The 576716-nt window shown below is 39.5% G+C and overlaps 1 protein-coding gene across 1 annotated transcript; it reads left to right on the plus strand.

Moving 5' to 3' along the window:
* The first annotated feature begins 162797 nt into the window (after positions 1-162797).
* CNTNAP5 (contactin associated protein family member 5) lies at positions 162798-389917 on the plus strand. Its single transcript, XM_075710407.1, has 24 exons — positions 162798-162930; positions 172376-172486; positions 181434-181627; positions 230619-230766; positions 240276-240479; positions 242259-242443; positions 245768-245911; positions 257746-258010; positions 260649-260798; positions 261915-262086; positions 279189-279295; positions 293841-293960; positions 308032-308232; positions 333517-333673; positions 343664-343791; positions 343961-344131; positions 346314-346532; positions 356251-356490; positions 358030-358254; positions 372409-372539; positions 373874-373958; positions 383594-383812; positions 388873-388944; positions 389721-389917. Exons 1-24 carry the CDS (start codon positions 162798-162800, stop codon positions 389915-389917), a joined length of 3978 nt encoding a protein of 1325 aa, XP_075566522.1.
* The last annotated feature ends 186799 nt before the right edge of the window (positions 389918-576716 follow it).

Genomic DNA, 576716 nt, shown 5'->3' on the forward strand with positions numbered 1-576716 from the left:
CAAGAAAACCTGACATCAAAAGGAAAAAAAATGGCTTTCCTGACCAAGGTCAAAGTGGAACATGATTTAGAGAGACTTAGTGTAGCAGAACATCTAAGTCAGTTCATATGAAATTACTTGTTTGAATCTAAACCCAGCATACTAGTGCAGTGCTGCATCAGACCTAATTAGCCCTGAGTGATATAGTTGTTCTGTAAGTGTATTTGAATGGACTCTTCTTACACTTTTAGTCCCAGCATTACAAAAGTAGAGCTTGCTTTTTACCTATTGCCATTTATCAGCACAGTTCTACCAATAGTGCCCTTATGGAGGGCTGAATAGGGTAAAGTAGCCTTCATACTGGGATCTAGAAAAATCTGCCTAGGAAGAAGGTATGATTTGCTGTGGCTATCAGAGTTGTGGGAATACCTCACTCCTTGGAAAATGTAAACTGCAGGTCACTGTTAGGGCCAAGAGGTATCTCTGCTCTAGTTTTCAAGAGTACAGCCAGGCACAGCAAGAGTACAGTTGTGACTATCACCATTGATGCCTGCACAGATTTGTTTGTCTTGACTTTTTGATATTCTGGGATTATTTGTACATTTAATTAGAAGTGCAGGTCTGTACTCAGACAATGGCAAGGGTTGCTTTGAAACTATCAAGTTTTTCCTCCACAGCTTTGCAACATCCCAGTAATACTGGGGGTGGGTTTCTTTTTTGCTTTTTTTCTGGTAATGTAGGATGAAAAACGATGAGGTAATTTTCCAGCCTTTATGCAACTGGCAGATGGGTTATATTAATATCATAAGAACATATTGTTCCCAATGCCTGCTTAAAAAGAGAAATGCTATATCAGGCCTGGATTCAGCAAAGTGCGGAGACACGTGCCTGTATTTATTCCTCTTTAGCAAAGTAGTTATATACATACCTGATTTAATTGAAATGGACATTTTAACTGGTTTTCCTCTGAGCTGAGGCATTAGCAGCACCTGAGAAAGTTGATTTTCTTTTCCCAGTGTTTTGCTTCTAATTGTTTAATAACATTGTCTGACCCAGCATGACCAAGTGCTATCCCCAGCTTTCCTGGAGTAACTAAAACAACGTGTTGATATTTGGGTACATGAAAGATTACAAATAAGAGCCAGGACTTGTCAGGATGTGGAAGACGATTTTGGTTGCTGAACTGTGATCTAAAGTATGTGTAAGACATCCAATAAAGTTGAGTATCTCATATATCAAGATCCCAACTCACTGTGAACATCATGTCAATTCTGTTGATTATACATAGTCACTGTACAGATGCCATTTATGCATATTATCCCTCCACACTTCACATTAAGGAGAGGATTGTAAGTAGTTTGCAAAATCTTAAATTCAGAATAGACCTTTTATTACACAGTTAATGAACGTTCTGACACATCAGTAGCTTTCTCATAACTACTATCCTATATAGGCACGTCTGGTATTTTCTACAGGTATTGTTACATTCATCTACATGTGCTAATAGCTCTAAGATACCTATAACACACCTTGATAGTATATTGCTACTGCAAACCCTCACCTCTATTGTTTAAGAGGGACTCAGAAGTCTGCAGATGATGAAACTCTTTCTTTTTCTCTTGACAGGGATCTGCAGAACATTTCTCCTTCTCTTCAATGGCCTTGCTCCAAACAGAGCAAGCAAGATTTCTTCTTTTATCTAAAAATCACACTGACAACAGGGAAAATACGAAAGGGAATATTTCTGACTAGATTGTATCTTCCTTAGCTCTCCTTCCACCTGTGCAGCAGCAAGAGCATTTCTAAGCTTTGAAAAAGCTACATTAAAATTAAAACTGATTTATTTAAAAACCTGTTACATTTCAGCAGCTCTGGTCAGGACACAGAGAGATCATAAGGGACCAGGGGGAGGTGAAGAGCCTTTTTTTATTTCCTGCTAATGTCCTGGGTAGAAACCATTACTGGTATTGCAAGATGACAATTAAACCACAATAAATTAACACAAACATAAGCACAGGAGTTGCTCTCTCATTCTCTTTCTCTTCTTTTCTGAAGAGAGGGATTTAACTGTGATAACAGGCCATTTCTAGGGGATTAACAACCTGTACCTTTACCCAGTCTGTCTGTTCACAGGCTTGCTCTGCATTCTGTTCAGCTATGTATTGTAATCCTGGCTTGCAAATGGACTGAAACAAGGAAAAAAGAAAACAACTATTGCTCTGATTCCTTGAATTGTTCTGCCTGGAACATATTATTAATATCATTTATTTATTTATTTGTTTATGCACAATGTTAGAGCATGGAAAGCTTTTGGCTTCATTATGTCAGGCACTGTATTGACATATAATGAAAAGGACAGTGCTGGAAAACTTTAGGGTCTAATCAAAGACCTGTTGTGGTTACCTTATAACTGTGGGGCTCAAGTACACAACTAAGTGCTGATTTTAGGAAATGTAGGATCCTTTTCCTCCAAATAAAACAGTTTTAGGTGAAACAGAAAGGCAGGAAGCTGAATGCTGTGATTTCATTGCTCCTGCCTTTAGGAGACAGCTAACCTTTCAGAGGCAGGGACTGCGGAGAATACATTTATCAGGGAGGGGAAAAACACTGATGGATTTACTAGTATCTTCTTTTTATTTTATTACCAAAACAAACAACTGTCTTTTTGATATACAATTCCATAGGTTGGCTTGTAGAACATGTAAGGTGAAACACTGTCAGGACTGAAATATTATCACCTTTGACTTCAGCAAGGCCAAAATTTCAATCCAGCATGGGTTTCAGTCAGTGTTTTAGCTTAGATATTCAAAGGCTGTGTTCTCTATTCATATGTTTTTGTTGTGGGATTTTTTTTTTTTTTTAATGAATCATAACCCCCAATACCTTTTGAACTTATTGATGAATTTCAACCAAAAATGTCAGGCAGGCAGTTCTCTCTCCTCCAACTTCACAGATGTTGTCACCTGGCTAAACGACAAATATTTAAGTACTGCTTCTAGTTACAGAAAACCAGTTCAGTCCCTAATCCATTTCAAGAGGAAGAAGCTAGTAAGCAAGTATGTACTGGACACTCTGTACAACTATATACAGGGAGCACTTGAATGTATATGATCTCGGATCAAATGCAGATCAGATCAGACACAGAACCCCTGCCATTTGTTTAGTGAAATATTTGAAGGATGTTGGGGGACCTTAAAGGAGATTAAGGGGTACTACAAGTACCGAAGGTGCAGATTCAGTTCCAGTTCTCACCGACCTTGTGGTTATAAAAGAATATTAATTCCCTATAGCATCTAATCTCTTTCCACTCATTTCATTCTACTGGACCTTCATTTGGAAGAACTTAAGCCAAAACTTTTACTTCAAATTAAGAGACATTTGAGGAAAGCTACATATTTGTCATATCTGAAAGACAGATGGTCCCTTTTGTATTTCACACTAAAAAATTGGTAACAGGATCTTTACTGAAGAGCTGACCTTGGATCTTACCTGTCTGTTGCTCCTGTCCCTCTGCTGATACACGTAACACTTGTAAAAAAATACAGGTAAATCACAACTGATGAGGGGCCGTGCCCTTAGAGGCTTGGTTGCTTGATAGAATACAGTGCCCTAATCAATGTCATCTATAAATCTGTGGGAGCAGTCTCTCCTAAGGGACATTTCTGTCAGTGCCAGCACAGGGAGTGGGGAGGCACCAAAAGTAGCCAAGGGAAGACACTGAGGAAGGAATGTCCTGAGACATGACTCACGCCTTATTCTGACCTGTGGGGAGACAGCAACATTCACAAAGGAACAAGGTCTGTGGTCCATTTCTTGTACTGACACGCTTGCACCCACTCTGGCTTATAAAATGCGGCTAGAGAGCGCTGCAGTGACTGACATTGGAAGGTTGGGTAGTACAGCTACCCAGAGTGTATTGATGCAAGCTGAAATCCTTTTTCTACTGGAGGAAATGTTAGTTCATATGGTTTTTTTTTTTTCCCAGATTAACTCTTAGAACAACTTGTGAGGTACAGGTTATGGCAGCTGCCTTGGCAGTAGCTGATGATGCAGTTCATGTCCTTTCAGAGAGGGAACTGGAATGTCCACAGATCTCTATCACATCTGGGTGACCCTTTAACTACATAACTGCATAACAAAAGGGAACATTGACATGTCCTTCTGAAATACCGTGTGCAGCGGTGTCCAAACTACTAAATAAGTGTGGAAAACGTGTGCTGCTGAAAGGAGTCCCTCACACTGAAAAATGCTTAGGGCTCCAGTACTGCCAAGTTTTACACAGTTTGGCCTTGGCAACTTTACTAATAGTTATTACTCCAAAGATTTGGGATCTGTGGATGCTATGTATGTTATAGGGCTTGAGGGCTATGACAGTGAGATTTAGGCATGCACTTTCTCTGGTAAATCTAATCTATGGCCTTCCTTTGAGACGGCACATTGCTGGAGTGGAGCAAATCCTTGTACAGCTTAAATCATTATTCACTTCCTTGGCTCTGGTAGGATGCTAAATACTCACATATACTGTGAAAAGATTAACACTTGCTCAGACATAAGGTAGCAAAAGAGCTGTTAGTCCTTAAAGATTCTGTAGCAGCTGCCATGAATCTGGAAAAGTTCCTCCAGGTAAAAGCACAACCCAATCTATTGCCTTATTTCTGGGCTTCCTCAGTCAGCTGGGACTAATTAAGATAATCGGGTTATAAAATGGCAGCAGAAAGCATTTCCTGGCTCTTCTGGGTAGCTGGTTTGCTAGGGTGGGGTTTGATGCATTGTGAGTGGGGAGAGAAATGGAGCATGTTAATGCTACTGGCCAGGGAGAAGGGGAAGTTGTGGAATTCAGTGCTCTGCTAGAAACTTGCCCTCTTAATGAGGTGATCATAAAATGCCAATTCCCCAAAGCTAGCACGTATTTTTGTATAGTGTCTTTATTTTTATATGAGCTAGGGATAGTTATTTTTCCACTTTCTCTGACAGCAGGCTGACCAAATACTACTCAAAGGAGTATTGTGGCTGCTCTATGCTTTCCTCTTTCCTTTGGCTGTACAGTTCTCAATTAGCTTTTAAGTTGCATTATAGATCTGCTAACAGTTGTGCAGTTAAATCATTAATTACCTTCTCAGTCAGTTGGGAACTCAATTTCACTTTGGTTTGCAGTTTGTGCTCCACAGTAGATTACTTAGCTAATCCATAAACATCTTCAGACAGTATAATTTAAAGAAGTTAATGATGAGGAAGTTTAGACAATTTTATCACAAAATAATTCTTAGTTAGGCATGTGAAATAAAAAGTGTTTATGAGGGAGAAGTTTTTAGCTATGCAAATATCAGGTCAGTCATGTAAGCAAATGGAATGAAAAATTTTGTGAGGCTATGGGGTTTTTTTTCCCCAATGAGTAAGAAAACTATTATTATTATGATGTGTCTAAAAGATTAAAGGAGAAATAAGGATTCAGCAGAATAACTGGACTGGGAGCCAAAACATCTGAAGTTGTTTCTAGCTCTGTTCCTGACCTGTGTTCTAAGTCAGTCTCTGTGCTTCTGAGTTCTGGTTTATTTTTCACCCTTTATCTTGTCTATTTAAATTAGAAAATCTTCAGCACAATCTGTTTCTGTTGCATATATATTTACACCTAGCACAGTACAGTCCTAATTTCAATTTGCATGCTAAAGAAATATTCTGTTGCTACTAATAATTATACATTCAAATGCAGCAAAGTTTCTAGGTGTATTGTGGGTTTTGTCTTGTGATGGGGGTAGAGGCAAAGGTTTCTACTACAAGCTTTTCAAAGGCTGTTGATTTTCTAATTAACGTAATTCCTCTAGTGTGTTTCAACGCTGCCTCAGTCCAAACATTATTTGTTTCAGAGTATGGAGGCCTGGCCTTGTTTTTCCAGACAGGAGAGCAAGGCTATCTAGAGAGACTGTTATCACCCTGTCAAAATACAAAGAATAACAGCAGAGAGAGGCAGAGATTTTTAATAGTGCCTGATAGTCATTTAGCAGGGAGCAGGAATTCCAAGAGGAAAATTTGGAGGCTGGTATTAAAGGATTTTTTCTAACATAAATGTTAAAAAGAAACATCCACTGGATAATTATTTTCTGAGAACTGCTAAGGTACTGCTGCTAGAGGTGTAAAGCATTTAAAATTAAAGCTGTCACCTTGCCACATGTTCTGAGGTAGGGGCAGTCCTAACTTTGCCTCCCAAACAGACTGAAAAACAAATTGTGAATAGGCCTCCAACCCATTTTGCAGTGCTAGTTACAGAAATGTTGTCATGGAGCAATTATTTTTCTCATGAGTTATGAAATTGGAGAGGAGATAGGAGTTGAGAAACTGGTGTGTGAAAATGGGAGCTGAATTTCAGTGAATGGAAATGTTCTCCCTCATCCAGGAGAAGATGGGTGAGACTTACAGACTCATCCCCTCTAATCCAAAAGGGAAATGGAAGGAGATTTTACACCTGGGATGAAAACAATGGGAAGAGAAACAGAAGGGTGGGTTGAGCCACGCAGAATTGCTGTAAACAAGTTGACAGCATTTCTGACCATCTCCTTTATGGATCTGAGATTTATTCAGCTCAAGCTTGAACAGTTAACACAACATGTCAAAGAAAATGGTATGGTATATAAAATTGAATGAAAACACAGAAGCTAAACAGAGGACTTTTGCTCCTCTGATGCAATGCTACTTGGTGTTGTGTTTGACTCCCCACTGTTCACTTGGACAGGCCAGCATGCAGAAAGGTCTTTCTATTTCATCATTAATAATTTGCCTCCATTATGCCAAGCTGTCTTGTTCCTCTTGTGCTGTAACAGGGTGAAAGAGCACTATTTGGTAATTATAATCATTTTACTATTATGCTAAAAAGGAAATGTTTTGTTCGAAATACAGAATTTTCTTGGTCTTCTATAGTCCAATTTTAGCCGTGACTCTAGACAGTTGACTGATTTATTAACAATGAACTATTAGATATGATTGAAGAGAGCAGCAATACATTTTACAGCAACAGTAGGAAAATGCACGTTATTTCACACAAAATTTTCAATTTTTGATTATGTTTCAAAAGCTGACATTTTAGTACAGGATAGTGTTGAAAAACAAAAAGGAAAAACCTGAAATGTTTTATTAATATTTTGAGGTTTAATCTTTTTTCCTCTGAAAATGGAACTTGACAAAAAATGTGTCAATCTCAGTATTTTGATGATGTCAACCAGCTCAGCAGTGTATAGGATAGTATCTGATTTTTTTTTTTTTTCATCGTATTTACAGAAACATTTTTCATTTGTCCTGCTTTTAGGAAAGGATTTGTGATCTTTAAATATTTACAAAATTAATTCCATTCTGTCTGGCCAAGCAACTACAGGAGCATTGTCACCTCTTTTCCTAAATGCTGAAGGGAGTTGATGCACACTGAATTAATTGTCCAAATAAGATGTTTATCCCTCAGCCAAAATGCAGGCATGTGATAGGTATCCCTCTGAGTACACTAATGGTTACGCTTCTTGTGCACTCCTGAGGATCTGTTCTGAATCCTTTCATCTGACTAAAAGTCATGTCGGGGGACCATCTGTATATTCGGTCACCTTTTTTACCATACTTTTTGGCATTTAAGTGTCTTATAATAAGCCCTGTGACCTACCCCAGAGTGTGTTATGCTAACAGAACTGGCCTGTGTGGTGTTTGTGAACTGTTGGGGTCCTTGATGTATGAGGAAGGACTCACCTGGGCATGTTTTCCCCTGTTTCTACTTCCTCAGCAAAGAGAGGGAAACACACACTTTGCATAAAGAGTTTGTATTTTTCTCAGAAACTTCCAAGGAAAGGGAATCGTACACAGCTTCCCAAAGTGTTTATTAAAGGGTTGGCTTAGCACAATAGACCTAGTACAAAGGCAGCTTTATGTTCCACATGGCAAAGATATTAAAGCTACTGGCTTTGCTTCCTTTTTTTTTTTTTTTTTTGTTGGAGGTAGGTTACAGAAATTTAGCTTTAAAAGAAAAACTCAAGCAGGCAAATTCACTCTGTATTGGATCTCCTAAATAAACAAGCCATCCTTTCCAAAGGAGGATTTTCTGTCTGAATTGTTCCCTCTTGTTGATGAAGAGTATCTGTAGAATTTGGCTCTCCTGCAAACACAACCATGAATAATGCATGGTGACTAGAAAAGAACGGACAGCAAATAACAACAGGAAACAAATACCACACTTTACAGGACAAATTTCCAGGTGCACAATAATTCCTTCTAAAATCTGTGAACCTCATGGGATTCTCATATATTTTCATGAACACCTGCAAGCAATAAATATCCTGGTGCTGCATATTGCAGCTGAATTTGCTGCCTTCATTTGTGTGTGGGGGAGAAATCATATTCATATAACTCATCTATCTCCTGTGTCAAGCTCCTCTGCTCTGCTTCGCGGTTCTGCAATTCAATGTAAATAGTGGGATAGTTTGCAGCTACCACACACACTGAATAGCCTCTTGTGGGGATCATGTTTGCAGGTAGGTAAAGTATTGCCACAGGACCTGATTAAGTTTGTAGGCAGTAATGGACATGCTGTTGATAGGGGTCTGCTAAGGGACTGATCCTTTCTTCTGTCTCCCATTCAGGTATCCCACATACAACTGGGGTAAGAAAGGGTGATATTAGAGGGACTTTTTTGTGTTTATCCTGCAGTGAGGATTTATTCCACCAGCTACTGTAATTTCTCACTCTCTGCCAATACCACAAAGTCTTATATTGAGGTAACATTGATAAGGCCATGACAGCAGTGGCTCTAGGAGTTAAGATAAAAGAGGACAAAGGAGGATACTTGCGCATTTGTGGACGGAACCCCAACATTCACAAAATGTGTTTGGGAATACAACACAGGCCTTCCCTATGACAAACTAAAGTAATTTGTGGTATATGATTTTAGTTAATGCATTTGCAACAAATGCTGTGAAATTTTTTAGTTGAAAACAGCCTTGAACTAAAAAAAAAAAAAATAGAAATTACCAAAAACTTATGACTTGCAGAGATATGCTGTGTTAACAGTGGAATCTGCTGGGAAAGTCAGAGAAACACCTTACAGGATGGCTGAAGTTGGCAATTGAGGGAAGAGAGCCAGGGTCATCAGATCAGCAGGTTGTAATCCAACTCAAGCAATGTCATTTGACTGATATGAAATTGAATCTGTTAGTGTTTTCTTATTTTGCACTTCTGTGATTGTGTATTCAGTTTAGTCAATGAGAATACAACCCTTTACTCAGCTCAGATGCAGCAATAGAAGCAAAATAAGAGAAAGGCCCATTGCTTTTACTTTAAGCATGTTGAAATAGACTCAAGAGAGCCTCAAAGTCATGAGTAATGTTGTGGACCTGAAAACAATGGATCCAAGAAAATGTCCCAAGGACAGGAAAAACATGTAAATCGCGGGAGATTTCCATCTTTCTGAGGGCTAGTCCATGTCTATGTATCCCCAAGCACCAGAAAAAAAAGAGAAAAAAAGACCTTTCTGGTTTGTACTTTTCAGTGACCATGTGTTACAACAGAAGAAAACTTACATTTGGACACAGCTTCAGTGTTTCAAAGTCTTGAGGAACAGGACAATACACATTTATAAATCCTTCTCTATTCATCTTCTTCTGCCCAGTCCTTCCAGGTGTCGTGGTTTAGCCTCAGCCAGCAACTAAGCACCACGCAGCCGCTCGCTCACTCCCCCTACCCCGATGGGATGGGGGAGAGAATTGGAGGAGTAAGAGTGAGAAACACTCCTGGGTTGAGATAAGAACAGTTTAATAATTGAAATAAAGTAAAATAGTAATGATAATAACAACAATATAATAATGATAATAATAATAACAATATACAAAGCAAGTGATGCACAATGCAATTGCTCACCACCCGCCAACCGATACCCAGCCAGCTCCCGAGCAGCGATCGCTGCTCCCTGGCCAACTCCCCCCAGTTTCTATACTGAGCATGACATCATATGGTATGGAATAGCCCTTTGGTCAGTTTGGATCAACTCTTCTGGCTGTGCCCCCTCCCAGTTTCTTGTGTACCTGGCAGAGCATGGGAAGCTGAAAAGTCCTTGACTAGTGTAAGCAGTTCTTAGCAACAATGAAAACATTGGTGTGTTATCAACAGTATTCTTATACTAAATCCAAACCACAGCACTATGCCTGCTACTAGGAAGAAAACTAACTCTATCCCAGGAAAAAAAAAAAAAGCAAGCTTCACTTAATCCTGATGGAATTCCCATTCCCCTCACCCCAAGGCAGATCAGTGCCCCAACCAATCAGTCTAAGAAACATTTCCCACAAGAATTTCTGGGCTTGTTAATTTACCTTTGTGCCAAGGGGTATTTTCATGAGAAAGTGACTGGGTCAAAGTGGCCTTTGTGATAGATCCAAATATATAATGTTGGGTTTTATTCCATTAAATGCTTCAATAAAGAATGCACAAACTTGGACAGTGCAGTGGCTTTATAATCTATAAATGGAAAACCTGGAGTTCATTAATCAGGCTGCAAACAACTTGAAGGTGAGACTCAGCCTATGGCTGTACGTTTTAGAACTAAAGCTTGTTGTTAAAATAAGTGGTATATTTTGCGTATTTTACTAGCTAAGAAAACACTATGTAAATGGTATCAAACTAAGGAATAGTACACAACTTTTCCTTATTTTACAATACTATTCCTTAGTCTGATTTCCCAGACTGAGATAGAAGTTATGTATTATTGCAAGAAAGGCAAAAATACCCAAATGTGAGACAAGAAATTACTTAAAAGCAAATGAGCTGTTATTCCATGATAGTGCCTAGATTTCCACCTATCCACCTTTTTCAGGCCTACTCCTGTTGTTTCATGTGAAAACGCTTACCTGTACAGACTGATCTCAAATCTCAGCCTTGGGGGATGAGAGGAGAGGATTATATCTTCTTGCTGTCTATTTACTCTGTGGCCATCAGCTGCAGACAGATTGGCCGTGAGGACCTCCTACTCCTTGCAGACCTTATTGCAGCCTTTCAGTGTATAAAGGGGGATTGTAAGAAAGATGGAGAAAGACTTTTTACCAGGGACTGCAGACAGGACACGGGGAAACAGTTTTAAACTGAAAGAGGGTAGATTTAGATTGGTTATAAGGAAGAAATTTTTTATGGTGAGGGCGGTGAGACACTGGAACAGGTTGCCCCGGGAAGCTGCGGATGCCCCAACATTGGAATTGTTCAAAATCCGGTTGGATGGGGCTTTGAGCAACCTGATCTAGTGAAAGATGTCCCTGCCCATTTCAGAGGGGTTGGACTAGCTGATCTTTAAAGGTCCCTTCCAATTCAGATCATTCTATGATTCTACAATTCACCTGCTGTGTAGAACATCTGGCTGCTGTATTGAGGGAAAATAACCTTCTCCACAAAGAAGCAACATCCTGCTGGGGGGACCTGAGAAGGAAAGGTGGCAACTTGTTCTTCTACCTTTGAAGGTATTCAGTGACATACTGTCCCTTAGTATTGAAGGATGCTAGCTATTCTGTAGTTGGTGACTGCTTCTGTCTTAGAGGGTTTGTAGTTAAAAGGCAGGGAATAGTATCTGGAATAAACAAAGTAGAGGTGGAGAAGGGAAGACACTTGACAAAGAAGACAGATTAATTCTGACTAGCTGCAAGCATATTTTGTAGCAGAGCAGTGACTGTGATCCCAAAGATTTTAAAACATTATTTTCCTTTCTGGTTTGGACAGATAAGATAGTAGTTGAACAGGGTGAGATGGATATTCCACAAGGGAGAGAAGCGAGTCATCACTGACAGAGCGGGCAGCAGGGTGAGAGGACGTAAGGATGAGAAGTTATTGTCACAGAGAAGATAACCAGAGTTCAGGGATGTCCTTCTGTCTCTAGACTTCTGATTAGATTAGGTTGCAGTGAGCCTAGGGGCAGCTGTAATACACATGGGACCAGTTTAAAATTTGTTCCTGGGAAGGATGGAGTACCCTGCCTACCTCACAGATGGGTGCCTGCTTCACTGCCACAATGCTGAAGTGGCAACAAAAACTGGAAGAAGGAAGGCAGGTGCATAGTGAGCAAGGCCAGGAAAGGCTGGATCTTTCCTTATGAGTGAAACAGGGTGAGAAAGCAATAGTGATCTACAGTTGCAGCCCTGGGACCTAAGCTAGGCTGGCCGATGCTCAGGGCAAGAGGTTTCTGATTCATTAGGAGTCATATTAAGCTCCTAAGAAAGGTGGTGCTGCATGCATGAGACACAAAAGAAAGCTAAGGCCAACGAGAATGCCGTGGCATGGAGAAGGGAGGAAGGCTGAGGGAGGGTTGGCACAGAGAAGGAACAAATCTGGTTTTTATGCAGAAAATATTAACACATCAGGCTTCTAAAAGAATATATTTAATTTCTCCAACTTGGTTTTATTTTGGTCAACAGCAAGGGTCACAACAGCATTAGCGCTACACTGTGTACCAGTGTTTGCTGACTGCTGCACTGGAAATGCACTGAGCTGTTTGAAGGCTAGTGAAACAAATAAATAAATAAAAAAAAGATTAAGGTTTTGTAAACATGACTGCCCCATAATTCATGGATGATTTCCCTCAAAGTATATATTCTTCTAATGAGCCTCCTTTAAATGCAGTGATTGTAAATTTTGGTAAGCATTTTCCTTTCAAGAAAGCAATAAAATGTAAGTGATAACATCCAAAAAATCCTTATTTCAGTTGCAGTGCACAGTGTTTCTGCCTATAAGTTAATGGTTTACATATTAATTTTCTCATCTCTCTGATGGGCAGAAAATTGCTTTAATATAAATGCAGTTAAATTTGTCATTTTATATCTACACAGCTTAGGTTTAGAAATTTATTACAAGCAGTATCAAATTGTTTCGTATCAATTTAGCAGCTTTTGTGGAAGAAAAATATGTCAGGTTGGAGGTTGAGGTAAAATTTTTCTCACATTATAATTAATGTAGTTTTTATGTTTATTGTCTAATCAATTATTTTAAAGGAGATTTGAGGAACGTAATAAAAGTGTCTGACTTGGAAATGTGTCTGATTCTTGGAAAAGTTAGGCTGGGTTTCTGAGTGCACAGAGGGATTTTTTTTTTTTTTTATCACCCAAATAAAAAGATTTGAAATTCACTTTTTACAAGTAAAAGCAAAAATGACAACAATTTTGGTTCAAAAATTCTCCCACTGTTCCAGCAGGTGAGAGAATAAGAAGGAAAATAATTTACCTATTTTATCAACTCAGCTTTCCTTTTGAAAACCATACTTCTGTTCCACTAATACTGTCAGCAACTCACTCAGCAAAGTAATAAAACATGGTCTTATGCTGAAGGATTATATTACCAACTTCACGGAGGCTGTTCAGAACCATTCCAGTGAAGGGACAAAGTCCGATCTTAATGTTAAGTAGCTCTTTGAGTTCATTTCTCATCCAGTAGTAATTGATCCTGAAATGCTTTTGTAACTTAAATCATCTTTGTAGCACCAATGCTATCCAAAGGGCCTATAGGTGTACTTACTCTTCAGCAGCACTTCAAGGACATTTTTGATTTGGGACTTGAATTCTCCTATCTCATCTGGAATTAATCCCATCCAATAACTAATTAAGTGTTGTTGTTGTTGTTATTATTATTATTATTATTAACTATTTTGCATCAAAAGCCATCCCTAGGCAATGACTGTAAAGGACTATAGTTTAATCTCAAGCCTGAGAAAAGGTTATTACACCAATTTCCCATGCTGGGAAAGGGGTCTCTGGAAGGAAAATGTGACTCTCTCTCTTCTCCCCACCCCCTTTTTGGAAATTGTTCATGGATTTTCACTAGCTCTATTCTCTGTAACATCCACTATACCTAAGTGTACCAGTTACATTGATTTGTGTTCTGCCTGCATGATTCATGGCATGCCAATGTGGTCATTATAATTGAGTTCCAGAATGAAGATAAGCAAGAAAAAGATAAAGCGATAACCTCCAAAAAGCTAGAGATTAATGAGGAGCACTTTAGTCCTGAAGAACGCAGTGAATGCATGTGTTTGGGAAAGTTAGGTCTGTGTAAGAAAGGGGAGAAGGTAAATGGCTTTTACGATGTACACGTCGGGGGGGGGGGGGGAGGGAAGGTGTACAATTATACAGTTTAGGTAAGATTTGGGGGTAAAAAAGTTAAATTTCTTCCCTTTCTGTTCCCTTCTGGACCACTTCCCATCTTACAATATCACCTCCATTACTTTTCTTTTTCATTCCTTTCCTTTCTGCTGCAGGGTATCAGCTAATTATCAGAACAGAGTGAAGAAATGTAACATAATTTAAAAAGTGTAGACTTGGTTTCTAAATGCCTATATCCATTTCACAAAATGTACTCATTGACGTACTGAGTTTATTTTGCCTTAGCATTGACGAGGCACCCAGATATAACTCCTATCTGTAGGAGAATATAACTTTCAGGGGAAAAAAAATCCAATCTGGACTTTAGAATTACCAGTGATGGTGAATCCATTACAAATTCCCTCAATCTGCTCTTAAATATACTACTGAATTCTTTGTATCTTTCACCGTAAGGTTCATCTTCCAGTGAACTCATTCTTCAATTTTTCAATATCCTCCTTGAATTTCAACTCCAAATTTGTCATAGGATTCCAGTTAAAGCATAGTATGGATATCCTACTGTTTCTCAACTCATGTTTTGTCTTTAGCTTCAGATCTTGCTATACCTTTTGGCCATGGCATTTCATTGATACCTCATGTTTGTTTCATTGCCACAAAAAACTCAAACCCTGTCCCAGAAACTAAACTAAATCTTTTGTTATTTTGCACCATTGAAAGATGAATGCTTATAATCATTCAGAAATATAAATTAGCGCATTGTATATCCACTGAACATATACTGTGTTGATTGTACATTGTTCTTAACTAAGTGGTTGCATGGTACCAAGTGAAATGCCTTGCCCAAATCTGGTACGTTTATTAATAGAAAGTATAATGTCATAGAAGGATATCACATCTATTTTTCATAAAACTGTTCATTGGCATTAATTATTTCAACTTTTGTTAATTCTTTATTGAGTCTTATACCACTGTTCTGGTATTTTGCCCAGCATCAATATGAACCTGACAGACCTGTAATTATGCAAGTAATCCCATTTACATTTTTAAATAATGGCATCCTACCAGCTTTTTCTAAGTTCCTGGAGCTTTCTGGGAAAAAAATATGTTATAAAAATATCAATGTTTAACACATTCTCAGTTTTTTCTGCAACTTTTTAAAAAGAAATGTTAGTATTTTTGTATATCAAATATACAGGATATTTCCAGTTTTCCAATTTTTCCCTTTTTGGCTTTCAGTTCTCCTCACCCCTTTCTTGCTTTTTTTCTTCCTCTTTTACTGAAATGTTTCCCAATTTACTGTAGAGAATGGGTGGGGAAGACAATAAGCAGGAAATAGCAAAACCTATAATATGTATATTAAAAAAAATCTGATATATATTTATTTTTCATTATAAAGATCTTGAAAGTTCCGCTTTTAACTTCCATTAATTGAAAGCTGGAAAGTTAAAATATTAAACATTCACGATGTGAATATAATGTTTTTAATTTAAAAATTGGCATTAAACTGTCAAGATTTTTCTTTAATGTACTTAGAAAACTAGACCTTTCTCTGAACATCATTTTTGTCTGCCTTACACAAAGAAAAGCGTAGCTAGTTTATTTGGTGAATAGGAGAATTTAGCTCAGCAGTTCTGGAAAGCCTAGAAGGAATGCTCTCTCCCTCATCTAATCCCAAATGTACTCTGGATAACAATATTTGCCTGGCAGAAGAGAGTCAGAGTGGAAAACATCTGCTGCCTCAGCAGCCCTAGTCCCCGCATTCTCAGGTCTAATAAGTGTGCATACTGGATGCATGCATGCGTCAGGAAGCTGAGGCATCCAACGAAATATTTTGAAAGCAGGAAACCACTTGCCCATAAAATAAAATGTAAATATTTTAGGACAAAAAACCCACTCAGATTTCATAGAAGAGTCACAGACACCTATTTGTAATATTTATTCACTAATAAAGTGAGACAATTTACAAGGTTGAGTGAGATTTTAACTGTTGTGGAAATATATTAACTGGCAACAAGCTATAATACAAAGTATATATGGGTACAGCCTCTCAGAGCTTGCTAAATGCTTTGTTTTTTACACCATCTGTGTGCTGTTATCTTTATCTAGCTGAGGATTTTGTTTATACAACTATATTTAGTATATTGAAAAGAAGAAAAAAAAGATAATGATTTTGTTTTGTTTTTCAAATGAACCTAGGACAAGATCCAGAGCCTACCAGAGTGGAAAACTTGGGCTGGGACAGACCTCAGGGTGAGATTTGCAATGATTTTTATGTAAGCACCTGATATTCCTCAAAAGATAATATGGATGAAACAATCCCAAGTTCCTTTAAGAATTTCTTTCATAGGATGGATTCAGGTTCCTAAACATATGTGCCTAGGTGACCTAAGCATCTGCTGAAGATTGGCAGGTACGACAAAAGACATGTGGGAACTGTGCCCAGGAGTAGTGAGGGCTGGAGTCAAGGAATAGGTGTATTAGGTTGTGTGGAACAGCACTGAATTCAGACAGTATGCAGGTGACGTGCGAGAAATGTGCATAGATGGAGGCTGGAAGACTATAGGGTTGAAAAATCCTCAGGTTGGGATGGCCATGGAGCTTGTATCTTGAAAGAGTTGGGTACAGAAGGTTGGAAGGGTAAGGAAGCATGCACCCTGGTCACCAAAATATCTCTTTGTAGCTTAGTTATGAATGTGTCTTGACTAAGATTAAGGCTACTATTATCTCATCATATAAATGAGAAAGCAGTGACACCTGTCATTTCCTTTCCATGGGAAAGGACCTAGCACTCATTTTCAATTAACCATTTTGTAGAAAATGAAAACCAAAATACTCAGCTGCTTTTCTGACCCAGACATAATACTGTGAGCTATTTTCTGGATAGGCAAAGCCTTTATGTAACTAGGTGATTGACTGTAGGGGTGGGAAGATTTGAGCTCCAAGTTCCTCTGCAAACTTTCTGTTGACATTGGATAAATAATTTCACTTCTCTATGCCTAGTTTGTCAGGTGGCATTTGGTAGAGGGAGGAGAAAGGCCCAAAAAGGCTTTTAAAAGATGCATAAATTGAACCAACATCATTCTTGCATATGCCCCTGTAATTCTAGTGAAGTCAATATGCCAATTTATATCTACCAAGTGAACAACCCAACATTCTTGTCTGTTTGGACTTTTAGATTTCCTTTTTCTTCCTTTATGTCCCTTAAATCTACTTTTTGGTCATAGAGTTTGACAGGATGTGCATGCATTTCTTCTGCTAATGAATGAAAACAAAGACAATTTTGACTTAAACTGGCCAGGAATAACATTAAATGGAAATAAGGAAAAGGGTTGAAGAGGCAAGATTTGTACTGTAAGCCACAGTCACTTGATCAGTGGTAAGCATTTGTTTCCATTGTGTGGGCAACTTGAATGCTTGACAGCACATCTGATCAGTTGAGTTAGTTTAGCCTTGAGTTAACTGAAGTCTGGCCTGTGCTGGGATTTTCTGGGGATTTCATTAGCACATCTTTCTTTCAGTCCATGGTTTTCACTGGTTTTCCACTCTTACATTTATACCTGGGGGAATATCTCCCAGAAGACCTGGTTTCTTTCTCCTAAAGTATTATGTGACTTTTTTCTGGCAGCAGTATAAACTAAAAAGTTCATTTGTCTGTCCTCAATAGAAAGGTAACACAGAATGCTAAATGAATGGTTTTTTAACTCTTTATGCTCTTGACTCCTTGGAAGTTTCTCTAGGAGTCTGCTGGTATGATAAGAGCCTGGACTACCTGTGTTGCGAGGACATATCCCATTGGAGATATTGGAGTGCTCAGTTTTAACTTTGCTGATCTTACTGCCTGATACTGGATCTTAAAAGACCCTGGAGTCGTGATGACAGTTGGGATAAGAATAAAGAATGTGACCATATGGTGCTTTTCTATGTTATAGGATGCAATTGTGAAACTTGGCATGGCTCACTTTGTGAACCAAGAATGCCAGAGACAGATATATCATTGGGAGATAAGAAGTCTTGCATATCCAACACAAGACTGAAGCTCACATCTCTGCTAGAACTGTTTTGATCTTATCTACAAACTTATCCCTATGCTATGCTACAGAGCTGTCAGTTATCAGTGGCATATCTGCAGAAAAGCTGAAGTTTTGGATTTTAGGCCATCACGAAGTAGAATTTTGCCACTGCTGAGCTGAGTGACAGGTGACTTATTTGGTTCTTCTTACACAGCTTGTGCTTGTGACCTCCTGTAGCATGGACAGCTGCCTATCTTTTAAAATTACCAGCCTCTCCAATCTATTTTGTGTGCTTCTGTGTAAAATGGGATTAGATGAGTGGGAAATGCAATGTATTATTTTGGAGAGATCATTTTCAGCATTTAGCTTGTAAGCAGAGCCAGTCATATTTCTTGCTTAACAAATCATTCAGACTGATGGAGGTGAACCAACCTCTGTGGGCTAAAAAAAAAAAAGAAAAGTACTTAAAATTCAGGCTTTTGAAACAGCCCCTTCATAATGACAGACGAACCAGGATGCTGAACTGGAATCAATGAACTGACTTGTTCACCATATTAGCCACATGCAACAGAAAGGCATCTTCCTGATAAATCATTCATACCTTATAAATGCATTTTCATTGCTTTATGCTGATACATAAATGCATGAGCACTTAATTTAGTCTGATGTCACTCTCCATCTCCCATGCTCCTACAGCTACTGTGAGACAGGGCAAATGCCATTGACCAGGGAAGAATGAGTGGCACAGCGTATTTCTAGAGGAGGTATAATTACCATTTTGTGTGCCAATTAATATTAGATTAAAAAAAAAAAAGACATCCTCCAAAGGAACCTATTTATTATTTAAAAGCCCCCCAGGGTATCTTCTGACATGGATTGGTGCTATAGCAAAGCAGAGGCATGAAAGCAGCTGAAAGCAGACAAACTGTTAAGCAGCATTTAATCCTTTATGCATGTTTTATACATAAACAAATTGGAATGTGTAGATCAATGTCCTCCAGCTGTTTTTCAAACCCCATTCTGCCTTCATTAAAGATTTAGGGAGGAAGTTTCCAAACATAGATATGATATCAGAAAAAAAAGGATAGGATTTTTTTTTTCTTTTTTTCCCCGAGAGGTTTTCTTAAAACCACCACTGCCTCTCACTCGAGTAGCAGTACATTGTAAAGGGTTCCTTTGCCACTGCAGCCTGCACATTAAATCCTTTACACAGTCATGTCTTTTAGTTCCGAGTCCCGCTAATTAGAGAAAAGATATAACTCCCTGATAAAGGGTCCTAAGAGAGAGCCAATTTGGCCACATCAGGTTCACACGGGAGTCATAAAATAGCAGGCTCAAATCAATTCCATGTAAACTCAGCCTATTTTCAATGACGTAGTGCTCTATGGCTCCTTGAACATTTATTCTAACAGCCACAGTGAGAATTCATTGATTTAATCAGGAGGAAGGGCTTTCAATTTACTCCTCCTTGTCATTAGAGGTCTTCACTAAAAGGGAAAAATTTGGTCTCAAGACTGAGGGGGAGCAGAGTGGGATGAAATGAGGATGTTGGTGGCCTGCTCAGCATTTCAGAGATTGGTTTTGCAGGGATACTGCCTTTGCAGTTAACATCTCTGTTCTTTCCCATAGGTCTTTCCTCTGCTGCGGGCTGCGCTCCTCTCCCAGCCTGATGGTATGTTTGGGTTTCAGAGCAGGAGCTGTCATAGCCAGGTCTCTATTACAGCTATCAGAAGGTTTTTAGGAATAAATAGCTCTTCTGTATCTTTGACTGTACTGCTGTTGGCTTTACTAGCCACACGCTGCTTGTAAGTCCCCAAAGGTGAATCCTCTCCCATCTAATTGCACAAACATAAAAGGACAAACACGGTGACTTGCTGAGACCTCCTGGCAGGGCATATAGTCTTGTTTCCTGACTCCTTTGTCCATTAACACATACCTCTGCCTTCACCACATCCCATTAACAGCAACTTGAGTTTTCTGGTTTTACTTCCTAGATTTGTGCATGCTGAAGCACTAAGCACTATCCTGAAACCACTGTTAGGAAATACAGGGATTTGAGCTCTGTGCAATGTCATCCCTTCCTTCTGTCATAGAGAGCAGCATCCCTGCCACACGTCAAACCTGGCATGAATTTCAGAGTCAGATCCTTTACCTGGTTACTGCCTGCAGTGAGTTAAATGGGCTGCCACAATGCCAGATGGGTTTGTTTCTTGCTTTGGTATTACTTGGCACCCTCAAACACACAGAACAGAAAAATACCACTTTCACAGCAAAAGATGAGCTGGGATTTCCACTCTGTGTGCCTTGAATTTAGAATCCTGGGACCTGATTATTTAGAGGTGTTTGCAGCAGCACTATAAAATCAGCGAATCTTGCAGATGTTCAAAAGCTGTAAAAATCACACACACACACAAGCACCTAGAGACCTGCCAACTTAAAGCCCTCTCAGCAGCTGCTGTTAGATGCAGCTCTCATTTACCCTTTACTCCTACACTAAGGTTATTACTATTTAGAATTAATACACAGCTGCTGTATCACAGACCTGTGGGGGGGACAGTTTTGGAGTGGGTGGGTCCTCTACACAGAAGGCTTGCAGAGCACTGTGAGGTGAATGGCACCATATAATGTAATAGATTATTAGAGCATGCAGCCTGTATTTTGTGTTCCCAGTGCATAAGCACCCCAGCCTTCCTAGCTGGAGAAATTAAAATGTAAACACAAGATGCTGCTTTGCTACATTCACATCTGGTGTTGTGGCTGGTGTTTTCCTGTGAATATTTTCAAAACAGCCAGATTGTTCAGAACAAAATTGCAAATACCACATCTGCTCCCTGAGGCCTCTGAGAGTCTTGTACCCGGATGAAGGCAAATAAAAGGAAACTTGGCAGCACTTGATGACATATCAAGGAATCCAGTAAAATATAGTCATAAGCACGTTGGCTGATTTTACATTAGGAAGACAGTTGCTTTCTGACAACACAGGTTGCATACCTGAAATCTCCAAAGTATGAGATTTCATGACCTTTATTGTATTCCACCTATGTTTGAATAATATCATTTGCATCTCAATTATCTAACTCCATTTGAGGTGTAGAAGTGAGGAAAAATATTACTTGGAAATTCTGGGCACATTGGCTTCTACTACAAGTTGCTTCAGAACATCTGTATGGAGCAAAGGAAAGGTACATTTCTCTGTGTGTCTATATATATATACACACACACACACATACGCACACAAGTAATCATCACTGAAATGCTTTCCAAGTCAGAGGTTTCCACTGGCTAAGACAGTGATAATAAAAGATGAATTTACCAGTGAAGAAGAGATTTGTCATTTGTCTTGCATCATTTTCTGCTGACATGAAGTCAGCAAGTTGATCTGTCTTCCAAATCAAGGTTGGAATTCCTTCTTTCCTTGTCTTCATCTTGCTTCCAGGCTATAAGGACTCTGCCCTAAAACCAGGTAATTTATAGATGCCTCTTTCCACTCTTTTCTCAGGTCTCTTTGCAATAACCTAAAGATCCAAGAATGAAAATGTAATTTCTCACAGATCTCCTAGCAGGATTTTAAAAAAAAAAAAAACAACCTGCCTGTAATTTACCTCCCCACTGTGTGAAATCTTCGCCCATATTTGCCAGTGATATATCTGGATAGTGCTGCTTGCTTGCAGGGCTATTAATAGAAGCTGGCTTTAGTTGAACCTTAGTGAGAAAAGTGATAATAGAAAAAACTTGATGTCTACACAGTACAGTCTGTGACTGCAAAGATAGTTATAAACCTGTGTGCGTGGGCTTGAATTCTCAACATCCTCTCAGCGCCAGCTAGTGTTAAAGTGGTCGACATCATACCAGCTGCAATTGAACCCAACAGACCAATGTAGAAATCAGAACGAGCAAGCTAACGAGGAGTCCTAAATACAAGCTGTACAGTGCAGCCAGCACTGTGCTTCGTATTGATTTAGTGTCACTAGAGGACCTCATCCACCAAAGTGACCTTAGAGTACGATGAATTTAGGGACTCTGCTCATGGCTATGGGCATTTGTGAATTTGGGCCTGGATGTCAATTCAAGACCACTTTGGATACAGCGGACTAATTTTAGTACAAAGACTCAGGATTTCAGCCCATAACAGGTCCTTTCTCCAACTGCAATGGCTGCAAACCTTCCCCTTGTGGTGTCTTCTTGACTTGGTTTTTAATAGAACCTACCTTCTGGAACCAAAATACACTTGAACAAAAAGATAAAGCAAGAGGAGCCAGGACTGAGATGCTCCATTCTTAGTAACTAGCTAACTTCCTTCTCTTAAACCAAACTCTTGTTTCCAGCTGTGGGTTTGAAGCTTTCTGTTACTGATAACTTCTGTTATTACATTAATTCCCAGTGCATGGTAAATATTTTGACAAAAATGTCTTTGATTCTTTGTGGGTTTGAATGCATTTTGTTGCATGCCAGAGGTAGCGTATAAATAGTGCAGTTCCCTTTTTAACAGGCACTGGTTTGATTGCATGGGCTGTAAGCTGTCAGTTTGGCTTTCCACAGAAACAGAAAAAGCAGAAAATGAGTACATGCTCTCAGGTGTTTGTTACCTAAGGTAAATAAATGCAAACGGCCACTAAATATATATATATATATATATGAAAATTCACCCAACTTTAAAGCCTATCAATAATAAATTCCTAAAAATGCTCCCCCATGTTTACACAAAATCAAATAAGCAAGCAAAGAAAAACTTTCTGTACTACTGCTGCAGTACTCTACTTTTCTCTTGCTGGGTAAGATGATAATTTTTCTAGTGGTATTAGAGTGTCTCTTGTGGCAATTTCAGGTAATTATGATTTAGTATGAACAAACCTGGAACATGCATGGAGAAATGACCACAAAGTTTAAAAATCATTGTGGAGAGCAAATGTTATAGGAAGGTGGACAGGCATATTGTCTCTATTCCTTTGTCTCGCCTTCTATCTTATTCAGACAAAAAAAATATAATTGTGAGGAGTTTTTTCAGATAATTGACAGGCCTTTTCCTTGGGCATCATCTGAGAGGGCAGTCTGGATGAATCTAGGAGTGGATGGATAGCTTTGCATTTCAGCCACCATATCCTTACAGGGGCTCTTTGGAGGGGAACAGAAACCAAATGTGTTGGAAGGTGGCAGCATGAGATATGCAGAAGTATATGCAGATGCAGCCATCCACAAAATAAACCTTTCCTGATTAATGATGGCTCTGCAGGCTTAGGAGTTTTCCTCTGAAGTGATCTACTGAAGCAATAGTGACACAAAACCAAAGGGGCAAAACAAAAAGCAAGACAACTCTGGCAGACTTATGACAAGAAATCAGTCTACCTCTCTGTGAGTGTCCCTATCTAGCCTAGCCATACAACTGTTCCTTCTGTAAAGAACATCTTCTGAAATTTCATAAGGTAAACTTCAAACTTAATAACTTCAGTTATTAAACCAAAGTTGATTCTTAACTATAGACATAAAAAAGGCTGTTTGCAAGCCTGGGGACTGAAAGGAGTGTAAGCCATCATCTGAACTTCCTTCATATTGCAATTGGTCACAGACATCCAACCTCCTTTGGCCACAAGAAGCATATTGATATCTCCGATGTGTGTTTTGATTCTACAGTTTCTTTCTCCTTTGTCCTCTGCTAATTCTAGTCTTTACTATGAAGGTCATTGTTGCTGCACTCTGCTAGGTGACAGCCAAGAATGAAATGAAAATAAAAGTTATATAAACTTTACAAAAGTGAGAAAACATCTGGTATTATCACATCCTGCTTGAGCTCTACATTCTCTGTCAACAATCCATTAAGTTGCTCATAGTCTGAATAGCAGATTTAAGTATAACCCCCTTTTAAAGTACATTGTCTGGCAAAACAAACCAGAAATCTGTATTTGCTGGATTGTTGCAAGGACTACAATTCTGCAGTAAGATGTAAAACTTAAAAAACAGAATTTAAGAGTCAAGTCTTGTCAGCAATATATAAGCATATTTATTCAGTAAACTCAAAGATAATCTACCTTTTGAATAACTGCTTTCAGACACAAATGAAGTAATTTAAACGTAACTGAATGAACCTCAGGTGTTGAAAGAGAATACACAAAAGCAAAAAGCAGAGAGATAAGGTCAGCTAATAAAACTAACTTTTATAACAGCTGTAAAGTAACCATTTCAGTGAATCAATATTAAGAACTGGTATTTATGACAAGATAATAGTTAATATTTTAAGTTCAATGCACTGTACGGTCAGTAACTGGTATTTGAAATAAGAAAAGCTGGAAAACACTTATTTTTGTGAGTTTTAGGGTTTATAAGTAGGGATACTAAGAGATGCAACTGAAGCAATTTGCCCAAAACCAAAAGGAAAAAAAAAAGTCAGTGGAAGAATGAGGTCTAAAAACCAGGACTGCATGATTTCTACTTTTGTATTCTTTCTCACAGACCTCTCTACTTATCTTTTAATAGAAAAGCTATTATAAAATATTGAAGTAGATAGTCGCTCTAGCTATCCTTTCAAATGATTCAGCTCTACGTATTCTGTGGAGTGCAAATAGTTTAATTTAGAACACTGGCCTCAAGGAGTACCCAGAAAAGATTAGAAAAAATCTGCCCCCATATTATCTGTATTGGTGCTTAATAGTTAAGGATTGGTCTCACAACTTTTCTTAGCTGCAGTTTTTCTTACTCAGGATGAGTGTCTCTAATGATAACCAGCAAGTTATTTTGTTTACCTCCAGTATCAGCTTGTTTCACCTGGAAGTCACCTGCTGCTAGACACAAGAAAGTCTAGACAGGTTTTGTGATTCTACCTCAGCATGACAGACTTATAAAGTACCCTATACCCATGCCCCTGGGACTTCTCTGAGACAACAGCAATAGCATTCTCTCTTCTGCATCCATCGTTGGAACCATTGACCAAGTCCAAGAGTGTATGAATTTCCTTCCTGAAAAATCACCGTGAAGCTGCTGAAGGTTAGGAGGGATGCAAGTAGCACAGGAAAGCTTTCACTTACACATCCAGTGCATGAACACCAAAACACTGCAATGTTATAAAACCTGGACTCATCCTTCCCTCAGCTCTCTTCATCTGGGCTTCTTCATCTTCTCCCAGCAAGCTTTCCCTAGCAGGTGCAAGTCTTAGCCAGGCACAAGTAAAGGGGAAGTAAAGTGAGGTCTGGCTACAGCTGGACATCATGAATTACATCCAGCCTGAGCCAAAGAGTGGGGGGATTCATCTTGTCTGCCTAAAAGATGTCCAGTCCGAGCCTGTCAAACAGGCTCTTGTTGTAGTCAGTGGAAAGCAAAAGGCATTACAGAAAATGAACTGTCACATCTTAAACTAGGTGTCTCTCATCAGTGAAAAGACTCTTCCACCATGTCTCAGCTCACTCTAATCAATCAGCAGAAAGTGGCTGCCTATTAAGCAATTGCATGTAGGTGGAGTGAATTCCTACTGAAACTTTTGCCATACTGCAAAAGACTTCAGAATTTGCTAAAAAAAAAAAAACCAACAAGAAGTGCTTAAACTGACTCTCTCTACCCTTTGGAGATGTCTATATCATAAAGTAGATCCACCCCATTCAACAGCCAAAAGAAAGGTTTGACTCTTGACTTTCTCTGTAGCCTTGAAGAAGTACAATTTGGATCTAATTTTGTTATTTCAATACATACTTAAAGATTATATTCACTTTCTCACCTTCTGCCTAGTATCTCATGCAGTGGCCAAGACGCCTTCATAGCTCCCAGGTGCAAAGCAGTCTGTAGCCTGGTTCACCCCTTCCTTTTGAAAACACCTCCGAAATTTTTTCCTCCAACTTCAATAATGATTGAGCACCCACTGGAAGAGGATGTAAGTGGTCTATGTTTCTTAGACTAAAACTCTGGACTGTCCAGCTTCATTCAATCCACCTAATTTCTGGAGGAAGTCTGGCACCAGCAAAAAAGCATTAAAAATATAAATAAATAAATAAGCCTTGACTTGGCTTGAATTGCTGAATGATTGTTCTTTTTTTTTCATTCTACATCTTTAGTGTCATTACCAAACAGGCACAAATTGTATTATGAAATCATCTTGTTCACTCAATAGTCTCATCAGCTTAAGCATTTTCCATAAGCAATTTCTTCAAGCTAGAGATTACACTTTTTTTTTCCTTTCTCTCTCCTGTTTCTTCAGTTGGTCTGAAGGATAAACAGGTTTTAAAATTGAATATATTTTGAAAGCAGAGTTAGGAATTTGCATGTTTATTGGTTTTGTTGTTGTTTGTTCCTGTGGTTGTTTCCTCTTCTTCATTATAAATGAATAAGTTGCTTTTATGGAGCAAACATGATTTTTTTTTTTGCCTGGCTAGCCTGGCTTTTGCCATCATAGAAGATGAATTTGCAACGTCAGGATTCTTTTCTGCTTGCTTTGGTCTTTGGTCTTCTAACCTGTTGCATGTGAACATTTTAGAAGTGTTGCTCAACATGGGTAAGAGATTTTTCATTCACTAAACTACTGAGACTGAGTTAATATACTTCCCCTTTTTAACTAGCATTCATTTATATTTGATGGAAAAAGGTGGGAAGGAGAGTACTTCATGTTTCACATAGAAATGCTGGCAATGAATTAAAAAAAAAAAAAACAAAAAACCCACAACAGAAAGAACAGGGGAAAAGAACATTATATAGTTCTGTTTCTACTTGTTTCCAGATTTACTTATTTCTTATTAAGGGGAGAACAGAAAGTGTCCATGGTAACAATGCTAACTCTATTTATGAGAAGTTACAGAGAGCACTTGGCCCTGAAGGATATGAATACTTGGGGAATTAGGTTTTCTTTCTGTTATAGATTCATAATATTTCCAATGCCTTATGACTCTGATCATCGTTGTTGACCCAGCACTTGAGAAACATCAGTATAGTTAGCTCAGGGATTATTCCTTAAAACACCACTGTAAGGAAATGTAGGAGCTCAAACTCTTTACCTTCTGATCAATGCAAACTTGATAAGTGGAATAAATAACTGGCCTCAGTCTCATTATTTATGGTCAGTATCCTCAGGACTGATATCACCTGAGTCCAGTGCTCAGCTACATTTGAGATCGAGGGTCTTTACTCGTCACTGCAAGCAACACAGTGGTGCAAGTTATTTCCACAGGCTACTGGCTTTTGTCTTAATGTGCAACTGGTGTCATCTGAAGGCACTATCTCAGAAGGCACACACAGGGCCACATGCCTTAGTCTCTGTGACAAGTAACACGGCAAAGAAGCAATAAAAGAAGCAGCATGTTGAAATGAGCAAACACTAAACTCTCTGGCATAGCATCAGCTTGAAGACTGAGTGTCACAATTTCTTTTCTTTGCACTACTGTCAAATAGGTCACATGGGAAGCTGCACTGTCCAATGGTTATAAACTGGTTTGGACTCAAACTGACTCTTATTTCCAGCTTTTACTCTGATTTTCTATATAAACTCAGACAAGTGACCCAAATCCTTCTGTCATTATCTTATTTGGGCTGCAGGTTAATCAAATCTGGGAATGTCTCTCTTGATCGTATTCTCAGCTGAGATCTCACCTGAAGCGTCTGATTCCAACATGCTGGATAAAGTAGGGAGGTGAAAGGCATGAGAGTGTTAGAGCCCTGAATTGTCTTTAGATTTGTTCTTGTACCTTTGTCCACAAAATGGCTACAATGAATCTCTGAGGTTAGGACCCACACTTGAGTATTCTGGAAAGTGCTTAGGTGGTCTTTCTCAGCTCACACTGCATTGTGGGGTTTTTGAATGGCTTTTTCTCCATTTTGGAGACTTTCTTTTCAATTGTCAAATAAGACTTTTATCTTAAAACTTCCTTACCACCACTGAGCTGAAAGGAAATTTTTGTCCTAGGAAATGCAAAAGTGTTTGCAGACCTGAGAGTTAAATCGCACCAGTCTCATGAATGATGGTGGAAGGGAAATCAAGGTTTTACTGCTTGATTATCTACACAAAAATTTTCTGAAAATAAATATCCATGACCTTTTAACTTCATCTGACATACCACCCATTTAAAAGAACACATCCACATTACGTGATTGTGTATGGACAGTAAGTGGAGAATAGCATTTCAAATTAAAAATGCAGGGGAAATCAGGTAGGCAGAACATTACTATCTGGATTAGAATTTGGTTCTGTTATCAGTTATTAACTTCTAATACTACAAGTTTTATATGCTCACACAAACACATATACACATACAGAAATATATGTGCTGCATTATGAGCCATTTCCTTCATTATTCAGTAACAAAATAACACATTTATTCCAAATTATGACTGTCTGCAGAAACAGCCACAAGGCTTTATTAATACTCCCATTCCCACCCAGAAAGTTTGACTAATTCTACAAGTAAACTATACATTGTGAAAGTATTGGAAGTTTGCTCATAGCTGCTGAGAAATTAATAGAAGGGAAGGTAGGAGATTTTCTTTTTAACAGAGCCAAGACTGAAAAAAGACAATAAGCACAGTTGCTGTTGTTTGCAGGCTCTCTTAAAATGCAACAAATTCAGCCCTGACAAATGTGCAAAAACCTGAAAGAAATAATGTTAAAAAAGACATTAGAGTAAAATATTTAACAGATCATTTCAGTGTCACTGTAGGAAATCTTTATATGCACCTCTTCTCTCATGTTGCTAGCAATATTATGGCTTGCTTTGTGTATAAAGTATTTTTTAGGATTTTGGGGTAATTTTTTTTTATTCCTGTTTGGGAATTTATGATATATGGGTTAGAGTAGTGTCATTCTGAGTTCTTTTACTCATTACTGTTGTTGTGGTTTAACCCCCTAGCAGGCAACTGAGCCCCACACAGCCACTTGCTCACTCCCCCCTCAGTGGGATGGGGGAGAGAATCAGAAGGGTAAAAGTGAGAAAACTCATGGGTTGAGATAAAGACAATTTAATAAGTAAAGCAAAAGCTGCATGCACAAGCAAAGCAAAGCAAAACAAAGAATTCATTCACTACTTCCCATCGGCATGCAGGTGTTCAGCCATCTCCAGGAAAGCAGTGCTCCATCACCTGTAACAGTTACTTGGGAAGACAAACACCATCACTCCAAACATCTGCTCTTTTTTTCTTCTTCCCCCAGCTTTATATGCTGAGCATGATGTCATATGGCATGGAATATCCCTTTGGTCAGCTGGGATCAGCTGTCCCAGGTGTGTCCCATCCCAGTTTCTTGTGCACCCCCAGCCTACTTGCTGGTGGGGTGGTGTGAGGAGCAGAAAAGGGCTTGACTTTGTGTAGGCAGTGCTCAGCAATAAGGAAAACACCCCTGTGTTATCAACATTGTTTCCAGCACAAATCCACAACATAGCCCCATGCTAGCTACTGTGAAGAAAATTAACTCTATCCCAGCCGAAACCAACACAATTGTATAAAAGAGTCCTGGAAGAGCAGTATATCTCTTGCTTAGTTTGTTATGCTTAAAAAAAAAAGAAAACTATTACGCTTATTGAACTATTAAAATACTGACATTTTAAGAAACTGGATCTGATTTTCTCCAACATTAGGAAACTTTGCCCAGGACTCTCAAAGGAATTTGGGCTTCTAACTTCCAATTTCACTGGCAGAGCTGGCTAGAGGGGTTTATCCACCCCAGTTTAAATGAGTAATATGTTCACAGTCTCTTTAGAATATCTAAAAAATTCATCAGAATTATTTAGTGGATATGGTTTTAGTGTTTTAAATTCCTCTCAATAGAGACAGTTTCAGCTACAGTATCATTATGGATTATATGCGTGAATTCCTGAATGTAAATGTTGCTAACCTTGAGGCATTGGATTAACATTTTTGCCCATGAAAAAAAAAAAAAAAAGGAAAAAGTTGGAAAAGGTCAAATGTTTCTCTTTATAATTTTTAAAAATTTGTAGTTTTTTTCAAATTTCTGTAAAGTTTTCCAAGTAATTTTTTTTTTTCCCTCTGAAATGACATCAGATTTAGAAATTCCTGCAACTGCAGTTTTTAAATAAATGGATCTTTGGAATAAGAAAGTTTTCCTTCAGATCATGCAAAGCACTTCAGTCTACCCAAAATGTGTATGTGGGAGGAAGAACTGGCTGGCTGGCTGTATTAATCAGATTTCAGAACTATTTCTGAAAAGAAAACCATCACAAATCGCTGTTCACTAATGTTGCTTCTGAGGAATGTAGGACTGCTTTTTAAGTTGTATTTGAGATAGTTTTCCACATGTTAGCACAATATTAGTAATAGCATAACTGAAAGAGTGTGGCATTCAGCCTGGGCTGTAAAAAGTACCCAGGAACCTGGGTAAATATTTAGACTTCTAGACAATGCTGATTTCCATGGGCTGTATTTATTTCTTCTGTTTTTAAGTCCAATTTGTCCAAGACTAATATGTCTTACAAGCTTCTCTCCGGTCTTTACGTTATAAACTTGATTTATGTGGGTAGAAAAAATGGACTTGCAGACCTGAGTTTTATATCTCATTGCATGTAATCTTTAATGTCTCATTCCAGCTCTTGTTTTGAAGAAATGTAGTGGTTTAAAATAATAAACTGATTCCTGCAACAGTTGAAAAATTTGGTATGTTTGCATTAGGGTCAAGCAGCACAACCCTGTAGCTGACAAAATCAGCGTAGATCAGTTGTCTTCAACGGACTGTTGTTTAGGTGATATCTGCTTTAGTGTTCCCCAGTATACCTCACATGCTTGCTAATTTATAACTATTTTTTCTGTCTTAACTTTTTCTTCCTCTGTCTGTCATTGATGTTAAAGAATTAGCTGCTTACCCAGGATGGCTTCACAAGTTTGGTAAAGGTTAGTCAATCCATGAAAGAAACAATAGCAATATGACTTGGCTGTACCAATATAAAGTAACGCAGATTGATTGCATTGCACGTAATAATGACTGCAGCTGAATACCTACTGGTAGCTAACTGACCAGTGCTCACTAATATAATTGCTCTTCCAGTGTGTGCAAATTATTAGTGAGCATACATGTGTTTCTAATTATGTTATCCACAAAGAAAGGGTGAGAAATGAATCTTTGCAGTAAAAAATAAATCCCAATCTTTTTGTGAAGACCAAGAGCGGTTTTCCTTCTTAGTTGAGACTAGGGCCCAGTATGTTAAGCACTGCAGTATGTTAAGTAAGGAAAGGACTTTTCCTTCCAGTTGCCAAAAGATTTTTTCTCACCATACAAATTTTTCATGCAACTAAGGTCTTCCTTTTCCACAAGTTTAGCATCACAAAATAGGCTACTGTTGATTTGCTAACATATCAGAACAAATAATTTGAAACATAAATGAAGCAGGCAATAATAAAAATTAAATATCTCTTCCCTATAAGAAAAGGGAACATGTCAAAATAATTTTCCCAGAGTTAAAATACAGATAGAACCTACAGCATCTCCTGCTTTATGCTATGTAGTTAGAAAACAGAAAAAATCACGGGATTGATTCCATAAAGTAGAGGCTTTCTGAATGTTATAAACAAATACCATGATTCCTTACTTTTCCTTGCTCCTATACTTCAAATATATTAATGAATTTACTGCTTTTCCACTCCTTGTATGGACAGCAAAAGCTGAAGATTTGATTGTACCAATAAAAGCAAAAACATATTAATATTTGCAAACTAAAGGATTCATGTCCCTTACATAGCCCTTGCACTGCACCTTCACCTAGAAAGGTAAATTTAGAGGCAGTATAGCTCACTCTCAACAGTCACTCAGTGGCTTAGTCTTCGTCTGAGTCTTAAAGTATGACTTTCATGAGAGTAACACTCCTAACCCCCTCTTAATGATGAAGAAACACATACAAACTAGTAAGCAAAGAGAATAAAATTCTCTTCATTTCTTATAAGACGCCAGAAAGAATTACCAGAAAAGATGGACAGACTATTATACTGAATAGACATGGTTGCATAAGTGCAAGGTAAAAAGGCTTGGAATATTGCGCTGTTTATCCTGACAACAATGTGTATTTCTCCACTTTACATTGTGTCAATAAAGCATAACTTTGCTCTGGAATTTCATGGTGAATCCTGCTTTTCAGAATTTGTGAATGTTTATCATTTCAATCATTTAGAATCTGCAACAATGGCAGGGATTACCTTGAAGGGAAGGAATGCCACAGAGATGTTCCTTGTTACAGCTTGTCCTGGTTTCAGCTGGGATAGAGTTAGTTTTCTTCCTAGTAGCTGGTATAGTGCTGTGTTTTGGATTCAGGATGAGAATAATGTTGATAACACTTGGATGTTTTAGTTGTTGCTGAACAGTGCTTACACTAAGTCAAGGACTTTTCAGCTTCTCATACTGCCCTGCCAGCGTGGAGGCTGGAGGTGCACAAAAAAACTGGGAGGGGGCACAGGCAGGACAGCTGACCCAAGCTGGCCAAAGGGCTATTCCATACCATATGATGTCATGCTGAACAAAAAACTGGGGAGGTTGGCTGGGGGGGTGCAGCTGCTGCTCAGGAACTGGCTGGACATTGGTCAGTGGGTGGTGAGCAATTGCATTGTGCACCACTTGTTTTTTGCATTCTTTTATAATAATTATTATTTTCCCTTCCTTTTCTGTCCTATAAAATTGTCTTTATCTCAACTCATTAGTTTTACCTTTTTTCCGATTCTCTCCCATGTCCCACTGGGGGTGGGGGGGAGTGAGCAAACAGCTGTGTGGTGTTTAGCTGCCTGCTGGGTTAAACCATGACACAGCTTACTAGTTTCACAGGTAAATGCTAAATTTGCTAAGATGAACTGTGAATTTTTTATGGTGTTTCTAAAAAGTCACTTGCCAGAAGCATTGCCCTCGGAAACTCCCTTTATTTATTTTCCATGATATTGCACTATTTGCACTCCACACTTGGCTTTTACAAGGTAACCTGGAACAAGCAGGCACTGAAGCACTCTGAAGGTCTAAGAAATGTTAAGTGTAAGTAAAAGAGCTTGTGATCTGGTGAAAGTGGAAGCAGAGTAAACAGAGAGATCGTACGGAAGCAGCACTTGTCATCCATATTCCAGAGCACAAAATGTTCTACTCTCAGAGGAGGAAAGCCAGTGAACAATGATTATAAATTAATTAATGTTTCATGGACTCCTAATTTTATATCTTTTGCATTAAGTAGTCATGGAATGAAATGCATAAACAGTACTTTTAGGGAAGAGAGAGACCCAATTTTCTCACTCAGGTGAGTGCCTATCACAAGAACATGGAGTCAGGCCCCGCTGCACTCTCTCCCATTCCCTCCAGTCTTTTGGGCAATGTGGAATAAGTCTTTATAGGAGAAATTGAAAATGCCAGCTCACATTAGCCAGTTGATTAGTAGTTATTGCACTCTCAATAAGAGTGGATTTGCATCTCAAAAAGAAGAGTTAAATTCAGGTCCCCTCCTTTTCAGCTGTAACTGGAGAATACTTTAGATGGGTGCATATTGTGTATACTGCTGTGTGGTAGATGTACCCCAACAACATTTACTGAGTTGTGTGTCTCTATGTGATACTTGGAGAAATGCCTACTGTGTGGACCACAAAGGGCTGAGGAACTAGATACTCCCTGTGTGAGTCAGACAGAAGCATTTTTTAACTTAGCATATGGAGAAACAGAACTTGAGGCAACCAAAACACTTCACCTCCAAATTTTGGTGCCAGCTAAATGGAAGTTTTTAAGATTGTGCAGCCAGGTACTTTAAATACTGCAGAAGTCTCACTTCAGTTTCTAAAATTCCATTGTGTTCAGAGGAATGACTTTCCAGAACTGTCCATAGTAGTATCATAGTTATGGTCTAGGAGAATGGTAGGCTGGATATAGAAAGGCTTTATGCTGACTGTCAGAGCTGGAGTTTATTGAACTACTTTCCATAGTTTTATAAACTGCCTGCAATATACCTGAGTAACATACAAAAAACCAAAACAAAACAACAAAAACATGGAAAAAACCCCATAATGCCCAGCAGTACAAATATTGTTAACGGCATCTCTTATAGTAACTGTGTAGTGGTCCTGATTAATTGGTCCCATCATGCCAGACAGTATACAGAGGGGACAGTAGGGGTAGTTCCTGCTTAGTAAAGCAGTAATAAACTTGATAGACCAAGAGGAAAACATCTTAGTACAGGTCCCAAAGGCTACAGGACAAGAAGAAGCAATGAACTGAGGTCTCCTGAATCCCAGAGTAGGACACAGGACTTCATTTATATGTAGAAATACATGTTGCAGGTTGGGACATCAAGATATCAAATCACTATTAGCTTTTCAGAAATAACTGTCAGGAAAGCAGCTTCAATAATGTTGACTTTCCACAACCTCCACTGTTGCCAGCTGTAGCCCTTGATGGTAGGTTTATCATTGCTTTGAGAGAAGTAACCTGATCTCTCTCAGGCAGCTGTTGTTTTTTACCCAAAGAAAGGGCCATTTTTGTAGCGTAACACATAATTTATTTAGCATTACCCATAACATTTTATGATTGCTTTCATAAAACTCCCACTTTTTGGCAGCCTTTCTTACCCAATAAAGTGTGTGAAGGAAGGAAATAGAGCTGAGAATAGTTGTACTGGCCATCACCAGAGCACTTGGGATGGAGGAAAGTCTTTAAATATAGGGGACCAACTCAGAAGTGGGCGGAAGATAATTTGTGTGAATTTGCCTTTAACAATTTTATTTACCCCATCTTATTTAAATCTATTTTTATTTCTCTATCTCCGGAGACATGTGTGTCAGCCTATTTTTTTCCTCGCTATTCTTTTGGTAGTTTTGAGCTATTGTGGGAGTCAAAATGGAAGAAAAAGATGAAAACTGTCAGGGCTCTGACAGGTGTCCTCTGACAAATCTTTCCGGGGAGGTTTAAAATGTTATTTTTCCTAAGCTTGCCCCTGTCTCTCCTCCCCCACACTATGTAGAATGCTTGACATAATCCAGAAGGAGCCTACATGTCACATTCACTGACTGACAGCCTGGCCCATGAGCTTAACCCCATTTTATCAGCTGTTCAACCTACGAAGTAAGGCTGAGTACTGAAGTTGATAAACCTCCCATTTGCCTTCTGCTTCCGCTCTGGAGGTGATCCTATCTGGCAGGAGAGCAAGTGCAATAACGTGTTAAATCACTCCAGGAGTCAGACAGAGGGTGCCTGTCTGAGATCTCAGATCTGTCTATGTAGCTCCCTGCCTCACAGCAACTTTCTGGTATTTTAGAATTTTCTTGTTTCTTCCACATCCCTCGGGGAGGCTAATTTCATGGCTCAGTGCATCTCCACTGTCCAGATTATTGTTCTTCCCTTCTGGATACTCAGCCTGAATTTTCCTCTTACACTAACCCCATTAGTTACTTGCATGATTAAACTAAGTGGGTGAGCCTGACAGAATGTGAGGTCCTTGAAAACCCTCCAGTTTTGGAGAGTGTGGGTTTACAATCTGCATTTGACTTGGGAATATTCTTCTGATTAAATGCTCTCCCATTCTGGTAATGAATTGTTAAAGTTAAAAATAATTGAAATCTATATATAAAAGCAACTACTAAGGTAAAGAGAAATCATGTACAGCTAATTGTGGAAGTGATCTGGCTATGATTTGGGGATCCCTTGAATAAATGTCTTCACATTCGTATTATAGGCCATCTTCTGGCATTTCAATGATAGTCCAAAGGTTTTGAAACACTTTTAGTTTATGTTCTTAAACAGAAACTGTAGTCCCTACTTAAACTGCCATGGCAAGAATTATTTAAGGACAGAAAAATCTGCTATTTTCTGTACTCCACTGTTGGAAGTGCCCAACACTTTTTCATCTTAATGCTTCTCTCTTCCTCAATTATTCAGCGTCCTATCATCTACTCTTTAATTGGATGCAGAGAAAAACAAAGAAACCTAAAACCCTCCACTAAACCCTGCAAAATAAGATTAAATTCTCCTATATCTATCATTAAGTGCTTCATGAGAAAAAGAATAAAAACAAATAAATCATTCATGCAGTTATGTCCATGTTTCTGAAATTAAAAATAAATAGTCCTGGAATAAGGGGCTAATAAGAGAGCATTCCTACTGACGTCTGTCAAGAGGATGGTCCTTTGTAAATGGGGGCTCCTTGGGGTCCAATGTGGTTTAGACTCACAGATTGGCATCTTTCTCACAGGAGCTATTCATAAGTTCTCCCCTGCATACTCACTCTTTCTTACAAATCTTGTAAGAACTCAGTAAGAGACAATGGACATACCATGTAAGCAATGGTTCTAATCAAAGTTAATAAGCTCAGTTTTATAAATGAGCACATTTTTCAGGGCATCTATAATTTTTTCTGCATTTAGCCATCTCATTTAAAAAAATGCCAGCACAATGGTTTTAAATATTACAAATTAAACTTACTACCTAAATGAAGATCATTGATATCACGGACAAGCAGGAATAATTTAGACGTTAATTGGACCTCTGAAGGAAATTAATTTTCCAGTGATGTTTCGTATAAATATTCTCTCTCCTTAATTTATTGAAGTAGAAATCTGAGATGTTCGTGCATCCAAGTATACTCCAGTTATAAATAGAAGAGTTAGGAATGCCCAATACCATTTTTGTTCTTTTTTCTGTTGTGTCAGCAGACTGTGGTATGAAAGTGCTACAAATACAGCAGTTATGCCTTAAAGGATTTAATAGTTGAGGCCCTAATCCATAACCACATATCAGTATGTGCTTACATTTAACATAGGGAGTAATATTTGAGGCCAAAGTCATTGCGTATGTTTATTTAATGGGACATAGCATATGTATTCCGTGGGACATAAGCTGTTTACTGAACTAAAGCCTAAATGAGTTGGAATCAAGGACATGAGGGAAGTGGGTCAGTGTTTTTTCCATGTAATATTTCCAAGTGGTGTGTAGCTAGGAAAGGCCAGACTATGGCCCGTAGGCTTGCATTTGTTGTACAGGAGCGTGCACTTCCACTGGAAAATACTTAGAAATCTGCAAATGAAAAAGGCTTAACACTGTGAGCTATTAATTATGAAGTTTCCATAGAAACTTCATGATTCCCTCTTCTTGAGAAATGAGCTAACTTCATGTATTGTGAACGGGAGGATGTAGTTACTGAGAATTAGCTGTAACTTTCTTGTGTATCTTTATATAAAATGAAGTAATGAAAGAAGTGCAAAGCAACGGTGCATATATCTTTCCTTTTTTCCAGTTGTTGCATGGGATTCTTGTTCTTTTAAATACTTCTGTTAAAGTGGGGGCCCACTGGCCTCTTTAAAGAGGTGTGGCTTTCAGAAGACTGAGAGATAGCAAGGTGGGAAAAACTTCCAACCAGTTCAGGTGTAGGATTTAAAGCTTAGGAAAAAAGAATAAAGACATTTATAGTCTGTGGTGGAATCTAAGGCTCTGTGATGGATCCAAGGCTTGCAGCAGTCAGGGCATACTTCCACTGGTTGTGGTCACTGTTTGGGTAGGGCCCCAATTTCAGCATTGCTCCTTCCTTTGGTATTTTAAATCTCTTCTCCAAAATGGAAACATCATATACTACAGTCTGTAAAACGATATATTTTTTCCATTTTTGGCTCTTCTATTACACTGTGCCAGTCTGTTCCCCTTCCCTGTCTTTATAGTAATAGTGGACTGACTTCCCTGTGTAAACAACACATTTACCCAGAAGTACTTCTGACTGTCGGTGTCTTGAATTTTATGAACAGTTGTAAAAATTAAAGTGTTTTTTGATAATTAGTCAAAACAGATCATCATTTTTCCCCAAAATTGACATGCTCACAAATGTTATATGAAAATATGCTAGTTCTAATTTCATTTAAATTTCCTCTGAGAAAAGGATGAAAGCAGTATTCCCCAAAAGCTCTTGTGTAGCTTTTTTTTTTTTTCCATTCTGTATTCCTTCAGGTTTCCACTAAGTGAATTATAAATGTGTTTTCCTCAGAAATTACATGCCTACAAGTGAACTTCTTTCCTTATAAGGTATGTAAGAAACCATTTCTCCTATTGTACCTGCATGAGTAATATCTTACATTATACAAAATCTCATTATTTTTTTTTTTCCAAGACAAAACCTAAGCTGTAGAATGTAATATAAGGATTTGACTTAATGGGACACTATGCACTTCCTTTAGGCCTCATTTTTACATGCTTAAAAAATAATAAAATGAGGTATAAAAAGTAAAAATGTTTAAGAATAATAAAATGGATACTGAGATGACAAGGTCTGATTCTTCAAAGGCCTGAAACAGGAATATTTTTCTCCTTATATTAGTATTTCATGTTGGCACTACTTTAAATCCTTATTTTTTTAATAATACATAGCAATTTGGAGTTATTTGTCAAGCATTACATTATCAGCCACACATCTATTAGAAATTAAATTAAATCAAACTATAAAATGTACTAAACATCAGTCAAAAGTAAAAAAACAAACCAAACCAAAACCCAAACCCCAAAAGGGAAATCTAGGTAAAGAATGGAGAAGATAAAAATATCATGTCATTTACATTTAAATAAGCCAAAGAACACTGCATTCTGATCGGGTAAATGCTGTTAATTGGATGAATTTTGGCTACTTTAGGAAAAATAGCATAAACACTCAGATACCAGTGACCTTCTGCACCATCTGAGACTCGTCATTCTAGGTCACTGAGTCTGTGACAGCAAACGTATCAACGACACAGGCCATCAGGAATACAGAAATCATTTACTGATTTTGGGTATAACTTTGCATAGCATCTGTAGAGGTGCAGAGCAGACCTGGAGGAGGGAGAGGGAAGGCTGGGCGGTAGCCTGGGCTCTCTGGGTGGGAGAGCCTTTGCATACAGCTCAGACAGTCCTGAGGGTCTGTGTAAGTCGCAAACAGTCGCAAAAACAGTTCCTTGCCATGACTTCCAAATTTTCTCCTGCATGTATATGAGCATCTCTGAAGCCACCTCGTGCCATGCAGGGCCATAGCAGGGTTACAGCGCGAGGCAGGCTCACATTCCCTCCGCCTCATTTTCACAGAGAGCCAAAGTGATACCTCCTTTCCTCACCATCTGACAGCTTCATTTAAAATCTTGGCTTCATTGAAAGTCCATGGCAAGATTCCCGCTGGATACTGAGAGAATACGTTGTCACTAGTGACTGAAAAATCATCAGATAGTGGAGAAAGAGAGCTGACCTCAGCCTAACAATGCAACAACGTGGGTAATGGTCACTGGGATTGTGAACAGCTGGGGACCATTTTCTCTTTCTGGGAATAATGACCACATGTGAACCTTTGCAGTGGAGCCTGTCACATGTCAGGGGAAGCTCCAGTCCTTCATAACTCTTGTGGTGAAAACCAAGCAATCTAGAACCCTTGACCGAGGTGGAGAATCACTAGATAACCTTAGTCTTAAACAACTTGTTGCCCACTTTGTACAGCAAGTTTGCTGGCTTCAGGCAGAACATATATGAGGCTTTTTGCTCTTGATTTGCAACACAGCAAATTTGCTAATTCACTGATGCCTGAGGAATAGAAAACAGAATTCAGATGTCTTTTAAATAAATGTGAATGTCAATTGTCAATAGCCCATCACTCTGAAGAGGGGACAGGCTACATAAGCTGCTCAACCTGTTCATGTGGCTGCAAAGTTTGTCTCACTGACAATGACAGAATTGGCACAGTTGCTCAGTTTTTTCCTATATTAAAAAAAAAAATAAAAAAGCAAACATAAATATTAAAAATAAAGTACAAACTTTTCTCAGCACTCATCCCACTGTAATCCAAGGAGGTAATCCTCTTAGGATCAGCATATGAGTTTCTTTTTATTTCTCTCGTGAACTTGTAGCTATCCTTACTTGTCAGCATAGCTGGGCAGTTCCTTTTGTTAATCCGGTCTAATGATCAGAAGGCTCAGGGAAAAAAAAAAGTACCAAGGCAACTTCAGCACTGGCACAAGCACAGCCAAGTACATTTGATTTCAAGTATCATCACAAGGACACTTTCAGGCTGGCAACTGCCCATTTAAATTTTTCTGTTTTTTCAGGGAAAGAACAGATTCTTAATTCAGCAGTGCTTTCTGTGGATTTGGAAACTCAAATTACTCAAACTCAAACTACTCAAATTTTCAAATTACTTCAGTAGGGAGCAAGGACCATAGCTACTCCTATCTGGTTTGTGCTGCAAAACTAGTCTTTAGATATCCTTAAAAACAAAAAAAAATGAAATAACCCTTACTGAAGCAGAAAAATCAAATCTCAACTTACCTCTCTGGTACAATCTAATTGTCTCTTGAGACTTTTTAATTTAATTCAGCAAATCCAGACACAATGATAGCAATGACAATGAAAACTGCAGCTCGGTAAATCAATATAAATTACTGCAGCAACCAAAGCTGTTGCAGTTTTGACTTTTGGGATGCCAGAAAGCCAAAGAGAAAAAATACAATGGATGGTAGATCTTATTTTGTGGATTGCATCTTTCCTATAAGGCAATTCTCTTTCCTTCCTGTCTTCTTTCACAAGGGATTTTGATTTACAACAGTTCAGGACAGAAGAAGATATGAAGATGCAGTTATCAGTGTCTGTTTTAACAGCCTCGTCCAGGTTTCATGCAGCAGACCATGCCTAACCTCTGGGCTGATGCTTTCAAAACCATGGGGTATGTGAGTCTTTTGACATAGAACTGCAGTCTAGAATATGTTAATGGCATTTGGCTTGGAGTATTTGATTTAGAATTTAATATGCATCACTAAATACAGAACAGTAAACACAAGGAATGCACCATATCCACATGAAATGTGGTAGCATTCTGAGAAGAGAGAGTAGTCTTTATTAGGAAATTAAGTTAGTGTAAAGAATAAAAAGGGCTGTAAAAATGTATTTACAAGTTGGAAGTTTTGGAAACCCAGGATACAACAAAATGAGAAGAGAGATGGATTTAATAAGTGTAAAGAAAAAGAAAATACAATCAACAGAATTATTAATAGATACATATTATTTGAAATTTAAATAAATTTTAATTTATTAAGTGTCGAATATGCAGAGAAATGGCATTTATAACTCTCTGTGGAGGCTGATGGTCTGCTGATAATGCTACTTGCTCTGTATTATCAAAATGAGTTAATTAAGAATTACAAGTCTAGTGTTCAGCATGACCTATGGATCAACTATATATTTAGCCTTAGGGCTCAGACACTTGGGTCTAGAAGTGCTCACAAAGTGAAACTTACTGAGCTCAAGACAGTTTCAGCTGGGAATTCTATTAACATGAACATCATTCAGACATTCAACTGCTCTTTTAACTGGAAAACCATTAGTTCACCTTCTTTCAAACCTAACAGAGACTTCTATTTGATTTTCCCCTGGCATTTACTAGGGCTTTGAAATTAGTATGTTAATGTACAGTCAATTATAGCTTCTGTTAATCATAACTACAATGTTCAAAAAATTTCCTACCAAATTGATGTGGATTAAGTTTCGTTTGACTTCAGACAAAATTCTGCTTAAGCACTGAGATAATTTCCGCCTTTACTCAGTACTTATAAAAATGTGGGTGGAAATCAACAGTGCAGAACCTCAGCTGACACAGCCTGACACCAGTTCTTGGGTTTCCCACAGCTGGAGACAGGACCCTCCTTTTCTCATGGAACTACCAAGAACTGGGTTATCCACCCACAAAATGGGAAAAGATTTCCTGCTCAACTCAGTTTTGTTTCAAAGACACGTGGAGGATTACATTTGATTCCTGGTGATCTGCAGTCAAACAGCAGTGTCATCCCCATAACAGCAATGAGGAGAGAACTTATTGGTTGCTTCACTTGGGACTCTGTATCTGATCTAAAGAAAATGCCAAGATGCTCAAAAGTACGGAGCATTTATCCCACCCCACTGTTTCAGGATGATTCGTTTGTTGCTAGTCCAGTTGAAAAGCAGGCCCTAACTAAGGAGGTTCAGTTGTGAAAATAATGATCTTTGAAATTAAACCTTTGATGCCTCATTTTATTTCTGCAACGGAACTCTGAGATTACGTAAAGTGTCTTCCTTTCAATTTTGTACAGAATAGCTCAAAAATTATGGTGATAGAGGAAGTCTTATATTACATTGGACCACTTCCAATATTAATTATTTAACTTTGAGTATGCAGAAGGTGTAAATGGATGCATTTCATGATGGTAGTTTGGTTTTGATGTGAATCAAGAAGACATCATTTAAACTGGGAAAATGGTTGTGAATTGAAATTGCCGGTATTCAGGTAGCTGTGGGTTTGAAACACAGGCAGATGCTCCTTCAAATCTGTGGATTTAGCTAGAGAATAGGTCTCAGTGAACAGCTTCTCTTCACACAAAGATTGCATGGCGAGGTCTGAATGCCACTGGTTTTGGGAATCCTAGGACCTACATGCCATGCTAGACAAATTCAATTCAGCAATGTATGATATTCACATCCTCCAGCCTTAGGCATCTAAATTAAGGGTTTCAATTAGGATTGAGCTAATTTATACCAGAAATAGAGAAAAACCCTGGGTTTAGTGAACTGAAAACTCTGTTGTTCAGGTAGGAAGCACAAACATCTAATCTAGGTATCAAAACCACATATAAGTTTATAGATCTGCCTGTATAAAAACACTCTGCTTTACGAGAAGCAGTCATAGGTTTCAGTTTGAACTGTTTCGATCCAATTTTCTTTTTTACTCATGAGCTAGAAAATGTCCATAACCTTCCAAAGAGCTTTGCATTTCCATTTGTTTACTGAAGAAAGAGCTAGGATCTTTGAAAAGCACATTTGAATATTTGTTTATACAAAAGTTGCTGTAAAGTGCTAGTTATTAAATGCTTGCTGGGCTTAGTAAAACACAGATCTCTCAGAATTAAGTAGATATGCCACTAGCAAAAAGACATATTGAATAATAAAATGCTCAGTATGCCTAGCATTGTTTTGTGTAACTCTAAATTTATTTATAGATTTTGACTTTATAATAGGCTTCAGTGTATCTCTACTTTATGGTTTGCCAATGCACCCAGAGGGAAGGTTCATTCTAATCAAATTTAGTATCACAAAAATAAGCACAGGAACAAATCAACAAACCCCTGGCATTGTAAACATTGTAAAAAGACAGATGATTATGTTACTAAGTTTCTCCTACCTTGAAACTAATTCTCCATGGTTCAGCTGTTGCTTCCCTAACCATGTAGTGCTTCTGTCTCTTGCTGCAGTGCTATCCTTCAAGGCAGGTAGATACTGTGTGTGGGTAGGAAATACTGCCAGCTGAGGCAGCCCTGTGCTATGTTTGTGTCTGGAGTCACTCATTAGGAGACAGGCCAGTGAAACGTCTCATGTTATTGAGAAATGGCTGAGAGAAACTAGACTACTCCTTCATTTTTGCTCATCAAAACCTGTTGAGAGGAATCCTTTTATAGATAAAGATGAGGACATGGCATTCGTGACTGCCTTTAATGGTATGTTTGAACTGACTACCTCTGTTTCCTGTGGGAAAGACCAGTTAACCCTCTTCAGGCTTTCCTAAGCTAAGACAGCATTATAAATTGTTATTTTCAGGAGTTTCTGTTTTCTCATATTTAGCAATATTGCTAAGTGATTGGGATGTGTGATTTGGCTGCCTTTGCCCTTGCCATATGTCCTCGCTATGGGAAGCTGTGCTGCTGACACAGTGCCCCAAAAAAGGGAATCGTTGTGCTGCTGGGTTACACACACCCTGGTGTTTTGCTGAAACTCCTGTGTTGACTGAGGACTTTTGTATTTCCAGATGGTGAGTGTATTTGGGACACATGAGCAACAGGAATCTGTGTGAAGGAAATTGTAAGCAGATCTAGGTCAATCCTTGATTACAGAGTTACTTGGAAATTATTTTCTGTTTTTAATATATATTAATATTTATATAAAATAGATGTATAAATATATATGTATATTTTTTTAAAAAATTATATATATTTATTTTAGAAATATAATTCCTCAGAGTAAAAGGAAAGCCTTTCAGAGTGGTAGGCTTTCTTAAAAAAGCTAAGAAATGCAGAAAGCAAATAGTACCTGCAAAAATATTAGTTTTAATCAAAACCCATTATCCATCAAAAATTTTCAACTGAAGACGTTTACCAGGAATCATAATTAGTTTTCAGTGTTTTCTCATCTACCCTAAGCTGTTTGTTTTGTGCTCTCTGTACCATATTCTCTTATTTGAGTGACAGACTTTATTAAATACTGTGGGAGTGTGACTAGTCCCTGTCTAACCAGCCAAGACAATCAAACCTGAGGATTGTCGAGAGGTCTTTTCCAACCTAAATGATTCTGTGCTTTTGCCACCTTTTCTGAGAGGAAAGCCTCAGTCTGTTCTGACAATTTCCCCAACTATTCTGTGTAAATGGGTTTTCAGTAACAGGATGACAAATGAGCAGCACTTGGCAGATGAGCAGTGCTTGATCCAGGCAAATTTGCAAACTCTTTTTCTTTTATTCACCACTCTTAGGTCTCTTTTTTCTGGGTTCTCAGCTGATCTGACACAGCTATACCCCAAAAGCTGCCAGGTAGCTCATTCATTTAAAGCAGGTTAGGCCGTGATTTGTACCAGAGAATTTTGCTGTACTTGATCTTTGGCTTCATGCATTATCATGGAATGATGATCTCTTATGCTCTCATTAATTAATATCTCATTTAAGCAACACAGAGGACATAAGCACACAAACAGGTTTTAGTTACCTACAACCTCAGATAGTCCTAAAGTTATTCTTCAGAGTTTTTTGTTTGGATTTTTTTTTTTTTAAAGATGGTGACTAAATCTGCAGATAAGGAAACACATGCACAGTTACTGACACTGGACCAAATTGCTTTCCTTGTAACATTTCAACATCTCATTTACTTGGGGCTGAAAATTTCCCAGCTGAGAATCTGGCCAAAAATATTGTAAAATTTGGTATACAAAGAAGAGAGTTAATCTGCTAAGAAAAATTAAACTGAATGTGTTGCTGGAAAGGCTTAAATTTTTTTTCCTTCAAAAAATAGAAAATCTGCACATCTAATTTCATCATGTTGTAACTCCTTTGAGGCCACTTGCTGTTTAGTCATCAGGAGGACTTGCAGCATCTCTCCTTAGGTGCATTTAGTGAATTTAATATTTCACTTTTGTGGCCAGAAAAACGTCACTGGTGTGAGGAATAGCACAAAACCCACAAACTATAGACAGGGTGAATTTGATTCTGTCATCTTCATGACCATGATCTCTAAGCCTTAAAAAGTTGCAGCTGGCTCTATTTCACCCTGTGATCAGTATTGATGAAGCAATAAAAGGTGGGTATTAACATCAAAGAACCAATATTCGAATAATTGTTTAGCTGTGTGGGAGTCAGCTAGGCTGCAGTCAGAAGTACGTAAATTTGAAAAAAGCATGCAAGCCCATGCCTGGAATCTATGGAGAGCTGTCAGAAAGGGCAGGTTAGAAAAAAATCATATAGTGTAAACGATCAGAAACTATTATTCTTTCCCATGATTTATCTAGTGTTAAAATTGTGTTCAGTGCTTTACAGACAGGTCTGAAGACACAATAAGAAATCAAAGAGTGAAGAGACTTACGCGGTGCTTAATAATGCAGACATCACCGTCTAAGCAAGATCAGTGGGAACATATTTTGCTCATCCTTTGCTTTTCAGTTTAGGTCGTGACACTCACAAGCCTCTGAAGGGGCACCTAACTTTGCAAGCCAGGCTATAAGTAATAGTGTGGTAACTGATCCATGTTAAACCTAACCACTTTTGTCTGCTGGGCTAAGCAAGGAAGGTGCCTTTGTGCTCATATGTGGCTGTGAACTAGAGCAGATGAAATGTGGACACATATTATTCCTTTCTGCTGCCTTTGCAGTGAACCAGGGAGCTGAACCTGAATCTTCCACAGCCCAAGTCATCACCCTGCCTCCAGGGAATACTTCACTGAATGCTGTTGCATAACGGATAGAAAAGCAAGTGTTTCCTCACTCCTGCTTTGTAGGCTTGTCTAAAGCAAGCAAGGACTGTGCCTTACACTGTTTCTACAGAAATGTCATTTCCCTGCATATGTGTTTCTGTGCCAGAATTACAAGCATGACTCTAGCAGACGTAGCCTGGGATTATAAAAAAAAGCTTCTTGGAGGCAGTCATCGTATTAATTTCCCTGATTTCCTAACAACCCAAACTTCCTAGAGGAAATCTGGGAACAATGATTATTCCATCATTAAAAGTCAAAGCAAAGAAGAAAACATCCCACCATGAAAGGGAGATAGTCTGAATGTGGCAGTGGGGCTTCCTCTCTGATTCCCTAAGATCAATGAAAATGTAGATTCAGAGTCCTGGGATTTCAAAATTATTCCCTTGGGGCTACTGTTTGTCAGCGACTTTTCAGCTACTTATAAGAGCACTGTTCATTTCACAATCTAGATTACGTATGCGGCAAGGTCCACATCACAGCACATCATTTCTCTAGCTAGTATGAAGCATTGCAGGCTGTAGATAGATGTTAACTTGTAGGGGTCTCCCATAATTCCCAGAAAGATTCAGCTGTTCTGTCTAAAAGGGTCAATTCCTCAGTCTACAGCCTCATTTACAATAGCAATTCTAGCCTTAATATGGGTGCTTAATCTTTTTTTCATTATTATTATTCTTTCTGAACAATAGTAATTTCTAGGTTGAGGATACACCATGCTAATCCCTTCTTTTCTCAAAGGCTGCATAAATTATTAAGGTTGTACCTTGTTTTGTAGGAGCCACTATAGCTGATATTTGACTGTTTAAAAAAAAAACCCAAAACCACAAACCTTTTCTAGCTGAGCTTTAGCCCTCTATTAAATGGCATCAGGAGAAAAAAGATGATATATAAATCATTTCCTGTTACATATTCAGCTGCTGGAGAATGACAAAAAGAAAAAAAATGCCTACTGTGACAAAATCTGACCACAAATATGTACATTCGTAGCTTATTTTGGTCTTTATAGAGAATGTGATTTGTGGGTTTGATATCTAAGACCATGGGCAGCTGAATAGGATAGCCAGGACAAGTCAAGCTATTCCACTTTGAAAGACCTGCAGACGTGTTTTGAAATCCCTGAATAATGAGGTAATCTTACCACAAGAGTAGAAAATTTACATTAAGATTATTTGAGATTGACTGTGACTCTCTTTGGATTCAAAATCTTCCAATCACTCAGTCCTCTTATCAGTAGAAGTGAATTTAACCACTCCAAAACAGGAGGTGGGATGACCTTCCTGTCACGGGAGGGGGAAAGTAGGGGAGAAGAGTCTTATAGGGCTAAGCTTGCTGTTGAGATTGTCTCTATTTCTCCACTTCCATCTCTTTTTATATGTGTGTCTCATCCTCATCCCTAGTTCAATGACTGCAATTTTGTAGAAATATTTTACCACTAAGTGCAATGTGCACAGCCTCCCCCATACCTGGCCTGACGGACCTACAGTGAACATCAGTGGACCTACAGTGCCATGGGTATAATAAATATGCTGACAATTTTCTCTTTTTTGCCATCTCTTTGCTGAATACTTCTGAAGGTGACAGCAACTTACTCGGAGTCAGACTAAGTCTGATACTTGTGTGTACATCAAGCTGATTGCAGCTTGGTATTCCTGTTCTGACTTTTTCTGGGGCAAAGTTATGTACAAATGAATGCATTAAAGATCTGCTTGAAATGCAACAGTCTCTGCAGATTGGGTAGAAGCAATAGGGCTTTAAAGAAGAGAAATGGATCTGGAAATGCCAAGGTTCAACGTGTGCAACTGTTCCAGCATGAGCACGAGAGGACTTCTTAATTAAAGGTGGCGGGGGGGGTGGGGAGGAGGCACAGGGAGGAGCAGGCAGCTTGCGGTCACAGTGTGGGGTCTGGAAGTACTCTGAAGATGGCACTTTATGATCATGAAATGTGCTCATTTGACAAAGATGCCTGCCTGCCTGCCTGCCTGGTTTTAAGAGGTGATTATCTAGCTGGCAAAGGATCACATCAGCAAAACTCCTGAATGCGACTCTCAGCTGAAGCCTGCCCTGTTCCCAGAGGGAGTGCGTAAGGGTAACGTGTATTAAAATGAGGTTGCTCTTGTAGTTTTGGTGGAATAGCTCCCTGACATTGCATTTTGGATCACAGCTTACCCAGTGCAGTTAACATCTCCTAAAACTGCCAATATGAGAAAGGAACTTAAAGAGGGTACAACTTAGGGTATAAATAAGATCCATCGTGCCATAATTGGCAAGCAGCAACAGCGAAGAGGCCAGGCTGCCTTTTGAGCCTCGCACGGCTGCTCTGTATACAGGTAACAGTGTGGGACTTGGCATTTTAAACACTTGTGAAGGTTTTCAACTACTGGGAGAGCAAAAGAGTTAGAGGGACACTGGGACGGTAACAATGAAACAAGAGCCCTGTGTTGGACAAGCGGTTGTCCCAGTCCCTCTGGAAAGCTTTTCTTGGTTAACTCCATTTCTGAAGAGATGCCTTTTTTTTGTAGTTTTTGTCTTTTTTGGTTCCCTCCCCACACCTTGGAAGTTGTGATGATAAAGACTTTGAAAAGTCAGGTCATGGGCAACTCATTTGTTGCTACTAAGGAACACCTTTGCAGGGTATATTAAGCAACTTCTCTCCTAAGGACTGCTGTTATTCCCACTCCGTGGTCTCCCTTCGCAACACACAGACTTCCCATCTGGGAAACTGTCTTTGCACATCTGGGAAAACTGTCCTCAGTGATCAGTTTGGTAGAAATACCAGGAGACAGACAGACAGACAGAAGTGTTGCTGGGCCCACTTTCAAGAGTGAGGCTGAAAGACAAATTTCAATGTGTGTTACAATCTGTAGAGCAGTCCTGATGTGATTGGTTATTATGCAAATCAGGTGCAAGACAACTGTTTCCACCTCTGTAGGACTCACTACAGAAAAGAAATGAGAGGCATAGGTGTATGGAGGGGAGTGTATTTGTGTGAGTATCTGTGTGTTTACACAGGGGACTAGTTGAATCCCAAAGCTTTGGATTAGCAGGAGAGTGGTATATTTTTTTTTGAGCAATACTTTCTATTCCATATTTTTGTGTGATTTTTAGGTTATTCCAGTATGAAGCTGTTGCTGTAGCCCAGGTTTGGGCTCCTCCCTGAAATGTTCAAGGCCTGAAACCTCTTTAGAGATGAAAGATACTGCTATTCTCTTCTCTGATACCCACGTATCTGTAGCTCAGAGATGCTATGTCTATAATTTTTCTTCTCTGCGAAAAGACAGTGATTCCTTATTAGAAATATCCTGAAATCAGTACCATGACTCAAACAGTAATTTAAATAGGAAATTAGGAAGCTTGTACTAAAGACCATAATGTAAAAAATGTTTCAAAGGAGGGCATTACACTGTAAAAGAAGGTAATGCACAAATATACAGAGATGTGGACATAGAGAAAATATTTTATGCAACTCTTTAGACACATCAAGGTATGGACACATTGTGTTCAATCTGTTAAAACATATTTTAGCTTTGGTTTTAAAAGAAGTTTTTGATGAAAAATGGAATCATTGCAAGGTCTGTGTGTAAATAAAACACTAAACCAGCTGTTTAAACTATAAGAAATTGGGATCAGTAGGACAAATCACCTGTTTAATGCTCAGTACTTAAATGGATTGATGGAGTGGGGTACCTTGTTCTCCAAAGAACAGAACTCTTTATTTCTTTGTGAATCAGTGTTATCACATTCATTACAGTTATAATGAGTATTCACAACCAGCAAATCCTCTCTTTCTTATCTCTGTCAAAGCATATGGTCCTAGAAAAGGAACCAAGATAACAGTAGCAGAATGCAGATGTCCTCTGAATTCAGGATGCTGAGTGGTTATGTCCACAAGAGCTGAAGGGAGCCTCAACAAAGCTTAACTTCTTATGTACCTTGATATTGTCAAGAGGAACTAACTTTAAAGCACATCTATGCATCCATCCTTAGGTAACCTATGGGTAAGTGGACTATTCTTTTAAAGCAAGTGACTCTTGGTCCTGAATAACACATTTATTCCAAAAGCCACAGCCTATAACACGAGATAGAACTTGTCAGGAATCTTCCAATAAAATGTTTTTCATTGGAAAATGCCAGTTAGTAGGAAGCAGTACTTTTCATGAGTTTCTGCTTCAGTGGAACTCTTGGTGAAATTTGTTTTAAAAGAAAAAAATCAAGATTTTCAAACTAAAGCATTTCATTATGAAACCATTTCCAGATGAAGCAACTTATTGTTTTAAAATATCAGCTAAAATGCAGCTCAGAAAGATAAAAATAAAAAACATTGCAAAATCATATAACAGTAATATTTCATTTTTCCCAGCTATAATTATTATTGATTTCCTTTTTTTTTTTTTCTTTTTTTTACATGTTGAATGCTGGGCCTGAATATGAGATAGAAAAATGTTTAAGATTCTCAAAAATTTTAGATGGGTAGAAAATATTATTCTTTTAGGATAAAAACTCACACTTTTTATCAGTGACAACCTGGTATACAGACAGGTCAAAACTTGGATCCCAAAAGATCGGTAGATATGTTTCTCTTGTTGATTTCATTGACACATTAAATGTTTGTCTTTTGCTTGGTCATAGCGTCTTCCTCCGTAATAGTTTTATGTGGACCTGAGAGTCTAAATTCCTAATTTAAAGTTCCCTTGATCCTTGCACTTTGAACATTGTTAGTTGTGGTGCTATTTATCAAACATACAATTTTTGAAGTTCCTGCTGAAATGGCTTCCCAAGAGAAGTCTTTTCTTCTTCAGGCCTGACAGTACCATAAATTATTTTAAGATGTTATAACCCTCTATATTTGCTAGTGAGTTATACTGCTAGTTAAAAAAGGCTCTGTGTTTCTGAAGAGTCTCCTATCTGATTGTTTGCTGGGAGCAACATTGTGGAGAGGAAACCCAGCCATTGGTCTTGAGCTCTGATATCATCTCATAACAAATGGTCTCAATTAAAGGCAATTCAGTGAAGTCTATGGAAATATAGTCATTTATCAAAACCTGAGAAAGAAATGCTTTGAGAACACAATTTTACTTCATTTCACAAGGTATCAAAAACCATGCAATACAAATACAACAGAAAAATAAAGTCACACCAGGCAGAAAACTAACAGTATACAATATATAGAAGACATATTTTTCCTGCACTTGAAATTTCTTTCCCAACCTCATTAACAACTTTCAAACTCCTTACTTATACTAAGTACCTGAATGAATGTTCATTTAGGTCTATCTAGTTTGTTTTGTTTCTCTAAAATCTATACTTAATGCCACCTAAGTAAGAAGTTACAGGCAAGGTGAAGAACCTGAAAAATTAAACCATTTTATATCATGAAGGGAAACATTCCTCCTGTCAAAACTCAGCTGTTTTTTGAGGCATGGAAATTGAACATCACTGCAATTATTATCATAGCTTCATTCAGCTCCTGAGGAATCATAAGAAAAGGAAGATGATGATATGATAAGAAGCAATATTTGCTATAGTTGTACTCATCCACAATTTAATAGCAGTTTCATAAAAGCTACCTCAAAATCAATGTATATATTTTGGACAGAAGTTAATGTGTTACATCAAAAGCATTCTTACAAGTTACTATTACTATAAGTTGTTTTGCTGCTTTCTTCTTAACTAAACACTAAATTTCTGCTGTCAGGATCGTAGGTCCAAAGAGAAACAAGGGCTGTGAAGTCTTAAAAATGCATTAATGGATTGGTGGGGTCTTCTATAAATGGATTGCAGATCATTGGTGTTGCTCAGACAGAGGAATTTTGTATCAGGCGTTTCTAACTGCTCAGGCTGAGAATAGAAGTAAATATGTGTAAACACAGTATCAAGATCCATCTGCTGGAATTGTCCTCAGAGGAAAACAATCTGTGAATCTCCATCAAATTTTGCTCCTGTTTTCAGTGCTACCTAAGGGAAAAGGCCATTGTTCAGCGAAAGGCAGGAGGATGCTTCTAGCCATGGGCCACAGCCCTGGTCCAGCAAAACTCCTCTTTATTCCTTCCCTCCCCAGCAAATAACTGCAGCATGTGCTTAACATCCACCCTGTAGGATTTGGACATACGGTGAGAAGGACTTCTGTGAATCAAGGCCAAAATATCTAATGCTGTATTTAAGTGTCTCACTTTAAGGCAGCCTGGTTTCAAAATGTTTTTCTACTTCCTCACCAGGCTGCCTGGCATGTTTTTGGTTGCTGCAAGCCAATAAATAACAAGAGTAACGATCATAATAAATAGTAAATATTTAATGTTATAAGAACAACATTGCTGAGTACGCAGCATTTTGAGTGACGTGTACTTGTTAGTGATATTCACTAAATGGAGAGTGCCTTGCAGTTTCTTTAATAGTCACAGAATTAATTGCACAGATTAATAATGCTGCCACTCACAGAGGGAAAATTGTTTCTCCTCAGCACTGCCTTTCTTCTTGCTAAGAATGTTTTCAGCCAAAATATGTGAACAAGTACCCGGCTTCTTAAAAGAGATTTTTTAAGTTTTTACACATTTTCTTCAGAGACTCAGTTTTCCCATTCAAATAGGATGTGGTCCTTATGCTGGGAAGCCAAAACCTTTTACTCAGCCCCCTGCCTGATGCAGTGGGGATTGCTCCTCTGATGCTGTACAATGGGAGTGGGAGTTTCTCCACCAAAACACGTCCTGGAGAATGTGTAAAACAGCAGTATGTTAAAAAAGGATTAAATATTTTTCTCTTGCTCAAGAGAAACGCCTCTTGAACGTGAAGGTGGTTGAGACTTAGGAAGCACATCATAGAAATGCCTTAGCTAATTCTTGATGTGGTAGACAGAAAGAAGATTAGCACAGCAGTTTGCCAAGGCTAATATAACCTGTCCTTGGGAAGGAGCACTGCACACTGTCCTTTTCCCTGGCCTGACTATAAAGGAGACAAACTGACCTATACTGAGCCAAAGTCAAGGGCAGTATTTTGTTGAATAAGCTTTTACAGTTTCTGTTCTATCCCTGAAATTGCAGCTGGTTTCTACACGAAGCTGATGCACATTGAACGGATGACTTGGTATCCAGTCAGATTCTGAGCAGTAGTGGGTTTAGCATGAAAACAGTAGTTTGAAAAGTCAGGTTATCTGTTCAAACATCTGTATTTGATGCAGCATTTTCTGGGCCATATAAAGGCCAGTTGAAACTGTATCCAGTAACAACATTGTCTCCTACAGGATCAAAGGACCATGTAACACCAAGTACTAAATAAATTATGGTTAGACTGCTGAGAGAGAAAGCAAGGTCACTAGCTTTCTATGAGAAAGCTTTACTTTGGAGTTAATAGTCTCCAGTAACTTGAAATGAGGGATGCAACAAGCTAAATTGAAGCTAGTCTTTTTATGCATACATTAGGTGCCAGGAGAGTTTTACATACACTCAGAGAACCTTGCATTGCCTTTTGAAATGAGGAAAACAAAGTAGATTTCCTTTGAAAACTGAAAGTTTAAAAAAAATACCCTCTTGTGCTACAGGTATGATATGAAGCAATTGCTTTGCAGATAAGTCCTTCTAACAACCATATTGAATAGCAAGTCACACATCATGCAGCATTACATCAAAGTAAAACTCCCAAATTCAGTATAATTCAGCCAGCAAGGACTGACACATTTTGAGATGGGATTTGATCATTGATGAAAGACTGCATTATTCCTTTCAGGGAGTCCTATAATAAACCTTGTTGGGGGGGGGGGGGGGGGGGGGGACACCAAACACCCAGAACCCAAAAAAAGAATGAGAGAATTAATGGTAGCATTTTTTTATATTATTCTAACTGGAAAATGATTTTCACTTAAAAGCTGCTTTTTATGAAGTATTTTCAACCATAATAAAATTGGATTTTCCCCATGTGCAAAAATGGCTTTTTACTGACTTTCTTTTCCTTCACCAACACCTGCATACAAAATCTTACCAAAATCTGGATGCTTCCTAACAGAATTTGAGGATCTGAGGAGGGAAAGTAAATTGACAATACTTTTATTAAAATGAAAAGAAAGCATTTCAATGGATTCAGTATCATTCACTTCTCAGACAAACAGGAAATAGCCCATCTTTCAGTTTTAAATGAAGGTTATTTACCTGAATGTTTGACCAGCAGGGAGAGAGGAACCTTATGTTGCTTCCAGGGGTCCAGAGCATCTCTTAAACTGGAGGAAGTTCTAAAATACCCCTTGATTATCTTCATAGACTTCTACAAACAACTCCATTGATGTTTTCTCCATTCTGGTGTCAGTGGGCAAAAATCCAGTGATTCATTGACAGTATAGGCCCTAAAATCCCTTCAGTCTTCCTCAGCATTAATTTTCCAGTATCTGTTATTCTCTAAGCTCAATTAAAGGCAGCACTGAGCCCCATTAAGTAATGATGCTCTGCGGTGAACAGGCAGTAGAAAAGTAGATAAACTAAGAGCCTGATCAAATCTCATTGTGGTAAATCATATTTCTTTTATACCAAAGACTGGCTGAAGCATCTCTGTTGCCCCCTACATTCCCTAATCCCTGATATACATCGGCTGTCACCACAGTACATCAGTGCTGTCTGTTGAAGGTGTGAACCTGCCTTTGAATCAACAAGCTTTGGAAACAGCTGCAACACTAGGTTGTCTGATGCCTTTTAAAAAGCAGGGGAAAAAACAGTTGAGCAGTTGATTACTACAGCTCTACGAAAGTGTTTCATTCTTTTATGTAATTGTGGAAAAGCCTAGCAGAATAAATCAAAATATTGTTATTGTGCTGAAGAAATCAGGTGAGTTTGCCTCTATTCACAGGAAGAATGAATCTTAGGTTGCACCGGTCAGACACTTAGCTTGTCCATATGTAACAGCTTCTTTTTTATTATTATTTTGAGGAAGGAAACCTTGGTTTATCCCATTCAAAATCGAAAAGTTGTAACAAGAACTTTGAATTTAGATCCATATAATTAGTCTTTCATATTCCTGAAGAAAAAAGGGCGGAGTGAACAAAGAAGTAGGATAGAAGAGCTGGCTTTGTTCCTGTTCCTGACAGACCTTCAGAGGTGATTTTGAATGATGCAATACTCATGGGATAGAAGATGTATCCTAACTTCAGCCCTGTAATACTTCAGCATCATGTCTCAGCGCCCTCTGTAGCCAATGAAGAGCACAGACTAATCACTCGGTGATTGTTCCTATCCCGACACTGGTGCATATGTTGATTTGAAGTAGGCACAGCAAAACCTTCTGAATTGCTCCTTCTTCTCTCCATTCAATATAGGGGAAGACTAGAAAGCTAGATTGGCCTGAACACCTCTTTTTTCAATGGCAATTTTAAGTGAGATGAATACAGCTCTTGCGATACTAAGTTTTTCTTTGGTAAAATGATCCCTGTCACAAAGAGTGAATGGCTAGCCACCAGATTTCAGACGCTCATAACTGAGGTGAGAGACCGGATGAGAGGCTGGCAGTGTCTTTGCAAAATTGTCAGTGGGGAGGGGGTATTCTAAGAAGATCTAGCTAATGCACCAAATCAGCAAACTTCACCAGATTTCCTCTAAGAGTGTACCTAGCCAGGAAAACTCCTAGTCATTCACTGCTGTGGAAGGGAGGATTTCTTTGAGCAATAGGTATTGGGGGCAGAAAAAATATTTGGGACATTGCCCACAGCATACATGGGAAGACAGAAAAGCTCATCAGGGTCTCACACGCTAACTGGAATAAGAAACGAAAAGTCACAGAACAAACAATGAAGTTCAGGGAACTTGCTCAATGTCATATTCTGGAGTCAGCAGCAGCTGGAGTTACAAATAGGACTCCAGCTCTGCTTTTCTCCTTGCTCAGACTCCTTTAATTGTTCATTTTTAAACAGGCAGTGCATCCTGTTGTCCTTATATAAATACATCCCTGGTCCTATTCCCTGAACAGAAGATGCAAATGAAAAATTACCTGCTTGACACCCTTCCACTAATGGACAACGTTGATCTACTGTGGTGACAAAGCCAGAACAGCAACCTGAGGAGAAGACAACAGAATCAGAACTTGACCAGATCCAAAGACCTAGGCATTCCCCTCCATCATCAAATGCCCTGTTAGCAAAACATTAGCAAAACTCTGTGGTGCAGTGTGAATCTACCACCAGGTCTTCTTTTGTCAGTTCATTATGATGTTCTTCCTTGCCTTAGCCTGTCTGCTCTTAAGAAAGTTATTAAAACTATTGCCATCAGTAGAGTTCTGCGTGGATTCATGACCTCTCCCACAAGTCCCTAAACAAACAGATTAAGCTGCTGCAGAATTTCCCTAGGCATGTGAAGAGGAAAATGACACAGACCTTTTCTGTTTGCTTGAGAACAGCCACACAGCGTTTGGTTGACACTTGTTCTCTCTGCTTGCTTGCAAAAATAATGAACCCTTTCCATGTAATGTATTTTCCCAGATTATGCAGAAGTAGTAGGTTCCAAGTCCTAGTCCACATATGTCCACTGAAGCTAATGGATGTGTGAAAGTTTATGTGAAGAGAGCTTCTTAGTCCATGGAGATTTGTCCTCCCCACACTGCCTTATCTCAGTGGAGTTAACCGTGTCTTCTTTTACACAAACTTCATGCTGAGGCAACTCAATGTTAAAGTTAAAATGCAAGATGACTCAGGACGATCACCTTCCAAGGAGACTTTTCTGGCTCACATAAATTAAAGGAATAACAGATTCATATGAAAAAGGGCTGTGGTGTTTAACCCTGGCTGGATGTTAAGTGCCCACCAAAGCTGCTCTGTCTCTCCCCTTCTCAACTGGACAGGAGAGAAAAAATAATGACAAAGCTCGTGGGTCGAGGTAAGGACTGGGAGATCACTCAGCAATTACCGTCATGGACAAAACAGACTCAACTTGGGGAAAATCAATTTAATTTATTGCCAATCAAAACTGAGTAGGGGAATAAGAAATAAAACCAAATCTTAAAAGACCTTCCCCCCACCCCTCCTTTCTTCCCGGGCTCAACTTCCCTCCCAATTTTCTCAATCTCCTCCCCCCAAGCAGCTCAGGGGAACAGGGAATGGGGGCTGTGGTCAATTCATCATATGTCATCTCTGCTGCTCCTTCCTCCTCAGGGGAGGAGTCCTCACACTCTTCCCCTGCTCCAGCGTGGGGTCCCACCCATGGGAGACAGTCCTCTATGAACTTCTCCAATGTGGGTCCTTCCCATGGGCTGCAGTTCTTCATGAGCTGCTCCAGTGTGTGTCCTTTCCACTGGATGCAGTCCTTCAGGAGCAGACTGCTCCAGCGTGGGTCCCCTGCAGGGTCACAAGTCCTGCCAGCAAATCTGCTCCAATGTGGGCTCCTCTCTCTCCACGGCTCCATGGGCCCTGCCAGGAGCCTGCTCCAGTGAGGGCTTCCCACAGGGTCACAGCCTCCTTCAGGCACATCCCCCTGCTCTGGCGTGGGGTCCTCCCTGGGCTGCAGGTGGATATCTGCTCCACTGTGGACCTCCACGGGCTTGCAGGGGCACAGCCTGCCTCACCATGGTCTTCACCATGGGCTGCAGGGGAATCTCTGCTCCGGTGCCTGGAGCACCTCCGCCCCCTCCTTCTTCACTGACCTTGGTGTCTGCAGAGTTGTTCCTCTCATATTCTCACTCCTCACTCTAGATGCAGTTTGTGTCCTGTTGGTTTTTTTTTTCTGGTTTCCCCTTCTTAAATACGCTATCAGAGAGGCACTACCACTGTTGCTGATTGGCTTGGCCTTGGCCAGCAGCGGGTCCATCTTGGGGCCGGCTGGCATTGGCTCTATTGGACATAGAGGAAGCTTCTAGCAGCTTCTTACAGAAGCCATCCTTGCAGCCCCTCTGCTACCAAAACCTTGCCACGCAAACCCAATACATTCCGCCCCTCACCTCTGTGAATGACATATTTAAGTATTATCATTAAAGTCCACATACATCACACAATCTACCCCTCGTCCTTTCACCACAATTATAACAACCGAAATTCCCCATCATTATTCCATTCTCTAATATTGTTCAATCCATGTTTTGCCCGTTACCTCTCCCAGTTACTATTGTTATCTCAAATTGCTCATGCCCCACGTTGGGCACCAAAAAGGACTGTCATGGTTTAACCCCAGTTGGCAACTAAGTACCACATAGCCGCCAGCCGCTTGCTCATCTTCCCCCACCCCTCCGCCCCCAGTGGAATAAAGGAAAGGATCGGGGAAAAAAAAAGTAAAACACGTGGGTTGAGATAAAGGCAGTTTAATAGAACAGCAGAGGAAGAGGAAATAATAATAACAACAATAAAGGAATATACAAAGCAACTGATGCACAATGCAATTGCTCACCACCCACTGACCGATGCCCAGCCAGTCCCTGAGCAGCGATCACTGCCCCCCAGCGCACTCCCCCCAGTTTATACACTGAGCATGACACCATATGGTATGGAATAGCCCTTTGGCCAGTTTGGGTCAGCTGTCCTGGCTGTGCCCCCTCCCAGTTTCTTTGTGCACCTGGCAGAGCATGGGAAGCTGAAAAAGTCCTTGACTAGTGTAAGCAGTACCTAGCAACAGCTAAACCATCAATATGTTATCAACATTATTCTCACACTAAATCCAAACCGCAGCACTATAGCAGCTACTAGGAAGAAAATTAACTCTATCCCAGCCAAAACCAGGGTAGGCCTGTTGTACAAATGTTTGTTTAAGCTAAGTAGTGTGGTAGCTCAGTATCCTGTTTCTGTCTCCACATGTGAATACTTGACAAAAAGTAAAAGAAACAGAAAATTTGAAGTTATCTTCCCTTATCACTGTCCTTCCAACCTTAAATCAACACTTCAAAGATGTTTTAGCAACAGGTTCCATTCAGACCATTGTGTTTAATAGCAGCTGATGAGTTCAGTGTTCATGCTTCTGTTTAATCTCTGGTTTTAACTTAAGCTTTGACCCAAAACAGCAAGATGAGCACAAGAAAATCAAACATCCAGCCTCGTCCCTAGTATATCATCACGCAGGCTATCACATGTGATCTGCTTTGCTATGTGGCAGCTTCTTTCAGAGGCTCCTCTGTCTTTAATTAAGCAATGGCATCAGCAGAGATTTTTTGGAAGCAGGATCAATTGCTCTCCATCTTCAGAGCACAAAGGTGCTTTGATGGGGCTGACGATAGTTTGTGTGTTCACCACCTAAGAAACTGAAGTGAGAGTGAGTAGTTTCCAGATCAGGGCATACAGATTGCACAAAGCCCCCTGCCAGAGTGGGTTCAGAATATGCTGGTTGCAATCCTAACATCTTACACTGACCCGTTTTTTTTGTTTATTCTTATACCTGAGACATTGTTTTGACTGGGATGGATATAGAGACTGGAACTCATGGTATCCACTCCCTCTCCAGCTCCTCAAAGTGTTATGACAGGCTCCATGGAAACAAACAAATATCAGTGATGTTATCCAGGACTTGAACTACAAGTTTCTTTAGATCCTTCTCATTGGTTTTTTTATATATTTTGAGGTTTTGCTACTCATCTTGGCTTATATGAATGGGGGACTGCACTGTCCTTCATACAGATGCAGACTTGGAGAAGCTGTAACATTTTAAGTGGCATTACTCCACTCTTACATTTAGGAAAATGGTCTGACATGTTTTCTAAAAAAAAAAAAAATACCTGAAACTCTGTCCTAGATATTTAACTTTTTAATTTATGGCAACATATCCAGTTTATGCTCCAGTTTCTCCTACCATTATAGTGAGGAAGGAGGGGACATATGAAAACATTTCTGTTGATTTTTTTTTCTAAGGGTTATGAGACAATTGCATCACAAAATGTCACTGCATCTTCATAAACACTGTTGTTAAAAAATAATATAGCAGCAACAGTTACTGCAATCAGGCTCCATATGCTCAACACTGTGCAAATAAATCCCTTCAGAAATAACTTAGCTGCACAGATAGGTGACAGGAGAAGAAAACACAGAGAGATAAAGTCACTGAGTGTGTATAGTAGTGGAATAAGAGAACCAGGTATCAGGTACAGAAATCCTGTTTCATAGTCTGCCTCAGATGATACTGTAATTTCTCCTAAAATACTCATTTAAGCCTTGACAAAAAGGTCTGATTTTTGAGAGAAGTCTCCTCCCAGAGTTTTAAACCATCCTTCAAATCCATGAAATTATCTCCAATTTTACTTTGAACGTGACTGAGACTTGCTTTGCTGTATGTTACTTCCAGCTCTGTTTCTTATGATTATGTAACATATGTAAAAATTGAAAATATACAGTTAAATGCCTGAATGTTCCCTTGATTTTAATAGGGTCTAGATTAAATGACAGTAATAAGCAGCCCTTTGTGCACAATTCTTCCAGAAGAGTTGCAAAAGTGATACTAAAAAGCCCTCTCTCAAAACCCATAACTTCAAAGTAAAGCAGGAGGCTCACTGTGGTTTCATCTTCTTCCAAGTGCCCTATTAACTCCATTAAGCTTGAAACCCCAAATCATTCACTGCTTCTGTGATCTGACCAGCCAAAATGTTACTTGTTCTGCTGGCTGGCAGGGAGCTGGCAACAGCTTTTTGCCTTTTGCTACAGTTTTTATTGCCATTTAACCAACACTGTTCAGCATAAAGGAGCAGAAACTGAGTCTTGATCTGCTTTGCTCATCCTCAGCAAAATATTCAGCCAGTTCCCAAAGCCCTTCTGTTTAAACTAGTTCATTAAAACAAAGAACTGTGTAGGATATTTTCTATGTTCATATTTGTTGTGGAATTGCTGCAGGGGGTCCCATGGGGAAATTGTCCTGACAGCTTTGATGCAGAAATACTGCAATATAGAGATTATAAAGTTGATATTACAGAACATCAGCTTCTTCTCTAGTGATTATAAAATATACAGTTTACCAAAGCAGAGGGAACTCTGGAATTCTGCAGCACTCTTCATGATAGAGTGTAAAAATAAATAATCCAGACTGACACAAAAAATAAAAAAGTAAAACTCTAACAGATTTAATAAAGAAGTGATAAGTCATTGGAGGAAAACATAGGGAATCTGCATGTTTAGGTTTCACTTCCTTCTGCACCTCTTTGTGCGTCATATTCATGTCTGACTATTTGTGTCTCCACTGTTTTAATAGATCATTGCAGTTATTAAAAACATATGGTGTAGTTGGTTCATAATTATTTTTAAAAATTCTTGTGTTTTGATTTTTCAGTGGACAAAATAACTTTTTTGAAGTGAAATAATATATATATTCTGATGGAAAAATATTTAAGCATTTTTAATATTAATAATTAATAGGATTTGGTATATGTTCTTGACATGGTTTATATTTTCCTTTTACCTTTGGATCACAAGAAGCAAAACATTCTCCGGCAGTATGTCAATTAAATATTTCAGCTAGTGTTACCACCTGTAGGTGGTTGAGTTCAGCCCACTATACCCTTCCTTTACCTTTGTCATGCTTTTTTCCCCATGCTAATCCGGCTCTGCAGTCCTCCTTGTGCTGTTTGCTCAGTGATTTCACTTCTTCCTTTCCAGTCTCTTCTGCAAACTCATTTAGCTACGTTACCCTCTCACTATAGCTGTCTTGATCAGCACTGTCTGCTCCTACTCCTCTGCTAAATTGGTATATAAGTAAACAGTTGAGAGCTCTGTAAAACAAAAGTTATGTGATCAGCTTTATGTGAAAAAACAATGATCTCTTCTCATATTTATTCTCACCTCTTTTAGCTCTGAAAGTCCATTATGGATAATGATAGAAGAAATTGAAATAGCTTAATATTGTTTAGTTTAGAGAGGAGCAGAGTTAGAAAAATCACAATATAGAGAGACATGACCTGAGGAAGGTAAATCTGACATTCTTATTTACTCTCCCAGAACAAAGAAATTGTTCTGTCCAGATGTAAAATGCAGAGGATGAATTACTGCTCCACAGAGCACGCTCTGGGGCTCACTGCCACGAGATATTGAGGGCAAGATAAAAATGCTGCTTACAGAATTAGCCAGTATAAACATAATGCCATGAAGAAGGAGAAATATGGTGGTGAGCAGAACAGCCAGTGAATGCAGGGGATCTCCCTTTATTTATAACAAACCCCTCCGGCCCTGGCAGTTCTACTTATCCACCCCATGCTGGACTCTGGAACTATGACCAGACAATATTACCCTTAGGTAGCTCAAATTGCCTAAACCAAGGTGAAATTAAACTGCAGTTTATTGTCCTTGGGATCATTAATTTCCCAAAGCGGTGCAGACAAATACTTGAGGGATCGGTCCCAAGAAGCAGACCCATCTCTTATTTTTCTAAGTCTCTGACTATGTTTCAAGAAATGGGGACATAAGGAGTTGGAAAGACTGAGATGTCTGTATCCATATCACTGAAACCACCATCAAGTTCAACATGCACAGGTGCCCCATTGGTCAAGAAGCCGAAGAGGACACATAGACCATCTCATGTATTTGCATCCTGAAGGCGCTTCACCATTTAAGAGGCAGCAGGCAGTGACAAAGCACAGAAGCCTTTATATGTCTTCCTAAAAAATACAGGACACCTCTCCGAAAACTGTTCAGTCCAGAGTGTCTCATGACCATTAAAACAATCACAGAAGAAAAAGACTTTGAGAAGGAAAACCATAATTTGTGTGCCTCTTCTTAAGATCTGATTTAAAGGAACTGAAACATGACATTGTTAGTATTTAAGATAAGATTTGAAAATGAAAGGAACAGGTGTCTGAGATAGATAGCCTTGGATTCCTTCACAGGCTTCACTCAGCAGAGAGATGTATGACTTCACCTTTACTGCAGCAGGTCAGCTTATAAATGGCTGCAACCAGGTGAAGTGTTACCTTTGATTTTGCATTCTTCCATAAACTACTTGTAAAACATCTGTGAAATTGCTACCCTTGGTCTGCCTTTTCAGTATAACAATCCTATTTCATAGAAGAAAAATAAGTACCTCTGAGTTTCAGAGAAGAAAAAAAAATCAGGTAGTCTATGAAGAAATGAGAGCACAATTTAATATGAACTGATTGCACAGGTAACATAAATTTACATTAGAACCTAATGACGTTTGTCATTTGCAAGGTTATTACAAATCTCATAGTTTGTAGACTATTTCTTAAAGTTTCAGCTTTTCATTTTTTTCAGAATGAAGAAACCACAATGTTTTACAAGTTTTGATAACAAAGGAGTAAGAGCCAGCACCAGTAATGTACGTTGGTGAAGGTTAAGATATCCAGCTAAGAACTAGGCACTGAAATCTCATTCAGTCATTTTCTTGATTTTCTTGAAGATGTAGGTGGGGTATCATCTCAGCGTTCAAAATGAAAAAAGAACAAAAATACATAACCTTTTTCTCTGTTAATCTTATGTTTTTTAAATTGTTTTCCAAAGAAAAGGAGGGCAGCAAGAGGTAACTTCATTTTACTGTGCTCCAAAGATCCCCAGAACAGATGTCAGTGGTGTGTGTCCAGCCTGAGCTCTTCCAGCTTCTATCTAAACCCCCAGGTATTGTGGGCAAGCTTAAGATCTGCATCCTTTCCCATTAAAGCCATAGTCAGGTTCTTTGATTTCAAAAACCATAAGTCACAGTTATTACAGAGTGCTTTTACTGCAAACCTTTGCTTTCCAGCTATATACATTTGCACTGAGACTCAGGCTTACCATTTTTCATCTGCCACTTCCTAATGTACCAGATGACTGCTCCAGTACCTAAAATATGAAGTCTCTACAGAGTTCCATATTAAATGTAAGGGACACTGAAAAAGAGAAAAAGTGTGCTCACCTGCAGCTATGCAAATGAAAAAGGCAATGTATCCCTTAATAACTTAAGTTTGGACAGTCTGGAGAGTTTGGACAAAAGTTTGCTCATTTCCCTCCTATTGCCTCTTCCATCTTTTGTCCTATTGACATTAACTGGTTTAATTCAGTCAGTATCCATTAGCACAGTAATTATCTGAAAGTTTAGAGCTCATATTAGCAAACAGCAATTACTTTTTAACAGCCTTCACCAGATACTTAGAAATGACTAATGTCCACAAGTTTTCTACATGCCTGCAGTTTCTCCCAAGGCAGACACTTCAAGCTTCAGTTTCAAGTCTGACTACAAAATGCCTATCACCTAACTCTAGGTTGTATCTCAGAGCAGAATGAACACAGAGCCTCAAAAGCCTTGTACTTCAATGTTTTTTTTATTTTTTTATTTTCATCTTTTCTTACGTAGGCCATATCCCTGTATTAGTTACACTTTATTAAAGTCTAGAGCACTACTATGTAGTCAGTGGAATAATCAAAGATCAGTATCACCGTGACCAAGAGCACAATATAATTTGTTATTTTCTATTGACATGAGAAGCGCCATGAATATTTACAGCAGTGAATAAATACATTGCACTTAGATAGTGCTACCTTGTATTTCTAAAGTGCACTACACATATATAAATGTGCTCAGCATAACAGTTACAAAGAACAGTATTCAATTCTAATGCAGAACATCTCAATATATCAAAGTTTGGAAAACTGCATGAAAAAATGGAAAGATTGTTGGAGAATTCTGGTTTATTAACTGATTTGCTGGACTTGTATAAGCAAATGCATGTAGCCAGGAAGTTTCAAAGATTAAACGTCTCATGACTATGGAAAGATTATGGAGCGGTTCATACTGAGTGAACTCAACAGGCATGTACAGGTCAACCGGGGGATCGGGCCCAGCCAGCATGGGTTCATGAAAGGCAGGTCCTGCTTGACCAACCTGATCTCCTTCTATGACCTGGTGACCCGCCTGGTGGATGAAGGAAAGGCTGTGGACATCATCTACATGGACTTCAGCAAAGCCTTTGACACAGTCTCCCATAGCATTCTCCTTAGGAAGCTGGCAGCTCATGGCTTGGATGGGCGTAGTCTTCGCTGGGTAAAAAACTGGCTGGGTAGCCGAACCCAGAGAGTAGTGGTGAATGAAGTCCAGTTGGTGGCCGGTCACGAGTGGTGTTCCCCAGGGCTCTGTTTTGGGGCCAACCTTGCATAATATCTTTATCAATGATCTGGATGAAGGGATTGAGTGCACCCTCAGTAAGTTTGCAGATGACACCAAGTTGGATGGGAGTGTTGATCTGCTGGAGGGTAGGATGGCCCTGCAGAGGGACCTGGACAGGCTGGATCAATGGGCCGAGGCCAACTGTATGAGGTTTAACAAGGCCAAGTGCCGGGTCCTGCACTTGGGTCACAACAACCCCATGCAACGCTACAGGCTTGGGGAAGAGTGGCTGGAAAGCTGCCCGGTGGAAAAGGACCTGGGGGTGTTGGTCGACAGCCGGCTGAACATGATCCAGCAGTGTGCCCAGGTGGCCAAGAAGGCCAACAGCATCCTGGCCTGTATCAGGAATAGTGTGGCCAGCAGGAGCAGGGAGGTGATTGTCCCCCTGTACTTGGCACTGGTGAGGCTACACCTGGAACACTGTGTCCAGTTTTGGGCCCCTCAGTACAAGAAAGACATTGAGGTGCTGGAGTGTGTCCAGAGAAGGGCAACAAAGCTGGTGAAGGGTCTAGAGCACAGGCCTTATGAGGAGCGGCTGAGGGAACTGGGGTTGTTCAGTCTGGAGAAGAGGAGGCTGAGGGGAGACCTTATCACTCTACAACTACCTGAAAGGAGGTTGTAGTGAGGTGGGTGTTGGTCTCTTCTCCCAAGTAACTAGCGATAGGACGAGAGAAAATGGGCTCAAGCTGCACCAGGGGAGGTTTAGATTGGCTATTAGGAAAAATTTCTTCACAGAAGGGGTACTGAAGAGTTGGAACAGTCTGCCCAGAGAGGTGGTGGAGTCACCATCCCTGGAAGTGTTCAAAAAACGGGTAGACGTGGCACTTTGTGACATGGTTTAGTGGGCATGGTGGTGTTGGGTTGATGGTTGGACTGATGATCTTAGAGGTCCTTTCCAATCTTAATGATTCCTAGTTTTTACTTTCATTATAAATAATCCAGCCACCAATCCAGGAAACATGAAATTGCTACTCTACCTTTAACTGGTTTAGTGGTGGACTTGGTAATGTTAGGTTAATGGTTGGGCTTGATAGTCTGAAAGGTCTTTTCCAACCTAAACAATTCTATGATTCTATTCTATGATTCTATGAATTAGTCCAAATTCTTTAATGAACTTAACAATTTCATAGCTGAATTCTCAGACTGCTAAGGTTCACATTCTTTTTTGTTTTTATTCTGGGTACTGGCCTCTTCCATTTTATGCAAATATAGATGATTATAAATACAGACACATACACTTGCGCAAAGATTCTTAATAAAAGATGGTGAATAAAAGCTTTTGTGAAGGTCTGTGTGTACAATTTATAGCAATATGGCAAATGAGAAACAAAAAGGCTGGCAGGAGTTTCTTCCTTCATCTGTTTGACAGGAACAAAGGAGATAGCAGAAGATTATACACAAAGGAGATTTTAAATGCAGAGTACAATCTCTAAAACAAATCTTAAAATAACACCTCACTTGTACAAAGGAGACAATTCAAACCCGACTTGAATAATCAGATGCTCATTTTAAAGAGGGAGATGGTTATCTAATGATCTTTCTCCTCCTAAGTAGATTATCTGACCTCTGTGAAGGATGATCCCTGGGTTTCTCTACCAAGCTCAACAAGTCATTTACTAATTTTGGTTCTGCATCAAGCGCTGTTAAACAGTTTGGCACCTGTGAGATTAAATGTAGGTCTGACAATACCAACCATATTACAGCTGAAGTCAGGTATTTTTTTCATGCAAAGCAGCTTTTTCACAAATTCCCAAGTGAAACTTCTTAGATAATGTGCAAAATAGTCCATTGAATTTTCTCTTGTTCTCTGCAATGGAAACCGAAGTAAAGCTCAGTATCTGGTGGCCCCAAACCAGCCAAAACACATCCAGCTCATCACCCTTGTTGACACAAGGACAGAACCACTATGTGACAATGCCAAAAAATATAAGCAACTCCTTTTCTGCCCACAATGAGGAAAAAAAAAAAAAAAAAAAAGAAATAAACACTGCTAAGATAGAGAGGGATGTCTGTAAGGCACAAGGACAGGACTAGCAGGAGGGCCAGCCAGAGGGGAGGGACTTCTCCTTAGCCATCCACTTCACCTCAGCTCTGCTCTATTGCAGTCCCACTGTTGCAGCCGGGAGGGGTGGGCTCTTTCAACCCACTGAAACTTCCAAGAGGATTGAATCCTGGAACGATGCAAAGACAGCCCAAGCTTGGCTTTTGATAAAAGCATAAAATGTTTCTAGATGCCAGAGCTGACAGCTGACAGAGTTGGTAGGTGTCAAAGGCCATTCTTCATTCCCCCTCATCCTCCCAGCTCTGCTCTGCCCAGCCCCAGAGGACAGGTCCTTCCTAGGGCCTTTTTTCTCTTGAGCAGCGAGGTGGTGCAGAGCTCTCATTTCCCTCAGCTTGGGAATAGAGCTTCATTTTCAAGTTTCTAAAGCTGGCAAAAAATGGGCCACAGGCTTGAAGGATGAACTTTAGTTTGTCCCAAGACACATGTGAGCATTAGGACATACTGTTTACTGACATGCTGAGATTGTTTAGGGAGGGGAAAGATGCTGCAGCTTGTTGGTTGCTTTGCTTTACTGAGTGGGAAAAGGTTTGGGGGTTGGACTAAAGGATTTTTAAAGATCCTTTCCAACCCAAATCATTCTACGATTCTAAAAAGGTTCTTTGTGTGACTGTATTAAGAAGTTTCTAAAGGTAATGATAATGATGGAGATTCTTATGGGGAAGCTTGAAAACATGTCTGAGTTTAACTGATATCTTTGCAGAAGCTAGTGAGAGCCTGAAACAGCAACTCAGAGTGGGGGGAACTGGTCTTACTGTAAAACTGTTCTGGACTAAGGGGTTTGCTCAATGCTTAGTGACATCCTGCCTATTGCAGGACTTGCTGCCCATATTGCTCCTGGCACTGGTTCAAGGACCCCCAGGATCTGAAGTCCAAGTAGTCAGGGTTGAGCTTTCTGTCCTCTTGTGCAGTCCTCTCCCTCCTTACGGAAAGGGTTGAAGGCCCCAGGGACTGTTAGAAACATGCCTGTATGGAGCATGTGCCGTACAGGCTATGCCAGGTACTCCAGTGCCTTAATATGTCCTGTTGTAAGACATGTCACAAGCTATAGGGCTGGGTAAAAGCCTAAATCACTTGTTTCATCAAAGGATATGTCAGGTCCAAGGGGTTTTTTTTATTTTAATGTGGTCATAAATAAACATGATCTTCCAGATTTTACAGTGACATTGGAAGGCTTAGTAACCCCATATCTGTAGGGAATGGATTTGCATTCCCTAATCCGCTTCAGATGAAATGAGTGGGGTAAACTCAATCCACTTTCCTTAATGGTTTAATGAGTCTGTTTGAAGCAGATTAAGGGGAGGTCATGCAACCTCAGTGTCTAGCAGAAGGACAGTAAGAAACATTTAATAGTAATTTGCAGAATGAGCATCTATTCAACTGCTGTGCTGATTGGTGACTTCTTTCAGTGAAGAGGATTCAGGATTGCAGTAATTTTCATATTAACAGTTTTAAGTGTGAGATAGTTGTCCCTCTTGTAAAGGTCTTTCCAGTCTGCCCTCCATATTGTATCTTTTACCAACTGAGGAGAGGCTGACTCATTTTTCCCACTCTGTCCTTGTGTTCATTTTACTCACTTGGTAAATTTTCAAGGAAGCACTTATAGTTTTCCTGCCATTCTGTCCTGCTGTCTAGGAGAAGTTTCCCAAGGAACCCACAAAGCTACTTCATTGTCCTCTGTCAGTTCCTCTGTTAAAATGTTTTTCAGATACCCACAAAAAATATTGACAACAGGTAAATTGTGAGACCATGACTTATTCTACTGTCACATATTCTGTTCAGTCCTGTTTTGCCATTCACCTGTTTTCTCTTATTTTATTTTTTCATGGAATCAGAATGAGTGTCTGCTTTTGGTTCCATATTTTTATGTGTTCACAAAGTCCTGCCTCAAGTCTAAAATTTATGAAGACTGTGATAATACTACATAATGATCAGGAGCGCATGAAATACTCCATACCATTTATTCTCCATGTATCTGGGATCTTGCCATGGGGATCTCAGAAGAACAGTGCATGTATTTCACACACTGTTTCTATTTGATGTTCCAGCAGTTTTTTTGTGAGAGCTGGACTGTTCAGAAAGCATGCCTGGCAGACACTGTTAAAATATTCACCAGTCTCTTGATCTAATTCAAACTCATATTTGCAAATTGCTTTCTTCCTTCCTAATTCTAAATGTCAGACAGAAAATAACAGGTGTATGCCACCTTAATATTTGCTGTGTTACTTCTCTTAAAATACTGGAATTGCAATGTGTGTGCATTTTTAAGTGTACTCCAATTATCTACAGTTAAACAAGGAATCTCTATAGTGTTAAAATACCAGCCTGCTGACATACAAAAACTACTTCCTGCAAACATTTTAGTTGCAGAGCTGTTTGATACAATTGAAGATTTTCCTGAAACATAAGAAATTGGGATTTTCCTGGTCTTGGGCTTATATTACACAGTATAGCTCTGTGAAAAGGATGTAAGTTAGACTACTGGACAGGGACTGCTGAAGATGAGGCTTTGTAGCAGACTAGGAGCATGTTCTTGCTACGTGATTTCTTGTTCAATGCTTGTCTGGGATCTCTGTAAGTCTCTCATGTAGTTTGGTATCATTGTTTTTCAATCAATAAAACCATTTATATCAAAGAATCTCTCCAAAAGTAGACTTTACGATCTTACAGAGACTGGCGTGAGCAATAAAGACAACCTATTTTATTGATAGTCTCTTGATCTCTGTCATAATTACAAAAGAATAGTAACGAACCAGGAAGCTGCTTTGCAAGTCAACATCAGCTTCTGTTGCTTGGATTCCTGTTTTGTTTTGTTTCTTATCTTTTCAGTATACTTTGAGAAATAAAAGGAAAATATGATATCTGAAAGGTCTATTCAAAGAGTGAATGAAGTTTTAACAGAATACCTGAGAACACACATAAATATAAGCTCATAAGTAGTCCTGTTGAGTCGTATTCCTGAAGTTATCATGTGGTTAAGTATACTCTTAAACTTGGGGTCAAAGAGAAGTTTGTAAGGCAACCAAGCAGCTGAGGATTAGGAGTCAGAAGTTCATCATCAAATTTCTCCCATGAACAGAGGCTGTTACTGCAACCCTGTTCTTACTTATTCCATCCTGATCTTATTCCTACTGAAGTCAAAGTGGGATTTCTTTAGATGAATCCATTGTGAGCTGAAGCAGGCACATTCTATCCATATGCTTCAGTGCCCTGCAGGTAAAAACAGAGATAGTAATGTCCTCTGTTTAGCTGTGAAGGATGAGTGCAGGAGCTGACAAAGACACATTCAGTTAAAGCTTTTTTAGGAGACTTGTGACCCCTTAAGTTTCCAAATTCTTGTTACTGCCTCTATTCCTCTGTTGCATGAGTCAGTGGGCATGTAAATAAATAAATGGATACATAAACCTCTGAAGTTCTTAATAAAATGCAAATTGATAAAATAGATTAAGTAAAGAACAAACTTTGGACATTAATCACTGAGAGATTAGTGAGCTATTTGCAGTTTCTAATTATAAAATGGAGGAATTATTTTACTAAAAAAATCCCTAAAGACTAAAGAGTTATTGGCATTCCTCCACTGTAATGCTGAACCTTAGCTGTGTGGTACATATCAGAAAGCTATGCTTTATCAATCATGACACACTCTGATTTCCCAATGAACAGCTTACCACATTGGTTAATTGATTTGCTGATCCAATAACCTGGGGCAGATCAGCACTGTCTTGGCCACACCATGCTTTCAAACTCGAGACCAAACTGCATATGGGTTATGTCTTGACTCCATCCTTTTTGACAGCCAGTGACATACCGTGTATGTTCCTCCAACATCCTGTTGTTGGTGCCACAAATTGTATGGGGCTGTTTTGCTATGCCTGACAGGCAGAGATTTGATGGTGGGTGTCTTTAGACCAAGGAATAATCTGGCACAGCCAAATTCAGAGGTGGTCTGTCATCTGTGGGGGATCAGGAATCACATCCAGTTCACACACTTCTTGCAACCTCCAGGCTGCTTTCCTCTATTAAAGCATATCAGCATCTGCTGATTCCTACAGGTTCTTGTATTCAGCAGTATTGGACAGGCAGATGAAACAAAGCAAGTGTCTTAAGCACAATGACACTGTTGCCGGTGACTGCCTTCTCGATCTGAAAGGAATAAATTCACTTCCTGTGCTGTAACACTCCTGACAAACTGTATTCAGAAATATGGCCATCTTGTGGCCATAACAGAGATATGCTGCTATTATCACAGATGTTGCCTTCCTAAGGCCAGTAGCCTTTAAAAATTTCTCATTAGGAGTATGTACCTGGCACAAGGATGTGGTTCAACAGAATTACTTGCCCTGACTCGTTTTAAAACAAGGTTTATCACTGGGTTCTGCTGGGACATAGAGGCCCAGATCCTTGCTTGATATAAATCCATGTAGCACTTTTTAAATCAATAGAGCTACATCAATATACACCAGCTGTGGGAGCCATTAGACTTACACCAGGACAAGATCTGCTCTGAACTGCTGCATTTCTTCTGTACATAAGCCAGATAAAACTTAAGGGATATCACAGAAGTTTTTCAAGACTTTCAAAATCCAAATTCCTTTACTGATGATTAGTTATTCTAAAGTTATTTTAAAGTGAAATTTCCCCATAGACTTTTAGGTAGAGGAGTATTAACAGAACTGATAGAGAAAAGGGGAAGAAATGTGCAAAAATCATAGCCAGTATTCCCTGCTCTGCTGCTTTTCTCCTTTTCCAGGAAAATCTGAAATGCCCAAAGTGCTCTAAAGATGATCAAATGTAGGGAATGGTTTACTTCTGATGAGTGACAAAAATGACTAGGACTCAGGCCTCAGAAAGAGGTACTGGATGGAAAATCACAAGTAGATCAGGGAAGGTCAGTGAGGAATGATTGTTCACTGCTTTTCAAAACACAAAACTTGGAGAAACCCAATTAAATTTTCAAGTGATGGGTTCCAGACAAAGAAGAGGACATAGTATTTTGCAGGATGTGTTTACATAGCTTATGCTGCAGAAGGCTGTGCATCCCACAAACTTATTTTGACAAATACATAAGTAAAAAACTACACAGAGGCTGTCAAACACCAAGACATTATCTCTGACTCAGAAAGTTTCTAAGCTACAGATTAGGTGAAATCTGGGAAGATACAGTGAGAAAGCATTATTCTTTTCTTGATTATACCCTTTGTCCTTTGTTACACTCTTTCTCAAGTATCTGTTACTAGCCCTGCTTGGACACTGGATGCTGAGCTAAATGGACTGACTGGCTGTGACTGTCCTGATGTTCATGGTGTTTATGATCTCATGTAGCTTATATCACATACATTTGAGATTGCATTGATTCAGTACTTCACATATTTCAAGGCTTACAGGATTTACCTCTCTGACAGGGGCATAACACCTAGAGCAATGTGTTTGGAGGATATTCTGCAGCCTGTGAACATGGACAGACTCAAATTTCTCACAACGGCTATTCTGTAGAGGGTAACAAAGACTCTCCCTCCTTCTAAAAATAGTTTAAGAAAAATTTGCTACACTTGAGGTGACAATAATGGTGTAGCTCAATAGGCAGAAAGAATCTGAATCCTCAGCACCATAAAAAGAAGTCATTTCATAAAATAACTCTGTTAAGAACAGAAGTGAGCTATAAAAAGAGCATTAATGTTTCATGAGTGAGGGACACTGCTAACAAGTACTAAATGTAGAAAAGCCAGGAAACATAAATAATAATTCCTCCATCAATATTTAATCATAGAATTTATCTTTAGTTGTTGTTTCTTACCATTATTTTTATTATTTGGGCTCAGTTCTCTTGATGGAATATCTATCTAATCAAACATTGCTGTGGTAGTATGGTACTGATAGGTAATCTCATAATGAACAGTGGCTTGAAGGGCAAATGGGGTTAATTTTCACTTAGTAGAATGCTTTTTAAGGTAAAAGGAAGAAGGCAGGCAGTATTTGCAGTACTGACAGTTGTTCAAGGGCCACATATTTCATAGACTCTTATAGTGACTCATTTTATTTAGGAACCCAGTAGCAACCATAAAATAGTTGTGGGTTATTTTGTTTGGGGGTGGGGTTTTTTTGTCTTTTGCTACTGTTGATACCACACATATTTGCATTCTTAGTTGTGAGCAACACAGTTTTTAATGGTTTTGTGTTGGTGACATTATCAGGAAGAACTTTGAAGCATGTTTTGAAAATAGAGAAGGTCAAAGAGTAAACATTTCCAAATGTATTGCAGTAATTAGGAGACCTAGCTTCCTTCAGCCTTTAATTAAGAGCCTTAATCTTATCCTCAGAGTTTTGCCAAGATTAAATAAGAATTTATGGTAGAGCGGAAACTTAAACCAGATCATCTGAACTCATCTATGTCTCACAGGACTCGTGCTAAGTCTTTGGGCCCTCTAAAGAATTAAGATTTCCATTACTGGAAACATATCAAGTGTCCATTCCTGGGTAAAAACTCTTTTAAGTTAGACTGTGTTTTGAACCAAACTTTTTAGCAGTTTCTGTTCTATCAGGGGCATCTTTCATTCCCTCCACTTACCCCTTCTGCTCCAGATCTATAAGCAAACATGACTATGTTCAGTTGTGCATACTTTGCACTCACGATGTGAGTACAAACACATCACTGGCTTTTCAGCTTTACAATATCACAGCTGACCTGTGATTTTAAAGGTCTAATTACCCTACCCTCGTGACAGTTTGTGGGATTCCCAGAGACCCTCAAATGGAGGGGCAGGCCTGGACACAAGGGATGCCATTGGGGAATGGAGGAATGCACAGATTCACTTTTGGGTGCACTTTGATGAAGCAACAGGCTAAGAAACCCCTGAGGTATATTACTTTTTGTTAGCTGGTGGATTTGAATTGAACTGAAGGAATCGGCTCATTTGCCTCTGAATTTCCAAGCATTTGAAAAATGATTCTTCTTTCCTCGTAATAAGCAGAGGAGCAGACAGCCCTTGGAGTGGGACCCCACAAGTGAGGTTTTTCTCAACAAGATCTTTTAATGTTACATAGACACATTGCTGGAAGGGAAGTGACATGTAGTCAAGCCAAGCCACTGTAGTTTTTCACCTAATTCATAAACCTTCCACATCCACAATCATTCCTTATCCCAAACTCAGGCTTCCATAAGGCTATGCAGTTGGTAAGTAGACTGACTGCTGATATTCACAGAATGATAATGGTGATCATAAAAGAAATTACACATTTTTTGAAGAATGGGAATTTATAAGAGAATAAGTGTGCTAGAATAAAAATCACACAAAAAAACCTCTTTCTTTGCCTTCGTGATATCTTTGTTATATGCTAGTTTCAAAAGCGGTGAGTTGCCTGAAATGCAGACCCAAGCAAACACTAATTTTGCTGACTACAGACATGTGTATTCTAGTAAATTATGGCCTGTGCAACTAACAGCTGCTTCTACAGTTCCCAAATTGTGTTTATTTTTTAAACTTTAAAGCCCCTAGCTTTTTTTTCCCCAATTTTCTTTTCTTCTGTTCTTGCAGAATAGCACAGAGAGAAAAAAATGTTCCAGAGAAATTTGACAAGAGCTAACAAAAGGGAAAGGCAGAAAAATAAATAAATAGAGGCAGAAAGATAGCTGACAGCTCACTGCTCCTGTAGGGAAACTTCACTTTTTATTAGGAAATGCGTTCATGTACTTTATGGTGACTCGAGCCGAGTGCTGAATTAGTATCTGGTCAGGAAAAAAAAAAGGTATGCATTACAAGATATTCTGTTATTTTGTTATGAATGATCCTGAAAGATTCTCAAGCATTTTTCATGAGTATTTCACAGGGAGAGAAGGAACAGTTAACCCAAGAGTCTTGGATATTTCTAGTTGGGAATATTAACACTGCTATAGTGAGGAGTGCTAATGATGCATTTAAGAGTTCCAACTTTTGGTCAGTTGGTGAGAAAGTATTATAAAATCACTGCTTAGTCAGCTTTGCCACTTGATTAGAAAGTAAGTTCCTAGGTAAAGCAAGTCTAGAAAAATTAAAGGTGTTTTTTTACCAACAGGTGCATATTCGGATATTATAACTGACACAATATGCACTGTAATGTACTGACAAACCTGTAGTACTGATGTATCAGAGATCCAGAGTGCTTAGAAGTCAGAATGGAAAGGGAACAATAAGAAATAAGAACTTTGCACTATAATTCTCAGGACCCTGATCAACTCTCTGAAAGCTGCCTGCATTGACTGCACTGCGTTGACCAGAGACTGCACAGGCACAAAACTTCTTTCCTAACAGTGAGAGAGAACTCACAGTCTGGGTTTTTTGACCAGAATTGTTCTACCTGATGACCTGAATCCTCATGAAAAATGCTGCAAGAATGCACAAAACCATCTGGAGACTGGCCAATGATCATGGAGCCTGTGGCTCCTGCCTCTTCCCACTGCCCTTCCCCATGTGTGGCTGATTGGCTTCTCCAAGCAAATATGGGAGATGAGTGCTCCATGAAGGGTGCTCAGGAAGGCAGAGGAGCAGAAGCTGCTCATGGTGGAGACCAAGCATTCAGGCTGCCTGGCCTCGGAGGTGAAGCAGATGATCTCACCATTCCCTAGCACTCCTACCCCTTTGGGCTAGCAGGTGTCCCAGGGAGCAGGAGTAGAGTGGTCCTAGCATTTGACAAGTCAAATAGCTGTGATTGTTGCTAGTGAAAAGGGAGTAGAATGGGAGTGGGAAATGAGTCCTCAAAACTGGTGCTCGCTCACATCTATGTAGCATTAGTTAGCAACAGACACTAAAGACAGCCACAGCCAGCTGCCTAAATAATAGGATGGTAGGAGTGTCAAAGACAATTACAATGTCCGCTGCAGGCAGGCAGTGCTAATGCAGGAGCGTTAGTGCTCTTAGCCATCCTGAGTAAATCTGCATCTGCATTAGAAAACGTACAGATCACCAGCAACAATTGCAAACATAATAGCAGCCCCATCAAGCCAGAACAAAGTCTGTCTAGCCCAATGTAATGTCTACAGCAGTGGCCAATGTGAAGGGTGTAAGGGAAGAGCAAGCACGAAGAAGCAGTATAATCTATATAGTGCTACCTGCAGGTGATAACACAAATCAAACAAGAACAGGAACAGGAGACAAGTCCTAAATATGAGAGGAAAAAGGGCCGCATAACAACGTAGGAAGATTATTACCACGCTGCAAATATCAGAAACTATTCACATCAAATTATGGGGGATGGCAAAGAAGATAATAGCAGTTAACTCAACAACTATCTGATAAGTGATCCGTAATAGGATGTTATTAGATGTCCCTGACACACTGTGAATTATACACTGATAAAGGAGGCTGTTCCAAATGTTTAATTGTGCAATTTACATTTTGTTTTTACAATAGCTATGAACAAAAAATGTAACCAAAACTCAAATAATCAGCATAAAAAGGAGAGGATAACTTCTTTTTCCACTGGCTTTGTAGTATTAAACCAGTCTCCTGACTTTTAAACCAGTATTTCCATCTACTTAAAATAACCTTTGAAAAATCTGTTTAAAAAATGGTAGTAGAACAGTAACAGTATTTTCCCACTTCTAGAACAACTTTCTGCAAAGGAGCACAAAATCCTTTAAAATTATTTGCATCTCCTGCCTATTAACTGTCTCTGGGCAGCAGGCAAGTAATCATTAGTTCTACTGTACAAATGGTTAAACTTCTAATGAGAAAAGCTTTAAGACAGGCCCCAAACAAGACAGAGCTATTTCTTCAGTTGCTGAGTATCTGCAATTATATCAACTGGAAGTGACATGAGAAGTGCTCAGGTTTTTTGAAAATTGTGCCTGTCAGGTGTTAAGGGCAAAAGCTACAGTGTGCTGCTCTAACCTTTGGGTTTTCCTGTGCTGCTGACTCCTCCCTTGGACAAAAGCACTATAGGGCCCATGACCCTAAAGGATTAGCTTGTGCCATTCTCTCTTTTCCGGATGCTGGCCGCACTCATGCTACCTCTTCAGTATCTACGGTAGTTTTTATTGACTTGTCAGAGCATTTCCTATCAAAAAATGCTGTCTTGCTTCCTTCATGCTTACTTGAAAATAGCATTCTAAAATTTCATAAAATTAGTTCGAGGGGAAGGAAATTGTTTTGAAATAGCAAACTTTTCTGTGTGAAAAAATCCTCAAAAGAGTCCATATTAACATCATCAATTTAAAACTTTCCAAACTCTGTGTGTTGGTATAAAAAAACAGCATTTTTTATTTTTCTTTTTCTTGCGAATGGAAAGCAATAAAAATCCTGATATTTTCTGCAGGAGGAACATTCTGGTTTGATTATTTTTTAGAACAACTCCTATGTGCAGTTTAAACAGAAATCTAGAACAGCAAAGGCTGTTTTGAATCTTAATCACAAAAGGGATATACCTAACATTAAAGCTTATTTAGCAACCCCAAGACAACTCTGTGTTCACAGTAAAGGTGGGCTTGTGTCTTGCTCTCTCAGACTCGTGCCTTCTGTGCAATTACTCACAGAACTGTTTTGTTTCTTTGCTTGCCTTTCTTAAATTTTTTTTTTTTTTTTAGTATTTTATGAAGGATTTCTTTGAGAATAAAGCCTCTTAACTTTCTGGGAAGAAGCAGCTTCTCTAGAGGTGTTTAGGTTTTAAATAAGAGGAAACAGGAGGGTGGTCTGAAGAAAGGAGTCTAGGTAAGACCTGGTGCAAGCAGGGCTGCATCAGCTCTTGCCATCCTCCCTGATGCGAAAGCTTGCGCCTATGTATATACATACACACAAGCACACACACAGAGGTATTATTCAGGCTAGCAAGAACTGTGATTCTTAATGGAAGTCAATGGAGGACAAGAAGTGCTTGTGAAGCAGCTCTTCACTTTTTTATGCTTGGTCAAAATCAGAGCATCAAAAGCACTCACACATACTGTTTTGAGGGCTTGGTTTCCACTCCTCTTCTCCTAGTATCTTTTCTGCTTCTGGAAGAAATATCACAGCTCGCTGCCCTGACTGCTATCACTTTTGTGTACTGAATCCCATCATTTGATGGTGAGTGAACTGTTTCTTCATTGCCTACTCCACCAAAATAACAACACAGGCTTTCAGAGGGCCAAAAGACATCAAGATATCTGTTTCCAGCTCTGCCCCACAAATAGGTGAACACTGGTGATGAGCTGTGATTTACTGTAAAGAAATTGATGGGTATATACATTTAAGCCAGAAAATATAGTCTTCTAAGACTCTTTGCATGATACAAGCCATAGATTTTTGTGAAGTGACTCTTATGCCAAACTAATAACGTCTGGTGGCATTGAACACCTTCTGTTAGAAAGGCCCCAAATACAATCAGAAGACCCCAAGTACAGTTCTTAGGTAGGTTGTTCCAGTGACTTATTCTAAAGTAGATTGAAATCTTCTCTCTTCTGTTTCTGAGAAATGCTTTTGTTTTACAGTTAAAAAAGAACTCTCAGGAAGACATGAATTGCCCTTGCTTTATGGCTCTGTGCAAGTCTTGAAATATGTCCATCTAGACCCATTAAAAAGCTTAAATGGACAGAAATGAATATGAGTTGTTTAGTTCTGTTGCGTTTCAAAAAAATAAAAGCAAGCTTTCCTCAGCTTTTTTCCTTGATAAGGCACATTATTAAAAAGGCTATCTTCTTCCCCATTAAACATCTATTCTTTCGGTCAGACTTTGCTTTGTGTGTTTGTTTTCATTTTCATTCACACTTATTTTCAACAGTGTGACAAATGGCAGCATGACATGGAGACAGAGATTTGAAATAATTAAAGCTCCATACACGAAAGGCTTGAGCAAGATGAGCTTTGGTACATAAAATGCTAACTCCTTTCCTCCAGCCTTCTCCATCCTAACTGAAACCCGTTCCAGGCCCATCAGTTTTGAGTGGCGTAGGTGTAACTCATGGATGCATGCTGAATCTGGAGTTAATTTTCTGGGAATGAAATATAGTTTATATATACCCAGGACATGGAGTCTGAAACTCTTTAGTTAGATCTTGTGTCAAAAATTATGAGAGAGAAAATAATGTGGGGGAAGAGGGATGACAACATGGACTCGGTTGCCCTGGCTTTTGGACCACTGACGTCTACACTAGCTTCTGGGCCACTGAAGTTATGCCTACAGTGAAAGAGTGAGGAAAGCTCAAGACATGTTTAGCTCTGGGATTCTGTATCTTCAATGCAGACTGACAGCTGCAGCCCTGCTGTAAAGTGCACTGCCCAATGCTGTGCTAATGCAGAGCTGGGTTATGCTGCTGGACTGAGTTTTGTGCTTTGCTCTAATGTCCTGCTCTATCCAGATCACATGAAGAAGACCCTTCAGAGGCACTGGTTATCCTCAGGCTCCTCTCTGCCAAGAACTTAGCTTGAGTCCATCCCTGAGGAGTGGTGAGTCTGGGAACAGGCAGGAGACTTCTCACCCTAACAGCCAGGCTAGAAGAGAACATAAAATAAACTTCACAGCTGCTCTCCACTAGCTGAGAAATCCTGTAGATGATTTTTTGCTTTGGTTGTGTTAGGCTACCTTGTGCTATCTAAACTCTAACACAGACGGGGATTTGCCTTTGCATCTTCAAAACACTGTGCAAGCATTATATAATTAATTGTCACAAAACTCTTATGAGGGTGATGGATTGTATATGAATCGTTCCCTACTGATCATAAAAGAGAGGAGGCTTTAAAAAACTAATGTCTTGTACACATTGATCTTTCTGTGTGAAACCTTTATTATCGTTGTAGTATCTGTATCACTGCATTGCCAAAAAGCTCCAGCCAAGATCAGTGTCCTGTTGTGCTAAGCACAGCCTTGTGTAGTAGATTGTCAGCTTCTCCCAAAAGAGCTTTTAGCTTACAAAGAAAGGAGAGGTGGGGAGACAATCAGAGGCAGAAAGCAAAGAAGTTGATATGCCCTAAATAACATAGCTGACTACCAGGAGGGCCATGGGCTACCACAGGAACTGCTTTATAGCAGACCATGAGCCTCTTCCAGGCATGGTTACTGTCTAACTTATCGTTGCTGATAACATATAACAAGGACATCAACAGTAACCCCAGCTTGCACCCTGAAAAATTAGACTTTTCTTCCAATATTAACATGATACTCTGAGATACATCCTGCAGTCTTCAAACACTAGTAGAATTAAGTTATGTATCATCCTTGAAAACAGGAAAAAACAATAAAGTGTGAAAATGCATTTTAAATATTAAAAAGCAAAATATTTTTAAAAGACAGAAAAAGAGGAGGGAAAAAAGGCTTTTGGGTGGGGTTTTTTTCCAGATTGCAAATAATTGTTTTATGCAAAGTCATATAAATCTAATTTCAATGGATAACAGACTATTGTTATAATCTTTAATAATCCCTCAGAGGATCCCTGCTCAAGCTCCATTTAGTGGTTTTGGTTTTGCATTACTGGTTCATCCTACGTACTATCAGAGCACATATCATGCCTGCAATTTCAAGCCTTATTAAAATAATCATTTTTATCCAGAACGGAGAGCTGTTACTTACTACTGGAAATATATTATTAGCTCATCCTAACTAAATCGCTCATTCCTCCCCAGTAGAAGTTAGATGCCTGTCAACATTTCAATATTACCTCTAACATTTTGAGACTCTCTGTAATTATGGAGAATTTTGTTGGTGGTTTGTTTTTAAGAAATAATAGGTGGAAAATTCTGTCTTGTCTTTTCTATGTGGGATATGAAATCCATAAAGCAAGGGGAAAATATATGCTAGGAAAAGGAGTTATATTTCACATTCTAATTTATCCAGCACAAATATCTTTTTTTTGGGAGACAGAAATATGGGCAAGGTCCTCATATTAATCAGCTTAATTCAGTGGAATTACAATGGGTCTCAGATCTTTGAAAGAGGCACTGTGAAAATCCTTTTGCCCCTGTAGTAATAAACAAATGTAAGTCAGTCTCAATTGAATGCACACAGAGATGTTACTCCAAAATGGACTCTAACCTGATTCAGGAAAAACATTCAAGAAAAAGGAAAAAAAAAAAAAAAAAAGAAAAGGGTTTCCAGTGGAAGATTATGTGGAAGAACCACAGTGGTGAGCAGGTATTTCTCAAGATGAGGGTTAAGTTAACAAAAATCGTAGAGAAGGATGTGGCAGTCCAGTCTGACCTCTACAATGGCTGAATTTAACAGGGCTTTCTGATAAGGCTACTCTTAATGGTTTATTTTGTTTTATTTTTATTTTACTTTTTTCTATTTTTCTTTTTTATTATTACGCCTGACTACATATTCACTCAGTGGTATTTGCGTTAGGAAAGTATTGCTCTGTGGTATGGGTTTGTTTCTCATTTGCTATAATTTGTGCCTCTGTTTGGTTTCTGCACAAGTGTGACTCCTATGACTTCCTGAAAAGCTGTCAGAGGAAGCTTAAGATGGCAAGATAATAAGAGAGATGCTGTGTTGTTTAGTCACAGCCATTTAATACACAGATGCAGTAGGGTATGTGCACCAGGGTAATGCATACCGCAGCAGTATGAGACATCTGCATAGAGCACATGACCTGTGCAAGCCTCATACCCTTCTGGAGAGGTAGTAACTGGCCAAACAGGAAACCCTACAATGTTTAAAATAACACTATATGGCCATACTTAGGTAGCTGAGTCCCACCCAAAGAGCCTTTATGAGATGGAAAAAAACACTTCATCAAATACAAAAGAGCAATAGCAAATACATACAGCAAATAGCAAGTACATTTCAACATATATACAGATGAAATATGAAAGCACTAGGCCAGATGAATCTAATCTGTGGTTGCTTCACTGTCATAAAATAGCTATAGATCAAGAAGACGAGGTTGTAGGGAAATCTTGCATAGAAAAGTTTGAGCATTTTGGCCATTGGCTTTAGCCCTGCAGTTTTCTGTCAGCAATATTTCCTCCATGCAGCAAGATACATAGCCTGCCCTCCATTTTTTAAATCAAGGGCAGACAGTGACAGGTGAAGATAGGTTTGTAAAGGTACTAATAACAAAACAACATGTAAAACAATGAAAAAGAGTGAGTAGGAAAATTACCTATAGTGGGATAGAAGTGTTTCCCGCAAACAGGAAGCAAAACTAAAGATAGCACAGCTCTCGCTGGAGCTCTCTAAACCTGGAGGAGCGCTAATGGAAGAGTCAGAAAGCCAAGATCGAAACAATGCAGCATGTACAATAGACTTTCAGGGAAGAAAGAAGCAGTTAAAGGGAACATCAGTTTCAATCAGGAAAAAGAAAAAACCGCACACAACAACAACAACAAAGGACACCCCCCCCCCCCAACCACACACAAAACCAAGCCACATCATTGATTGTTTTAGGAACTGTATGAAAGCCAAAGAGATCATGAGGAAGGGCATAATTTGATGGCACATGACCTGACTGGTCCATGAACTACTTGAGAAGAAAAAGGGTATTGACAGAGTGGTGAGAAGAAAGTGAATGAGACAGAAAGCAGTGAAAAGGATTCACTCAGGAAAGAACAGGAAGAAATGCTGTAATGCAAAAGAGAAGTTCAGCCATTTTCTGTCTAGACAAAGGGACAGCAATAACTTGCAGCAAGACACAACACCTCCCTGGAACGCAATTTCTGTGGCTGCATAACTTCACAATTACAGTCTCAGTCATGATTTCTTTACAAGTGGGAAAACAGCATGGAAGGGAGGCTCTTTACTGCTCCGTGCTTCCTGTGCACCTTGGAAAAAAGCACCATACTGACATCAGCAAAGTAACATTCAAAGTGTATAATAAACATGACTTATAACCTACCACTGAGATGCCTGCCTACCTCACCACCCACACGAAGAACGTACATGCCATTTGAAATGAAATTCCCCTGATAATTGCAGCTTCTCTTCCAACAGACAAAGAATATATGTGTTTGCTGATTAAAAGAGTTTTAAAAAATCTCAACAAAGACTTTGTTTGTTTAAAATATTTGCACAATGGAGTCTCTAAGGACCAAAAATACTCCCTCCCCCCTGAAGAAAGAACTAGCCCAGCATGGCATGGTGGCAGAAATGACAGAACAGCAAAGCGTCGTGTCAGGGAGATGGAAGGTTTCAAAAGGAAAAAACATAAAGGTGCCTCCAGGTTTATCGAAGTCTATTTTTCCTTTGAGAATTGTAATTACTCAACAGTACAAGATTTCTTCTTGAATGTCTGCAGGGGTTTTTGAGGAGGTTTTTTTCCTTCCCCTTCTTGACAGCACCTCCCGCTGACATCAGACCAACAGTCATTACACCTTCCTAGTAATGTCAATGAAAAACTTACCAGATATATTTTCGCATTGTGTAGCTCATCTGGACTCGAACAGAGAAATCCGCAGCCAGCAGAAAGCTCAAGGACTTCACAATGATTATGCAATCTCCTGTTCCATTAAAATAACTGTTTATCTTCAGAAAAGTATATAATAGAGAAGGAAAGCATATAATTTAGTCATTCAGCAGACAAAAAGTCAAATAGTAGAGAGCTTGTGGCCAGATGCTGATCTTTCTTGCATTTAGGGTATTCTGGAATTGGAGGATGTTTGTTGCCTGTCATACTGGTGTGAGAAAATTGGGCCCCATACATGGGTGAGAAAAAAGCTCACTAAAAAAGCCATCAAAAAACCCATTAAAATCAAAGCAATGGTTTTTAATGTCTTTGGTGGGGTTAGTTCAGGCTCTTTCATACCCCTTTGACATGCAGGGGATCCCTTGTTCAACACTTACTGAGGACGTTACATGATGCCCTCTCACACTAACTCTCTTGATATCAAAAAGGAAAATCTTTTCATTTTTGAGTGTCTTTCTCACCTCTGCCTTATGGTTTATGCTTTATGATTTGACATCACAGATACAGATTATGGAGTGTGATAAAGGTATGGTCTTTAAGAAAAATAGGGCTAGGAATCACTTTTTGCTTTCAAATGTTGATGTCCCTATAGAATGAGATATATATGGAGATGTGTGTATACAGCACTATCTGCCTAACAGAATTATTCCTAGTAAATAGCCTATCATCTACACTTTAAAAAGAGCTTATGAAAGAAAGAAAAAAAAAAGGAAAAACAACTGTGAAGATTAGCACAGAATTTTAAAAATCCATTTTCTCCATGTCCTCTTCATTTCATGTTATCTTCTTTTGTATCAGTGTGAGACAACCTAGCACAAGATCCCCAGAGCTAAACATTCCTGATTTCTCTGGGTAGCTTAAAATTATATAAACCTGTTAGAATTTGGCTTCTGCATTTTATTTTAGCACCATATGACATCCAGCTGATGTAAGTCAGCATTAAAATTAGGTGGAGCTACGTACAGTTCCATTGGGGGATGCTCTAACCCAGAAAGTTTAAGAAGTAGTTTTCAAAATAGCAGTTCCCAAGGGCAACATGGTATATTCAGCACGTTTGAGAACTGAATAATTCTCAGAGAGGAGCTCTGCTGGAAATCTTAGGTACCAGAAGCATAAACTAGAGTCATGGCATATCATCTAACAAGCACAACATCACAGATTTCATCTTGACCTTTCATTTCTATCACTGCTGAGGTGATAGAAAAGAGAAGGGATTCACCTAGATATAGCCAGGTATCTGATCTTCTGTTAAGCACCCCTTTTTCTCCTGACACTGACCAACAATTTAATTCTTAAGAAACACATTTTCTAATTCAGGACCAAAATGATTGTTAAATGGTCCATTCTTTAATTTGAAAAGATTCAAAATCTTCAAAGCTGAAACCAGTAGGTTGTAGCTTTGCTAAAATCACTGACATGAATTAGTATCAGTTTTTGCGAGATACCTCAATAATGCAATCATCTCAAGTGAATATGCGTCAGCAGACAACTGTATACATTTAACAAAATGGATGTACCAGTAATGTTAATCCACAGAATGCAGCTCCAGTAACGTGTTTTAGTAATAAAGGAATTAACCCTCCATCCTCCTAAGCTCTTTGTGACTCTTATTTCCTTTTCTTATTGTGACTTTTACACACTGATGTGCTTGCAGACTGCTATAATTGTCTCTGTATTGGTTGACCTATGGTAATATTGTGCAAACTTCTACAACCTTCATAGTGGGATCAGGACTACAGCACATATACATACAGACAGGGAAGAAGGTAGCTGTTTCTCAAAGGCTTATGGTCTAAATGGACACAAAAGTAGATAAAAAAGAAGGAAAGTGGAGGATAATGATTATAGCTGGTTGTAGTCATGGCTCAGTCTTTGACAAGGAGAACGTGATGGACAGAATAGATCATTTTCATCCCTGATACAGCTTCACTAGTTTTGCAATGTTAGGGATATTTTTACTGGGGAATAATTTCACTTGTATCACTTACACATTTATATATCCTTATATGACAACCTTTCAAAGCTTTATTAGTCAGTGTTTCATGCAAACAGTTAAAAGCAGTGAAGCTGGAATTATGTAATCATTGTCATAAAGTGAACAGTATATTGCAACTTGTTTATCCATCTGCTATAATTGCACTATGGGAATTGAGTTGCTTATAATAAATGCAATGACATAAGTGGTACTAACACATGTAGAGGGTACGTGTCAATACATACTGCTAATTTCCGCATTTGCTTCTTCATATTAGACAATGCTAGAGGTTTCTACGCGGCACATGTGAGTGCCTGTGACCTTCCTATCACTGCAGAGATTCTCTGCTGCCTTGATCTGCCTGCAATGAGCATCTTAACCCCAAAGATAGAGAAACAAAGTCAAGTAAGGTGTTCATGCCTTACTATGCTGCCTATTTGGATAAGATCTGAGTCGTATGCTGTTGTCCCAGATGACTATCATCGTCTTGAGTTGTTACGTTTGTGAAATTGATTTACATACTGAAGGAGAGGTAATAGAGGACATAGATTCCAATTAAGAAAGCAAAGACAACTTGGGCTAACTTCCTGGCTCTGCCACACTCTTCCTCTGTGGCTTAATCCTGCCTTTTAACCCTGGATAAATCTCTATGACCTTTGAATCCAGTCTCAAGCTTAAACTCACTTCATATTCAAACTGTGTGGATGACAGGTTAAAGTCTGGGGTTTTGGTGAGCTTCAGGCCATGGCTTGCTGCACTTCACCCCTCTGCCTTCAGCTCTGCACACAGCCAACAAGGCCTCTCTTCATGTGAGCTCAATGAAATCTCTGTGGCACTGTTTCACACTTTCTACCTGAACCTCAACTGATTCAACATACATCTTAGAAGTGAACAGAAAGTTGGACTCATTGAGATTTTTCCCGCTCCATGGGAACCTAGAGGGACTTGTTTGCTCTAGTTTAAATCCTGGGCACAAAAACTCTCAGCAGCGAGTTTGATTTTTTTCTTTACCTTGGAATTCACAACATCATCCAAGTATAGAAAATTATCCTTAGAACTAGCAAAAAAACAGCCCCTGAGAGTCAGAAAAAAAGTGCATCGAGTAGGATTTTTTTATTTTGGCTTAGTTTTGATAGTAGTTGCTCAAAATCACTAATGATTTTTTTAACTAATGCAAAATACATTGATTGCAAAAGAACCTCTGAATATCCACCCTTCTACATAGCTACATTATGTTAATATTCTCATGTTGTCAGCAGATCTTTACTGAGTAGGAGGGATTCATTAACTCCAGTGTAATCTGCAATCCAGACTGGCAGAAAGCAGAGGCTTCCTATACCTCAAGCTGGCTCAAGTCAGAAGTAAGATGAGTTTGTCTGACTCAGGCCTACACATTACAATATAATCAGCTATCCCTCATGGAGTTAAAATCACTTTGCTTTGAAAAGACAGTGGTAGGTCTACATGGAATTGTTTCATTCTGATGCAAATGCATCCACTTCCTAGAGGAAATAAACAGTTTTAGGCAGTAAGTATGAAATAAATGGGTCTCCTAGTGAGGGGTGAGTTTACCTTGTTTGATTTCCTGTTTTACACATATTTTGGTGTGTGTCTATCTGCCTGCATATACATATGTACATATATATGTGTATATATATATACATGTAGATATATATATATCTATGCATACAACATAACACATATATGGGGATTTTCGTAGTTTAGTCCAGACTAACTTCCAGCCCAGCCTTCAGCAAGGACTTTGTCCAGAAGCAGCTCAGTGATACTGTGATTAAGGAACCACTATTAATCCCATTTTCTGTTCCATGTCCTTCAATGTCTGCATCAAAAAATATGACAGCAGCAGCCTTAAAAAAGCAGGCTGTTCTAAAAACATGGGCCCAAGACTCTGAATCTCCTGTGCTTACCCTGAGAGGTAAGCACGACAGGAGTGCTCAGGAGCTGCTCATTCCTGCAGGATTAAACCTAGAAATCCTGATGGCTTGTGAGAGAAGGTACATTAATTTCTTCCTCTTTTTCAGGCAAGTCTAAATTACAGTCTCGCCTTCCATTATTCTCAGTTGGCTCCTTCTGTATGATAATTGCAGCAAAGTTAAAAATGACCTAATGATTGCATTAGTTTCCACACAACTTCCCTCTTTTCACTCCTCTCCGACCTCTATCCGTAACAGAGATTAGTGAAGGACAGGCAGAAAAGTAAAAAGAATGCCTGAATATAGGTTGTCATACCCAGCCCAGCTGTTGCTAATAATAATTTTCTGAGTGCTAGCACTGGATGAGCCATTTGTCACGAATGATTTATTTGGTGAAATTAGCTCGCTTTTTCACTCCTTGCAAACTTTCTCTGCAAAATGATGGAGACATTCAAAGTTGTTCGTTATGTATATAGGTCCAGCTGATTGTTTCTCTCCTCAACTGTGAGGCTATGGTACACTGAGGTGCAAGCACTCAATAGAGACTAATGATTTTGGATACCTCTCCCGCCTCCAAACATGCCTGTTTGGACAGACAGGTATGGCACTGATATTCAGCAGGTGAATGCCCAAATCATACTGAAAAATTGCCCCTTAAGGAATACCTTGGTTGTCCATGAAAAATCACTAATTGCTTCTGAAAATTTATCCCAGTGTCTATTCATTATATGTCATTACTCACATCAGTGACATGGCAGATATTATAATTCCATGACTGAATGACTGAATTTCTGCAAAATGGAGACTTGATACCCACTAATGAGTGACAAATAAAACTGCCTCCTTTATGTATGGAAATAGACGTTCATACAGATAACACTGTCTTCCTTCCGACTTTGTGGTCTGAACTGGAATGTCTATAGAATAGAGATTTTTGCTAAAATGCCTCCCCACTGTCTGTCATTCTTTTTTCTCTAGTTTGCCTTGAAGTTTCTAAGTACTGTAAGGCAGACTCTGGGCTTTGACTGCAGCTGGACACATAGTTCTTACTATGGTATGTTCCCATTAGTTAGCCAGCTGTTATCCAAGGATTACATCCATTCCATGACATCTAACTGGCCAGGGACCTTTTAAGGGTTTTTTCATTCTAATTTGTGTGGCTTCAAAACAGGGGAAAAAAGGCATTAGTTTGTGTATGAGTTCTCTCTTTAGGGCTCATTGTGGTTGATTAGATCACAGGAATGGGTTTTATATTTATGCCAGCATGTCATGAAGTCCATCCTTCCGTTAGACAGTGGTGGACAGCTGGTTCTGGGACAATAAATGTGCCAGGATGACACTGCATTTTAGTAAAAATACAGTAATCACTCAGGGAGAACTGTGACTGGCCCAGCTGGAGCTGACCGCTGTGTTTGGTGGGGAACCAGCACAGAGAGCAGCCCATGGATGGTGTTGTCTGTGACCTCTGTGACTCTGTCCTGAACCACAACATACAATGTCACTGGAATTACACCAGGAAGGAGTGTGTCCCATATAAGGCCTGTTGAAGTCCCTAGGTAATTCGTAGCCATAGCCATTTGTACCTTTATTTAGTCAGGTTATTGATCTTTTAAGTCCTGTAGCTGTATCTGGCTGTGATTGACACAAGCATCTTCATAGGCAGAGAAGACAATGTAATGAGAACCATAATACCAGCAGACAGTGGTAAAATAACGTAGGGAAAGGCGAGGGGGAGAAAGAGGTGATTTTGTTCTTTGTCTTCCAACAATCACTGCACAGCTTGACATCTGATTTCTTTTACCCTAATCTCAGCATGTATCTCAAAAATGCTACTGGCCATCAGATTATCCCAGCAGATCATTAAATTTTCTTATCCTCTGGACTTATGTATGCTGTGGAACTATCCAAGGATAATGAGCAGCCTGCTGTTGCACTCACCTGGTTGGGGTCGATGTGTTTTGTGAAAGCTCCCCACATATTCTCTCTAATGAATGAGTCCTTTCTTTTTACAGGGGAGAACTCTAAGGGAAAAAGAAAAAAATTACCTTTAGGGTTTTTTGACATGACCTTTAGGGTTTTTGATCAGAAACATGATATTCTTCAGGCAAATTCCTAGTTATCAACAGGAAACAGCAATATGTGATCCGAAAGTCACGTACAATAAAGTTTGTGGTACTATGTGCTCTTCAAAATTCATATACATAATGCTGTTTTCCTTCCCTGGGTGTTATATGGTTGGGGTCAGACATAAAGCTTCCAGCTGCAATTACCCAAACAGCTGGATTGACTGAATTTATGGGCTAAAATGTTATTGCTTCCAGTGGCAAACTCAACATAGGTTATAGCAATACTAATGCTGTTTACTGTGTCTAGGAAAGAAAACAAGTGTATCTGATCACAGATAAACTTGTGTCCTCAGATAAGCATTTAAATAAAAAAGCTTTCTCTTTCAAAAATGCATACCCTTATTTCCCTTGTGGCAACCAGCTTTTTCTGCTCTTCCTTATGTTTTCATGTCCTTCTGTTGCTCTCCTATTCATATTGTCTCATCTAATTCCCACAATGGTTTCTTCTGCTCAAATAACAAGGTTTCAGACTGGCAGAACAAACTTGGTTAGGACACCAGGGCTGAAAACTTAAATGCTGAATTTCAGCGATTTGTTGCTTGCACTGTAAAGCCAGTAAGATAGGAATGACTACTGGTCTAATGCTGCTTGTGTTCCTCTCCCCATCATGCAGGTCATACACTGCTTGTGTCCTGAGCAGCATTAATATGGGCACTCAGCTGCCATTGGGGAGGAGGATAATTGGATGCCCGTGTTAGGCTTTCTCACCCAGAACTAATGTAGCCCTTTCTATACTGTCCCAGATGACCTAATCATGATCTACGTTGCCTCTGAATTTATAAAGGTGCTCACATGATCACCATGACTGCAGACTCTGAACATGTGCCAGACATGAGAATATTTCTCCTCCTGCCATCTGTATGAAATGAGGTAGTGTGTGTTCCCTGCATTTACCAAACAGGGAGTGAACATCCAGTGACTGGCAAAAGGCTATAAATGCAATGTGTCAAAGAAGAGGCAGGAATCGAAAGCAAAGATCCCAGGGTCTTCACTGTTAAGGTCAGCTTTGCTTTCATTGAGGAGGAGAAAACATGTGCCACAGTGAAAGAGAGAGTTAGAAAGGAGTTATCACTGAGTTAGAAAGGAGTAATCACTATATGGGTAACAAAGCCTCCACTCGTTGCCAAGGCTTGCAATGCTTTCAGTGGCAACCATCACAGTCATTTTGAACAAAGTCGAGATACACTAAAACTAAATCAACAGCTGAGTTTTCCCAAAACCCAGGGTACCCAGATCTGCGGCTGAGGATGAGCCACACTTTTTGTCTGAACAGCTTTAATAGTGATTAATAAATTTACTCTAATAAAAATCTTGCTGGCAAAAAGCCCTTAAACATGACATTATTTACATAATTTCCTTCAAAGAACAGCTGCATAGCCCTCCACTCCGGTCATAACTTCTCAGTTGTAGTGCTCCTACACCCAAACATTCACAAATCTTAAGGCACCTGCCTGGCACTTATGATACAAAGGAGCTTATAGAAGAGGTGTGCCTTCAGGAAACCAGCACCTCACAGGTGTGACTTGAAAATCAATGGTGTAACTGGGGTCGACATCCTGCAGTCAGATCCATACTGGTGACCACTGGGATTGCAGGATTGGGCTCATATTTATTGATAGCTTTTAATTAGTCTACATAGCTCATTTCCGCATCTGCTTTCCTATAAACAAGCCACTAATTAGCTCGGTGAGTCAGTTAAAAAGTGTACCATTGTGCCAGATAGTTTAAAGAGACACTGAAAATATTTGAAACACAGTCCATTTAATTTTAATTATTTTTTAAAAGGAAAGCATAAAAAACACCCCCCATATTTAATCTCCTTCTGAATTCCTCTGCTAATTTCAGAATACATAGATGCAAAGTTGTGACTGTGTCAAAGACTCATGGGATTTAAGCTTTCTGATACATTCTCCTGCCTAGCTTTACTCAAGTGATAGCGCTGGAAACACTGCTAGCACTTCTAAAGCTTGATTACTCACCTGAAAAAGTCAAGTTAATAACATAATTTCTTAATACTCCAGCCTCCTGGCCTAATGTAGCAAAGCAATATGGTTCTTAGTTTCTGAGCTGGAGTCTTGTATATGATCTGTACAACTTATGAGAAGATGGGATGTTTCTGACTGGGATCAGAAAACATGAAGGTGAGATCCTCTCTCTCCCCATCCACCGAGGGAAATGAGCAGAGCTCACTTCCTTGCAAAATGGACCTGCTCAGAGAAGATGATGTCTGTGCCCTTACACAAACACCTCTTGGGTGGTTAGTGGAACGCCTCCTTTGGGACCTTTGGAAGAGACAGCAGGCACCTCATGTAGGTGCTTTAGCCCACCCCTAATTTCCAAAATCTCACTGGGCTCAAACATAAGTGAAGCACAGAGCAACTGGGTCAAGTCTTTGCATGAGTAAAGATGAAACCTTCGTGTGTGCAGATGTATTTAAAGCCAAAAATAAGACTTGGAGAGCTCATTAGGCTTTTAAGTTCCTCCTAAGTATTGGTTTTGTCTGACTAAATCCTTTATTGACGCTGACTGAAAGACTCAGCGCTAGGCAGCTATCCTTCCTGTTTAACCTCGTGTCACTTATGTCGCTTGTAACAACAGAAGGTGAAATAATTAGGTCATTTTTTAAACGTGGACTTTTGCTTTCCGAGCTGACTGCTCCTTTAAAGCTAAGATGTCCCCCTGACACCTCTTTGATATAGCACCTAACAGCTAAGCACTACGTCTTCCCTCCACCTTCCTTACTTTTTAACATGAGGCTTACAGCATGCCAGCAATTTAAACCTCCGCTCTCCATTGGCAAGTCAGGATGGCTTTGGTGAACAGTCTATTTCTTCTGATTATTCCTCACCATTGTGAGGGATTATGGCTGAGGACCGGCGACTTTCCTCCCCCCGAAGACTTCAATGGTCCAAACACACTCTCCTTGCAGATTACAGTGGAATCACTAATGCAATTTTGACCTGACTTTGATGCAGCACTCCGCTGATGTGGGGTGACACGGCAGCAAAGCAACAAGGTTAGATCTCAGCAGTGATTAAGCTGGAGTTCCTGGAAGGACGCTTACCGCCCGTGTGTGCAGGCGGGCAGCGAGGTGCTGGGCACTGCGCAAGGTGCCAGCTCCGATCCCGCTCCAGCTGCCTGCGCACAGCGCGCCAGGGGAAGGCGAGATGCTTTTTAACCCTGCTTTCCTGTACCCTCCTGTACCCTCCTCTCTGGAAGAGAATCCCGGCCTGTTCAACTGCTGAGCAGTCGGGTAATCAATCAATCAATCAATCAGTCAGTCATGAAATCCGGTTTTGTCAAGCATCTTCCAACCTAAAGCGTTCTATGATTCTATGATCACCCTCGCCAGCCGGGGTGTGGGGGGTGTTGTAGAGCTTGGGTCCGGTCTGGTTCGGAACCCCGGGGGTCGCCTTCCTCTTCGGGCGGGGGGGGGGGGGGCGGGGGGGGAGAGCATTAACGGGAGCTCCCCGCGGCTCTGCTGGGACCCCCGGGCCACCTCCGCTCGCTTTTCAGGAGGTCTAGGCAGGGAGGCTCTGGACCAGCCGCGACAGGAGAGCGGATCAGCCCCGTCCGAGGCTCCATGCCCGCTTCCTGGGGGTGAGGCTGAGCCCCGGGAGCGGGGCTGGGGCTCGTCGGGCTGTGCCGGCCCTGTATATGCTGGGAAAGGCATGTATATTTTATGCGTGTGTATATAACATGTACCTTTATAAGCAAACAAACAGCGGAGCTGCGGGCTCTTTAAAATGTTCCAGCCACAGCGGTACCCAAAGGAGGAGGAAAGGAAAAAAAGAAAAAAAAAAAAAAGGAAGCTTTTTATTTTTTTTTTTTTTCTTCCCTCCAAGCATCTGATTTACTCCGTGCCTCTGATGCTTATCAACAACGCGTGAAGATTGCAATAAGGATCCTCCCTGGAAGGCGAGGAGGAGTGACTTCCAGGGGGCTGGGAGGAGGTGGAGTGCAGCGCGGCTCTCGCCTATAAGGAGGTGCCCAGCGCCCGGCTGCTGCTTCCCAGCCGCAGCTCGCAAGGTGAAATTCCGCGGCGGCAGCCGGGGGAGCGGGCTGGGCTCGGGCGCTGCCGCCGGCGTTGGGAGCGGCTCCTCCGAGGGCCGCGGAGGAGGCTCCCTCGGCCGCCCCCGGCTCCGGCTCCCCCTTCGCCCGGAGCGCCTGGATGCTGGATGGAGTAAATGAGCGGAGGAAGGGGGAGCACACAGAGGCTGAGAGGCGCTCGGAGACCGGGACCGGCGGAGACAGGCGGGCGGCTGGCTTCGCCCTCCGGGGCTGAACATGGATTCCCGAGCCCTCGAGGGCTTCGCTCTGCTGCTCTTCAGCTTGTGGCACCTGGGATTAACCGCAACAAATTGTGAGTAGCGGGACCTGGAGGAGTTGCCTGGGGTTGGGGCGGGGGCGGAGGAGGGGAGGAAGAGACGGGAAGAAACTCCCTGCAAAGGGGGTTATTGCAACATGACCTCTAAGAAAGTTAGCCCGGTTCCGGTGTGCTGATGGAGCTTAGAAACGCAAAGTTGCGGCCAGATGGAGGGACCGCTCGCCACCGTCCTGCCGGTGTGGACGTGAACGGGAGCCGCTAGAGCCCGCAACGTGCCGCTCGCCGGTTTTCCCTCCCGGTTTTCCGTCCTTCTGCTGGCCGCGGTTTTTTGCGGCCTGTGCCGGTGCTGCTCGCCCCGCCTCGGCTGCCCGCCGCCGGCTGGGACGGGGCCGCAGCCGTGCGCCTCTGCCTGCCGGGCGGGAGGGCGTCGGTCCTTCCCGGACCAGTCGGGGGTGCCGGGATTTTGCGGGCGCAGCCTGGCTCCAGCCTGGCGGAGCGGTGCTGGTGGCACCGGGGGGCTTCCCCCGGCCCGGCGGCTGCCGTCGGTTCCCACGGGCGCGGCTGGCTCCCGCGGCGTGCCCGCCGGCCCCGCTCGCCCTGCAGCATCCCGGGTGGGAAACCGCTGTTCGCTCCCTCGCCCTCGGGAGATTCCCCTGGCAAGTTTCGCGCGTACTGCTGCTGGCCCTCAGGGCGGTGCCAGCGGGGTCCGTCCCCGCAGGCAGCAGCCTCCCTCGCCGCTGGCCTTTGCCGTGCCGCGGCGGGCGGCCACCGGCGGCCGCTCTACGGGCGCTTCGGCCAGCGCGGTGCAGCCGGGGGGGATGCTCCGTGACCCGCCCCGCTGCGAAAGGGAGGGGAGGGGGCGGCCGATACGGCATGGAGGGGAGCGGGGCTCCGCGGTGCGCGGCCTCCCCCGCGGTCGCGGCCCGTCGGGCGGAGCTGGGCGGGCGGGGGCCCCGCCGCGGCGCGGCGGACACCAGGGGGCGCTGTTGCCCCGCCGGCGGCGCGGGGCGGCGGCCCCGTCCCGGCCCCGTCCCGGCCCCGTCCCTGCCTCCCCCGCCTTCCCGCTTGCTAATTGCTGCCAAACGAGCTACCGTGCTGAAGGCGGTGAACTTTTTTCTTTTTTTTTTTTTTCTTTTTTAATTTTCAGTCAATTAAATTACGGTTAATATGTTTTAATAATGTTCACGAATACTAAACGGCAGGCGATTTAAGGCTGAGGCTTGCCATTACTGATGCAGTCATAAAGTTAATTCCTAACACTTAAAAAGAAACTCTGCATTAATGAGTTTTACTATTTCACGGGTGACAGTTTAATTTCCCAGTGCCAATAAACATTTCCGTTGAATACACACTGCTTCCTAAATATTTAGGAGTCAATCTTTTTAAAGCATAATGATCAATGGCTTTATTATACTGTACAGATTTTACTTATTCATTGAGCAATGAATTAGCATGGAATCAGCTGTAAGTGCTTTCCCAGGAGCTGAGTGAAGGAGCCTGTGAATCTGTAATAGCTACAAGTTCCCTAGAAACCTCGTTAGATTCGCATGTGAAGATATCTGAGTGCGTGCACAGACCTCAATAATTGCATCCAGTATGAAAATTCATCACCCTCTTAAATAAATCATCTGTATGTTGGAGCTTAGGGAAGCTGTGGTCTCTTCAGCAGTTTTGGGCTAAGAAAGCTTATATGTGAGCAAAAATACTGAATGTTACGTGCCTATAAGTAGTATATATATATACACTTACATAAATATAAGAAGTATATTTAAATAGCTACATAAAAGTGCCATTGCTTTTAAGGATTACTGAGCTCCCAGGTACCCAGTAAACTTTCAAAACGGAGAAGTTACCAAATTCCGCAAATCAGAAGGACCTCAGCTCCTGACAGTGGCCTGTGCTGAAGGTTCTATTTGCAAGCCAAAGTGCGAATAGAAAAGCATTTTTTCTGGGCCTTCCTCAGTTTGAACAGTTTGGCCAAAGGAATTGCATTCAGATGCCTTTACTGGTATATTTACAATGGCTTCAGCAGGCTTGTTTCTGACAGGTTTTGCAAACAAGAACAGAACTGGGGACAGTATTTACAGTGGAAAAGCAGTATACTTCTGGGAAGAAGAATGCAACTTATTTAGTTTTCTTCCTAATATCTGACATGGCACTAATCTAAACTGGGTTTTTTCCCTGCTTTTGAATTAGGAAACTCTTAAAAATGATTGTCCTCTCATTTATTTAGTTTCTGTAAAGTAAAAATCCTGAGTAAGTCAAAATCTTCCCTACCACTGAGATATTTGATTCCAATTTCCTCTTTGGTAATAGTTTTTAATTAAACAATGAATTGCTAAAGAAACTGCTTTGAAACACAGCTACAGGCTAGGGGTCAGTAGACATCATTAGAAAGATCAAAATTACCAAATGCTAATAAAACATAAGAAATTCCTCCCAATTTGCTTTTTGCAATAATTTTTTACATTAGGTAACTAGAGTGGCAACAGGATTTCTCCCCAGGATACTAATTACTAGAAAATTAATAAATAGCCGTGTATGTAACATTGGAAATGGGTTGCATATGCTGTCTTGGGGAACTGTAACTTCTGCATTTATCAGGTAGATGAGGAGACACAAAGCCTTGCCTATGTAACAGATCAGTTGCCTTTTAGCAGCATATTCTGTGATCTGTAAACACCAGTAGCTTTTTTAGGTCTAGATTTCCAGTTGTTGAATGCAATTTTTTTCTTCTTTTTCCTTTTTAAAATTGGAGGGAGGGGGAAATAGTGAAAATACAAAAAGAGAAATGAACTTATGTTTTCCCCGACCACTCTGATGTAGCAGTTCAGGGCTAGTCTGCAACTGCAGAAAAGAATCAAAGAATTTCAGGAATGTTCCTGGCTAGTGGTCCTCCACCTAGTTTGGTGGTGTGTATCTCAGAAAATTTTCCTATTGTTATTTTACACATTATGCCCCCTCTCTCCCCTTATCTGTATCTTTCTTGACTGACTTTTATGACAGGGCCAGAAAGATAAAACAGATTAAAACACCTCCTGGAGCAGCGGCACCTTCTAACTCCTGTTGCAAAAGCTCTTCTCAGAAATGATTACATGTTTCCATTTCTGAACACAGCCTCCTCTTCCTCCCACAGAATCACTAGCATTTATTATCCCAGTTCACTAGCACTTGTTACCTGATCATGAGACTTTCAAACCTTTCACTTAAACCTGGTCATGACTGTCAGTCGAAGCTGCAGTAATTAAATGTGTGGTAGAGTCAGATCTCCTATCGAACTTCTTATTGAAACATATGGTCAATGTATGGTCCTCTACTCTGCAGTAGATTTAGATAGGGCCTTACAATAGACTGTCTTTAATAACTATATTCAGTTAAAAGGTAGGTAGTGTGTATCTGTATTTCTATTTATTTTGAAATAGAAAAAAATGGTCTCTTTGGATTTGAAGAAAACATCCATTTTCTTGGACAAGGAGACTTTTTTTTTTAGGCAACAAAAGTGTTGACTGGGATTTTAGTCTTCCTTTACAGTGATCTAAATTGATGTTTATTGTGCAGGAGTCAAACAAGTGTAAGTGAAAACTTACAGGAGAAAATTTGACTCTGCATACTTGAGGCCATCAGGATGAGTAGGTGTATTTGGGACTTGTAACAGCACAAATGAGACCTGTCGGGTCAACGGTGGTAAAAGCAAGAGGTCTGTTAAACAGTGACCTTTCTACCCATGTGGTCAGAAATGCTAAGTTTTGAAGAGATCTGTTGAAATAGGTAGAATATTGATCATCTGATCTCAGTCTGTGGCTCATTTGCTTGCAGGCTGAGTAAAGTGGATCAGACACACATCTCTGGCTCTGGTACTTAAATGCTCTTTACAAGAGACTAGTATTCAGGCATGCTTTCCTCCTTTTAGTTCCATACAGGGTGAAAAAGGTATACAAATGTCTTCATGCCTTCAGATGCAACAATGAAGAAATGGTACAGAATAATGAAATTTCCTGAGAGAAAGGTTGTGAATGAGATTCCTGCCATGGCAAAGCCCAAGGGACCCACTGCTGATCAGTTCTTCTCTTGAATTTCTGTCATTATCTAGCATTCAATCGGTTTGACTCCACTAGCACTCCTTGGCTTTGAATCAGTTTTAAAGACAGTCTTTCCATGGTCTATAATGGTCTTTGGATTCTGCATCCATTAGGCAGATGGCATTGCCAGCCACAGGAATCTATGCAGGGTTATTATCATCACAGTATCAAATATATTGTCTGCTTGGAGAATTTTTTTTTTCTCTTAATATCATGCAAATGCAGCAGGATTTTTTTTCACATAAATTAACAGCAAGAACAAATTTCTTTCAAATGTGTATGGTACATTTGTACAAAGTATAGACTTCAAGTGGAAAATATGGTGATTCTGGGTAGAACAACACACTTGTGATGCTCTCCCAGCACATGGCAAGTGCAGGCTTCTGCCAGCATCCCAGTGAATGTAGGACTGGTGAATGTTTTTTAATCACTATAATCACTCTTTTACCAATGGGAAACTGAGGCAGCATATCAGAAGCAAGCCTGGGGATAGATACTTAAATATATAATCAATGTGAGAATCTAAAATAACTCCTTTGGGGTCAATTGAGTTGATCCCATATGGTGCAATCATGTCCTGTGCTCTGTTGTTAGATCATATTATATATAGCAGGGCAAATATGAATCATTCTTAAATCCATGGATTACTCCCCACTTCCTGTTCCTCTCCCTCCCCTTTCTCTGCTGCTATTTGAAGCAAGTGGAATTTGGATAGCTGAATACTGAAATAAATAAGAATACGAAGGCAGTGGGAGTGTGGGATGGCATTTATTTTTAGCCCCCAAAATGCTTTTTATATAGATGTGACAGGTTTCAGCTCACTTGACAAACTTGAATTACTGTCTTACCCCCCCTCCCCTTGTTCTGGGGAGATGAGAATGGGAGAGACAGAGAACTGCAGGTATATCTACCAGCATCACACATGACAGAGGCTGTCTGTATGCATCTGCTTTCCCTTAGCCTACCAGCCTCTGGAGTCCTACTAAGTGTTCAAGGGAGTGAGCTGTTCATACAGGGCACCAGGTAACCTGCTGCGCCTTTTGTTTCTTCTTTTTTTTTAAAAATAAAGGACTCTACTGGGTTTTGCCACCCCCAGAATTGGGGAAAGTTGTTCTGGTCCTGTAGCATTCACTTTTTCAGAATGCTGCTGCCTTACTGATGCAAGGGCCACATTTGCATCATGTCTGTAGGATGAGGTTCTTGCTGGACACATCTCTTCTGGGCCTACTCAGAAAGGAAGAGTACAAAAGAGAAAAGAACAGGTCGATCTGCATGAATGTTTTCTTTCTGCTGTCAGTAAAGTGTCTTTAAGAGACATGGATTGGGTTTTTTTTCAGTCTTAACTAAATTCCCTCTACTCAACCCAAGAAAGAGAGGAAGAGAATAGTGTAATCCTGATGTAATAAAGGTTTAACATTACAGGCAATTCTTGGAGGCTTTGAACGCATCACTTGATAAAGTGGGAAGCATCAGTAGACCTATTAGCATGTCTCTGAAGAGTCAGAGGAAAACAAGAAATTTTTTATACACAGTGCTGGACTGATATAAGTGATAATTAATTTCCTTGTATTAATCTTGTCTCTGAATTTTCTAATTGCCTTGTGCAGATTCTTGTAGGCTGATAATGCCATCTGTTCACTGTATCAGTGCAACTGATGATGTTTTAAAAGATGAAAACAATGCAATATAGAATCTAGAGGAAAAAAGAGATGCCAAAACATTGATTTATTTATTTAGTTATCTGCTCTGTTAAGCAGTTAAAAAAAAAAAAATTGGTAGTTCATAGTGTGATGATCTAACTGCCATTCTAAATAGATATGCAGAAAATATTTCATATTTTAGCTCGTATTTGCTCCAAAAATAGAGGAAAGTAACTTAGTAAAAGAGAGAGTATGAAGCCATTTGTAAATGTCATGAAGGATCTTGCCTGATCTGTATTCCAGGAGAGGAAAACCCATTTTTCTGGCTGTGTTTTGCCCCTGCATGTTACTAGCTCTTTCTCTACATTCCTACAAATATATGCTGGAACTCAGATAACTTGGTCAATTTCCTACAGAAGTTTGCGCTCAGATATTATCAACACAGGTTCTGAATAAAGCAGTGGAAGTCTGTATGAACCTACCTATTTACAATACTAAATGGCTATTAGAGTACTGGTTGGTTCAATTATTATTGTATTTTGTAACCTGTGAATTAAAAGCCTGCACAGCTGATTTTTTTGAATGCACAATTGTAGTACTTCAACTGAAAATAAGATAGAAAGCTCAGAGAGACAAAGTAGTCTTCTAGGTAATGGTAGCTTTTATTTTATCCAGTGTTTCTCTACCATAATAAAGACCTCACCAGTGCTCAACCTCTCAGTCTCTAGTGCAATGACAGAAGTCCCAACATGCATAGGCATTGAATAACCCCAAATACCAGAAGTGTGCTACAGACAGGGCAACAGGTTGTGATGAGTTCATGGACATCTGTGGTAAAAAGGTTTCTTTCTTCCATGATAGAAGTTGTCTGTGGAAATAATTTTGGAAGAGAGACACTTGTTCTACTCTTTTTTTCAGACACTGTATATGTATTTGGAGACTGTTTCCTGATTGAGAAGAAGGCTTTAGCATTAGAAAGAAATGTGAAGAAATTATTCACGTGGCAAAAGTGGCACTAGTGCCTTAGTCTCCTTCTGTATCAGTGGCAGCATATCAGTGTAACTTTTGTCCTCATCCTAAGCATATGCCAAATCAGAGAGAGAAGTCAGCCTTGGAATCAGACCCCTATGTGGCCGTGTGTTACAGATGGGAGGAAGTTTTTAGTGAACCAGGGTGCAAATGCGTTTTTAAGCAAACTAGTAGATTTTTTTTTCCCGTCAGTTTGAGTCTAATGGAAACTGGCTTTGTATAACAGCAGCTAAATGATTTCTGTTTTGTCATGAAAGGTGATTGCTTAAGTAACTGAATTTAAAGTAACATTCATCAGTATCACTGTGATTCAAGGTCTGGAGGTTGTTTCAGCTCCAGGATTGTGTTGGTGTGCTTGTATTGGTCCAGAGAAGTCCAGATTCCTAACCACAGAGGCTGGCTTTTCGATGGGTTGGATGTAGGTGCTGGAGGTTTGCTGGGAAGAGTCTCTGTGACTCCCTCCTGTCATAGTCAACATCAGATACATTTTAGCTTATAACATGCCAACACTGTTTCCATGCTGGACAACACAACTCCAAATTTGAGGTTAAGGTGTATTCTTAAAGAGCTTCACTGTTAGATGGAGTCATAAGAGCAATAACAAGGAAAAGCTAACTTTGTATTGCTCATTCTAGACTATAAAAGGTTTTTCATGGCTGTTGTTAATGCACTCTTTTCCAAACTGTTAATTGCCTGGAATCTGTGTGATCTTTTTGGGGTAAAAGAGCATAGAGTTGCAGTGGAACACACTGCACTCCTTTCACTCAGAAGATATTCAGCAATACCCACAGCAGTGGAAACTGCAAAGGATAACTATGGTATCCTTCTGGGGAACACTTCCCTTTTGACACTGGCAATTAAAGTTTAGCATAGAGCTCCAACACAAGAAACAGAATGGTGTTCATTACTAACCATTGTGCCACAGTAGGAATTGGACTGGAAAGGAAATAAAGGCATTGTCATTCTCTGTTTCATTGTATGTATTGAGAAGGATTGAGTGTTGGCCCTTAGGAATTCTGGAGCATAAATTTTTCTTCTAAAACTATTCAGTGCACTGTGTTGCCAATATAGTAGTAAATAATAATAATTTTCAAATGGGTAGAATCCTCTCTTTGTTCCCAGCTGGGCAATAAGGAGTTGATAAATGCTGTACTATCTGGATAAGAATTGGCAAGTTCCATTTACTTCTGCTCTAAATGCTGAGGCATTGTTCCTCGATGACAATGGTTCTTCACTGATGACAGCTCATCAGCAGTCCAGGAACAGAGACAAATACCTTGTGATCTATGTCACCAGTGACATAGCTGTAGTCATTCCCGTATTAGTTCAGTGATATGTTTGGACCTAGATTGCTCGCACTTCTGATACAGATGCTATGAGCCATTGCTCTCTGTCCTCCTTCTAGGTCATAAAAACAACATACTGAGCATTAATAAGGCCTTTTTCTTCCTTCCCTCCATGCAAATTTATCACTGGAGCAGGAGAGGAAATGGCGGGTTTTTTTACTGGAGAATATCTGGTGTGTCTATAGAATTATGCATAAGGAAAGGAGAAGGCATGGAGTCTGTTCTTTGTAGGGAAAGAGGGGAGGTCACAAAGGATCTTTTCCCAGTTTCCCATTACTAGTGGCAGCTTCCTAATGCACTCAATGAGGAGGTCTGAATTAATGGTCCAAGTGAGTCATCAGCGAAGCGTTAGGAGTAACACATTCATTTGTAGTAATCAGGATTGATTTATGAATAGGACAAAAGGGACTAAATATGCTATGAAAATGCATGTTGTAGATTTTTTTTTTCCCCCTGATGAATAATTCATTCTCTTCTAGTATCCATGAAAACAAAAACACTGTGCACATAAGAACCCATTAAAAAAGTTAATCCCACAAATGGCTGAACGCGGAGAAAATCAGCTTTTGTTTTAAAAGGTAGATTTACTCAAATCTTCTCTAATTTGATTTGCCAGTGGGGTATAATTTAAGTCAAACAAGTTAGCAGCATTACTTTCTATATGAAGGTCTAAATATTTAATAGATTATGAGAAATGCCTGCCCCACAGGATAATGAGCTAAGGAGCACTCATTCTCCACAGTGCAGAGGGTAAGTTAAACCTAACAGAAATAGCAAGCAAAATGGAGAGGGAGCTTCTGTTCACAGGATATGGTCTTCTAAAGCTGGCCTTGGGAGCGCTTGTAGTGCACCTGCTATACTAAATAATCCTGGGGGAACTACCTCTATGAGTAACGTTAGTGGCTTTTTAGTAGCTGTAAGGGTTCATGGTCTTCCCATGGTCTCTACGTGTCTGTGAAGATGCCCACAGCAAACCTTTCCTAGCCAGAGCACATGCTCGGGAACACGCAGGGTGCTGCATACTCAGATAATCCCACTGGGCATCCGCCCATCCGCTCCTGGACAGTCATTTCAGCAGGAGCGGGAGTGGCAGTGCCTCTACAGAGACTGGTGCTTCAGAGGAGCTAAAGTTTTTTGTCTAAAACTACCTATTAAGTCTCTGAAAAAATAGAACATGAACTTGGATATATAGGATTCTAGGTGGGCACTTTACCTGTAGGCTGCCCTACCCTTGGTGCAACTGCTTATGTGGACACTAAACAGAGCAGCAGAGAGAAGGGAGAAGAGAAAACAAAGCCAGTGAATTTCTTCCTACCTGCCCCCAAAAATTCAGAGGGGTTGGTTTGTGTTGTTTTTACCATTTTTTAATTTTGTATCAAAATAGTTTGCATTTTAATTTTAGAGCAAGGACCTCCTTCAGCAACCCCTAGCAAGATTAAACAGCTAGGGCATTTTTCAGAGACTGTTTGTTTGGAAAAGAAAATGAAAATTTGATTAATTTCAATCACATGTAGCTTGCAGCATTCAAATATTTATAAATTATCAAATTCCCTTTTCCCTGCTTCTTAAGTGCAGATCTCAACTTGTATGTAGTATTAATTCTTATTATTCTTTGACAGTTATTCACCGAATTCTTGTGCAGACTCGGTTCATCTAGGACCTGGTCTAAAATTCCTGAAAATGAAGGAAGTGACTTCTACTTGAATTTCAGACCATCTTTTTCTCAGAAGTCAATTCATCCAGTGTGTAAATCCTTGTTATTGTTCTCCTGTGAAGTTTATTTTCCTTAAAACCTGTCTGGCAATGTATGCATGCAAGATATGTTTGTACCTGTCAGTATGAAGAAGTATTCATTTTCTTGATGGTTGCTGCTCCTTTTGAGTACATCATATGAGAGTGCATGGGCCTGCTCTTTTGTCGTATTCGATGCCAATCTTGTATCCCACTCTTTGACAATATAATAAGTTAAAGTTGGACACCCTTTTGCCGCCTTCTTTGCGCTTTTTACCAACGGTTTTTCTGTTTCCTGGGTCCTCCTGTTCTGTTGAGTTGAGGTGAATACTAGCCACTATAACACATAGGATTACATTGTGATACTAATTTTTTACAGGCATTACAGAAAACATTTTAAGTGCCCTGAAAAGCTAATAGTCCAAGGGTATTCCTGGTTGTCTTTCTTCCAGGCAGGTATGAGCTCACATTGCTGGTGCTCCTGGGTGGACAGATGAAAGCTTGTTCCAGCCTGGAATATATATAGCTAGCTTTTTGTTAATAGCATTAGGTACATGACGTTGCTCATGACAGTGTACAAAAGTCCACATAGATACATTTAAAAAAATTAAATCCCACACTTTTTCCCATCCCTATCTCCCTGCTCTGAAGAAATGCATTGAGTCATTTCCTTTGTCTTCTGGCCCAGTTTCCTGGTGGAGAGCTACTGTATGATTTCTATCCTCTAGGAAACCCACCAAAGAATTTAATAGTTTGGCTCTGCCATTCATGTGAAGCACATAGACTGGAATCGGGTATTATGGGGAGGAAAGGATGAACTGAATCAGGCTGAAAACTAGTATTGTCAGTCATTCCTGAGTTCCAAATTTCCCTAAAATTACTATCATTAGACATTTTAACTATAAGATGAGATTTGTTTGCAAATTATAAACTCTTCTCTCTTTGCAATCTGCATCTGGTAGCTAGTACTGTTCCCTAGGGCCTCCTCCAGAGAGGCTGCGCATGAGTCAAAATAATTTACTACATCATTATGAGTTTGGATTACAAACTCCTTTACACACCCACATTCATCAGTGAGTGTTTGCAAAAGCCCAAACTGTTTTTCAGACAAGCAATGGAGATGTGATTTTCACCTGTACTTTTGCTGAGGAGCTGTGGTTGGCTTTGATGGGCAAGGTCAACCAATATGAAAGAAGTGGCCTACTTTCTTGAGACCTCAGCAGAATAGATAGAAAAAAGATCTGCTCACTAAGTCAGAAGTCATTTTCCACTGTAGCTTATGGAAGGAGGTATGAACTGCCATGACTCATCCTATTTCACAGCAAATACATGTTATTTCACTTGCTCTGACAGGCTTAATCCAAAGCCCGCTAATTCTGTCACTGGGTCCGGACACCAGTGACTTGTATGAATTAAATAAGGAAGTCCTGATTTGACAGCCTTTCTCTGATTACAAGCAGACAGTGAGTCAGAGCTATAATAGAACAGATTTTCTTCCTACCCTCTCCAACCTCCCCCCCCCCCCCCCACCTTAGTAGCATGTGATCTATAGTGCCTGTTTTTTTGCAACTTCATCTAATTAGCACAGGCACTGGGGTCAGTATTCTAATACCTGACAGGCTTTACAAGGGAACAGCACAATTACAAGTGCAATTATCTGTTTTTCTGCTGCACTGAAAAATGTGGCATATGAAAATTAACATAAAAACCCTAAGTGTTAGGATGAAAGGGTGGGTGTTAGGGAGAGGCACCATCTTCAAATTTGAAAGGTCTGGGTTTGATGCTTGACTTTTTGAAAGTTTTCCTGGGCATCATTAGGTGATGTGTTTAATTGCTTTGAGCTTGAGTTTACCTGGTTTTTCTCATTAGGGCTAAATGTTCATCTCTTCTAGCATATACAGATTTACACCTAACAACAGGGGTTAGAGAAAGGCCCTTATACTAGACAGTAACTTAATATAAGCAATAATACTATTAGCACACTTCTCTTTAAAAGTACTGACTGCATCAATGAATAATGGAGTCTCTATACCATTGTGATTGTGCTGGCTCTCCCTGGTGACTTCCATAGGGGTCTGTATGCAGCAACTTTTAGGATCTTTGTGTAAATCTACAATTATGCAGTCTTCAATGTGAAAGCTATGGGTTGGTTGGCTGTGAGCCAGGAAAACAAAACTTTTTTGTTTGAGCGTTATGCCCTTCCAGTCATTTCTATATGATGTGTGGGTAGAGCTAACTTGCATCTCTCTACAAGAGCATGTAAATTTGCACTGAGTTGCCTGTGCTGGTGCTAAACTAAAATTGTGTGATGGAAATGGTGCATTTGTGTTAAGTAATAATAACCAGTTAAATATGACTATAAAGTACCATCCTGAGATAGCCAAAAGAACTGCACAAAGAGAAGGGTTATTCCCTTTTATTTCTTACATTAAGGGAAACTATAATCTTAGCTTAAAGGAAATTTAGAGCAAATCTATAAAGTCATGTTCAAGCTAAGCTTTGTAAATTCCAAGACAGGCACTTAATTCAGTGTTCAGGCAGGGAGAAAAACAGTTCACAGCTGGAAATGCCTGTTCTTCTCTTCCACGGGATGCACAGAGAAGGGTAATTGATTTAGACTCCTTCAGGATAGGAATGGGTTTTCTGTGTTAGTAAGTGTGAAGCACAAGGTCTTCATCCTAGTGGGAGGATCTCTTCATGCCAGTGATGATAACAGCGAAGTCTCTGCTCTGAAGACTACATGCAAATGCAAACACATCTTCTGCTTCTTCAGCATATTTGCCAGTATGTCACTGACTGGTGGCAGTCTCTAATGTCTTTGAGGAAATAGCTAGTTTGATGAGAACAGCCAGACTGTTCTAGTCTGGGACTAGTAAACCAATCCTTCAGCCCTCAAGGAATGATAAGTTTTTTGGAATAGCCCTCAACTAAGAAATAGGAAACTCACTAAACTGATATTGAAGGTAGCAAAGTTTAGTTCTTCTTAGGTATCCACAGTCTATGTATACCTGTAGATTTTCTTCAACTAGGAAATAATGGTGATGGAAACCCCCTCCTCCTTCCCATGTCCATAACCTACTTTTGAGCATAAATATATGAAAGAAGATGGGAGTCATTCATGATACTCTGAAGAACTACATTAATCAATAAGTCTGTCTATTTCATTGAGGCTATTCTTGTAGGAAGCAGAGTACCAAAGAGAAAGTCTGAGGCTAGTACTAGTATGTTTAAAGCCAAATGCAACCATATGATTATCACACTGCATGATAGTTTTGTCAGAGTGATTAAAACATGCTTCCTCTAATATTCTTACATATACTAGCAGATAAATCATGCTCATACTTAGTGTAAGTATTATGAATAAACAGTATATAAGACATAGCCTCACTTCAATCACTGAAGTGACCAAGAAGATCAAAACAAAGTGAAACAGTCATCAGCTATGCAAATGAAAGAGGCTTAGAGCGAATCTGCCTATGTTAAGTCAGTAATTTGATGGGTCGTTTTTTTGATTAAGCTTCCCTGGGGGGAAGGAGAGGTTTAATTAAAAAGAGATTCAAGGGGAATTCAGAATAATAAGTCATGTCTATTTTATCCTGCCAGAGCCTTGGAAAATTGGTGGCTGCTGATGGAATAGTTTGAGGTGCAAACAGGAAAGAAATAGGACCATCTCCTTCATGAGTTTGGTCCTTCCCATCTGCACTAGCTACTGTTTGCAGTCTTTCCCCTCCTGATAGCAAGTCAGCAATGACTGCTCTTCCCTGCTGCTCTTTGCCAGCTTTATTCTTTATTTCTTTTTTCTGGGTAGACCAATTTCAATTACACCAACTTGACGAAGACCCAAGATCTGGCAGGCTGCAACATGAAAGGAGGTTGTAGTGAGGTGGGTGTTGGTCTCTTCTCCCATGTAGTTAGCGATAGGACGAGAGGAAATGGGCTCAAGCTGCACCAGGGGAGGTTTAGGTTGGATATTAGGAAAAATTTCTTTATGGAAAGGGTGGTCAAGAATTGGAACAGTCTGCCCAGAGAGGTGGTGGAGTCACCATCCCTGGAGGTGTTCAAAAAACGGGTAGATGTGGTACTTGGGGACATGGTTTAGTCTAGTCTCCCCTTGATTGGTTTAGTGTGGACTTGGTAGTGTAGGTTAATGGTTGGACTGGATGATCTTAAAGGTCTTTTCCAACCTAAACGATTCTATGATTCTATGAAGCTACTTGGGTGTTGTGGTATCATTTCATCATAAAAGCGGAGTCCCTCAAATATTGAAATGTTGGTAGAATCAAGTATCTCTCAAATAAGTAAGGTAATAGAAAAGACCTTTCTGAATACAGAAGATCACTGGTGTTTTACAGGATTTGTCTCAGATTGATGTCTTCTAGAAATGGCTGAATATTTTTCTAAGGTTGTCGGTCAGTTTTGATGAAAGAACAAGTGAGAAAGCACTTCTAGTGCTGTTTTTAAGAATCTTTGGGGAAATTACCTTCATTTTTCAGGTCACATTATGTTTCTGTGCCTGATGCTCTGTTTATTTAACATTTAAATACCTGCCTTTGTAGTTTGAAAAGCAAATGGCTACAGAATCTCATTAGCACTATTGAGGTTAGGTTTTACAGTATAAACATATTTCAGTTGATTCCAGAGGATTTAATTCTTAGCATATCATTTAGAAAAGCGATAGCTTTAGAAGAGTGATACCACTTAAGCAATGGTAAACTGAGTACTCTGTATGCTCACTGAAGTCAAATGTTCCAGTAAACAGTACCAGAAACCAGAATGGTTCAACTGGAAGAAAAGTATTCATACCTCCTAATAGACTCCACATATTGAAAAGTATGTAGAGCTGATGAAAATAAAGTCTCCCTTTTCCCCTTCTTTTAGGGGAATTTAACTACTTTTTTTATTCTATCATCTAAATGTTATTTCCTCCACCTTGAAATCAAATAAAGAATGCTTAGCCCTGACAATAAGACATCAAATCCTCAAAATATGCTGTTCCTGGATTCTGGTGACTATTCAGCTCACGATTTCCTATTGTAAATGGAACACTTGAAATTTGATCTTCAATGGATATGTCCAGACCTTTCTCCTGACTTCTGTGTGTGCATTTACCTATATATGACATTTAACAGAAAAGTTGTATGTGTGCATATCTTCAGTTCTTTGTACAGAGAAGGATAATATTTTAGATGTTGTTGCTTTTCTAGAAACCCATTTCCTTACAATTGCTAAAATAAGACAAAAAATGAGGTGGTGAAATCAAACAGTTCCCTGATGAAATCCGTTCATTTCCATTTTTTTTTATTATTGCCTTTGTTATACTCTTTTGGGGAGGGACTAATTTTCTAAGATTGAGTAGCTTCAATATTCTATTTAATCAGGCATTTATAATTTTTTTTTAAGATGAGTCATTAGGAATTTGACTCTTACATGCAATCGTTTCCAAGAATTTCTCTAATTTGTGACTTTCTGTCATTTTTCAGTTAATGATGGTTAGTGAGCCCCTGATGCTCTGCAATACCAAGAAAAAGACACTGTGATAAGCTAAAGGAATCTGCTGTGATTAAAGTCTCCCTGTTTCACTATACAATTCATGAATAGAAATTTTTCTGTGGTGTGAGGGGTTGATTCTTTGTACTGATTATGTCCCATTTTAAGAATAGCAAAGAAGTTGCCTAGAAAGGGACATCGTTAGTTACCCTTACACCTTCTGAGCCCTCTGCTTAAGAGCTTGCTGCTGTTTCTGGTAAGAAGAAAGTTTACGTCCAGAAGGACCTTCATGCAGACCATGTGCTCTGATTTCTGTCTCTGCCACTTAGTTGGTTCTCTCACTAGCTTTCAACTTGTCTTCAGTCACACTGCAAGTACTGACCTCCTTTCCCGCCCCCTCCCCCCCCCTTATTTTTTCTTTTTCTCTTTTCCTCTTGCTTATTCTGTTCAGTCCTCTGGTTCAATGACTAATCTGTGTCTCAAAGTCAAAGAAACCAAACAGTGAGCTGCTTTTCCTCCCACGATCTCTTTAATTCTCATCACTTTTAAGTGCAGTATCACTGTCCTCTGTGTCTTTCAGGCTTACCACTGTAGACTCACTTGGCTTTCTGCAGTCCAGCCTGTGTCCAAATCTTGTTACTTTTTCCTCAAGGTTAAATGCAGTTTTCAACCACTCCATGTCATGCTGCTAGATACAATCCTGCCTCTCTTTTATTAGAGGTGGTTGATAAGATGGGAAGAGTTGTTTTATGGTGAAAGTCTACCTAAAGCAGAAAGGGAAGGGAAACTGAGGGTCTTTTGATGTAATAGTAATGAAAAACACCAGTAATACTCCTGATTTCAGGAAAATCACCTTCCGAACAGAGAGACGCAGCCCCTGTTAGAATAAGGGAGATATATAATTTTATCTGAAACTGCAGATCAGTTTGCGGATGTTCAGGCTGAACGAGCAGCTCCGAGAGGCAGCGCTATGCTTTGTCTGCTTCAGTCTAGCACCTCTCCTCTATATCTATTGCTTCTTTGGCTCTGGAAAGTCCTTTTTTGCAAGCCATGAGGTCCAAAATCTTGTAGAACCTGGCATTCAAAGTTAATTCCCATTTCCTTTCAATGTTTTTATATTTGCATACAGGTATAAGTGTGTATATCTATATAAACATACACAGGTAATTATCTACGCTTTAGGTATATGTATGTATATATTTATATACGAATATATACCTACAAATAAATATAGTTATATATATAGGTTATGTGGCAGTTTTCAGATGTCCATGCTCAAAAGAATATTAGAAACCTGTATAGAGCTAAAAGAATATAATGTGCTTCTCTGGAGACTGGAGAGTTTCTTTACATCTCTTCTACTGCCTCTTTATGAAGTGGAGTCTGAGCCTTTCTGTGGGACTTGTTGCATTTAGCATCTCAAATGAAAAAAAAATCAGATACTAAATTTTGAATTCATGGGATTAGAATGTTTTAAAAGATTTTGCAGTTAAGTCTAAGGTATAAATATGCTGTCCACAGACTTGTCCTCTCTGTGAAAACTATGTGGTTGTCTTATGTGGTAATAAGGATTTCAAATTATTGCAGCTAGTAAGCCAGCTGGACAACGACATCATTAAAAAGAAAAGAGAGCTTTCTTGTGTGGGCTTGAACAAGTCACCAACTTGCTCTATGCCCCAGCTTCTGCTGGATCTTCTTGCATACTTTTCAGAGGTAGAGACAGTGGCTTGGTAGTGCTTTAATTACATTTTTTCCCCCCTCAAAAATGCTGACTCCATCAAGCCACAGAAGACTTGTCAAGGGATGATTTGACCTAACAGTAGAGACACTCAGTTTATTGAATTAGTATTTTTATTGTTCCTCTTATCTTCCAATGATCTGAATCAAAACCTGTCTTATTTTGTAAACTATTTTTATTGTTTCAATTTATGTTTTGTTTTAGAGTGGAGTGGGAGGAGAATGGAATGACAACAAACAAGCATTCAAGTTTATAATTTTCACAAGATAGGAGGACTTTTTTTGTTGTTTTCCTTAGATGTAACTAGCTTCTTTTATAAAATATGCTAGGGTTTTTGTTTTTAAGGAGGAATTGTAAGATAAAATATTTAGCATATTGTATCATATTTATAAAGATGAATATATAAATCAGGTTTCTGATAATGAAGCATGTTTACAAATATGCAGTTGCCTATAATACAATTAAGGTTAACCATTAAGCAAAATAAACAGATACAAATATTTGAACCACTGTGTTAAAAAATCCAAATAATTTTCCTCCTGCATGATGGGAATGTAGTTACTACAGGGGAGTAGTGAAAATACAATATGAAACAAACAGATTTGCATTACTATTCATAAGCACACATGTGCCTACACCAACACATTGACACAGTGTACATCAAAGAACAAGCAAAAGCCCCGAAACAGCACTTTGGAGGCACTGCGCCAGAGCCCTTCCATGTGCTATAGCCACATATATATTGGTTGTAAATATTCCATGGCTTGCTTTGCTTGTTCTTGTTGGCAAACACAGGGCTTAAGTGAAATGATCCGCAACTACCCTCAGGTGTCTCTCATGCTTGCTTTTCTGGGTTTATACAGTATCTTATTTTTCATCCCCGATCTCATAACCTGCATTCTCTACAAGGAGCTGCACAAGACTTCTGTCTGCCAATAAGACAAATCCATTTGTGTGGTTTTGATTGTAGCGTCTCCTCCAGTGGTTCATGTGCATATGTATCATCAAGAAAAATACTGGCACAGGATGAACTGGGAAATACTTCTCAATTGATATCTGAAGTTACTGCCAGAAATCTTTCCTATTACAGAGTCTTCTTTCAAACATGCCTTTTTGTAGCATTTCTAATATGATCTTGCCTCTTCTCATCTCCAGTCCCATATCATGTGTCTTGGCAGATTGACCATGCAAGGAGTGACACAGAAGTGTTATATTTGGTCAGTGATAGCTTCTTTTTTTTTTTTTTTTTCCATTTCTGGAAAGGAGAAAACAGCATGGTGGCAGGATTTCCAAAACTTTTTCTCTAGTAAGTCAGCTGGCCAAACAGGCATCACAGGGCAGCTCAGCTGTTTTCCATCTGAATTGTAGAAAGCAATCAACATGAAACCTGGAATATTTTTTTCCTTATATACTGTTTAACCTCTGTTTTCAGTATGACACTCAAACTAAGACTTTAGTATCTCTTGGAGACAGAGGGATGGAGGTTAACTAATGTTAGTATAAAGTATGTGGAGCTCTAGGTCTGGGAGATGTTACTCTAGACATGGGTCCTCTTTTCAGAGCCTGTGACTGGAGCTGAAGATACCCACAGCATGATGGGTCTCAGAGCAATAGTTATCCTGGTAGAAAACTGAGGAGAAGGATGAAGTTTACATGTGAATGTTAAATGTTGTTTGAAAACAAAACGTGGATTTGTGTGACTTCTTGCTGAGAACTATCTCAGTGGTAACTGGAGATATGAAGGAGGAGGAGACAGTTTTAAATCCCCTTTTACCCTTTCGTAGGGACATGGACTCCAAAAACCATTAAAAGAGGGAATCCATGCAGAGAAAAAGCTACGGAGAAATAGTTATTTCTGCAGTGCACAGAGTCCCACTGGAGAAACAGGCTAAGCATGTCTCGAAGTATTTTTATATGCAAAGGTTTGATAGTTCAAATGAAAAGTTTTGTTACTGAGAAATTAGTTTGATTTGTTAATAAAAAGGAGGCTTCTCATTTAGTTTTATTATTAGTTAAAAGGGCCAAACAGTTAGGCTTCCTCTTCTACCCCCTTTCTTTCCTTGCTTTCCCTCCCTTGCCTTTTTAATTTCTTATCTTTGTAATTTTCTCAGAGCTAGAGTAGTTTAAAAAGAAAATTAGTCTCTCCAGTTGGAGGGAGAGAAATAGAGAAGCAGGAAGGAAAGACTTGGTCATTGTTTTTCACTTTAAAAACTGTTTCCATTTTTTAACATAAAAATGATAATTTCAATTCAAATGGAAATGTACCATTCAAAAACTTGGAAATAAGGCAGATTTTTTTTTTTTCCTCCTCCCTTCTTTAACATTTATTTTACTGTCTCTGTAATGCACATCATCATGCTAGAAGTTTCTGCCATTTAGCCTGCTAATAGCAGTGGACTCAAACCCCTTTTTATCAGATAGTGGATTCAGCCTTGTATCACCAAAGTGACTGGAGATTTGTCAGCATCATTTTAGCATGCTGGCTTGATCAGGTGATGCTATAGAGATTCATATTGCTGCTCTACATTATCTTTCATGTCTTGCAATTTGTGCTATTCATACAAATTGCTCCCAATGATGGTATTCAAAGCCAAATTTAAACATACTACTAAACCATGGGAACATAGCACATAACAAGCTACAATGAAATCCAAGAAGTATTGGATCATATGGCCACCTCTGGCTCAGAAATACCCAAAGAATGGTAAATGTAGTTCAGTTCAGCTAAATGTTGAATAATGATCTCAGAAACAATGATGAAAGAAAGCTGATCTGATGAAAGGGTGGCAGCACAGTAAGTGAGGAATAAATGTGGGAGTTATTAAAGGCATGTCTCCTAAAACTTTGGAGCAACAATTTAAGATTGCTGCAAAGGAACAGCTTAGGCAACAGAAATATTCAGCCAGAGGAAAGCAAGCCACAGGATGGAAGATGTGTTTACTTGGACGTTCTTGCAATGGTGAACTGAGACAATTTCCTTTCACAGATTGGAAAAATTACTAAAATATGAGGCATAGGTTAATCCTTGCAAATTTTAGCTAAATCAATAGGGAGAAGGGGAGCTGTCAGTCAGATTAATGAAGAGTTATAACACCTTCCTTAGGAGGGAGAATAGAATCATCATTAATTGTGGGCTAAGTGGGTCTCAAGGTAGTTCATAACCCTCCAATTAGTATGACCTACATGCATTGTTTGGCATGGAAAAGAGCTGGTCACTGCTCAGTCCTTCCACCCTTGTTCCCAACCCAATTTAGGTATCTTCAGTTATGCCCTTTTTCCAGCTAAGCCGTGTGAGCAGTATGCGCGTGTTTCCCATCTTTTATGCCTGGCCTTCTCCCACTGGGGAGCTTCCTTTTCTGCCATCCAGAGTCTTTCAGTCTCCTCCCGACACCAAGAAACAGAGGCTTGCATCCAGGTGAGGAAATGCTTCTGGATCCGAAAGCTGAAGCACAGCTCTCCCCGCCAGCATGCATGAAACCTCCCACAGGGCAGGGATTGGTCTCTTACTGGTCTAACAGCAGGCTAGAAAAGCTGGGGGAAAAGGGTAATGAGCTTCCCCACCTGATGACAAGGAAAAAATATATTTTGGGCAGATATTCACATTGAGATGGCTTAATTTATGCATCTGGTTCAGCCTCATCCAAATGATCTGGACCCAATATACCCCATGATACTTTGTTCTCTGAATATAGGTTATATAGGTTTAGAATATGGGTTACAGTTCTCTCCCCGTTTCTTATTTCCTCCTTTCTCTTCCTTTATCCCCATAAGGGGGGAAAGAAAGGAAGCTTTTGAATCAGTGGGAAGTCTTGATATTTCCATTTGGGATGAGATGTAGCACTCAATTTTTAAAAATACTTCATTGTTCAAATAGGAGACTTTTTTTCCTTAGAAACTTTCTAAACAATATTTGGTCAAAATTAATACTTCTGTGAAAGGATTTTGACCAGTTTTAGACACTTTCATTACAGCTTTCTTCAGTGAAGCATTTTCTGTTAGAGAAAGTCTTTTTAATTGTGGTGAAAGTCAGACATGCAAATACAACCAAATGCGCTCTGCTCTGCTGAATGCTGGATAGGCAAGATCAACTCAGTGGATGCAAAACACTAATACACCAACATTTGACATTAATTTATTTTCTGGTGCCTGCACAGAGGACCTCCTTGCAGAATTGTACTGAGTGTGCTGATTCTCAGTTTCTTATTCGATCTCAAGAATATAGCAGTGGAGAAGGAGAATGAAGGTTGGAAATCATAGGCGCTGGGAGTTGATGAGGCAGTCTAAATTATATTGGAAATGGTAGTAGGGAGGGCAGAAGCAAAGAATGGAGCATAGCTGGGGGAAAAAAAGGCAATGTAAGAACCTGTTATGTTTCTCTCTTTCCTTATACTCCAATCCTGTGATATGTCTCTATGAGAGAATTCTTTATGTAAAACCATATTTATGATATGGTCTGATTAATGCTATTTCAACACTTGCTTTCTCTGAGAAACATGTGCATCTCCAGTCTGTTAGAGGCTTCAACGTATCTTAAATAGAAGTAACATGTTCTTGGCAAGGGTTAAACAGAAACCAGCAGAGTAGCACTCAGTTTGTCAGCCTAAATGTGCTCTGTAATCAATTTCTTTAGAAGCTTTAAATTGAGAAAAACACAGCTCTATATTACTGATCCTTTCCTTCCCTTTCTTTCACCGCAGTCTCTCGCTTGTCTTGTAAGTAAATGAACTGCGAGCAAAAACGCTGTCCACCTAAAATATAATTTGCTCTGCATGGTGCTGAATGAATAATTTATTGAGCTAACTGTTTGAGTACAGCATGTCTAAGCACTCCATCAGATATCCTTGACTGCTTGGATGGGTGACAGGGAAAGCTGAATGAACTTTTTTCCATCAGCTTTTGTGGTGGTATAAACCTAAAAGTAGTGAAACTATTAGACCTCCTAGTTCCATGTAGTCTCTCATGTGAGCCAGAACGCAGAGAAAAGGACAGTGTTTGGCAAATAATTTATTCGATCAATCTTTCAATAACTCTATTTTAAGCAGTTTTTTTTCCTCTGATATACTTAACACTGCTCTCTGCATGTGGGATTGCAGGTAGCTGTTGAATTTTTTTTTTAAATGTTGCGTGGAAACTTCTGACATTATTTGATGTGTTATATTTATCAGTGCAGGTACAGCGTTTGTGTCAGTGATGCTGTGTATTCGAAAATGCACAGCACACAAAAATTATTGATCCTTTCAAGAAGCCCAAATGATTTTTAGCTTCGCCTCAGGCTCTATTAGCAATGTGGAAAATTGAAAAGGGCTCTCAAGAAAAAACTACTGTAAGATTGAAACTGCAACCGAGAGCTGTCAAGTGGAGAAGTACTTATGAATTATAATGAGAATGATCTAAAGATGACATTATCCTTTAGGAGTTTGGTTAAATTTTCCCTTCTATCATATGACTCATGAAGGTCCCTTAGAACAAACAAAACCAAAATGAGAGAAGTTTTAGGAAATGTATTTAGAGGCAGCACACATTAAATACAGAAGAGATCACAGTATGATGTGCAGCAGGGACAGGGTTGAAAGAGTACTAAAGAAAAGCTCCAAATTATGAGGCTGGCACAGGGGCCCAAGGTACGTTCAGCAGAAATTCTCTTATTTGGTTGCAAAAAGGTTGGGGTTTGTTTTTTTTTTTTTGGCTCACGCTTGGTTTTTATATACGTTGGACGTTGCCTCCAAAACATCACAAGACTTTTCACATTACGCTTCTCCATATATTTATATCCATGTAGACATTTAACTCTGATTCGTATTTTTGATGGAAGGAGAGACCATTTCTTATACTGTCTGGCTTTGGCTGTGTATTGAGTTCTGTGTTGCATGCCACCTGGGGTGAAAGGAAATGTGTTCCTTTCTGAAGGTTTCTTAAATACCTTTCACAGGGCAGAATATTGAGAGAGATGTTAGCATTCACTGGTAGTAATATGAAGGAAAATACTATTACTGTATGACTGGAGTAGAGGGCCACAGTTAGTCCACAGACAGGTCACTGCTTCCAGGAACTGGCCATAAATACCACTCAGCAGTATTTCAGGTGGAGGGAATTATTTTTTCCTTCAGGCTGCAGATATTTTTTTCTATGTTTTCAACTCTCTTTCATATAACTTTCAAAAAAAACCCAAACAAACAAACCAACCCAAAACCAACTCTAAAACCTGGCAGAAGATTTAGAAAGCAGATTTTCCTTTTCCTTGATACCTAGAAGGAATGCACTCACCTTTGACAAAACAACTAGATTTTTTTTTTATTTGCTCCCATGTTGACAGAGTGGATGAGAAATGCAATGAACAGCAGGTTCAAAATAATTTCTAGGATCAGAAGAATGATTCCATCAGAGCTGTACTTTGGTGCTACTAATATCACTTTCCTGGATATCTTCCAGGTTATATCTGTTTAGGTTTGCTGCCAAAGGAAACTATTTGGTTTTACTGTTGTCAGCACTGTGGAGACTGTGTGGATGCAGAAAGGCACACTATTTTTCTCAGCTTCTATGCATTTCAGAATATGTATGCACAAGAAAATTGCTGGCAATGAGCTATATGAAGTAAGAGAGGTTTAGCCCTCTCCAGATTCAAAATCAGTATATGAGCAGCCAGTCAGAAAAATCTTAACGTTCAAGTTATGCAATCCGCTGAGGAAAAGTAAATGCAGAAAAAGGAGCAGCCTTTACAACCACCTCTCTGAATACATCTCAAATACTGATCCAGCCTTCAACACAGTTTAGTATTTCCTGGTAATGTTTCCTCCCCCCATACAAATGTACACTTCATTCATGACTAATACATGAACTCATGAAGCACACATATTTAGACGGCTATAAACTGAATTAATTGAAACGTGATTGATAAAGGCTTGCCCAGAGAGATGGTATTACTAATTAAACTGTGATGTATTAGAAATACTGCAAACCAGTTCATCTTGCATCATTAAGTATCCCAGTCAAAATGTCCAGTAGTGACTGATTAGAGTTGAGATTCCTATATGATCTCCATTGCCTTTGCTTTTACGTGGAATAGGGGTGGGGTCTGGCCATGGGTGTTTGCCTGGAAGGGAGACTTCGGAGGGATTTGGGGTTTGTTTTTTTTCCTGTGCCGTGTTGAGTTATTTGGTACCTGTTTGCCACATGGGGAGCAGCAGCTATACTAGGAGGGGTCTAGCAGTGTGGTGCGCCTGTTGTCAGGCACCCTGCCCTGCCTTGCCCTTCTCTCGAGGGGGACCGAACCTCATGTCTCTCTCTGCACATATGAACAGAGTAGCCTCACGGTGCTCTCTGTGTGCACACACAAATACATGTTATTGTGAAAATAAATATTTGGGTCTGAATTTTAGAATCAATGTCACAGTAGATGTGAGAAATAAAATTGCTTCCTTTTCTGCTTTGTCTGAAGAGGGTTTTCAAAAAAAGACCTTGTGTTTGCGTCTGTCTTGTTAGATGGCTGGCTAGCAGTATTTGCTCTGACAAGTTATAATACTGAAGAAATGTGGTTGAGAACTGGTGTTTATCTAATTACCAAAACTGAGACTGATGCCTTGTTTAAGGAACCTTTTTAGATGGCTGAGATGATATGAATGCAACTTTTTTTTAAATTGCTTTTAATTATTGTAACTATTTTTAAATTAAAGGCAAGGTTCATGCAGACGATTACCATGTATGTGAGATAAAACCTTTCATTTTGTTGTGATAAGAAGCGCTTTTTAAATACTGCCTGCCTTCAGCACAGTGTTTTCCCCCTCACATTACTCTTCATCCCCTGATATGAAGTAAGTGCCATTGTTCTAAAATACATGGTCTCCTTTTCAGAGGGCAACAGGACACCAATCTCCTATTCAGAAATCTCAATAAAGCACCTTCTTTAGACATTAAATTCCACATTAGGGCATAATCTCAAGCTCAGGGAAAAATGAGGTCTTCTTGCCAGGTTGTATCTTATCACTTGGGAAGCCTTTATCAGGGTAAATGGATAGTGTGGTAATTACATTTCTGAAACCTTTCCCCAATAGAAAATTATTTTTCCCTGATTAAAACCTCGTTCTTCTGATACAGGCTTGCCGTTTGGAAATAATTTTGAAACAGCTGCCAGCAGTTGTATCATTTCATCTTTCATTTTTGAGGGCACTTTAAATCATGTTCATTGTTAGGACTTTTTCAAATCCTACTGTGTTGCCTAAAAACAATGAACTTCTAAATCTTGAAGGAGCAGCATGGAAGATTTTCTCGTGATCTGTAAAGTGTGGCTTGACAGCGGTGTTGAAGGTTACTTGTTGTCCTGACTCTCCACTTTGGAGGAGGAAAGAGAGGGCATGGGTCTTCCCTGCAGCACAGCTGAGCTGGCTGGAGCAAAGGGAAGGAAAGGGACAAGCAGGTGGAGAACGTGCTGTGGAACCACAATCGTATATCTGCAGATATCACAGGCCACTAGAAGAACAGTTATCAGACACACAGCCATGTCCTAATAGGAATACAGGTTTTTTTTCTAGGGACCTGGAGAAGACAGCGAAAAAATGTTTGTAACACACATGTTGCTAAAGTTTTAGTTATGTGCTGGACTGACAACAGGCCTAAGGAAATAACCTGTCCATTTAGGACATTGTGGAAACATGGGAAGATTTGCTAGCCACTATCTCTAAGTTTTCTTTACTTAAATTAGAACAAAAAGTTTTTAATCTGCAAACAAAAAGTTTTTCAGGTTGGAAGCCCATTTAGGATTGTGGAAGTACTTCAGGGAGAAGAGGCAGGCACGCCGCCAGGTCCACCTCTGGTCTCACCATGGTGGGATCCTGTTGGAGTATCTTTACCAAGGCTGTGCATGGAGACTTTGACCTTGTGTGGATTTGAAAGCCTCATGGGCCTAAACCTTTGCATGTGTTTGTCATAATCCTTCTTTGAATTCCTGCATTTTTCATCCTGCTGCTACATGTTTTCAGTAGTCAGGATTGAACCTTTGAAGATGGTCCCTGCCCTTGTCTGTAGAGACCAGTGCAGGGGGGATAGAAATGCAAATGAAAGGCTAGGGGCAAGGGGGTCTGGTCCAGCTGGCAGCTGTCACATTACTTCCTGGTAATTTCCTTGTGGAAAATTTCATGCATCACAAAAATCAGCATCAGGCATGCCCCAGGGAAACCCTTGTCAGCTTGTCTTCTCTGCCAGGATGAAGCTTGTTCTTTCTAGCTGCAGAAATAATTTCAAGATAAAAACTTTCTTTTAAGCTGCTTTGCCGCTAATGGGTGTTGAACACATATACACCGAGGAATGATCGGAGACATACAAAGGGGTTTCTCCTGTTGAATATATATGCTGGCTTTTATTTTCAGTACATTCCCTGTGTCTTTACCACTGTTCATACCTATTTTTCATTCACATATCTCCTTTAGTATGAATGTAAACAGTACATTGCGAACAGTCATAGTAATATGAACAGGTGCAGTCAGAGCTATTGTGCATAGTTTTCCTCAGTATTAGAGAAAAGTTGAAGCACTGTTAGAATTTAAAAGAAGTTTTAGGTCAGAATTTGGGCTTTAGGTAGGAGACAGAGGCATTGCATGTGTTATAATTTAGTGAAATTCACCCAACAAAGTGTATGGGGGAAAACACTGGGTGGTTAATATTTCACAGGTCATGCCGTAAGACACACTCTTACGTCAAGGTCACTTCAATGGCTGATCTTTCTAGTGGCTTGCTTTTAAGGTCAAGAAAGCAGAATTTCTTCATTCTACACTTGATGTCCCCTGTCGCATTGTAGTTAGTTTGACAGACATTAAATCACACAAATGAAATTCTGCAGATTTCTAATGCAAAATAAAGGTTCTGCCCCAATGTGAACTACTATCATGGGTGAAAGTTCTCATTAATATAAAACCCAGCATGTTCCTAACCCTGCTCTTAGCCTTTGCTTTTGCAGCTATATGAGTGTGGTGGGTCAACCCTGGCTGGATGCCAGGTGTCCACCAAAGCTGCTCTATCATTCCCCTTCTCAGCTGGACAGGGGAGAGAAAATATAATGAAAAACTCATGGGTTGAGATAAGGACAGGGAGAGATCACGCAGCAATTGCTGTCATGGGCAAAACAAACTCAACTTGGGGAAGACCAGTTTAATTTATTACCAATCAAAACTGAGTAGGGTAATGAGAAATAAAAACTAAATCTTAAAACACCTTCCCCCTACTCCTCCCTTCTTCCCAGGCTCAACTTCACTCCCAATTTTCTGTCTCCTCCCCCTGAGCAGCACAGGGGGACAGGGAATGGGGGCTGCAGTCAGTTCATCATATGTTGTCTCTGCCGTTCCTTCCTCCTCAGGGGAGGTCTCCTCACACTCTTCCCCTGCTCCAGTGTGGGGTCCCACCCAGGGGAGACAGTCTTCCATGAACTTCTCCAACATGAGTCCTTCCCATGGGTTACGGTTCTTCACGAACTTCTCCAGCGTGGGTCCCTTCCACGGGATGCAGTCCTTCAGGAGCAGACTGGGGTCCTCCATGGCTGCAGGCGGATATCTGGACCTCCATGGTCTTGCAGGGACACAGCCTGCCTCACCATGGTCTTCACCATGGGCTGCAGGGGAATCTCTGCTCTGGTGCCTGGAGCACATCCTGCCCCTCCTTCTTCACTGATGTAGGTGTCTGCAGAGTCGTTCCTCTCGCATATTCTCACTCACCTCTCTGGCTGCAGTTGTGCAGGTTCCACCCCCCCACCCCCCCCACCCCCCCTTTTAAATATGTCATCACAGATGCACTAAAACTGTCACTGACTGGCTCGGCCTTGTCCAGCGGCAGATCGGTCTTGGAGCCAGATGGCGTTGGCTCTATCGGACACAGGGGAAGCTTCTAGCAACTTCTCACAGAAGTCACCTCTCTAGCCCCCTAGCTCCCAAAACCTTGCCACAGAAACCCAATACAATGAGGAAATTTATCTTTAAGAATAAATAAATAAATAAAATGCAATGGCAAGATACTTAATGCATAGTTTGAGCTTAATGAGATTTAAAATCTCTGATCCAGTAGTCTTAAAACATGAAGGGAAAAAAGGACACTAGAGGACACTGATAATAACGGATGCCATGCTTTGATGCAGTTGCTTTTGGGACTGTTTTACCTCACTTTCTTGACATCCTGCATTTCAAAACATAATGGGTAAACAAAGGGGGAATAATGTTCATGTTGAATTTTTGCTAATTTGTAAAGGCCAAAGCCTAACTAATGTACATTTCTCACTACAATGCCTCAGCAAGTTCACGGGGCTGTTCATTCGAAAGGCTCATTAGGGACCTAATCCATCTCTCATGCTGCTGTTGTAATGAAAGTAAGAATTACAAGGACAATGAGATTTTCTTCATTTAGGGGAAAGAGGTGCAGAGCTATTAAAACTCTCACCATCCTAATTAAGTTGTGGAAAAAATATGAGTAGAATCTTCATGGCATTTACATTAATTGCATTTAGGCTGTGGCTAGTAATAATGGTTTCATTAATGCAAAAGTAGTTTTGGAATGCTGTATAGGAAGCTTCCATTAGATGGAAGGCTACTGCATTATATTTATTAATTTATTAGCTGGTTAGCCATAAAATGAATCCTATAATGATGGCACATAGACAAAAGTTGACTTTAGGCAAGTTCACCAATATGTTACACAATACAGAATTTGAGTTTAATTTCTCCCTCTTTTTTTGTGTGTGAGGGGAAAAAAAAATTCCCAAGTGAAATAATGAGACATACAGGAGGAAAAAACTTCTTCAGTATGATGAAGTTTGTTGTTATAGTCCCCAAAAATTATAGGTTATTTTTTTCCTTCCTCTCAAACTGTATTATGACAGCAGTGAATTTCATGAAAATCTAAAATTCCTGCATGAATGTATCAAGTTTAGCTTCAGTGCCTGTATCTGGGGGCTTTGTATGTCTGCCAGTAAGGGCTTTTCAAGAATCCATCTGGGTTCCTCTGGACAAATGGGAGTGATTTATGAAGGAAGCTTTAAAATGTTAAATACATATTTCATACATTACAAGTGGGTGTGAGCTGCCTCTTGATGGAGGTGGGAAGCATACTTAGTCTTTATTGCCCATTTGACATATTCACATTACTATACAGATATTAACTAATCATTTCCGTAACTCTAACGTAAATTAATAAATGTTGTAAATCCCATTTTTATACAGGAGGAAATGGATGAATTGCCTTGACCCTTGTGAAAAAGAAGGGGCAGAGCCAGGAACAGAATCTCAGTTATTACTCACACACAACCTCCTATCAGTTTTTTCAGTTCATCATTACCATCTAATGCACTGAACAGACATTCATAAGGTAAACATCTGTGCCAGCTGGAGACATCGGCACCTTTTTTTTTTTTTTTTTTTATGAGCCTCTGTGCTGGATGCTGCCTTTCTCACAGTTGTGCTGCTAGAGAGATTTGTGAGAGCTTTTCCTTCACCACACTGGGACAACCTGTCCAGGGTCACTGAGCTGCTCAGAGCAGAATCAGTTGACTTGGTCCGGAGCAGACAACAGGGGAGATGCAAAACCCTTTTTGCCCAGTATGGGAGAGGTTAACATCCAGATGGCAAGTGGTGACAGGTTGTGGGGATGAACAACATCTTCAGCCATGAGGCTTAGAGAAGGCTATTTGTCTACCATAAGAAATGAACCCTCTAAGTAAAATGCAAAATTCTGGAGAACTTGTTTTTTTCAATTAAACTAGTAGAGGTTTTTGATATATGAATGATTGTCTCCCAGTTATATGTGTTAAAAATACATAAAGATTATATAAAAGAAAAATAAATGACCATAATTATCACACTGGCCAATTATCATAGGATTCTTTATCTGGGAAGTAATGGGTGTCCTCAGATTATCCTGAAGGACCTGCTCGGAACAGGCACAAGGGATTCCCATCCAATTAATAGGTCCTTTATATGTGTTTTGCTGTAGTCAAGCAATAAATACGACCCTGCTTTGGTCAATGTTTGACTTCAGCTTATTTTTGAGGAACCTGCACATTCAAATTGTTGGCTGGTAAGTGTAATCCTTTTCTAATGAGTTCTTAAAAACTTCACATCACCTGTAATTAACAAACCTATTAACAGATACTGTTGTTCCAACACTCAGTCTGTTTAGTGTGGAAAAGTAGCAATGAACTGAGCATCTGTTTTAATTTCTCTTCCTGGGTTTGTAGTGACACAGCCTCCCCCATTTGCTTCAGTAGGTGCTTGTTTGGTTTTAACTGTGCTAATGTGAGTTACTGTTCCTAGGAAGAACAGATGGTATATTTTTAAGACAGACTCATGACAGTTCAGTAGAGGTGAGTTTTGGGAAGATATAGAGGTTAACTTCTGTTCCAGTTATGTCTATCTTTAGGTTCAGAGCAAGCTCACTTAGTTAGAAGGTCATGATATTTAGTAAGTTTAGTTTGTAAATTTTGCAAATGAGACATTCAGTATGAAGACAGTAAAAGGTAGCCACACCTGACACCATTAGACTTCTGAGTGGCTTTCAGGATAGACTGTGTATGTAGCAATTTGATTGAGAAAACCACTGTGTAAATACACAGTAAATTAACTACATGCCCAGACAACAGTGGAATAGGATCTATTCTGCTAGTGTCTAGAGTAGTCCCTCCTTAGATTGGTTATATATTTACTGATGTGGAGGGCCTTTGAGGGGTCTTGCCACCTGTTATTAATAATCTCATGGGGTTTGCTTTTGTAGTAACATCAAAGGCAAGGAGAGAGATCAAACAATGCCAAACACCTCTTCTCTGTTATTCAGGTCATTTATAATAATTACCTCTCTTCAGTCATTTTTATGTTATGGAGTAGGTGTCTGAAGAAGCTACAGTTATGTCTGGAATTGACAACAAATTGTTCATTGAAGAACATCCATGCAAGATGTCCCAAATCCCTTCTCTCATACTGCTCTAACTGTAAACAGACAAGTGCATTCTAGGGCTTCTGTATTTGCTTTTGGATTTCAACTGTAGACGTGGAGAGCACAGAGCTATTTGCTTTCTGTTGCCTTTTTTTTCCCTTTTTATTTTCTTAGCTGCCTCTTGGTGCTCCTCTGCAGCTCATACAATTTTCTGACTTAAATATAGCAAAAGGCAACAAGTTGATCCTACCAATACTATCAATAAGGAAATAAAACAGCGAGGAAATGGGAAGAAGTATCTTGCATCTTGTAAATGCATATGGCCTCTTCACTTGGATAATTATCTATTAAATATTTGTGGTTTTAAGACCCCAAAACTCCTGCTTCCTGCTGCTTAGTTTAGGGCTGGCTCAGATCATGAGAGAGGCTGTGCTGTTGGGATGTCCAAAGATGCTGATGGCTTGAGCAATCCAGGGCAGATTCTCTTTCAGAGTCATTCTCAGTTTTAACCTGTGTTTCCTCCCATACTGGAATCTCATAATTAATACATCCTATGCATCATTTCAGGTTTTTTGGGGTCACGCACCTTTCAGGCAATTATATGTGTAACTTTGAGATAGACAAAGGATTGGCAACAAATGCCTCTAGTGTGGGAGTTTCCTTTCTTCCCTAATCTCATTTCCTCTTTCCTGAATGCAGTTATTCAAGCTGCCTGGTAAGGATTAAATTTATCCTTTTGATATTTTCATGTCCTACAGCAACATAATTAAGATGGTATTGCTGTATTCATGGTTTGTTCAGTGAAAAATCCACCATGATCTTGAACAGTATGTTATGTGTGGGTTGATTTCATTCAGGGAATTGAAATTGGATCCATTTCACATAACTGCATATGGAAAATAATTCCTTGTAAAAATAAACATCTTGTCCATGTAAATACCACTCATTTCAACTGACTCTTAATTTCATGTTTCTTTAGAGCAAGTACTGTCTGTCAAGTTGTTGTATACATATTTCCTGCTGTCTTGGAAAAAAACCCAGTGTATTTCTTAGCTTTAATTTCCATTGCACTTTTAGCAGGGAAGAGTCTCTCTATGTTACAGTTATAGATGAGGACTAGCAATCAAATGAAAATACATTTTGTAATTCAGATTTATTAATAAAGTCAGATTAATTAGCAACATGCAGAGATTATGTGAAAATCTAGAAAGTTTTGAAGTTTAATAGGGAGTTATTAACCAGGATTGTTCCTTCTTTAAAACATCAGAGGAAGGAAACGTACAAAATGCACACCGGGAAAATAATTGCACAGAGTTCATGTGAATGACTGTACACTATGAAAATTATTAGTGTGAAACAGTCATTGGGAGTTTATCAGTAACACAGCACAACCATCTGAAATTGCCACATCTTCTCACAGAAGTTTTGCCACTGCCTAACTACTAGTGAAGTTCCTGGGTCGTAAATACAGGAATTTCCTTTTGAAGTTGCAACCATCCTGATCCATGAAACAAACAGAACCACAGATGATCCAACAGAGCCACATTTGTGCTTTCAGCTGTGCTCTTGCAATGTGTCAATAGGGTATTCACCTTTTCCCCCCAAAAAAAAAGACACAACTCTGTAGCTGTTAAAACTCATGGACAAATCTATCAGTAGAGCTATCTTTTACTTACCTAGGTATCATACATAAAATCAGTTTGAGACACTGTAATAAGTATAGAGGAAAGGAAACAGGTCTGGAATAAGAAGCTCCACAAAATTCAAAATTACATAGTGAGGGAGAAATGACCAGGAAGATTATTTTCTATGCTATCAAGAAAGTAATTTACAAGAGTTAAAGGCCATATGGTAATTTCCATTATCCCTAGATGATTAGGCACACATTCTAACATACTATGAAAGCATCTATCAGTGTCACAAAGAACATCACATATTCTTACAGTGAAATATATAGCTAGTCATGCACCGACTTCAGTGGAGCTGAAGGAACAAACTCATCTTTGGAATATGATCATTTTGCTCTATAAATAATCAAATACCATATTTCACAGCCAAAATGGATCACTGAAGGAGTGTGAAAATTTCTTCCCCCCATATATATTAATGCGCGTGTGTTTCAGGAGCATTACTCAGATAGTTAGGACAGGTTATGGAACTACAAGAATCAGTAGCTCAACCTAACAAAGCACATCTGAGCAATATATTTCTACAGAAGTATCTGCTAACTGAGAATGACAATTCACATGCAGACCTCAAACTACATGGTTGCTTGTATTAGGAAAGGAATGCAATGAAAGTAAGAGGGAAAGGATGGAAAATCCTGAACTTTATCAGGAATAACTGCAAGTAAAAGAAGAAGAAAGTTCTAATCTTTAAAAAATTCTGAACATGTCCAGACAACAGCAGTCTCCTCAACAAGCTCTCAGTTGTAGGGAAGAGAGCAAGTATTCAGTGCCTTAGAAAGTAGGGGGGATAGGAACCTACAGAATGATAAGACATGGAGTAAATAATTACAGTTGGAAATTTTCCTTCTGAAAAATGATGGTTTTGGCCATCTGAAGCTGCAAATGTCTTTTCCATTCTGTCTATCTCATAAAGATCAGATATAATATTTGGGAGCCAAGCAAGCTGTAGTACATGTATGAGCATGTACACATGTACATGGGGTTAATTACCATAATTTCTATATAAATTAGGTAAAAATAACCTGGAAAAAATTCTTACTGCGCATATATAAGACAAGCTGGGAACAACCAAACATACTGCAAATGAAATGCATTCAAGATATACTTGCTGTAGCCTGTTGACGATATCACTTAACATCTCAGCCTTTGTGATTCTTTTAAGTGGATTTTTTTTTTTCACACCTCATTCTCATTATTTTAATATTGACTGAATGGACTTTTTTATATTCTGTGCTTTTTTTTTATATTCTGTACATTCAAACTATTTTCAGACTGAAATATCCTTGTCCGAGAGTTTTTTTCCATGGAAAGTAAAGTTTCCCAGAAGCGCTCTCTTTCTGCAGGAACACTAAGTGAAATATTTTGTTTAAAATGCTTTACATATATTAAATACTCAGATAGGACATGCTTTGGGGCATCACAAAATGGGATTTTTCAGGTTCTTAGTGTGCTTATTCTCTTACTTGGATCAGGGTTTCTGGCTCAGTTATGTACTTCAAGATGTACTACTGTATCCTTTCTATCCTATCCTATCCTTTCTGATCCCACCACAGAGCATCATGAAAAGTGAACTTTGAACAGGGACTTTGGCTCTGAGAAGAACAGGGGCAAAGAAAGAATCTCACAACAACTCAGAGTGGTATAGTTTGATGTAAAGGAGAGAAAATAAGCCTGCATTTCTCCAAGTCTGATGTTTTCTGTTCTGTCAAAAAGCTTCGTCTTCTCATGTCATATTTATGGAATTGCATAACAAAATTTTAGAATTTCAAGAAAGAATGAAGTTTTCATTTTGCTTTAAAATTTCATAAAATAAGTAGGAAAAAGACAGGACTCTGCTGGACAGCTGGCATTCTGAAAAATTAAATGTATGCTCCATTTCACTGACTACAGTTGGACCACTTGTGTCCTTTATGTTTCAAGTATGCTTAAGTGTGTTTTTGGATTGAATTCAGGGGTAAATGTCCTTTCTCAAATCTTATAAGAAGTAATGCAGAAATAAGGAAAGTCTAGGAAAATGGATTATGGTTGGATGGGGAAGAACGAAGGCAAGACAACTGTTGTAAAATCTCACTGAGTATGCAGAGACACTGAGACCAAGGACAAACGTTCACCTGGAAGGTTTCATGTTATTGCATGACCCAAATTTCTATGTTCTCTTCCTGTGGCACAGTAGCTTCTTGAGGTGTTTGGTATACTGTGTTCAAGGTTTAAGTTTGCTGTTGAGATGTTGGCTTGCAGATAGGACATTGCAAAGTAGATACAGACTGCTGCTCTTTAGTGCTGCATTGCAGTCCAAAACACAGGAGTTTATTTTCAGAAAATGCATGCTGGAATCGTATGGGACATAAGAGAAACGAGCCTTGTTAATATTGTCATTGCCCAATGCTTTAGGAAGATATACTGCTAACAAGTTTTCTTCACAGTCCCATACTGCTTCACTCAATTCCTCAGGTGTCAAACTTTCAAGGACTCCCCAGACTGTGGCCAAGAGCTCATATTTCCATTCTGCTCGTTCCTGTGATAGTGGTGTAGTTTGTAAGGTAATGCTTGGCTCACAACTTGAAGGCTAGGTAAAACTTTGCATGAGAAAATGCATCCAAGTACCCCCCAAACAATAAATTGGAGTGGACTTAAATTATTTGTTGCTGCCCCATACTGCACAGAAAGCCTGTAGCAGTTTTTTGAAGGAACAGACAAATGGAAGTGCTTGCAAAACACCAGAGCAAAACTTAGAAATCTTGCTTTATAACAGTGGAAATGCTCTAGGCCTTTGTGGTCTGGCCCATATTGACAGGATTGCAAGAGTGACCCTCTTACACCTGCTCACCAGTGACCAGGTGGCCATTTATAGAATAATAGAATCATTTAGGTTGGAAAAGATCTTTAAGATCATCCAGTCCAACCATTAACCTAACATTACTAAGCCTACCACTAAACCAATTAAGGGCAGAGTAACAACCCCACACCTCCTGGCTTGGTGGCTGGATCATTTGTAATGAAGGTAAAAACTAGGTATCATTAAGATTGGAAAGGACCTCTAAGATCATCATTCCAATCATCAACCCAACACCACCATGCCGACAAAATCATGTTCCAAAGTGCCATGTCTACCCTTTTTTTGAACACTTCCAGGGATGGTGAGACTCCACCACCTCTCTGGACAGCCTGTTCCAATGCTAGAAATTACACCTGGGCATGGCCAGCAGAGACCAAGGGTTTCAGCTGCTGGGGTGGGATACATTTCAGGGGGAGTTTTGGAGAGAGCAGGTTTGGAGAGGAAGCTGTTGAGATGCAGCAGTGAGCCATAGACTGAGAAACCAGTGAGAAAGTGGAATAATCTGCCAATGTAGAGTTTCAGGAGGAGGCTTGAAACTGTATCAAAGTTAGTCTTGTGCTTCTTTCCTTCTGAGTGGTGCTACTTGATGGGAAAGGTGGTGGTTTTCAGAAGTAAAAAGCCCCAGGTGACAGAAACTGCTGGCTGGGAAGTGCTTTATGTCTCTTAGTGCAGTCCTGTGATACCCTGTGGCATCTTGGAAATGCCCAGTTATCATGGGATAATTTAGACCTGAAGTCTGATAGCTCTAAGATGATACAAATGGCAGACATTTTGGTCAAAAAATGCTATGGGGTGATGTTTGGGGTGTCCTTCAATAGCTGGTTATTTAGTCAAAGTCTCTGATGTTCCTGGAAAATTAGCTCTGAAGTGCTTAAATCCGACTTGAGTGTGGAGGTATGTTATTAAGTGCGTGGAGCTTGTGCAGCTGCTGCGAAGTGTTGGTCTCTGAGTAATAACATACAGTAACAGTATGGGTCTGGAAGTGATCTGTCAGGCAAATAAAGCTCATCTAACTATGGGTATTTTATTAAGTGTGTCCTGCATGAATGCTTAGTACTGTAACTTTTAATGGGATCTGTGTGAAAACCGATCAAGATAGGTATATAATAGCTAGAGATAAAGACATTCTGGTGCTCAGAAAGCAATGGGGAAAGCTGTTAACTTCTATGTTCTTGTCTTCAACCTCAAATATGTTACCAGTCTTAATTTGTAAAAGAATAAAAGTTCGAAAGAACTCTAGAGTTTTAAAAGGAGGAAAGGAAAGCTGACACTTCTTCTATGGGGTGTAAGGGAAAGTATATTTGAAATTAAGTAATATGGAAACTGTGGCCCTTATTAGACAATAGGAAAGGTATGAGACTGAGCTGAATCTGTGAAGAGACCTGCTAACAGAGACAGTTCCACTTAGGTGTGGGAAGCCAAAGCAGGGCTAAAGTCAGACTGACCAAAGTGGGCTCTGCAAGCATGGCTGACAGCTGTAGGTGGGAGCCTGAACACAGTGCAGGGGGGAGCTGAGAAAACCAAAATGTGTTAGTGTTCTGTGTTTTCTCTTTTTTCATTGTAAATGTAAGTCAAAGCATGAGTGAATCATCTTTACCTCTGCCTGCATTTTGCCCTTGCTGTTCTGAATAAAGCAGTGGCATTCTGAGAACAGTGCCACCTTACCAGCTCTCAAGGAGCAAGGCACAACCTCAGTAATGTACGTGTTTCAAGACACAAATGAATCTGTCCTGGTGCTGTAGCTTTGTCCACTCACTAAAAGATGATTTTCTTTAATCTTAAATTGGCAGTTGGAGTTTGTGTGCGAATGAATCTCTGTGGGAAGCAGGGAGTCTAGATGCTTATCTGGGTCTGTCCTGCCCTCCGTTTTTTCTTCTCATCTCTTATCTTAAACAAAAAAAAAAACAAAAAAACCCAGACCAAACCAAACTCCCTGCCTTTCCTCCAGAGCTACTACATTAGTAACATGGTCACTCAAGGCTATACATACTAATGCTTAGCTGAGGATGTTGAAGTGGGGAGGAGGCATTTGCATATTTTGTATAATAATGCAAAATTACTAGCTGATCTCTGGGTGTGAACTGAATGGTACCTTTGTAGGCACTGGCAGTGAATTTGTGATAGCTACAAAGCAGAGAGTTCACAAACTGTGACAAAAGCTTTGTTCCAGAGCCCTGTGCTTAAGGTGAACATGAGGCAATTTCCTAGTGCTGCAGGGTTTGTAAATTTATACTGTACCAAGTACAGGAAAATCCTATCTCTTTTTGACAGCATGCTACACACTTGGCATTCTGACTGTACCTCAGTTTTGTCTGCTGCAAAGATTCTGTGTTCCTCTTATGAAATATTTAAATAATAAAATGCATTTTTAATATTTAAATTGTTCAAGCTGTCTTCCTTAATTACTTGGGGGCTAGGGGCTTTTTGAATGTTTGCAACAAGTTGGACAAACAGCAGGTATTTCTTTGCCCACGTGTCTATTTTTTTTTTTTTTATGAATATTTTGGAGCTTGCAGTGCAAGTACCACAGCCCAAAGAGGCTTCAAATGTATAGTGCTGCAAACAAGAACAGCAGGAGCACAGACTTGCAGTATTTATGCCACTGAATAAGATGGGTGTCAAAAATAATGAGGCAAACTAAGACGACATTCTGTTTTCTGCCCCAAGAAAAAGTGGAAATTATGCCTATTATTTGCAAAAGGAACTGGGAGTGGAAATGAAGTGAATTATGGAAGCCTCAGCCATAATAAAAGTTAGTAAGGCAATAAGTGATCTGCATCAGTCGAGAGAGAAGTAGCACACAATTTTTGCAGTATTTATTAGTAAAAAGGAAGTCACAAAGATTAAAAGATAAATGACTAGTTTGGGGAGGAAGGAGTATCTGAATTTGTTTGTTGCAGTAGAAACTCATTGAACAATGAAAAAAAAAAAAGAAGTCATGTCCATGAAATAAGTTGTTTGCGTGTTTGTTTTTTTCTTTTTTCTTTTTCCTCTTATTCTTTCAGCTGAAATGTCACAGTGTAATTAGGTTAGGTTTTTTTCTGAGAAGTCAGGGTAATGACTGATTTATGTAGTTGCTGCTGCACTTGGAACCTAAACTGAGTGCTTGTTAGAATGATCCTTGCTAGCTAATTTGCCAGTTGAAGATAGTCACGTTGTGGTGGAAATGTAGAAAAATACCTCTCTGGCTTCTAAAGCTGTTTAATTAGTTAAATGGAAAATCAGGTAGCTACTAATAAGCCTTCCCTCCCTTTAGTTTTCACCTAAATAATTTAATGTAACTCCTTTAGCTTCAGTAGGATTGCTCATTGCTTAGTGTTTTTTATTGGTGCCCCAAGGTAAGATGTTTCTGAAGGACCATGTGTGCTGTTTGGAGGAGGAGGTATGTGTAGAGCTTCCAGTAATACAGATCTATACTGCGTCACAGATTCACCATCACCAGATCTCGTAGTGTTTTATGCATGTCTTTGACCTCTTGCAGCTGCAGTTTGGTCCCAAATGCAGCAAAGTTAATTGATGGGAAGTTGTATGTGATGGCATTGAACCATGGTTTATTAAAGCAGTTGGGTGAAAGGAATCCAGAGTATAAAGTCAGAACAAGAACTTCCACCTTTAGTGGGGAAGTTCAAATAACTCATTTCATGACTCTGTAGCAGGTGGGCAGGGAAATATCAGGAAATGTTTTGAAAGGGATAAATCTGTGCTGTTTCCTGTGTCCAACACAATGGCTCACTTAAGTGTTTATTGCTTCTTGAACCTTTTGCTTTAAACAATTTGCAGCCCGGTTAATGCTTGCTTGTCAAGAGAGACCACTGGTTATTGTGTTTATCTGTTGTTCCTTGATAAAGCAGAGTGCTTGTTCTAGTCAAAAAGTCTGTTTCTTCACCCAAATTAATCCAGGCTACATGGGGCAAGAAAATCACCAGCTGATCTTCTGAAGTAAAAAATATCTAGCATGTGGGGCAGCACCTTCTTCATGCCACAGTGGAGGGTGTGCTTTTTTTTTTTCTTTAGATCTGGTCATAGTATAACTTGAATTTATTACTTCCAGACTGGGTTATTAAAGCAAGCCAGGTCCTTAGCACAGTGAATTGTTGAGCATATCCTATTGGTGTTTCACATATTTAAGTTCCTTCAATCTCAAAGCCTGTTGATGGGACAAGATGTACTAGAGTAAAGCCTTGCTCCATTTGTGACTTGCTGAGAATATCCTATTCCAAGAAAGTTTAAGGATGATCATCAAAAGATCTACAGAGAATATAATCAGGCACTTCTTTGTCTGAGAAAGGGTAAGATGGGATCAAAACCCGTCTCGCTGATATGGAATTATCAACTTGCAAAACGAAAGGAGATGCAAAGAGGAAAATCACTTGTGAAATCCTCAAAGCACAATACTCTATAATTCTAAACTGTTGTAGTTAGTGTCTTGATGCTTTAGTGTAAGACACTCTGGAAATAATGAGGGTGCAACAGAGGACTTGCAAAAAATATTAAGTGAATTTTATTGTTGTTCATTTTTAAGCATTTTAAATCATAGTAGCTGACTCAATAGGTTTTTATGTTCCTTAAATTATACTTAGTGGGTCTTTATTCTGAAGCATTTGAACATGTGTCACTTTTGCAGTGCTTCTCTTCCTTGATGAAGCATGGTTATGTTATCACTGTACCTTTGTATTATGCTGTTGTCTTTTAGCAGGACAATGCCTCAAGAGCAAATCCAAATTTTAATATACTTAAAAAATAGCTACTATCTCCCTCTCCTATGGAGGAGAAATCATTCCTTTTTAGTGTGTTGAACTATCTCTGGGCTGTCTCAGAAGCTGTTACGAGCATTATCTTATTGTGTATGCTTTAAACTTCTTATTTGTAGTGTTTTTTAAACCAGTTTGAATTTTTGGCCAAATTGGTGACAGTCTCCATAGTTAGGAGTTAAGGTTTTGGTCTGTGGTTTGTTTGTTTGGGTTTTATTTCCCCCAAAAATCTAGAGAAAGGAGAGGTTCTTCTTCTGTTTATTTTCATAAATGAACTGCATTATAAATATTAGGGAATTGTTGGGGGGGTGGAGGAGGGACACTTTAGTTTCCTAACAAGTCAATAACTTCTGCCAGTGTTACACAAGTGGGTTGCATATCTTACAAAATGAAATGAAATGAAACCTTTTTGAAAATACTTCTTTCTTGGTCATATAGCAGCACTAAGAAAACAACATCTGCCAAACTTAAAAGATTCCAGTATCCTGTTTGTGATTAAATCTTTTATGTTGTTGTGCACACACTTCAACTGGAATTAAGCTTCTCTTAGAAAAGGCATTTTACTAGGGAACTGCCTGTGCATCTTCTCCATCATCCAGTCCTGGATGATGTCTCTTTGCAGTTTCTTTCCCAAAGGCTGGGTGCTTGCCAAGAGGGTTCAGTCTGGACCTTTAGGGCTGGAAGGATAAAGCCAAGTTGGTTCCTATTTTACTTGCTCCTTATTGCCCTGTCCTTGTCAAAGGAGGTTCAGGTGCTCCAGAAGCTGGAAGTCAAGTGGTGAAGGAAAGCTTATACTACTAATGTTGCCAATTACTTGTGGTAGAGTTCAGTGCATGCAAGTATCAAGGGCAAAAAGTGTGTTTGAGGGGAAACCACAAGGATTGGTTCCCTTGAATTCTATTTTCTGTTCATGTATTTTTAACAGAAAACACATGCTCTCTGAATTATGCAGTAGAAAATCTGCTGTGTTGGACACTCATGTTCGTACTGCCATTGTCTGTATCAGCAGTGATTGCGCTTCTGTAATACAGTTGCAAAATATTTGCACAGGAAGTCAAGCATGTTTCCAAGGAGCTTAGCTTTTCCCTTCTACAGCAACTGGCTGCTGATGCAAATAATAAACATTTATGCAGCCTCCCTTTTTAATTCTTGAGAGCTGTAGGCACCCACATTCTGCATTGTTCATTCCTGGCTTGTTTAACTATGTTGTGACCTGTTCATTTAACCCTAAACCATTCAAAACAGCTAGTAAGTTCATTCAGAGTTGTGCTTGAGTACAATACAGTGTGCCTGGGGAAACTGTGGAGGGTCTACAGGATCAGTCAACTCAGGAATGTCTTTCCTGATGTCTCTGAACACCAGGAATAACCTTGAGTGGAAGTAGGACTCTGTAAATGGAAGAAAGACATCTTGCACCATGTCCACCATCCACAACCAAGACACGTGGGGAGTTTTTAGGAGTTTTTGGTGGGAGGCTGCCTAGCTGGGTTGAGGCTAGTAGCTCAGCAGCTTTGTGACTCTAAGGTGGGTAAGCTGGTGGCTTGCTATCTCCAGTGCAGTTGCCTGTCGAAACCTCTCTTCAGTCTGGCTCATTGTTTTCAGCCTGCAGTGTGAGAGAAAAAAGGGATAAGAAGTGCACATCCCATGTCAATTTATGACCTCTTAGAATAACAGAGAAGGGAATCAGTTTTGGGGAGGGAGGTGAAAGAAGGAGAGTAGGTAGCATTTGTTTTACTGATAAGAGTTTGGAAGCTGCTGCTTAGATATGGATATTATCAGTTAACATTTTTTTTCTCTGAGTCAGAGCTTTCAATAGAAAACTTTTTTTAATCAAAACAAAATGAAACACCAAAACCTGTTACTCCAAAATCATGTCTTTGAAACATAATGGCACTTTTTTTCACCACACTCATTATTGCTTTTTCAAAATTGCTCATGCAAGTGTATTTCTCATTTTAAATTCTCTTTCTCTGGCAAATTAAACTTTCTTTGCCTGAAACTTTAAGCTGAAGAAAAGTCCTCTACAGCTTCAGATTTCCTTTTCAAACAAAAACCTTTAGACTGGCATGGGAAAAAATTGTAATGAACCTACTGGGTTTGTGTGGCATATCTGTGGATACCACCTTGGAAAGCTTTATATTCCTGGGGAAGGAAGGGGAGAACCATTGAAAAACCTCTCTTGAATACCACTCATGTTGGACTGTGAGGAATTGTTTTTCCTCTTACTACTTATAGTTCTATATATGTTAGAACTCTAGAATTAAAAGGATATAAGGAAGCATTGATCCATGTAAAAATGTTTAATCTTTTTTTAAAAATATTTTAATCTTTTTAAAAAAAAAAAAACAACTTTAAAAGTTCCATATTTCATAGAATCATAGAATCATTTAGGTTGGAAAAGACCTTTAAGATCATCCAGTCCAACCATTAACCTACACTACCAAGTCCACTCTAAACCAATCAAGGGGAGACTAGACTAAACCATGTCTCAAAGTGCCACGTCTACCCGTTTTTTGAACACTTCCAGGGATGGGGACTCCACCACCTCTCTGGGCAGACTGTTCCAATTCTTGACCACCCTTTCAGTAAAGAAACTTTTCCTAGTACCCAATCTAAACCTCCCCTGGTGCAGCTTGAGCCCATTTCCTCTTGTCCTATCGCTAACTACATGGGAGAAGGGACCAACACCCACCTCACTACAACCTCCTTTCACGTAGTTGTAGAGAGCGATAAGGTCTCCCCTCAGCCTCCTCTTCTCTAAGCTAAAGAACCCCAGTTCCCTCAGCTGCTCCTCATAAGGCCTGTGCTCCAAACCCTTCACCAGCTTCGTTGCCCTTCTCTGGACACGCTCCAGCACCTCAATGTCTTTCTTGTACTGAGGGGCCCAAAACTGGACACAATATTCCAGGTGCGGCCTCAACAGTGCTGAGTACAGGGGCACAATCACCTCCCTGCTCCTCCTGGCCTCACTATTCCTGATACAAGCCAGGATGCTGTTGGCCTTCTTGGCCACCTGGGCACACTGCTCGCTCATGTTCAGCCGACTGTCTACCAACACCCCCAGGTCCTTTTTGGCCAGGCAGTTTTCCAGCCACTCCTCCCCAAGCCTGTAGCGTTGCATGGGGTTGTTGTGACCCAAGTGCAGGACCCAACACTTGGCCTTGTGTAACCTCACACAGTTGGCCTCGGCCCATTGGTCCAGCCTGTCCAGGTCCCTCTGCAGGGCCATCCTACCCTCCAGCAGATCGACACTCCCACCCAGTTTGGTGTCATCTGTAAACTTACTGAGGGCACACTCAATCCCCTCACCCAGATCATTGATAAAGATATTAAACAAGACTGGCCCCAAAACAGAGCCCTGGGGAACACCACTCGTGACCGGCTGCCAGCTGGACTTAACTCCATTCACCACTGCTCTCTGGGCTTGGCTACCCAACCATTTTTTTACCCAGTGAAGAGTACACCTGCCTAAGCCATGAGCCACCAGCTTTCCTAGGAGAATGCTGTGGGAGATGGTGTCAAAGGCTTTGCTAAAGTCCGGGTAGATGATATCCCCAGCCTTTCCCTCATCCACTAGGTGGGTCACCAGGTGATAGAAGGAGATCAGGTTGGTCAAGCAGGACCTGCCTTTCATGAACCCATGCTGGCTGGGCCTGATCCCCTGGTTGACCTGCACATGCCTGTGGAGCATATTCAAAATGAACCACTCCATAATCTTTCCCGGCATTGAGGTCAGGCTAACAGGCCTGTAGTTTCCCGGATCCTCCTTCCGGCCCTTCTTGTAGATGGGCGTCACATTGGCAAGCCTCCAGTCATCAGGGACCTGCCCTGTTAACCAGGACTGCTGATAGATGATGGAGAGTGGCTTGGCAAGCTTCTCTGCCAGCTCCCTCAGTACTCTCGGGTGGATCCCCTCCAGCCCCATAGACTTGTGAGCATCCAGGTGGCGTAGCAGGTCGTTAACTGCTTCCTCCTGGACTATGAGGGCTCCATTCTGGTCCCCATCCCTATCCTCTAGCTCAGGGGCCTGAGTACCCTGGGGATGACCGGTCTGGCTGTTAAACACAGAGGTAAAGAAGGCGTTAAGTACCTCAGCCTTTTCCTTGTCCTCGGTGACAATGTTCCCCTCCACATCCAGCAAAGGATGGAGATCCTCCTTGGCTCTCCTTTTATTGCTAATGTACTTGTAAAAGCATTTTTTGTTACCTTTTACGGCATTGGCCAGACTGAGTTCTAGCTGGGCTTTTGCCTTTCTAATTTCCTCCCTGCAGGACCTAACAAGATCCCTGTACTCCTCCTGAGTTGTCCGCCCCTTCTTCCAAAGGTGGTAGACTCTCCTTTTTCCCCTGAGTCCCCGCAAAAGCTCCCTATTCAGTCAGGTCAGTCGTTTTCCCCACCGGCTGGTCTTACGGCACATGGGGACAGCCCGCTCCTGCGCCCTTAAGACTTCCTTCTTGAAGAAGGCCCAGCCTTCCTGGACCCCTTTGCCTTTCAGGACTGCCTCCCAAGGGACTTTCCCAACCAGGGTCCTGAAGAGGCCAAAGTCTGCCCTCCGGAAGTCCATTGTAACAGTTTTGCTGCCCCTCTGCTTGGCATCACCCAGAATAGAGAACTTTATCATATCATGGTCGCTAAGCCCGAGACGGCCTCCGACCTTGACATTTCCCACAAGCCCTTCTCTATTAGTAAACAGCAGGTCAAGCGAGGCACCTCCCCTGGTAGGCTCGCTTACCAGCTGCGTCAGAAAGTTATCCCCCACATGCGGAAATGTCAGTCATTCCTCCTATGTATTTGTAGGAGTAGGCATCTTTTTTTGTCCTTCTTAATGATATTTTTGTTTTTTTCAGATGAAACAGGATATGTCATAAGCCCTACTAAAATAAGCTCCTAGCATGAAAAGAGGTTTTGTTTTTCATTAGCCTGCTGCTTGTCATGTAATCATCTCAAAATGCAGAAGGGAGGGAAGGATTTTGAGGACTAGGCTACTTAGCCTTCCTGTGATGGATCAGACAATTTACTTCTAAATGCCAGTAAAGGGTGTGTGGCTTTTTTAAATACAATAATATACCCTGTTGATGCCATTTTCAAGTGAGGGGCTTGCTGGACGGGACACCAGGTTCAAGCTTGAACATATGGGTTATGGAGAAGGGAAACATCAACACTGTCAAGGTTTGCAGCCCTGTTTGTCTTTTAACAATGGCCAGGGCCTTGCAGAGCAAGGTTTAGCTCTAGCTGAAGCCACTTTGGCATGACCCTGCTGTGAGGGAAGGACTGTTCTGCATGGCTCTTCTGGGAGCTCTTGGCAAGTTATAGGGTTTTGGTTTTTTTTTTTTGTCTGTTTTGGTTTTAGTTTTTTTTCCTGAAGCCAAAGGTCATTTTTTAATACAGCTCCTACTTTATCAGCACCTCCAGCATCCAGGTTTTTTACAGAAAGCATGGCAGCTTTGGCCTGCACCTCAGGAGAGCCTGTTTCGGTTTTCACTCATTTGAAGTCCCCTGAATCTATAGGAATCACTGATTGTGCCAGCTTGGTCTCTTCAGTGATACCTTGTTTTAGTGAGAACAATACCTTCAACAGCCACTCCGTTAGTAGCAGCATTTTATTGTGTTTCATGCTTACACTTTACACTGTAGAGCTCTGTACTTTGTGGGAACTGCTTGCTAGGGGATGATATTAGCAGTGGGAACTAAAACTGTTCCTGGGCCAGGTGAAATGATTGCCTTTCTTTATCATTTTGAACCATCACCTATTAAATGACTGTGAGGAACTGGTTTCAGACTTTTGCAGAAGTGTAGAAGAATAACAACTTTCCATTGACTTTATATGTAGGATTAAAAGTAAACCTTTATTTAGAAATAGCTGAAGCTCTTCATAAAGACCAGTCAATATAGTCCATATTGGGCGGTTGATTTATGTGCTCCTAAATTAAAATAGAGGCAGAAAAGAACATTAGGACTGTGAATGTTGTCCTCATTGTAGGAGCACAAGAGATCAAGAAAGGAATTGAATGGGGCCCTCATGACTTCATTTCAGTGTTCAAAAAAGTAGTTGACACCATAAATAGGTGTACCAAGCTGCTCTGTAATTCACTCATTACTTATCTGTTGGGGCACAAGTATGAACTAGTCCAACACCTTAGCAGCTGTTGAACTGTACACAGGGCATGGATTACATTACACGGCCTATTGTTCAGTTTAAAATTAACATGCCATAATCCTCATTAAAACATCATATGTGATATTTCATTGTGGCTATTATACAGTTCTCACTAAGGCAAATTGTATTTACTGAGTTACATTTAATAATGCAGTGCTCTGTAACAGTTGTGTATATTTCAATTAGAAATAAGATTATGCCTGTAGGACAACTTAGCATTTTGTTTCAGTCTCTAAGAAGTTAAAGTAAAATTTCACAAGGCTTGTGTGGCTTTTTTGTTTGTTTCTTTTTAATAGTTGTGGATTAGCTGAGGTTTTTATGGTTTTTATTCTTTTTCACACATCTCTGCCACCTCATTCATAGTCTTTCAGCTTTAAGGCTGAAAGTCTGGGTGAAGGTGGAAATAATTTCAGCATGGCAAGCTCTGGGAGGGGAAAATTAGTCCTGCTCTGACTACCTTTTATCTCTTTCTCTAAGCATACAGAGAAATTAATTTTCACTGCAGCCAATCTCTCTTCTTCTACCAGCTTTAAATTTACCATAGCTCTAGAAATTTAAATTTAGTGGGTCATATTCTCATCTTAGTTAGAGGAAACTTGGGCTTATTTTTGCTGAGGAAATCATGACAGAAAATTTCCAGACAGCTCTAGAAATGTAGAAAGGTGATCTTAACTTCCATTTACTAGTATTATACTTTAAGGAAATTAGACACAAAGAATAAAAAATTAAATAACTTTGGTATTGTCAACTTGAAGTGTTGTGCTGAATTTAATGATGTGTTTGCAGTATCCTCTACTACCTCATTCATAGTTCAGGACTTGCCCTTGTTTGCTTGCTGAGCATTATATAAAAATAAATCCTTCCTAAATATGTCATGTCAGTCTTTTGGCTGAAGTAATTGGCATGAGGATGGAAATATGTCAAGCTGGGATCCCAGCAACACAGCTTGTCTTTGAAGGAGATGAGGAAATATATTGATACTTTGTATGTGATCCACACTGTTATTAGGAACAGCAGCATCATTATTTAAAAGCAAGACATATTCAGAAGAAATAACTATACACTTTACTGTATACTCTTGCTCATTTCTAGCTTCATCCAGCTTGGATGATTCAAAGTCCTGGTTGAAATGGGAAATACAATACAACAGGATGACAGGATGCTTTTTTTCTGTAATGTGAGCTGAGGCCAGAAGCTGCAGACATTTAATTTGTTTACCTCTGCATAATTTATTGTTTAACAGAAGAAATTAAAAGCCTCAAGTCATATTTCTACTGCAGAAGTGAATTGCAATCGGGAAGAAAGTGCAACCATGTTTCTGATGATGAATGCCATAAATATTTATTAGTCCTCACTTAAAAGATTACTTTAAATCAGTATCAGGCTTGTAAAGTTAGCACAGAAATTTAGTAATATGAGAATATAAAAATCAGTTGACTTTCAGGTGTGCTTGTGCTTATAATACTTGCATAAATGATTAAAAGAGTTTTGAAACAACACTTTCTGCAGACCTCGGGAGTAAGTGACAATAAAAGTTATGTTACCTTTTTGAATCTGATAATCTAAGACCAACTAAGCAGAGGAGAAGATTTTCTGTCCTAATTTGTCTGAAGGCAGGAGTGCTCCAATTTCCTTTCACTAACCCCCTCCTAAAACCTTCATGGCTTTTGGAGGATTAACAGAATTTTAGTGCATCTTTGATAAATTTGATTTTTAGGTCTCAGCAGCTGGTACTTTACCTCAGACTGACTGTGCTCATCTTTCCATCCCAGAGACAAGCATATTATAGAATATTCATTTTAAGTTTTTCATCCAGGTCAGGTAGATTTTAGCAGAGAAATGAAAATGTAATCTTTTTTGTTGTTGTTTTTCCTACTGTGATTTTTAGACAACACATGCTTTGAGCTGTTTTGATGAATAAGGTTCCTGTAGCAATTAAGTTGGAAAGGAAGGTGATGTAAAAAAAAAAAAAAAAAAATTCTTGTATCCAAAGCTATCTTTAAAACTACAGCAATCAATAACAGTAATTAATGATATCCTTATTCTTTCTCTCATCCAATCTATGCCTTTAAACCAATTAATAACTTAAGGCCTTGTACACAGGAGACTGAAAAGAGAGATAAATCAAGCTGACACTGGTCTGTATCCCACCTTCACCCTGGGAAGTCCTTAAGCAGTTAATTAAGCCATCTCTGTGGTTACCTTGCCCAACAGCTGGATGAGAAGAGCTGCAGGATGTTGAAGACAGTTTAAAGTGTTTTTAGGACTGAGCCCTTAAAGCCTGGATCTTGCTGTAACTAGCAAAGTGAGGGCTGAAACTGCCTTTCTCTTCTATTTTCTGTTGTACCCACTACATATTTGTCAACATGAGCAAAGATGAGTAGTCTTGTAGAAAACTCCTGAGGATGATGACTTTTTGTATCATTCACCCTACAGACTTTATTACACAGGCTTTGATTTTTGTCTTGTGTGCTGAGTGACCTAGGAGTCCCACTGTAGCCAGCAATCCTAGGGCTGTGTCATGAAAGACTTCAGGTTCAAGAGGGTCCAACCAGCATTTCACAAACATCATTCATTCTGACACTGCTGGGAATTTGGGACCTTTTTTTTTATTTAAAAAAGATGCACTAACTGTTGATTATAGCACCCTTAAACAGCTCTAAATGTGTTCCCAAATTTACTTACTTCTCTATAGCAATGAATTGCTTGAAAGTGCTCTCCAGTGAAATAGCTCACTGCTTGTAGTCCATGTGTGCTTTGATTGCTATCATTATCTGTGTGAAGCTCCGCTTTGCCACTCAGTGTTCACTATGGAAATATTCACTGCTGTGTTGACAGTGATTAAGTACATTTAAGTCCAGCTCGGACCTAGGAAGGTTTTTGTTTTGTGCAATGAAACTCTCTTTAAAAGATATGAAATAAGGTAACTACCCCCGTGTGCAAATCTAAATCAACTGCTGTGTTGCTTCATTCTTTTTTTTTTTTTTTTCCCCTCCTTAGCTCTTTGTTTAGGTTTGTCTTAAGCTAAAATAAGCTTTAAAATAGTTGAGATCCCTGTTACTTTTTAGCAGAAATATCTGTGGTGGCAAGTACATTTTAAGCTAGCTGGAGTTACAGAGAGGACACAATTTCCTGCATGCGTGATAACTTTCAGTACTACCAAGAGACATTTTCTTTTTTTTTTATAGGTATAAGTAATATCTGGTGGGCAGAGGTAAATCAGCAGTTGAAGGCAGCCTTCATTATGACAAGCTGATTGCCAAGGTATGCAGGCAAATTTGATGAAGATGAAGGGTTCTCTCTGTTACTTCATGGTGAATAAGTTGCTTCCAGTGAGGAAATTGGTTTTCGGTTCTCCTACTTAATACCTGAATAAATTAAAGCAGTGCACAAACAAAAGCTACACGAGTTTGCCCCAGAGATATATTAGGACCAATAGGTCTTACTCTTTACTGAAAGAAGAGATATTCCAAAAAAAGACATTGTGCATAGCCCTGTAGAAGAATTTTGTGACATAAATGTAGTCTTTTCAATATATGACCACAGTAAAAGTGCTTCTTCTGCTGAGGTTATCACCCAGTCATGTGATTTGAGGAATAAAGACTTTCAGAAAAATCTTAACCAGGGTAACTGCCTTTTGAAATATCTCTGTTTCTAAAAGTGGGTAAAAAATAGTAATGGAAGGAAGTAGCAAAGCTGAAGAAAAACATTGTATCCAATACTTAAAGGGAGCCTACAGGAAAGATGGGGAGAATCTTTTTAATAAGGCCTGTTGTGACAGGACAAGGAATAATGGATTTAAACTAAAGAAGAATAGATTTAGACTAGACATTAGAAAGAAGTTTTTTACAATGAGGGTGGTGAAGCACTGGCACAGGTTGCCCAGAGAGGTGGTAGAGGCCCCATCCCTGGCAACATTCAAGGTCAGGTTGGATGTGGCTCTGAGCAACCTGACCTGGTTAAAGCTGTCCCTGCTCCCTGCAGGGGGGTTGGCCTAGATGACCTCTAAAGGTCCCTTCCAACCCAAAGCATTCTATGATTCTATGATGATCATATGCTCTTAGGAGGGTGGTTTTCCTCTTCTCCCACCCCCTCACATTTTGGGCTGGACTGGAATTTTTTGCATCACATTTCAGCTTAAAATTAAACATTCCCAAGGCAATAAGCTGACCTTCTAATGCAAGAAAACTTAGTAAAGATGTAGATTTTAATTGGCTTAGTTGAGGGCAATGAAGGGCAAATGCCCGCTTTCTGAGGCCTGTTATGAGAGCGTCAGAAAGGTATCCCAGGGTATATGAATCTGATTATAACCAGTAAACCTTGTAGTCAGCTCACCTTGTCATGGTGAACTCAATAGTAAGACTGAAGATAATAAGACATGTTTTGCTGAGTAACCAAGTATGTTAACATATGCTAATTACTAATGCATGGCTTTTCCTTAGAACTTTTGTCTAGTGAGCTTGTCCTTGCACATGAATCGCATCCTTCACCAAGACATGCTCACTCAGCCTCAAGGAACTGAAAGCTGGAATGGTGGACACTGAATGGTGGAAAAAAAGAGGTATATTTTTCTCTCAAGAGCTGTATTCATTGGGACTTCAACAACTTCACGGTTTCCTAATAGTAGCAGCTGTATAGTTTCTATTTCTAGCATTGCTTGAAACACTCTTGGGATGAACCTGAATGATCTGCATTTTGTTCACATTCCCTGAGGCATCACTTTCCCTGAGCCTACACAAATGTAAATATCAATAACACTGGGCCTGACATCTTCCCTGCAATTATTACCAATTTTTTCCATTGTATTCTGTGCTGTGTTTTACTATGTGCTATGCATCATCCCTGCATGAATTGATAATCACAATGGAGTAGCAATTAGGGGTGCCTGGTTTTGAGCCACTACCACAAAGCACATGAAAATGGGTCTTACTTGCTTCCAGCTGGGGCTTATTTTAGGAACAGAACTGATTTCTGCATGGGGAAACCTCTTCTTTACTCAATGGGTATCTGTTCTTAATGTACAAGTTAACCATATGCCTGTGCTCCAGGAAGATACAGGACCTTGAGATTCTACTGCCTCTTCTCCTAAGAGCTAATTGCTCTCCCTAGCACTTAGAGGGTTTCCAATAGGTCTTCTTCAGCCCTAAACATGTAGGGAAAGTGATGTAATAAAAATTGAAGTGAGATCTTATGAAAGGGGAAGGTGATATTTACAAAGTGTTTAAGCAAGTTGATTTTAAGTGTTCATACTCTGCACTCATAGGTTTCATTCTGTCACATCTGTGTACTTGCAAGTGCCAAGATGAGCACAACCAAATGGACTGGTTGCAGAGAATAAGGGGCACCAGCTGATGACAATTCATCATGTCTGAGAGGTATCTCGTGATAATTGTGACAAACTAGTTTCTGGAGAGGTCCTTTATAGTATTGCAGAGTCATTAGCTCTTGCAGGGTGCTCCTTTGCCTCAGGACCATGCTGACTACAGCTTCCGTAAATCTTCATCTGGGTTGCTGCCTATTGTCTGGGTTTTTTTGCTCATTTTGAATATGGAGGAGGTCTGGCCTTCTTTTGGTTGGCAAGAAAAGGATGGGTATGCATGATATGCTGCAACCTTCTTGCCATCCTCCTGGTGGGAGGATACAAGGTCTTCTACTGATGAGCCATCATGCTATGGTCTCATCAGAGTGCAGACTTTGCTTATGGCACAACCACAAGATGTTCCTCTGTGTTCCTGCTAGAACCAGTGTCCTGGGAATGGGGTCCTTCCCTATCAATGTTTTTTCTTTCCCTTTGTGCTGCTTTCTGATGCTTCACACACATTTCCATTCAAACTTCTTTCACACCAATCTCTAGGTAATATTTCTGTTACAAAACTATATGTTCATTGGGTAAAACACTTGGTACAGGTGTACCCTTTGATTAAGTTCTATATAGGTAACCTCCTACTACAAACTACCTTTTAAAAAGAATGTTATTTTCTTTTCCCTCAAGCACCCAGAATGCTTATTAATATCTGAAAACTTAGAAGAAATCCAAACAAACAAAAATAAACCCATAAGCACTTTGGCCGAGCATGCAGTAAGTTATTGATTCTGAAAATTCTTTTTGGATTGTTATAGCTTCCTATTGGTAGCATAAAAATCCTTAAATTCAATGTGCAACATTAAAATATAAACTGATAAAGCAAAACCAGTTACTTCTTCCCTGTGCTCAGCTATGTTAAACTATGTTGGTTGAAAGGGAAGACATTGCTATAAAATTACCCTTGAGGGTTTATTGCTAGTAGTACAGTAATGTATAGAATTGTGGCTGTAGCTGTAAAAGCAGGAGTCTTCTAGGACAGGGGCATATCTTCTATCTTAATTTACCCCACATACGATCTTGACCACTATATTGGTTTTTCTTTGTTTGTTTTCTCCAGGAACAATTTTTACAATATTTCTTGTTTAAGCCTCTGTATAGCACTTGTTTTTAAGACCCAACAGCTGAAATAGCAGAGCAATTAAAAATAACAGAAGGATTCCTGGCAAGGAAGGGTGGGGGTGGAAATAGGTGCTGTGATGTAGTTAAGCCTCTTTAAACTGTTTTCATTTAAAATCTGAGGTAGAAACTTGTGTGGCTTCTATAGTCAGTTTTACAGGGCTTGCATAACACTTGGGGCTATGTGCAATTTGCTGGGAGTGATGGATGATTGATTTTGTGCTAAGAGAAAGTGGATGGTTGCATTTGTATGTGAGTTAAAAAATCCAGAAGTTAAGTACATGGAAAGAAAACATGAAGAGTTGCATTTTGGAGAATACAAAATAAAGTGGAAGATGTGTCTAATTAGTAATTAGTTCCTAGGCTGTAGGGTTGTTTTGTTGTGGTTTTTTTTTTTTTTAAGTAATTTCAGTTCTCTGTGAAAGGTACTAAAATTAAAAATTTGCTACCTTCTCCTATGTCTTGCTATTTCAGTGTGAAGAAGCATAGCATCTCTGTTTTAAATAGTCAAGAAGAAAGAAACAGAAAAGATTAATGACCTAGAGAATTTGTTGTTTATTGTCCTGGTTTTGGCTGGGATAGAGTTAATTTTCTTCCTAGTAGCTGGTGTAGTGCTGTGTTTTGGATTTAATTTGAGAATAACTCTGAGAATAATGCTCTACCAATGGAACACTAGCATTGGCACTTCTGTGGGGGTGGAGTGGCCACAGTGCCTGTCACAGGGGTTGGAGTGGCCGAAGTTCCCGTCGCGGGGATTGATCTCTGGATGATATTCTTAAATAGTTGTTTAACCCTAAACAAGACCTGAACCACATTCAGGAGACATAGCAGTAGGGGGATGCTAGTTTGAATATCCCAAGGATATTCAAAATTCTCACAAGCTGTGGTAACTAGCCTGAAGGAGAAAGGGATGGTGAAGGAGTCGGAGAAAGTGTCCCTCTCTGTCTCCCCAGTAGATTGGTTCTCCAAGGAGAAGAGGTAAAAAGTGTAATTATTAATAGTTTCCAAGAAATGGCTCCCAAAGCTCCCAAAGTACGGGAGTGACAGCAGTGCTAAGTACAATCTCATGACTGATAATTTTATCATACCATAAACCAGCGTTACACAGTACAGCAAAGCGATAACTTTAATCCAGCTCCCAGAGGTGATAAACAGCACCACAGGGAATGCATATGGCAAGTAAGGTGTTACATAGCACAACTCTGAGAACAAGCCCAACAACTCTGAGAGCAAATGAATCAATATTGAGACCAGTGACTATTAAACTAATATAATGAATGCTTATCACAAATTTGTTTTAACACACTCCGGTCAGATCTGTCATTATCTCACACCCTTCTTGCCCCACGTTGGGTGCCAGAAAGGTCTGTTGTGGTTTAACCCAGCAGGCAGCTAAACACCACATAGCCATTTGCTCACTCTCCCCCTCCCCAGTGGGATGGGGGAGAGAATTGGAAAAAAAGTAAAACTTGTGGGTTGAGATAAAGACAGTTTAATAGGACAACAGGGGAAGAGAAAGCAGTAATAACAATAATAACAACAATAATAATAATAATATACAAAACAAGTGCTGCACAGTGCAATTGCTCACCACCTGCTGACCAATGCCCAACCAGTCCCTGAGCACCAACTGCAGCCTCCTGGCCAGCTCCCCCCAGTTTATATACTGAGCATGACATCATGTGGTATGGAATAGCCCTTTGGTCAGTTTGGATCAACTATCTTGGCTGTGCCCTCTCCCAGTTGCTTGTGTACCTGGCAGAGCATGGGAAGCTGAAAAGTCCTTGACTAGCATAAGCACTACTTAGCAACAATGAAAGCATCAATGTGTTATCAACATTATTTTCATACTAAATCCAAAACACAGCACTATGCCAGCTACTAGGAAGAAAATTAATGCTATCCTGACTGAAACCAGGACAGTTATGTTTGTAGTCTCTGGTTTTGTCACATGAATAGGTGTTTGCAACTTGGTGACATTGAATCAAAGGGCAAACCAGACTTTTCACTTGTTTGAAATATTCTAAAATGTGGGTTTCTTTCTTTTTTCTGTGTCAATTGTTTTTAATTGCTTAAAATCTTTAGTTCTTAAAAGAGTCAGGTTTTAGTCTTTTCCTAATTTGCTTTCTTAATTTCCTTTCTCAGTCTTATTCCTCACAGAAAAGTGAGGTGAGGAGTTGGAGGAAAAAAATTCTAGTCAAGAAAAGCAGATGATCTATGCACTTCACACTGGGAGAGAATGTTGGTGGGTTGTTTTGTTGGTTTTTTTTTTTTTTTAAGTGAAAGTTGTTGGGTTTTTCCTTTTTGGTTTTTTTACACCTTTTTTTGGAAGTGGGAAAATAATCTAGATGTTGTTGCACTTCTAGTGCAGTTATCTGACCATTTTGTTGGCCATAAAATTCTTCATATTGCAGTCCTATCCATGGAGTGCTGAGAGACCATTGCTTAACCTTCCCCTCGTCATTGGACCCCACATCTGCAGTTCTCTGATCTGTTGTATGGCTGGTGGAAGAGTTTCTGAAGGAAGCAGGCTTCTTTGTAGACAGCTGTTCCTCTATCTGACTAATTCTTTACTGCTTGTTCTCTGGTCTGTGAGACTTGGAGAGAACCAATGCTCTGTGGGTTAATAATGTGATAATACTCTGAAAAAGTACCATCCTGGTGTGTTGCCATCAGAGTAGAGTCTCAGGTCTCAAGTCAGGTCATTCATCTTTTCAAACAAACCAGCCTTCAACTGGAGCCCATTTATTGTTGTGTTTCCCTCTTTACTTGTCTTTCTATTGATGCTGGCAGATAGCACCCCTCTCCTCATTTTGTTATAGACCTCCTTCATCCAGAGTTGCATGATATTCAGGAACAAATCTTGTTGGCTTTTGTAGGGGAGAACTGATGCAGCTTACTGATGGTTTCAGCTTTGGGTGGCATCAGAACCAAGGTTTTTTGTTTGTTTTTGTTTTTTCCCCTCCTTAGAATTGTAACCAAATATAATGTCAGCTTAGTTTTTATATTAATAACCTTTGACTTAATCCATCTCTTCATGTCCCTTTTCCTGTTTATCAGCAGTAGTCCAGAGTCCATAATGTGACACTGAAGTGTCAGTGTTTGGAGATCTTGACCAATATGGATTGTATCAGAGGTGTAATGAGGTTCATTGGGATGTGCATTTGCTATTCCCATGAAAAATGTAAAGGGCTGAATCATGCACAGGAGCCTGTATTGGGCTTTTTTTTTTTTTTTTTTTTTTTTTTTTTACTTGTCATCTTATCAGCACAGCTTTACTTTTGCTCATTTACATAGCAATGCCATTCAGCGGCTTGGAGGGATCTTTAAATAACACCTTTGTTAAGGTTCTTGTGCAGGAAAAGTGCAGGAAGGAACATTTTCAGAATTGCCTTTGGGGAGCTGGATATAGTCAGTGCTGACCCTGCAAAAGTTCAGAGATGAAAATAATGGTTGGATTACAGTAATTCACAGTGCAGGAAGGAAGCACAAAATTGCACATAAAAAACGTTCCTCATGCATTTAAAAAAATACTATAAGTTCTTTCCTGTATCTTTTTTGTAATTTGCTCTTCTCTTTAAAAAAGCACCTGGAAGAAGGGGCAGACAACTCAAGAAGAGTACAGGGATCTTGTTAGGTCATGCAGAGAGAGAATTAGAAAGCAAAAGCCCAACTAGAACTCAGTCTGGCCACTGTTGTGAGATAATAAAAAATGTTTCTACAAATACATTAATGACAAAAAAGGAGCCAAGGAGAATATCCATCCTTTATTGGATGCGGAGGGGGGGAACATTGACACCAAGGATGAGGAAAACCTGAGGTACTTAATGCCTTCTTTGACTCTGTGTTTAACAGCCAGACCGGTCATCTCCAGACCCCTGAGCTGGAAGACAGAGACAGGGAGCAGAATGAATCCCCCATAATCCAGGAGGAAGCAGTTAACGACCTGCTACGCCACCTGAACACTCACAAGTCTATGGGGCCGGATGGGATCCACCCGAGAGTACTGAGGGAGCTGGCAGAGAAGCTTGCCAAGCCACTCTCCATCATCTATCAGCAGTCCTGGTTAACAGGGCAGGTCCCTGATGACTGGAGGCTTGCCAATGTGACGCCCATCTACAAGAAGGGCCGGAAGGAGGATCCGGGAAACTACAGGCCTGTTAGCCTGACCTCAATGCCGGGAAAGATTATGGAGTGGTTCATTTTGAATATGCTCCACAGGCATGTGCAGGTCAACCAGGGGATCAGGCCCAGCCAGCATGGGTTCATGAAAGGCAGGTCCTGCTTGACCAACCTGATCTCCTTCTATCACCTGGTGACCCACCTAGTGGATGAGGGAAAGGCTGGGGATATCATCTACCCGGACTTTAGCAAAGCCTTTGACACCATCTCCCACAGCATTCTCCTAGGAAAGCTGGTGGCTCATGGCTTAGGCAGGTGTACTCTTCACTGGGTAAAAAAATGGTTGGGTAGCCAAGCCCAGAGAGCAGTGGTGAATGGAGTTAAGTCCAGCTGGCAGCCGGTCACGAGTGGTGTTCCCCAGGGCTCTGTTTTGGGGCCAGTCTTGTTTAATATCTTTATCAATGATCTGGGTGAGGGGATTGAGTGTGCCCTCAGTAAGTTTACAGATGACACCAAACTGGGTGGGAGTGTCGATCTGCTGGAGGGTAGGATGGCCCTGCAGAGGGACCTGGACAGGCTGGACCGATGGGCCGAGGCCAACTGTGTGAGGTTACACAAGGCCAAGTGTTGGGTCCTGCACTTGGGTCACAACAACCCCATGCAACGCTACAGGCTTGGGGAGGAGTGGCTGGAAAACTGCCTGGCCAAAAAGGACCTGGGGGTGTTGGTAGACAGTCGGCTGAACATGAGCTTCCAGAGAAGGACAACGAAGCTGGTGAAGGGTTTGGAGCACAGGCCTTATGAGGAGCAGCTGAGGGAACTGGGGTTCTTTAGCTTAGAGAAGAGGAGGCTGAGGGGAGACCTTATCGCTCTCTACAACTACGTGAAAGGAGGTTGTAGTGAGGTGGGTGTTGGTCTCTTCTCCCATGTAGTTAGCGATAGGACAAGAGGAAATGGGCTCAAATTGTGTCAGGGGAGGTTTAGATTGGGTACTAGGAAAAGTTTCTTTACTGAAAGGGTGGTCAAGAATTGGAACAGTCTGCCCAGAGAGGTGGTGGAGTCCCCATCCCTGGAAGTGTTAAAAAAATGTGTAGACATGGCACTTCGGGACCAGGTTTAGTGGTCATGGTGGTGTTGGGTTGATGATTGGACTGGTGATCTTAGACATCCTTTCCAACCTTAATGATTGCTAGTTTTACTTTCATTAAAAATAATCCAGCCATCAAGCCAGGAAACATGAAATTAATTATTGCTCTACCCTTAACTGGTTTAGTGGTGGTCTTGGTAGTGTTAGGTTAATGGTTGGACTGGATGATCTTAAAGGTCTTTTTGAACCTAAATGATTCTATGATTCTATACTAATTTAAAAATAAAACAAAACAACCTCCCCTCCCCCCCCCTAAAAAAAAAAACCCAACCAACAAAAAAAAACCCCAAACGTCAAATAAGTTTTCCAGCACTTTATCTGACAACAGTCTATTGTGTTTGGTGTAAGAATGGCTATGTAGACTTGTAGAGCCTGAGTTATGCTGGAGGTTAAACAAGGTAATGTAACAGTTCCTTCAAGCCTCAGAAATGTATAGATGTAGATACAGAGCGAGACTCTGAGATGCATTACTAGGAGTTTCTTTCCATACCTCCCACAACTAATAGCCTGCTGGGACTAATACCATGTATAAATGAATCCTCTGGGATTTGTATTCATGTCTTTTGAATTGGTAATGAAATGAAGTGAAATGCCTTGGTGGAAATGAAGTGAAATGCCTCGATGGAAAAAGTCAGTGACAGCATTTGGTGCATCTAGTTCAGCAAATCAGAGACCTGTGAATTTCTTCCCTTGCATGTTGATGAAATAATCTGCAAAATCATGAATAAGTAGCCTAAAGGCAAATTACTTGGGGTGTTATGTGATGGTCCGTTTTCTAGCAAGTCTAGCAAAAATCAGGGAGTGAAACAGTAGAGGACTAGAAGACAAAGCAAATAATGAGCAATGGCTTGGAGCATGTTGTCATGTAGAGAGAGGTTTCTCACTGCACTGCAATGTCACATTGTAAAGGCACATCTAGAAGTCCCAAAAGTGGTTATGTCATGGGCTTCTCCATCACTGATGGCTGATTCCCAGTGGCAGCAAAAGTGGGCAGCAAAGATACCTTGCTGTACAGCACCACACAACACTCTTCCACTGCCATTTTCCAAAAGGGTGGAAGGGATGATCCAGAAGCAGTAGTGGCAGACATTTCTTCAGGCTTGGGTAGGTTTTGGTTTGTCTGAGAAGCTTTTGCTGTGAAGCCAGATGTTCCCTGATCCTTTGGGAAGAAGGGCAGAAGGACTTCTTTGGTTGGACTTGATCTGCAGGCTGTCATCTCTCACCAGAGAGCATGCTGAGGTATGGCTAGACTATAAAGAGCTTCAGGACAACATGATGTAAATGATCTTTGGGTCCCAGAGGTTGGTGGTAGCTGTGGTTTAATGCAAAAAAGGGATGAAAGCTGTTGGCTATGAATGTTAATATCCATCAAGAACAGAAACAAGCATCTTCAAGCATAAAAGATAAGAAGTAATAAGAAATTAGTCAGAGTTAAATGTGACCCTGTCCTGGAGAACTTGTAAGAACAATGCAAATAATATTGCTTGGTAAGTTTCACAAAAAGGAAAACATGTCATGTTTAAAAATCAGACTTTGTTTTGTGGAGTGCCAGCTTGTTCCAGGTCTGAGCTAAAAATAGGTTCCAGTCCATAGTTTGCTCGATGAATGAGAAATGTAGCCTTTACTTACATCAAACATGTAAATGGCAGGTCCATTACAGAGCTGCGTGAAAATAATTCAGATGTCCAGTATAAGTTCTTAAAATGAGAAATTAAAAAAAAAACCAACATTTTTGATGGAAGTCTTTGTTTAAAATACATTCCTCAAATAGATATCCCTTCTAGAATATCCATGGGATTTAAATACACACATATTCAAGTCTCTTCCCCCGGGAAGGGAATGCAGATAGATATATAGAACAAGTGTTGGATACTAATAGTTTACTGTAATACTTTTCCATCTTAGCTGTTGATCGGAGTTTTCTCAACACCCAGTCTGTTGAATTATAGAGAGATAAGTACAAGTTATTTCACATGCCAAGTTGATAGGAAAGTGTAACTTTTGAGGTTTTTTAAACTAAATGTTACTGAGATTGCATGTAAAAAAAATATGGAATGTATTGGGAAAGAATGACAGATTTGCAAGACTCGAAATTAACTAGTTTTCAAAATAAAACCAGTTCAAAATATAAAACTTCTCCTCTTGTCCAAATTACCTATATTTTTATGGAGTCTTGGTTGAGGTATGGAATGCTACTTAGTTAAAGGAAGAAGTTAAAATCAAAACTGCTTACTAGTGGTTAAAAAAAAATATAAAATATCAAAGCAGGACTTGGAGACCTAGTCCCTGCGTGTGTCATCAAAAGCCACTTTTCATTACTGAGGTCTCTGCTATTAAGAGAAGTGTTATGATAGTAAACGTTGCCAGAAATCCGTTTGGACTATGTAAGGTGTGAAAAGCTTAATTATGAATGAGTAAGCACACTCTGGTTGGTGTGGAAATACAGAAGGTAATTTTGCACCTGTCATTTTCATGCTGCAGTTGCTTGGCTTATTAGCTATTACTTTTCCACTAGCTCCAAAATCCAACCTCATCCCTCTGTGCTTCCAAAAATAATAAAGTTCTGCTTTCAGTAGGGGACACTGCAGAAAGCTTCTGTGTGGGAAGTGGGGTTGCGTGCAAGACCTTGTGCCTTGTTTCTGAAAAACGGACCTTGTTTGAACACAGGTAACTGACCTTTTGACTTCTATCCTCAGCCCATTGAAACTAAAGGTTTCCAGATGACATAATTTAGAGGGCTGGAAAATAAACAGACCTCCTGAAGTACTCTAGATTGTTTTTGTATACCAAGTTTTCTGAAGTGCTGTGTCTCCTGCAACTCAGGCTCAGCCTGTGTGATTTTTACGGAGAAACTATTTTTGAGAGCAGACTTCAGTTGTGCTGATCTGGATGGTCCTGTACAGAACCAGTGGCTTGGACATATGGAGTACAGAGTGGAATCTGAGTCGTAAATAAATCTGGCCATAGACTCTAGCTATACATCTCCATTGGGTCCGTAAGGCAGAGTTGGGTACAAGCTTGCACAGGGAAAGACCTGATGCCTCTTCCAATTGGAAAAAGTAAAATATTTTGGCTTTTTAATGTACCAAGAGAGGTAATTTCTCCTTTGAAAGAAATGTAAGTAGTGGGACATGAACTCTCAAGCAGATAGGCATTCTTGAGACATATCTGACCACCTGTAGTTTTGACAGGTGGAACTAATTCAATTGATGTCTGAGATGTTGTTAAGGCTTACAAAAGATTTTATTTTCAGGGCATAATTACATGTCTGCCTTGTTTTACTACATTAACAGTATGAGTCAAGTTTCTAAAGGTTGCCAGTGACATGAATTACTATAAAGCTGAAACAGAGTGTGTGCACTGACAATGTGTATTAAAAAAAATGCAGTTTCCAAGAAATGAAAGCAAAGCACCTTTGACTCATATGGAAATGTCACGAATTTATGGATATCTTGAAACAAGGAAACTTAATGAGTGGCGTTGGTTTTTAAATAGTAAAAATTACGCAAAGTATGGAAGTTGTCCCATATTGTACATCTATTGTGTAGTGATGAAACTTTCCAGATGAAGTGTTATTCAGCTTGAAATTTTTAAACCACCAATGTGAGCATGCTTTCCTCTAATATTTATTGAATTTGATATTTGGGGAGGGGGCAGCGAGCTGGCAGATTGGGCCAGCAGTAGGCCATTTGACATCAAATAATAAGATTCTGTTGAATAACTTGCATATGGCTTAGCATATCTCCACAAAGTCTTATTCAAGTCAGTAAAGCTATATGATAGCACAAGTTGGGCATCATGATTAATCTTACAGGATTAATGCCTGAATTCAAAGTACTTTGCAGCTACCCATATGTGCCTTGTATGTAATGGCTGGTAGGCAGGTCTAGTGATGGGGAAAGGCAGTGCTATTTAATACTTTTTTCCCCTGTGAATTTTCTTGATTCTACAATCTGTTAATAAAATTAAAAAGAGTATTTTCAACTAATTGTCATTAAATCTTTCAGATTTCAGAGAGGAGGCTCTGAGTCTTCAGCAGATGGTTAGAAATGAAATGCACATTGGGGGGAACAGAGGCTCTGCCAAATCTGGACCTTGAACAGAACTAGTCAAATAAACAGAAGTGAGACACAGCAGGGATGGTTTGGAATAGGCTTTATTATGGCCAGAAAGCTTCAGGCTGTGAATGACCTAATCAACCTAAGCTCCAGATATGCACCTAAATTAGCTTCTACTTTACCATCCTCATAGCACTCCATTTTGCTTCATTCAAATACTATACTAACAGATCTGTGCTCTTTTAAAAGTGGGAGGTTATAACTGTTCTGGCTTGTCCCCTTCTCATTGTATTTGTCCTATTCAACTCTCCTAATGCCTGTATTCTTAATTTTTCCCTTTAGTTTCCCTGTCCTTTTCCCAGACCCAATTCTAGCACTTTTCATGCATTTGATGAGTTTCAAATGACTTGTTCTTGTGGTTCTATGAGAACAAAAAGAAAGAGTAATGAAGCAGAGCTGGTCAGTGTTGCGGGGCTCCAGAAGGCAGTTCAGTTCCCACTTATCCCAAAGGATTTCTGTGTGACCTTGTCTCCTGCCTCATTTCCATGTTTGTAATGTGGACATAAAGTAACATGCCCTGCCAGAGAAAGGGAAGGAATGCTTTATGTTATATAAAGCACCACTCCAAAGTGGTTTCTTGCTGTATGCATTTGCTACCCTGCATGGTCCCTACTTCAGTTAGGACTGCTGTACGTTGCTTGAATAACAAACAAGCTTGGACTTGCTTCAGTTCGTTTAACTAAGTTTGGCATGATTTCATATGTCCTGCCCACAGACATTACTGAGTGTAGTCCTGCTAGGACAACTGTCTGCAGAGAGTATCTGTGAATGTCACAGGGGTGAGGACTTGTTCTGAAAACACTTGTGCAGACAAGAAACAAAAATGAAATAACGTGACTCTGACCATATTTAAGCACTAGCCAGGGCAATGACAAAATGCTATGGGCATCCTCCAGTTAATAACTAAATAACTGTTAAGTAGCATCATGTTGGTGACCAACATTTAAAGAATGGTTCAATGTGAAATTCCATACGGCCACAGCTTGTCTGTCACTGTGCTGTGAATTTGGTTAGCAAACTGGCCTAACTTTATTTAAAAAATAGGATTATATATGGCCATATAAACCTTTGTCACTTGATACTTTTTATTCATAAAAGATATAGTCTCATGGCCTTTGAATCAGACTCTGCTTTATACCAATGGACATGAAATTTCAAAATCTTTTTGTGATAAGTAGATTGCCTTTGAGAGTGAGAGAGGCTGTTTAGGGGGGTTGATGTGACTACATAAAAAGTCACTTGGATTTATGAGGAATTTATGCTCTGGAATTCAAGGGGACAGGAATTAATCTGGTGTACTAGGTGCTGGTTTGCATTACCTGAGGTGGTATTCCTAAGTTCTGGAACAACATTATCACAGTTTTGGCATGAATTCAGTGGTTCACACAGTGATATGCAAGGGATCATGTAATTTCCCTTCGTCATTCTGGTTTCAAGTGTCCATAGTCGGAATGATTTACTGGGTTTCTAATTCCCTTTACAATTAGTAGGCACGCTTGAGCCCACCGGGTTTTATTCAGAGCCCATTGAAGCTAATGGAGAGGAGAAAAAAATCCCTTTGACCTAATTTGGCATTGTCTCAAGCTCTTTGTGGCTGAAGCTGATGGCTTCATCAAAATCCACTTAACCTTCCAGGGATGAGTGTGTGACAGGGACTGCTCAGGTCATTCTGGAGCTTCATGCGTTTCCTGGGAGGGGTTTGACCACTTTCCCTTGTTTTTGTCTTTATTACCAATCTAGGTGGAAGGAGCAATTTGAAAAGCAGCAAAAGTCAGTGTGATATTTTGTATGGTCTCTAATGTGGTCTAACCTCAGCATCTTTTGGGTAGCACAGGATTCATACATTAAAAATGAGCGTAACAGAGAAATATGCCTTAGAATTAACTTTCTGATGTGTTTCTTTTCTTTTTTTCACAAATTTGAAAACCCCTGATGTTAAAAAACAAACAACACCTGCACCTACTGTTATTCAGGCATATTCCTGAATATTTCCATATTTTAGATGTATCTCTGATGAACAAACCTACCCAAATAAATGCCTAAATACAAGCAATTAGATATCATGCTGATTTGGAACTGATTTTTTTTTTTTCAAGAAAATACAAAAACAAATAGGAAGAATACAGAAGAAGAGAAGAAAATGATCTGCCCCTTTAGCCCTTCCCCAAAGGCACGTGACAAATTCCCTGTCATCATCTCGTTATTTAGTCTGATGCTCTGCATTATGGTATAAACAAAAATTTTGACATGTTATTATCATATTAAATTTTTTCTGTACTAGAGAATTAATTTATCTGAAGCTCTCCTACTTCCGTTCAGCTTAGTAGGACACAGAAGGTGGCTTTTCATAGAATTTCTTCAGGCCATCAGGACACTGGAAGAGCTCCTTTAGTCCTGAATGCCATGTTCTATTGTAAGGTAGGATAGAATTAATGAACCTACAAAGTGGACCTTGTTTCTCTGCCCCTAAGGGTTAGGGGAAATCCTTACCAGCGCCAGCATGAGTCTGGACATGGTCCTGGGCAATCTGCTGTAGGGGATACTGCTTGAGCAGGGGGACTGGACAAGACAACCTCTGGGGGCTCCCTCCCAACCTCAACCATTCTGCGATTCTGAGTTTCATGAGTAATCCTCTTCAATGACAAGAAAAGGAGTAAGAGATGGTTGTTGACTCCTCCAGGGCAAAATTGAAGGGAACGGATCTCTCATGCCTTTTCATTGGGCTGAGGTACTGAGTTAGGATACTGCAAAAAAACACTTGTGAGGCAACTGGTCTATGCGTTTCTTGGGGTGGAGGCCTTGGCCATGCATCTTCTGAAGATATATTTCTGGCCCCATTGATTAGTGCTAGTAGCGAGGAAAGCTATGTTACTATTGAGGGGTAAGTTTTCAAAGCAATGTGCAGGGTTTTGGTGCATGAAACCATTAAATGTTAACGTGCATTTTCAAACAAGAAGCCCTAAGGCTAGAGGTAACTCTTTGATCTTTAAAAAGCTTGCCACATAGGGGGAGTGATTTTGAATGTATACTTACGTTTGTGAACACTTGCAGGTAATTTGATTTTAGTTTCAGGGCTGCAGGACTTTGCAGAAATGATTCAGATTTCAAAAGACTCAAAGTAAACATCAATTCCTGTTTATCTCAAGGGATTTAGAAGGGCATCAAATAAACCTTTAATGGCTTGAGCTAAACTTTATTAATTGCTTTGCTGAGGAGATAAAACCTGTGGGAGTTTGTGTATTAAAATGGGATGTGAACCAGCAGAAATCTAAACAGGATCTGAATTTGGTTTAAAGAGTAAGAAAATACACAGCTGAGCTTTCTTCTGCCTTTAAAAGATTATTACCCTAATACACACAGTTTCTTTGTTTCTAAGGAAGCATGCCTGGATTGAGCCATAATTATATATGAAAGCATTTGAGCTAGTCATTCAGTATTGAAGGAGTGGGATCTGTCTAAACAAAGTGACAAGCAATTAGGGAGCCTGAGGGAGTTGTCTGTTTGTCATATCTGAAAATAAAGTTATCAAATTATTACCCAAATTGTTCCACATCTGACAGTTGTATGTGCAAAGGCTCCTTACAGTAACTTTGCAAAGTTGGCTCTGTTTTGTACACTGTTTTTGACAGAGGGCAGTGGAACATAGGTTTTTTTGTGGGTTTTTTTTTTTTAATTGAGACTTTTTTATTTTCCATATACAAAGTTCATCACAAGGAGGACTACTGATAGAAGGCGAACCTTTTTCCTTGTTGGGTGAAAAATGGCCTCTTTAGGCAAAATAAAAGGTAGCTGACTGCTAGAGTTCTGCTGGCTTTTAAACTGATACATTAATCAATACTTTAAATTGAAAATGCCATCTTGTTGAATTTCTCCTTTTTTTGTTTTTTTAGTTGCTTGTATTTTCACTGGTTTTTTTTTTTTTTAATGAAGAATGTCTGGTTTTATTTAATCCCATGTGAAAGAAATACTGCACTGCAATCCCTAGTGTATTTTACCTCTTAATTCTGTTATTAATATTTGTGAGCTTGTTGCAGAACAAATTTTGCAAAACCCTGGTGTGAATAGTCCTGCTCTGTTCTGGTTATGTCCTTTTCCCTTATTTTTCTATTATACTGTACTTGCGTAGGTTATGAGAGTTTTCTCCCCTACCCTCCAGTCCTCCTATATTCTGAGTTAAATCCAGGAGAGCTACTGGTGATCTGCCTCTGAAAATCTTTGACGCAGGAAAGACTAGATGGGTTCAAATTATCATGATAATTAGGAGAGATGTTTGTATCAAGTCTGTATCTTTGCATGTAAAACTTCTAGTTGATTTTGAACAGGACCGGGAAGTGAGCTGCTAACCGGGTGTGACAAGTGTGGCCTTGACACCACCACTCTAGTTGGCTTCAAAGAATTCCACTAAGGGAAACAAAGCCTCATTCTTTGGGATTGTCAAAGACATTCCTGGGTTCATACAGACTTTTCTGGATACTGAGTTAAACAACAACATTGATGTGGATGAAGGGAACATGTATGCTGAATCCATTATTAATAGATAATATAAATAATATCCATTTTTAATGGATCTTTTTGGACATATCTGTTCTCTAAAACATCTTCAGTATTGACTGAAAAGGATACTGTTTGTGCATGCAAATAAATCTCAGTTTTTGGTAGTTCCTATGGGTCCTGAGTAGTTCTGAGTTTTTACCCATAGTCCACAGCTTGTCCTCTGTACCCTTGAGCAGCCACACGACTCCCACCCTTGCTTTCTACTTGAGTGAGAAACATCTCTTCCTCAAACTGTTGCTGTTCTAACAAATGAGGGCAGAAAATAATGAATTTGAAAAGCTGAGCTCAGCAAGGCTCAAATCCTGAATGGGTCTGTGACTGAACTTGTCATTGAAAATATCTTTACCAGTTCAGTATCTGGACCACAAGCTCATCCTTCCTAACAGCTCTAGGATTGTATTTGAGGGTGATGGATAGGTCATCCTATCCACTGGGAAACTGGGAAAGATGATGCTGCCATCACCCTCATGGTGTGCCACAGTCTTCTGACTGCTTGCTGGGGAGTCCTCTGTCCTCATATTTGCTAACATCTTCTAGTATACTTGCTTAATGTCAGTGGGTGGTGAAAGTGTCTCAGAGGGTCAGGAAATACCTTCCACTTACAAGAAAATTCAATGACAGGGATGCTGAAATGAGTCTGAAGTCATGGGCCAGAACTGCAGTGATGTGAATGCTGAGGACTGTGATCATTTAGTGCCACGGATCTTGTTCAGAGCAGGGGATTGGAGCCTAACACAGCATAAGATTGTAGCAAAAACTATAGCATGAGGGTCACAATACTGATTCCCAAAATAATCATGGTCAGTTAAAGAGAAAAATCAAAATTTGTGTATAAACCCTCTTGCTTATTTGGCATGTTCGATCTAACAGATCTATAGGTTTCTTTTCTCCTGTGGTACTAAAAATGCCACCGTAACTGATGAAGAGACAACACACTGCCCTAAGAAATGCCTGGAAGAAATTTTCATCTTTAAACTGACATCAAAGCTGCATTCACCTTGCTTAAGAATGGGAATTTTAAACTTTTTCCAGTCCAGTCCCTTATCTAAACCATTAACTTGCATAGAAGAGTGTTAAAAAATGTGTTTTGGGGCTAAATAAGGCATTTTTGTTGGAGGTTACTGAGACACGAAATGATTACTTATCATCCCTTGAAATGACATTACATTTAAATGCAGTGGTACATGGGCACTTATTGCTACCTTCATCTCCGTTAATCCTTGCTCACAGCCTGAAAATTGAACATTCTCTCAGCCTTATGGGATGCACTGAAATTCTCAGAGTTATAATTGCTTTTCAGTATGCTATTTCAGCTGCATGTTACATGATTTGAAGAGGTTCTCTTCCAAACAGAAAATATTTAGTGAACACGATGCTGTGTATTTTTTCCTTTTAATCAGTTTTATCCATGAGTTCACCAAAGATTCAAAGGAAAAATAAAAATTGAATTCACTTGACCATGATTGATTGGAAAATTCAGGGGACAACCTCTTTGTTATTGATGGCTTTTAAATTGCTGTGCATCGTTACCTGGGTATGCATGTGAAATTCATCAGCATTCCAAACCTTTCTAGCTGCTTCTGTTGTTTGCTTAGAGATAGCAGCTGTAAATTTAGACGTGCACAAAATAACCTTACCAGACAAAGATATGGTGTTGTCTGAAAGTCTTTGCAATGAATGCCTGTATAAATGAACCCTTTTCCATAGAGGTCAATAGGAAAGCCAGAGCAGAAAAAGTTTGTTTGAGAATGAGAAAGCTGAGGCCTGATCAAGTTTCTCACATGATGGAAGTTCCTCAACTTCATCGTCCTTCTGAAGTGCTGGTTGTGTTAAAGAGAGAAGTAATGGGAATAGGGCATCACACTGATGCAGATTGTCATGGGTCTTGCTCCAAGGTGGGGGGAAACTGTAGCACTGCACAGAAACTGACAGTATGTGAACCATAGTACCATGCTGGGCAAGAAGAAGGAGACAAGAATTCATAAAGGGCTAATTCTCCCTTAACTTCCCTTTTTACATTCATTCCTGAACTCATGGAAATCAGGGTCAAATGTGAATCCTCAAAAGAAAACCCACCGTGGGAATAGGATTCTTGGTTTTGTTCTCTAAGGTACCCCTACTAACACACTGCACCTCCACAAAGGCGGAATGTGCTAATAGGAGTCCTTGCTTAAGTGTCTGAGCTTATGTGTCTGTGGTCACAGATGTGATGGTGATAAGCAGTTGGTGTCGAGATGCTCCACTAAAATTTGCAGCAGTGCTGCTGCAGGCATGCTAAATTTGAAGGTCACTAAAGGTGTGGGGAATAACATAGATGTCAATCTGTATGAAAGACTCGTCCAGTTTGGAGAAGTAGTTGGAACTATATTTCTGTCTCATTGGGATGAATATCAGGTGGTAGAAGGTAGCACAGCTCTTAGATTGCCGAAGCTACTCTATTTCCAAATTGGACTAGAAAACTGATTTCTTTTTTCCCCAGTGGTGTTAATTACCTGAGATGGTCAACTCCCCTCACCCCTGCAAATAAAGCACTTATGTTTCCCAAATTGGTCTTCATGTCCTAGTCAGCACGCTAACCTATTTGCTGTTGTTGTTTTGCAGAAAGCTTTTCTTTATTTCTCTTCTGGGTTTTTTGGGGCATTTTTGGGGGTTTGGTTGTGTCCGTTCCCCCCCTCAATAAACCTTATTCTCATTGAAACAGGTATTTGCATTCCCATTTAAAAAATTGTGTATAGACAACTTGGAAAAACCGCTTCACCAATGAATTCCTGAACAATCTTAACACTGAGTTACATCAGCAGAAAATCTGCCTTACCCCCTCTGCATTATAATTTTATGTTGGTGAATGCATATACTGAACTCACTCCAGCTGTCTCTAATCATTCTTATGTTTTTCTTCTAATAATGAGCCTGGAAGCCTTCCTAATGAGTGCATATACATTAACATATTTTTCTGCAAATTCTGTATTATTTTGATTGTACGTATTAAGATATTTTAAGGCAAATGCTGTTCTGCTTTTTGGAATCCATGGTTTAATTGATGGAGTCCTGAACTCCTCCTTCAGTGATGACCTCTGGTAAACAGGGCATGATTGTAGCAAAGTCTGATGCTTTTGAAGGACATCAAGTTTATGTTTTTGTGAGTGCTGCTGAAACTTCTGAAACTTTGAAAGATAGTCCTGATGTTTGGAATATATCAACTACTTTGTTTGAAATGCACAAGTAACAAGACTTATGTATGCCAGGATAAAAAGGATGCTTGTGATGCTGTGTGGCCATAGTGAAGGGCCTCTATGTTCTTGGCTTGTATTTTTCATAACGTAGCAAAAACTTCCCTGTGCTGACAAAATCACTAACCTGTGTTTTCCTGTACAGAAATGCAATATATAGATATATTGCCCTGCCATGGATTGAAGAGATTTATACTGTCTGTCCACTAAAATGTGTTAAATGTCAAAAGGGCAAGCTTCAGATATAAAACCTGTTCTACCCGCCAGGTCAGCTTTGTAGCTTTTTGATCTCAGGTCAAAGCTCAGAGCACTCTTTAAATTATCAGGATCTCACAGATGTGGGAGGAAAAGGCAAATAAGCACAAGAAGCATTATATTTTGAGTAGAAAGTAGTGAGAACCCCTAACAACTGCTGTTACACCTGCTGAGAATAAATCATAGGTTTGGACAATGATATGCTTTTGCAGGTTTGTTCATTGGAATATAAATGTTGACAAGCTTTGTCACCACATCCCTTTGATGGGGTCTTTTTTTTCTTTTCCATGTAGAAATAACAATGATTTCAGTAATTGTTGAGATCTTGGACTATCCTCTTATTCAGAGGATTTCTGAGATGGATTTGTCATTCATTGGCAAGATCTCATTCCTGTCCTTAAAAAAAAAAAAAAAAAAAAAAAAAAAAAAGCCTGTGATCTAATGAAAAGTGTATAGCATAAGATAAAGTGAAGAGTACCTTCATTTTGTAGAGGCAGATATTATGACTCATCTAAACGGCAAGGACTATGACAGCCGGAATCTGAGAACAATTATTCCTTAAATATAAGGCCATTTTTCTTTGATTTTTGTTGGCAATGGGCTTTTCAGATGTTCTTTGACCCTCTTGAAACAAGTATTTCTGCTGTATATTAGTTTACTGGAGCTACATTGATGGTTGTTTGAAATTCACATTTTGGCTTTATAAGCCCAAGCGTAATGTGATTGCTCTGTTCCTCAAATTGACTCCTACTTCGTTATTGTGAGTACGAGTTACACAGCAGACATGCTTGTTTCAGTAAAAAAAATAAGACCCACGATTGTATCGGAGTTTTTTGAGAGCCCCTTACATCATTCAAAGCTAGACTTGACCACTTTTTGCGAGATAAGGTTACATGTCAGTCTCACCTCTGTGCCCGGCAAGATCATGGAGCAGATCCTCCTGGAAACCATGCTAAAGCACGTGGAAAATAAGGAGGTGATTGGTGACAGCCAATATGGCTTCACTCAGGGCAAATCATGCCTGACAAATTTAGTGACCTTCTATGATGGGGCTACAGTATTGGTGGATAAGGGAAGAGCAACTGATGTCATCTACCTGGACTTGTGCAAAGCATTTGACACTAACCTGGATGACATCCTTGTCTCTAAATTGCAGAGACATGGATGTGATGGATGGACCACTCGGTGGATAAGGGATTGGCTGGACTCAAAGAGTTGTGGTCAATAGCTTGATGTCCAGGTGGAGACCAGTGATGAAAGTGGCATTCTGTAGGCGTTGGTATTGGGACTGGCACTGTTTAACATCTTTGCCAGCGACACGGACAGTGGGATAGAGTGCACCCTCAGCAAGTCTGCTGATGACACCAAGCTGTGTGGTGCAGTTGACTTGCTGGAGGGAAGGGATGCCATCCAGAGGGACCTTGACAGGCTTGAGAGGTGCGCCTGTGTGGACTTTATGAAATTCAACAAGGCCAAGTTCAAGGTCCTGTACGTGGGTTGGGGCAATCCCAAGCACAAATACAGGCTGGGTGGAGGATGGATTGAGAGCAGCCCTGAGGAGAAGGACTTGGAGGTACTTGTGGATGAAAAGCTGGACATGAGCCAACAACATGCACTTGCAGCCCAGAAAGCCAACTGTATGCTGGGCCGCATCAAAAGAAGCGTGGCCAGCACGTTGAGGGAGGTGATTCTCTCCTTTTGCTCTGCTCTGGTGAGACCCCACCTGCAGCACTGCATTAAGCTCCGGGGCCCCCAACATAAGAAGGACATGGACCTGTTGGAGCGAGTCTAGAAAAGGGCCATGAAGATGATCCAAGGGCTGGAGCACCTCTCCTGTGAAGACAGGTTGAAAGAGTTGGGATTATTTAGCGTGGAGAAGAGAAGGCCCTGAGGGGACCTTATAGCAGCCTTCCAGTACCTGAAGGGGGTCTACAAGAAAGCTGGAGAGGGACTTTTTACAAGGGCATGTAGTGATAGGACAAGGGGTAAGGGCTTTAAACTGAAAAAAGTTAGATTGAGATTACATACAAGGAAGAAATTTTTCATTATGAGGGTGGTGAGGCACTGGAACAGGTTGCCCAGAGAAGTTGTGGATGCCTCATCCCTGGAAGTGTTCAAGGCCAGGCTGGATGGGGTTTTGAGGAACCTGTTCTTAGTGGAAGGTGTCTCTGCCCATGGCAGGGGGGTTGGAACCAGATGATCTTTAAAGTCCCTTCCAACCCAAACCATCCTATGATTCTGTGTGCAGACTGGATCATAAAAGGGTGGTCTATAAATGTACTGATTGAGTAATACTTTTATGTCAAGGTTTACAGGCATACGAAAGAACACTTACGTAATTTACAGTTGTTTAGGAAGACTTCATGATTAGCTGAACTATTGATGTTTACTTGCAGTACAGCGAGGAAAGAAAAAGGAATGTTGTTGTGTTGTTAAGTACTTTCTCTAGTGTCTTATATGTCGAAAAATGTGCTGTGTCTTTCAGCTAACAGATGGAGTTCACAGCTGTGCATGCAAGTATAGCCAGTCTCTAGGAAAAAAAAAAAAGAAAAAGGGAAAAAAAAAGGAATTTCTCTTTACAGAAAAACGGTTCTTTTTTTCTCTTAATCTTTCCAAGAATCACTTACTAAGATATTCGTAGTAGTAGAACCTAGTAGTATGTGGTAGTTCTGGTGAGATGCTTTGTGTAGGGACTCTTGATATGGAAATAATTTTTCAATCTTTTCCAAATATGTCTCCATACTCTGTGTTATTGCATTTCCTGTTTCTTTTGTGTGTATTTTTTTTTCACCCCTCACAGAAGCTCCTCCTTCTCCCATACACATATACCGCATTGGACTGTAAATGTGGAAGGTTAATTTCCCTAGTAAATCCAAGTATTTATTTCTCATCTTTCCAAAGGAGAATTGTAGCTACAGAAGGCAGGAGAAAAACAGAGGAAGTGGAAGGCATCAGTTGTCACTCCTGAGCACTGTTAGAGGCACGGTACAAAATGCATGGTTTACATCTTTAAAACAAAGTGTGCTATTAAGTGGGTAATGCTAAGAGGAATTTTTTCTAGACTATAAATACCACTGAATCTCTTCAACTTCAAATCCCAGTACGGAGACAATTTACAGTTGCAATCAAAATGATGCACACAATTTAACTTCAGCACCATCTGTAACTCTGCTGGTATTTTAATAATGAATAAAATTATATCTTGGCAACAAAAGTCCCACTTAAATAAAATACCTTTAAGTTCCAAGCGAGGCCTCCAAGAGGAAGCTACAAAGCCTCTGATTTACCCTGAAATATCCTTCATGTTTGCTATAAAATAGATATATCTACATTTAAATAGCAAGCTGTGGACAAAAGGTCTGTGGGACTATGTGAAACCCTTGTTAACCTACCCCTGAAGCTCAGGGATTGTGGTTTGGGCAAGGGTTTACACAGCTAATCACAAGCACTCCTGCCCTCATTGCACAACTTGTATCTGGTTCAGCAGAGGTGTATGAGGGAGGTCTAATCTGGGACATATTTGCTGATGCACCAGGCCCTGTGTACTTGAAAAAAAAACACCTACAGGAGGCAGTTATCGTCCCTTAAAAAGCCTTTGATTACCGTGGGATGATGCAGGAGGTGTGTCACTTCCTCTTCTGAATTCCTCTTTTGGACTCCATTGTAAGGCCTACCCACACCAGTTTCTGGGTTATAATTTTCTCTTCTTTTCCATCTTCTCCAATTTGTATATTTTGCAGAGAGTAGGCAGTTTTTCTCTGTTAATAGTTTGCACACTGGGTCCTGTTCCCTATCCTTCTTTCAGTTACATTGTTGAGCAATATTAGCCTCATGTTCCTACTCTGGGTACTGCTGTCTTGTGGCATTTATGACTATTTCATGATGCTTATGGTCACTAATAGAGCAGCTGCAGCATAGACCACAGTCTTACTGTGGCTTGTCAAATACTTTCTATTTACGGTGATATGAGATTGTTGGTGTAAGTATGGTACTACTTATCATACCAATAAGAGATCCTGACTAACAATATACTACCAGGTAGAAGTAATGTGAGCTTCACAGTCAAAGATTTTCTGCACATTTGTCTCAGTGAGGGTACAGCGCTACTAAAAGCAGTTCAAAACTGGTGTATGGGAAATCCATGGAGCCCAGGGATTGCTGATCTTTCACTGATCGTGTTCTCTTCGTCAAATCTTTCATTAAGGAAATGTGAGTGATCTTTCTGGATGGCCTTCACAAGTGGAAATCTTTGTCCCACTGAGTCTTCAAGTGGACAAGGGAAATAGCAGCAGAACAGGTTTGTTAACACATCTCAGTTATGGCTAGTAATGACCTTGCCTGCGTTCCAGGGATTGATCCTCTTCAAAGGACAGGGTGAAAGAAACATTAGTGTGATTACAACAGGTTTTTGGGGTTTATGGCTTTCTAAATATCTTTGGTGTCCGCTAATCAGAAATCTTCTAAATTCATATTGGTTGCTGCCACTGATATTATCTCAAGCTTGAAGAAAGTTATAAACTGGACCATGCCATGCCTACCAACACTGATGTAAAACATGTACTAGAAGAATTAGTAAAGTTGGGCTGAATTGCTGATTTCTATGCAAAATCAATTTTGGTAATATATTAGCTGTGTTTCAGAAGCCTGCTGTGCTTCAGAAGCATTTGAAATCCTGTTTCTCTAGGACTTGGATACATTTTTCTCAGTTATTTTTTCATACTTGTCACAGGTGTGGAAGGCCTTCACAAAATATAGAGCTTAATTAGATACCTGGGCAAAAGGCCTTTTCTGAAGTTCACTACTTTATGGACTATTAGCTAAAGCTTGTATTATCTGGCATGTTTCAAAGGAGCCCAAGAGTTTTAGTGTCTAAATCTCACTTGGATGCTTTTGAACTGATAACATTTATATTTGTGTTTTAAAAGAAATGGTTTTGGACAAAATTAAAATACATTGGGGAAAAGGGAGAGAAGATTTACTTGTTTTTACTTAGAGGGCAAGTAAAGCTACAAGAAAGGAATCAAAAGCAATAAACCAAACAACTTCATAATAGGTTGGTGAGTTTTTCATTTGTTTTTTGCTAATTTATCATTATTTTCTAAAAATCGAAAGTGAATAAAAATCAGAAAAATTGCATTGATACAGGTAAATATTTTTCTTCATTTCAGAGGCAAGATTGCTGATGACAGTTCTAATAATACACGACACTGTAAATGCTATCCATAATTGTGTGTTTCTCAGAACTCAGCACAGTCAAGGTCAGCACCCATTTCTCAAATGCAAGTCTGTATTATGTGATTTGCATGAAGATGGCTTACAGGTACAATTAAACACTTTTTTTTTTTTTTACTAATTATCTGCTTGGCAAGGAAACATAGAAGAAAACAACTGGCTAGTAAATGCTTTTCTTTGTGAGTGTCCAGTTGTTTTAAATGGTTCTGTAGTGTTGAATTTTCTCTGTTAAAAACAATGTTTTTAATAGATATATAATGCAGTTGACTAAGAAGCAAAGTTCTTGTTCTGACAGGCAAACTGCCAAGGTGAAAAGATTAGGGTTAGAAACTAGAAACATGGGAGCAGCTGGAATAAAGTTCTGTTTCTGTCACACCGAACGAGGGAGATGGTCTCTTGAAGTGTGTGTGCTGGGACTGTATGTTGGGAATCAGGATATATTGGCTTTGCTTTTGATTTTTACCATGGGTTTTCTCTGACCTTGCATAAGCACAAAAATTTCTTGTCTGCACCCATCAAAAAAGGAAATATGATAATAACATCTGTTCTTAGAGAATTTTGTAACCTTGAGAGAGATGTGTGTTTTTCCCGCCCCCCCCCCCCCCCCCAATTCTGCCTCCTCATGGAAGCAGGGCTTATGGGATGATCCTTACTCTATGTGCGCATACTAACTTTTTGAACACCATGGTCAATTTCCGCTAAGTTTTACAAAGATATGTCAATCTCATATCTGAACAGTTCATATGTGTAGTGTCTCTGACAAGGGATGCATCAGAGCTACTCTGCATGTGATCTGGATTGTTCTGCATGTACAAGTTGACTAATGAATCCTAAGCATCTTACTGTACTGTACTTTGAAATTTCATTTAGTATGTGAAAGCTGTGCCATGTCCTGTATTGTCGTTCTGTGCATGTAGAGCTGTCAGGTGCAACCTCCAAAGTTGCAAGGTGAATTTTGACTGAAGGAAAGGCAGAAGAGTGACCTTACATCTCATCAGAGTATCCATTCAAGTATCAACTTCACTTGGAGGAAATTCCTTCTTGCACTCTTCAGTCAATCAATCGTTACTCTCTTATCTATCAGACATTGGTCTGTATTGATTCTGGTGCGCTCAGAACTATCTCCAAATTGTTAATGCTGTCCTAAATCCCAAAGCCTTAAAATGACTTGGTTTTATTTTTAGATATGAATTCAGGGAAGGATCCCTGGAAGTAGTGTGGTTTTTGGTTTGGTTTTTTTTTTGAGGAAAACCAAATAAGGAACCCAGAATTTGGTGTGAAAATGCTGATGTAATGCTGTAGTAGCAGAGATCCAGGTGAGTGTGTCTAGGGAAGGAAGCAAAGGATGTGGAAATGTAGACAAAGTATCTGGTAGTTAGAAGAACTAATTGTCGCTTCCTAGACTGGAGCCTCCAGATATCCCAGGGAAAACCTTAAATTCATTGCTCTGAAATGGTTTACACTTGCTGCTGTACTGAGACACTTGGTGTCCCATAGGTATCCAATCATACCATCAGGGAACAGTGACAATCCAGAGATTGTCACCGTGACTCTTGTCATGGCCAACTTGTGGATCACAGGCTGACGTGCTGAGTTCTTTCCTGGTCCAGGGGCTACTGCAGGGAACTGAAGAGACCTAGCAGACTAGACACTATTTAAATTGAAATCTCTGCATTCAATTATTTTCTACTTAAGGTTTTAAGTGATGCTGAATGTCATGTAGATCTGTTGCTAAGGCCTTGAACCTCCTTTTGAGAGGTTCCCAACCTCTCCCCTGGATTTTATAGAAAGCAAAAGTTTGGGTGAGTTTGGTGCCCCAATGTACTTAGCATTTGAGATCTTTGTTTAAATCTCTGTTCAGGTCACAAGTGACAGTGAATTTAAGAGACTCATTTTAATTTACATTTTTTTTTTAAGTCCAGACAGAACAATTATGGCCTGATCTCATGCATATCAGGGAGCACAGAACTCAACAGACATTTCTGCATTGCAGTCATAAGTTCTCTTTGAGACTCAAAGGCTGTAAGTGACAGATCCTTGTGGTCAAAACATCAGTGGCATACTTGTCCTCAATTTGTCTAACTCACAGGTCTTGCTAAGACATTCTTTCTGATGGTAACCCAAGACACAGACAAGATTTTGTACTTAAGTTTTCTTTTTGAGGTATGTCAGTCAATGCACTGATATGAATTACATTGATTACACTGACTTTTCATATAGAGATGGATTTTGATTAGAACAGCCCAGATACTTTTGTAGAGAGCCATTGCAGAAAGAGAGAAGAAATATTTTAATGTAATCTGGCTCGTTATAGGAAAGTTATCACCCAGTTTTAGATCAGTCTAAATTTGCTTTCATAACTATAGTTTTTATAGTAATTTTTGCTTTTATTCCTTGCCTTTTGTAGCCCTGAAATGTCATTAATGCATTATTCCCTGCCCACCTTTCCCCCCTACATCCTTGCAAATTATGTATTTACTCTGTGAGTGTGAGAATGCTGTGGTGCCTGAGATCCTGCTAACCTGCAGGACTTTTCCAGTAATTAGATCCATGTTGGCTCCATGGGAGATTCAATTAAAAATGAGAGGGTTTTATTATTATTATTATTCCCTACTGAAACCCTGCACTATGTTCTTGAGTGTGTATGTGACAGCATTGTAATGAGCAAACTTATTTCACATAATTCCACCCTTATTCAAATGTTATGGACTCAAAAATTCAACTTGAGTGTTAGCCTAGCCCATCTGTCCTCAGATGAGTATGTGGAAGTAAGAGGGGAAAGACATAGTAGACTACTCATTTGAGCTTACAAAATTAATCTGTATATGTGTATGAGAAGAAGTGAAGAAAGGAGGGTAGATCATCAAATTGCATTCTCTGAAAGGAAAACATTTTCAAGCTTTTCAAGTATTCAATGTCTCAACGACAGCTGCCATCACTTGCCATCCTACCAGGCTGTCATTCTAGGGGGTAAATTTCAGTCTCGCACGTGAATTCAAGTACAAATATGCTCTTTCTCCAGTCTCTGTCTACTAAGTAGAAACAAAAACCACCTCGAGATAGCACAAGTTGGTATATTTGTTGCTCATGTGATGACCTCTGTATGTTTTGTTTTTTGCTTTTTTTTTTTAGATAATTGTGATGATGCATTGGTATCTCCCTTACCTTCAACAGCCCTTACCAGTTCCTCTGAACTCTTCAGCACTCACAGTCCCAGCTTTGCAAAGCTCAACAGGCGAGATGGTAAGGTTGCAGTATGAAATGCCTAAACTATTCTTTTTAATCACATTTACAAAAAATAACTTTTTATGTTGTTTGTATGCAGTGCATTCAGAGCCAAGTCAAATAGAGCCCTTAGTTTATGCTTCTGTGAGAGCTCTATTTAGAAACAATGCCTTCCTTTATTATAGAAAACTTCTACTGAATGTGAAGCTCTGCTCTTGTAGAAACATCCTGAAGAAGTTCATATAGACTTTTTGCTTTTGAAGAGACTTCCCGTAATCTTTAGAGCTTGAAGGTCATTAGGCTTGAAGAACCCTATTCTGAAATGTAGGTGTTTGTTAAAGTTAGTAGCAACTAGATATTCAAGTTCCAGTGGAATTCAATGATTACACAACTCTGCAGAAATAGTGAAAATGAATTAAAAACTTTGCAGTTGTTTGCAATGAAGAACGTTTGAGGCCCAGATAATGGGTTCACACACAAGGTGAAACTATTAGGATCAAACCTGGTATCAGAAAAGAGAAGTTGGAAGTATCTAGGATGTCATTTGAGACTGCGTTGCAAATTTGGGGTATTGGCTCCCATCTTATTCCCAAGTTACAGCCTCAAAAAGAGGAAAGCCCTGTATTATCACATTACATAAGATTTTCATTGTCAGAAACACTAGAAAGTATATTACTAGAAAATAAAATAAAGAAAACAAATTTTCTACTTAAACATAATGTCTGAAATGTCTGGTTTAATCAAACACTCTTTGGATAAATCTACAGAAAGATAGTAAATGGCTCTTACTTAGATGCTTGGCACTAATGATAAGGAGTTGCTAGGTCATTAGAGAAGTGTTAGATGGGAGCTACTGTATCATATTTAAACTCCTGAACTGGAGTGCCTCAGCAAGTAAAAGGTGATATGGTAGTTGCTCAGCATACAGAAAGTTGTAAACATTGAGCATGATATTTGAGTTTGCCCTGCCTTTGTCCCCAGCTCCTAGCTAGGACAGTGAATAGACGTGCTTATGTGATTTTGCAAATGGCTTTAATGACTAATTTTATCTGCAGAAAAGAGGAAGAGATTCAAAGTCAATACTATTACAAGTTGAGCTCTGACTGTACTATATTTTAAAGTGATATTAATACCTAAAATAAATTGAAGATGACTGCAATTTAAAGGCAGAAAATGCCATGTAGTGCGGTGTAAGGTTTTTGGTTTTTTAGACATACAGTATCGTATCAATAAGGTCCACACCATCTTTTGGCACAAATCATGGAAACAGGAAGACAGAGTATTGAAACTGAGCCCTAAGCAAAGAATTTATTTCAGCAACTTTTATTTCATGTTTTGAAGGCTTACATGATAACGGATGAGCTAAGCCCAACACAGGAACCTAGAAACTAAATTCTACCTTGCTTAATTCTTTTGTTACACAGACTTTTGTTGAAATGCACAGGTGTAGTACCAGCAGAATTCATATGGGTACTTCCTCTTGGGTTTGAGAAGTAAGTAGCGGTAGATGGTGGCTGAAGGAACTTTCTTTGGCTGGCACCTGAATGCAAACAGTAGATATCTCTACAAGAAATAATATTCACTAACAAGTACTGTGCCATGGCTTTCTGATAATGTTGGAGTGTTTTGATGAGTTGGCTTAGCTTTGTTTGTAATTGATAAGACAGTGCTGCAAGTAACAGTGCCTCAAGGCAGAAAGCCAGATAAATATATTTGTTAATGTAAATATGAATGCAGCTGGTGAAGATGAATTTATAAAACACAGTCCAGACCTACGTCAATAGAAAGTTCTAATTCATCAAGTTGATTCAGTAATAGATAACAATAACTAAAAGGCTGTTGCTTAAAAAAGGCCTGCAGCACGGAAATGTGCCATTAAAAAAACAAAAAAAAAACCCCACACAAACTACCCATGAGTAAAGCTTTGTATGAACTGCTGAAAGTGTTCAATTAAAATGCTGATAAATCTCTAATGGTAATAGTAAAGCAGTTAGTACAATTCTGATAAATATGCTTCTGAGGTATGAAATATACTACTTACCGGTGAGAGGGATTAATCAGCTTTTTTGTTTACAGTAAATAAATAATGAAAAAGAATAAGAAAATTGCTACAATATGACTGTATCAACTGAGCTTTTCCAGTTCTCTATTAGCTCTCAGCCCGAGTAGTCAGTATAGGCAATTATGTATGAGAATATAAAACATATATAATGTCAAAAGGAATGTGTTTTATGGCCAGGAAGTGTTTGATCTGGGCATTAAAGTAAAATTCTGCAGTAGGGAAGCACTTAGTGGCAGCAGGAAGTCCAAGAGTTTGTAGCACAATATAAAGCCAGTTGAGCTGTTTTTAAGGCACTGTAGGGTGGAAACAAGCATTCCCTTTGCTTCATATTAATAAACTATAAATAAGTATGGGCATCCTGAGCAGCCCTGTGGAACATCAAGGAACATTGACTGCATAACACTGGGCTTGAGTGCAATTTTTTGAATAATTGTAGCAAAATGTACAAATGGTCTGAAAAAGAAAAAAAGTATTTGATCATATTTCTTGGAGTCATATGGGTCTCCAGCTGAGAAACCATTTGATCTTTGTTCTCCTCATATTTCTAGCATTATGATTTGTTGCCATAGAGAATACGAGCAATGTAACCGATTCCTGTGGTACTGTTTCTCTGCTGGGACATTTTCTCCATAACATGTTGAATGTATCCCCTGAAATGATTCACAGAAAATGTGGAATGTGTCAACTGTGAGGAAAGATGGCGTAGCCTTTTCATAATGTGCAGAATCCTATCAACGCCAATGGGAACCTGGTAGGCAGAATGGGGAAATTACAACATCCTGTCTAAGGGGCGTACAAAGTGCCAAGCATGTGTTGACTTTGAGCATCCTCTCTCTCTTGTTTTCTTGTGAGAGAGGCAATGTGGCATCTTCATACATTAGTACTTTCCAGATTACCTAAAACCAGATGTACAGATCTGGTGAGTGTAATCAGAGCCACATTTTGCCTGTTTTATGTTTATGCCATACTATTAATAAAAGATTTACAGTCCTCTTCAATTTCCTTGTGCCTAACTTCAGGAAAATGTTGTCAGGGTTATTCTTGTATCTGTTCAAAGGAGTTTATATCCTATAAATATTGTGTCTTCAGTAGTCCTTGCTGTTGCCTCCTAGAGACTTTGCATCCTATGTTCTTATCTTTTGTCGTGGGCCTGCCCTGACAAATGTTCCCCGGGGTGAACACCACTGGTGGGTAGAGGAACAAATGGCTATAGAACAGTTGCTATACTTTGGATGTACTTTGTTTCTACTTACTAAAAAAACTATAGGGTGGGGTGTGACACATTCTAAGGAATCATGTGCATAAAAGAAATGTGCAGACACAGATTGTGCTGGAAAAAGATGCCAGTATTCCTTAAGCCACCTGCTCTGCATAACAGAACAAATATGGAGGAAAAAGAACATTTATTGATTTTTGGCACTGACAGCAGTATTTGGTGAGGGTTTGGGATACCCACAAAAGTAAGCAGAATGTGTGCATTTGCTTAATCCTTTACTTGCAGAAGTGAGAGAGGCCCAACGGGAAAAGCTTTTGTTCTGCCCTCAGTCATGCAGCCAGTGTTACAGGGATTTTAACTGCCATTCTTACAAGTCGGTAGAATTACTGTCCATCTGTGGAAATGGTAATGGTGGAAGGTTTGGGAGCAGGAAATACAGTGGGTTTTTTCCCATGGGAAGGTGTATGAAGCAGCTGCTGTTCTGTAAAGACATGGTCTATAACCGATAACAGCTCTCTTGCAAGACCAGCTTCTGGAGAGGTGATGCTATGAGCAGGTGTCACTGCATGTCGTGCAGTGCTTACATCTAGACTGACATTCCCGACAGACAAATGTGCTCGTGTGAAGAGATATGCAGTTCAGAGATGCCGTGTAATCTGTGATTTGAGAGCTCAAGCTCACCACAGATCCCCCAAACTTCCATTCAGTGTGTATCATTTGACTTCAAAAATATAAACCTCTTGTGCCATGCTCAAACTGGAAAATAGCAGTGCATAGTAAAGCAAAATATTTTTGTGGAAAGAGTATCACCTTTCTGTTGCTTCTAGGAGCAGAAGTGAGAGAGCACAAACTACATAGAGTAAATGCTAGTTATGATGTTTAACAAACTACTGGAAAGTACCTGTGGTAATAAGCTTGGCTTAAGATCTTTTACATAAACTAGAACAGAGAAAGCAAAGCTTTTTTTTTTTTCTTTAAAAAAAAAATGGGAAACTCATCAAACAAATTACTTATTATAAGTGATTTTCCTCCATCTAGTTGTTGCTGTTTATGTTGTAGAAAGACAGATTGAAGAGACAATGAAGAAAAGATGAAAGTGCCTACCTTTCTGTTACTATTTAGTGAACATTTCTAGAATAAGCTCTTTGGAGTGCTGAAGGGAACAACTTTGTGACACAGACCTGCCGGAACTTCTGAACTGAATTTCTGTGTCCTGCCAGTTCCTGGAATAAAACTGTAAACAAAGCAGCAACTACAATGTTTCAGAGTCTATTTCAGATATTGGATATTACAATCCAAAGGAAGGTTTCCTTTGGCTCCTGTGTACATTAGTCACAATTCTGTGTGGGAGAAATATGCAGCTTGTTGTCTTGGAACACAGTTATATAGTTTGTATCATAAAAGCCAGACAGAAATATTCTTTATATGGCATTTAAAATAAAATTTTAAAAAAAAGGTGTGTTAGGGGAAGAAATGTGAGGATTTTTAGTAGGAAGTACTGTAGTCTTATCTAAGCTATATATCTGTATGGCATTAAAAGAGAGATATGAAGAAATCAGAGAATAATCGAGTGATGAAATTGCTAATATTATCATAGAATCATAGCATGCTTTGGGTTGGGAGGACCTTTAGAGGTCATCTAGCCCAACCCCCCAGCAGGGAGCAGGTTGCTCAGAGCCACATCCAACCTGACCTTAGAATAGAATCATAGATTCATTTAGGTTGGAAAAGACCTTTAAGATCATCCAGTCCAACAATTAACCTAATATTACCAAGTCCACACTAAACCAATTAATAACCTTGAATGTTTCTAGCGATGGGGCCTCCACTACCTCTCTGGGCAACCTGTGCCAGTGCTTCACCACCATCACTGTAAAAAATTTCTTCATTATATCCACTCTTAATCTACCCTCCTTTAGTGTAAAACCATTACTCCTTGTCTTGTCACAACAGGCCTTGCTAAAAAGATTCTCCCCACCCTTCCTGTAGGCTCCCTTTAAGTACTGAAAGGCTGCAATAAGGTCTCCCCACAGCCTCCTCTTCTCCAGGCTGAACAACCCCAACTCCCTCAGCCTGGCCTCCTAGGAGAGGTGCTCCAGCCCTCGGATCATTTTTGTGGCCCTCCTCTGGACTCACTCCAACAGGTCCATGTCCTTCTTGTGCTGAGGGCTCCAGAGCTGGACGCAGCACTCCAGGTGAGGTCTCACCAGAGCACAGTAGAGGGGCAGAATCCCCTCCCTCGACCTGCTGGCCACGCTTCTTTTGATGCAGCCCAGGATATGGTTGGCTTTCTGGGCTGCAAGACCACATTGCTGGCTCATGTCCAGCTTTTCATCCCCTAGTACCCCTAAGTCCTTCTCCGCAGGGCTGCTCCCAATCCCTTCACCCCCAGCCTGTACTGATATTGGGGGTTGCCCTGTCCCAGGTGCAGGACCTTGCACTTGACCTTGGTTGAACCTCATGAGGTTCACACAGGCCCACCTCTCCAGCTTGTTCAGGTCCCTCTGGATGACATCTTGTCCTCCTGGTGTGTCAACCGCACCACTCAGCTTGGTGTCATCTGCAAACTTGCTGAGGGTGCACTTGATCTCACTATGTCATTGATGAAGATATTAAACAGCACTGGTCCCAGTATGGACCCCTGAGGGACTCCACTTGTCACTGGTCTCCATGTGGACATTGAGCCATTGACCACTACCCTCTGGATGTGACCATCCAGCCAATTCCTTATCCACTGAACAGTCCACCCATCAAATCCATATGTCCCCAATTTAGAGAGAAGGATGTTGTGGGGGACTGTGTCGAAGGCTTTACAGAAGCCCAAATAGATGGCATCTGTTGCTTTTCCCTTGTCCACTGACACAGTTACTCCTTCATAGAAAGCCACTAGGTTGGTCAGGCAGGACTTGCCCTTGGTGAAGCCATGCTGGCTGTCTTGAATCACCTCCCTGTCTTCCATGTGCTTGAGCATAGCTTCTAGGAGGATCTGTTCCATGGTCTTCCCAGGCACAGAGGTGAGGCTGACAGGTCGGTAGTTCCCAGGGTCCTCCTTTCTTCCCTTTTTAAAAATAGGCATAACATTCCCCTTCCTCCAGTCACCAGGGACTTCACCTGACTGCAATGACTTTTCAAATATCATGGAGAGTGGCTTGGCAATGACATCAGCCAATTCCTTCAGGACTCTGGGATGCATCTCATCGGGTCCCATAGACTTGTGTACATTGAGGTTCTTCAGGTGGTCTCAAACCTGATCTTCCCTTACAGTGGGAGGGGCTTTACCCCCTTGGTCCCCATCTTGCGGTCCATATTCTTGTTAGGTCTTTCAAAAATGTAAAAATAAAGCATGGCAGTAGCAAGCAGTATGCATTAGTTTGGTTACAAACTATTTTCCCTGGAGAGTTCCGGTAGAGATGTAAAGACTGAGTCATCCAGGGGAGCAGGGATGATACTCAATTCTAGCTATGGAATAAACATGCTTCTGTTTCAGGAATTGGGAGTAAATCCTAGTTTAATGAACTGTAAATAACAAAAATTGTAACACCTATTCTTAGACAAAGGAATTTCAAATATGAGTTGACAAATCCAATGTGGTCCAGGAAAATAAAAAATTTTTTTAAAGGGCAAAGTTATTGAAATTGACTTCTTTGATATAAGCCACATCTATTGATCTTTCAACTCAATTCACTTCAATAAACTGTTCATGGACCAGCTTTGAGACAGATCAGTTAATAAAAATAGAATATTAAGGTAAACCCAGCTACTTATAACCAAAGTTATTTCAAAGCTTTTTCTTTGGAAATGCATATTTGACATCATTCTTGTAGTTTACGTGAAGAATTAATGCTTTACGCTCAGCTCTGTTTCCAGAGTTTTCCACCTTTTCTTCCCAATGTGATTGTGTTCACTGTAATCACACAGAAGTGCTTTTATAAACTTCACTAATAATGGCAAAACAAACAAGATGATGGGTTGCAGAAGAAGTGACAGCCTGAAAATTTTCTGCTTTGGATACTTTGTTAATGGCTTCTGCTTTCTTCATAGCTGCATTGTTCGCTTATTTGTAAGGCTGAAGTGAACACTGGGTGTATACAGAGAATAAATATGTGCAAGTGGAAACAAATTAAAAGAAAATAAATATAGCCTATAATTTAAGGGTGTAAAAAAAAAAAAGCAAGGAAACATAAAATAATATATTCCACTCTGGAAGGATTTGCCTTTTTAACCATAAGGTCATATTTATTGTAATGAGTAGAGTAGTGAGATTCAAGCAGTCATTGCAGTTCTGTGTTTCATTGGCTTGGCATTACCATGAGCCTGTTTAACTTCTAAAAGAATTCAGGGGATACTACATCTCTTTACTTTTAAAGGACAAACATGAGCTACAAGCTATCAGCTTCCTTGTCGTTGTGACTTCTGAAGGCTCCGTTCTTGAATGGAAAAGTGGATCATGGAAGCTGGTAATTTACAACTTGTGTTTGTCCTTATGAAGATCTTGTTTGCCCTTCTGTTTAAATAAAATTCTTGTGGTTTAACCCGGCAGGCAGCTAAACTCCACAGAGCCGTTCGCTCACTCTCCCCCTCCCCAGTGAGATGGGGGAGAGAATCAGATAAAAAAAAGGAAAATTTGTGGGCTGAGACAGTTAAATAGGACAGAAAAGGAAGGCAAAATAATAATAACAATAATAATAATAATAATTATAATATACAAAATAAGTGCTGCACAATGCAATTGCTCACCACCTGCTGACTGATACCCAGCCAGTTCCTGAGTGGTGATTGCAGCCCCCCAACCAACCCCCCCCAGTTTACATACTGAGCATGATGCCATGTGGTATGGAATAGCCCTTTGGTCAGTTTGGATCAACTATCTTGGTTGTGCCCTCTCCCAGTTGCTTGTGTACCTGGCAGAGCACGGGAAGCTGAAAAAGTCCTTGACTAGAGTAAGCACTACTTGGCAACAACTAAAACATCAGTGTGTTATCAATGTTATTCTCAGACGAAATCCAAAACACAGCACTATGCCAGCTACTAGGAAGAAAATGAACTCTATCCCAGCCGAAACCAGGACAAAAATACATGTTCACTTAACAAGCATCTTATGTAAGGAAGAGGCTACTTTCCAGTGTGAAGGTGGTCCTTTTAGTTGTTCAATCAAATGGTCTCTAGCTTTACAACATATTATCTGAATTGCATTTACAATCTGTAATTAAACCGTTCTTTCAAATACTTAATAGGCCGCAAATCAAGATAACTAGCATTTTTGCATGTCTTTCAAAACACAACAAACAAGAAAATGTCAAAGCAAATTAGAAGTTAGAGATCAGCATTCCCAGATTTACATAAGCATGCAAGGAGGGAATAGATATGATTTTTTTTTTTTTTTGACTGAGGATACACCAACCTCACTGACATTTGTCCTGCTGAAAAGGAATAGATTTCCTTAAAATTTCTTAGAAATTCAAAAATCCTTTCTAACTTTTGGTTAATTAAGAAAATTAAATTAAGAAAACCTTAAGGAAGCACACCCCATGTATCATATTCCCTAATACAAAAATATGAACAAACAACTGTATGTTTAGGACGTAGAACGCTCTGTGATGACCTGAAATAATAATGTGGTTCTTTCTCAAGTATAATTTCTTGTGCTGTCATTGTCATCTAAATTATCTTTATCCAATCTCTTTCAGGAGCTGGTGGCTGGTCCCCGCTGGACTCAAACGAGCAGCAGTGGCTCCAGGTTGATCTGGGAGACAGAGTGGAGATTGCCGCGGTCGCCACCCAGGGCAGGTACGGGAGCTCAGACTGGGTAACCAGCTATACGTTGATGTTCAGCGACACCGGCCGCAACTGGAAACAGTACCGACAAGATGACACCATCTGGGTAGGTCTGAACTGCAGATGCCTTTGGCCCTAGATCTTTCTGGTTCAGGCTCATTTTGGCATTTGGAGAAACAACTTCCGTTTCACAATCAGAGGAGTGCTGTAGTGGTGAGGGAGCAGAACCGAGTGAGTCTACAGGGTATTTTGATCTAAATGGGTTATGCCACCGACTGTCTGTGTAATACAAGTTTAGGCCCTCAGGACTACATTGTTTTTCAGACTATGAGGATGCTCAGGGCACTCAAAATGACCTGCACGCTTCTGCGTCTTGTTGGCTTTGATTCAGGCACACCAGGGTAAATGGGGCTAATCACCTACATAATTTCTCTAGGAAATACAGACATTAACTCTGTGTCTTATGCACATTTGCTGGCCAGAACAACAGAGCTCATGCTGGGGGAGGTCGGTGGTAAATTGATCCTGAGCTGGAGAAGGCTGGAGCTGCAGTGTGAGTTGTGGGATGATTTTGCAGATACACTGAAAATGCTTAAGTCTTTTCCTAAAATTTTAATGCAGACTTGACACTTGTTGTGTCACAAGTTCAATGTGTGGCCATGCCAGGTGCTGTTGGTAGGACTGCAATGCTACCTCAGGTGTGGATGGAGAAGTTTAAAAGTCTTCTTTCATATGGAAAATGTGAATTGTTAGTGTATTGTTAATGAATGGTAGCATCCTCTCTGCTTCTGAGGACTGATAGCCTTGGTAGCATGGTAGTATGTAGTGGTAAATGAAACATATTCATCATGAAAATAAAAGGGAAGGTTTTAAGTGTGATCAAGTAGACTTCTGGTTTTGTCTTAATTTTTTCTTTGGTTAACATCTCTGTTAAATGCTGTGTCTCAAAAGCAGATTTTGCTTCTGGAACATAATGACTGTGAATGAGGAGGGTTGTGGTGCAGTAGGAAGAGGGGAGAAGGGTTGCTTAATTTTTTCCTGATCATGTTGCAGGCAGTAGAGATGCATGTACAAGGTGGTTAACTTCTGTAGTTTTAAAATCCATTGCATTGCCACTGTCTTTGTTTTATCATAGTTTGATTTAGGGAAAGCTAATGAAATCCTTCTTCCTTTAGAAAGGCAACTTTGGCCCAAAGATGGTCATAAAGTTGTCAAATGTGGCTCTGCATCACCTGTCACTTATAAAGTTATATTAGGCTGGCTTTGCTGCACATACTTGTTTTATTTGGTTGGTTGGTTGGCTGGGTTTTTTTGTAGTTTAAAACCAGTGGAATTTCATTCTGGAATGAATATAGTGATCGTTTAATCTGGCTCTTGACTTCCACCCTTGGAATTTAGAAATTCAGAACTGAGATTACAGACTTGGTGTCATTAAGTGCTTCTTCCCCGAAAATATTATGTGCCTTGTTAAAATTTTATATAAAGACAAATTAGGTTTTTATTACATGTCTAACTTTTCAGTCCTTTCCTTTTTGGAAACCCTTGACCTTTTATTTTCTTTTGTAAAGTTTTCTTCTTAAAGGGAAACTTAAAAAGACAACAGGTAGAATTTACCATGGCAAATCTTCATGCCCTAAGGATCCAGTTTTGTGAGTTTCTGATCTGGCACCTAATATCACACACAAGTATAAGAAGCAGCCTAGGAGGCATTTGACAGTGAATTAGGATTTATGAAGAACCTGAACTCTCTTGTTTTGCTAAGTGATCAGCCATGAAGGTGATTCAGAGCAGGCCCTGACACAAGTGCTAAAGCTTTGGTAGATCTGGAAGTGTGCTTTCTGGAGGGTTAGTTTTTATATGCTTTTAAATGGAAACCATAATAGGCTACAGAGGATAGTTTTGTATATAACTGAGGAAAAATGAAATAGAGTTTGGATGTGGAAAAGATAACTCTGGGTGAAGGATTTGCATATTCTTCCCCTCACACTAGTTTCTACAAGTCACATTGACCATGTGAGCCAGTAACGTAATTTTAATCCAGAAGAATGATTTGCTCCATGTCCCCAGGCAGAGGGTTTGAAGGGATTGTTAGGATGCATCGCCAAACTTTGCTGTTGGAAGAATCTGATAGTGAAAATCTGAAGTGGGCTCATTTGACGTTTCATTAGAGTCTACAGTCCACCTAAACTGGTAAGTCTCATTAATACCTAGGAGCTTGTATGCCTACCCATGGAATTAATGAAGATCAAGAATTACTTCTGTACAATTTTTATTCTAACTAAAGAGAAAGTCGATTCTTTTTTCCTGGCACTTTTGGATTTGTTTCACTGAATTAAATTAGATCTTGAGAGCCATTCAGAGCACAAAGAGGAAAACCAAAGAGGCTTTCAGAATTGTGTATAGAATTATAATTTCAAATTTTGCAGTGTTTCTGTTTTATTGGCAGTAATCCTTTCCTTAGGCTTTTTTCTAACTAAAAAGAAAAACAGAAGTGTGCTGTCCAGCCATGTGTTGAAGGTTTTTCTATAAAAGGCAGACCTTTGGATGAAATGAGGACAAGCACACCATGGTGCTTGTTCTAAACATCTGATTGTTAAATAGCTGTAAGGGAAGTTCTGCATTGCACACCTCTAGGAAAGAACCATTGCTCTCGACTTAGGGGCAGGAAGTGGAGTGCACCGTTTCACAGGGATAGGAAAGCAGCACCCCAGGGTAGCCTCCACTGTCACAATCTGTGACAGTGTACACTGTACCAATCTGTCACAAGATTGGTAGTTTCAACCTTAGGAATCTGTATCCCATTCTTTTTTTGGGGTGGGCAGGGTGGTCTGTCAAAGCAGGATTCAAGGTAGGAGTCTTCTACGTTCAGGGCAAGGTGGCAAGTTACCAGATTACATCTCAACCACAGGGAGTGCAGTGGTTAAAATCTAGGCTATTGAGGAAAATGCACCACTTAGAAATCTCAGATGGTCAGGTGGGAAACACATGCCTCCTGCAGGCTTTAACTTTGAAGCTTTTTTTCCTCTGTCCTTAGGACAGGATTTTAGTACTCTCTATGTCCCTCAGGACTTTGAGCTTTTTAAGATTTCCTTTTTGAATTTTTGTGTATAGCTGGAAGGGCTAGAAGTTTACCTACTTTATTGCTTTTTGTTTCAGAAAGCTGTGCTGTTCCTAACTTAAGAGGCGGTCAACACTGACTTATAACTCAGATGGGGCTGTCAAATCTAAATCTTTATTGCCTGGAGATCATTAGATGACACCTGCTGTATCAATATAAAATATTGGTATGCACTGCATCTGTCAGGTTTGCCGATACATATTCTACTTTAGTAAAACTAGCTGGAAGTTTGTGCTTTGCTGTATGGATATTACTGAATGTCTCACACCAGTTGCTCATTGGTGACAATTTATCATTCATTTGCAGCTGTTGAAAGGGGAGATTATGTATCAGTATAAGGGCTGTAGATAGTCTGGTGAATTTGTTTGTTTTCTGAACGCCATAAAACTATGTGGAGAACCATTTGACAGAATAATGATATACAGAATTGCTGAAGAGTGTAAGAAGTACCTGGGTTTCAAGGCAAGCATTTGATTTCAAGTAGAAATTTGAGGTTTCACTTTGTTTTAATTTGTTTGCATTCCAGCAAAGGAAAACAGGGTCTTGAAATTTCTTCTCCACTATGTCTGTTAAACTAAAACTGGCAGAAATCCTTAATCTCTACTCAGCCCAAGTCAGATTTGAACTGCAGTTGCTCTGAGCCCATCTGCATGACCCAGAGACAAAGTTATGGAGTATACCCATCTGGCTGTACTGGAGGGCTCTCTTGGAGGAGGAGGTACTGGCACAGCCTTTCCCTGCTGCATGTCATGGGCCATCGGCCACATTTGGTGGAGACAGGAGGAAGGCAGCAGCTCCTTTCATAATCTCTAAGTAAGTCTGCCCAGATGAAACTTTTCCTAATCATGTCTTCACAAATATCTGTTGCTCCATATTGTAAGTGGTGCTCCTGAGGAGTTGTTTCCAGCCATCTGGGTACAGGTTTTGTCCACCCTTATGCCATATGTGTCCTTTAGTGCATCTGAGACCTGGGTACATAAATTCTTTATTGGGCTGCCAATAAGACAGATGTTTGCACACCAGCATATATGACATATCACTAGTAAAAATCTCTTTCTCTTTATAGAGATTACAAGGCTTATTATCCTCCTCTCACGGCATGCATACAGCTCCTATCAACTTCACCGTTAATGAGCGCTGCATAGACAGATCACGAGGAGAATCAGAAAACCTCTTACATTTTCACTCAGCCTCTGTTTATGATGTTAGTAAATTCTGCAGCTGGAGTTGAAGACAAGACAGATTAGCCATTTAAAACCAATTTTCCAACGCCATTTGTATTTAAATAATCTTGTTACAAAAGGACTCTGTGGTTCAGAGCAAACTAGACTTATAATTATATTTTCAATATGGATAAATCAGCTGTGTGTGGACACACTAGCTATTGACTGGGAGACATAAAACATAAATCTTATTGCTTGTAACAAGTAAATGATTTTTCAGTGTTTTTAAGTGCTGAATAATTCAGAGTTTACTTTACCTGCATATGCACCACAGCTCAAGTCAGTCCAAATTGTGTGTATATTGCTGGGACAAAAGTGTGGGTTGTGATACAAAGCTATTTCATTTTAGATAGCAATTTTAATGGTATCTATATTGAAAAATACTTCACAAAGCTGTGTCCTGGTTTCAGCTAGCATGGAGTTAATTTTCTTCCTAGTAGCTGGTGTAGTGCTGTGTTTTGGATTTAGTATGAGAATAATGCTGATAACACACTCATGTTTTAGTTGTTGCTAAGTAGTGTTTATACTAGTCAAGGACTTTTCAGCTTCCCATGCTCTACCAGGCGCACAAGAAGCTGGGAGGGAGCATAGCCAGGACAGCTGACAAAGGGCTATTCCATACCATATGATGTCGTACTCAGTATATAAACTGTGGGGAGTTGGCCGGGGGGCAGCAATCGCTGCTTGGGGACTGGCTGGGTGGTGAGCAATTGCATTGTGCATTGTGCTTCACTTGGTTTGTATACTTTATTATTATTATTATTGTTATTATTATTATTATTATTATTTCTTCCTCTGCTGTCCTATTAAACCGCCTTTATCTCAACCCACGGGTTTTACTTTTTTTTTTTTCCCGATTCTCCCCTCTATCCCAACGGGGTTGTGGCAGGGAGGGCGAACAAATGGCTGTGTGGTGCTTAGTTGCCAACTGGGGTTAAACCACAACAGCTGAAACACACAATTATGCAGGAAGACACAAAGGAAAGGGGGTGGAGCAAGTATAGCTGTATGCAGCAAAAGCAGAAAAGAGATGTTCTTTAGACAAAGTTTTGAAAGGAGAAGGAGAAGTTGTGGAAATGGAGATAAAGGGAGACTGCTCCGACAGTGGCAGAGAAGGCTCTTGTTTTAGAGCAATGAATCTGTGCAGGAAGGCAATGAAGGGGAAGAATGGCATAGATAGCAAGGAGATACTTCATACTCTCTGCAAACACATGCACATACTTGCACATATTAAGTAGAAGTTTGGAGTTGACTGTTAGTTGGTGAAACTTCTTACGCATCTACTGTCAACTGCACATGGAAGGGAGAAGATGGCTTTGGGTGGAAGGGGGACTGTAAGCCCTAACCCCAAAGCTAGATCACAAGATAGGAAGTGCATCTCTGGTGTTGGACCATGACACCTGGGTCATGCAAGGTACAGAGCCGACCTTCCCCCATGGAGAAGTGCCACAGTGTCAGTCCCACTTCCTGCAGGTGTGAGGGTGCTGTGCGAGGGCTGGACAGTTGACAGGAGGCTGAGGATGCATTAGGAATATGTAATTCTCAGGGGAACAGGAAAAGTGTTTAATAGAGGTGATAAAGATCCCTTGCATTCCCTTTCCTCAGGAAAACTCCTGCTCGCATGTGTGAGCTTTTGCTGAACCAGAGGCTTTCTAATGAAATCTAGAGGAGGGTCACTCTTAATTGGCTTATAAATCTACAGGAGTGCTGTAAACTTTCCCATTTCCACTCTAGCCGGGTAATGATTGTGGAACTGTTTTGGTGAGTTAATTATCATGAACATAGTTAGAATATTAATCTTCTTGTCAGATTTATAGTTGTGCTAATTTATTCTAAGGCATATTTTAGCTCCTAGTCTAAATGCCCTCCACGCAAGGCCAGAGCAAAATTCTACCTGTAACGATGAGAAGTCCTGTATTGTTTGCTTGGATTAGAGAATGAGTTTCTGCTTGTCTTGTTATAGTGCTTCATGCTGTACTAGCATTCAGTTATATTTAATCTCCTCTATGCACAGTAATTATTGCTAGGCAAATAGGTGTTAAACAGTAACTATCTATGGATTATTTTATTTTCCATCGCCTTCACTCTAAGAAGCAAAGAAGAAAAAAAATCCAATTGCTACTTTCAAGTAGGAATGAAGGAACCAATTCAGTCTTGCTGCAGGGAAGCGAGGGTTTTCAGAGATTTTCATCGCTTTTCCTATAATACCTATGTTATTACAGGTTTTGAAGAGGCAACCATTACCCATTTGTTGTATTTAGGACTGTTCTCATTTAAGACTGCCTGATTCTGAGATGCTGTTTGGATGTTACTAATTTGCTTCTAATTCTGGTTTAGCTTACTGAGCTGGCTGTAAACCTGGCCTCTTGAGCATATTCTCAGGAAATCTGTCTTTCTTGATATCGCCAGGGTAGTTCTCCCATTGGGAGGATAATTCAAAATGTCAGTATATCTGTTTTTGTTAAGTGCACTCTGTATGGATTTATGCCTGAATAGAATGGATATACTTAGATTGCAAATTACCCTTTAGTGTTGACTTCAGTTAGCCTTAAGCTAACTGAATTTTGTATGAATTCTGTGACCTTACAATGTGCTTTTATAGTTGGTTAACTGTAAAGTGATATTAAGGTGGAGTCTAGAGAATTTAATGCTGATATTAACATGATATCCATCAGTAATGTCTTCAGTAATTCTCTGTGCTTGGTGTTTGGCAGCAGTTCACCCTGACCCAGGAAACTGCAAGAAAAGTTGTTATTTGCAGTCTGTGCCATCAATACTGACCTCCCAGTCTTATTCCTTTGCAAGTTGCCTGAAATTTACCTGTTCTGTAACCATTTAGCATAGGAAGGCTGTGAAATGTTCCTTGGCTTCCCATTCCTACATCCCAGATCTTCTGTACAATCTTGTCTCTCCACTGCTTCATGCCACCTATAGGGATTATAGGGTATGACTCCGTAGTGTTGGCCCTAACAGATTGGAGTTGAAAGAGTGGTTGACACGGTTCTGGTTGGTGAAATCTGGCCCTAAAACATATGTGTCTTCCAACCATCTCTGACAGATTTGTCTGCCACAGCCAGAAAGCCATTGTTTTCCCTTGAGAGTAAATGTTAGTGGCAGCATGCTAAGATGACTAATATGGAAAATAGTGGACATTTCCTCTCAGATGGGGGATTTCAGCCAGCAATTCCTTTATATCAGTAGAACAAGTTTCATTATTCTTGTTTGCAAATCGTGTTCTATGGTATGTGAAGCTATAAATAGGTGCCTTTACAAATTATAAATAAATATGGAACAAATAGTGCTTTAATCCATTTGTAGTTTCACCTCTGGTGAGCAAATGACCATTTGCAAATGGACTAAAATGAGAAAGCAGCATAGAGCAAAGAACAAACGGTAAAGCTGTTTTGCTAAAGGAAAATGCATCATTAATTTGTTCGTAGCAAACAATTTACAAAGATTAGCCAAATAAAAACGTCCCAGGGATAAGCACTAAAGCTGATCCGCCCACAGCTGAAAACTATTCTGAAACAATAATAGTTGGATTGACTGCGGTGCTGCAGAGAGAAGTTGCCTGACTCCTCAAATTGCTTCCACAGCTATAGATACTCAACCCAGAAAGAGCCTTTACAGAATGCAATATGCAAATATTTTTCTTCTACAATTTCCCATCGAAGCCTATGCTAATTTCCATAGTCCTTCTGGGTCATATTAATCAGGATTGAGTGGCTTCTGGGGTTGGTAATGAGATCTGGAGTTTTTATCATCTTAAAAAGCCTGTTCAAATTGAATGATTCTAACGCAAACACCTCATTTGTATTGTGTGCTGCTGAGCATCCTGGTAGCAGGCAGATCAATGGCTAAATGCACAAGGAGAAACACTCGACATCCTTGGGAGTTGTTTATGCAGGGTCCTTACTGGGAAGGTGGTGGGAGCCTTTGGGCCATTTGCTCATGGAATACATGGAGAGAGGAAGACGGGGAAAAAAACCAAAACCCCACTGCTAGTCAGCACTGGATATGCTTCCAAAGCTCAGGTCTTAGTGAGTTTCTTTGCAGTTGTTTGGTACATTTTGGAACAACTGAGAATGCCTCTAGCTGTCTTAACATCCAATTCTTTTGGGGAACTGGCTAACAAGAGTACTCTTACTGTGCTATCAGGTACTATAAAATAGGACAGGTGGTTCTGCTGTTGAAAAGTATATCACTTCTACTAATTCACTCTTAGATTAGATTAATCCAAATAAATAACTAGGTTATCAGCTCTGCTGGTTTGACTTGGAGTGTTCAGGTCTTCAGTAACTTCTCTAAGATTGTATCTATTTTGGTCTGAGCCCTTTCTAAACTTTGGGTTATTCCTGTAGCGAGCAGCTCATTAACAGAGCAGAAACCTGTTGCTTGTGACTTCTGGAAATGGCACATAAGAAGAAGAGACAAGCTATAAAACACTGCAAACCACTCTAGGACTGGGATTTTATTAAGATATTAAACACTGATAGAGTATTGGCTTGGCTAAGCAAAGGAGTGTGATGTTATATAGACACCAGGTTTAGTGATGACATGCTAGTAACCTGGTGAATACCTTGGAAGTAGAAAAGGAGAAAGGAGAGAATTACTGTGATACTTGAAATGGACATGAGGATACAGAGGACAGAGAGACAGACAAGGAGGTAGAAAGCTACAGATAATGACCAGAGCTTCAATACTTAAGATGGAAATAAAGACCTTTTTCATTACATTATCAGTCAGCATCAGCAGAAACCAAGGATCTCTTATTTCTTCTTACCCTCTTGTCTCCTTGGTTAGTAGATTTGTATCACACTTTGAGTTAATATACTTGGTGTTTCCTAGCCCCAGGCACTCATCAGCTGCAAAAAGGCCCCTACAAACCACTTCAGAGATACTTTTTTGAAAAAAGGTTGTGTTCACAGAAATTTTTCTTCAACATTAAAATTAGATCTTTGCACAGTGGCAATGCAGGGGTGGGCAGATGGAAAATCAGGTATCGTGCAAGTGCCTGGATGATTTAGAAGGAGGACCCTGATGTATTAAACCCTAAATTTTCTTAGGTTATTTGTCAAAGTTCCCATGTTCTGTAAGTGTCTTCAGTTATGTGGGTATTCTGCCACATTTTTCCTTTATGGACTGATTGAGAACCTATTGCTGTAACTGGGGTTATTCATCTTCAGGGATCCTAGAACCATAAGGATAAAGAAATGTATTGGCTAAAAGTCTACCCCACAATTCTTCCTTGGATGAACACAGGAACCAATTGCTTTTTCACTTTTTCTACTGAACTGACATATAAAGTAGAAACTGATGTTTCTACTAAACTGAGGTGACCTCATTATAGATTAAAAAAGAAATTAAAATAATACAAACAGTAACCAAATTAGAATTGTCTGATACGTAATATTTTCTTGCCTTTGTGTTAACCCAGAAATTCTATAGTGACATCATCTTTACAGTGTTGGAAATATGCTCTTTGCAAGTTTCCCTCCTACCCAACCCCCCGGTAATTTCAGCATAATATGGATTTAATTTTCAGAGGCTGAAAAAAAAGGTTTTTTTTACTTTGTGGAAATAACTTGAAAATTATTTGTTTTCATTCTCATTAAGAAGTTTTATAAGATTATTTTTTTTTTTTTTAACTGCCAATGCCTATAATGGAATATTCCAAGTCTTGAAATAGTGTTTCTCTAATACCTCATATAGACAAAATATAAATATTTAACATATTTTATTAGATATGTTACCTAATTAAGACAGAAAGAATAATTAGTGAGATTATTGATATTTTAAAAAATGAATACAAGTATTATTCTTAGTATGGAGGACCTCTTTTAATACATTGCCTTTCCAAATGTGTGGTGTATATTTTATGTTCTTTCCAAGTTTTATTGCTTGAGAATTTTAAAGGCACTTATATAATAAGTAATATTGAAGATCATTATACCAATTGTACTTTTGATTCTCAAAGCTGTTTCTCAGGGGAATGGGGAAGGATAGAAATCCTTAGCAAATCCCTTGAGGTACAAAAAAAGTAAGAACAAAAATTGGTGTCTGCAGAATAAATAAGCCTGTCCATGTTCCTTTGAAATTTAACTCAACTGTGAAACTTTTTAATATGCATCTGACACTTTTGGGGAGCTGCATACACCTGTTCTGCAGGATTCAGCTTATGTTTGTGGAGTTAGTAATCAAAGATAAAATAAAGTGTGAGCAAACCAAGATAGAGAGTAAATCCTGAAGTAGTATTACTTGAAGAACTTTCATCCTTCAGGGAATAAGTATTCATGAGCTGCAGGTAGAAATGCAGTCCTGGAAACATGATAAAAGGTTCCATATACATACTTTTACAGCTTGGAGGAGAGATGAGATTCGGCTCAAATAAAAACTAGTCAAGCTGTTGTACTCAGAGAATACTTAATGTGAGTCACTTATTTTTATTTTAAATATGCAGACTCCCACATCAGTGATAAGAATTGACAAATCTTCTCTGGAGAACATTTTTGTTTTTCTGAGATGAGGTTTGGTAGACTTTGGAGAATATATGTGGAGTGACTGAGTGTTTTGGAGTATTTCATGTTTAGGTTCAGTTCTCAAAAGTAATGATTTCATTTACAATAGCTTCCATTTGGAAATTACACCTATCTGTTTAAAATACATGTCATGGTTGCCTCAGGAGGGTCTATGTCTTGATAGAATGTCAAGAAAGCATCCAAACTTGTGCCAGTTAATTTAAGATAGCTGATCCAAAAGAACTTTATACCTTCTGTTTGGGAACTGCTTTAAAGACTAAAGCAATTCTGGCGATGCCTAGCAATTCTATACAATCTCTATCAATAAATCCCCACAAAGCCAAGAGGTGCAGGTCCTTTCTGATGGCACTGGGACGATAGCTGATTTTTGCTGATGCCTTCAAATCTTTTCTTTGGCTGATACTGGGGGAGAATTGAGATTCTTGAGATTGTGGGGCGGGAGTTTTGTAGTAGTATAAAAAGAAAACTGCAGTCTGAGTTCTCGATCCAGATTTCTAATTCTATTTTACACTTTGTTGTCATTGGGAGACATTCTGAACATCTAAAGTGTGTCCTACATTGTCCGTGTGAGACCCAACCTCTGTTTTCCTGGTAGTCTCTGGGCACAGATTCTCACACTGCACTATAGAGCTGGTCCACAGTTACTCAGCTCTCCTTATCAACTCCGTCAGATGCAGAACATTTGTATGCCTGTCATAATATATGTGTGCCTGGTGAACAAAATCTTTCCACTAGCAGTATCCATTAATGGTAATACTTGCAAGCCGCATATGCTTGGCAGATGCTTCTTGGTTCTTTGTCGTTTGGACTTCAGTTAATAAACAGGAGAAGCAAAGAAAAAAATACTGAAAAAATACCTCCTGAAAAGCCTTCTGTAGTCTATTGCTCAATAAATAAATACGGATAGAATTTAATCAGGTGAGCAGATACCAAGATTCATCCTCTCTGAAGGATATCTTTCAGATACTGCTTTCTTGCATCAGCTGGTGCTTCAGGGAAAAGATTTGCTCTCCAAGGAAGAGAGCACACTTTAGTATTTTTCCCAAAAAGCAGTCTCTGGAAAAAAACTTATTCTTTAGAAATTTAGGAAAAAATTCCACCTCATGGCTTCTAAGTTGTTTTACAATGGAATCATTGTTCAAGCATCTGTCACAGTGTTCATTACATGTCTTTACAATAGGTAGTTTTCCTTGCTATTAATTTGTGTCCTGGATGCATATATTCAGGCTTTTATGTGCATCCAATATGTGGTCCTTCATAAGCACTCTTTAATCTCTTTAAACTTTGTAATTCCAGCTTGTTTCTTGTTATAAGATTACAAGCACAAATAAAAACATAAATTATTTATGCTGAAGAAGACTTGGAACTAGTATACTGGTTTTCGTAGCCCTTTCTTGGCTTTGTTTTCTCTGGAAGGAAAACCAAAACTCTCTTGCTTTCGGTGTTGAGAACAGTTCTGTAATGTCTGAGCAGAGTTAGATCCTTTCCCGAGTTTCTTAGTCCTTTACGTCAGTGCAGACAGCTGAAGTGTGCAGCTGACTTCTGTAGAGAGCACATTGTGTTAACAAATTACATCCAACAAACCACAACAAAGTTCAGTCAGCCAAAGCAAAAGCTATTCCTGTAGAATGATTTTGAAAATTTCAAGTAGTTGTGATTTGTATAGCAGTCACGTAGTTCATGATTGACACATTTACAGGTAGCAACTTCTTGTTGGCAGTAAACCTCAAGGTTAGGTACTATAGTAAGGAGAAAGCATTCAGATGTGCTCTCCCATCCTGCTATCTGCAGAACCTGTGGGACTCATAAATACGCACAAAGAAAGGGAAAGATAGTCACCCTCAGAGAAACTGATTCTTTGAAATCTGATGGCCATGCAGGTCATGTCTAGTAGCTTCTAGGTGTGCTGCTGAATTTCCTTGTAGAAGATGGGAATTATATCTCCTTTTTAGCAGGGCCACTTTCTGTTACCTCCACTTAATGCAAGTAGTAACTGACTTTGAACAATGTTTTCTAAAATCTGTGAGGTTGTTCAGGTATAAGCAACTACTCATCTGAAATGAGGATTTTAGCCCGTGATCTGGCAAACATATGGGCACTTAACTCATGCATTTACAGTTGCAGAATGAGCCATGAAGCATAACGGTTTAGAAATGAGGAAATCTGAAATGTTGATTCCAAATAACTCTATAATAAAATTTCCAGTGGTGCCAGGATTTCATCCCATACCTGTAATTAGGTACTGAACATTACATATTGTAGAGTAGAGGCTATACAATTATATACTTACCGAACTTAAAAGTTACTTACTTAGTTTTCTCATTTGCTGTAAAGTTTGTTTTCGTTTTTTTTCCCTGGAAGACTGTTTCTCTGCCTCTTTGTTCATCTTGAGGGGCTTTCCTCTCACTTACATTTTGTTGCTGGCCAGAGTCATTAGAAGAAAATGCGTATCTGCAGTCTGATTTTTAAAACAAGCTGCAACAGCACTTTGCCATGAAATAAGGCCTAGACTTCTCACTGTCTTTCACCTAACTTTGTTTCTTCTTTTCCCTCTACTAAGCTGGAAGTCAGCTTTTAGCGCTTAGCCTTAGTATTTGAAGGCTTATAATGGTACCTATGTTTATAATCCATGGACATTATTTGGTTATAGCCTTGTAAAATATGTGTGCTATTTCAGCCTGAGAAATATGTGCATGTGGTAATGCATACATCATTATAAAGGTTAACCGAGATGGTGATCTGCAAGGAATAATCTTATGAAATTACAGATTCACAGATATTTAAGGCAGGTTTGAAGAGTTATTGGCAAGCATGCAGAGCAGTTGTGTGCGTGTGTGTGTGTAAAAATAAATTAAATTCGTAGGACAGCGGAGAAGCAAATCTGTGACAGAGGGAAGGCAGAGTTTCAGGTGGCACTCATCCAGTCATATCTGCAAGAATGCAACGATGATGATTTATAATTACTGTGATGAAAATAATGATGATTCTGCTGCCACATTTTTGCCATAGCCTTGGGAGTATAAGTAATTATGCGATGATCAGTTGATTCTACATATTCACAAATTTAGCTATTTATCATAATTGGTTTAGTCCCTTGGACTTAGTCCAGACTCTTATTTCATACAGTTGGTTGTAAAAGGGAAGTGGAAGGAAGCAAATTTCCTCTAGCTGCATATACCAAATCAAAGTTGGTTCTACACTAACAGAATCCTTATTATCAATTACAATGGTTGTTTATTCTTCCAGATTTAAAAAAACAACAAACAAACAACAATAACAACAAAACAAACCCTCATACAGAAGACACATTTCCTCTTTGGAGGTGCTTCCTCCAGTGGGTATCTAAAAATAAGCCTATTCACACTTCAGAGTACCCCTTGCATAAAAGCTGGGTGTTCAGTAATCAAATTAGACTGAATTTGCGGGCTCCAGTTTTCATGTTTGGTTCCATGCCCATCAAAGCCTTTGCTTTTGGGTGGTCCCCATACCAATATTGTCATTCAAAGAAAACTCTTGTTGATTTCATGGCTTCCAAAGCCCTTGTTAATTATAAAGCAATTTTATCCTAGACAGTGGTTTTGATAGCTTTGTAGCTGCCAGAAAATAATTTGTCCCAACCCCTCCACCCTCCCAAAAAAGACCCTACCAAAAGTGAAAACACCATTGGCTTTGAGGTGTGAAAAGAAAGATGCATGCTAAAAGGTAACTGGTGGATGTCCAGGTATATAGCTAAATTCTTGAATGTTACCACACAATTGCACATTAAATCGTACACCGATTTTGCTACTGTTTTGTGTAACAGTAAAAAGTAGCTAGAACCCTCTTGCTGCCTTCTAGGGACCCTTGCGCATTCAGCCACAAAACTTAATGCAGCATGAAACAGTCCCAGAGGGTTTCTTTGTCTGGGCAGCAGCAGGCACAGTAGTAAACAAAGCATCGCAACACCACAGGTGAAGCAGCGGTGCAGTCAGTCCTATATGTCTAGCAGCCCTAGATTGTGAGCTGTGGCCTGTCTTTTATCAGTTTGTCTTAAACCCCTGATCAGACATGTTTCTTTATCATATGTTAATCACTGTCTTTCTGGCCCAATTACACCTGCTAGATTTGAAGCACATGGTTATATAAATGTATATATATAAATGTACTGTAATTCAGATTTGGCAAATAGGCTGAAGTTTTCCCACATTCTTTATAGCTGGCTAAAGGCTGAAATCCCAGCATTCATATTGCCAAAAATCACACAGATTTTTCATCTCTATGCAGCCATATACTTCCTGCTACCTTGGGCCATTCTTCTAGGTCTTGGTATACCTCCGACCTCCTTCAGGGGTGAAAGCACACCTGATCAACACAAAATGCCTCATGTCCTGAGGTTTTTCCCATGATAAGGTGAGTGGCTTTGGCCCCGAGCTGCATTCAGGTTCCTTGTTGTTTTCTGACCTTCTGGCCCAGTGAGCCAGAATGAAATGGCTCTTTTAGTAGTGGCAAACAACAGGAGAAATGATAGCCTCATAGTGAGGCTTCCTTTAGATGAGATGCAGAGCTAAACCCAGGTCCTTCATTTCCAAATGAGCACAGTTGTTTCATTCCCAAGGTACCTGTTTCTTGTTATGTCATGTTCTTTACTTCTGGCCACTTCCATTTTTGTAACTGACACCAAGGGCACTGCTAGCGTTGGAGAACACAGTGTTTAGTAGGTCCACCTTCAGTAGGTCCAATGTTAGGCAGCAGCAAAATATCTGACTGCATAGACTTGTAGGTCTGGGCATGCAGAGAAACAGAGCTGTAGAAAATTGGGGAGCCTTGATGTCAAATGGTCAAAGAGTTTAGGAATCTCCTGGGTCAATCAGCTGCTTTGCTGAGAGGTTTAGAATCACCATTTTGAACTTCAAATGCTTAAATCTGCTCAAGTCCTCTTGTGACTATTTAGATCAATCTAGTTTTATGGTTACATAAATTTTGGGACAGTGGTAGAAAGGACTCTGTTCTATTGCGAAAGAATTGTAATAAAATGGCAGTAGACTTAGGCAGATCAATATCACTCTTCTGTGCAATTTTTAAAAACCAAAGTTGCAGCAGAAAAGCCAGTTATTGCAGTGCTACTTAATTCATTTAGTAATAGAGTGCATTGATTGATATTGTCATAAATAACAAACCACTTCATCTGTGCCTCCTCACTGCCCTATCACATTATGCATACAGGCTAAGACTAAAAAAATAGCTACAGTACTTCTGAGCCTCAGGCTAACAAGCCTTATTGATCGCACTTGTCATGAGTAATGTAAAGCTAAAAGATAGCAACCCATAGGATTTGTATATAACCATCGTAGGCCAGGTTTGAACCCACCATATTTTCTATGTGGGTAATGCCTGTAGAAGCTATGCTGATGTCTAGGCAGCTGACATGTTTTACTGGAAACCAAGTGCAAACAGAAGACTCATGTTCTGAGCAGTGATTGGCAAAATCAATCTTAATTAGGCTGCAGATATTCAAGGCCACTTCTAAACCTGAGCCTTTTCTTGATCCCCTTTAATTATGTATTCAGATCAAAATGACATCCTGAGCTATTATCCTGCTTGTTAAACCCACTCAGTCACTTGTTGTCTGAGCAAATACATCTACATTTTACTAAGCAGCAGGAATGGTTTCCCCTGTCAGTCTCCTCACTGTGGGAGCTGCAGCTGTGTCCTTCAGTGTCTTGGTTTCCAGAGCTCGCTGCAAAACTTCAGAGTTACTTTGTGCAAGTTCTTTTTGCACTCAGATCATCCTGAACTGTCATTTGGCCTTCTCCTCTGCTGGGTTCCAGAGGCACCTCCTTTCTGGGTGGTAAATCAGAGCATTTTGAAAGTATGTATAAGAGAACAACAAAAAAAAAAGTTTCTTTTGTTTGTTTTTATCTCAAATATGAGCTGCCACTCATGTGACTACTCATTCCCTTGTACTTCCTGGGAAGAGGCAGAGAAGAGCGTGTTAGGGGTGGGAGCTTAGTTGCTTGAGTTTACTGATTAGCAGGGCTGACATTCAGGAGCAAGAGAGGAGCAAAGGGTGCTTAATCAGTGTGCATTTTGTGGCTAATTCAGTGTTGTACACATGATTTTTTCTTTAAAAATGTGCTGCAGACACTGATTTCTTGGGCCTCTGTGGCATGCTGAGGTGTGAGATGGTCAGTGACACTGAACAAAACACCTGAGCTGGCATAAAATCCCCTCAACTTGCATATGGGTGAGATAGCAGGTGGAACGGGAAGGTAACAAATCTGTTAAAACTGTATTTCTAATATATTGATTTTTTTTTTTTTTTTTTTTTAAGAAGGATGAGTAGAATATTGTGAGGCAAGGCACCATATTCCTGGGGCTCACTCAGTAAAAAGGTAAATGATATGTGAAAATGAGAGCTAGAAAAACATGCAAGTGTTAAAATAGGTGCCCAGTGGAGGTTATGCCAATTAAGGTGTTTGCTTCACAGGGAGATTAGCACATTTTAATGTTTATTTAGACCAATGAGTCATCTTCCCTGCTTACAGAGACTGTTTGGCAGAGCTCCTCCTGAGAACCCCTTCCTCTTTCTTCCTCCTTTCATTTCTAATTTTTTCTTTTTCTTCCCCCCCCCCCCCCCCCCCCCCCTTCAGTGTAGCTGTGCTGCTTCTTTATTTAGTCTTTCTTGCAAAGCTTTGCTGGATGTAATTTCCATACACACTATTTGTTGTTTTTATTAACTTTTATAGCACAGGTTTTGCTGCCACTTAGCTACTAAACATTAATTCAGTGTAGACAAAAAAATATACCTTGCTACTTAGTCTAATAAGTAGCAAAGAGAATACTTTGGTGCCAGTCCTGTAAGAAACAGCATGAACTCAAGTTTTCAGGAATAAAAACCAAGAAAAAAAAAATCGCAATTTCATCAAGCTTACTTCTCTGAAAGTCATCGTATCCTAGAGGACATAGTCATGTACCTAGAGAGGAGTTTTTTTCATTTTCCATTGACTTTAGGATACAACTGAAAAATCTAGTCCACTACTGCTCTCAAAAAGAAAGCTGGAAGTAAAGCTTTTATTTGTGTTTTTTATGCTGGACCTTGGGATTCATTCTGTGATCCCAAGGGTCGTTTCCAGGGTTCATTAGTCTTTGTGTGTTGCAATTTTCTACTAATGTTTAAAGCTCTTGTGGGCCTGCTACACAGTGAGAAAAACTTTAGAGAACACTTTGGAAGTACATACAGAATAATGCTATTCATATGCTAATATGCCATAGTTTAGTCTGAATTTGCTTTCTTCAAGCTTTGGTAGTAGCTTGGTTTTTGGTTGCTCCTGGTGACTTTGTCACTATTATGAACTAGTGCCAGAGTTGTCCAATTTTTAAGCCGCTCTCATCATCGAAAACATTTGTACAGGAGTGAGACATACCTGGAATTTCCTTCGGGAAGATCCCGACAAGTGTCCAGGCCACAGTGTCAAAAGCAGAGCCAAAGAGGTAGGACTTAGAGGAAGAAGGGAGCTGTACTCTGGACAATGCAGTGTTGGCTGATGAGAGTACAGGGCCCCAAAGGATTCTATTGTGTGCATGGATGCTTATAAGATCTTTAAAAGTCTATGGTATATTGGTATTAACTTTTCCTCTATTTCATCTTTTGATCAGAGAGAAAAGCTTTATTTAATTTTTTTTTAAAATAGATAATATGGTTGTTTAGTGAGGTTTATGTTTTTGGGCTGCAAACATTGCAGATGAGGTTTTTTTCTCTTTTTTTTTTTTTATTTAAAATTAAAGGGAGAAGAAAAAGCTTTGTTGAGGTGACAAAATGCTAGGGCTACCTAATTGGGAGGATTCTAAGTTACATGCTGCCTCTTAAATTCATTACTGTATTGATGAATATACCTTATCATCAATTTTCAACATGTAGCCCTGCAGCACTATTAGTAAATTATGAATCCAGAATTCCAAATAATTCCTTATTACTCACTTTAGAAAATAAACACTGCAAGCTTTACCTGTAGAACAAAAATTTCTCTGTCTTTTCTTATTTTTATTTATGATCCTTTATATTTTTTGTTTAAGTTTTGACATGTCCTGGAGTTTCCTAAAGAGAGAGAGGCACTTTTTTAAAAATTTTGGGTTTTTTTTTCTTTCTGGGAAGAATCATGACCTTCAACTTTCCTGCATCGCTGCTGGCTAAACACCAACTTTCGAATTCGTTTTCTTCTGTGTAAGTGATTACTGCAGCATGACTTCACAAAGTTTGCTTGAATTTTAGCCCAGATGCATGTAGGTCTGGATTTATAATGCATTCTTGCCAGGTGTCGAAGAGGGATGTTTCCTGTTCCTGAGGCTATCAGATACCCTCAGAAGTAACATGCACATTAGCTGTAATGTTTTTCTTAGTTTTCATGATCTGAGAGGCCTGGAAGTGTTAAGAAACATGTAATGATGCTCGGGATCAGGGCTGGATCTGACCTTTTAGTACCCATGACAAAACAGAGGGTAAACAAGTCCCTTCAGAAAGGAGTTAACATTAATTCTGCCCCACCTCCCCAAACATGCCAAAGGTTACTACTCATCTGGGCTATTAAAATGCTAGTGTTAGCAGACTCAGAGCAATTGGCAGAACAGCTCTTTCGCCCACCATTAGAAATTTGTTTCTAAGGTCTTTTCTACCCACTTTCTCCAGATTACATTCATGAAAGTCATGTTTTGCAATGATAACTTGGTGGGGCACCAAATCTTTATTTGAGATAATTAGCTACTCTATTTTTGATATGCACTTTATTTTCATTTTTTACAGTGCACCATTATCTTCTCCAGAATTATTGTGTTCTGTTTCCAGGCATACTGCCTTTCCATCTACATTATGAGCAATTGTTGGCAGTAACACAAATACTTTTGTTTTAAACAGATGTGTAAGAGTTGTTACTGTAAAGCTCAGTACTTTGCTACTGTTGCTACCCAGTAAAGGATAGGCAAAGAACCAAACTTGGAGAAATTGGAGCACAAACAGAAAAAAGACTTACCTGAACACTTACAGAAAGCTGAAAGTCAAATACAAGAACACAACTCAACATTTCTTAATGGAGTATCTTACTCATCAGGTACCATTCCATGTCTAATCACAGTTGAGCTGGATGGATGCATGAAGCGTAGTTCTCATTTCTCTTGGCTTTTTGTTCAGGAAGAGAAGGGAAATTCCCATCAGTGTTCTTAAAAATAGATTAGACCTTTATGATGAAAGAAACTGATATATTTGATTCTTTTTTGAGAGGGACATGGATTAAGAGATTTCCCAAGGTTCTCCAACCACCCTAAATGCAGGAATTTGGAGAAACCGTAAATCACATACAACTATGCACCCTGACCTTGTCTAGCCTGAATATCAGATTAAGCCCAGTCACCCTCCTCCCCACCATCTTTCCTGGCATGCTTATTGCCACTGGAAATCTGGGTGCATTGGCCTGGAGGGACATACAGTAATTTCTAAAAAGTCCCCCCAGTGGTTACAAACGGAGGGCCAGAGCAGCGGGGCTGCCTCTGAGGCTCACTTGTTCTGCAGTTCAGACAGAGCTTCTGTATTTCCATTTTCAGAATCCAGTAGGGATTTCTGTAAAAAGAGCCTATTAGCAGTCATGACTGGTAACTTCAAAAATGCCCTTTCCTTATTGTGCGCTGACATGTATGTAACAGCCTATAAAGTCATGCATAACATTTACAATGGTGAAGTACACCACTGACATACTACAAGATTTTGGTTTGCTCCAGGAACCAACTCTGTGACTCATCAGCATTTTATTTAAATAAGATGATTTGTTTTCTCCCACAGGCAGTAAAAGTAAGAATGTAGTTAATGTTCTTGATAAAATATATTAAAAAGAAATCCACAAATGTTTTTTTTTTATCCCTGAGGAGAGCAGTTAGAGATGACAGAACAAGAAGAACATGCAAGAAAATTGTCCCATGAATGCTGAGTTTTCTTCCTGCTGCTATCTTAAGTTAAGGCTACACAGGACAAACTGTAATGGTAATCTTGTATCCCTGAGACACATGTGTAATCCAAACACATAAAAGTGCTGAGCAATATCAGTGTGTTAGTGATGCATGTGGTATCAGAAGAAACGAAATATTACATCAGATGGTCTGCCTAAGCACAGCCTGGGTGTGCTTCTCTTTTATACTTTCTCATCTGGTAACTACTCCTGAGAAATGTGAAACTTCAGTGTTTTCTCTCTCCCACAAAACTCTCCACTCGGCAGATTTTTTTTCATTATGAAGCATTTGGAGGTTTGCATTGCCTGACATAAGGATAGAAATTTTATGTTCCTATTTAATCGACTTGAGGTATGTCCTTGCCCAAGACTGGGGCATCTTCTTCAGAGAAATTGTAGACTGGCATTTCCCCTATTGAAATGACAGTACGCAAGTCTCTGGAGTTGGCACCACACTGCATTAATAAGTTCTGCAGCTGGATTATTATAACGGACCTTCTCTGTTTTCAACTCCTGTTCTCCATATTTCAGTTTATCATGGCAATTCTGTTTCTTCACCCCATTCTCTACCATATTGCAGAGAGGTCTCAAATCCCTTTAAGAAAATCTCCTAAGAGTGTGAAAGTAGTTTGATATCTTTAAATCAGTGAAACAGAGTGTCTCATCCTGTATTACAGGTGTAAAAATCTCCCTATAGATTTCAGTGTTGTTTCTATTCAGACCCTATGTATAGTTCAGGACTGTACTGTTAATTTTGTTATTAATAAGTGATAAATTCACTCCCCACAATAGGGAACACTCAGCTGTGTATATCTCAAACTCACAATTCTATTAATAATTACATTCAGATACACAACTCTGTACAAATATAAATGGCAAGGCTACAAAGTCAAGCAGAAAGTTAAGAAATAGCAGAACTAGTTGCCTGGGCAATGTTAGTCTGGTTCCTTTAATTATATGGATTTTGATCTAGAACACAAGAGCCAGATTTTTTTTTTTTTTTCCCCTGTATGGGGGATGCCTAGAGGGGAAAAAAGTAGCTACAAGTTTATGAACTCTCATATGAAGTGTGGGATAACCATAATAAGGGGCTCTCACAGAACTCCTGTAATAACCATTATCTTTATTGCATAGATGGAAGGAAAGGTCAAGATCTGTTCAACAAGTATCTTTGTGTGACAGAGTTAGTGTTAGCTCCATGCTTTATATACATAACGTGTCCTCAGAGATTGCAAGGAAAGCAAACAGACCTCATCAATTTCTCTAATGATTCCTCTGAAAGATACTTTTTTTTTCTTGGTTTGTATTTTTAGCTCACTTTAACAACACCTCTATTACCAGGCTGTCAAAGACCTCATACAAAGAATTTATGTTGGCTTTCATAAAGAAAAATTAGATGCTATCTCAAGGACAGGCTCTACTTTTAATGTCATTAAAACTAAATGAGTTATTGTTGATATTCGCTGAGGAACAGCAAATAGAATTAGATGGAGAAAAATCTTAGTGATAAGCTGTGGTGGCTTAAACTATCCACTGCAGAGAACAGGTAATTTATAAGCATTGCTTTCTCTAATGTATACATAACCTGTACTTCATGCTGTGGGAGTTGGTTCTATTAATCCTAGGCCAGGGATAGAGGTTATGGAGAAGAGGTGCGGATTTTAGTTATAATACTCTGTATTTCTCCAGTAGCACTGAATGCACAGCTGGGCCGTTCGGCCCCGGGCATCCTCAGCACCTCTGAATGCAGCAGAGGATAAGGCAGGGTGTCGGGGCCCATTGGCTGCTGGTACCTGTCTCCTGACAGAGTGTCTGGAGGAAAGCAGAGCTCATGGAAAGAGGGAAGATTTTAAGTATGGTAGTGAAAGCTGGTGTTCTTCAGCACAAGACTAAGTGATACCTCCGTTTTGAGGTCTGTATCCTCATGTTTCTTAGGGTATAACAGGGTATGACTGAAAGCTTTTCAAGCTTTAGTAAGAAAAATTTCACTCTTTATTAGGATAAAGAAGCAGAGCTGGGGCAGGAGCATTTCACACACTACAGGATTCCCACATCTGCACACATTTAAATTTATGCTCTTTGCTTTAAACTGTCTGGTTTGGTAAAAGAGGGAGGAAAGAAGCAAAGAGGGGTTGAAGATTTCCCTGTTCTCACCCGGTTTGCCCAGGCTCACAGGAAGAACAGAGTGCTCTGCAGAGAAGAGAGGTTTTTTATAAAAGGCTGGGAAATGGCTGTTTTCTATGGTAATCCCACCTATCTGTAGATCTGTGGTACAAATGTCATCAGCTTTGTTTCTTGTGTAACTGAGAGCTCTTTGGCTGTTAACTCCAAAGCTGAAATGAAGCTGAACATGGAGATCCCAGAGCATATTCTAAGGGCTCAAAGTGTCTGGGGGAAAAAAATGAGGTATTGAATTTCCTGGTAAGCATGAAAGAGTTTCATTTTATATCTGTGGTATGAAGACTGAGAAAATCTTTTTAAAAAAAGATCAAAAGCAGATGCATTTATATATAACATCTTAATGTATAAATGTTTTGTTGAGGCATTGTAGAGGGCTATTACAAATGAAGAAGAAATGTTAAAAGAACATTATTAAGCTGTGAAGTTAGAAACTTGAAGGATAGAATATGTCATTGCAAACTTAATTAGACCCCCTAATGTGTATGCAGTAGGAAGGGCTTTAATTACCTGATCACAAACTATTTTTTGCACAGCATCCTCCACTCCTTTCAGTGTAGAAACCAGATAGTCTTCAATTAATGAGCAACTATTCAATATTTTGTTTTCTCCTCAATATCCACCCTTAAGTTTCATTCACTGTATACTCTTCAAACCTAGCTCCAAAACCATAATTATTCATTTCTTGATGGGAAACTCTGAAATATACTTCACAAGAAAATTAATTTCACAAATATTTGTTTATTTTCACACCATCAAAAAGGGATGATGGGTTATTATGATTTTTCAGACAGTGAATTCTGTCACAAAGAAAAAACATACATTCATTAGGAAGCTTGGTTGAAGGCAAATAAAACTGTCTTTCAGCATTGTATATGTATTTGAAAAAAAAATTCTGTTTACTCAGGTTGCATATACTAGCTCGTGAAGCAAATCAGATCACAGTATGTTAAATAGATTTTTATTTCCCCCCACCTAGCACAGGCTGAAAACAAGACTTCAACCTGTTTAAAGAAAACACAAGTGAGAACAAGAATGTGCCTTGTGCCAGAAAGAGATGTTGCCTTCCTAGCTGTGTCATTAAAGCACTAAACTGCTATCTTTGAGATGGTAGAGAGGCATATTTAAAATGGTTGCTGTGAATCAGAAAGACCAACCCTGGTGTCGTGGTTTAGCCCCAGCCAGCAACTAAGCACCACGCAGCCGCTCGCTCACTCCCCCTACCCCGATGGGATGGGGGAGAGAATCGGAGGAGTAAGAGTGAGAAACACTCCTGGGTTGAGATAAGAACAGTTTAATAATTGAAATAAAGTAAAATAGTAATGATAATAATAACAATGTAATAATGATAATAACAATAATAATATACAAAGCAATTGATGCACAATGCAATTGCTCACCACCCGCCGACTGATACCCAGACAGTTCCCGAGCAGCGATCGCTGCTCCCTGGCCAACCCCCCGCAGTTTCTATACTGAGCATGACGTCATATGGTATGGAATAGCCCTTTGGTCAGTTTGGATCAACTTTTCTGGCTGTGCCCCCTCCCAGTTTCTTGTGCACCTGGCAGAGCATGGGAAGCTGAAAAGTCCTTGACTAGTGTAAGCAGTACTCAGCAACAACTAAAACATCAGCATGTTATCAACATTCTTCTCCTACTAAATCCAAAACACAGCACTATGCCTGCTACTAGGGAGAAAATTAACTCTATCCCAGCCAAAACAAGGACAGGATTGAATAAACTATTTGAATAATCTGCTCTTTACCTATGGGCAAAGTCTAGGAGAACAGATCCAAAGGGGAATGTAATCCTTGGAGGTACTCTTGCTTATCCTCCCTAGGATGCCTCCTTACAAAAGTAAATTCTGTCCATTGGGGAAGAAAAGGATTAATCTGTGATGAAGAATTTAGCCTGCTAATGCTAGCAATTCTGCCTTCAATCTAAAGTGCCCAGAGCAGCTACAGGAAAGAATAATAATGGTTTCTGGATTACACTTAAGTCCACTGAAATGTGGCACTCCAACTTGTGTCAGTAATTTCTACTTCTAGCCAGGTAATCAGCAGATTTATCTTGCCCAAGAAATAAAAGTTATTCCAGATTTAAACAAGCATATGTAATTTGAACCAACATCACCTTGTAGGTGATATGCTGGAGTCTGGGCCTGTTAGTTTAGTTCTTCTAACTCTTTGTGTGACAGGAAATAACATATCACTGCAGTATCATGGGATCATCAATGCTGATTCACTTCATTTATAGGTGAGAGACTCCCCCTAAAATGTCCTCCATAAAAAGATTATGTAACATCCAAGCAGGCTCTAAAAGTAGAGATTTTTCTTTTTTGGGGAGTGGGGGGGAGGGAGGAGAGTGGGGACAAGTGGGTATCAAAAACTGTCCAGTCCATTAATTTCCTTTCACAAGCTGTTTATATTCTTAAAGCTTAGTGTTGTCACAACTTCTCTATCCATTATTTCCTCCACTGTTTTAGCCATTACAGTTTCTGTATACCTTGGAAACCATTTGTGCATTTAATTACGGAATATTTCTTCAATTTTTAGCACTTTTCAGTGATCTCAAGTTTCTTGACACCTACAATTAGTGGTAATTGCTTGGTGGACTGTGGATAATGGCTTTCTAGCAGGAGAGAGAGAAAGATAGTATGTTTTTACATTACTATTACTTTATAGCTTTTTTACAGAAGTCTATGAAGAGCTAAGATCAGAGCTGTGTGCTGCCATGCACCACAAACATCCATCAAGTGAGATGATTCCTGCTTAAGAGAAGCTGTAAGTAGGTGAAAAAGACTGACAAGGTATTATTAGACCTATTTGACAGATGCAGAGACAGGACCCGGGGAATGTCTGGATTAAGTGGCAAAAAAATAACATGTGGCTCTTTGGGTCCTGGTGTGCTACGTTGTTCAGTCCAGGGACCTGGATCTGTAGCATGCTAGAAATTTCTTATAGTTTATGCAGTCAAGTTTCTTTGTCATGGAAAGTGGAATGCAGAAGCAGGGGAAAGATGGGTAAGCAGTCAGTATAACATTTTGAGACAAGGCCAGGGTATTCACATAGACCAAGGAGCTTGGTAAGTACACCTCAGATGTCACCGAAAGAGACTGTGCCCAGTCCATGAGCAGCCCAGGTCTGTTAAAACACAGACTGGTGAACTTTCCTCCTAGCATTTAACCTGCTAAATACCTGTAATGGCTAGTTCTGAAATATTTCAGTCTGGTTGTATACTGCATCTTAACTGGCAAATACCAAAGTCAATCATATTATAGACATGTTTTTTCTCGCTGTCAATAGAAATCATGTATTTCTTAGATTTTAATTTTAGGGGGAAAAAAAAAGAGAAAACACAATGTTATTTGATAAGAATAACGATGCTTTTGGGAGACACACAGCCAAATTTCTTCAATTCAGTAAACACAGGAGGGTCATGTACTCTGTTCCTTATTTTGGTGGGATTGCAATGGTTTGAGCTTGGCTAGAGATGCAATAGCCAAACATGTCATTTTGTGGCATTCATTTGGAAGGACACTACACAGGAATGCTGAATTAGCCTTCCTCCTGTGTGACCCAAGATGAGCTAGAGTTGAGCGATTATAGTATCAGAATGAGTAGTTCAATGGATTATAATGGATGCAATTTCTGTGGGTACCTCAGGACTTGTACAGCACAGGCTGGGCTGTTAGTGGAGATCACTTGTGAGAGGAAATATGATTTCCCAACTATCTGTAATAACATTAAAACTACTTCATGTTTTTGTATTCATTGCTGAGCTATTACGCAGGCTTGGCAAGTCATTAAGGACAAAACAGAGTTACTTTAAGATACACTGAGCACTGAAACACAGGAATTGAGACTCCACATTTAAAAATGTAGGTACCAGGGTCACAAGCAAGCAAGCTGGTGGAATAGGTGAAATGAGCACACAGCTGTCTTGGAAATTTTGGTGCCAGGTTGTAACCTGAGAGAACGTTTCTACTTTACTTGCTGTTCAGTGTAAAGTGTCATATTACTGCAATAAATTAGATACATTTTCTTGTACACTATTTCAAGGGACAATGGAGGATAAAGCAATTGTGGAAAAACTCATATTAGCTGTCTGCACATTATGGAGTTTAAGTTGTCTTATTTTTTTAAAGTGTTTGCTGTCCACCTCCTCTGCCTACCTGAGTGCATTTTAATACACCTATTCACCACTAATGCCAATTTCAGCAGTATTACTGCTTTTCTAAAAATAGACATCTTTGTCTGCATCATGAATTGTTTTAATAAGAAGCTACTTTGCTACAGCACAGTTTCTTAAATTGCATGTTACTTTAACAACCACATCCACCCAAAACATAATGATTGTGACTGAAGAAACACAGTTCTGAATAGTGAAGTGGAATGCACAAGAGTTTAGGTGTGAGTGAAACCTGTTTTCATTTTGCATACATCCTCCCCCCCACCCCCATCGAGAATTGTGATCACTACGTGCAATGTCTTCTGTTTATACCAGTACCAAACCAAACTTCAAGTGTGAATTAAAATATATCCTGGTGAAATGGGCAGAATTCCAGTAATGAAACAATGTATTGTTGAGAATCATTTTAAAGGTATTCTTTAATCATGTTCTCGGAAGGTGATACCGTATACGTATTCGGCAGTTGTAGTGTGGCTCTGAGTGTTATCATCCAGAGTAGCACAAACCTTGAGAGGTGAGCTGGCTTTGTGCATTTGTAGCAGTATGTTAGCCACTGCTTCTTGCTGAATAGAGTCTCTTGCTCCTTCCCATCCCATCTTGCCTTGCAAATCCAAGTTGGTTGCAATAGCTTCGTGCAGTGAACAGGCTGAAGGCCAGGGACTGGCAGAGCTTTCATGAGGGGCTGGTGGGGAACACTGAGTCAGCATGGCTGAGACAAGTCAGTGGTATAGTAGATGCATAAACAGCTTTGCTAGTCGTTGTTGCAAGCATCCATGAAGTGGCTTTCATACTTTCAGCATCTGATAATGGTAGAGTTGGACATCAGTAGAGAGCCTGATTGGCAGAATTTTCAGTGACCTAAAATAACATTGCAGATAGTCAGTAGGGCAGATTTTACTCCTCAATACATGTTTTTGACTCCCCGGTATAGGTTAGTTATGTTTCTCACAGCTAGGAATTTTGGAGCTTTGATGCCAACTACAGTCCTCCCCGTCCACACACACCCCCCCCCCCCCCCCCCCAAAAAAAAAAAAAATGCTGAAGCTTTTGGAATTTCTTTGTACTCTTCTTCTGAGGATCGGTATCAGTTCTTTGATTAGTTTCGTCTGGGTCATGTTTCAGGCCCTGTTAGATCCATATCCCTCCAAGCAAGCATTCAGAAGGTTATTTATGAGACTGAGATCGGGGGCAAGCTGCACATCCTTTACAATATTATGCTGTCATTCCTATCGAGGAGAATACAGTGCAGTTTGTCATACAAGAAATGGCTGTCCCTCTAGGAGCTCTTGAAATAGATAAGAGACTCTTATTCTTCTTACTTATATAGGCAATGCGGCAAAGCATAGAAACGAATTAAAAGATAGTTACAATAGCCTAAAAAGGACAATAAGCTCATAGTTCCAACTGGATATAATTATGTTCTGATGAGTTCATAGTGGGGCAGTTACTGACATTAGCACATTTAAGAAACAAGCTATTGTCACTGTGATATTTTTAGCTGGAAGTAGTTATGATAGCCACTGACTGAGGCTTTGTATTAAGGTTCATGCAATGTATAGTTTCTTCTTAAAATCAAAGACTATCAATTTCAATTCCTGGTATTGTGCTACTTCAAATCCCAAGGTGTTGGTGAGACTCTAAGCTATACAGAGACAGACGATGTCTCTACCCTGTGTATACTAAGATGTATTTCAGTATTCACCTTCTGGTTTCAGTGGTGTTGAAAAACTCCTACAATTACTTGCAACTACCCTCATCAGAAATAGGTTGTGTACCACTGTTCTAGAAGCATTTGCTGCTAATGATGCACTAAGTGGTAGACAAGTGTAAATAACAAAAACAGGACTCGAGGGACAAGTGGAGACTAAAGAAGACTTTTTTTTCCTAAACTTTTCTCTTGCTGCAACCCTGTGTTTAAATTCTAAATGAATTAAAATTTGCTGGCATCCCCACTGGTATGCTGACATAAAGAGATGCTATCTGTTAGATTTCACTGGGGTCAGGATTTGAGGCAAACTGCAGGTCCTCACTCCACTATCCAGTCCTTCCTGCTTTTGGAGGTGAGGAACCTGATCAGAGATACTATCTAGACTTTCTCAGCTTCCAAAATGTTTAGTTTTGAATTTTGTTCCTCTCAGGGAGACCTTTAAAAATATGTTCTGGTTTTGATTTTTATTTAAGTAAGTAGGTTGTGATTTGAGATAAAGGATTGATTTTTACATCCTGCTACAGGCTCTTGTCCTCACCTTGGGCAGGTTTCTCTCTGGTTCAGTGACCCATTATAACAAAAGGGGTGAGAATTGTCTGCAGTCAAGCTTTTGTCTCATCGGTGTGGGCTGGGAGCATTTTGTGGGGAAGGATCATCTTTTGACATTCCTGGCAGAATGCAGTCTGAGTTCTGGTTTAAGGGTTTCTGTATTCTAGTGAAATACTTATCGGCGTGCTGTCATATCATCTAGGATAAATGGTTGAATAGCTAGAAACTTCGTATTCTTTCTCCAACATCAATGTTTCCTTATTTCATTTTTTTTCTTGTTTAATTTGTTTCCTTCATCCAATATTTAAAACCAACAAGCAAACACAGAAAAAACTTGAAAGGCTAAAAATCAAACAAATGAAAAACCCTTCCCATTTATATAATTCAATTAAACACACTCCTTCCCATGATGCATTGAGGAAATATATTATTACAGACACAAATCACTTTGTAGTGTTGTATTATTAACTGCTTCTGGGACCAGATGATTTTACTGCCAGATTAGAAGGAAGGAGCGATAGGATGTAATGTCAATTATCCTAATTGTTATGGGTCCTTCAGCACTAGGGCTTATGTGAGTTCCCAGAAAGGGGATGCAAAGATGTGCATATTTGCACGTACTGCTACAGGCCACATTCCTGGGTGGGGGTCTGCCCCAAACAGCCTGGAATTTGAGGACTGAAAATGTCAGATGGTTGTACCATGGAGACATGGGATGCCCGAGGAAGCAGAGGGGTGGTTCTGGTAGTGTCAAGTCCCAACAGTCACTCCTGTGAATGAGAGGTGCAAACATTCAAGCACTTTTCAGTAGCAAATAGGGATTTTACTAATATGACATTGCCAGGGCAGAGAAAACTCCGCAAGAATTATTTGAAAGTCGTTTTGCTTTGCTGATTCAAATATCTGTAGATTTCATTAAACTGCCTTGTAAAATCACCACAGTAGGAAAAAAAAATGGTGGGGAAAAAATTAGGTGATTCAAAGCAGTCTCAATCCATCAGGCCCAGGCAGGAGAAAGAGGCAGGGATCGCCAGCACTGCAACTGGCTGTTAGGAGTCTTTAGTGACATCTTGCTTGAGAATAGAAACAATATATCACACTTTAAGAAATTAGTGATAGAAGAAGCCATTTTTTTAGTGCATAACACTTTATTCTGAAGCCTTCTCTTCCCTGGTATTCTTTCCTAGAGATTCATGCCAATTGTTTAAAATGTTTTTAAACTTTAGGATTTCTAGATCTTTGGGGAGAGTTTAAAATGCCCTGGAGATCTCCCGGGTGATGGCTGTACATGTGTCCGCCCAAGTATTAAAAATAGACTATTTTTATTGAATTGGATGGTGGAAAGCTAGAGATTTCTCACATCATTCTGATGGCAGATTCAAGATTTTACGTATGTCAAAACAATGCCTTCTGGGTTTGTTTATATAGCTGTTAGCCTTTTGTAGTAGTCTGAGTGCCTATTTGAAAACCAGTATAGCATCAACCTAACAAATAAACAGTAAATCATGCTACAGCCCCTTCCAGTTTCTTGGGCCAATGTGGAGAACTGTTTGCTTACACAAGTGCTGTATGAATGTGTGTTAGTGAAACAAAGTTGTGGAAATGAAGACAATGTAAAAAAAACTAGGACAACATACGGAATCATATGAATTAAAAGAGTGAGTCTCAGTTTTAAACATTCTCATTGCCTTGCCTTTTTTCTTTGACTCTTTCACCTCTCAATCCCTTTGGATTGTATGGACATAAATTTTATTTTTGCATTTACAAATGCAAGGTTTATCTAATGGAAAACTGAGTATTTTAGGGTGTTTCACATAATTTAAACATTTTACTTCTGAGTTTTAAAAAAAAAAAAAAGGTTCCTGCTTGAAATAACAGAAATCTGGTTTAATTGATTGAAGGTAATTAAAAATATTGATTGCTCATCCCCCCTCTAATCTGTTTTAGAATTGTAGATTGTATGAGTGGTAAATTTAGATGGTTTGCAAAATTCCTGGTGGATCTTTGGTTTGAGATTAGGGTTTTGTAAAGAATTGAGAAATGGAGTGCTAAAACAAAGCTAACAGATGGTACTGTCCCTCCTTTAAAGAGACCTCCAACTCAGCTGGCAAAACACAGTTTTTCTACTTGTCTAGGAGGCCAGCAGTCTCTTATTTTTATGGTAGTTTGGGAGAGAAATGATTTAACAAAGCTCACAGAACTCATACAAGAGAAATTAATACATAATGAATAGGATCTCTAGGGCACAGATCAGGCTAGTGTCCAACAACCAAAGGAGTTAGTAACATTTCATAGGCAATGGGACCCAAAGTCCTTCAAGCTCAGTTTAATTTTCGTTTTGATATGGCAGAGCTCACAGCTAGGTCTCCCTGGCTCTGTGCTCTCATTTGCTTTGTCTAGATTGTGGCACGTATCAGCTCACGTATTGTCCGAAGCACCAGGCTTGGAACTTGTGCAACATCTGAAGATGCTTGAAGAAGTTTTTATTCAGCATGATCTTATTGTGCCTTGGGTAGTTATGGTAGGGAAGTGCATACTTTGCGATATTTGACCCAACTGCAGTGAAAACTAATGCCAAGGGCGACCTTAGAAATAAATTATGTCTTTTCTGAGTACATTTATGGTACAAAAAAATGAAAGAAGAGTTCATCTGTTTAAAATGTTCAGTTCTGTTTTTCTTTGGTAGATAAGGGTAGCTCTCATTAAGGTTAAGAGTGTATCCTGGCCCTCTTGATTTCTGCCAGCTTCTCTCCACAGGGTAAGGGAAAGCTGGTAGCTGTCAGGCCTGGAGACCTGGGTGTTCCCTACTGTGCCCCTCCCCATCTGTTCGGATTTGGAACTGGAAATACCATTTGGACTGCAAACCTTGGAGAAAGTCAGCACTGAACAGCAAATCCCCGAGAGCTGCCGAGCATGGTACTTTCTTGTAGCTGCAATAAAGCCCTTTGGTTTGGCAACAGAGGGAAAGATAAATAAGCGATCATCCTTGCTGGGGTGCAGCTGAGCTTGTTTTGCCCTGTCTAAGTCACGGCAGAACAATGACATAAATTAGATGTATTAAAGAAAGGGGCTGCTTTTGTAGCATCAATCCAGTCAAGGGCAAATGCAGACAAACAAGACTTACCCGCTTGTAAATTGGGCAATATATAGGGTGATGTGAGTGGTGCCCCCTCCTCCTCTCCCCCAGGTGTCATCTTGTTGGGCAGGTGGCCATGGGCCGGGGGCGGGCTGGTCATGTACCTGCTTCTGATTTAAAGGGGTCCCAGGCACCAGGGACAATCAGGACGGCTGACGCAGGATAAGAGCATGCGGTGTGCTGCCGATAAAAGCTCACAGCAGTGGGTGACGCAGGGGGTGTGGGCTGGAGCTGCGGTGCCCAGGAAGTGGGGGTGGAATATGCCAGGGGCTGGGGACACCTCCACCGCTGGCTGCTTCCTCCAGTGACCGAGTGAATTCTAGATGTGTACTGTGAGCTCAGGTTACGGGGATATACCCGGTCTGCAGAGGGTCTGGGTTAACGTGAAGTTGGGATTATAACAACAGCTGCACTGTGTTCTGGTTCTACCAAGGGTCCCCGAAGACCCTGCCTGTCCCCGTAGCAGTGGGCAGTGGCTGCCCACGGGCTCCTGCCTGGGAAGCCAACACGGGGAGATGGTTGGTCTTGTGCCTGCCATGTACTGCTCTTTGGGGGAGCATCCTAAAACCTTCAGAACTAGTGAAAACACAACATTTATTTGTAAGAGCCATGTGAAAATATTCAAGTAATATTTTTCTGGTCGGTTCTTGAATACTTAATTCTGAATGAATTTGAGGCAGAAATGCCCATTTGAAGTAATGAATATATTTAGCGAAATTAGGATGTCATTGAAATAGGCTCATTTTTTCAGTACTGTGGGTGCCTATATAGCTACTGATGCTTCACTAGTGTGATACAGATTGTAAGGATGGTCAGCTAGGAAGGAGTGGAAGGAAACCAATGGGCTTGTGGTGCAAATTCTGTACTTGATTTCCAGATAACTGTAAGAGTTACAATCCCAGGTTCTGATTAGTGAATTTACGGAGAAATTTTCCTTTTGAAAAGTGACCTATGTGAATACTACTTTTTTATTCAAAGGAAAGGAACATTTTAGGTGACATTTTTCAAAGTGAAACTTTGAAATAAAATTAAATTTTTGTTGTTTTTCAGGTTTCTTCTGTTCACTATAGTTGTTGGAAAATAAGCCAATGAATAAATAGTCCAGAAATAAAATTAGTTGTTTTGTTGTTTTTTTTTTTTTTTTTAATGCACAATTACCTATGAAATGTCACCAGCTCCAAATAAGACATTTTCTTAATATTTTTTACTGGGGGAAAAGGAGTAGAAGTATTTCAACCTTTTTGTCAGTAAATGCTCTGAGACACTAAATAATTATGAATCTCAATATACCCATCTTTATCTAAGAGATTATCTGTTTTATTAGTTTTGCAGTTTCTGTGGTCTTTTCTTTCTTTAGAGGGTTGGCGAAGAGATCAGCAAAATTTAGCAGTAGATTTGACATTTCATGTAGGCAGACCTAAAAATCTGACTAGAAAAGACAGGTCCAGGAATCCCGAGCAAAATGAAAGCTGCTGGGTACACAAATTGTCTGAAAATGCTGTTAGTTGTTTAGCTTTCATGTGCTAGTAAATATGAATAATACTTCCCCAATCTCCTGCTATGTCTGTCATTATTTTATAGCCATGTGATGTATTCCACTTCAGACATCTTTTCTTCAGGCTGAAAAATCATGGTCTGCTTAATCTTTTCAGATTCTAAAGATGTTTTATACCATTGGCCTACCTTCTTGCCATTTTCTATGTTTTTTTCCAATTCAGCTATATCTTTGTCAGATGAAGAGGCAAAAGCTTCACAGTTTTCAACTTACAGTCACATAGCTTTTATAATATAGAATGTCATATTGATGCTTTCTGGTTGGCTTGTTCTCTACTTTTTCTATTAATTCCAAATACCCTTTTTGGCTTTTTGGCCATGTTTGAGTCCAGAACTGATGCTTGCATCCAACAGTTTACAAGGCTTCAAGATTCCTGAATTATGGTAGCAGATTTATAACCTATTTTGGGGTGTGTGTTTGATGAAGATTGTTTTGTCTGTGTGCTGTGGTACTTCAGATGTGCTGGCACTAAAATGGAAAATGATCATTCAGTATCATCAGGTCCTTTTCACAGTCGGTCTTTATTTTTATAACTCACCAAATTTCATGTTACCATAAAGTTTTGTTGGTTTTCTATATTCTGTCTTTTCCTAGGTATGGCATTTATGAAGTCAATAAATAGCATAGATCAGACTAGATCCCCCTAGTGTCCACTGATAATTGCCTTTCCCAACCTATATTTCCTATTCTTTAATAAATTATTAACCCATAAAGGCACATTCCCTTTTTTCGCATATCAGCTTGGTTTGTTTGCTTTTTGTCTTTCAGTGATTTTCAGCAAAAACCTGGTGAAAGGGTAAGAGCATAGTGTCAATTACACCATCATAATCAATACATAAATTGATTCCTTTGAAGACTACTAATATATTTCTGAGGTTTACCTTCCCTCTGAAAAAACAAGACATCTTTTAGTCAGGATATAATGAACTGCTTGTTTGCTTATGCTGATTTTTAAAATAATTTCTACTGATTTATGGATTTATTTGTATGTGGGTACCCAGGCTTGTCTTAAAGCCCTTTAAAAAAAGTGGTACTTCATTTGCCACCTTCTGTTTCTCTGGTAATTAAGTCAATTTCCTTGATAGGATAGATAGACACCGGAGCTAATAGTTGAGCAATTTTATATTGAATTTCCTTGTGGAAGAATATTAACTGAGCTTAGTGGATTGCTCTGTTCATTTTATATGTTAATTCAGTACTTCAATTTAAAATAGTTTTTCTCACCCATTCCCCCAACAGAAAGAGCTTAGAGTTTGAAATACGCTAAGCTGTATCCTACTTGTCTCTGATACAAAGAATTCATTTAACATCTCAGCTATGGTCTTGTCTTCTTCAAGGCTGTCTTGAAGCCTTTTTCTCAGGTTTTCTTCCTATCACATGTTTAAAAAGGTATTTATTGCTAGTTTTTATACTTTATATCAAAAGACCTACTATTATTTAAGTTGTACATTATGCTGGTATTCTGTATTTACAGAGCTGATTCTGATTTCCATTTTCATCATTTAATTGTGACTCTTTCTTTAGAACAAAGTCTTCCTACTTCAGATAAGTTATTTTAGTCTCTCATTGTATGAGATTGTTTTTATTTCTTTCCTTTTAAAGAAATTTGTTTTCAGAATAAGTGGCATGTATTTGTTTTGAATCTCTAATATGATGACTTTAAAATATCTCTATGGTGCTTAAAATAATTTAACCTGTTTTTACTTTTCATTTCTATCTAGCAAGTCCTAATTTTTATGTATTTCCTCTTTTTGAAAAGAAGTTCTGCTTTAAAAGAATTTTTTTTTTTCTCTGTGTGTGTGCGTGCATAGCTCTGCACTGGAGTGTATTGAATTTCAGTGTCATGTGGCCAGCGTTGCAGAGTAGCTCCTCATTAGCAGTGTTTTCATCCTGAGTGCTGCTTAAGTCTAAAGCAAGCATTGTATCTGCATGTTAGGTACCTTGCCTACCAACTCCAGCAATTGTTCATTTCTGTTTTCTAAAATTTGGAGTTTAAATCACTATGATGGTTACCCTCTCTATTCAGAAGTGACAGAAGTGTCTCTGTTTTCCCTACTCATGGATCTTTTTTTACTGCCTTATCTACCCTTGTGTGAAACGATAACATCACCTGGTCATGTTCTTGATAACCCTGATCTAACATTCTAATGTGGAAGCTAATATGGAATTTCAATCCATATAGCTATTAGGATGATCGGTGGTAACTCATTGTCCCTATTGGGTTCTAACCTTTAAAATATAGCACTTTTCTATTACCAGTGCTTCCCATCCTTACATCATTTTTACCCTGCAACTGCACTGCCTCCTCCAAGTGTTTGCTTTCTACTAATATGTCTGCTAGGATGTACTGTCAAATACACAAAGCATTCACCCAGGTTAGTTAGACTTCCAGAATTAGCAAGTGTACATTTGACATAACCCTGTGGGCCTGTATTAAGGCCTCCATGAAGGCCCATTATTAAGGTCCCATTAAAGCAGGCCTGACATGCTCTGCTTAAATGGGACTTGACTTCCTGAGACCATGCTTTATTGCTTAAAATGTGTGCATTTTGTCTGTATCTGTCCTGTTTTGTAATCAAGAATAAGGTATTTGGCTCAATTGATTCCTCAATAAGTCATATGAACACCAACATAGAAGGAAATCAGACTCTTTGAGAACGTTAATCTGAAACTCTCCAAGGATATCATATAATAAAAGATCTGTGAGCCTGTAGAATTGCTACATATTCTTTTAGTCATAACATGTTGATTTAGTGGTGTTTTAAATAATTGTTGTCTTAACGCTGTGTTTTCTCAGCATGGGTACCAGTTCAGGTGTTCATTAATGCTATACTGAAGAAACCTGATGAGTTCAAATGTGCATAAGACTATAGTATTGATACAGATGCAGTTGAGGATATATCAGTGTCCTTCTTTATTAGAAGTTAAATTTGTATATTTGCACAGTCGTCTTCTGTTTGGCAGAAAATGAGTTCATCTTTGCTGAAGACTAAACAGTGAACATATGTCCCAGCACAGCTTATTATGCAGGCCTCACAGTATGCAGAAGTTTTGAAAGGAAATCCTGTAATAGGTTAATTTTCCTCTCTGTGGGTTGCATTGTCTAAAACACTTATTTCTTTCTTCCCTTCTTTGTTACTTTTCAAGGTGTAGCTACTCATACTGCTTTTTGGAAAAAAAAAAATCTTAAACACAATGTCTTCATCCTTCAAAAAATGTTAGGTGTTTCTATTTCTTGTTCTAAAAGCTCTTTCAAGGATCCAAGTCCTGGATCATTTCTTTCACCTACAATCAGGAGATTAAAAAGTATAAAAGAGCCCTGTGTGCTAGATTTCACACCTCAGGGGAAGGGCTTGTTAAGTAGCTATTGATTTTTTTTTTAAATTTTGTTATTGCCCCCCATCTTGTTTTCTATATTTAAATGGGATATATTGGTACCATTGGAGATACTCCTAAGATTTCTAGTTTTCAAATGTTTGCCTGGCTATGATTTAGGGAAAAACTGTTGTCCCAGTTTTGGAAATGAAAGGAGAAAGGGCAGCTTACAAGAAGTGTGGTAAAAGAACACTTTGGGAAAGCACACTACCCAATTAGTATTGAGGCATTACATTGAAATTATTGATGTGGTATTTTAAAATATAATTCTGCTTTTCCCTTCACTTAAACATTTTCCCTTCACTTAAGCCATATATCTGATTTGATTTCTTTAAAAGTATCCATTAAGGTAAATCTTGGGCTGCAGGTCCATACAGAAATAAACTAATTTTCTTAATATTCTTACATCCCTATAATGGTGTGTGAGGCTCCTGAACCTAGTGCCACAGAGTGCAAGGCTTAGGAATATTTCCACATCTCGTTCTTTGTTGTTCCTTTCTTAAATGAAGGTGTACAGCAGAGGATCATAACTAGTAGTCTTTGTTTGCCTTCCTATGGATAATCCATTACAACTGCTTAAAAACTGGTGAACTTTTTGTTTGAATCAGCATTCCATATCTTTATATGTTAGAGGATGTGAAGACATAGTGTCTCTAAGACGATCCTGCTTGGTGAAAAGACAAGAATGCAGCTCTTATCAAAGGTCCTAGGGACAGTCCAACATAATGCAACCCAGTTTACATATTTACAGATGTCTCTTGCATAGAAACTCCTCTTGTTACAAGAAACAATTTCCATGTTCCTTCCCTTATGTTCAACAACACAGTCATCATGCTCATTTTGAAATATGTTTTTCACAAGTCCTGAAATTTCCTACTCACTGAGCAGTTTCCATCCTCTTTCCATTTCCAAAATAAAAGTTATAAAAGTTATGGAGCACTTTTTTTTTCATTTATGGCCTACTGTGACCTTGGATGTGCCGAATGTATCATGACATCATTTAAAGTCCTGCCATAACAACAGTTACAGGCCTTTTGTGTGTGCAAGCAAAATTTACACTTCAGAATCAGAATGCCAGGCTACCTCCTCCTTGAATCACTAACAGAAAGTTACTTTTTTCGTGCTATAGTTTAGAGAACATGATGATTTTCAGAGCCTACTGCTGAGGATTTTTTGGTGTGGTTGGCGCAATAAAATGTGTGGTTGAAACTCATTGGGCAGACATGCATTTGGAAGACATTGCACATACGCCCGCAGAGATGTTGCAAAAGCTTACTCGTCTTACTCTATTTCAGGAGGAAGAGAAGTGGTTTCTTTATGTTGCTTTAGTGTCCTGGAGATTAATTTAATGTGGTCCAACAGCAGACCCCAATGTGAAAGTGGAATGACAAGACTCAAATGTAGGATGCTGCAAACATTACAGTAACGGTTTTGTAGGAGGAAGCTATGTCAATAAGATTTAACCCTCCTGTGGTAAGAGAGAAGTCTATGTAACTCACTAGGCCAAGACTATGACTGATGTACATGAGCATGATTTCACTGCTCTGAAGGGTGAGGTAATGATTTATACCAATACAAGGTGTAATTCATGGTGTATTGACACAGCAGAATTTGCACTTTAACAAGGTATGGTTGAAAAAGTCTAGAGAAATACATAGGCAAAAAGATGGGTTTTTTTTGGTGATTTGCATTTACATGGTGTTTTTGTAAGCAGAGCGTAACAAACCTTAGAAACAATCACTATTGTTAATATTATTTGTGACCTCATATTTGTGTACTTTACGATGATGGCATTCCTAAGAGAAGATCTTGAGTAAGGTAAACAGCACAGTGAGATCAGTCTACGGTGCCCTTTTTTGATGTTAGCTGTTGGTATCTTGGCTAGGTTGTGAACTTTCTCCTATTCAAAGGAGAAAAAAGAAATACAGAAGGCAACATATAGCAAAAAATATGTGTGTATGAATGTGCATTTCAGTGCATTATAAAACACTGGAGAAAATCAAGCCTACCTATTTATCTTCTTCCACAGGATATTACTTTACTGATCCAAATGAAAATGTCATCAAACTTCATAACAGGGAAATAATGTAAGATAATGAAGCACAATATTAATCTGAGGTCACTGTTGCATGGAATAACTAACACCTCTCTGGTGTCAACTTGCTGGATCCATCTGGCAAATTATAACCAGAAAGATACCAAGTGTACAGTGCTAGCTATTTAAATGCACTTTGATGAAGCTAAATACAGGGAAGGTTCCCAGAGTTCCCCAACATTGCCAGACATAAACACATTCACTGCATTGTTAATCCCACTAATTTAATATAAAGCATGAAGGTCTCCATGAGATTTATGCAGAAGAACAGCTGAAATCTATGATTAATGTTGGCAGTGGAAACAGCAGTTTCAGTCTGTTGGCTAAGGTTAATCTAGTCAAGGTACTGGGGAAATATTTATCCTTTGCTGTGATATAGCTTAAAATACTACCTATATGTAGGATTGCCTTTAAGATAAAGTGCAGGAGGCTGAGCAGAAACAGGAATTAGCTGCTGACTTTTAGCTTAGACTCGTAATTTACGGGTTTAATTTTGCTGCTGCTTGCTTCCATTATTATTAATTTATGTAGCAGTGATAACAGTAACGGCGATAACAGCTTCACTTCCAAGTGCTTCAAAGACAGAGCTGATTCTAAAAACTAAAGATGGGGATCAATTCTCCATCGCTGAAATGGAACTACATATGAGATGCAACATCACATTTGTATACAGAGTGTCTCAGTAGGGCAGGAAAATTGCATTTGTTCCATTGCTGGGAAGGAGGGCAGCCTGTCCAGCTACAGGTTGGATAAGACACTTGGGCTACATCTGTATGAGTAAAGAAAAGAGGACAGGGACCATTTTCTAGTCCTGAGGTCAGGTGATGTAGCTTATGTATTATCCATTTGGTAAATTTTCTTTTCTTCAAAAGAGATCACCGTACCCAAGCTGCCTCTTGGGAACGGTCTCTGGTGGATACGGTACTTTGCCAAGGTACAGTCTGGCAGACTCTGGAAACAGATTGACACTGACTAATTCAGACTGCTTGAAGATCAGACTGTCCATTCCAGTATAGAAATCCAGTATTATGACAGGTGTTGCTGGCCAAAACAAGAAAAAAATTAGAATTTGCTAAGGGTAAATCAGAACAGGAGAAAAAGAAAGAAAAAAAAAAACCACAAAGAATTCACAAGGTCTGCAATATTTTGTTTTGTTTTCTTTGGTCTAAATAGAAATGTTTCATTGTCCTGCAGGGACCCAAGAAGCTTCATGTTTTTTAAGTCACCATTATTAAACTGATGTTCTCTGGATTGATACAGACCTGTCTAAAACAAAATATTACATAGATTGTCTTAATGGATAGTCTTTAAAAAAAAATTAAAAACTTCTTCTCTTGCAAAATATTTCAATAGTGTAAAAATCTATGTTTTTTATCAGAAAAATCTGTGAATAGTTCTATTAACTGTTAGCACAAGGATAATAAACAACATTCTTAAAATAAATATGGTTTATGTTCATACGCCATCTATCTGAGGCTAATGATGTTGTTAACAGTATTTGTTCCTGTATTTGGAAAGTAACTAACCAGAGAGAAGGGTATGCATTCAGTGTAATGGGGTAGATCAGAGGCAAATAAGCTTCCCACTTGAGCAGATTATTCAAGGAAGTGATGAAGTAGCATGGACCCTGCCACATTATTGTATCTTCTCTCCCCTGGACTACTCTGCTATGTAGAGAAACTGCCAGTAGCTCAGAGGTGACTAACTAATGCTTAGGAACCGAGGTTGACATTGCATTGCTGAAGCACAGCAGTCAGCCCCTCAATGTAATGTAACAAATGTAATGCACATTTCCCAGTAGGACCCCTGCTTGATAACCCATACTGCAGCCATTTGTTTTAATTCTTACTGTATAACGAAGTTAAACTACCTCTTTGTAGACCAACTGGGTTTTTTTGGTTGGGTTGTTTTTTTTTTTTTCTTTTCCATTGGTGGTGGAGGAATGGGAGGGAAGCTGTCACTTCCCCAGATAATATGTTATGGGAGGATAATTTTGACAAGTGCCTCTTGTATTTTTTTTTCCCCCTGCTCCTCCCTAATAGCAGCTCTGACGCTGTGCCAGGGGATATTGTTTTTGCGGTTCTTGTCAAGGATGGGTGTTTCAAAGAGGAAAATGTAGCTGCTGTTAGGAAAGAAGAAAAGAAACAAGCAAAATGGAGGCTTCTCTTTCTGAAGGTATGATAGGCTTTAGACTAGCTAGAGCCATAGTGTTCAACCTGGAAGGGAAAACATGAGCCTGGAAACTCAGCTCAGCAGGTTGTTAACCAGAAATGACTGGTTACTTTTTGTCATGAAGGCCATGGTACTTTAACAGGAAAGGCAGACGTGAAGTAGGAGGAGGTGCTTGGAGGCAAGTGATGTGCTAAGAGGACCCATCCTGCCCTCTGGTCCCTGGACCAGGCTGGCAGCTGTTTCCTCTTGGGCTTAGACTGAAACCTGCTTAAATCAGTGGAAAAGGATCCCATTGACTCTCCAAAGCAGGCAAGTTTCTTGTACTTGAGGTAAAAACGTACTTCATTTTTAGAGATATGTTGAAAGAAAATTGAAAGAAAATTTAACTTGGCTCTTGAGAAAGTGAAGGGAGAAAACACAGTGCCTAGATCTGCCATCCATGTGCCAAATGTGGCTGCATGGTAGGTGAAAACAAAGATCTAAACTGCAGCTCCTTAAGGAGCTGAGCAGTCCTCCTTGTCATCCTTTCCTTCTCCCCATGGTCTGACCCCCTCTACGGCTGGGGTGAAGGGGGGAGTTTGTAGAATTGCCTGAACTGACAGCTGCTTTCATTTCACAGCAGAAACTAAATGGATTTTTTAATTTTCATTGTTATAAAAAGTCACCACAAACCTGTCTAGGCCCAAGGTGTTGCTAGCAGGCACTGATGCAGTATAATCGTTATGTGAAAAAAAAACGTGTAGCCTCCCATTAAAATCAGAAGCTGCTGAATTTCCATATGGTGCATTTGTGTGTGTATTGTGTCCTTGTCATGGTAGCATTCAGTCTCTTTCCACACATACAAGCAGAGACGAAGGACCCTTACTGTAACTTGGTTTCAGTCATAGTCCCACTGAGTTACATCCCAGATAATGCAAATTTGAGCAAAACTAAAATCCCATTGCCTCTGGAGAAGGTAAAAGCTATCCTTGAGTCAGAGTTTATTTCAACCTAGAAAATTTGAAAAGCTAGGCAATGCTTTCTCCTCCTTGCTTCAGATTTTCATGTTGTTTCTTAGTTGGAAATTCATGTTTCCTTTAAAGTGCATGTACACTCAAACATTTGAGGAGGTCCTGGGAGGCATACACCAGGAAGCATGTTCTGTATCACAGTGCTATCTCCTAGCTCCTGATATTTCTCATCCTAGTAAGGAAGTTTAAAAGGGAGAATGACATTGTTTTTCTCTAAGTATTGCAGTTTTGGGATTTATGACAGGCTTAGCTGCTTTTTATCTCACTTTGGTTCCTTCACTAAGCTGCTGGATAGCTTGAATTAAGTGCACTCCTGTCCTTATTTCTTTAGGCACTGGAGGCAGCATACTGTGATGTCATGGGTGAGATTTGAAGGTGGAGTGCTCTTTTCTGTGCTTGCATTTCTTTCACTGAAGGTTGAAATGTTATAAATTGCTAACATCTGTGTTATGTGCCCTCTGCACATTCATAATCTGATTTTTTTTTTTTTTTCCTCAGCTCAGTTCATCAGAGTGACTTTGACAGAAATGAGAGTATTCAATATGTCTTAAAATATCTCCCCTAGAAGGCAGTTAACCTTAGGTCTGCCTGCTCACCATTCAGGGCTGATTGTGCCTATGTTGCTGCTTGCATACTCATTTTGAACCCATCCCATCACCTGCCTAACAAAGTGGGAGAGCAAAACATATTAAGCAGTCATTATAGGAACCACATTCTGCAGCTTTGTAAATAAGTTGCCATTTGCTGTTCAGAGTGCGCATGCAGGGGAGACTGAGATAAAGTGTTGCGTCTGATGCTATCTTTTGAATTGATCAGACTTTCATGAGCAGACACTTTTCTTGCACCCAGTTTCCACTTGTCTGTCTAAAGGTGGAGACCAGTCTAAGAGTTGGCCAAAGGGCGATCTAAAGTTTAGCACACCAGATCTCAGTGGCATGGTCTGGCATAGATCTGAATTGATACACAAGGTAGAAACAAAAGTGTGTCTGCAGGGTTATTAAACAACTGTCATATTTCACCACAGTTGTGTGACATTTTCCTGAACTGCCCTTGAACAGCTTTTGGGATCCCTCTGAATGGGAGAGTTGTATAAACAGCCCATTCATTTGAATTGTTGTTTTTCCTGAGGGAGCCATACATCCAAATTGCAGGTAACAATGGTGGTTTTGAGATTTAAACTTCTTTTGAAAGTTTTCTTTTTCATCTAAAGTGTTTTGTTCCACTTCAGTATAACCCATGAACCAGGTGGGTTGAGCATTGGGAAAAGCATCGTATATGCTTGTCTCCTTACTCTTCTCTATGTGCCAACAGCTGCTACTGAAGAGGCAGCGCTGGGCTGGTTGGACCCTGCTCTGAACCACTGCAGCTGTTCTTACCTCACCTCCAGTGGGACCTGCCTTTGCTGGCTTATAAAAAAGGCCTCATAAAATATTACTGTGGTGCCATGGTCTCTGTCACAGCGGGGCACCACGCAGTGAGGCATCGTGAAACAAGCTTGGTCCAAGAGGCATCCCTGCCCGTGGCAAGCTGTTAACCTTACAGCCACTAATGCTAGGGAAAAGGTTTTGCCTTCAAGAAGCTGGTGGCAATATTTGGCACTAATGGAGCTTTTTGATTTATAAGCCCTGTAGAATGCCAGAAGCAGAATTTCCCAGGTAAATCATCAGTCTGTTGTGTTTACGCGTCCTGTAAGAAACCACAGATTTCAGCATTATGCTCCCTCCCAGAGCAACTGTGTTGCATGGGAAGTGGCATGCAGGCACTTTGTTTTCTTTGCTAGCTTGTCATTTTGTTCCTGTGAATTAATCCCTATCAACAACAAGTTGTAATAGAGGCCGTTTCTCAAAAGGAAGTATTTCTGCCATTCTCACTGATAAGTTTATTGTCAATCAATATTTGAACCTCCAGAGCTATCAAATCTGGTACTGCATCCTTGTTTCATCTTCTTTAATGGATGGATTATTTCTGTGTCATCTGTTGATCTAAGTTTTTAAGTGACCATCTGTGGCAATTGGTGTTATTCAATCAATGGTCTACAGCCCACAGGTGGTCCATAAACATCGGAAGGTGATCTGTATAACAGTGGGAGTTGAAAGAGAAAATCAAAGCAATCTTAAAGGCATACACAGTGATGCCCCACAGTTAGCAGCAAGCAGTGATGTGCTGGATGCATGCAAAACGATCTCGTAGGCGCAGATCAATGGGTAAAGCCTTGCCTGTGGATTTTTTTCCCCAAAAAGTTTCACTGGCTTTTTGGTTATTAGAGAAGCTTGAGAAACATTGCTGTAAGGGATGTATTGGACTTTTGAAGTGTTTATTTTTACCGACATGACTGTTTCAATGTGGGAAGGATGTTTTTATACAGTTGCACATCAGGTTTGGAGTCAACTGATTTGGAAGCTGGATGTGGATAATTCTGGCTCTTCCTTGAGGTGTTGTGAAGGAAACTATCTAGCACAGATGCCTGCGGGTGGGCACCTGGGTCTGCTTGTGGATGCTGGGGCACAGCTGTCTCTGTTTTACCTGGCAAAACCACAAAGCTCTTTTGACTGCACAGGCAGTCCCTGAAGTGTGCTGTACACACCATCTGCCTGGAGGCAGAGGACTGCCTCTGTGTATGCAAGCAGTGGTGACACTCCTGTGCATTGTGCTTGGGCATGCAGTTTGCACAAGCTTTGCAAAAAATGTCTTTACAGGTTTGCCCTGCAAGACAGGTGTCAAGACTGCCCTTACCAACAGTTACAGGTAGTTGTGAACCATCTCTACAGATGGCCCTGCAGAGGGACCTGGACAGGCTGGACCTATGGGCTGAGGCCAACTGTATGAGGTTTAACAAGGCCAAGTGTCGGGTCCTGCACTTTGGGCACAACAACCCCATGCAACGCTACAGGCTTGGGGAAGAGTGGCTGGAAAGCTGCCTGGCCAAAAAGGACCTGGGGGTGTTTGTCGACAGTCGGCTGAACATGAGACAGCAGTGTGCCCAGGTGGCCAAGGTGGCCAACAGCATCCTGGCTTGTATCAGGAATAGTGTGGCCAGCAGGAGCAGGGAGGTGATTGTGCCCCTGTACTCGGCACTGGTGAGGCTGCACCTGGAATACTGTGTCCAGTTTTGGGCCCCTCAATACAAGAAAGACATTGAGGTGCTGGAGCGTGTTCAGAAAAGGGCAACAAGGCTGGTGAAGGGTTTGGAGCACAGGCCTTATGAGGAGCGGCTGAGGGAACTGGGGTTGTTTAGCTTAGAGAAGAGGAGGCTGAGGGGAGACCTTATCGCTCTCTACAACTCCCTGAAAGGAGGTTGTAGTGAGGTGAGTGTTGGTCTCTTCTCCCATGTAGTTAGCGATAGGACGAGAGGAAACGGGCTTAAGCTGCACCAGGGGAGGTTTAGGCTGGAAATTAGGAAAAATTTCTTTACGGAAAAGGTGGTCAAGAATTGGAACAGTCTGCCCAGAGAGGTGGTGGAGTCCCCATCCCTGGAAGTGTTCAAAAAACAGGTAGATGTGGCACTTTGGGACATGGTTTAGTCTAGTCTACCCTTGATTGGCTTAGAGTAGACTTGGTCATGTAGGTTAATGGTTGGACTGGATGATCTTAAAGGTCTTTTCCAACCTAAACGATTCTATGATTCTATGATTCTACAGTTTTCCAGTGGCCATGAGGGCCCACTGATCACAGTGTGCTGGTGTGAACTGCGTTCCTACCTGCTTTCCAAGCAGGAATGTGTGGGCTGTTTAGCACACAGTCGTATTTGCAAATCATCTAGTTCCTATTACGTTGTAATTGCAAGGAGATATTTCTATAAGTGCTGTACTTTTCAACTTGGTCTTTCTCCTAGAATGTTTTCTTTTTTATATAAACAAAAAAATTATGACCTTGTGGGCCTGTGATGCAATGTGCGGTATTGACAGCCTTGTGTGTGAGAGGATTATGAGAAAAAACCAACACAGACCCTTGTTTCACAGTATTGCTATATTAAGGTGTACTTTTTCCTTTGTCTCTTAATTTTCACCTTTCGCTTGCATCCTAGTCACTGCATTTTAAGATTTTCTTCACAATTGGAAGGACTGGAAACTTTGCTTCCCCTCTGTTCTTTTTCTTCTTTCTTTTTTATCTTTTGAAAAGTGAGATTTTTACATAACCACAGGATTCCAAGAGGATGAGCTTTCTAATCAGACAAGCAAAAAAACCCCCAACACTCCCCTTTGTCCATCTTATATATCCACGAGTGTCTTAATAAAAATGTGAGCGTTGCTACAGCTCTGACTGTGAGACTTACTCTCTGCTGACAGTTTCACTACTGAGAAGAACAAGATTTTTCACTTGAAATATAAGGAAAAAAACCCTCTGAAATACTCTCTGTTGGAATTTGAATTTGGCTCTTATCTGAAAAACAATATGAGTAAGCCCAGGACTGCTTGAAGTGCTGCTGCACTGCTGTATGTGTTTAAATTTTGAATTAAGATCAACAAGAATCCCCATGAAAAAAAGCTAATTATATAATATAGCTGAATTTGTGAGAGGCTAGTTAACCATCACATAATACTTGTAGAAAACAAGATCTTGTGCATAAAAAGTTCAGAATAAGAGATGCAAGATAAGCAAAGCTTCGGGGACAGTTGGGATAGCCGAATTATATACCCTTTTCAGCCTGATGAGCTCCTAATAAAAATAATTTTACAGATCACATGTTTTGAAGGGTGTTTCTTCGCTTCACTGAGGCAACTGGGGTTGTGAGAGATCATTTCAGCAAAATTGTTCATCTTCAGAGGCAAGAAATACCAGCAATGAAATGCACTTGCAAAGAATGTTTTAGGAATTGAGATATATGATGTCTTTTGCATTCATGACTGGGTGGAAGATAAGGCTTATTGCATGTAAAAGAATTTTCCCAGGTTAGAGTTTTGAAGGTGAAATGAAAAAAAGCATGGTATGGTTTCAAGGTATTGTTTCTTAGAAATGTTCAAGGATTTTTTTCTATTGAATATAGTTCTAATAACACAATAGCACTGCATTTAGTAAAACAAGAACACACTGAGTTTGAGGTTTTACACCATTTTTAACAACATTTGGGAAAAAGATGGAATGCTTGCATTTGAATAAAAATTTAAACAGCTGCTAATTAGACCTTTTTTCAAAGTGGAGATGAAACTCCCAATCTCTGTGACTCATCCTTCAGCCATCAGGAATGAATTGTATGTCTACTTTACTGGGGTTCTTCCGATTTGTGCTTGCAGTTGTATTGCATAGATGAATGCTGCCAGCTTTTGAACTGCAGAAGTGTTTAGAACTGGCACAACTTTTTGTGATGAAATTTTATACTTACAAAGTGAAGGACCTCTCACAAATACAGCCTTCCTGTGAGATTACTTTTTGTGAGTTCTGTCTTTGGTTTTCATGTTTTACAAAATGGTTAGGTTCAAATTTGAATCCTAGCTGAGTTACTCAAATGTTCTGAAGATAGCAGGAAGTCTGTGATATTCCTGGCCCAATATTACAGAGTAAGAGTGTAAAGATGAATTGAAAAATCTTCAGGCAGGATCAGAGCTTGGATGTTTGTCCTAAGGTTCATCTTTGAAATCCTGCAGTTATTCTTCATCCATGATAGAATTTCCTCTTGTTGAGTGATAATTCTGAGTAGGGCCATTAATTTTGGCTTGCAGTTGCAGGCAATTAATCAAATAGGCAAGAAAAAAAGTTAAATTATTATTGTTTGCAAGCTTTAACTCTCTTGGGTGCAAAGACAGTTGAAATGCTGACTCTCCTGTGTACTGACTCAAGCTTTCATCTCTTCCTGTGTCTTGCTTGAGTTTTCCGTGGTGTATCTAGATGTACACTTTCCTGTTCATCTTCCCAGGCTCTGGCCAACCTCAGTGCCTTGTGACCATCTTTTTCGACTACCCTGAGTACATCAAAGACTAAACTTGGCCCCATCCTTCACTGCACTGAAGGGACTGTGGCTATGTTAGTAATAGCCACAATAGACTGTGGCTATGGAGAAATTATGCAACATCTTCTGTAACATCCCCATCTACAACCTGCTTTTGTAACTCCTGGATACATCCCCCCAGTCCACTGAGGTGCTCTGTGTGCTGCTGTCTCCCTCCTTTCCATCCATAAGAGACACAGAACTTAGAAGAAAACTTGACAATTAATTTAAATAATTTTGAGTAATTTATGAGACTGAGAACCAGAAAAAGGGGTGGCAGTTCACAGCCTTAATTCGGAGTGCTGCATTCATCTCTTGATGCTAAATTTCTCACCAAGGCTCTCTGTTCTTCCAGGTTTTCACAGGGAACAGCAATGCTGACAGTGTGGTTCACCACAAATTTCTGCACTCCATGAAAGCCCGCTTCTTGCGCTTCGTCCCTCTGAAGTGGAATGTTGGTGGGCACATAGGACTGAGAGTTGAGGTCTTCGGCTGCTCCTATAGTAAGTGACTACAACTTAACCTACATTTTCTCAAATACCTTTTTGTTGATGCTGTCAGTGCTGTGGGATGGGTCCAACATGAGTTTTATGAGTTAAAATGTAATGTGAAATACATAGCCATCATTGTTTTTTCAGTAGTTGTCCTTGTCTTTCCATCTGGGGATGTGCTGGCCCACCTAGCTCAGCTGGTGAAGCTTTCTCAGAGCTGAGTCCGCCACAGAGTGATCTGCTGGTTCTCATCAGTGCCAGGCCATGAGATGCTACAAAACCTCCTGCCCTGCTGGAGGGCATAGAGCTACTTGGGATCTTTTGTAGGGCTTTATTTAGGAACGGTACCACTTTTTTCTTAAATAGTTAATTTTTGTTACTTTTTCTTAAATAGTTAACTTTTGTTATTAAGGAAATTTAACTAGTTGTTGAGGAAAGTGCTGCGGATTGTTCAGCTAGTATTTCTATTTGAGGGTGATGGCTTTATAGCTCCAGAGAGCAGAGAACTCATCTGTTGCTTTAACTGTTTTTCCATGGGTGTTTTCTTTGCCACTCTTCTTCATAACACACAGTGATGATCCTCTAAGACATGGTCTGCAGGGCTTTGTCACATGGGCTTTGGAGCAGCCTATAAACATTTGTTGCCTTGGGGCATTTTGACCACATAATTATGTTGGTGTACTGCTGCAGATATATGACCTATCAGCCCAGAAGAGTGCGAAAGTAAAGAAAAAGGACCAGTGTTGCTCCCACGCACAAAATGAAAACAAGTCCACAAATGAGGAAACACAAGTCCAGTATTTGTTTCTCAGGTGGCTGTGAGTTTATTTCTGAAATGGTCAAGTGTAACTCGAGACACTGCTGGAGACAGGTGAGATTTTTCTGGGGACAGTTCAGGGGATTAACAGAATTTTACCAGTAAATTCAATGTGGTGTGGTACAAGTCACCATCATGTGACACTACTGTCCTTGTACATATCCCCATTTAGATTAGAGCCTAATCTGCTCCTGCTGGATGAAGAAAAGGGGTTGTAAGATAAAAAGTGGAAGCCCCCCTATTTGGAAAACTTCTTAAATTCATTTGAGCAGACTCAAAGAGCAAAGTGCGCTAAACCTTTTGATTCACATGATCCCATTGAACAGAGATATGGCTCCAGGACTCTCACATGATTTCACAGGAAGATCCTTGTTATGGACTATGTGTAGATCTATGTGTAGACCTAAAGGATCCATTCAGATTTTTTAAATGCTGCTTCTCCACCTATTTTGATGCTCAGACACTGTGGACTGTCATTCATTTAAGTACAGACCTGCAACAGCCTGGTCTAGGTGGATAGTCACTAGGGCAAGAGACCTTTTCCAGCCACTTCCCAGTGGACATAGAAACTGAAACCTATAAAACAAAACCAACTGCCCTTGATGACATCATTCCAAAGCAGCTATTTCATCTGTTTTCAAAGAGCTTCTTTCTGTTAGCAGTGACCAAACCTCTGCAGTGAAGAGTATAGTCCAAACAGACATGCAACAAATAGAACTCAAACTGAATGTTGAAACTTTTGTAGCTGAATGTGTTTTGGTGCTACTCCATGTGAAATACTACATGGGAACTACTTTCATGTCCCATTGTGGACTTCAGAGTCACTTGCAGGCTGAATTTCCTTGTGCTGATATCATCTAAGTCTTCATCTTTGTCCTATACCCTGCAGTTACAGGAAATAAAAATGGCTGTGCAGAATTAAGGTATGAGATTGAAGCAAGGCAGAAAAGAAATAAAGGGATTCATAAAAGTTTTACAGACTGTTGAAATATTCATTCTGTTTATATAAATGTGCCATTCAAATTTCTCTCTGGAAAATTGCATATGCCAAGCAATACCTGTCTACATATTTTGCTTATATAGTTTCACAGCTTTGGCTACTCCTAACCCAGGCACTCCAGCACTGTACAAAAGATGTTTGATCATTTATAAAATGTCATCTTTGCTGTTATACTGACAGAATATCTGTGGCAGATCCTGAGCTGGTGTACACCTACATAACTGCATTTTGTAATGTTTGACAACATACAGACTCATCCGCTATATTCAATACTGACACAAGAAATATATTAATAATTTGAAAAGAGTTTAAAAAAGTGACAAAAAAAAAAAATCACTAGAGACAGGCTGTTGGACAAGCCAGGAAGGAAACAGAGCTAGAAGAAGAACAAATGTCCCAAAAGACATGGTTTAGTCTAGTCTACCCCTAATTGGTTTAGTGTGGACTTGGTAATGTTAGGTTAATGGTTGGACTGGATGATCTTAAAGGTCTTTTCCAACCTAAACGATTCTATGATTCTATGATAAATGTGCACCATCTCTAAGAGATGACCCTTTGTGCAAGTGTCCGTGTATATACAAAAGAAGGGATGGGAAGCTGGGAGTAGGAACAGCATTATAGTCACCTACCTGTACCAAAGGCTTCAGCTGATATCAATTCACCTGTAAGAGCCTAATTCCCAGTTATTCCCGATCCTCTTTAAGCTGTTGGAATGACTTAAAGGCTTCTATAGGCAAACAAACCCAGAGTATTTGATCTTAAGTCCAGTGAATTTGAAGAAAGGATTTACACCAGCATTTTAACTTTGGATCCAGTCCTGAAGTATAAGATAAAAAGAGAACATGTGCATGGGGAAAACATATGAACCAAATCCTGCACAGATGTACATGTGTGACTGCAGGGTCATTTCTCCCTTTTAGCCTACTTGTAGAAGCAGGCTGAAATTCAGACCTTTCGGGCAAATGTTGCCCCAGAAGCACAGCACCTGATCTGAAAACGGAGTTGCTTTATATTGGTATCCAGTGCAGAAAACTGCAGAAGTGAAGTTTTCATTTACAGGCAAGCCGGAGATCATTTTTGTGTGAGTGGCAGCATTCATTGCTTGGCTGAAAACAAAAGTCTGGGGACACTGACAGCTTAGGCCATCTGAATTTCATGTGCTGTTGCACATCTGTTAAAATCCTGGGACTACTGCCAAACATGCAGCTGAGCACCTCGCTGTGATACACCAGGGCGTGCAAAATAGCCTGTGGTTCCTTGGATGGTCTCTGCTCACATCAGCTCCTTTTTAACCTTGCATATTTGAGCAGAAGATGACAGCTGTAGGAGAGGTTTGTGGCTTTGCTGCTGTTTAAGCGTTTTTGTGATGGCAAAGTTAGGTGAATGTGACACTCTTGTGCCAGAGTAAGGCTCTGATCTCTCATTTTTGGAGTATGACTGTCCTGTGCAGCATACTCTGCTGAAGAGGTCCCAGGAACACAACCTTGCACTAACTTTTGACAAATGCAGCTTTCAGTGATGACTGTTTAGTCGGGGGCGTGTGGAAGGCATCAGGTTTTGTAGGTCACCAAACACTCTTCCAGGACACAGTAACAAAAAATAGTGAAGAATCATATTAGAGATCAACTGCTATGTGCAGTGGATGTCAAAGTGGCTAATTTAACATGTGTTTGCACTGTGCTGCTGAATGGCACTTACTGTTGTAAATGACTTCTAGTGGGACCAATAAACAGCTATGAATTTATCCCCAAAACTTCTCTGTCAAACAAGAGAACTTTCTTCTTTCTTTTGTTTTTCTTTTTTTCTTCCCTTTTTCTTTTCACCCTCTAAATGACTGCCAGTTTACATTGTTTCCTTGGAACATAAAAACATGATTTTAACAGTAAAGCTGTTTCAGACATGTGAGCGTGCTTGACCCTATCCCATACAGATCGATGTTCTTGTGCAACAAAGCACTCAAAGGCCATCAAATCAGCTGGAATTCACAGATGAAACACGCTAATTGTTGTTTACTTTCTTGCACAGAAAGTATGTATTTAAATTAAAATTAATTACACTGCTTTGAAATTCCTGTAAGATTCCATCTCACATCCTCAAAATAGGTACTGAAATAGGAAAGATTATCTTGATCTGAAAACATACCTTGATGTTTCGTGTTCAGAAAAGGTTTTATGATGATTTAATGGAAATTTCCATGCAGAGGTATGTGTAAGCTCTCACTGTCTCTTTGCAGCAGTGGTTCCAGAAGCAGTGTGATTGTAACAGATAACCAGAGCCACAACAGAGGATGTGTTCAGAGAAATGGCAAACCAATTGCTTTTGATGCTGGGAGTGGTGAGGGGGGAATGGGCATATCTTTATACTTGGGAAAAGTCTTGTTAGCTTAGCGCAGGAAAAAAAAATCTGCTGACACAATTGCTTTTATAGGATAAGATTTATAGCTGCATTGAAGATGCTGGTCATATTCCATAACTGGTTAACAGCCCAAAATGCATCAGCAGAATCAGGTGTACGTGCAGTTAACAGATTGGGAAGCCACAGGAGAAACAATGATAGGGTGTGAGATGGTATCTTCTGCTTTTGAGAGCTGAGTTCTTCATTTGCAATTCAGGACTCTGATTTCTCATCTTTTGCTGTCATTGCTTCAGGGAATATGATCTGATATTGTACTTCTTGGTTCAATGATATTTTTACTGGATCTTTTTTTCTCTTTTTTTTTTTTTTTCCCTACCTTCCTCCATCGTCTCCTTTGTCTTCCAATGAGATAGAAAAGAAAGCATTCCAGAGAACCACTGAAGGTCTGATGGTCATTGACCAATAGGGCTTGTAACCAGCTGTGTAAGATAAATACCCAAATGATTGCTTACCAAGAGGCAGACATAGATTTGTGATAGGGATAAAGCTGCATAGCAGAACAGTCACCTCTGAAGTGCTCATTCACATTTATCCCTTGGATTGCATGTCTGAGAGGGGTATGGAGAGAGAAGTCAGATTGCTTTAGACTCACTCAAGCCAGTAAGGCATGACTGGCCAGGAGAGACATCTGTTCAGACCAGGAGCAGTCCTCCTCCCTCCTGCAGGGAGTTAAAGTTTCTGTTCATTGATGCAAGCGCACAACCAAAAGTTCCTGAATCAAATTGCAACTATTCCTAGTGGATATTTTTGTATTTTGGAATAACTTTGCCAAGTAAGTGTTTACTTTTTCCAAAATCACTAGGAGGACCCTCTTTGTAAGTATGAATGTGTATCTTCTCTGCTGCCAGAAGCAGATCACTGCACAAGTAAACTCCTTGCTCTCATGTTGCTTCGAGCCTGGCTGCTCTCAGCATAGCTGGTCCCATAGGTTGAGCCCTGTGGTCACATGCTCCCTTAAAAAAAACCAACCAAACAAACAAAAAAAACCCTGAATTAACCTGGTAATCCACCTTCAACTAACTGCCTGTGTTTCCACCCACCGCCAAGTGACTTTAATGTTTGGTTCTGTGTTGGGAAAGGAAATTCAAATGGAATGATGTAACCAGCACCCCTGGGGCCAGAACCTCTACTGAATTTTGGAAAAGCTTGATGAATTATTTCTATTTCATGGGAACTTCTTCACCTGTGAGCAGGAGTTTGTATGTACTCCTGTCCCCTGTACTTGGCACTGGTGAGGCCGCACCTCACAGTTTTGGATGTCTCACTGCAAGAAAGACATGGAGATGCTGGAGCGTGTGCAAAGAAGGGAAATGAAGCTGGTGAAGGGTCTAGAGCACAAGTCTTCTGAGGAGTGGCTGAGGGAACTGGGATTGTTTAGCCTGGAGAAAAGGAGGCTCAGGGGAGACCTTATGACTCTCTACAACTACCTGAAAGGATGTTGTAGTGAGGTGGGTGTCAGTCTCTTCTGCAAAGTAACAAGCGATAGGACAAGAGGAAATGGCCTCAAGTTGCACCAGGGGAGGTTTAGATTGGATATTGGGAAAAAATTCTTCACTAAAAGGGTTGTCAAGCGTTGGAACAGGCTGCCCAGGGAAGTGGCTGAGTCACCATCCCTGGAGGTATTTAAAAGACGTGTAGATGTGGCACTTAGGGACATGGTGTAGTGGTGGACTTGGGAGTGTTAGGTTTGTGGTTCAACTTGATGATCTTAAAGGTGTTTTCCAACCTAAATAATTCTGTGATTCTGTGATTCTGTATGTATTTACAGTAGAGACATCTGTTTGAATTGCTGGTCAGTGGAGAGCAACACGAAAGAAGCGTCTTTTGCCTGATGTCACTTTTCATGAGTGCCGCAATCCAAACTGGGCTGCTTAGGGAGGATTGTGGCAGTTCTGTTATTCCCTTGGGCTAAATTAAGGTGAAACAACACCAAATGATTGATTAAATACTTTACTGATAGTAAAAAACCACCAGAACTTGGAAAATGTAATGGTAGCAACCTGAACTAAGAAAGCGTAACAGGAGGCAGTGTGGGTTCTAATTGAAATACTTGTAAGAAAAAAAGGGGGGGGGTGGGGAGGAGAAGGGAGGGGGGGAGAGAGAGAGATCACCACCCTTGGATCCCACGATGTCGATGGCAAACCTCCCGTAGTGGGTGCGTGTGGCTTCTTGGAGTTGTGTCTTTTATAGCCTAGTCACTGCCTCTAGTCTCACCCCCTTGTGGACTTACATGGTTCTTGTTCCAGAATGTTCTTCAACTTCTGTGCAGGCGCCATTGTGAGGGGTCTTTCGGGTGGTCGTGAGCCCTTTCCTCAAAGGAACTCTGTATGACCTCTGGCCACATATGGTGAGCTGTAAGGTACATCAGAAGACAGAGCTGCGCATCCTCTGACACGCCTGCATGGCTCTGTGCCGATTCTATGAAGACCCTAATTTGTCACTATGGAGACCTTAACTTGTCTCCCACAATGTTTGAGATTCGACATATATTAACTCTTTCAGTCTCTCCCAATGAGTTTTGTAGCCTTGTTGACGAGGACAATGTAGAAAAGTACCCAGAATGAGTAAAGTCTGTCTTCAGGGAGCGTAAGTAAACCAGTAGGCAGTGCAGAATGAAACCATGTTTTGTTTTAGTTTGTTAGCCATACAGTTTTCTGAGACTTGTAACATTTCTGATCCTTATTCTCTTGCTGCAAGTGGATTATGGACATACATGGATGAAATAAACACTAAGCAAACAAGCAGGTTTTCTGGAGTGACTGTATTAGAATTGTGCTGTATCTTTCAACTTTTAACAGGAAGCCAACGATTTGTTGTCATGCATACTGCCACTAATGACTTTTGGCTGCCAGTGTTAGCATTTATTTGACATATTCCCATTTTGTTCAGCATTATTTATTGGCCAGTTTACTCACAACCGATAATTAGTGAAACAGAACTTTTCAGAAACAGGTTTTCCTTTGTGTTATACTCTGTAAATGCCAGTGGTAGAGCTCTTCAAGAAGTTGTGTGTTATGCTGTGGCTTAGTGGAGAGTTAAGAACAAGGACTGAAGTGTAAATTCAGACTGGTTGAAGGCTTGGATCTTAAGCAGAAGAAGAAAAAAGGCCTGCTATTATGGCAACATTCAATCAGTTCTGTCTTACAGTATCTTTGTTTTTGAGAGCTAAGAGGAAAGTCAACTTTAACTGCAAAACGCACTGGAAATCAAAGACTGTAACTTCTTTATAAGCTATTTCCTAATTCCTGCCTGTGTTAAAATGAAAACATTTTTATGATACACTTGCAATCTACTTTGAACAAATTGAAGTATTTAATGTAGCTAGGGGAAATTAATAAGAAATAAACTATGAATTTAATTCCCTTTATAGAAACTGGCAGTCAAGGTGTCAATAGAGAGAAATCGGTAATTCTGAAGGAGCTGTTTCTGAACACCTAATTCAGAAGTAAAAAACAGTAAAAGCAGATGGTGTGAATACTTTTGTATTCATGATACTCCCTAAACTAGCAGCTGTTTCATGTATGATGCTAACAGCATGTTATAATTCTGACATCACAGATAAGAAGTTGGTCTTAGTTTATTCTGGAGTGAGTATTTCCCAGGGTTTAATTTCTTTGTAGTTTTATTCTCATAAGAAAGAATCAGTTGCCTTCTGATTTGGAATAGAGTCAGTTTTGGAGTGACAGAATTTCACATCAAATTAAAATTTGAGCTCCCTGCAAGTTTGTAAGTGTGACATCAAACTTCTATACAAACTGTCATACTGACAGAAGCTATTGATGGTAGTTTCCAAGGTAACAAATCATTAACAGGTCTTTTATTTTCTGAGCTTATAATAGTTTTTAATTGCAAACTTCTTTAAGTCTTGGTCCAGTTTAAAAAAAAGAAAAAAAAAGGGGGGAAAAACCCAACCTCTATTATTTCTGTTTTTAAAGAGAGGCAAATGAAACTGCCATTAACACTCAAAAGGATAAAAGAACTCTCAAGGGAGCTTAGGTGACTTAAATCACCAACTTTAATCACAATGGAGTTGCTGACCTGGAAGTCTTGATTGTTTTTCATATGGATCTTTCAGTTATTTTTCAAAAGAAAATGGAAAGCTGATAGCTTTGGATTATCATTAAAACGTGGTTTGCAAACAGGGATAGTCTATGCCCTTCCTTCTTGGTTGCTATGAAGGTATTCTTTATCTTTATGCATGTATCCCAGTAGCTATGTAGCTTAGTAAACCCTTGTTCAGATTCTTCATTGTCTGGTGTTCTTAATTTTTAACATTTTTCTTAACAACAGGAAATACCAATTGACAGATTTATTATTCACAAATGATACTTTATCCATATTTTGTACCAAATTGCATTTGGATAGAAATTGGAATATGTCAGTCACATGTTTGGATACAATGTATTTAAAAGTTAAAAGCATTTAAACCTACCCAGAATGTTCTGGTTATGTGTGTATATATATATATTTTTAGAAAGGTTTATTAAAGATACATTTTGCTTAAAATACCACTTTATAAAGCAAAGAGAGTACTGCAGGCTGCTGCTTCCAAAGGAAATATTAATTGCAATTGAAGAATTGAAAGCTTGTTTCCCATCACAGTGATTGCATTTTAGAGGCTGGATGAAGGGGAAAATATATTTCTAATAGGATTTTCAAAGGTATATAATCTGTTTAGATGCCCAGTTCCCATGAAATCCCTTCAAAAGCTTTTTGAATTGATATTTCACTATTCCTGCCAGCCTAGTCAATTTGCATGCAGAAACATCGTTGATAAATGCCCATCACAAACAAGGAGCCAACCCTCAGAGGCTATGATGATGCTTATTTGGATGCAAAGGTGGATGCAAACATGTCCAACACACAGAAACAGCTCAACAGACACTTGTGGAGATACAGAAAGTAGAGTGAGAACTGAAGCATTCAAAGTAAACATCTTGTGTGTGTTTGAGACAAATAGCAAATGTGGCAAGGTATGTTCTGGACATCTGAATACAATGCAAGGCACCTGTTCTGTTCCAAAATGTTGAGTGGGAAAGCAGTCTTGCATGAGAGAGAGGAGGACAAGTGCAGAGGAGTTCTGGATTTGTCCTGGTGTTCCCTTTCCCCAGACAGAGGGAGAGGATTGGAAATAGGTGAAATGTGGTTGCCCAGATGCCATGTACATCCTGTGGATGTATGCTTCTGAGAATACCTGGCTCCAGGTGATATTTGAAAAGATTCTGAAAAAATATGGTCCCTTTCCTGATGCAGCCTCTTCTCTTCATTTTGCCATCTTCTTTCTCCCAGAGTCAGATATTGCAGACTTCGATGGCAGAAGTTCGCTCCTCTACAGGTTTAATCAGAAGCTAATGAGCACCTTCAAAGATGTGGTTTCCTTGAAGTTCAAGAGCATGCAGGGAGACGGAGTCTTATTCCATGGAGAAGGACAGCGTGGAGACTACATTACCTTGGAACTGCAGAAAGGGAAGCTCTCCTTGCACATCAACCTGGGTAAGGGTAATTAGGATTATTTTTTCACATATTACTGTAACAAAGATTGTGTTGGTTTGCTTTTATAAATCTATTATTTCTATTGGGCAGTATCTAGAAACTCCAGCTGAGATCAACAAAACATGCTGTGTGCCTCAGACAGCTCACAACTTAAATACTTGTCAGAGAAGGTGGGAGGGGAAACAAAAGAGAATAGACTTGACTGATGTCATGCAGGACATGATAGCTAAGCCAAGAAGAGACCTTGGCTCTTCTAACTAGTGCCAACCAAGGGTGAGCTACATAATGAAAAACTTTTGAAGTTTTGACCTTTGTTTGATAATACTTTCAAGCAGTGATTTAAAAAAAATGTTCTGTTTCTTCCCCTTCACCCTTTTTATTTTTATTGTTATTATTTTTAAGAATGACTTTCCCAGGAAGTTTTGTTTGGAGTGCAAAAGGTTTGTTTTAGGTTTTTGTCTTTTTTTATTCCTATTCTGTGATCAGAACTGAGCTAAGAATACAGAATTTAAATGAAAATATTCTGTTCAAAACATTGTGCATACTGGTATTGCTTTGCTTCTGGAGATGGTTTCAGTTGAAAACCGTGAATATGTGGAAGGCCATCACTGTGTGATCATGTTGGATCAGAGGGACAGATGAAAGGCTATCTTAATTTCTTTCTGTAGAAGGATGCTTGCTTTTTCCTGGTGAATACACTAAAACACTTTGATAATGGCAGGAGGTACTGTAGTAGGAGTGATCATACCCATGCCTCTTAATGTGTGTTTCTTTGACTCCATTGATTTGTCCTCCTCTTACAAATGTTTCATACTAGGATAAGAATATAGTATAGTTATATATATCATGTTACTTCTTCCAGAGGAGATGCTGTTGTGAATACATAGTCTGAGAGAAGAGGTGTTTTTTGGTTTGTTTTTTTTTTTTTTTTAAATTTCAGCAGTAGCCCCAAATGTACAGATTTTAGCTATTTCAAGTCCTCTGTGTGCATTCATGTGTCATGGGCAAGGATTTTGATGTCTGCTCTTGAATCTGCTTGCATCTTGCCTGGCAGTTTTGGAGCATGTGTTCTCTTCATTCTGCTGGAATATAAAAAGGACACATCCTCCTTTTCAGTGAGAGGCTCTGAAGTGTTTAGATGTGTAGCCAGCTGGAAAACAGAAGAGTGCTTGAAATCACCAGGGTTAGGGCCTAAATATTTTTATGACTCTAGATCAAAACTGTTGGAGATCTAGGCCGGGTTTAAGAATCTTTTTGAGTTGAACAAAACACTTGCGTTCATGTTGCTTCATTGTCTTGTGGCTTTTTTTCTCTGAAAACGGACAGGTGCAATTTTCTTGTTACAATACAAAAAGCACATAGTTGAAATTGAAGTGTCAGGAGTGGTCTGTTAATGTGAATAGACAGGAGATTTTGGTGCAACCTGAAGAGGGCTCTTAAAACACCAGGGCCTTGAATGCACAGCAGAACCAAGGGCACAGGCAGAGCAGTGATCCCCTGCGTGCTGCAATGTGTGGGTGCAGCATCGGGAAAACCTCCTGGTTTATCACTAGGATTTCAGGGGAAAAACGTGTCTGTAGGTATGCATGTGCATCTACACACATATATGAATAAGAGGCCCAAAGAATCTAAGGCAAGCTTTGACAAGGGTCTGTTTCTGATAGACAGAGCTCCAGTTTGCATCTAAGAGCACTGCTCTGTGCTCCCCTTGAGTCCTCATGCTTCACTTAAGGGTCTGGAGGTAACTCTGGTGTCTTCTGCCTGTCTCTGCCCCTCCAGGTGACTCCAACCTGCACTTCAGTAACAGCCACACGTCCGTCACCCTGGGTAGCCTCCTGGATGACCAGCACTGGCACTCGGTTCTCATAGAGCGCTTCAACAAGCAAGTGAACTTCACAGTGGACAAGCACACACAGCATTTCCGAACGAAGGGGGATTCAGATCACTTAGATATTGATTATGAGGTGTGTGAAGCCCTTTAGGTTATAACCTGGGAGATCAGTCTGAATCGGTAGAAAATGAATGTGATGGAAAACAGCCACCCTATGAGCTATTTCTTTCCAGCAAAGATCTTTTCTTTATTTAGTATTTCCTTTCCAGACAGCTTCTTTCATTATTAACAAACATAGACTATGTCAGTGCAATTCTATATACAACAGTGTCAGAAAATGGACAGTGTCTGGGCATATATGCATTGGATTATGCTTTCATTTCCAAGTATGGCAGACTTTGAGCTAAACTAAAAGGTGTAGCCTGGGTTCTATTCAAATCTTCAGGGAACAACCATGCTTAGCTGTGGGGAGAGGTGCTGTGTCATCATCTCCAACATGATTTTAATGGGAACATTTCACACCATCCCTGCATCTGATTGACATGACCATGGGGATACCAGCTCTGAGTTGTGCCTCTATCCAGCCACCACTTGCTCGGATTACAGCTCTCCACATAGAGATGAGCAGGTAAAGACCATTTCCTCCCCACTAGGAATCGAAGACCCTGACTGTCAAGACAACTAGCTCTGACCCAGGTCCCTTCACATCTGGGGTTGTGATGCAGAACATCCTGGTCTAGGGAGCTAGAGCAGCTCAGCCAAGGAAGGACTGAGCAGAGGAAACATCCTGCCTCTGCCCGTAAAACCCCAGGCTGGTGTGCTCCCCTGTGATCAGGCCAAGGTGTGGCAGAGTGCAGTTTATATTACTCTAGCAGTTCAGTGCTTATGGCTGATAGTAATAAATACCTTAAAAAACTTTTATATCATCATATCTATGTGCAAGGCAGTTCCTCAACTGCCCCCCCCCACCAGTGCACAGCTAGTGCAAATTACCCATGTTCATTTTTATCCCCATGTGCTTGTTTACTGAGTCTTGCTAGCCCACAAGGCACAGGGTTATGCTTGCACAGTCAGAGCCATCACCCTGTCTGGATGCATTGAGCTGGCATGGTTCATTGCTTAAGAGACTACAAGTTTCCCCTCTGCACTTCGGATTCATTTCTCTGGAAAGGATCAATTCCCAGCACACCCAAGGGACAAAAGCAGACGGTTCAGCAATGACAGGTGCCTGCTCTCTGCTCCTCTCATGTTCCAGCTGACACTCCCTTCTTTCCATTTCACAAAGCAGGATAGAGAGAGTGGTACCTGTCCCCTGGCACTGCTGTACCAAAGCACGAACACGTTTAGTAGGGACAGCACATTTGAGCAGTGAGATTCTGGAACAGCTTCAGACTGAACTAGCAATGGCCAAAGATGTAACTACTTTTAAGATGGAGTTGAGAAAAGCCAAATGATTGAGTCATCAGCTTTTCCTAATTTCAAAGTAATAAAATTCATTGCACAAGGTTCATGCCAATTAGGGAAAACTCAGGCTCCAATGTAGTTTGCAGAACTTTTTTCCAGATGTTCCAAAACAGGAAGCATGGTAGAGAAGATCTTCAGCTGGTGTAAATCGGCATCACCACTGACCTCTGTGACACTCAGTCCTGGCTTCTGGTGCTTAGTTTTTGACACAATGTGTTTTCTTTCCATTTGCACTGAGACAATCTTTCAGTTGAACACTACAACAATACAGTCTACTGAAGTTTATCTCAGCACGCTTTAGGGATTAAAGGCCTTACTGAGGGTAATAAACCCATTAGTTTGGTAATTAAAAATATTACCAATGTTAAAGGAAACTTTTTTCTTAATAATGCAGTGGTATAATTGATATTGATTTTTCTTCTGGTTTTGAAACCCAGTCCAGAGTTCCTAAGCAGGAGACTTAAAGAATAGAACATGAAAGAAGGAAAGTCTGGTGTTTTAAGGAAGAACTAATGATTCTCACTGGAAAAAAACATTGCTACCACATAAGCCCTCATGCCAATAACAAACCTGCAACTGATGTAAAGTAGCAGTCTGTTCACTCTTTATTTCTCTGAAGTGATCAATTAATACAACTGAGGTGCAAGTTCATTAAGGACTTGTTTTCAAAGAAGTGCTTTCAAGGTTATCCAGGGAGATTTCATTTGCTTAAGTATCCCAGCTTATTAGGTAGAGTGGGAGCAAAAATAACCCCCAAATTTCCCTTTATTTTTGTAATAATGAGCTGAGGTGAGCTGTTAGGAGTCATGACAGAGCAATAAGGCTGACCAGGTTCCAGCAGCCATCAGCGTGTAAGCAGTGCCGCACAGCAGTGCATGCCCTTGCTGCAGTGGATGCAGCAGTATTGCAGCACAGATCCTGATGTGCTGGAAGCACTGTGAAGAGTGGTGACTGCACGATCCCTACCTGCATTATATGACTCACGATGCTGCTGGCTGTGATGGGAAAAATTAATAAAAACCCAGTGGTACCAGCAGTAAGACTTTGCCAAAAAGGCCAGTGGAGCAAATTAGAAATGAGCTGTGTCATCTGGAAAATGAAAACAGGATTATCAGAAGTTTTTTGGGTTGTGGTGTTTGGTTTGCCCCCCCGCTCCCCCTTTCTTTCATTCTTGTCTTAGAAATCTAAAGTAATTATGCTCCAAGGATTTTGAAAGCTTTATTTTCTTAGGCTCTTTGTCCTCCAAGGGCTTTCAGCCCTCCAGTTAAGTGACAAGTTGTAATCTGCAAGATGCTAACATCTTCCAGTATTTAGACAACAGCACAGCAGAAGTTTTATTTAAATGTGTAACCTGCAGAACTTCTCCATTACACTGCTCAGTCCCAAACACCACGTGCGAGTACTGTAAAGACCAAACCACAGAGAAATTTAGGGGAAAAGATTGCAAGGTGCAAATGGGGTAGTTTGTGTGTGTGATACTACCCTCCACTGGCTGAAAGCAGAACTGTTCAGATACATGCTTGGTGGAAAGGGGTGACTCCAGCTCTCAGGCAAACCCAGCGCTCTGTGGGCAGGAAGGGTTTATTCTCCCATTGCTCAGCGGTTCCTGGACACCATGGTCTGCTGCTGGGTGGCAGCCCCCAGGCCAGTGGGGACTATGGGCTGGAGGCCATTTGAACATTACCTTGTGTGTTGGTTGTTCCTGGGGGGCGGGGGACTGGTGGTACTAGGTTGGTGAAGTAGTGTGTCAAGGCACTTAAAAGCTGTTTGCAAATTAGTGAGCTGTCTGCAGCAGCAACATTTCTCCAACAGCTGTACTGCTATGCAGCCTGTAATTCCCCTGTTGGGTAGCCAGGCCCTGCTTCGTGCTCTGAGATGATACTGTTAATGTGACTTGGTTCTTAGATAACATCCTGGCTGGCTGCATGGAGTGGGGCTCTGGTCTCTTGCTGTTGAGGTGATAACTAAATACTGTTCTTATTCTTTCCAAAAGCTCAGTTTTGGAGGGATTCCTGTCCCGGGGAAACCAGGAACCTTTCAGAGGAAAAATTTCCATGGATGCATTGAGAACCTTTATTACAATGGAGTCAATATAATTGACCTGGCAAAAAGGCGCAAACCTCAGATCTATACTGTGGTAAGAGACCATAATGCATGCTTTCCTTCTTTACTTCCATGCTGTTGGTGCTGCTGGCTGCAATGAATGAGTGGAGTTCAAATTTAGATAGCTGTGGGCATAATCAACTTGTTAAAATGATATTGCTGAGGCTAACACCAGCCAGTGCTGACTGCTGTGGTGAGAGTTCTTGAAAGACGCATGTGGAAATTAGTACATTTCTCTGACTTTCCAGGTGTATTAGAATTTATTTGGAAAAACTTGTCAATTCCTCTTCCAAGATTACAATGTGTCTTTTTGATGGCATGATAGAAGTCACAGAAACTATTTTTTTCTGGTTAACTCGGATAAAATCTTATTTTCTGAACCATTCTCCATCACTGTTGTTGACTACAGTAGTAGCAAAATTTTATTCTGCTATTTGAGTTGGTATTATAGAGAAGAATAAATGTTTCTTTTATTATTGGAAATATTTTCCTTTGTGCTGGCCCTTACATTCAGCATATTAGCGGTTCTGAGAACCATCGATCTGGTACTAGTGTCTCTAAATGTGGGACAGTAGAGGTAAAGTGAAAGGAACTACAGGCTTATCCAGCCTGCTAACATAAAACATAAATGTAACTTCACACCTAATAATGTCCAAAATTACAGATATATTTAAATGTGTCATGAATGAAATAAAGAGTATTTTATTTCATAAGAAGAAGGAACAGTACACTCCCATGCAGCCCTGATAAACTGTAACTAATTCAGTTCTTTATTTAGCTTGAGCCTCACTCCTGCACCATGCTTTGATAGATGCATTTTGGTTAATACTGTGTCTTTGGAGAACGTGGAGGTGAAACTGCTTCTGGCTGTCATGGCATGTTCTAGTTTGTAGTAATGTGTATAAACAGACTGAAGTTACAACAAAGCAAGCCAGAAGACCACAAGAAGTCCTTTCTTTCCTCTCTCTCCCTGCCTAAGGTGGGGCTGAATATACAGAGAAATGGAAAATGGAAAGGTGATGGGTGAGAAGTCCTGTATTGTGTTGCTCGCAGTCGAGACTGCCTCCAGGATGCTCCCCTAGACTGGGATTGAGAGACTTTGCTTTAATAACCTCAAGTTTGATTGTTCTGACTCAGGACTCTAAGGCCAAATCTTATGAACTGTGTTAAATTGCTCATCCCCTCAGCTTACTTTCCAAGGGCAGCAAAGAGCCCTGGTCTGCTTCTTAGGTCATTAAACAGCTGGTTCTTTTGCCAGCTGTGTAATGGGAAGGCCTTCCTAAAGGGGAAAAGAAAAACTTTGTAATGTGCTTTTTCTCTGAAGGGTATTGTCTGGATATAACGTGGCCCCAAGCAATGAAACTCTGTTATGACAATACTTGATTCAGCCAATGCTAGATCGAAGGTCTAGGAATCCTGCTCCTTTCATCAATTTAAGGTAGCAGAGATGTGCTCCCATCTGTCAATCTCCCTCACAGAAGTGATAATTTTAACACAATAGTTTTCAAAGGCTGGCTGCTGTACTGCATTTTGCAAGATTTATGAGCTGCTATGTGCTGTGTCTGTGACTCTTGTGTATGCAAAGTGCATAGAAACATTGCCACACTCACAGCGTCTCATAATCTTAGATGAACATCCTTCTATAGGAAACAGCACACGTAAATCTGTTGTTTTCCAACATCCTTTCTATCACAGGTATTTATCTCCTCTAGCAACTCCCAGGTACTTCCAGCTTTCACAGACTGATCTCCCTCTCCCATCTTCCTGCTCTTCTCCACTCCTTAACAATTTACTTCCTCAAATTAAAATAACTTGTTCTTGCTAAATGTAGTCTTTTGCCTGGCAGACTTCCTCTGCACTAAATGCTTTTACTCAAAGTTCATTGAGGTTTTCAAGCAACAATTCATATCCCCAGGGAGCTGCAAGCTTCTCTGCTTCGTGTCTTTGTAGTTGCTAAGGTTGTCTGGAGTGGAAATGCGATGAAAGAAACAGCACAGAAGAATAATTAAATATAGCAGGGACTTGGAATCACTTCATCCAACAATGTGCTGTGTACTTGTGTTCCCTCCCTACAAGCTGGAGATCACCAGAGATGGTTCTGCATTGTTAGTCCCCAAAATACTTCTGTCTCCTAACAAAAGATATTTGAGGACAAACTGTCCAGTTTGGGATTAGAAATACATTAATGCTCAGAGACACTAGTTTTTGCCTTCAAAAGGGAGGCAGACTTCAACACTCAGTCTCTGCTTCATTCTCTGTGACTGTGAATTTTGACACAGTCAGTGAGCCAAACTTGTGGGTTTTCATACACATCAACTTGGGTTTTTTTTACTGTTGACATCTTTTACACAAGCAGAATAATACATCAGCTTTGGAGGTATAGATTTTCTCTTATGAAGTAGTTCCTCATCCATATAAATAATGGTCCCAAATCAGCTGCATTTAAAGTCAGAGGAAGAAACTAGAGGTTGTCAATAACAGAGTACTGTACTATGTATTGTACTCTTGGGTGGTGGCTGTGATTATAATTCCACCTGTGCTTTTCTGTAACTCATTTGCAGTTGTCAGACTTGCAATAAATCCCCTTGAGAAGACATCTCAAGATAACAAGGCAGCCTGTCTCTTTGGACTGGAACTTGCCTTCAGAATTCCATTTTTATATTGCCTGATACTTAACCTCTTGTCATGGTTCAACCCCAGCTGGCAACTAAACACTACACAACCACTTGCTCACTCCCCCCTGGTGGGATGGGGGAAAGAATCGGAAGGGTAGAAGTAAGAAAACTCGTGGGTTGAGATAAAAACAGTTTAATAGATAAAGCAAAAGCCATGCATGCAAGCAAAGCAAAAAAAAGAATTCATTCCCTACTTCCTGTCAGCAGGCAGGTGTTCAGCCATCTCCAGGAAAGCAGGGATCCATCACACGTAACGGTTACTTGGGAAGATAAGTTCCATAATTCTGAACGTACCCCGCTTCCTTCCTTCATTCCTTCTTCCCCAGCTTTATATATGCTGAGCATGACATCGTATGGTATGAAATATCCCTTTGGTCAGTTGGGGTAGCTGTCCCAGCTGTGTCCACTCGCAACTTCTTGTGCATCCCCAGCCTACTCACTGGTGGGGTGGTGTGAGAAACAGAAAAGGCCTTGACTCTGTGTAAGCACTGCTCAACAATAATGAAAACACATCTATGTTGTCAACACTGTTTTCAGCACAAATCTGAAAGGTAGCCCCATACTAGCTACTGTGAAGAAAATTAGCTCTATCCTAGCCAAAACCAGCACACCCCTCTACGTGGTTGCCCTATCTGTTTGGACAGGCTACCTATCTTTTCTCTGGGGTTTCTTCTGTCCCTGATGGCATGTTGGGTGTTTTTTTTTTTTGTTGTGGTTCTTTTTTTCTCCCCTAGGTTGCTGAGTGTGGAGAAATGATAGGGAATCTTTTGTTTGCTCTCCGAAGCGATCACTTGTTTTAATTGGAAGAGGTTATGAGAAGTCAAATTTCTGTAATCACCACTGTTATGGTTATAGGGATGGACCCTTGGTAAACCTCAGAAAATGCTCTAAAATAATAATTTAAAGATCTGCCCTATTTACTAGCTGTCTTCTCAGCACAAAAGAAGTGCAGACTGCCCATTATGAGCAATTGTACAGCAGTTACTTGCACTTCTTGGGCAAGTAGTTAGGGGCAGGAAAATATGCTAGTAGGAGCCACATTTAGAAGGACCAGAAGGGGAGTTGTCCTTCGCAGAAGGATATTTGACCTGTTGATATCTGGGATGGTGAAGTCCTTGTTGAAGGTTTTTGTGATTGTTAAGAGTGTATGTAGATGTAGGAGGAGATGGGACAAGTTCTAGGAAGAGAAGTCCCTTGAGAATTCCTAAATACATCTGGCTGAGGGAGTAGTTAAGAGAAAAATAGCTACATCATCCTGAAAATAGCTATAGTATCCTGGCCACCAGTGGTTACCTACTGCTAGATTCAAATTGTACCTCTAGAGCCTGCTCTAATGTGACCTGCAGTCAGGGTCTTAACTCTTTGCGTGTGTCACTTATTTGTGATGTCAAAATAAGAAGCTGTCTAGCTGAAGAAAAGAAATTAAGAGGTCATAAAAAGATGCCATGTTTAATCTTCTCAATGCTCCACCCTACACTCACTGAAATAAAGGAAAACCCTGTCCCCCTTTCCCTTCCATTACCTTTGGCAAATATGATTTGGAGTTGTATTTTCATTTAGCAGAGGAAACCCTGCACCGACTTGAGAGGAGTGCAGGATATTTGTAAGGCAGAAGTTGTCAGCCCTCAGATATGCTTGAATTTCTACATCAGCCTGCCATGTTGAATCTGGGAGTGACAATTCAGCACAGCAAGAGATGCAGTGACATGTAAATGCATCACTGTAGTGCCCCAGGGAAATAACCAATTGCCAGCATCAAAGAGCAAGGAAAGATACCTAGTGACAGAAGAATGTAAACTAATAATTCATTCCCTTTATAGAGAATCCAAACATGCTATTTTATTAAGCTGATTTGAGATACCTTCATCTTGAGAAAAATTTACTTGTCTATGTGCATCTCATTCTACCAAATTGCTATTGCAAGTGTTGATATATCTTTGAATATCAGTCTGTGGTGATTTGTGAAGGACCCTACTAGTGTTTGGAGAATGAGGAGTTAGATATATCTTTTTTTTTTAATTTTATTTTTTATTTTTCATTAGTATTTGCATTGCAATCAGACTGTAGGAATCATAAATAAAAAATGTTGGAACTACTTAGTGACATTTTTCACAACTTCCTGTAGGACTAAGTTGAGTTTATTAAAAAAAAAAAAGTTTTATGTAATTATTTAAAGAAAGTTTGAGCCACACACACACATTAAAAAAAGAACTGAACTTGTTGTTCTTTAGATAAGGCAGGTGAACTCAGGTTTCAGAAACATTTGGTTCTTGTAAAAATAGCTTTTTATGGTTTCTTCTATCTTCCTGTCTGCTCTCTGGGTCTTCAGATGAGTCTCCTTCATATCTGAACTGCAGTGTGGAATAGTAAGAAAGTCTATATAAATAGCATTCATTTCAAGGTCCCATTTTATTGTTGCCAAATGGTATAAGAGGATGGTTTTGAAAGAAATTAAGTGTGTCACCTCAATCAAAGTCTTGAAATAAAGTCTATTTACATAACAGTTTTCTCATTGATTTCAGTTGGCTTTGTCTATGATTTTAAAGACTTTCAGACAGTAAATATTTAATCTGACATGTAGCTGCAATAATAAACTCTCCTTTTCTTGATATAAAAGTTTCTTTCTGTTAAGATTTTGATAGTTGTGATGACCACAAGTGAAGCAAATCTTTTGGGGAGACCATATTTTTTTATAAGACTGGTTGACATATGCAGAAAAAAATGACACATTCTTGAGCACAGAAGGCTTTTTTGAGAGTCATCAGCCTTCAGCAAATTACAGGTTAGAAACAGTTGTTCAGAGTTTAATTTATTACGTTATCTGGGTAGTCAAATTGAGTGAATAGGGCAGTTAGTACCTGCTGAGCAGAGGAGGATGTTTCAAGGCAGGAGGTGATAAGGCTGTTAGTCCCTGTAGGAGAGCAAGCAAGATGGTTAATTATTGTCATAGGAGTTAGTAGGGGTTAAAGAAAATGGGGGAGACTGTAATTTGCTGTAAAGCCAAGGCTTAAATGTCTTTTTTTTTTTAAGGTCTTATTCCAGTTGCTAGGGCCCTGGGAGCTGCTTGGTACTTGGCTGCCTGACATAACAGAAAGGTGCAAGATGACTCCGTCACAGTCAAGAGCCTGGAGCATGTGCAGTTCATACCAACCATTTAGGCTGGTGTTGTGCTATGATACACAGATGATTGGAACTGAAAAGAGGAAAATCTAATAAGAAAATTAATAAATAAAAAAAAAGCTGATAAGAATTGCTTTCTATGCACTTTTCTGTTTTAAGGTAGATGTGGCTCTGTTTTCATAATAATAATAATAATAATAATAATAATAATAATAATAAAACCTCCTTGCTGCTGTGTTTTGTTCCAGGTAATAAAACCTAATAAGCTGTAGATCAGTTTACCTTGAAGTGGAACAAAAATTGGGCTTGGATTGGTCTAATTTGCCAGTTTGATCTAAGACATCTATCATACTTCTGGCAAGGTGAATTTGAAAAGCTGGCTTCATTCCTGCTTGTTGTTCAAAGGAGGGAAAATATTAAATGGTCTGTATTTTTTTTGTGTTTCCTCCTGTGATCTTTTCTCCCCTTCCTGTCTCTCTGAGGTAAATGATATATGATTTTCCCAGATTAGCTCTATATTTGCTCCCATCTTTTGTCAGCAACTCTTAGCTATTGTACTATATAATGAAACAATAATGTACAGTTACTGTGCGCATAAAAATGGTAAAGTCCTTTGTTCCACTTCTGGCCAGTGACTTAGTCAGCTTAGGAGTCTGAGACAAAGAATATCCAGAAATGTCTATCCAAGCATCTCATCCCTGATTCTTTCACAGTCACAATATTTTCATTTTTTTCAAAGCTTGCTTTTTTGTTAAATGCTACTTTTTCCACATAGGAACACTATCTTAATGCAAACAACTTAAGTCAATGTGATAAACAATTAGCATTTTATCGACATACATGATACCTAGAGTGAGCGAAGATAGGGCAGTTCTCTATCACAGGGGTGACTATCACGAGGATATGTTAGTTTCAATGAAACTTAGATTAGGTAAGCTTTCAGATTTCCATAATGAAATTTTGCTCAGAGAAAGAGAAACCCACCTCAGTATAGGAGCTTCTCTTAAAGTATGAGCCCTTCTCTTGGGATGGACTAGTTGCTCACTCAGTGGACTAGTCCTAACTCAAGTAACACCATGTGTCTTGGTGCTCCCACATCCTGTTTGAAGACAGTTTGCACCAGTATGTCAGTAGGCTGGAGCTGGTATCTCACTTTGTTTTGGTTTTCATTCAGTGCTTAGCAATGTCTTGATTTGAGAATCACTTGAAATCTATGTGGGTGTCCTGACATCTGTTCTGCTTGAGACAGTCAATTTAAAAACAGGATTTGAAGGAACCTCCCCCATTCTTAAAATCCAGTTGCTCAGAGTTAAATGACAATCTTTCATCTTATCCTTTTAAAACTGCATAAGAGGTCACTTTTTTCCTCTGTTACTCTCTTTGCAAATTCGTCTGCAACCTCAGTCTCTTCACAGTCAGAAATAATTCTCCAATTTCCAAGCTGGAGATATTCTTGCCAGTTTACCCACGTTTGTATCTCATCCAGGCCTGGGATTTTAGTCCCCTTACCTGTCATATGAAATCTTCCTTTCTGATCCTCTGCAGAAAACAAGATATCCTTTTTATTGGATATTATCCATAGAGTGATTAATGAGGAAAGTAAGTGCCCATTTGATGCTCTAACCCACAGGTAGAATGAGAGCTCAGAAATACTCATTTATTGTTCTTCCTGCTCAAGCTGTGATCTTGGCCCGTATCCTTTGGTAGGCTAAATGTTGAGCATTTCAGTTCAGCTGTCAGTTTGAATAATTTCCCAAATATGTACTACTTTTGATTAGTATTCTGTGAGAGTGATGGGGATGTATAAGAAACTTGTCGCCAATTGCCCTGAGTGTGGTGTTGTAGCAGTCTTCCATCTTCATTCAACAGTACATAATACTACATGAAGAAAGGCCAGAAAAAACTGAAATGGTTCATTAAAGTTATACAGGTTTTAATGAAGCCCCACAGAAGTCACTGGACAGACTCCAGTCAGTTTTAGATGACGTTTATGGTTCAGAGGATCTTCTGTGTAATCCACTTCTATCCTCATCACTTAGCAACCGTGTTCTTCGGTTCTCTTTTTAATAGGAAAGACTCTGATTCTGCCTTAAAATGTTGTAATATCCTGTCACTTGTTCATTCAACATCTTGAATGAGAACACCTTTGCAACCGTACTCTTCCTGCAGAAATCTGTGTGCTCGCACTCTTGTCTTAAGACAAGTGTCATGGCAGCTGGTCAACAAATTGCAAATATCTCCATTGCATTTCTAGGTTCAGAAGGTTCTTCTTGTAAGAACAATAAGAATGCTTTTGGAAAGATTTCACTGCTTATTAGAGGAGTCATTAATCAGCCTGCAGATGATGGACTCGATGGAATTCTCAAATGCCACGTGATAACTGGAGTTTCCAGCAGCTGGGTAGAGCTGAGTGTCTCTATTTTCTCTAGGGATTAGACTCTTCTTATCCCATTTCCTAGCCAATGAGCTTTTACTTTTCAGTTAAACTGGGTTCAGTTATAAAATCAAGTGTCTGCCAGAAGTCTTGCATGTACCCTGGAGAGTTCCAGAACTGCTGCCAATTAAAGCAAAATGCTCCTGATCAGATGCAAGGGGGAGCTGTTTATTTTCTGACTTAGACCTGCTGGAATAATATGTTTAAGAATAACATTCAGGGCAAATTTAACAGTTTTTATAGTGGAAAACTATCCCACTTCAGTGGACAAACATTTTTCAAAATAACTGTTTTGTATTTTTTTTTCAAATTTTCATGCTATTGTCTCTAGGAAGGTAGGCAGCATTGGTCAGTGCAAGGATGTCAGCAGCTATTGTTTGTGTGTATTAACTACATCATCTGGTTTTGCTCTGGAATGCTGCTTTAAGGAGTTTTTTCCCTCCTAGATGAGTCAGTTGAACTGACTGATATTCCCATGGCATCAATTGGTTTATTTAACATTTTTTCCCAAATGTTCTGGCTAGTTTTTAGCTCTGACTAAAACTAGTTATTGCCCTTTATATCATGGAGATCTCAATTCTTGAATAAGAATAACAAAAAGTACCTTGTTAAAAGTCACACACACACCCCCACACACCCACACACCCTGCCCAAAAGGCAAACACGCCTCTCTTCTATCTCCCAAATGTACCTTTAGTCCAATATACACAGAATATCACAGCACTGCCTTTATGCATTCCCACCTGCTTGTTCTTATGTCAGGTGGGATCACATCTGCTCTGCTTCAGTGTAGTCAATGGAGAGGTTACAGAGCCTGAAGTCTCACCTGATTAAACATGGGAGGAGAAGCATAGGACCTGCCCATATGTCCCAGCATTGGCCATGGATTCAGTCAGCACTCTTTGCTGCTCCTGTCCTAGTACAAGACTTCCATGTGGATCCCAGATGGCATGAATTACTAGCTAGTCTGAATGACTAGAGAGTGTTGCTGAGTTTGTCAAGGGGTCACAGCAATCCATGAGTTTAGGACTTAGTTGCACATGCTGAGAACCTCATATCAAAAGTGGACAGAAATTTGACCTTATATTTAGGCCCATGCGTATGCATCAAGTATGCTTTGCTATGGTGCTGCAAACAGCTGAAAGCATATTGACTACACGAGGTCTTTACTGGCTTATTTTAAGGTTATCTGAAAGTTTGTTGTGCATTGCAAACATGTTTTTTCATCTTAACATTTTCCTTCTCCAGCACCATTAAGTCAGTTTAGGCATAGCTTGTTCTGCTGGTAGATAAAATCTGCAAAGAGCTTTGAGACAAAAATCCTATCCGAATGTTGCAAATCCTCCTCTACAGTCTTGAATTTTGTAACAGCCTCCCACTGCCAGTGAAGCAAATTAGATACTTGAGTGCAGACTCAGATAACTTTTGAACTTTTCTCCAAGCTCCAGTGTTACGTATGTATAAGATCTGTAAAATTCTTACTACTTTGTGGGGGGTTACTTGAATCACTCTAAATGTCTAAAATTTCAAAGAAAATTTGTCATTGGTATTTTAAATGTCCAAACCTTTAAAAAGCTCTAGAGAGAGTTAACCATATTTGTTTACATCAGTGCAGTTGGCTGTCTTTGTTTTGTGTAATTTGTCATGAATTTGATTGAAAATGGAGGTGGAAATATAACAGCAAAAAAAGCCTGTGGCTTATGCAGGCAAAGCCCAGCAAGTAGTAGAAAACATTAAAAGGTTGAAAGCAAATTCCTATTCTACTTCCCACCTGACTAATGTTCAAGTGAGTTTAGATAAGCTTTGGATTATATCTCAAAACGCATTCTAACATGATATACCAAGGATAACTTTTGCCATGGCTATATCTGGTATGTAGCATTCTGCACCTAACAGGGCAGGGAATACATAAATAGCTTGATATAGATATATATCTATCAAGGGTTGTTTCATCCAGTGATAACTTGGTCTCTTTCTGGCACTTTATTTCTGTTCAATTTTAAAATAAAGGCTAGAAAGGCATTTGAAAGTGAGAGGGAACAGTTCCATCAGCTGTCTGAGATTTCAGGGAGGAATTCCCCAAGCACTGTGCAACTTCCTACACATCCATCAAGTGCTGTTCATTATAATTATCCTGTTAGAGTGAGGTACCAGCTCTGATGAGAAGCAGTGCCATGGAGAAAGCCTTTTACTCGGATGTTTTTATCAGATTCCAGTTGGTATTTTACAAAGCAGTCTAGTTCAAAGCAAGCTGGCTGGAACAGTCTCCTGGTGTGGCTTTGAAAGACATGGCTCCTTAAATTTGTCCTGGCTTTATATATTGTTAAGGTTTTATTACATGGCTTGAATGACCTGGTTGGGTAATCTACAATGACTGAAAAAAACGGTGGAGTTGGTTCGTCTACAAACTACAGTGATACATGCTGGTGCAGATTCTGCTGACTGCTTTGAGTAAATGTGCTGCTCTTCTGGGCAAACAGCACCATTGATTTCAGGGCTGGATGACTGAGGTTATCAACTAAGTTTGGCCTTGAAATGGTGCTAGATTTCACCAGGCTTGCTGTGTATTTAACATTTTAATAATTCCTCAAAATGCCCTGTGGAAATCATGAGACCTAGAACTGGCCAGAAAATCTCACTATTGTTTCATCCCACTATAAATACTGTATTCAAGTGACTTTTTCTTTGAGTTTTCTTATGAATTTTGAAATAATTTCAGAAAAAGTATGTTTAATTATTTGTGTTATTATTATGAAGTGGACTTTTATTATTTGGAGTAGCACAGGGCTGTGTCACTCAGAGTAAAAGAAAACACAACCAGTAGTGCTACTGCAAGTTATATATTGAATATTTGAAATAAACCTAGGAAATTTGCCTCATCTTTCACCCCATGTAATAGATTCAAGTAGATGAGTAAGTTTTTACTTTTAATGTTATGTATGATTGGTGTAAATGAGCAAAAAATGCCATCATTAATGGCTGCATTTTGGCTTATATTTAGAATAAATCTAGTCTGTTTGGTTGGATCCTTGTGCACTGGAGGATGCTTTGTTTTTTCACTTGCAGCTTGCCTTGTTCACACCCCTGTAGTCCCATCAGTGCAGAGCCAACACAGGATATTTGTATCACATCCAGCAGCACATGAATGTTCAAGTGGACTTGCTAGTGCTTCAGTGTCAGTTCCTGAAGTCAACATAGATCCAAATGAGTTTGATTTTATTGACATAAAGCTAAATTTGAGCTTGAAATGGAAAGTGCTGGGAAAGACAGAGCAGATGTGGCTATGTGGAGATGGTCTGTCTGGGCTACCAAATGAGCCCTTCTGCACCCAGGCATGGTCTTGATTTGGGACATTTAGACATGTTTAGATCCTTCTCAGAATTGAGGGTTTGAGTTTTGGTTTCCCACCCACTCCCCTCCATTTGGAGTTAAAGTAAAATTTTGAAGTCAGATGTGTTTTTCCAGAATGGACAGATACATTTCTTAATGAGTTCCAAAGATTTGTGTCTGAATAACAATACCTATTTCAGCCCTGAGAGCCATTAGAAATCCAATGAGCCTATTTAACTATGGATGTTTTGGGAGGACTGGAAAAAAAAAATTGTCTTGTTGATTATGTTTGATTTTTATTATTTGCAGGGGAACGTGACCTTTTCCTGCTCAGAACCACAAATTGTTCCTATCACCTTTGTCAGTGCCAGTCGAAGCTACTTGCTACTACCCGGCACTCCTCAAATTGATGGTTTGTCAGTCAGCTTCCAGTTTCGAACATGGAATAAAGACGGCTTACTTCTGTTCACCGAATTGTCTGAAAATTCAGGACCTCTTTTGGTTTACCTTCATAGTGGGAGATTGACACTAATTATTCAGAAAGAGACGGAGAACCCAGTAGAAATCAGTGAAGGTACTTTAGTTTTGTTTGCTCTCATCTGTCCCCCTTTAAAAGATAAAGGTCTAACCCCACAGTATGAAAGGATGGTGAAATAAGGAAGCACTCAATCTTCTTTTCTCTTTTCAAATTTTCTCCTGCTTGCCAGTGGTAGAACCACTCTGTGCAGCTTGAGGTAGGTCTAAGCATGGAAAGTTGGCATCCTGAGATCTCCAGACTCAATGTACCTGACAGTTAGCTCAGCCTCTGTGTTCTTAAACAGTCACACTAAATTTTCTTCAGTCAGGTCACATGAAGACCTTCTTGTTTCCCATCCTCAGATTGTGCTGAAGTCAGCTGGGAGCTGCTGCACCATTCCCCAGCACAAGTTAAGGCAGCCTCAGATCTGATTTTCTTCTCTGACTGTAGCTTTACACTCTCCCTTTATGTTATGCTCAGAAGAGACTGACTGTGGGCTTCCTCTCCTCACACTCCCTCACTGGCCTCCTTAGCCAGTTTGCAGGTTGCTCTGTGCAGCTGGCAGGATGCAAGAGGGTGAAATGGTATTGCCTCTCTGACATAAAATTCCAGGGAAATTGCTTGTAAACACTTACCAGAACAGCTATGATTGGCTCCCAGAGACAACAGGGAAACAATTTCAGACTGTACAACAAGAGGCAGGACCAGAGTGGCCCAGCTGCTGTCCCAGTGTGACCTATATAAGCCATGCTGGCATCTCAAACGTTTCATGTTCTGTCCTTAGCCCAAGGCCTCTGCACATCCCTTGCTGCTATGCAGCCACGCTCATGGGAGATTGAGAAATTCATTTTCTGTGTAGGTTGAATACCCAGTTTCCAAAGGTCGATGAGTAATGCTGATGGAACTCAGATGGAACTAAATAATAATAATAATATTTTCTAAAAGAGCAGCTGTTTAAAAATATGTAATATTAAAATATTCCCAGTACAGACTAAAAGAGGGCAGATATGTCTATTAAAAGAAGCAGACATAAAATGACAGAGCTGTCAAAGCAGAGCTGTTCCATATATGTGTTTCATCCCCCTTTATGATAGAAAATGAGGCAGCCCTGCATCTAATCCTTATTCATGTAGATTGCTACAACCTTAGCTTGTTGTAACTGAATGCTGAAAACTGAGTTTCCAGCCTTTATTGCACTCCTAATTAAATTGTTGACAAAGCTGAGGCAATGTCAATATTTCGTTGGGTGTATTTGTTTTTATGTAGTTCTGAAATCATGAACCTGAGCCCAGCCTTTGGTGCTATCCAAAACGTTGCTAAACTGCCTACTTACACATGGAAAATATGCAGAAATTGCAAATGCCATGTTCTGCAGATGTCAGGTACTCACAATGAACTCATGCTTGCTCAAGAATGGACCTATTTTTGCCCTAAATGGGGCCTATTGTGTTTTGACATCTTTTCAAACTTCAGCAACATATTTCACTTCAAAATGGACTTGTTCTAGGTGAAAAATCATCCATTTTTTCTGGGAAGCCAGCCTCTTATTCTACGGAAATTGTGCATGTGTTAACAACCATTGCTGTGGAAATTGTCTCATTTTCAAATTCATGATGAAATGGCTTTTCATATGCATAACACCCACAATTTTTTTTCTTTTGTTTTGAACTGTTCTCACACCTCTTTGTATCACTAAGTGCTTGTTTGTTTCTTCTGAAAGCTACATTAACGAAAAATCTTCGATTAGGGAGGGGGGTAAATACTAGCTGTCTGCAGCTGGTCTTGGTGACTCCAGCCTGACGGTAGTGTGTTTTGAGCTGTAATTAGGTTACTTTTGATCTGCACCAGTGTGTGTGAGCTCAGAAGCTTGCCCACTGATTTTCATGGCTGTCAGAATAGAGGATGTGGAGTTTCTTTGTAGCTGTGTGGTGCTGTTTCGAGAGCCATGAGATGCAACACTGATTTTCAGAATAAGGAAACAGAGAGGTTATTTCCCACTTTGCACAAGTGTCTAGAAGAGAAAGAGGCTACTCAGTACCATAATCTCTTGTGTACCTTCATAAATTCCTGGTCAGAGTAGTAATCCCAGCTCTCACAAGATCCATGTCAAAATCCAATATACAAAGGCTTCAGTACGTCCATCAAAAAGACTGTGTGTTAACTTAGTGCTGAAGGGTTTTAAGGAACACAAATCCTACTGGTACCTGCTGGAGTTTGTCAGGTTTCATACTGGAGCCTGAGACAGGGTATGACCATCTCACTGAATCTAATCCTCTGCAATCTCAGGCATGCGTTTAGTACCAGAAGCTCAACAGAGATCTTCTCTGCACTCTCCTGTGAGCTATAATCATTTTCCAACAGACCAAAAATAAGACATAAACACCCACAAAATGGTAATAATGCCAGAAAGTCGAAGGGCCGGCCCTCCTAGCTTGCTGAGTTACTGCAGTACCAGAAACAGGTTAGATTAAAATGTGAGATGAGCTACTTAAATACTCTCAAAAGCTTTCTCTTTCCTGGGCCTTTCCTTCTATACCAGTTTGTTTCCAGAGGTAATGAGTTCTTTTCAGCTGCCAGTTCTCCCTGTTTTGGGCTCAGCTGCATATTTGTGGTCACAAGTTGGAAGCAAAAGGAGGTTTGAAGAAAGTTGTCTCCTTCACCTCTTTTTTCACTCTTCGTACTTGTTTTTTGCCAGGCACCAATCTCCACGATGGGCTTTGGCATTCTGTTAACATCAATGCCAGAAGACATCGCATTACCCTGACGCTGGATAACAATGCTGCCACTGCTAGCCATGCAACCACTGTCTCAAGGATCTACTCTGGCAACAGCTACTATTTTGGAGGTAGGTTCTTTCAGACAGATGCAGGACAGGTTTTTATGATGCATATCCTCAGGTGCTCACCATTGATGTCTCCCCAGGTGCACTCTGTTTGCGGCTAGGAACAAATGTTGTAATAACTGATTTTAGACCCTCTATTGAGTTGCAGCGCATACAGCACTGTTGGAAGATCAAAGCATCTTGGTCAACCCTGACAGAGAGAGAATGAACAGAAGTGCTAACACAGATATAAAAGTGGATTACTGGTAGTGGTAGCCAACAGGTATATACATCTAGCTGGCAAAACATGCAAAAGCTACATAGCTGTATCAGCCACAAGTGTTTTTTCTAGTTAAAGGGCCTGAGGACTATTAGTATTATTAACATTCCTGTACATATCACTGTCCTGGTCAGCCTCAGTGACTTTAGACTTCAGAGCTTAATTGACATATGGCTCAGATTTACAAAGGTACTGTGCTCTCATCGTAAGTTTAGCACAATTTTGAAAATGGAAAGAAGAGTCTTGAAAAATACTACCTTCTGCTTTTTGGAGTGGAAGCATTAATTTAGATAAAGGAACTGTCATCAACTGTCTTTTTATTTAATAAATTTCTGTGTAGTGTTTACTGCAGTAAGGCTCTGATCTTGATGAACCCTCTGGATACTAAGCACTAAGTGAGGATGCGCAGGAGGCTTTGGATCTCACAGCTGGCTAAATACTGAGAAAGCTCAGATACAAATGGTTTTCTTGCTTGCTGTTCACAGGATTTCATCCTTTTACTCTGTGGATTGCCTCAGCAGCAGAATTTAACCCAGAATGATTTTACAATTTGCACAGTTTTTTATGGAAGTCAGTTGCTATCAACTGTGGAGTTTAAAGAAGATGGAAAAAACCACATTTGATTTTGCTTAGCTCATGTGAAAACCACATACTCTGATGTTTCCAGTGACTGCTCTCTCTTTTTTTTCTCTTAAAAAAAAAAAAAAATCCTTACTGAAGGATTTATAACACAGAAAGTTGCATAGCACAAAGAATGAAAACGCCTGGAATAATGAGCCTCCAAGTTCTTGCATCAGGAAATCCCAGCAGAAATAGATGAACATTCCCACATTCTTCTCTGCCTCTTCTCTTTCCCACAGGGTGCCCTGACAATTTCACCGATTCCCAATGTTTAAATCCCATTACTGCTTTTCAAGGCTGTATGAGGCTCATCTTTATTGATAACCAGCCCAAGGACCTCATTTTAGTTCAGCAAGGCTCCCTGGGGAATTTTAGTGATTTACACATTGATCTGTGTGGCATCAAAGACAGGTAATTATTGTTTCCTTTTTCTTGTATTTGTTCTTTTTTCATCCTAGTGGTTTATAAATACAGCTTGCATTAAGTGAAAGTTCTAATCTGCCAACATTACGGATATTAGACATAATAGAGCTACTAATAGAAAATATTACAGCAAAGATAGGAGGACTGGAGGGGAGATGGTTTCAATTACATGAGGCTCTCTTCACATTGACTTGTAGGAAATAGAGTATGCAAATTCAATCAAACTACAGATTGGTGAAAGGATTAAATTTTATGCATAAACAACATTTGATTGCTTTGAAGTTCTAGAAGAGAATGAAAGAGAAGGAAAAATTATTTGATTCATCAGAACATGTCATCCCCTTAATATACTAGCTGGTTTTGCTTAAGTAGATCATTTACAATTTTTCTTGTTAGCCATTACAGCACAGTACGTTTATAATGAAGATATGGTACACCTCATGCGACATACTGCCCATTCAGTAGGACAATATAATGATGAAATGTTTGTGTCTACCAGAGACACATTCTAGTTTAAACACTGATCTGAATCCCTCCTAAGCTAGAACCTGACAGGAAACCCAGATTTTCTCATGAAGAGTAGAGAGAAAATAAGCAACTAATTTTTTTGAAGTATTTCATAATTTCTCCTTTACTTCCTATGGATTTTTAGTGTCTAAATATTTCTGAATTATTTCTGCAAATGTTACTTTGAAGTTAGTACATGGAATAATAGGCTCTGATTTTGGCTTTTTTTTAATCTAGCTGAGTTCTGAAGAATGGAAATGGAACTGCTGGAAATTTCATGTGCTTCAGACAGTTAAGGCAGCAGTAAAGATATTTTGGAAAAGTGTTTGGCGCTTAAGCATGTAATGTATTTTTTTCAGACATGTTGCTTAGAGAGGTGGAACTGAAGGCCGATCTCCATTATTTCTTACTGTAGCAGGGATCAGCCTGCTGGAGCTGCAATCTTTTCAAAAGTGGGCAAAACCTGTGTTATGTGAGACCTTTGTGCTCATCTTTGTATGTTTGTATTTGTTAACTTGCATGGAGAAAATACTGACTCTGCTGATAAAACCTGTTTCCATGTTTAACAATGACAGAATTCAGAGGGTTATGAATTTCACACTTGCTGTGCCTGAAATGGTAGATGGAATTGATAAGATGCGGCTGATTTAATGAAAGGAAGAAAAATGTAAACTTTCCTGAGAATTAAGAGAAATAAAGTATTTTGCTGTTTTCTTGGAAAACCAGATTCTTTAAGATTGAGTGGACCATTCAAAGGCAACTTTTATATTTGTATATTGAAACAGAAGAGAACTCTTTTGTTACGATGCAGAGGTGCTGTGAGAGGTCTCCAGTGCCTCCACTGTCACCAAGTCCAGGCTACAATGTAAATCTGTGATATTACTGCAAGTGTCTTCCTCATCTTCAGTATCCCAAGGATGACAAACATCAGTCTGTGATCATACCATAAAACTATTCAGGGCAATTATCCAAACATAATAAGAATGGTGGCGCTTTACATAATCATTGTCTTGAATATATCACACGTAAACAAAAGTTTTATATGTGATCTACCGAAGATTAAAGCACTCTCTTCCAATGCAGTTCTCTGGACAGCCTAAATTTATGTGTCTGTATTATCTGATCTAGGTAGATCTGCAGTAGACATGATCTATAGTAGTTATGATCACATAGTAGATGTGATCTACCTAGATCATATAGTAGATATGATCACAAAACCAAGGCAGATTTAAAAAAAGGAAAAAAAGGATTTGATTTACAATTGGCAAAAGTGGTGTATAGCTAGATTTGGTGTATCAGTGGAGGTGCCCTGAAGGGGAATAGAGAAGCTTGCAGTGTGGGAAAGTGTTGGGCTGAAGTTCAGAAATTCCCCTCGTCATGGAAGGGCGCGAGCCTCACTGGCACTGTGGAGATTGCAGCTTTCTCATTCAGTGAAACACCCAGCACACTTTTCCTGTCTGTTAATTCCAATAACTGAGCTGAATCTGTTTTACAGGGAAGAAGGAAGGATTTTTTTGGGTTTTGGGGGTTTTTTTTCGGTTTGGTTTTTTTGGGGGGGGTTTTTTGTCCAAATCATATTACACATTTTACACATCTGGGACACAATCTTGAAAGAGGTTAAATTTACAGAACTGATTTCAGGAAGTGACAACAGTTGTTCAAAAATTCACAGGATGAAGTACTGCTGGTGCACTACTGAAGTCAAGAGGGGTCATAGCAGCAAGGGACAGTTGGAAAGAGGGATGAAAGTCAAAGAAAGTAAATAAAAAAAATACAGACAAGACACTAAATCTTTTGTGTTATTTTGCCAACACAATGGATCCTAAGCCAGTGGATGATCTGGGGAAAGACTGAACAAGAAAGTATTTGTGGAATGTGTTCCTCCTAACCATTTTTGAAAATTTTAGGTTCTGCAAGCCTATATTATGGCATAATTGGTTACAACAAAATATAGACGGAAAGTTTGGGAGAACAGGAGATTTGAATTAAAATCTAAAGACTGTATTGCTATCTAGTCTGCACGGTGTACCCTTGAGTATGTTTTCAAATCTTGTTCAAATTGGTTCATTGCACAAAATGTCTGACACTTCCAGTTGCTGTAATTCAACTAGTCATTGTAGTTCAGCTAGTGTTCTGTATTGCAGCAGCTCTGGTCTATAGGAAAGTTGGGGTCTGGCTCCAGGCATGCAGTATCCAGCTGCTCATTCTCTCTATATAAGGAGTGTTAAAACTCTGTAAAAGCATCTCCTCCGAGAAATGCGATCTCCCCTTTCTTAATTATAAGATTTATTGCTGTGTGCACTGTAAAGCACGTGTTTTTGTAATTTTAAAGCATGTGGGAACAGTGTAGCTTAATTAACATGTAAATGGGACATTTGTCTTAGTTATCTAAGCAAAAAACCTCTTTTGAGGACTATGCCTCTATTTAGAAAGCAGTTTATTTGTTAAGAGGCTTGTAGGCCAAGCTCATTCAGACCTGGGCTCTGAAAGCAGTCGTTAGGCAGTTCACTGCAACTTGTACCTACTCTTAAAAAGAGAATTAATGACTTTGTTTTGAAAGATGATAAACTGGGACTACTATTGATGCCAGCAGTATGTTTTTGAGAGAGAAACTAGTTGTGTAAGCATATTATAAGCACCCCATCCCACACACACCCTCTGGGAGTCCCTGTATAAAGTGATGAGCCTCCATTAATTTAAATGGAGCCATGTGAGGGACTAAGCCTTAATAACATCTCTCATCTCTAGTATTTGAAGTATATGGGTGCTCGGGTGAACTTGGCCTGAACACTTTCTGCCTCCCTGTATTTGTTATTTCCATCCTTCAGTAACTGTTTCTCAGGAAATAAATGCCCTGTTACTAGCTGAGCTATAGATAGTACACACAAAAAATGGCAATGTCGTTAGAAATATACAGAGTTTTGCCTACTTTCCATTTGGTGGTTGGGGAGACAGTGCCAGGTGAAGATGCTTTTGGAGACACAAGTGAACTTGACCCTGTTGCAGACCCTGCTTTGAGCAGGGGGCTTTTGCTAGAGACCTCCAGAGACTCCTTGCAGCCTTAGTGATCCTGTGAATGAGGCCACCCAGTAGCTGTTCTGGTTCTGGCTGAGTGGACAGTTCAGGATGTATCTGTGAAAGCTGGGATTAGCAGATAACACAGAAAACTCATGTCTTCTGTGCTTTCAGTAGGACGTTAAAAGTCTGTACAGTCTGGAGTTGAACACAGCAATATGGACTGTCCTGGTGATAGAAGAAGGCTAGTTAGCACCATCTCCTGCTAAGAGACTGCTTGTTTCTAGCCCTCAGCTGCAGTGCCAGCATCACTAATGTTCCTACTTTTGCATTTCAAGTTGTCTCTGATTTGCCATCCCCTTGTGCGGTACCTACATGTTGTCCTTTGGTGACGCATCCTGTGCAAGGAGGGGCGTCCCCAATCTGTTCATATTAGAGCTGTGTCTACTCCACAAGCCCTGCAAAGTAGTGCCATATCCCCTCTTCACCTCCTTCAAGAAAAAGCTGTTCCTGCAAACTGTTCTCAATGCTTTGTGGAACAGGGAAATAGAATCTGTAGGAGGAAATAATTTTTCCTGTAACAATGCATTTGTAGGATTCTTGGCATTATCCCCACTGCCTGCCCACAGTTAATCCAGCTAACTATTTTTTTTCTTTTGTTCTTAGTATGTGTATTTGCTGTGGTTGTCCAAATACACAGATTGCTCAGTCTTTTCTGAGGACGTTGCAAAGTGTAGTGCTTACACTGCTCCTGTTATGAAGTGTTAGAGGTCATGGCTGCCTGCAATGCATTTATCCCTATTCCAATGAGAGGTAAAGAAAAAATGAGACAATATCCTACTAAGCCATAGAGGTCTCCTCCATATTTAATGGAATTGGATTTAATTTTATCTCTCTTTGTTGTTGCTTTTTCAGGATTTCTGCTTGGTTAGGAATGCAGGTACACATCAGGGGTTGTTTGCTTTACACTCAATTAGTAAGTCAGAAAATATAGTTTCCTACAGCATGCTGGCATTTTCCCTCTATGGCATGGTACAGAGCAGAAAGTAACAAGGCAGAGATGTCTGGAAGTGAAAGTGCCATGAAGTCTTTGAATTCAGAGACTTTAAGTGTATGGCCAGGCTCCCCATCCTTCACCTGCAGGTAGTGTTAAGGGCTTAACAGATACAAGCTGGAAAGACTTTCCTAAGTAGTTCTGGTTTAGAGAAAAAGAGGGGAAGGAGCAACACCTTCCACACATTTTTCACTTTCCTGATTTGCTTTTTGCTTCTAAAAATTCATTATTCATTTTTACAACTGCAGGATCAAGGTCTGTGACCGTAGGATTTATTGTCCTGTTTTTTTCTTGGGATTTCTTCTTTGCAGATTCCATGATGTCTAGAATGATGTTTCAGCTCAGGCTGTGGATTTTATTTTGATGAACAGTAACTTGATTCCCTTCTACTTATCTCTCTTTTTTCATGAGATCCTGTGACTTCTTGGATTTGAGGTGTCTGCCCCTCTTTCAGTGTGGTCAGAATGAGAGTGAGAAGTTTGTAAGCTGTTAGAAGGAGGTGGGGACTAAGGCTCTGGATAACTATGGGAACATCTTCCCCTTAGTAAATCAAACTAACAACTGTGTATTGATCCCTTTATAACCTCTATTTCAATTGCTAAAAGATGAAACACAAATCCAGTTAGATGTATTCACTGACCTCAGCCTTGGCCTGACCAGCCCTTTCCAAGAAGTACATCCTCTCTGGGCCACACAGAGGTGGTGCTGTGTGCAGCTCTGACTATCAGAGTCTGTCATTCAGACCTCACAGCTGCTTCTAAAACTGACACTCTGTTCTTTTGTGTGCCACAAATTGTTCTTTACAAGGGGAGATTAAATAAGCTAGGACTCTTCAGCCTGGAGAAGGGAGAGCTAGGCAGGGTTGCGTGATGAGGAGCAGCATGAAGGAAGTGAATAATAAAGAAGAATTTGCTGTTTCTCACCAATTCACAGCATCAAATTGGATGTTGTTAGATGCTGTAGAGGTCAAATATAAAGGAAAAAGCCAGTAAGGCGTACATGAATCCATAAGCCACAGATTGCTGGAAGCTGGCAAAGTGTTCAGTGGGATACTCTTAAACTTATTTCATCAGCATCTTTGCTGTGACACTGTCAGAGTAAGGAAATTGGAGGAGAGGCACTGTTTATCTGAAGTGAAGTCTGGAGGGAGGTGATAGTTTTAGGACTATGAATGCGAAGTTCCTTACTGTTTTAAAAACATCTTTTTCATTGCAGGCAGCACTTTGTGCCTCTCTTGTTCAAAACCAAAATATATTTTGTCATAGCTGTGCTAATCTCAAAATATGTTGGAATCTGACTGTGAATTTTGCTAAGTACTAATTCTTTCTGCGCTGTGTTTTCTCTTCCTACGTGGCAGTGGAATAGTGGGGGTGTGGGTCTGACTGTGTGTGGGCAAACAATGGAAGGCATAGCCTGGGGGAAATTCAGGCAGCCTCTCATTTAAAAATAAATGAAATGGGTAGGAAAACAAATATGCAGATGCTGAGAACTTGGCCACATTGTTGAGAATCTCTGGGATTTCCTGTTCAGCAATTGGCTGGAATGCCAGATTTTGGGACTAGAAATACTAGCTTCAGTCCTGAAGCTGAGTTGGTTGTTTGCTGTAGTTGGCATCCTGTTCAGAGAATAGATGCAGGAATGTGGGCTCAAGAGATACTGCAGCTCAAAAGTTGCCATGGATATTAGGAAAAAGTGCCAGAAAATCATTAAACGTCAGTCCAGAAACACTGTGGATTTCCAGCCCTTCATCATACGGCACAGATGCTCCCTTTGGGCTGAGCAAGGCTGTCTGCTCTTACAGCAGATGGACCCCTTGGAATACAGCAGCAAGGGCTGCGGTGTTGCCTGCAGTCTGAAGGCATGGATTGATTAATCTTATCTACTTCTTGCATGTAGTGGGACAAACTGCTTTGCACTGTTAGTCACAGAGAAGAAAATTCCATTTCCAGGAGTTATTGCACTCCGTGTGTGCACAAAAAGGTAAGATCTGGTGTGGTTTCCCCTATCAGCCCGTCCAAACTCTGTAAAGAGAAGTGCTTAGGAGGCATTGCAGTTGGGATAGCTTGGGCAAAACAACTGTCGTAAGGGGAAAACTGGCCTTGTTTTCTTCTGACTTGACACCTTTCATGGAAATAGTCTCCTTTGCCCCTCAAGATGATGCTAGACAAACGGTTGCTTCCACTAGGCTTTTGAGGCACGTTCTTAGATGTGTCACATCCTTAACAATGACATTGGTTACATTAATGCTCTTGAACTCCTCAACCCCCATCACAAAGCATGTGGTATTTAAGTTGGCCAGTGACAGAGAAAACTCTGTTAAGGAGCTTGAAATTTCATGTGAATCTGTTATTTCTGTGAGGGCTGAAATAGCTTGAAACCATTGTCTTTTTGGTAGCAAAGTTTACCTGGACAGAGGTAGGACTAAGACAGATGCAGAAGCACAGTGTACACCCGTTGTTATGTTGTCGTAAGTTTTATATGCTATTTGTGCTTGTGTATAAGAGACTAGGTAGTCTTGGGATTAAGAAGGCCATTTACACGTTCAACCTGTCGTTATCCATAAATGAACTATGAGGGTAGTCAGAGACTGCTTTCCTTTAGGCTCAGATTCGTATGAATGCATAGATAAATGCATGCATTGCTCTCCCTGTCTACAACTGCTAGGGTACTTTAATCTGATTGCTGCAGTTTGTGTTGATTTTGCGCTGATGAAGCTTTGACTGGGTTGTCCTATTTTTACTTGGCTGGCACCCTGCCCTCGCTATAGCAAATACTGACAGTACTTGTCAAGGACAACACTGGGAACTTCAGTTCCCTTAAGTGACCTGGGGGAGGGGGGAAGAAAAAAAAAAATATTAACGTTGAATCCACCTTGGCAGATGGATGGATCGTGCATCTGGAAGCACATCCTGGGAATTCCAGAGATCTGCAATGAGGAACGCAAACCTGACCTCAGATATTTTCTTATGAATCCTGGCAATGTTTCATCTCTATAGCATCAGCAGGCAGACACAAGTACACACTGATATTGCTGTCCTTATTAAACCAAGATTCATCTGCATATTCCAATTCTCCTAGCAAATACAAATGGAGAGAACAGCATGTGGTATACATAATAATCACTGTCATGGGATTGGCGTTAACAGCTTACCTCATCAGGGAGAAGCATACTGAGTTGATTCATGAGTTTGCTTCCCTGTACTACTTGAGTTACAGAGTACAAATAGCATCCTTAGTCTCTATCCTTTTATCCCTACCCATGTTTTATCTGTGAAAATTCTTCATAACATTTGCTAAATAAATTAGCTTAAAGTGTTCTTTTTGCTTGCTAGAGTTGACCTTTGAAATTCTGCTTTATACCTATTTCCTTTGTAGTTTCCATTAGATTTTACTATCAATTTTTACTTGTAAGAAATAATAATTTTTTACTTTTTCCTCCTTTTCTTTTAGTACTGAACTTAACATTGCTTCATGTGTTGTACTGTCAAAATGGGCCTTTGGGAAATTAATTACTATTGCAGGTGAAGGGTGTTAGGATAAATCCAATGAAAGCACAGTCTCTTTTTGCATTTCCCAAATCTCCTCTAAGACTTAATGTATGCCCTGCAGCAGAAGCCAAACTTTATATGATTTCCATCCCCCTTCCCCCCCGAAGTTGGACATGCAAATGAGAAAATATCCTGGCTAATTATGCCCAGTGAGTTTTAATTTTATTTATTACAGTCCCAGGCTGGGATTGAAAAAGCAAACACTTAATATTGCATTCACCCCCACATAAATACCTGCAGTGCATTGCAGAAGGAATTAAAAGAAAAAAAAACCAAAACAGACAATTTGGCATCCATTCTTTTCATTCTCTCTAGTATTGCTATTTTCAGTACATAATGTCTTTTCTGCAGAAATGACAAATATTTTATATTTGTTGTGGTTTAACCCCAGCTGGTGATGAGTCCCACACAGCCACTCGCTCACTCCCCCGCCTGGTGGGATGGGGGAGAGAATCGGAAGAGTAAAAGTGAGAAAACTCATGGGTTGAGATAATAGTTTTATAACTGAAATAAAATAAAATAAAATAAAAATGAAATAAAACAAAATAAAACAATAATAATAATAATAATAATAGAATATACAAAGCAAATGATGCATGGTGCAATTGCTCACCACCCACTGACTGATGCCCAGCCAGTCCCTGAGCAAGGGCCCCCCAGCCAGCTTTCCCCTAATTAATATACTGAGTGTTACATCATCATGTGGTATGGAATATCCTTTTGGCCAGTTTGGTCAGCTGTCCTGGCTGTGCCCCCTCCCAGCTTCTTGTGCATGTCCAGCCTTCTCAGACAGTAGAGCACAAGAAGCTGAAAAGTCCTTGATTTAGTGTAAGCACTACTTAGCAACAACTAAAACATCCATGTGTTATCAACATTATTCTAATACTAAATCCAAAACACAGCACTATACAGCTACTAGGAAGAAAATGAGCTCTATCCCAGCCAAACCAGGACAATATTCCAGGTTATTTTCTCTGTCCTCTTAAATTTTTCATTCTGGGGTTGATGTTTTGGGTTGGATGGGTTGGATGTTTTTAGACCACACTTTTTGAATTTGGATGGTGATCAAAACTGGGACCAGCTGAAGACATAAGATGGGATGTCATCTGTCCTCTTTTAAAACATATCTGGGTTTTGGGTAAATCCCAAAGTAGATTTGAATATTGCCTGCCTATATAGAATCATAGAATGCTTTGGGTTGGAAGGGACCTTTAGAGGTCATCTAGCCCAACCCCCCTGCAGTGAGCAGGGACAGCTTTAACCAGATCAGGGTGCTCAGAGCCACATCCAACCTGACCTTGAATGTTGCCAGGGATGGGGCCTCTACCACCTCTCTGGGCAACCTGTTCCAGTGCTTCACCACCATCATTGTAAAAAATTTCTTTCTTATGTCTAGTCTAAATCTATTCTTCTTGAATTTAAATCCATTACTCCTTGTCCTGTCACAACAGGCCTTGCTAAAAAGATTCTCCCCATCCTTCCTGTAGGCCCCCTTTAAGTACTGAAAGGCTGCAATAAGGTCTCCCCACAGCCTCCTCTTCTCCAGGCTGAACAACCCCAACTCTCTCAGCCTGCCCTCGTAGGAGAGGTGCTCCAGCCCTCGGATCATTTTTGTGGCCCTCCTCTGGACCCATTCCAACAGGTCCATGTCCTTCTTGTGCTGATGTCTGTCATCAGCCAAAAAAAAAAGCATTTAAACTGCACATCTTCAGATGCTAGAATTCTGGATCTTTTTCTAGAATTGTTCCATTAAATGCTACATACAGGAGGGGCTGTACTGGTTGGTTGTAAGGATCTGATTATCCAGGTTGTAGTTCCTCTGGTCTTTTGTGTCACCTTAAAAAGAGCACTTCAGTCTTGTGAGTGATTATTTCCCCCCTCACATTTTGTCTCTTTTGCCCATTTAAAATGTAGGCTCCAATGGATATATTTACAAATAGCACAGGGCACACTGAAGCTTCAGGTGTCCTTTCAGCTTCTATTTTAATGAAATAAATTGTGGACAGGTTTTCAAAAAGTTTCCCTTTCTTATGATTGTGTTGGTAGTTTGTAAAACATGGTCAATTTGCTTTGTGTTTATGCAGCAAAAATTACAATATTGTTAGACATGCCTCTTTTTCATCAAATTGTTCTTGAAGAATTTATCTTTTTCCTCTTTCTCTGTACTAAAACCAGAGAAAAACACTGGAAATAATGATGTGGAAATGGAAAGGGGAAAATATCCCAAATCCAAACTGTTACATGGCGAGGAAGGAAATGGTGAAAAAGGTATCTTAATGACTTAATCCATTGTAAAGATGAATATACAGTGGGAAAATAGTATTAGAAATAGAGGAATACATGATGTTCTGTGAGAGCGAAGAACCCCTTGGGTCCTTCCCAAAAGTATGCACCTGCATCACAAATTAGACATGCTAACTAATGTAATTAAACCACTGCAGGTAGCGAATTTTTGGAGTGTGGAAATCCCCTCAATGTCACCCAAGTTGGAAGGGCAGGATGCAGAAAAACTGAGCAAGATTTGAAAAATCCAAACCCACAAACACGCAAAACCTGGGTATTGGAATTAAAATCCCCACAGTTCTGAAGATCACCCCACATTTTCTCATCCCTATTCTAATGTTTAAACTTAGCCAGATAATACAGGTAATGACAGAACTTCTCTCCCTGACAGCTTAAGGGCTGACTGACAATGAAGTGTAATGAAACCATGTAGAAGAATTCCCTGCTCTTGGACTGGTATATGAGCTTTGCACTGTCAGATGAGCTCAGTCTGCAGTAGTTATAAAACAAAAATATGTTTGTACAAAGCAAAGTCTGTAAAAACAGGCAATCACACTGGAGGATGCTACCTCTGAAGAAGGGGGAGTTTTCTGTCCTTTGTCTCACTTTAATGTGAATGAAAGTGAGTGTTCAGATGATTTGGATAATGCCAGGAGTCAGTTTTGCCTGCCCTGCCTTAATTTTAAGGCTTTTTGTTTTCCCTGGCTTTGTTTCATACATGCAAGACCAGCTGCAGAAAACAATGATGCAGGGCCCATGAAGGGTGCACTAGTCTATAGAAATACCGTGTTTCAGAACAAAATAAAGACAGATTCTTCAGATTCATCTGATGCACTCACATCAGAACATCTGAGTTGGAGAAAGATCATGTTTTATTTTAGTCTTGTTCTTTTCCAGATAAGTTTGCTTATTTATTTATTTTCACGTGAAGCATGACAATGGTGCTGAATTCAAATCTCATTTACCTGATGTCACTGCAGGGTAATTAAGAGCCATACTGATCTGGTCCTTTAAAATGTGTTTAATAAATGCTGTAAAAGGTTAACTACAGAACTGGTTTGAGCAGGGTGATCTCCTTCCTAGAACTGTAATGACTTGGACATGTGGAAAGATGCTGGAGTTAGAGATAGTTAGCTTTTGTCTTTGATACAGAGTGGAGGGACTTCCCACTAGTGCTGGAGAGGGGGTTTGCCCTGAATGAGAACCCTGTGGAGAAAGAAGGCAGTCTGAAGCTTGGTAGGGGGCTACTTAAGTAGCTTTTGGAATCTGACTTCAGTGTGGAATCGAGTTTCTGGGGGTACCTGAGTAGAGTTCACCCCCATTGCTATCCCTTTAGAGTCAAAATTCATGGGATATGCAACGCCATGCTAAATTAAAGGCCAATTACAGGGATGCATGTAGGTTATAATATCCCGTCCTTGTTTGTTTGTTTGATTTTTGCAGATGGCTTTTCTGCTTTTGCTTTGTAAAATGATGAATTCTAAATGGAACAGCTGTCTGTACAGGATGGTTTATTTGTTTCCCTTTTTTCATTTTCAAATTTATTTATATTAAATCCTTTCTGCTGATGCCAAGCCAAACTGTCAGCACATTTACCTCTATTAAAAATGTAGGTGTTCTAACAACAAAGCAATCAAACCATAAAAAAAATGCCTTTTATCTAAGGCATAGATAACAGGCTCTTTTCCCTTCACTCACACAGATCCCAGCACAACTTCCTCCCACAGTTCTGTCCCAGCCACATCCTGAGGGCAGTTAGCATCAATGTTCAGATCTCCTAAATGTTCGTCTCAGAGTGGTATGCAAGTGCAGTGTCTGAGAACCAAGGTGGCCAACAATGGAAATATAATATATTTTAAAAGTTCAGTCATCAAGTTTTGCAAATCTCAGAAAGAAGAAAAACCTACCTTTGTGACAAATTATTAAAATGACAAAAAAAAAGCGCCTTTCTTTTTCTTTAGTTTTTTTTTTTTTTTTACTTCTATTCAGTGTGATAGAGTAAATGATTTCCAGCATGGAAAATAAATTGTCTTTGTTCACATTACTCTTGTTCTGTTTGTACTCCATGTCTTCTCATAACATAATAAACTTAGAGAAGAAAATGTAGATGGCTTAAAAAAGAAAAAACTAAAGTATGCCACAATACTTTTTAAAAAGTTGTTCAGTTTTCTAAAGTTGCGAGAGGAGAGAGACACTGGGAGGCGTGGTGATGAGGAGGGAATGTGTACTGAGGAAAACCAAAGATGTGGAGTGTGTTAAATCTTTTGCAGCCTGTCTTAATATTGTTTTTACTCACTCTTTCTCCCTTCTTCCCTCTAGTTCCGGTAGTTCTCTTTTCTCCCTTTAGTTAAGGGGACCTAGCCCGCTATTTTTCCACAGACAGACATCCAGGGGAAAATATGAGTGGGATGTGCTCCTATGGTATTTTCTTTTCTAATGCTCTCTTCATTTGTTTTCCCCTTGGTAAATCCCCGAAGTTGTTAAACGTTGTCTGTGTAGTAAGATTGGTGGATTTCTCTTTGAAACGCTTGTCTGGTCTCACCTTGAACCCATTTCTTGTATCCAAAATAACCTTTGGTAAGGAATTTCACAGATTTATGGCTCAGCAGAGCAGGGCAAAAATCCATGCTGTTGCAATTGGACTCAATCTATTAAGTTTAGTAGGAAGACATCATTTTACCAAAGCAAAGTATAGGCTGTTACAGTAACACCATGAGTTTCATCATACACATGTGCCTACTATATAAAGTCATCCCTGTTAATGTTATATTTTGTTATATTTTGTTAATTATACATGAAATAGCTGCAGCCCATAAATAGGAAATAAAATGAATTTGAGATAATATTTAGGTAAAAGCTTCCTTGATAGAAAAACTTCTAAATTTAATGTGTTTTCTTGTTATGGCATTATTGAGTTTTAGGGACATAGTGGTTGTCTCAAATTGACGCATATTGACAGTCTTAATATTGAGGGGGTGTCCTCCTTTTTCCTTCCTCTCTCTGATAGTTCTCTTTTTTTCTCTCTTTATTTAGGAAGAACAGAGTGGTGCAGGCAGGATGTGTTGTGCTGACTATAACAAAATCTGAGAGGTGCTTACTGAAAGTACCAGGTTTATTTCCAGTCAAGTGTAACATCAAATGTGTTGAACTCCTTCAGCCTTCCTACTCAAGTAATTTTGTCCTTGTTATTTCTTCATCATTCCTATCAAAGGGCCAAATTTTGCCCTCTAATATCTACGCAGTTTGTCCTTTGAATTCAAAGGAAACACACATAAAGTTTTGGAGGTGAATGTTTCATCTAAGGACAGTGAATGCTTTTGTGCAGGCTCTGCATGTTATTCACTTAGATGGCTAAAGTGTGTGTTTTCCAGCTTGGCTGAAGGAGGGAAAATTTTGTTTGCTTCATTTATTTTTTTATGAGATTCATTCACCATGATATATTCTATGAATTAATCTGGAATCTGGAAGATCAGAGTCCCTGGTCTGTCACAAACTGTCTTAGGCAAATCATTAAATTTCAAAGTGTCCCATTTATGATACTTGCAAAAATTGAGTTGATATGTTTGTTCGTTTCAATTGCAAATAGGTCAGGAGCTGCCTGCTGCAAGTTTTTGTCTACAAAACTTCTGTGATACCACTGCATTTTTTGCTAAAATTGCTTGATTCTACTAGAATGAAAATATTAATTTGTATTTTAAATTATATCTTTTTAAATCCTTTAGCATGAGGATCCAGGACAGTTAGCAAATGGAACAACTTGTGATTTATCTATCCCTTGATTAATCATAGCTATTTCTTAACTTTGAGTTCTCTGACACTTAGGATATATTTTGCTTCTAATGAAGACACAACTGCTCAGCTAGAATGGGATTATGGTAAATATTAGACTTGCGAAGAAATTTGTTTCATAAGCTCCTAAAAGGGTTAGTTATCTGACCAAAAGCAAGACCAATGTGGTTGGTGCTAATTAAAGCAAATAGACTAAGGAATGAAAAAGGTTTAATTCTGAGTTTATGAATATCATTAAAAGCTGACATGGCTAGTTGAACTTGCGTTTTGTGCATTGTTTTGGGAAGAAAAAGTGTTTGCATTTGTAAGACAAGTAGAAATGAGAAGTGACCTTCAGCTTTGTAAAGCCTTTAAAAGGCTGGTTTAGGTCAATAAATGTGGCTAAGCCTCTGATATGGGCCTTTGGCAAACCACAAAAGACTAGTAATTAGCTCTATGGCATCGGGTTAATTAATAAAAGGTAGCTTAAAATAGGCAGAAAGCATATTTGTCCATTACACTGATGATGTAAATTATGGTAATAACACAGTACTGTTCTTTTTACCTTTCCAAAGAGCTTTATTATCATCAGATGTTTCTTGTTGCCAGCACCCATGTGATGTAAATGTAACTACTGCTGTTATACAGGTGACATAAATGAATTTTTGTCACCAATAACAGATAGAAGTAAAGACAATATGCTGAGGGCAAGAGCAGGCACAACCAAAGCACAAATATGGGCAATCTGCTCTTACAGGCAAAATTTATATCACTATAGAGCTGTTGAACCACTGTGCTGCTTCTGCAGCCTCTGGGATGAAGCGGTTGGGGACTCGCTGGTTTGAGGGAGCTCACATGGTCCTGCAGAACATAGCTGGGTGCAGATCATGCACCAGTCAGTCCTTTTTGCGCCATCCTGTAGGCTGCGCTTGCTTTCTTCAGCATCAACCCCAAGCCTCTAAATGTCTCTTCACCATTGCCAAGAGTAAATGTAAAGGCAGAGGAGCTGACTGGGCTGTCACTGTACCAGCAGGATGTTAGGCTCTGTTAGGTGATTTCCCAGCATACCATTAAAAGCCAAAACCTCATCCCTTCTCAGACTTCCTGCTTTGTAAGGATGGGGCAAACCCAACAGTTTTGGCCATCCTCTTTGTTTCTTTCTTGTTTCAGAAAAGTGTTCTCTACAGCACTGAAAAAAGCTCCCTGGTGTGCTAGAAAACCAGACATGCATTTCCCATTCTCTTTCCTCATTTTTGCATTTGAGCCCAACGAATAACAGAAGCTATAACAATGATTTTTATAAGACCAATATATCTTATAATTGTTTTAAGAGATGTTACGGATAGCTATAAATAACATACTTTCTTCTTGAATTCCTTATGTCTCTAGTATTTGAATAACAAATAATTGCTATAATAATTGAGTAAGCATTAATAAAAATAAATTACTGTCATATGAATATTTTTGTATGATCTGTATAATTTTATGTATGATGGTATAAATAGTGATGAAGTAAACCTGAGCTCTAGAAGGCATCTCAGACTCGCACTTACACAGACGAGTATTATGTATGTATTCACATACTTGCATACAGCATATTAAGGATGAGAGGTTAGTCTGATAAGCCTCTGCACATAAACAGGTTTCTTTGGGTTGTCAATGCTTGGCAGCTCTAAACAGCCTCGGACTCAAGTAAGCTGATGAATGCTTGGCTGGTGGGACTCGGGAGGCTGGTGAGGATGATGGCCATTAGTGACATACAGGTTTTCTGTTTGCACACATGAAATGTGTTTTAATAGTAAGGATTCTAGAAGAAGCAGACTGAAAGCTGCAGTTAAAGGCAATATGCACACTTAAATGCAAAACCAATTCTTAAGGATGAGATGAACCACACTAAAATCACATCTTCAGCTAGTACAAATCTCGGTAGCATCAGTGACTTCACCACTAACACCACTGAAAGATCTGGGCCATAAAAAGGGTTTTGAAGCTCAATTTACAGCAAAGCAAACCCTAGTGGAGTGTTGGTGTGTAAGAGATAAATTGATTGCCTGTTTTCTGTCCACCCACCCATCACAATTGAATCAGTGGTATAATCAAGTTACTCATTTTTCAAAAGTCAAATATACAGTGTAAAAGAGATTATCTAATATACAGTAAGGGGAAAAAAAAGGAAAGAAAAGGCAAACAATAGAACAACCTCTGTTTCTCTTTAGGCTGGTGTAACCCCATTGCACTGCCTGTGTTTACAGCAGTGTAGCTCAGATCAGCATTCACTTCTTGTCCTGGAGATTGAATTTATCTCCCACAGCTTTTGTTTCTGTTCACTTCCCAAGCTGCATGCTGTTGTGCCTCTTTCTTCTTTTAATAATTTGCCTCACAATAATACTTTAGAGGCATACCAACTCAAATGAAAGAAAGAAGAGAGTAGAGAACTCATAATTGAAGCATATTTTCCCTCTCACTTTGAGATTTTCATGCTGTTTGTGTTACCACAAATGTAACTCAGCCTAATTTTGATAACAAAGATGCCTGTTTAATCAGAGAACAGGGGATTCGCCTTTGAAACAAGATTTCAATAGCATTTTCACCTGTTACTTGTCCTTCTTTGTGCTCAGAAAGTTTGTGACACTTTAATTGCTAACAAGTGGAGGACAAGTGGGATGTTTTTATTGAGAATGATCTTTATCTACTTGCTGGATACATTAAATATTGTTGTCTTCAGTGCTTGTATTTGAAATGAATCACAGATCAGAGGAATAAGTAATTATTTCAGGTATTATACAGTGATTCAGCCCTAGGAAACTCTTGCCTGAAAGAGACTTGAGACAGTTTTATAATTATTTTTTCCAGCACATTATTTTTACAGAAATGTTTGTAATTAATTGCATTTTTTTTAAACTGTCCTCAATTAGATGTTTACCCAACCACTGTGAACATGGAGGAAAATGCTCTCAGTCCTGGACCACCTTTTACTGCGATTGTAATGATACAGGCTACATGGGAGCTACCTGTCATAACTGTAAGTAAATCCACACGTACAGTGTTTTCTGCTACAGCTGGTATATCAAGGTGCACATAAACTAGAGAGAAGCTTTGTGAGAGGACATGTCATATTATAGGGTGTATCATGACCTGACATGGTTCAAACAGGTCAAGAATTGGGCTGGGAATGCACAGAAATCCGTTTGCAAATATGCATGTTTCTTGACAAATATTTTGGAGAAAACAAAACCAGATTATTTTAACTAATTTTCCACATTTTTTTCTTTCTCACATTAGACATTGATTTGGAGAATCTTAAATTCATTTATGTTACGTACACATTGTAGACACACTGGTCATTAGACATTAAGTTGAATTTAGCTGGGTTGAGCTGGTGACGTTAATCTGTGTTTGGGGCTGTACATCAATTTTGGCACCATGGGCTTCTTTGTTTTTATATTATCTGAAAGTACGTGTTGCAAGAACCTGGTTTGCAACAGTTTATAATTTTGGAATTTTGCTGAACTATTATTTGGACTGCTGCTATTAACAAGGATACAGTATCTGAAACAGTGGCAGTACATGAAGCATTCAGCTACTGAAATCCACAGCAAAGGAAATACTAAGGTGTTTTAAAGGTTTAAGAAAAAGTATCAAACAGTAGAGGCACAGAATGCTGGGAATTCTAATAAAAAATAGCGACAGAAAAGGGAAGCCAAAATAAAGCCTGTTCATACAGCTGACTAAAAGGGAAAACAGTTAGAAAATGAAGGTAAACTTCCTGTTCTATGACTGGAAATAAAGAGAAGAGATGACTGAGCAAGAATAACAATTCCAGGAATACAACTATAACCACTACAGGTGTTTGATGAGCACTCAGACCGCAGATAGGATAAGATTGGTGAGAGATGCATTTTTTTCCCTGTTAAGCTAAAAAGCAGAAGAGAAGAAAAGGTACTTAGTGGTTTGAAGCTGAGAATATTGGCAACCATACTGTAGTTCTGGAGACTTTAATGGTTTGCTAATTAATGGTGAAATCATTTGTGGTGTGGGGTCTGCAGCTGACGGGAGAGGCTGTTGAGAGGTCTCTTCAGAGATTCATCACCTGAACTCTACACTGTAAGCACAAAGGAAGCTAAGGGTTTTGTGGAGAAATCATGCCAAGCCAGATGAAGGATGGGAAGAAAACTGCTGAGTTTATGGTTTTGAAAAGACGGTTTACTTTTTGTCCAATGTTTTTGTCGTTCCAAAAGGCATCACCCCTCTTCAAAACCTCCAAACCCAACCCAGATTATATGCAGTGATTGAGGCCATAGCAGGGTATTTACCCCAGCTGATGGTTGATACAAAACTAGATGGCCCAATCGGTTGGTGAGAAGGGAGAGGCTCCCTGAGGAAGGAAGAGGCCTGTTGCTATTGACTGTCAAAGGCAATTAGGGACATTAACCTCTAGGCTACATCTGCGCTGTCATATTAGCTCAGGGCCTGAGGGTCTCTATGTCTGTGCCAGCTCAGTGTGGCTTGTGTCCAAAGAAGACCATCTTATTACCACAGAGGATGAGTTCATGACTAGTTTTCCCCACAGACATTTGGATGGAGCTAGTGAAGCCTCCTGCTTCCGTGAACTCATGTCTGTGCTCTCAAAGGCACACACATAGCTACAGTTATTTAAGGTTCGCTGATGTAAAAACTACTCTGAAAAGTTTCTGAGAAAGATCTTGTGTTAAGACTTTCCAGCAGATCAAGCTGCGCACACATGTGATGTAGCTATTCAGCTGCTCAGCTTATTTACAACCATATTATCAACAGCTAATTTCATTCCAGCTAGATTGTAGAGCCAGCTGCCCTGTAAGCCAAGCAATGCTGATAAACAGCAACATTAGTGTGGAGGAATGCATTCATGTGCTTGAAATGTGTGACGAAACCATTTCAAAGCCTGTGGGCAAATGCAGACTGTTGATAAGAAACCTGCAGAACAAGAGATGTTATCGCTTTCAGCTGATAGTGGTTGATGTACAGGAGTACCTTGTAGCAGGTGAATGAAAGCCATAGATCTGATCATAGCATAACTCCAGAATATCCTCAATGTACAGACAACTCTTCCAATCATGTAATTCAGTGTAGTTGTATCAAAGTAAAACATCTAATTTCTTAAGGTTTGAAACATTATCTCAACAGATTTTGATTTTTACTAGAACACTGAGGCTGACAGGCCTGAAATTGAACTTGTACCACTTTGGAGAGGCTATTTCTTTTCTTAAACTGCCCTTCAGATCCAGGTCCATGCAGCAACAGTGGAAAGATTTAACTGGCAATCTGATGCAAGTCAAACATAGTGTTAATAGTTTCATTGTCAGCTAGATTTCTTTTCTGTGTGAGTTGCATCAGTGTGGTTTTTGCCTCTTTTTGGTGTGGTGTTTGTAAAAAAAATGTAAAAAGACCTATTCTTTCCAATGCTTTCAGGAAGAACTGCATGACATGCATCTGCAAACCAGAATTCATTGATTTATGTTTTACTAGCCCAGACTGGGAGACCTTACCGTTTTAAGAACTGAGATCTGAAGATACATTGTCCCTAACTTACTGTCATCATCTGTAAAGTGTTGAAACACATTTGTGGTTGATGCATAAGCAATCTTACTGTTTTCTTCCAAATATTCATGGACCACACTGGATCCCATGATGAGGAACAGCTAACAATACAGACTATCCCTGCACCAAAGAGTTTGTGGTTAAGTTTCTGAGGGGAAAAAACATACTGGTACCAGGTGATGGAGTGCCAGAAAGTCTTCATCAACATCATAGGTGGCAGTTTCAGTCTACCAGGTACATAATTATTGCTAGGCTTTCTTGTAGGCAAAAAGTCATAACGTAGAGGTTAAAAAGAGGAAGAATTGAATGCTTGCGGGCATGAAGGAATGACATGGGAGAAAGCAATAACATGCTTGTTTGAAAAATATAAAGCTATGGCCAGAGGAGTTTGACATTTTTGACAGGGCAAATGCCAGAGTCATGACAGGTAGATAGGTTGAAAATATGCCATGAAAAGCAAAGATAAATAGTTTGCATTTGATGTAACAGAGGGGAAGTAGACAGTGGCAGGGCTGAACAGTAAGCTGATAGAAGACACAGCTTAGACAATGTTTGCATGACCACCTCAGATATGTGGGACAAGATTGTGTCTTTCATGACTGAAAATGGGTATAGTTGAAATTCAAGACGTGGATGAATCAAAAGTGCACATGTCAAGATACATATAAAGAATTAGCTGGGTCTAGCCATGGCCTTAATATAATCTTCCTAGAGGCAGTCAATGTTCTACAAACCTCTGGTATCCTCCTGCTCACTCAGAATCCATTGTGATCCCGAAAGTTCCTGAAGTCTCACAGGAGGTATGGCAATCTACCTGATCAGGATGAGTGTACACCACTGAAAGGGTGTAAGGTCATGTCCCATTAAATAGCTATTCTGTGGCAGACAAATTTCACCCTGAAGTCTCATCTGGTCCTGCTTCTGTTCTACTCCTCTTCTCTGAAGTTAGCTGGAAATACAAGCAAAATAGTGCTAAATCCATTGGTGTTTTCAGGGTTTCAGTAACATATGGGAAGAGTCTGAACATTTTGTAAACAGGTTGTTTCTTTCTTGCAAAGTTTATTGCCTGATCTATAAATCCACTTCTCCGTTTAGTAACGGTTAATCCTCCTTCACAAGCTGCCACATGTGGAATATTATCAATATTTTCCAAGTCTTTTTTTTTCTTTTTTTCTTTATTTCTTTTTTCTTTTTTTTTTTCCTTTTTTTTGCCTTTTGTTGTTGGTTTTTCTTTTTTCCCTCCACCCCCACCCCCCCCACCCCCTCCTTCCAATGGCGTAAGAGGATTTGGATTTAACTATCATCTTTCCAGGTTCCAGTGCAATTCACATCTTCTTGCTGGCTAGTCACAGCGCTGATTAACAATTGTGTTTTCATCTCTGTACTATCTGTAACTGTGAAACTCCAAAGCATGTGCTAGTACCTTGCTGTCACAAATACATGTGGACATGCAATTTGATAGGAAATGTAGAACTTGTGCTGACTGTCCCCGGGTACTCATTTCACTGCCTGCAGTTTGGGGAAACTAGGAGTCGTGGAATAACCCTGTAGGATATTAAGCCAATGGTAGGCGAACTACATTTGCTTGTGTATATTTTTTGTTGTGCCCTAGTTTCTCCACCTCTGTTGGAAATATGATCCAATTTGCAGGTATATTAGAGTGTGTGTGATCTATATCGTCTACTGAAATGTTATGGATTCTTTCCTTTGAAAGTAGTGTTTGCTTACTGCTACTTGAGCTGATCTGTAGCTAAGAGTGCTTTGAGGATACGATCTCATTTAAAGTCTGTAAAATGCATGGTTTTGCTTTTTGGTTTATTTTTTAAATGTGCTTCACATAGCTTGCATTTGAATAGGTTGGAAGATTAGCTCAGCTGAAGCCTTTTTAACAATAACTACTTTACCCATTTCTACAGTGTGGTGGGTAGCCTACTGATCCATCAGGTATTGGAGTAGTCTGATATAATCCAGATAGATAGGAGAGGATGGTTTATGTAGTCACATGTGAACCATAGCAAAATAGATAATAATGTAATATTTGTTTTCTGTTTTCCTCTTTTAGATAGGAACACTGATGTTAGTACGCAGCTTGGGAAAAAAACCTGGGTGGGATATATCAGCTCATCTATTTTTTTGCTGCCTGATGCTGTGACATTTAATCTAAAATAGTGGTCTGTTCTTTTTATACATTTAACAGAGTGTGAGCTATTTTCAGAATTTTACTAATCTGACTGTGAGATAGGGGGCTCATGGTAAGTTCATGGACCACCTCTGAAACATGCCAGTGTCTGTCATCTATAGAGGGAGGCTGTCTTAGCTTAGACATACAGTAGGCAACTGAAGTTAGATCAGAATTATAGGTGTATATACAAAGAGAGAGAAACAGAGGGGGAGGAATTACAGGTGTGTATATATATATACAAAATATTTTTAATTGAAAGGTCGCAGTTTAAAACCTGCATAGTCATCTCTCTCATACTATTAATTTTCCTTGTAATTATTGTGTGATAGTGAAAGCAGTAGACCAGTGTAGAATGGCCCTGAGATACAGAACATTATAACTTTATTGCAAGGTAATGATTACTAACCTCCTCTTTCTATGATTTATGTTAGTCCCTTAGAAAACCTCATCTTCGCCTTCTGTATTTCTATTATTTTTATGTATGATGGTTTTCAGGTGGCCTTTAGTCTTGGGTGTATTTTTTTATTCCAAAGAGTACTGAACATTGATATAAAAGATGATGAGAAATATAAAATAATGGTTTTATTCTTCATGTTCTGGGGATGTCAACATGTCCCGAAGCTTTGCAAGGTGATAATTAACAGAATGTAATTTAATTCTGGATATTTGCTTTGGTGTGTGATCTGTCTTGCTCATACAGGCATGTGTCTTATTGGCCTACGTAATTGCTGGAGGAAAGATCCATCCAATAATGGAAATGTCATATAGTCGTTGATATGACATAAACTTAACATAACTTCAGGCTTTGAAAAAGTGTATTTTAATATTAATATGCTTATCGCATATATCATTTTTGATCTGAAAAGCTTAATATAGCTTCAGCCAGATCATTAGCAGTACTGTAGCTGCATCTTAAAGCTTCAGCTGTGGATTTCATAGTTCTCCCGTGTTCTGAGGTTGGGAGATGTGTACACAGTTTGCTGGCTGGGCAAATGAGGTTCAGAGAGTTTCAGTCTGCCAGATGTCTAACAGTGAGTCTGGTCATGTAATTTGCATGTCCTGAGTAGCCAATTTTCTTGTTTGAGGTTCTTTGAATAGATTTTTTCCATAAGTACTTAAACACGTTGGTGTTCTTTGACTAAACAAAACACGTTTAATATTCATATCAAGCCTTCAGTACTGTACTTGGTGTTCTTGCATACTTTTGTTCACACCGTGCTTCTGGCATATGAATTTTCATTGTCTATTTTGCAATAAGTTACTGTCTTATTAATGCTTTCCTTTCAGTTCATGTATGTGTAAATTGTACATCTGCATTTCTCAGTGGTGTTAATTTAAAAAAAGTTTTTCCCTTTGCCTGGTATTTCCTTATAAACAATGCAGATAACATTCCACTTTGGGACTTTACTGAAGAACAGAGTACGTGGGGGACTAATTCAATCCTTTTTGAAGCCTGCCTGTGTCAGGTGTGCGCATCACCACAGGGACACCGGTGCTTTCAAGAGCAAGGCTGAAATACCATGCTTTGCACAGTGTCCTTCAAGTCTTTGATTTCTGCTTTGCCTCCAACACTGTTCTTAAAATGGTGTAGGTCTCTCTGACTGCTTTCTTGCAGCAGCAGGACTTGCAGGTCACCCTGCACCAGCACCAGGCAGGGCCCGCTGGGGTACGTGACTGACTCAGCCACCTTCAAACCTCAGCGGGTAAGCGACAGGGGAGGACGGGCTGACATGACCTTTCGTACCTCAGCCAGGGGGAGCCTTAGCTTGCATGGTAGGAAACTGTCTAATCCCCAAGTGTAATGGGAGGATCCCACCCAAACATCCATTTCAGTGACATTGTGGTAAAAGTAATTTTAAAGCTGTCTATGGAAATAATGCATTCTTTATCAGATGAGTAAGTACATATTTTAAAAAGGAAAAATAAGCCATCTGTCATCCAGGCACATCACAGCAGAGACTGCATTAGTCTGTCAACAGCAGAGCCTGTCAAAATCCAGTTTTCAAGAGTACAGATTTCATTTTCTGGCATTTAACAAGACAATTGTATTATAAGGGTGAGAATGACGATCACTCCCAGAATTCATTGCCTGTACTAATCCCTCTGCTGTTGGAATGAGAAGAGAAGAAGAAACCTCCCATTGCATAGGGCTTTATTTGTTATTTAGAAAAACCCTTGATTGAACACTCATTACTCCGAGTCTGTAAGAACAAATCTGTCAGGCCTGAAGTGCACAAGCAGAGGGTGAAACAGTCATCTCCAATCTACCTTCAGGAGCTCTGAGTGTTTTGGTGAGAATGCTTAATTCAGTCTGTGTCAGCATTTGTGTGTATCAACTTGTCCAAGGTCAGTCCAGGGCTAGTTGCAGATCCCAACAGAATCCTCAGCTCTTACTGGCCTTTCCAGTCTAACCAGTACATAAGTTTTCACCTCAGAATACAATAATAATTACTATTATAGGGGTTATTATTACTCTTTGTGTCTAAGGTGCAAAGAATTACAAAGCAATGAAATGAGTTCCAAATGATCTGGCAGTAAGTATTCTGCCTACAATTTTTCATGACTCTGCAATTGTTAGAGGTGGTACAAGCAACATGCATCTTGCTGCTATGTTTTAGCTGGGAGTGAACAGTGTTCAGCACCTCTCAATGAAATCAAGAATTAAAGTCCTTTAGGTCTCTTTAATGTGTTTTATTTATTATATCACCATAAAATGTTACCTCCCTCTGAGAAATTTAAAATTATCAGCTACTTTTATTAGATTATGAGAATCCTATCTAGAAACAACAATACTACAGGATTCATTTTGGTTATCATAACTAGTACAGCCAAAATTCTGAATCTCCAGCTCAGAGTATTTGCAATGAAATGTGTGCTGTCAGTTTTCAAAGTAATTGGAAGTACAGTAGGAAAGAAATAATGGGAATTTTAAGGTTTAGTTTAATTAATTTTATTTTTTGAGGAAAGTTATCTTGGTGTCTATTAAATTGGAAAAGGACAGAGTCCTCTGATAAAAAGTCCAACCAAACAAATTTATTTTGATTTGGAGTTTACGCTTGTGGTTATATCTATGCCAGTAATGTACTGCTGCGTGGAGGGGAGAGGGGCTTACCTTGCCTGGTCTCCCAGTAGTAAAACTGAAGTCTGAGTTTCACTGCAACCTTTGCATTGAGTCCAACAGCCAGCACTATTTTAAATATGGGTAAGGGGTACATCTTACTGTGTGAATAACAAGTTCATTCATCAATTGAAGAGAGGGGGCTTTAGATATTGCTTCCTGGGGTTTATTTGCAAAGTTCAAGTCTTTGTAGAGAGAACAGTCTTTTTTTTTTTTTTTTTTCAGCCAAAATAGAACTGGAGGTGAAAAATGAAATTAGTCTGAGAAAGAGGAGAGGTTTTTTTAAATTAGTAACATGGGGGCAAAGGAAACAGAGTTGTTAAGTACTCAGGAAAACTGAGGCCAACTAAAGGCTTATCTGCCAGGCTGCTCCACAATTAAAGAGTAAGTGTGTGCTTAGTGAAGGCTATCATGGAGACTGCAGGTGAACTGGCTAGGGCAAAAGTAAGATTGGAAGCCAAAAGTCAATATAGTAACAGGTAGTCAGTGAAAAACTAAATAAAAAGATGTTTTATTGGAAACAATGGAAGTTTGACCTTGCAAATGTTTGTGCTTAGCCATGTGCTGTTAAAGATATCACTTATGGGATACAATCTCTTCTGGTGTAAGGACCATAATTAAAACAGTTGGATTAACAGGTTCAAGATACTTCAGAGAGCTGAACAGTGATGAAATTCCTCATATTTAAAACTTGTCAGGCTCTCACAACATACTGAATCAAGGCTGAAGTTTCAATTACAGAGCCAAGCTAAGGGGGACCCCAGCCCTGTCAGACCTGACTGCAGAGTACATAGAGCTACTGCATGTGCTCTGGCTGACCAGCCATAAGAGTCTGGATGCAGGAATTAGCAAATGAAATTCTGTAGTTGATTTTACACAAAAAACCAAAATAGGTTATTATAATGACATTAAAATCTCTTAAATCCTTTCTGGCATTGAAGTCTGAATCACGGATCTGTAGCTCGAACCTTAATCAATCAAAGTGCGTATTTATATTTTTGCTAGGATGTTTCTGTAGGGACGTAGTGTGTGTGGCTTGAAAAAATATGTGTTTCAAATCCATAATTTTGATTTTTGAGCTTATGAATCTTTATATCCCAGGAGATATAAGAGAACTTGTAGAATTGGGTGATGTTGATCTGACTGGGGACTAAGTGTTTATTTTATAAATGCTGATCAAAGTTCAACAAAATATTTCTTAAGCACCTGGGAAGATGAGCAGTGAGAACTAAAGGGAAAGATGGCCATTATGATCAGTGAGTAAAGCAGTGTTCAAAATGAGTGCTCTGATAGAATGAGTTGTTGATCTGAAAAGCTAGTTTAATTTGAGATACTTAAAGCTGAAAGAGATACCTGAGGGAGAAATAGGGTATATGTGTTTCACAGAAGATTGTAAGAGGTTGGGAGATAGATATCTTGAACTCTGTCAGTATTGTGCATGCCTGAACACCATCAGCATGGCTCATCCTAGCAAGTAGGCAAGAGCACATATAGTACTTATGGAAGCAGCTCTTGATATGAAGAACGGGGGTCTCAGGCTGCATCAGTTTCAGTAGCTAGCTCTGGGAGGATTTTAAATTTCTTTGTGAAACACAGCAGTAGCCTTTAAACAAATTCCTTAAAGAGCACTGCAACAATGTCAGTGCAGGGTCCAATGTTATAGCTTGTAAGTGATTCTGGGGAAAAAAAAAAGAATTAAAAAGGCAATAAAAGACATCCATTCTCTTTGTGACCAAGTAAAACATATCTCTGATGTCCAGTTTCCCTTCATAAATCTGGAACCTTGGAGTCAAAGCTGTTTCTTGTTTTGTCTTCCTGCAATAGCCACTGTTACCAGCAATAGCCCATCAGCCAAAGTCCACACATGACACCTTTTACACCTTGTTTTTTGCCTTGTGCTGTAGTTTAGCCTAATGTTTTTACCTGCCATACCTGTCTGTGAGGTCCAAGCCATACTTGCAGGTGGGTAGCATGGGTTCATGTGCGCTGCTGACGTCTCTTTCCATCAAGCACTAGCGTAATGCAACTCTGTGAAGCAAACAGTTTTATCCTGACTGCCTGCAGGAACTCGGTGGCAAGAACTGCAGTGCTATTGCTGCATGGCAGTGCAGCTCGTTCCCAAAAGGGCCTGAGGAAATGCAGCAGGGGCTGAAAGTCATAAACTGTGATTTTCAGTGGTTCTGGCTCAGTGAAACAAGTGTTGCTGCTGGAAATTTTCTCTTCAATGGATGGTGTAAGTCAGAATTAGTCCAAAAAAAGTGTGGGAGAGTTACAGAAGGAAAACTGATCTTGCTTCTTTGAGACAAAAGAAAACTTAGAAGTTTCATTTTTGAAATTATGTTTTCAAAAAGTGCTTGATTGAGCATTTTAATGAGAAAGCGACTTTGCATGAGCAGCCTATAAAGGACATTATTTTTGTTATTTAGGTCCCATTTTGGTGAACATTTTAAAATTTGAAAACAAACTTGAAGGAGTGAAAGTATAAACACTATTAAAATGCTTCACAGAAAAGTATAACATCACAATTTTTTGTATGTGGGGTTTTTTTAAATTTAAAAATAATGCTTGAAAATTGTTGATGGTTTCTACTCTGAATAAACTGATTAATACCTCTCCTTCATTAAAAAGGTGTTATTACTGCAAATGTTGTTTGATATTAAAAAGTATGCATTTGTCAAGAGTTCCATAATTAAACCTGGCCCTTGCTTTTAAAAAGTTAGGCCCTATTACACACATAAATGGTTGGTGACTCTTTAATGACAACTACAATAATGGTTTCCTACTGTTCCCAAAACGATCACATCTCCATCTACATCAGAGAATTCTGGCACAAAATGGAACATAAATCTGAAGGCAGTTTTCAAAGTTAAGGCTCTGGGGTCTTAACAGTCACAGCTGACTGTTCATCTGGTCTTTACTTTTGTATGATATTTCTGATTGCATAAAGGAAAGAATGACTGCAAAGACATCTTGTCTTCCATTGAACCATAAAGACAGCTTCAAGTTGTTGTCACTGGAGTAATAGCACCTTTTTCAGCAAACAGAATTGCATAACTTTATTCCGAAACAAGTAATTGGTTCAGCTTGCAAAGACATTAGGCAGAGCTGGGAATGGATAGTGCACTTGAAATGTCTGTGGGGGCATCTGCCAGTGACTGGAAAACAAATATAATTTTCTCCTTGATGCATTATACAGCATAAAATAGCAAAAAAGAGAACTAAAATCAATGGCCTATCCAGTCTAGAAGTATGCAGTACCAAATGCTTAAGATACAGGTGTGTGAAACTTTAAATGTGCAGCTCCAAAATAAACTGTCCACCAAAACAGCTTTTCTCCAAGTCATGATAGTTTGAATATGTTTTATGTGCTAGTGCTTGAAGTTTATAGCCTTTTCCCACTTCTTCTGCCACTCCCTGGTATTTACTGCTGGAATTCTCTTATAACCAAAAGGAAAACATACCAGGATGGATTTTCTTCTGGCAGACATAACTGTAGTTTCACTGAAGCTTGTGTAACCTTTCAGATTTATACGAGCTGAGCACCCCTAGCCTGATTTCTAGCTCTATACAGCCTTTTTTTTTCCTAAGTTGCAGTGACTAAGAAGCCATCTAAATGTGAGTAGATCATCTCTGTTTGCATCTGCCCACATTATTAATGGCTGAATCTTCCCATCTTTCCTTATGAATTTGAAAAAAGCATATCTGGCCTCCAGCCAAAATGACAGTCAAGAAACAGCAAGACATTTAGGAAGAAAAAGTTTGTGATGAAGAACAATTTTCTAGCTGTGCCAGTTCACTGACAACATGCTAGTTGTATGTCTCTACCCCTTGCACCATCCTTTGTCTTCAAAAATACTCAGCAAACAATTCAGGGGAAGCAGTTGGCATGTTCCCTAATGAGACAAGATAAAGTGTCCTGTAATGATGATGACAGCAAATTCACTAAGTGAACTGCAGTTTGAGAACTTTGCAAATTGATCAAACCATGATTCCTTGATTGCTTACTTAATCGCCTGTTACAGTCTCTCTCCTGACCCTCCATATCCTAGTTGCTTTTGTCAGCACTTTGGCAAGTGAGGGACTCTCTGTTAGACCCTCAGGATGTGAATAGTGGATTTGGTTTGGGGATTTTATTTTATTTGCATTTAATATGTACTCTTGGCCAGCTATCAGAAGGGGAATTTGGAGAGCTTCTGGACTCCTTACAGTGCTTTCTACATCAGGCTGATGCCTGTAAGGAAGAAGCTTTCTTAATTCTGTTTATTATAGGATGGTTTCTAATTAAAGCACTGTCTCACCAGGTGCTGAGTACCTTAAGCAGCTTCTTAACTCCAGGAAGGGTAATGCTGTGTGTATTTAGCACTTAGTGATGTTCTGCCCGCTAAAGATGTCTGGTCAGGAGAGAAATGTACAAGGGAAAAGCATATTTCAGTGAGTGGTACAAGTGATTGACTGGTAAAACTCTTAATTCATAGCCAGTTTTGGATCAGAGCCCCTAGAACTGTGACTCTATTTTCTTGGCAGAAGAAATGTCCAAATTTCATTAAAATCTCCAGGAACACAAGGCTCCATCACTTGCAATGGTTACTTCGAAAGAAAAAGCACCCTCACTCCAAATGTCCCCCCCGTCTTTCTTCTTCCCCCGGCTTTCTATGCTGAGCATGACGTCATATGGCATGGAATATCCCTTTGGTCCATTGGGGTCAGCTGTCCCAGCTGTGTCCCTTCCCAAATTCTTGTGCACCCCCAGCCTACTCACTGGGTGGGGTGAGAAACAGAAAAGGCCTTGGCTCTAAGCACTGCTCAACAATAATGAAAACATCCCTGTATTATCAACACTGTTTCCAGCACAAATCCAAAATGTAGCTCCATACTAGCTACTATGAAGAAAACTAACTCTACCCCAGCTAAAACCAGCACAGTGATGAACTATCTTACAGCTTTCTTCAGAATAACAGTCAGACAAGGCTACTTCAGGCTGGCCATTTAAGCCTTTCTGAAATTTGTTTCATTACAGAAACCGCTTTTAGGGAATGAGGGGAAAGGAGGGATGTGAGTCCATGTGTGCACAGGAATGGGAACTATTGCTGCTGGTGCAGAGCAATTACTGCCTTCTGCAGGAGAGGCTGGGACTGCATTTCAGAAGTGGCAAGAAGTTCTCTCCCTGCACTTGGTCTGAAAACCTCTTTGAGTTCTTTCCAGATGAAAGGCACTGGGAACTTTGCAGTTGTATTTACAACCTTGACACAGCAGATATGCCATACTGAGTTCAACTGTACTGCTTTGCTGCCTGAAAAGCGAGGGGCTTGGAAAAAAATTTGCAGTGGCTAACAAATGGGTTATTCACAAATTCCCCTCAGTATCTTCCAATCTGTGTAAGTCCAGTGTTTGCTGTATAATGATGTACAGATATGCCAAGAGTAGCTAAATGTGCTCTTAAAATTAAGAGGTAAGAAAAAGATAGATTTGACATCACAGCAGCCAAAGGTCACGTCCAAATATATTTCTGTGTTTTCTACTACTGGTAGCACTCAAAACCTTACTTAAAGTTTAGGGGTAATTCTGTTTCCTTGCATTTCCTTTACTGTGTCTTCCAAATAACTCCATCTCACAGAAGAAAAGAAGAAATCTTGATCTACCTGTTAAATCAATCTGTGTTTTTTATTGTATTTACTGACAATTAGTTGAATAATCATAAACTGTTACAAAGAATAACCTTTTCAGTGTAATCAGGTAACTGTTTAAGTAGGTGGAAAAAAATTCAGTCCTCCTGCAATGCGATTTAAGGTTACTGTTGTTCAAGATCCAGGATCGTACATGTGACTTCTTGATACCTTGTAACTGCCTCTCTGGAGAGGTTTTGTCTTTGTCCCATATGAAGTTATGATATCTTGCCTGAAAACATGTGCCAAATACAAGGAATTGCACTGACCTGTGGGGAGTTTTTCCTCCTGTTCCTGCTCTTGGTGAGATGCTGTGCTTGTTTTATCAATCACTTGGCATTTTCATGGGCACTAATCCTCCAAAAGAAGAATATTGATAAGAAGAGGGGAAGAGTTGGTTGTATAAAAAAAGGTCTAAATTGTCACCCAGGATGAAGACCATATTTAGCCTTGAGCTTTTCTGTTAAGGAACAATGGCTTGTTTGTGCAGTAGACACTGGTAGGGGCTTTTGGTTACCTGTGAACAATATCCTTTAGGGAAGCTGAAGACTGGCAAAAATACCTGTCTTCTGTATTGACAAGGCTTGAGTACATACCTAGGTAGAGTAAATCGTGTACACGTGTGTGTATGTATGTCTTTGAAATATCATTACGTGACATGCAAATATGTATCACTCCATAACTAGATGGTGGCACGTTTGAAAGTTCATATCCATTTACTTAAGTACTTACATACTTTAATCCATGGTAAGGCCAATACCCATATCTTATATAGAAGTTGTATAGAAGTTATATATACTTACATACAAGTTATATATGGTATATATTGAGTTCAAGGAAGTAAATACATGCCTAATTTTGATCATGGACTCAGGTTCAAATGCAGTAAACTCTTTCACATGCTAATCAGCAGTGAACTAACAGTTCATGTCATGGCAATGATTAAAGCAGTCCTCATGTACAAAATGTGTCTGTCTGTCTGTTTCCTCCTTGTTTATGTGATACAATCTCTCTCTCTCTTTTTAAGCTATCTATGAACAATCTTGTGAGGCTTACCGACACCAAGGGAAGACATCAGGTTTCTTCTACATCGATTCTGATGGAAGTGGACCACTTGGACCGCTCCGTGTTTTTTGCAATATAACAGGTAATGATGTAACCTTGTCTTTAGTGCTTTATATTGCCTTTAACGTTATTGGCATGTCTTTCATTGCACTACTAAAGAGACCTCACAATCATGGGTGTCTCAGTAGACTGGAGAAAAGAAGAGAACTGGTAGTAAGTGAGGTAAAACTCTGAGGTGTTTCCTTAAATAGGATCCATGTAAAAATTATTTTTAAACATTCGGTTTGAAGGACTTACTTTGTACTGTTGCTAAGTGGTATTTACAATGGTATTTGCACCTTGTAAAGGGCACTGCTGATGTATTTTTTCATAATATCGTAACTCTTAATGAGTTGTTTGTATTTTTTACTAAACATGTAGAAACCTAGAATTCAAACTTTCTTTTGTAACGGTGAATGGTTTCTCTGCTTCATTAGAACACTAGATATAGGAATGATTGCTAAACTCCTTGCACTGAGCTAGCTGTAAACTCTTCCAGTCTGACTTGAGCAGGAATAATGCCCCTTATTCAAGTGTGCTCCTTTGATGCCCCAGAGAATAGAAACCCTGATCCTCCTGGGTATCTGTGTGGAGGAGAAGGCATGATGCTCTTAGGAGAAGTGACACCAAAGAGACAGGTAGCGGAGCAAGAGCCTGGCAAGGTGACCTGTTGGTTTAGTCTTCTCAACCTTACAGTTCTGTAGTTTTAAAATAAAAGGTGTTTCAAATGAATGTACCTGTCTGGCAAATTCTCCCCTTAATTGTGTCCTATTTTCTATATATGACTGTCATGCAAGGGTATGAGAAAAGCTTACATGGCACATATTGGGATTGGGGTAGATGGTACAGCGTCCTTTCTGCTTTTTCGTAGAATCATAGAATCGTTCAGGTTGGAAAAGACCTTTAAGATCATTCAGTCCAACCATTAACCTACACTACCAAGTCCACACTAAACCAATTAAGGGTAGACTAGACTAAACCATGTCTCAAAGTGCCACGTCTACACATTTTTTGAACAATTCCAGGGATGGTGACTCCACCACCTCTCTGGGCAGACTGTTCCAATGCTTGACTACCCTTTCCGTGAAGAAATTTTTCCTAATATCCAATCTAAACCTCCCCTGGCGCAGCTTGAGCCCATTTCCTCTTGTCCTATCACTAACTAGTTGGGAGAAGAGACCAACACCCACCTCACTACAACCTCCTTTCAGGTAGTTGTAGAGAGCGATAAGGTTTCCTCTCAACCTCCTTTTCTCCAGACTAAACAACCCCAGTTCCCTCAGCCACTCCTCATAAGGCCTGTGCTCCAGACCCTTCACCAGCTTCGTTGCCCTTCTCTGGACACACTCCAGCACCTCAATGTCTTTCTTGTAGTGAGGGGCCCAAAACTGGACACAGTATTCCATGTGCGGCCTCACCAGTGCTGAGTACAGGGGGACAATCACCTCCCTGCTCCTGCTGGCCACACTATTCCTGATACAAGCCAGGATGTTGTTGGCCTTCTTGGCCACCTGGGCACATTGCTGTTCACGTTCAGGGTGCACTCAATCCCCTCAGTAATTTTGCAGATGACACCAAGTTGGGTGGGAGTGTCGATCTGCTGGAGGGTAGGATGGCCCTGCAGAGGGACCTGGACAGGCTGGACCAATGGGCCGAGGCCAACTGTGTGAGGTTTAACAAGGCCAAGTGCTGGGTCCTGCACTTGAGTCGCAACAACCCCATGCAATGCTACAGGCTTGGGGAAGAGTGGCTGGAAAGCTGCCTGGCTGAAAAGGACCTGGGGGTGTTGGTTGACAGCCAGCTGAACATGAGCCAGCAGTGTGCCCAAATGGCAAAGAAGGCCAACAGCCTTCTATTTTTGAAATGGAGAAGAAATTTCCTAGACTGTCTCCTGTTTGGCTTTTTTTTGCTTCCTGTGGCCAGGTGTGGATGAAAGAATATTTTATTATCCCTTCTAAATTGCTAATTCTGGTTGAGCTACTTTGCCACATATCACCTCCATACTCAGTCCGGAAAAATAAAGACTCAGGATATTCATATTTTATCCTTAATCTCCTTGTACTTAAAGTGTCTCAAATTAAATTTTCATTTTGATTTAATTGGGCAATCATTATGTTAATTAAATGCATACCAGTTAATTATTAAGTATGTTTTTTATTCAAGTGTAAGAAATATTTAATAAGATGTGTCTCCTTCACTGCTGTTGAATCTTGTAAGAATTGAAACAGAGTTTCACCTTTCTGTCTGAATATCCTTCCTTGATCTCCAGTATAGGAAATGTGTTCATTTTTATTATTTATCATATAAATATGTGTGATGAAAACATTGTCAGTGCTTTTTATCTCTGCTGAAGAACTAAGATTTTTGACAAACTCCTTGCAGAAAACATCTGCTTTCCTCAAATAAATTTTATCTGGCAGAAATCCAGAAGGCATATACCTGATTTTCTCTCTATCTGTAATGAACTTGCTGACATTCTTATTTTATTTTGGTTACAAGAAAAGCGGAGGTGGGGAAAACTGACAGAACCTCCTAGCCTGGAAAACTTTTTCATAATTCTTCTTTTCCCCTAGTTGTCTCATTTGAGGTAAGGGAAGGTCATTTGTCACAGGCATCTCTAGTATTCTTATTGCATAAAAGAGGACTGAGGCACAGAAAGAAATTACTATTTTACAATTGTCCAGAGAATTTGAGGTACATTTGAGTTATGCTTCTGTATCATCTAAATATGGATTGGGTACCTTAATCACAAGAGCTTCTTTTCTCTCTGGTAACATACCTTATTGTTATGCTGATAAAAATTGTTTACAGTAATAGATTAAGTGATATGTATGGAAAAAAATGACTTATGTACACAGGGATGGATTCTGAATTTGTTACTCTTTTCAGGTAATGCTTCTGCATCATTTTCTGAAAGTATCAATATTCAGGGAAAGACACAAAATGAAATTCTGTGTTGTTATATTAGGAACATAAAAGGAACAGAGACAAAAAAAGTCAACATTATTGTTCAGTGACATAAATCCATACACACCTCCTGTGAATGGAAAGTGTAGATGGTCAAAAGTGTGGAAGGCTTCTATGTATGGGGAGACTAAACGAATTAAAAGAAGGTGGAGGGAACTGTCACAGGAAAGCATGGAGATCATATGTGGCATAGAGAAAGCAAAGAGGGATTAATTCTTTTTCATCATACAGCAGCTAAGGGTAGTACAATTATTAGATAGCAGGATTTGGGGTTTTGTTTGTTTGTTTGTTTTCTTTTTCCTGATGCAATGAATAATTCAACTTGAAACTTATTACCACGGGACATCAAGGAGGCCAATGTATCAACAGAGGGGAAAAAAACCAAGCTGGAAAAAGCCCTGATCTTGTCTGATAGATTCAGAAGATGCAATTAAATGTGGATGTTTAGTTGCAGCTTCCAGCTCAGGCAGCTGTGAGTCAAAGATCACTGGAAAATGGGAACGAGTTTCAGGAAAACCTTTTGCCTTCCCTTGCTTCCGTGGGCATCTGTTTGCCCCCAAATACAGAGGCGGGCTCCTGGGCTAAATGAAGCTTTGCTTTTACTCAGGCTGGCAGTTCCTCTTTTTGTACATAGTTCAAGAAGAGATAACTTTTTATGCCCAAAATGTGTTCAGGCTGAAGATTTTGGAGGTGGAATGGAAAATCCAGGGAAATTACTCATTTAGTGTTTTTAAAAGTAGAGGTGCAGTGAGCTAATGACTTATGGGAATTACAGTGCCTTGAATCTGTGAAGGATGAATTCAGCGAAGGAATCGGATCATCAGAATGAGCAGCATCACTGCATTTAGAGAACAGTGGTGTTCCTTAACGTTCACTTCCATTTGTTTAAAATTATCTCTAAGTTTTACTTGTTTAATTGAACATATAGGGATCTTGTTTGTAGCCAGTTATTAACTAGGGCAGATTAACAACTGCTTTCTCACATACTGGTGTCTGTTCATAGGCATGCAATATGTGATGTGGATATAGGAAGTATCAATATTACAAGTTAATTTATTGTGTTTATGGTCCGAGTGATTTCTCTACAGCCTGTCAACTTTAACAGCCCACTGCTGAATAAAAATTCTGAAGAAATCAGAAAATTGCAATGGTGTGTGTTGAGAGGGAATTGGACAATTATACAAAGACAAAGAGAGACAGACAAATAAGGGAAAGGAAATTTTGTCGGGAGAAAAAGAAGAGGAAGAAAGTATTAAAAAACATAAAGCAAATTTTCAGCATGGCAAGAAATTTAACAGTAGAATGTCACAGGATATCTGCTGGTACCACAGTGGATAAATGTATTTATTCATTGTCTGGAGAAGTGGTTGAAAAAGCAAGGTGACAAAAATTGTAGATGACATGTTATTATTTATGTTGGTCAAGAAGAGGGATGAGTATGTGAAGCACTTTAGAAGGATCTTATCTTGAAAGCTGTTTATTTCTAGTAAAAGTAAAATATGTTTTGAAATAAGAGGTTGTCAGGAACAGTAATGTACCTAATTAAAGGCATGGAAAGATGTCTGTACAAAGAGAGGTTAAAAGTAAATAATCCAGGGCTATTTAGACTGGGAGGACCCAAAGTGAATAGGCCTTATCGAGAGAAGGGATGTTCATTTGCATTTTCTTACAATAAGGATAAAGACAGTTCAATTACAGTGAAAGACAATAAACTCAAAACTAGATTAAAAAAAAAAAAGACAGCACCTTATTAACATAATGTTTTCCTCACCTTATACACCCGCTACACACACAAAGCAAAGTCACTTTACAGGAAAATTCATCAATTATAATAAACAGTGAGGAATCCACACCAAATATGTCTGTTGGAGGGAAGAGAATGACACATATGCACCCAAATCATCATCATATCTAGATGGATGCTATGAGAGGCACCATGTGGGTCTGTGCAGGGATTATTAATTTGGGATGATTGTGTTCAGCAGCATGGGAACATAGCTAGTCTGTTTCCAGGGCCATCTGCATGGGAATGTGAACTAGCTCTGCTTGCTTTACCTGGGTTCTCCCACCATCCATTGTGCTCTACACCCACAGTTTTTTGCATAAAGTACACAGAGGATATATCCTGTCATGCTTTGGGCTAACGAACAACCACCATGGCTGGGAAAGAAATTTTCCCTGTAGGCTGATTATTTGATAATTATCTCAGTTGAATTAATCTTCACTTTCCACTGAAGTGACTGATAACAATCAATACAGACAATGTCTAATGGATCCTCTGAACCTCTGGTCTGGCAGTCTTTCTATCATTGTGAGGCTTATTCTTTTTCTCTTGTTGCTTAAAAATCTATTGTTCTGTCTTGAGTACTACTTAAATGCTAATAATCATATTCTCCATTGCAAAGTTTATAGACATGCAATCTACATCCATGTACTTGCTTTGCTGCCCTGTATGGAAATGACCTTTCTTTGTCTCCTCCGGAGTAAATTTTTACCCTTGAAATCTGAAAGATTTTTTTATAATACACCTGAGTCATTCTGTCACCCTACTTCTTTACTGATGCTATTTTACTGTATTCAGACCCTGGGCTATCAAATCAATAATGCTTAGAAATTGCCATGACAAGATCAATGGTTAATTTTGTCTTGGCCAGATATTTGCCCAGTCCTCAATAACTTAGGTTTGTTTTTTTTTTTTTTCTTTTTACCTGCTCCAGGGGTACAGGCTGGGGAAAGATGAGTCCTTATCCCAGCTCTTGCTGCTAGTCCAAAGTCTGTTTTTGAAACTGCGATAATGAAAAAAATCATTAATGAAGAAAAATAAATCTCTCCTTGTTGTGTATCATCTCTGTTTTGCAGTCTCCTCTCAAAATGCAAATACTGCCTATTTTTTGGATGCAAGAAAAGTAAAGCTTTATTTTCTCTATCTTAGAAAACTGTATGGAAACTGTGTTTAAATCTCAGACAAAGTAAAGGATTCTAAAAAGATGTGAAGGAGATTGCCAAAGTTAAACTTGGCAATTTTTCATAAATTGCCTCTAACCTTCTTTTTTCACTCAGCTAACGATACAGATTTTATTCTTCCATATAGTACATGTTCCATAGCATGTAAGGAGGGTTGAATTCAGAAGGATACAAGTTGTGTTTATAGTTGACGTGTCTAAATACTTTAAGTGTCTGAATAGTCCCACTTACAGTATAATATTTGGTCAGCTATTTGAGGAAAATACTGTAGCAGTTCAGCTTTACTCACTTTGCTGTGAACAAGGAGCAGACTGGAGTAACAGAGACAGACTGCTACAGAACAGACCTGGCTAGACCTCAGTCCTTGAGGTAGGAAACCCCATTGATGTTCCCAACATAATTGTGGAACTGGTGGTATTACTGTCCACAGCATCCACCTTTCCCTTTGTTTCCACACAAGAATCTCAGTTCATCTGCTTATGTAATTTATTAATCCATTTTCCATAAGAAATTATCATTTTGTTTGTTTTTAATTTTTTATTGTTTGTACTTTGTATAGCAATTACACTGATACAGAAGTCACCATGTAATTCAACCCTTGTTACATTTCCTGTGAACTTTGCAGACTCTCACATGGAGAGGAGGGCTGCCACCAGTTAGGCTGAGGCAGTAACAGAGAGGAGGAGGAGGTCATGCCCTTAATTCTGGTTTTATTACCTGCAACTATATAATTGTGGGACAAGAATTTAAATGGTGAAACTCCCTGAGATTCTCAGAATGAGCTAGATAAGATTTTACAGCTTTGAACTTCTTAAGGAAGTTTTTGGAGTGCCTTTTTTGTTTGTTTGTTGTTTGTCTGTCTTTTTTTTTAAAAAAAAAAAAAGGGGGGGACCTTGCAGCTTACTGTCTGTAATTGTGATTGACTGTATCACCGGAGAAAACAACAAATGGGAATCCTTTACAAATTATTTACTACTGTTTAGATTAAAGACAGCCCTTAAAGATTTACAGTTTATCCCCTCAAACACTACAGGTCTTTTTGGCACACTGTAGTTCTGATAATTTATACATTTCTGGTTTGAATTTTCATTAAATACTCCAGAACTTTATAAAATGAAAACCCTTTAGTGCTTACATTATGTCAAAGGCATTGTTCTGTCAACAGCTTCCTTGAAGTTTTCAGGGAAATTATTGCATTTCTGATGAGCATCACAGCAGAAGTCCTGCAGGCCTTCTTCACTGTCACATTTGCAGAAGGCCCCCAAGGAAGTTTTAGTACAGAAGAATGTAACAGTAGATATTTTCCTCTAGCCTTTACCTTTTAACCAAGGGTTACTGCAACTTAATCACTCTCCTGCCACACTTGCAGTGCTCAGAAGTTAGAGGTAAGCTGTGGCTCTCTAAAAGTCACTCCAACTGTCTGTTACAAGGGGTGGATCCAAGAATTAGAACAGGCTGCCCAGAGAGGTGGTGGAGTCACCATGCCTGGAAGTGTTCAAAAAACGGGTAGATGTGGCACCTGGGGACATGGTTTAGTCTAGTCTACCCTTGATTGGCTTAGAGTAGACTTGGTAGTGTAGGTTAATGGTTGGACTGGATGATCTTAAAGGTCTTTTCCAACCTAAACAATTCTATGATTCTATGATTTGCCCCAAACATGGGTGTCTAGTGCCATGTTGGAAACCTGCAGACATCCTGCCCAGCCTCCTGGTGCTGCATCAGAAGAACGGCAGGTCTCCCATGGGCTCCACTTCTTGTCTGAAAGGCTCATGCAGGTGTCTGAGCCATCACAAGGCATATGAAACAGCAGAAAAGTGATTATGTTGAGTCTCTCAAAACTCACCTTAGATGTAGGAGGCTGAGTCAGAGAGGACTGCACTGTTGTCACAACTGCAGCAAGTATGAGCACAGTAGAGAAGTGTCCATTTTGCACTAAGTAGTTGTTCAGTGACTGCCTCTTCAATTTTTGGAGGGGAATATTTCTCTCTGCTTGTTGTAGATACCCTGTATTAGAGGAAATATGGAAATGGAGGATCATCAAGAAGTATGCTGGCAGGATAATGGTTTGCCACCTCTGGGCTTCAGCACAACACGGGGGATGAGGGTGCAAGGGGTCGCAGAACAGGGGTCTCATTCTCATCCATCAGAGCCACCTGGTATGGTCAGTCTGCTGACTGTGGGGTCAGAGTGGGCAAACTTCATGCCTGGGGTGTAAGAGATTTGGGAACCCAGTTTCTCCCACTCTGCCAGGGCTGGGGCAGCATGTCTGTGGAGCCGGGGGTGTGGTGCCTTCCTGGTGATGGCTACTGACTGCCAGGAAGGATTTACAGACTGGGAATGGTTCCAGACACCAGCATGCCTGAGGAATGTACATCGGCAGGTGCAGTCTGCCAGTACCATCTGAGAGTGGGATGCATGCAGAACTGGGGGGGGCGGGACACCCCCCCCCCCCCCCCCCAAATTGTTTCCATGGAAATGCATTGCAGTGCTTCTGCACTGGCTGGAAGTGGCTGAATGAGAAACTAGGAGGTGGCTGCTGAGCACAAAACAAGCTGCAAAAGCATATATTGCTGGGTCAGCCAGCAGAAAAGAAAAACAGTAGATCAAAAAAAAAAAAAGGTGGGTTTCATAGAAGACTCAGAAAACACCTCCTTGGAGCCAGTGAATTAAAGCTGCTTGCAATAAGAAATTGTCTTTTCATATTCTTTGAGGGGTGTATGTTAGAGCAGCTGGGTTAAACTGCCACTGCAGCTTAAAACAGTACAGTGTTCAAGGAGAAGAGTCTGTCTTTTGTGTGGTTACTCCTGTAGTTATAGGTACAGCTCTCAGGAGACTATTTGGCATTCAATGTAGAGCACTATGAAACAAATGCATCATATGAGCTCTCAGAGCAATTTTTCTCTCTCTCATGTAGCATTTACCGTATGTTTGGCTTGTTGGCAATTTAATCAGTCTGAATAATCTTGTTTTGTGACAAACCTCCTAAATCACAGAGGAGTGATGCAGTTTGTATGGGTGAAATGTGCTCCACAGAGATATTTCAAGTTGAAGAATAAAAATGAGAATTAGACAATACAGAACTCATTGAAAGCCAGTTTTCCAGCTGCTCTAATTTCCCGCAATTTAATTTGTGTGCCGTCAAAAGCAACTTGGAGGCTTCCAGCAAGATGATAGAACTATGGGCGAGGTTAAACAGAGGGTCTAAAATGTGCTGAATGCATTGCAGTCCCATGCTGTAAAAACATCTTCTAGGACCAAATACAGGCAGCATAATATCCTAGCAAATTGGACCATTAAATAAAACTGCGAAGTCATAAAGCTGTAGCATTACCCGAAATTAAAGCATTGTCACCTTTGAATTATGGAACAATTTAACAAGCATTTAGGAAACCTGCTTTTCAAGGCTGCATTTAACTATTCCAGGTTTTACAGTAGAAGACATGGCTGCACTCTCCTACTGGGTTTGAAATGACTTTCAGCTTATGTGTGGTTTGAAATTTTACCAAGCTGAGAAGTAATAAAATAATAAAGTGGAATATTAGAAAGTAAAAATAAACAGTGACCTTTGCCTGGAGAACAGCTTTTTTCATTCTCATTGCAAATTCACAAGTGCAGGGAGAGCTCATTAAATTGAGTAAACAGGAAAAAAACATATAGTATGGACAGATGTAACAAGATAATGATAACTTCTTGGTTGAAATAAAGGAAAAGAGAGCCTTATCTGCCTAGTTTAATAGTTTCCAGATATGGAAATGGCTAGAAGGAGCTAGTGGCACTCAACTTGGTTTGCACCTATGATTACAGTGTCACTGCCTAAAAGTATAATGAAAACAAAACAAAAAATAATAAAGATTTTTTTTAAAAAAAAAATCCTTATATTGTGAAATAGGAACAGTATTTGAAGCCCCATTTTCAAAAGTCATAGGCATAATCCGTGCAAAGGCATGCCTCTGCAAAGGCATATGCAATTCATGGAGCTAAGTTGCAGATAGCTGTTGCACTGCTTTCTAGCTTTAGTCATCTATGAGCATATTCAGATTGCAGCTATGTTTCTTGCATAGGTTCTGAAGCATGCCTGAAATGTAAGCTCACAGATTGTTGTCAGTAGGCTTCAGACTACACACTGATCAAGCTGTAAGGGTACAACTCCTTGACCTCATTCTGAGGCAGGCAGCTGTATTCTGGGAGCAGCCCTAGCTAAACCTGTGCGGGTGAATTTGAGAAAATAGTATGATATTTTTTCTAAATGCTGCCAGGTTTGAGGTGAAGAAAATGGTGCTTGAATGAAGTCCAAGAGTTGGCCTGAATGGTGAGGGTCTTCAGAAGAAAGGTTGGAATTATTTATGTGTGGTTTTCTGATCTATGGAAGCACATGCACATGGTCTTGCTATTGTCTTGGAATGGTTCAAGAATTTACTGCGCTCCAGCTCTTAGTTACTTCTCCATTAGTCAGCTGAGATGCAGGAGGGAGCAGTGTCAGCTCTCCCACTCTGTCCAAAGCAAACTAAAGTTAAAATAATTTTCAGGCTCATTTGCTGCATGTAAACCAAGGGGTGTCGTTTTAAAAGAAAGAACTTTCTCTGGTTTTTTTTTTTTTTTTGCTGTGATGTGAATGTAATCCCTTATTCTTCTAGCAGGTTGTGTGTGACTTTGTGCATGTTACCTAGCCCCTCTATGCCTCATGCCCCTCTTTCTAAAATGGAAGTATTTATTCTTTCCCTGGAAAGTGGGAAGAAACATGGCTGAGATGGTTGAATACATCTCTCTTCCTTTTCCTCCTCTACCATTGTTGTCACCAGCTCTTTTGTCTTGCATCTGTCGTGTGTTGGGCTGCCCTTCTAATCTGAAGACTTCCTTTCAGACTCCAAGTTTTCAAAGCTTCTTTTTTTTTTTTTTTTTTTTTTTTTGTTAAAAATAAAAGAGGTAGCAGACGATGTGTTTCTCTGTGCTCTTTCTACACCAGCTGTATGTAGGGAAAAGAAAAAACTTTTGAATGGTGGTAGCTTTTGCCAAACCAGAGGTATGCTTGCTCGTGGCTGTGACTTTCCTTTCACTAGATCAGTGAGCCAAATATATATATTTTTTTAGAAGCTGTACTGGTGGTTACCTTTACTTCAAAGATGGAGCATAGAGGGAATCTTTGAAGTGACCAGCAAAGCACAGATCTGATCTGTAAAAGTAATAAGTGTAACAGATCAGGTATGTGTAGATTAGTAAATGTCTGAAATGTAAATCCGGAATTCTTCCCCTTCTGCTATTACTTTTTTTAGCTCTCTGTTCTGATGTACTTGCTAAATCACAATTACTTTGAGCACAGAAGGAAACTTGATTTGTTTTTCCTTTCCCTTTGCAAACTAGAGAACAAAAAAATCTGCAGTTAGCTTCTCATTTCTGAAAGAACCTGTGGAGAAAAGCAGTTCTTGAATGTCAAAGTTCAGATCTCAGAGGGACAGCTGAGTGCAGCTGTAATGATAACAAGACCATTGAAAATTAATGAACAATCACAGAGGAAAATAGGAGAACGACCTGTTGCATTGTCTGTCTGACACACTTGTTAATGAGTGCTTGTCCCTAACAGTATGTTTACTGATGTCTTGTCCAGCCTCATTTCAAACATGTCAATTAATTACATTTCCAACACTTCTTGGAAAGACTGTTTTATGCTATGCTTCTTTTAGCATATTTTTCCTAGTAATCCTTCGTTGCTTCTAAATTACTAGATCTTGATGGTTTTGGCTTTTCAAGTACACACACAGCACCTTTCCTGGTGCACAAGTACACAGCCTGGAAAGCACAGTGGCATTAACCACTCTGAAAGTCTAGCATTAGGCTGTTGTACTTCCTGAGCAGCACTGTAACCATTGTAACTATTGTGAACATCAATTTTATTGCAATTTCTCCAAATTATGTTAATAACTCTCAGTGGGGAGAAGCTTATGACTGCCTATCTGGAATCTCAGCAACCAGTTCATTCCATCATCTCTTGGTTTTACATCTTGCTTACAGTATCAGAAACTTGAGGTTTGTCTTTTTAGCAGAATTTTCAGTGAAGGCAGGGGTTAAACCTACTAAATTCAGTGAGAGAAAAGTTAGTTCACCCTCAACTGCTTCTGAAAATTCCACTCTGTTCATGTCAATCCTTGAGAGAACAAAAGAAAAAACAGAGACTCTGGCTGATAAGAATCAGTACTTTCAGAGCTACAAGATGTGTGTTATGAAGTCATTGAATTATATTGTGTTGGAAGCAATATATTGTGCAGGACTGTGCAGGGTATTGTGTTACAGTGTTGACTGTGATTACAGCCACTGGGGCAGGTTTTACAAGCAATACATTTGTAATATTTCTTGTGATTTTAATCTAACTTTCATGTATCACACATGGCAGCAGTGTTTCATTGAGCTCCAACTCAACAAGCAGCATCCTGAACTCAACAAGAACCACAGAATTATAGATCTATAAGCAAACTCTTTCTGTCTACCATCACAGAAATTATGAGAGTGTTGTGAGTAAATGTATGGTTTGCTATGTGTAAACTGCCCTTACAATTAATGCCATATATTACTGGGAGAGTAATATGTGTGTAACCTGCAGCCATGTCTTAGAACAGAACTCTTTAAATCTCCAGATGGTGGTTGTTGCTTGCCTGTCATCTGAATGCCTCCATAATGACAATCCATTAAATCATCTGAGTGTCTTTGCACAGATAGTCCATTTAGGATTTTTTACACCTATTAGAGTTCTGTTGGAGTAATCTGTGGGATATTTGTACTTCAACGGCAATGCATTGAAGTGGCCGCAAAGCTACTGGGCTCATCATGCCCGTGTATCAGGGAGTAACTGGAAAGCTCATGCTCTGCAAGAGCTCAGACAAGGTAGCCTGGTAAAACCAACAGAATACTTAAATGCACAGGTTTTAAGATTGGTTTAGAAAAGAATCTGGTTCAGCATTATCCAGGTGTCCTGGTTTCGGACAACAAGTATGAATAACAAAATAGAAATCTCTTGTCTAAATCTTTCCTCTTCCACCGTAACTGTCCATAGGTTTCTGCAAGTGAGATTGAAATCTTCCTCTCATTGAATGATTAGAATTTACTTCCTTAAATTTTTGCCCTACCAGTATCTCATATCCTCTCTGGGAAAGCAGGGTCTTTGATAAAGAGGAAATTTACTGGATGTGACTCTTAATTACATCGTGGAACATGTGCAGGGCTCAGTCCTGTGAATCCTCATTAAAGAGTTTGCCTTTTACTCTGGGTCAGCTCAGCAGATTGGCTGTTCAGGCTGTCCTTGTTACCTTGCCCATTGCTATTGTACCAGAACCAGCCAGGAAACAGCCTCCCTGCTAAGCTAATTGCTTCTAATTGAGACGCTTTCCTTATCACACCAACCTCAGTGCTGGTCATGAGCTGGATTGTTATGGTGCAGGTTATGCATAAACCTAGATTCTGCTTCCTGTCACCTACGAAATCCCTTGCTCTGCCAGTAAATGCAACGAAGGAGATGAGAATGGGCTCCCCAGCATGGAAAAGCATCAACATTTACAGTTAACTACAGATGCCGAGTTATATATTGTTTTGTACATCCAAGCAAGGCATCACTCAGCTTATATGTAGAAAAATCTGAGAACTGAGTAAAATGAATTACCTGACTTCCAGCGGGGCAGTAAGAACATACTCTCAGTTTTAGTCTTCTGGCAAGAGTTTGTGGTTCCTATTTGTGGTGAGTTTGTGCAAGCTCATCAGTCGCAGTTCTCCACTACCATTTGTTGTAACAGCGTGGGCTGTGCTCTCAGGTAGAGATGTTTGCAAAAGATGAGCGTTACCACCCTGAGCTATATTATTATGTCTTTTCTCTCAGGGGCAAAGCCAGCTGAAAGGTGTCTAATTTTCTTCAGATGCCTGGCAATAGAAGATGCTGAACATCCCCTGTGGTTCTCAGGAAGCTTGTAGTTTCTTGTTCAGCAGGTTCTGTAGTGTTTGCTCAAGCTGGTGCAGGGAGAAACAACTGTGGGCTACACTGACCTGTAACAGATCTTCATCACAGAGTGACCATTTTGGAGACCAGGGTCCTGCTGATCCTCTCTCCAACACAGTAAAGCATTAGATTTCAACCGTGGTTTTGTTCCCTGCTTTTTGCAATTTTTTGCTGCTAACTTCCCATTCAATCCTTTTTCATTTAACAGAAGATAAGATCTGGACTGCAGTGCAGCACAACAACACGGGACTAACCAGAGTCCAAGGAGCTGATCCGGAGAAGCCATACACCATGTCCTTTAACTACAACAGCAGTGCAGAGCAGCTTGAAGCCATGATAAACAGTGCAGAGTACTGTGAACAGGAGGCAGCCTACCACTGCAAAAAGTCACGTCTCCTGAACACCCCGAGTAAGTGCTGTGATCCCAAATCTTTCCTTGTTAACTCTTATTGATTATCCAGCAGATACAGGCTGCACTGTGACTGAGGAGAAAAAAAAAACAGAATGAATAGTAGCAGTACAGAATAGAGTGAAAAGCCTTTTACCTTCTTGGATACTACTGTGCAGTGCCTGTCCTCTGATGCAAGAGGGTCAGAGCTCTGCAGGGGAGTTTCCACTGTGTAAGTTCATGCGTACAAAGGATCTGAAAGATTCTACAGTGGAAAGTACCACTTCGAAACCACAAAAGCTGTTTCTAGCTGATGGTAAAGGGATGTGTTTATTCATTTACAGTTTTTAACTGTATATTAATGATAATAGCATCCAGATTGCTCCAGACTCTTATGATATTTCTAGAGAGGAGGAGTGTACCCTCCTCTCAGTCCCACAGCCCTGAATATGATGTTTAAGGTGCTTGATAGCACAGCTTCTGGGGCAAAACTAATTTTCCCTTCCTGATATAGAAGGAAGAAGTTTTTTGCCCTCACTTAATGTAGCAGTAACAAGAAAGCAGTGAGTCTGATCAGTTTGTGTCTCTGCGGTAACAAATCTCCGGTGGCTACTCAGGATGGCTGCCTTCCACTTAACCCTCTCTTGGGGTCAGCTTTTAACATTTGCTTAGCCAGAGAGATGAATGCCAGTAAAGGCAGGCTTCTGAATGTCTTCAAAGTCTCATCTGGTCACTTGTAATGTCTGTATGGTCCTGGTGATTCTTTGATTATTAGCAACTCTTAAATTTGTTAATAGGTTAGAAGAAATCCCATGGAAAGCCTCAAGGGGAGCTTGCAATGGGAGTTCCTATTGTGTTAAAAATACATTGCCTAATGAGATGTATCAAAAACCGGCCTGGTTCCAGCAAAGTTACTATAACGCCGAATGTTTATAGATGCGGTAATCAGATGCCTTACAGCCAGTTTATTTTTAAAACCTGTAAATTATGTCTTTTGTTATCATTAGAATTTACTAGCCAAGAACTGCTTGTATTGCTAATAATTTTTTAAAGAATGAAATCTTAATATCAGCATCCAGGGTAGAGCACAAGGGGAAAACAAAATGCAGGTGTAACTACTCATAAAGAGGGGGAAGTAATGTCTTACAAATACTTTCAGTGTTGCTGGCTTCTGTATCACACAGCACACTTGACATGTTATAAAGAGGTTATCACAATTATTTCCAAAATCATTTTTTAAGGGTGAAGGCCACAATACTAGAGCAGGTCTGCATGTGTTTATTTTTACATATTTCTGTGAGGTGCTTGGTCATGTGCATGCAGAAAGGTACACTATGAGTGCATTTTGAGATATCTCTTGTATGTGGTGCCTCTATAAAGCTAGGGACACTTCTTAAGGGGTCAAACCCATTTGTCCTTTAAAAAAAAAAAAAAGGAAGTAGTGATAATTTTGTGTAAAATGACAGTATATAAACTATTCTGCTTCAGGGCTAAATCTATCTACCAACTGGCAGACCAGCTAAGATGATTCCTGACAGGCAGCTCCTTCCCCACTTGTCCAGGACCAAAGTTGTGACTGAGTCCTCAAGGGAGAGGATGTGAGGATGGTGCCCAGCAGCCTGGCTTGTGCTCTTGCAGATGCTGCAGAGCCACTGTGGTCCCGACAGCTGACCACACAAGAATTGTGTGACTCATAACTCTTTAGTACAGCTCCAGCTGATAAATTAGAAAAAATTACAATCCAGTGCTATGCATGTGGCAGACATCATAATTTTTTTCCTCTCTCTTTTTTCCTCCTTTTGTATGCTTTTTAATTACACTTTCAAATTTTCATCCTGAACTTTCTCAATAGCCTAAGGCTGTAAGTTTGGCGAGATGTGGAACATGCTCAGAAATAATCCTTTGAGTTCTTGAAATGACAAGATATGGGTAACAATTTGCTATCTGAGTATTAAGTGTTTTTAAATAGTAGAAAGACATTTTTTTCCTCCAAAGCCTTAAATAGCCCTATTATTTGATATTAATTTTGAGGTGAACTGCTGCTGTATTATAGAAGAGGCTAGAGACCTAGTGGTGCTGAACACTATAGTTGTCTTGAAGAGCCCTAAGATTTAAAGAATTTCTGTTCCTAAACTCGAAGATGAGCTACAGTGTGAATAACCCTAGGGTGTTTTGCTAAACTCACTGCAGAAGGTTCTCATCTGTGTTGTTCATGCCCAGAAGTAACTGGAGGGAGTTGATTTGGGGCCAGAGCAACAGAACAAAAATCAAAACTCTTGGGTTTTGTTTCTTGATTCGGCCTAGGCTTTTGGATGCCTGAAGGACTATGTTCTCTCTGTGTTGCAAGGGTATCATAATGTGTAATTATGTTTAATGAACCATACTTCAGATCTTCCTTAAGAAGTCAGTATACATCAGTATACAAATGCACATGTATTGATGACAATACTGCATTTGTAGGCCAGCAGGAAACATTACATGACCTAATCCAGCCTGCTGAATATCACTACTCATTAGTACCTCTGGAATGAGCCCAACAGTGAATGTTTGAAGGAAGGGCATCTCCCAGAGGTATATCTATCTTGACAGAGCTATAAAATTTCCCCTTCCTGCAAGGAATCAAATCCATTGTTGAGCTTCCTCTAGTTTTGGCGTTTGTTCTTTATTTTATTCTGAGAAGATGGAACGCATTATTAGGATATCTCACCTGGTAGCACCAAAATCCCAGATCCTTTTCTTCAGGATCTAAACACTATCATGCTTCACAGAGAAGCAATAAAAATGTTTCTTTTTCCTTTTGCATTTGTAGCATTACTCCCCAGCAAAGATAAATGTTGTTATACAGCAACTTTGGCTTTCACAGCTTTGACATGGGGAAAAAAGAGAAAAAAAATCATGTGCCCAGGCAAAGGGGAAAGCATGGCACTCTGGGCTGCCCCAGAGAGAAACCAAGGGAGGCTTCTGGCTTGCATAAAATTGTTCCAGTTTATATCAAGGAATTTGATTTTCTTCTGTTCCTACTACCTCTTGCCCTGAAGACATAGGCACATCCCCAGTGGGTGTAATTCAGCGTAGTCTCCCCATTGAGTTACTTGGATTTACATCTACAATGTGTCAGACATGCAATCTGGCAGTTGGCAAAGGAGTTTACTCATCTCCACCTCCTGCTGTCTGGAACAGCCTTATCAGTTCTCACTGTCATACTACGGCTTCGCTGCAAGCATGTCTTTGAAAACTAAAATTAAATTGCCCTGAACTGCATTTTTGTACATCTCTGCCATCAGATTTTTCAGGAGGTTTATGAACATCAGAATAGATGTCTGTTCTTCAGAAGAATAGCTAGCTTTCTTATGATGCTGGCAAATGAAACTTATAATTTATGACCAGTAATTGCAAGTCTCTTGTGACTTCTCCATGCCTGTTGGAGAGCCACCCACATAACCGGAGTGAATCTGACAGTTGGCATTAATTAAGAAAGTCATCCACACTCTTAGCAAAAGATTGCAGACTTTACCACTGCCTCATCCTTAGAAGCACAGACCGAGCCAAGCTAGCAGGAGAGGAGGGTGGTGGGCAGGAAGATTGGGCTACCTCTAAATGTGCTGTCTGTATTCTGGGAATCTGTAAAGAAATTTAAGCCCCTGGGGCTCTGATTTCCTTTCTTTGTGGGGCATCTCGGGTAATACCTAGGAGAAGGGTATGCATACAAGGATAGGTGTATGTGTGTGCACATGCACGTTTAATTAAAGTGTTAACATACGATGTGTTTGAAGGTATGAAAACACTTTATTAACTGAACAAACCCTCAGCTCTGACTGAATTAGCTCAGATTTCTAGAAGCAGTGGGTGTATTCAAAGGCTTAACATTTGGGAAGCTGCCTCACGTCCACCATATCAAGGACTTAACACAGTGATGGCTGTATCAGTGGCAGGATAGCTTGCTTTATAATACTTGGCTGACAGTCTGTCAAGTTCATAGCACATTTGTGTAGGCAGGACTGAGAAAAGATCAGTCCTAGAGCAAAATCAAAGAAATAGGAATGCCTTTAGGTGGTGTTTTCTTCCTGCCGCCTTCCTTATTTTTCTCTTTCCAGTAGAATTCCCACACCGTGTCACCTCAAGCTTTCCTTTCAAACATCCATCCTAAACTACACACCTCTTCCCTGAACATTCTGCCTGTCCCTCTTAAGATCTGTCAAGTCCCAGTATTATATGACTTGCACCCAGCTGTCCATCTCCTCTTCTCCCCTCTGTCTCCCAGCTAGACCTGTATCTTGGTGCTGAGCTGCAGGTCATGCAGACATGCCGTCTCCAGGTCTGCGATGCCTTATGCCAGACAGCTGTTTGCCCTCACCTGTGAACCACTGCATTTGCATTTTGTACCTCTATTATTGGGGGAAAAGACATAGTGCTACCTCACAGCAGGGAACATGTCTTAATTTCTGAGTTTAGACTTCAGTTTAGACTTAATTCTGCTGCTGATACAGTTCAGGTGGAGAGATGCAGCTTAGAGTGAGTACATAAGTCTGGATGTCTTCAGCACATCCCCCAATATGTTCTCATCACCCACAGTTGCTCTGTTAAAGGCATTAGACTTTATGCCATTGCCAGTCCCTTTTAGTATCCACTATGGATCTGGTGTTCATAAATTTGTCTAATCACCTTTTGAATTTTATTATATTGTCTGCCTCTGCAGCCTCCTAGGAAAGCAAGTTCCAGGAGTTCTCTACTTGCTGTGTACAGGACTACTTTTTTTAATGTGTTTTAAACTAATATTTTACTCAGCGCACTGAGTTCTGGTATTACAAGGTGTAGTGAATCACACCAAGTTCTGTACTCATCCAGTGCTTTTAGAGCCCTTTTAGTTACCTGCCCTTCTTAGACCTTCACTAGCTCTAGTATTTTTTTCACCAGAAGTGACCCACAGCATTTGAGGCGTGGTTTGTACCCAGGTTTCATATAATGGGGATGCCACTTTTTAGAGCTGTATAAAGCTTTATGGAGAAAGGAGTGTGAAACCTGTGTTCTGATAAAGTTTTTTATACAGATGTACCATAAGGTGATATAAAATGATCCATAACAAGCAGTCATTTGCCATTGGGGTTTTGCTCACTATGATTTTGTGCCTTTCAAATATAATTTCCATTTTATCATTCCAGATACTTTAAATTGTTATTGCATTACCAGGAGACTATTTGTCATTGCACAAAATAACATAGAACAGGACAGTCTGCCCTCAAAAAGTGGTTCATATTGAAGGGTGTGGTGGGTAAGTGACACACGTAGATTGTATGTTGTAATTATTCTTGGGTAATTAGGGTCCCCTTCTTGAGAATGATTGACTTGCCATCTGTGTTTCCACCACCATACCTTGTCTCTCCCCTCCAAATTGGCAGTGCTGACAGCTTCTCACAAGCACAATTTTAGATAACTTGTGCTATATTTAGAGACTTTTGAACAGAGTTCACCATAGTAATACAACAAGCCCCCCTTATTTGTTGGTGAGAGATTTAGAGGCCATTTTTGAAGATGCTGTATTGTTTGTAATATGCAGCTGATTAAAATGCAGGTGGTCTAAGCAAAATAAAAATACCTGCTGTGTGGGGGAGGTTAACTTGGCATCTAGCATGCATGCACCTGTGAGTAATGGAAATAGCATTATCCCAGTTTCTGACCCTTTACTTCCCTTGCCTTATATGATTCCTCCTGACTTACAGTGACATAAAGTGTGCTATAGCTACCAAGGAAGGAATAGCAGCTGCTTGCATTACTTCTCCTCTAGTGCCATGATGCTCCTCTGAGATCGCAATGCAGTGAAGAGGCCAAGTGATCAGAAAGACATGGGAAGAAATCCTTGCTCCGTCATACACTGTGTGGCTTCTAACCCAGTGGGAGGAAACCCACTGCAGGAGAGGACAGGCTTAATGCTGCCTGGCATAATTCTGAGTGACACCAGAAGGGCACGAGTCTCTTGGGACTACTCCAGTGAACACTGGAGAACCATTATCTGTGTTTGCTTAGACACAATATGTCAGGTGAATTTAAAAACACTTCTCAATGTGGGGTCTTGATAGAGTGGTGAGGAAGGAGCTTTTTGCTTCTGTGGAATATATCCTTCATACTTCTGCTATCACTGGATGTTTCTGTTGTTTTTTTTCTTGTGGTTTTCTTTTCCTCCCTTGAATGATTTTTTTTTTTTTTTTTTTTTTTTTTTTTAAGTCTAAGGAACAATTCTGGAATTACACTTCTGGGTTTTTGGGGGTTTTTTTTGAGAGACCTTTTACAGTTTACCTAGAAAACAAATTTGTCAGTCCAAAGTGAATAGATCTACTGTGTTTTACTGACATGGAAAGTATCTCTTCCAATATACAGCTCGTACCAGGCCTATTAATGAGGACACATAAAACAGATAAATCTGGAAGTCATTGTGTGAACTGTTATAGGTGGTGCTGTAAGAAAGTCAGTGCTGTGAACTGATGCTGTAAGAAGTTTGCTTAACCCCTATAATCCACTAGGTTGGGACTTTTGTTCCCAAAGAACCTCTGGTTTGGAGTGAAGTTGATGATAGTTGATGTTGCTCAACCTGTGAAACCTATGGGATGGTTTAAGTGCTTATAGCTCAGTAATGAAGAAACCTTGAGTTCAGGGAATTCTGCAGTCCAAATAAGGGTGTGGAAATGGCTAGTTTTGAGACATACATGTGCCAGAACCAAATATGTCCTAATAATACCTCTGACTTGAGAGACCCAGTCATATAAGCTATTCATATACACAATTCGAAGAAGGAAAGAATTACTCAGTTTTTTAGGCTATCCCAGCCAACATTCCCTTAATGATGAGCAGTGATGGTCTTTTTTTAATTTGCAGGACTCAGCATATTGTTAACAATAAATAAAGAATGGCAATTAGAAACAAGCAGCTAATCCTTGGCTTGTTGTATTAATGGGTCATTAGCTATGACAGCAACCTGTCCACCATTCAAGAAAGCAAGCAGTACTGCTGCCTGAGCAGAAAAGTGTGCCTTCTCCCTCATTAGAGCCACAGCAGGGAGTGTGTTCTCATCACAATTCCATTTGTCTGCTTCATTTGGCTGTCCTACTTTGAGCATCTTGGGCTCCATTAGACTCAAACTGTCTTACTGACATTAAACTAATTTCTCCATCAAATTTGGACCAGTGCAGAGAATGATGTTTTCTGACTCTGGAGAATAGAAGATGTAAATCGTAGCAGTGGAAGAGTTCTCAGCTGATCTTTTCTACCAAGTTGCCACATGAGTGAGGCAGTAGTAATTTACATTTCTATTCACATTATCCTTGAGGACAGCAAAGCATTTGGGGCTGTAATCTCTCAGTTTTCTGTGTTTTTTGGGTTTGACTCCTTTTTTAGACCTGGGGAAAAAAGGTATCTGCAAAGCAAGCTACTTGCTGAAAATCAGATAGGATAGAGCAAGTCAATGGGACAGAACCCATATGCTTTGATTTTGCTTTAATTGGCCTGACCTATCCAGGAAGACAGAGGTGTTAAGAGGCTAAACATGAAATGAAAAATGGCATAATTTAATTACCTAGTGTAAATAGGAGAAAATAAAATGTAAACCTATGGAAAAAAGAGTCAATTTTTTACTCTGTATAAATTGGGTTAGACTCAGATTCATTGCTTGAAAATCTTAAATTCAGGAATTTTACCCCCTCTACAGTGTGAAGATAGCCTATGGGAAATGTATTTTTTATTTTTGAAAGTGTGAAGGCAGAGGCAGGGGAAAAGAAACAATGAGGATGAGCTGAAGGCTGTATGTTCAGATTACTTTGTGCTTGCTGTTCAAACAGCAACAGAACAAGACCCTTCCCTAAGAGTATTTAGTTCAATGTTTTGCTTATGTGAACCACCTGATGTTAAGGGGAGAATAAAAGTAGCTCTTTTAAGTGTCAGTCTCTCTTGTAAAACAAACAAACAAACAAACAAAAAAACCAAAACCCCAAACCCCAAAATATAGAGGGTAAGCAAGCATGCTTGGAGAAAATGTCTCCAGACATTTTGGGAAAAAAAGTTGTGTACTTCTTGCCTTCCCAAGAAGCATCTAAAACCAATTGAGAATTATTTGCCTCCTCCCATCCCAGATTGATTTGGGGAGGATCAGATCTGACTGAGGCTTGACAAGTAGCTAGAAAGATGTGGTGACCTGAAAGAAAACAATCCTTTTAAAACTTTCTTTAGAGAAGTTTTTCATATCTGCTGGGCCAGAAAGATTGAGAACAAAAATGAAAAAGCTTTTGAGCCTGAATTTGTTCCAAGCCCCTTTGATAAGAGGAAGGCTCAGGCTTTAATGGGGACTGGTTTAGCCAAGGGGTGTGTTCCTGCCTGAGCTGTCCAGGACTCAAAATAACATCAAGAGCCTTCTTCCTTTGCTCTCAAGAGCAGAATTCAAAAGTACCAGAAGAATTTTTTTTTTTTAACATTAGCATTTAGAAAGGTTAAACAATTAATCTGTGCAGTCCTCCTTTAAAGGTAGTTTTCTTACCTCGTTTAGCAGAGAAGAAGATTGAGGCATCAAGCTGCTACTGATGACAATTTTCCCCTGAAACTTGTATGGGTCATTAGATCTATTTGAAAGTACCACCCTAAAACCAATAGCCAAGTTTGTCCAGCCACAAAAAAAGAACTGTAAAAAGAGGTTTTTCCTCCAGATGAACACCTGAGAAGCCTTGCACCCTAAGTGTAATGTTTATATAGGTACCTCTTGTGCCTTGCCCTTGTGCTGGTAGTGGAAGGGTGATTCCAATATATTAACATCAATAGCACATGAAAAGTGCCCCCGGTAGCTTAGTCTGCAATCAGTACCCATTTTCTATTCTTCTTTTTGTTCAGGCTGTCTCATTCAATGCGATCAAAATGATAGTAGTGGCACTTGTTGGTAGGAAAGAAAAAATGGTAATGATTCCTGGCTCTTCTTTTTCTCAATTTTATATTACTGAACCTAATTCAGGTCTAACAGGTTTGTTTTACTAATGAAACCAAGCCTATGATGGGAGGTTTTAAAAAATGAGTAGATAGGAAATTATGTGTTTGCATATTTATGTAGTTATGTGCAGATAGGTTAGGAGGAAACGAAGAGTGAAAGTTGACTGTAATTAACTTCTTGGGATAGATGGATCATTGTCAGGCCTGGTGCAAGACCTGTTAGTGTTTGTTACTCTTTTCCACTTTGAGCTAAAGGCTTTCTGTACATTAACATTTGTTTACCTCCCATTGTCACTGTTATTTCAAGCTGCCAGATTTTATCCAGATGAAACTATTGTGATGTATGGCAGAAGTTTAAGGGCTGTTCCTCAGAGATCTTCATGACTGAACACTAACATTACAGCAGAGGGTGGTATTCTAGGACAAGTTGTCTTCTCCTGAAGTAGACTGTTTCAGCTCCCTTTGGCTTTTTCTCTGGCTGTGAAACAGTTTGGTCTGTTTGTTTTGCCATTTTATCATCTATCTGAACTGGGTGGGTCCTCCTGGCAATGAGCATTTTTCAAGTTCTGTTTTAGGGTCCTGTTTTCCAGAGCATCCAGGTTCAAAGCAGTGCCAGCTTTCTAGGTCACTTCCTTCTCAGTGCACATTTATGTTCTGGATTCAGACAAAGAGATTCAGTGTTGCATTTTGTTTACTGCCTCTGTGAGACAGGTTAGGGCCACCAGTCAATCTACAGAACATTAGAAGTACCTATTTAATAGAGGCAGAATTTTATTGAGTGAATAATTACATCCTATTACTGCTGAAGTAATCACCTTAGATACAACCAATGCCTCCAGAGGGAGGTATGTTCTTTCCAAAATGCCACCCTGGACAATTCATTTTACTTCCATACAAAGCTCCAGAATCTGTCTGACCATATTGTACTACAGGTTGTCATGTTTTCAGAGGATGAAATTTATGTTCCATGAAATATGCCATTGCCAAAATTAATAGGTAAATGAACAAAGTGAAACAGACCATTAGAACCACTGTAATATTGTAGTTGCTGGGTTGTGGCACAAAAGCAGAAACTAATGGGTAAACATAATCGTGTTATAGTGACAGGAGCTATCAATGTATGGTACACAACTGTGGTTACACAATGGAAAGCAGTCGACCGTTATGAAATATGATTTAGCAGGCAGGCCAGTTGCAGGTAATCTTGCTTAGAACAATACTTTCCTTGGCTAGTTTCTTTTAGCTGATGGAAAATGATAAATGGCAGCTATTGCTTTCCTATCCTACTGGAATTTCATTTCAATTTCACTTTGATAGTTTTCATAATCCCTTTTTTATATTATTCTGGACAACAATACTGAGATTTTTGTGTTTGCAGAAATGTTCTTGAGGCATGAACAGATTGTTCTTGAATATTCATGCAAACAGAAATTCAGCCAAAGGTCTTCAGAGTAAATGTTCACTCTAACACCTTGAAGTCTTTTTGATGCCCTTCTCTTTATTTCTGCTCTAAAACAGTGCTTCATGATTTTAAGCGAATGCTCAAACAATATCTAATCAAGATAAACAATTCATAGGCTGAACTGTGTTTGTATAACATGATTAAAAAGCTCTGAATAGCTAACAATCATAACATTCTATTAATGGACAGCTCAAGAGAAGCTACAATATCGAATGATTCAACTAAAAAAATACAAAGCTCAAAGATATGCAGGATCAGTTCCATTGGATTCAGTGTATTTATACTGATTTAGGCAAGTAAGATAGTGGATTAACTCCTTAGTTATTACATCTTTCATTAAATTCCATTTTAGTATAAAACAAACTACAAAACACAGAAACATTGTAAAAATTCAGATATGTAGAAAAACTAACAAATTCATCCATAGCTTGTTAATGCAGTATTTGCAATCAAAGTCTAAACACTTCAGCACTGATGGACTGAAAAAGCCAATGCTGTGTTCCTATAATAGAATAGACAGGTATACCCTGCACAGCTGAAGTACAGGTGGGTGGAGAAACATCTTTAAGCCTGGTTACTGGAGTGGTGAAATATAAATTAGAATACCATCTCTGTCCATTTTTCAGAGCCAGGAAAGGGATTGATGCAGGAGCTTCTTCAGATTGCTGTGCCACTCCAGAGTTTACCCATGCAGGAGGACTTTGTCAGTGACTGACTAAAATAGATTCAGAGCTGTTTTATTCTGCTAAAGTGGTTCAAAGTAGTTGGAGCACAGGAGAGAGTTGGGTGCTCAATTGCTTGGCTTTCTCTCTCAGAAGGTTTCACTCCCTGCATATGCAAAAAAAAAATCAGTTACTTTGGTCTTCACTGAGCAACATTTGAGGGAATATGTAGTGGGGAATTGATAGCACATAACTGTTTCCACTGAACACTACATAAATTTGTATAGCTACTGCCACGTGGTACATTAGTTGTACCTGAGTTTTGACCTGACACTAGTATTTACTAAATAGACACATTTTATTGCTTTCACCCATAGAAAAGACAAGGACAGCCAATTGAGGATGCAAATACAGAGGTAAATCTTTAAATTTTAGTCCTCAAAGTCCTGCTTCCCTTTATCAAGAGAATGCTGTCTTACTGTTATACCATGCTACTTAATGTGAGACATTGCTGTGATGAGTGTAACCCATGACAAAACAGTGAAAACTTGAATGTACTAAATGCAGAATTAGGTGACTAGTAGGGTGATAATATATTGCCTAACCTAATGAAAGACATTACCTTTAAATAATGGACCACATCATAGATTTAATTATCCCAAGGCAAGGTAGTAGGTGCTTCATGCAGACAAGGTCAATTACCTTATGCAGAAGAGCCTGTTTGAAGTGTATTATGAATAATTCACAGACATAGAAATTAGCTTTGAAAAAGTGTCCCAACTATAATGTGGTGAAAGCATTCAATTTCTTTTTTAATGTATTTAAGATAACACCCAAAGGACAATTATGGCTGCTTAACTGTAAGACTACTTAAATGACAAGAAATGACAATCGTGTGGTCAAATTCACATTAATGCATTATGCAGAGGGAAGCATCATCATCGTGGCATAATTCTGTCAGGCCACAGGAAACTGATTTCAAACCTCATCTTGTAGTTTTAAATGCTGAATGAAATTTGATCGAAGAATTATTAATTTACTAACATTTCTCAATAGAGGAGACGTTGTTGCTGTACTAGCTTTGTTTAGTTTGTTTATTTGGGGCTTTTAGGTCTTTGGCTTTCTGGTGTGACAATAAAGGTCCAGAGCGATTGACTAACTTGTATGATTTTGGAGAGTCTGACAAACCCAAAGGTGGAATCAGACCATTTAATATTCCATGTTTAATCAGAAGATCAGTCTTCTGCTATAAGCACTAAATTACACTGTTTCTAAGACAGTATTTTTCCAGTCTAGGACTATTTAGCATTAGAGTTAAAATTATGACAGTAGCCATGGTAGCGGAATGCATACTCACTTGACATATGGTGACCTTAGGTGTGAATTAGAAATGCAATAAACCTGTAAGTCTGGGGAATAACATGCGCTCTCAGCATATTTTGATTCCACAGGCAAAACAATAACCTTAGCTTTCTCTCTTTGACTTTGCAATAAGTGGTAACGGCCAGGGGATATCCCTCAGGGGCTGCAGTTTTCTAAGACGCCTGGCAAGAAGATGGCTAATTCATCAGGTACCTCAGTTTAAGTGTCTAAATGTAATAGTGACATTTCATGGCCTTTGAGTTTACCTGCTTTATTTGCTTGAAAGAGAGAGTTCAGCAGAATTTTAGAGGGTGCTATAGAATCACGTATCTAATGAGGCGTACAGCTGGCCTAATCCTGTTTCCATTCACGTCAATGTCAAGAATCCCATTTAGTTCAGCAGGAGCAGGCCTGGGATCCCTGGCACTCTCAAAAGATGGTTTGAATAAAGGGGAATAAAGATTTGACACAATGCCCATTTATATAGCAAGCTGTTAAAATACGTGATGAAGTAGGAAACTACCACAAAGAGACAGGAAAGAAAACTTCCGTTAAAGCAAACATACTGAAAAATAGAAAGCATGGGAGTTGAGTTTTTGGTATTCTCCATCATCTGCCTTTTCTCCAAGGATTAATTCTCCAAAAAAAGCTTAAGAATTCCTTTTCCTCCTCCTTCATACAGTCATTGGCCTCCACCCCAGTGGTTTCTGGGAGGACTTGATAAAGACTAATTTGAGCCTAAGAGACTTGCTAGCTGATGTACTTATTTGCATGCATGAATGTGAACAGATGTTTACATAGTAGTGTTAAGTAGGCCAGCTGTTGGGGAGTCATTTATGTATTTTATTTAAAAGTAAAGCTGTATGGTTAAAACCTTTACTCACAATGTGGAAGAGAAAAGAAATCCAAATTCAGACAAATACATTTCTTCCTGCAGTAGGGGGTTGCTTCCTTTACGCACATCAGTTTTCTGTATCTCTGAATTTACAGCATAATCAGCCAAACCTCTGGGCATCTGCATGTTGTCTTGACCAGTTGCATGTGAGTGGAAGAAGATACACAGCACAGCATCAACATAGCCAAATGTCATTTTTCTGAGAGTGAGGGGAGGAAAAAAAAACCAATACTGAGATGAGGGAAGAGAGGGAAAGTTGTCACTGTTCTTTACAAGAGGTTGCATATTGCTGATTTTTTCTGCAGTCTGTTCTAAAATGAAGCATACATCAGGGTAATGTTTGTCTTTGCATTTGTTCTGCTTTTCAGATGTGAGAAAAAGCATAATTCTTAGGAGTGTGTTACAGCCATAAATGTGTAACTTACATTTATTTATTCCTTAACGTAAATCTGGGTGGAAAAGCTTCCATTACGGAGGTGTACATATGCATGCAGGCATTATGTATAGAGAGAAGAGGTTGGAGAGAGGGGCCCGTATATTTTTAAAAGTAGTTTGTCCCTCAAGGATTCCCATTTTGTCTGATCTGGGACTGGCTCTAAAATACGAGTCTTGGGTCTGGTGTTGTCCATGACTTCATTTCCTCTGACCCCTGTCCCCCTGGGGCTCCATGTCTTGGAAAGAAAGCAGGCAAATGATGTAGACAGTTAAATGGAAATGATTGAGCCCAGTTACTTTTTGCATAGCTGTTGGAGAACTCTGACACATATTAATGTATACCTTGCCAAAATCCTACACCAGTCTTAGAGAAACTTACATGCCTCAGTTGTATTGTTTCCACAATAGCATCACTACATGAGGGAGATACCTACATCTCTCCAAACCAGTAGTAGACAAGTTTTGTAGTAGGTTATACTTGTCTTGAGGAAGCTACATTCAATTAAGGAGCCTTACTATTGGAAGGAAAAGTGGTGATGTATGTGATGATCTTTTGGATTTTGACTCACAGCCTTGATGCAGCCCACAAGAAAGGTTTGTCTTTCCTCAGCTGTTATGAAGGTCCTGTGCTAGAAAGTTACGTTGTACATAAAGATCTTGATTCTTACTTCATGAAGTTTGTAGGTTGGCTGAATGGCCCTGATGGTGGTTCTTTCTCTTGCTATTAAATACAGGAGGCACGTAGATGTAGCCAACTCAGTTAAGTGCTGAAAATTAGACAAAATTAACACAAGATTAATTACTGTGAAAATACGGACTGTAACCTAGTTGACTGTATATTCCATAGGAAGAAAGAAAATGAAAAAAAAAAATTTATATGGTTGCAGCCTATGTGGTTCTCACAAGTGATGTGGCAAGTGGAGTTCTCTCAAGAGTCAAGAGCTGTGCTCCAGTACTGCCAAGAAATCAATTACTGAGGCCAGGTCATCTTCTGCTGGATTGGGATAAGATGCCCTGATCTTGCCCAGAGGGCAGGAAGTGCTGTCTCGGAAAACTGTTAAGCTTTGTGGCTGACTCTTTGAAACTGGGCATATGCTGATACATTTCCTAGAGCCACAAAAGTGCCCAGCCCCACTCTACTCTGTGTGTGTGTGTGTATGTGCACATGGTGGGGGAAGGAGTCTGTGTCTCCATGTGGTTCTGTTCAGTGTTTGGAAAAAGAGGAAGGACTGGTGGCTTCTCGTGGCTGCATGGTTGTCATTCTTCGGTAGCCTCTGCCCATTCCAGTATTTACTGCAGTGGTAAAACTACAGTAAAGTTCTTCCTTCTGCTCCAAGAGCAGAAAACTGCCTCTTGAGCTGAATAATAATCTCTGTTAGTGACAGTAGAACTACAGAGCATAGCTGAGCAGTTCATATTCTATCAAGTACGGTCTGTGCATGAATGTATATACACACCTTGTATATATCTGTTTGCTACAGTTGTATAGAGAGATATACAGGAACCTGAGACCAATTAAATAGCAAAATCTAAATAGAACATCTATTTGAAAGATGTAAACTCTTTGCTAACAGGGTGAAGAAAAAAGAGCTGCAAATTGATTAAGCTGTTCCACAGAGAAGACAGATTGTTTTCATCCTGACCTTTAAAGCTGGTCAGGATATATCAATAGGAGCATCTTCTGAGTACAGTATTCTATGATTTTTTTCATTTATATTCTCTTGTTTTTCTCCTTACATGCTGGCTTGGAGCCAGTTCATTTCATGGTCTTGCCTATACATATGTTCTGCTACAGCTGCATTTTTCCAAAGTGCCCAATTTCACAGCACTCCAGCCTTCCTTAGGATGACAAATGATGCCCCTGCTGCTCTGACCAACAGAACTGTAATTGCAGCCTGAGATGGGGACAGCTGAACCAATGCCGTGCTGCAGTTTGGGTACATCCTTAAGTTGAAACTTGACTGCATTTGTTTATTGTAGTCTAGTTTCCGATTCCACCACTTAAGGCATTAGCTGCTGACATTAATTGTAACATTGAGGAAAGCAGAATTGCTCAGCAGTTGAAAGCAGTGTCAAATCAGCAGTTATTTATTTACCATTGCTCTGTAATGTGTTGTAACACATTGGACTATAACAAAGTTTAATGAGTTGCAGTAATGCTTGTAGCCTCTCAGAGATACTGGGATGCAGTTTGATGAGGTTTTTTGATAAAGTGCTTAAAACTGGACTTTCTCCACTGCTGTACTGGACATCCAGATGGGTGCTGTTTATAACCCTTGTAAGTACAACTGAGTGTTGTCTTTTGCCAACTAACAGGTTTTGGGAGCAAAAAATAAACCACCCAGTTCAACTGGCCCTGTGAGATTTCAATTCAGTAGAGATGTGACAGAAGAGTAGGAGGAGAAGCTAAGAGCATGGTTTTTACTCTGCTTGTCCAACCTGCCTTGTTGGCTCATAATAGTATAAAGTTCGTAAATGTGCCTGGATTATTCTCTAAGCTCTTTTCTGGGTGTTGGTTTCATTTTTTGTTGTTTACAATGCTTGTTTTTTAGAGTACAGCAAATATATTACATGCTCTGCACAGGGACTTTTTCAGCTGTTTAGCATAAACTTAAATATACTGCTTTTTTTTTTTAAAAAAAAAAAAAAAAACAACCAAACAAAAAAACCCCCAAACCCTCTGTCTTTTTATATAAAGCTGCATGGGGAATGATACTAGATTTTCCTCTTACCGAAGATGCTCATTTGCCCAATTAATTTTAAAAGGAACTTGAGAAGTTCACATCTCATTTTCTGAAGGATTCTTTCCAAAACAGAAACACCATCTCAATAATATCTGTGAGTGTTATTATCAGTTTTAAGAAAATCCCCTCATTTTTTTAATTAGGGATTGCAGCTTCAAAGTGGTTAACAATATGTTATTACCTCTTCTACTTTATGTTCTATTAAGACTGTTTTTCTATTTTCACTCCAGTCAGAAATTCAGCATATTTTCTGATGATGTTTTCAGATTTCTTTAAGATGAATCTAAGCCATGAAAGTCAGTAGTTATTATCAGACACTTACAGGAACCAGTTAGTGGTTACACTTCAAAAAGGCACTCTGTGGAAATGACATTGTCCCAATGACTTTCTGATCAGATTCACTCCATGTAAATAGATGTTATTCTCTAACTGTCAGCCGTGCTGTATTAACCTGGGAGCAGAAAGACAAGGTGTGTTCTCGTTGCTTCATGAATCAATATTGCTAATAAAGATTCTCTATACCCAAATCTAGATTTTATTATTCCTAGAAGCTGTCATTGCAAGTACAATGGGAACAAAATTAATCTGTCTTTTGTGGAGGGTTGTCAAATCAGAAGACAGTTCATTTCAGTCACTAGTGACTGTGTTGGTGCAATGTGAGCAGAAGGGGAAAAAAAAGTAATAATAAGGATACTTTTCTCATTATTAATGCTGCTAGTTAAAACTGCACATACAAGAAACTGTTCTGTTGAGCAAGGTAATTCCATTTTTATTCAGACACTTTATTTTGAAAAGTGGGGGGAGAAGAACTATTATTAGTGTATGTAGTTTCTCCCAAAGGACCAAGCAGATTGCTTCCCACAGCATGTTTTTCTGTAACTTATCCGTTTTCCTGTTAAATGTCCCAAATATCCCCATTGTATGTATTTTCTAATCTATCAAATTAAATTTTGCTGTGAGCATGACCTGGCAAACCTTTCATGGGTTCCTGCAAACATTGGATTAAACCTTGTATTAATTGAACTTGACTTTACTCCAATTGACTTGTGTCCATAAACTTGAGCAACCTGCTTCCAGACTACCATTAGGCCAGGCTGTAGACCTGGGTTTTTGTGGACTTTCTTGATGAAGGGCTCTGGCTGGTAAGCAGGTGAGAGTGCTTGAGGCTGGGAGTTGTGCAGAACTGGGGGCTTTGCTGTACCACTCCACTGTTGCACCGCATTGAGAGCACAGGCTGCAAAGTGCTGCAGGTGGGATCCCTCTGTTACTCTTCATCCATACCCTATCCCAAGAGCTTGAGCTGTCAGTATGGATCTTTCAAGAATAAATGGATCAAATATATAATTAATTTTCCCTTTTTACCCCCTTTGAAAATAGATCCTTCAGACCTTTATTTCAGTTGCTGCATACTTGCAGATGGTCCCAATGACAGCCACAGAGTTTGTCTATGGAATTCTTACAACCCAAATCTGTTTCAGAACAGCTTGAAGCAGGAAGCTGGACTAGAAGGGCTCAAGAGGTCCCTTCCAGCCTCAGCCATTCCATCCTGTGAATAGCCTGATGCTTGGTGAGTGCAAATCAGCACAACTACCCTGATTTTGGTGGAGACAGATGCATTTATAACAGTTGCTGGATCTGGCCTTTTTTATCCCTGGAAAATAATAGTGAATGAATGAGCTGCAAAGTGTTTCTTCCTGGCAGACTTTCCTGGGACAGTTGCTCATAATGTAGTTTTTACAGTTCTGTAAAACTTGTCTCACTTCAACTTTTCCATGAATAATAGTTGAATACTAAGTTTTCTTGTGGTGAAATGATTGGTTTATGGTTTGATGTACCATTCATAGTCTCTGACACTTCAACTATTCCCCTCTGTCCTCTGTGATGTTATTTTTAGGGTCTGAAATTGCTTTCCTGTACAAAAACTTAAATAGCATTTAAGAACAAAAACTGCTGTGATAAACTACTTCTCTCACCTTACAGTAGTTTATAAGGTGCATTAGTTCAGTAGTCTCTCTTTATCCCATAGGCCTTTCAAATCCATTATAAAACACTTTAAAAAGAATACTCTGAAGAAGAGCGTATGATCTGTCTAAACTTAAAAACTCACTCATATCTTCCATAATTTCCCTCAGTCCATGTGGTATATGGTGATCTGAAACCAGGCCACCTCAACTGGTGAGCTCGTAAGATAATGTGGGTAAGACTTCAGTAGAACATTGGGAGTTGAAAGAGTTGAAAGCAAGAGGGACAGGTTTGAAGTAAAGCTGAGCTGGAATGCAGGAGATAAAGGAAATAAGGTAATTTTTTTTTGTTTCAACAGTGTAGGATATCCAGTCCATCTTTAGCACAACTCCTGAGGATTCAAAACTCATATTTTCTCTGTTTTGTCATTTGTCCCTAAAAACTGTAATCTTCTCCGAATTTTTGGTTTTGGATTGGGCTGTTGTTGTTGTTGCTTTTTCTTCCTAACCTGCATGTCTTCAACCGTTCCCATAGTTTCTGCTGTTGGCTGGAGTCCCACTTGCATCTTTTAGGAAACTTGTCACTTGGCCAGAAATTTATCGAGAAAACAACCCAGCCTGAGCTGGCATAAACTTTTAGTTTGGGTGTAGATTCAATCTTCCTCAGCATATAAAAATGTTTGGGTCTGAAATCCTTATGCCTATCCTCAGATCTATCTCTCAAAGGGCTGATGATGATTTTGCTTTTACTGAAGTGCTTTTAGTGTGTGATGGCACAACTCGGTCATTGCAGCTCTGCAGTTCTTCTCATTAGCCTCCTGTTAAATCTAGAAGAAGCAAAGGTCCATGTTTATTTACCTTCTTTCTGCCCATTCTCATCTGTGAGAATATCTTAACAACTCCAGGAAGAACAGAACACACTGTGATAACAGCTGCTCCAGAGGGAGATGCAGTTTCTCTGCTTAAGAGAAAGAGATGCAGACAAGTGCTGCTGCATGGTTTTTTTATTTTCTTTTTTAAGCAATTACTTCAGCCTGGGACTCTGCACAAAAGCAGTGCACCTTGGCAGAAAAGCCGAATAATGAGAAAGAAAATGTCAGCAAAGTACTGCCTGCCTTTCCCCTTTTCCTAACCACACTTAATAAAATAATTTTAAAATGAGGCACATACTTTGTGACTAAGTAACATTTGCCCAGGAAGTAGGTCCAATGGCATTAGCAGGAGTACTTCACTTTCAGATAGCTGCTCTGAATAATGGTTACAGGATCTGACCAGAAATTGAAATAAAATTCTGTGTGAATCTTAATAACACTGCCCAGCACCATTGCCACTCAGTACAGAATGATATCTGTCTTGCTGCAGTGTTTGACAAGCCATGATTTTCAACACAGTTGTGTTTGTCATCTCTGATAATTGGGGCAGTGGTATATGGGTTACAGTTTTAAGAAAGAAAAAGGACAACAAAACTCAATTGTGCAATTGCCACGGGGAAGGTTTTGAGTAAAAGGGAAGAAGTGGTAGATGGTCATTATGGCTGTACTGAAAAGAGAAGAGCCAGGCATAGAACAGGTGTGTGTCCACATGGAAGCAGCGTAGTATGGTACAAAACCAACTGGACAACTTGGTGGCTCACTCAGTGAATAGTGTTCAAAGGAACCATGTCACTGGGGATTATAATTTTTAACCTGGTCCATATTACATAAATTCCTTTTTTCCAAGATAACTTGATCTTGAGTTAAAAACAGGGTTTTGTTTGTGAAGTGCAGAGAGCCTGCCACCTCAGAGGGTGAATATTGCTTCCTTCTGGCTGGGGCAGAGCCATGAGACCCTCCCTGGGTGTCATAAACCAAAGAGCAACTTTTTTCATTGTTAAATCTCAGCATCCGCTGCAAAGAACAGGTAGCACATAGTGGTTAATGCAGCACAGCATGAGTTCACCCCGCTTTGTGTTATTAGTGTATTCTCCCAGAGGTGTGAGCTGTTGTCTAAACCAATACAGATTCCAAGTCATTAACACCATAGACCTCTTCACTGAACAAACAGCCTCTAAGAATATATTAATTTTGTGTTATCTACTAAATGTTGAATATTTCTCCAATTTGTCCATAATTTTGTCCAGAATTTTTATAAACACTTTCTTTAATTTATCAAACGTATTTTTTTTTTCCTGTTGAAAAGGCTGAATGGGAAGAATTTGGTTTTACTTCAATTTAATGTCTAAAATTCTGATTAAAAAAAGGCTAGAAAAATGCTGTGATGGAAAAAAATCAAGCTGGGAAAACAAGACATTGGTAAACTCTTACAAAAAATATTGACTCACAGTTTTCCCTTGTTCTTGCTCTCTTACCCCTTTCTCCATTTTTTCAAGAGCCTTTTAAAAATGGATTAACTGAGATCATAATTTGTACTCTGGCTTGGCCTCTGGATTCACTTATTCAGGTTGAAATTGCCTCATATGCATATGTGTATCTGTATATACACAGATACATAAACATTAAAAAAATCTGCTAATTCCTTGTTTCACATAATGTTCAATGTATCAGGTGAGCCATTTGCAGTATTTTATATTGTTGAAGTGATTAGTGCAAACAGATATTCTGTTTTTGAGTGCTGTAGCAAAGAATTGGCTTTGATTGCTTTATGCAATTCTACAATCAATATTTTCCCAGTTTCCCCTATCTCTTGATATGTGAATCTTTCATTTTAAGAGAAAACATCATAGATGCAAATTAATCTATATTTTCATCAGTAAGATGTAGAGATGTAAGATTTAAGAAATTCAGTTTTGCTTAACTCAGTTTGATTTTGGAGAAAAAACTGAACATGAAGACTGCCAAGAGAATGTTGTTTCAATGCAATATGGTTTCAGTGTTTCAACAGACAGATACAAATAAATTGACTTGCTGTGGTGGTAGAAAAGACCTTTAACTGACCTGTTTCAGTAACCTGGGTACCCAAAAGGCTTACCTGTGTTAGGGTTATGTAATTACTGGGTCAGACTTTAGGTTTATACAGCACAGGAGTTTAACAAGGGATCCAGTTTATCTTGTTATATTTCCATCATTAGATTTTTGTTTGTTGCAATAACAAGAACCACCTGGCAAATGATGCAGACAAATCTTGACAAATATTTCAAATATACTACTGTTAAAAATGCATGGCTTTGTTTTAACTCAAACTGTATAAACATAAAAGCCAATGTTAAGACTGTCTACCTATATAAAGCTAAACTGAGTCCATGGAAGTTGCTTGGGATTTATATACACAGTAATTTAGTCCTCAATGCTGTTGGAATATGCTGCTTCTCCCCCTCCAACAGCTTATGAGTGCCTGTACAAATATTTTAAAAAAAAAAAAAAATTCTCTGCCATTTAAAACATGAGCAAGCCTAAAACCTTTAAAAATAACTTGTATTGCTATCAATGTCAATGCCTTCTAATACAGCAAATGAGAGAACTGTCAGCACAAAGGAGCTTTAAGAGGACAGACATTTCCTTGTAAGCTGGTAGAGGGACACCAAATATGTGTTCAGCCATTCTGGTCACTAGAAGAGCCAAATATGCATTGCTGGTGAATTTGGTCTCACGCTGCACCTCCTTCTTAGGAGGTTGTTTCTAATGATCCTATGTTTATTCAATACTATATTAAATTATGGTAAAAACAGTGATGTAAATATCACAGCTGTTTGTTGAGGCTTCCAGGCAGCAACATCACAGAAAGGGTTATAGTCCTCTGCAGCAAATATTTTTTTTTTTTTTCCTTTTGAGGATTTTGGTATCAAAATTAAAACCTTCCAAACACAGCTTGAGCAGTATACGAAGAAATCACTTGAAACTGGTCTCTGTTCTTTTACTGGTGACTTGGGGCTTGTTCACTTTGCTTGGTTTGTGATTTGTTTCACACATATCCTCCTTCAGAACCATAGTATGGAGTTCAAAGACAACCTTAATAAATCTATTATAGTGGATTTTTTTTCAGATCTAAATAGACAAAAATGCATGGAAAATAAAACTTTTATTTGTGCAGTAGGCTTTTGACTACCTTTTTTTGACTAAATGTGTTACTAGGTACAATATAAGCACAGAATGAAGTATTAGTAGCACTTATTAAATGGACTTTTTACCTTAGAAATTTTAAAGTGGAATTCTGCTGACCTATGTAACCATTAGTTTATGAGGCCTTGTTAACTCCTTGATTAACGTCATTGACTTAGTCTGTGGCTTCACCTCAGAAAGGAAATTAATTCATTTTGAGGTGGTGGAGAATTGATAATTCTATGAAAAAATGATAATACCATGATTACAGAAGTGGAGATATTGCAACAAATCTACAGGCTTAGAAGAAAGAATCTTAATCAACACCTGTTGGCCAAACTCAATCTCAATGCAAGGCACCCTCCATCTCTCCCAAAGTATAATGGTCTAAACTTTCTGCAGAGAACTCAAGGATAGATTGATCAGCATTGCTAGTGAAATATTGCACTACTTCAGCATTACAAGTATATGACATACAATATATGTTTCAGTAATTCCTAAACACTTCAGACGTTGCCGAAGTACTTTAGATTTAAGAGCTTTTCTGAATAGCTCTGTGATTTCTCATGTGTTAAAAATTAAGCACATGGAAAAGAGTTTTGAAGAATCAGGGCATAATTTTCCTTAACACTACAGTTGATTTCTAAGGGACTAGTTAGGGAGAAAAATTTACTCATCTTGAGTAAAGGGTGCCAGAACTCTGCCTAATAAATAGAATTTTTGAAAAGACACTTTATTATAGTCTGTTTCCTTGACGATCTAAGATTGTTACTTATAATGTTGAATGCTCTATTTTTTAGCACTATATTTAATTTAGTTGTAAATGACTCAAACTGTGGTGCTTTTACCACTTCCCCAGTCTATATCATAAATCTGAATGTGTATGTGTTTGCTTCATATTGCTCAATGAAACAAATAACAACAGATCTGAAAAAGACATCAGAAAACTACTTATTCTTAATTCCTCTGAATGATTGCTTATTTCACTGTTATTTTTAAGTATATAATGATCTCTGCCAAAAGAATCTGACACAGGTTGAATTTGATTAATGAATACCTTTATTTGCTGATGGTCTGAAGGATTTATCTTTATCTGAACATTTTTTTCCAGAATAGGCGCTTTTAAAATTAGATTAAACACTTCTGTATAGTATCTGTTTCAACTCCTAGACAAATCACCCTTTTATTCAATTAACATTAGTATTCCAAGCTTTACCAAGTAATTTCCCAATAATATAATATAGATCTGTTTCACTGGTCGCAGCACTCAACTTCTGCAAGAAAATCAGCTGAAAAGAAAGAAAACATAAATTTGTTGAGAATAATATGAGACCTAAAATGACTGTGCACATTTTTGTAAGATGAATCCTTAGTTGTTCTTGAATTGTGTATTTCTAATGAGTGCCACTGGGTATTGGTCAAACTCGTCATGTCTTAATTGTTGGTATCATGAGAATGGAGTTACTCTTCCTATTTTTATTTTCCTTTTTTCATGAATTTACAGTTCAGCAGTCTAAGATGAGAAGGAAAACAAATATGAATTAATTTTGCCAAGTGATTCTAAACCTCATTTTAATTAGTCCCTTACACTCTACAGTTAACCTTGATTGCATTTCATATTTTAGACTTTCTTGCTTTGTATAATGAGGAATACTCCCTCCTAATAATGTTAGTAAAGCAGAAAAATAAATTGATACACTTTTCTACATTAGCAATGCAGTTTATTTTTCCAAGCTCCTTTGATCAAAAAGTCTTGGTATGTCAATTTTGCTATATTTTGCCCTCTGCCTGTATGTGTAACTGATTACATTTCTTGATTTAAGGATTAAGAAGTCAATGAAAAAGTTATCTGTGCTGGAAGACAAAGTCAATCTTAGCAAAATGTTAATCCGTGGATTTCATTACATCTGAATCTGCTTACTGTATCTGACTATTAATATTTAATGCTTGATGTATAATGGATTATGAAATTTAAACAAACACTATCTTGGCTTATATAAATACATAGATCTTAGAGCTCCTGTAGATAGAAAATAACTTAACAGAGACAAATTAATTCCCAAGTAGGGAAATCTTTTTCCCCACTTATCTCCTACCTGAATCCTTAATCTAGGATGTTTTAACATCTTACAGAGTTTTGCATTTACAAATTCCACCCTTGGAGAGCACATTAACATCTCTAGTCCAAGCCCAGAGTATTAGGTCTGTTTGTGTGTTATTTCTGAAGATTTTTGCTCTTTATATACAAGTCTTAAGGTAAAAAAATCCTGATCTAAGAGCTAGAGTCTCCTTCATAATGGGTAGACTCTGCAAGAGGTCCTTGGCCAATACTGGGTGGTTCAAGACAGCTGTGCAATGTGGGTTGTAGCAGGAGAATAGTTTTCAGACTTCTTCAGGGATCAGATCTCCTCTCTAGTGTCACACAAAAACACAGGACACAGCTGGTGCAGACAGTGGTATTCGGTTCGCATGTCAAAAGTCTTTGCAGATGAGATGTGTCAAGGTTCTCATGAACAATTGACGTGTGAGCCCTATTGAGAAAACATCTGTTCCTCAAACCAAATGGGATTACCATAGAGCTGTTGCTTTCTCAATGTGTATTCCATAAAATGGAACTTGGGCAAAGTTTATGATTTGTTACTTCATCTGTAGTTCACATCTTTTCTTTCAGTATTTAACATGTCCATCTCCATCTTTTTCATTGTCAGGAGAATCCAATTTGCTTATCAATTTCTCTTTCTCTCCCTTTTTCTCTTTTCTCTTTTTTTCTCTTCTCTTTCCCTTTCATCCAGATGGAATGCCATTTGCTTGGTGGGTTGGCCGTGCCAATGAAAAGCATCTTTACTGGGGAGGATCTCTTCCGGGCATTCAACAGTGTGCATGTGGACTGGAAGAAAGTTGTCTGGATATGAGATATTTTTGCAACTGTGATGCAGATAGAGAAGAATGGTAATAATTTTAATGTGTATAGTAGTGTCTGTGTGAGAGCTGGGGATAGGAAGTAGGGCAAGAAGTCTTAAATCTTTTCCTGATTCACAGCTCAGGAAGTGCGAATGGCTTGAATATGGTCAAATGAGAATGAAAGTCAAACTAGAATTTAGACTTCTGAATTAATCTTAAATAAAACCAAACCTTTAAACCAAAGACAAGATCTCTGGCTGAAGCAGGTTGCTGGGATAGGTTTTCTTCAAAAAATCTTTGTTGTTGAATGCCAAATCCAGTCATTTTATTTGTTTAAAAATTTCCATTGATTCAACTGGAGCATTGCATGAATAAAGGCTCTAGGAAGTTGGTGCATGGGTATACATCACAGCAGAAATTCAGGCATAGACAGCAAAATTCAGGTACAGACAGCTAAAGAACAAGAAATCTGTGCTATCAAAAAGACTTGTGTTTTTCTTATGAAAGAGTATGTCTGTATATGCCTTAACTTTCTTTTACATTGGATCCCAAGCTTTTTAAAGTCCATGGAAAGACTTCCTTAGGCTTCTGCAGGTTTTGGTTCACTCTCCATAGGAAGTTTTAGACTAACAGCATGAGCATTCAAAGACTTCCTTGGGTTCGGACTTTTGTTGTGCCCTGATGCTGCATGAATTTACAAAGGCCACCTCACAACCTTCTGCCATTCTTTGCACCTTCAGAGACTCTCCAGCAGCTGAGAGCTAGCTGGTGAACTTTCCAGTTAATTCCATGCTCTTGTCGGAGGGGACAGAAATGCCAGTTGAGTGTTGTTGAAAGTACAGTTTGAAACACTGTGAAAATACATGTGAAAACTCTGCTTCCCCCTCTCTACCTTCTGGACCATTCACTGATAGGAGCTGCTGCCCTTTCTCCAAAACTCGAGTAGTTCAGAAATTATGAAAAACGGAAGTAGACAAGAAATGTTTTGCTGTAATAGGCTACTGTGTTTGAAATAGTGTCTGAATTACCCCTGTGAAACCTTCACTTAAAAGAGAATGAGTAGAAAGGAACTGTAAGGGGTCTTGAAACAAACAAACAAAAAAATTCACAAATGACTTGTCACTGTAAGTGTTGGGCTTTTTTGGTTGCTTGATGTGTGGCATTTGCAAGAGGGCCTCATTTCCAGACAATGCGATTATTCACTTGGACCCTTTATATCCCTGGGGTCACTATTCACTTTCAAAAATCATAGCTGTAAGGGGATTTCTTCAGGAAGATCATTATGTAAATGTTAGTTTATGAATGTGATTTGTATAGATTTGTATAGAAAGGCCTGGCTGTGCATGTTAATCTATCTTTTCTTTAACGTTTGGTTATCAGAAGCAGTTTGGTGAGATTTGCACTTGAGCATCAAAAGCATGTGTTTTTACCGGTGCTTGGCTCTGTTCATCATCAACATTTTGCTTTTTGGTGAGCTGCTACTCAGGCAGAGCAAGGTGTGTTATGCTGGCAGACCATTGGGGTTGTAGTCTGAGACTGCAGGACAGTGCACCACTAGGTTGTACAAACCAATGCAAGGTGAAGAGCTAAATGCAGTTTTATAATGTTTCAGCTGAGGCTCATAGGGAAGTGAGATCTAAGCGAGTTATGCTGTGGGTGTTTATCTCCATTTTCCCCCCACACCCAATGATTTTGAACATGCAGACACATTTTGAACATTTTTAACAGAGAAGGAGAAATCTCAGAAGTATTAGAAATTACACATTCTATGAAAATTTATGCCAGGCTGAGGGGAAAAAGCCAATTAAAACCCACAAGAAGGGAGTTAAGGAAGCTTACACTTTTATTAGATTTTGGAAAACCCTCATGGGAGAGAGATGTTGGAAATCATGCTTCATTAGCTTGGCAGCTCACAGAGCTACTTGTTTCTCCTAATTTCATTATAATAACAGGATATGCATAGAAGTTTTCTCAGCTAAACTGCCTACAGTTTGTTGGTTTGGGGGTTCAGGTGTTTTGTTTTGGTTTTTAATCCATTTGAAATTTGGAGGTTGGTAGTATTCTAAATTGCAGATTGCCTTTTTAAAAGCTAAAAAATCCCTGACCTTTACAAAGAGTTTCTAAACATAAGAAATTTCATGCCTTTTGAAGATTGCTTTTGTGTTTCTCTGCTAGAACACTGACTCCCTGATACGTAATGAGCATTTGAATCTGAAACCTGCTGAGATCTGAACTATGACTTTAACCTGCTATACATTATAGTAGAAGGAGCAAGACAGCAGTAGATGCATTTATTTGCCTTAGCATGAAATAAAATGGGTGCTGCAGAGTGGAAAACCAGAAAATCATCTTCGCTCCTTTTAGATAAATCACGCTGCTCACTGCAGCTCTGAGGTAGGAACCCACCAGAATAGCTGGAGTGTCCTTCTGAAGAGGAGACAGGGTTAGGATTTTGCTTTGATTTGGCTTTCCTGGACTAAGTCTTGGGTGCAGAAGCAGCTCCTAAATTCTCAGAGCAGCAAAAGAAACAGAAAACAAGAGAAAACAGACCTGAAAAAAGTCCTGAGCCAGGTGTTTGGCAGCACACAATATGCACTTCTAGGCATGCTGACTTTTAAATGATATCTAAGTAGACACCTGAACCAGCTGCTATCTCTGGGCTCTTATTTGACACCAAGTTAGTCTCCCTGGAGTTACATTAGCCAGATGAGCGGGAATATAATTGGTTACATGCCATATGGGGAAGGCTTTTGTATTTTTTTAAAGCATTCTAGTGAAAAGTATCTTTTTCCATCCAGCTCCTCACCGTACTTCCAAACTCTGCAGTATGATGACAGCTAATTATGTCACTGCAGAATAGTGGAGCATCTTCGTGGTATTTGCTGGAGAATGGGAGAAGACCTCTGCTGAGGGAGCAGAGGTGTAAATTGTCACTCTGACCCAAGCAAGGGATCTGGACAGCTGTTAAACCTGGCTTGACTGTAGTTTATGCATGCCTCCAAAAAAGAGATTCCTGACTGTTGAAAGCTCTTGCTAGTGGGTGGGAACATTCATAGAAATCCAGTGGCTGTAAGGTAAAGCTAAATCTAGTTCAGAAAATGTTTTCTTTCTCTCTTCCCCTTCCCCAACACTGAGAATAGTTAACTGTTGGGACAAGTTATGTATAGATGAGGCGGATTTGCCATAGCTTCAAGCACTTACCTTCAAAGCAACTGTCTTTCAAAAGATATGTCCCATTTCAAACAGAAGGTGCAATCCTGATGCAGACATTATTGGGGAAAGGTGTTAAACTGATCTAAAAAATAAAACATTTCTGAAATGCAGATAGGATTGTGTTATTTTAACTCCATTCTAGAGATCCTTTGGATCCTTAAATACCTCTCTCACATTGATTTTCATCTCAAGCAAACTTCTCTTGCCTTGGCAATGAAAGTCTTACTGCTCACCAAACCTTTCATTTAAATGGGAGGAACATCTTTCATGCCATGGTGGTGCATGACTGTCCTGAAGTCCATTTGCTACTTTGGTGTCTCTGTCTGGAATCCATTTTCTACTTCGAATGCAATCACTTGTTTGAAGCCAGTCATCAAACCACACCTATTTCTTACTGACTGCATTCACGTGAAAACCTTGTGAATTTGGAGAACTTTACAGCTTTTTACTTTGTACAGAAAGAGCAGCATCTCTGGAAGTCATTTTGTACAGGAAGCTCAGCCTTTGAGTCTTCCCATTTCCAAAGTAACATGCATTCACCTCTTTGCCATGCCTTTGGGGTACTGCAAACAACAAGGAAACCATCAGACATGGAAATAAAGGGGGGGGGGAGGGGGAAGAGAGGGGGACTATTACTACTGTCAGAACCACTTTGGCTCCCAGAGATATACTGAGTATATCCAGCTTTGTTCTAGGAGGAGCAAAGCCACGTGGAGGCAAATGAAGTCCTCTTTGGACGAGCTACATTTGTGCAAAGCTGTGCCAGACCCAGGATGCTAAAACTGGAAGGGCTGAGGAGAGCAAGGCAGAGCAGCTGCTCACAAGCCCAGATTTGACAGGTTTTGTTTGCTCAGCCACTACCCGATACTGAATCCATTCCCCCAGAAGCAGTGCAGGCAACTCCACAGAGCCTGTAAGCTCATAAATAAACCCTGCCGGAGGTGACCTGGCCTGTATAGAGCTGTCTTGGATATCTGCCTTCATGACTGCATTTGTCAACAAACTAAAAAAGCTGCCTGCAGAGAGCTGACTGTAGCAGGGCCCTCAGGTGTCAGGAATCAGTTCATTACTATCATTACCAAACTCTTTCTCTGTACCTCTTCTCTAATTCAGCAAAATATAGACACTGCACCTTGCCTTCAACTATTAGGTAAGTCCCCTTCTGCTGCTGTTTTTTTCTTTGTCGTGACTCTACATTTTTGTACCCAGTAAAGCATTTTTGGATGCAGCTGGTGGGTAAGATAGCAATTAAAAGGTCTTCTTTTGGATTATTAGTGATATGTCCTGCACAGGGCTTAAAACTTTCTCTGATGGAAGCCTGTTTCACTGGTCCATTCGTCATGCCGTTCATTGACATCTGATGATGATAATATTCTTTTCCCCACATGTGCTGTATTCATGAAAATCTGTACTGAATATCTGAGCTACTGAGGTTCAGACCCCACCAGAGTTTTTATTAATGTACAAGAAGAAAACGTACTGATAGGGGATCATATGAAAAGAAATAATATTTAATGACACCACTGCTCTACCATCTGTTAGAAAAAATATGGAAACAGCTACCTAGAGATTACCAATTTATGGTGGCTTACACTGTTAGGATACCATAGAGTGATATTTTTTCAAGCATGCTTTTATTAGTAGCCAGGAAGAAGGAACAGTCTCATAATGTTACGATCAAAATAGTTATTTGTCATTTACAGGTATGACTACCTGTGCTACATCTTAAAGTATCCAGTTGTTGTACTATCACCTTTAGCACTGCTGCACTTGCCACGAAATTTTTTTCTTCTTTTTTTCCCTTCTCTTTCTTCCCCCCATACATAGAGCATTTGTTTGATGTGTAACATGCCTCATAGCTCATTGAGGAAGTCCTTTGGATAGATACCAATGTTAACCTTCAGACATGGATAAATAGATGACATCCAACTGTAATACCCATAACTAAAAATATTTCAGTGATTTAATTTAAAGGGTGTTATTGAATTTGGTTTGGTTTGGTTTTGCTTGTGGGAAGTACAAATTTTATGCAAAGAGCTCAGAGAAACATTTGTTCATTGATGGTACTTTCCACCCTTTTGAAAACACTCAGATTTTCATTTGAATGTGTGCTGAATGCCAAGTCAGGTAAGCAGAAGGTGTACTTCCCAAGTTTATTAATTTATTTGTACCATTTTCTGCATGTACAGGACTCCTTTCAGGAAATGAAAAAAACCTGCTTTGATTTTTGTGAAATCAGGACTTAACTTATATTTCTGTAAGTTTCACATCCAGAGGGTAATGGTCAACGGCTCAATGTCCAAATGGAGACCGGTGACAAGTTGTGTCCCTCAGGGGTCTGTACTGGGACCAGTGTTGTTTAATATCTTTATCAATGACATAGACAGTGCGATAGAGTGCACCCTCAGCAAGTTTGCAGAATGACACCAAGCTGAGTGGTGCCATTGACACGCCAGAAGAATGAGATGTCATCCAAAGGGACCTGGACAAGCTGGAGAGGTGGGCCTGTGTGAACCTCATGAGGTTCAACAAGGCCAAGTGCAAGGTCCTGCACCTGGGACAGGGCAACCCCCAATATCAATACAGGCTGAGGGATGAAGGGATTGAGAGCAGCCCTGCGGAGAAGGACTTGGGGGTACTGGTGGATGAAAAGCTGGACATGAGCCAACAATGTGGTCTTGCAACCCAGAAAGCCAACCAAATCCTGGGCTGCATCAAAAGCAGCATGGCCAGCAGGTCGAGGGAGGGGATTCTGCCCCTCTACTCTGCTCTGGTGAGACCCCACCTGGAGTGCTGCGTCCAGCTCTGGGGCCCTCAGCACAAGAAGGACATGGACCTGTTGGAGCGGGTCCAGAGGAGGGCCACAAAAATGATATGAGGGCTGGAGCACCTCTCCTACGAGGCCAGGCTGAGGGAGTTGGGGTTGTTCAGCCTGGAGAAGAGGAGGCTGCGAGGAGACCATATTGTAGCCTTTCAGTACTTAAAGGGGGCCTATAGGAAGGATGGGGACAAACATTTTAGCAAGGCCTGTTGTGTCAAGACAAGGAGTAATGGTTTTACACTAAAGGAGGGTAGATTAAGAGTGGATATAATGAAGATATTTTTTACAATGATGGTGGTGAAGCACTGGAACAGGTTGCCCAGAGAGGTAGTGGAGACCCCATCCCTAGAAACATTCAAGGTCAGGTTGGATGTGGCACTGAGCAACGTGCTCTAGTTAAAGCTGTCCCTGCTCACTGCAGGGGGGTTGGGCTAGATGATCTTTAAAGGTCCCTTTCAGCCCAAAGCATTCTATGATTCTATGATTTCTGGCAAAGAAGCATCACCCTCTAGGACCCTCCTGCAGGCAGGACCTACACATAGTTCTCAGTACTGAGACATGGTTCACAGCATGGCAGAAAAGGCATGCTCGATGGAAGTGGTCACAGAGTGTTATGTGAAACCCGCTAAGAGAAATAAAGTAGTGGTTTTGGCTAACCTGAGAAGCAACTGTGTAAAACCAAATATAATCTAGTTTTAAGTGTACATGAACTACTAAATTAAAATACATATAAGTAAAAACTAGCTCTGGGAGCACATACAAAAATAATGAATCTAATAAGGTTTTATTTTTGTTTAAAAGACAATCATGTATGTGCACATCATAGTGCAGATGCTTTTTATCAGAAAATAGCACTTTTTATTAGAAAACTGCAGCACATTAAAAGTGATCCCCAAGCTCCCTTCAGGCAAAATTCCAAATGTTTTGTCCAAACCCTGGAATATTTGTATTTTGTAGTGCCACAGCAGTGTTTCCAGGAAATTATTGTACAGGTACATGAAGCTCTTTTGCTCCTCTCTGAGGCATAATACACTATATTTAGAGACTGCCATGGTGTACCACGTAAAGAGAAGAGGTATCATGGTGCTTTGTAAGAAATAGAATCTGAAATAAGTTCAACTTAAAGAATAGCAGGAATTTAAGACACTCAAACTTTAGCTCCCATGAGGGCCTACATATTGTCTTCAAACCTCTTTTCTGCTTTTCTCAGCTGAAGCATCTTAGGTGTTGACTTTTCACCAAAAACTTGATTTCCCACCATGAAATAATAATAAACGACAACAGGTATGTTGTTCCTGTCATTGACATATTCTCTGAAAGGCAGAATATTTTTCTGATAGGTTTTATTTCAGTGTCTGCTTGTATGAGAATACGTATCCTTACACAGACTTTTTTTCTGCGTGTGAGAGAATAAAATACGTAAAATGTGCTGTTTGAGCTTCAAGAGAAACTTGATTGAGTTTTCAAGGCATTAACATAAAAGTGAAGATTTTTATTAGTTCTAGAATATTTTTCTTTCTCACAGTTGAGCTATGCTACTAAAGTTCTCTGTGACACTGGCATATAACTAGTAAAAACTCAGTCATAAAATTAAATATAAAAGAACTTCATGCAATATAACAGAATATCTAATAAGCAATGCAGTTTTCAGAGATGTGGAATAGACATCTCTAAAATGTCACCATTTCATTTTTTATTTTTTCATAGATATCTTCAGTGGTAGCTGTAGGAAGATACTGATTTTTATTTTAATGTTGATCATAGCTAGTCAAAAGACTGCACTATTTTTTGAATTAAAATAAATTTGCAGAAAACCTCCCTAAATATTTTGTGATTTTTTTAACAATTTTTAAAAAAATAAATGCCAACTTACTTATTCATGTATATTGTATATATGTCCCCTTTCTGTGCATCTTTCTGCCTTTCATTCATTGTGCCTACTCTTCTTCCTCCCACTCACTGAAACACCTTATTTAATTATCTTCCTAAGAAATACTCCAATAGTTCAGCTTTTGTTTCAGCTGTTTCATAATCTGTTGAGAACATTTACACTAACTTTCAAAGACTGATACAATAAGCTATATGACTATGCTGCTGAGACACTTCGGTGAAGAGATTTGGAGACCATGTTCTGATTCCTACGTAGTACTTTTTCTTCTGAGTCTGTATTGAAGGCATCACTCTGCCTCGTGCCTGGGAATTTCATCTTTCTGCACTTTGTCTGTAATTATCTGCATGTCAGACACCCACTGAAGCAAGAAAAAAATGTTAGGGTCGGAGAGGGTACCTCTCCTTTTCCCCTTGGAATTATGAGACAATTAACTGTTCTGCATGCAATTAGAAAAATGAAAAATAAATGAAATATATGCAGCCTTTATCAAAAAGTTCAAAATACTCCTTCTATTTTTTCTAATATTAATCAAAATAGAGCACTTAGCCAAGCAAACATCCAAGGCTGTGTGTCAGAGCACAGCTGCAGTGTTCATCCTGATTATTATTTCTTTGATTAAGTTCCATGTCCCTTCCCACATCTGGAACTATAATGAGAGGTGTGTTTGTGGAAGGTGGTATTACAAGCACCAGATATGTAGTCTGGGATCTGCCTGGGATGTCAGACTCTTCAGCAGTGGTATCACTCAAAAAGTGATACCTTTTTCCTGAGGCTTTTTGTCATACCTGCCTGAAAGAACAGTGGGTGTAAACTGGGGATTATTGGTGGTTTGGGTCCGGTCATTGTTGCCATCCCCATTGTGCAGCATGTAGTCTTTCACCTCTGAGCAGACAGCTGATTTGAATCCAGACCCTGCATGCAGATTGCTGGACCATGCAGAGGCAGGGATCCTTTTCTCCAAAACTATTGTGATTCAGCTCCATGAAGGATGCTCTGCCAGGCTTATGTGCCCAGATGCACAGCAGACCTCAACCTTGAGAAAAAGAGCTAGGAGAAGAAAAAACTCATCACTGGAGGTAAGATACGGTAGCACTCGCCTCTATAATCGATCGATAGAGAAATACCTTGAAAGGGCAGCTTGGCTCTGGTAAGGTCAGGGTTGGATGCCTGAGGGACTCAGTTCAGTTCATGAAGTACAGTGGGATGAGTGTACCTCTGTATACCCTGCCAGAGTCAAAGCCACTGAATCAACTTAGGTACCAGAGGGCCGCCATGAAATGCCATGCTGCATTTTGGGGACAACAATTTGCCCAGCACACTGACAGTAAAAACAAAGAAAAGATCCTTTAGGAATCTGTCTTCCTTTTCTCTTCCTTTCTAGCAGCGACGTGTAAGTTAGTCTCAGTTGAAGAATAAGCCCAGCTGATACAAAAAAGAGACTGTAGTTCGACAATGCCGTAAATCAGCCTTCAGTATTTCCATTGCTGAACCAAAATTTCCACAGGCAAAAGGCTGATTCAGTGCAAACTCACTCTGCCAATTCAACCGTCTTCACAGTGTGCTGAGTCAGTTGTGTACCAGCCATCGTGAAGCTGGATCAGGTACTGTCTGGCTGCCCTGTGCTAACAGCGTGCTAGATCAGGAGGCGCGTGTCCTCTTCCTGCTCAGATAAAGTATAAAGCCAGCATAAATGCCATTATGTGTCTTCAGCTAACTTAACAGAAGTGCAAACTTGGGCTTATACCTGAGCCACATCAAATTCATCCTGCTGAGGAAACTCAGTAGAACCCAGTTTACATTAATGTCCATCGGGCAGAATGGCAGCACTCTGCCTTGGCTTCACAATCATTCTGCACAACTGAAACACAGTTACAGTCTATACCAGACAGCATCATGTATCCAAATACAGCATCTTCAGGGGTTGTTGTTATGTCTGAGCATGCATGTGCACATAGGTATCTTAAGCAGTGTGCACTGGTGACAAATCTTCTATGTAATTCTGCAAAAGACCTTTCATCTTTAAGTAAGCATCTTTCAAATATTGCCTTGCATAAGGAATGCTGGGGATTTTGTCCGTGGTTAATCTGTCTCTTTCTGTTTGTTTATTATCCAGGACAAATGATACTGGCCTCCTTGCTTTCAAAGACCATTTGCCTGTAACTCAGATAGTGATCACTGACACAAACAGATCAAATTCTGAGGCTGCCTGGAAAATCGGCCCTTTGCGTTGCTATGGAGACAGTGAGTACTAGCTCCTCTCAATTTCCATAGGTACAGAATGTTCCTTCTTTTTTTTTTTTTTTTTTTTAAAAAAAAAAAGTATTTATCTGATGAAAGGTGGCTTTCCATGTGCAGCTTGCAGCTGCTGTCCTGTGCCAATTAACTATAGAGAAGGGGGTTGTGTTTGCAGGGCAGTTCTGGAACGCCGCTTCCTTCAACACAGAGGCCTCCTACCTGCATTTCCCCACCTTCCATGCCGAGGTCAGTGCAGACATCTCCTTCTTCTTCAAAACTACCGCCGTCTCTGGAGTGTTCTTGGAAAACCTTGGGATTAAAGACTTCATACGAGTTGAAATAAACTGTAAGTTTCACTGTTGAGAGACATTAGTGTATTTGCCCAATGTGACAGGTGCAGGGAAGTGGGAAGGACATATTTTCTTCTGTCTTGAGAGAGTTGAATGTGCCTGAAGAGGGTAAGATGGAGACATAAAGACTCATTAATCTAGACTTATCTACCTCTCCTGTCAGAGTTTCCCTGTATAGCATTGGTCATTGCACTTAATCTTGTTTTGGCTAGGTTTATCTTTCTTAAACAAACAGGTGACTGAATTTACTTTTTCAACCCTGATATTAATTATTTTAATTAATTATTAATTAATTATATATTAATTTTATTATATATTGATTAATTAATAAATATTTAATTAATAATTTTGATCTTTAGAGAAAAGGTTGCTGGTTAGATGTACCTGTAGACTGTAATTTTAGTTGACAGATGAAAAATTTAATACAACCACTCTGATGGTTACTTTTATTTCTGTATCAGCAACATACCCAGTCTGATGCAGCCCTACTGTTTCAGAGGAACTCAGTGTGTATGGTACAGCTGTGAGGTGAGAGTCTATGAAGGACAGGGTGCTAATGCAAGATAAGTCAGTCACAATTGTAATGACCCTTGAATGCTTCAAAATCTGGTAAGTGACTGCAGTACAACTGCTACTCAGTGTATAAACCAGAGTAGCAGGAAACTTAATTAGTGAGGTTTTGCCTCACCCCTGTTCTGATGACTTCAAATATTTATTAGTGACAAAGGGGTACCATGGCTTTCTCATGAAATATGACTTCTGTATTCCAAATTCTGTCAAGCTTAGGAAAAACAAACTGAGTTCTATGCATTTTATAATATGCTTATAATAACCCCAACATAAAATTTAATAAAACACGGCCTGAAGGCCCTTCGATTCATTAAACCAATGGTAAATGTCACGGTGCATTATCACAAGGTAATGAGGTATGATTTACTATTAATTGCACATCAAAGTCCAATTTGGTTGTTCTTCAGTGTACTGCATTTCATTCTCAGGGATATAGAAGTAAAAATGTCATTTTGATATCAAATGTAACAAATACTGCAAACAACTAGGAGGATTGTTTAGTTAAAGTTTTTGTATGTGTGTTAAATCTGCACTCCCAGAGAAATGAGTTATTTAAAAGTTTCGGGAACATCTCGTCTTTTAAACTGAGACTTCTCATTAATAGTTTGGTGTTGTGTTTCTTGCTGCCAGATGAAATTTGCAGCCTAAAGGCCTTGTATCAAGGAAGTTCCACCAACCAGCTCTTCAAAGGGAAACAGCCTTTTAGCAGATGCAGGGGCTCAGAATAGGTCTTTGTCTATCCCTGTGGAGTGTTTCCTATCTTAACTATCTAAGAAGCAGCTTCCAAAACCAGACCTATCTAATTTGTTGGGCTCAAAATAATGGTTTTTATGAATTTTCATTCTACTACCTTCTGGTTGTGCAGTCTGTGGACCTGGTTCTTGGCCTTTTTAGTGTATTTAGCATTTTAGGAAGAGGAAAATAATCAGTAACAAGAGTATTAAAAAGTTCTGGCCCCTTTCAGGCTTCCAGCAGAGCAAGATGGACTCCTTTATATGGCTGTTGTTTTTCAATTAGTGTCCTGCTTCTAGGAGCCTTACTATCTCTGGACATGTGTTACATACACCCCTTTAGTTTAGGATCACCAATGAACTAGTTTTGCTCATCTGTTTTTCCTTGCTTCCCGGGTCAGGCTTATTCAGGCAAACAAATGTTTGTAGGACCCTTTCTTACCATTTGCAGCCAAGTTCTGTAATTGTTAAGGACATGCGTTTTGAAAGATTTAATCAAAAAGAGCTCCTTCATCCTTTCCCCCATCTTAGCATTATTTGTCCGAAATCTTTTGATACCATTCTGTGAATTTTGTACAGCATCTGGCACTTTTACTTCAAAAAGAGAATAAAGTACTATTTCTAGAACACTGTAACTGTTATAGCAAAAATGATGGGTACCCACAGCCAAGCATAATCACAGCAGAGATCAAACAGTGAGGCTGCAGGCTTAGATTTATGTATAGGCTGCTGTGTAGGAGGTGGGAGGTAAATGATGCTGTACTATTTGCTGACATAAAAGTTAATGGACCCTATATTTATGTAAGATTTCTTGATGTCAAAACCACGATTTAATTCAGACCTTCACTTCTTCTTCACATCTGTTTGTCTATTCCAGCCCCCAAAGAGATCACCTTCTCCATAGATGTCGGGAATGGCCCCACAGAAGCCACTGTGCAGTCTCCCACACCCTTGAACGACAACCAGTGGCACTATGTCCGAGCAGAGAGAAACCTCAAGCAAACCTCTCTCCAGGTGGACAGGCTCCCCAAGAAGGTCCTGGAGGCACCTGCTGAGGGGCACTTCCGCTTGCAGCTCAACAGCCAATTATTTGTAGGTAGGGACCATTTAAGGGTTTCTATAGATAAGTACAATATTTCTATGTCCATACCTTGGTAATGCTACTGTTTCACCATTGAGCTTGCATGTGGTGACCTAATTCTGCCTTCTTTTCTTCCACTCCTGCATAGGCCACACAAAGTAAACCCAAACTACTGCCGTTACAGTCAAAGCACTAACCATAGTTTAACCATACTATACTAGATGGTATTTTTAGGGTCTAAGATTGCTTGAAACATCTTTATTGCCAAAGAATTCATAGTATTCTTGTGCAGCACTAGCTGTGTAATTTGCTGTAGGAAATGTGATCTCTCTTTTTAGATGCAATGTAAAAGGCACAAATTTGTCATATAAATTTCTGGGGCAAATCCTTATGACAGTATGGTCTTAAAGTCTGTTCCTTTAAGCGTGCCTGCCAAAACCCTTATTTGGACATAGAGTGCATGTGTGAGAGAACTATGAACACAGTCAAAGCAAATAGAGTTATTTTAACTGAAAGTGATTTTTCAAGGGGGGAGTTAGGGGGATGAAGGACAAAAAAAAAGAAAAAAACCCTCCCTGTTGGCATATAGTTTGTTTCACTATCTCCCTTGCAAATGAAACCTAGATTGGAACCAGCTTGTATTTGATAATATAATCAGGGATTACAAAGGGACTTCTCTCTTTTCTATATTCAAATACTATCTTTCTGAGTAATCAGCTCAGTGATGGAATGGGTTGTAACCTGCTTCTTATTCAGGGCCACTCAGGTAACTACTGATTCTTTCCTTAAAATGGATTCTCTTACTTAGCTGAAATGCTATAGCAAACCTCAATACGTCAACTCATTTTAATAAAGTATACCCGTGTATCCACACCCTTTGATTTGAGAAGATTTTGGGGTATTTATTTGAGCTTTTATAGTGTATGTATGTGTGCAGCAATTACTGGGCTCTGAACATAAGAAATGAATCTGATAATAAATAGATACAACTGCATCAATGGCCAGAAGTCATTCCCACATAGCTGTTGATTTATACCTAAAATGATCTCTGATAGACTCAGCTGGAGAAAAGTTCACTGAAGAACTCAGAGAAGGGAGGCTTAAGACTGTCACAGTGCAAGGTTCCTGTTTTCTGGTATGAAGCATGCTGCTAATTACTTGTTTCTCAAATGCTAAGATGATCCTAAGAATATGTTCTGCAGGAGGCCAGGCCTGAAGGCAGTAGGATTGGGCTGCTAGACACCTTAGAAACATCAGAGAAATCTAGCCAAGCTACTGTTTCTGGTTAGAAAACTTAGAAAATTTAACAACCGGATAGACTTTTGCAAATTTTTGGTTGTGTCATTTTAAAGGGGTAAAAATGAAGGATTTATCATAAGTAATCTATCAGATGTGTCATATATATCAGCTGCTTACCATCTCACATTGAAAAGCAGTATCTGCTTATAAACTTGCTTCTCTGCCTCAGCAAAATAAACAGGTTACCTGAACGAAATTCATGGTGGTTTTAAAGTGTCATAATCGACAAATTGCATCGTGGAAATCCATGGTAGTTAAGGACCTCAAAAGAAAAATGTGCCAACAGGAACCCTTGCCAGCAAAGACAAATGCAAAGCCCTGCAATTGGGGCAGAATAGCATCTTGCATCTGTAAAAGCTGGGGATTGAGTGGATGGATAGCAGCTGTGCAAAAAGGTCCCATTGGTCTTGGTGAAGTGAATCTGTATCTCATCTGAATGTAGCCGTGCTTTGAGGAACAAGTTGGATCAATTCATCTACAGCAGTGACGTCCAACCTAATTTTTTCTCTGATTATATTAATATTTACAGTAAAGTCTAGGACATAGTTACTTTATCTCAGCCAAAATGTGAAAAGTTCTCATTGTGCAGTAGATTGCATTCAGTTGTCCCTCCTCACTTTTACTGAACCCTGAACAAAAGGGACAGAAAACCTAATATTTAGGAAGGCTTTTTTGGCCCTTACCTCTACCATATTGAAGGCCAAAACTGTCCCTGACTTCCTGAGTTTTCCTAAGAGCAGTCAGAAGAAATGGAAACCTGGGCAGCCTCCTGATTCTGACAGTTTGTCCCTGGGTGCTCCAGGGAAATGTGGCAGAAGTCCAAGAATACACAGATGTGGCATAATTTTTCTCTACTGAAGGTCACATTCCAATCTCTAACAGGAAGCAACTGATTTAATACCTCAACCATGCGGAGTGAATTTTATCCCATCTGAAAAATGGATGCATAAACAATATTGTAAAAAGGAAAGAAACAGCAGCACATAATATTACTCCCTACTCCCCCTACAATCGAAAGCGTATTTGTTTCTGCAGCATTCTCAATACTGACAGCGATTAAGGGGTTTCCACGATTAGTATGCACATTCTTAATTAATAATCTGTATAACTGAGGTGATTTGCTTTTTTAAAAATGTTCCAAATATTTTTTGATTGAATCTCCCTATTTCATTCCATTTAAACATGGAACTTTGTTTCCACACTGGAGGTAGCTAGTCATTAAGACATAACCTTTTTTTTCTTGATTCTTCTCCAGAATCAATTCAAATATTTTGTAAATCTCATAAACAAGGCTCAATGTCAAAATTTAATTTGGTTTATTTATCTTCTGGAAGGATTTATTGATCCCTTTGGATGAAGGAACTATATTAGTATCATGTAGCATTATGATGATGATCAAATGGAGATCCACTGTAGCTTTCAAACTACAATTATTTTCCTGTTGCTTCAGAGACATCAGCCTATATGCAGTATATGTGAGGCGGTTTTCTGTCTTTTCCTTTTAAGGAGTTATATACACATATAGGGAGTAGATCACACATATAAAATAAATCTGGGCATTTGTAAAATTTGAATACAATTGCAGTTGGCATATAACATAATTTTAAAGGAGTTCTGCTAATTTGGACCAATTAATTTCTTGTCAACTGTTTCTGCCCGGTTTATGAATGAGTTATTTACTTTTGTTTTGGCCAGATTTTTCCTTCTTAACCCAAAACCCAGATATATTTGGGACTGTATATAATAGAAGAATATAGCTCTTGGGGTTTTATGTTAGTTTATTGGTTTTTTTTAAAAGTTGGCCTGTCAAACAGACTTTTTACTTTCTATGATTTATATTAAAGAAAGTTGAACAGAAGCCTTCTCCACCAATGTTAACAAAACAGTCAGTTGTAGGCAGTCATGGAGCTATGCTTCATTTACTTCTGATCCAGCAATACTGACACTTTTTGAGGAAGTTAATAAGCCTTTAAATACTTCGTAAGGATGGGAGTTAAGAAGGCCTGACTTTCCTTGGAAGTTTGTCTTCAGATTGACTGACTTAGGTATTTTAGGAGATTTAGGCTTTTACTGAAGATTTTCCAATGACCAAGCACAGTGAAGGATTTCTCTTTTATGTGTGTAGGTTCTTTTATGTCCACTAAGGGATGAATTCACACTTCTGTCTTCCTGAGTGGAGACCTTGATACTGTTTCTCTATTCTGTACCCTGCTACCAGTTTTCTTGAAATACGGAAGACCATAATATTCTCTCTCCTAAATTTGGGCAAGGAATTAAAAAAGACTGGATTAAGAGATAAAAATATACCACATGTGAGCAAATATTCTCTTCCATAAGAAACCAAACCAAAAAAAAAAGAAACAAATCACAACTGTCTAGTCTTTTTAGATGGAAAAAACACTGATTGTGAACTAATGCAAAGCTGTGTCCTGAAGACTGAGAAAAATGTGAACTTGAGTTGTCTCAGATGGATACTAACTAATATATAATGACAGTGAGTTCAGTATTTGCATGTCATGGTTGCTTATTCCAGCAGAGAAATCCAGATGTTCAGAGACTATAGCAGAATCTGTGAGTCTCACCATGACCATATTGTCCCTATGCAATTTTGAGTTGTGCATGTTCTTGAACTTAAGCCTGCCTGGGTCATTGCTAGGGTAAAAATCAATTTTCAACTTGCTCTATCTATGTAACTAGGTGTAACCACGGGTGTGTTTAATGCTCTTAAATTGCGTTTCTATGAAGTATCTCTGAATGTTAGGCATGTCTTACTGGGCTTGAACTCACATTACGTTACTTGGATTAACAGTACTATCTGTGAGAAAGCTTCTTCATTCACTTCTGGCCTTGATAAGCATAAAGTAGCCGTAATTCATTATCTGCACACTAATGCACCCAAAAATACTTCCATTTTGGAGCTGGTACAACATTGCAGATAGAGAAGTTCACACAAGTTTTACATATCCTGGAAAGATGCCTCATATAGTGATTTCTGTTTACCCCAAAGTCTCTTTTATGCAGCAATAATGCATAAAAGGAATTGGTAGAGATGAGAATCAGATCCTTCTTCCCATATGCTCATACTATTCATTGTATTTACAGAAATACCAAAATTTGGGTGTCATTTCTTTCCATACCACTTGTTTTCCATTCAGTTCTGCCCTGCCACTTTTCATTGCCCTGTTTTGTGTTTGATTCAGTAGTCTTGGCTGTTCTTGCATCTTGCTGACATAATGTCTGCCTTGCACATCTGTCTTTGGGGGATGTTCCCCTTGGGGGAGCAGAACCTAAGCATTTGCTCTGGCCAGCATGCCACATGGCATGTGTAAGAAATTATCATTGCCTGATGTTCCCAGGATTCCATTGCAGTGATGACTTCTTACACATGCTGTTCAAAACAAACCATAGAAAATGGCTGCCTTCTAATTGGATCTGCCTGGAGATAAAACTAAAAGGAGGGGAGTAAAAATGGAGGTGTTCAAATCTAATCCCTCTCCTTTTATCTCCTCATCTATAGCAACAAAATGTGACAGGTTTCAAATTTACAATTCTTGTTTTATTACATCACTTCCTATAAATCTCTGACTCTATCCAGTTAGGGTTTCTCTCTGTTATGGAGAAACAGTTCTGCATAGTCAGTAAGAGACAAAAGTGTAGATTAAGTAATGTTCGCATGATTAGCTGTTGTGTTAAATATGTAATTGACTCACAGGACACTTATGTATTTACCTATGTAGTACCAGAAAGAGTTTTTCTACGGCTAGACTTGTTGCAGTAACTTAGATAAGACAGAAAGTCTGCTTAAGGCACGCATGGAGTATGTGGCAGACTTCTGAGATAGCTTTCTGTATGTGCAAAGTGGAAGGAAGAAATGACTTTTCATTGCCAGTACACTCAAAATAAAACAAGCTTGGATTTTAAAGCAGCCTAAAGGAGTTAGAAAACCGTTCCTCACTTTCTTTCAGTCTTTGGTATCTAACTGCTTTAGGCTGCTTTATAATCCTCAGTCACAGTATGGATATCCTTGCACCTGGCTATGTTTCTTCTGTTAATTTTAAAAAAATTACAGTAGAAGGAGCAAACCCCAAACAAATGTACAGGCTAGATAATATCAACTGCACCAAACTGCCCAGCAACAGGCCAATTTGACACATTACTTGCTCTGAAGGGCCAGGCGAAAATCATTCCTTTCAATGGACAGTCGCTTTCAACATTCAAAATGAGTGACATCCTTTTGGATAGTGCAGCTGTCTCCTGGTATACCCTTGTGGTCCTGGAGGAGGTGTATCATCATGTCCTCTCATGGTATAGTCTGAAATGAAACTCTGTCTTATGTAGTGGAGAAGGCATAACCATAACACTCCAGTACGGGGAGGGCAGGGGAAAGATGGTCCTCGCAGACCCCTTTGAGAACAGGATTTGCACTCTGGTAACATCAGAGAAGCAAAATACAAATCCCTAGAAGTTAATTTGATGCATAAAGCCTTGATCAGAAGTTTTTGTGCTATTCATTTAGTATGTTAAGGAGACTAACAAAGTTAAGTGATTGGGTTCCTGGTTTTGTCTTGGGAGCAAGTGAGCGAGGAATCCTTGGGTGAATCTCCTCTGTCTGCTGTAGACAGTCCAAATGCAACATACTCCAGAGACAGTCAACATCTGAGAAACTTTCTTGGGAGACAGAGAAAAGGAAGGAGAGAAAAAGAAGGGGCATACTTTGTTTACTGTTGTTGTTTTTAAAGGAACCTGTAGACACTTTGGGATATTTTGGAGGTCAGGAGGAGGAATTAATGCTTAACTGCTTGTGCATCCGGACTGCTTTGTACAACTTTCAGTTTGAGACTAGCAAGTGTGACTTTGATGTCTTCTGAGGAATATCATAGCAAGTTCTCCCACTCCTGAGTAATTATAATTGTGATTCTTACACTCCCATGCCCTTTCCTTTTCTTTGTATCAGTTACATAAAGCAAGAATGTTCCTAATACTTATTCACATCGTTTCAGCCTCCCTAATCCAGTTCTTACCAACAAAAAGTCCTTTGCTTTTTAAAGAAAATCCTCAATTCATTGATAGAATGTTAATTATTTAGCCAATTGTGTCACCAAGCTACACTATGAGTGCTCAGTTGTGAGCTTCTTACCCCCTCATCTCAGACTCTCTCTTCATTGCCCCAAGGCTTCTTAGTAAAATTCAGCTGCATAAATACCTTGCTGAAGACAGCACGTCTTATTTGACTGTCACGTCCACTCAGCAAAGAACACCCTTAACCTTGGTGCTTATGGTCCTGAGGCTTCTCCTAAAATCTGTTTTTCTGAACAAAACATTTAGGTCGCATCCATGAAATTGTCCAGTCTAACAGGCCTGTTAGCGTAGGAAGAATCTGCAAAGCCTAATTTGGGGAAGAGTTTTATTTTCAGTTTTTCACCTTTGCAGGAGTGTATTTGAAGAGTAGGTCTAGTCAATTGAAGAAAACTGCCCAAATGCCCAAATAATAAACAGATTTGTTTATTCTCCTGTTGGAGAATAATTTGTATTTGTGTAATTTGCAATTTGTATATTGCTCCTGTTGGAGCAGGTCCAGAGCAGGGCCACAAAAATGATCCAAGGGCTGGAGCACCTCTCCTATGAGGCGAGGCTGAGAGAGTTGGGGTTGTTCAGCCTGGAGAAGAGAAGGCTGCGAGGAGACCTTATTGCGGCCATCCAGTACTTAAAGGGGGCTACGGGAAGGATGGGGAGAATCATTTTAGCAAGGTCTTTTTGTGACAGAACAAGGAATAAGGGATTTAAACTAAAGGAGGGTAGATTAAGAGTGGATATAATGAAGAAATTTTTTACAATGATGGTGGTGAAGCACTGGCACAGGTTGCCCAGAGAAGTAGTGGAGGCCCCATCCCTAGAAACATTCAAGGTCAGGTTGGATGTGGCTCTGAACAACGTGCTCTAGTTACAGCTGTCCCTGCTCACTGCAGGGGGGTTGGGCTAGATGACCTCTAAAGGTCCCTTTCAACCCAAAGCATTCTATGATTCTATGATTCTATGATTTGATTCCACTGTGTGGATCTAGGATCATATAGATGTTCTCTGTTAAGCTCTATACTCTCCAGACACTAGAAGAGGAGAAATGTGAGAAACTTACTTTACATGGCTTTCCAAAGTGCTTTAGAGAGCAGTAAGAATATGGGTAGTGCAATAAACATGACATCTGTGGAATAATTAACAATAAGAGCTGAGATTTGTATGTGTGCAAAGACAAGAGGCAAGAAAACTGTCATTTATCCTTGTAATATTTGTGGTTACCTCTCATGCAAAAGAAAACAGAGTAACCAATAATCTTAAAGGGAGAAATCACATTTCTACTTATTTGGACATTACTGAAAATTCTGTATGGTATGTTTGGTTTTGGAGCAAAATCTCCAAAGAAAAGGATTGTGTATATATAGTGCAGCAATTGCAGAAGGCCTAATTCTTGTGCTCAGAGGGACTTTAAAATAAATGAGCTAACATTTGCGCACCTGAAAAGAATAGCTGGCTAAAGAGGAATTTGAAAATATTTGTTTCTCTGAGAAAGGCATCACAAAATTAGCATGAAATAAACCTGTCTCACACATACTATCTATAGTTCTGTCCTGGTTTTGGCTGGGATAGAGTTAATTTTCTTCCTAGTAGCTGGCATAGTGCTGTGGTTTGGATTTAGGATGAGAAGAATGTTGGTAACACACTGATGGTTTAATTGTTGTTAAGTACTGCTTATGCTAGTCAAGGACTTTTCAGCTTCCCATGTTCCGCCAGGTGCACGAGAACCTGGGAGGGGGCACGGCTAGGACAGCTGACCCAAACCGACCAAAGGGCTATTCCATACCATATGATGTCATGCTCAGTATATAAACGGGGGGGGAGTGGACCCGGGGGCAGTGATCGCTGCTCATGGACAGGCTGGGCATTGGTCAGCAGGTGGTGAGCAATTGCATTGTGCATCACTTGTTTTGTATATGTTTTTATCATTATTGTTATTATTATTGCTTTCTCTTCCTCTGCTGACCTATTAAACTGCTTTTATCTCAACCCACAGGTTTTTACTTTTTTTTCCAATTCTCTCCCCATCCCACCAGGGGAGGGGAGGGTGAGCAAGTGGCTGTGTGGTGCTTAGTTGCCAACTGGGGTTAAACCACGACAAGGTCAATTATTCTATTTCAAATCCTGTATTTCTGCTATTAGTGTACCAGAAAGAAAAATATGCCAGAATGGTATAGCAGAACAATAGGGTTTTGGTAAGATTGCTTTTCAGACTGTTGCTTCATTCTCTTAGTTTGCAGAAGTCTTGCTTTAATTAACCAATTTATGAAAAAACAGATGCTCTTCTGCAAGGACTTGCCAAAAGTTGTAATCTCTTATCTCATACACTTTGCTATAGAACCAACTTCTACAGAAGAATAATTTGGAAAGATAATTTCTTTCATAATACTTTTGCAGGAGAATCACCAATAAAGCTAGCATTTCAGAGCCTACAAATGCTGATAACTCCTGAACCAGAATTAGATTTCTTAGCAGCAATCAAAATTGCAGTATCTTCAAAAGCAAAACATTGGCAACTGCCAAACAAATCCTACAATAAGGAAAATAGTGATATTTTCACAAAGTACTCCAACAATCATCATTATTGCCATTCTGAGAGACCACCTCTTATGGAAAAAGTGTCTTCATTGTAACACTGTTAGCAATTTCATTGGGCAGGTAAGAAGCTAGTTAGCTTGTAGAGACTGAACTGCCCTCTTGAGTAGATCTGTACAGCTCTGGTCTTCAGGAAGAAATGCAATTATGTTTAACAATTGTAATAAATAACACAACTGTGACCTGAACTCATGTTTCTTGCCTACAACAACCATTTACATGCAACATCAGGTTGGGCAGTCATGCATAAATTCTGACTCAAGTCATTTCCTTTCAGCCAGCAGGCCTGGTGCTGAACATGATTCATCCCTGCTATCTGGATTCATCAGCATGTGTAACTCACCTGCTGTTGGGATTAGGGTGTTATTTATACTCTGTACTGTGGCAACAAATAAAAAAAAAAAAAAATTAGGTTTGGGTTTCTCATGTATTAGGTGATATGCAGACATACAATAAAGAAGCTAATCTTTTTCCCAAATGAATTTGCAGTTTAAATGCCAGACAGGGCAGTAGATAAGGCAGGAAAGAGAAGAATGGCAACAAAAAATTGTCACATACAGCTTTTTAGTCCTTTCATAAAGATAAATAGAGACCTTTACTTTCCAGGGCTGTCCATCTGTCATCTTTTGCCATAGTATGCATGGATATATAATAGATAATATTTTTAAAATTCATGGATACATATTTGTACCTCTGGATTGGACTTCAGGGCTTTGATTACTGTGCATACTCACCAACAAATGCATGCTCTTTTTTCTCTCTTTTTCAGGGGGAACAGCTTCCAGACAAAAGGGTTTTTTGGGATGCATTCGATCTCTGCATTTAAATGGACAGAAACTTGACCTTGAAGAGAGAGCTAAAATGACACCTGGTGTTAAACCTGGATGCCCAGGACATTGTAGCAGTTACGGTAACCTGTGCCATAATGGAGGAAAATGTGTGGAAAAGTATAACGGTTACTCCTGTGATTGTACCAACTCAGCCTATGAAGGACCTTTCTGCAAGGAAGGTAGGCAGCTAGCTTTGCTCCTAAGTCCTTAGTGGTCTCTGAATTACAGCACAGTTTCACCCATGTCAGCTTGGTGTCCCCCATGTTACAAGAGGGCATTCTAATACCAGCTGTTCCTTCAGCATTACTAAGTGTTTATCTTAATCAGGCTGTAAAGCCTTCTTTTGTTGACTTCTGTGGTGGCCTCAGGAATTAAAATGGTGTAAGCAGTACTGTTAAAGCTACCAACTGTATCCCACTTTGATTCTTGTATTCCATTGCACATAACTTGGCCCAGACATTAACAAATAGGGTTGAAATTTTTCATAACAGTTGTCTGCCCATGTCCAAATGTTTAGTTTGCTTGGTTTTAAAGCTCATCCAGCTTTGTCCACCTTACAGAGTTTTGGAGCAATGGTGTGACAAAAAGAGGTAGTCTTTTTATGGTTTTTTGTCATTCCTCTGACAACGCATCCAAATGTTAAGAGATTTTAAAAATAAGCATGAAGCATGCAGGAGAAAACTGATTTGCATGGTTTGGTCTCTGGTCAATGTGTCCTCACTGAACCTTTCTGGTGGCTCGTAGGAGATGTTGCCAACACCAGAAAAAGGAGCAAGGCAAATAAAGAACATCCAATTTAGATAGCATGTTCTTTGTGAGAGGAAGGATCTAGCAAAACTCCTGCTCAATAACAGCGAGGTGTAATGTGAGTGTTTTAATTTCCATGGCTGCCCCTCGCCTCACAAATGCAAAAGGTTTACTAAATGGTTAGCATCATCTGCTGGTGTAAATTGGGTTAATTGTACTGCAGTTCACGGAACTGTGCTCACTTACATGAGCTGAGGATTTGGCACTGATGCCACAAGAGGCGTATCAAATAACCACATATTGTCCTGCTAGGACATGCTGCTATAGAGGTGGAGCTGCTTTACTGGAGAAAGTACTTGCAGTCAGTCTGTAGCTGAAGATATCACCATCCTGACTTTACTGTGCCTCACATTAGAAAAAGCTGCTGTTATCACATCTGTGTATTTCATGGGCAGACTATGTTGTGTTTATTGAAATTACAAGCATGAGTTCTCGGGATCTGAGCATGCACAGGTGGATGTTTCTCTTCTTTTGGAGCTACCAAAGATAGCTTCCCTTACCGGCTGTCTTCGGGATAATGTGTTGCTTTCATAATGACTTTGTTTAAAAAGGAGACTGGTAAGGACAAATATATTGTCTTTACTGTGGGGGGAAGACAGAGAATATTGCCTTACATGTCATCTGTCAGAAGATGGTGAACCAAGCATTTATTTGCCTGACAGACATTTTGGCCTGTTCCATCTTGTGGAGCTCTGATTCCACCACTAAAATAGTTGAATTTAGAGGCCTGTCTCCATACACTGTCCTTCTCTCTGCCAGACAAACAGACTGTAAGGAACAGTGATGTCAGCTGGGTCAGGGGCATTTTGCAGTGTTCTGCTTCTGAGGCAGTCAGCTCATGTCCATGCCTGTCTGAGAGACCTGAAAATGCAGTAGCTGAAATTATTCCCTTGGTTTACATATGCTTTCAGAGGTTTCTGCATTATTTGAAGCTGGCACTTCCATTACCTATATTTTCCAAGAACCTTATCCTGTCACAAAAAATGCAAGCACCTCAAGCTCTGCCATTTATGCGGACGCTGTCATGTCCAAGGAAAATATTGCATTTAGCTTCCTCACAGCACATACTCCAAGCCTTCTGCTGTACATCAACACCTACTTTCATGAATATTTGGCTGTGATTCTCTCCAAGAATGGTAAGTACTCTTGATTTGCTACCGATGGGAGACTGGTGTAACTGTGTTAAGTTTTTTGTAAGAATAGTATAGAATTCTGCACTGATGTAAGTTAATTTCTGTGTCTGCAACTTTATCAACTTCATGGTATTCAGTTCATGCAAATGGCCATCACTCTTGTTTACGTCCCTTTATTTGGCATTCAGTGCTACACTTGCCTATTCAGTCTTTGAATAATCATGTTGTTGGGGCTTAAAATGTGCTTTGACTTTCATTTGGCAAGACTGTACAATAGCAATTCCTTGCTATGTATTCCACACAGAGATCTATTAGGCCTCCAAGATAAGGGAATGAGAAATACCATGAATGTACAAGAACACTTGGTGCAGAAATATATTACCATTTTGTCTTTTGCATTCTGTCTTGGTACATGTATTGCTCTTCACTGTGTTGTTTCAGTGGAATATGGCCAGTAAGTCTGAATATTAAAGCCAGAAAATGTCAAAGTTTTCTAGGTCTGACCAAAACATGAGGTGTAAATCCATCTTCTGTTAAAAGATACATGTTGTGGGGACTTTTTGAAAATGTGTAAAGATTTTAGGGGGATAGGCCCTGTGTCTTCTCAGTAAGACTCTGGCTCCTGAGTCCTTGCAGTGCTTTCAGAAAACTCACTTCAGACAAACATCATCCTAGACAAATGGGGGTGTTTGAATTATTCAAGAGTTATCAGGCACTGGAGCACTAGAAGTGATGAGTAAGCAAGCATTTTTGTGAGTCACTAGCCTGTGGCAGAACAATAGAAAGTTAATGCTATGTGGTTGAATATGTGCATTTGTCCAAATGACCCAGACCACTCTGAAGCCTTGCAAATTCCAAAATAGCTAAGCTTTCAAGTACTGTCTAATGAAACTATAAGGAAAAAAAAAAGGTTTATTCTCTATATGGGCTTTGCAGTAGTTTATCTCCTGGTTATGTCATGCAGCTAGCATTTGGCCTGGCATGGGGTGAGTATCCAAATCCCTGGGAGGGGCAGCTGGGACAGTATCAGCCTGGACCCATCACCCTTAAGTAAGGTCGCAGCAGGGCGGAGGGACTACTGAGGAAACCTCTCTCCTCTCTCCTCTTCCAACCAGTCCCAGATTTCCATCTCTGCTTTGCTCTTGGAGGCAAGCATTTATGATTTTCAGATATATGAATATTCCAGTGTGTAGCTCCAGGGTGGCAGAGGTTAGCCCCTGCTGAGGTGAAACCTTGGAATCTGCTTCCCAGTTACACTCGGGTCTCTTGATGCCACTCAGGCAATTGAAAGTAGCCCTAAAGTGAATGAAAATGTAATATCCATTTAAATTACCTCTACTGCTGCCAGAATAGTATAAAATGACTTTAGAAACATGAGTCAATTGACTTTTATTGATGAAATACAACCATAAGCAAGCTATAATTGTGAAGTTCTGGAAGGGGGGACTCTAGTGGTGGCTGGGGAAGGCGTTGGGATCAGGACACGGGGATCTCTTGTAGCAGCTCAGCAGGAGCAGAGATAAGCCTTGCATTTTGGAAGCTGCATCATCTGCAGATCTCCACTTTGGTTCAGATGGAGATTAAGTGGAGCAGTTCTCAGCACACTCAGTCAATTTAAACAGTGGCGTTTTTCTCGCATCTGTACCTCTATTTACTCACTTTGTAAAATTAAGATAATAGTTGTTTAGAGGGTTGGTAAGATGTCAGGCTCTAAAACTCTGGACTGTAAAGTGTACCACTATATGCAAAGAATTATTAAGATAACTAGCTGACCTTGGTTAACTCCTGAAAATCTCTTTCAGCATTACTCTGTGCAATGCTTCTGTGTCATACTTTCCAGACAGTCATTTCAGTCATGTATATTCTCTGTCTTTTGTCCCAAAAGTAATAATTTTTAAAATCTCATATCCTCTTATTTTTTAGTCTTGTTGGAATTGAAATTATTCCAATGAAAATAATGTTCAGATATGTTACCCTTTCTTCCTCCAAGAGGTTTATGTTTGCCATAAAGTTACTGGACTATGAATAACAATGTCCTTTGTAGCATTAAAAGTGATGGCGATTCCTTCCCCCTTATTGTCTCATTTTCAAGGAATCTTGCTGAGTCTGACAGTGTATAGTAGGACTTAAGCAGGTCCCTGCTGGATAACTGATTGGTTAAATAAAGGTTAGGCTCCTGGTGAAATGGGAATGGGCATTCTCACTTAAGAGGTGAGCAGTAATATTCTTTGCCATAATCCCAAGACCCCTTCCACTTGTTAAAAAACTATATTGGAAGAGTCTATGTATACTTTAATACTTCACTTTTTGTAAGTATTTTTCAAGCTACTATTCATGTATCCTGTTATTCCTCTTTTCTATTATACACAAAATAACTAGGTAAATTATTAGTTAATAAAAGTGACAAGGAGAAGAATGTTTCTGGTAATTCAGACTTCCTATGTTAAACATTTAACATAAAAGAAGAAGTAAAAGTGTCTGCAAGGCTTATTCATAGATAGACTATATTAAAAGGGGCTTATATCAAAGTGAACTTATATAGGCAGCTATGATCTAATCCAGTCAGGTGTGAAATGTTTCCTGTAAAATCAATTGGTTTCACTAAAATTAATAAATAATCACATTTAACCCTAACACACTTTGAATTGTCAGTCTGTAAAGAAGATCATATCATTAGAAGGTACAGTACATACAAGCCAGTGTCAGGTCCAGGAAAGAAAATAAAATCTCCTCATGCCCACTCATGGCTTCACCCACCCAGATCAATGCTGCCCCACAAAGAAAGTCCTTCCAGTGCTTGGAGCCTTAGAGTACAGGTGGCTCATGAAGGAGGTAAAGTTATGACAGATGTTGGGTACCACCATATGTCAGTGTAGAAGCTACAATTCTAGACCTATACAGACGACCTCCTTCTATAAAATGAGATGCTCAGTAGTGCCTAGTAGCTAATATTTCTAGAAACAGTTCCTACCCAAAGAACTTCCCTGCTCACGGCAGGGGGGTTGGGCTAGATGATCTTTAATGGTCCCTTCCAACCCAAAGCATTCTATGATTCTATAATTATAAGGTTGTTCTTATCTCTGATCAATTGACTCATATCCTGGCAGCTTATGGGTAAGTTTTCGAAAGCTGATGTTTTTAAAAATGACTTAGGGATTTTTTCCACTGTTAGTTAATACTTATGTTTCCAAATCATACATTTGCCTTTGAAAATTGTATGCAATAACTTAATATTGTCCTCTCCTCACCAGTTTTACATATTGTATTCATGGATTTTTAAATTACACAGTTATATAGATGTGTATGTATTGTATATAGATGGGTATGTATGTAAGGCTCACATAGTCCCATTGATCCCACATCCAAAAGATTAGCAGTACTGTAATTATTGGCAGTGCATTTTTGGTATCAGTGCCCATTACTAAGCCACAGAAAATGGATAAACATCTCTAATTAGCCTTTTCAGTGTGTCAGTCCACAGAAGTTATTCACATTATGGGAAGCTGCTGCCAATAAAAAGATATTTTTTTTCTTTCCCAGGCTAATTTTTCACTCTATATTTTTGCATTTACATGATTTCACCAAGTTACTAGTACCTTAGTATTATTATCTTTGCCTTGATCCCTAAATACAATAATTGATGGGGGAGAAAAATGTTAAGAAAGAAGCTGTAAGTGCTTCTCCTTTCTCTATTCTTTCTCCCCCACTGCAGGTAATAAAATGTGATATGAATATGATGAAGTATATTGTCTAGAAAGTGTTTTCCCAAGTCTTTGATTCTCAGTGTTGTTGGCTTTCTCCATGGAAACAATATGATTCCTAATCTAGAAAAACAGCAGATAACCAGCATCAAAGAAAAGAGATAGAATCTCAAACTATCCTAGAGTGACTGAAAATTTATCTGTATTTATTATCTGATCTCATAAGAAACTAAACAATTTTAATCCTTTTTTTCTTTGTTTCTATCCAGTAGCTATTGCCATCACAGTGAGCTCTGTTCTCAATTTCTTTTGGAAAACAAGACTCTGAAATTGCATAGGAAAGATTAAAGACAAGGAAAAAGGCACTGTTAAAAACAAAAGTACAAATGAAAACAGCTTGAGTAATTCTTCTGTTAGGTCTCTGATACTCAGAATATAGTAGCAGGACCTAGATCAACTCCACTGCCCTGTCCTATAAGGCCTTGAAATCAGCTGATATTTGAAGTAAATAGGAAAAAACCCCAAAACCTGCAATAGAGGTGAGCTGAGTTAACATTCTGCACAAAAGAAGCAAATGTCATCAGTGAGAAGCTACTTATTTTTTTCTTTTTAATAAACTAGAAATCTACTGTGATTTCCTGTCTCCAAGTCAGAAGCAGCCTTTCTGTTGAAGGCATGTAAATTCTCCTTACTGTTTTTGCCCTGCAAGTCTGCTGAGCTGCATCTCCAACAACTTTCCTCAAGCACAAAGCTTTTGTCATTCGCTGGTAAAGAAAGGCAAAAAATCTAGTTGAGTCTTTGAGGCAAAGAATCTTTTGATTCTGTTCACACTGTGCACTCTGGAGTTCAATGGGGCAAAGCTAAAATAATTAAGGAAAATAGGACTTACTGAAGCACTGGGGTGTTTTTGGGGGGTGATTTTGCTGGTTCTTTTGCTTACCACCTTGCGGGTTTTACTTTTGGGATGTGGGTACCGCAGGACATAACTAACTGCTTCAGAAAGACCCTCTGGGCTAAGCTATTGCTAGTGCAATTGTCTTATCTTTTGAGAACACCTTCTGGCTTACAGACTTTCAACACCCATTGAACACCACGCACAATTTATGTGACTGAAGTGGAAAATGGTGCCAAGGTTCAGGTATAGCTATTTTTAACAGATCAGGAGCAGGAAATTGAGTCATGTTGGGAAGTGTGGGAGACAGCTTTGCTGAGGAGTCTAGTTTTCAAGCAGCTGTCTGTGAGTGACTGAGAATTGTTCCCAGTCTAGCTCTGGTTCGTAGCCATTAAATGATTCCATAGGGCAGATAGGACTGTATGTCTTCTAAATATAATTTCAAGCAATTTTTGTAGTTGGCCCTGAAATCTTATGTCATTTACTAGAGTGAGGGGTCAGTGAGAGTTTGATCGGGAATGGTGAATGTAAAAGAAATTTTCCCCAGTTTTCTGTAAATGGGAGACTGTCTGTGGCACCATGAGTAGAAAGCATTGGGGTGGCAGGAGATCTCCCAATCAGTTTCTTTATGTAAATAGAGAAACTCCAGTGGTTAGAAACATCTCTGGTCCCTTGGATGATTCTCTGCTGTAAGCACGCTTCACAGAAAACAGGAATGTTGATAAGAGTTCTCAGTTCAAAAGCAGCACTAAAAAGTCTTTGAGGGAAGAGGGGGACTTGGCACCCAAACCCAATTTATTTTTGTTTGTTTTAGCATATGGCACTCTAAATTTCTAAGTGTGCAAAACTAACTTGAAAGGTGAAGCAGCCACAACATTCAGCCAAGGACTCTGGCAGATTTCTTTTTCTGCTTTCCAAGAAAATAGAACTGAAAGATCTGTCTCATTAGCTGAATTCATGGACATGCTTCTACTCATGAAGATCATTTTGCCGTACTGGAGGGTCAAGAGATGTTCTGGAGACCCACAAGGGAAAAACAAGGGAACTGTAATTGGATTACATTGAGCAGGAAAGGCTGAGCATGCAGTTAAAAACTGATCTGTGCTCTGCATGTATACAGACTGACTTTGAACTTACTGGTATCTGGCATAAAACCCCAGACCACTGGCCGCAGATAATCAGCTAGGAAGAAAACATACATTTCCATTTGCTTGGAGGAGGTGTTTGTCTCCTAGAAGACTTAAGTTCCTAGCTTGCATTTTGCAGTTGAGAAGTCATTTTTATCATTGGATTTCTGTGGAGCTCTTCTGAAAGGGGTGGGGAGGAAGGACAGAGGGTCACAAGCTCCTGTGTTTAAATGGATGCTGCAGATATATATATATATGCTCTTCAATAATTCTGAAATTAAGGTCTTTTCAGAACTCATTTTACCAAAACTGTTAGTTCTGAGAATTGATAGTAGTAATTTTTCAGATATTCTTAAGGTGTGAATTATCTATGCTATGGACAGAGAGAGCTGTGTAGTGAGAGCTGTAGTCCATCAGAACCACTGGCTCAAGTGCCGCCTTGGAGCAGTGTAGCTGTTTCCACACAACATAGAGCCCAAGCTAATAATACTTGGAAGCCAACCTGGGTCCAAGCAAGTCTCCTTCTCTATCTTGCTTTTAGTATCCCTATTAGCATGTTAATTTTTCCTGTAACGTATCAGTTATGCTGGTTAGATAATGAAAAGGGGACTTCAGCCTACTTTCCTGATGAAATTGGGTGTTTATACCTTAGCCTTTACGAGCAAGACTGGCCTTCAGTGAGACCGGGGGAAAAGTCTGGAGCAAGGAAGATGTATGCTTGGTGGAAGAGGATCAGATGAGGGAATGCTTAAGCAAACTGGGCATACATAAATCCAGGTAGGATGCACCCAGCAGTGCTGAGAGAGCTGGCAGATGTCATTGCAAGGTCACTCAAGAGGCAATGGGCACAAACTGAAACACATGAGGTTTCATCTGAACATTAGGAAGCTCTTTTTTGATGTGAGGGTAATGGAGCACTGACACATTTTGCCTAGAGAACTGTGGAGTCTCCATCCTTGGAGATATTCAAAAGCCGTCTGGACATGGCCCTGGGCAACCAGCTCTAAGTGTAGCTGCTGGAGCGGGGCGGGGCAGGGTTGGACAATGTGACCTCCAGAGGTCCCTTCCAACCTCAACCATTCCATGATTCTGTGAAAGATTGCAGAAGTATGCATTTGAAGGTAAAGTAGTGAAAGTATATGTGTATAAGTATGTATTTCACTATAGAAAAGTCATCACAATGCTACCATTATATGGTTCTTGTACTAGGATTGTTACTGGGTAAATGTTTCATCCTTCATCTAATTTTCTCCATTAGATAACTTAAGAACACGAGTCAGTTCTTTGTATACCAATGCTTGTGGCTTGTTATGAAACTCAAATATTTCCCTTTAAAGAACGGGAAATCAGGAGAAAGTCACTGATTAAAGGATACAACTTCTCCAGTCAAAGAAGCTGGCATAACCTATGAAATAGGCAGTACTTAGATGGACTTACTGGTCAGAGGAGCAGAACATTTTCCAGAGATTCGTGACCAGCCAGGCAGTGTCTATAAAGCTCAACACAAACAAAGATCATTAACCTCGGAAAGCCATTAATCCACAAAGTTCTGTGCTGTCTTTATTATGAGTTAAGAATGAAAAGAAGGTTTGAGAAGAGAGGCACGTAATTATTTTTCTCTAGTTTTATTTAAAAGATTATTGCTCACTCTCCTGCTCCACAGATGCTACGTAGTGCTCAAACTGATTGTTTCTTTTTTTCTGTTCAGACCATCTTTTTCCATGTTCTCATTGCTGAACATTATGGTTATTTGTTAGGTCAGTGTGAAACAAGTCCTTGCTTGAACAGTTATCTGTACTGTCAAAACTGAAACAGGATTGGTTGGAAGATTAGGAAAAGAATGGAAACTATGAGCCAGGATCTTAGTGAGGGCACATTGGTATGAATTCCTCAGGGTATCACAACAGAGGATCTCAGTCTTTTTTGCCTGTGAGCTGTTCACACAGAGTTAGTGATGATGCATAATTTGCAAAGCCAGGCTCAATTTTTGGAATGAAATTCATAGGATGATACTTTTTATTTCATTCACTCGGTAAAGAATAAAAGCTCTTCCTGCCAGCCTGGCTGCTACACTAGTCTTAGATGAAAAGTACGGTGTGAGATGAAAGCCTGGCAAGATTCTTCTACATACAAAGGTGAGTAAACCATAGGGCCTACTGAATGTCTGACCATGAGAAGACTAATGGCATCCATTGTGTGTTTAAAGACAGGAGGAGAGATCTGAGCATCAGATCCAATAGTATCATACAGATAGCTTTTGTTAATGAAGGTTCTTAAAGTGACTTTTAAAATTCCAAAGAATGTGTAGAAAAGGTATAGGTTAAAACTTACCAGAAAAAATCTCACCATTGGAAAGCAGATAATTTCAGGGAGATTTAACTGCATCTGATACCCTCAGCTCTTTCCTTCAACTTTACATTCAGCCACCTTCAGGGAAAAAAGATCATTAATGTAGCATCACTTTGTAAAAGAAGCAGCAACCAGTTCCTTCACCAAAAAGAAGGATCTAGGAATGGAGAGAGAATGATATTTTTTTTTAAATTGCTACTCACCCAGAGGTTTAATGTCATTTTCCAAAGGCTGTTAACATTCATCTCTTTCACCAATGGATAAACCATGACACAAAGAAGGAAGACCATTTGTCAGCAGTCATCAAACTGGTAGATCCCAAATTGTGGCAGTGCTCTGTCTAGCTCCTCTAGGGTACATAAATACAGCACTGTGTACGCTTACCCGTGAACTAAACTGGAGAGACAGTGTTTAGTCTTATCCCACATCCATGGATTAGCCCTGTTCCCAGTTTAGGCCCATTGGCATGGACATGGTCTGTTTTGTTTAGTCAAGTGTTCCCCATAAAATCACTGGAATAAGCTCTGTGTTTAAGCCACTCAGTATGTGCATGATGAGCTATGACTGTGGTCCTCTGGGTCATCTCTTAGATTTGCAATATTTTTTAGCTTTGGAGCAAGAAGCATCTGCCAGTTCCTTTTTAATTGCTGGTCAGCCTGTGTTAAGCCAATTGGCGGCTGGTGGGAATGAGATGTCTACGAAGGTTAAACACATTTGTCAGTCACGTAAGGGAACTAGCTACATTTGTTGATGTTTAAGTGACATTCTCAATCTGGCTCCAACTGCCTAGCAGGATTGCAAAGTGAACTGAGGTCGTGGGCCTCCAGATAGGCTCCCTTAGGGGCTTTTGGGGGTGGTTTTTTTTTTTTCGCTAAAATGAAGAAATACAGCATGAAAGTGTTGTGTTTTTTTTTTTTTAATATAAGATTGTCTGAATGTGATCCTTAAGTCCCAAATGTCTCAAGCACTGAGTGTGAGGCATTCAAATAAGCACCTATTTTTTTCACTACCATGAGGGATTACAAAAAATTGGGGGGCGGAGTTTGTTTTTTTTTTAAACCCTGTGAAACAGTGTCATCTAAGCAAATGCAATAGCTGAGTAATCATATCAGCAAACATGTTCAACAGTTTCACCTCCTTGTTTTCTCCATGCAAAACAAATAGCAAGAGTCACCTCCTAAAAACGTGTAAGTACCTTCTTAGTTAAATGCCACTGGACGCTGAAGATAGGCCCTGTTCTTTTGAATCACCAGTGGCACTTCCACTGAAGAGTAAATTTACTAAGTAAATATCCCTGGGGAGAAGCTGCTAATTAAGGAGCAGGTTTCTTAGCCAGCTGCTCCTAACCAAGAAAATGGTGGTTCATTTTTAAATATCTAGGTGATGAAGAGGGACATTGTCACGCTGAAGCTGTGCAAGTTGCCAGAGAGATATTTTGTGGTAGAAACAACTGAAAACTGTCATGAGCCGTTCTGCAATCAGCTATGAACAAACATTTCCACTTTATGAGCTGGAAATGGCCTTCTGGGCTAAATACTTTAATATTTCTTTTTTTTTTTTTCAATAATAGCAACACCAATAGCCTCACTAATGTATTCCACCCTTTGTTTAGTTGGTGCCTTCTTTAATTATTTTCTCTTTTAGCTATAGTTCAGGTGAGTGCTGAGGGTGGATGCAGCGGTGTAGTTAACATCTTATGGTCTGACAAGGGTGACTGCTAGTTTGACACAGCTGCAAGAGGTTCTGGTGGTCCTAAACTCCTTTGTTTCTGGGTGCATCTGAGGCAATGGGACATGCAGGGGTAGTCCAAGGCCCTTTTCCTAATGCAGTGTTTAATTATTTTATTCCTGTAGCTGCCTGGAGGCTTGTTACTCCAATGCTGATCGTTAGTGTACTGCAAGCAAGTACTAACCCATGGCTCCACCAGCTCTGAAAGAGTGTCCTGGGAGCATTTTGTTTCAGAAAAGTCACCCCTAACCTAGTCACCAGCATGGGATGGCATAAATACTGCCCTTTGGTCTCTATTTCCCAGAACTTCCCTCTGCACAAGGGGACCCCTAGTAATACTGTTAAAATGGCTCTGTAGCTGTTTGATATCAGTGGAGAGATGTCATTCAGCCCTACAGTCATGGATTATACTACTGCAGATTGCAGGTTGAAGACCAGAGTGATGTGTAGCAAGCTAGCTTTGATACTGGTAGTGGTCTCATCCCAGTAGCATGGCAGCCCACGTGGACTCATTTCCTCCAGAAGTGGCAAAAAGAGGCCACACTGTGCTCTGTAACACTGCGACTAAACTATGCCTCCTCCCTTCTTGGGCTGTTCTGGAGCTAGCATAGCATAGCTCCATGCTGATCTGCAGTCTGCAGAACTTGAAGCTGAAAGGGATGACTATAATAATGAAGTGTGAATCTACTCTTACCTAACACTGCTGGGGTAATATGCCCAGTAAAATTTTCCAGCCCAAGGCCAAAACCATGATACCTCTCTCTTTCCTTCCCTCCCTCTTTTATGGACTTAATAGAAATTGCCTGCAGCAATTCCACGTACATTAGAGAAGGAAGAAAACACAACAGGCAGTGCATTGCTTGAGCATTATGGCACTCCAGGTGTGCATGCTCAGACACAGGGAGCTGACAAGAGGATGACAGGCATGACTGCAACAAGACTGCCAGAAATTACACTGCTCATGATTAGTGTGAATCCCTATTGTGAGGTAAAAATGATGCAAAATAGAGAGAGAATAGAGAACAGGGAGAATAGAGCTGGTTTATGCACAGATTTTTATTTGCAGTTAGTGACACTGGGCTGATGTGATGGAGAAAGTCAGTGGACCAGATAATCAAAATTCAGAGGATATAAAAAAAATTTCTTAATAATAATCCTAATTAATAATCCATTTATTTTGCCTGTCAAGTAGCAAAATGGCAATGTAATCTGCCAGACAAATTATTCTGTACTCTGAAAACAGAAGTTTTGGTACTGAATGCAAGCCAAAATCAGCTCTCAGCTACACTGGTGTAAATTCTAAAACACCTCTGGAGAGATGAGCCCATGTACTTCTGGTTTATATTAATGCAAATTTGACCCCAGGCAAAATGCCAACTTGAATTCAATGGTTTTGAAGAGCAGCCATCCAAAAAAAGTTGTCATTGGAATTCAAAGCAATTTGATAAAATAAGATGCTATTCACTGATCTCTTTAAATGATTTAAGGTAAAATTGTACCACTATAGAAAGTAAGATCTGTTCTTAATGGATGTCAAGAACCTCCTCCATTGTCTCCCAACAAATGGAACAGATGGTTTCTGGTTTAAAATCAGTGCTTCTCTGATTAAGTCAATGGGCAAATCCCTGTTTGCAGCAGCTGAGAGCCTAGATAGATTGCACATCTTGCTGGCTCTCTTTGAACACAAATGTGCTGGTTGCTATGTTGATCACCTGGATATAGTAGTACCACTTACATTTTATATACTGGTGTGTTCATACCATTCAAAAAGAGCAGAGAAGTTTTTCCACATTTACAAATTCAGCAACTAGTACAAGGTTACACACCAAATCTAGGCCCTGTTCCATTTTTCACATTACACCTCTTTCAAAGGCTCCAGGTAAGAGGCAGCCTATAAAGTACTTCTGCTGGGACATGATTTTTAGTTTGGACCAAGCAGTTACACTATCACATCTCAGCTGCAGTGTGCAGGGTCAGGCAACATTTCCATTTTTTATCGACTCTCCCACAGCCTCAATGAGCAAATCTGAAGAAGATCCCTTAACTTCCTTGCACTTGGGCTTCTTTTCTCATGTCTTTCTAGAGTAAAGTGATTGTAAGATGTTTACGCTGTTATTCCTTGTTGATGCATCTTTCATTCAGTACCAGAAATTGGGATTGTGATTTAAGTTTGGACCTTTAAGTGTGACATTAATGGTGATAGATGGTAGCTTCTTGTCCTGGCTAGGCAATGAGGGGATAGGAGCTTTGCAGTATGATTCAGGGCAGCTGAATCAGGACCTATAATATCACACTGCATAATTTAGCAGTTGTCAACTGACCTTGATCTCTTCACAAATTCCCCTCTAACAGCCATGACTATGTGTGAGAAACTAAATGCCTTTTATCTCCTTTTTTTTTATTTTCACTTTAAAAGCTCACCTGATCCAGCAGCCCTCTCAATCTGCTAAAAAACCTTCATCCTGGTAGCTCATGCTCATTTTCTCTTTCCTTTTTAGAAGTTTTGTTTCTATCCTCCAAAGCTTAGAGAGTGGCAGTGCTCAGTTGGGATATACTGAATGTTACAAAAAGTGAAGCTGTTAGGAGCCTGAGCAGCCAAACATCCTGGTAAGGGAAAAGGAGGAGGGGGGATCTTATACTGGACTCTGGGTCCAATCTGGAAGGACTACCAACTTCTCTGTGAGTTGTGTAGAGGTGGCAAAATTCCCCCTCTGCAGGAAATTTATACATTGTTTTAAGCTCCTTATAAAGTGGTTTTACAGTAGCTTGTAGGACAACAGATCTGCCCTTATTGAGGGAGGACTTGGAAGGCAGAAAGGAGCAGGTACATTCTCACTATGCAGTGAAGGAGAACTTTCCCATGTCCTTCCTCACTACCTCTAGACCTGCAAGCAGTCTTGCAGCATTAATATGGCTGAATATAGGAGCCAAGCAGGGCTGTTCATTCACCTCATTAAACAGCCAGACTGCCTCTGGGGTCAGAGGTGCCTCTGAATAATGTTGCAGTGCACTACACATAGGCAGCAGCTCATCCAGGTGTACCATGGGCTTCTCTGACATGGTGCTGCATCGCGATGTGCACGCAAGCGTTGCCTCTGCAAACACTGAAAGCAGTCCTAGAGCTAAAACACTGTGAACATGTCCTTCAGTGACAGTCAGTCAGTCCCTGTCATTCAGCATAAGTAACATTTGCCTGTAGCCTTCCGCAAAATCTAGTGATACTTGGAATAGTTTGAACTTGTGCTAACAGAAGCACTGAAATGGAAGGAGATGATAGGTTTTTTTATGATGGTTTTCAGAACAAGGAATAAATGAAGGACCCTTTGCTCAGGGTTGTGGTGCTGTCAGCGTTCATTTTCTCCTTGGAGACAGTAACAAGGTAGCCCCAGAAAAGGTTTTTAACTCTATGGTACCACTGTTGTTCCATGTATTTTGGTTGCTGATGCATAAAAAGAGGTCCAAAAGTTCAGATTTTTTTTTTTCTCCCTGCTACTGCATTCCCAGAAAAGTAAGCTTGAAAGGATTTTATAAGAATATGTTCTATTCCTTTTAAATTATATATATGGTGGTTTTTTGTTTTTTGGTTTTTGGGTGTTTTTTTTTTTGCCTGTAGTCATTTGTGCAAGGATTAAAATTCATATTGGGTTCTTTGTTTTCTTGTGCATTTTGATTTGTCATGGTACTGTTGTTTATCAGAAGTCACAATGCTTTTTTTGATACAAAGACTGAAAGAGATGTTTGGCATTCATTTTTATATGAATTATATTTATTTCTTCAAATGTGTTAGAACACCAAAGTAGAAATATTTTTTCTGGATAATAATTTACAATATATATTTTCTTGTATTGCATACAAATTATAATGAGTCTGGGCCCTTAAATGTTTGAAATTAAGTTATAATTGTCACAGTTTTCACTGTCTTCTGCATTGTCTGTTACACCTTGATGAAAAGGAATAGTAAAATCCACCAATATTAGTTTAATAGAACAGTGCAAGATCTGCATGCCCTCTGGTGGAAGTGATCCTTAACAGGCTAATGTAGATCAGCTTTTGAGGCAGTGCTAAATGTCTGACCTCCAGACACACTCTACTTTGATATACTTAGTTACTCAATTAAGTTATGTTTCTCCATAGCAGTTCGTTAGCTAGTAGGAAACAAAACTCTTCCAGTGCATTATTTTTTTCACACTTTTCATTACAGTTTGAACTCTTTCATTTCTCTTCAACCTCTTTCTTGACTTTTTAACCTTGTTACTCCACTGTAATAAAAAGAAAATGAGTTATATGTTGTGTAAAGGTATTGAACAGTATCTCATTATTGACACAGATTTTGTACGTAGAATTTCGCTCTGTTTTTAAGGAAGTTTACAGGTCCGATACAAGCTGAGTAAGGATGGGCTCCTCATTTTCACCATTGACTCTGGAAATTTTGCCAACCGAGAGCTGCACCATGTGAAGATTAACAGAGAAGGCAGAGAACTCGTCATTCAGGTATGTTGTGGCTTATGATGAGTGTTAAATAATACTCATGCCACAAACAGACCCACTGATTTCAACGTCTGATTGCCAGCAGAAGGCAAAGGTTTCACATTGATCTGCTGCAACCAAAGCTGGTCCAGCAGCAGAACAGGCCTGTATGTTAGACCAAAGCTCCTTCTAGACCCTGCTTCAAAGAGCGCCCAACCATGGTGTTTTCTGTTGAGTGATCCTTCCCTTGCCTCTGACAGTCTGTGAATTAGGAAACACCTTTGGCCAGAAGTTCATCTGGACCAATGGAGCAGTTCAGGGGCTTAGGGATGTCTGTGTGACCTATAGTCCCAGAGGAAGCACACAGTATGGATCATTAAAAAGCTGTCAAAGGAACAAAACATCTGAGGAATGAGCACATGTGAATGTAATTTCATTTAGGGTATGTGCCCCAAGGGAAAATGTGACCCAGCTGCCTTATCCCTCTCACAGAAAATGAAAAGCTGAGGGAATGCAGGGTGCAGCCACCATGTGCATGAAGATGCCCTGTCCCTTTCCTAGAAGCAAGCTATGCTGAATGTGGCAACTTCATGAGTAGATGAGAACCCTCTTCTGCCTTGTTTCGCTGCATCACATGTTTTTCCCAGACAGGGAGAAGAGGAGCATCTTACTGCTCCTTCTGCTTTCCTTCTGAGGCTAATTATAGCTGTTCATATTACAAAACAAATTGTCTAGATCTGGGCACCAGTCATTTAACAGGGAAGGGTGGCAGAGTCTACAAAGAAGCCATGTGTTAAGGAACAGAATGAAAAGGAGACAGAAACATAAGGAGCATCACAGATTTTCTTTCCTCTACTGTTCCCATGTCTGGGTGGTGAAATGACAACACAGTTAGCATGTGACAAGGGTGGGTAGGCCTGATTATCTAGGAAGGAAGCTTATGCTAAAAGCCAGGGTTTTCCTCAAGTACCAATCTTCTGTTGTCTGCTGCACTGTGGTTTTCTTCTATGCAGAACTGATTCTTCACAATACATTTCTAGAGAGGCCTCCTTTGAGTGTATTCTGAAGTGACTAGACACGGATTTTGGGAAGCAGGGGGATTTCAGTGTCAAACATTTTAAGCTTTTCTGCAGGGGAAGTTTCTTCAAAGCCCGTTATATGACTCTTCTGGTGTACCTTTCAGCTTCTCATGCTAAAATCAAAGCACATTCACTTTGCTATCTTTAGAAACTGAATCACGCTTGGGGGCAGAATTAACTGATTTGCAGCTGAAAGCATTCCCAGAAGTTTGCAGTACAGAGAGATCTAGGGGTGTCTGCATGCTGTTGTAATGAACTAATTTTATTGACCTCTTCCAGGTTGATCAAGTTCTGAAACTCAAACACAACTTTTCTGAGATTGATTTTAAGGCCATCAAATCACTCATCTTGGGCAAGGTCACAGGTAGGTTCTACTAAAAATATTCCTGATTCATAAGTTGTTATAGCGCTGGAGTTAACCAATGTTGTGTGTTGGGTTTTTAATAGGACTGAGGTTTTGTTTGGCTGGTTTAGCTGTAAGAGTTGGCCTGAGCATTCCAGTACTCCTATTTGTATATCTCATCAATGCAAAAATTTGGCAGCTTTACTTGTTTGCTGATAGCAATATTAACTTCTCCCATTGCTTCCTCCAGTAAAATGATTCATACTGCCTGTGTGGCTGCACAGGGTGGCATCTTAGCCTAATGATGTAATTTTGCTGACTATAGCTTGCTCCTCTCAAGGAGGACTCTGTTTCCTAATGATAAGAAGAACAGCACTGTGAGCCTTCATCCTCTCTACCCGTTTTGCACTCCCAGTCCTTTTCCAATTGAATTCTGTGAGGAATATTTATATTACATACAGCACTGAGGCCACAATTCTACATGCTCTGTGCGTGGACCTTCTTGATCTTTACCCCTCTGCACTACAAAGCCATTACAAGGCTAGGAAAACTCTGCCTGAAATTTAGAAAGTAGAACTCCTTTATTTTGTGGTCAAGTATGTTATATTACTTTATATAAAAGTCTTCATTCCCAGTAAGATTCTAAATGCTTCCTTGGTTACAGACATATTAGTTCTTTGTTAGAATTGGACCTCCATATCAAGCCTGGCATCTGTTTCACTATTACAATTTTATATGTTTTATTAATAGCACCCAAGGCCTGTGGGACTGGTAGCTAGGCAGAAACTGTAGACATCCTCTAGTGTCTACTTGTGCAATATAATTGTATATAATGACATTGGTGCATTCTGCATCATGTTTTACTAAGTAGATAAAGGGCACAAACTGATTTTCCCCTTAATTATATTTAATATTTGTTCAGAATGCAGCAATCTTCCAAGCCTTTGTGGGCAGGTTTGGAGACCTGACACTTTTCAGCCCAAGTCAGAGCTAAGCTAAAAATCTCATTTTGTCAATGGTCAGCAGTAGTGCTGAAAATCTAAAAGAACATTGCTCATCATGACCTCTACCTAAAGCTCCAGCTATAGATACCAAGTCAATAAACCGAGGCTTTTCTAACCAGCAAGATGGAACATAGCACAAAGACCTTCAAACTTGTAACCAGCAAGCTGACAAGGTGCAGCTCAGCATCATGGAGAGAAACTAGATTTGGTCACAAAAATATAATTAGCTATACAAGTACAAGGTTGTTGTAAAACCAAAAAGCCCAGATGTATCTCCAGAGGTCTGGCATTCAGTTCGACTGAAAACCACAGACTTGTTCATATTCTGTAATGACACTAAAGCCATAAACTTGGCCATCCACATAGTGGGAGATCTTATTGCTGTACCAGGAACCACACAATGCATCCCAGCAAGTCACTTTAATTCCAGTCGAATCCTAATTCCAGTTTCTTGTTCATATGTTAAGCGAATTTCCGCAAACTTTTTCTTCTATGTCAGGATTTAATTTTCCAGCTGTAGCTGTGCTGAGTGGAGTCATCGTGCCCTCACAGAATCACAAATCCCTGTGAGTCTCCTCCTTTCCAGGATGAACAGTTCCAGTTCTATCAAGCCTCTTCCCATATGAAAGATGTTCCAGTCCCTTAATCATCTTTGCAGCCTTCACTGGACTGACTCCAGTAAGTCCATGTCTTTCTTCCACTGGGGAGCCCAGAACTGGACCCAGCACTCCAGCAGTGTTACGCTTATGTAGAGTATGGGGGAAGGATCCCCTTCTTCTGTCTGCTGGCCATGCTCTTCCTAAGGCAACCCTGGATGCCAGGATGTCATTGGCTGCCTTTGCTGCAAGGGCTTATTTCTGTCTCATGGTCAGCTTGTTGTCCACCAGGACCCCCATGTTTTTCTCTGCAAAGCTGCTTTCCAGCTGGTCAGCCCCAACCAGTGTTGTTGGATGGGGCTATTCCTAACCCAAGTGCAGATCTTTGCATTTCCTTTGTTGAACTTCATGATGTTCCTGTTTTCCCATTTCTCCAGCTTGTCAATGACCCTCTGAATAGTGGTACAACCATCTGGTCTACCAACTGCTCTTCCCAATTTTGTATCATCTCCAAACTTACTCAGGTTGCACACTGTCCCATGCTGGCAAAAAAAAAAACCCCAACAAAATCCCTACTGCTATGAAGTCAAGAGTATTGCCTTGTTGTGTCAAGAGGAGAGCTGTACCTTGTCATTTTAGGAATGTAGAACTTAGATAAATATTTCCATTCATCATTTATACTATTATATGGTAAAATGTCGACTATAGCTTCTTTTAATGGTGGCTTGCCAGAAGGTGAATACTGGTGACCTCAACTGATATTCTCCAAGTTCTTCCTTGCCATTGTTCATCCCCTCAGCAAAGCATAAATTTCCAGAGGCATGTGATGCTTTGAAGTAGACCTAAACTTCCTGCAGTGTTTGTTTTGGATGGCACTGGGATTTAGGTACCTAAAAGCATTCTTTAGGAACATTTAAGTGTCCACTGAAATACAACCATATAAAAAACCTGTGTTCTATGTGTCCTACATATCCGTGCTATACTCTTCTGAAAATTTGTCTCTCTTCTTCTCTCCTGTCATACCACTGCTCATTTGCCTGCTCTAACAGCCTGATCTTGGCTGCTTAGCCAGATGATTATACCACCTTGTTTTTCGACTCCACCATTCATTTTCCACTGGCTGAGAAATCTGAGAGAGAGCTTCCAGCAGGACATCATAAAAGCTTGAAACCTCTTCCTCACCAGATTTTCTTATGATAACTATTTTAGCTGAAACTTTAGAAAAGTGCACTTCTATACAATGACCAGTTTTTAAATAATAGTGCCTCTCCCTCTCCTACCTCTCCCCCAGCCCCATTACACTTACTTTAGTCAAAAGCTACTTAAGCTCTGATATTTTCTCCTGCTTTTCAAATCTGCTATATTTTCCAATGGCTGCCCTACACCCAGCTCTAAATTCTAGGAGAAAATCCTCCATTTAAGGCAGGGGAGGCTCACCTGCAATTCAAAATATAGGGACACTCACTCTGCCACAGACTGCTTAAATGACCTTGGGCAACCATTTATGTGCAGATATAAAGGTAAGCAGGCATTTTATTCCCACTGGAACCAGCCTGAGCTTTTCTATCTCTGTTCTCTATCAGTAAAGCATGGATAATAGAACATCCCTACATCAGAGGGGTTCTAGGAGGATAAAAGCATTAAAGGCTGTGAGCTGTTCAGATCCACAGTAATGGGGCATACAGATGCCTTAGAAAGATCAAGCTAAATATAAGTGTGGCTTTGAAGACAAGGCAGTAAAAAGAAGCAGCATTCAAGTAGCCAACAGATGTTTGCTGAATTCATCCTCACAGTATCCAACAGCAATAGAAAAATATTATTATCCTGTAGTTTGTTTTCATTTTTACTCACAAATATAGAGGCAAGACACAAAAGGACCTATCCAAAGCTCATCAGTATCAATGGGAGTTTCTCCATGGACTTTAGTGAGTACTGGATTCAGGCCCCAAGTGGGTCATACAGTTTATGGCAAGGCCTCACTGAAATCTCAACCAGAGTCCCAATTCATTTACTTTAAGTACTCCTTGCAGAGATCATACTGCTGTATTTAACCACATGAGCTCTATTGGCAATCTGACCTAACGTGAAGCTGGCTCCGCTTTGAACAAGGGATTGAACTGCATGACCTTCAGAGGTGTCTTTCAACTTAAATTCTTCTGTAATTCTCTGATCTCAGAGACACATTTGCATACATTTAGGTCTTGTCTAGAAAAAGCTGCTATCCCAATGGAAAATATCATTTATTTGTTTCAGGGTTGACCTTAATGAATCTTTGAAAACTTCCTACTGTGCCCCAACATATCCAAATCTTTCACCATTATAGTCCCTGGCAAAATAATCACTGATGCAGAGAAGTGAATCTCACTGTCTGCATATTTGCTTCTGAGCAATTTAATATACTATCTGTGTAGTGATACCAGAGTAAAAGGGTAGCATTGAAAGGGATTCAAGAGTATTCTGAAGAAAAAGTTGTAAAGATTTCTTTAGCACCTATTAATGTTGACCTAATTTACTTGTGTCTTCAAAGTGATGAATTTTCAGACCTTCCCACACTGGCAATGTAAAGACCTGTGTAGTCTAGCACATGATCATGACCTCTTTTATCTCTAAAAGCCTGAGCTAAAACACACTCAAGTTGTAGGAGTCTTTCCACTGAATCATTCAGCTTTGAAATAAATTGTACATAGAAGAAAGTTTATCTGAAGAAAGTTTACACTGAAGAGATCACAAAGCAATTCATCCAAGAGTGACATTATACTGGGGGAGATGATAACAGGATAATTAAATCAGAAGCGGTAAGTTGGCATTAAGTCTGAGATACAAAAACTTCCCTAAAGAAGCATCTCCTTTTAGAGAGTTTCTATGGAAAAGACTTAAGTCCATCTTTTTAGTGAAAGGGCATTCCGTTTTTTAAGCTCAGAAGATCAAAATTTGCTTGAGAAATTTGAAGTCACAGTCTCAGAATATTGTGCTCTAATACAGCAATGGCTGCAAGAGGTATTGGCTGGACTCTTCTGGTCACTGCAAAGCTCTTTACTGCAGATTCTTCTTGCCCTAAATACCTATTTCTTAGGACCATACCCCAGAAAAAGATCTCTTGAGTGTGTTATCAGGCACCTTTAAAAGTCATTGTTTTTCCTCCTAGTAGCCTAGTAAAGCATTAAGAAAAGTGGAAATGTCTGCTTAGGATAAAAGAGGAGAGGTATTTGGGACCAAGATAGCAGCAGTTAAAATAAGCAAATTTGGCTGCCCCAGGCACTTCAGGCAATCCAAAGTCTAAGACAATAATGTCATCATGTCTCTATCAAAAAGAGACCAAATCTATTCAGATTTTTCCCCAGCAATATCATTTACCATATGATTATAACACCATGCTTAAATCCCCATTTTCTTGATAATAATACTGCCTAAATGAGTGTCCAAGGTCATCTACTTCTATCCAGAAATTTTTAGTCTGAATTCTTGCTACTTGAGTTGATTTTAGCTGTCTGCTCCTGAGAAACACATGTATTCTTTTGCACATCATCTCTCCATCTTCTTGCATATTTTCTTCTTTTATAGATTATATTTTGAGCCTATGCAAAATCGCATAGGGCTGGCTGTGTTGTGACGGATTAGGATTCAAATGTCAAATGTGGCATGTAACAAATTTCACATTGCAACTCTAAGCAGTGCTTCATTTTCGATGAAAAACTGTCTTTAAGAAAACATACTGAATGCATGTCTGAAATTATCTCTGCTAAGCCTAATGAAACAAAAATTCTCAAATGTTCCACTTGGCATGAAATGTTCAATTGCCAGGAAGAAAATCCTGGCATGTTCTGTTCATTCCTGGGAAAATTTGTGAGAAAAAGTACTTTTACGTTGCTTTTGATGTCCCTTGCTTTTTCAGAAGTGTCTTGGAGGTGCATTGAATGCCTGGAGCCTGTCTCCTGTTCAAACTCATCTTTTTCTTAAGCAAGAGCCAAACTGGTTGAGTTCAGTGGTTCTAACCAGGAAAAATGTCTGTGTTGTTCACTCCACTGCCTTTGTGGCAGGCTCACACCAGGAAATGAGCTTATTTCAAAGATGTCTTTTTGTGGGTTCTGGTCTAATCCAAGATATGATTTCTGCCCTTTCTAAATTAATGGTTAGTATCAGCAATGTTTATTGAGGTTGTTGAAGGACATAACAGCGTATTTTTCAAGGTAACTACAGTACCTGCTAGCCAACTCTTCTGAGACAGGTGCAGTGTGGAGGCTACAAGAGTCTTTTACTTCAAGGTCATAGGCTCAAATCTAGTGACAATGTCCAAGAAGTAATCTTGCCAGTGCTGTTCAGCACCTTGGCAAAATGAGGTGATGAATACACTTCAATTGCCACAAAAGTCATCCTTCTATTTTTCAGACTCAAAAAAAGGACAACCAGTGTTTCAGAATACAGAGTAAATTACCCTTTGTGCTTCTACCAGTGATTCACTTTTAGATTAATTAATTAATTAGGGCATAGACATTTAAAACAGGCTATGTCTGCTTTCACTGACATTAAAAATAAATTTCAATTAAGGAAATCCGTGATGGACCTTCCCGGATGTAAGTGAGCACACACTCAGATTTAAGTTTCTGAGTGGTATGAAATTAATGTTTATAAAGTAAGAACACAAAGATACTGGATAATGTTTATGGACCCATTTTCCACAGTGATATCTTTAGAAAGGTCTTTTGAGTCACTCTCCCTGCACACAAATAACTTTTGATTTATCTTTGATTCCAGTTACCTGTCATATTAGTTATCATTTACTATGTCAACTTGCTGATACATTGCTGAGCAGCTTAATGTTTGGTCCTAGAGAATTCCAGCAGAATTCTATTTATGATGAGAATTAATTCCCCATTACTAAGATATTAAGACTTAAAATTGCTTTATTTATTTAAGACCTTAAAACAAGTGTGTTCTATATGACAGAGGTGCACAAAGAAACAGCAGTAGAACAGGATGTCTGTTTTGGTGAATAGGAATGAATCAGCACATAAATTACACTGATACAATCAATAAAGTTTTAGAAATACAACTACATGTTAGACTTAACCCTCATTATCACAGAAAGCCATTGCAAATACATGGAAAACAGGAAAGCAAAACTGACACAAAACTTACTGAGCTGTGACATTGCAGACAACTTCCAGGGAGCAGCTAGAGGACCCAGCAAGAAGCCAGACCAACTTATGCACAACTCAGCAGGCAAAGCTTAAAAATTACTTCCTAAAAATATGGGTAAACTTAAGTTGTGGTGAATGAACAGTTAAATTACGCAAAAGCCAAGAAAGACTGCCTTCTCACCCACCATGTAGAAATCATCCAAAGTAACTTGGTCTCCAGTACTGAGAACAGAAATGCAATGCTAAAATATCAGAAGATCAAACCAAGCCATCAGCAATAATTCAGTGTGATTTTCCAGGTCACTCAAATGCATGGAAAGTTTCACAGTGTAACCAGGTCAGAGGAAGGCCACTGACATTTCATATGACCTTGCTTCAACACAGACCTTGGAACTTCACCGAGTTGCTTGTCTTACTGAGCACTATGTCAAGTAGTGAAAATATCTTTTGGAAAAATATTTTATAGTGATCTAAAGACTTCAAGTAACAGAGTGGCCTTTAATAAGCCTTTCACAGAGCTAACCATGTCATAACCACAGATTTACATTATCCACTCAAGAATTCAGAGGGTGGCACAAGTTGTTCACATCCAAGTTGTACAGGTCTCTTGTTAAGAACAGTGAAAGTGCCACTTTCTGAAAGATATAAGGCACGCACCTAAAGCCATATATTAAAGCAAACTGTATCTGTGCATGTGGGATTTTTACCAGAGGACTTTGGGGTTGGTTTTGGTTTGATCTTTGATTTCTTTTTTTTTTTTTCAAATTTCAAAGCCTTTCAACAACAAATCTCCTAGTTCTCATTCATGCAACTTACTTTGGCAAAAGACTCCTGGAATTGGTTCTTAATTTGACTTCTTAAAAAGACTTCAAATGTGCTGTATCTTAGATTTTTCAAACTGCTGTTTCATGAAATAGGAATTAGTTATTTCTTAGGCTTTACCTTTTGCACATTGGGGCAGAACAATGCAATTAAGATTGCCTGATGTCTAAAAGACACCAACAAATCCACCTTTTGTGTCAGAGCTAAGGAAAGGAAAAGCTGAGAGTAGGAACGTTTACAAAGGGTTTTATAAATTCAACAAAGATGGCAAATACTGTAAATCAGTGTTTTAGTTTTATATAAGCCTCCTTGCAGAAACTTGGAAACAATTCTTTGTCTGTTTTATAACATCCCTGCCAAAATCTCATTAAAAACCTGAATGCAGCCAATTCCTACACACTTTGAGAAGAGCAAATGTGAACCTCTGTAAGGCTACAGTATTTCCAGTGGCAAAGCCTCACTGTTTCCCTTTCCATCTCCATTTTTTGCAATTACTCAGAGCCCAGAGGCTGTCTCCATGACAGCTCTGCAGACTGAGTATTTCTCCTGTAAGATCCCTTGGAGAGCAAGCTCACACTGTACCTTGCTTTGCTGAGAAGCAACTGAACTCTTCCACATTATACTTCCATGAAGACATTCAAACTTAATTAGAAATCTGTCTCAGCTAATTCCCTCTGACTGCATAACATAACGGTCACAGATCTTAGGCACCAAAATAATTGTGATTTAGGCTAGTTTTGAGATTTCTCTGTATTTTCTTATATGTGAAAGAAGTTCATGTAATTCAGGTAGCAATGTTGGTTATAAGAGAAGGTCTACTTTTTTCCTAAATCCTTTTGACTGAAAGCTTGTAAATTCATTGTATTTGAATGATAGCAGAAAAATTGGACCTTATTTTAAAGTTTACCATCTTACTCTCTCAAGCTTTGAAAATAAACTTGAGAAGCTGGGAGTCCTTATTTTCCAATGTCATTGGAAGTATTTCCAAAACTTTCAATGCTAGAAGTTTTTTTTCATTAGCAGGTAACTTTTAAGACTTTGAATAAGTTTTGGTACTATATATGTGTTCATTTGTAGTTTTTTTCTTGTTTGATTGACCTAGATATAAGGTGTATCATGTTACAGACCTCTGAGCAGTATGAATTTCAATTTCTGGAAAGTAAATAAATGAGAGCTTGGAGGAGAGAAAAGATGGCTTCACTGTCCTTCATTGACTTTTCCAAACAATCTTTGATATTAAAACATTTGGAACTAAATAAAAAACATTTACTTTTGAATTGGCTTTCTCTTTCTGAAATTTAAATGAACATAGACCAACAGATAAATTAATTATGCTATCTCATCTTCAGACTGGAAAAGAGCATAGAGATATTTGTTTTGGTTTTGATTTAGATAAAAAGGTGTATAGTTTTGCTTTTTATTTTATTAGTGGAATGGGGCTATCAGAGTGAGAGCCTGGCTCACAACTAGGAGGATTCCTAAGAACTGTGATTATAAAAATGTAGTGACATGATTAGGTGCATCAGAAAAGTTGAAAAATAAACTGTTGAAGAAGGGGGAAGCCTCTATTAGCAAGCCATTCAATATTAGGCCACATGAAGCATTGTATAATAGACAATAGAGAGCAGGCTCCTTCATTAAAATAGTGGAGGAGGTAGAATGCTTTGAAGATATGGTCCATATCTGTGAAACTGATGTTGTTAGCAGATGCAAAAAAAGTTAGAGAGCATAATCCCCAGGATCCTGTGATATTCAGTGTTGCTATTCTTACTGTTTATTATTGTTATTTTTATTGATATTGCCATGATTAGCACCTATGATGTGTTAGATATTGTCCAGGCAGTAGAGAAAATGGATGAGGAAAGAAGGCTTTTATGTCTAAGCCAACTTGATTCAATGTAAGTAGCATTAGGAAGTACTGGGGATGGGAACCTCATGGATCAGGCCAGGGGGAACTTGTAGGCTGCTGTAGAGAAGCTGAACAGTTGAAATTGGTTGAAGAGAAGTAAAAGGGGTGGGTAAGGAAAAAAAAAAAAATTTTTTTAATGCCTTCCTAAAACAGATAATTTGCAGAGTGTTTTTCTGTTGTACTGCAGATAGTTGGTCACTGGACCCTGAAGTCTCGAAGGCAAATGCTTATGGTTTCACTGGCTGCCTGTCCTCTGTTCAATACAACCACATTGCTCCCCTGAAAGCTGCCTTACGCCATCCCAGCGTTGCTCCCGTGACTGTCAAAGGCTCTTTGAGTGAATCCAGCTGTGCGTCCATAATGGAAGCTGATGTGAACACAGTAACCACGATATATTCCTCATCAGGTATGTCCTGCCAAGAGGGGAATAGGGAGTTTAAAGGATACTGTAGAGTGAGGTTTCCTTCCTTTTTTGCTGTAATGCAATTGTGATAGTATAAATATTGGAACTGGGAAGTTGCCTTTTCTCTCAGAATTAGGAGAGTTAAGGATGGGCATTAGGATTAGCCAAGGCCCCTTTAAAAGTCATTGTATTAAACCAAAATTTTCAGACTAAGTTACTAGATTACCTAAAACATGCTTAGAACAAACAAAAAAGTCCCAAAGCCACAGTGAAAACAACATTAGAAGTATGGTTACGGACCTGATTTGCCATTCCTGTCCACTCTAGATAGCTCCAGTGCTGAAGATCTCAAAGAAGAACATAAATGTTACACAGATTCCGTATCCCAGTGGTGATGAAACAATAAGAGTCATGCGACAAACAAGTCCAACTTGTTCCCACCCTAGCAGAAATGAACAAAAATTCCTTGTACTACCCCCTTGACGTATGTGCGTGACTTCCATTGAATGCTTGTACTTTATTCTCTCAGGCTAAAGAGAAGGAGCACTACTTGAGCAGTACCAGTAAGATGATCCCAATAGTTTGTTTATCTTTTGCAATCCTGAAACTGTCCTCTGGGAATCTTAAGTATTTTGCATATGTGAATTTGTATGCAGAGAAGGAAATTCAGAGCAGCTGGAAGTGTTGTCACCAGGAACAGGGACAGTCAAGTTGTTGCTTTAGTCACCAGTGGATGTGGCAGAATTCTTAATGACTAGAATGGGGTACAAATCAAGGGCTATTTTTTGCCCCTTGACCTATGAAGCCACTTTCTCTTTTCTGATAATAAAACTCCATTTTAGATCATAATATGATTCCTTTGACATTTGTACTTGCATCAAATCCCTATTTCCTGCAGCTTCTGCCTAAGATATTCATCAGAAAACAAATGATGTTATTAGTATTCTGCATAGGGAAAGAGGCTGCTGATTACTTTGTGGAGAGTGGCTGCCAGTGTGTGTGTGCTTCTCCCCACCTCCCAACTTTCTTCTTACCACCCAGAGATGTCTAAGGTATCTGCTCTGACACACAGAAGAAATGTGTCTTGTAAATACCGAATGGGCAATGATACTGAAAATATGAACTCCTTGCCCTGTGATCTGTCACCTCGATGATCTAATTTTTCTAAAGAGTTAGAAAGCAGTAAACCTGAGGCTCAGAACTGCAAGACAGGACACAGAGTGTAGCGTCTTTGGACTTAAATATTTAAAGCTTACAATCAGTTGCACTCTATTGTCAAGGTTAAGCACTGTTACATCAGAAATGCAGAATTATTATAAAAACTCATCCCTGTCTTTGCTGCTCTGTGCTTTAAAATATGATTTCCTCTCAGTATGATGAATTAACTGACACTACTGCCTCACTATTCACATTGGATTTGATTAAAGCCCGAATAGGATCTTTAGAACAAGTTAGTTCTGAAGACTTCATGTCTTTATATGCTCTAGTAAGAGCACTGGGTGGTAGATTCTTGTTAAAAAAAATTTCCAATTTGTAGCAAATTATACTTTGTATAGATGTACTTGAGAATTACATTTATATATGGAAAGGACACATTTTAAGAAATAAAAAGAAGACAGAATTAAGGATTAACTTTCAAATTTACTGTTCGTATCTCAATTCATCAGTTCCCAATTTCTCATTATTGAGTGTCTGAGAAGAAAAATAGAACTTCAAAGTTGACTGTACATGTCTGTGTCAATTTTCTAATGTACAGATACAACAAAAAAGCCCTCTAGGAAATCTCTCTTTAAATGTGTGAAAAAAGCTTTCTATATTTATAACTTGAAAACTATTGAAGCTCTTTCCTTCAGAGAAGAATACTCGTTGTCTTCAAGAAAGTTTCCTAGCAGACAGATATGGAATAAAATCCATTCACTCACGGCTCAGTTATCCGTACACATTCTTTCTGATTCAGAAATACAAAATGGAAAGTGACTTACCGTGGTTTTGAAATTTAACAAAGATCTGCAGATCACCTTCTTCCTTGCTGAGGCACGTGTAGAGTTTTTGGTATTCTGAACTCTACACTGATGGCATAGAGATAAAGGACTTTTACTATGGTTTTTTTTTTTTTTTTTTTTGTATTAAAATACTGTAAATGCCACAGCAGATTCAGCTGTGTGAATGGTGGAGTCCTGAGCTGTCTGTCTACTCCAGCTGAAGAGCAGGTCTTCATGCATTTAAAATAAAAAGACTTTCATAAGTCAGAAACTATGCAGAAAACTTTTGCTTCTGAAAGGCAGCTTAAACAGTGCAAGTCCCCGTCTCAGTGCGCTAGTTGTGCTGAACCTGATATTTTCAAACAAGGAGGAACTGGCCAGGGATGTGCTGGGACAGCCTTGTCTGTAGCAACTATGAGATGGTAGATTTCAGGATCCTGAGAGGAAGGAAAAAAACAGAAAGCATGACTGCAACCCCAGACTTCAGGAGAACAACCTTTGAACTGGTCACAGACCTGCTTGGAAGAATCCCACAGGATACAGCACTGGTGAAAAGAGGGGTCCAGGAGACCTGGTTCAAGGATCACCTCCTCCCAGATCAAGAATGGTCCATCCCAATGAGGAAGAAATGTAGCAAAGGTGGCAGGAGGCCCAGAGAGGTTGTGAAGTCTTCATCCTTGGATATATTCAAAACCCAAATGGATACAGCCTTGAGAAACTTGCAGTAATAGACCTTGATTTGAATAGGGGCTTGGACAAGATGATTTCCAGAGGGGCCTTCCAACCTCAGTGATGTTTCCAGCCCCAGTGATTCACAGTGTAAAGTCACTAGTTTTATCTAAAAGGAGAAGGATGTCCTGTTAAGGTCTCATATGAGACACAGTATTGCTTTTCCTTGGCTTCAGAGTTTATTGTGTTCCCACTGGAGAAGGTTCTGTTGTCACATGCTATCTGCTCCGCTGTAACAAACCCTCCTGTCCTGGTATCCTGATTTTATTTCTCCAGCAAAACATAATTCTTAAGGCCTATGTCTATTGGCCTCCATTCTGAAACTGATCTCCAACACTGGTTCTAGTTTCCTCTCAGTGCTTAAATTCTGGTAAAATTTGCCAAAAAATAGTGGAACTTTAATAGCCTTTAGTGTCAGATCTTACATAATATTTTAGGCTTGAGTCATGTCTTATTTTTAAGATAGAAATTTAATTTCATGCTTTTTTCATACATAGTTAATAGTCCTTCATGACTCTATTTGACTAATACCATGCACCAGATACCAGCTGGAGATCTTTCTCTGGTACAGGAGGACTGATGTTCAACAGATGTGAATTTTTATTGTAACTGATTTCACCGGTGTCAGCTGAGGACTAGAGTAGAAAATATCTCACCACACTTCCAGTATCTGAAAGTTAAATCATCTTGAGCCTAAAATAATGATTACTTTCCTCTTCTAGTTTGTAGAAAGAAATAGGTGAATCATACTGCCCATCTCTGATAGCCATCTTAGGGTATAAAGTATCTGTAGGTTCTTTTCCTCTGTTTGACTGAATAAAAAGAGCCTAAATTACTAGTTTTAATTTATATAACTAACTCTGAGATACTGAAAAATAAAGGAGATAAATCTACCCATGATGTACAAAATTATGAGCAACTTTGATCTAGCTTAGGCTCAAAGGTTTGAGATCAGGCTAAATAACCTCCAGATTTCCCTTCCAACCTAACCTCTTCTATGATACTATCTATATTTATCTGTAAACCAACAATTTTTATCCCCATTCCAGTCCCACAAATGTAGTAAATGAGACAAAGCATTGCCATCACTATTTGTTTCTTGGCAACATCACTATAGACACCGAATATCCAAGCAAGGGGCCTCTTGTAAATAAGTCTCAACCTGAGTGTCCAAATCTGTCATTGGCAATTACCATTCGCATTGATAATGGGTGTATTGGACATGTTCAGTTGGCCCCAGGAGTCCCTTTTGTACCTGTAGCTCAGTCAATGAACTGCAGATATGGGGAACCCTGACTTTTCTGTATGGATGTGTTTAATGAGAAATACTTCCACCCCTAAACCTAGCAGTAGAGTCACATCTTTTAAAACATGAAAGCCTCCTTGAGGCTGATGCCTTATGCACATCTCTGGGACTGGTATCAGTGATGTAGAGAATAAGGAAAAAGTGACCCCTTTAAGAACCAAAATAGCCCAAAGCCACCATCATTACAAACTCAGCACCTCCTGATACACAAATATGAAATTTTTTATTGTTTCAATAAAAAACATCTTCCTGGTCAATGAGATATCAAAATATGGCTGAGTCAGCTCCTAAGGCAAGGATGTTCAATTACAATAAATCTGCAACACCAAATTTCTCAGTTAGGCTTCCACCTCTTGTATTGGAAATATCAGTTTGACAAAGCAGTATAATATATAGCAGAGATGGTCATCTGTTACTCCCACCTACATTCTCTGTATGATAGCCTGGAGGCTTGTAAAGGAGATAAACACAGATAAGAATCTTGTCAAGAAGCTTCCAAGAAGCTGACCCAAGCAAAGACTGCTTCTCTTTATGGGATTGAATTAGACTTGCATATCTGCATCTACAAATGTGGGTCAGGTCTAAACAAATGTAGGTCAGGTCTAAATCTGTCTAGCCTTCCTTTCCTGTTGCTTCTTTCTGATATTGTTTCTTAGGTATCAAAAAGGAAAAAAAAAAAAAAAAAAAAAAGAAGAAAAAGCTCTGACTGAGAAAAGCTCCCAGTGGGCTATTCAGTTCAAATGTCTCTCTGATTCTTCTACCAATAAACTGAGACAACATTTTCTCATGTTAGTGTGAGCCTTTCTGTTTCCTTTTAAATATACCCATAACAGACTTTGCTCCTGAAGATGTAGAAGAAAAATTCTCCTGCAAGCTCACTTTATTTTTCAGAAAGCTTTCTGGTTCAATTCTGCAATTCCCCAAATCTCATCTTTTAAAAACAGATTAGAATTAATGAGGGTAAGAGGATGCTTCTGTCTAAGTCACAGAGAAAATGAATATAATTGATACAAAAAATAAGTCCTGTTTTGTTTAACCAACTGCAGATCCTTTTGGGAAGACAGATGAAAGAGAACCTCTCACCAATGCAGTCAGAAGTGATTCAGCTGTGATTGGAGGTAACTTCATTTTTAAAGATCATAACTGAAAAATAATTCTGTCAAGGCAAGCATCTAGGGTGCTTTAAATTTGGGCCCCCATAAAATCCAGTTCAAGTTTTTTGTAATCTAATGCAGGTCTAATATTTGCTGTATTTGTTAGCACATATCTGTATCAAGCTACCTAGATAGGCACCTGCATTGTGGATGAAGCCAATAGTGGTGGCATGTGGTGTTGTATATTACCCAAAAAGAAGTATTACGGATCGTTAAAAACCTGACTCTTCTAAAATATAACCAGAGTCTCTCTATCTGCCTGCTTAAGCAGGGGAGTTGGAGTTGGACAAGATGATCTCCAGAGGTCACTTCCAACCTCAACTGTTTGATAGTATCTAGAAGCTATAAACCAAAGCATACAAGGCTCATGCAAAGTTTCTAGAGATAACATGGAAGAAAATACAACAGAGCAGGAATTTGTATGAGCATACAGATCTAGTTTTTCAAAAACAAACACACTTACCCAATTTTACTTCCAGTGAAAGCAGAATTTGACTGAAATTAGAAGGTCAATTATATCAATGCTTGCTGCTTTAAGTCTTACTTAAGGTGACAAAATAGAAATAAAAACTACCAAGGAGGGCATAATAGAGGCAGATGATTGTGTACAGACTGAGATAAACTGATCTATCATATCCACAAGCTGTTGTGCACTGGTAATGTATTTTTGAGGTAATTGGGGTTTTTGCTTTGGTTTTGGTTTTTACTCTTTCTGTCCTTCCTTTTTTACCCCTCTTCAGGTGTAATAGCAGTTGTGATATTCATCATCTTTTGCATCATTGCCATCATGAGCAGATTCCTCTATCAGCACAAACAAGCACATCGAAGTAGCCAGGCAAAAGAGAAGGAATACCCAGAAAACCTCGAGAGCTCCTTTAAAGCTGACATTGACTTGCAGAACACAGTGAGCGAATGCAAACGGGAATATTTCATCTGATGGACAATGCAATTTCTTCTTACTCTTACTCCCCTAACTTTCTTTTCTTTATTCCTTTCTTCATTCCTTTTTGCTTTTTGTAATTTTTTTAAACATTCCTTTTTTGCTCTTTTTTTTTTCATTTGGAAAAGACCGCCCTGCACAGGAAATACTGACAGCAATCACTGTGCCTCATTCTCTGCACAAGAACCTGGCAGTCACAGTTTACTTCTGCAGCTCAAGAGACCTGTTATCCCACCCTACACAAAATAAGATCCACATGCACACCTGGTTTCTTTTGTGGGTTCCTGGATGTTTCAAAGTCCCTACATTTATATGTGTTTCTCTCTGGAGCCATTTAATTCATCACTTTTACATTAGAGCTAGACTATGTAAAGTAGAGGTAAAGTAGCTGAATATGTAGCTCTACAGATACTGGGACAGGATAAAGGGAAAGAATGAGACCAAAACGCCTGATTTATTTTACAGGCTCATCTACAAGAATCATAAAGAACGAGCCAAATTCTCAAATGATATGAATTCATATGTAGCTACTGATTTCAACGGTGTTACATTAATTTATACCAGTTGAGAAGCTGGTACGAGGTAAGGAAAAATAAAACTGTCCTCATTAAGCTCCTTCCCCCAACCTCCTGTCCTTTTACTGTAACTTTTAGGCTTATCAGTACTTTCCCAACAATATATGTATCAACAGTAAATGTCATTCTCATGCACCTCGTCCACCTCCATCTCATAAGGCTGGCCATGTAGACCCAACATACTCTAGCATAACTCTAGCTGAAGCATGGAAAATAGTAGCTTGAGTGTCCAAGGGTTTTAGGAAGCTGCTCTTAGGTGCTCTATATTTGTCTGAAATGTTAGAAATGCAGCATATACCTATTCATGCCATATGGAGGATTATCACACGCTGAGGTTAAACACTGTTGCTGCTGTCGCAAAGAAAAAGTACATAGACAAGATAAAACAAAAATAGTTTAATCTTAAACATGAGTCACACCTCCTGCCAGTTCTTCTAAAAAAGAAAAAAATCCAGCTACTCAAAAAAAAAAAAACAAACCATAAACAAAAAACTGCATGAAAGATTGATTGGTATTTCCTGTTTGTAGAAATTGGAATATCTTCTCCAAAGCTAAACAGAGAGAGGTCTAATGTCACGTCTAAAAAGCTTAATATTTAGTCAACACCATTTACAAGGAACAACATTAAGGAAACAAGTTAAAAAAGATCCTAAATACTCTACTTCGAATTAATCTTCTCTCCTGTTTTTCTAAAGTCTTCTGCCCTTTCCTGATTGGGAACAATACTGACGACTCGAATCCTGACCATTTTATTTGTGCTGCGTGGTTTTTAGTGTGAGGCTGAAAGACTTTCCTTTCAGTCACAGACATCCTAAGGGTAAGAAATGGAGAAGTCCCACCAAGGGAGGGTTTTTCACCCTGCTTGTGTCTGTGTGACATACTGCTTTCACAGGGCTTCTGAAGAGTATGTAGAATTTGCTGTCAGACTTGAAGGTTTCTGACAGGAGTTGAATCAATCCAACAAGATTGAAGAAAAAATATGTTTTGATTATTGCAGTAATCTTGATAAGAATTAGTTCAAGACAATTAGTTGTGCAGCTGAATCTCTTTCTTTGCCCCCTACACCCTTCTGCAGTCATCCCTGGGTATCCTCATGGTGATATTTTTTGCATAGATTAAAATCAAAGAATCACAGTATGAGGTAATAACCCACAGTAAACTAGAGATGAGGCTACACATACAACAGGTGCTATTTTTCCAGGCAGTGCATTGCAAAGGTATGTAGCTGGTTATTTTTTTGGTGGGAGGAGGGGACAGACAAGGAAGAATAAATAAATGACAGTTTGTATATGGTGATTCTTCACCACTTCTTTTGGAAGACTTTATGAGAAGTAGTGTCTGGTGAAGAGAAAGCAATCTTGGAATGATATCGTTCTCACGTGAAGAGGAATATGTGAGGCCGGCACCATAACCAGAACTTTAACCAAGCAATTTTATAAAGCCATTTGTATTGAAATTAGTATCGGTGCCATTCTTCTTCAACCATGGTTGACAACAGCCCTTTTGCTTCATGCTGGCTGTTTGCATGATACATGATTACTTGAGAGTGTTTCTGCATGATGAGATGTGTAGTGCTGGACTCATTAGCTGTGTTCCCTTTACATTGCTACATCTTTTGCAGTGAAATCCTGGCAAAGCAATTCTCTTTTCTCCTTCCTTCCTTCCCCCAGATAAAGCTGCTTTGTTTGACATGGTGAGAAGGGGGGAATAAGTGAGCACATGGGCTCCTCTGCCCATGTTTGAGTCATCTTACCTGAAATGGCCTCTGTATAAGACATCTCTGAAGTCCTAATGTACTAATTGGCTTTATGAAGAATGGAATAGGAAGGAGGGGAAAGCCCGCAGGTGTGTATTTTTCTCTAGCCAAACTAACAGATACAAAACATCCTTCTGCTTTCCTACATTATTCCTTTTCCAGGAATAAAATTACTACAAAGTGCAACAATAAAATGCAAAGCAGTTCCAGCAGTGAAGTAGCTGGAAAAGGGAGACTGAGCAATGAAGCAGAGTCCTCTCATTTCTCAAATGACTTGATTACTTTCAGCTATCTTAGGGCTTGATTCTGCAAGATGCTGAGCTTTCTCATGGAGGATCAATTTCCTGTCACCAAATGTAGATATTAGTGTTGCTGCAAACATTTCAGATACAGCTCAGTTGCTCAGTCCTGGGCCAGAGAGCAGGTGTAAGTGGTATGCTGTGTGCAAGCCCGGACCTGGCAAGACAGTGTGAGTGGGTTTTTTGTCCATTTTTCCTTATCCTTATTTAATATAGCCCAGGTTGGTAAAACTCCTTGAAAATTTAACTACATTGATATACGTCTGTAAAAAAGAAAGAACTGCACATACATAAATGCATGCATGAGTATACAGAAACACGTGCATCTATACCTATGGATGTAATGAAATGTGAATATTTATATGCTACAGGGCTGGACAAATGAACACATTTGTATGGACTTGACATTTAAAATCCTATCTTCTAAATCAGGTTGTCAATAGTCTTCTTATTAAAAGGTAGCTAAAAGATACTGTATGAAGTACACCTAAATGATTCTATGATTCTAAGTACCCTAACTCCTTTTTTTTCTTTTTTTTTTTTTTTTCTTTTTTTGTTATACTTCTTTCTTTAGCGGGGGTATCATCTGATTTACTTCAGTACCAGTTAAAGGCAATTAAAAATATATTTTTTAAAAAAGACAAGAAATGCAATTTTGCAAAAATCTACCAGCATTAAAATTGCTTTCATTTTCCACAGTTCAAATTAGACTTTTTTTCCTATGTATTGCAAACCATTTCTGCTATTTTTGTTAGAATTGCTCTTTAAACGGAGGGTCTTTCCTTTTTTCTTTTAGCTATCATTCTAGATGATAATTTTTATATATAAAATGTCAGGATTTATTTTAATGGAAAACCTGAATTGTTTGGAGGTGTTGTTTGGTTGTTTGGGTTTTCTTCCTTCTCCCAAGACAAGTTTCATAACAAAAGTAAGGGGCTGGTAGAAGGATACCATGTCTCTTTTTTTCTCATGGTGATATGGTATGTCACCTCTGAAAATTATTATTGCTAGGCAGGGATTTTTAGCCTATGAAATTTCTAAGTCACTTAGATATGGATTTAGGCACTGCAAATTCCTGTTTTCCATAAATGACTTGGCCAATAACAGCCATGTTTATATTAGTCATGCAAAGTCTGAGTTGGATGCCTAGAAGGACTGTCTGAGAACACTGGTGTCTGGCTATAGAAAACAAAAGAATGCTGTCTGTCAGAAACCTAAATCCCACTAACTTTCAGCAAGACATAGGCTGCCACCTGGGTGAAGTGTGGGCTTTCAAAGGAATTTAGTCTCCTGAGGATATGGATCAATGCTTAAGTGACTAAACAAGATGAGCATTTCACTCTAATTTCAGTTAGATTTTGGCTTCTGCCTTGCTGTGAAATGTTTTGAAATACTACAAGACATTTAAATACCTTTGGAAATTGCATCCCATCTCTCTTTTGGAAATAAAATGTTGGTCCTAAGTAAGTCACCTATGTAATTTGCAGTAAGTATTTCATCTGTCGTTATTCACTTACTAGAAACAAGACAGTGTGAGTGTTTTGAGTAAATTTTTAACACATATCCTTTTTTTTCTTTTTCTTGTTCTTGCCATGGCACAGCACTTGGAGTATGTCTGCAGTGAAAACATAAGCCAAACAGAAGACAGGCTTTTAACTCACATTGACTAAACCAGGATTCTCATCTGGGTGAACATAGCTGTGAAAACAAGCCACTTAGGGCTGTACTGTTATCAGATTATATTCAGTCATGAGATTCCCCTGATATTTATGTTAAAACTGATGGCCAAAATTCAAACATGAGATGCTTTCTCTCTGCTTTATTTTAACCTGAATGAGCCAGACTTAACCTATGCTATTTAGCGATTGCTTAATTGTTAGAGTGTAAGCCAAACCCTTATTTTAATGAGCTGTTTGTCTGTATTAGCATTTAGCTGATCACATATTTCACCTATTGGGTGAGGAGCAATCAATACATCATAGTTTCACTATGGTGAGGAGATATTAATCTTCTCTGTAATGAAGTCAGCTATTGATTTTGCTGAGCATAAGATTGAGTCCTAGACTTATGGAAGCACTTGAAGATTGCTTTTATCTGAGTCTTTTGGATTTGTTTCATTTTACATTTGGTTTTACAGGCTACCTGTTTAACACTTGTCATCAAGTCCTGTCCTGTGGCCAGTGAGGACAGGATACATGTCTCAGACATCCTTTAAGACTAAATAAATCACTCTCTAGAGGTGCATTTTTCTTTCCATTGATTATAGAGACAAGGTAGGCTCCTGGCAATAGGTTGGCTACTTCTAGCAAAATTTGCCTACATATAGGAATCTTACACTACTCTTGCAGCTCCAGTAGACATGTCTGCATAGGTCTTAAAAGAGACATTTTTTATTGAGATGCCATCTGAGATCAAGGAGGGACACCTCCTTGCATCTAAAATTACATTAGACATCTCTGCTTAGGAAATGCATGCATCTACTTGTAGCCAAATACATGAAAATCAGGTGTCAAAGCACCTATTTGAGTCAGTGGCCATCCGATCAGTAATCTGTGGGGCTTGGGAGATGATACGTCTCCTTCCAGTCTATTCTAGATCCAAGATCCATTCATTGCCACATGTGGGAGCTTTGGCAGATAGCATTCATGTAGACAGAGCTACACAGATTTCATAATCTAAAGCTAACTCAGACCCATAAGATGCCTTTCTAGCCCTGAGTGTCTGGTGCCATTTGAGATGAACTAGAGTATCTCTTCAGCTACAGTAAGGTTGCAAGTCTCCTGTCTGTCATGTCTCGTACCTGCTAGCCCCAAGCAGATATGTCTGATACCTGTTGGCTTTTCAAATTACAGTAAGTGCCCATCCAGAACCCCTAAGTTCTTGATGAGATGAATCCCTGAAAAAAATCCCATCTTCAGAACAAAAATCAACCTTCCTTTCCATCAATGTAAGCCAATCAGTTGAAGTGTGTCCTTCACTGCAGATTAACGAGTTTAACAGGAGGCAAGATTTGACCCCCTTTGTGCTCTACCATCTCATGCCATTGTTTGTTGCCATCACAAACACAAAGCTACACTGAAGAAGATCAGCTTCAAGTATTGTTCTGCACTGCCAGCTTTTCGCAGACACCAAGGATTTTTAAAATTTTTGTTTGTTTTTCAGAAAGCAACACTTTGTAAAAGACTTGAGCAAAAGCTGAGACCTTGTGAGGCTCTCTAAGACAAATGCTCTTTCAAAGCTTTCATGCAGTTTTGTAATGTCTACTTAATCAAACCAAACAAGTGATACAGTTGTATTCCTGCCAAACCAAGGGCCTTATCCAGAGTCTTTTGAGGTTGGTGGGAGGCCTCTTGGTTGACTACAGTTAGAGTTGCACCATGCCCTTGGGGGTTTGGGGGGTTTTCTTCACAAGTTACTATCACAGCTTCAAAGCATGATTTGTTCCCTTTGGTTCTGCACTTTGCTGTGCTTCCTTTTCCAATGAAAAGTTCACGTCTCCTTTCGGTGTGGGCAGCCCCCTCCTCCATGCTCCTTTTGTACATGAAACTTCTAAACACACTCTTCTTTGGGGTCTGACATATCTTTTTTCTTTGGTTGTTTATTTTGAGTCATGCATATAGAAGTTTGGATATTTCTATGTATTGGTACTTATTTTTGTGGTCTTTTGCACTAAGTTACTCTGACAAAAACAAAAACTGGAAAAAAAAGCACACTTTCTGGTGAACTATTGTAATTTGTAAGCTTGTTGTTTGTTGTTTGTAATGTACTGAGTCTACAAGCCGAGCTAAGGAAGGGTTATATCTAGTTCACCTCTCTTATCTTTCTCTCCTTTTTTCTTTAACATATGGAGCTATCAAATTAGTGGTAGGAGGAAGAGGAACTTGTATTACAATTCTAGCTAAGGTTATGATTTCTCTCCTGGCAGTCACAGAAACCAGAAATTCAAAGACATTGCATGATTCTCAAAATGTCAGCCAGGTGTTCAGCTGGAAGGGAGAATGCACTCCACCGTGAAGATGGAGTCACCTACAGGTGGCGACCTGTAAGGGGGAATGGGGACATTAACTCTCCAAATTAGAATTGCAAGGAGGCAATGCAGGAGGCAAAAGCTCTCAGAAAGGTTATGCCGTTGGAAACCAGGCATGGTAACCATCAGGTGGATATAAGGGTTTCAGGTCTTTTTTAACAATTTGTTTTTGCCATGGAATGAATTACTAGTTAGCCTGCCAAAACATAGCCTTAATTGTCCTGATGATCTGTAAAGTATCAGAGATGTTCTTCAGACATGGGAAAGGATGATACCTCTGGCTGATACTAATCTGAATCTCTCCAGTTACATCACTGGAGCTCTCCCTGATACCCCAAAGAAGAATTGGGGATGATGTCCCTCAAAAAATCACAACATTTAATGAAATGTTGGGTACAACAGGTGATCCAAAGAATGGTGTTTGCTTAGAGACTCTCCTCTCCCTATCCCTTCCTCACTTATGATGCTTGTGGCAGTTTTTTTCTAAACTACCAACTGCTGTTCACATTGCAACACCATTTGCTTCTTGATACGCCAGTCATTACTCTCTTCATGGATTGCAATCCACAACCCTAAAGAGAGTCTTTCTGATACGATTTCTGCATGGGAAATTATTTACTCACTTTTGCATGCCATAGCCCTTTACAGTTCCTTCTTGCATCATTTAGGCAAACCATTTTCTGACGTATTTTGTCATTGCTGCCAATGCTGAGCACGCGTATCGTTAAGAAAGAAAACTGATTGCTTCTGAGGTAAAGCTTAGATACAGCCAGTCGCAGCCTCACATCCCACTCATGACACAGAGGAGTACTTGGACACCCAAGCGCAGTCCATGAAATTTCAGACAGAAGTTAGGAGAGCAAGCAGGTACATGTTTTCTCAGGCATCAAGCCATAAAAAATCTCTACTCTGTGAGTTTTGCGAAAGAAATATTTAACATAGAGCATTATATCTAAATGATAGTGAGAAGCTAAACATTGTAGTACCTGCCCTGCTTTGAAACCCACTTCGTGAAAGAAAAAGAGCCAGCTTCAGACCTCGTCATAATCCTGTTGAGGTCAATGTAGATATATCATAGATGAATTTATCTTCGAATTGCCCTAGACAAGGGCAAACTGGGGCTTACATATGAATTCAAGTCAGGACCTTATATTCATTATCCCCTACTGCTGCAACAGGAGTTGCATTCACTGCAATTATGTGTGTCTTCAGCAGAACTGTGAATAAAGCTTGGGATAAGGCAATGAACTTCAGCTCCACTTAAGCCCATGACATGGCTTAAGTCACCTTCAGGAGTTTCTGGAAATGTGTGTAGGGGGAAGGGTGATCTGCGTGTAGTCTGTTGCCAACCAACTTGGGAGACCACCCACTGATTTTGAAAGGATTTGATGGGATTTTAATGATGGAGTTCAGCCCTGGGTGGACTGTGGTAAACTGTATCTTACTTGAAAAATGAAGGCACCCTAAAAAGCAAAAAAAAAAAGAAAAAGGCAAAAAGAGCAGCTTCACAGGCTGTGTGAAAGCTAGCTGAGATTAAATACCTATAATAATAAAAAATTAGCTCTTTCTACAGATGAGCCCTTCGTCATTCATTTTACTTTGTTCTACTCAAATTATATAAAATAAATCTCTCAGAACACTGCTCATTTCAGTAGCAAAGCAAAAAAAAAAAAAAAAAAGACCATTTTTTTCCTTTTAATGGTCCGTCCAAGTGTAATGCAAGAGTCTCTCAGTTACAGTAAAAAGTAAAATGGAGATTTAGATTATTCCCCTTTCACTATCTGGTTTTCTAAAGAGAATTCCACAGGACGTTGCCTCAGTCCAAGTCAGTTTTGTAGACAATGTAACATGTCTTAATACACTGTTGGGGGATTGAAAAAAATTTAGCCTTAGCTTCTTTTGTTTTCTATGGTTACTGTTGTACAAAAGAAAGACTTAAACTGTAAATAATGTATATTTAATAAAGAAAGACTTTTTTATGATTTTGTGTGGAAGACAAATGCCTCCTCCTGTGTTTTTATTTTATCTTACAACTGAATGGACATTAAAAAGTTCTGATTATGGGAAAACTAATTCTTGGGCGTTTATATGTTAACTCTAAGCCAACAGATCTCACTGGATAGTAATAAAAGCTGAAGTGCCCACAACCTGGATTTATTGATTTCAACTATTGCTAAAAGTTATTGTCATAGGATATCTGGTCATTACCCACACCCTTGACATAACTGATTGATGCTGGTTTGCAGCACCTACCCTGGGCTGCATAAGGGCACTGATGTCTAAGGGATTAAAAGTCATGTCTGGAGATGTGCTTTAGTTCTGGTTACAAAACATGCATAGTTATAGCGCCATAGCTTTCCAGGTACCCAGGCACGCATATGTATACGTGCACACTCTCCCCAGCCTGCCGTGCATAAACAAGTGTGTCCTGATGTATTCACGTGTCCCCTCATGCAACAACCACACTTCTGGGTGTCACAGGTGTCATACTCGCACACCGCCACCTTCACACACATCCTTACCGTGATAAACTGAAGCTGGCTCAGTCTCAGTGATTCTGCCTTGGCTTTATGCCTTCAGTGTCACTGATTATTCCCCCCACCCCACCCACACCCTGTGGAAAATCTCCTTTGAAAGTTGCAGTCTTTGATACTATCAACCAAGAAACAGTAAACACTGACTTAGAAAACAGCAAATCCTAATTAAGTGCAAAGAGGAAGACTCTTTGAAAGAGTTTCACATGCTTGGAGTTGGCGCAACCCCACCCCAAACTTTCAGGGTTCATGCATTCTGTGTTTCAATCAGCTGAAGACTTTTATGTTAGCAGGGGAGTTGTGGGTCTCATTATCTTAGGAACTTCTCTATAAGTTTTATTTTTCCCCCCTTCATTTCTGGGTGGGCTGCCATCCAGAAGACAGGGTTAACAAGTGTTTGTGGTCCAGTGTGGAGGTGTGCTATTCTGGCAGGATAACTTTGCAGTACCTACATTGGGGTTCTGCAGCCAAGAGTGCATGAGCACCCATCTCAGGGTTGGTCCAGCCTACCACAGGTGTCTCAGTCCATAAGCAGCCATGCAATGTGCTGGCACAAAAGTTGTCCTACCCAACAGAACGTCCTGGTGTCCCCTTGTTCCTGGTGGGGGTGGGAGAAAGGGGTTAGTTATCACTTGACTTAACAGAAATTTCAGGTTACAAGGAATCCCACACCAAGTTACTTTTCTCAGAAAGAAAAGAGCAAGTAAAAACAATACCCATATAAATCTTCCAGCCTTCCTTCTCCATAGCTAATATAGTGGGAGCAGTAACCTTATGAAGGCTTGTAAGGACAGTACCTGCTCCTACAATTTTAGTTTTAATCCAACTCTCAGAAATTAAGTTTGTAAGGCTTACGGTCTGGAAATATCATTGTGACTTGTTTTCTGTTTTTCTGTATTTCTTCTTTAGCTCCTTAGGTGGCTGCTTTAGCCTCCCCCATGCTTTTTTTTTTTTTTTTAATTCATTATGCTGCTTTCTTCCTGAACTCTCATGTGATGAATTAAAGACATTGTTCAGAAGGTTGCATTAAATAATTGCACTAGTGTAATGGAAACGCATATATTGATTTGTCGGCCTGGCAAAACATTCTTAATTGCAGTTTATGGCTAGTTAGCAATGTCTTGAAGAGGGCACCAGATATCATGGTGGGATGTCATTGAAGCTCTCTCTTCCTCAGCACCTGCTGTCCTTTTCTATCAGGCAGAATAAAAAAATCACCTCTTTGCAGCATCTATATGAGTAGCAAGTGTTTTATGTTAAAGCTTTGTTCCTTGAAACAAAGGCCCATTGGCAAATGCATATACGCAGATACCATTAAGTGAGCACTGCTGTGAAAGAAATGCAGGAGAGCCCTGCTATAGTTAGCTGTGGTATTTTTTTGCTTTTTCCCCACAGCATGAGTACTAGGCCGCTGCAGTCAGTGCTTATTTTTCTATACTTGTTAGCCTAGCAAGAAATCATAAAAAACAGCCATACAAGGTCATATTGTTCCTCTAACTCCCCATGCTGGTGATGTCTGTGTTTAACTCTTCTTAGCTTGAGACCATGCCTCTTTCTTTCTCAAAGCGTAAGCTAAATAGCACTAAATAACCTCTGCTCCAATTTAAGCCCATTACAGCTTGTGCTATTCCCAAGGGAATGGAAAGAACAGCTTGATCCCTTCTTGTCATGCAGCATCCCTTTTTCTCTTTTTAACACCTATCTTCTCCCTCCAGCTCCCCACACACTTCAATCTTCCTTGTTTTCAGACAAACCAACCTCACTTCCCTTACACCTTTTCTTGCAATTTTTTTTAACCCTATACAATCACAGAAAGCAGCCTCATAAGAACTTAATGCTTAAGGGAGCAGAATGGAGCCCTCATAATCCATGAGGAAGCAGTTAATGACCTGCTATGCCACCTGGATGCTCACAAGTCTATGGGGCCAGATGGGATCCACCTGAGAGTATTGAGGGAGCTGGCAGAGGAGCTTGCCAAGCCACTCTCCATCATCTATCAGCAGTCCTGGTTAACAGGGCAGGTCCCTGATGACTGGAGGCTTGCCAATGTGATGCTCATCTACAAGAAGGGCTGGAAGGAGGACCCGGGGAACTACAGGCCTGTTAGCCTGACCTCAATGCCGGGAAAGATTATGGAGCGATTCATACTGAGTGAACTCAACAGGCAAGTGCAGATCAACCAGGGGATCAGGCCCAGCCAGCATGGGTTCATGAAAGGCAGGTCCTGCTTGACCAATCTGATCTCCTTCTATGACCTGGTGACCCGCCTGGTGGATGAAGGAAAAGCTGTGGATGTCATTTACCTGGACTTTAGCAAAGCCTTTGACACAGTCTCCCATAGCATTCTCCTTGGGAAGCTGGCAGCTCATGGCTTGGACAGGTGTACTCTTCACTGAATAAAAAACTGGTTGGGTGGCCGAGCCCAGAGAGTAGTGGTGAATGAAGTTAAGTCCAGTTGGTGGACGGCCATGAGCAGTGTTCCCCAGGGCTCTGTTTTGGGGCCAGCCTTGCATAATATCTTTATCAATGATCTGGATGAGGGGATTGAGTGCACCCTCAGTAAGTTTGCAGAAGATACCAAGCTGAGTGGGAGCGTCGATCTGCTGGAGGGTAGGATGGCCCTGCAGAGGGACCTGGACAGACTTGATTGATGGGCTGAGGCCAACTGTATGAGGTTTAACAAAGCCAAGTGCCGGTTCTTGCACTTCGGTCACAACAACCCCATGCAACGCTACAGGCTTGGGGAAGAGTGGCTGGAAAACTGCCTGGCTGAAAAGGACCTGGGGGTGTTGGTTGACAGTCGGCTGAGCATGAGCCAGCAGTGTGCCCAGGTGGCCAAGAAGGCCAACAGCATCCTGGCTTGTGTCTGGAATAGTGTGGCCAGCAGGAGCAGGGAGGTGATTGTCCCCCTGTACTCAGCACTGGTGAGGTCGCACCTGGAATACTGTGTCCAGTTTTGGGCCCCTCACTACAAGAAAGACATTGAGGTGCTGCAGCGTGTCCAGAGAAGGGCAACAAAGCTGGTGAAGGGTCTGGAGCACAGGTCTTATGAAGAGCGGCTGAGGGAACTGGGGTTGTTTAGTCTGGTGAAGAGGAGGCTGAGCGGATACCTTATTGCTCTCTACAACTACCTGAAAGGAGGTTGTAGTGAGGTGCATGTTGGGCTCTTCTCCCAACTAGTTAGCGATAGGACAAGAGGAAATGGGCTCAAGCTGCACCAGGGGAGGTTTAGATTGGATATTAGGAAAAATTTCTTTATGGAAAGGGTAGTCAAGCATTGGAACAGTCTGCCCAGAGAGGTGGTGGAGTCACCGTCCCTGGAAGCGTTCAAAAAACAGGTAGATGTAGCACTCTGGGACATGGTTTAGTCTAGTCTCCCCTTGATTGGTTTAGCGTGGACTTGGTAGTGTAGGTTAATGGTTGGACTGGATGATCTTAAAGGTCTTTTCCAACCTAAACAATTCTATGATTCTATTCTATGATTCTATGATTAATTTTACCTGTTGGGATGTCAGAATTCACTGTAGCATAATTAATCTACAGAAGATTTTTTTCCCCCTCCCTCCAATTTATTTTTCTCAGCCCTGGTCCCTGCACCCTTCTCTAACAAAATGCCATCAGACCTCTGCAGGGATGGGGACCAAGCGATGCTGCAAAGCCAAAATACTTACGGGGCACCAACAGTATGATTTAGAGTCTATTACAAGCAGCTCACACAGAGCAAGTATTACGGTGGCATGAAATCCACTGTGTGATGGATTACAGTACTTCTGCCTCATTAGGAGGTACAAAGGGGTGGCTAGTTGTCCAAAAGACCAGTTCTTAGTTCATTCCCACTTTGCAAGGTTGGGCAATAGGAAATTAGGGACTGACAGGTCCAGCAGAAGATCTCTGCTTTATCCTTCACTTCATAAGGAGACCATATCTAAGTACAAGGTGGCTGCTGGGTCTCTGCCATTGCTAAGCTACAGCTACAGAGAAAAAATCTTTAATGTGGAAGAGAAAGGGATATTTTTTGTGCTACAAGCTTCACTGTAAAATAATGTGCAATAAACAGGACAGAGCAGGAAATGAACAGGGTCTGATGGACAAGAACCTGTGGATGATCAATAGATGAAAGCTGTTACATAACAAATGAAGAATTTATCATGAAATAGTTCAGCTTCAATAACCTAAGCTATCAGTCTGCTAGCAAGTTTATATGGTTAAAATGAAGCATTTTTTCCTGAATGAAGGACTGCGCACTTGAGCAGAGTATTGGCCTAAGGGTAGGAATATAAGTGATAACAAAACAAATTAAATTTACAATGGACTTTTTACTTCCATACGGACATCAGTGCTAGGTAGTGGTCCTAGGAGCTGATGCCTAAAATATACTTTCCCCGACGAGACAACTACTGGAGACTGGCAGCTGAGGAATTTGCTATTTCTTTTCAATTTTGGATCCCACCCTAAGTCTTGCTTAGGACCTTCTATTCTTTAAAGTCATCCCTCACCTGAATTTGGCTGGGGAGTGAGAAAACCAGGAACAGTTTCTCTACTGATTTCTCTCAGTCATAGTAAGCCATGGTAAATAGTCACATGGGCAGGACTTCAGGACTTCTCAACCCATACATGTGTGCTGTCTTCGACAGGAAAGATAGGCCTGTGATTTATGCAAAAGACTGATTAAGACCCACAACCGAGGCCTGTTTTTAGTTATATATAAACACACACCCCAGAATCCCCTGTTCACACCAAGTATAGTCAAGCACTACGTTGCGCATTTCTGTTCCTCTGATCACGCAGCAGAGAGGAGCTGCCTTGCACAGACATCAGCTTTGTTTCCTACTGCTTCTGGTGCCCAGGGTGGAAGAGCACTTCAAACCCATATGGTTAAGCAAAAATCTCCTTCATTAGTTCACCCTGTCCTCCTAAAATGCTGCAAGCTGATGTGAAGACAGAAAGATATCTGCTTCCCACTTGGAAAAGGCCATTTAAAAAGTAATAGGGAAAAAATGATGTTGTGGCTCTGTCTCCCCCACCAACACTGCCAAGAGCTCAGTAAATATTGCAGTAAGAAAGGATTTTTATTTTCATTTTCCAGCACAGACTGCCATGCAGGACCCTTACAATCTGATCCAGAGGCTCCTCAGCATAATCAAGTCCAAGAAACACTTTAGCCAAAAAGGAGAGGCTATTAAAGGGACTCCATCTATCCACGAGGGCAGGCAATGGTCCTCCAAGTACTCCAAGTACTAAGAGGTGAAGGGAAAGACTCACTTTGGAGGCTGCTTTGGATCTAATCAACACCTGGGATTAGTATGGTGGGTGCCTAAAGAAATTGAAAACCAGTCTTACAATGGCAATAATGAGGACAATTAGTGAATGTATTACGATCCACTAAAATAGACAGGAGATAAAAAGCCACAAATTGGCCAAAATATAAATATCATGGTGTTTTTACAAAAGGTCCTTTATATGTGCTTTAGCAGCTATCTTTCCTCTGCCTCTCATGACCCTAGCATGGCTGGTGCCCACTGGTGAGGTTACATGTTGGTGCAATTAAAATAAATAACAAAATACAATAATTAATAACAATATTTCTTTCCATTATAAGAGATTACTATCAAAAAAACCCAAACTGATCATCTTTGAGGGACAGATCAAACATCTCAAAGAAAAGAAGAACCAGATTGCAACTTCATTACAAAACTGTCTACGACCAATTTTTATTTTAGTGCTTTGCAAAGAATTTTCAAGTAGGCAGCTCCATGAGAAAGACTGTGGAAATGCTCTTCAAAGAAGAGCAGCAGCAGTTCCCTGAAACATATCAAGTAAGATCTGCAAAACAGGTTCCTGCTCCCATCAGAGCTGGTGGGTCCAGCAGCAGGACAGCCCTTTGTAGATAAGGGAACTGTGTTTGAAAGGGAGCCTAACTGGAGGAGAGCTGGGCACTCCTGAGCTCAGGCATCCTGTGATTTTTGTGGGGCAATGGGTCTCCCCAGCTCCATGGGCACTGCTCTTCCACCCCAGTAATAGCAGGTTTGGGTTTGGGGGACCACCTACAGAAATTATTTCTCAGGATGGAAAATTGGAAACATTCAGAGCAGGACTAGGTATATGTACCAAGGAAGTGGTTTCTGGACCTGGAGCCGTATTCAAAGTGGATTTTCTGGGCAAGGATTGTGTTTCAGGCCCAGTCTATCAATGCATTCATGTAAAGTAAAAACAGAGGGGTTTGCTACCTTGGTAGGGAATTAATTATGTTTAAATTTGCATTAAATTTGACAGTGCTCTCATAAAATGCTAAAATCTTGTTAAAAGACCAGTGATTGACTGAATATTTTTGAGGCTTTATGCATTTAGGGCCCAAATCTCCATGATGTTATGTCTTCTTTTGACATTTGTAATCTTGTGCCAAAAACCTGTCAATGTTTGCTTGCCTCAGACTAGAGCTTCTGTTACTGAATGTCTGTTTGGTCCTTTCTTAGAGTCTAGTACAAGAAAAGGTCTCTAGAGAAATATTATGAAGAGTTAATTTGTGGGCTGACAAAATACAAAGATATAACAAGCTTGCCCTTGCCTCCAAACATAAACTGTGTCACATACAGTATGGAAAGAGATCCAGAACCAGGACTAAAAAGGACTGTTCAGCCACAAGGATCTGGATCTGATCAACTTCCAGCAATGTTCATAACAGTTTATATTTAAAGTTCCAATATTGCACTAACCTAATCTGTTTGGGCATGATCGGCCACACAAACGTATCATTTGCCTCCATGGGCTTTTGGGTGCTCAGCACTGCAATAGAACCTGATGCTGAATACGCAAAAACATTAGTGTCATTATCAGTGTTACTTTGCAGGTTTAACTTTTTGCATAATTGGAAAAAATCGGCTTTCACAGCTAGAAAATCATATCACATGTATTTTGAAAGTCTAGATCTCATACTCATGTGCTCTCTCTGTTACTTTCTCATGAGATGTATCAGAATACCTGACTGAGAGTCCAAACACAAACTTGCAGCATTTGTAGGCCCATAAGGATAGGCAACATGGCCAGGACTAGAAAGGACGCGTGTCTTTTGAGAACGTAACAGACAGAGTACTGATGCTTACCAAGCATAGCTAAAAAGGCCAGCAACAGAGTCCTTCTAATGATTTAAATATAAATTGATGCCTTTCTAAGGTTAGACACCATCCTTCTCTACTTGGCAAGTTAAAGATGTGAATGTGAGGTTGAAACCTATCCTGACTGACAAGGATGGGATTCAGCTTCAGGTTGAGGCATCTAATTTAGGGGTTCAATTCACTTTCTTAAAATACAGTTCTAGTGCCATTTGCAATACCCATCACAAATATATGGTTGGCAGACATGATAGAGGACTTCTTATGAGAGACTAGAATAGTAGATAGAGAAGAAGAAGTGTATCCAAAATTGTCTACAATGACACCAGATGCAAGTATTTAGGCAACCAGATTTCACCCTTAACTCACCTGTCAATACATAAATGTAGGTGGCTTGCTCACTTTGCAAGCTATCCCCTGAACACAATGTCAAGCTGCAACAACTGCATCCACACGCACAGAGTATACGCATTACAAACTTAAATAAAACACAGCTTTGCACACTTTCAAAACATGATCTCCTTCAGTGTGCAGAGCTTTCCAGCGCAAGTGCCCATTTTAATCAAATATATACATTTTCACAAACAGGTACAAAATCCAGTGAAGTCACAAGTCTGCCAGATAACTCTCTGACTACTTGAACAGCATGAAATCTGGATGAAGTTACCTTTTGTATTCTCAGCAGAAAAGGCTGAGGGGAGGAAAACAGGCTTGCTGCTAAGCATCTGCACCTTATGAGCAAAAACCAAATTTCAAAGGGGAACTGCCAGAAGGCAGATTTCTCAGAGGTACAGCGATAAGGGAGCAGTTCAGGTTTAAAGAGGCATTGAACTAAAAATAATCAGCATAGTTAAAAAAATATTGAACAGCTGTTTTTCACAGCTAATGTTCACCATATACAGGCTGGAGCTATTGAAATTCAGGTGAAACAGTAAAGCTGACTGCTTTTCAAAAGACTTGCATCTGGGCTGTCAGGACACGCTGACATTTCAGCTCAAAACGGTCCTTTGCCTTCCTTCCCGCTCCACCCCATCACTACTCGTGTGCTTCAGGAACCTTTAAGCAGTTCATCATTACCTGAGCCAAAGTCCCTAGAAAATCAGCGAGAATTTTTCCAATGACTTCAACAGGTCAAAACTATATTCTGAGTGAGTCAGAGGGGAGCTCTACTTTTCCCATCTCTGTTGTTCCAACAGCTTTCCTGTCATTAGCTGGAATCATCAAATAGTCCAGCTCCTTGCTTTCAGTATCTTCACATTTTTATGGCTTACTCCCAAAGTACTTGAAAACTGCTTTTCTGGAGATGCTATGTTTGAATTTTTATTTTTATATTATTTATGTTTATGTTTTTTAAAAAATTCTTATATATAAATAACCTCTACTGCTAAATAGGTGTCTTAACTTTCACCACCAAACCAAAATGTCTTTCCACTAGTTTGCACTACAGACCAAGCTATTCAGAACAAACAAATTACACCATAATAAATTCCTTGATAGTTCAGTTGAATTATGCTAGCGAAGAATTACCTACTTACCCTTCACCTCATTAACATCTTTATAGTACAGTTAACTAATGCAATGTGTGGGCCAAATTCACTAGTAACTATTAAGGACTAGATCACCTTGAGAGCTCTGCATTTATATCATTATAAACCTGATGAAATTTAATGCTACTCAGAAATGAATCAAGCTCAAAATTTCCACTGATTAAAGCTGAGTTGTGCTTTGCAGCCCTCTGACAAAGGTCTGGCTGAAATAAAACAACATAAAATAATAAATTATTTTCTACCTTCTGCATTTACTTATCCTTGGGGACCTGGGAGAAATCTGGTTTGATTTTTGTTGTTGTTGTTGTTTTCTTCCCCCCAAATCCCCAAAGCATTAATTAACTGCTTATATTTTTTCCACCAAATAATAGATAGTGATGCAGTTTGTTAACCCAACTAGGGCATTTATCCCAGAACTAGCATCCCTTGTTATTAATACACAGCTTCCTTGGGATTACAGTTATGGTATTATCTTCTAAACCATTACCACAATATCTCAGCAGGAATTTCCCCAGATAATTTCTTAGCTTACCCATAGATTTGTTTTTTGAAGGATTATCACTTTTTCAGCTTTATACAGTCTTCTGATTCTGCTGAATGGTAGCCAGGTGACCTCCGAAGGCTGAGAACTGTCTTGAGTCACAACACCCATGTAATACCCTCATCCTCCAGAGAAATGTCTAATTCTCCCTGCTTACTTCTGCAGTTATTAATTTTTCTTCTTCATCTATTCAATCTGTGCTCAAGGGTCAGCTAGACCAAAATAAGGTCTCAGTTGCTTTCTCTTCCCCACTCCCCTCTCTCCATCTACCTTTTCACCTCTCTGCAAGGAGAAGGTTCTAAATATAAATATTTTAAGGCTTATTGTGGGAGGTTAAATTAGATGATCTGATCTCTCTTCAGGATTTAAATTATATGAATCCAGGAAGAGGTGATATTGTAGCATAACCCCTGAAATTTATTCCAGTAACTGACTCACTGCGCGACTTGCGCAAAATGTTTAGTACCTGCTCCAACACAGGCTGAAGCCAGTAGGAATATTGTCCCAGTTTCAAGGAGCAGAAGACCAGCTCCTTCACCCCTAAGGGTCTCTGTGTGAGTTTGATTCATGGAAAGATTCTCAGTGATATAATTGTGTTTGAACCAATACTCTAAGGCATTATAAAATGGAAATTCAGATTTGGGTCACCAAGACTGGCTGCAAGGTTTCATGAATTAGTGTTTCTGAAGCTGCCTTACAGGAAAAGGTTTATAGAAAACAAATGTAAATCCGGGTAATAATAATAATTCTGGAGGCAGTTTTAATGGAAAAACATTGATTTATTTGCATATAAACAATTTGCAGAAATGTGAAGATTTTGTCAACATTTTCATGAGTAAGTTATTAAAAATCTTCTACACAGTATGAAATATGCCATATTAATAAGGCTAGAAAGAAGTGCTCAGATGTATTGTATTATGCGACAATGGAGTAAAGGTGAAATTGTTTGCAACTAGGTGAAAGAAAAACAAAAACCTCAAAAACACTGTGCCTTTGCTTCATGATAAGTTGTCAAAAATATTATTTAGGTGCTTATTTGGGATGAAAAGGCCCTTTGCAATGCCAGGCTTTCCAGGGGACACAAATGCGTAATTTTGCCCATTACTCTGGCAAAGTGCTAGCAGAATTTCTCTCTCACATTAAGGCATGCTGTTTGCCTCCATCTATGGCTCTGAGGTCCCTTGTGGTAGAGTTGCCAGGAAAATGGTAAGTCACATTTATGAAAAATTACATAAATTCTGTACACACATATACCTGATATTTTTCTCTCTTTTTTGGGTTTTTTTTTTTTGTTTTTCAGTCACAGTAAATATCTCCTGCCTAGCCCTTGTCATATAAAAGAGTAACTGGCTATGGGACATTTAACTTACTAGACTTCTGTAGTGCAGAAATAGCATGAAAAAAATCTAAGTAAGCTAACTTAAAAGCCTTTCAGCATTAGAGCACTGGTGGCAGAGCTTTGAAGAAAGTGTAGGGACAGGGTCGATAAGGGCCGCAGACTGTTTGCTACCCTTCCCTTAAAACAAGTGACTTGGAGCTCTATTTTAGAACATCACCTCTCCCTGTAACAGGCATTTCCCCAGCAGCCACAGCAGCATCACCCCATGTGTTTTGCTGCAGGATACCTGTGATCTCTTCAACTGGCAGCATGAAGCACACAGAGGAGGTACAGCTGCTTCAGCATTGATTCCCACCACCATTAGTAGTCCTAATTTAATGGTCTTTTGCTGTCACCACTCTCTAAAGACCATCTTCTGCTCATGTTGCCTTTCCTGTGCAATGTTCTTCTGCAGAAGCTGGTGGGGATGACTTGACCAGAAGGGGAGGAAACACCACTGCAAGGAGCTTCAGGAGAGGTCCTGTTATCCAGGTGAATCTTCCCCTAAGGTCTCTGAGTGCCAAAGACAAACATTGTCAGTCTTTCAAAAGTCATAAGAAGATCTCTGTATTGGAAAGTAAATACAAAGAGTAAAATCTTTCCAGGGTGTATTGAAAAAAGATTTGTGTGTTTCTCTCTGTTTTAAGAAATTACAGGTCAACACATTACTGTGGTTTTACTTTAAGATAGTCAGGTCCCAACTGTTGTCCTTGATGGACAGGTGATAGAAATAAATCATCTTTCTTTCAAGTAAAGAGTGATGTTACTCTGCCTGGTGTGGCACAGGAAGGCTCAACACGGAGGAGGCAGGATCTGTGGCACTGCAGCGGCTGCATGGCTTGGTACGCAGCTGGCTTGGTACGCAGCTGGCCTGGCTGCCCATTGTGTGTCATTTGGGGGGGTCACACAACTTAGCTTTCTTTTCACTTGCCAGGTGTGTGCCTAACCATTTTGCAAAGCACAGGTGTGGTCCTTCATTCTGAGCAGCTCACTTTTCAGTATTCAGAGGAAAACACATTATCTGTAAGCAAAAGCAATGCCTCCTAATAGGAGCATCACGTTTTCACCCACCCCAGCTGCAGGCAACTTTGAACTGGAAAGTGCAGCTGCCTCCAGCGGCCAGGAGATTCCTGTAAGGGGGATCCTGTCGGGGGTGTTACAAAAAGATCTACCGACAAAATACCATCACGGTGCACAAGAAGAGGATTTATTATGCTATAAAACCCAGGAACAGCACTGCATATTCTCAAGCGCCACCTACTGGTACTTTACCTGGGAACTACACTTCTACAAACATCCTTTATTTTGGCATTTGGCAGGGTGCATTTTTAACAATTTTGTTTTCCTCTGAGTTTCAAGAAAACACACAGACATGTATAAGACAAGAAAAGAGAGATCCTTCTCCGCCACCTGGGGAAAGGCAGCTGCTAGAACCATCTCCAGGAAAAGCTTCAGCTAGGTTTTCATTAAATGAGAGCAGAGAATTCAATCATAACATCCAAAGCCACATGAAACTGGACTTCATTTGTTCTTCTGTGTGGAAATGCTTGCTTCAATCTCTTCACCCATGTAAAGAAAATTCTGGAAGCACTACAAGCATATTCAGTAAACTAAGACCTCCCAGATCATATAACTAAATCCCCAGATCCTGCAAGATTGTTTTTTATAAAAGCTCTCTAAACATTGTATTTCTCTGAACAGACAGTGGAGCAAAACACCTTCATTGGTTGGCTCTGTTATTCTCTATTGCTTTCATTAGCAAAAGTAATTAAAAGAATATATATTATTCAGATTTACTCAAAACTGCTTCTTTTACGTTTTTTTTCTTTCTTAATTATCTTCTGTTGTGGTTTAATGCCGGCCAGCAACTAAGCACCACACAGCCACTTGCTCACTCCCCCTGTAGTGGGATGGCGGGGGAGAATCAGAAGGGTAAAAGTGAGAAAATTCATAGGTTGAGATAAAGACATTTAATAGGTACAGCAAAAGATGTGCATACAAGCAAAGCAAACTAAGGAATTCATTCACTGTTTCCCATTGGCAAGCAGGCATTCAGCCATCTCCAGGAAAGCAGGGATCCATCACTTGTAACAGTTACTGGGGAACAAAAAACACCATCACTCCAAACATCCCTCTCCTTCCTTCTTATCCCCCCAGCTTTATATGCTGAGCATGACCACATATGGTATGGAATATCCCTTTGGTCAGTTGGGGTAGCTGTCCCAGCTGTGTCCCCTCCCAAATTCTTGTGCACCCCCAGCCTACTCACTGGTGGGGTGGGGTGAGAAGCAGAAAGGGGCTTGACTCTGTCTAAGCACTGCTCAGCAATACAGAAAACATCCCTGTACTATCAACACTGTTTTCAGCAGAAATCCAAAACATAGCCCCATGCTAGCTACTGTGAAGAAAATTAACTCTACCCCAGCCAAAACCAGCACATACTCCCTCCCTTTTTAAAGTTAGTTTTAGAAAAGAACTTTTAGAAAAGAACATTTTTTTTTTCTTTTCTGTCAAAACTTTGTTGAATTTCAAGCACATTTGCTAAAATATTTGGTATCTAAGCAAAGGATAACTACTTATAAGTAGTAAGCATAGACTTAAAGATATCTTCAAGGTACCTTTGGACATTCTCAGTTCTGAAAAAGTTCTTTGAGGATATCATCCCAGCTCTCTCACCTGGAGACTTTCATACCCTGAAGTAACACAGAGCATCTACTAAAGTGTTCAGAGCCTCAGTGGCAGGTGTCTCAGAAGTCATTGTGATAATGAATTCCTAATTTCCAAAGACTAACTGCTTCCTGGCAGAAATCATCTTACATTACTGACCCATACAGAACATGTTAGTGGTGTTGACTACAATTACCAAGTCAGAATGGTCCACAGCTGCCACACATTGATTAGTAGACTAGTTTCTTCAGAGGACCAAAAATATTGCACATTTTCATTTCCCCTCAGTAATAATAGACTTGGAAGTAGTTTAAAATAAAAAGACTTAACCCCCTGCTCAGTAGTCAAAATATCTTCAGGCACTGTCTGTGAAACATGAAGCATTCCTTTGTATGTTCTCACACAGCAAGCCAAATCCTTATCAAAAGGACAGGGTGATTTTCAAGTCATGTTAAAGAAATTGGGACTTGAAATAAACCTTGGTAGTGAGCATCACCAGATTCTGCGTTACAAACTCCCAAAATCTGGTAAGCTTTCTATGCAGAGACCTTCCCCTTCCCAGGAACTCAAATATCTGTAGAACAGTCTGTATGGATCTCAAAAGATTATTTTTGCACCAGTAATGGTCCTGATCTATAACAAATTGATGTAATTTCCCATGAAGGAAAAGGATAAATCACAAAATGGGAAAAATTGTCTCGAATAACAGATTCAGTAACCAGTCTCCCCATTGAGGGAACAGACCTCAGTGCAAATCACCACTAAAGGTTCAGCAGCAGACCTCTACAGTACCCTGCCCAAAGCAAAGCTCCCATGTGCTTTGTCACTTGTAATAAATTCCAGCTATTAGTAAGGAAAAAAAAAAAAATCTAGCAATGTGTCCCTTTAACTCTTGGCCCTTGAAATTAACGCTAACACTTCCTTTTATCATGAGCCCTATAGGCAGAGGAGGGTTGGTTGGCCTGTGGCTAACAAACTTTCCAGTTTAGGATTCAAGATAGGCTGGGTCATGGCCCAGGCTTATCAGAGGTGTGGCATCTTTCTGCAGACAAATCAGACTTTCTGGCTTTTGGTCTGGCCTTTGTAAAACATTTGCTGGCTGTCCCATCTTGATACATCTTTTTGGCAGAGAAGATTGGTTTTACAGTTTTTAGAGACAGTGCCACCTGTAGAGGTCCTAATTCTATATTGCAATTCAATATAATAAATTCTATATTGTAATTCAATATAATAAATCACTGTTTCAAAGGAACTTCCCATGATATTGTTGTACTATTCAAACTGGCTGCTCTGTTCCCTAGATTCCAAACAAATCTAATTGCCACAGCATCCCTCAGTACCCCAGTTACATCCCCATACATTAATTATAATGAAAATGACCTTTTAATATTGATAATCTGCATCTTTGTTCAGCTGCATTTCCCTTCTTATTGGAGGTTAGTGAGATGCACATAAAAGAGCTGGATGAAGGTTAGTTTGCTTCTCCTGTTTGCTGGCTAATGCCAAAATCCAGGACATTAGGAGAAAGAAAGAACAATTTCAAATGTAATCATTTTGCTGAGAACTCAGTGGATATTTTTTTTTAATTATTATTAATGCTTTCCCTCAATGGAAATGTAGTGCATAGAAGTTATTATCACCAATGTAGAATGGCAACAGCACATCTGTGCACCAAAGGTCAGATAAGATTAAAAAAGCCTCTTATTGGGGTGTTTTGTTAATACCTGATTCTGGGCCCCAGGGAAGCCAGAATGAAACTGTTGAGCCTCAGAAACCTCTTACTTCAGCTTACCTAAAAATACCAGGGATAAGCCAGAACCTTTGCAAGTCATCAGAGATTTGTTTTCTTTCTCAGCTGATTACTACAGCAAGCTTCCCCTAGAATAATCAATGCACTCTATACCTAGCAGAATTTGTACCAGGAAGTGGTCAAATATGCTTAAAGAATGGTCAACACCTGAGATAAATGTCTCTCAGTTCCTCTGAGATCTGAGAGACTGAGTCTTTAATACGGGTACTTTAGTACTTTCATGAAAAGCAAGCCCAGACCCTTTGTCTAAAACCAGCCAAGCTCCTTCTCACAGAGGTTCTTAAAACCACCAGCCTTTCCTCAGAGAGGATGCCTACATCAACCACCTTTTGCAAAGGCCTAATTCAACACTGAACACTCTGTACGTGAGGGCTGCAATCATTTCTAATTATGTCCTCCATTTAACACATATTTATCTTTGCTGCTGTTAGGCCTTGTTTGGCTTTATTTTGCTCATTCCTAGTTGCCATTTTCACCTATACTTATACCTAGATTTGTTTGTCCTATCCCCAGCCACCCTCATATTACCCCTTATCTGAGTTTGGGAGAATTGGAATGACATTTATTACCTACCTCCTGCCAATGCAAGCACCTTATGCTGACTTCAAAAAATACTGGCTACCTTACTGCAGAACACAAATTCTCTTGGATAATTCAGTCCCAGCATGTGTGTGGCTGGACCCATTTTATGAAGCATTTATTAACTCGTGGGCAGTTAGATCCATTGGGACCTGTTTGAAACAATAAAGAAAGGGGTTTGGTTTGGCTTTTTGGGTTTGTGGTGGGTTGACCTTGGCTGGATGCCAGGTGCCACCAAGCCAGTCTATCACTCCCCTCCTCAGCAGCTCAGGTGGGGAGAAAATGAGGTGGAAAAAACCCCTTGTGGTCAAGATAAAAGCAGTTTAATAAAAAAGCAAAAGCAAAGGTACGCGCGGAAGCAAAAAAAAAGAAAACAAAGATTTTATTCGCTACCTCCCATCAGCAGGCAATGTCCAGCCACTTCCTCAGAAGCAGAGCTTCAGTATGCATAGCGGTTGCTCCAGAAGACAAACGTAAATAATGAATGCCCCCCCTTCCTCCACATTTCTCTTAGCTTTTATGGCTGAGTTGCCATCATATGGTATGGAATATTCCTTTGGTCTGTTTGGGTCAGCTGTCCTGGCTATGTCCCCTCCCAAGATCTTGCTCACTCCCAGCCTACTCATGAATGGGGGGAAAATGTTGGAGAGACAGCCTTGATGCTGTGTGAGCAGTAACCAGCAGTAACCAAAACACTGGTGTGTTATCAACACCTTTCTAGCTACCGATACAAAGCACAACACTATGAGGGCTGCTATGGGGATGATTAACTCCATCTCAGCCAGACCCAATACAGGTTTCTTTTGCTTGTTTTTTTTAAATAACCTGACCTGGAGTTGACATTTTGGACATTCAGAGAGCTGTCTGATATACTGTATCATACCACAGTGTGGTACGGAGCACAGGCTCAGCAGTTAGCTAAAACACTTTTTGACCTCTCTCTCTCTATAAATATGTTGAATGTGCAGAGATAGCCCAAGTGTGGCTGTCTCATGTATGATGCATCTATAACATCATTAAAGCAGCAACAGAGTTCAGTGTATTGCAGCAATTCCTATCTGCATACAACACTGAGCTCTCCCAAAAGCCTTGGCTTACTGGGCTGCTTGGCATCAGCCCCATGACTTTTGCAACAGGCGCAAATGGTTATGATCAGCTACGCTACTGGCTGGGGTGTGCTTGGCCTCCATGCAAAGGCTTTCTCTCCAGCCTTCGCAGTTCTCAGCCATTGCACCACACAGTTCACATCATTCACCCATCTTTTATCACAGGAAAACCTACCATACATTTTCACAACATGCTGGCCATTCCATAAAAGCAACCATGGAATGGCTGATGTCTGTAAATCCTTGCCCACACTTGTGATACCTTGTTCATGTCCCCATACACCTTGTCAGATCCACACTCTGTGTTATATCACATGCCAATGAAGCCCTCCTTTACAATTCTCAGCAATGCTCAACTAATGTTTCTGCTTGTTAACTCCCGTAAACCTTAATGAGCTTAAATTCTATTTGTCCTTATTCATTTAATTCATAAACTATCACTAGTTTTCACAACAGTCTGGATATTTGTTGGTTTTTTTGTTTGGTTGGTTTTTTTAATTAGCAGCAGCTAATTAAAAGGGCAGTTTCTGGGTAAAAAAGCAAAGTGATTGTGGAAGTAAATGCATGAGACTGCTGTACTGTACCAAGTTAGCTAAAATGGAAAAACTTACAATGGCCTGGTAAGAAAGCAGCACTTTTACAAGCTGTATATTTATACCTGCATGTATATACATATGCTTAAACCAGCTAACATAATTCAGCCGCCCATGTCAGCTGGGCAGGGGAAGAATACTATCTTCCCTGTACGACATATCCATCACCTTCATCCCAGGTGCCCACAAGCATTTTGTGAACACAAATGTTGCCCAGGAGTTATTTCAGCCACCACAGAGATGAACGCAGCCACCTCCAAGGCAGAAGAAAACAATCACTTAGTAGCACATAGTAAATATTTGAAGGGGCAAGAAAGCAACAACAAACCAAAACAGAGTACAGCATCTAAATAAAGATATGGGAGGATGGAACAAGTAGGTAGGTGCCTTATAATGGGATCAGGACAAGTGACCTAATCTAGTCATCTGCATGGACAAGACACGGTGCTAAGGTCTGTGGTTAGGCAGCAACTGGGGACATTCACTGGGTCCCCCAGCAGCCAGTAAACAGCTACAGAAAGATTTCTTTATTTTTAACAGGTGATCTTTTTCAGGGTGTTGACTGTGGCTCAGTCCCATTGCCTCTGTGTCTTAGCTGTACAGACAGAGATAAGTTTCAGTTAATAATGAAAACTACTTTATACTTATAATTTGAGTATTATTTTTCATAATTGCTATAAATGTCATTGTGGTTAAGAGACTATATCCAGATTCTCAAAATTATTTAAAAGTCTAATGCCAATTTAGGTCCCTAATCCACACTGATTTCACTGGGAATTAGAGAGTAAAATAACTTTAAGAAGCTGGGCTCTAGTTCTTGTAAGAAAATTAACATATACCCTCAAGAAAGATTATAAATTATTTGATATGAGATATTCCAAAGTCAATGGCTTTAGAATGCATTTTGTTTTATAAGAGATATTTTCTAAGACATTATCTAATTATTTCTTAGCCAGCTTCAGGGAAGGTTGTGTACATATACATGCACACATAGAAAGATACTTATATGTATATACATATATAAAAATATATATTGAAACAGGCTGTTAACACCATTTTGTATTTTAAAAGAATTTTTAAAAAGTGTGTATCCAGTTCAATAGACCAGGTCTACAACACTGAGCTGTACACTTCTCTAGCTGTCACATTTTGTTTAACATTAACTTTGGTAAACATTATGTTTAGTATTAACTCCAGATTCTATACAACATTTTTGCAGGTCAGAGTAACTCTGTTCATGTTGACCAGCTGGGTTAGCTCAGTTGGTTAGAGTGTGGTGCTAATAACACCAAGGTCATGGGTTCAATCCCTGCTCACTGCAGGAGGGTTGGGCTCGATGACCTCTCAAGGTCCCTTCCAACCCAAAGCATTCTATGATTCTATGTTGAATAAGTTCAAAATTAAACCTGTTGATTTTAAACAGGGGACCAAAACATATCAGTTCAATGTGACCACAGAAAAAAATATATCCTCTTAGAACTGCCAAATTAGGCCAAAAAAAAAAAAAAAGCAAAGGGTTTTTTTCCTCTTTATTTTTTGTTCAGAAAATTTCACTTTTCTGTAAAATGGATGTTTTGTACATTTTTGGTAGACAAAGAAAGAAAATAATATAACCCCCAAAGTCTGGCATATGTTGTGAGTGAGCAGCAATCTGATTGAGGTCTTTTTGTGCACAGAATAACTTAGTGTTTCAATTACAGAGCTCCTCAAGTTTTAAAAGCATCTAAGTATCTACTTCTAACTGCTGGGAAATAAACCTGTGTGAAACATGGGTGGAAAAATTGCCTGTACTGTGTTAATTCAAGCAAAGAGAACACACTCCAAAAATGGGAGTCACAGTCCCTTGTTGATGGAATTTAAAGGTGGACTGGTCAGAAAAATTTAGGGTATTGAGTTATTTCTTTCTGTGGTCAGATTAGCAGGTTTTCTGCTGATTGCTTCTCGCTATGATGCCCAGAAGTCTGAGCGAATAGAAGTGTCAAAGGTAACACACAGAAAGTTGAAGTTTGTGTCTCGACTTCCAGGCTTTGTGACAGTCTCTGTCTTTTTCTGCCTTTGGTAAGGAACATGTAATAAAAACAATTAAAAAAAAAAAATCATTGTTTATGATCTTTGAAAACAGACTCCAACCAGGCTGCTAAACCTTCCTGAAACAGCCATATGATGGAAAGCAGCGCAGTAACCTGTTGTGCCATGGTTGAGAAATTTTTCCAAGTATTTTGTTCCCTGCTGTCTTTCCCAGTTGACTCACATTCCCCCTCCTTAGGTTTCTTGAGGACAACTTTGCAATGCTTTCAGCAGCGAAGATGAGGCTCTGCCCTTTGCCTTCATCCTCTCCATTCCTGAGGATGTCCATGCACACCCCATGGTGCTCTCCAGTTCATCAACCTTTGGGTTCAGTCCAACAGCAGATTACAGAGCCACAATATCTTACAGTTGGTCTGCAATCCACGAAATGACTGAAGCTGTGCCAGAGCATGCAGAAAGAAATTGTGCCCATATGCCACCTCCAGCTGGCTAGTCCCTTCTTTGAAGATACTTACTAGTAGGGGAAGAGGTGAGTAAGGAGCCTTTCAATTCATAAAAATCCTCCTTCTCTTCATTTGGGGAAAAATCTCTGCTGTGCACAAACCAAAGTTGTGACATGGTGTGTGACAAATCAGTCCACGTCTTCACCTCATCCACAACACTTTCAGAGTGATATCCTTTTCTGTCTGGGTTGAGTACTAAATGATAATCTTCTTTAGGAAAGCTAGCAATCTGGTCATAATTGGCTTTCATTAAAAAATGAGAAATCCCTTGTTTTCCAGAGTAGCTGTCATCAGCATTCATTATATAGATCTGCCAGAGATATGTTTCTCCACATCTTTTTCCTTGCTAAGTGGACTTGAGGGCATTAAGTTTGATGAAAATTGTGTAGAAGATAAAAATTGTTAGATGTACGTTCAGAAGACTCAAAGACCATTATGTTGGTTAAAATATAAAACTTTGTTTTGAGAAACAAAATTACATATTTTGAAACTTTGTTAGAAGGTTATGAAATGGGCTTAATTTCCATTCAGAAAAATCTCTATATTAAATTTTTTTATCTGAACTATTACAACCTTCCATTTACTGAAATAAATTTTAATTAAAGCTTAGTATTTTAAGAATCAAAATTCATTTTGTTCTGTCAGTATTTATATGACATATCTCTTTGTGTCTCAAAAGCATGCTTTTCAATCAGAAGACTTTTCTTTTCACTGAATAATGCATGCTTCGTTAGGTTCCAGCAAAGAGTACTGCCCATCTGTTTCTTGCTTCCTTCTAAGAAATAACCTAGAAGGTCAATGTTTGACTTCATCTTAGACTGGTTCAGCACTGAACTATTGTTTTAATATGGCTGTTTTCTTATTATTCTGGCTAAACTTTTACTTATTTGATAAGTGCCTTTGATCTCAAAGCCACAACAAATACAGGGCTCTTGTGCCCATAGGTTCTTTATGTGAAATAAAAGCATCCAGGTTGGAAGTGTATAGCCCCAAGATGGAGCTTTAACTCACTAGGAAACCTGCAGTGAACTCTAAGTGCCTAAAGTTCTTCATTTGGGCATGTCCCTCCATCAGAAATGTGGCCCACATGGATGCAGTCAGGAGCTGTAGTCAGGATATCAGGTTCCCCACTGGTGAGGTCAAAGCCTTTGTTTTTCAATTGTGTGAAAGTACAGTTTCAGCTGTGAAGCATTTTTGGACAGAGTACAGTGACTTCTTCCATGTTGGTGATGCCAAAGCCAATAGGTATCGAAGAGAAAGTGATAGCAGCCAGGGCACTTAGACAAATGAAGTCCCAGCAGGTCAGGTGACAGCAGTGCAACAGCATGACATTGTCAGAGACTGAAAGAGTTAATGTCTCAAACATTGTGTTGAGGCAAGTTAAGGTCAGCATAGAGACAAGTTAAGGTCTCCACAGCGATAAATTAGGGTCTGCATAGCACCACTGAGCCACAGGTGAGAAGCAGATTGGTGTGGAGCCAGGAGGCTGTTGGAGGATGTGCAGTTCCGCCCTTTGATGGCCTCATTTGAGGAAGGGGCTCATGACCACCCGAAAGACTCCCGAAAGACTCCCGAAAGACCCCTCGTGACGACCCCCCCCCCCCCCCCCAAGTGGCGTCTGCGCAGAAGATGCAGAACATTCTGGAACAAACCTCAAGGGGGGGCAAGACTAGAGGCAGGGACTGGCCTGTAAAAGACACAACTTCAAGGAGCCACGTGCACACCCCTACCATTGGAGGACCCCATGCTGCTGCCACCCCTGCTCCAGACTGGCCTCCTGCACCCACTGCCAGTGCAGCTGGAGGCTCCTGCACTCCGAGAGCAGCGCACCCACCGCTGGAGGACTGCTGTGTTTATCATCGACATGGCAGGATCCAAGGGTGGTGATCTCTCTCTCACTCCTCTTTCTTCCTTTTCCTTTCCTTTTATAAGTAGTTGAATTAGAAACCACATTGCTTATTGTTGTGCTTTCCTGGTTCGGGTTGCCTACCGTTATGCTTTCCAAGCTCAGGTTGGTGTTTCCTGTCAATAAAGTGTTTAATTGATCTTTTAGTGTCGTTTCACCTTGATTTAGCCCAAGGGAATCACAGAATCTCCACGATCTTCTCTGGACAGCCCAGTTCAGGTCATGACATAAATACAACACAAAAGAAAGAAAAAGGGGATGAGGGCTAAAATAGTTGGGCCTCTAGGTCCTTGCAAATTTTTTGAGGGAGCAGGTTGAGTCAGAGGACAGCCTGCACACACCGATCAGCTGAGACTCCTCACATAACTGAGTCGAGGCCACCTTGCAAACTCTAGCAACTAAAGACCCCATCCAGTAAGACATCCAGATTTAGTTCAGTCTTGAGTAAACAAGTTTGAAGCTCCTACACTTTACCAGCTGGAATACATCAGCTATTAAATAAGATGTTCTCACCCCTCTTCTCTCACTGAGCAGCAAGAATGGGGTAGAGAAGGAAACAGGAGAAAAAACTAGGGCATGATACTGGATAATCTAGCTCCTAGCTAATTTACTTTATCTGCCTGAGGTTGAAAAGTTCTGCGAAATGGCATCCCAAACTCATTTTGACTGATACAAAATAATACTAAAGATATAGTTAACAAGGGAGGTACATACTTCTATTGTTTGCCTGAGTCATATGGGCACCCAAATGTTTGGAGCTACTTTGATATCCACTAGTAGAAGACAGCAGCTAAACATATTAAAAAGCATAATTTCTATTTAACTACAAAAATAACTACTGACCTATCAGAAATTGCAAATCATGTTTATAGCATTCAATTGCCTGATTTTTCTGAGGAGAACATATTTTCCCATTCTGAGCCACAGCTCATGTGAACTCTATTGCCTACCAACTAATTTATGGATATGAAGCTTTCAAGTGTTTAATTGGAAATCTCTTCTCTTCTGCTGTCACTGTATTACATTGATACAGGAACTTCATACTGAATGCTTTCCATGAAAACAATTTCTAAATCAAATTATTTTTAATGTTGTGAGTTTTTTGCACATGAATAAGTACCTCAATTGAGATGTATAAAACCAATTAGACCCCTATTTATCTCTGCTTAGCAACCTGGCTCCACTAATTTCTTTGGTCACTGTGTTTCACTTCGGAGTTCACTCTGTTCATGCATTCTGATGATTGAATTACTCAACATTTATTTTAGAATGCATTTATTTAGTGGTGCCCTTTCCAAACAGCTTCCTTTTTATCTGATCCTGAAAACTCTTCAATATTCTTGCATGAAGTTCAGAGACTGCCGTAAAGAGGATGCATTAGTTACCTTTTAGGTGTTTGCACAACTCAAAAAATCTGAGCAATAAACAACCAGTAATTGTCAGGAAGAGGAAAAATTCTTAGTTGTTTCCCACTGTCATATTAAAACTTACATTCTGTGAAACATTTAATTACTAGCACAAACAAACTAGGTTATTGGCATTTCTTTTTTTCTTTTCTTTTTTTTTTCCTCCTGTCTCAGAAGTGGTGACCACTTTCAAGTCTTATTTCATTTCCATAATGCATTGTCTCTTAAGCTTCTGTTTAATTCTGTCATCTATATACATCCTGCGATGACTCTTGGTCTCTGCTGGACAGAAAAGCATGCTCTTCATTACATTTTTTTTTTTTTTTTTAAGATAACATATATATCCAAAGAATCATAGAATCATAGCATCATAGAATCATAAAATCATAGAATCATTTATGTTGGAAAAGACCTATCATTTAGGTTGGAAAAGACCTTTAAAATCATCCAGTCCAACCATTAACCTAACATTACCAAGTCCACCATTAAACCAATTAAGGGGAGAGTAATAATTAATTTCATGTTCCCTGGCTTGGTGGCTGCATTATTTTTTAATGAAAATAAAACTAGGAATCATTAAGGTTGGACATGACCTCTAAGATCATCAGTCCAGCCATCAACCCAACACCACCATGCCTATTAACCATGTCCCAAAGTGCCACGTCTATATGTTTTTTGAACAGCTCCAGGGACAGTGACTCCACCACCTCTCTGGGCAGCCTGTTCCAATGCTTGACCACTCTTCCTGTGAAGAAATTTTTCCTAATATCCAATCTAAACCTCCCCTGATGCAACTTAAGGCCATTTCCTCTTGTCCTGTCACTAGCTACTTGGGAGAGGAGACCCACCCACCTCACTACAACCTCCTTTCAGGTAGTCGTAGAGAGTGATAAGGTCTCCCCTCAGCCTCCTCTTCTCCAGGCTAAGGAGAAGAAGGAATTTGTCCTTTCAATGCAGCACTAATTTGCTGGTTAAATGCATAACTGATGTTCAGAATTTAAATGTCTAGAAGGATATAGAATCATAAGGCTGGCAGGATGCTGAAAAGTAGTCTTGTCTTATGGATAAAATACAGATATATCATGACTAGCAGCTGTTTGTCCAGCCTGTTCATACTCATTTTCAGCAACGTAAACTAGTCTGTTCCATATGATCCACAAGCTTAATAATGTTTTTGCTAATGTCTAACCTATGGAGCTATATTTTTAGCCTATTACTTCTTGAGCTACTTCTCTAGTAACATGGACAATGAGTTATTTGATTTTTACATATATATATATGCATTTTGCAAATATTCATTTTTTGCATATATTACATATATATATTTTATATACAAACATGTATGCATATACGTACACACATATTAAATATTATTATATTGCATGTACATACATATTACAGATTCTTTTTATATCATATATTATTTATAGATTAGATATTATTTATATATTAGATATTATTATATCTGTTTTATATAAATTATATATTATATATTATATCATTTACATATAATTTATTTATTTTCATTTTATTTAGTCAAAGATCTTTTTTTCTTTCCCCTGCCTTCTGTGTTGACCAATGTTATTCATTACCATTGAACCATGAACAATCAGCAACAAAACGTGTGTTAGTAACTTTTATGAATCACAATTCAGCTGAGGAGAAGTCAACACATCTGTACATCATGGATTCATATCTCACTTACTTAGAACAAAAATGTCCTGTTAGACATCTAATTTGTCACCTTAATCTTGCAGGTCAGTTGTTCTTAGCTTCTTACCTCAGCCTGAATATCACATTCTGCTGGTGAGCTTGTTTCAAAGGTATCTGATCTTGTTGATCTCATGGTACAGTGGGCATGATGATGAGACATGAAGAGGATAAAAACATCAGAAGGAACATTAATCTCATCTTAATTTTTCCAGTCACTATTTTCCAGATGTCCTAAAGAACATTAATATTTGATACCACATTGTGAATCATCATTACTGAACTACAGAACTTGTATCTCATCTACAGTTTGTAAAAAAAAAAAGATATTTTCTCCTCCCTGATGAAGTGAGGTATATACAGTGTCAGTGACACTGAGCTTGCAGGAACGGCTCACATAGCATAGGTCTCACCTCCTTTAACTCCAAAAAAATTGCAGTATTACCAGCTCTTAATAATTTATTGTGATTCTTGATGTATCTGTAGTATCTCAGTTCACAGAAATGCCCAGCTTTTGTTTCTGAAAGAAAATAGGTGCCTGCACATTGAGGCTGTTTGTTTTGTTTAGCATTATTATTATGCACAGAGAAAAACAGGGAAAAAAAAAAGAAACAATACCTTCTCTTTCTAATTTTTTTTTTCTTTTGAAGTCTCATAGTCTCATAGATTCCCTAGATCTTGAATTCTACTGCCTAAGTCAGTTCTTCTATGTGTTTGGCTGGCAAGACATGTTCGGTTACACCTTTCCACTGGGCGCATCTGAAATTTGGTGCTTTGATCAGCCAAAACGGGGAACCCCACAACTATATGCAGCTCCCTCACTGCCCACATCCCCAGATTTACTTCAAAAGGCTGTGACCCACTCACATAACTGGAAAATACAACTCAGGGGCACACACAACACTACAGAGATAGAAACTATATTCTTATGTGACTCTTAAGTGCATCTCAACACCTCTTGTTATGCTAAATAGGATTTCTTAAGTGATTTGGGTTTTTTTCAATTCTGTGAGTTGGAGCTTTAAAAAAAATCAAGCTCTTTTTATTTTTCTCCTGTTTACTCTCTCTTTTAACATACTGTACTATCTCCTAATGTTGATATATCTTGGCTATACAGATCTTAAGAATAATTTCTATAAAAATTAATATAAAATGACCTGCTTTCTGTAGCTCTGTTCCTTTGTTAATTTGGGGGTTTTTAAGTGTTCTACAGAATTCTATTCCAGAGTGAGAGTATTTTTCAATTGTGTTATTGGTTAACATCAATAAAAATTAATGTTACTGCTTTTGACCAAGTTCTGTGAAAATTCTCACAAGAGGATATTCTGTCTGTTTCCAGTCTCCAATTTGAGCTATTAAGCTCTATTAAGAAACAGAGCCATTTTTGGAAATCTGGGCACACAATGCCTCACAGACTTGGTGCCAGAATTCCTTGCAAATGCCACCTGGGGAAAAAAACATATCCCACTGCTACACAAACAAACTGAAACATGTCAAATCATCTCAAAACAAACATCCTGGAATTATGGCACAGTTAAACTTGTGCTTTCTTGCCTGGCAAATTCTCCTTAGGCACTTGTAGAAAGGGAACAAAAATACTGGGTTTGGAAACTGTTAGAAAGGAAGAAAATAGTAAAGCTAAGGACAGCTTAATTGACTATATATTTCTACCTGATGGGCACTTCTAGCGAAGTGTTAATTATTTATATCACAGCACTGTTAAGGTCAAGCCCAACTCTGCTGTCCTCGAGGTTTGAACTTTCAGGAGAGTTTACCATGTGTCTACCTTTGTTTCCATGGAATCTGCACCTATTTTATCTTGTCTTACATTTAAGTAATAAGATATTTGATATCAGAAGAGCACTGTTTCTATTTGTATAGTATGCAGAACAATAAGGTCTAGATAAATCCTTTGGACTCCTGCCTCTGTGCCAGTATGGTTTGCTGTTTGTTAATTCACTTCTGGCCTAATAAATGTTAAGGTTGGGAAGCACTGTGCTACTTAGTACATTAATAATAATAATTAGGAAAACAGTAGAAATCATACAGTGTTTGAGATTGAAAGGTCTTTGGGCAAGGACTTGTTCCTTAGTAGATACACATAGCAGAGCAAAAAGGGTTCTGGATTATGGCAACAGCACTTACTACTATAGCAAGAATAATACTTTTAGGGACATCTGGATCTAAGCAAGCTGTAAATTAAAACCCACCTTGTTTCTATGGACTTCTAGATGTCACGTTTTAGAGGGAGAAGAACCACCTGTGTGCAGTTAATACTACTAAATTAAATGGAAATGAACCAAAGCAGTACAGCTGCATTTAAAGCCAGAATCATATATTACTACAGTATTTTTTGTTGTGGTTCTGTAATAAGGGAAAGTGTATCTTGGAGCCATGCAGAGAACAGCAAATTTACTATAACTGCCACAGACAAGTGGGCATGAAAAATGATCAGTTCCTAAAAGCTTTTAAAGCAGCAATGTTTGTCCTTCTCGGCTTTATGAAGGTCATAAGTCTCTCTAGTATGATCTAAGAAATGCTATAACAAGGTTCACTTAAATGCAGCTGTGTCCTGAATCTGTGCTCAGAGAGACAAAATTTCTTTACAGAAATAGCCATTCAACTTTTATCTGCAGGAGACAATATTCTGCAGCGGACTTTTTCAGAGATGCTGTCAATTCCAGACCACGGTCCACTGACAGAATGATGGATAGGTTTTCTGCTAGGAAAGCACTGTCCAAAACTAACATCAATTTCATTTACTGTTTACTTGGCTTAGACATCTCTTTACTGTCGCTTCACTAGCTATACATAGTGTATACATAGATACATACACACAAATAAATATGCATCCATACTTTTTATGTATAGCTACATAGTTTATATACATATACACATGCATATACACAGAGACATATAAGTCAGTGGTGACTTCGCTGTGCTGGACACATCATGAGGAAAAGGAGGAACTGAGGCTCCATCCAGACCCAGCTGCACGGCTTGGGCAGTTGACAGCTCTGTAGGTACCCACATGTTCCTGCTTACTGTACATTCAGTCCTGTACATCACTGCACATTCAGAGACGTACAACTAGTCTGGTGCAAAACCTAATAAAAGAACTTGGCAACAGAAAGGAGGGACTTTCCTTGATGGGTTCCTCTCTGTATCCTTTGTAATTGCCTTGTACCTGGTGAGTAGCAGTAGAGCAGACACTTGTATAGTGACTGATGATTCCTGTTCAGTGCCATTAGATATAGACTGTGGAGTCACCCCTTGCAATGCTATGTTATTCCACAAGAACAGCTCCCATCAAATATTTCCCAAATGTTGGAACTGATACCAGTAAAAATAACATCAATTTGAGCATCAGAATGGTCCTAGTTATAGAAATGCTCTTATTTTACCTCAAGCTACTTTTGGAATCAATTAAAAAAATGATGCCTCATCAGGGACCTCAGTTTGCTCTCTACTCCACTGCCTGTTCCCAATAAAAGTGGTTTCCTTCCTGGGTGTTTCTCTGACCTCTTCTTCAAAATGCTTGATGATGGAAAATTCACGACCTTTCTAAATAATCTGTTCCAGGGCATTCTTAGTGTCAGTGCTCCTTATCTTATTATTCTTACTGTTAAAACGTGTGTGTTGCAGTCAATACAAGGTGAAATATAGAAGGCAGCTTTATCCAGCTGACTTCTTGGGCTCAGAAGACACAAGTATGTACACAATGTCAGAGAAAAATGAAAACAAATAGGAACTTCTGCAATACCTCTTTTACCCAACTCTTCCATAGCACTTTTCCTTCAATAGATTTCCAAGGACTTTATAAAGAAGAACTGTCTTATAAATCCTTTTTAATAGACAGGCAAGGGGGGCAACAATCAGAGTAATTTGCACAATTCCTCCATCACTTCACTGGAGGGGAGGGAAAAGGGGACACAAACGTTTGACTAAACACCGTCTGTTTTTATACTTCATTCTTTTGAGATAGTTTTGAAAATACTGCCCCAAATGACCAAGGAAAGGTGAATTACATTCATCCTAGATAAAGAATCTGATCCTAAGAACATGAATATCAAGATATACCTTTCCATCAACTTTAATGGGGGTCAGATGAGATCCAGAAGCCTTAAAGTGAGTATTTATAATGCTGTTAGCACCCTGGAATAAAAACCTATTTACTCAATCATGAATAATGATATGAGCTCAACCTTTCAAAATAATATGCAAAACATCTCTTTTTATCACCCACCACATTTATGTTGATACTTAAGTCAAGATATGGAGTTAAGAAGTATGTCATATAGTCCCAAACTAAAGTTTGACAATTAACCTTTCAAAAGAGCTCTGTAACAAGAAGCCTCAGAGAAATGTAATGTGAGCAATTTATTATAAGTTCCTGCATCTGGATAGCCTGGGATACAAAAAAATACAGGTTAACTCATCAATGCCAAAGGAACAACTGTTGCATCACTTTTTGCCTTTGCTTTAAAGGTACAGTGATTCCTTATCATCACACACTTGTTGCAAGAAAGGATGGATTCATAATAATATGTCATTTTTAGAGTGAGTTATGAAACAAGTCATCACCATACTGTCTCTTAGAAGATAGATTATTTCAATTTTAGACTTAGGGAAACTGGGATAGTGAGGATATTGTGTCAGTTCAAGAAACCAGACCAGAATTTCTTTATATCCTGCAACCATACTTAGAGATCTGAATTGAGCCTAGGACTTCCGGGTAGAATACAGTGTATAAATATAATTTGTTCACTGATAATGAAGATAAACTTTCAGGTCTTCCTAAAGTCCCATGTCTGATCATTTCCCATTCTGTATAACCCTTAGTTTCCCCCATAATAGCTCACCACTTCAAATGTAAAGACTTCTTTCAGTTCCATGTCTGAGGGAGATTTAACCACTACACTTGCCTGAGATTAACTTTTTCTGCAATGTTTTTCATATTTATAGAGGAATGGCAGCATCAAGCAGAGGAAGCCTGCTGGAAACAATCCCAAAAATCCTGTTCCTGAATTCCACCTCCCACTCCTTCCTCTTTATTTCTGTTAAGTAAAAACAGATATTATAGTGTGGTGAACCAAGGGCACATCCCAGCATGCAGCTCAGTGAGAGAAGAGCTGTTCCATGGCCTTGGTTACAGAGCAGCTGAACTTTCCTATATGTTCACCCTTCAATCCATGCTCATGAAATGAAGTACACAATTGCAATTGTTATTGTGGGGTTAAAAGGCATAATTTAAGATAAAAAGGTATGTCCTGTAGACCAGGCTGGAAAACCACTTCAAATCAAAACCGAAAGGTCCATGGACGACATAACTGAGCTTTATCCTCCTCCTTATTTTTTTTTCATTTTCTTTTTTTTAGTTCACACTCTATATCAAAGGTATAAAGTCTCAGTTGGAACCTGAAACCAAATCCAAAACACAATAACAGTCACAGTTAGCTTGGGGGAAGTGTGAGAAACAAGAACAAAATCACACTTTCTGACGAGTATGGATCCACAAATCAATGGAGACAGGAAAGAAAGCAGCATCAGGCTTGCTTTGGAAGTCTGTGCTGTGGTTTGACAACAGGGAAGCCGGCTCATCATTTAGCCATTCCTCCAGCTATAGTAAACTCTGAAGGACTACAGTATCGCTGGGTATGTGAAATGCCACTGCAGCTACATTTCACAAAAAAAAAAAAAAAAACCAAACCCACACAACTTTCTAGTTCCTAATCCAGTATAAAGGAATTCCTAGCAGCTCTGAATAAAGAAGCACAAGGCAGGTTTTCACAGGGTCTTTCCCAGCCCATAAGCACTTACAAAAGAATCAGCTCAAAAAATTACTTTGGAGAGCCCAAAAAGACAGAGGGACAGTTGAGCTCTGAAGAGAGGCTGAAAAAAATACATAGTTCAACTGTTGGCCCTTCAATACTGCTTCTGAGCATGTTTGCAAGGCAGGTCACAACCTTAGGTTCTAGTGAGTCCCTTGTTGACCAAAGGAAGCTCCTAGGTGCAGACTTGATGAGGACAGGACACCTTTATGCATAAAGTCATTCTGGAATATGAGTCCTCTAGTCTGTTGGTAAAATCGCCTTTTGCCACTGAATGCAACAAGAGTTTTGCCAGGCTTTTCCATGGATCTCAGACTGTGCGCATGAAGCAAAGGTGGCAAACCAGCCCTTTTTTTTCCCCAGAAGAGCAGGACAAATCAAATTTAGAGATGTGAATAAACTTCATGCTTGCTGTGTAACTATCCTTAGCTATAAGGAAAACACTGCAACTCAGGCTGTTGGCAGACTTGCCTCTACAGAGAGAAAAAATATGTGTTTCTTTGGCTTCCTTAATATTTGCCTAATATTGGAGTGACCTAGCAGCAATGCAGCCACCATTCTATAAACATGGAGTAAACCCAAGATGCTTCAATGCACTGAGTAAGAGAAAAATATAATATTCTTTAATGTAATTTGAAATTACACTGTTGGAAGCTCTTTAGGAGAATATGAAGGCTAAATTTAAGACTGCAGGGACTCTTTTAGGTTACTCTTTTTAGGTTACTGTCATGGTTTCTAAGTACTTATTCAGAGACATGATCTCAAATCTCATTGAATTTCAAGAAGTATTTGGGTGCCTCACTCTTATCAACTCTTTTCAAAAGTACAAACCAAAGAGACTGGAAGAGGCAATTTATCTAGACTCAGATCAGTCCACCCATACTAACACCCTGATTTTATCACTGGCAAAATACCTGAAGTTTGTTGATTGAGGAGTAACTGAAGCAAACATTGAATGTCAGTGGTAGGTAATATTTCAACATGAGACAAAACTCTGTTCTGAACCATGAAGTGTACTTAGAAAAGAACTTTAAAAATATCTTAAGTTTGTCTTTTAATCTTTGACATGGTCAGGTGTTGATATAAAGATGTAAGTAGCCGGGGCACTTCTTTCTTCTCCCTCAACACAAGAGAAGTAAATTTAATTATCTCCGCAAAGAAATCCCAATACCTCATAGAGATGAACAAATCTGAAATTACAAAAACAGTAATAATAAAGAAACAAAACAAATTTGGATTCTCTCTCTTGAGGCCAGAGGAGTAATTTACTCTTCTAAAAAGAGTCTTATAAAAAAGGATAACTAAATACGTGCCTAATTTATACTAGTCACAAGCCAATGGGTGTTCACTCTTGCATAGTTGTAGACAAACACATAGACTTACTGAGTATTGCTCAAAATGCTAGGAAGATAAGAAATAAAAAAGTAAAATATATTGTTGATATAAACAAGAACGAGTGCCGCAGTTCAGATTTTGGAGCTCTCTGCAGTCAGCTCTGAAGCAGTTGCTTGCAGGCAAAAGAGCCCATTGTGCAACCTCGCCAAGAATTATCTTGGTATGGGAATAAAGAGAAACACTGACACAAGAAAAATATATATTGGTTTGCTTTAGAGCTCACATAGCAGTTTACAGCAGCAGAAGGCCAAATGCTTACAATTCAAGGCACCAACACTGTGCCTGATGAGATGAAAATTTCATGTCAGATAAGTGCTCAAGTGAGAAAATTTGGTTTTATTTCTACTTTCTAGAGCATGCAGTGAGAGATGGCTGGTGCCCCCAGTGCAAGCTGCCACCAAAAATCAGCACATTAGGAAAGTTTACCCTGGCACTTGAGCTATTTCCTTGGATTAGAATAGGAAATCCTTCTAGAACGTTTGGAATGGTAACCACTGTGGAGGTGATGATGAACAGGTTGGGTTGTAATTGCAGTGCATGTTGGAATTATATCACTTTACACCTGTTAAGAATCTCTGTTTTCTTGCTGTAGAAACCACTTCCTTTATTTTTTTTTTTAAACTCAGGCTATTTGATACACACTTGAAGACACAGTTTTACTGACTGAGAAGGGAAGATACCTGACTTCTGGTAGAGATCCCTGAAACCAAGTTTAGCACTTTGTGTTTGTTAGGAAGGTATTAGCCTTACACATTTCAAGAGAGTTTTGACTCACAGGATACCCACAAGCTGTTGAAAGGTTTAGAGTATATCAAAGCTATCTTCTTTTGGGTTTCATATATATATCCATGAATGTGGGGAGACAGTTAACCCTCATGCTTGTTTCAGTTGATCAGAAAATCTCTTTCATCTCTTAGACATATTCTAAATGCTTTTATCATTAACAAATTATTAGAGTAGACACTTCAGTGAAAGCCTGTCACCTGCTTTTTGCCACACTTTTTTGCTTCAATGATAAATACAAATTAGCACCCAAATGCATGCAAAGCTATATTAATGATTTTGACATTTCAAATACTGTGGCTCATTTTACCTACATGAATCCACTATTTAAGTGTGAAAAAAAATTATTTCTTGCCTCCTCCACTATGCTCTGGCTCACATACATTGTATAACATATTGCTGAAATCTGGCTAATTTGAAAGGATACAGTAGGATAAACTCCAGAATGGCCCGGAGACAAGACATCCTACATCCTGCATGCTGAGCTATTGGCAGTGTTCACAGCTGAACCCCTCCAGCTACGTAGTATTCAGCAGCTCTTTTAGCACCCCACAGTCATTCGTTCATTTTTCCTCACAATGTTCCCTGTGAGGTAAGTCATGTTCCTCAGTTAAAAAAAGGAAATTACTAAGCTATTCAGACAGAGTACTTTCGAAAAGGGATCCATATTGTCTTAAAACAAATCAGGTCTTTTAAATAATGTCCAGGTATCTGTAGGGAGTTCTAGACCTTTGTCCCTCTGAAGGTCAGAAACCATAATCCAATTTCTATTATAAATGTACCCATAGCTAGTTTATGATAATTTTTAATAATATTAACATTGCCTGGTTTTCCACTGCCTTTATGCCTTCTGGGTCTTCATCCTTTTTTTTTTTTTTTTTTCCCAAGCTAAATAAATTAAGTATGACTGGTTTCTGTGAGGAAATAGCCATTTCCTCTTCCTCATGTCCCTAGTGTTGAGGAACTGATCTCTTTCATCTACGCTGCCTTTGGTAGCTATGTTTGAATTTGCAGAGCCAATGCATGCAGCCAGCTGTACCCACACTACTAGTCGGGATGAAGCCAGCAAGCAGAGTGGTCATCTCACTGTTGGAATGCTCCAGTCTGGAGCCACAGTGTGTGCAGTGTGGCTAAAAGGGGATTGAGTTTGAAGCACACATCTGAACTAATGTGTTCAAACAGACCTCATCTGGAAGAACAACTGAATAACCAGCTTGAGCTACTGGTGGAAACCTATGGCAAAACAAGCCAGCACCCTTTCTACATCACTAGGCCCTAGCTACACAGGTTAATTTCTATGTTTTATAACTCCCAAATTAGACTAGATATTCTAATGGTTCATAATTGAACTTCAAAGTCTTTTTTTTTATTTGCATTAAGGTGTCACCAGAGGTTGTCTCTGTATGTTACAATCAAATAAAACCTCTAGTTGTGTCCAGCAGCAGCATTATAAAAACAAAGAAATCAAAACCAGGTGAGATATAGCACAGGAAAAAAGACCCTACTTTAGGTGTACCCAGATTAAACTGTTATTTGTAAAGCAGTGGAGTGAAATTTTGTGCAGTCCCATTCAGACCTCAACTCTGCAGAGGGTATGTGCATGATCTTAGGTAAGTCACCCACACAAAAAACTTAACAACTGTTTAAGTACCTAATTACCAACAAAGCCAATGGGCCTCGGGCACCTAACGCTCTGTGAGGATCTGGGACTAAATTAAAATGTGTCTAAAACCTCCATGTGTTAAGAAAAAGGTAAATTGGTTTTCTTCTACCATTTTCCATTGCTTTCCTATCTTCTTATGTCCTAACATCTGCAGGACCAGCAATTTCTGCTCCTCTGTACCCATGGAGTCTCACATGAGGAACAAACTTGATTTGTGTTTCCTGGTAGCATTTGACTCTACTTGCCATTTTCAACCAAATTTGTAACAGACTTGAAAGTACAATGTTCCTACAAGTTTAATGATGAGGTAAATGAGTGAGATAAAAAAATAGTTCTACCTTCTTTCTGAAAATAATTTATCTTTACCATGAACCTTCTTTACCATGAACTATCTTTACCTCAATCGTGTCAGGAATCTCAAACACAGATCAGATTCCTCATCCTGGTAAAGAAACCTCATTATATTAGATATGCTACAAATACGTCAGTCTCAGCCCCATTTTCAGTGTAAATGAAACCAATCACACCTTCATGATATTGGAATGTCTCCATTTATTTTTAGTTAGAACCAGAACTTGCAGATCCTGCTGTATGAGAACAAACTGAGTGAAACAAACACAGAAATTCTATGAAGAGGTCTGGAAAAAAAACTATTATTAAATTCAGGGGTTTTGAAACAAAAGAAAACCAAAATAAACTAAGTGAGAAAACCATTTATCTAGGCTAGTCCAATCTTGCAAGAAAGGAAAGGTCCAAAAGGCATTAATTCCACTTCTGTGTTATTATCCTCAAAATACATCACAGCAATTTGGACATATAAAATGTCTTCAACAAGCTTGGAGAGTAACATGTTGACAAAGAAATATGTGTTATTAGTTTGAGCTGCTAGGTCACCCGCAGGACAGCAATACAAACAACTTGACTAATATAGCCAAAAAATAAGCAAGTGGTTCAGACTGTAGTTAGAGTAGGAGGGGAAAAAAGAATCACTAATGTAATGAAGAAGGACAGGAAATGAATACCAGGTTGAGAAGAAACATGTTTGTGGAATAGGTGTGTCAAGAGAGATAGCTGCATAGTTCATCTAAATGACAATATGAATGTTCTCTCCTCAGGCCCTGTTTCTTTCTCTGTCTTGTATATTTATTTTTTTCTGTTGTTCTTGCTTACAGCAAGTTGCTGGAAGCAAAACAGTGTGAACCAATGATTACTATCTCACTAGTCTTCTAAATCCTCAGACTTCTCCCCTCTCCAGAGGCAACCTAGAAAGAAACACATAATCAGTTTAGGGAATGTGGTAGCATGGTAAAGAAAAAAATGTAGCATGGGGATGAATGTTTGCAGTTTTCATTCAACCCTTGTTAATAGATAGTTTAAGAGGTGAAAGGTTTTATCCATGGGGCTGCAGTTAAGTCATGTGCTTCAGCTATCCCCCATTGATTATTGGTTTTTGTTATTTTTCAGTGACCTGCCAACTACCTAAGGAATCATACATATCTTATTTCAGCTCCATCAAACTATACTCTGATGTTTTTTTCAGTCAGAGCTGTAACAATAGGGAGTGCAACTGAGGCGAAAAAATGCAGACAATCTTTCAGTGCTACCATTGAAGAGAAAAACATGCAGAAATATGGAAATATTGGGACCCACCTGTGGGGTGGTAAAACCTCCCAGGATGGAAAGGAGCCTAGAAGACTTGCCAGGAAAGAAAAGATGTGCCTCAAACATTAAAATGTCTTGACAGTGCCCTATCTTTAGCAGTTTCAGAAGTTAGTACCCAGAGCAGTGCTTTGGTGGTTTTAAAAGTACAGATCTACAATAATATAAGTGAATCATTACACGAGCTGACTACATGGTTGAAGGGACTATCACTTCCAGAATCAGTCATAGGGAAACTTGGGCCCTATGGAAACGTAGGGAAGGGACCTCTGGAAGTCTCTAGTCCAGCCTCCTACTCCCAGCAAAATTGTCTTCAAAATTATGGCTGTTATGACTGGCTCAGGCTACATGTTTAGCTCAAGCCGGACAATTGCCTGCCACAGAGTTTGCCAGGGTTAAGAAACACTGTGATGTGCATTTGACTTCAGACCTGTATTGAACAAGATGATGCCTGGATACAGCATATGCTCACGGTTCCCATCTGTTCTTCAAAGAAAATCAAGTGAGTCTTTGTAAGGTTTCCTTTGCCAAGGCTGATCAAATTGGGATGTTTTGAATGTAGACTCTTTTCTAGACTTCCACTGTCAAAGAGCACTGAGCCTAACAAAGGCAGGGATCCACAACAGTAACACTGGTGGATTTATTAGAAAATTTTCCTCCAAAAGTCAATCACACAAGAGGATCCTTGAGGGGATGAGACAGTTGACCCTAAAAGAGGTTCAGCAGTGATCCGAGATGCTGCAAAAGCATGGGATACCTTGATGGGTTTTCAAATGCTACAAACCAAAACTGCATACTTGCAGCCTGGAACCTGCAAACACATTTAATTTCAGGAAAATTTGTCTTTCAATTGCAGGGTATTTTCTTTTAATAGAACCAAAGATTCAGCTTATAAAACCAGAGACGAATCCTAGGATATTCAAAATATGCTGAATGTTGACTGAGCACTATTACCACTTAAATAGAAAAAGCAGACTGACTGCTTTTGAAAATCTCATCCCCAAAGCCAACCAGATTGTTTAATCTACCCCTCAAGTCCAATACAACTTCACGTTCCAATGGATATATTGTACTGTCCAATTTTAAATGACCCACAGCATAAAATTCAATATTTATCTCTAGTTTTATCAGCTTTCTCCTTAGAAATATTTTTCTCACCTTCAGCACATTTCTAACTACTCTCCCTCCACTTCTAACTATTTTTTGGTATCTGGGAACAAGAGGCATTTGAAAACCCTCTACAGGATTTCCTGCAAGGCATTAAGTAGTACAACAAAAACAAACTGCCCATTGTGCTGAAAAAAGTAGAGATCAAAATGAACACTTTCCTTTCAACATGACACAATGAAAACAGGCAAAATGTTGAGGGACAATGACAACACAACATTATAAAACTGTCCATATTTGAAAGTTCTATGTCTTCTATTAGTTAGAAGTATCTCATGGAAATCTTGTCCAGTAACTTAAGAAGGCAAGATAAAGTTTTATAAAACTTTGTCCTAGGTTCTTGATTGATTATAACTTATTTTTCCTAGATTTTCTCTTTTTTAGTGTTGTGTCTTTCCCTTTCTTCCAAAACAAAACACAAATCCAAGATCTGAGTTGATTCACAATGTCTGCCTTATATGCCTGCTGGGAAGTAGTAACCATACATTGGCAAATTACACTTACAACTTGGAAGAGAAACAAAAGCAGCTCAAAGTGACAAGTCATCTTAGGCATATTGAGGAGGGGAGAAAAGGAAAACTCTTTAAAATTGAAATTGCAAGCTCAGCTGCTGCTGCCTACTCGCCTCAAGCTTTAATGGTGACGACTGCACAACTGCAGCAGCAGCAGCAGCAATGAGCTGCAAACCTCCGTTCACAGCTCAGGCACAACTGAAATGATAAAGCCTGTGAAAACTGTAATGTATGTGAGACGTTTTCCCCATAGGTAGTTTCCATTTGTGGTGATGCCTCTTCAAGGCAAGACTGAACACAGACAGACCAACAAAACAAATACATCAAAGCATGTATATAGGAGGTGCTAGGTTGGTTTGCATTTCTAGCCCAACATCCTTTCATTGACAGTGACAACTGAATTTACCTCCAAAGCTGATTAGGCGACACCCATGGAAGAATTACCAGGCCAGCTAAGAGTTCATGGCCCCCTTCATTTCCCAAGAAAGGCAGGACAAACTCTGTGGCACATATGTTATGGGCTGCTACAATGCTGAAGAAACCATGGGCCGTGGAATAGGGAAGACAACTAAGTTCAGATAACCCTAAGAAAAGTAGACTGTGCTGTAGACCTAAGAATATGGGACATGCAGCAAGATATCCCTTCCTGTCATGCATTTCCAGAGAGGTGGTGGAGTCACCATCCCTGGAAGTGTTCAAAAAACAGGTAGACGTGGCACTTTGGGACATGGTTTAGTCTAGTCTACCCTTAAATGGTTTAGTGTGGACTTGGTAATGTTACATTAGTGGTTGGACTGGATGATCTTAAAGGTCTTTTCCAACCTAAACGATTTTATGATTCTATGATTTCCAAGGACATAGTGGAACTGGGAAAGGTTCAGAGAATATCAGCGATGTTTAACAAATGTATAGAAAATCCTGTGGATGAGGAAAGACCTTGGAAACAGGAAGAGCATGGAGAGTATGGATGGGACCTAATTGTTCATCTATCCAGGACTACAGGAATTACAGTATGCTATGTGAAGCTACTAGTTTCCAAGTTCAAAATGAGCTGAAAAAAAAGAGTTATTTGCCCCATAGGGTGTAGGAGAATTGTAGACCATGCAGCTAAAGGATGTTGTAGATATGAATAGTTTATAGGCATTCAATAGCAGAGTGATTAAGTTCATAACAGAGAATCCACTGACAATTATTATTGACATGACATTCTGGAGTGCGCTGGGGAAAGTGTCATATGTGGTTATGCCATTCTTAATCTGCTGTAGATGTTTGCTTGTGACCACAGTTAGAGATTGGGCTAGAAGGACTTTTTTTTTTTTTTAATCTGACCCATTGCATCTTTTCTTACATTCAGGGAGGGTGGCTATAACCAAGGTAGCTTCTATGCACTAGCATTCAACTTCCCTGTGAGAAAATGCCAGCAGGGATGTACTGACCAGCACATGCTACTGCACTGGAAAAGTCTGACAAATACTGAGATTAAATTCCCTTCCTCCACCCCAGTGAGCTCAACCTAGAGTGAATCTGGTGAGGTTTCCTCATCACCAGCAAAGCAAGTTCAGATATTTCTTGCTGTCATGCTTTCAAGGTGGCATGTAATCTCTCTGCTCCCTTTCAAATGACTTTTTAAAACATTGTTTTGCAGCCCTTGTTTCAGACCCAGCCGCTTGGTAAAAGGGAACACCAGAGCTGGAGTGAGAAGCTGCAAATGGATTGGGAAGCACGGCTCTTATTGAGATTTCTGGAGAAGGATTTTTCTGTTTGGGTATTTCTTTTTCCAGGTTGTTGACAGCAAACAGTGTCTGTAATAAGTCTGTGCCTAATTTGATTTTCAAGCTGTTAGAGACCTGGCACAGGCATAGCAGGTTTTGTCAGTGCTGAGGGATTTTTCATCTGAGAGACTAAATTAACTCTGTCTTTTCTTCCACACTTTCCTGAACAATATTAAAAAATGTGGAGCAAACGCAAACAAAAACAAAATCAAAAGACCCAAAGGTTTGACCATGCAGAGGAACATGAGCAATTAGCTCTGCACTTTAGCCTGACCACTGGGATTAGCAATCTTTAGGATGAGACACAAATTGAGATACCTGAAACAAAGGTGAGACACCCAAAAAAAATTGAGACACCCTGGGATTTTTTTTGCTGAACTCTAATTCTTTGTGAACATCCGATAATTAAATCTGGAACAGAAAGTATTAAATCATCACTCATAGTAAACCATTGCTTAGAGAAAATTAAATAAATATATAAACCCAGGCACTAACATTTCTGCTCCTGCTGAGACACAAATGCCAAAATCCAGAGCCTTATTGTTATACTTCAGTAGCATAAAAAAGTGATGAACTCACAGGCATTACTCAAAGAGATATACGGCACCTTTGGATAACTGAGTAAACTGAAGATATTTCATAAGCGATGCCAGACATGCTTCACAGGAGGGCAAGTGCCATGGGAAATCCTGCCTTTTGCTGAACGTTTGTGAACGTCTCAGTCAGGGCTGTGCTCTGCTCAGAGCTTGCCAAGCACCAAACTCTGCTATAAAGATGCTGCAGTGACCACTACATAAACACAGCCTAACTGATATGGTTAAAGACAAACTGTAATGAAAGTGCTTCAGCTATTAGTTACAACAGTAGTCTATAATAGATAACAAGCAGCATGCTTAATAAAGCCTTTTATCTGCATAAAAATAAAAGCAGTGTCCTCAAGCTGAAGAGATCTGGCTTCAGATCCTGGTGCTTCCACAGGACTTTTGACTGATCGTGAACAAGAGGCCTTGTCACCATTTGGCTTTCCTTAGGGTTGGAGGATCCAAGCCCAGGGGAGACCCACATCAGCTTTTGTGAGCCCAGGCATGGCCAATCTGCGTTAACGTGTGCTTCACTTCATCTCTCTGTGACTCAGTTTACCATCTTTGAAAAGGACTGAGAGTTGTTTCCACTTGCGTAAGTGGCTTGTAAATCATCCTGAGGACTTTGAAAATAGCAACTGCAGCAGTTTGGAGCCTGAACTTTCACAGTCCATCATCCTTGTTGTTCACCAGTGAGCTAGATTTCCTAGCAGGTCTTGGATTTTGTGAGTTGCCTCACTTGAACACATTTTGGCCCATTGGCCCATGTTTTTGTGATGGGAGCCTTGCTTCCTAACCCATCAAAGACTGATATGGTGCCATGCTAAGAAAGGCTGAAGATTAAGTGGTGGAGTCTTTATTTGACATTCAGGGCCACTAATTGCTATAGAGCACAAGCTTTTGAATAGCCTTGACATTTTCACTGAATGCAGACCTGCATATGCTGTATTTTGCTTCCCTCACTCTATTTCCAGGAACTGCCTATTGGAAGGGGGAAGAAGCCCTTTTTTAGAGCTCTGACCTTCAGAGAGAAATGGAAAGAGGGAAGTCGGGGCCCCATGCACCTGCATAAAGGTGATAAATCTTCTACTGCAGAGGGAACACACATAGGGGGTCCTCTGTACACTAGGAAGATGTTGAGAGAAAAGCACTATGATGCATATACCTTTTATCAGGCAGCCTAATAAATGGCACATTCAAGAAATTTAAAGTGTCTGTGATTTTATCTACAGTGTACTTTATTTCCTCCTTCCTGCATTCATTTCTGAATGGAAAGGGATTGAAAAGGGCCTGGGTATTTATCCATCTGCAGAAGCGACCAAACTTGTGACTGGTTTTGTAAAATGCAAGTCACTACTGAAATAAATATTCACTTTCTAGCTTAAGCCATGTCAAAATCACTAACATTTTAAATACAGTCCTGACCCAGGAGTTGCTTCCTGAGGTGAAGGCTGAAAAGACAGGAGTGCAATGGAGGCTCACTCTCCTGTCTTTTCATCATGTCTGGTGTTACACTCAGCAGACCAGAGGGTGCAGCATCCTCCTGCTTCATCTCCAGACAGCTGCTGGCCTCAGCTCTTTGCCTGTCTAGTCAACAGGAGTCACTCCACTGATTGCTCCAAAGGGTAAATCAGACTGCCCATACCAAAAAAAGGTATGTTGGACATTGTATGAGAAGACTGAAATCTAGAATTTCCTGCACTGGGACAAGGGCAAATTTCAGTTCATTCAAGCCTGCGCTGAATGCAAAAGACAGTTTTGTAGCCTTCATAGTTCAGGGATGTTGTAATGTATACAGAGTGCTTGGGAACAACAGTAATTGCTTCGAAAAAGAATCAATTATTAATTCAACGGCCAATTATTAATACATATAACAATATAAATTCAAATGCAATCACGTCAGACAAAAGCAATGTGCACTTCCAAAAGTGGAAGGTGGCCATATGCATGGAAGCAGGGTAAGTAACATACCGCATTTGTCTGCACTGAACTGGAAGGATAAAAAGAGCCAGGAATCAACATCCTTACCTTCCCCACTGTTACATGCCAGCCAGAGGAAAATAATTCATGTGACAATTAATAAAAAAATTGGCTTTCTGAAGTAAAGACTGATTTTTCCCCACTTAATTGATTTTGCTTTCACTTTCTTTTCTACTTCCTCTCCTTGAATGAAGTGCCAGAGGCAGTAGAATAGGTACTTTAATACCAAAATTACCCTGAAAAGTAAGTTTAATCACAGACCTCAAGATTCTCAGAAAAGAGAAAGTAAAGTATAGAATATTTTGGCACTTGCAAGGAAGAAATATCTTGAGCTGGAATGGCTGAAAACTTTTTTTGAGAGCTTCCTTTTTTATTTTTGCAATTTTATTTTACTTTTTAGGTGGACTATCCTTCCTGTGTTATGTCTGCATGTCAGTCTAAACACCCCACACACCGGTTTAAGGACAGGGTAGCACTGCAGTTTCAGCCTCAGTCACAAGTCACAAAGCAATGCTGAGGAGTGGGGTGATGAGATGATCCTCAAGCAGTGCCACATTTTGCCCTGCTCTCCCCAGAGTTCATTTGTTCCCACAGACAGTGAATGGGAAGGCTCCTTGGTACAGAACACACCTGGTGCCAACACAGTGCAAAAGCACGACCGAGACTTCTGAGCCCTATTTCAATGCCTCCTTCAGTCCCACACTTCTGAGACCTTGAACATTTGTGTTCAAGACAGAGATGAGGGAGAGGCAGCTCAGCTGACCTGCCAGCTTTCAAAAAGCACTCAAGGACCTGGTTGATGAAAAAAATAAAAATAAAAGCAAACCAACTGACAAAAGTGTAACTCAGAGATTTGATGGCAGCCAAGAAAGAGCATTGCAGAGTTCTGATTGCAAAGTGATAGACAGAGGTTTCCATTTCACACATTGTCGTTCTAATCTTGCAGTCCCAGTTCCACAATGTCAGGACAGATCCCTCATACAAAGAGGAATAAAAAAGTAGCAAAAGAGGAGAAATAACTACACAGCCCAGGGTACAAAACGTGGAAAGGGGAGGGGGCGTTTGCTTGAGTGTTCAGCAATTTTCAGCGTAGAGAATTTCCATTCACAAACTGATGTTCCTGATGGTAAAGGCAAAAAGGCAAGATGAAAACAGAAAGTGCTTTTTGGCATAGTTTGAGGAAAAGTTCCATCTGCAGGTATAATTGATACAGTTCAAGTTCCAAGAGTACAAATGCCAAGAAACTCGCAGGAGTGTCAGACAATCAGAGGATCCTTTTATGACTCACCCTAATTGCCTGAGATAGTTGCCTGTATCTTGTGAAGAGCCAGGGCCCTTCAATGAAGAGGACAATGACATAATGAAGACCTTTGTAGTTCTGCCCTTAGGAGCCTTTGTAGGAATGCACAGAATGAGAAAATTTCAATTTTAGTCTATCCACAGAGGCACTATTAGGAATATGCAAGAGCTGAAATTCTCAAAAAAAGTCATTGAGAGTCTCACCGTGAATGGAAGCAAAAGCTTATTGAAGGAGCAGATGCCACAGAGAGATGTTAGTGACTGAAAAATAAAATCAAGGACAAGGGATGAGGGAAGGCCTGGATCTCCAATTTTCCATAGGATAAACAGACAATAGTGTGAGGTATGAAAGGATGTAATGCAAAGCAAAGAACTGAGCAAGCTAAAGCAGGACAAAAAGTTACACCCTAAGGCCAAGATCTATCCTAATGCTTCCATTTCACTATTTGTGAAAAATATAGAACATATGAGACATCACAGAGAGGCTAAAAGGGAAGATAGCAATGCAGATATGAAAGACAATGAGGTATAGAAGAGAAAGAACAGATAACAGGAAAGTGGGCAGAGTAAAGGGTAAATGAAGTCACTGTTAATTTGAGTTCTGATTTCTGATTTTCATTTCCAGCAGGAGAATGCAGCATTCCTGTGTATATTATTCCCTAAAAGTACCCCAGACTCTTTGCTGATATAGTCTTTAAAATTCATCTTTAAAATTATGATAACTCACAAAATACTCATGCCAGACTCAATTTCATTTCAAGACATCAACTGAACTGGAATAGAAAACCTTCATTTTCTTAGCAAATCTTTTCACCTCATAAAGATTTTATCTGTTGCTATGGCAAAGGCTTTACCCAAAGGAGTTACTTGTAGAACACCACAAGAAGGGGGAATTTTTCAGTGCCTTTCACATAAACATTTTCATACCCCAGACATTTTAATTTAATCATATTTTCCCTTCATTCTTCAGAGAGTTTCTTTTATTCCTGAATAAGCTGCATGTCTACCTCAACAATATGGAAGGATACCTTCTTATCATTTTCCCCACTGTAAATCAAAATCTACTTTTAATTATAGAATATCAGCTATTCCTCTTTGATGACATTCAAGTGCTTATTCTAAATTGAAAGAGCAATAGAGCAACTGCCATGGTATTTTCATACGTAGAGCAATGACCTTTTTAACATGATTTCATGGAAACAATGGAGCTACATTCTTCAGATTATATAGAAACTTGCTGCTTCTTTTTTTCAGACATTCCACTTTCAATTCACAATGACATTTGATAGAAGACATAAAAATGTCAGTAGATCAGGTTTTTTTCAGCTACCTCATCTGACAAGAATTCCCTCCTCCCTGTTTCTTTTTTGCAGTGCTATGTTGTTCACTCATTTGGGCCTACTTCAGTTGGCTTATTAAATATGTAAGATCTTCATTATGCAACCAGGAGTTGAATCATGTTAGATTAACACAAGGCCCTTGTGAAAGGATTTTTTTAACATTATTAATATTAATAGTATGTGCGGCTCACGTATTTTTGTACTTTCCAAACCCAAATGTCAATATAGTGGATAAATCGTACTTTCTTTCCTTGTCTTCGTCTTCTTCAAAGAAAGGATGACATTCAACTTAACTAAAAGCAAAACCTCACACATTTCCAGCTAAGTTCCATTTTTGCATCCTAAAGAGTCATGGTTATAAGGGACTGTCTTGCCTGGACATTAATACAAGAGAAAGGGTAATCTGAAGAAATGGATAAGAAGCATAAGGATTTTATTCCTTGTGTTGACTTATGCAACCTCATAAATCACTCAGGTCTTAATCAAGTAAAGGATTTCACTAAATGACCTAATGAGAAGTGCTATAATAGCTAGCATAATAGGAACCTTCTTTTGAATCCTTGCACAGAACTCAATGAAAATTCAGATGCTTTGGATGGGATCCAAAGCAGACAGCATGTTGAGGAGGAACAGCTTAGACCTAATCAGTTGGCAATATGAAGGAAGAAAAATCTATCTTTCATCCCCCTTCCTGTCAGACTGAAGCCTGAAACATGCTCCTGAAATGCTGGCTTAAAGAATCTTCTTTTCAAAGAGCTTACACACCTCATTCCTTTCTTTCTAAACTTATCTGGAGGAGGAAGTATCATGTACTTGCCCTGGATATACAGAAACCTGGCAGATGAGGGTTCACTCAAGAAATGGCTTCAGTTCTCTACTATGTCTGACACAACTCAATTTCACATCTCAGAGAAGTTCTACAGTGAAACATCTTGACAATTATTGTGGTGTTATTTCCTCACTTTCCCATCTCCACTTCTGAATTTCCATGCTGTGTTTGCCTCCTGCTCACACAGACTGCTTAACTGTAGCTGGAAGGCAATGGCAGAAAGCAGTGAGGCTTGACTGCACTTCACCAGCCTTAGGCTGTGCCCCTCCATAGGAGAATGTCCCAAGGACCACATTATTGGATTACTTTATTGTCAATGTACAGACAACCCCTTTCAAAAAGTGTCCCTCTATTCCCTTCTCCAGGATTGCTATTTCTTTTACCACCAGCTAAAATACAGAACCAATTGTTAAAGCATCTTCTAAAACCAGACATCCTTTCTTGCAAAAGTAGACACACCTGTTAATTGGCATGCAAAATTCTTCTCTCTCTCTCACCTCCTGTTTCATGATCAAGTAATATAAATATTTTCCTCTATAAGGAAACAGCTTCAAAATGGAAAAACCAACCTGTAGTCTGCTCCCTGTATCACTCTAGGGAGAGAAGAGATATGGAAGAGCATCAGGGAGAGACTGAAAGAATCTCATTCTTCTGTTTATTTCAAGCTTTCTATAAAAGGGAGAAAATCATCATTACCACCTCCTTGTTCAGCTACATCTTAAAAGAAAGCAGCAGTGTTATTCTATTCTCTGGAGGGTTCACAAGCTATTCTGTGTGACTGCTAATAAAACCCATGAACGTTCAAATTTACATTTTAAGACCACAGTCCAGCAAGAGAAAAAGTTAGTTCACTATGATCATGTTGGATGTATGACACTGAAGCTGTAAAAGAATAAAAATACTTTGCAGTATTATAGAGCTAATCGTAAGCATGTCAGATAGGTCAGGATGAGACACAGTTCTCTTCATTCATACTGATACCAAGTGACAGCTTGTGCATAGCTTCCACAATCAGAAATGACCACGGTGATTGCCTATTCAGACATCTTGTTTAACACAGGACAGACAATTCTTCCAAGTTTAATGTTTTTAAATATTGGAGTTTTTTTCCTTTCCTTCTTTCTTGATCTTCCTACATCTTTTCTGCTTCTGATACAAAAAGATTTAAACTAAGAAAGAACTAAGAAAAAATTTAAGTCTAGGAAAAAAATATGACATGACTGGAAGCAAGACACACTGGAGTTGTAAGGAAGAAGCTTGTTCATGTTATGCTTTCAGCTTCATTCCTCAGGCTGAGGACACCCTCAAAATTTGAGGCACTGATCTAAAGTAAAACAGATTAAAAAATTGATTTATCTTAACCATACACTGTGAAATGGACCTTGAAAGGAGTAACCCATTGGGACACCTCCTGATTTGAGGTGGCTGTGGCTTAAGCTTGGAGTCAGTAAATAATAAGCAGCTCTCTCTTCTGTGATGACTATAAAATCCTTACCGTTTGCATATACAAGTAAATTAATCTGTGTTCTGGGAATGACTCAACGAAAATGAAATCAATCACATTTATAAGCATCTTGTGACCTTTACCCGTTTCTCTGGAAGAGAAAGAAAATGAAGACAATTGTACCTTGGTTTTCACAGTGTTGTCTGGGTGTTTGATAGGAATCTGACTGGGAAATGATACTGACAGTGAGATAACAAGAAAACCCATTTATCACTGTGACAGGTGCTCGGTTTTATATGAGTTTAAATTACCAGTGATGGAGTAGGGTTGTCTTTCTCTCATCTCAACCTCATAACCAATGTTTAGACTCAACTAAAGTTTCCATTTCATAGTAATCAGGTTACATGGAGTTAAATTGTTATTCATGAATTCAAGGAGGTTAAGACTTGAGATTCATTAATGTGATGTTGTCAGCCACAGCGAGTAGGTCCATGGCCTAGAACAGAGTGGTAATTGGTAAATCTGAATGCTGGGTGGTTAATGACTGTTTATTAGCCTCTAACACATTCTGTGTTATTCAGTCTTACAAGATTTGACACTAGATTTTTCTACTGAGTCACAACACCCTGACAGTTCACCTTTCTTGTACATAGGTGGACGTATGCCAGAGATTAACTGTGCTATTGAGGAAAAGAAATACAAATCACCACTTCTTCTTATACCTGCTGCTGTGCAGTGTGAGCTTACCTATTTGGACACCTGAGGACTTAAGGAGCAGTCCTGAAACCTGGGGCATCATTTATAGACAAGGCAGTGTCAGCTCTCTCATTTCTATGTGTGTATTGAATAACTTCACTTTCTTTTGGCCTAAATCAGGGTTAGGTGTTTATGCCTTTCTTGGGGAAACTCTACTCACTTGACTGTTTTTTCTAAGGAAAAAGCAAAACCAAAAGAAACAAAAACATGCTTATGATCTCCATCAAGAGCGACCTCTTCTGTTTATTTCTGAAGCACAAAATTTTACAAGGCATCAGTCTGTAGTAGAGATATCCTGTTTCACACCTCATTTTGGTGGTAAGAGATTGCTAATATGAAAGTTTGCAAGAGCAAGTCACGTTCACAGCATGACACTCAACTAGAGAGAGAGGCATGTGTAAGGCTAGGCAGGATTCAGCTGAGTCATCACAGGCTATCAAAGTCCTGTCAACAGTTGCCACCTCATATAATTCCTTCCATTAATGTAGCTCTGTGCTTATCTGTGCTTACACAGGCAGGTTTCTCATCATTCAGTATAGGATAGCCTATAATAGCTCTGAAAAGGAGGTGTTTTTTTCCTGATTACCTACTTAAATTCATTTATACGTAATTTATTCTTTGTCTACCTTGCCGTTTATCTCATACCCACCCTGCAGGTTCTCTCTCCTGAGGAGTTTAGAGAGAGCAGTCCACAGCCTTGAGTTTATTAGGTTAAAAAAGCAAAAAATCTTTCATTCTCCTATATGATGTCTCCAGTTCCTTGATTGTTCTGTGCACCTGTTTCAGTTTAAATTCATTCTTTCACATAGGTGAGCAGAAAAATATATAGGGAATAAAAATAAGAACTACACAGGCTTTACATAGGGTTGTTAATACTTTGTTATTTCTATTGCAAACACTTTGCCTGAGACATGGTAAGGCAATATTTGTTTTTTTTCCATAGGTGTTATATAGTCATACCATGCTAGACCAAAACCAGGCTCTTTTCCTTCCCTCCTAATGCTAAATATTGACAGTACCCAATATTTTGTATTAGTTTTGACATGCATGACCTTCTGTTTTCATTACTCCAGGACCTCAAGGTCACTCAGTAAATTCTGTATAGTACCTGGATCCTTCTTTATTGGCATCCTTTCTACCTTTGAAATATTAGCACATTTCAAAAGCATTGTTTATCATGCTAGTCACAATGACTAGCACGATAGACAGTATTAAACAAGATGGAGGTTTGAAGATCTCAGCTACAAACCTCCTTTCAGCTTAACACTTTTCCTTTGTTGTAGTTCAATTTCTTATGCACCTTATAATCCTACTAATTCTGTTCCTTTTCATGCTAATTAATCATTTCTCTTATAGTAAAACATGACAAGCTTCACAGAAGTCTAGCTACATTAGATCTATGGAAGTTAGACTGACAGGGAGTCTTTAATGGTATAATGCTATCAAGATGCTTTTCATCAAAACTCATAGGAACATTTAATATGAAAGCTAAACCAAACAGAAACTCACTAGGTTTTATGCTTTATAGCATACTCTGGATTCTTCCTAGTTTCTCAAAAGGGTGCAAATATACACTAGGACCAAGGTTTTGGCAAAATTCATAGTACTGCAAGGTTTTGAGAAAACAAGAAGAAAACCCAGACAGTTCCAATGCAATTTGCCTTTCATTTGGAGTAAGGGGTGTTCAGGTGCAAACCCAGGTCACAGCTCTGTGGGAGCATATCCTGAGCCAGTGTTAACTGAAGGTCTTTCAAGGAAACTCTATAGTGTTTAGCTTGTATAAAGCTCAAAAGCCTAACTACTAGAAAATTAGTTTCAATGTATATTATAAACCCAACTGCTCTTTATGAAGTGTATGTAACAAAGGTATTATGCATATGAATTAACATTTCAAAAACATGATCACATCTCGGAAATATGAACTCAGATTGAGCCTAAGAAAAGTCACTGAGATCTTATTGAGAGGGGGTGTTTTTTCTCTTAAATTGCATACCATCAAAAGAACAACAACAACAACAACAATAAAATAAAATAAACAATCCAGGCTTGATAGGTTTCATATTGTGATGCAGTGTCATGCATATTAATCACCATAATGAAACTTATCCCAAATAATTCACATGCTGCATAAACAGCTTTGTGAAGTGATGAATTTAAATTTTTGGCAAGAACACATTGTTCAAATCTGTGACAATTAGAGCAAAAATTGTGGCTTTGTACCATTTTCTTTGGACTTACTAGTTTTCTTCTATCCAAATAATAGGTTTAGTAGAATCTAAAGACGGACTCTTAGGAAACAGTATGAAAATCCTTCTTTTTTTCTCAGCAAGCAATGGACTTGGAGAAGAGTGCTAGACCATGACAAAAAGCTCCCACACCTGATGGGTTAAGCCTCCCACACATGGTGGTTTGTTGAGTCCTTCCAAAATTATTTCAGCAGCCCTTATTCATCCATGTACACTGGTGGTCTAGACAATGAAAGTGACACAGTTGCTTTCATTATTAACTTCATTATATGATCTGTATCATTATTAGCAGTAAGACTGCAAGTACAGAAGGCAAGCTGCTAATGTAATCAGTATAAGACAAACACTGAAAAATTGTGAATAATAAGCTATTTGCATAAAACCAGCCTCTTATTAAAATCACAGCCAGGGAAAAGAGCTCAAAACTAAACCCAGAAGTTTTTCAGTAGAAACCACAATAAATTGTACAAAATCTGGAATAGGGAAGGTGTTTTTCAGAGGTATTTCTGGCAGCATGTGATCCTAATTAATGAGACTCATTAGTATTATTGTTGTCATTCCTATTGCAATTGCTTCAAGTAGCCACAATCAAGAACCACAATCCTGCTGAGGTAAACTGTTTATCCAAGTGTGAAACACTGTTTGCCCCAAATAGATGATGAGCTAAATTCAGCGGGACAAATGGTTAAGTGGTTTGCTGAATGGCAATTGATTTTAATCTGTGCTTAAAGTTAGTATGTACTAAATGGTCTTTTTCTTATTGTTGGGTTTTTTGGGGGTTTTTTTAATTGGTTTTTTTTTCTCTCTCCCCCACCTAAGCTTTCTTTTGGGTTATAAATGTTTCTGAAAATGATCTCTTCTTATAGAATTATACAAGGTATCCAGAAAAATGACACCCCATGCATGGTTGGAGTTTTTAGGGACTATTATAATATAAATGCCAAGGGTGCAGCATGGATTGGTTCAGTCAAGTTATTTATGCAAAATGGATCTTTAAAGCAAGATGTCTGTAAAAGTCAGGTCTTTGCCTTTTGGTCTTTAACCACTTCATTCCTCTGGATCACAAGAAAGGAATGAAAACTTTGATTTTCAGCAAAGGTTTTATTATGTGTGACAGCTTAGTCTGTCCCTCTGAAGTCTAAACCTGAACTATGACAAATCTGAGACCAAAGAACACAACTGTTCTTCTCTGCCTTATTCCCTGGCTTTGTAGGCCCCACGGGTCCCAGTCCGGCTCTGTTCCAGGAGAACATCTGTGTCCATTTAATTGCCATGGGGCACTCTTACACCCAGACTTATCCCGACCCTATTCGAGTATGAAAAGTCCTTGTAGTTATAGCAATGCAACAACAAACCCCATGAGTTCTGCCAACAAGCAATTATTCCAATGTCCATTTTGCACAAGTGTTGATGCTTCTCAGGCAAAAGAACCACCATGGTCCATGATCCATGAAAGTGTTCAGTTCTTGAACCTCTGTGAGATGGACCTAGATAACTCTGTTCCCTTCCTGGCATAACTTACTGCAATCTCCAGGTATTTGCAGTGTTTCTAAACTAGTGGTTTTAATCAGAGTACGGACTCCATTTCTGTCATTAAAGAGAAATGATTCAACAGTGTATATGTCTAATTCTACCCATGTCATCATCAGGAGCTAAGTTAGGGTCCTTGAGGATGCAACGACTGTTCGTTAACTGCAGTCAGGGGTGGGTTAATTTTAATGAGAAATCTCAAGCACTGGAAGCCTCTGTAATTTGCTATAGCACTTGTTCCTCAGGGGAACTGATTCTGAACTAAACTTCAAAAAATTCATCATAAAAATATTACCATAAAACAGGATAAGACACACAAATCCCTCTTCAAGAAAATAAATAAAACATCAGGTTTTATCACTCTCCTCTAATTAACATGGCAACCTTTCTATTCCTTCCTGGAGCCTCCAGGGCAAATGATGTCAGGTGGTGACATGATGCAAACACCCTGATGAAAAAGGGAAGCAGCTGGTGTGTGTTCCAAGAGGGAGTTATTTCCTAGCAATGCAGACTCCTCTGGAACTATTCTCACACCTTTTGCAAATAAATAACTTACATGTGCTGACAATATGTCACCTTTGGAGAAATTACAGTATGTATAGTATGCAAATTTTATACAGTCACTGTGTATTTTGATTTCTCCCTATTTGTAGAAAGGGAAAAGATATACAAGAACATAAAGAGAAACACAGAGAACTGGAGATCCACAGGCAGAGAAAACCTTCATTAGTAAGTGAAGTCCTCATGTGACAGAGGAAGACATCCACACCTGATGTTTTAATAATACGGTTATGGAGGTGAGAATGAGTTACACTCCTCTTATCCCAAATCCACATCTGTGCAGCTTAAGAAATAGTTGTCATGATAAAGACATGGATGACTATATCACCTGTATTATAAGAAGGGTTAGATAGTGGGATCAAAACAATTTCTTTGGGGCTTAAAATCTGTGATACTTATTCTACATATTAATGTGATAGACACTATCACACACTCTGAACTAACCAGGTAATACGGGTCTTTCCATTCACTTCCTGGCTAAATGGCTGAAGTCTATCCCCAGACTTCTCCCCTAAGGCAAGTTCAACGGCCCGCATTTTGTTCCTATTGAACAAAATCTACAGAGCATAGCAACATAACAAGTCATTACCAATACATTTTGCCAACAGAAAAGCTTTGGTAGTTATTTCTTCAGCTGGCTTAGGCAGAGATCTTATCCAAAGGTTAATGCAATAGGATTCTTTCCCTTGAGTTCAATTGTGTCCAGATCACAGGAATTATCCTAAACTGCTCTTGACTTCTTTGCCAAGTTGGTGGACAGAGTATATAGCAAACAGTCCAGCGTCCGTGGTCCACACCTTCTGGTAAGACTTCTCTGCAGCTTTCAAAACCTGCCTAAGTAGAAGCATACATGGATTGCAAACCCTGGTGTAGTTTTACGGAGCAGTGATAACTATACTTGTGTAGTGTTCCCACACTAATAACAATATTTTAAGGAGAAGGACAGCTGGTAACACAACTCAGATTGCAGCTGAGGAGTACAGAGCATTCACCACACAAGGCTGGTCAAAGGAGATCAAAGTGCTGAATATAATGGTCTGTCTGTCTTTGCTTTCCTGGGCATTTGGCCATCAGACTGGCAGCCATAGGGCTATGTCAGCATGGGGATGCACTAACAAGTGAGGGTTGAAGCCATATAGTTCAGGCACACCACTGCTGACACATCTGGAGGAAGCATACAGTAAGGATGGACTGAGACCAGATCTGGCTGTGGAAGCAGGTCCTACCATACAGCCTGCAGCAACCTGTGTAGATGAATAATAATGAGTGTGTAAAATGACTGCCTCTTATTAGCTTATGGCCTTGTTTGCTTGGGAACAATTGCAAGAGGTACGAGACTATAATTAGTAGACAACAGATAATGATACCAGAGGTAAGGAAAAAGTAGCTGCTTTCTGGATGTTATAAATGGCAAAGCAAAACTTGCTGTGCAAACTACTAGGACACAAACAATGAGACAATAAAAATTTCTCCATGTCAGACCCTTTGAAGTCACTGGTGACCACAGAAATTTCTGCCTTTATAAAAGAAATCCAACACCTGAAATCAGAGTTGGATTAGGGGAATGAGTGCAGCTGTAATGGGGGAGGTCTTTAGGATGTGCAACAGACAAAATAAAACACCACCACACAACTTCTGTGCTGAAAAGGATCTAGCCTGAAAGCATGTAGCAGAAACTGCTGATTCAATGTAGGTTTTTGCAAAAGGCCAGAAATTTGCAACAGTCTCACAAATTGTATGTAACACATACTCAATGAGCAAGGCACTGACAACAACAAAGAACAAAAGAAAAATAACCTACGGTGCAAATAATTGATGGTTCATGATTGAATCCAACACAAAATGTAAAAAATTAAGGTCTTTGTGATGACATGCAAGTCCGTTTATCCTATTACAAAGGCAATCTCAGAGAATTTAATTTCATCTATTTACCATCATGGAGTACCTTAGGTATAGATAGCATCTTGGCACATGTTTAATTTAAAACACAGTACTTCAGAGTATGTTATGACTTGTTTTACAGATTAAAGAAACATAGCTTAAAATGGATCTTGATACAAGATCTGTGCTTTCTTTTGATTTCATCAGAATTGTCACAGTCTGCATGGAAGGGTGATTTTCAGGAAAAACAACAGCAGCAGCAAACACTAAGTCATATTAGCATTCTGACTTTGATGGACTATTTAAAGAGCATATGTTCCTGATTGCCAAGTTGTTTGTTTTAAATGACCTGAAGTATTCTGTGTGAATTCAGCTACATGGCACAGACGGTAGAAGGGTGACTACTCCTTTTTTTTTCTTCAAAGAAAGCGGCTCTGGAACAGATTGTAAGTGACACTGGAACTTAATTCACATCCAAAGAGTTCCAGTTTGCTGAAAGATATAACATCATACATGTCATATCAGCTCCTTGCCATTCTACCACAGTGCAGATTACTGTCTGAACTGATGCAGAATTAGCAAGCCAGTTGTGCTATCAGCCTAATAATAAACAACTGTTTATTGCTACAACTAGCTGCAAATTTCCCAGTGACAAAAAGAATAACCCAAGCCCCCAGTGCTTTGAGTACTTGTCGTGGCTTACCAGGACAGTACTAAATGATGAACTGTGAACTACATTTCTCATTCTTTTGTCCTAAAAATGTGAGTCCTGTGGTTTTTTTCTTCTTCAGATCCAGAGCAGTCATTCTTCAAGCTTTTCTTGCAATGTCAGTAATGCATACACCCTTCACATATTTGCATACAAAATGAGGAGTGTAGCCTATGTGGAAAAAACCTTTTTTGTGGAATCAAGCAGGCTATTGTATTAACAATGGTATTTGCAGGGCACATTTAATGATCTGGACACGATTATGTTGAAGACTGATCTACAAGAGGACTTTCAAATAAAACAAGCCAAACGAGAAAACAATTCTGTTCTTCATCTGATCAACATGAAAAAAAATAAATGGGCTAGCTTTTGTTACAATATGAATGGTTTATTCCATGCCAGCTGGATCTATTATATATGTCAAGTCAATAAATATGTCCATAAATAGATAAACTGTCTATTCAGCTAGCCCCTGTTTCTACTATGAATGACCTTTGGTGCCAGAAGATGTTGTTAATACAGTAAACGCAGAAAGTTTCAGCACTTTTCCAGCTCCTGTGTGAAGCCTTAGAGACATTTTCCAGAGACAGAAATTTTGATAATATTTGTATGACCTTTTACTCTGAAGAAAAGGAATATGGACAGTACAAAATTGGGTGATGTCCTTTTCAATAGTTTATAGTTCTTTGTCTTCTTTTGCAGATGTTGATCTACAGAAATAGCCCCTCTGTATTTACACTTAGTTAACATCCATGTCTGTTTGAAACTTATGCACAACAATGTTTTCTCACCATTTTATTGATGTGTATCAGAGCAAAGAGTGATAAGACAGAACATGTGAAGAATACACCTTTGAAACCAAGTTAATGACTAAAAAAAAGGAAAGAAGAATGTAGAAAATACTATGAAATTACTTCTTTTTCTCTCTCATTGCTCTAAAACTAGAAAGAAGTGTCCTTGACTTTTTTCTTAACATTTTTTTTCAATTTTTGAATAATTCTGGAAATTCCAAGTAAGACTGACAAGACACCTAGAGACACAGAGACTGAAAGCAAGAAGTCCCTTAGATTCGCTACACATTTACACCCAGCGATTGTAACTTAACAAATAAAAATCTTAGTGAGATTCCAACAGCATCAGAAAACTGCAACATCATGGCAAGTACAACAAAGAACATCCCAGCGTAAAACAACAATAGCTGAAAATAAGAGATCAATAGGTTTTTAGAAGGATGATAGAAGAGCCAATGAAATAATTTGGGTAGGATAATATGAGACACATTCAAATAGCCTTACTGATGCATGTCCAGGTGTCAATACTGTCATTTAAAGTGTACCTAACTTTAAGCATTCTGATTCTGATCAATATGCTCTCCTTTCTGCAAAAGAGATTAAACCCCAGTGATATATGACTACTTTTTATCCATGTTCAATATAATCGCTGATTCACCACATTCAATCAGCATTTCCAAGGACATGACAGAGGTCCCTATTTAATCATTCCTTAGACTCAGAAAGGCCAAAGAGGACAGTCAATAAATACTTGTCAATAAATACTCTGGAGGCTGGGCTAGAGTTATGTTTAATTTCCCACTGGGAGAACTGATTGCCCATGCCTTGTCCTGGAATGGCAGAGGGAAGTGCGTAGACTTTCCAGATGTTTGTATATAAATCAAGCAATACAGACTGTATGCAGAAGACATCCTCAGAGCATCAGGAGGTGGTCCTGGCTGGAAAAAAACATGGTTACAATCCTTCCTGAAATGAGTGATGGATTATGTGGACCTGGCAGCTCTTGGTTGCAATCAAGAAAGTGTTCTGATCTCCAGTCTCTCTCTGATCTCAGCTCAGGGATTTGCCATTATATGAGAACTAAATGAAACCATCTAGTTTTCAAAGACAGGATGTCTTTGTATTAATGAGAGCGAGCTGCACACCAACTGATTGCTTGCTGTATTAACTTATGCTTTTTCCTCATTGCTCATCACAGCAGTTTCTAAGGTTCTTCACTCAATGCAAATCAAACACATTTGTGAACTCCTCAGGCTATTCATGCACACATAACCAAACAAAACCCCACTATCACACAGAACTGCAAGCATTCTTATGAGTTTCTCACCCCTGAAAAAAATCTGGTGGAACAAATGTGCCTTACATAAAACCAAAGCAGAACTACTGCTTGTGCTGTTGTTTAAATATTATCGAGAACTGTGTGTGCATCTGGTGTGGTAGAAAACTTAAAGATACACAAGGTCCTTGCCATAGGGAATGTATGCTGTCATTACATGCACTGGTGTGTGACTGTGGATAGTAATTGTTTCGCTCAGTATCTCTTTAATCCTTTATATGGCACTCAGATGCTGAATGTGCTGAGCTTTCCAGTGTTATCAGTGCTCAAGAAGCTCTAGAAAAAATCATAGAGAACTCTTCTTCTCACTTTAGCATTTTATTTGCTGAATGCTTTATGTTACCAAAATTCAGTGCCGGTATGAGATAGTGAATGAGAACAGCTAGCAGCTGGATTATGCTGGAGTATCTGTGTTAGCATTTGGATGTGCTCAAGTGGTCTTTTCCAGGTGTAAATTTGCCTCACATTTATACTAGAAGGCACAGGGTACTGGCTCAAGGGCACTGCGTGTGCTCAAGTAGTTTCCCTGTTGGCCGAAGCCATGTGCCATGTTGCCATTGAGAGAGCCCCACTTGTGAGGTGGGTGCAGCATCACCTGCTGGGCAGAGACACGGGATGTGCAGCCAGGGTCAGCAACCTGACACAGACATATGATTTGAGAGCTGTAATGGACTGTATCAAATCAATCCCTGAATCTTTCTTTTTTTTTTTTTTTTTTTGCACTGCACTTGTTGGTAATATAGACAAGCCTGGGAATCCTACCTTTTATGTACTACTGTCTCATGCAGTAATCACAAGCGAGGCTTATGTCCAAATGTCAGTGGATAATACACCTAACACATATGATGCTTAAATAAGCAGCCTGAGTTTAACTGCTGCTTATCTCTGAGATTTCCCAGTGGTATCTTTATACCATAAGCAAGGTGTTATCAGCACTTGCTAGAGACCATACCAGTGTGTCACATCTTTGCAAGGATCACAGGAGACTGGAAAGAGTCTGAAGGAAAGATGATAGTGCCTTCATTTCTGTTTTATCTAGAAACCATTGTGATTTTGAGTTCCCTTTCCCTTAAGATGCAGCGCACAATTGGTTGTGGGATATTTTTGGAAGTGACACAGTGTGATTTAACAAAGAATAACTGAAGGAGGCTCTGCAAAGGACTGTCTTACTCACTATTTACAGTAGTCCTGTTTGGGTTGTAGCTGGTGCTAGTTACTGGTACCAGTAGATATAATTACACAATAAGTTCACTCTGCAGAACAAATAATAATGCTGAAAACTAATGACACATCTCAGTTCCAGGGACTGGAAAAAAAAGAAGTGGCAGGATGTTTCAGAGTAAGTTTATAAAGAGGCAAAGATTTCAAGGTCAGCCACAGCAGTGTCGTTCCTAAGAAAATGGATTTGAAAATTCACTTCTAAAATTGGGATATATTTTACACTGGAATTTGGTTTCCAGTAGAGCTGAAAGGATCATCCTGCAAGGTCAGTATTTGTGTTTCCCATGCCTGGAGTCAATAAAGGAGATAACTATTTTGAAAACCTCATATTATTATTTTGCTTAAGTCACACATTTTATTTTCATTTGTTTGCTTGGTCTGTGATAGATCCCAGCTTCTATCACGCACAAAATGCTCTCCTAAGGATTTTTATAGTGACTTAGTGATAAGTCCCAGAGCACTATGAGTTGGATAGAATTTATTATACTTAGCACAAACAGCAATTTTGGCAGTAACTGTCAAAAGAGTACAAGTGATCCCTTACTATGAAAAAATATGTAGAGCGAAGGAAGTACGACGTTTCAGTGCACTGCTTCTCAAGGGAAATGACCTGCCTGACCATATTTTGGCTCATTTGTCTATGGTGGTTCTCAGCTGTTGAGTTGCCAGATTTAGGAAATCTGATGTGAAAGCATGTCACTACTGGGCTGGATTCCTAGTAGGTGTAAATCTTGTTTCAGCTTCTGAAATATCATATCAGGAATCAGAACATTTTTTTTTAGAGACCTAACTGCCATACACGATGAGCAGGTGATTTTACTTAAATAAAGCAAATTAATTAAAAAAAACCATTTTTTATTTCTTTATGATTATAAAGCAGAAATGAACATGACCAGAACATGATGTTATGGGGGGCTGGGGGAAGGCGGGGGGCGGGGGTGGGGGGTGGGGGGGGAAGAAGGTGTACCATAAAAAAGGCTAACATAAAAGAATTCTAGACAAGTCTGATAGTTTATATGTTAATAAAGCCAAATCATCTTGTAAAGTGGCAATTCAGATTAACCATTTTTAAAGACTGAGATGTCAGCTGATCATTTCCTCTAACACCCTCCATAGCACAGGCTAAGTCACTTTGACTAGTTTACTTACTATTGGTTTTGAATTTGTGCTTTGGAGAATCTGAGACAACTATTGTCTGCATTTCTACATCAAGGCTATGATTCTGATTTGATCTAGTTTTCAAAAGGCTTCCAGTCTTTGATTTCCAGGGATGAAGAATTCAACATATGACCTTATCCAAATCATATCCTAATCCTTTCCAAGCGAAAAAACCCAAAATAGCTGGACTGTCCTCATTCTCCTGCTCATATCAGGTCTGCTGTAGATAGAAATGTTTTTGTAGGTAACTTCCCACCCAAAAGTCTCATCCCTCCTCAACAAAAATGAAGCATGCACCAAAACCTTTTTAGTCAGCTAGACCCTGTCAAACTTTGAAAATACAAACACACTGGTTAGCTATCAGATCAGACCCAGACAGTTTGTTCCCTAACAGTCAGTATTACATTTCTGAACCAGCGCTTGGCAATATGTATACTGCCCTCTGAAGAGTTGTGATTTTAATAAATCGAAATAGAAAAATGGCTGCTTCTTCATTGCTGTCTCTTTGGTATTGCTTTTTCATTTTTTTAATGACAAATACTTGCTCCCATTCACATTATGTTTAGTAAGTTCTTTGACCTCTGTACTGAATTAAGACGTAGTAGCAGATCTGTAAATACAATCTTGTTTCTAATCACAGTTTCTGAGACTTCAGTGAGCAGTAAGCCCATGTTGGGGACTCTACATGGAGACCAAGGCCCTGATTTTCAAGGCAGCATCACATGGTGATCTCAGCTGAGAGCCTGTGAATCCTCTGGGAATTACCTTCTATAAGGAAAAAAAAATTCCCAACCAAAAAAGGAACTGTGAGAAGTGAATTTTTCTCCATCCCTAGGTTTTAATTTGATGACAATCAAATGTACATGTGCAAAAGGAAACAACAAAAAGAAAAGAATAAAGTTGTTCAAACCACAAGAATGCTTGATTGGATATTCTATATTTACTATCAGGATGGGCTTGTTCATTACCAGGGCTTAATTAACATACTTAGAGAAGGACTAAATAATATGTTTGAAGACTCGTTACTTACGTTTATGCTTAACATTGAATTTTTGCCAAAAGTTAAGATTAAATGATTTGCTGAAAAAGGATTAATTTAAACACATGCTTAACTGACTTGTCAGTTAGGTATAATTTCAGGTCAATAAAGATCCTAACCTTACCTAACTTATTATTGGCTTTGAATTTGTCTTTTGGAGGATGTGAGACAACTATTGTCTGCATAAAGCATTAAAAACATGAATTCAGAATAAATCATATGTGATAGATTTAAAGAACTTAGCAATATATAAGATACTGAAAAAAAGAAGAGTTTTGCTATCTTGTTGCTGTGATAATTTTATGCATCAAACACAGCCCATTCTTGTTAAGAAACATTAGATACTATAATATTTTTTGAGCTTGCATAATTCGAGAGTTAAGGAAAAATATACATGTTGGCTGATAATAGCTGCAAGAGCACTTTTTTTTTTTTTCCCCCCACCTCCTTAAAGAAAATTAATCTTACTTTGTCTGGTGCTTAGTAGCCAAAGACAATAATGTGTATGGAATTAAATGGGAATTACTTTAGAATTGTAAAAGAAAAATTGTTTGGGGAATAAAGTGATAAAAATAAGGTCAACTGCCTGCACTGAACAGCAATACAACCAAATCCAGAACTGACAAGCAAGCAAGCTCAGCAAGACAAGGATCATGAAACTGCTTTTACAAAATTACTACTTTTCCAAATTTACAGGGTGAATACTTAATACAAAGAAGATTTGGGATTTGTGCATGGATTAAAAAAAAAGGAAAACAGGTAAAGATTACTTTGAGTTAATGAGGATTCAGATCACCTGCAATACACAGGCAGTCATGGAATTGAGTATAGTAGATGAACATGAGAATAGTAAATGAAAGCTGTTTAAAATTCAGGGTCTTGGTAGGTGATAGGTAATTAACGCTCAAAAGAACACTATGTCGCAAGTCAGCAGATACAACTAGTTTCATTTTGAGGATAAGAAAGGTAACATAAGAGAAGGATTGTCTCTGCCCAACTCTCCCCTGACAAATGCTTGTCTAACTTTCTTGGATGCTATGTGTCCCTGGGCAATCCCTCATTGCTTCCTGAGTCCCACTACTAGAAAGCTCTTTTGAGTGTCTAACCTGCATGTACCTTGAGTCAGTACAAGTCTGTGGCTTCCCAACCTGTCCTCAGAAATCAGTTTATTCTCTTTGCCTTTTCAGTGACCTTTTTCATATTTGAGGAACACCAAAGCAAGTTCCTATGCATTTTCTTTCTCTGAACTGAAAATCTCAAATTTCTTTTATCTTTCCTCATTTTATAGCTGTGGACATTCTTGTCCTTTTCTGGACTCTCCTCACTGCACACCTAGGATGGCTTGGATAAAGAAAAAAGATATTATCACTATTGCTGTTGTACTGAGATATGAAATGCTTTGCTTCTAAGTGTTTTGAGGTGGGAACAAGGCAAATTTGAATGTGAAAGAGATCTGAGCACTTTTGGAGAGTAATGTCTGTTTTAGGACTTTCCTAAGAAAGTTTTGCAGAGAATTTGCTATTCCCCCTTCAGTGATCACCCCAGATGATCCAACATCCACTGAATTTATTAAAATCTTTTAATTGATTTTGAGGGGCTTTCAGAATACTTCCTCCACCCACTCACCCAGTAGGCAGCTGATGGTTTTTGTGAGTGATTAGTAAAGAAGCACTAATGAAACTTTCTATTTCTAGAGTTCTTTCATTCTAAGTGGAAGAATTAGTCATCTTTGTGCTTCCAAAAAATGAAGACTTTTTGAAATATATTGTCCATTTATACAACCCCCTCTTCCCACTGTAATCACCTCAGACTGCACTGTCACATCTACATTATCCTTTTATACATTACATTCACTGCAAAACGTTAAGAAAGTTCTTTGACCTATCTCAGTACAGAAAAGACATGGACTTGTTGGAGCGGGTCCAGAGGAGGGCCACAAAAATGATCTGAGGACTGGAGCACCTCTCCTACAAGGACAGGTTGAGGGAGTTGGGATTGTTCAGCCTGGAGAAGAGAAGGCTGAGGGGAGACCTTATTGCGGCCTTTCAGTACTTAAAGGGGGCCTACAGGAAGGATGGGGAGAATCTTTTTAGCAAGGCCTGTTGTGACAAGACAAGGAGTAATGGTTTTAAACTAAAGGAGGGTAGATTAAGAATGGATATAATGAAGAAATAGAGAGAATGATGTTGTGGGAGACTGTGTTGAAGGCTTTACGGAAGTCCAAATAGATGTCATCTGCTTCTTTTCCCTTGTCCACTGATGCAGTCACTCCTTCCAGTCACCAGGGACTTCACCTGACTGCCATGACTTTTCAAATATCATTGAGAGTGGCTTGGCAATGACATCAGCCAATTCCCTCAGGCCTCTGGGATGCATCTCATCAGGTCCCATAGACTTACGTACATTCAGGTTCCTCAGGTCATCTCGAACCTGATCTTCCCTTACATTGGGAGGGGCTTTACCTCCCCTGGTCCCCATCTTGCAGTCCATTAATTCAGGAGGGGTGAAGAGAGAGGTTGATGGTGAAGACTGAGGCAAAATATGGAGCACACATATCCAGAACTGGTTTGTATCTGGCTGTGCATAACTACAGATGAGATACAGGGTGTGAAAAGAGGAAAAAAGAAAGCTCCAAAAGTTCAATCACCTTTTTTCACGGAGAAAAATTTCAGAGGCATTTTTCCTTGTAGGTATGAGTAGAAATGTCCTTTTTTCATTTAGGCAACTTTTTTAACAGTCCAATCCAACTTCTAATGACATTAGTGGCAATTTTTCTACTTGCTTCTGTGGGACCTGGATTTTCGTTTCACCATTAATCCCCAAGAACATATCCAGCATAAATCCTACAAATCAGGTAAGCCCTTTAGCTTTTATAAATGCAACTCTAATCCAAATTTTGGGCCTGACAAGGGGCTCATAAAAGGCACAGTACAAGTGATTACTGGAGGATCCAATTTTTTGTTTGTGAAGGGAGTGTCAGACAGCTGGTAATCTGTTTGACCTGTCCTGATGGAAGAAAGTACAACCTCAAATAGCTGTAATGAGCACCCTGTTGCTCATATATTCTGCCATTAGACACACAGACTTCCAACCACAGATGATCATGATAGGCTAAAAGCAAGTCTTTCTTATTTCACCTCAAGTTTGTTTTTTTTTTTTTTTCTTTTTTTTTTTTTAAAGTCTCAGCTAGTCATTCCCATGACACTGTTTGTAAAAGGAATAATTGATTTTGGTCATCTTTAAAAACTTTTCATGCTTTTGTAAACCATGCCAATGTAATAACCAACAAATCAACAAAAGATCAATCTTCTGCACAGGGAAGCCTCTTTGCTCTCTGTTACCAACTGAGATATCAGCTGAACAGTGATCAAAGATGCACATGTACACTGGAAATTGCAATTACCATGGGAACAAAAAGAAAAATCTGCAGGTGAAGAGTAGATAATATGATGGTCAAGTGTGAACAGGAGAGATGTTTTCTGAGATGAAACAAATTATTTAAAAGTAATAAAAAGTGGCATTCCTTTTATTTGTGCAATTTGTAACCAAGAAGGAGCAATTATTCAGCTTTTGAAAAGTTCAAGTGCAAGAAAATATATAACTCTGTCACTGTGCTTTCCAAATCATGGATTTATAAGTTTTTAAGCCTTGGTATTAGCAGTATTTGCAAAGAGGGAAAAACAAGACCCTACATTTAAGTAGCTAGGGAAACTGAGGTATGCGGTAACATAGTGTTTTACGTGAGGTCATTGAGAGGTTCTTCCACTTTGCTCTGCCATATTTTATTCTGCTGCCCCTCAAACTGCACACACATTGTTGTTCTTACTACACAGGAATATTCTTTTCAGCTGAATTTTAACCATGTGGAAAAATTATCACTTTTGCTCGCAACAAAGCAAACTCAGAAATCTATAATCTTTTTGTTGGAAAGCTAGTGAGATGCTGAATAAAAAATCAGAACCAAAAATCAAAATAAAAATAAGCCAAACACCTTTTTGTTTGATATTTCCTCTGCCTAAATGCTAGTTTTGCAGGCGGATGGATAGTTACCCAGATATACAAACAGAAACTATTTCTTCAAAACATAATGCAGTCAAAATAATGGGAGAGAGGCCAGGAAAATACTCACAAAGAAACCTAATTCTCTTATAGCATTTTTCCTCTCTAAAGCACAAATGAGTTGACAAACGAGGCATCATTCTTGTCATTTTGCAGAGTCACAAATCAGCTCAATGACAAGGAATTAAAGAACAACTACATACCTAGAAGCATATATACCTGCAGTTCCAACTATACTGGCTTAGTAACTGTGGAAAACTATGAGACTATTGTCATACCAAATAAAAAGCATTAGATGCACTGGGATAAGTCTAACACGAAGTGCATGAGAGGTGAGAAGGGATAAGGGAGAACTTTAAATAAAAACAATAATGGAATAGATTTGCTGCTGTGGATGTGTCTCTCTGGTTCCTATGTTAAATGCTGACTGCAGTCAAATGTGAGAACAGACCCTGGATAAGAGGGCATATGGTCAATCACAGACATCTCATTGGATAAATAGATGACGGCTGTGGAGGGGTTTGGAGGGGATACAAAATAATGCATGGCTCATAGGAAGAGGCAGGACTGATAAAATTCATTGGTGACCTGCTTAGTGGGTTTACAGATTGCATGGGTTGGCATACTGCTATTTTAATGTAATCTCTTTCGAGTAGGAAAAAGTTTAGTGTATTTGTTTATGTATAGTCATACCTGTTGTGGTTTAGCCCCAGCCAGCAACTAAGCACCACGCAGCTACTCACTCACTCCCCCTACCCCGATGGGATGGGGGAGAGAATCGGAGGAGTAAGAGTGAGAAACACTCCTGGGTTGAGATAAGAACGGTTTAATAATTGAAATAAAATAAAGTAAAATAATAATAATAACAATATAATAATAATAGTAATAATAATATACAAAGCAAATGATGCACAATGCAATTGCTCACCACCCACCGACCAATACCCAGACAGTTCCCAAGCAGCAATCGCTCCTCCCTGGCCAACCCCCCCCAGTTTATATACTGAGCATGAAGTCATATGGTATGGAATAGCCCTTTGGTCAGTTTGGATCAACTTTTCTGGCTGTGCCCCCTCCTGGTTTCTTGTGTACCTGGCAGAGCATGGGAAGCTGAAAAGTCCTTGACTAGCATAAGCAGTACTCAGCAACAACTAAAAACATCGGTGTGTTATCAACATTCTTCTCCCACTAAATCCAAAACACAGCACTATGCCTGCTACTAGGAAGAAAATTAACTCTATCCCAGCCGAAACCAGGACATACCATCCTAAACAATTCAAATTACACCACATTGTTGGAGCCCCACATTTGTTACTGTGTTAGTGTGGCAGAGATGGTGTTGTAGAATAAGCAACAGCATTTTTTTGTGCATATCACTGTAATGATTATACTGATTGGATATAACAGTCCACAAATCTGAAGTCAGAGAACACCATATTACCTAGCTCTGTTTTCTTTAATGCGGATCTAGACTAGAGTGACTCAGCTCTTAGACTTTAAAGGGTACCATGGACTTGCAGAGCTCTGGTTCTTCTGAGCTCTCTTGAAATTTACTCCAAATGTCAGATTTAAATCTGCTATACAATAAAGCCTTGAAGTTAGAAAGTTTAAAAAGTAAAAGATTTAAAAAGACTGTAAGGGCTTCTTTTTCTTTTCCTTTTTTTTAAACTAAATCAATACTCCGAATTCAGCCTTTTTAAGAGAGATATAAATGCAAAGGATTAGCTAAAGGTGTTTCTTCTTGAAAGCTCTTCAGTTTAAAAAGTCACAAAGACAAAAACAGTTTTCCTAATGGAAAATAATGTTTTGTTTTATAATCCTCAATTTGTATTAATATTTTTTTTTCTGTTCTTTAAGAAAGACTGAAATTTCCTCTGCACTCACAGACCTCTATGATATTGTTTGATTGGGGATTAACTTTTTTTCTCTTGGGTAAAATTATTTTTAACCACTTATGACAGTTCTTAAGAATAGTTTTTATTAAAAATAAAGGTATCTAAACATGTTGGACAAATATGGACGTTCTATGAAAAAGCTACTCTGTCCACAGAGACATTTTGTCAGAAAAATGTTTAATTATAGCTTTTTGATCAGTATTTTTATGCTTTGCTTTAGTATTTCACTCACTGACTCCTTTGTTTCTTTATCTGTTATTTCCAATATTTTCTGAGTCCCTACTCAGATGATTAAAACACTTTTAGTGGAAACAACTCTGATCATTTGCAATTTGGACACCTTGATTAAAGAAGAATCCAACCAACAAGCTCTGTTCTCCCTGGTTCATGAAGACCTGTATTTCCCACTGCATAGACATGCTCCAAACACTTCATGATAAGAAATTTTACAGCAAAAAGTAGCAGTAATTTGGGAGGCAAATGGCATAGAAGAATTCAGCTAACGCAAGATTATAGGCTCTTCCTCTTTACTTTTCCCCCTTCCAACACTCTCCTCCTTGAAGGTTCCTACTACAACATGAGTCATCTAAAAGTCATTGCAAGTGATTGAAAAATTTTCATGAACATGGAACGGTTTCCACTGACTGGGAATGGCCAGCCAAGACCTATCAGTTTTGTCAGAAGTTTAGATGAGAATTACAAAAAGCTGATTGCTTGGCTGGTTTCCTGCCATTCATTCAACTGTTTTCCTATGCTAACTTTCTTCCTAGCATGCGAGCTTCATTGCCTCCCCAAGGAGCAGTTTGCTGGACCCAGCCAACATTTTCTAGGCTAGGGAGGTCTACAGCTGAAGAGGCCAAAAGATATAACTGACATGCTGGCAGGGAGCAAGCTGGAAACGAATCTAAATTTTGTCTTTCAGAGTGGAATTTTTCTTGAGACTCCTCTATGAAAAATACATATTTTTTTAAAGGTTACTAAAATTTCATCTTTTTTTCTCTGTCCTCACTGCCAAAAAAATCCAACATTTTTATTTCTTGGCTCTTCTATAACTCTATGGATATGAATTTAAACTTTGCTTGTGCAAGAGGAATATCTGTATAGTTATTACTCTCAAGGGTTAACTGTATTTGGAAGATGAGTCAGAATTATGGTACTTATGTCCATAATACATATTTCCCAAACAAATAACAGTAGATGTGTCTCAGGCATTATCCTTTTATATTGACTTTTTCATATCAGCTTATTTATTTTGCTTAAAATAAATGCATGCAAACATATACCATTCCATTCATGAAATTATCCCTTGTCACCCACCAGTACCATCCTATTTACCATTGGGGCACCATGCAGTAGTTACACAGCTACCCAGCATGGGGAATAGGGAAGAACCCAATCTTTCTGTAACAATGAATCTCAGGAAGGCAGCAGAACCACTGTTTCACATAAAATTGTTTCATGCAGAAAGCAGAGAGGAGAGGGGATCAAGACGTAATGGCTTCTTGCAACATGTAAAGTGCTCCTTCTACACAGAGTATTTTCATTTTTATCAGTGATGTCTCACCCCTGGAATGAGTTTCAGAACAGCATTTGAGTTCAGTATTACTTCTTTTTGTTCTTTTTGATCCCCCTATCAGGGGATTGATAAATAAAGTTTCCAGTTTAGAGTTGAAATTTCCATACATATTAAATTCCCGCCTTTTAGTAGCTAAATACAGAAGTCAAGATATGTGACATTTTATTACCATATTCATCCTAAATTTTCTATGTTTATTTATATCCTGTAGTCCTGGAGAAGACAGATATAATAACCTGAACCACACAAGCTTTTTTGATCCAGTTGTATGAGCTATAAATCATAAAGCTTGTATTGAAGATTGACTGCTTGTCAAGGGCAGTGACTTAGAAACAAAGACAGAAGCAAACCAAACCAAAATGAAATATATAGAAAGAGATTTTAAGTCTAAAATTATGTACCTTTTTGTTATACTTTTGATAGAAAGAGATGGGATCATCAGAACAGAAGCTGAAGGCTCCAAAAACGGTTTCTAGTAACCAAAATCAGAAGTCATAGTATAATAAAAACATGTATTTTTTTGCCACAGCCTAATTTTTCCCTGGTACTTATAAATGGTTATTTGACAAAGTAACTAATTTTTAAGGTTCTTTCAGGTTAAACCAATAATTTAACAAAAGAAAAGTATATATGACAAAACAAATTTCCCCAATCAAAACAAAGTAATAATCACATGCACCTGGAATAGTAATGGTTAATTGATATTAATTATTTCTTTCTTGAATGAGTGTTATGTGTTTTTTATAAATAAAATGTGAGATATCTATCACTCAATGATATTTCTTTTTTCCAAAGAGACCAGCATAGCATTTCTGGCTTTCATAACTCATACATCAAAATATACAACAACATTGAAATAGTTGAGACTTCTGCCTTCATTTTCCTTTTCTTGCTTTTTCACTGTTTTTAAGTAGACTTTATTCCTCATGATTTTGGAGAAAAGACAGAAAATCTGACTTAAGTGCAAATTGAATACTTTGAAATGATAAAAAAATCCATAAAAATCAAACTAGGTTTTTATTGCCTTTAAAAGAATCCTCACATTTCTCTGGTTTCTCATAACCTCCTGGGATCTGAGAACTTTTACAACATTTTGGGGTAGACACTACAGCTGCTCCTTAATACAATTCTTTTTAAGCCTCAATATATGTAGTAAAACACAGCTGAAAATGAGTATAATATAATATCAACATCTTGAATAATATTTATGTTAGCTGAGTTTTTAGTCAGTAGAATAGCTGCATTACCAGGGGAATGTGAAAGACCTGTCATTTCCATGTGACTATACTAAATAAAACTCCCTGTTCACATAGTAGGCAGTTTGAGAGCTTTCTGCCGATGGTAGGAGGGTATACAAGTTGCCAATATAAAATAATGTGTTTGAATTGCCCACCAAGCCCATCCTGGAGGGCCGGGGAAAGCTGCCAACCTATTGCCGTCACGATGCACTCAGGCAGTCTTCCTGTCTGGGAGGCATCCAGTGCAAACCAAACATCACGTGCTGGCTTCAACTTTTTGTCGCAAGTGTTTTTGCAGGGGTCTTGTCCACGCTTTTCATGGAAAGAAGCCTCAGGCTCTGGCACTCCACCAGGATTTATAGTGGGAAGAGACCAACTTCCACTGCCCAGAGCAGTGCAAAAAGTCTCCTCTCTGGACCTGAGGGTAGGATTCAATCCTGGCTCAGGCAGAGGCCACATGAGGGTCATAAGCAACATCTAAACCAGAGGTGGCCTTCTCTTGGGTCAAGTCTCTCTTTCTGCCTAGCCAGTGGGAAATAGAGACAGGCTGATGTCTTATTCTCTTCATTCTTTTGAAAGTTAATATTTTTATTTGGAAAGCCCTACTTAGCCTTAACCAATTGCTTTCTCTTTTTTTTTAATGTTTACTTCTTAAACGGCTGAATTTTTATGCTTTTTAAACATTATTTACTAGCATGCAGATGAAACAACTTAATGCATAAAACCCTAAAGATTATTAAGACTTCAAAGCAAGATTAGAGTGCACTTGAGTGATGCACTGATACACACTACTCTTTGATACCTGTCAGATATATAAAGATTACAAAGGATCTTCCCACCCACTCCCCTTAACAGGTCCTTAAGAACCTGGATTTACTGTGACATGCTTCTATCATCTTTTCTTCTTAATGCTCTGAGATTCAACTCTTCTAGCTTTTCTTTACAAAACCTTAATGGTTTAGCTCTTGAAGTCACTGAGCTTATTGCACACTACCAAAGAAAGGTAAGAAGGAAGGAATTCAACCTCATTACTGTGTGAAATACTGAATGGCAAAATATTCTTTTAAAACCCATGCTTAATGTAATCACAAATTTACTCAGAATCACTTGAAACTAATTTAAGTGAGAGATATCACAAGCTGAAATATCATTTGTCATAAGTTAATGCTGTGCTATTTCTGGAGAAAACAAATTTAATAAATAGCCTGATTAAAAAAGATTTGTCACAAAGTAAATAAATGAAGTCAAAGAAATGAATTATTTGTTTTATATACGGGCAGTGAGATTTCTCTAAGGCAGGAAGAAAGGGTATCAGCCACCTGGAGAGCAAAAATAGGACCAAAATATTCTGTTTGCCAGCCCTGTTTCCAAGCTGGCTCCCAGGCCAACAGACTGGAGAGAAGCATCCTAACAACCTCAAGTCACAAATCACACTATGTTTGGTGCCAGCCGGCAGAAAACACCCACTATTTTCAGCCTTTTCAAAGCTGAGGGAGCTTTCTCTGAGCAAAGAAAGAGTAAGAGGTGTACCAGAACAGCATAAGTTATTCTCTAGATCTGTTTTTTTTCAGAACAAATCTACACTTCAGATATCTGCAGAACTGGCCAGCAAATCTCATGGGAACCATGTTAGTGACATCCCAAGTGGAAAGAGCCAACAAGCGAGTTCCAGAGCCTGCTTTCCCTCACAGCCAAATAAATCAAAATAGAATTTTCTCAGGGGGGTGGACTACATCTGAGAATCAAGTTGGTTGATGACAAACAGTCTTCTGAATCTTTTTGCTTCTATAGAACTTTTTTTTAATAGATACCTACTTTCACTGAACACTTTTCTTTTCCTAAGATTTCTGTAAAGAAAAATCATGAAAAAAAATCAGGGAAATGTCAACAAAAAACAAATTTTCATTTTCTTCTGCTCTTATCAAGGGAATTAAAAATAATCATCTAGTTTTAACTGCAAGTTGGAATCCTTCTATTCCTCTTCTGAAGAACCTAAGATGCTTGTGGCTGCAGTAAAAATTAACAACAAAGGGACAGATCAAGTGCTTGCACTAGCAAGCAGCAAAATTTCACCAACTCCAGCTGGTACAAAATGGCAAAGTTCTTATGATAGCAGTGGAATTAACAGGTTGAAATTATTTCTATGGCAGTTGCTATGTGGATCTGTAATGAGAAGATATCTGCCCACATCACTTCCCACAGAACAGAACTCAGTGAAGTCCCAATGGTGTGTCTGATAAATTTAACCTTTTATTTTTGCTCATCTCTAGGGAGGGTAGAGTTCCTCAAACATATTCATTATTCAGAATTCTACACTGATTTCTTTGCTTCAAATATTAAGCTTATGGATTATGATGAGCTATTTGAGCTGTCATTTTGTTCAAAGTGTCAGAGGAATCACATGGCACTCTTTCCGCAGTCTCTTTGATGGAGCACTAGCTTAAAATCCTGTTTCCGCCACTACATGCATGGCTTTGAAATTCCCTTTTTGTGATTGCTCATGCTAATGAAACTTGATTGGTGTGATGTTAAGAGAAGGTGAAGTTCCTGCTGATTGTAGCAGGCTGCTGCTTCATTTTAATCCTTAAGTACTTAAGGGGCTTTTTGTTTGTAGGAGAAAGAGAAAGATACATGGCCCCTTTCCTAAAGGGTACAGAATAATGGAATCATATTTTGTCCTATGCTGAGCTTATATCAGCAAAGCCATATCCTAGGTATATAAAATTATATATATAGCCATTAGTATAGAGATGGTAAGATTTTGACTCAATGAATGAATGTGTATAGATTTTTTTTTTCTCATAGCTTTGTTCTAGCTGTGACAGTCAGTAAGTTCCTAAGTATCCAGTGGTCATAAGATAAAAGAAGACAACTCTCAGAGCATGGCTGCTTTTAATTATTTCTGTTAAGCAGGCATGCAGCTCCGTCTTGGAGCAGGAGGAGATGCTGCAACTCTCCTTAACCTGCCATTGGGTGAACTGTTGTTTTGTTGCTGCTTTTGTTGTGGAACAATGAAAGACAAAAGAAAGCCAGAGAATTGCTGGAAGGGAGCTGGTGGCTGGCTTCCTTCACTGGAAAAGGTACTGAGAGCTATTATATCAGGTGAGTATTGGCTAGAGTGTTGATCTTCACTGGCGGCCAATGCTACACTGTTGTGTATAACTAAAAAATAAAATTTAAAAAAAACCCACAAAATTTTCTGCCTCAGAACACTGGAGGCAGAAAGCAGCAGCAGCTTCAAAACAGACAAAAAAAATCATGGTCAGCAAGTCCCACCAGATACCAAAGGGAATAGGCAAGGATGTACCCTCTCCCATTGCTAATTCAGTGACTGTAGATGTAGGGGAAGCATGAGAGAACCGCCTGTAGACAACACTGAGGCTCCACAGTCTCCCTGACCCCTTCAGTGAAAATCCTGGGCAGGGTTGACCTTTGGTCTGATCCAGCAGGTCACTTCTGGTGTTCTTAAAAAGCTTGGGACCTTTCTCATTTCCTCAGCAAAATATGGATCTTCTATCAAGAAGTTTCCTGGCCTGAAACAAGCTTGTCAGATGGACATACTGATTTACTTATGTATCATGCAGCCTTTGAGGACCAGAGGCAAGCCTGGGCATGGATGTACAGCACATTAGCTGGCCACGAGCCTGCTCTGCATGCAGTGAGAAACAGAATGAGCTGCTTTGCATTTAGTGCTGGGAACAACGAGCACACAGCCAGTGACCACAGGATTACTTGCTCTACATTCACACTGCTGTTTACCTCAGATTAACCAGTTCATGCAGCTACATCCTTGGGCTGCTGCATTGAATATGAAAACTATTTTCTTTTTTCTATTTCCTTGCAAAAGACGCCATCAACTTGTTCTTGCCTAGGGCGCCTACCTATAGCATAACTGATTTCTACCTGCCTGGTGAATTGCTCATGCATGGTTACGCCACTAGCAAATTTTAGAAATGATTTCTAAGATGCTGATGTTCTTTCCCTTGGGTGAGATTTCCCAGCTCCTGCCCTCCTAGTAGAGGCAAGGAAGAGACAGGAATGATTCCCTGCCCCCCAAAAAGGTGTGCCACATGGGACAGGTGGCATCTATTTCTAAATGTAATAGCATATACTGGAACCATAATGTGTCCTTGTGGAACAGAAGGAAATCTGAGCATCAGGTAAATGAAAGTCATGTCACCTTACTGATCACATGAATCTGACCACCAGGAATTTAATGCAACATGCTCCAATTTTAGTAACTACAGGGACACTGATTTGAGATGTCTCTTGTCAATGGCAGGTTTCTCCCAGCCCTGCACAAAGTTGCCTGTACTTCCCACTTTCATGACCCTTCACATGCAAAGGACGACACAGATGTGTCACTGAACCATGGCTGGTGTCCCCAGTACTCAAGTTAGCCATAACAAGACTTATATTCCATGCTGCTCTGGCATCCAAATACTTCAAAATATAAGAAAGAAACCCCTTTTTTACTGTGAGGGTGACCAAGTACTGGAACAGATTGCAAAGAGAGGATGTGGAGTCTCCATCCCTGGAGATAATTGAAAAACAACTGGACACAACTGTGGACAACATGCCCTAGTTGTCCCTACTTTGAGCAGAAGGTTTGGCCTAGACAATCTGCAGAGGTGTCTTCCAACATCAGCAATACTGTGATTCTATAAAAATATATTTAATGCCATTCCAGAGCTGTAGGATATGCTGACTGACATCCAGCTGCTCCTTTAGAGAGGTTCTGGCACCCTGCAGGTTCTGTTTCCCCTCAGCTCGCTGCACACAGATGCTCAGGTATCCTAAGGCAGTCCAAATGGCAGCACACCCCAGTGTGCTGAGGGTTCAGTCTCACACTGCCTCAGCCTCCCCCAGTTAGTTTTGAAATCAGCTTTCAAAAGAAGCCCATGGGCATATGCTGGAGCTCTGGCTTTAAGTCCTCACTTGGAAAAGGAGGTGTGGGTTATGGAGGCAGCACAGACTGTCTCTCTCAGCTCCACATCTCTTCTCAGACAGGTTTGGCAAATCTAATTACTGATGCTACTAATAGCAGACTGACTCCTGATTAGTTTTTGGATTTGTTTCCTCAGCAACTGAAAATTCCAGAAACATTTATTTAAAGAATAAACTGGGGATTAGCCTGGAAATAGTACATTCTGCACATTTTTCAGCAAACATTTAAATACATTTCCTTGAGATATATTCATAAACCTGTAGAAGTTGCATCACCCAATTTTCATAAATTCATGTATGGGTTTAAAGTTTTACTCAAATATTCAATTTTAAGTGAATATTTCAGATTTAATGTAGACAGCAATTATTTTTTTTAGAAAAAGCTCTCCAATGCTGATTCCTGATTGCTTACCATTCCAACAGGAGAAACAAAGCCTTGAAGTTAGAGAATCCAATGCAAACGGCTTGAATGTTGAATCTCATTTCTCACTAAACACCATCCCTAAAGAAGCCATATATAGCCAACAAATCATCCTTCTTCTTCCATTTTCCCCTCAAACTTCATGTTTCAACAGCCCTAATTATTCTCATACTGAATAACTTTGAGAAAATGGTGACCTGTTCACCAGCAGTCCACAAATAGAAGGGAAAAAACAGTCTGATTTAAAAAAAAAAAAAAAAAAAAAAGCGCTATACGTTGTACCCAGCTCTGCAAGACAGCAAACACTAAATGCAGCAGGTAGAATTCAAGCTTCTGTGGAACAATAAGGAAATAGGGGAAAACTATATTTAACCATGTTTATATTCACAGCCTCCTGTGAAGTGGGAGAAATAATCACTTAAGATCAAGAGAGTAGTCATAGATATCATAGCCTCTTGTTATCTTGCTCCAGGTAGGATAAATAGTAGGCACTGAACACAGCTTATGTAAGCATAATTTTAGTGCTGCAGACAATGAACTACAACCTAATCTTAGACACACTTCTGTGAACCCCGTCAATACTGCTGAGCTGGGGAGCAGGTGCCCAATGTATTTGCAACAGCTTTCTATTGGGAAAACTGCCATACACTTCACATGCAGTTCCCACACTTCTCCATTAGCCCATGATTAAGAGTAAATGACTATAAGTCTCCCATAAATTTGCAGTATCTCAGATTTTCTAAATTCTCTGCCATTGGGCATGTGTGGGATTGTATTAATATTTTAAATCACACAGGAAAATATAAAGCAGACATACATATCTCTTTCAAAGTGGAGGAGTTCTGGGATAGAGGGATCATTCTTGCCAGGTGTAGCAGTGTCTACATGACTGATTTTCCAGTATACAGCTGTTCTTATATGAAAGGATTTTGGAGCTCAAAAATAGCAAGATAGTTCCCATTATGTTCCCCTTCTTTTTGCCCAGCAGCTGTTTAGCTAGAAATTGTCACCAGTACACAAGAAAACAAGAATAAGGGTACAGCTTCAATAGTTCAGACCAAAGCCTAGTAACTGGTCTCCACTGGTGACAAAAGGAGATACCTAGTGAAGAATGTAAAACTATACTGAGCACATTTCTTAGCCTCCAGCCATTTTCAGCTCAGGGATTTTTTGGAGGCAGTTTGTTTTGAACCTGACTCTGAAAGAAAACCTTTCTAACTCTAGAATCCAATAGAATTCTGCTTAGAATGAAAACTAACAAAGCTAATGTAGTTCAAAGCTTTCAAATATATGTCCTTAACATCAGATGTGACCTGTTACAGTGAGGCCCATAAATGAGTGGTCTGGTTTCCAAGGTCTCCATTGGAAAATCCACCGGAACCCAAAGGAAAACCCTAGTGTGCGACAGTCCCAGAAAAAAAAAAAACAACCAGAAAAAACCCCAAACCAAACCAGTCTCAAACTCCTTATATATGAGTTCAAACTGGTTGACATAAATATCCAGAAAGCTGTGCTCTACCTAGTGAAGCCATGCATCAGAGGACATCCGAGAAACTTGCTCCTTCCCCTCTGACTATTCATCCATAAAAAAGATGCCTTTGCTACCTGGGAGGAGTGCTCTGCCCCCATTCTCATGCAAGATTAGTAAGAAAACCAATTCCGTCTAATTTCTGCAGCTGGTGCTCTGTCTTGGGGAAGGGGTTCTGCTCACTGTCAAGGCTGCAGTGAGATAGTCTCTATCTCTAAGAGATACTCTTTTTTTATTATTTTTATTTTTTCTTTAAATGCCAGCACACTTGCCAAAAGACATTACTGTTGCAGAAAAACTCATCTCTAATATCTGCATCTTATTCCTAAAACAGTTTAGCTTTTTATTGCCACTGTTTATAGAAAGCCTACAGTAATATAAATGGCTTTCATAAAAGTTGCCAGGTTTTTAGCAGCATGCTGTGCCTCCACAGCAGTTACAACAATTCTGCTGCTACAAAATAGTATCCAATTGCCGTATCTACTGGCAGAAGCACAAATTGTTCTCTTAGGTTGGGCATTGCTGGAATAAGATCACATTTGCTAACACTTTTTGTTGGTGGTGGTTTTGGGTTTTTGGCAGGATGAAATGTATCTTTTTCTTTTGCCACATAAAAAGGAAGGAACAGGGAGATGTTTGGGTGTGTGCCCTGTTAGGAGAATGATTTTGTTGTTCTTATAATGTGGGGCTTAATTATACTTCCCTGCTCGATGCCTGTATTAGAAATTCAGATTCCCACAACTATTTCTCCATGGAAGGCATGCAGTGTGTCTAGAGAAATCTGAACTTCAAATGTAACTTCTTACATGATGCCAAGACTTTGGACAAAACCACTTGCTCTCAAGGACTCTAAGGGGCTGCCTGTAAATCAGGATTAAGACTGTTTTCTCTATAAGCCAAACCACATCCAAAGCAGCTGCCATGCTGCAAAAGCTGTGTGGTAGAGGAACACTGATAAATGCCTGTCCCAGGAGCAAATATACAGACTAGAAATGAACATTAGGTTTGACCTGCAGAATGCATTTTACTGTGGAATCAGAAAGCTATGAAACTACAGCCAGACATACAAAAACTGAAAAACTTCCCTTTTCAAGTGCTGAATAAAGATCATCTCCCTGGACTATCTCATGTCCAACACTCATTCATTTCTAGGCAATACATTGTGGTTCCTCACACGTGTTTGGGGGATAATATAACTGATTCCGTGACACAAAGGCAATCCCTTGCCAGTCTTGCCCGGGCCTTACCACAAAGCTTTTGAAAACTTTCTGTCACTGAGTTAGAGCTTTTGTGCATTTCTGACCTCTCTCCCTCTTTAAAGGAAAAGCACTACTTCCTAAATCTTACCAAACCACAGCTGCAATCCCTGATCCCTGCAAGTAGCCAGAGATGTCCCATTTGCAGTACAGAATTGCAAGCTGAACTGAGATTTCCCTTTAGGATTGAGATTAGGGTTTGCTGGGAAAAGATCTCAGTACCTTAAAAGGATGCGTGTTTTCCTCAGGTTCACACACTGTTTATGATGGCCCACCTGGCATCTGGCTGTAGCATAGAATTTCAAATTTGTTTTTCCTCCAGGGAGCCAGAGTACTAATCTACAGTAACACAGGCTGTAGGAATCTAATCATTGTACCATGACCCCAAATGATCTTGTTATGCATTCAGTTTCTGCCTAGTCTATCTCAGGGATTGACTGAAGTTTCTGCAGTCTGGAGATAAGGAATGTGGTTGCATCCATTTATTCTTACTTTACTAGCCTGGAGACAGCAATATATTCCAGTCATTCAGATGAGAGACTTGCTGATGAGCACGTGGGAATAAATGGGAACCAGTGAATTGTGTGCAGAACCACAATGTGGCTATAGTGAAGGGTAACGCACACCTCCACAGAGATGTGCTGCTGAGAGAATCAAAAAGGCAGAGAAGGTGGCAGCATCCACTCTTTTGGAACAGTTTCGACTTAAATAACAAAAGGCAGCACCATCATTCTCAAGGACATACCCAATCAGATCTGGAAAATGTCCTGAAAGCAGAGGGTGGTTTATCCACCATTTTCTTTCCTTTATCCCATGGTAGTTTCTTCCTGTAGACTTGGAGGAAACAAGTAAGTATGTGGGGAAAAGGGAAGCTGCTCGCCCTGACATCATTACCTGCCTTAAAATGATGAATCTGCAGTGAATAATTGTCCTGGTTTCAGCTGGGATAGAGTTAATTTTCTTCCTAGTAGCTGGCATAGTGCTGTGTTTTGGATTTAGGAGGAGAAGAATGTTGGTAACACACCGATGTTTTAGTTGTTGTTAAGTACTGCTTACACTAGTCAAGGACTTTTCAGCTTCCCATGCTCTGCCAGGTGCACAAGAAACTGGGAGGGGGCACAGCCAGAAGAGTTGATCCAAACTGACCAAAGGGCTATTCCATACCATATGACGTCATGCTCAGTATATAAACTGGGGGGAGTTGGCTGGGCAGCAGTGATCACTGCTCAGGGAATGACTAGGCATCTGTCAGTGGGTGGTGAGCAATTGCATTGTGCATCAGTTGTTTTGTATATTCTTTTATCATTAATATTATTATTATTTTATCTTCCTCTGCTGTCCTATTAAACTGCCTTTATCTCAGCCTACAGGTTTTACTTTTTTTTCCTGACTCTCTCCCCCATCCCACCAGGGCAGGGCAAGGATGAAAGAGCGGCTGTGTGCTGCTTAGTTGCTGGCTGGGGTTAAACCACAACAATAATCGATGCATCTAGATACATACTTTCACTTCATTGGCATCTATATCCCAGGCTGGGGGAATCACTTCTACATTAGCTTTTACTGACACAACACTATGAGAGGCCTGAAGGAGGAAAAAATCTGCTTCTATCTCCTGGTTTACTTAGCACTTCTTCATGTGTTTTGTCCAGGTGATGGTAGTGAACTTTCAGGATATAGCATAGACTCACTGCATAAAATTCAGTGAGGAGTGAGGGAATGTTCTAGAAATTAAACACTTCAAATGCCTGGGGAATCAGTTTATCTCCCCCATTTTGAGAGGACTTGCCCTATCATTTGCTGCAGCTCCAAGAAGCCAAGTATATGAACTAGCCACTTATGCAATCAAACTACTCCATGCTCAGCTCATAAAACTGACAGCAAGCGATATCACTAATTTAATACTAGCTGGGTATATTCCTTTGAAGTATCACAACAAATCTTTCCCTACCTGCACAGCAATTCTTGTCACAGTAAGGTCAGTTTAGGTCATTTCCAAAGTCACAGCAACTGGCCACACTTTTCCTTTGTGCTTCCTGGTACATTTTTGTGTTGTTTCCCCAATGACTCCTGACTGCATTGTCTGCCTTTTCCACTCAGCAAGTTTCTCAGAAAAGCAAATCATCTGCCCTGCCCTATATATCCCCCCATCCCTATCCTATCTGCCCACAGATCTGCTAGGATACAGCACAAACAAGTAGGTGAAGTGGTCTTCAGCTTCACTAAGTTACTCCAGGTAACCTAACATATCTTCAGAAGACAAGTCTAATACAGTATGAACTGAGTTACTTTGATTCTGGCTTGGTGCACTGCCAGTGAAATAATTATCATTTAAAGGTTAATTAAAGAATCTGCCGTTGCAGGTTGTGAGGAAGGCACTTAACAGCAGGAACTGAGCTCAGGAATCGTTGGGTTTTGTGCATAATACATAATGTTACAGACACTAAAATGCATACATCTTCCAGCCTCACTCTGATCTCACCCACAGTAGAGTAAATGCCATCCATCTCTGGATTTGGTGGAGCTGTTCTGAATTTACATGTTGTGCAGTACAGTAGGCCCAGGAAATAAAAATGCTTAGAAGAAATCAATTCGATCATGTCTTTTTATCTGCAGCCCCACATGCAGCCTGCTCCTGACAGAGTTGCACATTTAAGGCTTTCCAAACTTACTGATCACTCAGCACTGAAAAAGGCATTTCTTGGTGATGTTTAGCTCTTAGGACCTGGTCAACAACTTCAGGACTGAGACATATATCTCAGAAGAACGGGGTTTACCCAGTCGCTGCTGCAAGGAGTAAAGCTGGTTCCCCAGCCAGCCACAGCTCTCTGAGCCTCACCTGTCTCCCTGGGCCAGTAGTTATCCCTTCAGCCTTCAATGCCATGGTGAAGCTGCACTGCCTGCCCACAGTACTTCATTTTATTCCTCCACTGATATACATCATTGTTGCTGCAGCTGACCTGAGTGTCTGTCTATACTACACCAAGAAGGATAGCACTTTTCAAAGGATTTTTTCTTGGCCTCAGTAAAACACTTACATGACCTCAAGTCCCAAGTCTTTGTGGGGCCCAATGCTTCACTCCATCCTCATTACATAGATACACCTTAAGCATTTCGTCCTTCCTGTTTTGGCATGTTCTATTAGAACAATAAAATATCCATGACGATTGTGGTTATTTTAGCTCGCGTAGTTTATACACTACCCAGAGTAATTTACCTTGCTGCCTCTGTATTATTTTTTTTTCTTAAAATATGTTAGTTTCATGAAAGAAGATATAATGATGACAGTGGGATCCACCATTTCTTCCTTATTTCCATCAAGATTAAAGTAACATAATTTTAGGATGTACATGTGTTTCACATCAAGAGCACAGAACAAGTTACCAAAAGTTCAAAATGCAACAAACCTGCCAAGGGTGGAGGGAGAGACTCAGCAGACAGCTTGAGAGTTGGAGTAAGGGTGTGCCTGACTAGTCAGCACCCATTTCCCCCCTAACAATGCCAAGCTCTAGCATGCTTTTCCACCAGCTCTTCCCAGTGCGTTTCTCATGTGGGGACACACACACACACAGAGTGTCATTCAAGGCTTATGGCAACTATGCTTTCAACAGAAAATAAGAGCTGATGTGCAGATGCCATCACCTTTCATGAATTTCGCATCAGATGCCACTGTGACCCCTCCCACCGATGGCAGTTTGCAAACAGGAAATAATTAGCTGAAAATGCTGTGAGACAGGACAAGACTGGTAATCTCAACATGCAGCCTGTGTGTGAAAAGGAGAAGGGGGAGGCTGGTGAGAAAGCAGAGCTGTTAAGTGATGAGATAAGGGAAATAGTGTCAATTAAGAGAAGAACAAATTAGAAGAATGGAGTCCCAAGTCAATAAGAAATGAGGGAAGAAGGGAGAAAAAGCAGCAGGCAAGGAAGGATTCCAAAACAAATTGGAAATGCAGAGGTAACACGAGACCCACATGTCTAGTGCAGCCACTCAGCGCTTTTCCCTGGATAACTTCCACTCTGTGTCCTTAGGTTTGGTTTTCTTTGCACACACTTCATTTGATCTCCAGCAGGCTGAAGGTGAGAACTTTAAAAAAATGCTGTTTCTTATTTGGAAACAAAGCAGTGACTCTAATGAGCTATCTGAGATATATTTTTACAAAGTCAAACCTCAAAAGGTTTTATTTACATGATGAAGAGCAGACAGAACAGCTGTGAAACAGGAACAATGATAAACAGCAACAACAAACCAAAACCATTTAGAGGGAACCACATATTAAAAAATATGTTGCATAATTATATATATTTTTTAAAAAACAGGGCAGCTTGTATCTTTCTGATAAATAGCTACTGTCTATTGGGAAAGACTTTCCTATAACAGCTACTTACTATTTTCTTATTCTTATTTTCCTACTGGGAACCAGCATCAAGGATGTGATGTCCCTACATTTAGCAAACATTTAACCAATAAATGTTTAATCATATAAGAAAAAGCATCATAAATAAAATGCTTTATGAATGAGAATCGTCAGGGAGTAATTAGAACTCTTAATGCCTACAGAATAAATATGATATCCTCCTGTTTCAGAACCACTCTGTAACTCTCCCACAGAGCAGAAATACACAGGAAGCAATTAAGCAAGCAAAAAAAGAAAAGGGAAAAAAAAAAAGCTACATTGAGGGGAAACACTTCTGAAGTTCAATCAACAAATTTCATTATACCTTGGGACTCAGAGACCCCCTAGCAAGCAATAGACCTTTTAACATAATTGATCTTGTTTCAGGTAAATTATTCTACTTGGACATCTTTTGGCAATAAACAGATTCAGCTTTGGATTGTCAAAGCTATCTCAGCTCGTGCAAGAAAAGAAAAAAAAAAAGAGAAGGAAAAGGAAAAAGAGTATGACACCAAAGGGAAAACACTTCTAGTGTGTCCATAAGGGTTTCTTTATTGCCATGAGAGTCTAGGTATGAAATCAACTGGGTGCTCACTAGAAGCCATTGGAGAAAATACCAAGCTAGAAAGTAGAGGCAAGATGTGTCTGGGACTTGAACACTGAGAAAACTGAGTCATTCTGGTGTCGTTCACTGTGACCACTAATGTCATTTGTTGTCTCTTGTTGATTTTTAAAGAGAAATTTGACAAGACCTTATGGGTTTTTCAATAAAAACAAACCCATCCACATTTCATCTGGAAAGAGGCACCAAAGTGTCTGGGTAATTTTCCCAAATTGTTCTCTTTTATTTCATAAAATGTAACTAGGAAGCCAAGCTTCATAGGTAGCATCATTTTTAAAAGTCATTGTCAACATTCCCCCAGGATTTTTTAAAATCTTTTTTGGACAAAGCTAAAGAGACTGTTTTGCACAGGCCACAGAATGAAATGCCCTTCTCAGACAGATCCAGTCCATTTCAGATCTCCTTGCCAGTGTGACAAACCAATATTTCATGGAGAACACATCCTGTGCAGCACTACAACAGACCATGAGGGAGTTATGCAAACAGATTACAGTCTGTTACCATACATTTCTTTCTTCACAAATAACTCAACAAGTGAATGCTTTAAAGCATAAACAGAACATATATCACAGAAAAACTATAGCATTTGTCAGTCTGCACATTACATTTTTGTAATATTTACGTTAAAATACAAACATAAAAGACTGTCCGAGTGCAAATATATTCTGTTTATAGATGGAAGTGAATGGACAACCTAAGTTTTTTCTTTAAAAATGGATAATACCAGATGCTGCTAAAGAGATCAACAATATAAACCCTAGTCTTTTTTCAAGAATTAAGTATAGAAGCTTGGAAAAGACTTCTTCTTAGCTCAAGCTAGGAGAAATAAAATTGTCACACATCTATAAATAAAGCCACCTGGTTCAGAAAAAGCTCAGTGTATTTCCTTTCCTATGAAGAAAATGGGACATATTTGACCTCCACAACCTTGTGTGGGATTAGTTAATGAAAAAAAGGAGATACAGAGAAGCAGTGGTGAGGAATCTTCTATCTGTCATAACCACAGCCAAATCACTGTGTCTCTTTGTGCCTCAGTTGCTCACTGGCATAACACTGCTGTGAGGCTAAAACTCTTAAAAACCTGAACTCCTACTTGTTTGCCAGAGCAGACCTCCAAGTTCTTCCAGTGGCTTTAGCAAACCTTTTACCATTGTTTTGAGGAAAAATAGGAGAGATGACACAAACGACTTTTCAAATAATTTCTCTTCTGTCCTGCGACCTGATAAGATTTGTTTGATCCTCCCAATCCAAACCTTTAATTTGATGTGGCTGTGTATTCTTTATATTGGTGAAATCAAAAGGAGTTTCAAAGGAAAAAGGAGAAAACAAACAGAATAAGGTCTTGCCAGTCATACTCCCTGCTTTGTAGGAGTCTAATTTGTGACTAAACCTGGTAAAGTCCCCACTAAAGAAAATACAAAGTGATGCCACCTTCTTTTATCTGTGGTGAGATACAGTGAGGTCTCTGGCTGTATCAGACAGGTTAAGTTCTCCCTTCACATAGATTCAGCAGCCTCCTGTGATTCGGTGCATGTATTTTGCCCTCCCTAACTAAGCAGAGGCTGAGACAACCTAATATGTAGTGCTCTGTGCTGATGTTAATTTTCAGATCTGGTCTAAGAATGAAAAAAATTAAAGGGTTCGTTAACTAATTACCACTGTACAAATGCCCTCCACAAAGCCCAGCATCCTCTTCCACTTAACCACCTGCCCCATTCCCCTATGCCTTCTTCCTTTCTTTACTCTGCTATTTATTTCTTTTCTCTATTTCATCCTTATAACCTCACACCTGACAGTGTTATATCTACTAAGAACAGCTTGGCAACAAGCCAGCTAATAAAAGTGCAGACGCAGTTGGTGACCCAGTAAAACATTTGGTGCCTGGGAATCTGTATAAACTTTAAGTCAATAAACTACAATCACAGGAGAAAGCAGGTTAAAACACACACACACACAAAGAATACTGTACAGGGTTGTTTTTTTTTTTTTTCTTTTTAAGGGAAAGGAGTGTGATATAGAAGGATTAGGAGAAGAGATGGGAATGTTTTCAATAATTTTTTCATCATATTTTCCCCATTTTGAACTCCAAAGCTACTATTGTGAACAGTTTCTAACATCCCCATCCCACATCTTAACCCCACTATTTTCTTTTTTTGAAAGGAAATAAAAGGAGAAAATTAATTTCACAGGCTGGTGATTTGACCCCAACACCATCCCTCAGTCTCTGTTCTGACATGCTGCTCTGACAGATAAACCACTCTCAGGCACCTGGTGGTCAAGGGATCCAGGAACCAGAATCAATTATTCAGCCCTGTTTCTTCAGGAGACATCACCAATGTTGTCTGTGCATATGACTGTACTTCTTTAATAATTTTTTAGCTCTTTGGCAACTATCAATCAGATTTGACAACAGGAGAACAGGCTGAATGATATTAAGTTCTCATATGAAAATAAACAGTAACCAACTAGAGGAAAAAGAACTCTGTAATTATCTCACAAGAAAAAAAAAAAACTAAAACCAAAGAACACCCCAAGCCCAAAACCCAGAAAACTGCACTATGAATTCAAACATTATTAGATGGCAGCAAATCCACAGGAGAGAGGAAAAGGGATGTTGCAAATAGCCCATGTGCTGAAAAATATTTAATTAGAGCTCAAGACTTATTAGGGACTGGAGAAGTTGGACACCATAGCCAAATGCATGGAAACCTGCCTTTATTAGAGCTGCCCCTTGCTTGGTGTACTTGGCAGTTTTGAGATCTGCATTCAGATAGAGCTTGTTTGTGGTAATCAGTGCTGTTGGAGTAGCACAAAAGTCACTGTTCAAGTCTCATCAGTTGAAAAACTCACTACCTCCCATTAAAAATAAATACACAGCATTTTGTCTCACATGTTGTCAAGGAAAAAAACACCTCAAACAGTTGTTTTTAAAGCTATTTCCTCTGTGCTCTAAAATGTGGACAAGTACATAGCTCAGATCCTACAGATTTTGCTTGCTACAGTAGAAGGCTTAGCATTTAACTAACTTAGAAGAGGTCTTTACATATTACTGCTACAGGTGTTTATTACACTGAAACCCTCAGATTTTCTGTAGGCATTAATTTTTCAGTAACCCCTTACTGATCAAGCAGAATACTTTCTTAATCAGCACTTGGAATTCTCTGAATTATACCTTCCTTTCTTGGACTTGTGATGCAAGCTATAATCTACTGAAGAAATTTCTCTCATCTTCTCTTTATGAGTGCTGATGATACTTCCAGTACTGGAGGAAAGAAGTTGACATGGGAGAGGATGCCAGCTTCAGGGACTGCTGATTAGGCCATTTACGATTTCACCAGCTGAGCTGATAATTCCTCACCCCTTCAATCACAGGGCTTTTCACAGAGCTAACTCAATAACTAAATATTTTGTAGTGACATTTCTTGGTCCAAAAACAACACAGAAAAGGTAATAATATTCCACCATTACCAAAAAAGAAAAAAAAAAGACAACAAACCACATTATTTTTCACATATGAGCTGTGATTTTCTTGTCCCTTTACACCTTGAATTTTCAGTATCCTTTCAACAAATGATTTCCCAAATGGGGTTTTTACAAATGGTATAATTCTGGAAATACAGCCATCAATATTTTTTTCGTTAGACAGATATCAGAGTGCAGGTACAATGTCACCTCCATTTATTCCATTTTGAGAGGTCACTGACTACAGCACCATCTTTCCAAATTAAATATCTCAATACACTTTCAGAGGGTGGGCTCTTTCCAGACAGAAGGAGCTTTGCATGCAATCATTGACACCTGTAGGTGGAAAATATGAAAGATAATCACATCCTTATAAATAAGCTGTACTTTGTCAGTGTAAATAGGCTGGCTTTCAGCATGGGGTTATTTTGGCTTTTTTTGGGGGGGGGGCAGTAGTTCTTTCTGATTTTTTGTTTGTTTTGTTTTGTTTTTTATTTTTAAGATAACGAGCAAGAAAATACAAAACCTTATTGCATTCTGAGTAGTACTTAGTAAGAGACATAAAAAGAGAAAACATCTCTTAGCAAGAAGATTACACCATAGAAAATCCTACAGACTATAATCATTCTCAAGATCCTTGGTTACCCAGCACAACAAATTAAAGTTTGGAACCTCTGAAAGCTCTTTAACCCCAGTCAGGTTTGAGGAGGGGAGCTGCTATATAATTTTTGAATAGAAGCATTTCAGACATAGCCAACTACACTGTGACATTCATTGAATGGTTCCTATGCTTGTTTAGCTTCCTATGCCAGCATATAATTTGGTGAAAATAGCTTTCACTTGATTTACCCCCCAAAATTTCACAAAGGTTAAGAATAGCACACACTTGTCTCGATTTGGAAACATAAAGCACTGTATAATTGCTACATGACATATCCAGCACAATATTGATTTTTCGGATAAATCACCTCCCGAGATGAAAACATAAATCTGAATTGTGTGTTCTGACGGGCACAAGTTATCCAAGCAATCATCTGAAGTCATGCCTTTGAGTATGCTGCTTTCCTCAACTCCATTTAATGTTACCTTTGTAACTCAGAGTAAAAAACAAAGAGAGAGGAGAGTGATCAGTTAAGTCTGGTCTTCTGCACCCAAAATATATTGCTTCATTACCTCATTAGAACCACCAACTTTTGCTTGAAGAATGAGATCCTGGTTTAGTAATTCAGAATGGTGAAGCTACCACCATTCCCTCTCAGAAAGTTCATCCAATAGTGAATCTGGCAGGCTTCAATGTCATGAAGAGTAATTGGAGGTACCAAAAAAAAGCATATCTTCCATTACCTGAAATCTAATCCTCCCACAATCCATTACAGGTGGTTTGTTTTGGTTTTTTTTTTTTCCCTAGTTATGCATACAAAATAAAGTCCATATCATTTGCTCTAAGCTTTTCAGAGATTTGAACCAAATGAACAGGCTTAGCACAGTCTTTGAACAGTTTGCCTCCAAATTTAATGGTACAATGGGGAAATTTGGATACAGAACAGATTCTGGACAAAAGCTGCACGTTCATCTGTAAGACTGCATCAAAAGATTTGGCCATGCTGCCAAAAATATACAAGCCATGTGGACTTTCTACCTTTTAATCATTCTTTTGCATGCCTCAAAGGATTGGAAAATAAAGTTGAGTAAGTAACAGCCCAAGGCCATCACAGTGAGCAAACGTTTCCAGTTCCAAATATAAGCCCTGGATGTGATTCCTAGAAGTGATGAACTTTGCTTCACCTGCCCTATCACCAGCAAACTTGTAAATGGAGTAATTTTTATACGATAGGAAATGCTTACCTTTCCGAAGCAAAAAAAAAGCCTGTGGGAGGTATGCATCACACTCCAGGTATGTGCCTTGAATTTTACATCCCTGTTTGTGGACCCATAGTAAAATGATATCAAGGAAAAAAAAAAAAAAAAAAAACAAACAAAACACAGAAAACATCAAAATCTGCAAAATGAAACTAACATCCTGGAACTTCAAGTCAAATCAAATCTCTGTCCCTCTCTTCCAGGGTAGAAGAGATTAAATTCTTCCATTTGAACGTGTCTGACTGCAAAAGGTTTAAAAATGTTGAAGATAATAAGTAGAGAGGGCATTAACTGCTCAATAAAAGCTTCAGCCTTCCTTCCTTCATCTCTTAAAGAAACATACCATCTCCATACATTATTTATTGCACTGCTATTTTGTTGAGCAGCTAAATTTGCTATCATTTCCTTCTTTATTCAAAGTGATTTTTAGTGCTAGTAAACCACCCAGCTTGACAGTGCTGCCATGCCTATTTGTAGTGCCTAGAGATCTCTGGATCCAGAGTACCACACTAGAAGATGCAAGGAAGAGCTGGAGGCAGCATCACACCACACATCCCTTCAGTCCCACACAGGGTACATTATTGCCTGGTGTCCCGTGGGAATGGACATGACAACCCAGGAGATCTTTTGGGTCTTCTGTTTCCTAGCAAGTTTTCCTGGTGGCAGTAAATTGTGGGAATTGTCAGTCACCCTCCCTCCAACAGACAGCGAATGAAGGGCAGGGAGACTGTGCCCATGATGTATCCCTCATATGTAAATTTTGATGCATAATTTCTTTTCAGTCCCTTTGCAGGTCACTGCAGTAGTAACGAGATCTCCTGATACATTTTCTTTTTTAGGTAAGCTGACAATAATGGTACACTATCCATCAGGGACACATGAATCTCTCCCAGGAGAACACCCAACCATACCACCCTCATCCGCCGAATAATGGGATAGGATATAGCTGCCTGTAGCAGATGGTACTTCAAAAATCTTCCCAGATTGCAACCTCATATGCAAAATTGAATACACTAGTGTAAAATAGCCATGCTGGGGACTGCCCTCTCCTCATTTTGAGGCACATAAGTATGAGCTGATCACTACAGTCTGGAATATAGTAAAGCTACTTGGTTAATAATGGGAGAATTTTTTTTTTCTGAACTGTGGTCATGTTTTGTGCTACCCTGGACTTGCAAAGTCAAAGCTAAAACTCTAACTGCCTTTTGGGGAAGCAGACCCAAAAAGATGTTACAGAGAACACCAAAAAAGCCCACCAAAAAAGCCCCTTGGTGTTAATTCATGCTTTTCAGAATGAAAACTAAAAGCTGGAGCTAAACATGCCATGACCAAAATAAGAAACAGAATCTGGATTTCCCTCAGTGTTAATTGTGATAACTGATCTTCACCTCCAAGATACATTATTTTTTGTAATGGCAGCTTAGCAAGCCTTTCAGATCCCCAGCACAATTAGTGAAGAAACAGAGTATTTTCCCCTTTTATTTCATGTTATAACCTTGCTATGAAAAGTAATTTTTACCTTATTATTGACTTCCACTTGTTTGCTCCAAACCTACCAAACCAAGCTTTCAAAATACACATTATCCTACCCCTTCTCCCTAGACCTGCCATGAGACATTGCATTCACCAACAATCAACATAGCTGCAGGTATTTTTTATTTCTAGTTGCTGCAGTTCTGCTTCTCCCTCATACAGCAAGGCTAGATACTCCTGAAAACTTCACCTGATTATATTGGCCTATTTATATAGATCAGAGAGGCAGTCTATGGCTGGAAAGCCTATTCTTGTGAAATTGGGTGGTCTCTCCTGTGTACTCTGATTCTCTGAAGTCAGAGAAGATGGCTGAGGAGCTGCAAACCAGTTATTTCACTCAAGTCAAGATTCAACAAGGTAATTTGGGAATCCTCCCTTCCACCCTACCTACTTCACTGGCAGAGCTGGTGACTGCATTTCAAAGCAGTCTGCAGCAGGCAGTTATACTCATCTATCAGCTTTAAGATCTTATGATCGTGAATGGAAAAAAAATGAAAGAAAAAGAAAGTATTTTAGCCTAACTCACAAAGAAAAAGCAAATAAGGCCATTAATTTTTTACAGAATCAGATGCATTCAATTATCTTGCTTTTGTACAGGAAGGAGGAATTTCAGTATGAATTGATTTGAGGTGGCTGCTAGGAGAGCAAAAGGATAGGATCTCAAACTCAGTTGTTTCCTACCATCCCCCCCTCCGCTTTCTGCACTTTAATCCCCTGCCGCAAAGAGTTTTAATAGTGATGGGGCTGCGGTGCTAATATTGATAACTGTATAGTGCTGTGCCTATTTGTCAGTTTAATGATTATGTACACGAGAAAAATTGTTGCCTTCCTTCAGAGGCTGATGAGCTCTTCAACACATTATTGCCAGAATAAATGTGAAAAGTAAAGTAAGAATTTTCAGTGGAGGGAGTAATTAAACAACCTCACCACTGAATTTTAATTAGTGATACAAGGACTATTTCATTGCTCAGCTCTAAATGTGCTTTCTGATGAGGGCATAATATCTAACTAGATCTTGTGTAGTGTTCCTTTTGGAAGACAGGGGAAGAGCTCAGGTTTGAAGCAAGAGGACCTTTCCCTCCAAGTCAAAGGCCTGCCCAAGACTACATGACTTGCAACAGTAACATTATCAGGGCATACTGGGTTTTTTTTTTGTTTTCTGGGTTGTTTGTTTTTTTTTTTTTAAGAAAACATTAGAAAAGGGAGCGATATGACTTGATCTGCCTCTGCAAAGGCTTCAGGGTCACACAAGCTGGATGCTCTGGCCTATTTAGAAGACGTGAAATCCAGATCAAGATTTTGGCATGTGCTGCTGGATCCTTAGCAAGGTGTGCAAAAAGGAGTGCTCTTGAGGAGTGCCAAAGTGCCAGGAACATTCAAGAGCTTTGGTGGAGCAGCAGCTTGCAAGAGATGTTCCAGATATTTAAAATCTGAAGACAGAAGGAAGTTTGACTAAATTAAAAAAATTCAGGATATTAGGGAAGAAAAAAATGGAGAAAATTCTAAGATATAGACTTTTAAATACTGGTGGTTATTAATGGGACAATTTAAATTGTGATCAATTGACTGTCCATCTTTTAAATTTTCAAAAATATGTCTAGATTGCCTTCCAAAAAGATTGAAAAGAAGGTATAGGTTTACTGGAGGAAAGTGAAATAAGGACTACCATCAGTATCATACAGAGGGTGATATTAAATGATAAAAAGGGTCCTTCTTTACCCTTGCACCCTTAGAAATTCAGAGCACAGACACTAATCTTAGATTAATTCTTCTATAATAAGAAGGAAAAAATGCAGTTTATGCAGTTTAAATTCAAACTTCTCTGAAGGCTGGATAGCTCAAACATTTTCTTAATTATATTGCTGTCAACAGAAAGCAAGGTAGACTGTCAGACTAGTTGTTATAACCCAGTAGTTACCAAAATTTTTGCCCCACAAATCATTGTCAACCTTCAAAATTTATCAGAAAGCACCTTGTCCATGGTTTTAAATCACTTTTTTGTTTAAAATACACTCACAATAATATACATATTGTATATGTAAGGTGTACTTTTACCATAACCTTAAAGACCACCAATGCCTGTGCACCATGACTAACAACTGCCACTACTGTTATCTTCTCTTGTATGTTGTTGTACTGGTATACTACTGGTTTATAATAGCATTACATCTTTTGGTATGTAGAGAACAATCTGAAGGTACAATAATCTTACTTAAAATAACTGCTTAAGTAAATTCAAAATACTGTTTCATAGCCTTGCACTCCCCTGATTGAGATTTGTGTGTAATCATATGTTTACATTTTTGTATATACATGTATGAATGCAAACCCATTATATCACACAGTGCTAATGGACACAAGACCATAGCCTGCAATATTAATATGCAAAAGCCATTAAGTTCCTGAACACACTGCCATGATGAAACCCTTAATAGGATGTACACTGCTGAATTAATAACATTCATCGTGATTATAGTGAGGTGCCAAGACTAATTGGAAAAGGTGTTTGATCATAAAAATAACTATCAAGAATTTTTTTTCCTAATTTTTTTCCATAATGAATTTAAATGTGCAATGAATAGAGAAGGAAAGCAGGGGAGGTTAACAAAATTATACCTGGTATTGTCTGTGTTAGAAATTAATGTTAAATTAATTGCACATTTATTTCAACAATCTTTCATGTTTTGTCAAATTTCTGTTTTTAAAGCCCCAGTCTAGATCAATCTTTGTGTAAGAACAATGTTCTTAATAGAGTTACGTACCTGAGCAAACCTATTCAGACGTGCTTCAACTCTATGGTTGATATGCATGTAGGGAAAAAACAGGCAATTAAACTTTATATCAGAGTAAATTCTCTGTTCTCCTAACTTCTTACTAGCTTAGAGCTTACCTGCCTCTCAAATGCATACCTCTGGAAGCAGACACCAATAGATTTTCTTGGTGTTTAGATAACTGGCAATATGAAACATGCTCCTGATTTCATACATGTGATGATGGACAGGGTCAAAAATAGTAATGAACAAAAAAGACCAGAGTAAGAATAACAATTCTGGGCTGGTTTAGTGTACTATTTAATATTTTAAATCACAATTAATTTATGCTAAATATGAGGAGTCAAATTAATTTCCACAGGTTTTCCCTTTTTTTTTTTTTTTTTTTTTTGGTAGAGAAAATTCTTTTAAATTGTCCTTTCCTAAAGAACACTTTCAGGAAGATGTCTTGAAACTAATTGGGGGAGGGGGTGGAGAAATACTTGCAGACATGATGACTTGTGATATATAAACAACAACTGCAGATTAAATCAGTAGTCTTCCTCATCTGGTACCCAGACTTGAGTACTTCATAGACACCTCTGTAAAAGGTAGCCTCTATGCAGTAAACAAATAGTTTAGTCTAGAGAAGAGGAGGCTGAGGGGAGACCTTATCACTCTCTACAACTACCTGAAAGGAGGTTGTAGTGAGGTGGGTGTTGGTCTCTTCTCCCAAGTAGATAACGATAGAACAAGAGGAAATGGGCTCAAGCTGCACCAGGGGAGGTTTAGATTGGATATTAGGAAAAATTTCTTCATGGAAAGGGCAGTCAAGCATTGGAACAGGCTGCCCAGAGAGGTGGTGGAGTCACTATCCCTGGAAGTGTTCAAAAAACGGGTTTATGTGGCACTTTGGGACATGGTTTAGTGGGCATGTTGGTGTTGGGTTGATGATTGGACTGATGATCTTAGAGGTCCTTCCCAATCTTAATGATTCCTAGTTTTTACTTTCATTATAAATGATCCAGCCACCAAACCAGGAGGTGTGGGGTTGCTACTCTAGCCTTAATTGGTTTAGTGGTAGACTTTGTAATGTTAGGTTAATGGTTGGACTGGATGATATGAAAGGTCTTTTCCAACCTAAATGATTCTATGATTCTATGATTCTAAAACAATCTTCCTAACCTGAGCTGACTAAAAGATTAGTCCTGAAAACTAAAAATTTAATAATTTTAAAAGACATTTTTGTACAATGAAACTGATTCAAATGATTCAGGTAAAAGCTTCCTTCCCTCCCTCCGTCCCTCCCTCCCTCCAGGATAGCATTCCATAAGTTTGTTATACAAATATTTAATATAATAAAACAAAACAGAAGACACCCATTTCCTTTAGTCTGTTTTAATATGCTGCTGGAGAGTTTAATTATTCCTTGATTATGTAATACAAGAAAATGGAAACAAAAGCAACTGGGTAACCTTCCTTCAAATATCTATCATTCTCCCTCAGTTTTTCTTTTTAACTTCACTTCTCCAATGCTTTCGGTCTCCTTTTGTATTGAATCTTTCTCATACTTCCTACCCTTTTTATTTCCCTACTCTTATCCCCTACCTCTGCAATAGCCTTAGAAGAGCAACTAGAAATGCGCAAGTAATATACCAGGCAGAGGTCTTTTCCAGTCTATTTTACCTTGCTGACCTATGTCAGCCTATGCTATATGGGCTGCCTCTTCTCCAGAGATATAACCATACACCCAGGAGGAGGCAAATCAAAGACTCAAGTCCCTTTGAACTGCACTGCAGATGTTAACCTATTTCCTACTGTGTCTCGAGCAGTCCAGCTTCAACTGGGCAGGAGCATTTGTTCTGTAATATAGGTCAGGATCGGAATATCAAATGATGGCTCACCAACACTGTTTTATTTTCCTGCTTATATTCTTTTTTTTCAGCTGACTCAGAGTCCTTTAAATACTTAGATATTTGAAAATAAGTTACAGAGACCCTACACCTCATGAAATTAGAGGCAGAAAGTTGAAGAATGAGAGTAGTTCATGAAGAAATCACAGAGATGAAGCTCCAAGAGGAAAGGAAACTCTAGGTTAAACTTCCTGTTGCATGATAGACACCATCATTCTTTGCCAGTGAAACACGGCAGGGTTTTTTTTGAGAGATTTTTTTTAAAGTACTGACTACCTGAGTTACATGTATTAAAACATACATATATATCTATATACAAGTACATACACACATGCTTCTGAGGTCTCCTGAGAGCAACTTGTGTCTCTAGACTAGATCAAATAACATCTTATGTTTATCAGATGTGACAAGATCAGAATTTGAGGTTGGGCAGTTCCAGGAAACACCTTCTAAGTGTGGCAAAATTTGAATTAGTTGTCTTTACTTGAAGCTTAGCAGTATCAGAAGTAGCTTGTAAAATATAATAAATATATTTTTTTAAAGTGGTTAAAACTGTGTTGTGTGAAATTCAAGAGACTCAGACAGTTCTTGCTACTGTCTTTGGTACACAGAGCTTGATTAGACATACACAAGTTCAGTGAATTTTGGATACTAAAGAAAAACCATCACTTAAGAACTTGCAAACACATGCTTCTTAGAAATGAATGAAAAAAAAAAAGTTCTTTTCATCAGTAAATACTTCTGAAATAGAGTAATATTGCAGCTGAAATGGGGATCAGTTTTTCTATATTTGTACTAGAATTACTGGAATTTTCTTAGTGACTGAAATTCTTCATTTCATCTTTAAATGGACTGTTTATTACATTAAAAGTATACTATAATATAAAATTAAAAATGAAACATTGAAATAAGGTATTTTAACTGCATCAGAAAGAGACAGCTTACTAAGGTAGTTTCTAAATGCAGTAAAATAAAATAAAATAGAATTTTCTCCCTTCCTTCATAAAGTGTATCATAATATAACTTTTTGTTTTCTTCAGTACCAAAAGAAATTTGGAAACACTGGAATCACCTACAGTGGAAAGTCCAAGTTTAAGACAGAAAGTCCAGGCTCAGCACTTTTTACATCATCTTACACTGAAGACCAGTGAACTTTAAATAGGGAATTTCATAGATAAAATTGGTTCAGCTTCATTACATTATCTTCTCATGCAAATATGTGCAACGTTCCTTTTCTGATTCATTTATAAACATTGCATATTAGGCAGAGCCTGAAGTCATCAGTCATTGTTCAATAGAAAGATGATATATCAAAACAAGAACATCAAGAGTACAAGAAAAAAAATTTGGTGCTCTTGAATCAGACACTTCAAAATAAAATACATGGGGTTGAGTTCAAGGAAGATAGCCATTCTATTTCACTGTTCTGTTCATTTAAAAAAAAAAAAAAAAAAAAAAAAAAAAAGATGCAAATAGAAATAAACACAGTTCCCAGGGGAAAGAGACACTTGGTAAGCCTAAATACTTTCTCAAGCTCCTCAGATGGTTATTGCAGATCATAACGATTACTTTACAAAACTTTCAGTCTCTTACACACCCTCCCTGCATTCCTGGTACAGACAAATCCATATACAGTAAGATGGAAAAGGAAAGTCTCTGTAGATGTTCAACAAATGACATCAAATAAGGACATGAAACTTAAAAATAGAAGTGTATGAGCAGCTGCAAATAGGATGCTCTGGAGGATATTACTGTGTCAGCACACATTGCTCACGTAATGGTAAAGATCGCCAGGCAAAGAACAAGCAATCCCTTAATGAATACCACTCAAAATAAAGCTTGAAAGTATAAGATGCATATTTTAGTTGACTCCAGAATACCCCTTTAAGATGCAAGACATGGTGGAAATAACCACGGCAAAGAAAAGCATAGGTGGTGGTAGATGTTTAAGTACACTGACCTGACATGAAATCAGAACTGAGGGCCAGGAAAAAAAAGATGTTCAGGTCAGTGCTGAAGCAGAATTCCCTTCCTCACATGAGTTTAACACAGGCAACTTCTATTAAAAAAATCAACATCGAAAATTATTTTTTAAACCCCTATAATTTAGTGTTAACAATGTTTATATAACTGGAATTTGAATCTGTGTATTTGCATACTATATTCTTTTTCCCCCTCACACCTTTGGGAGAGGATGTTGTTTCATTCACTTTAGTAGTACTTGGACCATTCTATGTATGAGCATATGTTTTGGTCCTTGTAACTCATATTTATAAGTAAAGCCAAAGTAGTGCCTTGTTTAATTCTGCATAGGAAAAGAAACTGCACTTTAGGGCAATGAGGTACCTCAGACACTAGTGCTAAAGTGGGGAAAGGGATCTGTCTTACCTAGGAGTAGTAGGAGTAACAAACCTGGCTGCTCTAACATCCAGAAACATTTTTCAAATGGTCATATACAACAATAGGGTTTTTTTACTTTTTTCCTAACCAATGCAAACATATTGAAGGACACTTATAAGGCACATGAAGTTATTGAAAATATATTCCATGCTATATTGCCTTTAGAGTCCTGCTGTAATCATAAATGCTGAAAGCATAACAAAAAATAAGTAGGTTTGGGGGTGTTTTTTTAACATTTAACTTTAAGAGAGAGAGAGAGAAAGAGAGAGAGAAATGCATTGGGAACTATTTTTATTCTGGCAGAGTTTTCACTGCTTGTTTAATTTGGTTCCCGGACTCTGTCCCCTTTTAATTCCCTTGTCATCTAGAATCTATTACGGCGAGCTAATGCCCTCATGGCACCATCTGGCATTATTTAATATGTAACATCATCTTATAAATGAAATTATAATTTATAATTAATCAGACAATTTGTATTTTTAATAATCAAAATCTCTATTAGAAAAAACCTGAATATATTAATGCACTATAGCATTGTAAAAATATTTATTATCTGTGGTTTTTCTTTTTCTCTCTTTTGCCACCTGAAGACAAAGGGTTTCATTTCAAAAGCAGATATTAATTAAAATGCATCTTAAAATACAGTACAAGGAATTTTTCCAAAGTTTTGTAGAAATATGCCATCCCAAATAATGGATGTTTTAGAAAATTTTAGAAAGGAATACAAACAGACAGTTGAACTGGAAATATTTTTCCACTATAGTCGCTGCCTATATCAGTTCTTCTACACACTGCACTGTGTTCTTCATAGCTGGGATCACCAGCAGGAATTCTCTCCCTCAGTTTAAGTATGCCCAGCCTTACCCTTTAGTGTGTCCAACTATATCCAAGGAAAAATATTTTTACCTATCAGATGCTGCCTATTCAATATTTAGTCTTTTTTCATCTTACCACAAAAAACACAGATGCTGATTGGCGTAGCAATAGGGGAAAAATAGGATATGGGTGTTTTACTACAAAACTGAGTAAAATACCCTCTCCCCGCCCCCCAATATAAATTATTGGATAGGTTCTAAATCAATTATTTTTTCTGGTCTGGGGTAATTCAGTTGGATTTTAACAAGAGAGATAGAAAGAAAAGGCCATAAATGAAAAATTAGTAGTATCTACATCACAGAATCATCATAGAATCATTGAATGGTTTGGGTTGGAAGGGACCTTAAAGATCATCTAGGTGCAACCCCCCTACCATGGGCAGAGACACCTTTGCCTCTCTACTCTGCTCTGGTAAGACCTCATCTGGAGTACTGTGTCCAGCTCTGGGGCCCTCAGCACAAGAAGGACATGGACCTGCTGGAGCTGGTCCAGAGGAGGGCCACCAAAATGATCCGAGGGCTGGAGCACCTTTCTTATGAGGCCATGCTGAGAGAGCTGGGATTGTTCAGCCTAGAGAAGAGAAGGCTGCGAGGAGACCTTATTGCAACCTTCCAGTACTTAAAGGGGGCCTACAGGAAAGATGGGGAGAATCTTTTTAATAAGGCCTGTTGTGACAGGACAAGGAATATTGGATTTAAACTAAAGAAGAATAGATTTAGACTAGACATAAGAAAGAAATTTTTTACAATGAGGGTGGTGAAGCACTGGAACAGGTTGCCCAGAGAGGTAGTGGAGGCCCCATCCCTGGCAACATCCAAGGTCAGGTTGGATGGGGCTCTGAGCACCCTGATCTGGTTAAAGCTGTCCCTGCTTACTGCAGGGGGGTTGGGCTAGATGACCTCTAAAGGTCCCTTCCAACCCAAAGCATTCTATGATTCTATGACCTTCCTCTAGACCAGGTTGCTCAAAGCCCCATCCAGCCTGGCCTTGAACGCTTCCAGGGATGGGGCATCCACTATTTCTCTGGGCAACCTGTTCCAGTGCCTCATCACCCTCATAGTGAAGAATTTCTTCCTTGTATGTTGTCGTGGTTTAGCCCCAGCCAGCAACTAAGCATCACACAGCCGCTCACTCACTCCGCCTACCCTGATGGGATGGGGGAGAGAATCGGAGGAGTAAGAGTGAGAAACACTCCTGGGTTGAGATAAGAACAGTTTACTAATTGAAATAAAGTAAAACAGTAATGATAATAATAACAATATAATAATGATAATGATAATAGTAATAATAATAATAGTAATATACAAAGCAAGTGATGCACAATGCAATTGCTCACCACCCGCCGACCAATACCCAGACAGTTCCCGAGCAGCAATCACTGCCTCCCGGCCAACTCCCCCCAGTTTCTATACTGAGCATGAAGTTATATGGTATGGAATAGCCCTTTGGTCAGTTTGGATCAACTGTCCTGGCTGTGCCCCCTCCCAGTTTCTTGTGAACCTAGCAGAGCATGGGAAGCTGAAAGGTCCTTGACTAGTGTAAGCAGTACTTAGCAACAACTAAAACATCGGTGTGTTATCAACATTCTTCTCCTCCTAAATCCAAAACACAGCACTATGCCAGCTACTAGGAAGAAAATTAACTCTATCTCAGCCAAAACCAGGACATATGTAATCTAAATTACATCTCAATGCTATAGGTTTGGGGAACAGTGGCTGGAAAGCTACCTGGTCGAACAGGACCTGGGGGTGCTGGTTGACAGCCAGCTGAACATGAGCCAGCAGTGTGCCCAGGTGGCCAAGAAGGCCAACAGCATCCTGGCTTGTGTCGGGAATAGTGTGGCCAGCAGGAGCAGGGAGGTGATTCTCCCCCTGTACTCAGCACTGGTGAGGCCGCACCTGGAATATTGTGTCCAGTTTTGGGCCCCTCAGTACAAGAAAGACATTGAGGTGCTGGAGTGTGTCCAGAGAAGGGCAACAAGGCTGGTGAAGGGTCTGGAGCACAGGCCTTATGAGGAGTGGCTGAGGGAACTGGGGTTGTTTAGTCTGGAGAAAAGGAGGCTGAGGGAAGACCTTATCACTCTCTACAACTACGTGAAAGGAGGTTGTAGTGAGGTGGGTGTTGGTCTCTTCTCCCAAGTAGATAACGATAGAACAAGAGGAAATGGGCTCAAGCTGCACCAGGGGAGGTTTAGATTGGATATTAGGAAAAATTTCTTCACGGAAAGGGTAGTCAAGCATTGGAACAGTCTGCCCAGAGAGGTGGTGGAGTCACTATCCCTAGAAGCATTCAAAAAACAGGTAGACGTGGCACTTTGGGACATGGTTTAGTGGGCATGGTGGTGTTGGGTTGATGATTGGAATGATGATCTTAGAGTTCCTTCCCAATCTTAACGATTCCTAGTTTTTACTTGCATTATAAATGATCCAGCCACCAAGCCAGGAAACATGAAATTGCTACTCTAGCCTTAATTGGTTTAGTGGTAGACTTTGTAATGTTAGGTTAATGGTTGGACTGGATGATATGAAAGGTCTTTTCCAACCTAAACGATTCTATTCTATGATTCTATGACCTCTTACCTGCACCTATGTCACAAACCATGGCCTGAACCCTGCCTGGAGCCACATTTGGGCTGAATTTAATGCTAGATGTGTGTTGACAGGCACAACTGTGAGGCAAAGAGATGAAAAGGACTGAAAATGTGAGGAAGTGCTCTGAATCTGGCCAATGTCCCCACCCACACCAGGTCATATGCCACCTGAGCCCAGTGACAGGGAAGCAGGTGGGGTGTCTGGGTCAGTCTGGCTGACCACTGGAAAACAAGCACTGAAGAAAACCAATAAATTTTACATCCACTTTCTCATTCTAGCCTCAAACCCACGCTTTTTATCTAAAACTTCCTTCAAAGTTCAGAATCTTTTTCAGTGAGACATTCCTGACCAGATTTTCAAAGAAACAATGTTCATTTACTTGATGGCTTCTCATGGCAACAAGACAACTTTATGGGGCCTTCAAACAGCACCTTGTAAGTACTAACTTACATTAATCTTAGAAATTCTCATTTTTCACCCTTCCATAGATCTTTATTACTAAGATACACAAGAAACAGGAACTTCAAGGAGTGTTTAAAGTGCAAGTTCCTCTGCTACCTCGTCACTGCATGCAAGCATAATCCTCTGCTTGTAATGTCACAGTTGGTGCTTGCACATGGAAAAGATTAATTTGTCAGAAACAGAGGATTACACATTTAACAGGGGCACAGACAGGTAAACAGGGCATACGCCTGGGAAGGGAGCTCCACTGACATGCAGATATAACCCACCAGCTCCTCATTCACTGAGATTATATGAAAGAAACGTTGGGATAAGCAGCGCAGAGAAAAAAAAACAGAGATAATGTTAAGCATTCCAGTATCATTTGGCTTTAAAAGAATACATTGAGGTTACTATGGAGAAAAGAGAGGTGATTTGGGAAAACAGGATCTCCGAGCTAATGCAAACGTGAGCTACCATGTCCACACTGGGTGATACCACACAAATACGATATTTAAATTCCCTGTCCCTCAGCCCCAGTAACTTGCTAAGGAGTGGCATCGCACCATTCATTAATTGTATGGTGAGAGAGAAATCCCACTGGTCAGCCACAGCAAGGAGCGAAGGAGGTGAGATCCATGGGACCCCAAGTGAAATGCCCATGAAAGGCAGGAGTTCCCAAATGTAAAAAGACTGGCAGCTACTGTCTCTGGTAAGAACAACAGAGCCTTAGAGATATAACAGGTGGCACCTGGCTTCTTTGAGAGACAAAACCTCTCTGTTCCTTCTTAGCAAACTCTGGGAAAGCCTAACTCAGATCACATCAGAGAGGGGAAAAAGAAAATCACTGTAGAAAAAGGATTTCTTGATAAAGAGAAAAGCCCTCCTTCCATGTTCTGCCAGTGTAACAAGGATTTTAGAGAAGAGCTTTGCATGTGAGTTATTTACCTTCAAATCCATCTGTATTTTCTTCCCCCAGCTTCTAGAGCTTTTATTTACTGTGCAACGAGTCAACTAAGTGACTAAAATAATACACACAGCTTACCTTTTGCAAGGCCTTTTACAAATGCTAGTCAGACACAGAAGAATCCTTTGTCTGTTGGAATACACGTATAGTCCCCAGTTGCCAAAATACCCACAACAGCAACCCTGAGAGCAAGCAACATGGTGGTAGGGACTCTACTCTGCACTCAGTCCCCTTGTATTTTCAGGCTTCCTTGGTCAGTAAATGTGGTACATTAAGCAGAAGATTGTGGAAATGGGCTCACATATAGTGAAGTAAATCCTTGCGTTGTATTCTGGGCCGTATAATTCGTGATGTGTATCACATTCAGGACATTCAAGTGTTCACGAATTTTGAGTTCAGTCACACTGAAGTCTCATTTTAGCATTTCAGGGAACAGAACTTGTGCCACTTAAGCCACATGGCTACACCAGTTTGTACCATGTGAACACATAGCTGGGGCTACAGAAAGAAGCTTGAAAGTGGATAAATGAATTAGAGCAGGAATCTGTGCACTGCAGAGCTGTGTAAAGTGAACTGCTAGCAACTCCTTTGGCCACAGCTACAGGTGTGTGTCAGCTATTTCACACTTGAGCAGTGAGTGGGGAACAAGCCAGGCTTTAGGCTTTGTAATACAGCCAAAGGGACGGATAACTCCCCAGCAGCAGTTAGCTGAAACATCAGCACTTGCAGTTAACCGCCTCCGGCCCTTGGTGGAAACCCCATGGGTCAATGGGAAATTCTGCTGAGGGGTTTGGGATCAGTGCTTGAACTCTGAGTGCAAAATGCAGTCTGTCCTAAATTAAAAGCCATGCTTAAATTTGCAATGCATACCATGCTCACCTGTAATAAATACTCTCTTCTGTATTTAACTGAAGTTCTTCTGCTCTTTCAGTTTGGGAACTCATAACGGCCTTATGAGCCCCCAAACTTCCCAGGGAAGCTTCACTCTGCAGTTCAAATATATTCTTAAAACCCCTTCCAGTTTGGATAACTGGAGCACTTGACTCTGTTCAAATCATGTGTATAAGTCTTTCTTGAATTGGGATCTATAGGACTATGTATATCACTACTAACAATGACATACTGTATATTATTGCAGGAAGAGAATGCCTACAAACCTGCAGGTTAGCCTGCCACTAATTTATTGCTTCTGGCACAACTTTCTACCTTAAATATTATACAAATTTACTTTTCAAATACTCTTTGAGTAAATATATGTCTAAAGGGAAATATTTTATCAGATGAACATTTCAATGAAATATTTTATTTCTAAGGTAGGATGAATGGAAAGTAGCTAAAGAAATATGCTGATAATAAAATATGCTGTCAAGGAAAGCACTTTCATAGCAGCAGCAGGAGCTGCATGAATGACTTGCAGAAAAGAATAAATTGTGTTTATAAATAAACACATGAGGATAACATTAACAGATGTGTTTAATTGAAACCTGTAAAGCCAGTGAGATTTTTATCTCCTACACTTTAGTATTTTTTTTTGTTCCTGTGAAACAGAACGGGAAGAGGGTGAGGGAGAATATGTGCAAAGCACAGGGTGTTGAGTAAAAGACCTAAAAGCCAGCCTGCTTCATGTTTACCTATTTGCTCGTGGAAGTATGTGTCTAACTCTCAAGAAATGCACTTGATTTACTTATGCACAAGCAAGGGCAGGATCCCATTGCTGTCGCTTACAGGATCTGAAGCTTATGGAGAGCTCAGGGTGATGACAATGGGATGTTACACAGAAAATGCTGCGAGTTGGGGGGCAGCTCTGAGACCCATCAGAGAATAGTTTTTGTTAGTCCCTGTTCTACCACCAGGCAAGAAAATTCACTCTAAAGCCACAATTGCATGCTGGGTTTTCTGTATTTAGTTTGAAATGGGTAAAAGCAGTTTCACAATATGCCTGGGAGAGTAAATGGAATTATGACTATTCACTGATCACTGGCTCTGGTCCAGGCTGTATTTTATTTGTTTTTCTGCTTTTATTAATTTCTGCCACTTACTCTAACTAGCAGTTTCTGTGCCAGATCCAGGAGTGGTCTCTGCCTCTTTGCATCTCCTGGGACCTCCATCAGTCCCTTTGGCGTGTGTTCCTCCTTCCTAGGCTGCACTGCGCCGGATGCCTCCTCCACATCCCCAATCGTTCCCCTCCTCCTGCACAGAGTTGCAGCAGTGGGTAGCACAGATGACTTTGCTGGGAAGCAAGATTGAGGATGAAGGTAGAGGCAAGACACGGGCAAAGAACCTAACTTCTCCCAGTTCTCACTAGTTCCTGTAATAGTGTGAAAGAACTATGAGGAAAAGCTAGATGGTAGAACTTAAATAGTTTTTATGGTTCCGCATTACACTACCTTCTCTTACATGGTTTACTTGTCTTGGAAATGTGTCTTTGCATTTTCATTTTATTTTACTTGCAATGGTTTCTCTAGGGATAATTGCAACATCCCTATTTTTCATGCCTTTTTTTTTTTTTTTTCATTTTAACTTAAGAATACCTGATATATCCTAAACCTTAACTTGTTCTAACATTTATATGCTAGGTGAAAATTAATACCAAAGCATTCATCTCCAGCTGCCTGAAATCTAAAGCAATGTTGTGTTTAATGGATACACAATTTGCATGTGTCCAGTTTGTGCTGTAAATAAAATCTGCTTAATCACCCTAAGGAAGTGATTCCCTCCTTTCTCTTATACCTCCCATAAACCTCTATCACCCTTATACTGTGGCACACTGTCTGAAAATGTTATATGCCTTCACTCCTCCAATGCTACTTTGTAAATATATTCTGAACCTAGCAGAAAAAATATTTCATCAGATGGTCAGCTTGGTAAAATATTTTACTTCTAAGAGGGGATGAACAGCAGGCAACGAAAGAAATACAGCTATAATAAAAGACACAGGCAGTGAAAAGACTGTGGTAAAATCAGCATAAATGTCACCCCCACAACCAGAATAAATTTTCTTTATAAATAAATACTGTGAGAATAACATTAATATCTTTAGCTGAGAGTGGGAAAGTGTAAGAACAGTAAAAACTGCTCTTGTATAAGCATACTTTTCTAGTGCAGGAGATGTGGAATGAGAGTTATGGTACTTATTTAATTCCAGCTTGTTCCATGATGGGTTTTTCAAATGAGGCTAAGGATAGCCATCATTGTGCGACTCAGGCAAGACAGGGCCAAACATTGACTGCCAGTTAGCTGGTTTGGTAGTTAGCAGGCTTCATTGTAGTCTTTCCTGACTACTGACCTAGTGCATGGTACCATCTGGTTTTATTCACACCTTTAGACCCTCATTTTCCTCCTGGCTCTGTCTTGTTTGTTGAGTGTTTGCAATTTAGGGCCTTAATTAAACGTATGCGCAGCACCTCTCCCACCAAGCACTTCCAAGAGCTGTTATATAACAAATCAAAGTGAAGGGTATTTGCCCTCTGCATTACATTTGGTGGTGAAATTGAGTCTGAGATAGCTGAGGAATATTATGAACCCTGCGCCTCTTTCTCACTCTCCTCCTTTTTTTTTTTTAAGTGTCTTTTTTTTTTTTTTAATTTATTTTTAAAGTCTTTACAACTAATGAACACACAATTAGCAGAGTAGGACAGGAGTTTGATTAAGTGGGAAAGAGAATGAATATAAATAGGGTTGATAAGATGAAAAATACAGCAGAAAAGCAAGCATCAGACAATGCCTATCCCTACTAGCAAACAGAAATAAAGACCTCTGTCCTAATAAGACTAGTGATGGTCTTAGATGGGAAGATATTTGTAGGACACTGCTGACAGAAAGAATCTAGTCCTTGCTGGTACTAGAAGGTAAGGGAAGGGAAGAAAGAAGAAAAGCTGAAAAGCTGGACCAAGCATCATGAAGAGAGTCTCTCTGTCCAGCCTGGTTGCTATATTGGTTACTTTGTGGGACAAGGAAGTTAGGGGATCCTTTAAGACTGGGAAGACCTGCATTCAATTCCCTGATATAATTCAAAGCCCTCCTGTCACTCTGAAAAAATTAATTGGGCTCAGATCTTTAAAGATATCTCAGATTTCCAGATATCACTGATTTAAAGGAAATATTAACTCAAAAATCAGATAAAATTAAAATTAAATTAAAGTTGATGAAGCAAACAGAGTGGAATAACAACTAAATTAGAAAATTAGAATGAGCAAAAGCAAACACAAAAATCAACCTTAGGCATTTTTGCTTGTTGTGTGTAAAAAAAAAAAAAAAGAAAAAGAAAAAAAGAAAGAAAAAAGGGGGTGGGGGGGATTATTCTCCTTTAAAAGAAGAAAACAAACACTCAGTCTTATATATGTTTTTCAAGATTATTGCTGGCTCTTGATCATCTGCATTTTAGATAGACTTGCTCATTTTGTTTCACTTCAAATTTGCTTTACCACCTGCACTGCAGCAGTACAGAGGGAATCCCATACCAGGATCCCAAGGGACCTGGGAGGGCTGGTTCTATGGCAAGGCCATTGGTCTCAGGTTCAGTGAAGGTGTTTATTTAGATACTGGTTACAGTCCAGCCACACTAGCTCAAAACTTTGTACAGGCAAACATACCCTCTTCCCACACCCATAGCAAACACACATCTGCACCCACAGTAAAATGCCCACACCTTTGGTCTCAACCTCTATGATATTCTCTAGTTTTTGACTCGCATTACACAGACTGCTGACAGATGCCTATCCACAAAATAACATTTGAACAGAACCCTAAAAACACCCTGAGATCCCTACCTGAAACCACAAACCCTCAGTCAATGGTCACCCAAGCCAAGAATGACTGCACAGGCAGGGCATTCCTTACTTCAGTTCCCAATTTTAATCAGAAACGTGGAAGAATGATCTTTCCCCTGCCTCAGCTACAGGCTTCCTCACCAAATGTTACAGGAGCATCTGCTATAGTGATACCAGGAATGTTAAGGCAAATAATGTGAGTACCTTCAAAAAGTTTAGCTGGGTCTGCAGAGTCCTGGCCTTTCTTCTGAACTTGTTCATCTTCACAGCACAGGAGATCAGTGAGAAGGGAAAGGAGGCAGAGGCAGGGAGGTGTTGCAGTAGCAGGGCACACAGGGGAGAGACTAAGATTAAAGAGCGATTTTGAAGCTTCTTTTCAGGAAGTAATTCCTCTTATTGCATGGTTCTGCTCCCTTTCTCCTCCCTGCTCCCCCCCCCCCCCCCCATCTTCTATTCACATAATTTGTCTTACACCCACAATGATGAAATAATCCTTCACATGAGAAAACTGATTAAAAACTGCATCCACCAAAACAGGTTTGGTCTGCTAATTGCTCAGATGCTTTGTAACTGCCCCTGAATTTGTGACTTCCCATTTGCAGTTTGGTTTTGACCTACCTCTGTGTAACCAGAAGTGCAAGAAATCATAGAATCATAGAATCGTTTAGGTTGGAAAAGACCTTTAAAATCATCAAGCCCAACCATTAACCTAATACTACCAAGTCCACCACTAAACAAATTAAGGGGAGAGTAATAATTAATTTCATGTTTCCTGGCTTGGTGGCTGCATTACTTTTTAATGAAAATAAAACTAGGAATCATTAAGGTTGGAAAGGACCTCTAAGATCATCAGTCCAACCATCAACCCAACACCAGCATGCCTACTAAACCATGTCACAAAGTGCCACGTCTACACGTTTTTTGAACAGCTCCAGGGACAGTGACTCCACCACCTCTCTGGACAGCCTGTTCCAATGCTTGACCACTGTTTCCATGAAGAAATTTTTCCTAATATCCAATCTAAACCTTCCCTGACACAACTTGAGGTCATTTCCTCTCATCCTATCACTAGTTACTTGGGAGAAGAGACTAACACCAACCAAATCTTAGGAGAAACAACCCATGGGCTCATTGCTTTCAGCTACTTTCTTTACCAGGTGTGCATATGGCTCTTTCATGTGATATAAGAGCCTGTTCTGAGGACCTAACACCTTTGATCTGCCTTACAACTTTCTTCTGCCTTTTTTGGCATGTTGCTTCAGTACCAATTGACCTCCTCGTGAAGACCCACGAGGGTCAGGCTCATAGCATGACAGAAGTCCTGCTCAATATCTGCAGACCTGGTCAGCACTGAACACTGAACCTTGTACATGCCATCTTCTGAGGATTTGTAGCCAACTTTTTTAAAAATAAATGATGTACAAATAGTGCTTTTAAGATCATTATAACATGGCCTAGGTTTTAGTATTTTTCTCCCTAAAACCAGAGAGACTGGAATGATACGGTGCTGTCATCCTCTAGAATTACAAGAGGGTGAATTTATGCAGAAGATGCTGATCTTGATACCTTAACATGGTGAGGAGACTTTTGGTTTCTTATTGCTAGAAAAAAAAAGAACCACTTTTTTCCTCTTTATGTATAATAACAGTTACACTGCCTCCCCTTTGTCCCCCACAAAGCTTTAACAATTCAGCCTAAGGCAGACATAATTTGGCATGGTAAAGGTCATGTTTTATAGAGTAGATGGGGAGAACAGAATCATACATAAGAAAGTCTTTAGCAAACATCAGTTGAGACATTTAGACAAACTCCACACACAGAAGAGAGGCAGAAATGAGACAAGCACATGTCAAAAGCAAGGAGTTTATACTCAACACTGTCTCCCTCCATCCATTTTCCCCTTCTCACACCCTTGTTCTCTCAGCTAACAAGGTAAAAATGAAAAATCAGAAAAAAAAAAAAAAAAAAAAAAAAAAAAGAAGAAATCTAACTCCTGCTCCTGTTGTTGAATATGTTTCTTTACATCCACAGCATGGAAGCTTGTTCTGGGCATATTCCTGTGCCACAGCACATTAGACCATGCATGAATCCTTTGGTGGTATCTATTTATATGGTCTATGCTAGAGAGAAAGCCAACAACACAAGCTAATATTTCAAGCTACTTCCCGATGGGATACACAAAGCAATTTCTTCCACAAGGAGCAGCCAGCTTGCAGAACAGAAGCAGATGGGTGATCTCAAATAGTTTCAGAGATAAAACATGGGAAGTTCACAGTGTGCCAACCATAGCACTAGTGCCTATTCCAGTGCATGCTTTAATGACTGGAAATATTCTCAACATATATTCTTCTCCACCTTCTTGTATTAATAATAACCATATTTGCATATCTATAATTATATATCCGCTTTGTCCATAAAGAAAGCTGCTTTAAATTCCCTGTGTGCCTAGCTCATATGAGCACGTGCTCCAGCTTTGGTTCTCCAGATCAGATTTGTGTCTTCTCTGTGCTTCTGAGGGCCACTTCAGTCATCAGTCTTGCCCTGGTTGCTACACTCAAAGGCAAAGCAACACAGTGAGAGTTACTAATCCAGGAACACACAGTTCATCTAAACCATAGTCCTATCTCTGTCCATGGCCACATGCCAGACACTTTTCTCTTTTTTTTAAAGTATTATTTGAAAGAGTCAATAACTTTGAAATGATTCTTTCTGAATAATTGTCTTAAAACTATTTTCATAACTGGTTAATTTAAAATATGAAAAGCAGCCTGTTTTCCAACTCAGTGCTGTTGCTTGCAAACAGAGTCAATTCTGTGTAGAAAAGCCAGGTCACAAGACATGCAACAGCCACCTGGGTCGTCTTTACTACATGCTTTTTCAGATAAGTGATTGATATGAACGACTGTTATCTTGTGCATACTCACTATTTTTCAAGGATGCACAGTTTCCTCACCCCTTCTTCACAATATCTCTGGCACACTCTATTTTCATTACTTTCAGAGAAGCAGCTCTGGCCCAGCAGGATTTGCCCAAGTTGTTACACATGGTATCAGACTGGAAACACACTGACCTTTCTGCCAAATCCAGTGGGCTATGCAGGGACAACATGCCCGCCCGATGACCCCTGGAGAATTATGCCTTCCACACCCTCCATGGGTGAAGAGATCATTACAAGCCAAAATAACCTGCCCACCCCTGATCCAAGGATCGCTATGGCTCCAGTCATGCATTTCTTTGTGTCCTCTGCTCATGCAGATGGACTGAGACAACACAAATGTCATTGTACAGATTTGGCAGGTCATGCCATCTGAGATGCCACTCACTTCTCTTCCTGTACCTTACCAATACAGTTTTATTGGGAAATCTCTGCTGTCAGCTGCCAACATAAATCTTTTGCTAAGCCATAGCATGCTTATAGCTATTGTGCCAAATTAAACTGGGGTGTAAGCACATGCAACTCACAGTCACGGCTGGCTGTAATGCATTGCATCTAGAAAGAAACATTTGTTTACTCCCAGTGATACTGTTATACTGTTACCTTAGCAAAGGCTACAGTTGGTAGAAATCAGCACATTTTCATTGCTGTCAGTGGATATATACTGACATAATTCTTTTTTATCTTTATCTGCCATCATACTTGTGATTCTGCTCCTATATTTCCTGCTTAGCTGCATTGTTCCTGCCTGTGTCAGGCTCTCTATATCAAAACCAGATTATTTTTTGTAAAGGTTTTACATGTATGATGGACATAAGCATTGCACCGGGGTAGAGCTGAGCCCATCTAGGTCAGCCTCCCAGCTCCAATGGGGGTCTAGAGCTAATTGAGATATATAATAATAAGGACATATTGAGAGCAATTTTTTCCTCAGTAGAGTTTCCTGATGTATTGTAATTAGTGGTACAGAGACATCTGGAGTTACAAGTAGCGAGCAGGCTACTATTAAGAGACATGAATTTGTCTAACCCTTCAGTGAACCCATTTGTACTTTTGACATAAAAAAAGGAGTGTTTTGCTTGTATCTGTCAGTAAGATGTACAGCAACCTTGAACAGGGTAGGCATGGGCACCAGTTTTTCACTGCTTGCCCCAAAATGAGTGTATCTGAAGTTCCCTTTTACAAAGTAAAACTCTGAGAGATTGAAAAGAGTCCGACTACTTTGAAAGGAATTCCAGAAAGGAGACAAGAAAAAAGGTGAAATTAATAAAGTCTGGCTTTTCTCTCATGCTTTGGCATTTAATATATTGGAGGTAAATGGAAGTTGTTGGTGCATAGAACTGTGGTGCAGAACTGATGGGAATGTAATTTCCCCTTCACCAAACCAGAACTCTTGCACTCAAGGTTCCTATCCATAAGATGGCTTTTTAAGGCTTCTCTGTGTCTTTGCCCATCTGAAAAGATGCATCAAAAACCAAGCCCAAACTTCAACACAACTTTTAGGTATTGTAATAGTTCTGTTTCATCATCAATAAGCAATTCAGCAAGGACACAGAGTAATAAGAAATTATAAACCAGAAGGGACTATCTACGAGACGAGGCTTCATTAAACCCGCTGAAAGGATTACTGCATGCCAAGTGTCTACTGTTTTTCTAGCAGCAGCTGGCTCCAGGTGCATTCTCAAATGTTACACATTAATCCAGGTCCTTTCTGAACCTAAGCTTCTTTCTCTTGCCCTACTGTTCATACCATGAGGTTGAGATCGGAGCTTGCTCCTTGACCTACACAGAAAAGTCTTTGGAAAATGACAGGCCTCAAAATGGTGTGTTCTCACCAAGTAATGTATTCCAGCTCTGTAATTTATTTTTTTCTCATGTGTGTTCATTACATTGGCTTCCTGTGAAGTAGGGCTTTGGTTTTAAAAGGCCTCCTTTGATATTCAAATATTTATAGAACGTTCATTCCCGCTTGCTTGTTTGGAAAGCTGAACTACTTCTTCCTCTGTTCAGGTCATCTGTACGGGGCCTTCTGGTGACTCCCACAAACATGTTTGCAAATCCCTGGGTGATCAAACTTTATTTTGTTCCTTTTCCACATGCAGCTTACCTTTGAAAATCATTTCCAAGGGCTATTCTGAATAGCAGAATCCCAGCTGGAGTTTTTTAAGGTCATGACATAAGATTTATCTTTAACACACATTCTGATTTTCTTTGCTTTGCCTTTTCTTTGATAAGTTTTTTTTCTCTGGTGCTTTGCTTTGTATAATATGCTCTTTGTGACCGACCATACACCATTTCTGATGGCTTGCAGCTAAATGACTTTATTGTAAGCAGTGCTTTGCTTTGTATAAAGCTGTTCATTGGTGAGGGAGGATGTATACCGGTAGATAAAAATGATAAAAGATACAAGAGATCACCATCTAACCTTCTCCATGGTGGAAAAGGAAGTAGGTTTTCTTGCAAAACACTAAATGTTCACCATCATTGGGTGCAGGCGATTGTGGTGAGCAGGCAATTTATAAGAGCAAAGAGCCAATGGGCTTTTAGCTGGAAATATAAGGACTGGTAGGACCTTGTTGTTTTGACTCTAGGGAACACCTTCTTCAAGCAGCCCCTGAGAAGAGGGCTTGGGTGGTTTATTGTAAAACATGGAATTATTTTGAGTTTTACCTGACACCTTTGATATCAGTGGAGATTTCACTAGTGAGCTCAGTGAAGGGATGGTCAGGCCTTTAAATACTTCAAATTATACATATTCAGGAGTATAGGGGGAGTGGAAGAAGTAAAAATAGTCATTATCAACTAGACAGGAATGGTATGATACTATCTCAGGTGTCTGAGCAAAAAGGCTGGTCTTGGTAACTCATACATCCAGTGGCGAGAAGGGCTGATCTAGGTATTTGTTCACAGGACTTTCATTAATACATCCAGTCAGATGAAAATATCATCCTAGAATGATTTTTCTTCATTTCTTTTCTTTTTGTATTTTTGACAGCATTTTTTATGGAGAGAAGACTTTGTATCCTCTCTCAAGCCACCAAGGACACAGCCAGAACCTCCTTAGCACTGCACAAACCACTGCCCACAGATGAGCAATAGGAGCTTACAGCAACTGACGTAGATGTAGAGTCCCACTTGTCTGTGATTTTGCCTTGTGACTAATTAGTAAAGGTCAGACAGACTATCTTGAACTTAAATAAATTAATCGTGAAGTAAAGAACACAATTTCTGGTAGAGTCCAGCTTGCATTGACTGGTCAATTACTTTGTGTTGGCAGGTCATGGTTTGGCACTTATTTAAAGATTAGCCTATTCACCTAGCAATTCAGCTCCTAACTTTGGCCTCAGAAATAGAAACAAAAGAATGCTTAATATTCATAAGTTTGGCATTCCCACGAAGTCAGGTCCATGTAGGTCTGAGTGGTCTTGGGGTATGGTTTAGTCCACCATGAATATAATATTAACTGGACATGAGGTGTGACCAAGTGAAATAGTAACCAGAAGAAAAATTGAATGAACTTACATTTTAAAAGCATCCACTGCATCCTCAAATACATTGACCACATCCCCATCTGATACAAACTGACTCAGTTCTGCTGGCTTCAGCACAGCTCTTCTAATCTACATTAACAAAACATAAAGACCTTTAAATACTGACCTACCTTGCTGTGCTATGGACCATGCCTTTGATACCTACTGCATTGGAAAAGTTTCCAGTTCCACTCTATGTCAAACACAAAAAAATAAATTTTCAAAGAGACGTAGCAAGAAAAGGTGGGACTGACAGCACACGATTCATCTAGTAAAACACGAGATCAACAGGCTTTGAATGTTGCAAAGCCAGAATGTATCACTAGAGACATGCAGATTATCTATCCACATCCTAATGAAACAGCAAATGGAGGATTTTTAAGAAATAGAATGTGTGTGTGTTTGCATATGCACTGCCTTTGTGAAATCTCATGAGGAAAAGTAATTATTTGTGGAAGAAAAATGATCTTGTGACACCAGTTTGCCTATGAACAGTTAACAAATTTCAGCTGCTATCATAAAATCATGACATATAAATATCATGAGTTAGCCCAGTGCGAAGTCTGCCTTCTGCTGAAATTCTAGCTAACTAGGGACAGCACAACCTTATTACTGCCCTCAGCAGTAGGGGGGGGAAAAAAAAAACAACCCCACAAACCAACAGGAACAAAAAAATCAACACCCATCCCTGCACCCCCCCCCCCCAAAAAAAAAAACAAAAACCCAAACCACAAAGAAACAACAACAACAAAAAAAACCCACCAGAAAAAAATCATAGCAAAAGTCCCTGAGACACTGATAGGGAGAGAGTCTGGAAATTTTTGCTGCTGTAATTTAATCCCTCATCAGCTCCAGCTGCAAGCTTCATCTGGTGCATGGAGGTTATCCTCCATGGACCAAGCACAACAAGAGGGAATATATGCTGACTTCTCAGCTGTTACACTTCAGACTGGTTTTTTACGTCTAAGGCTGGGGAAGGCAGGTTTGCACTGTGACTATGAGCTGTGACAGCTGAGGGATCCTGCTTTTCCTTTTCCAGTCCTAGTATGGATGGTAACTTCCCAGTAAAGCAGGCAAGGCAAGTGCATGGTTCTTTGTTTTGGAGGCTGAGACTGTTTTCCACTTGACATGGTCCAATAACAGCATAACAGAACCATTTTGATGCCAAAACATATATCTCACATTCACAAGCAGAGAGATACAGCATTTGAACATTTTCACTTCCCATCACAGCTGACACTGGACTCTCTACAGCTCTCATAATGCATTTCATACTTTACAGGATCAGAATCTACACACTCATACATCAGCCCGTCCAACACAGTTGACTAAAAATTCATTGACATAGCAACTCACAGACACATGGTCAAAGTCTAAGACAGGAGAAGATGATGGTCCAAAATAGGTATGCTATATTTGGGGACTGACCTCATGTTACAGTTCTTCTGTCTTCTGATTTGTTGGTAAGATGCTACATATTCACTTCTGCCATCTTACTTCACAAGTTTCCTTCACAACATTTTGGCAAGATGCTTTGGTTACTAATAATTAGATTTTTTTTTTTTTTATGCATACTTGAAGTTGGCAAAGGAAAGTCCTATCAGCATATTAACAATCTGTGTCTAGACCGATAACATAAATACGCACATTAGAGAAAAATTCTACACAGTTACTTTGCACTAGGAATTACTATTCCTCCCCCCTCCATATATTTTACACTCAAAAAAAGAAAGAAAAGACATTTAAGTCAGTCAGACCTAAGCACAGAGTACAACATCGTTCTTAATTTCTCATTAACAGCACGTCAGAGGAACTGATTTATCAGGAAATCTGTCTTCCTGCAAACAGCATTACAAGAGCACCTGTAGTTTTCTTTCTAATTGATTTAGCAATGGAACTCTGCCTCTGGTTAATCTCCAACAAGAAAAAAAAAAAAAAAAAAAAAAGAAAAAAGAAGAATCTATGATTGCACTGAAATACCTATTAAAAGATTGTGGCATTCTCAGAGGAAGCATACAGAAGCAACTGGAGAAGGTCCTTTTGTTGGTGTCCTTTGCCAGATGCTTATGGCTCTTGTGATGTGTGAAACAACGAAATTCAGATCTGGTGTCTGCAATATCTGCCTGCATTTCAATTCACTTGCTGACATACTAATTTAAATGGTTAATTCCTTGAAAAAGGACAGTTGCCAAAGTGCCTGCAGTATTTAGTTGAATTCTGTGTTATTATTAAGGGTACATTCATATCATACAAAGGCTTATAATATTGCAAGTAAAAGAAATGTGGTAATGCTTTGGAGGAAGGTTTCACTCTCCCCGACAGATCAGCTGTTACACCAGGACACGACAGAATTTTACCACAAACTTTCAGGTTCACTTCATTTACAAAGATCATGTCTTCCTCCCTGCAAAGACAGAAGCACTCAGAAACATTGCACACTTCCAAGCATCGGGTGGGGTTTTGGAGGTCTTCAGTCATCATTGAAGGCTGATTGTCCATTTCTTGGTTTTTGATGTCTCAGAGGATACATTTAGCAGTTCAGGGAGAATTTATGGGCTATTTTGGAGAAGCTCAGACAAGGAGTGGGATGCACAAGTGTGAATATGAAGAACTAAGCAGACAATTGGATTTGGGACCAATTCTTGACTCTGCTACCAACCTGCGGTATGACCTAGATCAATGCACTTGCTGTCCCTGTTCCCTCTCAGGGGAGTAAAGATTGTGATTCTGTGTTTACTCATCCTTTTCTAGCTCTCTGAAAAGGAAACTGAAATAAGCTGGCAGGAATTCAGACAGCCAGTTAAGCCAGTAGAGGTTTAACCTCCAAGTGGATCATGACACCAGCTGGTTGGTGACAGCAACACCTTCAGCTGCTGGGGCAGTCAAAAGGGAATGCATGAATACAGGTATCCAGTTCAGGACAAGCGCTCTCACAGACAGGAAACTATTGAAATACAAATATTTTCAACATGTCCCATTTTTCCATTACAGTTCTACTGGGTTTTTGTTTTCACATGGAAGTTTTGTTCCTCTAAACTCTCCCCTCTTTTAAGATTATGTTATTTTGGAAGGAAGTACTGTGAGAGCAGGTTCCTCTTGAGCATGCCTAGGATGGAAATTAGTCATTAATCAACTGAATCCCCACAGAACTGCCAACATAATGCAGTAAAATGAATGATGGAAGGAAAAATAAGTGTTTCTGAATTAAACAAAGTGGAAATATTATATCAACCAAAACACAACACATGCACGCTACTCTTGTAAGGGAGGGAGTTGAGGAGTCCTTTTTAGATTTATTATTTGGATTATTAATACTGATGGGTTTGGGAAAAGCAGTGAGAAAATCAGTCTTCCATCCTGTGGTGCAGAAACTAAATATCACGTGGTCTAGAAATAAATGTTACAGATGCTGTTGTGTCTGGAGTGAAGTTGTAGCAAAGAGCAATATTTTTTTTTTTTCCCCCTTTTCTTACCTGAAGAGGAATCTGTGTAGAAGTTTCCTGCCACAAAAAGACATTGTGCAGCTTCGGAATCTGGAAGACGGATCCTTCTAAGTGGAAATACATCCTAACAGTTCACTGTACAAAACTAACCTGCTCTGTCAGGGTAGTAGAAGGATAGAAAGAAATATGCCTTTTGATGAAGTGGTTCTTTATCTTTCTCAGTGAGAAAGGTTTTGCTTTAATGAAACTGGTCCCAAACAGGTCAAAAGGATGGGATGCAACATAGCAGTTCCCAAACTGGAGATGTCTCCACACCTGGGGATGTGAGAAAATAAGCTTGCACTATTAGAAAATTCGAACTGGTATATGAAGCTTGCCGTGCCCTGCTTCTGGGATACAAAGACATTCTCAGAACCTGAAGCTCCAGTCTATCACACCTGGTGCAGCAGCAGCAGCTGAAGGCTGGCAAAACCTCTCTGCTTCCCCATGGCCCTTTGCTGCTGGGAAGGTCACATCCTCCGTTCATTATGAAAAGAAGTAACCTCTAGCAGCATGAGGGCAGGAGAGGGAATTGAGGACTAAACAACCTCAAGTCTTCAGTCAGGCCCCACTTATGCTCTTTATGGTTTATAGGTTTTGGTTGGGCCCAGGAAAATTAACCTCAAATTAAAAGGGGCTACTGTCTGCTTCATTAGCTGTAAACAATCCATGTTTCATTAAGGGGTGAGAGACCAAGCACACTAAAATCTCTCCTAGGAAAAAGCTACACTAAACCAACAACTGGATATTAAAGGTATAAAACAGGTAGTACCAAAGTATGAGACACAAAAATCAGAGCTGCAGAGATGCAAATTCTCCCAACTTTTTATTAAATATGCTGCAGCTTGCAGCTGATGAAAATTTCAGCCACTGATGAGAGAACAGATTAGGATTTCAAAAAGCATTTAAAATCAGTCCAGTTGGGATCAAATACTATTTCTGACTAGATTTGCATATGGCCTTTTAGATCTAACTGCACAGCAAAAAAAAAAGGAACATTTTGAGCATCCTTACATGCACCTTTTTCTTTGAGAACAGGTTCTTGTAAATCCTTTATTTTGGTTGTGTCTAAGATTTCCCACACACTCCCTCCTCTATAAAAAGAATTCAGTTTACACTTTCTTGGCAGAGTTAGACTGCCCTAGGAAGAAGTTGACATGCAAGCGAATAAGATTCAGACCAAAGAAATAAGCTGTTGTAAAGGGCAGCCTCTACCCCTGTACCAAGCAACAGGGAAAATTGGCTCTAAGCTCTTTCGGATGCTTTATTGAAATATGTTGGTTTCTCTGCACAAGAGAACTACCCTCTGGTCTGTACAATGCAGTGCAAACTCACAGCTCTGCGTACACGATTTTGGATAATCAAAAGCAGCAAGCATGCCAGAAATCTGTTTACCTTATGCAAACAGTGTTACCTTGTATTGATTTCCTCAGTGCATGTTAACGTAAATCTGACATTAACACTAGCTCACCCACCATTCCTTTCACAGAGAGCACACTGATTTTCAAGCTATGTTAACATAGGATGTTTTCAGATTAATAACTCTTGGTCCACTCTACACAGTTATGAGGAATCATTTGCCATTACCCATCAGATTCCTTGACTGAGCACATCTTTTGTTTGCTTTCTCTTTTTTGGAAGCTCTATACATTACTGGTCTATTTTTCTGGGTTCTTCTGTAATACTTTGCTGCTATGCTAGGCAGGAGAAAGACTCAATGAAATCTTTTTCCCCCTAGGATCCCAACAAGGGTGACTGCATGGAATCACTCAGGAGACAGGCTGTCACTCCTTTAAATTATTAGATATCATATAACCACTCAACCCTCATTTAAGTAATTTAAAAACAACTTGTCTCTGCCTCCCCAAATGGAAAGTTCGCCAAGCTTACGCACAGTTCATTTGACATGTTTCCTCTGAAGTAAAAACCAGGTCCCTCTCTTCTATTCTATTTGATGACTTCAAACGTTTAAAAAAATTATTTTAACTCTTTTGCACAGGATTATGTCTTTTTAACAGGACTTCTCTTTTTAATCTACCTTTCAGGTAGAAAAACATACACCAACATTAGTAATACTTTTTGTGCCGCACGTTTCTATTATTTTAGGTTCTGAAAATAGTCTGGCACTAATCCCATTGTAGGGTTATGGGTGTTTTGCATTTCTACTTTAACAAAGAAAACAAACCTAAACATTACAATTCATTCTTTAACCCACCTGTTAAAATGTTGTCCTATAAACCATTTGCCTTCTCTGGCTTTAGCCTATTCAAGCCAAACCCTGATCACCAGTCACACTCACGCGATATGTCAAAACGATAGCACAAGGAAAATTCCATGGGAAGACAAGAAGTACATGAAACACACCCACTCTGAAACACATGGGAGCACTCTACATCCCATATTGTCAGTGTACCCCATATCCTGCCTCCAGGTTTTGGCTCTGCACGTAAGCTGGGTACGTGTGTACCTTGCAGGAGCTGTGTGTTCACAGGACCTGCTATTTACTTCCTTTTTAATGTAATTTTTGGTACATAGCAGCTATTCTTTGCTTATAGATGCTTGTCCCAACCTTTGTCCTTCCTTCTATAAAAACAGGGAAGTGACTTTGAGTACATAGTTAAAAAAAAATAATCATAATTTTCTGAATATAATCCAAACAGACAATTAGCAGTAATGAGAGCATTTGGAAAGAGCAGAAGCAGAGGCAAGCACTATTACAAAAACAAGTAACAAATCAGAAACATGGAGAGTCATCACTGATATTATGACAAGGCGCCACTCTAAAACCTAATATAAACAGACATAAATTATAAATAAATATTATAAATTATAATAGAATCATAAATATATAATGATAATTTAAATGTATAATTATACATTTAATAATAAATATAGATATAATAATGAATGAAAAATAAATATAAGCAGTTACTGGGGAATTGGCAGTTGGGTACAAGAAAAAGGAAGGGAGACAAAGAGAGAGAAGGAGATATTCTTGAAAATATTGAAATAGCAAAGCTGTTTGCCTCCATTAGGTTAAAATTAGGCTACAATTTAAGCACTCTGTATGTCAGCCCATGATGCTGCACTGACAGAAGTCTCAAAAAAAGGGGCTTTTTCCCCCCCGCTCCCCAGTCAGTAACAGCTAATAATCAGTCTCAAAACCAAGAAAACCCCTCTGCTCATGAGCCAGCTGTTTGCAGAACCGTGCAGTTGTATTATTGGCTTCCACAAGGTGGCCTCTTCCAGTAACTTTACCCAGCAGTGACAACTCTGCACAAGCTGTATGTCTTGTAGGCGCAGCCTTACTTCTGCTTTTCCCCCCACCCTTTTTCCCTCCCCTAAAGGACTGGACAGCATATGAGACATTAAAATTATGAAAAGAAAGTAGCCCTTTAAAAACTGTGATGGCTTATCCCACAGATTAAACCCATAGGATCCAATCCCCAGATTCTCTGAAAATGCTCAGACCCTACTGGTGGTAATACTAGTAATAATATAATAGCCTGGACCTTCAGGTTAGATGAGCCCACCTTGATCTGTTACTTTCTCTTGAAACCTGTAAATTCCCATGCTCTCCAGACTGATTCTCCAGAATTATCACATATCAGGTACTGGCATTTGGTCAGTTGATTTTTGCCATCTAAATAAAACTAGAAAAAGTGTAGAAACAATCCTGATTTGTGTTGGTGTCCTGGTTTCAGCAGAATAGAGTTAATTTTCTTCCTAGTAGCTGGCATAGTGCTGTGTTTTGGATTTAGGATGAGAATGATGCTGATAACACACCGATGGTTTACCTGTTGCTAAGTACTGCTTATGCTAGTCAAGGACTTTTCAGCTTCCCATGCTCTGCCAGGTGCACAAGAAACTGGGAGGGGGCACAGCCAGAATAGTTGATCCAAAATGCCCAAAGGGCTATTCCATACCATATGACGTCATGCTCAGTATATAAACTGGGGGGGGTTGGCCAGGGAGCAGCGATCGCTGCTCGGGAACTGTCTGGGTATCGGTCAGCGGGTGGTGAGCAATTGCATTGTGCATCACTTGCTCTGTATATTATTATTACATTGTTATTATTATTATTACTATTTTACTTTATTTTATTTCCATTATTAAACTGTTCCTATCTCAGCCCAGGAGTTTTTCCTCACTCTTGCTCCTCTGATTCTCTCCTCCATCCCACCAGGGCAGGGGGAGTGAGCAAGCGGCTGCATGGTGCTTAGTTGCCGGCTGGGGTTAAACCATGACAGTTGGTAAATATTTCCCTAAGCTATTCATGCTGAAAAGACAAGATGCCTCCCTTGTCTCAACTAGCAGTGCAAGCAACCAATGACCATATTAATTAATTGAGTCTCTATACTTACAGTAAGGTTTTACTCGGATCATTTCTGGTACAAGTTCTGTGAAAGTGAGTTGGCAGAATTCTGTTCACATACCATGGAGAAACCTTCGCAACAAGTAGTCAAATAGTCCCCCGCCTTTTTTTTTTTTTAAAAAAAAAAAAAAAACCAACAAACCAACAAAAAACCCAACTCTTTTCATCTTGAGTCAAGCCAGTGTGGCCTTATCAAAGCTGAAGTCAAGTGTCAGGCATTAACACAAATGTCAAGTGACTGCAAACTTCTGGATGAAGAGATATTTTACTGATTGTAGTGCTAGCCTCAGATTCAGAAAGCCTGGTTAAATCTCATCTCTGGTGCGCAGCTCCTGAGTGACCTTGAACAAGCTCTGAACTTCAGGTTCCCAGCACTCAGAAAGGGGATGATTTTTCTTTACTCCTCCTCTTTGTCCTCTCATCTATTTGGCCTACTTGCTTCTTCAGCACTGAAAGTGTAGCTTATTGTGTGTTTATAGTGTTGCACACAGTGTAGTTCTCTTTCTGTAGAGATATTCAGTTTGACTACAATAGAATAAATGAAGCAAAGACAGGACCTATACAAAGAAAAATACTTCTAATTTAAGCCCAAGTTCTTTGCCAAAAAGTTACAGTTCATGGAACAAGGTCATGAGTATCTTTATGTCCAGGCATGTAAAGATTGTCCTGTCTTTGCTATCTGCTAGAAAAAAAGGCCCCAAATTCTTTTATTGGCAATATGCAAGTTTTACAAGGAAAAGAGATAGATACTATGACCTCCCCCAGTTAAGAGAAAACCTATCCTTACAAGCTGGCATCTTCACATTTCTATTAGTGCAGTTTCTACAATGAACTTCATAAATGGTTGATACCAGTTTAAAATAGAGAGCTCTTTGTGCAAAGCTGTATGTTTTATTCGAGGCACAAAACATCTTCCAGACAAAAACATGTTCTGCTGGAATAAACAAACACAGATCAGAGAAAAGACAGACTTAAAAGAACCCTCTGGCTTTCAGCAGATTGCAGCTTACAAGTGACCATGTATTTTCTCCCCCATGCAGTCTCCTTTTGGCCATCAATTGCCATGTTTTCTTCTTTTAAACTTGCTCCTCAATAGCTGCAAATCTACTGGAGTATTTTTATACATGAACACTAAGAACTCCTTATGAACTAGCTTTATGTGACTAAATTAATCCCTGGCATTCATGGATGAATTTGGAGGCATCAATTTTCCCTCTAGGCAGCTGTTGTGTGGCAGTTCAGAAGGGGGATAGCAGCTGGTAATAGATTATAAATTGGGGTGCCAGAGCTGCAGTGAGCCTGAAGGACTGCCTAAATGCACAAAATATTGGCCTGGCCTTTATGGAGTGAGAAGAAAAAGCCAGAAGTCAGACAGATGAGCTATTCCACAGGACTGGGCAGGTCTAGAAATATTATTCTACATTTTTCAGGTAGAAAAAGCTATATTATATGCCATCAGCATGCACGAGGACAGCAGAAATGAGACAGAAGTCACGAGGACGACTTAGAGGTCACATGTTATCTCCTGACAAGATTGTTTGAAGAAAAATGTTTAAAGTTTTATCAAAACCAGAAAGCAAATGTGTTAAGTCATAGTTTTCATCCACAAAGTCAACTTGAGAGGAAGGCAAAGAGATAGGTTAGGTTCTGTTTCACATAGCCTCCTCCAGTCTTGTACACACCTTTCTTAGGATCATGGGAGAAGTGGTTTTCTGGAGATTGTTCTTCTCTCTCAGGAGGACCCTGGATAATTATGTTAAACTCAGCCTGGCAAGATGAATCCCTTGTCAAGTAAAGTCTGAAATCTTGACCACTGACACCTTCCTCTTGTCTCAGTTCTAATTTTTCTGTGTTTTTCCTGTGTCTCTCCACCACCATTCCACCAACCCTGCAAAACTTAAGAGAGAACCAGCATTCCCAAACAGGCAAATATCCCAGAATAGTATGTAACCCTGATATCTGCTATGGGGAACAGATTCCTTGAAACTACCTTTCAGAGTGACTTTTTAGACAATACTTTCTTACAAGATGGACTTGAAAAATAGTTAGCAGCTTCTGTTCTCTACTAGTTCATCTTCTAAGCATTTTCTCAATCAAAATTTTCAGTTTTGGGAGAAAGAGGGGTAAAATCAAGGAAAAAAATAAAGCAAAAAAACTTGTTCATTTTTTAATGAATAATGAAGGGAAATTCAGGGCCTTTTCAGTCCAGCCTATTTTTATTTCTTTCCTCACATTTTCAAAAGGAAGAAAAAGCAAACGTTAACATGTCAATTCAGTTGTCTACACACAGGCAGACATAATGCTATTGCAGACCCCTTAAGGTGCCTCAGATGAGGCTAGCAGGTATAGCACAGGAACTGCAGAATATCTACCCCCATTCTGCAGTGTTGGTTGGAGCCTAGTTATGCCACTGTCTCTGTATTTATGCTCTGGCAGCTGAATTGCTGCCTAACTATCATGGCTGCATGCAAAACAGCAAAGACAAAATGTTGCCTAACAATTTCTAAAGCTAGCTGAAATGTGATTCTGGAACACTTAGGGAATTTCTGTGACTGAAACACATATTAACCTGGTCTCCAACCTCTATTTATATCCCTCACATGAACAATTAGAAGCCTGCACATTTCTTAGCACAAACCGACATCATCATTTCAGTGGAAATAGGACTGGAGTCCTCTCTTCTATCAGCCCCATTTACTGTTGCTGTCTGAATCCAAAGTCAGAAAAAAAAAATAAAAAGGGAGACCTCCAAGCAAAAACAAAACCAAAAAGAAAACTAAAGAACAAAGAAAAACAAAGACCTTATAAACTCTATGCCTTGAAGAAAGGTGAGTGTTTTTATAGCATGTCTTTACCTGAAGCTTTTATTCAAACATTGGTAGAGGCAGTGAAGACTTATCCAGTGATTGCACTGTACTCTGGGTTAGATTATAGATGTTAAAGCACTTCATGAAAAGATACCCAATCAGAAAGCCAGTTTTGTGTGGTACTTCACTAAAAAAATACAGGTATATTCAGAAGTGTCCAGAAAGAAACCCCAACATGTGAATATTTGCCACCCACTTAAAGTCCCAGACCACACTATTTTGCAAAGACTCAGAAAATTCAAAATAAACTCACAGTTTTAACTCCAGCAGAAATCACTAGTTGAAGGAGACACTAACCTTAACATGCACCAGCTTAAAAGAAATTTCAAAGTCTTTGCTCTTTGAAAAGGAAAAAAGCATGACCAAAACTTACATTATCTTAGTATGTGAAGTTATTGAAGTGGAAGTATGAACTATAATAGCATTGGGATGCATTTTTTATTACACAGATTTATTGACCATAAACTTTGGAAATGTTTTATTATCATACAGAAGTGTCAAGCATCAATCACTTCCTCTTGAAACAGCAAGGAAAGAAGATTGACCTCTCTGGCATTTATGAAACAGTTCAGGATATATTTGCATGTTTCCCAGAATCCTACAGCCACAAAATGACCCAGAAAGAGGGGAAGTTGGTCTCTAGAGTCTGGTCTGGGTGTTAGCTCTTTATTGCTGGCTTTCCTAAAATGGAGGATGTCTATTCAAACAAGTTTAAACAAACTTTAACAAGCAAATTTGACAATCGCTGTTGAATTTATGCTTGGCAGTGATCTGATGCCCCAGAATGTGAGCCACCCCTTGAGCTCATTCACAGCCCAGAACTGTCTTAATGACAGGACATTGATACTTCTCAGGTGGTCTGCCCACTTACTGGAGTTCAAGCTGTTTGTTTAGTCCTCCAGACCTGCTCCTTGAAGGGCCAGGTTTTCCAAGCACCACAGATGAGTTAAACACTCAGCTCAGATAGCTTTTAAGGAAAAGTGAACAGAAGGTGGCCACATACTGTCTCTTTGACAGCCCCCCTCTCTGGCTATGTAGGACAGCCCTGGAGCTCTGCAGAGGCACTTGGATCTCAGCATCTATTTCCCCAGAGCTAGGAATTATGTCTGTGCTTCCTCCTGTGCTTCTCAGGCATTCAAAAGAGATCAGGTTCTGCCTCAGTATTCAAGCAGGCCATAAATTACAGATCGGGAGAACAGGTCTTCTACAGGAAATTGCTTCCAATCTCAAACCAGCACAACCCCAATTTATTTATTTTCTCCCACCAAACAACACAGCCCATAATCTTTTCTCTATTTTCATGCTCTAATTTGCTTGAATGCAGGTCTACAACTAGTCACAGATGAATGGCATTGTTTTTTTTAGGGTGGTGATTGGTAGAATGAATTAGCAGTATTATAAGATAATTTTATTTTGGTCATATTTCTTTTTATGTTTCAATACCTTAAAAAATAAAACAAGCACACACCCCCACCCCACCCACAAAATACCAAAGCACACACTGTATTTTCACTGCTGATCACAGGATAAAAAACTGAAGTCCATTTTCAACCCTAGAAATAATTACCGACACCTCAATTTTTCCAATCTATATTTCAGAGTTCCTCACAGAAGAAAATTTCCAAGTATTTTCAGACACCCATTCCCTGAAAAGCAAAGACACTTATGCAGACACATAAAGGAGACACCCCATTTCAAAATTCAGTGCATACAGGGAGACATTATTAAAGTGTGCAGAGAAGCAGCTGTCCCTGTTGTCACAGTATGTTTAACCAGCCAAGTGACAACAGAACAGCTTTTTCCTCTCCATCACCAGAAGAAATATTGCTTAAGCCTCTATATTCACAACACATTTTTGTCACTTCTTTTCTTAAGCTACTCTTGTTTGCTCAGTGTATTTAGTAGACATTTATCTCACTCTATCAGCAAAGATTAAAGTCTCATACTACCTAGTAATCCAATTACCCTACATGAGAAAAGCAAATGTATCTTTGGTCAGTGCCCACAGAGCTCCAGGAATCCATCACAATAGAAATGAAATCTAATTAATTGTGTGCTTTGATTTAGCATCATCTACATCATTATTTCATTTGTTTCTAATGGATATGTTAGCAGAGATTTAATAGTTTTAAATGCACAGAACCACTGGGTCAGCTTACCCCAAGGTGAGTGGATAATTATATTTTTAAATAAACGTACCTGAAAAAAGTTACTTGTGGTGGGAGGCTCAAAAGAGAGGAAGAGAGTTACAGAGCCTTGGAATAACATGGTACTTATGCAGAAATCGGAACATTTCACCAATTTCATTAATCCTCATTTTACATTTATAGAGAAGGGGACTCTCATCACAATTTTTTTGCTTCTTCAAACAAGTATTTTCACATGACTTATTAAAGCATCTGGGTGAACCCCAAAACAGCACAATACTTTTATCAGCATCCCAGAGGCAACTAGTTATCTGAGTAAGGTTTGGTGAAAAGAAAAATGTCGTGGTTTAGCACCAGCCAACAACTAAGCACCACGCAGCCGCTCGCTCACTCCCCCTACCCCGATAGGATGGGGGAGAGAATTGGAGGAGTAAGAGTGAGAAACACTCCTGGGTTGAGATAAGAACAGTTTACTAATTGAAATAAAGTAAAACAGTAATGATAATAACAACAATATAATAATGATAGTAATAATAACAATATACAAAGCAAGTGATGCACAATGCAATTGCTCACCACCCACCGATCGATACCCAGACAGTTCCCAAGCAGTGATCGCTGCTCCCCGGCCAACTCCCCCCAGTTTATATACTGAGCATGAAGTCATACGGTATGGAATAGCCCTTTGGTCAGTTTGGATCAACTGTCCTGGCTGTGTCCCCTCCCAGTTTCTTGTGTACCTGGCAGAGCATGGGAAGCTGAAAAGTCCTTGACAAGCATAAGCAGTACTCAGCAACAACTAAAAACATCAGCATGTTATCAACATTCTTCTCCTCCTAAATCCAAAACACAGCACTATGCCTGCTACTAGGAAGAAAATTAACTCTATCCCAGCCAAAACCAGGACAAAAAAAAAAAAAAAAAAAAAAAAAACAAACCAAAAAACAACCACCCCACAGATAAATGGATTGGCATGATATCATATGTCATGATGAGTACACTGAGGAGCAGAAGAAGGACCTGTGGTCCTGCCTAGGGCTACTGTGGAAACACACTGGGTCTCAAGGCTGGAATAGAATCACAGAAGAGCTGAGAGAGCTATTAGAGGACAAGCCAACACTTGTGTAAAGCAGCAGAAACAAAGCAAGCCTCTTAATATCATTTAACTAACAGTGTTATAAAGCAACTTGCCCACAACTGGCAGGCCAAGTGTTTAAGATAATGAGAGCCAATGGCTGGAAACTTAAAACAGACCAAAGAGAGAAATCATGACAGTACAGTTACAAAACATACTGTTAGCAGCAAAGTGATTAGCCGTTAGGAGAAACTACTAACAGATGTGGTAAAGTCTTCATCATCTGTAACTGTTGAATCAAGGCTAAATGCTGCCTAAAATATATGGCATAACTCAAATAGAAGTTATAGGGTAAAAATAGACAGAATGCATTAAACCAGAGATTAAATTAAGCAGCAATAAAGTTTCTCCTTTAACCTTGAAAGTAACTGAAAACAACATTATTTTCTTGAATTTATTAATTCTAGACAAGTCCTTGTAAGTATCTTACCAGCTCTAAATAGTTTGGTTTTAGGAAAAGAACACTTTTTAGCCTTTAAAGGGTTAATATCTTGTTTAATCAATGCTTCAACTTTGTGATATACTAGAGCTCTAGAAAAGGAATTGGAAAAGAACAGCAAGATCTGTCTCACCAAATAATCTCTTATGAATATCAACATTCATATTTTCCCAAAGCTTATATGAAATTTATTTGCATAACTCTACTTCTTTATAAAAGGCAAAATCACCACCCATGATGCCCATAAGTTTTTAAAAACTGAATGCACTCTTTTGTCTCCTACTGCCCTTAGTCTTTTACTTGTTTTCTTACAGCATAAGTTTCTAGGATATGAAGCAATCTTCCCTCAGCCTTCACCTATGGCGAGCACATAGGTTTACAGTAGTGTTTTCTTACACACAAATCTTACTCGGGGGCCTGACTGCTCCAGCGAAGTCAACACATAGGCATAGATAACTACAGAGATGATGTTAACTTCCATGTATTTTACAAGTCCAAACCCAAAACCCTCCTCCAGAGAAATGTGATAAAATACCTGACATGGCAAAAAACTCTACTTTTACAGAGCTACGGAGCTGCCAGACTGTTGCATCCAAATGCTCCATGTAGAGAATCTGTGGGAAACTGCTGTATGCCCATGGTAACAATCAGAACAGCATAACTGTCACACGAACTCATGCTGTTTGTGTGTGTACATGCTCATATGCTGTATTTTGAACACAAGGATGTGGGATATGCTTCCAGCCTTTAGTCTGGGGTCCAAAGCCAGTTAAAGACAAAAGAAAGCAGTCAGACTGCAGTCCACTCAACAGCAGCAGCTCTACTAGTATCATGTCTATCCTCAATACAAGGCAGCACCCAGACCAGGTGTCTTGTGTAGGATAGGCTCAGGCTATAATGGAAAGAGGATGTTAAACCAACCACCAAACACTGACTGTTTCATTTGTTCTGAGGGTGATGCTCCTAGCCCTTAATGTTATCTAAAAAACCCAAACTGCCCTCCAAACACACATATACATACAGTTTCAGGCACACCTGGGCAGAAGATTCACATCACACCCAAACTTAAAGAAAATACACTTTGTCTTTTCCTGTGCTGTTCTACAGCAAAGTAGTGTCAATCTGACATTTGGCTTTGCTCCCAGTTGATTAAGTGCCAAATATAAATGAAATTCTGTGTTCACATTGCAAAATACAAACAGGTCATTTTAACTCAAAGTTGAAGAATATGAAAGGCCTGAGACGGGAAAGAGAATCAAGAAGAAGGAAAAAAAGAAAACAAAAACCAAGAGCAATGAAAAACCCACAAAGGAGACAAGGACATGATGACAGTTCAAAGAAAGTGTAACAAAAAGATGATTCCATCTGTTTGAAGCTCATGCACTGCTACTGAAGTTGCCTACTTTATGAGGTCGGTCTTAAAGACAGATGCAAAGGGAAAGTTAGTCAAAAGATCAATTCTATTCTCCAAGTTCCCAGCAGGTCCATAGCATCCATCAATAAAATAACTGATGCAGTATTTTTTGTTCTATGCAGTGTGGTTCTAAATCTAGTAGAACTAAGCATTGTAAGAAATCACATGTAAGAAATCACATGAAGAGTCATGCAAAACCATGGTGAAATTGAAATTCTTTGCAGAATTTAATGAATGAAGCTAGAAGATGACTCATGCAGTCCTCCTTTGCCCCACAGAACTCCAAAAGGGCATCCCATACAGGTATTTCACCACCAAGACTTTCTGTGTGAATGAGGAGCAAAAGTCACATGGAAAGGCTTGCAAAGGGACCAGAGGCACAAACGTCTATGTTTTCTTCAAATTCATCACTTACATCTTTCCAAAAGACAAAAATGGCTAAAACAACATAAGATTTACTTAGCAAAGTGCAAATGAATGAGATCTGAAGTGAATGTAATCTATCAACTGGTCAACATATCTATACATAGAGCAATCATGGAAGAATCAAACAGCCTCTTCCTCTGTAAGAAAAATATTTTAATGAATAATAACTGGAAGTCTGCAGTCATTTTCTCTGCTTGGTCTTGGAGCAAAAGCAGCTTACTGCAGACAGACTGCAAAATGTTGCAAATACATACTTGCCTGTAATGCAGTGAGGCAAATAGAGGTAGAGATAATCAGTGAGACCTTAAAAGGCTACACACAGCTGGCCATTCACTGGGTTCCTCAAGGCCCTTATGTAACTCCTACTTGAGGGAAGGTGATTATTTTTTTTTTAAATCATAAACTCATTATCTCAATTTGGTGCCTATTTGCTAATCTCCTGCAGATGAAGTGGTCTAAATTTAGGACCCAGGTTTTCAGAGTGAACATTGACTACAGTCCCCTGTTGGCATCAGGTATGGCAATTTAATTTCTTTCAGTGATCTTGCTTTTTATTTAACAGTTGTACACTATCCTTCCAAACCCTTAAAAGAAAAATGTTTATTAGAGTTTCTGTCTGGCTCTTAAAACTTGGCATAACTGCTATTGAGTCAACAACACAAGAATTTCCATGAATCAGAAAAAGCAGAAAACTTATATAGGCTTTAGATACCAACCAGAATAGTCACTAGTGTGTAACAGTTAACTAGGCTCATTCTGTTTCCAGTAAAGAAATGGAGCTTGATTTTCTATGACACATGACCTACCTCTCTAAAATAGACATTACAAGGTGGTTTTGGCTTTTAATTGTTTTTGTTATTGCTCAGTGTAGTCAGTCCCTTCAAGGAGCTGAGCTACAGCTTGGCACCTGCATCTTCCACCAAATTCAGTGGGATTTGCAGGTGTTCAGCAGCTGCCTGGATGTGGTTCCTTGATGCTTTGTGATGTGTGCCGTGCACATCCTTCTCACATATTAAAGTAACACCTTGGAAACCAACAACATAAGTAGCATGAAAGCTTCTGTTGTTCAAGTCTCTTTCTCTCTTTCTTCTGGATGAAGTTATCTTGGAAACCAGAGCTTATTTGCACATTTTGTTTTGTGTAGGTATTTGTGTGTCATACTGGCCCTCACCAGTTTGCTCTTACATAATTCTAGGCAAATATGTTCCACTTGCAGCTCTTTTACTTCATCTTGTAAGTGATTTACGTTTTTCAGCCAAGCACATGTTTACATGCAGTGATACAGCCTTGGACGCCACCACAAATCAATAGATGGGTCTCACAAAGATGTTTCTCAAGATCAGTCAAAGCACTAATTGTAAAGAAATTGAGTCTAACAAAGCAATACAGCGTGAACCAACAGTGTCTGTAAACAAAAGTACACCAGTGGTGATTCAAGAGACTACAGGTGTCATTCTGAAGCAGTTCCACCATTTACTATGATGTGCTCATATGTCCTTGTTGCTTAGAAACTTCAAAGAAGCCTAAAGATAATATGGTACTTGGGGGTCCCAAGGCACTCTCTGCCTGCAAAGACACTGGCACAAGAAATCAGCACAAGAGAAAGAGGTATGGAACCAAGCTCCTTGCAGGTTGCATGCCATTGTTAGCCTAGTCAAAGAAAGGTGTCCCTCATGTGCCCTTCTTAAGCAGTAGCATAAAGGGTGAGCTTTGAGCAATGGAGCTGACACTGGTTATGGAACCATTCTCCAGACCTGAGTTAAGAGAGGCTGTCAGCACCTTTCATCAACATGCATCATATTGCTTAGCTAATGGAGCTTGGAAAGGGTCTACTATTTTTCAATATTTTTCCCATTATTGTAAATAGATGAGATTCTGCTCCAGGCCACATATGAAAGAAGAAAAATTAGGAGGAAGAGACATGAATAAGTGCAGAGAATGTAAAAAAAAAAAAAAAAAAAAAATGCAATTGCTTATTTCTTTGCCTCAGCAAGGCATATTCTTCCCCTTGACAAAACCAGAAGTTACCGTGAGAAGCAGCCAGCTCATGTTACCTGGTGACCAAAGAGAAAAAAGCATTCAAAAGAAGTAATACTTGCAGTGAAAATCTCCATTTTTTTACTGCTTTCAACATTGTATCAGCATTCACTTTTTCCTAAACCCAAATGCCTGAAGTGTTATAAGAAATTCATTTTTGTTTAAAAAAAAAAAGAAAAATAATTCCCAAGAGTAGAAAACTAAATGAAATTTTCAAAGCATCTGTAATTCTGCATCTTTCTAAAATCAAAAAATCTTACGTAGTGTCATAGATGTGAAATCTAAGGGTAAAATAAAACATTAAGTTTTTATACAGAGTTTACTCACATTTTAATTAAAGAACTGATATAGATAAAACCAGAAGATATTATCTAAAAAAAAAAAAAAAAAGAGAGAAAAAGAAAAAAGGCACCTAAATAAGCTGTCTGGGTTCTTTTCAAAAATTACCTCTGTGAATCCTACAAAATGAACCAAAACCCACATTCTCAAAAGCCCTGCTTTCTAATACTACTTTTAGTTCAAATTTTAGCAATGCAATCTGTCCATTTAAAACAGAGTTACTGAATTTATCACCATTTAAACCTGTGTAAACACCATACAGAGTCATGGCAGCGCTTGAGAATGGAGAAACTTAACCCAGATGCAGTCTGCCCACCATTTGCAGGCTTAGATGATTCATAGTGGGTTTGTTCTCAAATTAGTTCTGCCTTTTTCTTCTGATAGACACTGACTTCAGCTTTCAGTGTTCCTCAGCTGACATATGTTATCTATATATTATAGATCAGTCTTTGCTGTTCATTTTGTAAGGAAAACCAAAACAAATCTAAGAACAGATTAACTCCCTGTGACTTGCAGACCTGATGTGAAGTGCTGCAAAAAATCTAAAGTACCCTTGTTCTGGGGAATTAACTTGAAAGTTTAAAGGAAAGAAACAGATTGGTAACCCCACCTCCATAATATTTTAGCAAATATAATCTGAATTCTCTTCTCCCCCGCTTTTTTTTTTTTAATAAACTAAACCAGTTGGCTAGAAGTTTGAACACAAAACGAGCACAAGAGGAATTACAACCTTGTAACTACCACAACCCTGTCTGTTGGATTGAATCCTCAGGGCACCACTGAATATTCAGATGCACAAAAATACATTTAAATAATGTTAAGGTTGAGCTGTGCCACAAACAAACAGATGCTGGGCAATTCAAAGTTAAGGATGACACTTCATCACCACTGTTCTTAACAAGGAGAAGGAAAAGCATGTAAATTAAGGACATAATTTCAGCCTTTCAAACGAATTCTTCAGGGTTTATTGGTTTGTTACAACGGTAATGGTATTTTAAGCACAGTTTTCTGTATGTTAAATGCCAAAAACCTTCTCTGTATTCAGGCAATACTAAGTTTACAAAACTGAAAGAAAAGCAAGTGATAAAATTGAAGAGTCATATTCCCAGTGAACTGTTAAATAAATTACTGTAAAAATCCTACCATATTTTTGGGAGGGGAGTGGGAAGTAGAGTGCTTTGGTGTGAACATCTAACGTCATGCCGAATGCAAACAAAAAACATTATGCTTGACAAAAACTGAAAAAAAATGACACTGAAATATTACCCACAGGGAACATAAAACATTGTGGAATTATTAATCTGGCTTAGATAGCTCTGTCTAAACCCTCATTTTATAATGCTTTATTTGTGATATAAATACACGAACAGCAGTAAGAGTCAGAAAGCATCAAACTTACATGAACGGCTAGTTCTGAGACAACAGCAAGTCTTGGTGGCATTTATTTTAAAACACAGAAATGAAGAAACAGTTATTTTCTTAGGTGCACGGGTTAAATCTATGCCTGAAAACCATTAGATTTAATATAAATGATATAGTCAACAAGAAGCTAAGTGGTGCAAAGTACTGAACATCTCCAGTATGAGGTTACAACTGTGGACATTGTTGATATGACCACTTCTTTGCTTTTTGCAGTTCATTCCAGTTATGTAATTTATTAACCCCTGAGAAACCCACGTGGTTCTCCCAAATATTTTTATAGGAAAGAAAAGTGAGATCACTTCCCAGTCATACTTAATCCTCTTTAGAAAAGAAGAATGAAAGAAAGAAAAACTACCTCAAAAGTAATAATGTTTATAACTAAGAACTCAGATTTTCAGGCTGCTCATTAGCTGAGTCCCACCCAGAACACAGGACTACATACATAGAAACTTAAAAAAAAATAATAATAATACAGAGAAAAAAAGAGACTTCAGCAATAAGAAGCATGAGATTTTGTTAATCTGAATTAAAAAAAAGAAACAAAAAGAAGTGGAAAAAGAAGGAAAATTATCTAGTTCAGGAAAGACTGAAGGGGCAGTACTATGAATATAGGATTGCATAGTATAAGAAACATCTTCAAAACATCTGAAGCTTAAAAATACAGAGGAAGTGTTTGAAATCATATCTATCCATACAAAAAACTACCTAAGAGGCACAGGTATGTCTGAAACATACCTATCAAGAGAAAAAATTCAACTATTTTTGCAGGATTGTTTTATGAGTCCAACCTACATTTTCCTGAATGCATGCTTTTTATTTTAGTGCCTTGTTTAAAGAAACCATACCACACAAGATATTTAAGTACTAGCTACCTTTAATGTTAAAAAAAAAACCAAAGAAAACCCCCACCAAACTTTCTCACTCTGATGAAAGATTTAGGATTCTTACATAAACTAGTATACTTCAAACAGTTACTTATTTCATCTTACAACAAACTCAGTCAGATATGCGTATATTTTGGGATAATACACTAAGGAACACCCAAGTGCCACGAAGAAAAAAAAATACACAAACATCAAATAAAACAGAATACTCACTAAATAGAAGCAGGCAGACAGCAACAGGTCACTGTGATACAGCTACTACCAAAAAAAAACCCAAACCCAACCCCAAACCCCACATCTGTAACTCTTTACCAATTTAAAGAGTTAGCTTCAGCCCAGCATGCAGCAGGGGGAAGGAAAAAAGTTTCTGTGAGAAGACAAATGTATGTGGATGATCTTTCAAGAAAAGGCAGTATTCCTACCTTGCTATATGGGTTCAGAAATAATGTATGACATAAAACATTTGAACTTGTTAGTGGTGGCAAATTTATTCAAGTTCTTATGAAGGAAATTTTTCTTTGGAAAGAAGTGTACCTTTTTTTAGTTTTACTGAATTCTCCTAATAAAATAATTTGAATCAGCAAGTGATAAGGATGAGTGAAGACAGCCTAAACTTCCTTGATTTTAGAGGATGTGAACATTACACTATCTAAAGTTAACATATGAAATAGTTATCTGATAAGCTGCAGAGAACATTATTCATCAAACGGTCCCTCTCTAAAAAAAAAAAAAAAATTTTAAAAAATCCCTCTCTAAAAGAAATATACTCACAGCCTACCAATACTATGTTGTTTTTATCTCATTAGGTTTAACGTATCATTTGCTTTTCCTCTTTTCCTTTCTTTTTTTAAATATGTGCTCCTCAATATTTTTCCCTCCACCACTTTCAGCATCCAAATTCTGCTTTATGAATGAGCCTCATAGCTGGTTTTTTCCTCTTTTCTTGTATTTCATTTTCTTTACATTTACAGCCTTTGAAATCAATGGAATTACACACTCAGACAAAGCTAATATAAAATTACATATTCAAAAAAATCAAGATGCATCTTAGCCCACCTTGGTGGTAAAGAGAAAATTACTTTGCCTTACCTATTACAAAGATAAGGCAGCTGAATAAATGCATAAGTGGAGGAAATAAAAAGAAAACAGCTGACTCCCATAGGTATCACTCTTTCTATTGTGCTCAATAGCAAAACTTGTGGGAGGGGTGCAAAATACTAAATAAGTTAACATTTTCAATTATGTAAAAAATTAGAAGAAAAAATCATAGGAAAAAAAAAATTCTTAATGGAACTTCTTTGTGTGTATTTCCTGAGCCCTTCTTTCCAAATTGATTGCAGAAGGATAAACAGCATTGAAACTATTATTTGCAACTGTTTCTTACACCCAAAAGAATCGAAATGTTTCCCTTCTCCCTAAGGGGCATTGGTCTCCGTAGCGGAATTTCAAAATTTGCAGTTAAATCGGAGGGGGACACAGGCAGTCTTCAGAGTGAGCCCACATGTGGCAGAATGCATTAACTCGAACTGCTTCATCTTGAGTAATTTCACAGGACCTGTTTTCAGACAAAGCGCCAAATCCTAGCGAGCTGCAGGAGCACAGCAGCAACCAGACAGGAGCCAGCAGGACCTGCCCTTTGGCAAGGGGAGGATTTCCACCCAGCAGCCTCCTCTTGCAGAGGCAATACGCAGCCCAGGAGATGCTCCCAGCCCGGCAGCACTTTCCCACTCTCCCTGATATCCTGAAGTTGATGTAGAGGGTGTTTTCTCACCCTGAAGCAATTTACTGACACATTCCTGGGGACTGCTGTGGGGTTTGTTTTGTTTATCATCTTGCTAATGAAGTGGTTTTTTTGTGCGTGTGCAAGCGCTCCTAAAGAAACATCCAATTTATCATGTTTGTGTTGACATTGCTTCATCTGCAGCCTAAACACAAGCAGAGATTGCACAGAAATCTTGCCAGTGGTTAATTGTTTAATACCACATCTAGCACAGCAATAAGAGCCAGTGGAAAAAAATGGTTTAGGTGACACATATCTCTCCAAATCGCTAGTTGATTAGGACTGTTGCATGACAGAGCAATGTTCTTAGTCTTATAGCTTGGTGAAGAACATAAAGAAAAATGGAAAATACTCCAACAACTTGACCAACATGGAGCAGATTTTCATTAAAAGTCAGTTCTCTTTTCAAGAGGCAGATTATTTGACAAATTTACCTGCAGCAGGCTCAAGTTTTTTGGAAAATTTGCCCCCATCTAGGAGGAGAAAGAGGTAATGTATCGATGAACAGAACTGCTGCTGCCATCCAGGAGAAATAAAGTGAAAAAGAATAGGAAAAAGAAATCAATCTCCCTTATCACTCTCCAGCTGCACATTGTGTTTCTGTCTGCCATGCTTATATAGGCAAATCATTATATTATCTTTCCTCTTGTGAATAGTCCCACTGAAGCATTTATGAAACGGAGGATGTAGATGGCTCGTCAAAGGCTATGACCTTGCAGATAAATCTGTATGCCTTCCTGAAGAAGTCCCTGCTGTGCTTCTCTTGTACAGATCTGCTCCAGAACACATGGGTTTAGTGTATAATATCTGGGAGCTTTTCAACTTCCATTAGAATGCAACAGGGGACAAAGCAGCTTTTAAAATAGTTGTTGTGTCCCTGCCATCTAAGGCATAATCCTCTCTGTGCTACTTGTAGAAGGTCCACAAATTTTACAGCACTGAACAAGCCACTGTGAAAGGGATGTCCAGGTGTTACTCTGGCCACTAGCCACTACAACACGTGCCAGCTTCATATAGAATATGTTTACTTGTGAGGGCTGCCAGCAGAAAGAAATAAAACAATGCACAGTGAAGGAGCTTTACCTCAAGAGATGGAGCCCAGAGGTTCTAGTACCCTGAATTCTCCGGGAGGAGGGTGGGGGGAATTTTGGAGTGATGTGGCCTGGAGGCAGTCATTCCTCAAAGGGAAAAATGAAGTAGCTTTTCCCTCTCTACCAGAGCTCAAATTGATGCTCTCGCAGAAAGATGGACCACGGTTTTTGGAAATGTCCTCCAAATCACTGTAGGCATACTGACCAAAAGCCAGCAGCTTCTTTTCAGTGCTGGCTGTTATCAAATTATATCCTCTGGGTCATGCCTCAGTTTGCAACTCCTTCATCCTTTTATCTCTCACCCTCACTTTGGATTTGGAGAACATCAAGTCTGGGGGAAGCTGATTAGAAAAGACCCAGGTTTGAATCCTGTCCCCCATGACCATTGACATCAATGGCAAGAACTGCTCCCTGTTAGTGAAGGATCACGAGGTTGAATGGTGTAACACCTCTTCATTAACATGCTAGAGCTGGTAGGCTCTCCAGGAGTGTGCTGTCCCTTCCACCCAACCCTGAGAGCTCAGCAGCATCCTATAAGTCTCATTTGCTGGTCCTCATCTGAGACGCCCGCTTTTCATTGTTGACCCCCTTTTCTTCTGCACAGGAGCAAAGTGGGATGGATGCAATGGGGCACTATGCCATGCCCCAGCAAGAGCTGCTGCCTTCCCTGGGGCTGCTCTCTTAGTTTCCTACCTGCCTCTGTCCTTGCAGTAAATGCACAACATAGACTGCTCCAAGAGGTGGCACACCCTCCTACTGTCCTCCTAGGTCTCCCAAGTATTGGCCTTTTACATGTCCTTGACCAGTAAACCACCAAAATAAAAAATACTTTTAGGGAGCCATTTTTATAGCAAAAAGCATCCTATTTTATAGCTAATAGTGAGGGTCTTGCAAACAAAAGCAGACTTCATGCATGGTAAAGAGGGCCAGGCAACATCAGAGAATTTTGACAGCTTACTGCAGCTCAGGATCTTTCCCCAGCTCCTCCCCCAGTCCCCAAATCTCTAGTCATTCAATTAAGTGCCTTGGGAGTTGGGGTTGGAAGGTGTTAGGAGGATGTCAGTCATCATTAGTATAATTATCAGACTTAGACATTATGCATTATTTATTCTAAATATTTATTCATTATTTTGTCCCAGATTAATGTAAGCTACTTGAGGCAAATCTATTTCTTATGGAAGTATTAGTGAGACAAACTCTGAAGTAGAAAAAACAAACAAAAAAAGAAAAAAACCAAACTTTGCCAAGCTCCTTCAAGGAATGAGAGAGAGAGAGAGGAAAAAGAGAGAGAAGAAAGTTTTAATAAGATGATTGATCCTAATGCTGTCAGATTGTATTATTGCCAGTAAGCAAGCCTCTTCTGGGAGCACAGATGTTGATCTAATATATTTGGTCATGATCTAATTTAATATGTTAGATCTTTTCTTGGTAGACAGTAAGTTTTTGTCCAGTTCTTTGGGGGAAAAGAGGAAAAAATTCATAGTTGCAAAAGCTGTGTGCTCATGATTTTTTAAGTGAGTAAGCTTACATATTATGTAATGTAAACTGGTGCGCAGAGTTGTTGGAACCAATAGCATTATTTTGATTTCTGTCTGTCAAAATCCAGTTTAGTATCAGTAGCCCAGAAAATGGTATTGTGATTTCCAAAAATTCCATCTGACTTTTCCTACCAGTTGTTCTTAATATGATTTATTATTTTTATTATTAGCATTACAATGACAGCAAAGGACTGGGACACAATCATCCTATGTGCTGCACAGACACGTAGCATAGCAGGAAGTAGACAAGATAGGCTTTGACCAAGTGTCAAATACTAGAATCATCTGGAACAGACCACTGGTGCAAGCTGAAATGGAGACAAATGAAACTAACTGATTTCCTCAGCTTCATGGGCTCATCAATAGCGGAGCCAGTTGAGCTCTCTGAGGTTTTGTGAGCTGATATGTGGCAACTTTATTACAGAAAGGATTTTGAAAATTACTCTTGCTCTATGTGTTTACATTTTTAGAGAAAATTGCTTTGCAAAATAGCAAATAAGTAAAATGTATGGGGATGTGAAGATGTTGCTACTCTGAGTTCCTCAATCCACTACTCAATTCTGTCATGCTTTCCCTCTGTATTTTCCTATCATTGCATTTGTCTATAATGTCTTTTTCTTATATTTACATTGGAGGCCTTCAGGAAAAGAAACAACATTTCTGTTCTGTGTTTGACTTCACCTAAATAATGTCATACAAAACCCAAGGAACCTTTACTTTATTTTGGTGTATTTTATTTTTTTAACTGTTTTGACTCTTTACACTTTTAAAAACTCAGAAGGGATCAGAAACAGTGGAACAGGAAAAATGAATTAATGTATCCAAATGATTCCTCAATATAAAGACCAGCCTTGATCTGCTTTGCTCTCTTCAGCTACCTTTCTGCAGTCTCAACATTTGAACTAAAAAGAGAACATATGTCCATATTTGGAAGTCCTTCCACACCACTGGGTAGGAAAGATAGGATTTTGGTCCTGCAGAACCATTTACTTGGCATCTAACCATAACGTGCCACCTCTGTTAGAAATCAAAACTCATATGGGCCCAGTCCTGCAGCCAGCCACTGTCAGGAGATGCAGACACTCATGTAAAGCAAAATCAGTGTGCTCCTGTCCTTCCAGTGAAATCTCCCCTGATCCACAGGAACATAGCAGCACCTGGGCAGTGTCAACCTAACAGTGTATCTACCACAGTATCCTCCCACAACAGAAAACAACAGGGGACAAATATAGAATTAGCACATGCTTATTGTCATATTTCCTTGGAATACTCTTCCAATTTCCAGTGATCTGCAGGCCAGGTATTTTTTAAAACAAGAGAGAACTCAACAGCTGAGTGTCACCAGGAATCTGTCTGGATCTTGATTTATGAAAAAGAAGGAAAAAAGAGTTATGTTGCATGACACAGATACGGAAAGGTTTCCTTCTGACAGTCCATAAAGGAGAAGGTGAGCAGCAGGTTAATTGCATTCTGATGGGAGATTTTATTTTTTAAGTTCTCTCTCTCTGTTTCTCTGCCTCCTTGTTGTCAACACTTTGCTGTTAGCTTAATGCAAATGGGATTTCATAGAATCATAGAATCATAGAATGCCTTGGGTTGGAAGGGACCTTGAGAGATCATCGAGCCCAACCCCGCTGCAGTAAGCAGGGATTGAACCTGTTTAAGTAATATATATTTGTATTCTTGCTGGCATAGTTCACATCATGGTTAAAGACAAGTAACCAGTAGTCTACCAACCAGCTAGAGGCGGAAGGGGCAGTGAGAGAAAAGAGTTTCTGTTTTACAGCAAATAAAGCTTAGAAACTTCTTCAAAGGATTTTAAATGAGAACCCGACTGGTGCTTGCATGTAAATGACCAGTGTGTTTAAAACAGCAGGAGAATGGTGGATTTGAGCACATGAACCCACCTCAAATGGGTCCCATGGACACTGCTTGAAGCCTTCTCCTGTCCTAAGGCAGTGCAAAGTTCTGCCTGAGCACTTTTAACCCAGATCGTTTAAAAGACAGAGAGAGGAGGAAAGAGGTTTTGACTGAAGGAAGTAAAGAGGAGCTGATCACAGCTTCTTACTGAATTTTATAGTTCTGAAAACTGAGACACAGAAAGGATAAATAACAGCCTGATACCACCCTGGCCAAGGATGGAAATCAGCTCTTGCAACACAGTCCTGTTTTCTGCCCTCACCCCCTCCCTGTCTGCCTGGAATCGTTGCTTGCAGAAGTTAAGTGCCTCCAAATGTAAAAACTGCCACCAGCTTGAACCTAAGGTTTAGCTCCAGGAAGCAGAAACAAATAGGTTCAAGTTCTCCTTTGTTTACCTGAAAGAGGGAGAAAAAACCCCACTTTCTGTTAGTACTGATAATTTTGATTAAAAAAAAAAAAAATTGATGAGGAAGAGAATGACCTGAGTGAAGCTCTGAAACAGTTGCAATGATGACATGAGTTTTCTGTCATACAAACTCAAAGCAAATGACTACACATATGGAACTGGGAAGGAAGAGGGAAGCCAGGAGCTCAGCAACTGCAAAGTGAGAAGTTCACTTAATGATGAGCAATTATTTTACCTAATAGATAGACTAACTTTTGCATAAAGATTTTTTTTTTCTTTTAGAAGTGCAGGTTTTGTATAGAAAACATGAGGAAGAAAAGCACAGATTAAACATTTTTAACTTTTAAAAATTACTTGGATTTCAGTTCAAAACAGTATTTCAGGTTTTCCTTTGATGTTATGACCAGTAAACAGCTCTCTGAAGAAAGAGCCTTACCAGGCTTGCGGTTTAACCCATCCTAACTTGTTTCAGGTCTGTAAGAGGAATATAACCCATATTATTTAAACTACCTATAAACAGTGATGGATTCTGGACCCCGTAACATTCCTGGAACACAGGAGAGCATCATCACATAGATTAATTTTGGTCAACTGCAGCTTTATTAGATTAAATTGCTTTCCCAGTCCTCCAAAAAGTACATGATTACTGATGGAATCATAGAATTACAGAATAACTTAGGTCTGAAAAGATCTTTAAGATCATTGATTCCAACAGTAAACCTAACACTGCCAAGTCCACCACTAAACAATGTTCCTAAGCGCGACATCTAAACATCTTTTAACTACCTCCAGAGATGGTGACTCAACCGCTTCCCTGGGTAGCCTGTTGCAGTGACTGGGAATTGAAGCCACATCTCCTGAAACTTAATTCAGAAATACATGCTGAACTTAATCTCCTATCCTATATGTATGCTGCAAGCAGATGATGGAGCATTACACCTCATTCTATCACCTTTGGATGCAGAGCAGTCAGAGCCATGAGGCTAGATCTGAGTCTCTGAAACTTTCATGTCATAAATCCTTGGCTTTCTTCAGATCAGAAAATGTATTTAACAGTTGTTATAACCATGCTATGGAAAGCTGTACTTCTTAAAGTCTCCTGTAAGAGCTTGCAAAACACAGAGACTAAACAGGGCAAATGAGAATAAAGAAAGAGACAAAGGAAAGAAGGAGCAACTTGCCCAGTGTTGTACAACATCAGTTTCCAAAGTAGTGATGAAACAGGTTAAGGATCTCTTCTCCAAATTCTTTAATGTTGAATATTCACACCTGTTTTCATTCTGTCTCCTTTAAGGAAAAATTTCTGGCTGATCTGAAAATGCTCGATAAAAGTCCCATCTTTTAACTTCTATCCTTTCACTCATGCTTGAATAGCTCAACTCTCTCACCTCTTCTTTTTCTTTTCCCTACGTTACACTTCAGTTTCAATTATGAAATGCTCAACACGATTTTCCTGTGCTGGTAGAACTATTCAAATGTATTGTCAGAGGTTAAGCCCATATTGGAAAGTCAAGAACGGAAATAGTGAGGAAAAAAAGAAAACCCAAACCCACAAACCCTAAGCAGCTTGAATGGCTGAGAAATGTTTCTTTGAGATGGAAGTGCTATTGTATGGCAGAAAGCACAACTGTGCAGAACAATACCAACAATTTTTTGGCACTAACAAGGGGCAGGAAAGTCTACAGACAAAGCTGAGGAGTACAGACTGAATGCTGGTGGAAAGCTGGTGTAGAGTTGCGCTGAAGAGCTACATGAAATAACAGGAAGTTACTGTGCCTACTAAGTTCTTAAACAATGCTACACAGTCCTGAGCACCCTTCACTGCCTCGCTATTTACACATCTATAGTCAGAGCATGATATTGTCAGTTTAGCATAACACATCAGAGGAATTTTACAATTGTTCCAGTTCTTAAAATAATATAATCTGAAACTAGAGATTGGACCATGCTCCACATGAAAAAGCATGATCTATGACCATTCCCTGCAATGTAAAGTGATCAGTAGTAAGACCCAATAGGATGGTATAAAAAGTGGTATAAACTTCAGACCAATTTCAGTAGTTATTCAATGGCACAAAAGACACCTTTCTAATTAAAACAAGGTGACAATGTAATGTATCTTGATTCTTATGTCATGAAAATGAGACTTGCTGTAAGACATTTTAGACACATATTGGATCTTTCTAAATCCAATTTTCTCAGTTTATCAAAGCTGCTAAGTCAGCAAAAACATTGTAATATTTCATTCACTATGTTTTAATTCTGCTGAAAAACCTATTCAGTTCTCCTTTAAGATTTTGAGAGTCTCCTACATGAATCTGTCAGCAGTGAAAAGCATTGCTATTCAAAAGGAAAACACAGCATGTCTCATAAATATCAGAAAAGGCCCTTGGTGACAGTGAGGCACTCCATTTATTTATTTATTTATTACATGAATGCATTCAAAAGCCTTCATATCATAAGACAAAGCATGGCAACAACCTATGGAAATTCCCCTAGCTGGGCCATTCTTCCCACCACTTGGGTCCAATGTCCCATAAACTCTCGTTTTCAAATGTCCACAACAGTTCATTCCTCAAAAATTCAAGCCCTTGCTGTATATAAGGTTTGCCCATGTGACTCCACGCTCCTCATCTTCCTGAAATTTAGATTTCAGCTGTCAGCTGAATGGCAAACTTCTCATTGAAATGTCATTTCACACACTGTTAGGTTTCTTCTTCTCCCCTGCCCTCTTCTTTCCACTAACAGAGCTGTTTTGAATCTAGATAGTCCTGATCTATATGACAAAAGGGTAACAAGACTTAACTAGAGTGTACATTTCATCATCAGCAGCAGGGACTTTCAGGTAGACAAATGCTGGATGCTATCTGATACCCAGATTGTTTCTCTAAACACAATGGGGGGGAACCTGCTTCTACTCACACATTTTCAAAGGCAGACATAGCTCTGCTGGCTTAAGGTGAGTTACTTACAAGCTTGGACTCATCCAGACATTCTACTTTCAGGAAACAGCTACCACAAAGGCAAAATATATCCAATGTGGATCAAAATAAGCATGTAGGAAGAAAGTCCTTGGCCAACAATTAGATAGCTGGCAAACCCTGGAATAATCCCATGTAGAATCTGCTAGATTTTAGGTAAACTCTTAGATATAACTCTCTTTTTATTGGCTACAGAGGAATACGTGGTACACAGGTTCACACCCTGTCTTAAATGCCTAAGTTTACGGTGGATTAGTTTGAGCTTAAGGAGCCTAGCTTTGTGAAGCACATGCTTGAATGGATCACTGAGGTTTGTGAACTATACTTCTTGATCAAACCCAAGTAGATTTAGGAGTTTTTCTTCCGTTAGTGGTGCTGTGATTGAAACATCCCCACATCGGAGTCTAGTGCCATTTTGGATGCCCTTGGGCATCTGACACTTCCAAGCAGGGCTGCTGGCTGTATTGCACAAACAGAAGCACTCTTTTAAAACAGCAGTTGGAGACCTGGTGGGGTCCCCTAGATGCTTATGTTCAGGCACCTTAATCCTGCTCAAACTGTGCAGAGAATCAGTCTGTCACAATACTGTTTATCTGATCATGTTGCAGCATCTCTGATGTGAGCATGCCTTTGCAAGAGTCTTTCTTGCACAGGTTAAATGAGAGCTCAGCACCTAAAAGCTAGCCACATCCTGGACCTGGCCAGACAGTGGAAGCCTGGTCTGGGAGTCAGCGCAGCATTATTATTCCACAGGGTTTCCAAACCTCTGTAAGCAAACCTTGAGCCCTATCTAAAGCCTTGTCCTGCCCAGAGTCCTGCCTTGTGAGCATGGCATGAACTAACAGGAATTGTGAAGTGGTGCCTTGGCTTCTGGGACAGAGAAGCCGCAAGCTGGTCAGTGCCACTGGTTCAGCAGAGCTCCACTCTGACTTATCATTCCGGCTGCACAAAACTAAACTGCCTCAACCTAGATCTGTGCCTGAGCTAGTAATCAGCATATCTGATTAAACTGCATTGGGATCTGGACTATCTCATGTCCAACTAGCTCAGGTACTTCTGTATTGCTGAGGTAGATGCAATTGTGAGTCAGAAATTAAATTCTGTTTCCTCTATTGCATTTTTTATATAATGATACTATAGAGGGAAAATAAATATGTAAAATACAGGCTTTGTGCTTCCTCAAGAACACCATGGTTTCTTTGATATGAATAGTAATTAACCAGGGGAATGATTTCCAAGAGCTGTAGTGTTACCGGGCATGTTAAAGTTAAGACAGGTTTACATGATTTTTACTTAAAGACATAGCTAAGCTTAAACAGAAATTCAATCAGGGAAATCCTAAAGGAGCAGGAAACACTAATGGATCGGCACAGTCTCTCTGCAGATTTACAAACCTGTGAAATTCCCTGGCTTTGGACCATTCTCAAATGACTTGCCCAAGGCCACACAGGGGATATGTGACAGGCAGGCAACATCTGCCAGACTCAGCACAGTGCTGGTGCTTCCCAGGCCCTGATCCCAAGTTGCTCCAAGAGCAGCTTCTGTCTGTCTTGAAGGAAAGAGTTATTATGGCAGATGTCAAAAGATGATGTTCATGAATGCATCTTCAATAGGGGGATCAATAGGACTCATACACGTTACAAATGTCCCCCAGGAACTCTTTTCCAGCTATTGATATCCAATTTAAAAAAAAAAAAAAAGTCCATTTTCAAACTCAAACACTTAGAACCAAACATCTTCCTAAAGTAACTGAACTAGAAAAGATGAAAAAAGAAACCCCAAAACTCTGACGTAAAAATACTTCTCCTTGACAAGTGCTTTCATTTCTGCCCCAGAGAAAAAAAATCTAGGAATATATTATTTTCCCTGATGTGTTGGCAAGACTACTGAATGTTACATAAAGCAAGGCTGCAGGTTAAAGACTGAGGTTATCTGTGTCAAAAATGCTCTGACTTTGTGCTGCTGCTGCACTCAAAACCAAAACAAGTTTTAAATGAGCACCTTTCCCCTGTGGAGATTTGATTTGTTTCTTGATGTTCCGGGTCAGGGAGCAAAGGCATTAGGAGGTCAAAAAACCCAAACTAAACAAAACAAGGGGGAGGGGAAAAAAGGAAAATAACACATGCAATGTTAGAGTCTTGGTGTCCTCCAACCTGTGTTTATCATGTGTTCAACAAACACAGCAAATACTTAGAAGGAAACTATCATTTGTAAACAGAGATAAGGTATCCAGAGGACTGTTTACAAACAGCATATGCAAATTTTTATTGCAGTCCCAAAAAAATAAGCAGTTATCTTTTCATAAAATATATAATTAAATTGGAAAATACTCTATTTGGGTTTTTTTTCTCATGCTGGTTTTCCATGGTCCTGCTGCTTGGCTTCATCCATAGGTGATGGAAACAAATCTGTTGCCACCAATCACTGAGAAGCTGCAGCATTTCATACCAGAGAAGTGTCTCTAATTTAATCTTCCTTAAAGTTCTTTAAACCAGGCTAAAGCTAGGAAAAAAATTATATGTTGGTTCTTTCCTGCAAGTGAAGTGCTTCGTAGTCAAATATCCCCTTTAAATGCTGTGCTATGAAAACAAATCGGTCTGACAACAAATGGCAGCTCCTGGTTTCAAACCCTTGCTCCTTGCATGGAGCAGATAGAGCTCCTGGTCTCCTGCCATGCTCTTCCCCATTCAGGGGAATGTTCTCTTTTGGCGCAGTGGCACAGCAGACCCTATGACATGAATGATAAAATCTCACAACAGAAGTGTGGGAAGCTATATATGGGAAGCTGGTGTCTCTGAACACACCGTGCAGGAAAGGACCAATTTAGTCACTGGTCAAAATCAAATCCACAGGATGATGCCAAATTTTACAAGCTTTTCCTGTTTGCAGGCTGCAGATGTCAGTCTAATCTTTCTACTGGTTATTTATGGGGAATATGGATTAACATCACCTATAACGTGGCAGAATCTTTAATTCCAAGTACCTGGACTTTGCAGCATGGAGGCATCCAACCCAGTATCTACACACAGTAGCATCTTCTCAGCCAGAACAGAGCAATGAACCTTCCTAATTTTTCATTTCCATTTTGTCACTTTTGAGGAGGGTAAATGCTCATGTAAAGGATAAGAGCAAAGAGGGGCTATAAAGCCCTTGACAGTTACATCTGGGCACTGTAGGGGTACAAGAAGTGGAGTGTGAAGGAAAGATGTGCCATTGGGACAGCTTCATTAAGGACTGAATAGTTTTAGTGTTTGTTGTTGGAAGTAGATGACTTCAAGCTTGGAAACAGCATTGATTATCATTCTGAGCAGTTCCTGCTGCTGAGGAGAAAGACAGAAAATCTCACCTTGAGCCTCTGAGTATTGTTGCTTTTCTGATTATTATTCCACAGCGTCAGAAGGAAGTGGCAATATTACAGTGCTGTTAGATTTTCAGTCCAATTAAAAGGCAAATTACCAGCTATGTATTTCTTTAGCCTTGACAATTACAAGCAGACATAATATATTTATTTGCTATGTAAGCATAAGAAAATCTCAATCAAAAGAATCCATTCATTATAGTTTGTTATATAATGGATTTATTATATATTTATTATAGGGGAACATCTATTTTGTGCTGACTTATCAATCTACTACTTGAGGAAATGACAGGACAGCAAGAATCATAATCCAATTTCTTATTCCTGCTCCCAAGCTGAGCGTACAAGAAATGAAGATAAGTGTGGGTATTTGACAGTCACACTACCTGGCACCATGCATCATGAAATGATGGCTTTGTCCATTTCTTTCCCACTTGTACAGAAGAGCAGGCTTCAGTTTACCAAACATAATGGAATAAGGAAATCTGTAATCTAAAATGTAGCTATCTAATCCATGTTAGTCACATCAGCTTCCACAAGAGCCAACAGAGAAAGATTATCTTCTGAGATGATTAATCCCAGCCTGAGAGAGGTGTCTGAAACTGGAGGGATTTATCACCCTCTCCACCAAGTACAGAGAGAGCTTGGACAAGGGGGTCAGATTAGACATGTATCTTGTAGATAGCCAAGGTCAGAGAGATGAATGCTTGCCCATCCACTTCTTATTGACGTGGATTCTCATTAGATGCACTTAGAGTAGTGGAGGTCTGTCTCTACTGCTGCACAGACAGCAAACTTCAGTAATATTAATCAGAAACATCCCTAGTCCCTTGTCTCATACATGTATTTGGGCAACTGTGAAATACAAACTGCAGTATAACCAACACCATTTCACCTCTCTGCGACATACAATGACTTTTGCAGAGAAACACTGCAGCCATTTAACTGTATGTGGGAACTGCTGTTGAAACGATAGCAAGTCAGAAGTCTTCACTTGCCTAAGGCTGAAATGGAGAGAGATGGGGAGTGAAACAACACAGGAAGAAGAGGGGGTGGGGTTCAAACTAAAAACTCACTTTGAAAGTCATCTGAGCAACCCCCTTTTTTTAGTCAAAACTGGTTGGGAATGAGATTTGTCACTGGATTGAGAGCAGGTAAAACAGCAGTCTAATTACACATAGTTGTCATCTGTAATACAGTTATTGGACCTTCCACACAAGCAAATGAAGGTTGAGATGTTTATAAATCATTTTTGTTCCATTAATTCATGGGGCTACTCCTGAGGAATACAACGCTTATATTTATGTATGCTTTGTGTGCTTAAGAACTGACGAGCTACTGGTGAGGGCAAAAGAGGCAAGCCAAAATCAGAAATGCCAAGCTAAGCCCCAGAAATCCCTCAGGTCTATAGCACTATGCCTCTTTCCTCTTTCAGGCAGGAAAAAGCTGTTGACAACACCACACTCGAACTGGCATCATGCTCCCAAGCAGAGCCCAAGAACATGCCCAGGTTGCAAAGCATACTGAGCATGAGCTAAGAGCAGATCATATGGATCATTGCCTCTTTAGACCTTAAGGATCTCCTTCCTTCCCCTTGTCCTCTCCGGCCACTATCACACAGCATTTTGTACAGTAACAGCTGGAGAACATGAGCAGCAGCTGTTCAGTTTGGTGAAATCCAAAAGGACAACACTGGCTGCGCAAGGCTGGGATACTGGGACTGCAGCTTGGCCTGGCAGTGGGAGTTGTAAATGTCCAATATTAAAAAAAAAACCAAAACAAAACAACAAGCAACTGAAAGCATGAGTGTATATACGATCTGGGACCTGCTGCAAAGATGGTCACGAGGCACTTTGTGCAACCACTGGCCATGGTTACTTTGAGCTTTGTCATTCAAAATCTGTTCTACATGTTAGGGACTTATTTTCGTAGCTCCCAGAACTGAAGTGCACTGAGTGGTTTGCAGCCAGTTCTGCTGCTGATATCAGGTTATGGCCTTTAGTAACATTCTGCATTTCAGAAAACTTCTAATGTGCACATCCATTGTCCTGCAACAAGTTAAGTTTTTTACCTACCTGCTTGTTACATCTGTCAATCATGTGTGAAAACCGATGCCAGAAAATAATCTGACGACGTTGTTATATTCAATAGCGGTGATAAGGATGAACTTTAAGGCTCAAAGGACTTTGGTGTCAGCAAACCATCCACAGCTTGGATCCCAGCGTTTCCTGACAGGCTAACTTTCATTAAGTCTTTACCACCAAAAGAAAAGGAGACAATGCAAACAAAATAGAAAGAAACTAATATTAAAATGTGGAATTCTGACAAGAGCTAAAGCAAGCCTCTACTCGCACACAGGATTTTTTCATAACCTTGCAGGGAGAGAGGAAGGTAGAAAAATTTAAGCAAAGAATGTGATTCTCCATTTTCTATACTCCCTTGAGTCCTGTTCATATTCCTAGAAAAACAATGTGGCTTTGCACCTACATGAAGAGTTTTGCATCCAGAGGGCTAAGCCATGCAGGTGCCTTTTTAAATCTTCTATCACACTGGGAAAACTGCACCTCAGTGGGAAGGGATTTTTAGAAAAACCCTTTGGCCAGACCAGGGAGAGGAATAACTTTATGTAGGATCTTCCATATGTTTATTTATACCTGATACACTGGGAACAACTTGGCTTAACAGGAGGGGGAGACAAGTGGAAAAGAGGTGCATGTTCTAACATGATATTTTACCTGTCCAACTACTAACATAATACCTTTTAGCAGAAGCTATACCTAAGTCCACCTCAGCAAATGGATGACAACTTCAAATGGAAACAAACTGGACAAACTTCATTCAAATCAGCAGAGTCATTCGTGATTTAAACCTGTGAAGAGAATTTCCCAATACAATTCTTCCCTTACTCTGTAAGGAAGGAAGAATAATGTTGTAGTAGTAGTAATAATAGAAATGTGCAGGTGGAGAAGTGGGGGGGTTGGGGAAGAGAGCCCAAGCCCCCCAGAGATGCTGACCACTGGACTGAAACGGTGCACACTCACACTTCAGCCTGCTCATAGAAAGTCTGGCTGTGCTGGAGACCAGGGCTGCAGTTGTGATCAGACAAGCAAGATGCAAAGCATGATGTGTGTATACCACCTGCTGACAGCTGGATTGGCTTCTTTGCTTTAGACTCCCCGAATCCAGAATAATACATCCTTCCAGTCATCAGATTTCCTGTACTATTAAAAGAAGAGAAACATCTTAACCCCTTCCATCCTCCCAATAAACCTGTACATACAGCCTCTACGATGCCAGCTTAGAGGCTGGGAGTACTCTGGCTAATGCAGTTACCTCCCTGAAGACTCACCCTGGCTCACTCAGAGCTGACCGCAGCACTTCTTGGCAGGGATAGGGTTTACACTCCCCCTTATTTCCCAATGTCTTCACAGTTCCATGCAGTTAGGACTGAGACTAAATTAAATTATTAGATTAAATTTATATAGAAATTTATTTTCCCTTTCTACCCCAAGAAACAGAAGTGTTTAAAACACTGGCCAGAAATTGTTTCAGATACAGATACATTGTAAATTTTGACAGTAGTTTCAGCACCAACAACTGGTTTCAGCTTTTTTCCCCTAATTGGTTATCATATTGTCATCATGCATTGGTTTCCTGAGCTTTCTATCTGAAGGGAAAAAAATGTAGGAGAAAAGCTTTAATTTGAAAAAAAATCTTAAATAATGGGTTTGTGGACACTGGCACAACACACTTAAATTTTAATTAATATTGGATATGTGTCCCCAGAAATCTTGCATGAAACATTTTAAATACATACATATAAATAAGTAAAATTTTTCTTACCTAAGGGCACAGCTCTCATTTACCTAAATCAATGCTTATTGATTTATGGATGATGTTTGTGTCTTTATGTATTATATCAGCTTGGACGGATCCCTTGGCTTTTCTTACTAGGTTCACTGGTTTGCCTTGGCAGGTAATATACTTTGTTCAAATATGTGCCAAAGGCAACAGCAACGATGCTCAAACATGCATCTTCATTTGCTCTTCCCACTCAGTATTTAAAACAATACCTCTGTTTTAGATGCTTGTGTAATTTAAATCAGACACACACACAAGTTCAGAAATACTGGCCTGGATGGAAGGACGGACCACATGGCAAATCCAAACATATTTGTAACCCAGACAAAGGTTTGGCCTTGGATTCCATGGAAAGGTTAGCAAAATGTCAGCCTGTCACATCTTATTAACAGTAGTAATAACAACTCACAATTCTGAACACAAATACCATCTGCATATCCTAAAGCTCTCGGCACACATTAGCACGCCAGCCCTAGAAAAACAATGCTTTCCTTTATAGATAAGGAGAAACCGAGGCAGGAGGAGCAGGAAGAATGGAGGACTCCAGACAGCGCCCAGAGGTGGGAGCAGGCAGGTGAGAAAAGGGATAGACCTTACAGAGGAACGGGATGGAGTAGCCAAGGCAGCATTAAGTGTAACTGGGGAAGGCTGTCGTGTTATTTTCATGTGTTTTATTTTTAAATCAGATCCAGATCTGGTGTAAACCAGTGCTAAATTTAATGGTACTACAGTGATATACACAGTCCAGCCCAGTTGTCCAGTAAATATCTGCAGAGATTGGTAACAGATTGGTGGAGTGGGTTTTTTGATCTGCTTCATACTTTCCAAATGCTGCAGATGTCCTTTGCTTTAAAAAAAAGGCGCAACCAAAAGTAAATCCAGCAATAACTTTCACTAACTTGACTCTAATTGAACTGTCGTGTGTGTAACCATTCTAGAGAAATGGTGATTCCCACAATCAACTGAAAGGAAAGAGGCTGCAGGAAAAATAAGCCAGGGACACAGATAAGAAGATTTTATTCAGCTTTATTTGACAAGTTTTATTACACTGAGAAAACATAACGTATCTAATCTCTTTGCAGCTGTTGCAGCCCTTCAGCTTTTATTACTTAAATCCTATTAGATATAAAATTGTTTCTATTTTTCAATGGCATGATATCTTCTTTTATTATTATTATTATTATTATCATCATCAGAGTCTTGCAAGTATGGCCATGAACATAATTTCTGGTCCATCTTCTTACCAATAGTTAAGGTTACCCTGTGATGTTCGTCTTTTTAAACGGCCTACTTTTTCAAAGTCCTGGAGAGCTGTGTGTGTTGTTAGTATACACACAGTGTCACTAAATAAAGCTCAGCAAGTAATGAAAACCTCTGCAAACAAACCAGTATAGCTAATTATTTCTATTATGGATGCTGAAATTCCAGTCATATTGGGCTCAGCTGTATATTTACCCATATGAAGACCTTGAAGCAAAGCCTTTCATCAGTGCACACAGGTTTTTCAATTTGTCACTTGTAAAAATTTAATTGGCCATTTTTCACAGAAGGATGGAGGACTTTCATTTTCCAACAGGAATTCCCATTATTGCAAATATACAATGCTGCTGCACTGTCTCTTTCTCTCCTTGTCCCTAGGATAACCCCTCCTGTGATTCATCAGACCCTCACTTAGCAAGATGCAAGGGGCGTTCCCATCATGATGTCCCTCTAGAAGTGAAGTCCAGGGGCTCATGGACAGCCATGACAGCACACCACCCGACTGCCCTTCCCATGAGGTATGCACACCTCATTTCCACATGGACACTATTTCATTTTTGAGGCAAAAGATTTTACTTTCTGGGAAAGTGATTTTTTAACCTTAATGCCAATGAAAATTTTAACACCGCGACATCAAAACTCTGTTATAGCTGGTTTCAACAGATGGTTTTTGACCAGATGTTCTTGCAGCATCAGCAGGCTAGGCCAGAAAAAGGGCAGGAGAAACAATAAGGCAAAGGTGTCTTGCCCTTAAACCTCCAGCAGAGTAGAATATAGCATTAGCATCCCACAGATGCCTGCTCTTGCCTGCACTGGGAGCATCATAGTCATCCTGTTAAAAAGGGCACTTTCATGCTGAAGAAAATTAGTATTTGAGACTCACAGTGCTGTGTGAAAGTTTAACAAATGAGTAAGACACTGATTCTGGATGCATAACAATAAGGAGGGGGAGTTGTTTTCTCTTTTGCCTATTGTTTTTTATTGTTATTGTAATCTCTCTTTCTCTCTTTTTATTAGTTTAATTTTCTTTTGTGTAATTATGTTTTTATGGAGCAGATTTGGCCCTGCTGTACCTCTGGTAGAATTTCAGGAGAGACAAGGACAACCCTTTGTGTCTTCAAGAGCTAAAGAAAACATTAATACCTTTCTCAAAGCTTTCAAATTTAGATACTATGGGCAATTTTTCTGTAGCTTCTCTTTATTGACTATAATAGTCATGGCCAAGAAGTAGTTCATGAGAAGTTCATGATCTGCTTGCCTATCAAATGTGCTGATTTTCTAACTGCATAGTTTAGCATGCTGAAATGTGAAAGGCATTAATTTTAGACAGCAATATGTATGGAAATGAAGAGAAAAGTTCAGGAGCTGGGAGTTGCTGCCTCAAGCAGGAACAAGAGACTGTGTGGCAGCTGATCTCTGGTAACTCGCTCCCACAGGAGGCAAAAGCTTCTGTCTGTTGCAGCTCTCCTGCTGCATGATGTGCAGCATCTTGCAAAGAAACTGTTGAGCCAGTGATCGACAGACTAGAAAGCTGGGCAGCCTTTCAAAGTGGGCAGCAGAGAACTGAGAAGCTGGATGGGATTACAGACGTAAGACTGAATACATCCAGAAGCAATCATATCTTCCAAGAGGGTAAAAAAATATAGAGGCAAGGGTAGGTTAGGGATATGGCTTGGAGAGGTGAAGGTGTAACACAGAAGAGTGAAAAAGGTATGAAAAATATAGTGATAGCCCTGATTTGGAAAGATGTGTGTATATAGTGGGGGAGTTAAAAGTTTGGGGTGTTGGCTTTTGGGGATGTAGGATGTGAAATTGAAGTGTGGGGTAGGTCTCAGCCAAGTGGGGATTTACCTAAATTGTGGGTGGTGAAGTCTGCCCTTCATGAAACCAACACTTTTTATTTCAAAATTTCTAGGTAAATGCATGATAATTATGTCTCACATCTTAAGACTCATGCTTTAAGTACGTCTTTTAGTGACCTATTGGATCAATGTCTGCAGGCTGTATTTCTGACAGACAACTGTTATTTAGTTTTGGAGATAGGAAGTCCAAGGACTGACTACAGAAAGCCATGATAACGTAACACAACTAGAACTGAACTGCTGAAGGAGGCAGACCTCTTCAAAACATATAGACCAGGTCTAATAAAAAAACTTGGGCATCTGAAACTGGACTTGAAAGATTTCTTCATTTCTAAGTTTTATGCTGTAATATAACACTAATTAACAATCTAGTTTAGCAGCATCTGATCTCATTAGGCATTTGTATTTTTGATCCAAAAGTTCCCAGGGCAGGTTTTTAACAAGCCATGAACGTACAGGCTGTTTGTGTGCTGTCCACTCTCTGTGCAAGGAAAGCAAAGGGAACATGTGCAAGGCTGCCCTTTGGGGGTCTCCAAGGGAACCCCATCAGATCCTGCTGCACAGAGTGACATTTAGGACCTTCCAAGGACAGACACTGGGGTATCCCTAAAGCACAATATAAGCATCAACTTTACCACAAAACCATCTGCCACAGCAAGAAGTCAGGCCCCCTTCACTTGGAGGGTGTCCCACACAGTGCTCTGAGGGAAGGTCATAAAGACTTATAATACCAGGGACAAATTCAACAGGACACATGAGATCAAAGCAGAAGTGTACTGAAGGAAGAACATGACTCTGTAGTGCAACAGTCAGAGCACAATATGTAGGAGGGGATAGCAAAGGCAACTGAGTCACACAGGCATTTTTTTAGTTGTTTCTGTTTACAACTCTTTTATAAATCCAGAAAAACTTAATGTGTAGTGCATTCAGAATTTCTAGACCACTGAGTCATGCTCTTCCTCGCTTTGCTCTCCATCCACTGGTGACTGGGTTATTTGATGTTGGGCTGGTGCCTATTCTACTTAGAGACCCCAGGGAGTGAAGTAAAATAAATGTAACCCATTCAAAATGACAGTGCTCTTTACGAGTGGTTGCTACAACAAGAGAGTGTGGAGTGTTGTGGCCTGAAGCCATCAAATTGGTATAAAAGGCAGACAGACTTTCTCCTACAAGAACTTTCAATGACTCAGTTTTGCTATTTTTTGTGCTCAAGCGCACATACTAAAACTAGTTTCCAATTAATAAATGATGAGCTTTTATTAGACTCCTCACCACTGCAATCGTGTTTTTGAGCACACCCGCAATTTAATCATATAAATAGCTCTATCCTCTAAAAGTGAATTTCACAATAACATGAAGTCACAATCTAGGCTATAGGAAAAAGAAAGAACATCCAGCAGTCGTCTTGAGATCACAAAGAAGTATATCAGGATTTTTTTTTTTTGTCAGTTTTGTATAAAATGATAGAAACATATTGTGTATTAGGAGCAAACAAATAAAAAATTGCATGCGCTGGAGTATTATCCTTAGTATTATTAACAAAGCAACATATGTGCTTTGATGTTTGATGCATTACACTCAGAACAAGTGTATTATTCAGTTTTTAAGAGCCTTTAAAAAAAAAAAAAAGTGAGCAAAGCTCCAAGGATGCGACACAGTGTCAACTGTCTGTAACTGGGACATTAAATAATTATATGGTATTTAGCACAGACAAAATGCAATCCAAGCCGTAACTAACAAACCTCCATAACTATCCTCTGAGACAGAAACTATGTCCCCACTTTGCAGATGGAGAACTAAAAAGAAGGCAAAATCTTTATTGTTGTATGATAACTATGACCAAATGATTATGTTGTCAATCATCCATTCCAGCTTGCTTACAAAAAGCATAATACAAGAATTAGAAATGTTTTATGCTAAAAAAAACACTAAAAAACTTCACTTCTGAACAAAATACTGCTTTTATCCTAGCTCTGGGTTTAGGCTAGAAAAACCTGCATGAAAATAATGTATGTTATCAAAGATGATATTATGCCTTCAGAATGATGACGGGACTTTGAAGAAACTGGAGTGCTGCTTCTGAAATTAACCAAATTTAGTCCATCAAATAACCTAATTAATTTAGTAAGATTTAATAGCAAATAATTTTGCTCATCTCTGGAGTATTTGCAAAACTGACAGGTGAAATTTAATTATACAGAACCAAGATTTTCAGGGAAGGACCAGTTCTATCTCCAGCTTGGGCAACTTACTCTGTTTATAAAGTATTTCTGAGCACTGGTTCCCATTAAAGCTACATCTAACAATGTACATCTTTATATTGAGACTACCAAAGTGAGCCATTTCTGTATCAATATGTGTTTTGAATACAGGAGGACTCTTCAAAACTATGCTCTGTGCAGCAGAGGATACTTCATCTTCCCTGTTTATGTTATGACAGTGTATTCAAGACTGGCATAAACCTGTGCTATGCACAGCATATTTTTCCAGTAAGTGATAGTATGGCTTAAAATAGCTATGAAGCCTAATCTAAATCAGCAGAGCTGCTGAAGAAGATAATTTCACAGCACCTGGTTATGAATTCTTGGCCTTTCCTTGGTCCAGCCCTTGCTATGCCAGGGATCAGGACACTCGTACAGATTATTATTTTAAGTTATTTTTCAGCCAGAGCAGCTCCCTGATCTGACTGATCAGAGACCTACACCAGCATTAGGTTTAGCAAAAAGAGGATGGGGTAACGAATACCCTAGGATGAAAGGAGAAGCCGCAGCACCCTTTTCAAGAATAGCTTGGACACAAACTGTGTTAAATCCAATGCAAAACTGCAGCTATTGTACCTGCCCACCAAAGAAACAAAACATCCAATACAGGCAAAGGCAGCAGGAAAATAAAAATGGCCAACAGTAAAATATCAGCTCATTAATAGCTAAGAAAAGAAAACTGTATCTCTCAGCTAATTCAGTCCTAATGAGCAGTCTGCCTGAAGCAACAGGTTATTAGATGATATTTGATTACTCATCAATTAATCCAAAACATGGGCAGTTTCACTAATTTTTCAGCCAAAAGGGGTTGTGGAGCTGTTACCATAAACACACATGGCAATGTTATGCACTGATTCCGAAAAAGGGATCTCAGTCAACTCAATAGAGAAAGGATTTGGCTAAGGCTCAAAACTATTCTTTTGTGGTTTAGAAGCTTGCCAAACAAGAAAGGACTTTCTGGAAAACCACTGTGCTGTTTAATCTTTATTATTTAAGCAAAAACCAAGGGATTTGCTATCATTCAATTGGACAGTCACACCATTCCAGTTTTGTTCCTGTTATATATACACACATACATATGTGTATGTATATGTACCTATATACACACACATACACATACATAATATACACTTTTTTACTTCTTTGTTTTCCAATTTCTAATCCTTTTTTTCATTTTTTGAAATTAATGAAAAAAAAAATTCACTTACAGAAACCTGGCTTTCTATATCGGTCAGACTTCTGTTTCGCAGTGGATTGCATCTGAATTTAGCCAACTTTATAAACTGCTGTGCACTTAATTAGACTCTCCAACTGAGTAGAGTTTCATCAACATGTCAGCAAGGGATTTCAGCACTGGGAATGGTGGAATAAATTACCGATGCATTAACTAACTTGTATATCTGGTACATTAGCTGTAGAAGGACAACCAGGAAAAATATAACAGACCCAGATTTTCCTACTGATTTTCAATGCTGAGAGCATTGGCTTGGATTTTCATTTCACCTATCCATTCTGGTTTTGTTACATTTGTGATCCATGATATGGCACACTGTGAAAACCTTTAGACATTTATCTTCCTAACTCTTTTTACAGGTGGAAGACAGGCTCAAAGACACTAAAGGGTTTTCAAATCTAACTCAGGAGTGTGAGGTGTTATTCTCCAGTCAGAGGTTATCGCCCCAGCTGTTGGACATTGTAAAGCAATGTGTGCTTATGGGTTGGACAGCGAATTCAGGAGGCAGAATATTAGCTTAAGCCGCCCTTGAAGCTGGGCTTACATTGGCATGCCAAAATTAAGCTTTCAAAATGTTTTGGGCACCTGTTCACTCTAGCTGCCTCTGCCAATGGAGACTGGGAGGTAGGGTGGGCACTGAGCACAGGAAGGTCGGTGCTGCAGCACTTTGCTTCAGTGCACAGAAAACCAGAGCTGCAAGGGCCATGTTTTTTGATAAGCAAGATGGTCCAGCTTTATGCAAAGACTTGCATATATTTTTAAGTCTAATTTGACTCTGCACCTATTCTGACAGCCTGTGTAGCTACCTTGACCTGGTGTGCAAACTCACGGGGACTACATGAAAATTTGGTGTTTATTAGATCATACATTGTGCAGTGTGCACTGAGAATGTGGTCCCCAGGTTTTAATCATGTGAATATATGTTATTTCTCAAATAATACAGTACTGGGTTTTCCTCTTACACACAAGCAATATTTTCCTTAGCATTCTCCCAGAAAATCTTGCTATTTGCTTAGAGAAAATCTAGGTTTTATGCCAAAATGTTGATTTCTGGCTGAAGACAGCTTTTCAACTTTGCAACATGGAGAGAGTAACAAAATTTCAATCACTTTCCCCAGATTATTCCTTCTGAGGGAATTTTCACAAGCATATGTTATTCATACAAGAAAATATGAAGTAGTAAATGCAAGCAACTGAAATATGTTGCTGCTCAATAAAGTATCTCCAAAACATGCAATGCAAACTAAGTTAATTTACTTTATTTCTTTCATATTAACCCAACTGCAGTATACTTTTGAGACTTAAGCAGCTGAACTTGTGGGGCTAGCAGGAAAGAATGACTGTCAATCCAGAGCCTGCATCCCTTTTATACACACACACACAGACACAGAGGCATTTAGGAAACCTTTCCTTGTAGAAAGAAACAGATGATGAACTAAGAAGTAGACATGCCAGCAAGCTAGAAGAGAAAATAAATCCATGACATGAGCTATGTAGTGAACACACACTGGCAGAAACTAATAAAAAATGCTTCTTTCAATGTGAGAAGCAATTATGGAGGGAGAATGGAAACTGGTAGGGTACTGACTGACCTTTGCTAGTGGTAAATCAGAGGCTGGCAGCAACGTGTTTCCCTCTGAGATAATCAGTTCAATAAGGCAGCAAGGTGGGGGGAGGGATTTTTATTCCCCACTGCAGAAGCACCTGTCTATACTTGGATCCCAAGGGCAAATATTCAAACTAGGGACAGAGCCTCCTGGATATAACATGTTAAACAGCCCATCACCTTTACAGAAGTTTCACTGACAAAAAGTACACCACCCAACATCTGCTTCTTCCCTTGCACACTACTGCATTTTAACAGCAAGACTATTATCAGTTTAGGCTCCATAAGGAACAGGCATTATTATATACACTTAACATTTCAAGAGGAACTACTGTAATCAGACGATGACTGCTCAGATTTCGGCTTTCCCTCTCCTGAAGTTTTCAAAATAGCAACAATTCAGCAATCCCCAAATGACTGTCTCTCTCAGAAAGCATGAACCAGAATGATGATAAGGCCCCCAGTAAGACCTTTCCTTTGAAAGGGTCTGTCACTGACATAAGAAATACTTTGCCATTTTCTAACCCAGCCATTTGCACTTTAGACATGTTTGGGTATAATTTCACTTCAGACCCTGCAGCAGATGTCAGGCAAATAGAATGTATTGGCTGTGAATAGTTCCTTTATGTTCACCTCTCCCCACATTAACATTTAAATCATCTGGTCCTCTCACTGGGTTTGATGGGATCTTTCTGACTAATAACCAGAGAGAAGTCTGAAAGCTTTCCCATCAGGTGGAGCGAGTCCCAGTTACAAATACATCATTGAATATCCTCATATGTAGGTAAGTCCGTTACCTAAGGGAGAAGTTCTGTAAAAAAGCAGCAGATCAGTAACACTCATCATCCAGTGACATTGGTTCAGCCCTGAAATTCTCATGTCACCTCCTGAGGGTTGCCAGATTTGTCTTGGAGGTTTCTCCAGTCAAACATGTCCCAGTCCTGACCCTGCTTAGTTTGCAAAGTCTGAGATCATTATTCAAGTAGCATGGCTTCAGGCTTGTTGTGACTCTAAAATGTCTGCAGGGAGGAGGTGAATTGAAAAAAGGTCATTTGCTGAACATCTTCTCTAGGTTGTCCTCAAGACAAATTTACAAACAAGTTTTATTTGAATATTGATGTTAATATGCAACTTGACTGACTAGCACTAAGAGTTTTGTGTGATGTAAAGATGAAAATTCATCTAGTTGGCAACTTTTTCATTCTTTTTTGCCCATACTAACAGACTTTCAAAGGCTGGTAAATGGAGGCTGTTCAGAGCATCACTTCCCAAGCTGTGTTTTGTTTCTAAAATACAGTATTTGCAGGGATGAAAAAGACAGAGATCCTTTTTCAAGAATTTGTCTATTTTTCCCCCAAAACCAGATAAATAAGTGATTTCCACAATATGCTTCATCAAGCATTTTCACAGCTTAACTACACCTTGTGTGGAGAATCACACCCTGTTTGCTTTGAACTTGACCTTCACTGTTTTTGTTTGTCACTCATTGCTCCTTTTCTTCCCTGTGCTTGTTTCTCAAGGAAATCTGCATGTGAATCTGAATATGAGACACAACTGTGCAAGAGGGGGATGAATTTGGGGGTTTGGTAGCACAAGGAGAGCCACTAAAATGCTGCACATGGGAAATTTGCCTTCTCCAGCCCTTTCAAGTTACCTGAGCCCTGAAATTCAAGCTTCATAGAGTCATGCAGCAGATATGCATGCTCAGAGCAATGGTGGTGATGGCCACAGCTGTGACCAGTTTGGGAGCAGGAGAGAGGCTGTTGTTGTGGTGGGCACCTCTGGGATGTGGACTGAGCTGCAGTGAGGTGGGAGGCAGGAGTGAAACATGCAGGTCTCCATTTCAGCAGAGGTGCAACTGTGGGACTACACACTTGGCAAGAGAAACTCATACAGGAAAGAAGTAGCTTGTTTCTGAAAATGAGTACAGAAGAGATAAATGACAGGTACTGCCAGAACCCTTTATACGGACACAGGCTGATGTCCCAGTCTTTCAGCTTGCTGGGCATAAAACAGCCTCTTTGCTAGCGTGGAGTGCCAGACACTTCTTGTGGCTCCAGGGACACTTCAGTTCACAGATCCTCATATTTCCCTGGGAGCCAAAGTGCGTCTGTTATTCTCCCTTTCTTCCCACATGGACGCCAGGATGAGCTATGCATTTGTCATGTCCAGTGTGGATCACTGCAGTTCACCGTCTGGCTCTAGTTAGTTCAAATGCATGGCCTGTCTCTTCCATATTTTAAGAGCTTTATTATCAGCTCACTCCCTACTCCCTTCCACGATTTAAGGCCTTGGCACCATGCTGCAAAGCAATGAAAGGATTTGATCTTAACTGATTTAGCTACATTTGAGTGTAGCCAAGGCTGCTGGGGTCCTTTGGGATGAAATGAATGAGGAAGCGAGTGTGAGTGAGTTACAGATGGTAGATATCCAGGCTGAGGGATCTGGGCACAACAAAACTTCTGGAGAAAGGGAAAAGGAAACAGTGTTTGTTCACTTTCAGGAAACATTGCAAAGTGTTCTTTAGGTGAAAAAGTCTTTCTTTTTTAGCACTATTATTAAATTCCAGCTTAGGATGACCATCCCTCCCTTTTCTATCTCCCAGATCTCATTCTAACTAGGAAGAAAAATGAAACTGCAAGGCAGCGTTGCTGTCACAATTTACCTTGATGACATCTAGTGACTTCCGTGATAGAGATTGACCAAAATGAATGTAAATGTGGCAGAAGACTCTGTCGCTAATTAAGTGAACTGATTACATGCGAAGAACAATTTCTCATCATTCGCAATTATTTCCTCAACGGTCCTGGCTTTCCAACCTGATCCAGTGGATGTGTGAGTACAGCACTGCCCTCTCCTGGATACTGTCTGCTCTTCAGAGCCTTACAACAGCAGCTAAACCTGAGGAGTATTGGGGAAAAAAAGACAAGCTTCACACAACTATGAATTCATCTTTCTCAGGAGATGCTTTGTCCTGGCATGGGCTGCACAAACTCCTCCAACTCCTTCTCTATGCCCCTGCTCAAAATCAGTCCCAGAGGTGTCTCAGAAGCTAAGGAAAGGACAATTTCTGTAGGCTCTGTGCTTCTAGCAATGCCCCTTGGCTACTTTTGCACCTCTTGGCCCTGATGCCAGAACTGTCCTTCCCTGGGCTGAATTTCCTTGTGGCCTGTCCATGCTCCTGGGAGAACCATACTTCACCTTAGTGTGCAAGTGGTGTAGATGCTCACAGAAAGCTTTCTGGCAACCCAAACAACATTCTTCTGTAAACACCCACCTTACCCCGCCAATCACACTCATCACTGCAAGCATTCATGAAATCAATGACTGAGTCAACACCCCAAACCAAACGAATCACCCCTAAATGAGTGATTTCAGACAACAGCTAGATGTAGGGAATTTAGGATCCCCCAGTGATTCCTGGTAAATGGCCTTGTTGTTGGAAGGGCTTTTCTGTTTGTTTTGAATGTATCCTCTCATCACCACCCTACTTCAACCTTGCTCTGCAGATTTCTGGGAAATACCTTCAAGTAAGGCAAGATATTTTCAGCAACAATTTTCTACCTTCTGTACTGGTCTGCTATCACATTATTCTCTGTTTTAAGATCCCTGAGTTCAGAAAAGAGAAGTTCAAGAAAGAAGGATAAGAGACATCGGAGATGGTCTGAAAAACAACCCAGCAGCTGTTCAGCCAATGTGCACTGTATACAAATGTTGGGGTTTATTCCTATTTTCTTCCAGAGCCTCAGTATTCATCCAGTTTTACTGTCAAATGACAAACAGCAAGGAACAGCCACAACACCCCACCTCCAGCTGTGATAATTAATAACCTGTCAAGACAGGGATCTAGCTGTCTTAGGAAATCTAATGTCTGGCTAGAGGTGGTGAAAAACACTGAGAAACCAGAAAGAGGGGGAAAAAAAATGCATGATTAAGAAGTTATGCTTGATGGGGGAAAAGAAAAACCTTCTTAAATAAAACAATCTTTTTCTATATGTATGCGTATTTAAATGGACTTAAAGCTTGTTCAAGGAGTCCATTTTCAAAGTAGAATGAAGGCCTTAGGGGAAGAGTTCTGTAAAAGTGTAAGCTGTGCTATGATTTCCTATTCACTTGTAAAGGCTGCTCAGATGTTCTTATTCCTGCAAAATTAATTATTTTCACTTATAACCAAAGTTCACTGAAGTTCATGGAAAGTCTTCCATTGATTTTGGCAGGCTTTGGATTTTGAATGAAACAGATTTTGTTAATTTAAATGTTGAATATTCATTTTACAGGAAGGTAAATAAAGTTAATTCTGAAGTACCCCCTCAGTCTTACTTGAAGAATAGATCCATTCCCTCAGCATTATGAGACATAAATCCCATGATCAGGTCACACTGATGACCTCTACATGTGGGTAACCACAGGTGCTCAATAGTCTACTTGAGAAATACCAAAACAACAAAAAATTTGGCTTTGTCTGGACAACCACAACTATATTTTTTATCCCATGCCTTCAGATCCCGATATCCCTGTTTTAACCCCTTTCATCACCAGCTCATCAAAAGAGAGACTGATTCTAAAGCCTTCTTGCTGTGGAAGCTCAATACCAGACCATGATTGTCAAAACATTCAAAATCAGTCTGGGTGATGAACTGAATTAGCCTGTGAGGTCATCAGTTGTGCAACTAGAAAGCTACAAAATATACAACCAGATTTTTCAGTAAAAACAATGTGACAAATTTTCAGCCAGGGATGTTCCATGAGAAACACAAAAGCACTATTCTACCCACAGAAAGACTCAGTTTGTAGGCAGCCTTTAAAGAAAAACATACATATGTATGTTCATATAGATATACCTGTACAGAGAGATAGATAAAGTGAAAAGCCTTTCCTGCACACAAAAATGAAGTTGAAATAGAACTGTTATTTGAAATTTGTGTCACTCAAGAGTTAAAGGCAGGCGCACATGGGGGGAAGGAGCTTTTCAATTTTATACTGCAAAGCACCCAGCCCTCCAAGGAAATATGAAGAGCACACAGCAACTAATTGAAACTACCAGGCAGCTTTGACTAAGATATGATTAGCAAACTGGAACTTAGCCAGAGCATCCTGGTCCACATTTTCACTCCTCTCTGCCTTCATCCTCTCAAAGTGCCTGACCATAATCTACCCCTATACAGCTGTAATGTTTAACTCAGCTTTTCATTCCACTGAAAATAATTACATATGGAGAACACCTGTTAATTGACTGTGCTAATTTACAAGTGGAAAAAAATCTAATTTAACTTTGCAACATGTTCCCATTAAGATGATATTACAAGTTTTAATTAATATCTTGATTAGATACTATTATTCATAGTTCTATTCCAGTCATTGAGATCATATCTTCATTGTGATATTGCTATTTTGACACAGAGAAAAAATGACTTGTTAGGTATGGTAGTCTCTTCCTAAGACAGATGTATTTCAGAGTTCAGCTAATTGAAACTACTGGCATGAATAAACTGGTTGGGATGGCAGTCCTTGTTTGCAGTTTGGCAGGGTGCAAATTTATCTTGAAGACAACTGCAAATAACATGTCCAAGAGAGATTAACAAACAGAACTAAATGCAAACAATAGCATTATTTTCTCAGGCAGTGATACCTGTGGTATGAACTTCACCCAATGGTGAGTCATCTGCAGCATATGGCTTATGAACAACTAGGTCAAATATTAATTTTCATCAGAGTAACCCTTTTGACTATAATCTATATTTTTATGATAGAGGTGCTATTCCCAATTCCAGCACAGCTATAGACAAGCAGTGTCAGGGTCCTTTTCCTCTCAAACACCTTCCTTACACAAAGAGCATCCTTGATTTGCAAAGAATCCCCTCAAAAGTCAATGATGCAAGCAAGGACTGCAGACTTCTGTTCGTAAAACCCTAACCCTATTGTTCTCACATATGGGAATACCCCACACCTCATCCCCCAGAGACCAGACAGAGCCTTGCTGGTGTTTTCCACATTGCCAAACTCAGTGCTGGGCCAGAGGACAAACTCATAAACAGGGACAGAGGCTGCCCTAGGAGAGCCCATGTACCCCTGGCTCCATATGCATGATTATAGTCTGGAAAGCATCAAAAGAGCCAGAACTTGTTGGTAAGGTATGGAAAGGCTGCCTGGGATGCTCTTTTCTAGGCAAAAAAAGCAAGCAGGTTGGAAAACTCCTCCTGCCCCTGAGGTGGGTCTTTAAAAGAGGGAGTTGGGGTGCCCTGAGCCTGCTGCAGTGTGTGTGCATGGGATGCTTGTGAGGCAGTAGCTTCACCTTGCTGTGCTCTTTCAGGGTACGCTTCGTTTACCAGTATGGCACCGTGCACAGCCTGCTGCCACGCAGGTATTAAACAAGCAGAAAAGACTCAATTTCCTTCTGTCAGGGCTTTCCATGCTGCTGAGAAACAGCAGTCGACTGACATTTAAGTGGGAAAAGCTTGGCTTTGAAGCCTCAGAGGATCCGTGCCCTATTGCTTCTCGCTCGCTGGCTTTGTTCACATAAACCAGGCTGAAATGTGCTGCCAATCATAACAGAGGGTGAAAAATCCCCTGCAGCATTAAGCCAGCTAGAGATGTTTATCCTGACCTGCTCTCAGAGGACACAGAGGCACTGGATCCACCCCTGTGGCAAGGGAGAGGATGTTGACTCCTGGTTTTGTTCCAGTGATTGTAAGGGGCTTATAGATAGGCTTCAGAATGTAAAAGAGGCTTTTTTAGGTAAAGAATTGGTAAACATAGTGTTACCAGCTAAACTTAGCCAACAAAAAAAACCCAAATACAAATTGCATATATTTCAACCTGTGTTCTTGGTTTAGTCACTATGTCGACTATGCAAATAAGCACACTAAACAACTCACCTGGTTTCATTATTCTATTCCTTTATCCTAAAAAAAGAACAAAAAAGTGAGGAAGAAGTGGAAGAAATGCCCAATTTACTTAGGCCACTCCCTAAATTGGAGGGAAAGAACAATGGGAATTGAAAAATGGCAGAAGTCAACATCCAAAGACTCCCAAAAAGGAAACTTTGCTTGATTTCGTACTGGAGATCTTGAGGTGGATCCAAAAGGGGAGTAATCTGTACCTGAAGTCCTCCAACTGAAAGTTAAAATCCATGAACTCTCCTGATCCCAAAGGAATTTAATCCTCTCATGGCTGCAGTTTGTGACCTCCCTTGTTCACAAGAGTTACCTGCTTGGGTAAATCTTCTCCCTTGGCACAGCCACGGACATCAGCAGCTTTTACAGACCACAGCAGAGTAGTCCCAAACCACTGCAGGGATCCAGAAATTTCTCAGCCTAAATCCCCCTGGCTCTCAGTCATATAGGTGGAGGCATGCTCTGCTCTAATCCCATCACAGGAAGTTTAATGAACACCAAGAGGATCAGGCCTTCGTGAAATTTAACATGAGGACTTGAAAAGCATCAGTTAGACCTCAAAAGATATAGAATATGCCTAACATTGTTTTTATATCCCCGACCTGGTTTTTGCACCTTTAGGATTCATGTTTTCTAGCACATCTCCACAAGCGCAATACTCACAAGCTATCTTTTTTTTAAATGACAGTGAGGGTTTGGGGTGCACTTATAATTTCACAACTGAAGCTATGTAAAGCAGTCCATGAATTTGAATGAGGATTTTGTTATGGGTTTTTAAGGCGGATTAAATGGGACCCAGGATGAATCTGCAGGATTTTTTTTTCCCCCTCAGAATGACTTTGCTGTAGTTACAGTTTTCTCTAATAGAAAAATCATTGTTCTCTGTTTATCCTTTCCTCACCGAGGAGGAAAGATTCAAATAAACACTGACTCAGAGCGATTGCCACTATGCATACTTCAAATGGGAATGAAGGATGTAATGGAAACATTTGTACACAGGATGCCTGATGCTGAAATCTGTATCCCTCTTCCCTGCAACACTGAAAATTAGTTTGAGAAAAAACATTTACCGCACCTCAGGAAAGAGATTGCGTTGTGTTTTGTTCAAGACTTAAGAAAACCTCTGCCCATCTTTATACTTTTCTTTTGCTAAATAATTGTTTCATTCTGAGACCCTTAAATCAATTCAGCCTGTCAAATCTTCACAAAATGTTTCCACTCCAAATAATAGCTGCATTCTGCTTTGGGAGCGCCCTAGCAATATGAATGTTCAGTCGTTGGGAACTTCTTTTTCTTTTTTTTGTTTTTTTTTTGTTTTTTTTTTACTCCTCTATTCAAACTTCCATGTATGGTCAAATTTTCTCTCTCTTTTCCTCCTTTATGTAACACATTCAGCCAATTGGCCTATGTTGTGTTTGGTTTTATTTCCCCTTGGATCAGACTTTAAGAGTTCCCAAGATTTCATTTCATTAAGCCTGTATCTTAGAATGGAAAGTGTTTCATTTATATAATTAACCCTCTCGTAAAGACAAATGCTTCTTTTTTTCCCCTAGAAAAATAAAACAGTGAAGATGTGTGTTAGAAGAACAGTCAACTTTCCAAACATGAAAGCTACTCCTGTTTGTTTGATGACTTTGTTCCTTGTTGGACTTTCTCAGATGAAACAGAAGAGGTTCTCATTATCATCATATTGAGATGTCAGCTCTGAGAAAAAGGCTCTTGGGCTTTATGAAAAAATGCTGAGTGTCTAAACAGAGGGATTGGCCCATGAAAGTAACCCAGGGCCTGATTTGCACTGATGGTCACAGATGTATAGGAGGAGTTAGGATTCTGGGAGAGGGACCTGGGTGATTTTCCCCAGAGCAAGTTCTCTAAATATTGAGCTTTGCCCGCTGTTCAAAGCCTGCATGCGTCCTTCCATCTGTGATTAATTATCATAGATCTTTCTCAAGAATGCAGAGCCCTTAATTAAAAAAGGAAACAGGATCCAAGAACAAAATTATTCCTTTCTTCCTGAACTGAACAAGCAGAGGAGAAGGAATAGTATTGGGACCACCCCTTTTAAAGATAATAATTCAGGTTTCAAAGCACATGAGAGGAGAATCACCATATTTCTTTCCCTCCCAGACCTTGATGAAATTTTGAGGCTATGCTATGCAGCTGGTCAGACTGGGCAATATCCATCAGTTATGGTTCTTTCCTTGCTACAAAAGCCTGATTTTTTCTCATTATAGGTGAAGTAACTGAACTAAAATCATCAGCCTTTCCACATTAAGAAAGCAATTATTTGTGTCAAAATCTGATTGTTAGAAAAATACTAATAAAAGCTGAAACACAAATATTAACAACCTCCTATTTGCCAAGCAGTTGTAGAGTTGGGAAGGAAAAGGGTTTTTCTTTTCGAAAAGTCAGGATTTTTTTCTTAACGTGCTTCCAATTTTAATTTATTTTCATTACAGTGATATTCTTTCAACTACTATTACTTTCCCTTAAGTATTTGCAGAAATATTTGAGGAGAAACTCATTTTGTTATCCTTACAAATATGCCCATCCCTAGAGTATACTCTTTCATACATCTGAAGTTTTCCTATCTTCCCCTCTCCTTTTTCCTTTGTCCTCTCTCCATATTCTACCTTATTTTTACATTTGACTGCTGTATAATGAGGATAGAAAGCACAAATTCATGACAGTGAATGATTCAAAACCCCATACATAAGAATCAAAAGTGACTGCATAAGGCACAGAAATTTATAATTGCAAAAACATTTCATATAAACTGCCTGTCTGTGGAGTCTGTCTGTGTGGTTGCCTCACAGCCTTAAAGCAGCATAGAAAGCAGACATAGTGTAGATGATATTTGAAGGATTATTTTGCTGTTGTACAGAGAACTAGAAGACAATGTAGTTTATACAAAATGAGCTAGTACGCACAGCTAATAGAAAAATAAATAATAAATGAAATGTTATTTCTCTCTCCCTAGTGAAAATATATTATGACTTTGAACACACATATGGGTTTGTTCTGCTAAATAATAAGGTGCCATTTTTCCCTGCAATAATTTTCAAACTAATAATCTCAGTTTGAACACCCAGCTCACAAGCAAAGATGTTGATTATATTAACATTTATGCTTATTCAACAAAAATAAAGATTATTTAGCTTTTGTCCTTGAAATAATTTTTCTCTCATGCTAAGATATGTTCAGCAACCAATATGCATCAAAATAAAAACCCACAAGTTTCATTCCTTAATAAAGGAATAGAAATATTTTTATTGCCACACGTCACCTCAAAATTCCAGGTATTTTCTGAGCAAACTCAAGAATGCACAAAGCAATCTTGAAATAATTTATTGGAAATAATTCTTTGATTCTGCAAATATGTTGGCAAAAAGCAGTAATAATAATAATAATGCTGTCCTGTCAACTGTGGAAGCTAAATTCTGTTACATAATTTATAGATCCAAACAATTCATCCAAAAAGTATCATTATTGAGCATTTTAAGAAATGTTTTTCCATTCTATTTAATGTACCACTTAGAACTAACAAAGCTGCTAATACTACTACCTGGACTGTTGAAGTTGTTTTGTAGTATTAGTGCCATTATTGACCATCAAAGTATTTTGTTACACAGAAAGATATATAAAAAATATCTCTCTCTTTTATCAGAGAGCTGCAGGTATAGGAAAATATTTTATATTAGACACCTACTACCTGTACAATAGAGACTCTTGAAAGTATTTGTCTCACAAACTAATATCTATATTTGCAGAGAACCAGAAACTAAATCCAAGGTGATTTCTTTACTATGGTCTGCTGAATGCAGAAAAATATAACAACACAGAAAGAGAAAGATCATTTATCTTTTACATTTATTTTCAAATACTAGTTTCATGTTCTATTTGAAGCAGGTTGACTTTGCAATCTCCATTTGGGGGAATTAGATGACTGAGAAGGTTTCTCAGCTACGTAAAGGAATATTTGTCACACAGCTCAATCAAGAACCTTTGTTACAAAATGATATTAATATTCATATTAGGCATTCCCTTCTGAGAGACAGCATATTGTCTCAGGGGAGCTACAAGGAAGAGTTAGAGCAGATCTGTTTGCAGAGGGGTCTCAGAAGTGCTACAAAACCATTCCAATCATTGCTAGTTAGGGCAGATCTGGGTTTTATTCCTTTCTTCAAAAACACAGCGGTGATTTTGGTAGGGTCCTGAGTGTGGCAAATATCTTGATTACAGTTGCACAGTGGTGGATGGCACTGTCTTGGAACAACTTAAGTCTCATTCACTTTTACTATTTGGGGGGAATGGAAGAGGGAAAGAGAGAGATAATTCTGCTCCATTTCTCATTGTCAATATTTTGGTAAAGAAAAGGAAGTAATAAACCATTTACAACCAGAAAACAAGACATACATTCCCAAATCTTCAAGCTCAAACTGGAGAAATGGGGAAAAAAGGAAGAGCTATATGCCTGCTCCTTCTCCCTTTAAACACCATGTTTCATACCACTTAATCACTTGTGCATATGTAAGACAAGGTCCATGAATGTACAATGACTTGATCATCCACACTGATCAGATACCAACAGATCCTGACTGGAAAGATAGGATAACTGTCATCCAAGTTTCCTTTTTGCCACGTATTTCTGACTTTGTTTTCCTGCATCAAATGGGAATTTATTCGTGCTTAGTTTGTGCAGTGTGCTCAGATGCTTGCAGATAAATCCTCAAATAATTTGATTAAGTAAATGCATAAACATATTGCAGGACCTGCAGGAATTTGCTTCAGGAGGTCAGCGTTCCCCCAGCATAAAGCAGTGCATAATTGCCAACCAGAAGCAGCAACATAGCTGTCTTGAGAGAGAGAGGCTCAGAGCTTGCATGCCTCCGAGATAATCGGGGTGAAGAAAATGTCTTCAAGCAGCTGCTGTTTCCTTGCTTGGCCACTCCTCCCATGACTGAGGATTATAATTAAAATTACAACCACAGGAGATTTCGCAGGTTCCTCTGCAGCAACGTGAACCACATTAGGCAGCATCTTTGGGAACAAGGATATGTGGTTTCACCACCACAGAGGGATTACGGAGCATCTTTCAGTGTCAGCCTACTCCATGTTTGTTGCAAAGGTGTAAGTATTACAGAGAACGTAGCATATACTGGTGCAATAATCATGGCAGAAAAGGCTGCAGGGAATCAAATCAAAGCCCTCATATCTTGGTGCATCATATATGCTTCCTGTCAGGCAGGAGCCTTCATGTCGCACAAACACTACAATGACTGAATCCTGGCAACTCTTCTCTGCAATACGGGGCTGCTATTCCTGTTACAAACACAAGCAAGTACTATGTAAGCCTCACAGAACATCAAATCCAGAGTTATGCTTTGAATTAGACACCCTATTGTTGTTTATTTTGGTTGAAATGAATGGAAATGGGAACTGAACTCAATTCTTCTGAGTCTCAATCCACTGCCTACCGGATCATCTTTTTTAACATATCTTTTATTTTATCTCAAACACACACAACTCACATATATGGCTTTCTCCAGGACAAAGTAACTGACACCAAAAGAGAACAGGCACTGGTATATATTGTTACAGACATGCCACTTCAGATTAAGTTTCTGATATCCTGAAAACAAATCACTATCATAGGGAACATTTCCTCTCACAAGAGAACAGTTTCATCTTCCATTTGTATATGAATCATGAAAACAACATAAGTGATGCAGGCCATATTTGGAGACTTACATACCTTTATGTAATTTCTTTCTCCTTGCTGTTTCTATGATGCAATTGTAAATTATTCTCTCTCCCTTTTTTCCCTATTTGTAATTAGAGGGCAGAACAGATGGTAGTATCTTACTTTAAAGTGATGTCTTTATTAAAACACTTTTCAGTGTGCTGCCTAACAATCATGCACAACAGCAAAGAAATTACTCTCGTTACGGGCAAATCTCAGAAGGTTTTGAGGTTCATTGCAGAGAGACATCAACAACTCAGAAACTTTGTGAGACCAGTACAAAATTCCAGAAGCCACCAATTGGGCTGAATGGTGTCTCAGGAACAACATGTCCCCATGAGGTCTTTGGAAATGCTTTGTTGCTAACCATGTGCCTGTAAAAATCAGGAGTCAGAATCTCCCCTTCAAGTTTCCTGCTTCCAAATTTAGTAGTGGTTTAAGCCTTGCACCTCTGAGAAGAGGTAAAAAGGGAGTTGTATTTACTGTTTGGTATTTGAAGCTTTAGAGAGCAACTACCTAAGACCTGTACCATATCTCCCCACCCTTGTAAAGGAACAGAATCCAACTTTAAATCTCTAGTGACATGTAACTACTCACTGATTTCATGGTTTGGGTGGCAATTATTTGCTTTAAACACATAGGTTTCTTTCTGAAACCCAGGTTAGTGACAGTCATTTTATTTAGGGCCAGCCTCCTTTCTTTATGCAGATAAAGAGCAGCGGAACAGGAATCATCTTGACGTTGTCAGCTCTTTCACACTAGTGGCAAATAGTAATCTTTTTACACAGGTGAATGACAATCCAAAAACACCCAAACAATTCCCCCTTCCAAATCATTATACCTGTGACAACATTTCTAAGAAAGGACATATTGCCCACTGTAAGAGCCCTTGGAGTCCTCACTCTGAACATATGCCCAGATACACCTCACACTGGTTGCATCCTCTTGCTCAGAGGGAGAACAGAGATTAAGTAGGTCAGGTACCTCTGAAATAGGGTGACAGCAGGCCAAATTGATCATCCCCATGAAGACTATGGTGATACTGGAATCGGAAATTTAATTGTGGTATATAATGTTCTCAGGAGAAGAGACTCAAAGCTCAGAGCTGTCTTTTGTTTTGCAGTATTAAGTGAGGGGTGAAAAATAGTTCAACTCGGAGAGAGTTCCTCCCTAGCCTGGGTTACGCTGTCCAGTTTAATTGGGTGGCACCTCCAAAATGCTCCAGCAGCAAGCTGAGAAGAGCCTTCCCCTGGCTTTTCCCAGCACCCTCACTTCGGTTTTATTCCACCTGCAAAGTGCTGACCTTCTGATACTGTCCTTTAGGGAGAGCAAATAATTACTGACATCCTTAGGTAAAAAGCACCATTATTTACAAACACTAAGTACAGACTCCAGCTGTTTAATGGTGCTGAAAACCACTCCATAAGGATGTCTTGGGGTATGTAGCACACAACATTCATTATCTTTATGAATCAGTAGGCAATACTGTGGACATCAGAAAAAACATACAAGTCTACGATCTTTTCATGCAAAAGAAAAAGAATGAATTCTCCAGAGATTCTCATTCATGAAACATGCTTTTCCTCATAGGCTTATCCATATCTGGATTACTGTTAGCTTTCCGTACTTGCTACAGTCTCTCCTTCTTAACTCAGACCCATGAAGAAGACAGGATTTCAAGAACTAATTCAGTACAGTAAGATTACATTTTGTGGCACAATTCAATAGTAATTCAATAGTAATTAGATGTTAGTGTTTTAATTCTAGGTACTGAGAAAGTATTTTAATTTCTCAGCATACCTGAATTCTGCAAGGGGCAGATTTTCTTGTATATTTTCAGAGCTCAGATTAATCACCTAAATCAGCTAATGACAGTCCGTGCTGTAAGCAGAAAAGAAATATTCTGAAACCTGTTAAATATGTTTATTAATAAAAAAATTAAAATTGTCAGAATTTACATATGGAGATTGATTGTATCTTTCTTCTATGCTTTCCACTTACTTTTTTTACCTGGAAAATTGTATTGTAAAGCTACAATGATAAGGGTTAAAATATAGTCACCTTTTGTTCAGAATAAGAACATAAGGTTCAAGAATACATTTTAATAAGGCATATCCTAAGGGCTTGCTTAAACTTCAGTTTTTCATTCCAAAAACTTCAGGGTTATCTTTATCACCTCCCAAGTAAGCACTATTTTAATAAATGAAAAAGGTAAAAAGGATACTCTGAAAACTCATTTTCAAGACTTAAAATAAAAGCTCGCCTCATTATTTCAATTTGCTGCTTTTCCCAACTAATCAGTCTTTTGTTCCCTTCTCTCTCTCACCATTTTTTTTTAAGCATTCCTCTTTTCTTTCCTATCACCTACTACTAGCGCATGAGTCAAAATTCACATTACGAACATGCATTAGAGCTGGTCTAGCACAAAAGAAGAAAGTGAGCAGTCGCGCTGCTTTCAGAATTTCAGTCAATATCTGTGCCTGGTTCTCAGTTCTTTGGGATACTAGGCGCCATAGCAATTGCTAGTCTTACTGTAAAACTGGATGAATGTTTTGTCAAAACAGAACACGCCAATAGATGCATTAGCACCATTCTGCGATAAGGAGAATCCTCAAATTCTCAAACAGAATATGAGAACTGGGTGTCAAAAAAGCAACAACCACAGATGCCTAGTAGATATTTAAGTGCTTTCTTGGAGGAGAGTCGAAGAACTCTACATGTGGAATAAGGATGCACAATGGAACCTGAATCAGTAACCACGGAGAATGTGGAAGTGAACATTTTTAGTCTCTGTCATAGTGTTATGTGGAAGTGTCTCCTGCGTTTTTGGTTTTCTTTAAGTGTTTTTCTACACTGTGGGTTTTTTCTACACTGTGTTTTTTTGTCTATAAGTGTTTTTTTTTCCTACTGCTTGGGGTTTTTTTCAAACTTCACAGTAGAGACAATCCATAAGTATACTAATTATGTCATTATAGTGTGATTTCAGTAAATCAATACAAACCCCTCTATTTATCATTGGGGATATAATCAATTTTAAGATGGTATCTAGTTGGACTGGACTGCAGAAAGAATGAATAGGGATAAGAAAATAACTAGCCTCCCTGTTCCTCAAAAAGGTTTAAACATGAAGAAAGATCTTTTATTGATCAGGCTATTTTTTTCTTCCCCTGCTGCTCTGCTTTCTTGCATAGTGTAGCATGAGAAACATGAAATGTACACGCTAACTGAAGGGCATGATTCTAACTGTTCAGCTCTATGAAAGGAATCAAGTCCATATTCCCCACTAGGAAATTATAAGAATTTCCTCTACCCAAACAATACCTGCCAACATGCTGTGATATTGAGAATGATTGCTTTGGATTCTCAGATGATTCTGGATAAATATGAAATAACAACTAATTAAAGAGAACTAGATTTTCAGATTAGATTGGTCATATTGTTCAGGTAAGGAATTTCACTAAACCCATTTATTAGGGCAAGATTCTTTTGCACTAAGGCCTGAGAGAACAGTACTCCTTTATCTTGGAAACTGAAGTTTAATCTGCATATGACAAGAATATAGTTATCTCCTGTATTTAATTGGACAGGCTTCCAGGTAAGTGGCAGAAGAGTGATGGAGAAGCTTGCAGGATGCAGGTGGTGGGAAGGACAGCTGAATAAATTGTTTTCTCAGCCTGGGGGTTTTCTGCATATGTGTCAGAAACAAATGCCTCATGAGGAACCAGCAAAATAAGAGACCCTTATGTAAATGTAGCCAATAGAAACACTTCTCACTCCCCAATTTATCACAAAACAGCATAGCTTCAAGCCACAAAATATATGATGTGGCCAAGGAGACAGCAGGAGATATTGTCATCATCCCAGGGTCTTGTAGGAGACCTTATTAACAAAGAACAATGTCTCCTGAGATGGTTTCCTCAGCTGTCCATAGTCCATCAGATACAGAACTTCACTTTGTGACGCCAGCTACTCACATCTTCCCCTTTTTGTTGCTAATTAGGAAAAAATCACTGTGCCAAATAAATCTTGGTCTAAATACAGAGGCTTTCAGAAAAGAAGGGTGTTCATCCCATTGTTCAGGTGGGAATCTAAGAAGAGAGGAAATCAAGAGATTTGTGTAATGTAACATCCAGAATTCTTGGTAAAGCTGGAAAGTGAACCACACTGTCCTGAGTCTCAGTTCAGCAATTTAGCACAGAATTCACCTTCAATTAAATGGTTTTGTAGTAATCTGCCCAGGCTAGTTTTTGAAGAAGAAACAAGCTCCTAGTGTTGTCCCATGGCTCCAGTCACTAGACCACTAAGATTTTCTTTAATATTTTATGATGTCTTTATTTCGTTGTGCATGTTTTATCTCTATCTAATTGCATTTGTAAATTGCTTTATGCATCCCAAAGTGTTTAGAAGACTGGAGATACTAATAAAGTATAGGAAAATAAACCAGGAGAAATAATTACTGAAATATAGGATCCAATATCTTGGAAAATCAATGCAGAGAAACTGTTGAAGTGGAAGATGCATCCCTTGTACCTATTTAGGATGACTCATCAGAGGAGGGGAAAATTGGAAGAACTGAAAAGAAACTTTGTGTTTGAGTCATCTTACTAGAAATAATATCACAGAACTTCTAGAGTCTTTGCTGCAATACAGACACATGTTTAAGCACAATAAAGCTGCGAATTGTGGATCACACATTTGCCCTGCTAAACTACCTCAAATGGGGGGGATATCACCACACTAACCAGGCTGAAAGCTGCTGAGAACCATGAGATGAGGAAAGAGAAATATAGAACAAAGAGGGACTAAGACAAATTGCCACTAAGGAAGGGAAGAAAGGATGCATTTGGTCTGATATCTAATGAAGACTGACCTGATATTTGAGATAATAAAAAATGACAGCATGAGGTACTGCACATATTCATTTTTCAGCCTGCAACATTATCCTCATGACTTTTGCTATATCATGTTTACTAAGTAAGGTCAAACATGTCTGAGTACATGGAGGAGAGACAACCTGGAAACATAAGGTTGTGCTGACAGTGGGAGCTGTCGGTAGTGGTCTCCCCTCTAGGGCTAAACTGAGCCAATTTCTTACAGCAACGGTGCTGTTGGAGGGGGTGGACTTCCAGTTGCAGGTAAAAGAGGAAACCTGGGTCTTAAAACCTCCAGGGTTCTCTTGGGAAGACATATTCATACTGTGACCAACTCTCCCTCTTGCTTGGAAGCATGTAATCAACTGAAACAAATGGAAGTTACCCATTAAATGTTGTCCCCTGCTTCCTCTGAAAGCCTAGAGTCCCTCTCCAGTTCCTGTTGCTCCAAAATGCACATTCCACCTCCCATACATTACTTTGAGGATCAGTATTGTAGGTGAAACTATGAAATATCAATTTATAGCAAAGCTACAAGAACCTACTCCACCCCTGAACATAAACAAACCAGTTTTGGGAAGGGGCATGGAGGAGCAAACAGGAGCAGCAGGAGGGAAGTGGCTCTGCCAGGAGCAGGTTGTAGGATCCCCTGTCACTCACGAACCACTGCTTTAGATCACACACTATATATGGACCAGCAGAAAGAACCAAAGAAAAGATTCATGCAAATATCTGACAGAAGAGAAACTGTGCAGCTGCTGAATCATATCTTCAGATATAACGTGTGAAACATTAATTTTAGTTCAAAAAACAAAACACGAGCAAAGTATTTGTCATTCAAAAGGTGAGACTAGACTTTCTCAATGTGTCTTTTTTTGATCATTAATTTTATTTTTATATACCTTAATTTAAATATAAGTGGAAATACTGTTGTATTATACAGACATCCCTGAAACCAACCATCATGACTCTTTATATGCATAAAATAAAAAAACCCAAGAGCTTTATTTTAAAGTTAACAAGGGTGACTCATTATAAGAGCAAAATGAGAAGTAATTTTGTAAAGAATTCATCCTGGAAGGTGCTTAGCACCTTTAATTCTTATTAGTATCAAAGAGAAAACTAACATCTTGCCAGCCGATTAACTGTCTTACATTATTAATCTAAAAATTGCAACAATGCTTCCTGATAAGCCCAAACCATAGCAAAATATACCCTGTTTTACTGTGATCCCTATTTCATCTTGTCTCTGCTTACCACAAATCTCTAAAATTTGAGACTTTCAGAGGGAATTTGCATTGACATCACCAGGATTATTAGAAACCTTCAGGACAGAGAAGCAGTGTAATGAAATAAATGGCAGATCCTTTATCAGCAAAAGCAGATGCCTTACAGCTGGACTTCTTAGAAGAAAGATTATAGGTCTTAAAATGGAAGTGGAAGATATTTTCAGGTCAAGAGGCCACTACCAACTCCTCAAAGAATTTTAGAAAAAAAGAGAAGAGGAATTTTTCAAAATGAATACAGGAACTCCTCAGTCCATGCTTCCCCTGATGAGCTTCCCCTGATGAGCTTCCCCTGATGAGCAGTGGTGAAAGGTTGTAAATGTGTCTAAACTGTAAGGCTGAGGGAAGATTTGAGGATTTG

Source organism: Pelecanus crispus, chromosome 5 (assembly GCF_030463565.1).
Source record: "Pelecanus crispus isolate bPelCri1 chromosome 5, bPelCri1.pri, whole genome shotgun sequence".
In the NCBI taxonomy this organism is placed as follows: domain Eukaryota; kingdom Metazoa; phylum Chordata; class Aves; order Pelecaniformes; family Pelecanidae; genus Pelecanus; species Pelecanus crispus.

Bases quoted from the DNA above. Each gene is read 5' to 3' on its own strand.
- CNTNAP5 (XM_075710407.1), top strand. From the start codon at position 162,798: ATGCTAAATTTGAAGGTCACTAAAGGTGTGGGGAATAACATAGATGTC. The intron at 245,912-257,745 runs GTAAGAGACCAT...TATTATTTGCAG, and splicing joins AACCTCAGATCTATACTGTG to GGGAACGTGACCTTTTCCTG. The intron at 293,961-308,031 runs GTAATGATGTAA...TTCATTTAACAG, and splicing joins TGTTTTTTGCAATATAACAG to AAGATAAGATCTGGACTGCA.